The sequence below is a fragment of the Topomyia yanbarensis genome, chromosome 3 (genome assembly GCF_030247195.1).
Source record: "Topomyia yanbarensis strain Yona2022 chromosome 3, ASM3024719v1, whole genome shotgun sequence".
In the NCBI taxonomy this organism is placed as follows: Eukaryota; Metazoa; Arthropoda; class Insecta; order Diptera; family Culicidae; genus Topomyia; species Topomyia yanbarensis.
Window position 1 is genome coordinate 24,481,923 of NC_080672.1, and position 495,728 is coordinate 24,977,650.

The 495,728-nt window shown below is 40.0% G+C and overlaps 9 protein-coding genes across 17 annotated transcripts; 3 read left to right on the top strand and 6 right to left on the bottom strand.

Annotated features, from left to right (window-relative positions):
- Positions 1-11,183: 11,183 nt before the first annotated feature.
- LOC131686839 (uncharacterized) lies at positions 11,184-16,862 on the bottom strand. The gene is made up of 2 exons (XM_058970833.1): positions 13,491-16,862; positions 11,184-13,409 (listed from the first exon to the last, which is right to left on the bottom strand). The coding sequence occupies exons 1-2, from the start codon at positions 16,860-16,862 to the stop codon at positions 11,184-11,186; spliced, it is 5,598 nt and encodes a 1,865-aa protein (XP_058826816.1).
- A 24,040-nt stretch (positions 16,863-40,902) lies between these two features.
- Positions 40,903-360,960, bottom strand: LOC131689989 (uncharacterized). 4 transcript variants are annotated; one of them, XM_058975417.1, is made up of 6 exons: positions 360,439-360,960; positions 191,648-191,695; positions 140,268-140,305; positions 88,523-90,798; positions 66,892-67,181; positions 40,903-55,220 (listed from the first exon to the last, which is right to left on the bottom strand). In XM_058975417.1, exons 4-6 carry the CDS (start codon positions 89,254-89,256, stop codon positions 51,733-51,735), a joined length of 4,512 nt encoding a protein of 1,503 aa, XP_058831400.1. In that variant the 5' UTR covers positions 89,257-90,798; positions 140,268-140,305; positions 191,648-191,695; positions 360,439-360,960; the 3' UTR covers positions 40,903-51,732. The 4 variants fall into 4 exon arrangements, with proteins under 4 accessions (XP_058831400.1, XP_058831399.1, XP_058831398.1 ...); XM_058975416.1 differs by lacking the exon at positions 191,648-191,695; XM_058975415.1 differs by lacking the exons at positions 191,648-191,695; positions 360,439-360,960 and adding an exon at positions 189,789-190,385.
- LOC131689990 (uncharacterized) lies at positions 289,530-291,777 on the top strand. Its single transcript, XM_058975420.1, has 3 exons — positions 289,530-289,593; positions 289,656-290,586; positions 290,797-291,777. The coding sequence occupies exons 2-3, from the start codon at positions 289,666-289,668 to the stop codon at positions 291,145-291,147; spliced, it is 1,272 nt and encodes a 423-aa protein (XP_058831403.1). The 5' UTR covers positions 289,530-289,593; positions 289,656-289,665; the 3' UTR covers positions 291,148-291,777.
- On the bottom strand, positions 294,891-296,130 carry LOC131686841 (uncharacterized). Its single transcript, XM_058970834.1, has 2 exons — positions 295,708-296,130; positions 294,891-295,647 (listed from the first exon to the last, which is right to left on the bottom strand). The coding sequence occupies exons 1-2, from the start codon at positions 296,128-296,130 to the stop codon at positions 295,174-295,176; spliced, it is 897 nt and encodes a 298-aa protein (XP_058826817.1). The 3' UTR covers positions 294,891-295,173.
- Positions 360,961-365,653: 4,693 nt separating the features above from the next.
- LOC131689991 (ADP-ribosylation factor-like protein 5B) lies at positions 365,654-388,964 on the top strand. Of its 2 annotated transcripts, none has more exons than XM_058975421.1 (6): positions 365,654-366,256; positions 379,288-379,403; positions 387,479-387,571; positions 388,010-388,135; positions 388,196-388,305; positions 388,364-388,964. In XM_058975421.1, exons 1-6 carry the CDS (start codon positions 366,211-366,213, stop codon positions 388,410-388,412), a joined length of 540 nt encoding a protein of 179 aa, XP_058831404.1. In that variant the 5' UTR covers positions 365,654-366,210; the 3' UTR covers positions 388,413-388,964. The 2 variants fall into 2 exon arrangements, with proteins under 2 accessions (XP_058831404.1, XP_058831405.1); XM_058975422.1 differs by lacking the exon at positions 365,654-366,256 and adding an exon at positions 366,400-366,538.
- A 10,073-nt stretch (positions 388,965-399,037) lies between these two features.
- Positions 399,038-451,929, top strand: LOC131686842 (homeobox protein vnd-like). The gene is made up of 3 exons (XM_058970835.1): positions 399,038-399,511; positions 450,709-451,091; positions 451,154-451,929. Exons 1-3 carry the CDS (start codon positions 399,360-399,362, stop codon positions 451,927-451,929), a joined length of 1,311 nt encoding a protein of 436 aa, XP_058826818.1. The 5' UTR covers positions 399,038-399,359.
- A 9,156-nt stretch (positions 451,930-461,085) lies between these two features.
- Positions 461,086-463,793, bottom strand: LOC131691774 (zinc finger protein 664-like). 3 transcript variants are annotated; one of them, XM_058978405.1, is made up of 4 exons: positions 463,720-463,793; positions 463,503-463,641; positions 462,993-463,450; positions 461,087-462,631 (listed from the first exon to the last, which is right to left on the bottom strand). In XM_058978405.1, the coding sequence occupies exons 2-4, from the start codon at positions 463,629-463,631 to the stop codon at positions 461,599-461,601; spliced, it is 1,620 nt and encodes a 539-aa protein (XP_058834388.1). In that variant the 5' UTR covers positions 463,632-463,641; positions 463,720-463,793; the 3' UTR covers positions 461,087-461,598. The 3 variants fall into 3 exon arrangements, with proteins under 3 accessions (XP_058834390.1, XP_058834388.1, XP_058834387.1); XM_058978407.1 differs by lacking the exon at positions 463,720-463,793 and having other exon boundaries at positions 461,086-462,631; positions 462,993-463,443; positions 463,503-463,625; XM_058978404.1 differs by having other exon boundaries at positions 463,503-463,767.
- A 6,931-nt stretch (positions 463,794-470,724) lies between these two features.
- On the bottom strand, positions 470,725-488,872 carry LOC131686843 (uncharacterized). The gene is made up of 16 exons (XM_058970836.1): positions 488,624-488,872; positions 488,093-488,568; positions 486,999-487,978; positions 483,293-483,704; positions 483,061-483,182; positions 482,732-482,789; positions 482,215-482,659; positions 479,531-479,674; positions 479,145-479,485; positions 478,759-478,946; positions 477,955-478,563; positions 476,284-476,562; positions 474,639-475,367; positions 472,590-472,828; positions 472,085-472,536; positions 470,725-471,814 (listed from the first exon to the last, which is right to left on the bottom strand). The coding sequence occupies exons 1-16, from the start codon at positions 488,762-488,764 to the stop codon at positions 470,776-470,778; spliced, it is 6,654 nt and encodes a 2,217-aa protein (XP_058826819.1). The 5' UTR covers positions 488,765-488,872; the 3' UTR covers positions 470,725-470,775.
- On the bottom strand, positions 476,586-479,982 carry LOC131689600 (zinc finger protein OZF-like). Of its 3 annotated transcripts, XR_009305426.1 has the most exons (5): positions 479,954-479,982; positions 479,735-479,895; positions 479,145-479,674; positions 477,729-478,946; positions 476,586-477,661 (listed from the first exon to the last, which is right to left on the bottom strand). XR_009305426.1 is itself a non-coding variant. In XM_058974808.1 (4 exons), exons 1-3 carry the CDS (start codon positions 479,870-479,872, stop codon positions 477,947-477,949), a joined length of 1,668 nt encoding a protein of 555 aa, XP_058830791.1. In that variant the 5' UTR covers positions 479,873-479,974; the 3' UTR covers positions 476,586-477,661; positions 477,944-477,946. The 3 variants fall into 3 exon arrangements, 1 of the variants encoding a protein (XP_058830791.1); XR_009305425.1 differs by having other exon boundaries at positions 479,735-479,974; XM_058974808.1 differs by having other exon boundaries at positions 477,944-478,946; positions 479,735-479,974.
- Positions 488,873-495,728: the final 6,856 nt, after the last annotated feature.

Genomic DNA, 495,728 nt, shown 5'->3' on the forward strand with positions numbered 1-495,728 from the left:
TGATTTAAGGGGATGGATGTGGATCTGGATTTCATTCGTGCAGTGCCGTAACCAAGAAGGGTTTTGGAGGTTAACATTCTCCCATGAATCAAAATTAATTGGATTGAAAAAAACCTTGATGTTGACTAATAGAATTAAACATTGTACAATAATAGTTTTGGAAGTAGGCTGAGCATTGCTGCACTGCATTGAGTACCTATTGTTTTAGGCCTCCTGAGGACTTTTGGAAAATTGTGGGAACTGGATCTTGTATCTGATCTCTTATGCGAGGTCATTGTGAGTTTTTTAAAGAGCTGTTCCGAAATATGGGTTAGGGACAATGCAAGAGCAAAAATTCGATTAGGTTGATTGCTCACCGAAAAATTGCATGCATTTCTATATTTGCTAAAAATGTATTTTTTGAGATTGCGTAAAGATGCTACAAAAACTCAATATGATTAACAATGACAATAGTATTTTGGAAAGTAGAAAAATTATAAAAAATTACACTTTCCGGTTGTCTCTACAGATCGGGATCGGTTTTTGTGAGCATTTAATTTTTGTTGTATGTTAGAAATAATAAAAATTTCAAAATATTTCAAGTTAGTGGCTATTAATGGCGTACCTTTTCTACTAAAATAATTTTGGTGGTTAATCCTCCTAGAAATAATTATTCTTTTATTTATTCTTCAAAAAAATAGTTTGACATTTAATGTCTTCAGCAAAGTTTTCGAAAATGCTATTTCAAACAACTTCGTTGATTGGGGCGTTCAAAGTGTAGTTGGTAAGTTGATTGCTTTGAACGCCGCTCACCTGGTTTCGATTCTCAACCCCCGCACACTAGGTTAGAAATATTTTAGGTTAAAGCCTCTAAAATCAAAATGAAAAAAACACTTTGTTGAAGACATGAATTCAGTATTTCAAAATATATTAGACTATATGTGAAATAAAACCCTTAAAACAAGTTATTCTGATATTTCTGTAACTGATAAATCTCATCTGGTGTGTATAAACAATAAAATTCACATTCTATTCAAGGTAGTTAGATTGGGTATTCCTAGTGTGTATGTATAACGAACATAAAGATTGGACACTTTTCATTTGATTGTCTGCTCTAAATATACCACCGTTAAATGATGTTGCGTATTGATAGTTGGGAAAGAGCGCGACGTAACATGAATTACCGAGATAAAAACTAAAAATGAATTTGAGACGTACTAGTGGAGCGGGGATAATAAAACCAACGATTTGCAATGTGCTTGGAGGGAAAGTGTATTTTGGATTTTTCTTTTCGTTTCTTCGAGACATGGTTTATGAAAAACAAACGAATATAACGTAACACCGATGCCAGAGCAGTGGGATTAAGGCCAAGTTTCCTCTGAGTCGTGCAAAGCTGAGCAGCAACATCAATTTAAGCACAGAGAACACACGTCCATCTCAAACGTGACAGGCACATCTAAAGGTAATTATGATGTTACCACCAGAGGTGGTTCTGTCGTTATTCCGTTTAGTGCGTGAGTTTTACTGAATTGATAGTAAACCACACAATTGATATCCATGTGACCATCATAATTATATTGAAATATGCCGATAAGGTGACCGTAGTGTTCCAACGAATATTAGTTTAAATGGCAAAACAAATATTTAAAACTTGGTTGTTCGAAACTGGACGGCTGGTCTCTGTGATTTAGTTCTCTTTGAAGACTAAGAGAAACGAAAGCCACACACCAAAAAATCTGAATTTTATCGTTGACGTAATTGCAAACATGACACAATTCAACAAACCGTAATTTACGAAATGACGGAACATTACCGTGTTCCGTTTAAATTTACATGAAACATATACTTTACATCCGCAATGTCATAAAATTACACTTCCCACCATTCAGAACAAACGCCGTATGAGGAGTAAAATTACATGATTTACGAAATTCAACGTCATGTAAAATTAAAATCAAACGTAAAACTAAATCATTTTTGATGCTCGTATATGTCAGGGTCAGGAGACGTCAATTTACACTATTTTTTCTAGGTGTGCAGCGGTATTGGCGGTAAAACATTTTTTTGTATTCAATCGTTTATTTGACAAGGCAGTTTTGCGTTAGCTTGAAGGTGCCAATTTTGTTTTGTTTTACATTTTAAATTTCTTAAAGCTAAGGGATTACATATTGATCTTTTAAATGAAACTAAGGACATTTGATAGCTGTTTTATACATATACACAAGAAGGTAATATAATTTTCGTGTGGTTATTTAGTTTTTATGGTAATACGGTTTCACATTTTAGCAGGGAGATTATTGTAGCAAATAGTTTTTAGCTAAGGGGTACAATTTTTACAACTATCTTAAAACTAGGAATAACTAGAGTGCGTGATGGAATTTTGTAAAGATTCGGGGAGATGAATTAGAGTTATTTTTATGTGGTAGTAGAGTTGGGTATTTTCAACGAGGCAGGAAGAGAAAAATGCTTCGGGAAGATATTTGGGGGGAGTGTAGCGGGTGATACTTCTGGGTATAAGAGTCAGAAGAAGGAGAGTAGATAAAGATGACAAGGGGAGAAAATTATAAACTTTAAGTTTCAGGCATCGGGAGTCGGCAGGGGTTCCTCCAGACGATTTCGTAATCCGGCTTAGATGCGGATCGGAAAGACTTTGAGTTGTGCGTGTGATGTTTGTGATGTAGGTCCCGAGTTTGTTGGCTCAATTGACAGAGATGTTTGGTGACGCCGTGGAGTCGCATCAAACCATCGTGTATGGTACACGCGGAAGAGGGCACTTCTGAGCATGATAAGAAAAATAAAAGTGGCAGTTAAATTTGTATATTGATGGTTTCTAGGAAAGTGTATATGAGGGACATATAGAGGAGATAACGGCTTGCCAGAGCATCTCGAACCGGGACATTGGGTGGTCTTCCTCGGACCCGGAGGGTGTCCATAAGCCGAGACCTGGCGGAACTGTACTCGGTGCACGCCCAGACAATGTGCTCGATATCGTGATTGCCGTCGCCCCGAGCGCAGATACCACTATCCACGGGCCCAATACGCCGGAGATGTGCATCCAGCGTGTATTGGTTTGCCATGAGCCGGGACATCACACGAATGAAGTCACGACCACCATCTATCCCCTTGAACCAAGGTTTCGTCGATACCTTAGGGACTATCGAATGTAGCCACCTTCCTAGTTCATCATTGCTCCACGAAGTTTGCCAACTTTCGAGGGTTCTCTGATGAGTAATACTGAAAAATTCATGTAAGCAAATTGGTCTTTTATAAACGTCACTTTCTAGAGCACCCACCTTAGCTAAGGAGTCCGCCTTCTCATTGCCCGGAATAGAGCAATGAGAAGGGACCCACACCGAGGTAATCTGGCAAGATTTGTCAGATAAAGCACTCAGTAGCTGCCGTATTTTCCCCAAAAAATACGAGGAGTGCTTTACATGTTTCATCGAGCGAATAGCGTCAATGGACCTGAGGCTATCCGAAACGATGAAGTAATGGTCTGCGGGTAGTGTGTCAATGATTCCAAGGGTATACTGAATAGCAGCCAGTTCTGCGGCGTAAACTGAAACAGGGTCACTGAGTTTATAGGAAACAGTGACCTTTTGATTGAAAATACCGAAGCCAGTGGATCCTTCGAGGTTTTATCCGTCAGTAGTCTACATCTTAGAGTAGTCTACTTCTCAAATCTATTATAAAAATGTTTGGAACCTCTTGCGGGCGTATGTGGTCCGGAATCCCACAAATCTCGTATTTCATGGATGTGTCGAAGAAAACAGTAGATATTTATGAAATGCACACGGTTGGGATTGTAAGAAGACGGATTAATATTCTGCGCTATGTAGTCAAAGTATAGGGACATGAAACGGGCCTGAGAATTGAGCTCAGCAAGCCTTTCGAAATTTTCAATCACCTCCGGGTTCAAGACATCGCATCGAATGAGGAATCCATATGAGAGTTCCCAAAATCGATTTTTCAGCGGGAGTACGCCCGACAGGACTGGGAAGACCATGCAGGTACATCTTCTCTGAGAGAATGTTGATAGAAACTGAATCAAAAGCCCCCTTAATATCTAGGAACACTGATGCCATCTGCTCTTTGCTAGCATAGGCCATTTGAATTTCGGTTGAGAGCAACGCAAGACAATCGTTCGTCTTTTTGCCTTTGCGGAAACCAAATTGTGTATCTGACAGTAAGCCATTTGCTTCAACCCAATTGTCGAGGCGAAACAAGATCATTTTCTCGAATAACTTCCGGATACAGGACAGCATTGCAATCGGTCGATACGAATTGTGGTTGGAGGCAGGATTTCCTGGTTTTTGGATGGCGATGACCTTCACTTGTCTCCAATCGTGTGGGACAATATTACCCTCAAGAAACTTATGAAATAAATTCAACAAGCGTCTCTTGACAGAGTCTGGCAGATTCTTTAACAAGTTAAATTTGATTCTGTCTGGCCCTGGGGCTTTATTGTAACATGGCAAGAGAGCAAGTGAGAACTCCACCATCGACAGCGGTGTTTCGTTCGCGTTATCATGAGGGGTAGATCTTCTGTGCCGGGCGGAATCCGGACAAACCTTCTTGGCAAAATCGAATATCCAACGGTTTGAATATTCCACGCTCTCGTTAGTACTGTTTTGGTTTCGTAAGCGCCGGGCCGTACTCCAAATCGATGTTTCTCTCGTTAGTCCGGCGACGAACCGGCGCCAGTAGCTACGTTTTTTGGCTTTCATCAAACTCTTCATGCGCGTTTCCGCCATCGCGTACTGTCGATAGCTAGCTGGCAGCCCGTCGCACAGTGGCGGGTCTTCAAACAAAAGTCGGACTAAACTTCAAATGTTACCTATTTTGGCTGAAAATCACAATTTAAGCTAATTTTGAGGTGCTGAGCTCATTTTTAAAGTCAAAAGTCGTGAAATATTAAATGCATTTTTCCATACAGTGTCATTGAACCTTTCTTATAACTATGATCCCGTTTTCATGATAGATTTTCCGTTACTGTTCACCAATGTCAGCAATATCATAAAAAATGAAGAACACTACTTTAAATCCATTGTATAACGTGTTGGTTTACTGTAGATTGTCTAACTATTTTACACAAAACACCATGCGCCTCCATATCAGCAACAAAGCTTCAAAATCTCCTTAAAAATTTTGCGCACCTAGGCGCAGAACGAGACCATGATATTCGAAAAGTAGAGGTTATTTCGCATAGAATGCATACTATGTGACCGTTCCGAAATGATTCCGAAATTTGTACAGATTACATTAGTGAAAAAAGTATTTTTGATCTGACCACCTCAAACATATTTAAACTAAAAAGTTATAGTTCCCAGCAAATTTACCAAATGTATTTTATTCACTAACCAAGTTCTTTCGTTCCCCTACACAATGAAACTAGTTGTGCTAAAATCGGACCAAAATCAAAAGAACAACATGCATTTGAAGTGAACAGAGCAACAGTGGTTTCGGATATGAAAATCATTAAAAAATCCGGACTTTGCTACGTTTAAACTGATGTTAAAAATCGTGTTCTTATCCAATGATCATAAAATTTTGAATATACATCATTCAATACATGAGAAATTTGGTAAAAATATAAAATATTAATATTTCAAAAATAAATTTTTGAGGTTTTGGCCAGCCTTCAGCCACTGTGCGTCGTCCCGGAAGGTCTTATACGCAGCGGCCTTCTCCGCGTACACGTCTGAGCACTCTTTGTCCCACCATGGATTGGGAGGACGCCCGCGTGAGTTCGGGTCTTGTACGCGTTTAGTCTGAACTTGAATCGCGGTATCGAGAATCAAGCCATCGAGTAACCCGCACTCTTCCACCGGAGGAAGCTCTTGAGTGCACTCGATTTTGTCGGATATCGCGGTCATACGAAACATTGATTGTATTCGGTGGCCATGAACGGTTAGCAATACTAATTACGATTGGCAGATGGTCGCTGCCGTGGGGATCAGAGACTATCTTCCACATGCAATCTAACCGCAGCGATGTCGAGCAGAGGGACAGGTCTATGGCGCTCGTTCGCGCTGGAGGGGCAGGAATCCGTGTCATTTCATCCGTATTCAAAATAGTCATATTGAAGTTGTCCAAAGCTCATGGAGTAGGGTAGATCGATTATCGTCATGAAGGCAACCCCATGCCGTACCGTGGGAGTTGAAGTCACCTAAAACTAGCCTCGGTGCGGGGAGGAATTCCGCAATATCGCAAAGTCGTCGGTGGCTAACTGAGGCTCTAGGGGGGATGTAGGTGGAAGCAATGCAAAGGTCCTTTAATTCTGGTTTGGCAAGTGACAACTTCAATGACTGGTGTCGAGGCGAGGTCGATTTGATTGAAAGAATAGCACTTTTTGATCCCCAAAAGTACTCCTCCGTAAGAGTCTTCTCGATCCAAGCGAATAATATTAAAATCGTGGAAGTGTAGGTCTATTTCTGAAGTAAGCATCGCATTTCCAGTTATAAGATTTTAAAGGAATCGATTTTCGGGATAGTGCTTCTGCAATTCCACTGTAGAAAAGTGATTAAATCCGTGACCTCGTTCGATGAATTAGCCATCGAAGGATACGAAAGCTTATCAAGATGATTTTAAGAGGGTCAGAAATGTTTAGCGCTGTCAAAATACGGTGTACAATGTCAGAGAAATTTATTAAACCAGCGCTGGTTTCTTTCTCTGACTGATATATGGGAACACTTGGGGTTTATGATGTTCCTGGAAATGCTGGGAACTCCTTTTCTGAACTCAGGTTTCTGAAACCGGGAGCGACTTGCTTCAGCTTTGCTCCAGTACTTCCTTGAGTAAATATTTTAGGAGGGCCATAAAGAGACACCTTCTGGCCTTTACAACGAAACTTGGGAGAGGAAATATTCCTCCTTTTTCTATTGCTTCTAGGCACAGCAGAAGATGTTCCCACCCGGGGTTCATTACAGTCGCCTTTGTCAGTAGACAAGTTGGTATAGATGTTCGTAGAGGCCGGTGGCGTAGCTATTTGAAGCATTTCTACAAAAGATCGCTTAGAGCGTCCCTGAAGAGAGCACTTAAGATTCTCCTCGCGCTGTTTGTACGTGTGACATGCCGGGAGATCATGTGGGTTTTCCCCACAGTAGAGAAACTTTCCGACATCCCTTTCACAAGAATCATCCGCATGATTCCCACCGCACTTCCCACAACGAGCGTTATTGCTACTATGGGAGGCTGTGTGTCCCGATTGTTTGCAATTAGTACAGTTCGTGACCCGCGGCTCAAAGACGTGACGAACCTTGTCAAAGAGGAAGTAGTTGAGTAGAGCAGAACCGGCGAAGGTCACCCGATAAGAGCTTGAGTTGACGTATGATTTCTCCCCGTCAGCTGCGACTGATGCTGAATGCAAGAGTTTACACTCCAGTATCTTCACTGGCTTAAGCATGGGGTCTTTGAAACAGCCAGTCCCATGTTTCAGCAGGTCCTCGCAACTCAGACTCGAATCGGAGACTACCCCGCAGACTTCCACCCTGTTAGCTGGAATATACACCCTGTACTTCTTCATAAGAGCCCGTAGCCAGCAATATTATTTGGCTGATTTAAACTGTTAAGTACCACCGGTAGTTTATCAGGGCGAATTTTTTGATATTTCTGTCACAACCAAATACCAATCTGTCAGAAATCTGCAATAGATTCAAACATTTTTTGTCTTTGGTCCGAGAGAAGATCACGAAGGGTCCGGTGGCCGAGCTTGGATATACTTTGAGCCGGGAAACCGATTTTGTTTCGATGTCCATCTCTTCTTGAGATGAACCGCCGTCAGGGGAAGTCATTTTTGCACGGGCCTAGTGTCCAGTGCACGTTAGTAGGAAAACCAAGAAGAGGAAACGTAAAATAATACTTAACTTGTGTATGTTACGGTATCCCGACGGTTTACTAGAAAAACACTGTTTCACTGGTCACTGGCCGGCTAACGATACTCCAAAAAAGAAACACGAAAGCAGGAAAAAGTACTGAAACCTCGACGAGGCGGAGAGAGCGCAAGATAACCTTGAACGCGGATTAGCACTACTCTTTGTCGCTATACACTGCACGGACTGGCTACAAAACACTTGTGTCTCGACCGAGCCCTCGAAAACGAATGGTGGCTTCGTAATGTTAAAGCATTGATCCGTGTCAAATAAACAAAGAAAAAAATGGTCCAAATTGATTTGAGCAGTCGTAGACAAAAAAAATGTTGAAAGCATATTTGATCGATGTATGTTCTTATCCTAATTATTGAAAGAACTGAACGTCTCATGTTTAATTTTTATTAATAATGAGCTTCTTACTAATTTTGCATTTCTCACTAATAAAAAAATCGAGAAGTCTACGTAGACCTGTGGAGGGGTTGGTAAAAGTCTACTTAAGTCCACGAGAGGGGAGGGGGAGTCAAAAAGCGTTATATTTCGGTCTACGTGGTTTATCAGTAATCCCTTATCCCTGTCACTAATTTAGTGTCGGATTCTGATGAGGCGAAGCCGAAACGTAAATTCCATAACTAATTTACTTAGAATACCTAACCTTGCATAACACTGCGCCATCCTGTGAACGGGATACCGTTCAAACTTACTTGGAAGTCCGATCATAACCCTACATTGCTGCATTTTATGCACGTTGACCGAAATTGTCAACATCAACATACGGCCCATGCGTTCGGACACGGTAACATACAAACGCTCGAGCCCTTCGCTATGCTACACAAAGGCAAACATGGAACCGTAATCATCCACGCACAACTACACCCAAGATTTCACAAACACCAAATCGTACCGATGATTTAGTGAACGCTGTAGCACTTATAATCTGATCAACGCGATCTCAAGCGCGAACAAATAAACGCTCATACCCACGCGATCGTATAATCCCTGCGCATCTGAACCGTACACTTAATATCAGAATCACAATTACGGCCTGCTGCAATTGGCCTTAAGTAACCTCGTTTTCAGTTGTAGTGAGTGATCCTGCCAAAAAGTCCAGATGGCTCTACAGATCCAGTTCAAAAAAAGAAAAAAAAATGCTAACAAATCGGAAGAATTTGTAGCAACTCTTTTCGAAAAGTGCATCTTAGATTGCTACTCTCTCGCTCCTCGCGAAGGCCAGATGCGTGTACTGTTCTAGTGTACTAACTAATGCAATACTCATCCATCACGTTGCAATTTAATTTCCCATAGGGCAGCATGCCAAGTTTCGAACCACAAAATTTAATCCTGACTGGAAAATTTCTCACTTTATAAAAAATGAAGAATCCACCAGCATCGTAACTTGTTCCTCAACTAACTTCTTAGCAAACACTTTCCGTACTCGCTGTTTCAAATTACTCAAAGTACCTTTTCAATTCGGATCAAAACCATATTAACTTGCTGAAACAACTAGCTGCCTGCGCGGGAGGACGGGATGATGGGGGGTGTACCAGGATGAGAAGAAAAAACGACGGAAGTCAAGCGAAAAAACTACCACCTCCTTTGCCATCGTCGCCAGTGCTGTCAGTGCCGTCACCGCGTCGTCGACGTCGTCGTCATCATCGTCCTTCTTATCTGATGTAGTCAGCTGGCTTTCTTTCTCGGCAGCACCAGGCGTGGATGGAAGTGGAAGCACATGCACAATCTTCTTTTCTCGAGTTAATCCTGATGCCGGAGCATAATAGAGGATCCAAGAGCAACAACTTTTTTGAATGCGAGCGTAAGATCCAAGGAAAATATGAATAATGATGAACCTTGGTGTAGCGTGTAGGCTTGCCCCGAGTGGTTTGGTAGGGGAGGGTGAGGCTGAGAGGTAAGGTGGTAAGCGATAAAAAATTACAGCCAGAGCAAATATGAGTAGGAAATTGCCTTATCCTTTTCACCGGGAGAAAGAAGCCTGGCGACAAAATGTAGCCAGAAATAAATGTATGGAAGGCAGCGTCAATTGAAGCGCATACACTGGTGATGGTGAAAAGGTGTGTGCCAGAAAGCGGTTGGGTGGGTGGTACCTACAAACTGACGCGACTAAATGGGAAAATCACAATGAAAAATTGTTTGCTAGGTTGGTATGGATAAGGAAAGCAGGGAGGAAAAAAAAGAGTCAAAATGTGTGTATAGCGCGATGACATACATCTGGAAATGGTTGAAAAGCCATTCTGAACAGACAAAAAAAAGCTGGCGAGAAATTGTCACTTTGTCGAGAATGTGAAAGTGTTGAATGGAGCACTTCGCTACTTAGCAAGGATATGTGAAGTGTATGGCCTGATTTTGGGGCTCATTTCTAAATCGGGCGCGTGTACATGTGCTCTCGTAGAAGACAATTTGTCAATTTTCTGGCATGTCGGAAGCTAAGTAGAATGTGTCCTCGATCTTAAAGCGGCGGGGAGATAATTGGATTAATGGAAAGATTTCTATTGAAAATTGTCACACATCACAGAAATGTTTCCTATATTGTGGTGACACGAATGTCATGTTCTCATATAAAGTCAGGATGTAATAGAATAGCTTAGAAAATTTACCGATAGATTCATCCCCGGATCTTGTCAATACTTTGACATAAACATTTTCTTTAATTCTTTTGTAGCCAACAGTAAGTTTTTTTTAAGTAGAATACTTCTAAAGTTTAAATACGGGGTGTTGCAATTACAACTAAATCGACGGTTTCCGAATTTATAACCTCACTTTATTCCTGGCGCAGATGGTTAAAAATTTCCTGCGTTTGTATATAATTTTCATTAGGTATACATAATAGTTCATTGTAGTTTTAGATAATATAAGTTACTTACGTTTAGTGTCTGATTTAGCTTGTAGTATAAGCAACTATAGAAGCATGGGCAATTTTCTTTGCCGCACGTGGAAAATTCTATAATTAGGTTATATTTAGTTTACAATATTTCAACGACATTTAATTCATTTACCTTTTGTTTTAGTTTTAATCAATTAGCTTTAAGTAGTATTAGATTGCTAGATCTAAGTACAATTTAGGTTAAGCTATTTTAAGGAAGAAATTTAGCATGTAATTATAATTACTGTAGGCCTATCAGATCAAATCTCACCTTTAGTGTCTCACTTCTATTCTGTGACAATTCATTTGCATGGTAAAGTTAGGCTTCTTATAATTAGGTAATTTATTGTTAGCATGTTGGCACTGAACCAAATCATGGTCTGCTTCTCGAGCCAAGGTGATAGATGGAGGTTCGGCGCATGAGAGTCGCGACACTCCCCCTCAGTGCGTCGCGATTATTAATCCGACGTGCTATTGATTGAACCGACATCTAGTACAGCGAGTTTGACCGCAGGTCTCTCGAATACCCCAGTCGAAGTCTGCACGGTAGCTCGACGAACTTGTCCATCCTTGGACATGCTGACATCAATGACGCGCCCTTTCGGCCAGCAGTTCCTGGGGAAATCGTTATCAACGATCACTACGATGTCCCCCACAGCTATTGGTTTTACTGGTTGAAACCATTTGGCTCTTCGAGTAAGCGTCGGAAGGTATTCTGCAACCCAACGTTTCCAAAATTCATTGGCATAGACTTGTGACATCTTCCACGTTCGGTTTAGTGCGGCACCGCTATCGTCAAACGTGATCGGTGGCTTTGAGCCGTTAGATGAGCCTAATAGTAAGTGGTTAGGTGTCAGCGGTTCTGATATTTCCTCTTCCAGCGGCAACTCTGTAAGCGGTCTAGAGTTGATTATCATTTCAATTTCAGCGAGCATATTTCGAAGCAGTTCGTCGGTTGGCAGGCGCTTCTGCTTAATTTCATCCAGAGCCTTTTTAACTGACTGAATCAGTCTCTCCCAACAGCCTCCGAAATGCGGCGATGCAGGTGGATTAAACGACCACTTCGTATCTACGCTAACGAAATGCTTCATCAGTTTCTCTTGGTCGATATTTTTCAAGGCTTCTTTCAGAACCCGACTCGCGCCAATGAAATTTGTTCCCCGGTCGCTTATAATTTCAATTGGCATACCTCTCCTGGCGATGAAATTTCGCAGTGCAAGAATGCATGAATCTGTCGTAAGCGAGTGAGCTAACTCCAAATGTATGGCTCGCGTGGTCATGCAGGTTATCAGAACCCCCCAACGTTTTTCGACCCTACGGCCAAGGACGACTTGCATAGGCCCGAAATAATCTATTCCGATATACGAGAAAGGCCGAGAGAAGGCCTTAAGACGCATGGGCGGAAGGTTGCCCATTATTGGAGGCTGAGGCAGAGCATCTTTTATTTTACAGTGCTGGCAGCTACGACGGACTCGGCGATATACGGATCGAAGACTTGGCACGTAATATTTAGTGCGAACCTCGTTCAGAGTAGTTTGGTGATTTTGGTGCAGATAGCGTTCGTGGATATTTGCAATTAGAAGATCGGTAACGTGATGCTTTTTTGGGAGCAAGATTGGGTGCTTTGTTGTTTCGTCTACATATTCGCACGCGTCTATGCGACCGAGCATCCGAAGAATACCATTCGTATCGAGAGCTGGATTGAGTTTATACAGTGAGCTACCTTTTGGTAGTGTACGTCGTGTTTTTCCGCTTTGCGTTTTAGCTCCTCCTAATATCTGTAGTTCCTCGGCGAAACTCGTAGATTGGACGAGTTTATAGATCACAATCTCAGCAGCTATAAATTCATCCTTAGTCAACGGACCACACACCGGTGCTTGTTTTAGTAACCTGGAACGGATGTTTCGCGGAAAGCGACAGATGAATGCTATGCGCCGTACCAAACGAATCCAGCTCGAAAAGTCTTCAAACTTAATCGACGGTTCTCGAGTGAGATGATGAAGCGAGTGCGCACGAAGTTCTTCCGATGTCGTGCCGAAGTTTTGGTTCGACAATGGAAACTCTTGTGTCAATTTCCACAGAAAATCTGGAGCATGAAACCAACGGCTGGACGGCTCAAGGCTTGGCACCTTCCGCCATTTCGTGGCCTCGTCGGCGACATTTTGATTAGTCGATATCCAGTTCCATTCCGAGACATCCGTTGAGTCCAGCAATTCACTGACCCTGAACGCCACGAACTGACTATACCGACGATGGTCAGAATTGAGCCAGCAAATCACATCCCGTGAGTCTGTCCAGAAAAATCTCTGGGACGGTTTTAGCTTATGCGACTCAACGATACTGTTAGCCAGACGAGCACCTAGCACTGCAGCCTGCAATTCGAGCTTCGGTATTGAGACGAAACGTAATGGGGCCACACGAGTTTTCGATCCGATCAGGGCACATTCAACGCGATCACCTTCTTTGAATCTGAAATATGCAACAGCAGCGAAACCGTTTTCCGATGCATCGACGAATACATGGAGTTGAATTACCGTCGTGTCGCTGGCTGATGTAATCGTTCGGTAGCATCTTGGAACATTGACACGCTCGACCAGCGGTAACGCGTCAAGCCACGTCTGCCACTTCTTCCATTGCTCCTCTCTTATGGGTTCGTCCCAGGCTATACCTGAACGCCATATTTCCTGGAGTAGGGTTTTTAGATACATCAGAAAATTTCCGATCAGCCCTAGCGGATCATAAACCATCATAAGCGTTCTTAGTACCTGCCTTTTCGTTGGAATTGCCTTTCCCGAGAGTAGTGCTCTGTCAATCCTCGGAGATACCTTGAACGTAAACGAATCCGTAGTTGTGCACCACCACATGCCTAAGATTTTCTCCGTCGCTGGTTCGTTGCCGATATTCAAACTCTTCTCCGTGTCTAGTCCTGCATTCAGTGCTTCGATTACGTGCTGTGAGTTCGACAGCCAGTGTCGAATCTCAAACCCAGCCTGAGCGTGGATGAAGTGTACGTCCTTAGCTAGTTTGATTGCTTCCTCCTCTGATTCAACACTGGACAGCATGTCGTCCACGTAGTGCTCGTCAACAATGGCTTCGACCGCTCTGGGGAACTGATTTTCAAACTGTTGTGCGTTGTGGTTTTTCACAAATTGAGCACAACTGGGCGAACAAGTAGCGCCAAAGGTCATTACTTTCATGATAAATACGTCGGGATGGCGGCTTGAATCACCGTCGCGCCAAAGAAACCTTTGACATTGTTGGTCTGTTTCGTTGACCATCACTTGATGGAACATTTCTCTGATGTCCCCTGTTATGGCAACACGGAATTCTCGGAACTTATGCAGGACTGACAGTAAGGAGGCTAACTGGTCTGGACCGGTCAAAAGAAGAGAGCTCAGTGATATCCCAGCGACGGAGGCAGCCGCGTCCCAAACTATCCGGAGTTTGTGTGGCTTGTTTGGATTCTGAACAGGAAATATCGGTAGGTACCAGCATCGTTGAGGCTTTGCTGCAGCTTCCACAGGAGTAAGCCGCCTGATATAGCCCTTTTGCTCATATTCGTGGATGTGCCTCTTCAATGATTCAAGTAGATTTGGGTCTTTCTGCATTCGTTTCTCTAGACAAACCAGTCGCTTGAGCGCCATCGTTCTGCTCTCCGGTAGTTTCACGTTGTCGTATTTCCATAAAAGCCCTGTCTCGTATCTGTCGCCTTTTACCTGAGTGAGTGATGTCAGCAATTTGTTAGCTCTTTCTCCATCCTTAGATAGCATTAGCTTAGTCGCATCTGCCACACCCATACTGTCAAGCGAAAAGTATTCCTTGAGGGACATTTGTAGATTCGCGTCCACTTCTTTACTACATGGACATATGTGGAAGCTATGGTGTGCCGCATTTTCCGGTGCCGACAAACTAGGTGTAAATGAGCATGGCCCATACACAAGCCAACCAAGACGTGTTTTAGTCGCAGTGGGTTCGTCTACATCTCCTTCGTGACTATCAATGGCATGGCCCAAGCGGCAATTATCAATCCCTATCAGGATCCTGGGAGAAACGTTGCTATATGACTCAATCCTCAGCCCTTGCAAATGACTATACCTACGAGCCATGTCATCAAACGACACAGATTGACGTGGTAATGCGAGATGGCCAACAGTATGTACTTTAGGTAGTAGATATGTTTTGCTCTCGCTATTGATTCCTGAGATTTCCAACGAAAGTTTCACTGAATCCTTCTCCTCGCGATGCTGGTTCGATGTCCAGTTGAGACATAAAGATTGTGGTTCACCCTCCATACGTAGCTCTTTCAAGAGGCTATGCTCCATCAACGTTGCTGAGGACCCGTCATCCAAGAAGGCATACGTTCTCACCGACGTGCCACGACCGTGAATAATTACAGGAACATAACGGAATAAGACTCTTCCAACGCTACCAATATGTGTATTCTGAGTAATAGTTGCCTGTCTCTCGGAATATTGTGTCTGCGCTATCTTAGGTTGATATCTGGTATCGTCATGCAGTAATTCGTTGTGCATATAGGAGCACCCGTTTCTGCCACACGATTTTTTCACCTCACACGTTCCGAAATGCTTTTTTAAACATTTTCGACAAAGCTTTTGTTGCTTCAATATCATCCATCGATCGTCCGTCGTAAGAGCCAGAAATTTCTTGCAAGTGGCAGGACTGCTACATACTCCACGACAAACGACGCATTCCTTGATGGCTGGTTCAGAGACCATCGTGTTAGATGATGTTGGTACGCTATCGCCATCGACATGCACGTGCACATCCTCTCTGCAAATACGTTTTTCCGTCTTCATTCCATAAGTAGGGACAGTAGGTGGTATGGTTACGATGCACGCTGCTTCTACTAACGTTCCAAGCCAGTCGCTGAAGTCTGAGAGTGTCGCAGCACTCATCTGCTGCCGATGCATCGCCCAAGTGAGCTTAACAGTGGGCGGTAACCTTTCAACCAACTCTTGCAGAAGGGCTACGTTACACAGATGCTCTTGTAACCCACACGCCTTTATTGTAGCGCACATGTTCTGAACAGCAACACCGAAGTCAATAAGCGTGTTGAGTTTTTCGGCTTTTGGAGGGGGCATATCCCGGATGCGACATATCAAGGAGTGCACTATAATTTCCGGACGGCCAAATAACGTACGCAATGTATTTATGACACCTCCCAATCCAGATGGATATAGAAGCCGGCTACGAACAGCCTCCAATGCCTTCCCCTTTAGGCTGCGTTGCAATCGAAGCAAATTCTCTTCCTCGCTAAAGCCACACATTCTTGTAGAGTTCTCGTAGCTTGCAATAAACAGGGGCCATTCTTCCGGGTCCCCTGTGAAAAACGGTAAATCTTTAGCAATCGCTTGGCGGGCAGCAAGCTGACTTCGGCTCAGCTCAAACGGTTCGTCGAACGAAGGAAATGCTGCGTTATAGGTCGATGGAATATATTCAGGTACATTTCCGTTCTGCGACGCTGTCTGACTACCGGGACCTGGTACAGAATTTCTCACACCGAAGTGCAGTTGTAGACGTTCCTCGAGATGCTTCCTCTCAAGCGCCTGCTTCTCCGCCAATACTGTTAGCTGTTGCTCAATTTGCTCCGTAATATTCGGGATGGTTGGCGCCGGCACATTGTTCACATGTGGGATTACTGTAGAGTTGGCATTTGGTGTGATTCGACGCGTTTCCAGGGCTTGTAAACGTTGGTCGAACTCATGTTGCTGTCTTAATAAAGACCTTTCTACTTCCAATTCCTTCTCTCGTATACGCTGCTCGTAGGAGTTTTGCTGCTCATCGAATCTTCGCTGTAGCTGATTTAGCTTCCCCCGTAAGTCATTGATCTCCGCTAGACGTGCCTGGCTGACTAGTGACTCCTGCTGATCCGTTGATCCTGGTGCTAGAGGCGTAGAGAATCCGAATGCGCCCTGAGCTGCCTTTGCTTCAATGCATTTCGTACAGCTCCAGTCAACATACGCTATTTTCTCGTCGACGCCCACGCACTTGAAATGGTGCCATTGACTGCATTCATCACAGCACACCATACGGCTGTTGTCCGGAGATTGGCATATTCTACAACTCGTGCCGGAAGGGGGATCGACCACCTGAGAGAAACCTTTGCCTTTCGACATTCTAGCGACTTATTGCACAATCCGATCGCGTATAAACGAAATTTTTAATTTGTTGCAATTACAACTAAATCGACGGTTTCCGAATTTATAACCTCACTTTATTCCTGGCGCAGATGGTTAAAAATTTCCTGCGTTTGTATATAATTTTCATTAGGTATACATAATAGTTCATTGTAGTTTTAGTTAATATAAGTTACTTACGTTTAGTGTCTGATTTAGCTTGTAGTATAAGCAACTATAGAAGCATGGGCAATTTTCTTTGCCGCACGTGGAAAATTCTATAATTAGGTTATATTTAGTTTACAATATTTCAACGACATTTAATTCATTTACCTTTTGTTTTAGTTTTAATCAATTAGCTTTAAGTAGTATTAGATTGCTAGATCTAAGTACAATTTAGGTTAAGCTATTTTAAGGAAGAAATTTAGCATGTAATTATAATTACTGTAGGCCTATCAGATCAAATCTCACCTTTAGTGTCTCACTTCTATTCTGTGACAATTCATTTGCATGGTAAAGTTAGGCTTCTTATAATTAGGTAATTTATTGTTAGCATGTTGGCACTGAACCAAATCATGGTCTGCTTCTCGAGCCAAGGTGATAGATGGAGGTTCGGCGCATGAGAGTCGCGACACGGGGGTTGCAAGCCTATTTCAAGCAGAGCCGTCAAAAGGGAGTATCTAAGTGTTTCATCACATACGGATAAGTTTTTTTATATACATAAGTCTCGCGTGATCGTTTTAATACAGTCGATGCTCACATGCCAAACGAGCAACATGTTGACTATATAATAAGCGGTAGATGCTACGGATTTTCAGCAACGTTGGCATTTGCACACACTCGCACCTAAGTGACTCAATCAAATACGGATAGTATATAAAAAGAGGTACCGCGTGTCCGTTTCAATCATTCGCAGCTCGCCTTTAGGAATGTCCCATTTTCCAATTAATCGATTAGTAATTAATCCATTCTTCTATAATTGAAGTAAGCAATTAGTTTAAAAGTTATTCAGAGGGTACACAGGAAAATAAGACAACCCAAAGAATAAGTTCACTTAAACTCTTGAATTTTGCCACTCATTTACGTTTATTAGTGTTGTCAAAAACAAAACGAGAGATTCGACCCAACCAAGCTATATATAAGATGCATTAGGTGCATATACATTAGGTAAATTTAACTCAAATTTGAGCAGAATTAACCTAAGGTAGTTAAGTATTTGACGACCAAACATCTGATATTAGCGGAAAAAGCTCATGATTGCTACTTCGTTATTGACCAGAACCAATTCAGTTTGCAAAATGTTCATTGGAACAACATGCTTGGAAATAACATGAATAATATGAAAACAGTAATGGAAAGCTGACTTAGCAAAAGTATAAAAATGCCGATTATTAGCAACCACATCCTCCCGCGATTTATTTATTGTTATGATAATATAAGGCTCTCGCCTCGGAAGGTGCAAAGTCCCAGATGGGGGTTTTGCCTAAGCTCCGACTCCTGGTATGGGAGTCCTGGAGTGGGCACTCAAGGCCTCTTTAGTTCCGAGTCCCAGGGCGTTGTGGAAGTAGGGGAGCTTTCGGATGTGTGGCGGTCCTAAAGAAAATAACACACTTCCTACACGTGCGGCAGGCATGTAAGTTGAGCTGTTTTGTGGGCTACGAGGCCGGGAGAGCCACGGGGATTTCAATTTACTGTATCCGGGACCACGAGAAACGGGTGGTTCTGCATTTGGGCGCGCAGGCCTTGTCGTCCTTGGCGTTTAGCAGGCGAAAGTGCCGGAATGCACGAGGCAATCGTGTCCTGCGACGGGGTCCTTGACGGCGAGCCGTTACTTTTAGTTTTAGGAAAACGGCGACACAATTTGGAAAAGGACGTAGCGATAACTGTCCAGCTAATAATGTTCGTTTAAACTTTTCCACGAGGGCCGTAGCGATGGCATCTCGAACACGTCTTACACTTGCTATCGTCCAAGTCCAACTATCCAATAGCCTTCTCTTATCGTAGCCTTCTAACCAACTCCAACTCCCGCTCACTATCTCTCTCGCTCTTACTCTTTCCGTTTCATTTTCCGCGCCAATCCACTGCATTTTCACCCAAACTCTGCGTTCTAATCCACATCTCTTCTTTACCGACCGCCCACTTTAAATTCACCGTTGCTCCTACACTAACTGATTATAATTTATCCCTACGGTTCACACATCTTTAATAAACCTAAGTTGCGTTACGGTAACAATAACTACTGGTCATTCCAAGTAAGTATTAAAGCAGTATAAAAACATGAGATAGTTGACAGTACTACAGTCCTGAGTGAAGATATAGAATACAGTTTCACCCATTATTCCTACAGAAAATGAACCAGCAAAAGCAACAAAAAATTTCGAATAGAAAAAATCAACAGTGGAAACGAGCTGGGGCAACAACCAAACAATATCGACCGTTTTAGCGACAGGGATGTGAACAAATTTCTTCATGCTGATATGACTGAGGAAAACCGATAACTGTCCTTCGATCCCTTTCGCGAATGGTCAAATCTCAACCCTCTTACATGATTGAAGTGATTTTTCCACTCAGACAAGACCATGCGCCTGCCCCACGCACACCTAATGCTCCGTGGATTAATTCCCTAGTTGGTCAAACAATCACCAAATAAACAGAGAAAGCTCAGTTCAAAGCAATGCCAGCTCGATTGGCATCACCCGGCGTGCTTCTTTACAATACCATCAAAACAACGAACATTTTAAATTGCATGCTACAAAATATGTGTAACTTCAAGAATAAAAAAAATGATAATTCAAAAATAATAATAAAATGAAGACTACTACCTACTTGCAACAACATAACAGCGGAAAAAGCATTTGCATAACCAAAGTGACTCACTGCACTGTTGACGAATCACCCAACAAAATTGTCACCAAGTGACGCGGACGGAAACAGTTGACCGCATGGTGATGATCGTGCCCGTATCTGTACGACGAAGATGAAGTTGGAAATTTAGGATTTCACTCAGCCATCAACGGCAAACACAAAAGGTAATTCAAACTGGCCTCAGCTTAAGGAATGGGGTATGATATTTTACACGGATTTTTTTATTCTGAAGAACACTTAAAGAAACTTGGATATTCACGTTCTCGTACACGCATACAATGTCAGCAATGAACTTCGAAGAACCGAATTTTGATGGTAGAATAAACGCAAAATTGTACAACGTCACCTGTTTCAAACGCTGGACTCATAACTTTCGATGTATTGCTCGGATCTCTATGACAGCTTGGGAAAATATTCTCAAGGAGTTTTACTTTCAGATAAAGTAAAAAACAATTTTTGTTGATTTTTAAAAAAATAAGATATGTAGCCCCTTAAGCAACTATCCGTCATTTATCAACAAAGGGACTGATTATCTAGATATGTATTCCAACAACGCGTACGATTCTGTGAAACAAAACAAATCACGGAAGATTGTTAGAACAGAAGTATTTGTTGTGTATTTCCACGCCTGAACTGTGTTGTACGGTTATACTGGAAATTTATTTATCACTCAAAGAACCCGAAATGTTGTCTTTCGTCAATTTTTTGTATAACATCCGGAAGAACCCATACACGCTGTATTATAATCACCGTCCGCGGATCAGAACCTGGGACATGCCCATTAGAGTGGCTCGCGGTTATATGGGAAAACTTCAAAATGATTTAAACTAGCGGGCACAGCACTTTTTGAGTTCCTTTTGTGGTCCCAAATGCCTGTGCAAAATTTGGTAGCGGTTGGTTGCTTCCCGGGTTTGCGCATTGCGTTCAAAGTTTGCATGGGATTTTATATGAGGAAATCAATTATTTTGCATTTTAAATAATAAAGATCCCTATTTCACTGATAATGAAAAACCAGCTACATAAAACTATAGTTCAAACCTTAGTTAACAACTTTGCCGAAGACCGTAACTAGCTACGAGTTTTCAAAAAATAGTTATAACGATTTTAAAACTTATGGTAAAATCCAAATGCAGAAATTGATTAGTTTTTCCAACACTGCCGGTGCACCACCGACATCGACATTAAAAACTTAGATAAAAGAGAATATATTCATCGCAGAGACTTGGTATCTTTGAATGAAATGTTCAAAATGAATTGCTGAATAAAATAGACGTAGTCAGAAAATGAAAAGAAGTGGGGGTGGGAGGGGGGTCTTGTGTACTCCCCAGTCCCTTTTTAGATTGTTTTGTATAAGACAAAGAATCATTACGTCCTTGTAAAAGTCAACGACTGAACTTTCTTAATATTTTGATAGATCCAAATATGAATCATACTACAATCTTTGTTGTGGGAAAAAAAACATTTACAATATTTAGGATTTACACCTACAAATTTATGTTATTTTTGCTTGATGCAAAAACTAACTCAGGTCTGGAAATCGCGTTGGGTTCTAACCTGAAGTATATTGCTGGTCCACCAAGATCACCTCTGTTTTGCGTGAACCTAACTCAATTTCATCAAAAAACGCTTGTTTGAAGTAACTATCCTGGTTTCGTTCCTAGATTCTCAAACGAAAACTCAAAAAAAAAAACAATTCCGAGACTTCAAGGAATCTAAGGATATGCATGACTCTGAACGGCTAAGAAATAGGGTTTTAAAATATGTAAAACTTATAAACCGTTGTACCATTTTAAATGAGATAACAGTAGAGCCCTTATATAGTAGCACTCAAACACGTAAGATTAATTTTTAATTCGACGGTACAAACCTGCGTTGAAGATGTGCTCCTTATGTTATACTAAACTATCTAAAAAGGGAACTGGGGAGTACACAAGCCTCCCCCCTCCCTCTTCTTTTCATTTTCTGACTACGTCTGTGTTATTCAGCAATTCATTCTGAACATTTCATTCAAAGGTACCAAGTCTCTGCGATGAATATATTCTCATTTGTTCAAGTTTAAAGTATCGGTGTCGTGGTGTACTGACAGTGTTGGAAGAAATTTCTATTTAATTTCTGCATTTGGATTGAACCATAAGTTTTAAAATCGTTATAACTATTTTTTGAAAACTCGTAGCTAGTTACCGGTTTCGACAAAGTTGTTAACCAAGGTTTGAATTATCGTTTTATAAACCTGGTTTTTCATATTGAGTGAAATAGCGATCTTTATTAACGTAAATGCAATATAATTGATTTCCCCATATAAAATCCCATACAAACTATAAACGCAATGCGCAAACCCGGGAAGCAACCGAGGGCTCCCAAACTTTTCACAGGCATTTGGGACCACAAAAGGAACTCAAAAAGTGCTGTGCTGAAAAATGTCATTTTCGAGCCACTCTAATGCCCATAACTTGAACCCCACATTCTTCGAATAAATAAATATCCAGTTCCATAGATATTCGCTAAATAGATAAAGGACAAAGCGCATAATACTGCGATCGTGGCTAATATGTTTGAGTCCCTTTAGTCAACCTCCGCCTTCGGCACGAAGAGATACCTCAACTCGGGGATACCCCCTGTTGTTATTCGCCTCTTACGACCTGGTAGCAGGTACCCACTGGGTCTATTCTTCACTCAAATACTACGAGGGTTTTCAGCTCGTCGGATGCCACACGGCTTAGTACCGCCGCTAAAAAGTAATCGAATCAAAAAGTGCGGCAAACCGTGGAATCCAAAAATTTGCCGCATTAGCAAAAACATTTTATGTTTGAATGTGAGATACCGTCGTAAAACAAGTAGTACATTAAACATGCTTTGATGATCGGAATACTTGATAAGCCTACTATATCTAATCAATAAAATTATGGCTTTGAACGTTCAAAGCTACTCGGCCATCTCTGGTCTCTGATATCCTAGGTAGAGCACATAGGTGATCTTTTCGATCTATTTTAATTTCACTGTCAACAATTCTCCTCTAAGCTCCAAGACGCAGTCGTTTCACTGATCGGAAAACAGTGGTGTTTTAAACAACAATGTTAAACACTGTGTAGTGATTTTGATAGTACTAGACGAATTTTAGAAGCACATGCTCAGTACTTTCTTGATATGCCTTCTGTCCACAGTACTAACTCATGATCTAGGGTACTAAGTTTGCTATGAACAATAACTTAAATTTGACTTCGCCAGTACTGGTAGTAAGTTACTGGTCGGGTTTGTCGCTTACTAATTAATCGAAACACACTTAAGAACATCTGCGAAAAGGTTCATTCAGATCCCAAATCACCTCTCTTTAGTGCGACGTCTTTCTTATCGCGCTTGCCCCCCGAATAGACGCATGTGTACGTCAATACTTAACATCGACCGCTAGTGTAGTTTCACATGGCAGGAATATGACACATTATTCTTTGTCTTCGCAAAATGTACTGGTAATCAAAAATCTTAAATATGTTACTTTGCGCTCTTTCAAATTTACTGCTTTGACCGAGTTAGAGCAGACTGAATTACTGATTTTAAAGATAGAGTTATTTCATGATGCGTGATTCGTTGTAATCGCAAAACTACGAGTTATAGTACTTATTTTGGGGCAAATGTCTAGACAATTATCAGTGAAGTTCTGTACCAATCTACTGATTTTCCGTAAAGGGATGTAAAGGTGCCCTTCATCTTCACTTCAATTTGTCCCTAATGGACGAAACTGGGAACAATTTGGTGAATTTCGGAATGAGCTGGACCCCAGTAATCCGGAAGGAATGTTCCAGTACTAGTATATGAGGGCACGATAGGTCAGCCATTTGGGGACACTAAGGTCACTACTATAATGTAAATTTGATTTATTTTGACAGCAGAAATGTGCGAAAACGAAGTGAAGAGGACATAACGAACACAATTGCATCTGTTCAAGGGGGCCACTATTCGATCAGCCTCTAACAATTCAAGGTTCCGTTCAATACATTACGTGCTCATGCGAAAGGAAAGTTCTCGTCATGAATAAAAGCGCATCAGATATTTCGCGTGAGTTAACAATATAATACATTAAGGTGTAGTGGAAGAAGATAATCGAAAAAATATGATCGAAAAAGAGAACGAATCCAAAAAAATGCTCCGATGCGCACACGTGATAGCTAAGCAACCACGTGAGCTGAAAAGCACAACTTCAATTCCACACTCTGACGACGACGAGGACACCGAAGAAGTCATTCGCAAGCACAAAGCCATACGCAGCTGCTGAAAAACATGTCTTTTCAACATTTCCTTCCGCGGTTTCATGATTTTACACATCATTTGATACTTCCTCATTTTCTTACCTGAATGACGTCAATGGATTGCATTTATTATTAGTGGTATTAATTTATAAATAATCAGCAGTATTCATACTCTTCAAATAAAAGTTGAACCGCTGATTTTCTAGGTGTCTGCATTGTTCTATTTAACCTCGAATTCAGTGACCTATCGTACCCCCAGATTTCAAGAACATCCAAAAAAGCACCGTCGCCTAATTGGATTTAGCTTGAAAAATATTTAACCGAGCATTAAATCATTTTTGCCAAAACGTTGCCAGATGTATAACCTTTCCAATCGGTGCAAACATATCATCGCACGAGCTCGCCAAAAACGGACCTATTTGACCCCACTCTACTCTACCCTTGTCGGACTGTTTCGAGGTAAAAACATTCAGAATCCCTTTCTCAGGTCCCCGTTTCCAGCATCGTCAATTTTATACTCCCAAAAGCTACGCTTAGTGATATTTTAAGATGTCACCAATGTCCTTCCGATTTCCGTCACAAAAATGCTAATTTTCTTGCCACAGGAACAATTCCCTTGCCAAAAAATATTTTTTTTGCGATAATTTATCCACGAAAGCTAAATTTAATCTTGTGGAAATCGTGTAGCCTTATAAAATGTTTATTTATTTCGCATAAGTTTCATCGTCGATTAAGACACATCCATCGACTTTCGTCGATTTAAACAAAATTTGATTTTTTTTAGTCCAAGAATTCTACTTTAGTTTAACCAATAAGGTCAGTTCTACAAATTCATGAAAGTAGAACAATACCTATTGGAGACCCTAGATATTATAGAACCTAGGTTGAACAATTTTTATTTTTTTAGATGATTCAGGACTTCAGAAAAGTTGTAAAATATTCAATTTCGAACATTCTTGTTGAGAATACTTACAAACCGTCGTACATGAATGGTAGCACAAACAATTCGTTCCACTATATCCTGTTTCTATGTAATATTAAATTTATTTTTGAAATAATAGAGTATCAGAATAGCCAAAGTTGGGCTGCTCGAAAGTGCTTATGAAAACAGTAATATTTAGTCTAACTAAAAAGTATTTTATTTAAAAAGTTGCAGAATAATATTGTGAACATATCCTACGAAGAAATGCTGGCTCTAAAATAAAATCTAAGGCCTCCAATATTAGGGTTCTGTCCGACCTTTTTTGGATTGTTCCGACTGTGGGGCGTCTATTGCAGTAGGTAAAATTAGTTTTTTTTTATTTGCTTAATTCTTAGTATTTAACCTCTAGAATAGTCTCTCACAATCTCAGTGGCCACGTTATCCTTCTTTTGTTTTAGACACCCACGCATCACACCCACAGATCGATCGTTCTTCGAAGCCGCATTTTTCAAATTGGCAGATACGATAACTCAAAAACTATTGAACGGATTGACAAATTTTTTTTTGAGACTTCATACTATATGTAGTGAGTGGATAAACCACAGAAAACTGAACAATTTTTCCCCTCTTACGGTTTTTATGATGCCATTTTCCGAAATTCAAACTTTTCTCTATTTTTTTTTCGATTATAGAGGTTTTAACCTTAAGGTCATTCGCCTCTTCAGGTTAGAAAAATCTCTTATGAAAAATTTCTAACCCTATGTGCGGGGTCGGGACTCGAACCCAGGTACGCTGCGTACAAGGCAATCGATTTACCAATACGCTACGCCCACCCCCTTTTCTCTATTATTATTCATCGAATAACCACAAGTCCAAGTTTGAAGAATCTTATTGAATATTTTATCAAGAGTTATTATGTCCGCCGTTGAGCTCCTCGACGTGGAAATGGTTGGACGTCTACTCTTGGAACGCTCGTATGGCTCTGCGTAAGTGAAAATATTTTTTTCGTGCATAATGAATGTATAAATAAACCTTAACATTACACAAGAGGTCCATCGTAGTGTTGCCTTCAAAATTGTAGAACAAAATTACTATCAGTTTGAACACATTACAACAGGCAGTCCTTGCACAATTGGTTTAGGTCAGTAACGGAGTTGCAACCACGGGCGATCTCTTATGCTTATGCTTATTATACCAGACAGTCCTTGCACATATCGTCCTGGAGAGTTTTAGTTTCAAAGTACTTGCATATTCCAGAACGCAAAGGCGATGATATTTTATTTCCGAATTTGAAAAAAAATAATCCTAAACGATTTTATTGAAGATTTTGATGATAATCTAAGGCACAAGTTAGAGGGGAAAACTTAATTGTATTCTACTTTATTGTGGTTATGTCAACCATTTTTTTATTTTCAACAAAAATTAGCAATTTTTTGTTTTTGACGGTAGCTATGTTAGGTATTTGAAGATAAACTAAGTTTCGAACTCAAACGTTTGACGGTCGCGTTCAAGGTCATTTTACTGCTGATTAATTTTTCTTCTAGATCCTCCCAACCTGATGGAGGATTATTCAGTTCAATCTACCACTCATTCATGTTCCGTTATTTTCATTCTTTATTCTACTTAGAACCATGTACATTAACAGGTCGTTTAAATTAAAAAAAAACTTTCTTAAGTATCACCCATAAATAAATCAAGGTAGTACAACCGAAGAAAACGTTCGTTCGATGTTGATGAGTTATCCTTGGAGTGGGTTCCTTTTTTTTGCAGAATGCACCTTGCAAGCATTCCGCTGCAGCATGAGCACTATCAGCTTACCGAACAAATCTTTTGGCCAAGAATAATGGAACTTGATATAATAAAGTGAAAACGAGCCCCGAGAGAGAATAGGAAACGCGTTTTCATCGCTGCTATCAGTCCGGCAACAACAGACCAAAAAAAAAAAAAAAAGAAATCCTCGCTTACTTTCACCATCAGCTATGCTCGGCGTCTTATTTTTAAGCTCTAAACGAGGACTTGTTCTCGTCTCCCGAGATTCTTCCGTTTTCCGGTGCTGCACTGCACTATAAATAATTATTTTCTCGTTCGTATTTCATGATTTTTTTTTATTATTTTTGCATGGTTCAGGTTCGCGTGCATATTGGCTAGCATTTGACGCTAGTACCTAGATGCACTATTTTTTCTCGTTAAAGTTTTTCGTTTTCCGTGGAACAGGCCGAGCTGCTGGTGTGTCCGCGTACCGGTAAATTGAGAAGAGCAACTTTGGTCCAGCTTCCCGCTGCTCGCTCGGTAAAATAATAACGATTAATTTACATAAAACATTCACAGCAATGAAAAATCAATTAATAGCAATAAAAACAATAACGATGATAATAATGATGATGAAAAAAGTTTGCTTTCGGTTCTCTTTCTGTTTGGACATTCTTCTTTCGGCCGGGCTGCACAGCACACCCTATGGAAAGGTTTGAAAGCCCCGAGCGGTTTGCTCATTATCATAATTATCACTCCTATGAGATATTTAAATATTTATTATGGTTAGTCCCTTTGTCGGACTTGCAGAAATATATGACCGTTCTGGTAAGTACGATTGAAGTAGTTTGTGAACTTGAACCGTCGTGATAAATTTTGTTTTTTCAAGTTGTGCTAAATTTAATGTTTTTTTTTGTTTCATGAACAATATTAACAATAAAATATTTCGATCCGGTTGATTGTCTCACCTGCGGTCAAGGTCTGCCAATAATTAACTATTGCAAACTAGAGATGATCGGGTGCAGAATTTTGAACTTGAAACGCGAACAAGGATACCCTACGATATGACTGCCACGTGGAGACGTACGTCTCATATGGAACCAAGAACCTGGAACGTTAGAAAAACTGGAGTTTTAAGAGTCTATGCCGAAACAATGACTGGAATCACTAGTAGATGTCGTCAAAGTGGTGTGCTGTCATTACTTTTACGGCACCTTGTCGCCGATGGCTTGTATTTCCGGCATATGCTTTCGCCGATGATTTCCATATATTGATCACCGATGTTTAAACTTTTTGATTTGATGGAGCAAGCCTTATATTTTGTTGAGCAATGGTGTCATTATCTTCAGCTATCAACTAATCCAAATAAAACATCAATTTTCCTTTTCAAGCAACGAAATATTACAACCGGAGCTCGTCCGTTGCAGTTCTTTGACTCTGAAATTGTGGTCGCAGATCAGGTTAAGTACGTTAGGGTAACTATTAACTCAAAACTAAATTGGTCAGATCACATCGATTTCGGAATCAAGAGGGCTTGTACAGACTTTCGGCAAATCTTGGGGAGTCAAACCCAAGAACATTCCATAGATATACCTCACACTGGTTAGACCAATACTGGCATACGGGTGCCTTGTGTGGGGGCAGAAGGGTGAAGTCACGGCAATCCAATCAAAAGGTTAACCGTCTTCAGAAAATGGTCTTGATGGCAATGACTGGTGCGTTCGCGACTACACCCACTGCTGTTCTAGAGGCACTCGTGAACATTAATCCACTATACAGGCTTCTGAAACTAGAATCACTTTCTTGTGCATACCGTTAGCGGGCTCAGGAACAATAACCCGTGCAACTAGCCACACAAGAATGTGATCCCAAATGGTTACTTAGGATCAATATATACTTGCTCCCAATGACCTTACACTCACATATAGTTTTGCTCCGTTTATGTGCGAATTCTTCCTCGCGAGGAATGGCGAGCGACAATTGGTTGAATGCGTAGTTTTTTTTTATATATATGTTATTTTCTATTTGATTATATTTTTTTGTTTGCATTGCATTTCTAATTTAGTATATTGGGTGTTCAGCCACAAGTGGTGACTTTTCATCCCTATTGTTTACATGATTCAGTTAATTATTATTAAGTTATAATATGCTTTCGCAGTTCAGTATTTTTTTTCAGTAGGATGTTTTAAATCTACTTGTCTTCTGAATAAGGAGCTAAAAAAATCTTATAAACTAACTTATAAACTATAAAGAGAGCTAATCGTTGCAATTGAAGATTGCAACGATTTTTGTCGGAAGTTGCTTATAATACTGTTCGTCATAATTTCTAATGTTTCTATGTTTGCGAGTCTGTGCAACTCATTTGTGCTAAACCAGGAAGGACGCTTCAAAATCATTTTCAGAATTTTATTCTGAATCCTTTAAAGCGTTTTCTTCCTAGTAGCACAACAACTTGCCCAGATTGGAACTGCATATAGCATTGCCGGTCTAAATATTTGTTTATAAATTAATAGTTTGTTCTTTAGGCAGAGCCTAGAATTCCTATTTATAAGAGGGTATACACCTTTTATATATTTGTTGCATTTTGTTTGGATTCCTTCAATGTGATCCTTAAAAGTGAGTTTTTTATCGTAAAGTAAACCCAAGTATTTAACTTGATCTGACCACGTTAAATTCAAACCATTAAATTTAATAATATGGTTATTATTTGGTTTAAGAGAAGAAGCTCTTGGCTTATGCGGAAACACAATCAATTGTGTTTTTGCCGCATTAGTGGAAATTTTCCATTTTTTCAGGTAATCATTGAAAATATTCAAGCTTCGTTGCAGTCGACTGCAGATAATACGAAGACTCGTCCCAGTGGCTGAGATGCTAGTATCATCACAGAAAAGTGACTTTTTACAGCCTGTAGGTAGATTTGGAAGATCAGAGGTAAAAATATTGTATAGTATTGGTGCGACGCTTGATCCTTGAGGGACGGCTGCTTTATCGGGTAGCTTATTAGATTTACAATTCTGATAAGTAACCAGTAGGGAACGGTTAGTAAGATAATTTTTAATTATCTTTATTATGTAAATTGGAAAATTGAAATCCCACATTTTGGCAATTAAACCTTTGTGCCAAACACTGTCGAAAGCTTTTTCGATGTCTAGAAGAGCAACTCCAGTGGAATAGCCCTCTGAGATATTTGCCTTTATCATGTTAGTTACTCTCACAAGTTGATGAGTAGTTGAATGTCCAATACGAAATCCAAACTGCTCAGGAAGAAAAATAGAATTCTCATTGATATGTGACATCATTCTAGTTAGGATGATTTTTTCAAATAATTTACTAATAGAAGAGAGTAAGCTAATTGGTCGATAGCTAGATGCTTCTGCGGGGTTTTTATCTGGCTTCAAAATAGGAATAACCCACGCATTTTTCCATCTTTCAGGGAAGTATGCTAATTGAAAACATTTGTTGAATATTTTGACCAAGTATCTCATGGTGATTTCGGGAAGGTTTTTAAGAAGAATGTTGAAAATTCCATCATAATCTGGAGCTTTCATATTTTTCAACTTTTTCATGATGGATTTGATCTCATCATAGTTTGTTTCAACAATATCGTCTAGAGACAATACTTGATTTTAAACGTTTTCATATTTTTGTAAGACTTCGGTTTCAATAGGACTCACAACGTTGAGATTAAAATTATGGACGCTTTCAAACTGCTGAGAAAGTTTTTGAGCTTTTTCTTCGTTTGTAAGAAGTATGTGGTCACCTTCCTTCAAGGCTGGAATTGATTTCTGAGGTTTCTTAAGAACCTTAGAAAGTTTCCAGAAAGGTTTAGAATTTGGCTTGATTTGTTCAACCTCTTTCGCAAAATTTTCATTTCCTAAGAGTGTGAATCTATGCTTAATTTCTTTTTGTAGATCCTGATAGATACATTTCATAGCAGGATCACGAGAACGTTGATATTGACGTCTTCGAACATTCTTCAAGCGAATCAGAAGTTGAAGATCGTCGTCAATAATAGGAGTATTAAATTTTTTCTGTGTTGTTGGTACTGATAAATTTCTAGCATCAACTATAGAATCACTTAAATTTTGTAATGCCTTATCAATGTCAGCTTTATTTTGTAAATCAAGGTCATGATTAAAATTATTCTCAATATAAGTTTTGTACCTTTCCCAATTCGCCTTGTGATAATTGAACACTGAGCTAATGGGATTGGAAACAGCTTCTTGAGAAAGTGAAAAAGTTACTGGAAGATGATCAGAATCAAAGTCAGCATGTGTAATCAATTCGCTACAAAGGTGACTTTGATCTGTCAAAACCAAATCAATTGTTGATGGATTCCTTACAGACGAATAGCATGTAGGACCATTCGGGAACAAAATTGAATAATAACCAGCAGAGCAATCATTAAAAAGAAGTTTACCGTTGGAATTGCTTTGAGCATTATTCCAGGCTCGGTGTTTGGCGTTAAGGTCACCGATTATGAAGAATTTCGACCGATTTCTTGTAAGTTTTTGTAAGTCTCCTTTCAAGAAATTAATTTGCTCGCCAATGCACTGAAAAGGCAAATAGGCTGCGGCAATAAAAATGATACCAAGATCAGTTTCAACTTCGATACCCAAACTCTCGATCACCTTGGTGTCAAGAGACGGCGTAACGGAATGCTTGATCCTGCGATTAACCGCTATTGCGATTCCTCCGCCGAATCCAACAATTCGATCAAATCGATGAATAACAAAATTAGAGTTACTCTTCAATTTAATATTTGGTTTTAAAAAAGTTTCGGTCACAACGGCTATATGCACATTATGTATCCTCAAGAAGCTGAAAAATTCGTCTTCGCACGTTTTTAATGAACGAGTATTCCAATTTAATAAATTTAAATGATTATTTAAAGTCATCGTTAAACTTTAATTTCATTACAATTTTGTTAGCGAATTCCCACCCCGCTTGAAAGGCTTCAAACATGGAGGTCGAATTTAACATGGCTCCTGGATAATTCCAGAACGTACTGGCGTGTTCTCGCCGCTAGCCTTTCTCTTCATAAGAATAACTTGTGAAGGAGAAAAGCCAAGTAAATTTTTCAATTCGCTGGATATTTCATCCAAACTTTGACCTTGTGGTAGCCCTTTCAAGACAGCCTTGAATGGTCTATCTGTCTTGAAATCATATGAATAAAGCTTATATAACTTCTCCGTAAGATACTGGAGTAGTCGTTTGTGGCCAATCAATTCCTCCGCTGTAACTAGACATTCTCCTCTTCGGCCAATCTGAAAAGAGACTTTCACGTTCCGAAGGAACGTCGAAAGCTCAGTTCGAAAGGCTTTGAAGTCGAAGATCATCACTGTTATAGGCGGAGGTGATTGCGTTTTCTTCTCATTGGCATTATGCGCAATGCGAGGAAATTTAGAAATTTCATCAGCTTCACATTCGGATAAAACATCGAATGAGTTGCTGTAGTCAATTGAATTTTCGGGTGGAGAAGATACCCTTTTCCGTTTAGCTTTAATTTTTGGCACACGGCCTTTCTGGGAGGACCCATGGACCATGTTGGAAGAATTAAATATTTCTCGCGTGTTTTTTGTAAACGGCCAATAAGCATGCTGTCAAAATTCACTTTGAGAGAAAATTCCGGACAAACCGTAACTCGCCGAGAATGGATGTTAACATTTTATGAAAGAGAAAAGTTTTCCTTTTCGTCTACTGCTATGACTTATAATCTGCGATTAATGGTTTGTCCGGAATTTCCCTCCAAAGTGAATTTTGACAGTATGCTTATTGGCCCTTGTTTTAGTCTTGAAAAAGACTGATTGAGTAGAAAAAGTAGGTAGTCTTGAAAAAGACTAATTGTCGAAAAAATATAGGTGGTCTTGAGAAAGACTGTTGCTGTTGAAAAACTCTAGGTAAACCAGGAGCTATTAAGATTTGTGACCGGTTCGAACGAAGGTTCAAGTCGGTATGAATGCGTAATTTATTTATCGATGCTGAAGGGTCGAGCCGGTGCTGGTGTATACTGTAATGAAATGAGATGAGACCAATCCCATTCAGTTGGAAAATACTGCACCTATTTCATGCAGAAATTTGCGCGATTCGGTGTGACGTACAATCGTCACTTTAACAGGGAATTTGTGATAAACGAATTTGTTTTTCCTCTGTCAATCAGGCTCCCCATAAAGCACTAGAAGAACTTATTACTGAAAATTAATATGCGGACGAATTAGCTAGAGCAGTTTCATTTTTCCACACAGAATTGCAGTATTCTGGTCAGGACGCTGACTGGACATTGCAAACTTAATTATCACATGGCTACTATTCAGCGTGCATTCGATTACGGGACTTCACATCATTTAATACGTAACTGCCCTGTGGTAATGCAAATTCCGATCCGGATTTTTAGACATACATAGTCAAACCTTTGTAAAAGTAAAGAGCGATAGGCTTTATCAGTGGGGTTAATTATTCTTTCGGGAGTGAATAATTCAAGCTGTTTTCTGTTTTGTGTTGTGATTGTATTGTGGTGTCTTCTTTTTTTTCTATTTTTTCTTTCACCTCTCTTTCCCTTCCCACCAAAGAAAATAATGAGACGACATGGCAAGACACACATTTCTGAATAACTTGGGAAAAGTGCCAATAGAACCAATATATACTGATTATTGGTTCCTAAACACTGACTTCAAATCCTAGGGCGTTGCATGTCTTTTAACATTTCCATGACACCCGAGGAAAGGAGACCTGACAAAGATTATCGTAGAAAGGTTCTTCCCGTGATACAACTCTACAACGAGGACTAGTAGTAGTGACAAATGGTTTCAAGGCAATAAAAGCGCCTGACTCGGATGGAATCTTCAAAATCCTAAACTCTCGTTTCAGGCGTCAATCCAAGAACCGAAATTGCGACGAGATAAAAATAGATGTCGAGGAAGCGGGTATAACAAAGCTGGTGAATCGATTACCTTGTGCGCAGCTCACCTGGGTTCGAATCCCAACCCCGCACATAGGGTTAGAGATTTTTCTTAAGAGATTTTTCTAACCCGAAGAGACGAATGACCTTAAGGTTTAGAACCTCTATGATTGAACTAAAAAAATAATTCGATGACGCGAACTGGTAAGCCATTCCACAAGGCTCTGTGAAATAACGGTTAACTTTAACTGAATAGTTTATTTAAAAAAAATAGTATATAATACGAGTTATGTCTTGGTTAGATTATCTGAGACCACACCGAGGGCGCCAACACTAACTTTTCAAAGATGAGGAATAGTATATCGACATGTTCAGAAGAATTACTGTAAAGTTCCTGTTCTATAACTTTGTAGAAGATATCTAATTTCTATTTCTCTTCGTTGGAAAGTTAGTGTTGACGCCATCTATGCGGTAACATGTGGAACTAAAATTCTCTAACCAATATGACTCGTATTATATGCTATAATTCTTCTAAACATACTATTGAGCTAAATTTAACCCTTATGTCACAAAAATGTATATTTCGTGGGAATCGAGTACTGATACTCATACTGATACTGACATCATTTCGTCAAAAGTGTAATAACTTGTTCCAACAAAGCAATTTTTTTTTCTTTTTGTTTTTTTTTCGACCCGGCTCAATGCGTTAGCATAACTGAGCCGTGGGTCTTTTTAGATTTTGACAATATGTAAAGATTAAAATTAACTTTCAACGGTTCATCGGTCTGTTGAGATTCTCTTCCTTTCTGGTGAAAGATAAGGTGCGTTGTCTGCCGCACCTCGAGCGTCATTCGGTCCATCTTCTCGCGCATTATAGTTCACGTCCATGTCGTCATCGGTACTGTATACATGATGCTCACGGTCGGATGTTCTTGTTTGTTTCTTGTACTTACGGGTCGCTGTTGTAAATCCTTCTTGATCCGTATTTGATTCATTATTGGTGCTGTTGGTTGTTGGTTTGAAGGTATTTTGTGTAATCGTTGTTAGTTCGCTGTTGGTAATGGTTTAGTGGTACTGGGTCCAATCGTTGTTGAGCTGGTGTTCGTTACTGCCCGGTCCGCATTCGTTGATTTAACAAACGGTTGTGTGTGTGTGTTTTTTGCGTTTCGGATTCTCCTCGTCACTAGATCCAAAAAATTTACGCATAACTTATGTGTACAGTAAACGACTGATCGAGACTGATGTCCCGGTTTGCACAGAAGTTCTTTTTTACTAACGAGGACCAAATTGAACCGAAACTGTTTGCGGCAAAATAATGCAGAATCTAAATCTAATTTTTCTGGATCTAGTGTCTAAAGGGCGAACACGAAATTATTGCGACACCGAAAATGGCATGCCAATTTTCTTATAATGTTTAAAATCAAACCAAAATTTTAGGGTTGTTTTATACCTATATTTACTTCAAAAATCAAAAAAAAGTTTATCGATGGAGCCTTTAGTGTAAAATTGAACGCATTTTCGCATGATACCCTCCATCAAAGTCTTTACAGTGTCATCCGGTACCAGTTTCCCAGTTTTTTTTTTCCATTTTCTTAACATGTCCTTCTCGTCTTTGACTGTCTTCTTGCTCTTCCGAAGTTCCCGCTTCATCATTGCCCAGTACTGCTCCACCGGGCGCAGCTCCGGACAGTTTGGCGGATTAATGTCCTTTGGAATAAAATGGACAGAATTGGCCTCATACCACTCCAGGACACTTTTAGAATAGTGGCATGATGCCAAATCTGGCCTAAATAGCGGAGCTTCGTCATGCTGCTGCAAGAACGGCAAAAGGCGCTTCTCGAGGCACTCAGATTTGTAGATCTCGCCATTTACTGTGCCATTTGTCAGGAAAGGCTCACTCCTCAGTCCGCAAGAGCAGATGGCTTGCCAAATGAGATATTTGGAGGCGAACTTCGACATTTTCTTCTTCTTAAATTTGTCGTCCACATAGAACTTGCTCTTGCTGGTGAAAAACTCCAACCCCGGAATTTGCTTAAAATCGGCTTTTATGTACGTTTCGTCGTCCATCACACAGCAGCCATATTTTGTCAGCATCTTCTCGTAGAGCTTCCGTGCCCGAGTTTTAGCCGTCGATTGTTGCCGCTCATCGCGGTTTGGGAAGTTCTGTACCTTGTATGTATGTAGTCCAGCTCTCTTCTTTGCATTCTGGACGTAGCTCTGCGACATGCCGATCTTTTTAGCCAAATCACGGCTTGAGACGTTGGGATTTGCTTTAATCATCCGCTTCACCTTTCCCTCCGGTCTTTTGTTCTCAGGTCCCGGTTTTCTTCCAGCTCCTTTGCCGTGGTCCAACGTCAACCGCTCCTGGAACCGCTTCAATACTCTGGAGACGGTTTAATGGTGAATGTTCAACATTTTTCCCAACTGCCGGTGCGACAGGTCAGGAAATTCCAGGTGTTTGGAAAGAATTTGTTTTCTCGACTCGCGTTGGTTCATCTCCATTTTCGTTGAATCGAAAAACACGGCTTCGAGTTTGACAGCATGTAAACAATACACATCAATGAGAAAGTGTGCAAAATTTGGTTGATTTTTACCCAATGGTAAAAAAGTTATGCCCTGTTGGGGGGGGGGGGGGGCGAACACGAAATTATTGCGACACATAATAATTTCGTGTTCGCCCTTTAGCTAGCGGCCCAGTCAGCTGTTAGCTACTGACGAGGTTAGGTTATATGCATCTATGCATAAATACCCCAATTTATATTCTGCATTATAACCGGTTGTGGTTTAGCATACGACGATTGTATAAGGCTTTGCTCGTATCAGGTAGAATTTCCTTTACAGCCTCTGCGCACATCCTGTGTAAAAAATACTTAACCCACAAGCAGTTATGCCACAAGTTCAGATTTATCTAGAAAGGTACAGATTTTTTAAGCATTTTTGGTACAGATTCTGCACGGTACAGATAACAGCTTTTTGTAAAAAAGTACAGATTGGTACAGTAAACAGCAGGTAAACGTTGAGTTAAGCAGCAGTGATGGCAAGAATCTAAAGTGGAGCTGGTACTGATTGAGCTTGAACTCAAGCTGACATTAGAATGCGATATGCGAGAAACCTGCTTCCAGCAAATCAAAAGGATGATGTCTAAGTGAAAGCCGAGCGAATCTCCTCGGAGTGCATACGTTTACTCTGACCTGCTCCACTTGAATTCCTGCAAGCAGGTTTCTCGCATCCTATTGATATTACAAGCCCCATCTCAGCTTTTCGCCACAACTCTGTTGGCCACCTTTAGTTGCAAACAAAGTGGCAGCAAAAAAATTGGAGCTGGAGCTGATATATACCCAGTCAAACTCATCCGGAATTCTAGATGGTTTCTTGCGGAATTACAGCTCAAATAAAACAACCGATTTAGAATGTCTGGTTTGATTTCCCCGAATGAAAACTATGTATAAGCAAAATGATTTTTTAAAACAACCTTCATATTGTTTGGGTACAGAATCCGGTACATATTTTTCTATAGAAGAGTCCAGATGGAAAAGATTTTTGAACTCCCTGTACAAATTTAATCGTGACAACACTGGCTAGGACCGCTTTAAAACGAGAGATCAAGCTTAGCAAGCCGGTTTGCCATAAGGAGTTGTTCTGAGAAGTAGACGCTAATCCCTGGGGGACGTGTGCCTAGTCGCGATGGCGAAGATGACGGTTCGTCGACGCCAGCTGGAATGTGCCAGGGTAAGCTAAAGATAATCGTTGAGGATCTCTTCCCGCAGCACGATCGAACTACCTGAGCAAACACAGACGAGGGCCAAGTGACTAACAACGAGCTCAAAGAAGCGTCGCTGCGACTAATATCAAAGAAAACCCCCGTTCCGGATGGAATACAGTAATGTTTCGATTATATCACTATGCGTTTATATCAATGCTCGTTTATATCACCCTCGATTTTATCACGGTTTTATCTCGATTATATCACGCTTTTTGAAAAACAGAAAAAGCACACTACGTTTTGATCCAATTAAGCCACATAATGTGTCCTGGCACTTTTAATATTTTTTTTTGCAATAAATTTGCTTATTTACATGTAGGGTAATAAGCCTACTAGTGGGTTTCGGACTATTTCGTTAAGAGTTTATATATGATGAGGTCGGTCAAAAAGTCGAACTTATTATTCTTTTATCTTAAAGTATAAATTCTTAAGAAAGTATCTTAAATGTTTATAGAGATCTAAGCAGTAAAAGTAAAGTTATAGCACTGTTCATCTTAGTTATTTACGTGGGCGGAGGGCGTGGTGTAAAACTTTAAACGGTAATCCTCTCGAAATCATGTTTTACCAAAAACGTTGTTGTAATCACTAGGATTGTCGAAATATCTTTCGACCGATTCCAATTTTTTGTTTTAAATTCTTCGTAAACCATTTGCCGTGTCCAAAAGCGGGTGCCTGGTGTACCGGATAAAAGAATCGACTTCATTTTTATTTGCTTGTTAGTGATCCGCAGGAAAATCTAACAAAATAATGAGAAAAACAAAATACGCAAGATATGGTAGGTATGCCGAGATATGCATTTTCTCTTGAATTGACGTGAATACTTTTCTTTTGGAAGGACAACATCAAGAATTGGAGATGTGACTATTTTTATGAATGTTGATACAATCGTAGTCTCTTCGAACACATTGATTTTAATAGTCAAGATATTGGCCAAAAATTTTAACGTGCCAGATTCCTTCAAGTTTAGTTTTGGGTAGCTCAACAATTTTAAGAAAAGGTACGGGATACATAAAGTGAAGTTGTGTGGGGAAAATTATCCGTTGATGCCATACCATTTGACCCAATGCGTTGCACAAAGATGGCAGACATTGCTCTAACCAATGGCTTCAAATAGGTAGTGCGATAATAGAAACATGGCAAAAACAGGCTCATTACCCTACTGTGTTTAATTCTTTTCATTTAACTTTAACTTTTATGACTTTTTATTTATAGAAATACATGGGTTAATGCTTAAATATAATTTTTTGATTTGTTTTGAATATATCACGCTTCAAATATACCACGCTAAAATACAGAACGACCGTGATATAATCGAAACATTACTGTACCAAACGTGGCGCTGAAAGCTGCAATCCTGGCATATCCGGACTTGTTCAGAATGGTGCTGCAGAAGTGTCTAGATAAAGGCAATTCCCTGGTGTTGCTGCCAAAGCCAGGGAAGTCACCGGGCGATCCTGCCTCGTATAGGCCTATATGTTTGCTGGGTACTAGGGCATAGCAAAATATTTTTTTCGAATTCTTAAAGGCCCCTCCTATCATTATGTGACAAATGTCAAAGTAACCTCAGATGCCAAATTTCACATCATTTGGACAATTCTAGACTCTCGCCCACTTCGCTTGAAATTTTTGAAATTGGAAATTGTTACAAGAGTATTCTTAATTTTTCTCACGAGAGACATTCATCGATGGCAGCGCCACCTAGAGCTGAAAATGTGAAACTGATGCATTTCTCCATACATTTAGTCAATTTTTCCCATACAAAATTTGAACCATTTGCGGAACCACTTCCAGTGTACCAAATAAGCTGAAATTTTCAGGGAAGCTTATTGGCCACCCAAACTATCATTTTCAGGTGCAAGGTTTAAAATTTCGCACTTTGTACTTTTTTCATACAACTTTGGGCCACTTTAGTGTACACAACTGTCTCATCAGAAGCTGGTGATCGCTGAAATGATCCTACAAGCTACAAGAGAAAAGAGACCAGTGGAATACGACAAATATTAACAGCTGTCTCGATAGCCAAGTGACAGTTGGATTGGAATTTGACAGAAAAAGGGTAGATCGAGGGAACTGGTATGAGTGGACTCACACTCATACCAGTTCACTCGATCTAGGTGAACAGAAAGCATAGAGAAGTAACAGCTGATACAGTTCCTGCCTGGTTATGGTCACTTCAGACAGTACACTCATTAGTTCGAACACACTTTTACACTCTTGTGTCCAGAGTGTGGAAATGGCATGAAGTACCGAAGTCCTTGTCTAACTGAAATTCGCAGCAGCGCAACGGGATATACTTTCGCTTAGTGTGAAGATTATCGCTGCTGAGATGTGTCGAAATCAGGACACATGGAATGTCGTCAGCAGAACTGTGACACGAATACTGTCGAAACACTAGCGAAAATAGCGAAATGAGCAGTAAGAGAAAACACAAATTTTCAGAAAAGGCTTTTAAAAGAAATTTTGAAACCCGGCGACTCTTACTTAGCCCAGTCCTCTTAATGAACACCTACTTAAATGTGCTATTTGACTTGTCCGACACTAACTTAGTGACAGAACTAATGTAGCGCCGGATTGACACTAGCACTATTTGTGTTTCTGAGTAACCCCCTAGTCCAAAATAACACAAATTCCATAACTAATTTAGTTATAAGTTTTTGCCCTTAACGCGCAAACATTATTAAAAACAATTTTATCCTTAGTAAATAAAAATGATGCCGGATGCCGATTGCTGTTAAATAACATATTAGTCAATCAGAAACTAAATGTAACCGTTAGCACCATTTAACCCGCTCTCTATAAGAACCAACTCTTGTCACGACGTATACACGGCGAAACCAAACTGCAGACAGGTTTTTATGGGGAGCGACTAAAATGTTGCGACTGGCTGCATCTTTAAGTTGTTAAGTTTTGATTACCGTTTTGATTTCATGTCTTCAGTATGTAATAGCCTTTTAGAGAGCAATCTCACTTTCCGATGATTGAAAAATAAGACACAAACACAGCGCGATATCCGGAGGGATATCATTCTATACGGATGGTTCAAATGGTTTTAGCTGACTGTCTCGGTTGTACACGGATCAAGAATTAATGGAGTTTTCTACTTAGTTGGGAGTATTATTTTATTTGAAAATAATCAAACAGTGGTACAAACTATACGCAATTGAAAGTCAACTGTAGCGCCTTTGAGGTTTTCCGAAAAATGTGATTTTGAGAAAATCTCCGCTATACTTCACCACATTGTCCTGCTAAGTATCATTGGAATTAAATTGGAAATCAAAACATATACCTGCTCTGCTATTGTGAAGCAGTATTGTATTGAAAGGACGTGATACTTCGGAACGTGCCTTATATGATACCTAGTATTTTGATATCTTCCGGACCATAATGATGGTGTTTTCATAGGTTGAATCTATTTCGAATCCTATCCAAACACCATGCAAATGGGGTAAATTTGGACCATGCATTTGGGAGAATTATGGACTTTTCGTTTGCTCGGGATCGCCAGCTGGGGCGACACATGTGGCCAAACAAATACCGTAAAAATAAGAACAAATATTGGACATTTCTCAACTCACTAACGTAACGATATACAAGTAACGATATTTTTAATTTTTCACTTTTTATTTTACTGAGTATATACTTTTCAATTATTTGCAATTACATAGGGTTTTTTGTTTTTTCTTGTTTTCTGTTTCAGTATTTATAGAGAATATTATTTATATAATATATATAAAATAATATTTTTTTTGCGTTTGCTGCCGCTCGGGTTCTCACTTGTTCCAATAACTTACTTAGCAAAGGGGGTGTTTTTTCTGTTTCTTATACCTCACCTTTCTTCCACCGCGACAACAAGTGGCATCCGTCTGCTTTGACAGATCTTCATTTGTTTTTCTTGCTTTCGCATTTCATTCAATCAATCTATTCTTGTTACGAGAAGGAGAAGGCAAACGGAACGAAACTGGTAGTAAATAGGGATTTTTTTTAAGGGAACGGGGGAAAATTTTTCCGACTTTTTACAACAGAGCGTTAATATAGAGAAACGAGTTTCCTTCGCTTTTGTGTGTGTTTTTTTTTCAGTAAATTTCGCCTAATCAGCGTTGTTTCCTTGTTTGTTTTCATTTGTTTGTTTTAAATATTTATAATTTCATTATATTCAGCTGTGTGTGTCTGACTTATTATTTTCTAATTTAATTTTCTTCTCTCGTTTTGTTGGTACACCGCGATCAACTAGCAATTTGTTATTTATTATTAAGGTCAGTTTTTTTTTCTTCATCCGCTTACGACTAAGAGAGGACTGTTTGTATTCTTTGCTTGTCGGGCAGGGATTGGTGGTGGTGGTGGGGTGATGAGCGGTTAAGGAGACAGGCGGGAAAATGTACAACAGGATTCGGTTTTTTATTGTGTTGAAAGACCTAACAGAAGGGGAAAACGGCGGCGATGGTGCGCCTATAGAGAGAGGAGAGAATTGATTTGTTTCGTGTTTTGTTTTTTTTTTTTTTATATTTACTAGTACTTTTTTATTTGAACAGTTTAATGTTTCCTTGTTTTTCTTGTTTGACTTAAAAAATAATCAGTTTGCTGACTCTTGTTCTCGCAATTACACAGACTTGTTGGTTTGTTCATCTTTTTTTTCTATGATACACAATATACGGGACGTGATGTGATTTTTTCTTCGTAAATGAAGCTGCTTTTAGTAAGTAGTAAGTGTTTTCTTTTACTCGTATTTCGTTTTTTTTTGTTTACTAATAGTACACAGCGGTAAGAGTTTTGATGTGATTTTATTTGCATGCAGAGAAGAGGAACAAGAGGACGCAATTAGACTATGTGAATGGATGGATGAAGAATGGTGGCAGTTTTCAACGAAAATTAAAACACTAAAAGAATATTAAGGTAGACTAGCTTTTGTTCATGTTTTGTTGTAGCTACATGTGCAGAGTCATCTGAACCGGGAGGAGATAAATGCGTTGTTTTCGTTAGTTGTACACAGTAGGCTTGGCGGGAGATATGGTCAAATAACCGCGAAAAGTAGTTTCTTGAGGAAGTTTTCAGGAACAGTAGTTTAGTTTGCGATCGATTTGGTGCAATTTCGGTTAAATTGTTCTACTATGGCACTGGCACTGATAACGCAACGGTTTCAAATTAAGAGGTTTGCAGCTTTTGTGCAAAAGATTTGCATACTGAGGGAGTGCCGGATGACGTTTGACAAGTGTTGCCGTTTAAGTGAATGTGGAAAATTAGGCAAATTTAAAAACTACTACGGTAAATGATCTGTAAAGGTTGAACATAAACTTATTCCAACACTTACAAATAGCTGTAATTTTTTTCCCAATTGACAGAAAATAACCAAATCTAGAACAGTTTCTCTTTGAAGTGTATTGTTTATATCCTTTGAATTTTTAAGGTGAAGACGGAAGTAAACCAATAGGTGTCTTCTTTAGGGGCATAAGGGTTGTTGAATTGTGTGGTGCAGATTATTATTGTGAACTAATGACTCAGCCTTTTTTCATTTTCAAGAGGAAAACTATTGGAAAGACGTTTTTATTATTATTGATCTTTTAGGACAGTAATATATCCAAACTTATGAGACTAAAAGGACCACCAAATTACATCTTCTGATCTGCTATGCATAAATAGTTTGCATATGACACAGAACCATACTGTGTGGGTGAAGATATCACAATTCCCGATGAACACTAGGACCAACGAACCTGTTAGCAAATACGTATGCATATGAAAAAATGGAAGAAATTGTCCACATTGCAGACGCCTGGAAAAATTTTGTGCGCTCATAGAAAATCTGAAACTGTCCAATTGTATCTTGGGAGAAATTGTGAAAATCTGTAATTCAACCGGCGCAAGAGTACTATAAAGGTTCGAGGATCGGTTGACATTGAATACCTAGCACGGATCTGCTAGGAAATTGATAAAAACTTCGAAAAAGGTACCTGATACGACAGAACATGCTCTTATGAGTGGCGTAAATATTTGAAGCTAAGGGGATAGAACGGTCCACTGTCGAATGAATTAATGAAATGTTGTGTTGCTGGACTGTGGCAGCGTCGTTTGTAGACGAAACCATTAGCATATAAACCACTAGAGGCTGTCCTCAAGGAGGATTGCTGTCACCTTCGTATGTGGTTCGTCATAATTAACTTCTCAACGAACTGGAAGGTTTGGACATCGAGACGACATTTCCATCACTGTTACGGGTAAGGATGAATCTATAATTTCAGGCCATACTCAAACTGCTTTAAGCGTGACATTCGGCCCTATTCTGCGCGGCGTGTGACGTGAGACGACTAATCTCACCTCACTCTACGTGACTTTTCTCACCCAATTCATGAAGAGTCACTTCGGGTGACGTGAGACGCCCATTTAACCGCAATGAAGAATCTCACCTCCGAGGGTGGGCGTAGCGTAGTTGGTAAATCGATTGCCTTGTACGCAGCGCACCTGGGTTCGAGTCCCGACCCCGCACACAGGGTTAGAAATTTCTCATAAGAGACTTTCCTAACCCGAAGAGGCGAATGACCCTAAGGTTAAAACCTCTATAATCGAAATAAAAAAAAAATCTCACCTCACCCGAGTCGACTCTCAGAATCGAGCGAAAAAAGTCACGTAAAGTGAGGTGAGTTTAGTCACCCCACGTCACACGCCGCGCAGAATAAGGCCGATTGCAATAATGGAAATGAGAAAATCTAGACCAAATCCTCCAAAAACACCACTTCAATTTACAAGAAACAGGAAAGTCAAACTGCTAGCACACATATAAGGTTAGAAATGTGGCTAACTCGAAAAGGAAGCGAATCGCCCTTAGATTAAAACCTTTATAATCGAAAAAAAGCATATTAAAGGAACTATGGATAAAGCTTTAAAATACTCTGCATGGAAAAATGGGGCTTGAAACCAAAAATGACGCACTGGCTTTACACTTCTGTTTTTAGACTAGTGGTTACATATACTTCAATGGTTTGGTGGTTAAAAGTGGAAAGCAAAAAGGCATGTTTGCAACTATGAAAGGTTCAGAGTGGCTTGTCTGGCAATCACAAGGGAAATGAAATCGACTGCAATAATTGCCCTGGAATCAATGTTAATTCTAGCACTATTACATGTCCATATTAAAGAGGAGGCAAACACGTAATGTCTTACGGATACATAATCTCTAGCAGTATTTACCGGGTGATTGTACGGGGCACTCCAAAATCGTGGACATTGTATCGGAACTGTTACATGGAAACAGAAGGTACCGATTAGACAGAGGTCGTTGATCTTCTATTCGAGGTTGTCATACCTGATCAAACGGGATAGATGAACGGTGGCCATCCAATACCGGAAGGCGTCTTAGAATATCATAGTGATGGCTTGAAACGAGGCTATGGTGTAGGAGCAGAGGGATGCAGATCTTACTATAGGTTCTACACTGTTAGTCTTTCAAGCGGAGGTATGTTTCCTTCTAATTAATAGGAGACGTGACTGTGAGGGCCCGTGATTGATACCTGTTCCCGATAGTGTCTGCCTAGAAGCGACCTAAGGAGCAAAGAGAAGATTATTTTATCTGGTCTGGCTGAATTAAAAGCTCTAAGGTCCTGTTTGTCCACTCCGTATACTAAACGGTAACAGTAGCGGAACGAAGGCTCTATTTTGATTTTCACACTTCAGACATCAAAATGGCATCTAAGCAAAACACTTTACAAGTGACCAAATCAGTTGTCAACAACGTAATGAAAGAGTCCAGTAACGTTTTCCAGGAATATTAGAGCGGGGAAAAAGACAATAAAAAGAGTGACTAGCGTTTTCCTAGCAGAACCTTAACCTCTTTGTCCGAGATGTCGCAAGCAATGTCGTCTACAACCATACTTCCAGCTAAAACTAACTAGCCGAACTGTCGATGTAGAGGAAGGTAATGACTTCAAATCGAGAGGATCAAAACACGATCTCAGAAGTTTTACACAACAACTTTCATTAAGTTCGATGGCGAATGGAAGACGAAATCTACGTCTAAGCATACTTCAAACCGCTTCATGGGCAGGAGTTTTGCACTGCAACCGGAAGGGGAAAGATGGTAATCATTTTCAAGCATATGAAAAGTTTTATTTATATTTATTGTCCGCGCTGAGTGCCTATCACCGACACCAGAGAGGCGACTTTACCATCTGCACTTTAGATATCGGCCCATCCACACATGGACTGGGACTGACGGTTTTGCTTCCCTTCCGAAGGAAGATGCCTCAGAAAATCTCAACGATCTCCGCAGAATTGAAAGTAGAACCACTGGAGTGAGAAACAGTCACGCTTGCCACATAACCACTAGCCCCGTCTTGCATACGAATCTGTCAAAGCTCGCTAAGAAATATCTGATTTGGCAGGCTATTTCTACTTGTGGTTTGAAAAGCGACATTTTCGTTGCAACCAGGGCCGTCGTCAACTTGGAAATTTACGTGAACGAGTGTCTCAGAAAACGCCTTTCCTAAAGCAACACGATTTTTCTTCCTGACATTACTGAAAAGGCCTAGGGTTGGTATGTTGGTGATCCAGTCTACGGAAAACCCTCAGAACACGCAAAATGCCCACCTGAAGCATTATGTAATAATATGTGTTTTTTGAATGTAAGTGTTTAGGAGATGGAGTCCAATATGGTGGCTTCCGGTTACTATAAATCTCTTTGAAATTGCATCAATTGCACTTCGAAATATCGTTCAAAAGACGGTGGTCAGTAGATGACGGTAGGTGATGACTGAAGCCATTTTGAAAACCAAGATGGCGACTTCTGGCTACCACAAAACATTACAAAACTTCATCAAAATGGGTGTCATTTGCAACGGGTGGTCAACTGTCCTTATTTTACAGGCGTTTATTTCGATTTTAAGATGCACCCCTTTATTTCCAATGTTCTTTGTTACAAAACTTCACATGTTTGGAATCCTTTGGATCAAGTTTATTCCTAGAGAAGCAAGTTGTTCAATTATTTTAAATGATCACTTGCTTCTAGCGCTATTTACCAATAGAATGACTTACATGTTTACCCTCAGCGACTGAGAACAACCAAAAGCACTTTTACTCAAAAATGAGTAAAATTTATTGAATAGCTCAATGTGAGATCAGATCAAAATGAGTTCCCTTCATTCGGCTTTGATACTTTATTATTCTGTCTTGTCCCAGTCGAGCTTCTACATGTCCTTCAATAAAACACTGTCCCAGAAAGTGTGCATAGTTATAAACCGCTGCCATTTCGCAATAATTAACATAATTCGAAAACAGGTTGAAAAAAAAGTTCCTCCTCGACTACATCAACGTATATTGAACGTATATCCTGAAGAATACATGAAACTTCGAACCTGTCTGTAGTAAAAGCAGTCCGAATCAATAAGAATCGATCAATCCCAGGTAGCGAAAACTGTACGAACGGATGCCTGACGACAATTCGAACTGTATAATCATGGACGACGAAACCTACGAGAAATTCGACTACAAATCCTTGCCGGGAACACAATATTATACGGTGCGAGAAGGGCAAGTATTGAACAAATCCGAGACATCCATTCAGTTCGATAAATTTAGTGAGAAAGCTATGATCTGGCAAGTTATTTGTGGCTGTGGTAAAATTTCGCAACTTTTCATTACACCTGCTTCGATGAACAGCGAAATATACTTCGAGTAATGTTTGCAAAAACGACTTCTACCCATGATTAGAAGCCACAAGGAAGCCTACTGTCTTCTGATTATATCTTGCGTCTTGTCATTCCGGTAGAATGGTATGCCACCGAGAATGTTACTTTCGTTCAAAAAGATATGAACCATCCTAAGTGCTCGCAAATTCGACCATTTGAAGAATTTTGAGCATTGACGAAGACCATGGTTCAATGGTACCTCCACTGCATTGTCTTTTGATAGTGCTGTAAATGGGATCAATCAATGAATACACCATCACCATGGTCCGGTAGATCCCATATGAAAAATCATTTTCGTGCATTTATGGATTATTGCGACCATTTTATTATGTTGGTTGATGGTTGCGCTATTTGGCATGAACCATATTTTTGAGCTTTTTAAGGGATTGTATGGTGTCTGAGCCCATGAGAATTTGCTTGGGATCTTAGGAAACATATTTCGATAATAAAAACCATTCAACTGTTTTAAAAAGATTGGAAGAAAGTGTCAAAACTTGTAATCAAGATGTCTGTACTGAATCAAAAGAGAAACTTTCATAGGAATATGCTCTAGCTACCCTACAGTCGCGAGATAGAGAGAACACAAACCCGTTAAGCTACTATAATATTAACCGGGTATCTAATAATACTAAAATTAGCAACACTTGTGTTTTACTTTTACTGAAAACTGGGCACGTCCAAACTATTTTTAGCTCTCCGTGCAAATTCTCATTGAAACACCACACAGCCCTTTGAAAATCCACAACCATTAAAACATCATAAAATGCTCTCATTAGCCCTTAAATACAACAGAATATGGTTTTTATATGGGTTCAACCAGACAATAGTTGTGGGATTTTTTACTATTACTTACGCCAGTGTCGGTTTACAAAAAAATAATAAAAATTGCCGGAGTTATGGGCCTTTCGCCAAAACACAAAACCGATGGAAGTGCAGCAGGTAAACCGAAATCCTAACACCAAAATCATAATCATAATTTTAAAAAAGCAATTTCGAGATAATCGAGATTACAATTATATGCTTAATTGTAGTACTGTAACTAGGCGCGATTACAAATGTTGTACCTTTCGATCCAGCTCTTTGGAAACATGAAAGAATGTTCTTAAGGAGTTTTACTTCCAGATAAAATACACTCAGGTTGTTTTACGCGGCGGATACAGGGCGCATAAATGAAAACCGCTTAAATTTCAAAATCTGCGTAAAAAAAACCGCGTAAAAAACCTGAGTGTATACAAAATTTTTGAGTTTTGTTAAAATGTTCTGTGGTCGCCGGAAGCCACCAAAATGGCGTCAATCATCAATTTCCGTCATCTACTGACCACATCATTTCAATTGGCATCCGAAATAATGCACTTTCGCAGTGTTGCATTTACCACAAGTCGCAATGTTAGATTTCAAAATAGTTCCAGTAATTGATTTCCAACCGCCCTTTTTAAATAACACCCATTTTGATGAAGGTTTCAAGTGTTTTTTTGGTTACCGCAAGTCGCCATCATGAATTTCAAAATGGTTTTAATCGCACATTTTCACCAAGTACTGACTATCCCTTTTCATATTGTTTCAATCGTCTTTTTCTGACATCTACAATCTGTCCATTCTTTATTTTTATAACAGTAAACATGCCCGATAGTACTAAAATATTGCCAAAAATAAAACACACTTTTTGCTCAAGTCACCAACATTTTGGTAGGTTCGCCACTTTTTCCCAATCACAATGACTAACTCTTTCGATCTATTAGTCGGAGCTCCATGAAAATTTGTAAGAATGTTCTCAGAGTTTAAAAAATGTGTTTTGTGTTCGCCTGACTTCCTGCGTTAATGGTGTTAATCATCAATTTCCGTCATCTGCTGGCAATAACATTTCAATCGAAGTCCAAAATAATGCAGTTCCAAAGTGTTGTGTTACACACAAGTCAGCAGTTTAGATTTCAAAACAATTTCAGTAATCACTAAATGTTTCAAGTTGAACCCCATTCTCTCCATCCGTACATCGAGCTAAAAACTATCCGGACTGTCGACTTACAAGACGGTAGTGACTCCAAATCATGACGATAAGCAAAACTAGTTGACCAGAGAATGATCGCAGAAGGTGCACATGACGATGCTGACGAAGGTTGAATGCGTAATACAGGATGACGAAACCTACTTCATGCAGACTTTAAGCAGCTTCCTGGCCAGAAATATTATACTTCAACTGGAAGAGAAAAAGCGGCAGAGATTTTCAAACACATTAAGCTATCAAAGTTTACAAAAAATATCTCGTGTGGCAGGCAAACTGTTCCTGTGACTTGTAGAGATACATTTACATCGCTACCGGGACCATCAACCAGGAAATTTATGTCCAGGAATGTCTTTAAAAACTGTGGCCTTTCCTCAAGCAACATAATTGTTCCGTTTTTTGCCGGAATTTGCATCCTACCATTACGCAAAAAAGCCGCAAATATTGTCTAGATGGTGCCCAAGGGCATGAATCCTTCAAACATGCTAGAGCTCCACTTAATAGAAAAATGTTGGCCATTCGTCAAGTGGAATCTCAAGAAGAAGTCAACGAGATGAAGCTCAGGGTAAACTGGTCGGTGTTACGTCACACCGGACTAGTTTAAAGTTTGTATTCCAGCATCCTTTACGTTATAATTCTAAATATATATTTTTTTCTTAATTCTTGATCATTTTAATATATTTCAACTTTGGTGAAATTTGAATGTATCTTAAGAAATTCTTTATCCACTGCTGTCGTTATCGCATTTTTACAGACTTTGCGATAGTCCAATCTGACTTAACACTAACCAACCGGTGTTCTGCGGCATGGGAATTGAGCATAGAGGTTGTGCAAAACTTGATGGAAGGACTCAAATTCGAATTCGCTAAAAAGGAAGTTTGAGTGATTTGTTTCTATATTCTGTGTAAATTTAACTTGCAAAAGAATGCTGATTTTTTTTTAAATTAACAGTTTGACTGATTTATACACACTTATGTTTGATCAATTTTCGATCGTTACACCCTTTAAAGCAATCATCTTATGCAAACGTCATTCGATCCATAGCAAGACCCACGAGTAAAATTATTCAGTAATATTTAGATTTAAGCCACGTGATAAGAATTATAATAACATACCTGATTCGCTTTAATCAAAAACACTTTAACAATTACGTCATGTTCGGTAAAAAAAATGTCAGTCTTTCAAAATTACTTGGCCAAAAGCAGTCAATGCAACAGGTGAAGCTGTGTCGAAGCACATCAAGATAATGTTTATCAGATTTTGCGGACTTCTCACGGCACACCCACTGTGTCATTCAAAGGAAAAACAAATAATAAAACTGCCTCTGCACATGCGCGCTTTCCCTCGCGGAAACCTAAAACCAACAGACGTAAAAATCCCCAACATTTAAAATATTGTCACTTCAGTTAAAAACAAAACGTTGCATATAATACTATAACACGAAATCATCTGCTATTTATTATTTCTGTTCCATCTCCAGACCGAGTTTTAACTATTTCTTCCCTTACTTAAGTGTATGGTTGTATTCTTTTGCTATTATTTGTTTCACCGGACAAAAAACATCAAAACAGTGACGACAAAACGATGACGGCTGCTGCTGCTTTCTCTCTCTCTCTTTCTGTTTTTTAATTGAAATGTAAACGCTCGTAGTGCAGCGTGTAGCGTGCATTGAAGACAAAACGCGACGGATTAAATCATCACAATTGGTTGCATTTCTTTTTGCGCTTCCCTTCCTACTCCCAAACTACTATACTGTACGTACTGCCTGTGTGTTTTTCAACTTATTTCATGCCTAACAACACTCCTTTCCCTGTTTTGCATTTTGCATATTTCCCCTTCTCTTCTCCGGAGTCGGTCTGTGAGCCCGTCCGTCCGACCATCCGTCCGTTCGTGAGTTGTTTTTGCTTTGTTTGTTTCAAATACACACATTTTTGTGTCAGCTCTAATTGCATATTTCTTCCGTTTTTTCTTCTTCTTTTTCGTCTTCTGATGGGGCATATGAGGGCTCTCTCTCTAATTATAGCACACTTTGTTTCGTTTTTGTTTTGCAGAATTGGCTGCAATTCCGGCCTGCTTGCTACTCTGGCGATTACGGTGTCTCAACGGCTGGGAAAAGGTTTCGTGGATGGGACTGTGGTGGGATGGGGCTATATAGGGAAATGGCAATCTTTTCGTTTCGTTTTAAGTTTTCTTCAAGATAGCGATTTAAAAGCGATAAGTACCTACTATACAGATGCGGAGCGAATCCGCCAAGGGAGAGAGAGAAAAGAATTCGATAATGTACAACGAAAGGTGAAAACGGTTTCCGCCTTTTTTGCGGGGTGGCGGCTGAGCCCGATAACGAACCTTTGGCGAAGAGATAGATAGGGGAGGAGAGCAGAAAATCCTTAAATCCTTGTATCTTTCTATTATACACAACTATTTAAATGTCATCAATTTGTTTTCTTACGTCCTAGAATCGTAGCTTTTTTGTGTTTCTTTTATTTTTCTTTAATTAATTAGTAATAAATCGATCACTTGACTGAATTGTTTCGCCTTAATCCTGCCATTTCTTCGCGCTAACTATTTACATCGAGACAATCTACCCAAAAATGGACAAGGAATATTTTACGTTCAGAGCGGGGGGGGGGGAGGTTTAAGGGTAGAAACTCGCCGACACGTGTGCGATTGTGTGTGTGTGTTTCCGTAGATTAATCCTGTAGTCGAAAAAGAGGACAAAAAATGCACAAACTTTACAGCTGCTGCTCCGGGAATCCGGCTAAACTCTAAGAATTCATAAATAGCTTATTCTTATCCCTAATGTTGGTTCGCGAGCTGAGCGCCGGATCTTCCAGCGCCCGGAACCGCACGAAACCTTGCTCGGCGACCAGCATCGACGAACTATCACTACCGCCAGCCGTAGCAGCCGGGGCGATCTTACCAGGCAAGACACCACTCGAGGAACCACCGGAGCTACTGCCACCGCCACCACCACCACCGTTCAACCCATTGATGGGAACGTTCGAGGCGGACATGGTAGGCGAGGAACTGCCGGGCTCTTGATTCTGCGGACCATGATCGCTTCCGTTGTTGTTAAATCCGGTGTAGCTCGAGCTGGACGATTCCCGGGACCGTTTCTTGCTGTGGTAGTAACTCGCCGAGCTGCTATTGTCGTCGAAGTTGTTCACATTGTCCTGGGACGTGTGATCGACACCGACGCCATTAACTATCCGATCGTTGAAGCTTCCCGGGTGGACGAATTCTCCTCCGGGGAGATTTCGCGGAGCCGCTTGCGGGTGGTGGTGATGATGATGGTGATGGTCCGGAACGCCTCGCACGGCTGTACTAAGCGTTTGAGCACCATTGTGATGTCGATCAGGACCGACTACGCCTCGCGGAGGTCGTCCCTGACCTGGCAGTTGTTGTTGTTGCTGCTGTTGTATTGCACCCCGATTGTTGGACGAAGCTGAAGACGAAGCCGAGGAGGCCGAATTGTTGTTGTTGTTCCGCCCGCTTCCACCGACATGCTGGTTGAAGTGCATTCCTCCGATATTGTTCAGGGTACCACTTTTCCGCACACCTATCCGTCGCTCGAACGAATCATTGTAGTTGTTAAAGTGGTTATAGTGATGGTGACCCATCGTGTTAGCACCGTCGTAGCTTGCCTGGCCACTCTTCATAGTTTTCAGGTTCTTCGAGGCCCTGAACTCACCCCGGGAAATTGACTGCGAGGAAGCCGCCTGATCGAAGGACGGCCGTTCGAAATTCTGAAAGTCGTAGTTCCTAGAACTCTGCGGTACATGCACCGGTGGTCCCGCTGCTCCCCTCAGACTCTTCGTGTCGTACTGCGGAGCATTGATCGGTTCCGAATAGCAATTATCCATGATGTCATGGTACTGTGGTCCCTCCTGAGGTTGCCCTCGGTGGTGATGTTTCAACTCAAAGTTCGGGTTCTCGTAATGATCCGGCATCTGTTCGCTATCGTTCATGAAATCTTCGTGCTGGTCGGCTTGCTGGCTGTTGTTGTAGTTGTTGCTATAATTGTGCGAGCTCGACCGCATGCTATTGGTCTCGATCGATCGCTGGAAATCATTCCCACCGGGACCGAGCTGCAGATCCTGATTACTGTTCTGCTCCAAATTCAACGAATTCAGCGCAAAGTTATCATCGTAGATTGGCTTTCCCGTTCGAAGTGTGTACGTGTGTAGGTTGGTATTTGCGTTACAAACCGCTGGGTAATCCGTTTCGAAATTCTCCTGACTGGACGACGACGTGCATGGGAACAGTGCGAAACCACTGGCATTCGGTTGCTCCATATCCTTTTCCCGCTGGATCACCTTCGACGTACCCGTCTTCAGTCCAGTGACCCACGAAAGCAACGCAATGATTACTATCTCAATAAATCGTAAACTGAACTGATAACCCCACTGGAACCAGTTGATCTCGATGTGCGAAGCCCAGAGGGTCTTTTTCGCTGAACCATCGTTTAGGTTGTTGTTCGGCGACAGCTTGACCTTGGTCTGCGAGCTTATACTAATAGCACCGTATATCTGCAGGGCTGCCAACAGAATAAACAATAACGCCGTGGCAATGGTGATGTGAATCGCGTACGAAAGGTTGTTGTAACCATGAATGTAGTTCTGGCTTTTGTGCAGAATCCTCTTCAACAGACGGTACATGTACAGATAAAGGATGCCAAGGGATAGACAGATGAAGATGTAGATGATCTGACAGATCAGCGAAAGAACTCTCGGTGGGATTTGGATGTTGGTGGGACCGTGACCGGGTTGACCCGCTCGGTTACCGGCCATCAGCTGGGCTTGTTTGTGGTAAAACTGCTGCATTTCGTACGATTCTACCAGATGCAGGGTTATACACAGACCGACGTGAACCCCGGACCCAATCATGATCGTCAGCGGACGCAGAATGGAACTGTACCGGTTCGTTTTATGATTGATCGATCGCAGCAACAGAAACAGGATCAAAATCGCGAAAGTGGTCGTAAGGAATGTAAGCGGTAGGTTAAGCAGCAATTCCGAGGTAAACAGGTTAAAGCTAAAGTGGATATTGTAAGCGTCATAGCATAAGTAGAAAATCCGCAGCAAACAGATGATTATGAGGATCAAATGGATACTGATAAAGTAGGATTGTGAGAAAAGATGCGTGAGTTTATCGTAAAAGATGATCTTGAAAATCGAGTAAACCGCCAAAATGGTAAACAAAATCGCCGACAGATACACGTGGATGTTCCAAGCGATCGTCCACGTACTTATGTCCTCAATATCGCTAGCAAAGTTCCTATCATTACCATACCCACTACCACCTAGCTGTCCATCTTCCCCGCTAGTATTCGCCTTGATCATCACCGATTTCAGGTTCAGATTTGGCATCTTCTGCGTGATCGGGGATGACGAGGAAGAGAGATGAAGCAACGAGCTGACCGTACTGGTCTGAACACTTTGCGCTTGAGTTGAGAAAAAATTTCCCTCTCCCTTCTCCGGAACAACATCATCATCTTCCTCGTCATCATCCTCATCATCCTGATCCCTACCACTATTCTCATTACCCCCATCGAAATCATCGCCCTCATCATCACTTCGATCGTTATTTCCCTTATTTAAACTTTTAGCATTACTCAGCGACGTCACCGGTGGGTTCAAGTCGAACGTTGGCTGATTCGGCCTCGGTGCCGATGTCACCGATCTCAGCAGCACGTCCGGAATCGTCTGCGTCCGCCCGTTCGATCCACTCAATATCCTTGAAATCGACGGAAAATGCATCCCATTCGGCAGTATTGCACTGGAGTTCCCATTCGCATCCAGCATGAACTTACTGTCCACTCCGTAACTTTTAGCCGAATCCAGCTTGCTGCTCTTCTCCGACGGTGTGTTCAGTGCCTTCTTCCGCTGGGCATCGATCGATTGTGACGAGCTGGAGGGTCCACCACTGCTCATGATCGGTGGTGGAAGAGCTGCTGCCACATCCTGCGGTTTCTGCGGACCGACCGACCCAGTCAGATCCGGTCGGATCGGAATCCGCTCGTGACCCGGCATCAGGCTAGGCGGTGGCAATGGACGGCGATTCACGTAGCTGCCGGTGTTGATGATCGCACTATCGCTGTTTGTTCCCCGCAGCGTTGGCTTATCCGCGAATGGGTTCGAATCGTTGCGTGAATTTAGGAGAGACTTGAATAAGGCTCCTCGCGGTGGCGGTGAGTACGATGGGATGTCAGCCGGGAACATTGGATTCGTGGGGAAACCTTTCTTGTTGTGACCTGAAAGAGGATGGAAAAAAATCGACATTAGTGACGAATTTGACTTCACTTGTTTAAATTTACAAGAATAAGGATCGTTGTGAACTATTGACTTGACACTTATTTACTCCCGATAACCTACTTATCAATATTCGAGTCAATTGCAAAATAAAAACATTTTCGTTTTCTGCAACGGAAATCGGCAGCCGACCTGCTACTAATTCATGCCGTCTGCTTCCTGTATAGCTTTACAGTGCAACAAACGAAGTGAGGGGCACCAAAATTTACAATTCATAGACCGATCGGAACAATAGTCTGCATCGTGAAGTAGGTAGGTACCCCTACGTCGCGCATTCATTAGCTGTTGGTTGGAACATTCAAACGTTCGAAATGATGTCGGAAATTGCGTGAAAAGGGTACATTAGGCTACTGCCAAATCAAACAGGCCTGTTGAAGGAGAGCCCGCGCGCGCTTTTTCCGTGGGAGCTTTGTTCTGCGAAGAAGCGAAAAAAAATAAACGGAGCAAATAAATTGCTCTACATAATTTCTTTTGTGCTTCTTCCCCGCAGGGCAGTTTTACGACGCTGGGTGGGTAGGGAAACGTATAATAAAACAGTGCGAAAGCTGTGCTTGAGATTTGAAGCGTATTTCGGTGGTATTTTCTCTTACACGTGGAGCATAATACCGACAGGTTTAAATACGCAGTTTAACCAAACATTCCGACGCATCGATTTTTCGAGGGAAGGAGGTTTTATCGAATGCAACTTCCGTTTAGTTCTGCTGTCATTATTGGGTAGGTAAATCGTATTCGCCTGGTGAAGCGTTTCGTCGTACTCGTACAGCAGGGGAATGCAGGGGTGATATCGCATTTGATTTTTAAGAAGCTGTGAAAATTTTTGATGAATTTGTAATATTTCGATTCTTATATGCATTTCCAGTAAAAAAGAAACTAGCTTATTTCTTCAACTTTTAATTCCCTTTTAATGCAGAGAAACCGGTTGTTTATGTACAGGGGGAGTCGCTCTTAAGATATCCCTGTTCAGATAACACACCGCATTGGCGATAGAGTAGTGGGTGTAAGGCCAAGTTCCCTCCAGGTGGTGCTAAACTGCTTGTGAGAAGACGGCAATAGCGACCACAGCTTTCGTCAGATTTATACCGAACCAAGGACGTAGCCAGAAAACAATCTCGGAAGGTGCCAAAGAGTTTTGAAGTAAAATATCGGTTTTCAAAACATTTGCTAGAAACGATGTTCGATACACACTGAAATCTTTAAATACGATTTAAACACCGACGAATTAGCACCTGTCTGCCAAGTAAACACCATTCCTCGGGAGGAGGACTGAATTTTGCGCCTGTTTGTCTCGAAGTTTGTAACGTCAAGTCCTCCTTTTTCTCTAGTCTAATGTATCAAGCTCCTAACAACGCGTGTTATATCATTTGATGACATTTGATCGTTAGACCGGCGTCGACTGGGTGCTAACAACCTTCTCCTGTAGCATCGGAATGAGAGGGTGCAAACGGGCGGGCCTCAAAACCCGAACCGTAAAATTTATGCCCCAATCCAAGGTGTGACGCGACCCATGCCGAGGGATGAATGGCGGGGGCATCAACACTTCGAACCCCAACTCTATGTAAAACAAGGACTGGGATCCGAGGTGTTGACAAATACCAAGCCGCGCACGGAACGTGGATATTTCCCTAATTATTCGTGGGAGCAAAACGGAAAACACTAAGAACACTAAGATTGCGGCGATGGAGGTGGAAGAGGAGGATTGCGTGGAAAGCAAACTTGGAGAGCTGCTTAATAGCGGTTCAATGGAGGATGATGTGTCCTGCACTTCGTCCATTCTCAACTCTCCAGATAGAGACGAGGATCGGGCAGTGACCAGGGAGGACACAGACCAGTCCGGCGGAGCAAACGGTGGGTCGGAGGGCTCCGAGAATAAAACAAGAGGAACAGGAAGAACTCATCACTTAAGCGGAGCGGCGAAGAAACAAAAGAAATTGTAACTACTAGAGGGAGCAAAGCGCTACTGTCTCCATGTATTCACGGACTGATACATGGGGTCTCGCTCTAGCATATTGTATCCCATTACTTTGACATGTATGTACCCGGGGCAATATGTGCCAAACTAATGGGCCTAGCATATGTAAGAGCGAGATAATAAATTATCAGTGATAGCAGCGACATGCGACCTCTAGTAGTTATAATCTCTTTTGAAGAAACGCTATGGGTGGCTGCTGAGAAACGGCCACAAGCCCGCTGAAGCGCTAGAGTTGGCAAACATACCAATAGGTTAGGCACCATCCAAGCGACAGCGTTCGACGGACACGGATTCGCCGAACAATAATGGGTGCAGGAAGGAACTGCAACCGAAAAAGATCAAGGGTCAGGATCCCAGACAGACACTAGTAACTGAGCAGCGCCCATCCTTCAACGAAATGGCCAAGTCGCACTCGATGGCCATCATCCCGGTTGGGTGCCCTGCGAATATGAACCATGCCATGAACAGCTGAATGCTACACGATGCGCGCTGATCAATAGCATCATGGAGCAGAGCTAGGGGTTATCTCGAAATCGCCTGTGTAGACAAAGATACAACTAAGTAGCTGCAGGATGCCACAGCTGCGATCAAGCCCTGGGAAGCCGCTTCATTGGAAGCCGTTAAAGCGTCGCAGATTCCAAAACAAGCGCTTTACATTGGGTATTTCCCCGATAGCATCGAAAGCATTGATGGGAGCATCCTCCGAACGACAATTTCTGCACAGAATGCTGGACGGTCGTGAAGAGAACTACGGTCCTCAAAACGGTAGAGCACCTGTTGGTGGTAGATGAGGCTACAGTGAAACTGATAACCTCCCAACACAACCAGCTGAACTTATTCGGAAAGGCTAGAATGCGCTAGGCTTGATCTTCGCCGAACGTGGAAGTTCTAGGTAAGCATGGACTGTAAAAGCTCCTGTGGGTGACCCAACACGGAGCACCTCACGACGGACTTCTGATCATAGCAAGCCTGCAGTAACGGTAACAAGTGTATCGGTGGCAGCCCGTCTCACGTGTAATACACAAAAGCACCCTACCGTATGCGGCTTACGAACTGAAACGCAAGGAGAGGATCGGAAACCTCCCGTAGGCGAAGATGCGCAAAAGCCGAAGCAAATACTGGACCAGAAAAGGCCACTGGAACGTTGAACAGCACACAGACTGTGACTAGCCGTCGGTACAATAAAGAGGACGAACCATTGGCCCCAAAAATCGACGGTAAAGAAACACCGAAAAAATGAGCAGCATTCGCTGCATTCAAGTGAACCTCCACCATGCACAAGGTGCCACAAGCGTCCTTGCCCGGAGGTTCACCAAAGAGCGACTAGACATCGCTCTTCTACAGGACCCGTGTGCAAATAAGCACAAAATCTTTGGCTTAAATTCCTCAGCTCACATCCTGTATCGACCAGCCAACTCCAAGAGCTGCAGTTTTGATAAACAGAGCAATAAAATTCTCTCCAATTACAGAATTCATTCAACGAGACATCGTTGCAATAACAGTGGAAGCACCGACGGCTAGAGGAAAGCAGGAGATTGTGATCGCATCTGCTTACTTCCCTGGCGATGCGGATGCAGCAACACCTTCTGAAATCGATGCCCTCATAAAGTACTGCAGAAGCATAAACAAGCCCTTTATCATTGGATGTGATGCCAATGCACATCACACAATGTGGGGTAGCACTGATATAAACACCAGAGGTGAGTACCTACTAGAATACCTATCGTCAAATGATGTCAATGTATGTAGCAAGGGAGTTGTACCTACATTTATGACCGCTGTTAGGAGCGAAGTACTGGACCTCACATTATGCAGCGCACAAATAACGGAAAAGATAAAGAGTTGGCACATTTCTGACGAACCTAGTCTCTCGGATCACAGACACATAATGTTCGCCATAGGAGCCAATAAACTCACAATGCAAAAACAGGGCAATAAAGAAAACAAATTGGTGTGTATTCCGCTCACACCAGAGTGAGAATATCGGAAACTTTCCAGAGGCAGTTCGCCTTCAAAAAGCCTTATCAAAGGATCACACAAATGGCCTAGGGCAAGTGAAAAAAGGCGATATGGTTCTCTCACAATTGACAACAGTGAAAGATCCAGTCTTACGCTTGGGTACACACCTATAAGTTGGAGAGAAGTTAGGGTAATATTTATTCCAAAAACAGGTAAAAAAGACTTGACACTACCCAAGGCCTTTAGACCTATTAGTTTGACATCAACACTTCTGAAACTGATGTTAAAACTGCTGGACCACTACATTCGAACGGAGCACTTATCGAAAGTTCCGCCAAACAAGTACCAGTCTGCATATCAAAAGGGCAAATTTGCGGAAACATCCCTGCATACCCTAGTAACACTTATTGAGAAAACCCTCGATTTTCCATTCCATTTTCCGACGGTTTTCAGCTTCCCGGGATTCGGGAAATAAATAATAAATTTCCCGGGAAATCCCGGGAATACAGAAGAAAAATAAAAAGGAGAAAGATTTCCTTGAAAACAAAAGAATAAATTGAAGTTTTCAAACCCGTTTGATTGCATGTGTATCTGTCCTAAAAGCAGTTGTCAGAAGATGGCGATTTGGTGGCCTACACATCATTCAGTCATTCGATAACTCGTCAATAAGTTTACGCAACATCAACTTCTTTTTATGATTTTTCTTGGCTATATGTATAACCAAAATTTTGGTAATTACGATTACGATGGGGACTAAACGCAGTTGCTGGAGTTACTGTCCAAAATTGGAATTCGTTGTTCTGGTACGATGGAATGTAATCAATTTAATGCAAAGCACCTTCGTTAGTAATCTTGAATGAAAAGATTGAGATGCTTCAGGGTAATGTGCAGTTATTTCCGATCAAATGAGAAAATGTGATATATGGAATCCATTTCCATCACAGTAGGATCAGAAATAAGTGTGAATCAAAATCAAGCAGATAATGGACGAACTGTGCAGCGATGGATGAAGCCTACCATCGATTTCTTGTTACGGGCGAGTATCAGGATTGTGTAATCTTATCCCTTCAAAAATCCTTTCTGTATCATTGAATGCGATATTCAAAGAGTTTGGATGCGCATGACGTTGGATAGATACAGCATTATGTATTTCTTTTCATACATCCAAAAATTTACATATATTACAGTTATGGTGTAACAAATTAGACGAAATATGCATTCGATGAACCGACCAAATTGATCTGCAGACGTTCTAGAAACATTCCTTATTTTAAATAGCGTTTGCGCTAAACATGATATCACTAAAAACCATCCCGCCGCCATTTCCATTACTAATTTGATTGCAAGCCCTTTGATTCACGATCTAACTATTAAAATAAACTATTAAAAGAATTGTTAAAAAATCTGATCAATGGGCTCATCGGTTGCAGAGATATCTTGCGCATGCTACAATCTGCATTTACTACTAACTCCAAATGTTTACGGGTAAAAATATTTCCTACATAATTTCTTTCGCAGAACCTAAGCCTTTTGGGATAAATTAAAAATCTTTTTTCCGGGATTCCCGAATCCCGGGAATGAGAAAACACAATTTACCGGGAATCGGGAATCCCGGGATTCAAAAAATCCCGAGATTCCCAGGAAATAAATTCCCGGGATGGAAGCTCTAGCTATCACCCCTGCTCTGGTCACTAATGGTGGACGATCTTCTCAATGATCTGACTGTAATTGGTTTCGAGATTGTAGGATATGCAGATGACATTGTCCTAATTGTGAGGGGAAAACATGAATCTGTACTATGCGATCGGATTTAATTAGCCTTGAACTTCACCATGATATGGTAGGGTGATGAGCCCATTATCGCTATGTTTCTATTATCACGCTACCCATTTGAAGCCGTTGGTTAGAGCAGTGTCTGCCATCTTTGTTTAACGCATTGAGTCAAATGGTAGCGCAACAATAGGGGCACTCGATTCGTGATTTCGTTGCGCTCAAGCACGAGAATTTAACTGTTTTCAGCGCATATCGTCGCTGTTGTGCTATCTTATGACAAGCGCCATTTAGCACCTTTCGAGAAAAACGATTTTTAGAGTTTGAGATTGAATATCTTAAAATTTATAAATGTTAGAAGCTTTTCGGAGAAGGCATTCGATGCTTCTATCTTCTCTGAAGTAATCTCTCGATTTGTGCGAAGATCGGTTGACTATATTTACAGTTTTTGCTTAAAAAGTAAACCAAAGTCGCTCACATACGTGTCATAAGTGTGTATTGATGATAAAATATGTATGACGTGTCACAAATGTGTACAGAAGATTTCATATAAAAATGAATTATAACTGATTCGTAAAATTATGCGTTATAGATCACTATGTCCAATATCATACTTTTCCATGCGATAGCAGCAATATCATGTTACAAAATGATGGTATTAGAACACTAAGTTTTTCCAATTTTCCTCCTTTATTCAGGAAAAACAATGAACAAAAATTGGTTTCTTTGACAATTTAGAGACAATGTAAATGAATCAATGTTATTGTTGACAGGTGACTAGACGAAACAAATGTTCTTCTTGCATAATCCATCACTACATTTCGGTATACTTTCCAAAACAAGTGGAAATCTCAAAAGGATATTTGTTCAATAATCATGAATATATAAGCCAACCATTCCCAGAAAAAAACTATGGTAGGAAAAGTTTTTCTCCCGAGACAAGAACCTAGCTAATGCTTATAGTTGATCTGCATAGGAATTACCTATGTCATCAGAGACATCTGTTGGCTTGCTATAAGCTTTTCGGCTTATAGCAAGCCAACAAACTAAGAATGTTGTCTCTTTTTTCTTTGTCATAAGATAGCACAACTCGATCACTCGAGAAATTGGCGCTTGTCATAATGGTGTTTCGCTATATCTCAGTAACCCAGCAGAATTTCAAATTTCTGAATACGCGACTTTATGGAGATTTTAAAACTTAGTAACATGGCATATCTAACTCAGTTCACCCCAAAATGGCGTTTGTCATAAGATAGCACAACAGCGACGATATATGTTATTATCTTGGTACTTAATAACGAAGCAAAGCTGTTGATGCCAATTTGAACGCATTCCATTGTTTGTAGGCCGAGTAATTAATGAATCAGTGAGGCGCCCTCCTTAGTATGGTGAAAATAGGCACTTCACCCTATTTCAAAGAGGGACTCAATGTGAACCCTGCAAAAACGGTTATTGTATCGATTTTGTTGGCTATTTTCGGCAAATTTGAGACTAAGAGAAACGAAAGCAATGAAATTGAAAGACGGATAGGTATTCTAGAGCGAATCAGTTATAAACTTAGAACGGAAAACTAGAACTAGGCAGGCTCATATGGGCATGATCGAAAGGAAATGTGAAGAATTCCGTTCTAAGTTTATAACTGATTCGCTCTAGAATACCTATCCGTCTTTCAATTTCATTGCTTTCGTTTCTCTTAGTCTCAAATTTGCCGAAAATAGCCAACAAAATCGATACAGTAGAACCTTGCGGCAATTAAAACATAGTAACAACAAAAACGGTTATTGTACCGTTTTCCAACAGGAAAAAAACTGACGTTGGTTCCCCCAACTCTCAGTGAAACTACAATCAACTACGCAGAAGTAGCGAAACACCTAGGTGTTATCGTAGACAAAAAACTGAATTGGAACTCGCACCTGACATACGCCGTTAATAAAGTAACAACGGCACTATGGGCGTGCAGTAAACTCTTCGGGAAAACTTGGGGTCTCAAACTGAGGTTGACTTACTGGTCCTACACGACCATCGCCAGACCACGAATAAATTATTCCTCCATTGTATGGTGGCCCAAAGTTAAGCAAAAGACCGCCCAAGCTAAACTAACTAAAATTTGGTTTGCGAGTGCATCACATCTTTACAACAACTCGCTTCCAACTACATTGGATTCGTAACATGTAATTTGTAACATATAGAACAAACAGGGGCAGCCACAAAAGATAACCTGAATAGGGGTCGCAGTGGTAACGTTTCCCCTAACAAAAAAAAACCTGGTCACTGGACCAACTTAATATAGACCCCTAGAAATTTTGTTATGTTTGTAAATATTGTCAGTAAATGTCAAAATATGAAATAAATTTCATAGCTTCCGTGTTTACATGGCTGAAGGATGTTTATTTCATGTTTAGTAATCTTCGTTTGGTGCCTGTCAGTATTTATTCGTTTATTTGTTTACTTGCTCATTTATTTATATATTCCATATTGATTTATTTACACTATATATTTACTGAATTGTTTATATTATGTGCAAGATAGTTTATTTACATTTTTTGTTAATTTGTTTATTTGGTAAAACATATAAAAAGTAAAATTATACAATGTAAAGGTTATGCATGCAACCAAACTTTTTTATCGGGACACCAACCCATACATGTTTGTAAACAATGTTTTCCTCTGCTACGCTGTTTACGACAAGAGGTCATCGATCGAGAGAGGAGATGGTTTCCGGGGGCACAGGGGAAAAAAGGGCTAAATGGGTAGTTGATAGCTTTGCTCCATACAAATCGCCTGGAAAAGATGCAATCGTTTCTGTGCCACTGCAAAAGGGCTTTTAAATACTTTAACAAGTCTTGAAAAAGATTATGCTTTTTAGTTTTGCTACCGGATATATCCCGAAAGCAGGAGCGAGAAATGACTGTTAGCTTTATTCCCAAAGGGGAGCGCTCAAGCTATAAAGAAGTCAAATGTTTTAGACCTTTCAGCTTAAGTTATTTTCTTATAAAAGCTTTGGAACGGATAATCGATCATGAAATCATGAACATTAGTTTAGCTAAATAGCCACTGCACAAAGTGCAACATGCATATCAGTGTGAGAAATCCACGATCACTCTGTGTCACGAAATTGTTTATCTAGGAATACATCTAATATTACTTGAGCGAGAAGACCTTCTTAATGTTTTAAGAAGGCCTTCTCGCTCAAGCAATATTGGGTGTATTCCTAGATATTGAGGGAAGCAACGCGCAATCAAGGGGTACCTGCATGTATCTTGAGTTGGATAAACGCAATGCTTAGTGCTATTTTCGGCAAATTTAAGAGTAAGAGAAACGGATAGGTATTCTAGAGCGAATCAGTTATAAACTTAGAAAACTAGGACTATGAGTATGGACTTGATCGAAAGGAAATGTGAAGAGTCCTTTGCCTTCTTCTAAGTAGGAGTTGGGCGTTGCACCCAAGTTTACCGAATGGTCTTTGATAGAACATAACTCATCATCATGTTTTACCGCCGACGCCCATATGAGCCTGCCTAGTCCTAATTTTCCGTTCTAAGTTTATAACTGATTCGCTTTAGAATACCTATCCGTCTTTCAAATTTCACTGCTTTCGTTTCTCTTAGTTTTAAATTTGCCGAAAATAGCCAACAAAATCGATACAGTAGAACCTTGCGGCAGTTGAAACATAGTAGCAATGCTTAGTAACCGAATTATTTGCTCGTCACTGAGGCAGGCAGAAATACGGAAGTTGAGTATTAGCAGTTGTCCTCAGGGTGGCGTTCTGTCACCTTTGTTATGGAAGCTAGTTGCCAACGGATTGTTGAAGAAACTTAATGTGCTACCTACGGGTTTGCTGACGATTGCCAAATACTAATTACTGAACTTTGCATTGGAACAATCTTGGACTTAGTGCAACAAGTATTAAGTGCTGTCGAACAGTGATGTCAAGTTAAATTATCAGTTAACCCAAACAAAACATCAATGGTTCTTTTCACGAAGAAGCGAATAACTACCGGGATTCGTCCCTTGCAGTTCTTTGACTCTGCGCTACTGTGTGCAGATCAAGTCAAATACGTTGGAGTTATATTGGATTCCAAACTGAATTGGTCTGCTCACATTGAGCTCAACGTCGTGCGTGGAAGGATTACTGAAACGTTGTGTTGCCTGTGACAGCGTCGCTGGGAGGCAAGTCTATTACCATAACAACCACTAGAGGATGTCCTCGAGGTAGAGTGCTGTCACCCCTTCTGTGGTCGATTGCAGGGACGCCAAACGCAAATCTGAATTTTTGTACCAAATCATTTTTCCATTTGTAATTACTTTTCGAATCATTGGTATCGACATCTGTATCGAACCAATTCTGTAATTTTACTTCATTATATATCGAAGATGCTAAATCATATGGCTGACACCATTGTCAAATAGGATCGACTGCGCCAAACATTGTCGAAAAATTAATAAAAAGTCGTTCTGATATTTTACGAGTTTGACAAACAGATTGTTACATTCAGTAGGCTTTAACGATGTGGACCATAGAAGAATAATTTTGTTCTTCATTTTATGACTCTATCGAAATTAAATTTGATTCGCAATTGAACATAAAGGTTCTAATCACTTGAAGATTCGTATCAGTATTAAACCATCAAGTTCAGAAATTCTTTGTGTCTTTTTCGCTAAAAGAGAGTGGATTATTTCCTCTGATTCTATATCAAATTATCAAACATTAGGGATCAAGGAATAGGGTTCAGGTGAACATTTTATCTAGACTAATGATAATTAAGAAATAAATTTGAGGATATTATCTCTGTCACTATGTAGATTGCAGCATTTTACTGATTTATAAATTCTACATTGTTACAAAAATGTTTTATTCGGAACTACTCCAGCAGAAATGCTAGAAGGAATAGTATTTGCATTCAATAATGGAAGAATTAGTCCTAAGTGTTTTTCTTTGTCAAGAAAAGTAAGAGTGATAAATTCCCCGGGTTTTGACGATGAGCCCCGATATTGGGATTCTTTAAACTTGGGGTGTCCAGAGCTCCCGAAGATCACAACGGACCAGAAGATCTTTGGAGGAGTTTAGGCTCAGTCGGAAAAAGCCGTAAGGCGATCGAGGTTCGAGAGGCTTAACGGCCCGTTACAATTGGTCGTAAGCAGTGTTTTATTGGGTGACATTTCCGGTCTCTTTTGCAATTGTAGTGATTGACTCTGACAGATAGCTCTTTCGAGAACCAGCTGCAGTTGGACCACTCTAAAAAAACGGAAGGCATTTTCCTAGGTTTTTTTTTCTTTGCAATGACAATTCCGAGTGAAAATATTTTAAAAAGATAAAAGACTTCTTCACAAAACATTTCTTCAAGAAACCTAACTTGATGAACGATGGAATATTGTCCAATTCGCAACTAGCGAATTCACAATAGTTCTATCTAAGGATGATTGGGTAACTCTGTTATTACAATGATTTGTGCTGATTTCGTTTTGTTCTTTGTAGTCATATGATAATGACCAAGTACGCAGACAAATACTGATGAGACTAAGTCAAAATGTTAGTTCATGATTTGCCTATAGGCATTTTGTCAATATTCCCAGCATAGTTCCAATCCAACTTAGGGAAGAATATAGCAAATGCCAACGTGTTAGTGAATCATGTTTCGATTTCGCCATGATTTTATCAGCAATAAGATTTACGATACATTATTCGTGGCCAGTCATTTGCTTTATTTATTTTTCAAATTGTCTGGTAAATCTGGACAAATAATCTAAAATCTGGATTAGACGAACAATAACATGTATGTCTGAACGACGAATAAAAATCTGGAAGAATTCAAATCAATCTGGAAGGCTGTCGTCCCTGGCTATCAGTTGGTAAAAATAGATGCTTCTGTTCCCATTTGTCCCAGCTTCCCCTACGTTCTACAAAAATAACTTACCATGCGGGTACGGTGTCGAATTGGAGTGCCGATGCCGATCATGCCCGTGATGCCGGTTCGGATTCGGGTACGTCGGGTTGCTGTTGCTCTTCAGGATCTCCGCGTTCGGTGCCGACGTGGGCAGTACGTGATCCCGTTCCAGGTCCAGCTCGTAGTTCCGATGGTTGGCACTGATCTGCTGCTGGTTGTAGTGCGGTTCCCGTCCGCCTACTCCCAGGCTTCCTCCTTCCAGCGCCCCAGCTCCACTTCCACCGCCTAGGCTAATCGAATCCTTGTCCTTTTCCCGATACCTGTGTAAGGATATGGCGAAATCGAAAAAAAAAGAAAACGAACATTTTAGTATTTTATTACCTGTCAAACAGATGTTATGGCTCGTTATGAGCTAGAAGGGAGAGAGAAAGTCGAAGAATGTAGGTATCAGCTTTTTTTTTCTTCCCATTCCCTACGTTCCTTCTGTAGCAGGGAAGAAGAGAAAGAGTGCCAATGATCAGTATTTTTCCAAGGAAATATATTCATTGATGGGATTCCGACAAAAGAACCATCCACCAGCAGCAGGAGGTGCCAAGCCAAGCCAAACCAAGTCGAATGTGTGGCCTTTCGTCCCTGGTTTCACCCGGTCGGGTCTCTCGCCCGGGTTTTGCAGTGCTGTCTGTTTGTGCCCGAGAGCTACGCTGACTGCAAAGCCAGTCAGCCAGTCAACTACCTATAATCATGATGATATGTCGAAGCGAAAGCCAGAATGCATCATCAATAAAAATTACGTTTTTAGTAGGGGTGCCTTCGATTGGTATCAGTTTGACGATAAATTTGAAGCGCTTCGCCGCTCTGTCGATTCCGATGTTGATGTCGGCGGTTCTTCGACACACACAGAGGCAGGCAGGCAGGCGCAGAGGGCAAACAACGCAACAACGCATTTGTGCAGCTTGTCGTAACTGGGTGGTGGCGGGTGGGTTGGCACGGCGATGGTCGGTCAGTCAGTAGGTTGAGAAAGGTTTGCCGACTGAGGAATAAAGCGGTCAGTTTGTTGTGTCAATATATACAAGCTTTCCCGAAATCGTTAGTTGGTGAAAGGTGCAAACTGGCTTTTAGCGTTTTGAATTATTGTTATATTTTATGGGAACTGGAACTGAATAGCTTTTTTTAATGATCAGTTTTTTTGCTTCAATGCATATTTACACATTTTAAAAACTTGCAAAAAATGATATAACGATCGCTTCATGTTGAATTTGTATCGTCAATTGGCAAAGAAAAGAATTCTAATTAAATATCCAGAGTCATTCTCCACATCTTCGCTCTTCCGAGCATTGTTGTGGGATAATTTTGTTTGAAACTGCAACATAATTATAGGTTAACAGCATCACGTTTATGTACGATTTACAGGAGTCGTCATAGCCGTTAGCTATGGGCGGGTACGAATATTCTTACCCGATCCTCTTGCTCAGTGGGATCTGTGGTCAGGTGCGGATTTTGGTCGGAAGCATTGTAAAAAAATTGAACATCGGCTTCAGGTTCTTGATACATTTATTGCATAACTGTGAAACGATGATATTTCAATTCAAAACTGGTCTCCAGGGAAGTACAATTCCGCTCAAACGAAATTTTAAAAATGGCATCAGTTCACAACTACTGGTGTTTTTAGATGTCGTTGTATGAAAACACAAGTACCTTTTTCAATCCCGGGCGTATTTACTGAAAAATGATTGAGATATTTCTTAAGAAATTATATATAATTTCACCTCAAAGATAAAGAGTAAACTTTTTTTTGCGAGGTTGGAGATGAATTCGAAACACAAAAAAAAACAAAACTTAATTATGATATGGATGCTTCTACTTTCGAATAGAAGGGGGCATATTGGTTCAGGTGATCGAAGACTCGTTTGATCTTGGGCATAGTGATCGATTCATTCGATTCAGGTCAATGGACTGTCATTTATAAGAGATGATCAGACTGAAAATGGGTGTTTTATCTCTTAACTTTCCCGAACTGTCACTCTGGCTCATTAAGATGGCGAGTAGCACTCGTGTATAACAAATCGGATTCGCTATTTTCAGGAACATGGACGACAATCTCTTATGGATGCAACCTCTTCTTTAAACATACCGTTCACCCACTAGTTAACGCTTAACTAGCCCAACCTAATAAACGAAACACGTAGTTTTTGAAGAAATCCAATCCACGCGAACCACATTACCAAACACCTAAAAGTAGTTTAGATGCACGTAATATCTATTTCTTTCAGTAACTAATATATTTTCAACTACTCAATAATATAGAAAATCTCCATATTCCCCACTTTATAGATCAATTTACTGTGCCTTAACATTTTACATGCATACTAAAATAATCTATATTTGTGTTCTAACTCCATTTATCTTTGCTTGACTTATTTTTCCTTTTAGTACTGTAGCTTAAATCAAATTCATACTAACAGTCACTAACATAATCAATGGCATATTTTCTCATATACACTCACAATCTCTCCCATTGTAAACGTACAAACGCTCGTGGCCTTCGCGATAACACAAACCAACATGCAATGCAATTATCCACACATACTTACGCCCGCGATCTTACCAACATTTAAACTCCCCGGTAATTAAGTGGATGTTTTTTAGTACATAAATATTTACAAAACCGGTCGCAAGCATTAAACCAATGCTCGCGCGATCATGAATCGGTCTCGTCCGGAAGTCTCTACCCGCGAGAGCAGCCCAGCATCATGCCTTCAGTTGGACAAATAGAAAAATGACGCTCATATACACTAGACAACACGTTCCATGGTGACATGAGCGGGAACTCTTGTGAAATGGGAGAACTCACTCTCTTACAGCAACTAAAAATCAGATTCACGGCCCGCGCAATCATCTAAAAGCACACGAATATGCGAATGGACATACAAGTATAAAATCGAATTTATACACGAAACACGCGAAGTCACATACACGCGACAAACATGTGTTAACATACAAATGCTTGAACATTTTGCGATCATCCACGCAATCTACATACGCGATCTCGTAAACATAAAATCCCGGTGATAAAGTGAACGTTCCAGCACTTATAAATTTTCAAACGCGTTCTCAATTGTGAGCTTACAAACTTCCGTGGTCACTTCCGGAAGTATCTATCCTCGGTACCCGCAGCCTAGTTCCATGCCTTCAATTGGAACTATTAAAGAAAGAAAACTCTCATATCCACTGGAAAACCCGTTCCATGGCGACAAAACCGGGAGCTCACTCCCTGTCAGAATGTGAACCGTACATCAAAAGCTAAATATATCAGAGTTACGGTTCGCGCGGGAATATGTGAATGGCCGCAGTGAATCGAATTTATACACACGAAGTCACTAACACGCAAGCACACGCAACAAACACGTTAACATACGAACGCTTAAGCCCTTCGCGATCATCCAGGTGTGCTACACCAGCGATCGCGGAAACATGATTACACTCCGGTAAAATGGTGAACGTTTTAGTACATACGAAGTTACAAGCACGGGCTCAAACGCGAACTCACAAACGCTCGTGTTCGCGTGATCATGAATCGGTCCATCCGGAAATTTTTACACTCCGTCCTAGCAGCTTAGGTTCACATATTCAATTGGACTAATAAAAAAATATAGCTTATATCCACTAGACAACACGTTCCATAGCAACATGACTGGGAACTCTAGCGATACGAATGAACTCACTTTCTTCTAGCATCTGAATCGTATACCGAAAATTAAGTATCAGATTCACGACCCGTGCGCGATCATCCAACAACACACGCGAATATGCGAAAGGACACACAGATATAAAATAGAACGCGAAGTTAGATACACGTTAGCACTCGCGACATACACACGCGATCTGTTAACATACAAACGCTCGAGCCGCTCGAGATGATGCACGCGATCGCGAAGTCACTGCGCCCGCACATATCTGAACCGTGCAATAGGCCTTTTTCTTAAAAAAAAACATTTTTTTGTTCCTTTCGTTTTATTTGTTTTTTTTTTCGATATTCTCCCGTTTTTCTTTATTGTTATGCTCCATTATCTTTAGTAGTATATTAATTTTAGTATTATCCATTTAAACAATTTTGAATTTTATGTTTTCTATTTTTTTTTTATTTCATTTGAACATTTTTCTATTTTTTCATTTAGATCTTTTTTTTTTGTTTATGTTTTCTGTTTACCATTTCATCAAATTTTTCCACTTTTACTTTAAATGGTTTTCTTCATCAATTAATCTATTTATTTTTTAAATTTATCTCCTATTTTTCTTTTTTGCAATACACTTTTTTTAATTCTACTTTCATTTTTACTCATTTAAACTATTATGACTGTATATGTTTTCTATCATTTCATTATTGTAATATTTTCATTTGCTCCGCTTTTCTATTTTTTCTTCCATCTATCCTGCACAATTGTTGCCATTTATTTTTATTTCTATTATTCCATTGCACTTATTCAATCCTAAAGTAGTTCATTTTAAAAAAATAAGGGAGATGGGCATAGTGTAGTTGGTAAAGTAATTGCCTTGTACGTAGCACACCTGTGTTCAATTCCCAGCCCCGCAGAGATTTTGCTAAAAAACAAATTTTCTAACCTGAAAAAGGAGGAGAATCACACAAAGGTTGAAACCTATATAATCGAAATAAAAAAAATGTCCACTTTTTATATGGGATAAATAGATAAACATCGAATAACTACGGATTTTTATAGTTATTTAATTTTTATCTATTTATCCCATACGAAACATTTTGAACTTTTTTCTTATTTTACAGTTTCCATTCTTTCCATTTTTTTATTATGTTACCAATTTTTATATTTCTATTTTTTGTGCGTCTATCTCAGTAGATCCATTTTGTTCATTGCTATATTTGTTCACTTTTTTGTAGTTTTGTTTTCATATTTTTTGTTATATTCATTTTTCTTCTTGTGCTGTTTTTCATGCTTATGATATTTTATTTTTCATGCTTATGTTCACCCGTTTTTCATTATTCAAACCATTTAGGAATATTTATCTAGTCTTCATTTTTGTCTGATTTCCTTCGTTTTATTCGATTGTTTCAATTATTGGCACCATTCTCGTTTTGTTCCATTATATCTATTTATTATTTTTTCCTTGCTTGTTCCATTTTTTTTGTATTTTGTTTATTTACACTTCTATTTTGCTACTATTTTTGTGATTTGTACAAGGTTTTAGATAATTCTTTATTTTTATTTTATTTTCTTTGGAGTTATGAGTTTTTTAATAATATTGTATAAAAATGTCATGGGTGCGTTTCGACTTTGTCCCAACAGAAACCGACACTAACCTTACTGCCGGAATAAATTAGCGCCGGCTTGATGCTAAGTCCCAAAACGGAACCATTATTAATGTTTTCAATCAAACGACTGGTTGAACGTAATGTCCCGTTAGAGGAGAAGTTCTGTTAAGCCGATGATACACAGCGAAGCCGAAACTTATGTTGGCTCAGCAGGCCAATGCGAAAGCACTGTTATATTCCTCTCTAAGGAGGAAAAATTGGGTAATCACTCACATTTCTCCAAAAGGTGAATTTTTTGGTGAAACCACTCCTTATACGTAAAGGGCACAAATCCTAACTTAATAAAGAAATCGAAGCGCACCCATGACTTTTTTTAAGTTAGGATTTGTGCCCTTCACGTACAAAGAGTGGCTTCACCAAAAATTTTCACCTTTGGGAGAAAGATTGGTATTTACCCAATTTTGCCTGCTTAGGGAGGAATATACCATAATAATATTGTACTAAATATATAAATGAATGCCTCGCAAAAATCACCTGAATCAAAGTAATAATTCATTTATTTTGATTTTTTGACGTAAGTGCCAATACTTTATTTAAGACTTTTTATTGATGATATTCAACGGGAAAAACTGATCGAAATGGTGAATGAAGCGAACGCAATTATATGAAAAAAGTTCCTCAGAGGCGAGATTCGAACCCACAACCTTCGAGACTCCGGCCCGATGCACTAACCCTTATGCTATCCCTGGAACATGATGACATTCCAGAAAGAACATATGATTATCGCACTAGCGACGATGATCGTACCCTGCCTGCAAAGGAGATCACACACAATCACAACTACCACCCAAACACATTTGATCTATTTGATTTCCCCGCTAGATACTAAGGCCCGGGTTTTTATTATCGTCTGGTGTCTAATTTTTAGTTCATTACCCATCGTACTTCGGTGGGTAACAGAGCTAATGAAGACTGTCGATATCTGGTCCCTTGCCCAGTTAACAGAGGTATGACGGAAGTGAACCGCCGTTTGAATTAAACTAATAATTCACTTATCTTGGTTTTTGACGTAAATTCAAATATCTTATTTAAGACTTTTTTATGGCATCCAAAAAAGTCACCCGAATCAGTTTTCCCGAAACCAATCAACGTTCCGAACAAATATATGCAATACACCTGGATAAATAGGAATTGTTGATAAATCGGCTCCTTTCAAAGCCACCAAAAATTTCGTAGAGATATTTAAAAGTTTTTACAAGAGTTAAAAGTGGCCAAATCAACTGTCATCAGCACCGTAATGACAACCGGAAGGGAAAAGTGTCCGATATTTTCAAGCATATGACGTTGTCGAAGTTCACACAGAAATATCTGGTTTGGCAGGCTTTCTGTACCTGTGGTTTGAAAAGCGATATTGTCACTGCGGGCAGGAAATTAATGTAGAGCAAGGCAGCGATGCGCCCATGCTATTTTGAACGGATTTTGAATCCTGTCAACAACGTTCAGCTGGCGCCCAAGGACAAGAACCCTTCCAACACACTAGAGCTCGGGTCAATTGAGGAGTGTTGGTCCATCATCAAGCGGGACCAGGAGATCACCTTAAACTGTTTAGGTAAACTGGCGGTGGCAAACAAGGTGGGTGTAGCTGGTGGCAATAAGTAGTGAAAAGACGCTCAAACGAAAACTTAGTTTAGTATTTTTCTGTATTTTATACTAATTGAACTTATGAAAAAATGGATTTTTTAAATTCAATCATTTTCTCGCAGGACATCATGTTTGACTAGGGGTTTGCTCAGAAACACAAATTGTCTCCGTTTTTTGGAGCTAGCGTCAATCCGGCGCTAGTTTAGTCCTGTTATCAATTTAGTGTCAGATTGTGACAAGACGAAGTCGAAACGCAGCTTCCATAACTAATTTGGTTATGGATTTTGTGCTCTTCAGGCGCAAAGATAGTTCTGGAGAAAAAATGGTTTTTACCTAAATTGTTCTTCACTAAGGAGAAATATAGCATAGTGCAGCCAAACCAAATATTTCGATTTCATTAGTTCTCATCAGCTTAAAATGAGCTCCTTTTCTTGCGGGACATCACGCTTGACTAGAGGTTTGCTAAGGAACACTAATAGTGTGTCCGTTTTTTTGGAACTAGCGTCAATCTGGCGCTAGCTTAGTCCTGTCACTAAGTTAGTGTCGGATTCTGATGAGACGAAGTCGAAACGCAAGCTCCATAACTATCAGAGAACTGTTATTTCTAATATATTTTAAGCTTAACCGTTTCTGTGTTTGAAAAATCTACAATGACGGAGGGAGCCCTTATGCTGGACCCCCGGGCCCGTAATTTTTCTCCACAGTGTTGCCTGCAACTTATTCTCGGATGATTTTAACAAAATGCTCACGAGTCAAAATGGTCAGATTACCAGTGGAGTACATGGAGATTCGTAAATCGAACACAACTGCAAAGTTCCGTTCGTATCTAAAATTGTGACTTCAAGAAGAATCGACCTAATGAAATCAAAATCCTCTTTTTTGTCGTTTTATCAGTAAGAGAGTCGAAAGCTCAAAAACGCTCGATCATTTGTATTCCAAATTACAAGATCATTGAAACTAGAGAACTGTAACTAGTCGGGCCTCTAGTACCCCTTGCCTTTTTGCTGGTTAACTTTAATCAGCGCACGGTGATCACCTTCCATACAAAACTCGGACAAAACTTGAAATTGGGGTCATTTTGTGGTACTGAATCCATATGTGATGTTAATTAATTTTTTTTGTCTCAAAATTTTGGCACTTAGAGTGGTTCGAAAATTCAACATTTACGAATATAAAGTGCACTCTAACTTTCGTCCTCAAGACTTAATATTTTGAGAAAACTTTATTAACAGAGAAAAATGTTAAATCATGAAAAATCCAAAATAAAATTTTGAGGTTTTGTCCAGCTAGTCGACACTGTGCAGCGTCAACGTCACTTTTAACCTTTCTCTTCCCTTCATCCTAATTCGTCACAACATATTCAGCAGTCGAGATTGTTTTCATGTGCTTGACCTATTCTGTTTCACTTGAATGACCAAATACAATACCCGGGTTTAAAACTTAAACATTGTTGCATGACGCTGTAACACAAGCATCCGGTATATTCGAAGTAGATGTCAAAAATGTTTTTTTTCTTGTTCACCTACGTGATACTATTTCTACAACTGACACTCTGTCAGATACTGGTAATCCTCGTGATGTTTTACGCTCTTGAATAATGTAAAACATTTATCGGAACAGACCAGGCATTGCCCTCTCTCCCCCGCCTGTTAGGGGGGCTCCGTACTGACTAAACTTAGACACACATCTCCTACTAATCCACTTATTCAATCCACAAATGTCAGAAAATAAATTGTTAGTCTAGCGTGGCGTGCCGTGAGCGACAATAAGACACCGACTCCGAAAATAGATTCTCTTTCATTATTCTACGTAGATGGTAGCAGGTCGAGCGCACATGAACTTTCATGCTCGAATTAGACTAAAATTGAATCTATTTTCCCGTACATCCGGCGGGCAAAATAGAACGGAATTTTACATCAATGAATATAAATCTAGGAATACCGAGGCGGTGCCTTCTATGCATACGTGAAGGATATATTTTTCTATTTATTTTTATCCCACCCTTCTACTCTTAGTCGGAAACCTTTCCGGCACTTATTCAACCAGTACAGTACACTTATTTTCAACCTGACGAATCGTTCATCTGTAATAGGATTAGCATGGCATTGTCGTTCTCACACCACGGTAATTTAAAATCAAATGTGTGTGTTTTTCTTATTCATCCAGTAATACCAACCAAATTGTCGGATTGACGGGCGAATACTGTACTCCGTTCAGTTATCTCCGACGAACCTTGGCAGACGGTCCTTTTATTATTTGTCTGCCGGACAATAAACGTCTCTTTCCCTCACAATTACTCTACAGAAAAATCTGAAAGCCCAACCTGTCTGCCTGAGAGATGAATAATATTGAGATCAATTCAAAAAAATTGTCCGTGGGTTTAACCCCCGCCCCCTCCTTTCCCTAATACTTTTATCAACCACTCACCTGTCGTCTGACCCATACCCCCCTGTCGTCATTCACACACAGCCACAAAAGGGTTCTTTAGCCGTGGGGGATGAGTGGGTTTATTTACATTTTTGCTAGATGGTAAATAAAGGGCTGCACGTGCCGTTACTGCCGCAGATGCCTTTGGGGCCTAAAGTTATTTGAATTTTGAAGAATTTCAGTTTCGAAAAATGAGGTGGGATTAAATGGGGGGATAAGCTAGTTATGATTTTCCGGCGAATTTAAAGCATGTTTGCTACTTCATTCAAACTGTCTACCGTAGGTACTCGAAATGTGTCTCTTGCTTCCGTGTTTAGACTGAATGAATACTTTTATGACGCTGCTTCGACTGTTTCCGAAATCAATTGTCTAGACCGTTTGAGGAATGGCTAATAAACTGCTTCCGGTCAGAATCGTTTTCTACTATAAATAATGCTGCAGTTAATGCAACGTCTGTTCGTCCCCGGACGTCACCCATCCCAATTGCCCAAAGAAGAAGCGTTTGCATGTCTGATGCACCACCAGACACCAGACAGTAGTAATTCAACCAATGAGCGGAAGTCACTCGGTTTGCTTAACCGGTTACTGCGTGAGCCCGAATGTAACAAATTGGGATGCCTTTTAATGCGATGGTATGGAGTTTACAAATCTAAAATATGTTTGTAAAAGAAGTACGCTTCCTAGTGCCGATTCCTATTTCAGATGGGGGTAGTTACGAACGATACAATTTTGGAATTTTGCGTTGCTTTAAAATGCGGAATTCAATCCGTGCAGGAGTAAATTTGAATAATACACTCACGTCATTTTTAACGTGGCTATTAAAAAACTACGTACAGCGTGTTCAATATATTTGGATACACTTTCAGAATGTGTCAGAATAACGTGTCATAAACATAAATGTTAAATTTCTATACGCAAAGCTGCATCATATGCAACATACGATCCCATTATTTGATCATTCACCTCGGATACCCAGAGGGACGGGCATAGCGTAATTGGGAAATCGATTGCTTTGCATGCAGCTCACCTGGGTTTGATCCCCAACCCCGTACATAGGGTTTTAGGAATGTTTCCAAAGAGATTTTCTAACCCGGAAAAAAAGAGGCGAATGGCCTTAAGGTTAATTAATAATTCTATAATAAAAAAAGAAAACCTCTGGTACAGAACTCCTATCCCAAGTAACAATTTAAGTTTTATAGCATACTACAAGTGAAATCTAAGTTTTAAGAGAGACTGCAAGCGTATCATAAAACCTCAATTGTTACTAGGGATCCCTACCTTCCCATTGCGCTAGATTGGGTACGAGCAATTTCAGTGAAATTCGAGTATCCAACTGCGGTGGGATCTTTGGTCCCGGTTTTATGTTACGAAAACAGAACAAAAATCGTGTATTGTACATTTGTGTTCAATTTCCCTTCAATCCCGTCCGCATAACTTTTTTTAGTGGAAAAATTCGTTTTTGAACTAGTTTGCAACTTTATTATCATTATTCACAAAACCAAAGGTTGACTCGTGATTTTATTGATAGATTCTGAAACATTCTTCAGAGTCCAACTATACGACATGAACTGATTCATGATGTAGTACTCTTGATCGTAGTTTTCGTAGTTGTGAATTAGTTCACAAAATAAAGTTTGGATATTTTCAGTATTTCACGAAATTTGGAATTTTATCCTTTCAATCCTCGTCAACTGATTCATTATTCCTACTATATTAGGATGCCTAGTATAATAGCCACGAATGGCCACGCGAGCCTGTGGAATAGTTCGCAAGGACCCAAATATAGTATTCATATATAACTAGTATAACAGTCACAACTCAGCATACGTGCTCGTGCAATAGTTTACAAAAACATAAAATATGTATGTATTCATGAACTAGCTCATTATTACAAGTATAATAGTCACGACTTATCATTTGTGCTCGTGTTCACAAAATCTTAAAATATTCATGTATTCGTGAACGGGTTCATGATTCCTAGTACAATAGACACAACTGATCATTTGTGTTAGTGAAATGGTACAAAAAATCATGAAATATTATTCATGTATTTGTGATCTGGTTCGTGATTTCTAGTGCATGATTCACGATCTATCCTACGTGCTTGTGATATTTAGAAGATATCCCTAATCATTTTAAATTTCATGCAACTCTACTTATGGGCATGAAGTTTTCACGTGAACTTTTTCACAAATTTTGAATGATTATTCGTGGAATCATTTTTGTTCCAAGCACTTTTTCATGTAATATATAAATACATCCAGCTGCTAGCGACCATTAAAAGACACAAGCAGCAGATATAAGAAAACTAGTAGGGGGTGGTATGGACGGTCATCGATTTTTTTCGGTGAAAATTAAAACAAACTACATTTTACCGGACGTTTCGACCTACTAACATGTTCAGTCATCCTCAGCGGCTTACTACAATATAATATTTGTTAAAATCTAACACTAAACACAAATTTAAACAACAATGCTAAATACTACTAGCTTACATGCTAACAATACTAAAAAATAATACAATACAATACCTAAAAACACTGGTGTGACAATGAAATTTGTTTCTGTACCTTATATACCGGGTCTGGGGGAAAAAATAGCCCGGTATTTATCACAGCATAACATAAAACTAGCTTTTAAAACCATTGACAAAATTAAAGACACAGTACACAGTAAGCTTAAGGACAGAATAGAAAAAGAGCGTCGAACTAATGTTGTTTACGAAATATCATGCGGTGTCTGTACAGATAAGACATACATTGGACAAACAAGTCAATTTTTAAAAAAGCGTTTGGAACAGCATAAGAACGATATGAAAAATAAAAGCGTAGGAAGTACGGGGTTAGCGCAACATACAATCAATGAAGGCCACCTTTTTGATTTTAAAAATGCTAAAATATTGGACGAGGTACCTAGGACCGATACCCGGTTGATAGTGGAAATGTTCCAAATAAAAATTAAAGGCGAGTCGAACACGTTCAATCTACAACGGGATTCTATTAAGTTTAGGTCTGCATACAACGGCTTAATAGAGAAGCTAAAGAGCACCGTGCGTCCGAAGAAAGCACCAACGGAGATTGAGTGTACAAGACAAGACAGCAGTTGATAATGTGATTGTTTATTATGTAGACGTTGTTAGCATGTAAGCGATGTTGTTTAAATTTGTGTTTAATGTTAGATTTTAACAAATATTATATTGTAGTAAGCCACTGAGGATGACTGAACATGTTAGTAGGTCGAAACGTCCGGTAAACTGCAGTTTGTTTTAATTTTCACCAAAAAAAAATCGATGACCGTCCATACAAAAATTGCTAGCGGTGATGAAAACAAAGCAACGAAAACTAGTAGGCCTTCGAACATCGTTGGTCGTTTGATAGGGTTCAGTGTGATGTCTGGACAGAAAATAAAAACTTTGCTGAACACCAAACATATAGAGCCATAAACATAGTGATATAGTTCACAAAACAAGATACCGCGAATCAGTCAAACTTTATGACCCAGTTCATATTGTCACGTTACTCCGAGTAAAAAATCCGATAGTAATTAAAAAAATAAAATATCGTGAAAAAGCGCAGAGAAATTACGAATAACATGATAAAATTACTGATATCATGAACATGACCCATGAACAGATTCGAAAGTACGCCTAACCCTCCGGAAGTCACGCAAATGGCTCACTGAACGAGCGGCTGCAGTTGGCCTAAGACGATTTTGCCAGATTTTCAGAGCAGCCTCAGTGCACTAACGCGACTTCCCGAAGGTTAAGAATCAAATATCACGATACATCGTGAATCGTGACGATGATTTTGAAAATTTAAATCGTGACTAAGCCATGAACTTAAATCACATTTCTCGTGAATTGCGAAAATTGTGACTGAAATTATTAGCATAATGCACGCTACCTTCACCACAAAAGCCTAACTCGCGAATTAAATAGCGCGGTAACGCGATGAACCGGAACCATGATCTTTTTCATGAATTTATGAACGGAGCGGTTCTAAACAAACAATGCGAAAGACGGAGTCCCGAGCGAACTTCAAAAAGTGACCGGCTGTACGAAGCAATCTACTGCGTGATCGGAATGATCTGGCTGAAAATGCCTTCGAAATAGTTGGATGATGACCTCATAGGCCCTATCTTCAAGGAGGGTTACAAACTCGAGTATAACAACTACCGACAAGGATTACAAATTCAAGTGTAATAACTACCGAGGCATAACAATCCTCAATGCCGCCTACAAGGGACTCTCTCGTGTTCTATGTGACAGACTGCGCCCATTGACTGAATCCTTTCTCGGCAAATGCAAAACCGGGTTTCGAGTAAAACGATCAAATCTTGCGACAAATTCTGGATAAATTCCGGGAATACAATTTGCGGATGTATTATCTGTTTGTGGACTTTAAGGCACCGTACGATTTAGTGAAACGAAACGAGCTTTGGGAGATAATGCTTGAATATGGTGTTCCGACAACACTGATTATGTTGATTGGAATGACGCTGAGTTGGTCAAAACCAAGCATTAAATAGCCAGAGAGATGACCGACTAGTTTGTGACGTTAGATTAATTGAATCAGGGCGATGCACTCTCTAATCTATTGCTCAGCACAGCACTCCGCCTTCTTAGCTTCGCGAACGACATCGACATTGATGGTGTTTATAGCAGAGCAGTGGAAGAAGGATTTTTACCTTTTAAAATAGAGACTGCGAGAAGCGGACTGACTCTGAACGGCTATAGGGACTGAACGTTGAAGGAAGCAGACTACCGACTTGAGAGAAGAATTGTTCGTTTAATATTCGGCAGCACAGTAGAAAATTTTGGCCCAGTCGCAGTACTAAGTGTACAAACAAGCTGACATTGAAAGGCTGATAAAACACGGCAGACTTGACTACCTGATGAGAGACCAACTAAAGTTACGCTCAGCAGAGAACCTGAGAGGAAGATGCGCGTGCGGCAGACTGGAGACTGGTGGCTCAAAATCGTTTAATATGGAAGGCACAAATGGTTTTAAAACCGATCTCAAATGTCTGCCATCCAGCAGTTCCCGGAGCCCTGCCAGCGACAAGTTTTCTGGGGTTGATAAGTTATGTTTCGCGATTCATCCCCAGCTATTCGGCTGATGCTTGATACAAGCAGTTATTTTTATAACATGCGACCTTACGTTTCGTCCCATTGAAGAAATGCGTTCAAATGAACAGAACGCGCGATTGATTATCGCTTACACTAATCTCCTTCTGCAACGAACTGAACACAACTACGCTGCTACCGATTTCAGGAATCATGTCGTGTCATGCCATGTCGTCGCATTACTTTTCTGGTGGGCAGGAGAAGGGAGGTGAAAGAAAAAGGTAGAGAAATTGAAAATTACAAAACAATATACAACCTAGATTCTTTACTGCCGAAGGGATAATGAACCCTACTTATAAAGTCTATAGATCTTTACCAGACTACATAAGGAGCAATAACATATTCTTGAGTTTTAGTTCCCTGCAGTTCATCAATGTATGGAGAATAAAAAATCCAGATACGCTATTGCATTACCACAGGGCAGTTACAAATCAAATGATATTAAGTTCCTAATTCGGGATCATAGATCTTTGGCGGTGTGGGACTTACCGGCGTCAATTTTTTGTAGATAGCATTTGAAATACTAAGTTCACCGATTTGACTTCGACATGCGATTACTAATTTCGATCTCGAATCTGGCGAACTAAATGCTTTAGGGCAGACTGTCAGAGCAAAAATAAACCGGATACACTGGTTTGTATGTGATTCTCAAGCTGAGGCCCGCGGACCCCTAGGGAGCCGAAAATAGGTTTCTGGGGGTCCGCGAAGATGAATATCTTTTCCGGTTGGATTTTTAAATTCAAGGTGTTTTTGCAACCAAACAGGAAACAATATATTGACGGCAAACAAAATCGACTTTACAAACAGTATTATATCGTCGCCTCCGGCAGCTGCGCAGTGCAATTAACCAGCCACAGAAAATGAAAGTGTCTATAAAACGGGAAAACATAATTTCGATTGACTTGAAATGAAACGAAATTCTTTTTGACCTACATGTCGTTGAACTGTTAATAAAAGTAAAACCAGATTTTAATCTCAAGGTGGTGACATACATACAGTTACACCACGTGAAAAACTGTGTATAGACAACGTTTACAAGTTTAGCCCAGGCAGAAAACTTCATTGCGAAGAACAACATACAACATGGCTTCGAATATGACAAGGTTAAAACCAAGATCCTGAATATATGGATAACGATAAAATTGAAATGCGCCTACACGTCCTAGCGCAGCGCATTAGAACTGAACACTTTAAAGATGTATGAGGGATTCCATGAGAAACCGGCCGAACGCAAAATATGACCATCGTCGATTCGAACGAAACTTTGCAGGTGTGTTCGCTGTATGAAGCTCCATGATATTCTCTGGCAATTGGAGTATTTTGATACACGAGTAATTTTTCAAAGGGCGTAAACGTTTCTACGTGTATGAATTTAATTTTTTTTTGTTCGATTACTGTATTTTATACAGCAAAACTATCTGAGAACAAGTTACAGGGAATGAATACTTCTGTCCGAAAAAATATACACTGAAAAAATGTGTCATTTTTCAAAAAAAAAACAAAAATTTATGATAAAAATTTAAATTGCGAAAAAACCCATTTTTTAAATTTTTTATATTTTGTTACCAAAAACCTAAAGAGAAAAGAAACATTTTGATTGTGATTGCATGATGGAGAAAAAATCGGTAAAAAAGTTTTTCTAACAATAACTTCATACATGTTTTTAAATTTCATACTAATTGACATACAAAATTGTAATTTTATTACAGAATATAATTCTAAGCACCATTTAAAATCAAAGTGCATTTAACAAATTATAGAGATATTTGAAATTTTGCTACTTCAAAAACAATTAATTCGTGTAATTATGCTCTTTTTAAAAGTTATTCGCGTTACCCCATCAAAAAATGTCAAAAATTTAATGTTTATCGTTTTAAAGACGTAAAAGCAACCTTTTTTTGGAGAAGCTTTCAATAAAAAAGTTTTCCTAACAACAACTTTTGACATTTTTTTATAATTCTTACTATTTGCAGTCAAAAATACAATTTTCTTTTTGAATATGATTCTAAACGCCATTTTAAATCGAAATGCTCTTAACATAAATTTTCTAAAATGTGGTAGTTCTCGAGATATTTTAACTTTTGTTTTAACAATACAATTATTTTGTTTTATTACGACCTTTTTATAAGTTAGTCGCGTTTCTTCATCAACAATAATAGGTTTTTCAAAAGGCCCGTAAACTTTCCTGCAACTTTCTCTTTGACATCAAGGCGATATTGTAAACCATTTGAAAGTTACATGAAAGCAACCAAAATATATTTCAACCATAGGGTCTGTTGATTAAACTATATAGCTGAATCATATGTTGGTTGTTTTCATGTAACTTTAAAATGTTTCACAATATCGCCTTGATGTCAAAGAGAAAGTTGCAGGAAAGTTTACGGGCCTTTTGAAAAACCTATTATTGTTGATGGAGAAACGCGACTAACTTATGAAAAAGTCGTAATAAAACAAAATAATTGTGTTGTTGAAACAAAAGTTAAAATATCTCGAGAACTACTACATTTTAGAAAATTTTTGTTAAGAGCATTTCGATTTAAAATGGCGTTTAGAATCATATTCAAAAAGAAAATTGTATTTTTGACTGCAAATAGTAAGAATTATAAAAAAATGTCAAAAGTTGTTGTTAGTAAAACTTTTTTATTGAAAGCTCCAAATACAGGATCCAAATACACTAAAAAAGTTGCTTTTACGTCTTTAAAACGATAAACATTAAATTTTTGACATTTTTTGATGGGGTAACGCGAATAACTTTTAAAAAGAGCATAATTACACGAATTAATTGTTTTTGAAGGAGCAAAATTTCAAATATCTCGAAAACTATCGCATTTTGGAAGATTTTTGTTAAATGCATTTTGATTTTAAATGGTGCTTAGAATTATATTCTGTAATAGAATTACAATTTTGTATGTCTATTAGTATGAAATTTAAAAACATGTACGAAGTTATTGTTAGGAAAACTTTTTTTACCGATTTTTTCTCCATCATCACATTCAAAATGTTTCTTTTCTCTTTAGGTTTTTGGTAATAAAATATAAAAAAATTAAAAAATGGGTTTTTTCGCAATTTAAATTTTTATCATAAATTTTTGTTTTTTTGAAAAATGACATTTTTTTTCAGTGTATATTTTTTTCAGACAGAAGTATTCATTCCCTGTAACTCGTTCTCAGATATTTTTGCTGTATAAAATACAGTAATCGAACAAAAAAAAAAATTGAAATTCATACACGTAGAAACGTTTACGCCCTTTTGAAAACTTGCTCTTGAGTCAAAATAATCTTATTACCTGTGGCAAATATTTAGTCTTGCATGACGGTGAAACGTGTAAAGTTTCATTGGAATCTAAGATGGTCGGTCGCGATTTTAAAGATTTTCGGACGGATCTTCGTGGAATTTCTCATATGTCAAAATACTGAGAAGGGGGAATGCGTCGCAAACAACACATGAGGAAAAATTTCAGTGGCATTCCCAGCGGATTTCGTGTTGATAAAATGCGGTTGGCAAATAACACTGTACACCTACCTACGTGTAATCAGACATCATATTACAACAATGCTCCAAAGTCGTTAAGATAATCGACTGCAACCAATACAAAAAAAACTATTTTAAAAAGATGTTGATTAAACACAATCAATTAGTCAACCAATAACTAATGTGCTTCATATTTCGAAACCAACTTCCTGTGCTAATAGCGAAACAACGATTGGTCTAGTGTCTCCAAACCAACAACCAGCACAATGAATTAGCTTAGCTTAGTCGACTGCCCATGAATTTCCCGTGATTGATCAAAGCCTGTTGAAATTGCATATTGAACCAATTGTATGATACTTGTGAGTAGTACATCATACTTAACGTGCAACCTAAAGAGACTAAGATTATAGTATGATCAATTTTGGGATGGGAAGGAATGTCAGTTCAACACTTGTGACTATAATGAGCGAGGTAGGTAGGGAGATGAATCAGGATATATCTTGATAGATTTTGTGATTTAGCTAAGAACTCACGCGTTTTGTCTTTTTATTTTAGATCAAAGTTTTCAGGTGTGCGACCTCCAGTATAAATATGAATGCCGTTCGAATAAGGCATTTTAATAATTATTCTTCCGCAGGGGGTCACATAAAAGGATAAAGCCGCGTGGAATATAATTATTAGAGGGCTATTCATCTATAGACAATATGATCTTAGCAATATGTACGAGGTCGCTTGCGATCAATTTCCGAGAATTAGAAACGAGCTATTTGAACTCCGAACAGTCGGCTATCGGGAGTATTGCTTCTTATCAACATTGCAATAATCATTTCCAAAGTTTGTAGTACAAAGAAAACGTATAAAAAGCATAAAAAATATCCCAAATGAATGTTCAGAAATTCACTGCGAAATGTTAATGACAAGTTGGCATCTCCACTCTCCCCATAAGATAGGTTTCCATAGATGGGGTAAATGCCAAATTGCAAACGACATGTTTATTACGCGCAATAAATATAATAAACACAACGACAAGGGCTCTCGATTTATCGGCTCGGATGGGAGAAGAGCAACACTGGCAAAGACCGACTACCATATGAGCGGTTCAAACTCGAAAGGATGATTTCGAAGAAAGAACAAGGGGTGCGATTTTACGAAGTTTTCGCTTCCGATGGCCCAACATTTTCTGACAGAGTGAAATTCAAGAATGTTTAATTTTTTCCACCGTTTAGGAAAGCAAAAGAAGTACAGAGCTAGTGTCAAACCTTCATGACTTTTGCAGGTATTCGGCAATGTAGATTTGTCGGCAGACGGTTCCAGATTTAATTTTAAAAAAATGGTTTATTTTGACACATCTACAGATCGCTTGCCACACAAAAAACTTTGTGTGCAATTCGACAGCTTCATCTTAGGCCAAGGTCCGTTTGATTTTTCTTTAAAAGGGGTTATATTCTGTGTCTCCATTCAGAACTGTAATACTGTCAACTATTTCATGTTTTTGTATTCATCTTAGTGATCATAAACATTGGCATTACAATAATTAAATCGCGCGTCGAAAAAATTACCCGACATTCTATCCACACATTCATCTGCTATAGACGGTTTTCTTTTCTTATTTTTTTTTCCTATTCTTGCAGTTCAATAAAGTAAAGAACATATTAGGACGTGAAATTCTAGCTATCTACGAGAATATCAGGATGTAATCACGATAAAAGAAAAGAGTAAATTCCACAAGTACACATTACATGTTCCATGAAAGTGAAAATGATTGCCTTCTAAATATCACACGCATGCAAGATAGATGGAATGCGTACAATAATGCACTATGAATCAACAGCAAGTTAACAAATCCATGAATAACAGTTTATGATTTCGCGATCACCAATGATGATTTGTGACTAATATACGAGTGCAACGAAAAAAAATTTTAGTTTAAAGTCACGTTAATAAAAATTGAGTGGCTTATAGACAAGGGATCATGAATCAGTTCACGAATCCATGAATAATGTTTTATGAATTCGCGAGCTATTTCACGAGCTGAAATTGTGAGTTGTCCCTAATATACAATAAATCATGAACTATCTCACGAATCTATGAATAATGGTTTATAATTGTGTGAATAATTTCACGAGCATGAATGGCGAATTATGACTAGGAATCATGAAGCAGCTCACGAAACCAATCTTTGATTTATGAATAATGTTCGTAATGTTGTAAAGTCGTTCACGTACAAAAAAATGAGTGAAAATAATATAGCGGAGGCTGATGTTCACAAAAATTATTTTCTTCGCAAATTAAGGTGTTATGCAAGTAAATTGAACATTAATAAGAAACACATAAGTTTTGTTCACAGTACAGTACGTAAAAAGTGATTGCTCCAGAATTCATGGCACTGGAATTCACTGGTTTATGACACTTTCCGTGTGTCAGCGCTCAAAACCACCGACATCGCGACTGCAAATCATTCAACAAATATAATGCAACAAAATTGAATTACTGCACTGATACAGTATCGTTGCGGACTGTAAACGTTATGATGACATCAGAGTGTTTATTTCCGTGTAGATTTGCTATCAGTTGGTCGTTCAAATCAATATTTAATCTGAACCTGAATTGCATAAATTAAGTTTGATTTTTGTGTTTCGCATTCATCTCCTCAGTAACTAGCACCAATTGGGTGCTTAGTTACACGATGTATCTAAATCCAATTTTCCCTTTGGGAATTAATGTTGCATAATGCCAGGCGTTTGGATCCCTAGCCAAAATCAAGAGTTAGTTTTCGCTTTCTTATCAACAAACCTGAGCTTCTGTATTTGCTTCCCGGGATATCACTCGGGACAAGGCAGTTGCTTGAGGTGCTCACATGCGTCGTGTCTGGATTTTTTGTGTGTCTAACTAGTGCTAATTTGAGTACTAGTTAAGATACATTGTCTAACTAGACACCCAGTTGGTGCCAGTTACTGACGAGAAGCGCTGTTTTGAAAATGCTATAGTGTACCACAATTTTTCAATCTCTTCACTCGTACTCGTTAAATAATTACAAAGTCAAACGAGGCAAAATACTTAGTCTAGAAAATTTTCGATCACTGCTCCTTTTCATATATTATGCCATATAGAAAACATACGCACGAAAAGGAATTTCGTTAAAACCTCCCACATTCTTTGTATTATTCCATATCAGCATCGATTTGGCCTTATTGGAAAAGCTCTGTATACATCATTATACAGCTTCGCTGGGCGTACAGTTGGAGAGAAACCTAAAAACACATTTAAAACATAACTTCAAAAATATAGCACATTGCTTACGTCAATACCTCCACCGTGCCATCGAGAGACTAGTCTGATAATCACGAAATACTACTTCCGCACATGTGTAATTTCCCAGAGGAAAACAACAGTTTTTCACCAATCTAACGATCAGGAAGCATTGATTGCCAGAGAACATGAAATCTAAATTGAACCTCTTATCGTATTCCCCCTTTTTTGGGCGAACGGGAAGTCTATCATAGTCATAAATCGTGGAATTTTAATGCTGGGTTTGGTCACTCAACCTCCGCGCCATAAATCAATTGTAGATTCCTTCCCCTGCTTTTCGTGGGCACATCGGAGCGGCGTCAACTGATTACGAGTGCGTTCGAGTTCTACTCTCCGAAAACGGGATAGAACGTGTCAACAAACGAACGAACGTACAAACAAACAAAACAACAGTAAGTACTCACCTAAACGTCGTCAGCAGTGGCGTCGATACGGTTGTCAGACTGGGCACGTACACGTTGTCCGGTATGCTGCGTTTCGTTGTCGTCGTCGAGCCATACGCCACCCGGCTAAACACGGCCGCAATGCTTCGTTCCAAGTTAAAATTGCCCAGTCCGTCGCCGAAGGCTTGCACCGGAGCCCCGGCCGGTCCGGCACTTTCCCCGTTGGCATCGAGTAGGACGGCCCAACTGGGGCTAAGGAGGAATGCTGATGGTCCACAGTGGCACAACAATAGAACGGTACTAATTGACACTATCGCTAAGGAGGAGCATCGGCGTGTGATGATGAAGCTGCTGGCCACCGATCGAGGCCTCCGTGATCGACTGGGTTCGTACCTGGAGGTTGCGTTGGTACCGGCACAGGTTCTCACTCGTACCTTCTTCACCGTGTCCGGCGGTCGGAGCTGTCTCCGTCGGCCAGATTTGCGGGAACTAGTACTAGATCTGTTACTACTGCTACATGTGCTACAGGGATCACCGCCAGCCGTCGTCTGGCTACAGGAGCAGCCAGCATCCGACAGCCGTAGACAGCTACTGATATCACTGATCCTACTACTAAGGCTGCTGCAAGTATCTTCTTGTTTTCGTTCGTTTATAGTACTCCTACTGCTGATCCTACTACGATCACCTTGGCAAACGGGACGGTCCAGCGGTAAGGAGATTTTGTATTTCTTGTGCAATGTCCCTTCGGCAAGCATTGTAAACTCTGGTATGTGTCGCGCGGTGGCGACTTTCGCACCTCGTCCCCTCTTCAAGAGGTTCTTAAACTGCACACACTCACTTCACTCGGGTCTCCACTTGAACCCACGCCCCGAGAACTAGAGGATTATCGATTTTCACCCCCGAAATGATGAAAATTATCCCAAACTAGAGCAAAACCGCTCCGAAACACTGTCTAAGCACATCTTCTTCGAGTTTCATGAAAGGTTTTCGTCATTTTCGCAGCTTCTTCTTTTGCTCGGCGTTAAAACACAACACTTGAAACTTATTTTTCCTTTTTCTTCACCCAACCTTTCTATTTCCAGGCAGGCAGGCAAGCAAGCAGGCAGGCAGGCATAGGCCCTCAGAACTTCAGCTGAACACCGCTGTGCTCATATTTATCACATGTCTGTTTCTTCTTCTACTTAGCATCAGCACACCTCCAAGAAACAAGAACTCTGTAGCCCCTGACACTCCTGGCTGGGCTCTTCACGTTCCTCTTAAATACACAAACACTCACACAAATCCTGGACTGGATCCCGACCGGAGAATAATATTCCAGATCTTAACACTGAACACACAACCGAGCTGAGCTGAGCCGAGCCGAGCCGCGTCTGTCCTAATGATAGAGCGAACCACCAAGCAAAGCAAATCAGCTCTCGGAAGGTCGTGCAACGGCGCGGGGTGCGTAGAGGAGGACTAGAAACACCGGGAACCAGATAGAAGCTTACTCATTCTACAGTGCTTTCCTCCCGCCAGCACGGCACGGAACATGAAAGAAACATAGACACACAGAGCACTCACTCTCTTTCTACCATACACACTGGCGGAATATTTAATTATTTGCTTCTTCTTTCCCGTACTTCTATGTTCGGTTCGACCGAAAAACTAGAAAACGTCGATACGGTGTGTATTTCGAAACGGGAACGTTCCTCGAATTCTTGTTCTGTCTTGCCGCGCCGAACGATTCACCCGTCGAGTGGAACGGAACGTACATATATATAACTTAATAACGGAAGAACTGGACTGATTCTCACTTTTAATTTATCATCGCAACCCGCTCGGGACGTCCGTCCCCCCGTGCGAACGAAAGTGTGGAGCCCACGGAACACAAGTGAGATAATCCCCCTTGAAGTTGACACGCGTGACCCGATTCTCCGATTAAACTTTTTTGTTGTTGTTATTGCTCCTCTATTGATCGACACCGTCCGTTCCGGTTCAGAGCTCTATCCCAGTGTCGTGGTCCGTTTTGTGTCTCGAAGGCAACTGCTGTTGTAGCACTAAACTCCCAACTCCTAAACTTTTCACCAACTGGTGCACACTGTGGTGATGAGAAGGATATTGAAGGCAAATAGCATTACCACCCGTAACCGACCGTAGCACTACCGTTCTCGCTGAGTGCACACTCACTACTGCTGCCGCTACGGTGTGTCCTTGCTGCGAGCTCTCAGCGTTCACGTTGATCTCTCTCTCTCTCTCTCACGGGGCACACGGGTGAAACAGAGAGGATGGTAGAGGTTGTTGGTATCCTTTCGAGCGTCCTGTAAATGAATAGAGAGAGGAGAGTGGGAAAATGAAAATTAATAAACACAACCAAGAACGGAAGGATGACTGATATAGATGAAAATGTATGGTAGATATGCTCGATCTATGGTTTGTTGCCCCGTTGCTGCTGCGTGCTGGTTGGTGAACGATTGTGGAAAATTGAATCGGGACGGAATTGAATCTCGGGGACGATTATTGTTTTTATTGAATTGACGATACCCGGTGATCTGGCAATCCGGATGATTGCGTTCCACACCAAAAACTTATTTTACTGTGAATAATATTGATTTTTTTGTACACCAGACTTTTACAAACTCTGTTCATTGCGATTACTTTCTGTCCTGTCTGAATTTCCATGAATGAAACAGTAATAGCGGGTCAAAAGAAACGAACTTAGTAATGCTCTTTCAGAAGGTCCAATATGTCACTGAGAGCCTCTCTTTGTTTATATTCTCTTTCAATTATCACGGCGCTATTATGAAACTTTTTTAATAATTTTCCTGTATGCAGCTATGCAGAGCTAATTAGCTATTGTAAACGTGGCCGAGTTACACACGGAAGAGATAATCTCATTTGCACATAGGAATCATTCTAGCAAAATTATTCAAATGGTTCAATCTGTCAATTAAATCAATTAAAGTCTCTCTTTGTATATTTTCTCTTCTGCTAAAGTCTCAGTCACATTTACGTTTGCTGCTCAACTACTCCTGTCACTAAGTTAGTGTCGGATTTTGACGAGACGAAGTTGAAACGCAAAATATCATAACTAATTTAGTTATAGGCTTTGTGTCTTTAACTCGCAAATGTGGTTGAGAACAATTTTCTCCTTAGTGTAGAAAAAACAGTTTTTATGTATTTTAATGCACTAAGGAGAAATACAGTTTCGACTTCATTAATTCTCATCAGCTTAATCATTACTTCATCACGCACGGCTAGAAGTTTGCTCAGAAACACAAATAGTCAAACCGGCGCTAGTTTAGTCTTGTCAATCTGGCGCTAGCTTAGTCCTGTCACTAAGTTAGTGTCAGATTCTGATGAGACGAAGTTGAAACGCAAATTCTTTAACTAATTTATTTGCATAGTGTGCTCGTCGAAGTCACAGTCAACATTATTTGACAACTTGCGGAACATCACGCTTGAATAGAGGTTTGTTCAGGAACACAAATTGTGCTACCGTTTTTAGAGTTAATCTGTCGCTAGTTTAGTCCTGGCACTAGGCTTGTGTCGGATTCTGACGAGAGGAGAGCGAAACGCAAATTCCATAGCTAATTTACTTATAGACTTTGTACCCCTCATGCGCAAAAGTGGTTTTCTTCGTAGTGGAGAAAAATTGGTTTTTTGTTACATTTTTCTTCTTGGGGAGAAATATAGCATAATGCATCATTAGTTTGTTTCATGGCCGCAGCGTAATAATCAAAAGAATAAGAGTGTCTCATTGCTTAATACGTCTATTTGAAACACTCAGAAAACAGTTAAACACTTTGCCTAATATGATGAAAAAAGGCTCATCACTACAAAAAATTTAGTCAAAACTTGCATTTGATTGAAAAAAGAAAAGTGGGGTGTAGGGATATCATATTTGCAAAATCCCATTAGTTTTAAAATATTACTGCCTTATACCTCAAATTGTACATTTTTCGGTATTTCTAATGTGAAAAAATCTCCAGAATCAAACGGAATCTGTGTGATCTTAGTATACGGGAAGTGGGGGTTCTAGGGCACATTGTCATTCTTATCAAATTTTATCATTTTCTCATGTAATCTATAATTCTTCAATCAATTTTTATAAAATGTACCTTGTCCAACGTGGAATATCCCCACGAAAAAAAAATGGAAGTAGATTTGTTGACGGTAAAATCCTGAAACATCTAATTTATGGACACTTCCGAAATCAGAATATTGTAGGGAGGTATAAAATGACAACACAAAACAATAAACAGCCTGGATTCTTACCTCAGTAAGAAATAATGAACCCTATTGATAAGGTATGCCTCTTAACCACACTGGGCTAGCAACAATAACCGATCTTTGAGTTTTAGCTTCCTTTCACTAGATTCATCTCTTGTATGGTTAATCAATAATCAGGAGACACAATTTCATTACTGCGTGGCAATTACATATCAAAGGATATGAAGTTCCATAATCGAATTCACAGAGATCACACGAATAGTACTCAGCACGCGGAATAGTAGCCATGTGATTATTGAGTTTGAGTTTATCCAGTCAGTGCCCTAAATAGAATACTGCAATTGTACTCGAAAAGAGCGACAAATTATTTGACACTTTCGGACTCACATATCGACAAGTCGATCCTGGAATAATTGATTGATCCAATAGCAGGACGTCTAACAGATGTTATTGAAGCTTGAGAAGGATGGACAAAGTGTTAAATTCTCAATTGGTTTGTAAATAATAATGGTTCAATCGGTTTTGTACGGTATAATTATTTCTTAACAGTTGTTTCTCCCGTAATGGGCGAAATTTATTTTGTGATTTACTCTTTTTTTGTTTGAAAGCAAGGTTCGAATGCAGCCCAGGAACGAACCTTGTGCATTATCCATATTTCCCGTAGACGTATACAGAGCAAAACTTTCAAGCGCCCATTTGATCAAAACGGTTGTCATAACTCTACAAGCCCAAGAATAAGAACTACCTGAAAAGAACACAAGAGCAGTCGCCTGTGATGGCTCCATGCAGCCTGAAGAGTGTGTGTCAAAAAGTTAATTGAGCACTTCATCTTCGTTCGACAAGTATCCAAATAACTTCTTTGAAACAAGCAATTTCGGCATTTCACCAAATTGTATAAGCACGCATAACTCGAAGCAAACAAACGTCTTGTATGATGCTGCTATAAGGGAGTTTGTTATATCTACGACCGCATCCAAGTCACTTGGAGCTTTAATAGTTGTAAACATTCGTAAGACCTAGTCGCCAACCCTTCGTCAAGTTCGCAGATTTGGGATTACGATATGTAATGATATCTAGGGAGACGTTGAAATGATTAAAAATGAAGTATTTTATGATAACATAACGATGGATCGGACGAGCCAGTTTGCCAACGCAATACTGTTAGAGCAGAGAGTTACATCGAACACCTCTTCCCTGTTAAACCGGACAAATACTGGGCGATTGCCGCTATCGTGTATATGCTAGTTTGTACTAGAATACGGAACGTTGGAGTTCTAGGAAATTGGTGGTCCTTGTGCAAATACACGCTGAAACAAAATACCCCAAATGTACTTTCTTAGGTTTAGATCAGTGCAGATAGCAGGCCATGTCAAGACATCGACATTTCGTGATGCGAGAAAAGAATTTGATTCATTTTGAGGAATGCATTGTGTCATTATCCGCCCGAAAAATCGATGTTTCCCTCCCACCAAGAATATCCAGCCAGGTCCATCTAAATTAAAATTATTTTCGTGACTGATTTTCAATCGAGCGAGTAAAGCCGCTTTAACTTAGGCTCGTTATCCAGGACATACTTCTGCCCCATCCCATCCCAAGAACCTGGAACCAAAGGAGTGACATTAACCCTCTTAGCCAAGTCACTCCCAACGATTTATCGAATCCCCATCAAATTGAAACGGTTGGTACGGTTGTCCACGTTTCTTCCTTATTTAAGGTTTGAAACAGTTCGTTGATTAAATTCTTCATTAAATGAATAATTTAATTGCCATATAACTTTGAATCATCTTCACTTTGTACGCTGCACAGTTGGCCTGTCCGCTTTAATGATTGTGTCACATATCATATGTACCATAAACATTAATATAGACAAGAAAAATTGTAGGAGAACGTCTGCAATTTTCCTACATGTATTGGCTGTGTATGTGTAGACCAGACTAGACTAGAAAAGATGACTGATTTTCAATCATTCTCCTAAAACATATGATGTTTTTGTGAAACCCACTCGTACTGCTTTATGTTTAATGACTGTTAGATGTATTGGAGGGCGGGCTTGAGAAACGCCATTCACGAATCTTTCGGAGTGGCTCTATCCTGATTTGGGCTACATTCAAACATCGCGGCAAGGCCTCAATTTTAATTATATTACACAAGATGGCTCATTGGGAATGTCCTAATTAATTTTGGCAATTTTGTGTGCAGAGAAATCTGAATTTTTCTGCAGGATAATATCGCAATATATTCCTCAAAACGAACAAAATCTTTTCTCGCATCACGCAACATCAAAGTCTTGGAATGGTCTGCTATCTACCCTGATCTATTCCCAGTAGAGAACATTCGGGGTATTTTATTTCAGTGTGTATTTGCAAAAGGACGACAATTTGATACAGTACTTCAGTTGGCTGCAAACAACGATACAAAAAGCAGGGGCGTAAATTGACATGTCGGTCCTGGAATAATTGGTTGATCCAATGGCAGGACGTCTAGCAGATGTTATTGAAGCTCGATAAGAATGAACAAAGTGTTAAGTTCTCAATTGAAATCTGGTTTGTAAATAATAATAGTTCAATCGGTTTTGTACGGTATAATTATTTCTTAACAGTTGTTTGTAAATTACTTCAATAAAAAATAAGAATCATAATAATGAAATCAAGATATGGTCCATGTGACTTCTTTCGGTCCAAAGTATCACACAAAAAGCGATTTCCGTCAGATCAAGGTTCATATATTTACATGGGGATCTTGGTTTTGACGTTTTCATATTCGTTTTACTTTCGTCGTGTTGCATGTTGTTTTTCGCTACGAAGCTTTCTGGAGTTGAACGTTATTAGTACTACTTGTCTCGTATGATGTAGTGGTATGTGTGACATTTCTGTAATCAAAAGTTCCATTTTCACCTTGATCAACTATTACACTTCGGCACTATAGTTCTAAGAGGGGTCGGCGAATCAATTACTCATTTCATGTGTGTGATTCACTCATTCCATAAGCGGTTAGGGGCAACGGGACTTTGGTGTTCTATAGTTTATATGTACACACTACAGCGGTGCGGCGCAGGTAGTATTTTTCGTTTGTGTGCTGTTCACAAGCGGTGTGTTTTTTACTTCTGATATGTACGAGATGAGAAGGCAGACTTCGTGTTATATTATCTTTTTTGTGGAAATTGAATCTGTGGAAAGGTTTGCAATCGGTTTCGATAGACGTTTTGTGTACTCGTTTAATGTGGTAAGCTTAACAAAATGTATACATCGATGCTCAGCATTTTTACATTTTCACAAATCGGAAGAAGAATCATTCAATGCCTTATTGGTTAAGTAAAATTTCTTTAAAATTACTTTCAAGCATAAACAGCAAAATGGTTTGAATCAAGCAGTACAACTTACTTCACAACTAACGTGTACGATAGACGGAATAGAAAATACGTTAAGTGTATTACTCCGTTGCCCATAATTTGCTTTAGCGATTGTCGTTTGTCCGTAAATTATTGTTTTGAATTTAACTTTTTTTTAATTCTGATATCCAGATTATTTTATTTCAGCAGAAGAAGAATGTTTTGCTTGTGAAATTATTATGGAATTTGCGTTTCGACTTCGTCTCGTCAGAATCTGACACAAGCTTAGTGACAGGACAAAGCTACCGCCGGATTGACGTTAGGTTTAAAAACGAAAACACTATTTATCTTACTGAGCGAATCCCTAGTCTTGCGTAATGTTTCGCAAGCTCTGATTAAACCGATGAGAACTAATGTAGTCGAAACTTGGTCTGGCTTAGCAAGCAAATGTAATATGCTCTATGATAAATTTTTCCATCGTGATGAGACGAACTCGAAACGCTAATTTCATAACTAATTTAGCTATAGGTTTCCAGCCCTTAACGCAATGTGGTTTAAAGCAATGTTCTTCTTATTGGAGAAAAAATGTTTGCCTAATTTTGCTTGTGTTAAGTGTATTTCAATGGTAGATTTGCAAACAGCATAATAATATTAAAGTAGTAAAACATGTCTCAGAATTCAACACAGGGACCCGTTTTAAATTATTGGGAAAACGTGGTGCACGGAAAAAAATCCGAACAATTCACGAAAACCCTGACCAAGTTCTTGAAATTATGAATAATAAACCACGTATTCATGAAAGTAATTGTGTTTTCCAAAACTAGTTCGTCCCAAATATATACATTGCGTTACATTAGAATGTTTGGTTGGGTTACTGTTTTTGTTTCCTGGACATGTTTAGTTTTTGTCGTGATTCTTGTTCATGAGTTGGGAATATACTGCCGACAGTCAAACGTTGTTCATGATTTCAAGAGCTTATTTACGATTATTGTGATTTCTCATCACGTTACCGTGCTATTTTCTTCATGAGTTTACTATCGGATTTTTCTGTCAGACTAGCGGCATTAAAGGTCTTGATTTCAGGATCTTAGTCGCTATTTTGGTAATTTCTATTTACGTTATTGTGATATTTTAGAGTAGCGTGATTTATGTTCATGATTTCAGGATCTTAGTCACGATTTTAGATATTTTTGTCACCAGTTGTGTAATCTTAGTCACGATTTTCGTAATTCCTCTTTATGTTATCGTGATATTTTATTTCACAGCTTACTTTCTAATTTGACACGAACAGTAGTGTGACTAATGTTCATGATATCAGCGGTTTCATCACGGTATTCGTAAATTCTTTTCGCCTTAACGTGAACTGGCCGCTTTGGTTACCATCGGTTTTTTTACACGGAATAACGTGACAATATTAACTGGGTCATGAAAATGTGTGTTCTGTGAACTATACCACACACACTGTTTGGAATTCTCAGTGCAGTTTTCGTTGTCTGTCCAGACAGCACCATGAACCTTATCAAATGAATAACGATGTTCGAGGTCCTAATGCTTTTTCATATCTACTGCTCGTACCTATTACTTGTCATTAGCAGCTGGGCATTTTATGAAAAGGTACATGAAACAAATATGATTCCATGAATAATACTCCAAATTTTGTGAAAGAGTTCACGTGAAAATTTCATTACCATGTTGCATGAAATTGTAAAAGATTAGGAATATCTTCTAAATATCATCAGAACGCAAAATAGCTTGTAAATAATGTACTAGAAATCATGAACCAGTTCACGAATACATGAATAATATTTTATGATGTCGTGAACTATTTCACGAAAACGAATAATAAGTTGTGACTATTATACTAGGTATGATATATGAACCAGTTCACGAATAATAATAATATTCAATGATTTCGTGAACTATTTCACGAGCACGGATATTGGATCGTGACTAATATATTAGGAATCATGTACTAGTTCACGAATACGTGAATAATATTTCATGGTTTTGTGTACTATTTCACGAAATCGAATGATAAGTTGTGACTGTTTTACTAGGTATCATGAACCAGTTCACGAAAACATGCATATTTCATGATTTCGTGAACTATTTCATGAGCACGGATATTGGATCGTCACTAATATATTAGGTAGCATGAATCCGTTCACGAACACATGAATAATGTTTGATGATTTTATGAACTATTTCACGAGCACGGATATTGGATGGTGACTAATATATTGGAAATCATGAATTAGTTCACGATTCCGAATTTCGTGAGATGGTTCACGAGAAAATATCCAGAATATTTTGATTTTGTGAACTAAGGTTCCTATATCTCTGAAAATATCATGAGTCAACCTTTGGTTTTATTAATAATGCTCATAAAGTTGTGAACTAGTTCGCGTACAGAAAATAGAATTACAAATGACTTGGCGGAAACAGTGATTGAAATTTACCAAACAAAAACAAATATTTCCACTAATAAAAGCGTTACGCGGGCGTTACTGAATAATAATTTTATAAATGATTTTTGTTCATGGTCCTGTTTTCATAACGTAAAAACGTGATTGTTCCAGAATTCATGGCACTTTATCCACGATTTTAAGAACATTTTTACCGCGTACGATTTCAAACATTTTGTTGTGATATTCATAAAATCTTTCAGGAACGGAGTGTAAAAATTGATATTTTCCAGTCTATGACATCGGACCGATTTCTAGCTTCTGAACCAAGCAAGATGAGAAGCCGGACTGAACCATTTGTAGTGTCAGAAGAATCCTGTTTCTTCTGCTGTAGAATAATTAATTCCCATTATAGTTATTTCCCACAAGTTTTTTTTTAGTATGAAAAAGAAATATTGAAGATTTTGTTTTTGCGAACATCTTCACTGAATTCCAAATATGCATATTCATACTACACACGAAGTTGTTAGTTTTTGTGAATGACCCCTTAAAAACTTTTTTTTCACGTAACTTTTTAAATATGGTATATTATTTTAGAATGTTGTTTGTTTTGTCAAGATACATATAACAACCAAATGTTCTTCCTGGGATATCATCATAGCCCACGGATAGCATGAGGGTTTGTACATTGGGCCGGAGTCCCAAGGGTTGCAGTTTCTAATTCTGCTCCTGAGATATTTTTTTTTTCACATAATTGCTTTCGTTTAGCGCACCATTTGGATCTGTTTTCTTCGTCGGATACCACCAAAAAAGTCTTAAATAAGTTATTGGCACTTGCGTCAAAACCCAAAGAAATAAAAACAAACGACAATCTTCATTAGTTCCCTCATCCACCGAAGTACGATGGGTAATGAACTAAAATAAGACATCGTACGATAATAAAAATCTGGGCCTTGATATCTAGCGAGAAAATCAAATGTGTCGGGCGGTTTTGTGCGATATCGCTCTAAAGGCAGTGGCACAATCACCAATGGGATAATAATGTGTTCTTCCTTGGATATCATCATAGCCCAGGGATAGCAGAAGGGTTTGCGCATTGGGCCGGAGTCCCAAGGGTTGCAAGTTCAAATCCTGCCTCTGGGGGGATTTCTTTTACATGATTGCTTTCGTTTAACTGACGTTTGTTCCATTGGATACCACCAAAAAATCTTAAAAAAGCCAAGATATTAGTTTTCTGTAGCATCACACCTTCTATAGCGCGACGAAGCAAGATTTTACAGCATTACATTTGGAGCTCCGACCAGACTGGATTGTTCATTAATATGAAGAATTCAATCAATTTGTCCGTTCCGGTAGTAGACGGTATTTGGAGTACCAAATTCTTTCCCTGAATACATTCCTTCCAAGACAACAAAATCGTTTCCTGTTATTAACAACCGGAGACTAGAGAACATGTTTAGATATTTTTCATGATTGAAAACTATCTTACAATCCGATGATTATAGACAGTCGAAAATACGTTATAACGAGGGTACGTAGGGGAGACGGCTAGGATGTGAACCGAGCTTAGTTTTTGGACTGTAATTTTTCACAGAATAAAGATATTGAAGAATCCAACATACCATTGGAAAAATGAATATAAGACGCTACTATTTTATCTACACAGATTTGTGTTTTGATGGAAGAGCAGGTCCATGGCAAATCCTGATAAAATTCGAAAAAAAACGAAGTCAAACACGCATAATGGTATGTATGCCGAAAAGTTAATTTTTTTTGACTGGCCAGCCAATTTAGAAAATAAGCACAATCCATTCATTCTAGGCCGAGTAATCAGTGAAATAGTGTGACATCTAATATTATGAATATTATTATTAATATTTGAATAAAAGCTATCCTGTGTGCCCATATAGTATGAAGAACAACCTAACCATAACGCAATTTTGGAAACGTCAAAAACAACATCAATCTCAATACGACATCAATCAATATTGAATCGAAAAATAGACTCAAATCGCTAACATTTTCGGGATAAATTCAGCTATTTGGATAGTACTTTATGAACAATCAAACTTTTCGCGATCAATTGTAAACACGCCGTCTGCAACTGTCACAAACGATACCACTGTACGCTTCAGTGTCAGGACAAAAATTGGCTCAAGATAAAACACAAACTTGCACAGACCGATGGCGATACTGGCCAATCAGAAAAAGAAATAGGGTGATGAGCCCATTTGCGCCATGTTTCTATTATCACTCTACCCATTTGAAGCCGTTGGTTAGAGCATTGTCTGCCATCTTTGTTCAACGCATTGAGTCAAATGGTAGCGCAACAATAGGGCCACTCGATTCGAGTTTTTGTTGCGCTCAAACACGAGAATTTCACTGTTTTCAGCACATTTGTGTTATTATATTAGTTCTTAACAACGAAGCAAAGCTGTTGATGTCAATTTTTCGGCAATCCGTTGATTGGAGGTCGAGAAATTAATGAATTAGTGAGGCACCCTGCTTAGTATGGTGAGAATAGGCACTTTACCCTAAGTGCTGATGGTCCACAACTCAGCCCTCTCCCCTATTATCGATGTTTACTCCAATGTACGACGTTAGCCCCGATATCTCTGAAACCATTCTCGCACTTAATTTAAAAATTCATTGACCCAATGGCAAACTAATGAATAATTTTCAGTGTAGACTACGACTGAAGCATTTTGAGTTAAATTTACTGTTCCCCATACAAACATCCGTTTATTTAATACTACCGTTCAGTGACCAGTAACTTGAGTTAAATTGCGACGCGGCGCGCGTGGTGGATCAACACGAAAAAAAAACCAACGCGGGTTGCATATTTATTTTCGGCTCGTTTCCGATCGGTAAACGGTGGCAAACAAGCTAGCTCGTCGGTTAAAAGCTATATTGCATCACCCATCGCTCGCTAAACAGTGCATTTACAGTGAGTGAATTAACTGTTGCGGAAAGCGCCACTAGTGAAATGCTCGGAATTTCAGGCTCAAATTCCCCGCCCTCAAATGTTCACGCGCCGTGCGTCGCTTGCTGCCGCAGCTTACATGGCAACCAGCATCAGTCAGCTAATGAAATCGATCATATTACAATTCCGTGCCCTGATTGGCAACCAGCTGGAAAATGCAAATACCAAAAACCTAGCCAATTCCGGGAGGCTTCCGAAGGCTACTATCACGCCCCCTCCGCAGCGCGCCGATCTTCATCGAATTGAACTTCCGACCGTATGCAGTGTACAGAGAGTTCCGGCAGGAGGAAAGGAGTCAGTATGTAGTGCATCAGTGCGTGGCGAGATGGATCGAATTTAATTAGTGCCGGAAAAACGCATCCGAGCGGCTGCCGTTTGCCATACCAAAAAGTACATACCTACGTAGCATATTTTTAGTAATTTACACTGTGGCATTTTGGCCTCCCATTGCATTGTGTGGGAAATTCCCGAGAAACTGGACGAAGGGGGGGGGGGGGGGGGCGAATGGAAGAGAAATAAAAATCGTTCCACTCTTATCGTCTATCGTTCATTCCGTCCCCGTATCCGTTGATGGGTCGAAAGTGATGAGTAATAATTAAATTGATGATTTTAATAGCTGAGGTTTCGCGGCACTAACTGCTGCTGTGCTGGGACGGTGGAGGGTTTGAAATTTAATTCGTTTCTATGGATTCTGCGAATTTTTCGATGCGCTGAACACGATCGGGCATAAATATGTGAAATCGATGCAGGGGCGTAGCCCCAAGAAGAACAGTACAAAAAAGCTGTTCTTGGAATAAACTTAATTTCTATAAGAATGTTAAAAATGGTTAGCCTAATGTGTCAGATGACCCCCACCGGACGATGTTGAAAACCGTGTGAGCACAATATGTGCCGATGCAAACAAACATCCGACCAACGCCACCGGCTCCGTGCGTCAACGGGTCGGGAATTTTAGTTCCGAATTCCGAACGGGGTAGTGGCGGCTCTGTGGCCAATACCATTAACATGATGATTATTATTTCCATCAGCGAATTCGTCCGTCGCAAAGCTGGTATATGGCTGCACATGTTAGAGTGAGTGTTTGGGTGGTAATTTGATAATTTACTTTCCCGGTTATTGTTCGGGCTGGGCGGCAAACATACGAGAAGGACACTACCAGCGGTGGCGGCGGCGGCGGTCGCAGTGATGGCATCAGGAAAGCCAAACCTCTAATAGTTGGATGAGGTTGTCATGACTCTCGTCGGTAAAGTGGCGGCTTGATTAGAAATGAGGCGAAAATAGACCTGCATGTTTATAAACACTGCCTTTCCTCGAAGCCCTAGAGACCGTAATTATCATTGGTTGGTGGCGTATCGAGTGTGTTTTGTTGCATGGAAAGTGTTTTGATGCTGTTTTCCCCCTACCGACTCATTGTTCATTGTGAGCAGTGGCTCTGGTTTCCATGACATCGGGTATCAAAAGATCAAGTTGACCGTTTGTTTGTCCGAATTCGAACAGTTGACGTTACGAAATAAGGTTTCATTAGGTTCAAAAGTGGATAGAAAATTGATGAACGCATTTTTGGATTACAAGGTTTTCATCAAAATATGTATGCTCAACTCAATGCATGCTTATTATGCATGCGAGCGATCCATCATTTACTTGATGAAAAACTGGATCACGATGCGAAACGGAGAAAACAATCCGTCTTTAATGGTGTCCATAGTTTGGTTTACAAGAGCTCCTTTCCGCAGAATAAATCAAGACAACATAAGTAATTACGTTTAAGCATCCATTCGATGCATAAATTGACGCTTTTATGTAAAGCGTTGTTCGCATGAATTTCCTGAAATATTCGTGGAACAATATGCATATTGTTTATGTAATATTTACTACGAAAAGGAAAAAGAATAATTGAATCCAGCTGTGCAAAAATGGCCCAACACCTAATGAAAATTAAATTGGATTTTAGTAAATCGTACTCATCTCTTCAATAACTAGCACCAACTTAGGGCCAAGTTAAGGGAGGGAAGTTCTGGTTTGCCGATGAGAAAGCGAAAACGAACAGTCGCATAGAGCGCTTGTTCTTTATTCAGTGCACAAACATGTTGCCTCTACTCACCGTGTGAAATAGTGAAGAGTATCGGCACAAAGCAAAAGCAAGCCACACTTCGGACTAACTATTGACTTTACAAAATGTCCCGTAAGGCTAGCTATTCGGGAAGTGGAACACCCTTCAACTGCATCATATTTACACTTTACACAAGCGGTGTCGTTCGTTTCGCAAAACAATATGCAGCACACCGCTGAATGCGGCAACGTTAAAATCAGCACCCCCGTATATAATGACAACGACTCTATCTAAGTTCGCTTACATGACTTATCGCACTCCGGGATATCGTGATTTAAAAATAGACTGAAAACAGGAGTCCTCAAGTCAAGGTGTTTCTCCGTGCCGAGGACTGAATGGCTGGCAGGACTAAAATATGCCAGTCGCGCACGGGGTGTCGTGGGTCTTACCCTTGCTGTTTTAAGCGAATTTCTGACACAGTGGACATTTGTTTCTTAGCAAATAATGGGATTCAAATGATGGTCATGTCCCTAATACCCATTTCGGGGTTCACTGTAGGCGATTATAAACCAACGTGTTTGGTATCTTCTAGTAGCTGTACAAAAAATGCTGATGATGAAATGTGTAGTGCTGTAATCGAGTATGGTTAGAGTAGCACAAATTAATCTTCAGCATAAACGTACAGCAACTATGAATCTATCCCGCCTGGTGCAGGAAGGAAAAGCTCCCATAGCTTTGGTTCAAGAACCCTATTTCCATAAAGGAAACTTCTCGACAAACATATGATTACGGCCTAAAAGCCAACTGTCAAAATCCACTTTAAATGGAAATTCCAGACAAACCGTTACTATTCTAACGCAGTTCACAACAGTTTATGAAAGAGAAAACTTTTCTCTTTCATTTACTACTAACATCTGCGATTGGCGTGTAACGGTTTCTCCGGAAATTCCATTCAAAGTGGATTTTGACAGTTGGCTTTTAGGCCGTAATCATATGTTTGTCGAGACTTCTACGTTGGAAAGCTACTTAATCCCGTCTTTGCAGCTTACAACAAAAATGGCATGACAAATCCACGTGAAATGCCTCGTGCGTGTATACTTGCGAATAGTGCTACTGACGCATGTCTTATATCGGACTTCACAACTCGCGATATTTGCGCTGTCACGGTAAATATGACTGTTGACAACATAAACAAGAAATACGTCTATTGTTCGGCATATTTGCCACAAAGTGAACCGTCACCTTCTGATGATTGCAAAAGGGTTGTATCACACTGTGGCAGAAATGGGTTACCTCTCATAATCGGCAGTGATGCAAATGCCCACCACATAATTTAGGGCAGCTCAGATATCACAACGAATTAATGGAATACTTAAGTAGTACAAAATTGCACATTCTTAATGCAGGAAACCGCCCAACATTTGCACGAGCTGGCAGAGAAGAGGTGTTAGATGTAACTCTCTGCTCTGACGGTATTACGAGTTGGCAAACTGGCTTGTACTAAACGAGCTAGAACCGTCGTTATCTGATCATAAGTATATCGTCTTTGATCATTTAAACGTCTCGCTAGATATCGTCACATATCGTTATCCTAAATCTACGAAATGGGACCTCTACGAAGAAGGCTTGGCGACTAGGCTTCATGAGTATCTTCCGATGATTGAATCTCCAAGTGACTTGGATGAGGTCGTGGATAAAACAACCCTACTCACAATAGCAGCATACCAAGAGGCTTGTCCGCTTCGAGTTATGCGTGCTTCTAGAGAAACACCTTGATGGAATATCGAACTTATTCGACTCAAAAAGTTATGTAAAAGTGCTTGGAATCGCAGGCGGAGGTATTTAAGTTGCCTCTTCACAAACTCAACGAGACTAGCAAATTAAATAAGCTACTTTCGAAATCGAAAGACTTTCATGTCAGTTCGATTAAAACTGCTAATGGTGAATACTCGTCTGACGAAGCCGTAGTACTCAACTATCTTTTTGACACACAATTTCCAAGTTGTAAGGAGCCATCACTGGCGACTGCTCCTGAGCTCTTTTCAGATAGTTTTGAATCTTGTGCATTTGCTGGTAGAATTGTGACAACCGAATCAATCAAATGGGCGATTGAAAGTTTTGCTCCGTATAAGTCGCCGGGAAAAGATGGAATGATTCCAGTTCTACTACAAAGAGCTCTTCAAGCATACTTTGAAAAAGGTTCTTACTTGTAGTCTTTGGAACAGGATACATTCCATTATTGTAGCGGGAAATAACTGTCAAATTCATTCCCAAAAGTGGCCGCGTCACTTATGAGGAGGCAAAGAGTCTGACCTTCTACCTTATCAAATCAGTGGAACGTTTAATCGACCACTAAATTCGGGATGTTAGCTTGGGCGAGCACCCGCTGCATGCAACATGTATATCAGCGGGGAAGTCTGCTACCACCCTACGCAATGTTGTCTACCACATTTAAAAGGCTTTTTCACAAATGAAATCAAGTTTAGGAGTTTCGCTCGATATTAAAGGTGCTTTTGACAACGTGTCTTTCGAATCCATTTTAGAAGCGACACGAGGTCATGGAGTATCTTCATATACCACGAACTGTATACACACAATGTTTAACAAACCGCCTTCTGTGCTCATCGTTAAGACAAATAAAGATAAGGAATCTGTGTCTGCGGATGTCCCCAAGGTGGTGTGCTGTCACCACTTCTATGGAACCTTGTCGCCGATAGCTTGTTGAGAAAACCTAATGAGCTTGGGTTTGCGACGTATGGTTTCGCCGATGATTATCACATAATGATCGCCGGTATTTGCACACTTTTTGATTTGATGCAACAAGCCTTAGGTGTTGTTGAGCAATGGTGTTTTCATGTTGGACTATCAGTTAATCCAAATAAAACATCAATGGTGCTTTTCACGCAACGAAGGATTACAACCGGAGCTCGTCTATTGCAGTTCTTTGACTCTGAAATTATCATAGCAGATCAAGCTAAGTACGTTGGGGTAATTCTTGACCGAAAATTTAATTGGATCGCTCACATCGATTTCAGGATCAAGAAAGCTTGCATGGCCTTCGGCCAATGTAGACGGGCTTTCGGCAAATCTTGGGGACTCAAACCCAAGTACATTCAGTGGATCTGGGGGTATCGTGTGGGGGCAGCAGAGATTAGCCATAGAAATTCATCAAAGTTAAACCATTTTAAGAAGACGGTCTTGATGGTGATGACTGGTGCGTTCTCGATAACACCTGCTTCTGGTCTAGAGGCACTCTTGAACATAAAACTACTATGTGTGTTTCTGAAGCAAGAAGCACTTTTTGAGTATACATTTTTACCCAAGTAACAATTGAAGTTTTATAGCACGCTACAAGTGCAATCTAAGTTTTGTGAGTGGCTATAAAACTATTATAAAACCTCAATTGTTACTAGGGTAAGGCTACTGGGCTCTGGAACAGTAACGCAATGGATCGTGCAACTAGCCACACAAGACTGTGGCCCCAAATGGATACTTGCAAACTGCAAACTCAATTATCACATGGCTACTATTCAGCGCGCTGAGTATTATTTGTGTGATCCGTGAATCTTTGTGAATCCGATTACGGAACTTCATACCATTTGATATGTAACTGGCCTGCAGTAATGCATTTGCGTATCCGGATCTTTGGTTTTCCATACATAGATGAACTTATGTACAGAGAGCTGATATTCAAAAAATCCCGGGAATACCGACCCATTTTTGGTATCGTAATACCGGTACTGAACAAAAGCCAGTATTGGTATTTTCGGTACCATGCAATTTTTTTGTGAAAAATATGTGGACTCCCTAGGGGACCTGTTTCAAAATATCGGTCTGCAAAGATGACTTTTAATTATATTTATTACCTTCTAGGTAAATCGTTGAGCTAACACGTTTGTGGGAGAATGAGGTGAAGTTAAACTACTAGCTAGTTGCACTGAACGGCATGTTTGAATTCCTGCACTATTTTGTCGAAATTAAATTTTAACGATCTTGTATTTAATTTCAAAATATTCACATCTAGCGTAAGAGACGCAAAAATTTGCTATGATTTTTTTATTAGCGACACTCTGGTTGGTTTCCATTATTCACTGGGTGGCGCGTAATAAGACTATGGTCTAAGTCATGTCTGTATTTGGTTTGCTCTTAAACCTTTATCTATAAAAGAACAAACAGCAATTTAGTAACTAACAATTTTAGACTTGCTGAACAGCTTCAAATGGAACGATTTGTAATTTTTGGTTATCGGAAAATTCGGCAAAACTCTATCGTTTACAGGAAAGCAAGGAGTCTTGGTATGTATTAGAGAATAGTAGGCAAACGACATAAAGGTCGAAACCAATTTACATAAAAGAGAGAAAATGCGAACAACCTGGCCGTATTTGCTGCCATTCTCGCTTTGATCTACTGTTGTTAATAGGGTTTCTTACACCACCTGTTGAAGTCGACGAAAGTAGTACTGCTTAGCAGTTATTGACTTTAAAGTGGCCTAAATTTCGAAATAAAAGTGCCGCATACGAAAAATATATTCTGCTGAAATGAGTCATGCCATTCCGAAACTATTAAAACAATAAACATGTTTTTTTGAACAGCATAATTCAATCTAATAAGGTCATCAGTCTGAGCATTCAATTTCACTTTGGAGCTTTTTTCGAATTTAAAAAAAAAAATTAAGTATGTACCGGTACTTTAGGTACATGAGGGCTTCAGTACCGCAGTACCGGTTCTCGCCAAAAAAGGTCGGTACTGCAAACCCTAGTTTAAGCCGTATTTGAATACCAATATCTCTACGGGGGTGTTATCGTTCTGTTATCTCAATATTCCCTCCGGGGTATCGATATATCCGCTCAACGAAAGTGTTTTGAAGTGAGGAATACTTCCGTATTGTCTATGTTCTCTATGTCGTTATTTTCCTTATCCCTATCATTACCACTTCCCTAATCCTTCCCATTAGAAAATGATGGAAAGACAAATCAAGGCAAGGGACAAATCTTCTATCAACATGGGGAACGAGCCATTTGAGCCAGTCGCTACTGATTCCTGAATCCGCATTTAAGAGTGTGAGCTACAGGATGAACATGGTTGATGGTTGCGTGAGAGGGGCGTTTCTATGTTGGCACATGAGACCGAAGCGTTTATAAATTCATAAGTGCTAGAAAGTGGACTTTATCGCCGGAACTTTTATATGGTCACAAAATCGTGGGGGTAGGTAAGCGTTAATGATTGCATTTGCAACCGGGTTTGTATTATCGCGAAACGCTCGAGCGTTTGTGTGTTAATGTGCACGCTCTTTTTAACGCGTTGGCATCTGTGTTATTTTGTGTGTTCTAATTTGTTTCTATTACAGAGTGCTCGTTTGCATATTCCTGTGTACTGTTTTTGAGTGTCGCAGAGAAACAAAAAAAAAACAGTACATTAAGTAGACATTCATTCAGTAAAGGTTCGATATACATAGTATACGAGTCGTATAATAGAGAAAGGCATTAGATATTGTGACACTCATGCGCAGAACGACAAAAACATACATCACATGGAAAAACTAACTAACTAATAGCTGAAATTTAGTTTTGGCGAGTGAGAATAAGGAGAAGCATGCAACATAAAAAAGGTTTAATAGGCCCTCCGATACTCCTCAATGCACCACTATCGAGGCGCATTGTAATCAACATCTCAAAACAACTTACTATTAGAGGTCAGGGGAGGGATGTACCAATGACGATTTCAAATCATGTTTTTAAAATTCATAATCACGGTTGAAACGTGATTCAGAAATACGACAGTACCAATTTTCGCCATGTTTCAAAACACAACCACAATCGAAACAATATTTCTGCATCCGATCCACATGAAAGAATCATCTGTGTCGCCAAATTAAAAGATAAACTAGAAAATATGCTGTAATAAAATTTAGAAACATCCAGTGCCATATCTACTGGGGGTTATCACAAAACCCTCCAAATCTACCTTTCCTGCAAACACTCAGTATATTATGAACCAATTAGACACGAGTCGATTGCCGCCAAGCTGGAAATAAATTACACCTCTCAACGTCAAGCTACTAGTAGTCGTGGTCGTCGCAGCACCACATCGATCAGTAAGCTGTGTTTTGTCAATTAGTGCTGAAACATCATGGGCCTGGATCGCCGCTAACACGGTGCGAGTGGCACTGGTATCGGATCGTCGTAGACGTCGTTGTCGTCGTACCTACCTAGCTAGTGCATGATGGCAGCAGGATATTTAGTGAGCGACATAATTGAATATAATCACCCAGCTGTCAACTCTTTTCTATTGCGCGGGACGCCTCCCAGACACTTTCTCAGCGCTGCGGTTCCACTCGCGGAGGGGCTCGCCGCTGGCCGAAAAGCAATTAATTTCCGTTAATATATCGATCACGCGAGAAGGTCTTTGCACGCTGCTGCTGTTGGTATACTTTTCGTTTTCGTTCCGACTGTGCTCCTACATACGTACATATGTGTAGGTAAGTGTGTGCTCGTAAATAGTTTTTAAGCAGAAACAACACTCGGCAATTAATTCCGTTGATTGCATTTCGGTTCCACTCAGTGCTAATGTCCCGCGCTGATTCCAAGGGCTGCCAAGAGTCATCTTGAGATGGCAAACGTAAGGACGGTTGGAAGGAGAAGCAAGATGACCGTTCATCAGGTGGCCAAATATTGATGAACCATTCAACAGAGCGCGGCGTCGGCGTCAAAGCTGTTGACGTTGTTTGTCTAGTACCGTCTAAACATATTTCGTTTATTCGTAAATTGATTTCTAATGACGATTGAAAGCACGAGTACAAATGCTGGCACCCTCTTGACAGGTGTACGGACAGTGGTGCCGTTTGGAAGTGGTCGTATAATATTATGAGCCCATAGAAAATGCGTTTTTTTAGATTTGGCCTTTCTTCGCAGGACCCAAATTGTAGAAGATCCCAACTCCAAATTGTAATATTCGATATTTATCGATTCTCTATATAAATGAATGTCTGATAAAACGAGAATAGGAAAAGCAATTCATGACCGACGACTTAACCCACTGTGCATCGTGTCTCAGGTTCTTGTTTGCACATTCGCGAGTACCCACTTGAAATTAAGCAATTCGATTATGCATGCAAATTCGACTCAATTAACAAATCCGCAACATTTCGGCCACGGCGCTTAGGTTTGATCTCCGGCCGATGGTGCGGTGTTGCATTACTCATAGCGACACAATACCCCTGAGAAAGACAGAGAGAGAGAAACGGATAATTTACACCGCATCAAGAACAATAATGTGAAGCATTCAAGCTGCACAATAAATTGCTGTCACACGAATCATCGTCATTCTCGTCGTCGTCGTCGTTGTCGTTGTCGTCACAAGTAATCCCATCCGTTACGAGATCATGCATCGAAAGAGGGTTCCCAAAGTTGGCCTCTGCCTGTCCCCGTGCGGGCAATGGCACGCAAGTCAAGTAAGCACCCTTAGCTGACAAAACGTTTCATTGATTTATTCCGTTATTATGTCGTTTTGTTGGGTAAGCCGATTTTGTGTATGACCGTGACGGATCCGAGTGTCGCCAAGTGTCGGAAAACAAAATTCTGTCGCAGCGATCCTCCCCCATCGCTGGGGCACTGTTCGGATTCGGAACGGAGCGATTTATTTATCCGTCATTCAGCGGGTTAGCCGAAGTCACAATAAAACAGTGCGCAATAATAGCGCCATAAAACTGGGCGACCAACCATTCAACAAATTAGTATATTTTCATTGTGAGAGAACTGTGCTGGTTTGGCCTCTCTGCCCCCTTCCAGAGGTTCGAATAACTTTAACTAAAACAAGAAAATAAGTTTATTGTTCGAAGGGACTGCTGCCGGGCTAGAAATTTGCTCGTAAAAATGAGAAATTTATTTGTCGCTTATGTTAATTCTACTAGATGACGTTTTGTGGCGGACGCTTGGAACATCAAAAGTAGTATGTCATTGCCAAACATGGACCAATACCTTTTATGTTAAGCAATCATCTGGTTGCCTACCTTGAAATTGCTGTGCAGTGGACTTAATTTGTATGCGTATCGTATTAAACGGGAATGTTTACGGCGATCACTTCTTGTCACGTGAATTGAGTTGCTTTTATAAGTAAATATAATAGACCTTTTTAGGACAATGCACTCTCAAAAGACTATTCGTAAACATACAGAATTGTACGTGTGAAAATCATTCCCAAATTTTTTTTTCCGAAATTGAGTTTTGCATACTTTCCTAGAATTCATATTGTCGTCTATATCCCGTAGTTTCTGTTTCTTCAGCTTTTCACTTTGCACCGGGCTCTGGGACCATGCAGAAATGAACTAACAAGAAAAAGACCTCTTCTAAAGAGCTGACACAGAAATATTCAGTTGTGACGGCTATCATGAAAACGGACGGATATGCTCAGTACATAAATAATAAGACAAGTATAAGGATAAGTATATTATAAAGGGCTACTGAGTCTACATTTCCGCCTACGAGGTAGAAGTCGACGGCGTGATCACCGACTAGTTTTAGAAGCTATTTTAAAGCCACTTACACTGCCATTAAAATCATTTTTTACTGCTATTGTGCATTGAAAATGCTGTTTACCAACAATATTATTTTAATTAGATTTTTGAAGGCTGATTAAAAACAGTGAAGCATACAAAATGCCCATACACTCTTTTGCAGAAAATTGAAGAGCAACGCTATTCTCCACAACATAATAATTCGATCTCTTGGCTCAAGAAGAGTGCAACTCTGACATCCTTGTTACTGCACCTAAAAACCATAGCTAGGTGAGATGCTTTGCAAAGGCCAAAAATTTTGTTCTCTTGTGGGACCACCGATTACAACAGCTCGAGTAAGCGCTGATACAAAGCCTAAGAAAACCGCTTCTGATCCTAGTAATTTTAAATCAAACGACGTTTCTAGCGCTTCCAGAGATTCAACTTAGCGCCGGACTGGGTGAGCTTAGATTGGACACCGGCCACTTTGTGTTATTGCGGTACTGCTCCCGACACCGAGAAGACTTCAACTCTCACAGCATGACATGGAGTTATCCTCTCATTTTTTTTTTCGATTTTAGAAGTGTTTACTATAGGGTCAAAACATTTCTGTAGAAAAATCTCTAATCCTGCGTGCGTGATTGAAAATTAAACCAAGGTGAGCTGCGTATAAGAAAATCGATTTACCAACTACACCATGCCCGCCTTGTCTTCTCGATGATATTCAATTTAGTCGATGATCACGCCATCCATCTCTACTTCGTAGGCGGGAAGGTAGACACGGTAGGTGTTTATAAAATACTTGTCATCAGTAATATTTGTTGTTTGAAATTTTCGTGTCGCACAGCTCAATTACGTGTGTTATCTATTCTTGTGAACACTTCAAATTTAAAAGCAGCACCATTTATGGTGAATGAAACTGGATGGTGGATGGGACTGATAGGGCCGTAGCGTGTTGTTCGCCTTTGGTGGAGTCTGAGTTATGTACCCCTTAAGTGTTCACGTTGACTTTCGTTTTGAGTTCGACTTGCGGGCAGTAATTTAGTGTGTACTTGGAAGTGGCGCACTGATTTTGACTAATTTTAATTGTTATAAAGTAGTTCAAGGAAAAAATGTGCGCAATTGATCAGGATTTCAGGAAAAAAAAAGTATTGGCAAATCGGTTGACACGTTCCAGTTGTATTTCCAAACCCTTACTAGGTCCGAATCAGCCCAGTTCCCCCTATAGAATAGGGTAGTTCGTTATGTACCGATAATTTAATCCTTTGTGCGAGGCGATTTTTTTTCCTTGTTAATAATGTTATTTTTAGCTTTATATAGGTTCGGGGTCACTGATTCTGATTCTGACGTCGAAAATGTAAAATTAAGAATGGCAGATCCAATATGGCGATTGTGCTTTGCTAAATTTCATATTTTGCCTTTCTCATATAAGGTTATGCAATTACTCTAAAAATCGTCAACCTAATCCCGGCCCGGAGGGCTGAGTGTCATATGCCATTCGACTCAATTCGTCGAGATCGGAAAATGTCTGTGTGTGTATGTGTGTATGTGGAAAAAAATGTCACTTCTGTTTCTCAAAGATGGCTGGACCGATTTGCACAAACTTAGTCTCAAATGAAAGGTACAACCTTCCCATCGACTGCTATTGAATTTTTGATTGGATGGACTTCCGGTTCCGGACTTACGGGTTGAAGAGTGTGACCACACAGCAAATTCCCATATAAACTGAAATGACAAATTCTCAAAGGGAGGGAGTAAGGGAAAATTTCAAAATCGAATTTGCATTTTTGATGCCAAATGACTTTAAACTGCATGAAACGTTGAGATTTGATGAAATCTCAAAAAAAAAAATTTGACAAGAATTGACTATTTTGGACTTTGGCATGTTTTTGCCTTTCTCATATAGAAAAGTTATGCAATCACTCTAAAAATCGTCAACCTAAATCTAAATTTTTTGACCTATATAGGCTTAGGTAGGAGTATCCAAGAAGGGGTTGCTACTTTAAAATTAAAATTAGTTTAAAATTTCTTAACAAGTTGAAAATTTTCGGCAGGGTCCGGATCTTCCTCCTTGATCCACCGCTGGTTTCAAGCAATGTTTCAGTGTCGACACATAGTATCTCAAGATCTTGGCTGTCGATCCGTTGTATGTATGTGCAAATCGTACTGAATATGTAATATACATTTCCATCATTGTATTGAACATAACCAGCCATGGAATCGTAGTTTGTACAAATGAGAAAATCACAATTGAACCACTAGGTGGATTAAAACAGGTTTTTTATATTGGCCTAAAACATCTTATAAGTGGGTTTTCGGAGTCGCCGATTCTGATTCCGACGCCGAAAAGGTAAAATCCGAAATGGCGGATCCAATATGGTGACTGTGCTTGCCTAAATTTCATGTTTTTATATTGGCCTAAAACGTCTTAAAAAGGGTTTTCCAGGTCACTACTTCTGGTTCTGACGTCGAAAATGAAAAGTTCAAAATGGCGGATCCAATATGACAACTGTGCTTGGCTAAATTTGTAGGCGCCATTTTAAATTTTCGAATTCTGACATCAGAATCGTAATCAGCAACCCCAAAAACTCGTAAATTGAGTTTTATGCTCATTGTAACAAAATTCTAAAAACGTAAAATCGTAAAAAATAGCTTCCATTGTGTAGCCGCCATTTTGAATTTTCAAATTCTATTACCAGAATAGTAATCAGCGATCTCAAAAACCACATAATCTATTTTTATGCTAGTTGATAAGTTATACCTGTCTCTCATAATCTTTTATAGACCAAGATAATAATAAACTTTATTTCTGCATATTTTGATCATTTTTTTTAAAAACTGACATTCGAAAAAATCTACAAAAATCTATTATTTAGTTCAATGTTTGAGATATTTGCAAAAAAATTTAGATCTCTAGGACTTTAGCTCAGACACAGCCGAAATTATTGTAAAAAAACAAGATTTTCGAGTTTTAATTGTTTATAACTAATAAGTAATTAACAAATGCATATAATTTTTTTGTGCTAGTTGTACTCCTTACATCCCTAAGAGTTGATTAAAAGAAAGAATTCGTATTTTTATGTCAACGCTAACTAGAAATCCAATAAAAACTTAGGAGAGGTATGCTTCCCCCTGCGTCGCAAAGGGTCAAAACGATAAGCATTAGATTGTTGACATTTTATGTCGCGAATAACTTTTGAAAAGGGCATAAATACACGAATTAACAATTTTCATTGGAGCGAAATTCCAACAACAAAAAATATATCTCGACAAATATCGCATTTTGGATTTTTTTTGGTTCAATTAATTTTGATTTGAAATGATACAATCATATTCTGTAATAAAATTACTGTTTTGTTTGTAAATTTGTATGCAATCGAAAAACTTGTATAAAGTTATCGTTAGAAAAAAAAATTACCTATAAGTTCTCGATCATGTTATCATTCAAAATGTTTTTTTCTCTTTAGATTTTATTTGACAAAATATAAAAAAAATTAAAAATGAGTTTTTTGCTATTTAAATTTTTAACATGAATTTTTGTTTTTGTGAAAAAAGGCAAATCAATTTGTTCAGCGTATATTTTTTCATTCCCTGTAGGATTTTAAGCCTGTTTCTAATGACCCTGCTACTTCTAGCTTTCCGATCTGTATTTTTTTCTATTCTTGTTCTTATTTGAGTACTATGGCTCCAAATTTTCATAACTTTCCCTATTCAGTAATCTCTAGCTCAGTGATTCTCAACCTGGCGTTCGCGGACCCCTGGGGGGCCATGAAGTCGTTACAGGGGGTCAGCGAAGAAAAATATATTTTTGGAGTGCTATCAAGTCAAACTGAAAATAACTTATTGATAGCATACATAATCGATGTTTATCCGTTGAGGTCCGCAGGATGATTTCCAAGGGTAAAGGTTGAGAACCGCTGCTCTAGCTAATTGAATGTGGTTAGAAAGGGAAAAAGTTTGCCGAGATGGGCTCAGCATTGTGATAATCGTTACTGGCAAAAGTGTTTTATGATGGACTACTTCGTTTAACTGCCCGCTCATAAAGTTGAGATCGACGGTGTTATCACTGATTCGAGTTCGTCGATCGGGGATGGCTGTTTCTAGATGCCCCTGCTCGAGTGGGTGAAGATTTTGAATGGCACTCGCACAGAACGGGACAAAATTGTGTGTGTCTTTCAACTCGTGTCGGTTAACCATTGCCGGAACTGCTTTGCATTAGATTCCGTCTTCTTTAAAAACTATCGGTTGCCTGTGCGGTTATTTGTACCGCACTAAATTGATGAAATGGACCATTGTAGCAATAAGGCTCTGTGTGACAATTTCGCAGAAAATTATGCGGATGACTCTTGCATTGGGACTACTGGACCAGTCCACATGATCTATTACCATGCCCGCGCACAAACAGCGCCCGAGGAATCTGAAGTGTTCCCTTGAAAGCCGCTCAAAGCCCTCGTTGGTAGAAAGACTAAGTGGAGCTACTGCTCTCATCACGACAAATCATTATCCTCTCTGGGTTCAGGAAGAGACTCTGAACATGCTTGCGTAGGGTCATCTTTTACTGATGCTAGAATCTTTAGGGAGCTGATTCCTTGGAAAGGTTTAAACAAACAGCTCCTGGTCTTATAAATTTGAGATTAAACAATGAGTTTCTAGCGTTTCCAAGAGCATCCAACGTCTCAAGTGATATTTCAATTAGACGTTCAACTTAGTGCATGACTGGGTAGAGTTATGTTGGGCACCGGCAACTTTGTTATATTGCGGAGCTACTCCCGGCATCGAAAAGCCTTCAATTCACATGTTACGGCATGGGGTTGTCATCTCGATAATAATTGATCTAGCATATTCCACGATCTTCGCTACAACTTTGTGAAGGTGACATGGCTTACTGCCCATGATCACATAGCTGTCCACAATAATTTGCAATAATTTTCGCTATTTTTTAATTCGAAGTCTGCGTGTCGTGTACAACTCAAACATGTTTATTATTTATTGTTTATCCACTTTAATCTATTTTCTCTAGTTGTATGCTTGAATGGTGTGGTCAACGACGGCTGATGAAATAAGATTAGAACAGTCTAACTAGCTAGGTAGATACTGTACTGTATTCCAAGAAGTCTTAACAATTATGTGCGGGGTACAAGAATAAGTTGTTGAAGATCCACACAGCTTGTCCGGCAAAGTTATAAAATTCTGCTCCGATAGTCATGCTGCAATCAAGGCCCTTAGCTCAGACAAATCACGGTCCAAGCTAGTGACGACGTGCTGAGCCTAAGTCGAAGAAATAAGCATTCTCAAGACTGTCTGCCTTGTCTGGGTTCCCGAACATTCCGATATTACCTGAAATGAATGGTCTGACGAATTTACCAGGGCAAGTACAGCGGTTGCCCGCCCTACCAATTTCGACAAGTTGGATAAGAGAAAAAATCCGGTTCTGGGTTTCGTTTGAGCATCGCAATTATTGGATAAATCTCCAAACGTGTCGTAAAACAAAGTCGTTTCTAGAACAACCGTGCCTAGTGATTTCGAAAAATCTTCTACATGCTGACTAGGGCTTTAACCGGCCACTGAAAAATCAATTATCACATGGCAATTATTCAGCGCACTAAGCGCATTTAATTTGTGAGTTACCCTATCTCCACAAATAAAAGCGTTATGCAGGCGTTACTGAAGGAAAATTGAAAATAATATTCATGGCCCTGTTTCGTAACTAAAAAAATTTGTTTGTTCTGGAATTCATGGAACTTTTTTCACAACCTAGGCAGCAATTTTTTTCCGTTTAGCCTTAGTAAAGATTGGATATTGTTCTGGAGCAAGCGGTCGAAGGAGAAATGTAGGGGTTCATCAGCTATATTCAAGACGGAAGTTTCATCTCGAGGGTTGATTTTGCAGTCTTGATAAGACGACATACTTAATCGTCACTCGGCAATTCCCAAAATGAAGTGCACGAAGATACACAATGGATGTATGAAGCCTTCATAAAATCACTCATTTCAAAACATTTTATAAAACCAAGATCAAACTAGGATAAATATTTCAAGCATTCTGATTGTGACCTGGGTAATCTTGTGATAGCTGCCCTAGGTAACTGCTTCCATTCATTCTGTAATTGAGAATTCTACAACATGTGTGCACTGCAACCAAGTATTTCAAATGGGTGAGCTTAATTGGACAGTTAATATATATTATTTTTAATACGGCCCATAAACTTCAAATTGCTTGATAACAATGCCACGAGGCATAACAATTGCACGGTAATTTGATTTCTATTTGCGTAACTCGCAATTATAATTATCACAAACGGAAATCCTCAATCGTAATTTTTCGAATAAATCTGCATTTGCATAAAAAGTAGGAAAATGTAACTAGTCAATACAAACTCGTCAGGCTTAATTTCGTTCGTGACTGGATTAAGTTTTTTTTTCCCGGTTCTATCAAATCCCAGATTGGCATCATTGAGATCGCGGTAGCAACCATGCCAATTTTTTTCTTTTCCCTCAAACGATTTGCAATTTGTCAATGGATAAAGGATGTGATAGAAATATGCCGAAGAGTGGGTGTCGATTTAAGCTTCCATCATACGCCAGTGCACAGTGGTCCAGCAAGCGAAATTAGCGGGAAACAATTGTTAACGCATTCATCTTTAGGTTTAGAGATTTAGTGTCTTAGAAACATTTATTGTGCGTGACAAACTGCATCTTTTGGCTGAAACGGTTTTAGGGTGGCCCTTAAAATGTCTAAGTTGTGGACATTATTTCAAATTATAGTTCAGAGAGAATGATACTTTCTTCTGCAATATTGTAGAACAATCAATTCTGAGCAACTTTGTTGAAGATACTAATTTTGTATCTCAAACCGTTTTCATTTTACAGTGAGTTCCATATCATAACTTAGGGTGTCTCTCAAAAAGCAGTTTTCTCCGTACAGTTTTTTAATATGATTTTTCTCACAAAAGTGTCATACAGTGTACTTTTAGAGCATGATTAGAGGCAACTTATGCTGAAGAAGGAAAAATTTTATCTTGTCTGGTTCAAAAGTTATACTTAATTTTCAATTTAAAATACGCCCTTTTCAAATGTCGATATCTCAAAAGGGGGCAAACGAAAATTGATAATTTTGATTTCATTTGAAAGACTGTGCTTTTGCCTACAATATATTGAAAAATTGGAGAACGCTTTTTTGTCTTTCTCAAATAAATCAAATTTAAGTAAAAACATTTTTGCGTATAATCCTACAGCGCTCATATTAAAAAATATTTGTTTTACGCAGATTCTGTGAATTCTTGTCAAGACTTTTCAAGGATCACATACATTTGCAGGCTTTTCATATTGCAAATAGGTTGATGACCCTATTTTGGGCTCACTCGTTAGGGTGGCGCACTCTATCATTAATTACTCGACCTATGTACAATAGTTTAAATGCATATAAATTATGATCAATGCGTTAGGGTATTTGCTTTATTCCTGAGAACCAGTATATTAAACAACTTGTATACGAGTGCAATAGAAACTAGAATCGCTTTCCTCTTACTTCCACCCTACCATACCACCAATAAACATAATGGAGCTATCGAAAATGCAAATTTACGTTGAAGCTTTTTAGGCGGTGTGTACAGTATGTAAAATAATTAAAGACATCCTCGTTCTTTTCTATTTAATCCCATTACCACTACTAGACTGCCACACTTTATTACGACGACTAACTTATTCAGTTTTTTATTTGTTGGCTGTGAAACGGTAAATCAAAAATGTTAAAAGAATGCTCATCGTACAATACAACAAACCTTTCCTATGACCAAAACTACTGAAACGATAAAGGGGTGTCTTCAATTTTTTACATACTGTAGGGTAAGGTGGGGCAAATCCGACCTAGTAAATGGTTTTGGCTGTAAAATGCTCATTTTACAACGGATCAAGTCGTTTTATATACCAAATTAAAGGTTAGACTCCTGGGCAACTTTCTGTATATACCATTTTATTTAGATCTTCGGAATGTCTTGAGATACAAGCGTTTTACAAAAATGTTCATTTTTGCTGTTTTCAAAAATGGTGGGGTAAACCCGACCCCCTATGTTTTTGGTTAATTTTGTGCAGCTATTATCCAAATTTTATGGTTTTTCAATGATAAATTAATGAATGTTGTGTTATTAGATTGTAACATGAAGAAAATAGAGTTCAATGTCAATCTTCGAATGCTAAAATCACGAGCAGTAGCACGTAATGATATTCCCATTTGCATCGGAGAAATTGCTCGACGAATACTATAATCATCATGTTTTTGTGTCTTTCGTTTGTAATTATGAACCATTTTGCACAAAAATAATAAATGATAACAATAAAAATATATTCCAATCTGAACAATATAAATTTTCTTAGTAAAAAAGCGGTCGGATTTGCCCCACCGCGTCATTTTTCATTACGATGCAATTAAAAAAAAATATGAGAAAGGTTGAACTAAATTCTTCTATCCACTTTGTAGGACTTTAATCAAAGAATTTAAATCCACTTACATTTATTATGCAATCACTTTAACAATCAGAAATATCCTGTAGTCAATGATGCACAAATATCAAATCAAAAGTTCTAAAAACACACCTTTTGTCGTTTGAGCATCTCAATGTAGACTGATGAAATGCTGTCATACCACCATTATGATTATTTTCAATGCTCTACACGACAACATTGATATTAGTTCGCGTAGTGCTTCTGATTTTCGGTAACAGCGGAGGGTCGGGTTTACCCAACGGTCGGATTTGCCCCACCTTACCCTATATAGGAATTGTTGCATTCGCGCAATTTTCTGTTTTTATCTTCGTCGATGAATCTTTGATCATTTGATGATTTAAAAACCACAATAAGCGCGTCTTTTAAAGATTACTGCTAGTGTGTGAAATCGTTTTCAATCATCTTAGCTGCAATGAGTCGAACTCTCATCAGTTCCCCATTTGATAATCAAAATCATGCTTAGTTTATGGGTTTCAGTATTCCACTTGATGTACTCAATTAAGCGCTTTGCAGAGTGGTCTACCAAATCTACGAGAGTCGTTTTAAAGTACTTGAATGATTCTCTTATTTCATTTAAAAATATTAAAAACTATGTTGAATAATTTGTTGCGTTTATATAACAGAAGGATATCAGATTTTTTTTTACTTGAACAATACTGTTATATGAAGGTCAATTTTGTTTTTTGGTTTGAGGTTAGTAGATTGCAGATCTTGATACTGCTACCTGCTAAAACCGTTCCTGCAAATGAACGAAATCGATTGTAAATTTGTGTAGATTTTGGGAAATCTTGGCAATAATTGGAAGCAAATTATAGGTCAAGTCATTGGTGATTGGTAGTCTTTACCCTATCTGCATTATGAAAAGCCTGCAAATGTATGTGATCCTTGAAAAAACTTTATAAGAATTCATAGAATCAGCGTAAAACAAATATTCTTTAATATGAGCGCTGTAGAATTATACGCAAAAATGCTTTTACTTAAATTTGATTTATTTGAGAAAGACAAAAAAGCGTTCTCCAATTTTTCAATATATTGTAGGCAAAAGCACAGCCTTTAAAATGCAATCAAAATTATCAATTTTCGTTTGCCCCCTTTTGAGATATCGACATTTGAAAAGGGCGTATTTTTAAGTGAAAATTAAGTATAACTTTTGAACCACATACGATAAAATTTTTCTTTCTTCAGTAAAAGTTGTCTCTAATCATGCTCTTAAAGTATACTGAAGGGTACTTTTGTGAGAAAAATCATATTAAAAAACTGTACGGAGAAAACTGCTTTTTTGAAAGACGCCCTATGTTATGATATGGAACTGACTATAAAATGAAAACGGTTTGAGATACAAAGTTAGTATCTTCAACAAAGTTGCTCAGAATTGATTGTTCTACAATATTGCAAAAGAAAGTATCATTCTTTCTGAACTATAATTTGAAATAATGTCCACAACTTTCACATTTTAAGGGCCACCCTAAAACCGTTTCAGCCAAAAGACGCAGCTTGTCACGCACAATAAATTTTTCTAAGACACCAAATCTCTAAACCTAAAGATGAATGCGTTAATAATTGTTTCCCGCTAATCTCGCTTCCTGGACCACTGTGCAGTGAGTCATAAAAATAAATCGAAAACAGCACTACACAACCGGCAAAGACAACGTTGGACACTCCTTGTGCACCGCCGGGATCGTCACGGGCGGCAGCGCTATTAGCAATCTCTGACAGGCAGGTAGGCAGCCGTTAAGAATAATGACGATACATAGAAATAGGAGAGAGGGTTGTAAAAGTGGACAATGCATCATTGTTTACTGGCTGTTGAAAATACATACAACTACAAAACTGCCATTAGCGAAGAGAACACTTAAAGATGATGTTTGACAGCTGTGCTATTATTACACACTATCGCTTGGAATAAATCAGTTTTAAAAATAATCAAGCTTTAAAAAGTATACGATTATGTTTCCGAGAAACGGTTAACTTTCGACTTTCACACACTGTACTATAGTAGTGGTAGTAGTAGCCATCAAACTAAAATCAGCTTGTCACAGTTGAACACATTACCACATTCGATTGAAGCTGAATTGAACGACCTCAACTAGCCTGGTACATAATGCAAAGGATCAATATAAACTTGAAACCGGTGCTTTGATCTGAAGGTCAAGTTTTATAACACCATTTAGCGTTTATTGCTGACAAATGCTTGCAAATTAACGACCCAGAAGTGTGACACACGACGATGAATCATACGATGGTACCACAGGAATCCAGCCAGGCTCCGGTTGCTTGGCGAAGGCAGAAATCCATAAGAAAACCGCTTTTGATGCGGTTAACCCCTTCATGCCCATGCTGTTTATAACTAAGAACAGCTATGATTTTACGTTCAGCCAAGATTTACTACCACAAACAGGTACGGCTAAAAGCTGAGAATATTACCTTTCATTCAAGCACTAGCAGTTACAAATATTATCCGTACAGGAGGACAGAAGTTTCAGTTAATGGTGCGTAATGTAATTTTGATATAACTACCCGAGCAAATGCGCATGGGTTCAAACACCATACAACCCCATAACGATACCATTAACATGGTCCGCGCAAAATGTTATAACCATCAAAACACCATGAAATGATCTCAAAAACCCATAAATACACCAGAATATGACTTTTAAATAAGATCTTCCGGACCATGGCGATGGCGTTTTCATGGGTTGAACCCATTCCAAATACTATCAAAACACCATACAGTGGGTGAATTTGAACCATGATCATGGGGGCATTATGGGCTTTTCGTTTGCTCGGGTACGCTTTTTTTAAAATATTGTTAAAAACTGATAAAACGTATCTATTTAGATATTGATCGGTACAAGTTTTTCGTGTTTCTTGACTCCAACAGTTTCAAAAAATTATTCAAGAAATATATTTATGCACCAGAGAAAAAACGTTAGACACGCAAGGGTTGAAACCACTGGCCTGTAATAATTCCGTTGATGGCAAATCGAACCGTTGTGGGGTTATTGATTGTAACATGATCCCGGCACGACGCAACTGGACAACCGATGTAATTCAAAATAGTTTATGAACTCGTTCAAATAATTGAAAAAGTATCCTCCTGGATTGTGCACCAACAGAACCGTAACATATGTCCGATAAATATGTATTGTATTGATTTTGATTTCGATGAATGACTAATTTCCACCCTGTGTGCATATTCGCTTCGCCGTTAATAGCTTATTCATCATCACGGGTCGGTCGGAGTCCACTCCACCGAACCACTCGCGTTTTAATTATTTCTCATGCAGGTCATTTTTCTTTGTTTTATGCACTGTTCAGCGGTACTGTTTGAGGACGAAGTGATCCGCGTACTACTCGTTGCTGCATACCTGCATACTCACTGGAAGCGCTGTTGTTGCTGGTGCAGCTGATGATGGTGGTGGTGGTGGTTGGGGATCTGCTGGACTGGTGGTAATTAATTCTGTCCGAAATCGGAGAATAACGGGGAGGAAAAATGCCATCACTCAGGAGAGAATCCGAAGCATCTCGACCGGGGAGGCGATGCGGTGATGATGGAGCTGACGAACACATTCCACGTTTGCGGTTGATTGTGGTTTGCTGGAAAATATTGACAATGCAGATGAGGCAGATGCAGTGCATTTCGTCATTAAATAACTCTCGTCACATTTCAGCTGGTTTAGTGTTAGCAATTGGGTCTTAAGACTCTCTAATGTGAGTCCCGTTTGGTGAAATACTGTTTCGGGTTTTTTTTAATAGAACTAACATTGTAGAATTATGAAAGTTATTCGAAAAAAATTGACATGAGGACCCCAATTTCGAAAACATAAGCAAAACAACTTATTTAATCAGGGGCAAGCGTAGCGTAGTTGGTAAATCGATTGTCTTGTGCACAGCTCACCTGGGTTCGATTTCCAACCCCGTACGCAGAGTTAGAGATTTTTCTAACTGAAAAAATAGAAAAACTCTCATAATCGAAAAAAATTAAAAAAATGTATTTTAACCTTGCTAGTCCAGTAAATGGTTCCTCAAATCAGCAGCTGCTGGTAATGATTCATTTTAATTAATTTCAAACCGGAACAACCCGCACAAGGTATTTCAAATATTTTCGATTTCAGCTTCAGGGAACTTAAAATGCTATATTGCGATCAAATATAACCAGAAACGTATTTCCTGTACTTTACGTTGCATATTATTAATTACAATTTTATCAGACTAACTTAGTAATCCGCACAATAATTAAAAAAAGTCCAAAATGGCTATTTTTGTGCAATTTAGTTAGGTTTTCATAAAGAAAATAAAAACAATAGTGTATGTTAATTTTGCTTATATTTTCAAAATCTGGTAGAACTACAGAAAACTAAGCAACATCAACATACTTCCTCATGATTTGTTATCCGGTTATTAGAATTCGGACACTTAATTTATTCTATAGTAACGTCTTTAGTGGTCAACTTGTTGAGAGAAAAGATGGACCCAACCTCATGGTCAGAGCATTGCGAAACAGACGGTTTGAAAAGCGGGTTCAGTGTGGTGACACAATGACCGTGCAGGGATCCCGCTTTTGAGTATTAAACAAGATGCGCCAACGCGTCGTAGGAGATCAGCAAAGGGAAGTGTATAGTGATGATTAAAGACCATTTCTTCAACTACAGCATCATTAACGTGCTCTGCTCACCTTAATGGATATCGATATAGCACGAGAACGAGGCCATTTTGAGAAAGTGATAGTTACCTGACAAGCACGCAGCCAGAAAAATGTTTCGGGCGGGGGCCAAAATACCAGTTTTCCAAACTTATGCCAGAAATGATGTTTCGATATAGACTGAATATTCTATGCATTTTTATGCGACTTTTTATACTGATTTTTCAAGTAAGGCGTTTTTTATGCGGAACCATGTTTCGATATATACTATTGCCATCATTTGTAGCTAGCTGTTTGGATGTAACAGAGTTTCTACTCTGGAGCTCTACAACAAGACTGTTATACTGGGACGACAGTATTGTGAGCTGTATCCAGGTTATATTGTATCCAAACTAGCTGCAGACAGCATTTCTACAAATGTGCATGTTCCAACAGAATGAAATTAAAAGGAACGAGCAACCAAGCATGTGAAAATTCGTCCACTCCTTGGGCAGCTGCTAACTGGGTGTGCACCCATGACTATTAAGTTAGGATTTGTGCCCTTCACGTACAAAGAGTGGTTTCACCAAAAATTTCCGCCTTTGGGAGAAAGATTCGTATTTACCCAATTTAGCCTTCTTAGAAATTAGATTGTGCGACTTCACCGGTTTCCAGCTCCGTTGATCAGGACTAGTTGAAATTGCACAGAAAATCAATACATGTCTGGGAAAAACAAATCGTCCGTCAATGTGCAACTCCTGGTAATCCAAAGTTGTATATCTATCAATAGCAGCGCCTGCTGGGTCCGTACGTAAATCGAAGCAGAAAAGAGACGGGATGTTAGCCCGACACTTCATAATACTACACACAAAAAATAATGAAATTGTAAATCAATACGAATGTAAACATACAAAGATTGAATCAAAACTTTGATTGAAAATTACGTTAAAATCAATGCACTCAATTGGAGCATCAAAAAGCATACAATTTTACACTTTCATTCGTGTAATATTACATGTCATTCATAGTACAGCAATATACGTGTAAAAATACATTGAAGTCCATTGGTTTTCCGTTTGAAGAAACAGTAATTTTCAATCCACGTGTAGAATTATAATAAAATTCATTGAAGAAAGCACGATGAGTCGTGTGGATTTTTGGTGGAGCTTAATTTTACATTTATTTTCATGCTCCAAATATGCGCATGAAAATAAACTTAAAATTACAAAATATGTTTTTCTGTGTAGAGTGAGATTGAAAGTTGGGATAGGTATTCGATTAAATATTATCCTGCAATTGCCGCGATCCAAGAGTTTGGGAGTCTCTGGGTGTCCGTCCATCAGGAAACTCATTGAGTGCCTAACAATACGCTTTAGAAATATCGTGACGACGCAACGCGACAAAATGTCTAACAATATATTTAATTCAAATATTATTTTTAGAGAAGACAAACAAGCAAAAAAGACCGCATAAAAGGAAAAACAGATTGAGGCTGGAACTAAAAAGATATCGATTGTATTCGCGACGATAATATGAAAAAAATTGAGCAGCCTTAATTAAGAATTAGCCGTAAGTAAACGCATTACTTTGTATGATGGACATACTAGCAATTTCACGCACGTATTGTTTATTATTATCCTAGCTACTAGAAAGAGAACCACGCAGCTTTTTATGCATAGATAACAAGAAATATAATATAAAAATATATTAATTTAATACACAAATTTAAAAAGGTTTAACAGAGGCAGGAAATAAAGAAGAGGGCCCTGTTTTGTCACTTCCTACGACATGAAAGCAGAAATTAGTAAGATAATAGTGAAGTCAACCTCCTAGTGGATACCAGTACCCCTACGATTATCGCATATCCAATAAACCATAAATAATTATCCAAGTATTGTATTGTGAGATAATGATATCAAAATAAAATGGTTTGATGCAAAACGGATGCAAACCACTAGCCATTCGACAAGAACCATCCATGCTGCGAAAACGATAGAACAAACTCAATTCATTTGCTTCTTTATTTGCTGTTGCAGCTTTGAGTCGGGTTCGTTCGCTGCGCCAGGTTGTGCATTCATAGGTAAAGAAAGCTTTCTTGTAAATGGCGAACGGACGGTTCGAGATGTGATTTTTCTATACCTGTGAGCAATGACATTATACCGTCCATTCTCGAGTGAGCACGAGAAGAAACCACTGATTTTTTTGCGATTATACGTTTAACCTTAAGGTCATTCGCCTCTCCGGGTTAGAAAAACCTCTTATGAAAAATTTCTAACCCTATGTGCGGGGTCGGGACTCGAACCCAGGTGCGCTGCGTACAAGGCAATCGATTTACCAACTACGCTACGCCCACCTCAAACCACTGAATTGTTCTAAGAGAACTGTGAGTCGAGTGATCAAAAAGTATAATGAAACTAAATCAATTATGGAATTTTCGTTTCGACTTCGTCTCATCAGAATCCAACACTAACTTAGTGACAGGACAAAGCTAGCGCCGGAATTTGTGTTCATGAGCAAACCCCTATTCAAACGTGATGTCCTGCAAGAAAAGGAGCTCATTTTAAGGTGAAGCTTTCCCCAGGACACGGTGTTTCGCCGAAAACACCAACTTTCAATGCATTGTCTCAAATTACTCAAGAACGAGAAAAAATTCGGGAAAACCCCCTCGTCTGATTGTTCACAAGTTTGTTATGAACAGATCTGAGAAAAAAATTTCACGAAAAACGGTTCAGGAAAAAAGTTGTGGTGCGAGTTTTCCATTCCGTCCCTATATTTACATCCCATGGAATTTTCAGCAGTAAGCGGGCTGAAAAAAGGGATATGGCAATTGAAATAAAACGATAAACTACTTTCGAATTGCAAAAAGAAATATTTTTTTGTGGTTTTACTAGAAGTGTGGAAATAAATTATGTCATAATAATTGACATAGTTCCGGAATTTTCCCGAATGGTGGCGCTACCGATCAATGAATAAAAGACGGTAAAATCACTGTGGCTAAGTAGCTGAATATGATAGAACTTTAGAATGTTCTACAAAATTTCAGAATCCGTAAATATCTTCATTTAGATGATATGATTGTTTCGGAATTACTCCGATTGGCGGCGCTAGAGAGCAAAAGTGTGCGTCATCAGATCATATTTTCTGTGTATCTCAGCAAGTAAGAGGAGTAATGCTTTGAAATGTTCAACAAAGTTGTGAGTTGAGGGCAGACCTTCTCTTGGGCCTTGAATATGTTTTAGAATTTCCCCGACGGGCGGCGCTAGCGTGCGAAAATCGACGTTTTGAGATGGTATTTTGTAAACTTGGAGGAAAAATGCTTTGAGGTGTTCAACAAAGTTGTAAGTCGAGGGCAGACCTTCTCTTGGGTCATGAACATGTTTAAGAATTTCTCCGATTGCGGGGCTAGTGTGCAAAAAACAACGTTATGAGATGGTATTTTTTCTCTATCTTGGAAAGTGGGAGGAATAATGGATAGAGGTATTCAACAAAGCTATAAATCGAGTTCATGCCTTCTCTTGGGTCAAGAACATGTTTAAGAATTTCTCCGATTGGCGGCGCTAGTGTGCAAAAAACAACGTTATGAGATGGAATTTTCTCTGTATCTACGAAGATGGGAGGGAAAATGCTTTGAGGTGTTCAACAAAGTTGTAAGTCGAGGGCAGGTCTTCTCTTGGGTCAAGAACATGTTTAAGAATTTCTCCTATTGGCGGCGCTAGTGTGCAAAAAACAACGTTATGAGATGGTATTTTTTCTCTATCTTGGAAAGTGGGAGGAATAATGGATAGAGGTGTTCAACAAAGTTATAAATCGAGTTCATGCCTTCTCTTGGGTCAAGAACATGTTTAAGAATTTCTCCGATTGGCGGCGCTAGTGTGCAAAAAACAACGTTATGAGATGGAATTTTCTCTGTATCTACGAAGATGGTAGGGAAAATGCTTTGAGGTGTTCAACAAAGTTGTAAGTCGAGGGCAGGTCTTCTCTTGGGTCATGAACATGTTTAAGAATTTCTCCGATTGGCGGCGCTAGTGTGCAAAAAAACAACGTTATGAGATGGAATTTTCTCTGTATCTACGAAGATGGGAGGGAAAATGCTTTGAGGTGTTCAACAAAGTTCTAAGTCGAGGGCAGGTCTTCTCTTGGGTCATGAACATGTTTAAGAATTTCTCCGATTGCGGGGCTAGTGTGCAAAAAACAACGTTATGAGATGGAATTTTCTCTGTATCTACGAAGATGGGAGGGAAAATGCTTTGAGGTGTTCAACAAAGTTGTAAGTCGAGGGCAGGTCTTCTCTTGGGTCAAGAACATGTTTAAGAATTTCTCCGATTGGCGGCGCTAGTGTGCAAAAAACAACGTTATGAGATGGAATTTTCTCTGTATCTACGAAGATGGGAGGGAAAATGCTTTGAGGTGTTCAACAAAGTTGTAAGTCGAGGGCAGACCTTCTCTTGGGTCAAGAACATGTTTAAGAATTTCTCCGATTGGCGGCGCTAGTGCGCAAAAAACAACGTTATGAGATGGAATTTTCTCTGCATCTACGAAGATGGGAGGGAACATGCTTTGAGGTGTTCGACAAAGTTGCCATAGAAAACATATCCCACCGTAATTTTCTGATCATAGCAAAGGTTTTGGACATCCGCATAGCTTCCTTGTGATTTACCAGGTGCCGATCATTCGTTAGCAACAAACAATATATGAATTTCATGTTTTCGCCGACGATTTCTATGACGCGCTCTCGTCAAATGTTTACACTCTGACGAGCTAGCCTAGTAGATGTAAGCCGTGTGGTTCGGCTTTGTTTTAGCAATTCTCGATTTGCTGACTGGGAAGACCAAAAATTGAAAATCGTCACTGGATTCATAACGGAAATCTGTTAAATGACCTGCTGAGCTGTGTCTAATGTTGGTCCAGCGAAGGACAATCATTGGACAATTCTGAAGCATTTATTTCTTATGGGGTTGTATCGGGAATCCTACAGAAAAATACCGGCATATTTATTATTTTGTATGAAATTGTTCTTTACGAGATCTTTATCTGTAATTTCTTACGCATAAATCTACGTTTGTATTAACAACAACACCAATAGTTATCCCTTATTATGTAGCATTTTCTGCTTCAATTTCGCTTTAAGTAAATGCTGACATTTTTTACTGAATTTGTTTCCATTGCCGATATTTCATATATTTTTGCATACAAACATAAAAATTCTTTTGAGTAAACCAGAAGCATCCGAACAAATTTGTTTATGGAATGGGGGATCTGGAGCCAATTACCATTCGGTTGAGTGGTGTTTCGAAAAAAAAGTCAATTGTTTTGACAATCTAGCTCTCATGTCTTCTTCTCATGTTTTGGTCTGTATGGAAGAATAACAGTTTTGGCAATACCGTTTTATTACATAGCATTGAAACAAGTTGTGAATTCATAGTTTTGGTAAAATAAGGTCAGTATACTAGCACACGAAGCTGGCATCTTAGAGTATTCAGATTTGACAAAGTTACACTGCCTATGATCGCAAATCAGTCCCATAAATATAGAAAATCCCATAGAAAACGGGACAAATGTACAATCATGAGCAGAAGTTTGAGACAAGCGTTTTGAAAAGCACAAATTTCGATTATTATTTCACAATGGTTTCATTGTTTAACTGTTTGTTATAATCTTTGAATGTTTCTTGCAAAGCGAAATGAACAAAAAACACGTAAGGGGAAATTTTGTAACGCTATGTCGACCGTGCTTATCAAACAGTACCATTCAATCAGCGAATGGAGCTGAAAGCTTATCGCTTATAGTTACATTTTATTGTATTGAAATATGGAGGTATGTGTCTAAATTAGATGCTTGATAAACTTTTTTGGAAATCGAAGAAAAATCGAATGGGACTGATATACATTTACGGGCAGATAATATATTCCACTATCGCACTGTTGATCATTTGCACTATACCACTGCTCACAGCAACAAAAATTTATTCACAAACCTATGTAGTACGGAAAAAATACATAGCTAACACCGTCTTTGCACTACTTCCTTCCTTTGCATTTTGTAGACCACATCAAAGCATTATTCCTCCCACTTTCCAAGATAGAGGGGAAATATCATCTCATAACGTTGTTTTTTGCACACTAGCGCCGCCAATCGGAGAAATTCATAAACATGTTCTTGACCCAATAGAGGACCTGCCCTCGACTTACAACTTTATTGAACACCTCAAAGCATTTTCCCTCCCATCTTCGTAGATGCAGAGAAAATTCCATCTCATAACTTTGATTTTTGCACACTAGCGCCGCCAATCGGAGAAATTCTTAAAAATGTTCTTGACCCAAGAGAAGGCATGAACTCGATTTATAGCTTTGTTGAATACCTCTATCCATTATTCCTCCCACTTTCCAAGATAGAGAAAAAATACCATCTCATAACTTAGATTTTTGCGCGCTAGCACAGCCAATCGGAGAAATTCTTAAACATGTTCTTGACCCAAGAGAAGGTCTGCCCTCGACTTACAACTTTGTTGAACACCTCAAAGCATTTTCCCTCCCATCTTCGTAGATACAGAGAAAATTGCATCTAATTACGTTGTTTTTTGCACACTAGCGCCGCCAATAGGAGAAATTCTTAAACATGTTCATGACCCAAGAGAAGACCTGCCCTCGACTTACAACTTTGTTGAACACCTCAAAGCATTTTCCCTCCCATCTTCGTAGATACAGAGAAAATTCCATCTCATAACGTTGTTTTTTGCACACTAGCGCCGCCAATCGGAGAAATTCTTAAACATGTTCTTGACCCAAGAGAAGGCATGAACTCGATTTATAACTTTGTTGAATACCTCTATCCATTATTCCTCCCACTTTCCAAGATAGAGAAAAATACCATCTCATAACGTTGTTTTTTGCACACTAGCCCCGCAATCGGAGAAATTCTTAAACATATTCATGACCCAAGAGAAGACCTGCCCTCGACTTAGAACTTTGTTGAACACCTCAAAGCATTTTCCCTCCCATCTTCGTAGATACAGAGAAAATTCCATCCCATAACGTTGTTTTTTTGCACACTAGCGCCGCCAATCGGAGAAATTCTTAAACATGTTCATGACCCAAGAGAAGACCTGCCCTCGACTTACAACTTTGTTGAACACCTCAAAGCATTTTCCCTCCCATCTTCGTAGATACAGAGAAAATTCCATCTCATAACGTTGTTTTTTGCACACTAGCGCCGCCAATCGGAGAAATTCTTAAACATGTTCTTGACCCAAGAGAAGGCATGAACTCGATTTATAACTTTGTTGAATACCTCTATCCATTATTCCTCCCACTTTCCAAGATAGAGAAAAAATACCATCTCATAACGTTGTTTTTTGCACACTAGCGCCGCCAATAGGAGAAATTCTTAAACATGTTCATGACCCAAGAGAAGGTCTGCCCTCGACTTACAACTTTGTTGAACACCTCAAAGCATTTTCCCTCCCATCTTCGTAGATACAGAGAAAATTCCATCTCATAACGTTGTTTTTTGCACACTAGCGCCGCCAATCGGAGAAATTCTTAAACATGTTCTTGACCCAAGAGAAAACCTGCCCTCGACTTACAACTTTGTTGAACACCTCAAAGCATTTTCCCTCCCATCTTCGTAGATACAGAGAAAATTCCATCTCATAACGTTGTTTTTTGCACACTAGCGCCGCCAATCGGAGAAATTCTTAAACATGTTCTTGACCCAAGAGAAGACCTGCCCTCGACTTAGAACTTTGTTGAACACCTCAAAGCATTTTCCCTCCCATCTTCGTAGATACAGAGAAAATTCCATCTCATAACGTTGTTTTTTTGCACACTAGCGCCGCCAATCGGAGAAATTCTTAAACATGTTCTTGACCCAAGAGAAGACCTGCCCTCGACTTAGAACTTTGTTGAACACCTCAAAGCATTTTCCCTCCCATCTTCGTAGATACAGAGAAAATTCCATCTCATAACGTTGTTTTTTGCACACTAGCGCCGCCAATCGGAGAAATTCTTAAACATGTTCTTGACCCAAGAGAAGACCTGCCCTCGACTTAGAACTTTGTTGAACACCTCAAAGCATTTTCCCTCCCATCTTCGTAGATACAGAGAAAATTCCATCTCATAACGTTGTTTTTTTGCACACTAGCGCCGCCAATCGGAGAAATTCTTAAACATGTTCATGACCCAAGAGAAGACCTGCCCTCGACTTAGAACTTTGTTGAACACCTCAAAGCATTTTCCCTCCCATCTTCGTAGATACAGAGAAAATTCCATCTCATAACGTTGTTTTTTGCACACTAGCGCCGCCAATCGGAGAAATTCTTAAACATGTTCTTGACCCAAGAGAAGGCATGAACTCGATTTATAACTTTGTTGAATACCTCTATCCATTATTCCTCCCACTTTCCAAGATAGAGAAAAAATACCATCTCATAACGTTGTTTTTTGCACACTAGCGCCGCCAATAGGAGAAATTCTTAAACATGTTCATGACCCAAGAGAAGGTCTGCCCTCGACTTACAACTTTGTTGAACACCTCAAAGCATTTTCCCTCCCATCTTCGTAGATACAGAGAAAATACCATCTCATAACGTTGTTTTTTTGCACACTAGCGCCGCCAATCGGAGAAATTCTTAAACATGTTCATGACCCAAGAGAAGACCTGCCCTCGACTTACAACTTTGTTGAACACCTCAAAGCATTTTCCCTCCCATCTTCGTAGATACAGAGAAAATTGCATCTAATTACGTTGTTTTTTGCACACTAGCGCCGCCAATAGGAGAAATTCTTAAACATGTTCTTGACCCAAGAGAAGACCTGCCCTCGACTTACAACTTTGTTGAACACCTCAAAGCATTTTCCCTCCCATCTTCGTAGATACAGAGAAAATTCCATCTCATAACGTTGTTTTTTGCACACTAGCGCCGCCAATCGGAGAAATTCTTAAACATGTTCTTGACCCAAGAGAAGGCATGAACTCGATTTATAGCTTTGTTGAATACCTCTATCCATTATTCCTCCCACTTTCCAAGATAGAGAAAAAATACCATCTCATAACGTTGTTTTTTGCACACTAGCCCCGCAATCGGAGAAATTCTTAAACATGTTCATGACCCAAGAGAAGGTCTGCCCTCGACTTACAACTTTGTTGAACACCTCAAAGCATTTTTCCTCCAAGTTTACAAAATACCATCTCAAAACGTCGATTTTCGCACGCTAGCGCCGCCCGTCGGGGAAATTCTAAAACATATTCAAGGCCCAAGAGAAGGTCTGCCCTCAACTCACAACTTTGTTGAACATTTCAAAGCATTACTCCTCTTACTTGCTGAGATACACAGAAAATATGATCTGATGACGCACACTTTTGCTCTCTAGCGCCGCCAATCGGAGTAATTCCGAAACAATCATATCATCTAAATGAAGATATTTACGGATTCTGAAATTTTGTAGAACATTCTAAAGTTCTATCATATTCAGCTACTTAGCCACAGTGATTTTACCGTCTTTTATTCATTGATCGGTAGCGCCACCATTCGGGAAAATTCCGGAACTATGTCAATTATTATGACATAATTTATTTCCACACTTCTAGTAAAACCACAAAAAAATATTTCTTTTTGCAATTCGAAAGTAGTTTATCGTTTTATTTCAATTGCCATATCCCTTTTTTCAGCCCGCTTACTGCTGAAAATTCCATGGGATGTAAATATAGGGACGGAATGGAAAACTCGCACCACAACTTTTTTCCTGAACCGTTTTTCGTGAAATTTTTTTCTCAGATCTGTTCATAACAAACTTGTGAACAATCAGACGAGGTGGTTTTCCCGAATTTTTTCTCGTTCTTGAGTAATTTGAGACAATGCATTGAAAGTTGGTGTTTTCGGCGAAACACCGTGTCCTGGGGAAAGCTTCACCTTAAGGAGGAGGGGGGGTTAGTTTCTGCGTGAAAGTAAAACATACTTCTTGCGAATTTTTTAGAAATTTGGGTGAAGCGAATTGATCAAAGCTTTTGTACATTATAATTTATCATTTCAATAACATGCTGTTATTTTTCTATGCAAAAATATCGACAAGCGCCTCGGTAACGTAGCTTTTTGTAGAACGTGTCTGGAGAAAATACGATTTGCGGTGTTAACTGCCATTCGAAAACAACTTAGCCGATTTGTTCCAAACTTTACATACACGTACACATACACAGGAGAGAAGGTAAAAATCTGCCCACAGTATTTTAAAGACTGCATGCCGAAAGCCCTTATGCATTTACATACACATTCAATTTATAAAATACCCACCCCTACGTTGAGTTTTCGAGATAGTTTTTTAATTAAGGGGATTTTTAATCATAAAATGGTGGAATTGCTATTTTTCACGAAACTTTCCGCCAATTTTTGAGTATAAACGTATGGGCTAGGTATTTTTAAACAGAATGTATTGCAAAGTTTAAAATAAATCGATTAAGCAGTTTTTGAATGGTAGTTAACACTGTACATCATGTTTTTTTTTCCAGATACGTTCTACAGAAAGCTTCGTCAACGAGTCGCTTGTCGATATTTTCGCATAGGCAATTTACATCACGTAATTGAAATGATACTTTATAATGTACAGAAGTTTTGATCGATTCGCTTCACCCAGATTTCTAAAAAACGCTGTCCACCTATATCTTTTATTAAAAAGCTAAATAAATTGTGCCTTAAAATATTTCTAGCTTTCAGAGGTATTTTGAACAATCATAACCTAAAATATTTTCGAAAAAAGGTTCGTTATTGAAAATTCTGTTTGCCTTCTTCTAACCGCACCATCTGATTGTGCATCCACATACTTCTCATTCGACTGGCGAATGATGGATTAAGCACTTAGTACAAAAATGCATGCGGAAGTAACATAATTTCTCAATATTCGATTAGATTTCTTATGTGCACTATATTGACGGCTCTGCCTGAAATAGACTTTCAAATTTCAAGGTTTTCGCGTTATTTTCGAAAGGTTTTGCGTTATACATAGTCAAAAAAAATAATTCGGAATGGGTAATTATTTTTACAACTGAATAGGGCAAATAATATGTAATTCCGTTCCATTAAATTTAAAGTTATTACGGACAAAAACTTTCCCTCCTATTTTGCAGATTTTTTTAAAGGGGTCTTTATTTTTTGTTTAGAGGTTGTGAATAGCTGTAACTCATGTTGTTTTTTGTTAAAGTATGTGCGTAGCAAAGTGCAAACCAAACCTCGGAATGGAACCGTATACAGTCAATCACAGTTGAAGGTCATTCGGATATAATTCGGCAAAAACAAATCTATTCGCTGTACTTTGCGGCGAATCCGTATTCGAAAAGGTTACAAATACTTTCGAGCAAGTAAACAATTCATCCAAACTCTCGGGCAACACACAGTGGTCTAAATTCAGGTCCGTATACCTTTCGACCAGGTACTGATGGAACTCGATGGATGGTTTTGAGTGATGATGAAACCTATGCAATAGCCGATTTCAACAAATTCCCTGGTTCATATTTTTCGTGCATCAGATCGCGAAAAAAATATGATTCGGCAAGAAAACTGTTCCTGTGGTACGAAAACCAGCATTTTCGTTACAGATAACACTACGTATTCCGAGGTTGGATAGTAGGCCCTGATAGAAAAGATTCGCGCTGCATTTTATCGACTACAATTGAAATCTGAAATTGATTAAAAAGTGTGGTGGTGATGATTAAAACGCTTGTGATCAACGAAATAAAACGCAACTGGAATCAAGTTAAGCGGCATAATAAACCCCGAACTATTTACCGGTGAACTCGTTCTATTTTATCTTTACCTACAGTCATTAAAATTAAACACTAAATACGCGTCGAATCCTTGAACACGTATTCACGTAGCAAGGACACAAACGTTTGATTATAATACTGGTATAATAGTGGTACACGTATTATATCTGAGCGGGGATTGTCGACGGGAAAATGGCCTCGGGATGTACCGCTAGGTATCTGTCACTCTGAAATGGGTCATTGGAAAAGCGGTAGAGCTAACACCTACTATATCCCGAGATTAAGTTGTTTGCATGTGTGTGATAGGATCACATGCAGAAAACTTTTTTTCATAATACCACTGCCGGCCAGTGGGATTTAGAGGGTTAACACACACACACAGATAACACTACGTATTTGAAAGTAAAGGAAGTTCCTCAACAAACGAATGTTCCATAATGGACCGTTACGTTTTGGACAGACTTAGTCAGCTGTCATTACAACAAAGATGTGCTAGAATGACACGGCAATAGAATCCAGTTCATCCCAAAAGAGCTGAACCACCAAATTTCCACCAGCTCCGTCTAATAGCGAAGTATTGGGCGATAGTGAAGCGGAATTTGAAGATGAAGAGCACAATCTCTAGCGACATTGGTCGGATGAAGAATTGGAGGAATCAGCAGGGGCCGGGACAGAAGAAGATCATCAACAAAAAAGTGCGTGGATTTCGTCGAAATAACAATGAATGATTAGCTTCAGTTGTTTTCACCAAATAAATCTTATTACCTTTGCTACATCCTTAGAAAATTATTCGATGGAATGAAAGGTTAAGCAAATAACGCATATGAATGTGCCACATTTCTGATAATTTAGCATTTATTGTTGGTTGCAGGATTTGGAATTGTCCCTTTCGTGAATAGGGACGATATGCCTACTATGAAAGAAAACATGTGCAATAAAATGTTTGTTGTGAATTTAAAACTCTGATTTAAAACTCTGATTAATTGACATGCAAATCGAAGCCTTCTGGCCACAGCTGCAGGTTCCCTGCCAGATCTACAACTTACCAGCATAGCGATCCGCAAAAACAAATGTATATTTCTTGGAAGCATTACAGCAAACCCTGGCAACGTAAAACTTCTATCTTGAAAGCTGTTAGAAATGCAATTTGACACGTTTCAACGATCTTAAGGATGTATCTGTTTTGATTTGGTGAGCACCTGATCATACGGTGCTTGCATTTTAGCCGTACTGTTATCCGATCCGGCTGTGAAATCCTTCCGAACACTTCCGAATATTTCGAACTGTACAGCACAGAGTTTGTTCATCACAACCACGTTTGACGCCTTGATTACACCTTCTAGGAAACATATCTTCCTTGTTTCAGAGCTGCACAGACGAAACTAACCTTTGCAAAAACAGATCGAAATGATGAGTTAAGCGTAAGCAATTAGGCAGGCTGTGTGTGATCTTCTTGGGACGTCACCAAGGCCCAGGAATAGTGCATTTATGGGTTTGTGCATTGGGCCGGAGTCCCAAGGCTTGCAGGTTCGAATCCTGTTTCTGGAGTGATTTTTTTCACACAATTGCTTTTATTTAACTCACCATTTCGGTTTGTTTTACCCGTTGGATACCACCAAAAAAATCTTCAATAAGTTATTGGCACTTATGCCAAAGTCCAAAAAAATTAAGTATTTAATTAATTCCTTTGCGATCCTCATACGCAGAATTAATTCGCTCCCTTTTCCATCGCGTTGTAATTAGAGAAAACAACAACCTTGTTAAAAAATTTACACAGGATTTGAGCTTGAGCTAGTGCGACCACCCCTGGCTGCTATTCCGTTATCGATCTGGACTAGCTGAAGTTGCACAGGGAATCAGTAGATAATTATGCTTGGGAGTAGCGAAACATCCTTCAATGTGCAATTACTGATAATCCTAAAGTGTTTATTGATACCGGCGCCAGCCAGGCCCGAACGTAGATCGCGGAAGAAAAGGGAAGGAATGGTTAGTCCGATATTTGCTTTTGCTAGAGGCCGTAGATACTACTGCGCACTCCACAAGTATCACGGGAGAAGGAATATTTGATAGTAAATATAGAAGTTGCATTCTACTTCTTATTTACCGACGCCAGAGAGGTGACTCCATTATCTGGACTAGATAGCCATCAAACTCATGAACCGGGGACCAACGGCTGTACTTCCCTTTCGAAGGAAGACGTGACCACAGATTTTTTCACCTCTCTCTCAACGACCACGGCTGGAATTGATCCCAGGCCAACTGGAATGAGTGGCGGTCACGCTTGCCACTCAACCAGCGGCGCCGTTGTTGAAAAAATGCACAGGATTTCAAGATAAAAAAAATACCACTTTACCGGTCAAAAAACGGTGGATCGACTCAAAATGTGCACATTTTGAGCTTTATAGTAGAATCCAAATGAAAAGAAAACGCAGAACATTGCAATGCAATTCATGTTTCACCATTTTTAAATTAATTTTAATTTCAAAAATCATTATTCGTAATCACACTAAATAGTTACAAAGCGGCATAACGGAGTCGCATATTAATTTTCATAACCATAACACGTTTCTTAGAAAGATTAGTGATCCCAGTGATTCACTCCAATCGTTAATGAACATGTTAGGACAGATTCTGCTAAAATAAAACACTGCTGAAAATTGAATTCGCGCCAAATCCGCGCGATGCGTCAAATTGAGAACGGAAAACGCGCCAAATGCACGAGAATCGCGAAATCCGCAAAAATCGCGCAATCCGCGCGACCGTAACAACCATGTTAATTTAAGTTTGTGCGGTCATGTTTTTAATCGTAGACAATATACAATTCAAGTCAATGGCAGAGATTGATGAGACGAAGTCACTTCGATATTATAATTTTTATTATTCCATTCATGATCAATATGTTGATTTCCACAATGGTACAGAGCAAAGACCCCGATTTTACAAGCCAGCCACCAGCTTTAACCAACAAGAATGGCACATATCGCCAAGAAACGAGGATAGTTCTAACAGTACTTGATGTATCTTGTAGTTTATCGACATAAAAACTCGAGTTCTGCTGGGAAGTGTAGCAATACTTTACCATCCTTTGGAACTACCAAAACCATCAGGCAATCAAGCGGAACGATGGTGGTGCCGGGTAACAGGACACAGAAGATCCGAAGAAGACAATGATGGCATTGAACCAATTCAAGCGTCGAGCCAACTCGAACCGGTTCGGAATGTGGAAAATATCGGTGGAAGTTTCATTTTGTATTATCGTGTTCAAAATTCGAAAGTTATTTTGATGACTAAGAGAAACGGAAGACATGAGATCTAGAAGACACTATAGTACGAATCGGTTATCAACTAGAAGCGGAAAAATTGTCTCCAATTTGGTGCGGTGCCCTATCAGATGAGGTGTCCTAGTAGATGAGGAAAACATAGTTACCTGTCAAGCGTATCTTTGACATCTGCGTAATCGAATACCTGAAAGAATAGAAATATACAACAAATTAGTTATAATGGCACTTATAATCAATGAAATGTATTCATTAGAGTATATATCAAGTAATTATACAATATTTCAAACATATAAATAAGCAGTCTTCCCAAATGAACATCGTACACAAGGTTTCTCTTGTTCTGTGCTAAAACACGTGCACATGTTCGCCTGCCCAACCGAGCTCCATGTACGTACACGGTGTGCGTACACCCCTCGTACACACAGGTTCGTGGCACCACTTTCATCATTACTAGCATTGACTCTTTTTGCCTTGTGTGAGTGAACTCATGTACGCACCCGGTGTACGCACACGAACGAACTAGAGTTTGAACATCGTTCGTTTGTGTTAGACGTTCTAGGCGAACATATACATCGAGACGAAGCATGTTTGAGGTTGAACGCGTGCACGAATTTTGTACACAGGCACAAACTTGTCGATGTTCATGGGAAGTCTGGAAATAAGGTGTAGTTTGAGCGTGAGAGCACTACTTTATGTTTTTCAGACTCCTGTGTGCTCCATTCGCCAGTTAGATTAACAACTTCTGTGCCGGTTTTAGTTTTTTTGTAAACGGAACAAAGGCATAGTCTACGTAATAAAAAAGAACGGTAGTCACACCATCAATAGTGTCACTTTTTATAAAATCATGCGTGAATGTGTGCCTCTCTTTGCTTTGTTTCTCTTCCATTAACTAATTACTCAGTTGCATTTAAGTTTGTTGTTGAAATCGTTTGAGGTCGAAATCGTAGTATTCCAACATGCACTGGAAAGTATTGAAAAAATGTTATTTTGGCACCGTCATGAACGAAGGAGAAAAAAAACAAAAAAGCCTCTAAAAGCACCTTTTCAATAAGCTTTTCTTTTTCCTACCACGTCAATATTAAAATTCTTATATCTGAAAAAAATGAGCCTAAAATGATGATAAATACCAGAAGGCGGTAGTAGACGGATCTTAACTTACCGCTATTAGTACAGATCCTCCATATCAAACAAAAGTCAACTCAACTTTCAAAAGTAGACAATCTTAAGAACTTGCTGAGTACACACACGTACAAGTTACATACGCCAAAAGGCTACGACAAATGTTTTCTGCGAATGGATTGTAAACATGTCCGGCACTGTACCCCACAGCCACGAAATTGACCGTTCTCTTACCGACCTTTCAGTGCCACCATAATTACCGAACAGTGTACTTATATGATTAGCGGCATGTAAGCCATCCGAAAACAGCTAATATTACACTCCGAAAAACTGGGGTAATTTGAATCCCTCCTAAAAACTATCATTTACAAACCAAACTACCTTTCTTTCCGCAAAGTACACGGACAGGGCAAGGCACACAAAGAATTCCTATTGCCTTTGCTCCCATCATCTCAACCCCGTTTTTTCGATGCGTTCTGGTATACACGGTATTCATGCGCGCAGCACCGATGTTGATTTACTTCCTTTTCTCTAGTTTAATTTTCAACCAACCAAGCCAGCGATGGGAGGCCATTATTCAAACTTTGGGTCGTAATTTAACCTTAAGAGCTGGGTCGAAATTCAAGAGACGCATAGAAACATACGTTACGGATGGGTTCACACACAACAACGATGGGTAAACAACCGAGAAAAGAAAAAAAACAATCTATTTAAGACCGAAAGTACCCTCGATCTCGGGTCGGGAAACGGCTAAATTGAAGCTAGTAGAGTTACACACAAAAAAACACTAAAATTCGCGGCCGCCCAATCACCAATTTACCCCGGGACCTAATCAAGATGTTTCGTCGTGCTCTGTTTTGAGGAAAAATTTCCAAACTTCCTCTTTTCCGTCCGCTTTCATCATCAGCATCGGCCGGCATCAACAGGCCTTTGGGGGGCTGAGCGAGCCCGTCACTAAGATTGCTGGATGGAAAAACGGTCCCGATTAATTTGAAGTGCACCACACCAGCAAGCAACCGTGTTAGTTAGCTAGAGGTCCATCGCGATCGACTCCAGCACTCCCGATGGTAGATGGACGGCAGGCAGATAGATAGGAAAAGGTAGGTAGGTAGGTAGCTGACACGATTGGCGGAGGTCTCAGCGATGTTGCAAGTAGCACATTATTTTCTACCAGTGTTGATGATGATGACGATGATGATTATGACGGTGACTGAAAAGAAGGGCGGATGAAGGTACGTACAGAGATTGCTTTTGCTGATCCAAACTAAGCCAGAAGGAAAAGCGCAACCTAACCAAACTAACACATCGTTTTCGTCGTCGCCGTCGTCGTCATCATCATCGGCGCGAGATCAGTATCTTGCTTTATGGGGGGCTTATTGGAGCTTACCGAGGCCCGATCTATCAAATCAAAAGCCTACAGTTTGCATCTTTCGCCCATCGGGGATCGCGTGAAAGGCAGGTTTGAAGAGAACGGTTTTCCTAGGACAGTGTATGTGTACCGTAGTTTCAAACTGAAAATGGTCGTGTGTCGAATGTTTTGAAATAGTGGATGGGATTCGAAACATAATTAACATCGTTACTTTTGGGACTGTCAGGTATGGGCAACGACGATGGTTTCAATCGCCTAACATGATTTTAACAAAAAAAATCTTTACCGGACAATAATTTAATTATAAATTAGCCGGATTTATGTTAATCCTCCATTACAACACCCATGTTTTTCTCGAAAATCGCTAAATAAAAATTAACAACAAAAAACCAACAAGACGCAAATCTAACCGAAAAGTTTTTGCTTGGAAAGGAGTTGCTAGTAGAAATGGTGCTTTAAATCCCGCATTAAGTAATACAACAAACTTGAAAAAAATCAACTGCTAAAGGGCCTGTGAGACCGCCGTAACCGTACCAACAGACTTGAAATACAACGAACTTCCACCGTCCAATCTTTCGCCACATCCTTCGGGATGAGAAGCCGCTGGGCTCTATTTCAGCGCATCTTTTCCGATGGGGGGGGAAGAAAAACGTACTCGTGTTGATGTTTGATATTTTTTGCCCCACTCCACACCAGCATGCTTCATCGCGCCCGGGCTGACTCTTCTTCGGACCCACCCGCCAAGGAAGAAGGGAGACTTTTTTTTAGCTTCTAACGAATTGAAGGTGACGGATAATGGGACGTCGCCGTTGACGGCCTTTTCACTTCGTTTAGGATTTTACACGGTCTCTCGCGCGGCTCAAGTCAAGAGGTGTGCGCTCGAGAGTAGGTAGAGTATAGATGGGCATCTACTTTCGGCATGTAGCCGCGATTTTTTTTCCAAGTCCGTGTGTTCCGATTGATTGACTGATTGATTGATTGAATGCTCCAGATGGCAGGTTTGGACCGACACACCGGGCAGATTAGAAACCTGCCGACACTGTGGGTTGAGAGGGTAATAAAAGCTGTGAAGAAAAAAACGGAACTAGAACGTGAATGACCTTTGGATTGTTAGATTAGATCGATTCAATTGAATTAAATTGTTGACTGTGTACTGAGCGGTTCTGTTCATTGGAGGCCACATAAGGATAATAATATTGTTTGAATCTATTTTTATAATTCGTTTATTTGGCACAGTTCAATGCATGAGCTAAACAGAGCTTATATATTTACAAGTACGGGAATTCTCCATGGCGGCCGAGTCTCCAGAAAAATCTTACTTTCGTCCATCTACCATCGCTAGTAATGTCTTGAGGGTAGCGATCGATTGTAGGGGAGTGACCCGGTTGTGGGTCTCCTAGAAAAAAAATACATATGTCCTTTGTACCACTGAATATGGTCATACTTGTTGCATTAAAGTGAGTATAATCGCATTTCAACTATTTTTGTAGTTTTTTCGCTTGTTCATTTTTTACCATGACAAGTAACAAAAAGCTTTGAAGCCATCGAGTTCGAAAGGCATGAAAGAGCTACGGCAGTATCTTGACTCCTACCGAGACCATTGCCGATACGAAAACAGTTATTTCAGGTGTATCCATAGGAACTCTGACTTAGCAAAACCCGACTCCCAATCGGAGACAGTCCTTATTTATAGGGGAACCCGGAGCTTTTCGGACTTACGTAAGCAAATCGTTCTTTTAAATGGATAGATGTCACAACATTTACCGATGCTGGCGCATCATGTATTTTCTTTGATGTCACGTGTGCAATCGTGTGCGTAGTCGCAAGCCGCTAAACGGTGGTTTATGGAATAGGAAGTCCGAATAGCCCCGTGCGCTCTTTTCGCGCGAAACTGGTGAACGTCTTTAAAATATCTGTGTTTTACCCAAACAAAAATCATTGCATGAAATAGGAGCCACAAGCTTTCAAAAACACTTACTTGTTATTTTTTTCACCTTTAATGTTTGCTTTAATCACGGTTTTATCATTATAATGATTTTTCTTTTGAGGATTGCAAAAAAAAAATTAAACACGTTGTATCTCCTTTCTAAGTAGACCAAAACATTAGATTCGGCTGTCAAAATTGATGTTTTAGAATAGCAGTTCAACGAATATGTACGACAGTCAGAAAGTCTTACGATTTTCTGAGAAATCGAAGTGGTCAGAATTACCCCACTGTCTTAATAACCCCCCTAAGTTTCTTCAATTTGATAACCAGGGTTGTGAAGTTTGCCTCTTTGTTGCCAGCATTTTTTTCGACGGAGCTGATTGTTGGTCCAGAAGTATTAGGGTGTAATCACCCAAATCGACGGTTAAGCCGGTGTTGGGGGTCAATTTTCAGTCACTCAACTTTGGGTGATGCAGTCAGGATAAGTGTTTTAGTGTAGCTGATTTTTTTTTCTCATAGAGATATCCGCACACGGTTTTTACGCGTAAATTATTCATGTTTACACATCCTCACACCTTTAACCACATTTCGGAGTAAATTGGTTATGGAATTTGCGTTTCGACTTCATTTCACCAGAATCTGACACTAACTTAGTGACAAGACCAAGCTTGTGCAGCAGGATTGACTCCATAATTCCATAACTAATTTAGTTCGACGTTTTGTGCTCTTCTCGCGTAAATCTTGTTTTAAACAATTTTCTCCTTAGTGGAGAAAATTTGATTTCTACATATTTTACTCCTCAGGGAAATATAATATAGCGTACATTTCGGAGAATTTTGGGAAGTACAAGTATTTTTTTTAGATTTATTGTTTCCTTTATCGATTTTTTATATATTTTTCCATATCAACTTAAGGAGTTGCATATCTTTTAACGAGAAAAAATTGAGGAAAGATTGAATTATTTTAAAGGTACGTAGCGAATATTTTATCACATCAAAGTATAGTTTTTTGGTAGGATATTTTTTCAGTGCAAAGAACAAGTAATTATTTATTTGCAATGATAATTGGTGGAGCTATCGTCTTTTCCACAAAACCATTTTTCATTTACGAGGTTTGCGGCCATCACGATGAAAACACAAAAAATGCCATTAGTATAGAAATATTCCTCGTGCCATAATGATTAGTTGGATGTTATCAGTATATGGGAGCATTTTTCCAAAAAAATCAATGCTTTGACCTCTAAAAAGTGTACTAGAGAATTTTTAACTACAAAAAAATGCAAAAAACGGAATCGTTAAGATACGAGAAAAACTAATAACAAAACAATTTTTTCTCGAGAGATGTACTATTGGAGCTGTAGAGCTAGGATCTCGGAAGGGAACCCCGCCAGAATCACTCACTACAATTGCAGACGAGACAGGTAATGTTGCCCACTAAAACATTGCTTAACCCTTAAAGGTGCAAAACATTTTTTTTTAAATTTTGTGAAAATTGTCTCACAGCCTTAATACGTTACTATGATAATTTTGAGATGGTTTTCGCAGTGTTGTTTTAAAACAACATTGCGCATTTGAAGGGTTAAGGCTAACTGAAGCTGGCCATGATTCTTAACTTTGTACGTTTGTACGTTTACATGTTCAATCGTGTGGGCATTTGTATGTCGCGTGTGCTAGCGTGTATAAATTCGATTTCAAAACCGTGTGTCTATTCGCATTTTCGCGTGTTCTTGGATAATCGCACGAACCGTGAATCTGGTATTTTATTTTCAGTATACGATTCAGGTGCTAGAAGAGAGTGAGCTCTTCCATATCACTAATGTTTCCGGTCATGTCGCCATGAAACGTGTTGTCTAGTGGATATGAGCGTTATTTTTTTTTATTAGACTAACTGAAGGCATGGACGTAGGTTGCTTGGTCGAGAATAGGGACTTCCGGACGTAACCGATTCATGATCGCGCGAACACGGACGTTTGTAGGATCACTCTTGGAACCCCACTTATAAATTTATAGGTGCTACAACGTTCACTTAGTCACCGGGGTGCTATCCTGTTTGCGAGATCGCGGGCGCTGGTATACGTGGATGACCGCAAAAGTCTCGAGCGTTTGCATGTTAACGTGTTTCTCGCGTGTGCTAGTATTTATGAATTTCTTGGATCATCGCGCACGAACCTTGAATCTGATGCTTAGTGTTTAGTGTATGGAACAGAAGAGTCAGTTTTCCCATATCACTACAGTTTCTGGTCATGGAACGTGTTGTCTAGTGAATATAAGTGTCATTTTTTTGGTTCAACTGAAGGCATGGACCTGGGATGCTAAGCCCATGGGTAGTAGGTTTTCGCTGGAGAAAGCGTTTATAAGTTCATGATTGCGAGATCACGGGCTTCGTGTGCGTGGATGATCGCGAAGGTCTTAAGCGTTTGTATGCTAACGTACTAAATGCTTGAAAAGAGTGAAATTCTCCAAATCACAAAAATTCCCGGCCATGTCGCCATGGAACGTGATATTTAGTGGATTTGACTCGTTTTTCGATTGGCCCAACTGAAGGCAAGGACCTATGCTACTAGGACCGAAGGTAAGGAATTTTCGGACGCGACCGATTTAGGATAATGCGAACACATGTGTTTGTAGGTGCGTGCGTGATACTGCGTTCATAAATTTTGAAGTGTTAAACCGTACACTTAATCACCAAGGTGCTTTGATATTTGTGAGATGGCGGACGAAGCTCAAGCGGTTGTATGTTAACGTGTTTGTAACGTCTGCTAGCGTGTATGTAACTTCGAGTGGATAAATTCGATTTTATTTGTTCCGCGTGTGTTATTGAATTATCGCGCGGACTTCTCAGTGTACGGTTGAGATACTAGAAGAGAGTTTCCCATATCACTACAGTTCCCGGTCATGTCGCCATGGAACGTGTTGTTTAGTGAATATGAGCATCATTTTATGATTAGTCCAACTGAAGGCATGAGGCTAGGCTGCTAGGACCAAGAGTAGAGACTTCCGGACGTGATCGATTGATAAGAGACCATTCATAAATTACGAAACGATTTTGGGAGGGTGGGGGGTTTCGGGGGGAGATTTTTTATGTCAACCATGTAAACAGGAATTCTGAATTTAACGTTATCTTGTTCGATTTAGTGATATATGTTATTCTTTGTAATGAAGTTTTCTGTCTGGACGAAACTTCTCAACGTTATCAATATAGGATTACGGACATGATGTAATTGTATGTATCCTTGATATTACCCTCTAGTATCTGTTTCAGCTCGTTTTAGTGACTGTTCCACCTTGCTGATTGCTGGTGTAATATGGAATATTAATTATACAAGTGTCTCTAAAATAATAGTCCAAAGGGCGGCATCTCAATAAGCTAATGAACAAAAAATGAACGGGGGATAGCTTGAACGGTGCTTGAGATATTCATGTGCGATGCAGATTGCAGATTGAAATTAGTTCGGTTCAAGGTTTTTATTTCCATAATTAATATTCAGATTTGTTTGAAATTTTTACAGAATATTTTTGAAAATTTTCACTTTTCTCTTTCAAAATTTCTGCTCGGACCTTAACTATGGGTTTGACGATTCGGTTTGCGCGCTCAGCCACGAGGAGCTCAGTAACAACAGCTGAAACTTTGTCTATTGTTGGATTTTCGATGACGCCGGCGGTTCAGCGGTAAGCGTAGTCGCTTCATACCCCAGCCGAGGTCATTGGGATTTTCCAATGTGTCAAATCTGTGACCACTTCTTTCTTCTGAATGGAAGTAAATCCGTTGTTCCCGGTCCATGAATTGATGGGTCGATATATAGAGTGGCGAAATGACTTCTCTGGCGTCGGTTATGGGTACTCAGTGGTCCTCTTAAAAAGCTACGTAGCATGACAAGAACCCCTACCCCCTGTCGTCACATATTATCACAAAATACAAAACTCCTCCCTCTCACACATAATGCTCCGTCATTTATGGATGGACCTTAGTACGCATTCTTATGAGGATATTTAAAAAAACTCATGTTACTGACATTCTAATGAAATATCAATACACTAGTATTGGGAAAAACCCTTGGAAATCTGGATTATCAGGATTCGGACGAACATATTCGATTTCTTTAAGCAGGATCCAAAAAGCGGACTAGTTCTTGAATCCGAAACATCTCAAGAACTCTAATCGTTATGGGACCATTTGAAGGGTTAACCCCGAAACGTTTATTATGGAACAAGTTCCCGTGACAAGTCTACAGTAGACTGGGCGTGAGGATTTTTTGGATTAGACCCAACATAAAGTATGGTTTATTAGTGTTTCAATTCTCCTCGTCAGTAACTAGCACCAACTTAATGGTAATTAGATAAGTTAGAATAGAACCTTTGTGCTTCCAGCTAGTTGCTTAGCGTTCAAGCAAGACGTGACTTTTTGGATCTTAGTGTCTATCTAGCGCCAATTTGGTGCTAACTAGTACTATGTTGGTGTTAGGTACTGACGAGACGAATCGTCGTCATTTATATGTATGGGGATACTGATCTCAACGTTGTCGCATTCAGTGGTGTGATGCGAATAACTCTACTCGGGCAATAATTAATTAACATAATCAGCATACTATGTCTGATGTGGTGAAGTTGCAGCGAGTTACCTTCTGACAGTTCAATTAACAATTGCAGAGCATAGAGTTGATTGTTTCACGATTTTTAGCTTTTGTTCTTGGCGAGATGCGAAGGCAGACTGACATCCATATTTTTAGGATTCCATTGAAATTCACAAATATTCCAGTACTAGAGCAATCATCCTGGAAATCTGACCTTGGTGGGCCGGATGAAGTTAATCGCTTCGTGTCAATAGTGTCCGAAAAGAGGATGATTTGCTTAATTTTTGTCTTCTATTTCATTCCATATACTCCTTTCATTCAGTTTGTTAATTTCGTGGGTTTAATTTTTGTTTGTTTTATGCGCTTTGAATATTGGACTAATTTTTAATATATGATCATTTCATTTTATTGATTTATTTTATACAGTGTTTCTTATTCATTTGTTCATTTGAGCTAATTTTATTCATTTCATTTATTTTATTGATTTCATTCTTTGAATTCATTCTGATCAGTTTATTCATTTCATGCATATGCAACTTATTTTATTCAATGTTTTTCTTTTCTGCATTTTATCCACGTTTTCCATTTTATACATTTTATTCATTTTCCCCATCTTAATATTCTAACAATTTTTATATTTCATTCACATTAATCTTATCATCCACATTTTTAATTTAACACAATTTAATTTATTCAATTAATCTTATCAATTATTGTAATATTGTTTAATTTTTCATTTTAATCATTTAATACTGTTTATATTTTTTTTCTTTTATTTATATTTATTTATTTCATATATTGTATTAATTGTACTCAAATCATTTATTTCTTTTAAATTAATTTAATTTATTTATTTCATCCATTTCTCTCATTTTATTCTTCTTATTCGTTTTATCCATTTAATCCACTTGAAAGATTTTATTCATTTTATTATTTTATTCATGTTATTCATTATATGCATTTCATTCATTACATTCATTTCGCTATTTTTTGTTTTATTTTTTATTCAATTCATCCATTTAACTCATTTTATTTTTTTTATTTAATTCATATTGTTCATTTTGTCATTTTAATAATTTAATTAATTTTATTGATTTCATGAATTATATTAATTTTATTTGTTATATTAATTGTATTAATATTATTCATTTAATTTATTTTATATAATTAATTCTGTTCGGGCATTTATTTTATTCTGTTCAACCGTTTCTTTTATTCATTTCGTCCAATTTGTAAAATTTGGCTCAATTCAATTAATTGTATTAATTTTGTAACATTTGAACTTTTCTAATTTTTCATTTAATGAACTGAACTAATTTGATGTATATATTTGATTAATTTCATTTAATTTATTCATTCTACTCACTTTTTGAACGTAATAACTTTTTTATTTTTTTGCTTTATTATTATTTTTAGTTTCATTCGTTTTATTGATTATTAATTAATCGTGGTTTTATACCACAGGACTAAAAATTATGTTCATCGATCCTCTAGTTGGGTACCTACTTCGTACGAGTTCTGCAAACTAATGAATAATTCAACAGTGATATGCATAAATGTCTCATTTTATTGCTAGGTGGATTAAATCGGTTTTTAAAAACTAATTCAATTTATGATCCTTCGTTTTCATTGGTACACAAAGGCTTCAATGTAAAAGATATAGCAAGTAAAACATGTTTGAAGTTTCAGTAAAATCGAAAATAGCAAATGAAAAATAGTGTTGTACCAAAAAACATTCTACGTCATCTTTCGCCCCGAAAAAAAATAACAAGGATTGAAGAAACACTACTTTATTTCTTGTAATAATTCTATTAATGAATGAAAACATAATCGATTATGTTAAATTTACTTGCTTATAACGTATTTAATTAAAATCTCTGAAGCATAAAAAGATAAATTAAGAATTCGAAAAAAAAAAGTTCAAAAAGTTAGATAATTTTCTTCCAATGTTCCATAAAATATTCAGACCTTTGCTGTTGCTTCCTAGGCAGCAAATTGAAATGAGCCGAATTTGTGCATAACGACTCAATACCTAACTGCAATAGGCCGAACAATTGGGTTTCCACTTCATCTCATCATAAGCTAACAGACCAGCTGGCGGCTAAGTCGACCTGTCGGCTACTGATGGGACGTAGTCGAAACAACGAAAGTCCTGCTCAACTATTCAGAATCGGACAATTTCACGTCAAATCGGGAAATTTCGTTGCTCATACAAATTACAAAAAAAAACCATATTGCCTATAATTTAACCTCAATGGAGCCCTCAACCCATAAAGCGACAGCAAAACGGCGTTCGCGCGTAATAACAAAGAGAGAAAGTGCGATATCAATTTTCTCCCCCCTGAAAAACCTCGGGTAGGTCTGAAAACAGTAGAAATTGAGCCCCGGCTATAGATAATGATGGTGCTACTTGGTGCAAGAAAAAAATCCAATTTTCAGGAACAACCGCTCAAAACCACCAACGATAGATAATTACACTATCCGCCAGCCAGCCAGCCAGCCGGAGTATGGCGGTGTTGCCGGGTGAAACGTGCGGCTCACGGCGAGCGAGTCTAAATTGCATTATGACGACGGAATTAAACTTTCTAGTCCTAATTGTGGGTCGGATTAGGTTTTAGAACTGACACGATCGGATTTAGCTAGCTAGGGGTGAACCAGTTCCCCCCTCGAGTGAGTGGGAAGTTTTGCTCCGGTGAATTGAGTTGTAACTGTGTAAGCATGAAGTGTGTATAACCATCTGTCGAGTGGATACGGGACATTAACGGCGAGATGTGTACACATCATTGCAGTGCACCGCCGCGGTTTGCGATTGAGCAGGGTGCTGAATTCGGGATAAACGGCAGCAGCAGCGGCCGGCAGGCGTCAATCCCCGAAAATGGATTGCCGTATGATGCCAATCGATTGGCCCGCCGTAACTGCGGTCGGTGAGAGACTGACAGACTGGCGGAATCGACAGCCGGCCGACCGACCGATCGACCAACCGACGAATGGCGCTTCGAGTGGGCCTTTGTGTGTGATTGAGTGGCAACTTGAGTAAGTACGTGTGTGTGTCTATTCAGTTTCATGACTGGGCCGGGCCAGGCATTTAGCCGAAGCAATCTCGTTCGCCGCACAGATTGGTGAAAGTCTTTCAAGAGTTCGACATGCTCTTGAATTTTCCATAAGTAATCAAGTTGTTAATTCTTGAAAACAATTGACCAGTAAGTGTGCCTGCCTGCGGAGCGTAATTGAAGTGTCAAACTACATTGCTACATTTCACTGAGCCGAGTGATAGGGGGGGGAGGGGTAGAGAGTATGGGAACGATTTGAAGCTCGGGTTGGAAAGTGAGCTCTGCGACTGACATATTTAGGATGAAAGCGACTGGGAATTGTTTTTACCGATTCCAAGTCGTTCCACTTTGACAGCGAGAGAGAGAGAGTTCGGCCAGAAATGACAGTCAGTTATGAAGTGTTTGTACTTGCGATGCACTCAAGATGTCGGAAGGAATTGCTATCTGCTGAAGATGTTGAAGATAGAATCGTTAGCACTTGACTCTCTACGTGGTAAAGCGACATGGGCAGGAGCAGTTTGATATGATTCGAAAATTATGTTTCCCACGAAAAACCTACATCAAATATGCATTTGATGAAATCAGTTGCAAATATGCCAACATCCCAGCATAGAGAGAGATACGAGTCAGGCACGATGAAATCGGCTGTCAGCAACGCATCGAGTCCAAAACAGTTTACATATTCCACGGAATCCAGCCAAACAGGTGAACCACCAACTGACCAGCGAGCTAGCTAATCATTTAAACACATTTCTGGAAAATCCAATTTGCCATTTCTCTACCCAGGGGAAATAAATTTACGAAATGGCAGAATTTAGCGTTAAATTTTCAAACGGCCGTAGGTGCGCATTCTTTGGATGGTTTCATGTTCCCAAAACCAAAACGCGCCCGGTGATTTAATTGCTCGTTTTCGGATCTATGACCAAGTGAGAGAGAAAAAGAAAAAAAAAATGGCCCAATTTCGCTGGTAATATTTCACTGGAGTTTGATACGGGGCGCCGCCGCCGCCGCCGCCACCGTATCTATTAATGTTTTTTGGTGGTCTGAGTGCGTCCCGGCGCAACCGTAAACCCGATTCCGATTAGTTTACGGGATCTATCCGAAATTTATGACCACCATCATCGGAACTGTCAGCCGCCAAACAGTCGGACGCAAGCCGCCTAACGCACGAAACCGAGCGGAGAATAAATTAACTGCCCGGCCGCCCGTAAAAATTGCAAGGTGCTAATTAACAGCTAACTTTTTTTTTTGGTATTCGACTTCACTTTTTCGGATTTGGAATATTTATATCACGAAATGAACATATTTTTCCCGGTTCTCATTTTTATTACGACCGATTTGTCTATGATCTTCCTGTTCGTCGTGGAGTTGCCAAATAGTTTCCTCGCTTTAACAATTTATTAATGAAGAACGTAAAATTAGCAAACTATTTCTCCACTTCCGCTTGGTGCCTCCAGTTGCGTTCTTGACCGTGACTGTGAGATTGTGAACCATAATAAATACACTGAGCTAAATTGATATGGTCTGGACGACAGAGATGTGCGAAGGCGCAATCGAATTGTCAAAGATGTACCCTGCAATTGTATTCTTTCGCGCTTCACGAGTATCACTTCTATTTGAAGGTAGAGTGCACTCCATTAGCAGAAGGCTTATTCAGCTGCTCCCCGTTTCGTCGAGTTCTTTAGTAGGGCGGCGACTAGCACAAAAGTAAGCTCATCAAAAGAATCGCGCAATGCTCCCCGACCCGACTACGACGGACTACTCTATACACTAGTAGTGCGAGTGTAAATATGCGTGCGAGGGCAAACGATGTGGTTGTGGTTGGCGATGATGATGGTGGTGTTGAATGGGCTGGGAATTCGTTTGTGCGTGTGATGTGGCTCATCAAACAGAATTCTCGATCAACAGCAGCAGGGCATGGCGCGGTCGGTCTCGGTCCTCGCGTTCTTGGTGGTCGGTCGGTCACTCGCCATAGTTGGGATCGGCCGTAAAGCGCCTAATTTGGAGGTGCTAATTTAGGAGGGAACATTGTGTAATTTGACCAGTGAGTTTGAAACACTTTGGCCCACCCCCGGTGATTTGGGAATTGTTTCACGCGAAGAAGAGAGAATGATACCCCGGTCGATGGGTAATTACCTGGATCAGTTTCCAGGGGCGGAGGTCCTCTGTCGTAATTTTGATGGTACCGGGCGAGATTGGTCAGTTTTGACACTTGGTCGATATTATGGAGACAGTAGACTACTTTGCCATAGTTTAGTTCATATTTCACATTGCATCAAGAAGAATTAGGTTGGGGAATATTTTGTGTTACGCTGAGATGATGGTAGTGCCGGAGGGGGCAAATCGCGGAGATAAAAAAAACTTTCACGCCCAGGGATACACTATAATTCTCGACTACTGTTTCAAATAGATGTATCCAACGCCATTCCAAAACATTCCAATTATTTTCCAGTAAAGATCCAATAAAAATTATTTGACAATCGGTGTGTTCATAGCACGCAACGCATCCCTCAGTGGAGCAATTAGAGGCAGGTTATTTTCCTGATATTCTATAATGATGTCATTTTTTTCGGGAATGTTTATTCGGCATGTCGCTTTATCAGGGCTGCGAAACCTGGCCTCGTGAAGGGGGTGCCATCGGAGGATAGCTGAGGAGGCTTCTCCCGGTCCGTGACAGACACTGCTTAGAGCCGATCCTAACATGAAGAACAAACGCTCTTCCTTTTCCACTTTCCCTATCAGAATACAACCAAAGATCGCATACCACCGATACCTCAGATAGCGCCACGTGGAGGTAGAGATAGAAGTTCTGAGTTAAATGAATGATCACATAATGTTACACATGATCAAGCTGACCAAAGGTACGGAATTTGGGGGGACTGTACGGATTTTCCGGTGCATTTCCGGAAAAAAATACCTGTTCGTATTTGTTCGGAATTTGTACGGAATGTTTGAGCTCAGCGGAAGTAGATGTACTCCCGGAAAAATACAAATTCTTACACAAACAACCAAATAACGTTTCCAACTAGTTTAGCAGGATCTAAAATGCAATTTTGGTGGCAATAGACAAACGAGTAAACGTAGTAAACGATTAAAGTAGTAAACGAGAGTAAAAAAAATAAACATTTTTTCTGAGCCTGGGAACAAGTAAATTTTAAGAATTTTCCCTAACACAGATAAACAAAAGAACAGCAATCTGTCTAACTATCCGTCCCGACCAGTCATTTAAACCAGCGGTTCTCAACCTTTTCGTACCACGGACCCTGTAGAAATCACACTATGTTGTTGCTGACCCCCACGGATAATTTGTATGCTATCAATATGTTATTTTCAGTTTGTTAGGAAACTTAAAATTTCAATCTGCGCTCGGAAAATATATTTTTCTTCGCGGACCCCCAGCAACGATTTCACGGCCCAATAGGGGTCCGCGGACACAAGGTTAAGAATCACTGATTTGAACCATTCACGCAAGTTGGATTATAGTCGGAGGTTCCTGGTATCGATCCTTTCTGTGAGAACCGGTGCCATAGTACTGAAACCCTCAGTACCGGTACTACCGGTGGAATACCGATACTCGAATATTCTTGTTTTCGAAGAATGCAGGAAACTCTCTCTTACTTTTTAGCGACATAAGTCAGCGCCGTTCATTGCACAGCGACCTAGTGCAACATTATGATTTGCCTGCTCCTTTCATTTGCACTACATGGCTCTTTAATTATATACCAAATGTGCCAAATCGGTGTACGTTCTTTTATAGATAAAGATTGAATAACACACCAAAAATAGACGTGACGCCACAATCTCAATATGTCGCTTATGAAACATTCTAAAAATCATGTTTCCCGTTACTTTCGGTTTCTTGATTTGATACCAGATCGTTGTAATTATTTTGACCAAATAGATCGCTACGATCAGAATTCTAACCATTATTCTCGAAATGTAGCCCACCAAAACACTGCTTAAGGCCAATTGCAGCGGGCGTTGATTCTGATTGTAATACTGAACGTACGTGACGTGAAGATTTCACGATCGCGTGAGCGAACGAGCGTTTATATGTTCGCGCTTGAGACCGCGTTTATAAATTCAAAAAGGGCTAAAACGTTTACTGAATCATTGGGTCATTTTCATGTATGCGAGATCGCGGACGTAACAGCGCGTGGATGATCGCGAAGGATCCGAGTGTTTGTATGTTATCGTATTTTTTTTATTTCAATTATAGAGGTTTTAACCTTAAGGTCATTCGCCTCTTCGGGTTAGAAAAATCTCTTAGGAAAAATTTCTAACCCTATGTGCGGGGTCGGGATTCGTACCCAGGTGCGCTGCGTACAAGGCAATCGATTTACCAATACGCTACGCCCACCCCCATTGTTAACGTATTTGATCGCTTAGGTGTCTGTTTGTCGCGTGTCTTAGTGAGTATGTAACTTCGCGTGTAAATTCGAGTTCCCTCATATAACTAGAATGCCCAGCAATGTCACCCTAAAACTTGGTATCTAGTTGCGTTGCGTTGCGTAAGCACGGTGTACTTCGTAGATTGCAGACTGATGACTCTCATTTCCAGCCAGACTACTTGAGGAGCATTGTTTGGGAATAACAATTGATCCAGTCCAAGCGAGAGTTTCGCCTGAGAGCCACCATTGCGGGCCACGACCATCTTTACCGTACCTTGGGATGAGAAAGGAAGTGTTGATGTGGTACTTACTTAACGGAAGGCCCCGACTCAGTGACACTCCCATAAGTACCACGGATTGGGTAGTGGGTGGGTTGTTAGTCAGGATTCGTTTCAAGCAAGCGATGCGACTGAGAATATATTTTCGTGCATGTTTGAATAGTTTATTGACTGTAGGATACGTAAATCTTCCAGGCGTTTAAACTCTGGCTAATCGTTTATCGAGGTTGTTTCGTCGAAAACAACTTGAACTCCGGACAGTCGGCTTTCGGGAGTGTTGTCGACAATGTAAAATGGAACGTAAACAATGAGTTTTAAAGTGGTATGGTGGAACATTCAAAAATTATGTCACGCAAAGATGACCCAATACTAACTAACTCTCTGTCATATTACCACGTTATTTTCCCCTTGGTCTAATACGAATCAAATTCTCTTAGTTTTTCCTTCATTCACCCTGAAACTTGTTGTCTAGTGTATATAAACGTCATTTATTGTCTTGAGATTGGTCCAACTGAAGATATGGATGTAGGCTGGACACGTGACTGATTCATGATCGCGCGGAAACGTGGAAATTCGTAGTTGTTAAAATGCTCACCTAATTACAGGGAAGGTTTATGTTAGCGATATCGCGGGCGTATTATTAAAATTATTATTATTGTTTATTGGGGCTTTAATCTCGATGTGTATGACCGCAATTGTATGTTCGTGTTTGAGACGAGAGTTGTATCAGTGCGCAAGGCTCGAGCGTTTGTAGTTTAACGGGTTTGAAGCGTTAGCGTTTGTGTGTCGCATGTATAAATTCGTTTGTACAACCGTGTAATCGCCTGCATATTCGCGAAAACTACTGAATGTTTGTACGAACGGCGATTTTGAGTTTACGCTTCACATCTAGAAAGGAATGAGCACCCCCATATCACTGGAGTATCCGGCCATGACGCCCTGAGACTGCTAGTGCATTTGAATTTTTTGAGACCAAAACGGAAGGCATGGACATAGGCTGCTGGGAATAAAGGCAGGGGCTCTCGGATGATATTGATTCATGATCGTGCTGGAACGGGTGTCGGTATAATCGCACTTGAGGTCGAGTATAAAAATTCGAGGGTGCTGACATATTGACTTGATCACCGGAGTGTTTTATGTATGTGAGATTGCGGGTGTCGGTGTGCGCGAATGATCGCGATTGCATGTTCACATGCGTTCCCAGATTTGTATTACCGTGAAGGTACAAGCGTTTACATGTTAACGTGTTTGACCGTGTGGGCGTGTTTATGTCGCGCATGCTAGCTCGTGTATAGCTTCACGTATTTGAATTAGTTTATATAACCAAGTAGCCGCTTGCGTGCGGCTTTCGAATGTTTGCGCGGTCCGGTATACTGATGTTTAATTTTGAGCGTACGGTTCATATGAAAAAAGAAAGTCTCATCCTCATCCCATCTCACTGAAGTCTTTAACTAACACTTAACTATATAAGTTTCGTATTTTAAAGTGGGAACTCCCGGACGAGTAGAATTCATAATCGCGCAGGAGCGGGCGTTTGTATGTTGGCGCTTGCGACATCGTTAATAAATTCGCGAGATCGTGGACATAAGAATGCTACAGTTATGTTCAATAGAATATGAATGACCATTTTCCTAGTTGAAGTATGGGTATTAATTGTTGCACAAAGTTTTTTTAGTATCAATTAACGTAATCATTGACTTTGGGTTTTTTCGCTTTGGACCGGGTACTTCCCAGGTGGAACATTTTCCAAAAGTTTCCATAGCTAAGCCTTACGAAAATCACCTCTTTCTAATTCTTTCATATCAAGCATTCAACAATTATAATGTTCAATCGGTTGCCCCAAGAAAATAAATCATTTTTCATAACCGCCGACAACAGGTCGCTGATCGTGACAGTGTTAAAATCAAATTCAAAAACTTCGTGATTATGGATAATGGCAAAATTGAGACTCGACTACACGATCTGGCGCTTCACACTTGCGATATGGCCCTAATCACCTAATCCACAAACGGTCGTTAAATTGTTGGCTGCTGTTGGGGTAATAATGGCAACTGCAACACTGCAAAAACTGTTTCTAATAACTCCAAATCAAAATCCAGTATCAGAAGTGAAGAATCAAAACCAAAAAAAGCGGATTGACAATCGTAGTCTGTAATGTCCATAAGTAAGAAAGAAGAGCCAACCGCGATCATAAAGTATTACACGATCACTGGAGAGCAATTAATGACCCCCAAGATGCAGTAGGACAGGAAGCAAATATACCCCTGTTACGAAAAAGTGTCTCCACGCGTAACAGCCAATCGCGTGCACTTTCCCTTCTTCTGTGTTGCTACTGGTGAGATAAATTCGAGAACACTCTCTTTTTTCATTTTTGTCTGTATAGTACTTGTTTTATACGTACAGCTTTTTTGTGTAGTTGAAGAATGGGAAACATCCTCTTTATTGAAGGATTCATACTTCAATATTTTGTAAAAACAAACGCTCCAGGCCTGCGGTCTCTGCATTCGGATCTTAGTTAAAATACACAATTCCGATATTCCTTGTCTTTTATCTTTGAAATCTTTTTGAATCCAGTCTCCCAAGCCTTGGAATCCAAATACCAAAGTCCAAAATTGCCGACCCCAAAGCTTTACTTTAATTAAATTATAACAGTTTGCAATTATTGCTAAGAAACTTCCTGCATAGCAAGCACTATTGGTTCATTTTGATTACATGATATGAAAAATATTAAATAGAAAACATTTTTCCTGGATATTTTAAAAGCATAATGTGATGAACGAAATGATCGACCTAGGCTTTGACGGCAAACTAATTACATTTCAATAACAAAGCTCAGAACACTAACACACAAACTTTAACCGCCCAACATTTGCACGAGCTGGCAGAGAAGAGCTGTTAGATGTAACTCTCTGCTCTGACAGTATAACGTATGAGTTGGCAAACTGGCTCGCACCAAACGAACTCAAACCGTCGTTATCTGATCATAAGTACATCGCCTTTGATCATTCAAACGTCTCGCTAGATATCGTCACATATCGTAATCCCGTATCTACGAACTGAGACCTCTACGACGAGAGTTTGGCGACTAGGTTTCAGGGGTATCTTCCGACGATTGAATCTCCGCGTGACTAGGATAAACTCGGGGATAAAACAAACACACTCATAGTTGAAACTTACCAAGAGGTTTGCCCGCTTCGAGTTATGCTTCTAGAGGAACACATTGGTGGAATACCGAACTTGTTCGACTCAAATTAGTAATCGCATGTCGAACTAAAGTCGAAGAACTAAGTATTTTAAAGGCTATCTACCTTGTATGGGTACCTGGACATTCCGGTATTACGGGAAATGAATGGACGTACGAATTGGCTAGAGCAGGCTCTGTAACTGACTTCGTTGGTCCAGTTTTACCACTTTCGATAGGTTGGATAATGCACAAGATTCGCTCTTGGGCTGCATCCGAACATACCAGTCATTGGTGTAGCTTGCAAACTTGCGTTCAAACAAAAACTTTTCTGTCGGATGTGAGACCGAAAATGTCAAATTTGCTGCATTTTTCCAAGCACAATTGCAGTATTCTAGTCAGGGCACTAACTGAACATTGCAAACTCAATTATCACATAGCTACTATTCAGCGTGCTGAGCATTATTCGTGTGATCTTTGTAAATCCGATTACAGAATTTCATATCATTTGATATGTAACTGCACAGCAGTAATGCAATTGCATATCCGGATTATTGGTTCTCCATATATAGATGAACCTATATACTGAGAGCTGAAACTCAAGGATATGCTATTATTCCTTATCCCAGTGTGGTAAAGAGCTATAGTTTTAGCCATATTTGATCCACCCACGCTAGACGAAATGCGAAATACTGTTCGACAGTTGACAAACTGTAAGGCCGTTAGAAAGGACGGAATTTCGGCCAAACTTTCAAAAGTCGGAAGTGGTCGGCTGTAGGAAGCAATCCACTGCGTGGTCGGGATGATCTGTGTGGAAGAAGAAAAGTCTCCGAGTTGATTGGATGGCCGCAAATGCTCTATCTTTAAAAAGAGCTACAAAATCCTGATGTAATAGCTAACGAGGCAGGCGAATGAACACAATGGTTGAAGCCAAAATATACAACAACAACTATCGAAGCATAACGATCCTCAATGCCGATTACAAGGTACTCGCTTATGTTCTGCTTAGCAGATTGCATCTGTTGGCTGCGTCTTTTGTCGGTGAATACCAAAACGAATTTCGAGAAAGACGATCAACGACGTATCAAATGTTTACCCCGCGACAACTGACAACTTCTGGATGGCTTCCGACAATACAGCTTTGCGGACTCACTATCTTTTTGTAGATTTTAAGGCGGTGCAAAGTGTTTCCAAATAGGCAAAAACGTGATCGAAATTGTTTTGACCACGAAAAAAACGATTTTCAAGCTATAGTGTCTTCAGCAAAGTTTGTCTATAAAATGTTCATCATGTTATTGAAGTAACGGTGATTGTTTTCAGCCAAGAAACTGCATTAGTATTTGTGAAACCGGACGAAAAGCGTTCCCTTCTGCTACTTGTTTCCGTAGAATCGAACAAATAAGGGGCTTTGTATTTATTGTTTTCTTTTGTATGTATCCAGTAACTAAGGATGCAGCGAGAACAGGAAGATTAAGGAAGCACAGGAATTTTCTTTGCCCAAAAAAATCGATTTCTTTCTTTTTTGCACATATCGAAATATTAACATTTTAAGAAAACATTTTTAAAACTAGGTCTCCCTCCTGAAGTTAGAAAAATAAATATTGGTTTTCCAAATTACGTGAATCATGAATTTTTCATGTCTACTGACCTCCCCTTTTCAATATCCATATTGATGATGGTTTTCACTGTTTTGTGGTTTCCGTAAGTCACCATCTTGGTTTTCAAAATAAGCGTTAATCATCAATTTCTGATGCATACTGATCAACCCCTTTCAAATGACACTGATATTGATGATGTTTCTCTATATTTTCTGGTACCCGAAAGTCGCCATCTTGGAATTCCAAACGGCGTTAATCATACATTTTCGATGTCTACTAACCCCCCTGCAAATGACATCCGTATTGATGGTTTTCACTGTTTTGTGACACCTGGAAGTCGCCGTCTTGGATTTCAAAATGGTGTTAATCATCGGTTTCGCCATCCCCTTTCAAACGATACTCACACTTATTATGGTGTTTACGTTTTGTGGTATGCGGAAGTCGCCATTTCTTGAGTTCAAAATGCGCTAACAATCAATTTGCGATGTCTGCTGACCACCCCTTTACAAAAGACACCCACATTTATGATGGTTCTTTATATTTTGTGATAACTGGAAGTCGCCATATTGGATCTCAACATCTCGATCATCGATTTCCGATATCCACTGACTATCCCTTTTGACACTTACTCTGATCTAATGACACTCATATTGATGATGGTTTTCACTGTTTTGTGGTAACCGGAAGTCACCATCTTAGATTTCAAAATATCGATAGTCATCAATTTCCGATGTGTACTGACGACCCCTTTTCAAATGACTGCTATATTGATGATGGTTCTCACGGTTTTGTGATAACCGGAAGTTGCCATCTTTTGCTTTCATATTTGACCCACTTTTGCCCGAGATTGCGATAAATATATCTAGCAGAATATTTTAACCCACTTTTGCTTTGAAATTTTTTTTTATTCCACTCTTGCTGTTAGCCTCTCATTTTTCCTTAGTGGAGAAAAATTTAGGTGAAAACTATTTTTTCTCCATTAGGGAGAAAATTGCTCAAAAACCATCTTTACGCCTGAAGAGTACCGAACCTATAACTAAATTAGTTGTGAAATTTGCGCTTCGATTTCGTCTCATCAGAATCCGACAGTAACTTAGTGACAGCACTAAGCTAGAACCGGGTTGACGCTAGCAAAAAAAAACGAAAACACCATGTGTTTTTGTTTTTATTTACTCTCGCAATAAATATACTACTTCGCTGTTAGATGGCCGAATGTTGCAACGTTTGAAATCAATCGATATTGTATTGATAATAAGCAGCGAATACCCTTAATATTAATTAATCTTCGATATTTGCGATCCTTGCTGCAGGAATAAAAATAATGGTTCTTCTTTGATATATTGCTAATTTTTCCTCGAATTATTGCTATCATAGGTTCTTCGTTATAGATATCGATACACGTTTATTACGAATGAGGCGCGGAATGAGAGAACTGAGCTATATGTACTTTATAATTCAATAATGATACTTGATGTCCTAATTGATATTTTCGCCAATCGAAAGAAGTATGAAATGAATTCATAAAGTTTGCTTAAAATTGATTTCAAAATTAACTATTATTACTCGAATCGAGAAATATGAGCGTTACTATTCATTTCAGCGTCAGTCGCGTATGGGATAAGTAATGGAAACTGCTTTTTGAAGTTTTTATGGCTCGGCCAATGCAGACGGACAAAATGATTTTATATCTATCCCAAATGTGTCGTAAATAACATTCACTAGTCATAAGATGATAGCTATGGTATAAAGCAAATATATAGTCGATACAATACAAAAATACACGAATGATTACAAAATTTTTCGTGAAAATTAAGACTCGTTTGTTTAACAACTTTTGAATTCAAATTTTACTCAAATTTCATTCTTCCGGTAGGTAAAATACTTAATTTGCAAACATTCAAGGCAGTGGATACCTGCCCAAAACATTACGGCCAGGCAATCCATTTCCCATAGGGTTTCATAACCGGTACCAATTGAATCACAAATTACTTCCACCGTTTCGCTCGAGCGGTGCTGTGGTGGAGGGTATTACCAGTGCGTTGCGTGACCCCGAAGAATCTGTTGGAATGGCTCTCAAAAAAGAAGGAGAGCCGAATACAAGCCAATTACGCCAAATCACCCTCAACTCGACCCCTTGTGTCTATATCGAGGCAATCGCGATGGCGATCGTCGTCATCATCATCATCATCATCGTAATCATCATTACCATCGTGATGAGTTGGAAAACAATTAATCACCCGGTTTAGATTTATGCGTTGTAAGGGTGTCCCCAAAAGTGCGCCTAAATGAAGGCCTCTCGGATGAGGTCAAAAGGTTGGCCGAGAAAGGCATGAGGTGAGCAGGTCGTTCCCAAGGTTAGGCACCGCTTGTTTCGAAGCTTACCTCATCCGTTCGTGAATACCGTAATGATACCGGATCTAAAACAATTCCCTCGCTGAAATTTGCATGGTTTTTCAAAGAATCGAGACGCGAGCTACTATTCATTATATCAGGCTAACAGATTATATGGTAGTAAACAAAAACAAATTTATGTTAAGGAATTTGATGGTAATTTTAGAGAATTTATACTTTAGCTGAGGAATTTGACAATCCTACTGAAAATAAACGTAACTTTAACATACGATTGTTTGAATTTTTCCCAACCTCTAATTTCTATAGCAATTATGTTCGAGACATGCACACACATTTTGTCTAACAAAACTTAATTGTAACTAAACGAGCTCACATTTCGAGAGAAATTTTCTGACGAAAGAGTGGGAGGGAGTTTCGGAAAAAAAAGTTAGGTTATAGTTCAAGCGACATAACATAATCATAAACTTTCTAAACTCGTCGAGCTGTTGCAAGCAGCTTATTAGGAGTAATTAATTCGATATCTTAAAACCCTGTGGGTTTCGCACGTTCGTAGTTTCCAACAGATTCCAAGCCTTTCTCCGAAATGAAAGTCGCAAAAAAAAACGTGAGCACCTTCAACAATCAGCACACAGCGAGGTAACGAACGGACGGACAGACGGAAGGTGGAAGGTTGTCTTCGGAAAATCAACCTAACTCTCCCGTTTGTCTGCATCTGCGAAGCAACTTTTTTCTTCGCTGTTTCGAACAGTCTTTGGTTCATTCCTTTTGGTGCTTGATGCCTTCTCTGAACCCGCACCAGGCCAAAGCTGACGACAAAGACGTGCCTATAGCTGCTGCTGCTGCTTAGAGCTCTACTCCGCAGCAGCAAGCAGCAGTTTGGTTTCATGTTAATAACAAACATCTTTTCCGTTGCACACCCTCCGCCAAGTTACCACCACCACCACCACCCACCGCAACGACGCAACACAACTCCTAGCTCGGAGCAGGTTTTTGAACATCACATACACACAGCATCCATGGGCGAAGAATCGATGCGAGATGGAACACAAAGTCTAAAGCAATCAAATACAGGCAGGCGGCAGTAGAAGGCGAGATAGAGAAAGGAAGACGAAGAAAAAAGGTGAAGTCGTGTTCGGCGGAACCCATGGTAGCAGCGCAAGCAGTATGGCGCGCAGGAATTCCTCTGATCGGCGAGAGTTAGTCATGGTTTTGGGTACAAGTTTTCCCAGCCTTTTGCTGCTGCTATGCTATGCAGCACAAGCAATGTCGGTTGTCGAGAGTTGCCATAGGGTTTTTTCGGCGAAACTATCGAACACCGACATTCGAATGCCGTGAATCATGATGGGCTGCGTAGCTAATGAGTTTCACGAAACACGGTTCGAATGAAGATTCGGGGAGATCTCGAACTTTGTATTACGCGTTTGGGAGTAGCGAGTTGTACAAAAAGGATTTTTAAATCAAATGATTAAAACTTTTTAAGACGGTATTTAACTTTTCAATTTCACAAATGGAGTAAAAAACCTAAAAAACACTTAGCATTGATTAATTTTCAAACGGCAGGAGGAACAATGACAACTTAACGTGCCAATCATCTCCCTCATCGCCTGTTCTTCTATTCGGCCATGTACCAAGTAAAAAGTCATTGCATTGTGCCACAAAGTGTTGAGTTCATTTATTGCGTTATAGCGCGCTATTTAACCAAGCTGAATTTGGAAAAAATTGGATGCAAATAGTTGTTAAATTTGCGTTTCAACTTCGTCTCATCAGAAACCGACACTAACTTAGCGGCAGTAGCTAGCGCAGTAGTTTTTACCTAATTTTTTCTCCACTAAGAAGCAATATAGCATAGTGCATATTGCATTGGCCTGCTAAGCCTAACCACTAATTCGATTTCATTAATTCTCATCAGCTTAATCAGAACACCTTTTCTTGCGGGACATCACGAAGGACTGCGTATGATGGCATTGCGAAAAAACACTCATTTTATTAATTCTGCAAATGTGACAAATGTTAAAGTAAGCTCAGAAGCCAGATATCACATCATTTGGACCAGTTTTGGCTCCCACTAACTTCGATTGAAGTTTTTACTACATATATGTAATGTAAAAAAAAAGTTTTTCAGAAACCACATTTCCGCGTTGAGTGTACAAAACCTATAACTAAATTAGTTATTGAATTTTCGTTTCGGCTTCATCCCATCAGAATCCGACACTAACTTGATGACAGGATTAAGCTAGCGCCGGATCGACGCTAGCTCCAAATATGAATACGCGATTTATATTTCTGAGCAAACCCCTAGTCCTGTGTGATGTCCCGCGAGAAAAAAAGTTCATTTTGAGCGGATGGAAATTAATGATATCGAAACTTTTTTTTGAGCTGGCGTCAATCCGACTGTCACTAAGTTAGTGTCGGATTCTGATAAGACGAAGTCGAAACGAAAGTTCCATAACGAATTTAATTTCAATCTTGTTCAGGTTTCATTTTTAAAATGATATCAATTTTGGTTCGGCAAGATTCCAAGTAGGGTTCGCAGTACCGACCTATTTTGGCGAGAACCGGTACTGAAGCCCTCAGTACCGGTAAAGTACCGGTACTCGAATATTTTTTTTCAAAAGATTCGAGAAACGCTTTCAAGTGAAAACTCAAACTGATGTCTAATTGCAGCAGAAGGTATTTTTCGAATGCGGCACCGTCTTTTATTTCGAGATCTAGGCCACTTTGAATTCAATAACTGCTAAGCGGTGCGACCTTCGTCGACTTCAACAGAGGGTAAATGCAAGAAACTCTATTATCAACAGTAATGAGAATGGAAATCCATATACGTTAGTCGCATTTCTTCTCGGCATTTTCATTTTGCTGTAAATTGATGCTAACTTTTATGCAAAATAAGGCTCCTAATTTCCTGTTCACTGTGGAGTTTTGCTGACTTTTCCGATCACCAAAAATTACGAATCGCACCATTCGAAGCAGTTCACCAACTCTCAAATTATAAGCCACTAAATCGCTGTTCGTTCTTTTATAGATAAAGATTTAAACGTAAACCGAATACAGACATGACTTAGGACACAGTCTTATTACGCGCCACCCAGTGAATAATTGGAACCAATCAGAATGTCGCTAATAAAAAAAAATCAAAACAGATTTTTACGTCTCTTATGTGAATACTTTGAAATTTAGTAGAAGCTAGTTGAAATTTTATTTCGACCAAATAGTGTAGGAATTTAAATATATCGTTCAGTATAACGGGAGTTAGTAATGTTTAACTTCAAGAATTATTATGATGATGGCCCCACCTCATTTCCCCCACAAAGGCGTAAGTTGAACGATTTATGTAGAAGATAATTCAATATAATAAAGCCACATTGCAGACCGATATTTGGAAACGGGTCCACCAATAGAGTACATATATTTGATAAAAAAAATTGTATGGTCCGAAAATACCGGTACTGGCTTTTGCTCAGTACCGGTATTACGGTACCAATAATGGGTCGGTATTCCCGAGATTTTCGGTACCGGTATTACCGGTACCACAACCCTAATTCCAAGATGGGACACAGTAAATCCATCAACATAAAAGTTGTCACAACAACTTGTTCTTTCCCTCCCTCCCCAATGTTGAGGGGTTTGACGGTATTGCAAACATTATCACGCATGTTGCGTGCATCAGCGCTAAAGAACAACTGCTTTAAGATGGTTATTGCATTACGCGTCGATAGTGGTGCATCGAGGAGATGGGAGAGGGCTTATGCGCCTTTTATATGTTCTATGTTTCTTCATACTCTGCACATGCGCATACAAACGCTCACTCCCTGGTCTGTGCGCGATGATGTGGCCGACTGGCGAGTCGTGCGTTGACTTTTGCTGTGTGCCGTGTTTGCAAATATTGTTCCACAATTTGATGGCGGTATTCGTGGACGGGGCTCATAGCGGGAGTCATTGTGTGTCCATTTATCGGTCGACTTCGTCATCGTGCATAGCCTAATAGAAGTAAATTAATAATTAAATTAAATTAATAAATACATAAGTCAGGCCCGTGTGCAAGGGGAGGGTTTTAGGGGTTCAAACCCCTCCTATGAGGGTTTTGAATTACTTTTAAAACTTTATTAACATCCTGTTCAGGGATGAAATTATATAGTGAGTCGTGTCATTCGAGTTCGATCACTCTTGAAACAAGTCGTTGAAAAAAACAAGGAAAAAATCCCACGAAGGTGGCTGGAAAGGGATGTAAGTTATGTTGGTCGGCATCTCTGGGCCGGTTCACATTTCAGCTTGTTTCGATATTTGAACTAGTTGTGAGTAGATCAGCTACACAGCAAAGGTCGGTCAGCGGGTTAGCAAACGGGATCTAAGGATAAAGCATGATGTCAAAGAAAATCGAGATATCGTTATCTGCAGAAATTTTACAGCCGATGATATCTCCGTCGGAGTGACTGACAGCTAAATGACTCGCGAAAATGGTTATCGGTATCGGCAGAAATACCGCCGCCGAGAAATTCTCAGCAGCAGCAGCTATCAAATGAATAGGAACTAGTAGCACCAAGAAGGATAAGAAACCCTGGGAAGGTGGTTGTAAAGAGATGAAAAGCATTATGGGCGACACCTCCGGATCGGTTCGTGTCTCAACAGGTGACGATATTTGCAGCAGACCTGAGCAGGACAGATATACCGAGAAGGTTGGACAGTAAGCAAGAAAATGCATCATTGGAAAAAAACATGAACGATTAACACAAAATAAAAAGAGCTAGAGTACAATCTTCTCTGAAGTTGTGCCTACACGGAAAAAATTCGTTCAAAATTCATGAAAAAATGATCGCTATTTCGTGACCGATTCACGAAAACCGTGACAGTTTCTAAAATTATGAATACTGGACCTCGTATCCATGAAACTATCTGTGTTTCTACAAAACTAGTTCGCTCCGACTATATACATGGCGTTACACTTGAATGTTTGGTTGGGTTACTGTTGTTCGCTGGATATGTTTAGTTTTTGTTATGAGTCTTGTTCATAATTTGGGAATACACAGCCGATTTTGATGATTTCAGGATTCTTATGTCAGAATAACGGGATCTTTGTTAATGATTTCAGGATCTTTGTCACGATATTCGTAATTTCTATTCACTTTATCGTGATATTTCAGTCTAGAGTAAAGTGATTCATGTTCATAATCTCAGGATCCTAGTCACGATTTTGAATATTTCAATCACGAGTAATGTGATTTACGTCCATGATTGCAGGAACTTTGGTTTTCATATTTTCTGTTCATGTTGTGATATTTGAGTCACGAGTAGGGGTTCATGTTTATTTAGGGTGACGAGCCCATTTTCGCCATGTTTCTATTATCACCCTACTCATGTGAAGCCGTTTGTTGGAGCAGTATCTTCCATCTTTGTTCAACTCATTGAGTCAAATGGTAGCGCAACAATAGGAGCACTCGATTCGAGTTTTCGTTGCACTCAAACACGGGAATTTCACTGTTTTCAGCGCATTTGTATTATTATATTGGTTCTTAACAACGAAGCAAAGCTGTTGATGTCAATTTTTACGCATTCCATTGATTGTAGGCCGAGAAATTAATGAATTAGTGAGGCACCCTGCTCAGTATGACGAAAATAGGCATTTTACCATATGTTCTTGATTTCAGGACGACGATTTTTGATATTTTTGTCACGAGTTGTGTGATTTATGTTTATGATTTCAAAACCTCAGTCACGAATTTTGTAATTTCTGTTCATCTTACCTTGATATTTTATTCTAGACCTTACTTTCGAATTTGACACGTGAAGTAATGTGACATGATTTCAGTTTCATCGTGGTATTCGTAATTTCTCTTCGTCTTATCGCGATCTGGTATTTTTTGGTTACTATCGGTTTTTTACTCGGAGTAGCGTGACAAGGTGAACTGGACCATGAAAGTGTTCGCGGGATCTTATTCTGTAAACTATATTACGAACACGATTTGAGGCGCTCAGCACAGTTTTCGTTTTCTATCCCGACATCACACTGAACCGCATCGAATGAATAACGATAATGGTCGGTCCCAATATTTTTTTATATCTACAGCTCGTATCTATTCTTGGTCGCTGACAGCTGGATATTTTATGAAAAAGTGCACGGAACAAGAATGATTCTACGACTACTACTCCACATTTTGAGAAATTAGCTCACATGAAAATTTCATTACCATGTTCCATGAAATTGTATATGATTAGGGCTATCTTCACTCAAAATAGATCGTGCATCATGTACTAGAAATCATGAACCAGTTCATGAATACATGAATAATATGTAATGAACTTGGGAACTATTTCACGAGCACGGATATTGGATCGTGACTAATATATTAGGAATCATGAACCTGTTTACGATTACATGAATAATGTTTGATGGCTTTGTGAACTATTTCACAAGCACGAATGGTAACTTGTGACTACTATACTAGATAAAATGAACCAGTTCACGACATGAATAAAATTGTATAATTTTGTGATTTATTTCACGGGTACGAGTACATGAATAATATTTAATGATTTTGGGAACTATATCAGGAGAACAAATGGTAAGTTGTGTTTAATATATAATCATGAATTAGTTCACGAAGATCGAATAGATTCATGAATAAAATTCCGTGTATCGTGAAATAGAGCACGAGAAAATATCCACAATGTTTTGATTTTGCGAACTATCTATGAATAACATCATGAGTCAACTGAGAGTAATGATCATAAAGGTGTGAACTAGTTCACGTACAGAAAATCGTTTTGGTAATGACAAGGAAACCGTGATTGAATTTCACAACACAAAAACTAATATTTCCACTAATAAAAGCGTGATGAGGGCGTTACTGAAGCGAAATTGAACATAATTAAAAAACTCATGATTTTTGTTCATAGTCCTGTTTTCGTAACGAAAAAATGTAAATATTCTAGAATTCATGGTACTCTATGCAAGATTTTAGAAACAATGTTTTTCAGTGTAACAGTGGCCCCGGATGGATGAGGATGGCAAGATACAAGAGGTTTAAGTTTAGTCAGTAAGATTAACTACTTCCACCCAATCCGACACTACCACCAACCAATTCCATTCCTTCTTGATAATAGACATTTACCCAATTCGTTGAGCTGAGTCGAATGGTACACAATACTCGGCCTTCCAGGTCTCATAAAAATCTTCAAAGTTTAACCTTTCTTTTATGAGAAACGTAGAAAAATCAGAACCTTCCCCATGAGCATTTTCTGCGCACGGGCCTGACATAAGTAGAAACCTATTAGTTGTCGTTTTGTAAAAATCGTAGTTTTTCGTACTAGTGTACAATTGTTATGTGCTAGTCGTATGTCTATCTGTGTATGTGTTCGTCTGAGTATTTGTGACATTGGGGTCAGGGAATGGATGCAGAACTGGCGTATGTGATAGAATACATAATGGCTAATACTTCTGGTGATCAATTTGTGCATTTGGTTCTATTCATTCGGGTAAGTCGGATTGGATAAATTAGGGTACAATGAATTTACCGACGCACGTGAGTCATCCATTCCCGGCCAGCATAGCATTATGAAAGTCTAACAGCATGCAATTATCGTTAAGGTCCGCGTGACTATCCAAGAACGCACGCATATATAGGAATGACCACACGGTTACAAAATCCAGTCTTGTACACGCGAAGTCACATGAACGCGAGCACACGTGACAAACACGTTAACATACGGACGCTTAAGCCCTTCGCGATTAACAAGGCACACCTACGTTCGCGATCGCGCAAACTTAATAACACCCCGGTAATAAGGAGAACGTTTTAACACCTGCGAAGTTTCAAACGCTGTCTCAAACGCGAACCTACAAACGTCCGTTTTCGCGCGCTCATGAATCGGTCACGTCCGGAAACCATTACTCTCTGTCCTAATAACTTAGATCCACACATTCAGTAGGGCCAATCAAAAAATAAAGCTCATATCCACTAGACAACAAAAAAAACATGGTGACATCACCGGGAACTCTAGTGATATGGAAGATCTCACTCTCTTTTAGCATTTTAGCCATACACCAAAAATAAAGTATTAGATTCACGGTCCGCGCGCGATTATCCAAGAACACACGCGAGTATGCGAAAGACACACGGTTATAAAATAGAATTTATACACGTGAAGTTACATACACGTTAGCACACGCGACATACAAACGCACACGCGATCGAACACGTTAACGTACAAATGCTCGAGCTCTTTGCAATGATACACGCGATCGCGAGTCCCTACGCCCGCACATACCTGAACCGTACACTGAATATCACATTCAGAATCACGGCCCGCTACAATTGGCCTAAAGCAGTGTTTTAGTGGGCGACATTGCCTGTCTCGTCTGCAAATTGTAATATGTGATTCTGACGGGGAGCCCTTCCGAGAACCTAGCTCTACAGCTCCAGTAGGACAAAACAACTTGTTCTTTTTCCCCGTTCCCAAAGGTCAACAGGAGGTCGGTCAATAGTTCAATTGGTCATAGATGCATAAATGTATATATTGTCCATGAATATATTATTATTATATTGCCTGTTTGTCCTAATTTTGAGAAATAATACCCTAGCTCCTAATATATGCAATCAAAAAAAAAACCTGCACTTTACCCAACAACAGACCATCCCAAGTCGCAACCATAATACGATGGCCATCATGACGGCGGTGCGGTGCTGATGATGAGTTGGATATTTTCTTCTATGCGCTTGCTTATCGTAGAGAAATATCAAGCGAAGGTATTTAATGAGAAAAAGCATAAATTCGAGGGACCCGAAATAACACACCAAAAAAAAATGACGCTGTTTTTTCACGGTTCTTCGGCACGGACCTTCAATGCGGTTCTTTTCGTTCGTAGTGCCGTGCAATGGGTGGCGGGGGTAGGTTGACGAGCTGGAACGACGCAATTGGTCCGTGGTCGTGCAGCTCTGCCTGCTGATGTACGATGGGCATGGAAGAGTGATCCTTTCGCCGTCGTTGTCGTCGTCGTCAGTCGCTGCTCGGTTGTTGATAGTGTAATGATCATCATGATGGTAGGAGGTGGTGACGAGCGACGGTCTGTGCCTGCTGTCCCAGCATAGAATGACGAAAAAAGGGGAAAATATGTTCTTTTGGGTTCGGACCGAGCGTGGAGAAAGAAGAAGGGCGAAGGAAAAAAAAGTATTTCAAATATTTACTCTAGGAGCGCGGGACGAAAAAAGCGCATTGTGAGGTTCATTAGGGATAGTATAGAAACGATTTGGTGGATGGTTTTCTTTTTTCTCGCTGCTAGGACCGACCGGCCTTTAGAGAACGGATTCATAATCATAATCGATTGAGAATTAGCAGTATCATGGTGCTGCGGGATCAGAACGCACCTTCCTAATTGGTAAGGGATGGGGGTCTTAATCAATTACCGACCGTTTTGTGGGACGGTGTCGTTGACAGATGAATGTTTGGGATTCTTTTCTGCAGCATCAGAAACCCTTCCAGGTGGTTATGAATCCTTCGGTTTGTGCGGGTGACTCAACGTTTTTGAGTGTTGGAGAACGGGGTTAGCATATTTATAAAAAAGACGTTATGCTTCATTACGTAACGATCAATAAGCTTTTCAACGTGGGATTTAATTATAGTTGATTGAGCTATTGTTCTTCGGTTATGGTATGATATTCTCATTTTTGTAGACAACTGAATATTTTTTATTTATATTTCTGTCGACCTCTGTCCACACAGAGTGCCTATTAGCGACGCCAAAGAAGCGACTACGTCATCTGAACCCTAGATATCGGCCCATCAACGCACGAACCGGAACCAACCGGCTTCACTTTTCTGCCAAAGGAAAACGGGACCACAGATTTTCCCCTCAGAAAATCTCAACGACCTCGACTGGGATTGAGCCAAGACCCATCGTGTTGGGAAGATGTGCCGCTTACTTCTCAACCAGCGATGCCGACCATTTCTTCTTGGTTTGTTAGTTGAGATGAGCGAGGCGCTGTAGCAAGGTTGGAATACACTGCGGTTCAACACAGTGGCTATTGTTTTTCAATATTACCGTTTCGCCTGGGTCACTTTGAACGTTATCAGGATTGAATAGTAGAATTCGTTAAAGGCGACTTCCGTGAGCCTATCTTCCGGCAAAACGAATAAAACTGAAACCTTTAGTAAAATTTTCACGTACGAAATCCTCGGTATTATGAGAATAAGCCGGAAGTCAATAATCACCGCATGTGGCTGGAGCACCACTTCTTGCTTCTGCGACTTACTCATCGTGACAGATCACCACTGCAAGAACTAAAATAACAGTTTGTTTTGTCCAAACATGGCATACAATATAAAAGTAACTGTTTTTGTCGTTCGCTTCGTACTGGCTCGGGTACAAGCAAAATGCACAATGAGTATCGTGACATTGTTCCTGTGATTGTTCGAAATAGTATTCTTCTTCAACATTTTCTCATTAATTTCTTCAAACCAAACGAGATACAAATTAATTGAAAGTAGCTGAAATATGTTTTTCTTTAATTCATTTTTGAAAATTTTCTCTGGCTACGAGCCTGCTATGAGGCTAGATTGCCACATGTTGATTCTTTCAGTATACTACTCATTGCAGATTACATTATTTGGGAAAAACGTATCTCAAAGAAACCTAAAATTGAAATACGGTATCTCTGTAATGCAATGCTTCATCATTTTCATCGAATGTAACTTTGTAAATGAAAAGCTGGGGACCGAGTAGCTTAAGTAAACAATAAGCATTATAACGGAGCCTAATATCTGCTTTAGATGTACATATAGGGCAGTCTTAGAGAGCTGTTAAACCTTATATTCTGATATAATGCTAGAAAAGACAAAATATTGTACTATTACTGTGCAGTGATTGACAGCTCGTTTTTGCGGTACTAATGCTATTATACCAGTGTACAAAGACCAAATTTTAAAGCTTGATATTAACACTAGTTTTGCTATTAGAAAGCTTGAATTGGCAATCATTTTCCGCAATGCGGTTTTGTAACGATATTTTATGTTTCCTTTTCGGTATGGACGAATTTGGCGCTAAATCGTATTCAGAGTTGGCAGCACCTTCTCAGACACAAAAAGCCACTTTGCATACTTTGTGTTTTTCCAAAAATGATCTAGACTAGCTTTTGAAAAGGGTCAAATTTTTACGAATTTAAGTCCATAGCGCAGCGATCAGATCCCAGAGTTCCGAGGACAGAGCTCAGAGTCCAGAATCCAGAGTTCCGAGTGCAGAGTCCAGAGCGCAGAGTTAAGATGCCAGAGCCCAGGATCCAAAACCTAGAGTCCAGAGCCCTGAGACCAGAAACCAGAGTCTACGTTGCCCTTGTATGCAAAAGTGACGTAAACGCCAATTAGATCAATTTTCAGTTTTTAGTGTTTTTAAGTTCGCTTCAAAAATCCGCATCTTTCAGTGCACGCACTTGAAATAATATTAAAAAATGACCTGTTGAAAAACGAGGTGACGAAGGCATATTTTTACCCGCACCATGAAAGATAAAAATTGATTTCCTGAAATAGGGTAAAGACTTAATTTTCGCCCCATTAGGGAGGGTGCCACACTATTCTGTTAATTACGCAGTCTACAGTCGATGAAATGCACATAAATTTGCATCAGTATCCTTGCTTCGTTCCCAAGAACCAATTTAATACCAAAACTGTCCTGAGAATGGAGAAATACTTCTGTTTGAGCGCCACGAAAGCTCGAATCGAATGGTCCTATTTTCGCACTACCATATGGGCCAATGCGTTGAACAAAGATGGCAGACGCTGCTCTAACTAATGGCTAGGGCGATAATAGAAATAGGGCGAAAATAGTCTCCACACCCTATATACTCGATGGCGTTTACGTTACTTTTGCATACAAGAGCAGTAGAGTTCTTATCCCAAAACACTGAGTCCTCAATACATAATCCAGAGACTAGAGCCCAGAGTCCTCAACCCAAATTATTGTGGCCAGAGTCTAGAGCTCTGAGACCAAAATCCAGAGCCCGAAATACTTAAACCCAAATGCTAAGGCAAGAGCTCAGACTCCAGAGCACAGAGCCCAGAACCTAGGCGCCAGAATCCAGAGTCCATAACACAGAATCTCGAGGCGAGAGTTCAGAGAACAGAACACAGCGTGAAGAGTGCAGCACCCAGAGTTCAAAGGCTAGAATCTAGAGCCCAGAGTCCAGAGACGAGAATCTTGAGACCAGAGTTCAGAGTCCAGAGACCAGCATCCTCAAACCAAAATACCAAGCCCAGTGTCCCGAGCTCCGAGCCCAGAGTCCAGAGCATAGAGTCCAGAGACCAGAATCCCGAGTCCCGAGGAGAGAGCCCACAGGTCAGAATCCAGAGACCCGAGTGCAGAGCCTAAAGTTCAGAGTCCAGATTCCAGAGTGAAGGATCAAGACCCCAGATATCAGAGCCCATGGCTCAGAGTCCAGAGTGCGTTGTACAGAAATTCGAGGCCAGCGCCAAGTGTTCATCATCCAGCGATGAGAGTGAAAAGTTCAGAATCTAAAGTTCAGTGTCCATAGTCCAGGGACCAGAACCCAGAATGCAGAATCCCGAGGGAAGAGCCAACAGTCTAGAATCCAGAGTACCGAGTAGAGATTCCAGAGTCTAGAGTCTAGGGTTCGGATTCGGAGAGTCTAGAATCAAGACCCCAGAGACCATAAATAAGAGGCCCGATAGCATTATATCGGTTTTATATTTGCTCTATAATGGCATTAAATGCATCCTTTAAGCATGTACGCCTTATATCAGCTTTATACAGCGTGTTTGGTTCATGGTTAAGAACCTCTCGGGGGGTGATAGATTAACATATTTGGAAAAAAAAATTGTTCTACACATACTATCAAATCTCAACCGTTACAGAGATATTGGACTTTTTGTGTAAAAATCTTTTTTGTCTTAAAATACCTCTAACTTTAAAAGTATACTTTGTATTTTAAATCTTTTAGTTCCATTCCAAAGGTGAGAAAATTTCCTATTGAATGGTGTTCTCATATCTTTTAGTTAATTAGTTTTAATTACCTTTTAGCTGTAAAGTAGTTAAAAGTTAGTGTTTTTGAGGAGGTTTTTGCTAATTTTCTCGAAATAATGAAGTATGATTATAGCAATATCCATTATTAAAAAGTTGGGTTTTATGACGATTTATAATTTGTTCTTGGACGTCATATTCCTATCTCTTCTCATTTCTTTGAAATTTCATTACTATACTTTTCTTGTAACCGACTTTCAAGTGCTTAAAAGACTCTAATCTAAAAAATATGCTTTATATCGATATTTATAAGATTTCATTGGAAAGCTGAGAAAATGTCCTATCAGTGTATGTACAAATATCTTTTAGTTAAGTGTACTAAATGATTTTTTACTAACGAAATAACTCAAAATTTGTGCTTTTTGGAGTTTTTTTTAATTATTATAATTATTAATCAACAAAATTTATCGTTACTATTGTTCATATGATGCCCCTTAATGTTTTCTATAACTTTTTATTTGACACTTTGTTTATCTCTCTTTTAATTTTGCTGCTATTTAATAGTTAACACAGCATGACCTCGCCACAAATGTAGTGGGTTCGAAATTGTTCTTTTTGCATATGAAACGATGTGATAAAAACGATTTTGCGTCGGAATCAAAAGAGATAATTGAATGGAGTCAAAGAAAGAACTGTAGAACTTGCTGAGATGCATTATTTCCATGATAATTATGGTGATGTTTATTATTTACTATTTTAAGAAAATTAACGAAAATGCTAATAACAGCACTAACTTTAAACTAATTTACTTCTAAAAGAATAATAAATTCACTTAACTGAAAGGTATTAATACATTTTTCTCTGTAAAATTTTCCTGGCTTTCGAATAAAAAGAAAAAAAAAGTACAATAAGTGCCATACTTTTTCAATTAGAGCTGGTATTAGTGAAAATGAGATAAAAATATCCAAGTTGAATAACCCAAAATCATGAAAATAAGAAAAGGTAAGTGTATCATGACAAAGAACGAATTATGCAGCTCTTCAAGACTAACAATCTGGATTATTAAAATGATGAGGTTAACTATTAGGATTTTCAAGAAATGAACGAAAATCGATTAAAATTGTTTAATTTTCAATAAATTACTTTGTAAAGGCTACTTAAACTCATTAGCTGAATCATGTGAGGGCATCACTCAATGCGAAATTTTCTCACCTTCCCGGACCTAAAATATTTGAAATACAAAGTATACTTTTTGAGTTAGAGGTATTTTAAGACAAATAAATTTTTAGCACAAAAAGTTCAATGACTTTGTAATGGTTGAGATTTGATGGTATGTGTAGAACGATTTTTTTCTCCAAATATGACAGTCAATCACCCCTCGAGAGGTTCTTATCCATGAACCAAACACCCTGTATACATATACGGAGCAGATAATGTTCTATTTTGGCGGAACCGGTGCATTTATGATGCTAATATAGAGCTTCCGTACATTGTAAATGCTACAATGGAGTTTCAATGCAACATTAGTGCAAATGTAGAGTCAAGATTTTGCAATGGCTTAATGCTTATGATTACTTGGGAGGCTTACGATGGCTCAGCATTGCCATTTTACTAATTACACATGTGCATTGTTTTGAAATCAGAAACGATTAATATTCGAACAAGTTGATAAAGTACTATTGACTATCACTACCGACTACGATATTAAATGGTTGCTCATTGGGTTATCTTCGGCTGAATTCCTTTTGAAGAATATAAATCTGCTGTGCAAAATGAAAATCTCGTGTCTAGTAATTATAAATTCCGGCAACCAAGAATCCCGTGAAATGAAAAAAAACCGGGATTCCTGGGAAATAAATTTCCGTGGTGGAAACTTTACCTGGCTCAATATTTGAAGTCCACCCTAAATCTCATGATTTTTGCACATAAATTCAAATCCCTACAACTTTCGCACCGTTGATGGACATATTTCAAAATTGCAGCGAAAATGATCGGAAGCTATAGGCCTTATTCTGGGTGGCGTGTGACGTGAAACGACCAAACTCACCTCACTCTACGTGACGCCCGATTCTGAGAGTCAACTCGGATGAGGTGAGATTCCCCATTACCGCTAAATGGGCATCTCATGTCGCCTAAAGTGACTCTTCAGAATTGGGTGAGAAAAGTCACGTGAGGTGAGATTAGTCGTCTCACGTCACACGCCGTGCAGAATAAGGTCATATATTTTCCGAATGTCGAACTAGTGGTCATTTTTTGTCGTTAATTATGATTTCAAACACACCGTGAAGCATTAGAAAATACCGATAAGCCTACTCCCGATCCAACTGCATTCTGTCGGTTGAATCGAATCAAGTTGTGCCTGTTGTTCTTTATTCGAAATATGTATCGCATCCAACAAGAGGCTGTGGAACCCAAAGCCCGAGAAAACTGCCACCTCTTTCATTCCGTCCCACCACACCCATCGGGATCGGGCCCCCTACCCGACCCACCCGTTCGTCAGTCAGGTCACGACGGTTGCTGGCTTACGAGTTGGTGGTCGAAAGTAGATGGATGCAAGCCACAGAAAGAACAGTATTTTTCTCCAAACGACTGTGCTCCCCGTTGTGTGTACATCGGACGGAGGGAACTTGCTTTCCCGAGGCTCGTGTTTGCCATTTCGTACGTGTACGAGTGTGTGAGTGTTGTTTCGCAAACGCATGTGGAAGTAGGCTGGTGCAGCTTTTTTTAGTGCCAGTTTTTCCATTTGTTTCGTCTTTTCCCCGTAACGGTGTGTGCGTGTTTCTGTATAAGATACACGTTGGTTGTGCTGGATCACAGAGAATGTGGACAGGAATTCAAGAATCGTTGCAGAGCGAAAGACACGGTAAGGCGTTCGACATGGCAATATAGCAATGCTGATTTTTTCCTGCTACCCGTATTAATTCAATGCATGTGATTTTTTTTCTGTGGTGCATTTTCGCTTTATCGTACGGTTAGCTATCGATTTTCGTTGGTTCGGGTGAAAAAGAGAGAATAAATCGGAAGCAACGGATGGAAACATTGAAAGATACAAATGAGATGCTTTCATGCGAACTTCGCTAAAGGAACTGGATCTTTCTGAAAATCGTTTTCGAATCTTAAGAAATTAATTTCCTCTGCTAACACCTGATGAGGTATGCACAGAAGATTCTATTGAGCATTTGTATGATAATTCTCTAATGTTCGAGATTTGTTCACTTACGAATTAGACTACTAAGCTTAGTAGTTTGTAATTACATATTTTTTCCAAATTTTTCAATCACTATTTAGTAGCTCAGCATGAAACTCGCACCGAAGACTACGATGACATCAGCAAAACGTTCATAAACATGTTTCAACTCACGGGAACACTGCTTACGATTTAACATTCGTATCGTCACTTATCAAGCATAAAAATATATTATCAAAAGTACCTAATTTTCGCGAGTACGTACTGTGGTACAGAATATAAGTTTCGCGAGAAATTTTAAATCTGCTATGCCTTTTTGTGCATGATGGATACAAAGCTATCTTTATGTTTCGATTTCATTTTATTAGATTAACAACTATCTTCCATTTTCGGATTGGCGTCTATGTGGTTCCAAGTCTGAACCAGATACTGATGAGACGAAGTCAACGCGAATTCCTGGAGGATTTTTAAGTATATTCGGTAACCACACAACTTGGTATTATCAGTAGAAATTTCGGGGTGCAATCGGCCCTGCAACAGAACTTGTCCGGCAAAGTTATAAACTTCTGCTCCGATAGTCAGGCTGCAATCAAGGCCCTTAGCTCGGACAAAGCACGGTCCAAACTAGTGATCGTGTGTCGAAGCCAAGCATTGTCAATATTATCTACCTCGTCTGGGTGCCCGGACATTCCGGTATTACTGGAAATGAATTGGCTAACGAATTGGCCAAGGCAGGTGCAGCGATTGATTTCGTTGGTTCGAAACCCGCCCTGCCAATTTCGATAAGTTGGATAAGAGAAAAAATCTGGGCTTCGTTCGAACACCGCAATTTAACTGGAGAAATCTACAAACGTGTCGCCGAACAAAGGCGTTCCTAGAACAACCGTGCAGGGTGATATCGATAAATCTCCTACATTTTTCGAAAGTCCATTGCAGTATGCTGACCAAGATTTTAACCGGCCACTGCAAACTCAATTATCACATGGCAACTATTCAGCGCGCTGAGTCTTTTTCATGTGATCTTTGTGAATCTGACTACGGAATGTCGTATCATCTGATACGCAATTGCCTAGCAGTAGCGCAATTGCGATTCAGAGTTTTCGGTCGAAACCATGTTTGGACGACTGAAACTCAGACATATTAAAGATTCTTATTCAATCTGGTAAAGAGCTTTAGGCTTACTCGCAGGCGAGTTGAACTACTTGTTAGTTTAACTTACAAGCAGGGATGCCAAAGGCAATTAAACTATATTTTTTTCGGTATATTTACGTTTGCACAAGCCGTACAGCCCGCTACAGCGACGCATCACTACAGCTCTTGCCAGAACGGTAGCCAAACCGAGTACATTTTCCCGTAGAGCAGTAGAATACATTTTTGTTTTGCTGCTGTACTCCGACTGCTCGGTGAGAGTGTGGCGTAGTAAAGTTTGTTCTCTCGCTTTGTACACTTTTCTCTGCGTAGTAAAAGGGAGAGGCCCGCACACGAAAGCGATGATGCCGGTCGTGGCGTAAACGAACCGCATTTATTGCCGTCGGTTGTGATTGAAAATATTGAATAGATTAAACATATTAAAAAGTGTAAAATAAGGAAAGAGAAGCTGTACCGCTTGCGTCTGGTGGCTGTACTGGGGGCAGTATTTCTTTGTCATGTTACTGCTTTGCTTACAGACTGCCGTACAGCGCTGGGCTTCCTGCAATAGCGAAGGACAGCAGCGTCAAAAGAGAAATGAGAATGTAGGCAGAAAAATTACAGCCGCAGAAAATGTAGGCATTTTGCATCCTTGCTTACAAGTATTTTGTTTTTGTGCTGTCATTTTTCCCATCCTTTCAATTCTGCTTGCTCCCTCTTCCTACTCCTCTCCTTCCGCTTAAGAAATGATGCGAAGATACGGCAAGGCACGAATCTTCGATTACATACGGGGAATGTGTCATTTGAGCCTATATTCTGATTCCTGATACCTGATTGGTTCAAGAACCGTATTTCCATAAAGGAACCTTCTATGTTGGAAAGCTATATAAAGCCCGTCTTAGTAGCTTTCAACAAAAATGGCATGACAGATCCACGTGAAACGTCTCGTGCATGTATACTTGCGAATAGTGCCAGTGACGCATGTTTTATATCCGACCTCACAACTCGCGGTATTTGTGCTGTCACAGTCAGAGCCGTAGCGTGCCCCCACCAAGGGCGCCAACCTTGGGGGGTGGCGCTAACATCTTGATCTGATTCATAAAATAAGTGAGGTTAAGTCATCAAATAAGTCTGCCTAGGAGTATCATTCCCAGGTAAACACAAAATTATTGTTTGAAAGTCGAACTGCAAAAGAAAGCCAAAGTAGACAGCCAAGAGGTGCATAACTGAGACTCTACCAAGGGTGCCAGAAGATTACGCTACGGTCCTGTTTGCCCGGAATAAGCAACAAACCAGACGAAGACCTCCAATTACACCAAAAATGGCGAAAGTTATTGCAAACTTTTTTCGTTCGTTTTCTCAGTTTCGTAGAAACAAGGGTAACGGAAATGTGGTAATGGGCAGTAAAGCAGGCCACCTTTTTAAAGATTCAAGCAAAGATCGTAGAATAAGCTAGACCCCATACTGTACCATAAAAATCAAAATCTCCTCGATGTCGGAAGAAGTGCCGCAATATCGCAAAGTTACCGGTTCCCAACCTAGGTCCAACCAATCCTGCACTAAGTTGAATCTCTGGTTGATATGTCACATGAGATTTTTGTTGTTCTTGAAGGAGTTTCCAAACTCCATATTTCTTCTTAAATGTATAAGATCAGGTGTCATTTGCTTCGGATTTGTGGCAGAACTCTCTCTCTTGCTGGTATATTTGGCGGCCTCAAGGGAGAAAAAAATTGTAGCAAAGACAAATGGTTGTTTGTAATTAGTGCAATACTGCTTGCACGACGCACGGCTCAAACAACCGATCATGCAAACGATTCTTTCCGAAGAAGATGCAAAGCAGTTTTGCCAAAGCTGACACTCATTTGAAGGGAGACACCATTTTGTCCCGTACGGTGCGATTTTCATTCAAAATCTTCGCTCACTAGAGCAAGGAGTCCTTGAAATAGTCAATCCTGTCCTTCAGTAGATCCACACATGTCAAGTTCGAATCGATAACTACACCATCGATTTCAACTTTGTGATCCGGCATGTAAACGCGTTAGTTCTTCTTAAAAGTATTGTCGCCAGTAACGTCATTTGCTTGCTTTAGACAAAATATCACAATTCTGAGCTTATTTTTAGGCGAACTTTCGAGATATCTGGCAGAGCTGAATATTTCCACGTCTTGCGGAATAATGGAATACTTAGCGAACTACCTTTGATCCGAAAGAAGGTAAGATATGATCGAACCCCATTTCAATGTGTTTGATTTTAAATGGAAAACTCGGAGTCTTTGATGACGAATTTCGTTTGACATCCATTTTAGGATCGATTGGGTCATTTCGGGAGAGTTTATTTTTGAACGGGACAGACACAAAGTGCAAACTGAAGAAAATGAAGGAAGATACAGAAATCATGGAAGATATGATTTGGAAGACAAGTCTGATTTTATAGTAAATGAATAATGTGGTCATCTATCTTTACAAGATATAGGGCTGTTAACTATTTTATTAGAAACTGGAAAGAAGAAAATGTAAAAAACTAAATCAGCAATGGATCATAAAAGCTTTCTAAAAGTTTCACTTGCTTGTGCAAAAAGATGGGTGGTTGTTGTCTGGAATATAACAGAAATACCGTGACGGTCCTTGGACTGGTAGTTCAAATCTAATGATATGCACCGTAATCAACAAACCAAACCAATCAGTTCAAAGTTCCTAAAATTGTCTCCTTAGTATACTTGATATGCGGTAGAGTGGAAATATTTATGGTCATGCTGAATTTTCAAATCTGACGCACCTTAAAAGTATTGGCACCTCGCGAAAAAAGTCCCCATGCAAAATTTGAGCGTAATCAAAAACAATATCCTGTAGCGTCGAGATCTGCTGTAGTTTTGAAAAAATGTCTTTGTGGCACAAAAAATGTTTTAATCTGAGACAGGACTGGAGTTTGGAAATGCAGCTTTCATTTTTTGTATTCCAAATATTTTAGAAATCCATGAAATATCAAAATCGTGTATCAATTCGGTTTAAAAATTAAAAGTACCATAGAGGCAACTTTCGTAGAAACATTTTTTTTGTGAGAAGATACAAGATCCGTTGCATTTTTAAGACATTTGGCATAAAAAATAATATAAAAGCAGCCTTTTTAAACCCCAGTATCAACTCAAATCCAGAATTTTGCAAGATCTATAAAGGCTATCTTAAAAAATATTTCAGCGTTTCATTATATCCTAAGCCATTTCGCATAAAAAATTCGAATTCAATTTCTGAATATTCTAAGGGTCCTTTTGTGTTTTTTCGCGGATGAAAACATTGTACTTTGGTCGTTTTGCGCAACCCCTCAATCGTGTTCGATTGAGCTAAAATTTTGCAAAAAGATTTTTGTCGAGGTGTGAATACTACTGGCAGCAAGGAGTCCTTTTATAATCGGCAATGAAAATGCAAATGCCTATCACGTAATTTGGGGTAGTTCGGATATCAATTTGAGAGTTACCGAATCGATGGAATACTTAAGTAGTAGAAATCTGCACATACTTAATGTACGAAACCGCCCAACATTGGCACGATCTAGCAAGGAATTGATGTTAGATGTAACTCTCTGCTCTGACGGTATTACGCATTAGTTTGCAAACCGGCTCGTACCAAACGAGCTTGAACCGTCGTTATCTGAGCATTAGTACATCGTCTTTGACCATTTAAACGTCTCACTAGATATCGTCACATATCGTAATCTCAAATCTACTGGGACCTCTACGCAGAGTGCTTGGCGACTAGATTTCCTGGGTATTTTCGACGAGATAATCTCCAAGCGATTTCTGAGTTCTTTTCAGGTAGTTCTGATAATTTGGCATTTGCGCGTAGAATTGTGATAACAAAATTGATAAAATGGGCAATTGAAAGTTTTGCTCCGTGTAAGTCTCAGGGAAAATATGGAATCATTCCAATTCTACTTCAAAGAGGATATGAACACTTCAAGCATGGTTTAAAAAAATCTTACTTGTAGTCTTGCAACAGGATACATTCCATTACCGCGGCGGGAAATAACTATAAAATTCCGATAGTTGGCTGCGTCACTTATGAGGATGCAAAGAGCTTTAAACCGAACTGTCTGACCTCTTTCCTTCTCAAATCAGTGGAACGTTCAATACACTACTACATTCGGGAAGTTAGTTTGAGCGAGCACCCGTCGCATGCAATGTAACATGCTTATCAGTAGAGAAAGTCCAGTCCAAAAAGATTTTTCGCAAAAAACAATCAAGCTTAGGAGTCTTTCTGGATATTGAAGGTACTTTTGACAACGTGTCTTTCGGATCCACTTTGGAAGCAGCAAGAGGTCATGGAGTATCGTCATATATCACGAACTTGATACACGCAATGCTTAGCAACCGACACCTTTGCTCATTGTTAAGGCAAGTAGAGATAAGGAAAATAAGTGTCAGCGGATGTCCACAAAGTGGTGTGCTGTCACCACTTCTATGAAACCTTGTCGCCTTGTTGGCTTGTTGAGAAAACTTCATGACCTTGGGTTTCCGATATGATTTCACCGATGATTATCATATAACGATCACCAGTATTTGCATTAACAACCTTTTTACTTCGATGCAACAAGCCTTTTATGTTGTTGTTACAACCTGAGCTCGTCCGTTGCAGTTCTTTTACTCTGTAATTATTGTCACAGATTAACTTGAGTACTTTGGGGTAAGTCTTGACTCAAAACTTGATTGGACTGCTCACATCGATTTTAGAATCAAGAAAGCTTGCGTGGCCTTCGGCCAATGTAAACGAATTTTGGGGACTCAAACCCAAGTACATTCAGAGGATCTACATAATTGTTGGACCAAAACTGGCATACGGGTGCCTTGTGCGGTGGCAGAAGTAAGGACTGTCCCAACAAAGTTAAACCATCGTTAGAGGGTGCTCTCGATGGTGATGACCAGTGCGTTCTCGACAACGCCTACTGCTGATCTGGGGGCACTATTGAACATAAGCACTATATTGTGCATGCCGTCTTAAGGTTGTTGGGTTTGGAAGAGTAGCCCAATAGATCGTGCAACTAGCCACGCAAGATTGTAGCCCCAAATGGTTACTTGGGATGAGTAGTTATATACTTTGTTTCCTTTTAAAGATTTCAATGTGAGAATTCCTCCTTGTGAGGAATGACTATCTAGCTGGATGGAGCGACAACTTGAAGAATACGTATTTTGTTACATTGACGGTTCTTTGTTGGAGAGCAGAGCTTGTGCAGGTGTCTATTATCGTGAAATAAGATTAAACCAAGCCCATTCGTTTGGTAGATGCTGTACCGTATTTTTACCATTTCTTGTTAATAATTTTATTGTTACCGACCTATTGAGTCAATTTGTCTGTTCAACTGTTGTTGAATGAACTAGTTTTTTTTAAGATCATTTAATGAGTCGTCGTCACAAATGCTTAGTGTAGAAGTTTACCGTGACTTAACTTTTGGTCGGTTCCGACAGCATGAAGTAACAAGTTACTCAACGCTTGTCCGGACATGCCGTAGACTCAGGTGATTCGCATTTCTAATGACAAAAGATCCTAACTCCTACGGTAACAAAGGGTTAAGTCGCCAGTAAACTCTAAGCTTGCTCATATGACCCTTTCACGCTTTTCCAAACTTTCTCCCTTCAACTCCTTGCTCTCCCTGAAGTACTATGGCTCTTAATATTGAGAAATATACTTCACATTCCAGTCCCTTGCTAATTAAATGCCGTAACAACAGTTGACTGTACAAGCAGAAATCTTGGCGATTCTGTGTGGCATAAAATCGACACTCCAACAGGGAATTTGCGGTAAAAGAATATATTTATATGGGTACCCGGTCATTGCCGTATTACTGGAAATGAATTGGCGAATGAATTGGCTGCAGGCGCTGATTTCGTTGGTCCAGAACCAGTTCTAACGCTGACGATAAATTGGATAAAGCACTAGATTCACTCTTGGGTTGCATACGAACATGCCAACTTCTCTGCCGGATGTGAGTCCAAAAATGTCAAAGAATCCATTGCGTTTTCTAAGCACAATTGCAGTATTTTAGTTAGGTACTTACTGGACATTGAAAACACAATTATTCTATGGCTACTATTCAGGGTGCTGAGGATTATTCGCGTGATCTTTGTGAATGCAATTACGGAACTTCATATCATTTGATATGTAACTGTCCTGCAGTAATGCAATTGCGTATCCAGATTTTTGGTTTTCCATACATAGATGAACTTATGTACAGAGAGCTGAAATTCGAGGATATAGTATTGCTCGTAACCCAGAGCGGTAAAGAGCTATAGAGTTTACTGGGAAGTTTCAGACCATCAATTCAACTACAGAGAAAATAGAGCAGTATTTTTGCAGTATGGAATTTTTGGCGAAAAAAGGGTTATAAACTGAACTATGGCTTCCAAAAAGTCACGACGAAAATTTATAAACTTAAATCTGTTTCAGACGCATTTGAATGACAATATCTCTTCGGGGGTGTTCTGTTATTTAAAATCCGGGGTATTATTATATATATCATCGAGAAGTGACCTTTGTCCCTTGGGAGTGAAAAATATTTCCGTACTGCCTATGTTCTCTACGTCGTTATTTTCCTTATCCCTAACCTAACCACTTCCCCAATCCTTCTGCCCAGGAAAATTATGAAGAGAAATATCACGGCAAAGCACAAAGCACATTGGAGCCAGTCGCTGACCGATTCCTGATATTCTGTTGCGATCTTCTCTGAAATTTGTAGAGTATCTCTATAGGCTTTCCCTGAACTTCACAGGGATACTGTAGAAATTCAACAAACAAAAATCTGGGAATTAGTTGGACTTAATATGGTAGGATTGACCAGAGTTCGGTACCAATTGTCTGAAGTTCGGCTGTACAATCTGTAACAGACCTCTATGAAATTTTGAAATCTTTTGAAATTTGCAGGACATTTCTGAAATTCACAAGGCGTTCCTCAAGCTTGTAGGATTCTCCTGATATTTTAGATTTTTACAATTTGTTTATAGCTTACATCAAGCATGAAATACTTTGCAGGAATTCGCACAACTGCTCTAGGTTACATAGATCGTCTTTTTTGTTTGCAGAAATCATACAATTTGTCCCATTACCTCGAAGTTTGCTTATTTTGCGATCTAAAGCCTGTAACTTAACGTTTCGTGAGATGCTCTTAAAAGAAACGTTGCAATTTACATGAATTTGTAATTTAAGAACGGATTTAAATATACACTATAAATTATGCGTTAGATCCTGATACGAGTAAAATAGTCTAAAAACATTTCAACCAATTCTGGATTTTGATTAAAATAAACTGATCAACAATTTTGGCCATAAATAGTTATATTCTATACTTAATAAAACGCAAATCATAGGATAAACGATTCAAAATTCTCATATCATGCTGTTAGAAATTATTGAACCCATCCTTCATCAATCATTTCCAACCGCGACTTCAGCTCTAACCGTCGCCCTTGTTCGCCGATGCATCTCCAACATTTCAATAAGTGTCCCTTCGATTACGTCTATCGGAGTCATTCACTCGCACCACTCGTTGCACAAAAATCCATCAAAGATGAATGGGTCCACACGGAACCCTCATTGTCCGCTATCGATACGAGCATTTAATGGATCATTGAGCACCCACAGAAGCGGCGCACTCCGACGAGATCGAAAAGTTCCCAAATCTAGAATGTGAATAATCTCCTCCCCTCAGTGCGTTATACTGCCGGCGAATGCAATCTCATTCTGCTACTGGCTTTGGTCCGTAATCCGATTTTGATAGTTTACCGAGAGTACAATCAAATAAACACACACACATACGCGCACTCCGGTCCAATATAATCCGATAAATCCATTAGAAAAATCATAATTATCCATTGCAGCCGGTCAGTGCATACAGCATCCCTGTTCGAGTATCACGTTGGATGGCAGCACTGTTGCCGCGGTAAATTCACTTTGTGTGCTGTGTTGCATCTCACTCAACATCTCTTTCTTCAAATGGAATTGAAAAAAAAAACTACTCTTCAAACTCTACCCCAGTGCGGTACGCTACCACCCTGTCCTCCCGCTGCGCCGCGGCCGCCACCACCACCACAATCTTCCTATAACTTTCCTCTTTCGGTCACATTTCACCAACACACACCGTTTCGTTTTTCGGTATTCTTTCCAAGAAATTTTCGTTTCATCTCTTCTCATGCTCTCATCCGTGGATATTGGCGTTTTCTTCTTGGCATTCACGTTTACTTTTGAACTTTTTCACGTTCGGTCGTTCGTTCGTTCGGTGTCGTTGCTGTTTTTGTTGTTATTGCGTTTAGTTGTAGTACTCTGTAGCCTGAATGCACACTCCACCTAACTTTGTTCAGCATAAACGTTCGCTCGCTCCGTTCGGTCGCACTTAACCGTACGAAACCAGAGAAGAGGTATACAAGTGAAAGGTAAAATGCTCTTCTGTTTAGGGACCCAAAAGAGGAGCGAAAAAACCCCAACTATTTTCCACGGAATTCCACTCAAATTAAAAACCTACGGCTGTTGAATTGAAAATTAGAAACAAACTGAAATTTTTGAATTAATCACCCACTTTTTGATCGATTCAAGCTTCTGCGTCTCTGCATGCATACACGCTGGGTTCTCGTTCTGGATGTTCCACATAAACTCCGGGCACAGTGATGTATGTATCTTTTTTGTTCGATGGAAAATTTTATCGAATTTTCATTCTTTCATCTTTTTTTTCCCGACGACACCGCGAGACAACCGACCCGACAAAAACGTCGACGTCTCGGGGCTAGAATAAAACAGATTCACTCTCTCTCCCTTTCTATCTCTCTCGCTTCTTGATACCGCACCACACTGCTGCTGCTGCTGCACAATTTGACGAAGAGGGGGAGGTGGGAGAAAAAAATAAGTCCTACACCATCTTCAACTTCAGCACTTCTTAAACTTCCCTCCGCGAAAAATGGGGTCACAGTTCTATCTACCGTCGAATAATCGCACTTTTCACTTCGATTTAACTGCGATCGGAGCCTTGGCAGCTCCCGGACCAATGAACTACCGGAAATGACCACTTTGAGGACACAATTTTATTGATTTTCCGAACTACTGAAGTCCTAGCGAGAAGTAGCAATCGGAATAAACAAAATGGCCATCTTGACGACGTTCCCGAACAGTACTAAACACCACTCTCTTGCTGGCGCTGCGATGGACTGCTGCTGCTTCCGAAACTGTTATACGACGAGCTCGCTCCGAAATTACAGACTGCCGACGGCCGAAAGAGACCGACCCGAAGCGTGAGTTTGTGGGTGAGAGAGAGAGTTTCGTGCTAAAAAATGATACGTTTATGTTTGGTGGACTGTTCCAATGATTTAGGCGCTCTTCTCAATTTCAATTATAATTAACCAAACAATCTTCTGCAAAATTGTGAAGGGATTCTCGATCGACATAAATGTCGATTTGAATATTATCAAAGTGCGAAAGTGACCTTTTGACTTTTCACTTCATTTTTTAGTACAACATCTGCCAAATCCTTCTCGTCCCTTCATAACTCTCGCTCTCCCGACTCCAGCACGCAATTCGGGAGATCTGTCAGCAATGCTGCAGAGACCATTGAAGCCATCTTGTTTCGATACATCAAACTGTTCGAAAGGGAAGTCTTTCCATTCATGTCCAAACATTTAAACTTGCTACATCGGAGTTTGCTTCGGTACACAGAAGCCCGTGTGTTCGATGGTGTGCGTGTAGTCCTGTTTACACGCACACCTTCAAACCAAGGGGATAGGGGTTTTCCTGCGGATCCAACAAACAACCTCAAATTGCGCGACGCGTGCAAATACACGAGTTTCAGTTTTAATATACAGATGTCCCTGTGTGTGTGCGTGTCAACGCGTTTGCCCATTCAACAACAACAACACAAACATTCCTTCTTTATTCTCTGGCTGGCTGCTGGCTGCTGTTCGTGCTGGTTCGCTTCGGTCGGGTCGGAATTCGGTGTATGTCGCATCGTCGCTGGCTGACTGAAGCTGAATGTTGAACTGAAGCGAGCGAGGAGTTGAACATTTCGTTTTGCGGTTCGTTCGTCCGTCCGTACGTCCGTCCATGTCCAGCAGCAGATCCGAAAGCATAGAGGGTGAAAGAAGAAATAGAAAACGGGCCAGCCAAACAGCGAGCGAGAGCTGTTGTGCATATTTCGAACTGTGAGCCCGAACCTTAAATGCTAATGCTGTTCGGTGGGGCCAACTAGAATGGGGTTTGGTTGGATGGCTTATGCTGCGGTGGCATGGACCTCTACAATGTAAGTCTCTCGGCTGCATCACGGCGTACACGTTGAAAAACGTGAAGAATGAGCCGAGAATAGGGAAAAGGTACACGAATGGGAAGTGAGGCGGCTCGATAAAGAGAAGGAGATAAAATGGAATAAGCAAATTGAAAATTAAAAAAACTTACCGTAGAGCGATGATCGCCTTAAGAGGGTGGAGGCAATGGATGGATTAGCTGGAAGTTAGAAAATTATACAATGATTGTTTGCATTTAGAGGTTTCTACTTAAGAAGCTATTCTTCTGGCAGTTGGCTACTCGTTGTCTTGTTTGTGCATGCGGTCGAATTCAGGCGGAAACTGATAACGGAAGATAGTGTGGATTTCGGTCATTGGATGCACCTGCACAATTGTGAGGCTACGAAAAACAGAAGTTTGATTAGGTTCATTTCGGCAGCTGTAGATAATTTGAACTCACCTCTATTCATGTAACAGAAGTGGGGAAGGAACTGCGCTCAACATTTACAGTACAGATAGGGTCAAGTTATTTAAATTCAAAATTTGGGAAACGGGTTGAATGCAAATACATAATAATAGGGTTCGGCTAAGGGCTTTTCTGAATTCCAAGTATAGCATCATCGTAACTTGACGCTTTGTTTGGGCTTATACCATAAACATTATTTGTGTTTTAGGGAAAAAGTAAGGGACGGACGAGACGTGTTAGAGGGAAAATTTTTTTGCGAAACCAGCGTTGTCTTGAGACCGCTTCCCAGCAAACAATTTTGTAGTTATATCGAAATTTCAACTGAGTTATACACGTAAATATACAGTACAACTATGTCGTATACAATGCGCAAATCTGCTATATACGGACAAAAGTGAAAGCAATAGAGAGAATAAAATTAGGGCTTCAATATGCGATACAAACTGTAAATAAATGCGACTGTTGTCGGTACTTATTCTGATTTCATGTGGCAAGAAACAGACACCTTTTATACTCTTTTGCGACTCAAAACTGTACTATATACGATTAAATCAGACTTTTGAAAAATATGAATATAAAATAAAAGTTAAGAATGAGACATATCTTTGACTGCCTGTTTTTTTGAAGAACGACAATTACTTTAAAACTTTGGCATCCGAAAACGTTTCTAGCATTTTTTTTCTACAAATGGGTTCACCCGGTTTCGAACCCTGAAGCATCAGCTTACGCGCCTGCAACATATTTCATACACTATTTGATAGCTGTGGTTAGTTCAGGCCAAACTCATTGACTCTTGGGAAAACGTTTATTATTATACCACTCTGATATACGACTCTGTCTATGTGAACGTGAGATAACTAACTCGCCCATCATAACATACTACAGTGAAGACCCGATTTTATCAGCCCCCGATTTTATCAGCTTTTTTACACAATTTTATTAGCCTCATATGAAAATTGATAGTTGGTAGTGCGATGGGCTCTAGCAGGCGAACCAAGTTGAATTTGAGTAAATCTTTTCTTGAGCATATTTTTCTTATCTTAGAGATCAGAAATGCGCAAAAAAAATTTTTTTTTGATTTTTTAAGTGAAATTTAAATTAAATACTCAGTAAGGGTTATGAGGCTATATCTAGGGACCGAAGAAAAATATTTTAAGAGCTTAGGTTTATTAAAAAAAAGGAAAATATATGTCCCGATTTTGTCAATGGCCCCGTTTTATCAACCTAAAATTCATTTGGCATTTTTTTATTTTTTAATAAGCATTTTCCAGTGTCAATAAAATTGTTTCCAAAAGTCATCAAATCATAGAAATAACCAAAATAAAGTTTGAATCAATCAAATTAAATTTTTCAAATTTTACTTTAGGATACACTTAAGGTTCAACATGTTTCAAGATCTGAGAATACTATCCACGCTTTTAATATTTTTTGTTCTGTTGACATAAGTACCTATTCCAGTTTTAAAATAAACTTAAGCTGTTTATAAACAATATAAAGAAAAACTCATAATTTTAACTATAACCTAAAAGTCTTGTCCAAATTTTACATAGTTCTATGTTCGCATTTATGGCACGATGTAACCATGCTGGTGTGGGAACGAATAGATGGCAATATGAACATATAACTGAGACCCCCTTTTTTACAAAATATCGATTTATTTATTTATTTTTGAAAACATAACAGAACTGATATATTTTTGGGCATTGAATTCAAGTCGGTACCAAGCCAACATTCCATTCGAAATTAGCCCCACCAACTGATTCTCGGCGCGCAATACTTGGATTAATCTGGCTATTACCGCACTAATAGCGATCCTTTTTATACATTATATGACTTAGTTTGCACTCATATACGAGAATCGTAAAGGACTCTTCACAGCTCATTAGTTAAGATAAATTTTGTATAATGCGTTTACATACGGTGTACCATGATACGATTACGATAAAAATTGTATGCTTATACGATTTTTGTTGGTCATCCTTATACGACACCTGGTTAACACGTTTGAGCACTTTTGATTGAAGGGTTTCTGGATTTGAAATTATTTAATTGAAATTGTGGGATGTTTTAGGATATCAAAATGATAAATCATTAAAATATTGAATTTTATCGTCTAGAAATCGGACCATATATATGATTCTATTTTCTTTACAATAACATTTTTTAAAGTCATGGATTACGTTTTCGTATTTACTTTCCGAGACATCGCTCGGGACGAGTCAGTTGCTATAGGTGTTCACATGTGTAGTGTAAACTGTTTGCAATTGGTTGTGTCCAAGAAGTGCTAATTTGGGTACTAGTTTAGATACATCTTCTAACTAGACACCCAGTTGGTGCTAGTTACTGACGAGATGAATTCAAAACACAAAAATCAAACTTAATTTAAGAAATGATAGCATGACAAATTTCAGAAGCAGTACATTTATGTGTCACACAATCATAGTTTTCTAGTACATATTGGTCTCGGCTCTGTTCCTACTTCAGGTAATTTTGTCAATCACCGTACTTGTATTTAGTAGGTTGGATTATTCAAGTGCGATTATTGAAATCGTTACGATCTACAGTGTTTTTTTCGACAAAAGCGTGACAAAAATTATTCACGCGAAAACATTAAAGCATACAGCAATGATGCCTTCTGGGAAGGTATCTGATGATCCACCTTTATTTTGATGATATAGTTATAGTGATTAATCCCCATTGAAGTGAGATATTTGCTAATTTTTTTCAGAGTATGAAAAAACAAGAAAAAGTATTCAGAAATGTCAAAGTACTTTTGTTTACGAACTATTTATAGTACACTCGAAGTTATTGACTGTTGTTTGTGAATGACCCCTTAAACGCTTTTATTCAACATGACTTTTTAAATATCGTAGATAAAGCTTTAGTATGTTCAAGAAAGTAGGGGAGACTGAGGAGACTTGATCCTCTTTTTTATTTTTCAGTCCAACTCCGCGGAATGATAAAAAACTATGTATTTTTTTGTAGTTTTATATTGTTTCTAGGGATGACTAATAATCATAAAAAAATTACATGGAAATATTATACCGGACATGAGCTATGAGCATTTCTGGAAAACAACAAAAAAATGGAAAATTCTTAGATTAGTGGAGACTCGATCCCTAATTTAGGGACACTTGATTCCTTTATGAAAACGTGTTTAAAAGAGCACGTAGGGTAATAAACCTAGCCCTGTTTGTACTACCATCCTACCCATCTGAAGCCTTTGGTTAGAGCAGCGTCTGCCATCTTTGCTCAACGCATTGACTCAAATGGTATTGCGATAATGGGGGTACTCGATTAGAGATTTTTCTGCGCTCAAACAGAAGATTTTCACCATTCTCAAGACAATTTTGTTATTATATTGGCTCTTAATAAGAGGCGAATGACCTTAACGGTAAAATCTCTATAATCGAAATAAAAAAATGGACCTTAATAACAAATCAAAGAAGCTGAAATAATAAAATTATTGTAGTAATAATGTGGTACCCTTCTTAATAGGGCAAAAACGGGTACATTACCCCATTCAATTTTATAAACGGATCGTAGTATTGATTAAATTGTTATGATTAGATATTGCTATTTTTGTCACTACATATTACGCATCTCTCACCTGATTTTTTTACGAATTCCCAAAATCTCCGTGCAATTATTTGAAAGCTGTCTTTATTATGGTTGAGGAACGTCAAATGTGGGATGAATGGTTGCTACGTATACTGTAAACAATAACAGTTATGTTTCTTTACGATGAAGCGTTCATTTTTGACATTTTTTTTTATGACAACAATGACTTCAATTGTTCTGGTGTGAATTTGGTTATTTTCAGTGGTGTGTATGAAGTATGGCGAAGGGGATCAAATCTCCACGAATCACGTGAACCCATAGCATCTATTTCAGCAAACTTTAGTAAAAATATAGTTGAACAAAAGAATCAGCTCAATCATAACGTATTCATATAATTGACCTTCTCCTGTAATTCTGTATGCAAAAGTAGAGTATGTAGTGGGTGATTTTATCAATTTTATAAAAGTTTGAAAATTTGAAAAATAAATCTTCTTCAGTTCTTCTGAGACTTTTTTTTTAATCGGTAAAAATTCGGTTACACAAAAGTTCAATTTCTTTTTTCTGTGTTAATGAAATTTATGTTTAGATAAAACTACGCAACTTTATAGTATATTCGATTAGTGTATTCTGATCCGCCTTTGAGTTACAATGATGGGATCAAGTCTCCCCGGGGATCAAGTCTCCTCAGTCTCTCCTAATTCGTCTTATCAAGATACATATCTTTCCAGACGAGATCATTGGTCAATCTCTTGCGACTAAGAAGTTATTGGGTAATTTTTGGTAAAATAACAAAAGTTTGAAAGCAATAACTTTTAAACGGGCAGCCAGCTTTAATTGCAATTAGAAATACTACATCAACACTATAAAACTCAATGAAGTTTACTTGTCTCTCGTTGTCTCCAGTAGAGTTATAGATGATTTGAAACAAAACTATTTTTTTACATGTCAAATATCTTCGAAAATAGCCTAAATGACAAAAATTACGCGTAAATAAAAATTGTGTATTTTGTCGATTGAAATAACTTAGTAAAATATATGGAACCCGTAGGAATGATAATTGAATAGATACTAAGAAAATATTTTTGGGGGTCTTGCAAATATAACGAGCTATAACTTCGTAAGCATTAAAAGAAGAGATTTCTTGTATTCAGCTATCTAAACAACTTTTCCAACGACGTTTGATCATTCCTTTTACAAAAAAATTAGTTGAAAAGTCTCACTTATAGGAGGATTAATCACAAAAATCACAGCAGCAAATAATAAACCCTTGCTATTTTTTGTGAGTAGACCGAAAACACTATTGATGTAAATTCAGCAGTTTCCCCGTTAACAACCAATCATGATTTGAAACGGTTTATTTTTCAAAAAATGATAACTTACTTTGAAAATACACGAGATAGAACATTGTTGTAATTTAGAAAGTTGTCCATTTTGATAATTCGAAGCTTTTTACTGATCATCTCGAGCTTGTCAGAATGATATTTTGAAAGTTTAATTATTGAATTCGCCACTCGCGCTGTGGGATCACCCACAAACAACCAGCAATAATGTCGAAAATATTAAAGGTACAGACATTGTGTCTTCAGCAAAGTTCTTGGAAAAGGCGTGTTCTACAACTTTGCCGAAGACATAATTTTAATATATGCGCTTGCAAGAAAGTTAGTAAATATATCTCACTTTTAGAGAGATTAATCATTAAAATAACAACATAATATGAAAGGGCTTATAGTGTTGAAAAATTTCTCCGAAGTAGTCATTGACCCAAATTTAACGACTTAGGCGTAATTAAAAAATCGTACGATTTTGCCAAAAAAAACACTGTGCGATGCATGCAACCGATCTTCCTGAACTCAATTCTGGATTCGAACCCTTGGTCTACACATGTGAATCCGAACCATGGGCCCTGCTTCCCGTACATGCCTGGTAGGTTCATGCTTTTCGCATTTGCTATCTTACTTAGTTTAGGTCCGCGATAAAAATGACCTGAGCTCAACACGACATAAAACACTTCACACTTAAGGGATCATTCATAAATTACACAACACTTCAAGGGGGAGGGATTACGACAAAATGTGACTTGTTGTGACATACGGTCGAGGGGGAGAACGCAACGTAACATATTTTCACTGAAGAAGAAAATATTTTAATATTTTCACTGAAGAATTATTTTAAGGAGAGTAAATTTTGGGCAATTCCTGTGTTACGTAATATATGAATGGTCCCTAATTCGAATCGCCACAGCTTCATTGTATTTTGTGTTGCTATTCAACTTCACCTTTTTCACATTTGTTTTGTCAAACTTTTAATAAAAAGTGTAGCGCATTTTAAATATTTACCCGACGTTTCGGTAGTGTTTGGTATCATCTTCACCATTCTCCGTTAAAAGTAAAACAAATTTTACAGTAAATCATGTTCGAGCTTCTCATATAAAAAGTGGTGCAACTATACAAGAAAGCATTGTGTTCAATATAAAGCTGCTCAGCGTCAGTCGATCTTCAAATAGATAAATAGATGAGTGTCCGGTCATTAGGCCGAATGCTGTTTGGCCAAAAGGGTCGATTGGCCGAATGGCGATTCACCTATCGGGTCGTTTGGCTGATTGCCCTTTGGCGGAATGTCATTCGGCCCAATGGTGACTGGCCGAACGGGTCATTTGGGCGAGTGCCGTTTGGTAGAATGCCATTTTGTCGAATGCCGTTAGACCGAATGCCGACACTCCAACCGAGGCCCGGAGTGTTATACATCATTCGACCCAGTTTATCGAAAACTCCTACTCCCAAAATGTCTGTGTGAGTTTGTATATGGGGTCTAGATCATTTCGCCGAATGCCGTTTCGTCGAATGCTTTGTGTCACCTACTTGTCATTCCACCGAATTTGGTTTTAATTGAATGATGACTCACCAAAATGAGGGGGGAGTGGTGTAAGAATGACGCCAATGCTCGCTCAGCTACACCAGCCCTCAGCGTTGCCGCGTCATACTCCCTCACCGCAGACAATAGCGCCTTGCGATGTCTGAGAACCATCTCCCTAATGTCCTTGTGAAGCTCCATCAAGCATTTCGTTGCCACTACTTTTGACTTCTGTTGAGTTTTACTCACTCCGCTCTTCTCTGGCTGTTTTGCTTCTGTTGCTGCTGCCTCTACTCCTCCTGCTCGTGCTGAATAACTTCAGCTGGGGGTGGCGGTGATGACCTCGCCAAAACACCTCTGGCAAACAGATTCGCCGCACCTACTCCGTATGTGTGCGTTTCTTGTTTGTTCTCTATTTTATTTTATTGGGTCCCAACTCCGGGCCGCTATCTCCACTCGTTGTCCGTAGTCGCCTCTTGTGATCCGCTAGGGTTGTCACTATCCTTTATAGAGAGTAGTGTTCAGAGCCTGATCGGCATAAAATTGGGTATGGTCTATCCGAACCTAGTACCACCAACTATAATTGACGAATTTTTAACGTACCCGGGCAACTCCCAAGATGTCAGCGGAACAGAGGCATCCTACTGAGTAAGGTAGGAAAACACCGACCTGAAATGGTAAGTGGGTCCAAAATCGTTGTCCAATTCGTGATCCGTGTCCTGTCTGTTGACATTCACTATGACCAGTATGCCAGTCAAGATGTTGCTGACGTCGATCCTGATGTTCCGGTTGGCACACTCGTTGGGCTAGGGTGCTTTTATTGCCAAGATCTTTGATTATTGAAATCTTAGGATCTTAGCAGAAGCGGCATAGCCTGTGTGTGTATGTGTATGTGTGTATTTTATAATGTCACCGCTTTTCTCTGAGATGGCATGGTCGATTTGAACAAAGTTAGACTTAAATGAACAGTGTTACTTCACCACAAGCTGCTATGAATTATTTGGATAGAAATTATGGTCCGGAGTTATGGGTTGAAGAATGGCGTCATACATCAAATTTCCACAAACCAACATTATCTTGCTATTTAAATAACGCAAAAAATATAAAAAAAAATTGGCTGGAATATATGACTGGCTTACTGGCGCTCAATAAAACCGTCTTTGACCACTTTGATCACCTACGATGCAACCGGAAGCTTTGAGGATGAGGCAAAATTGCCCAATTAAATACACATCGCTTTCTGCGGGATGACTTTCGCAAACTTAGTCTCAAATGAAATGTATAGTATCCTTCTAAACTGCTGCCGTATTTCATTTGGATCAGAGTTCTGGATCAGTAGTTGAGAGGCGAAGAGTGCGATCACACATGACGTCCCTTGAACGTTTTTTGCTATACTCCTATAGAGAGGACCGAGGCCTAGAGAGCTGAGTTTTACTTCTCATAAAAATAGCTCTAATTAACTCCCTTCATCTTAATAAAATTAAATGATATCTTCTTGTTCATTGATATGTGCCCCTTGCTCTAAGGTAGCAGTCAAATTCTCTTAGTTTCAGGAGAAATTCCAGACGAACTGTTAATCGCCCAGCATAGTCGTTGATAGGAAACAAAAGAGAAAAGTTTTCTCTTTCGTTGGCTGCTATGCACCGTGCTTGGGTAATAACGGTTTCTCCAGAATTTCTCTTCAAAATGACTTTCGTCGTTTGGTTTTTGAGCCGTAATCATATGTTTGTCGAGAATTGTACCTTGTTGAACGATTAAAATTCTTAGGAACAAAAAAGAAATAGATTAGTTGTCAGTAAAATTCAGAAACATCAGATATTTTGACATTTAGTTTAAAAACCGCATTTTTTATTAAATGTCCTAATACCCCAACTTCCCGTATTTATCCTGAAATGCAACTTTTACTATGTGATTTCTGAGCGTTTTATACATTATAAGTTATGAATTAAACAATAATTTATTGTTAACCTTCCGGCAGTCGCGCTAGTGCACTGAGTGCACGCTGCTCTGAAAATCTAGCGGAATCGTCTTAGAGCAGCTGCGGCTGCTCGTTCAGTGAGCCATTTGCTCGATTTCCGGAGGGTTATATGTAGCTGATATGCGCAATTTAGTGTTAAAATGGGAAAAAAATTTTTCGAGGGTTGTCCTACGCGAGCTGTAGAGATATGGTCTCAGAAGGGCTCCCCATCAGAATCACTCACTACAAACGCAGACGAGACGGGAAATGTCACCAACTAAAACATTGCTTAAGGCCCATTTGAAGCGGGCCGTGATTTTGAATATGATATCGCTCGTACGGTTCAGATATGTGCGGGCGTAGGGACTTCACCATCGCGTGTATAATCGCGAAGGCTCGAGCGTTTGTACGCTAACGTGTTCGATCAAACGTTGGGCGTTTGTATGTTTCGTGTGTTAGCGTGTATAAATATATTCGATTTTATAACCGTGTGTCCATTTGCATATTCGATTTATAATCATGTGTCCATTCGCATGTTTGCGTGTGTTCTTGGATGATCCCGCGCGGACCGTGAAGCTGATACTTAATTTTCGGTGTACAGTTCAAATGCTAGAACAGAATGAGTTCTTCTATATCACTTGAGTTCCCCGTCATGTCGCCATGGAACGATGGATGTGAACGTCATTTTTATTGGTCCAACTGAAGGCATGGGTCTAGGCTGCTAGGGCAGAGAGTAAGGACTTCCGGATGTAGCCGATTCATGATAGCGCGAACAGGGGCGTTTGCAGGGTCACTCTTGAGACGCGTTTGTAAATTTAAACGTGCTAAGACGTTCACTTAGTCATCAGGACGTAATCTCGTTTTGTGAGATTGCGGACGCAGTTGTGCGTGGATGATCGCAAAGAACCCGAGCGTTTGTATGTTAACGTGTTTGTCGCTTGCGCTAGCATGTATGTAACTTCGCGTGCATGAATTCGGTTTTCTAACCGTGTGGCCATTCGCATATTCGCGTGCATTCTTAAATGATCGCGCGCGGACTGTGAAACTGATGCTTAATTTTAAGTGTATAGTTCAGAAGCTAGAAGAAAGTAATCTTCCCTGTACCACTAGCGTTCTCGGCCATATCGTCATAGAACGTGTTGTCTACGTGTTCGCGCGGACCGCAAATCTGATGTTTGATTTTCAGTGCACGGTTCATATACTAGAAGAGAGTTCCCCATATTTTTAGTTGTTGGGAAATTTTAAATTAATTTCAATTTTATATTAGCTTCAAGCTCAAAACCATTCCAAACCAAATTTGACCACCAAAACTGATATTCATTAAATAAGGTTATTACGTATTACGAATTGTACAATATTGATTTCAAAATCGATTTTTAGACGCCTTCCCCATATCACTAGGGTTCCCGTTATGTCGTCATGGAACGTGTTGTCTAGTGAATATGAGCGTCAGTTTTTGATTAGTCCAGCTGAAGGCTGCTAGGACCGAGTGTAGGAGCTTCCGGACATGGCCGATTCATGATCTTACGAGCGGTGAGTTAATGCTTGAGACCGCGTTTGTATATCTATAGGGAGTACAACGTTCATTTAATAACCGGCGTGTTCATGTGTGGATGATTGCAATTGTATGTTCGCGTTTGTGACCACTGACCAGGTTTGTGTTATCGCGAAGGTCGCGAGCGTTTGTACGTTTAGAATGGGAGAGATTGTGAGTGTATATGATAGATTATGCAATTTATTGTATTAGTGAGTGTTAGTATGAATGAAATTTAAGATATAGTAATAAGAGGAAACATGACATACCAAATAAAGAAAAAAATATGCAAGGGAGTGTATAAATTGACCGATTGTATGTGTCGTATACATGAGTAGTAGAAAAGCAAACCAATAGAAATTACAACAAAGACTTTGAGAACCCAAAAAAAAATAATTTTGCTATGACTCAATAAGGAATAACATGATATCTTAATACTTTAAAAAAATTGTTACCACGCAGCAAAAAAATATTAATTGTAATGTTTAATTATGATTCACGAATAATTTTTTGTTAAATATCATGTACATAAAATGAACCCTGAAAATCATGAAAATCTGTATGTTCTTAAGGAAATTTACATTTTTGCGCGCTATTCAACTTGTCAAATTTCAACACGATTTTATAGGAACTGAGAGAAAACTAACTACGTTATACACATACATGCATGAGCTTAATGCACTTGGATCGTTCGTGCTTATGTGAAACTTATGTATGTCAATTTGAAATCACGTTGTTATGTGTAGTTTTAGCTCAGTCAGTAAAGGGGTGTCTTGGGTGAGTCAATCATTGTTGGTTCAAGTCTTGGTATTATTTCCCGGGAATTTTTTTAAGTCGGTATGGTCACCAAAATATACGTATGTTATTTATGAAGCATATAAATACGACCGGATAATGTTTATTAATTTTGTTTTTTATTCCTCGGCTTTTCGGTCTTCAAATCAGAACGGGTATTGTATACTGCCCGACGTTTCGGCCACTGGTTTTGGCCTTTTTCAAGGGAAATATGTTATCGTTCTACGTTTATACGTCGTTTATCGACGTTGAGAAGGTCCATAAGACTCACCAAACCGTTGCATATGAAGCAAGTCTTATGGACCTTCTCAACGTCGATAAATGACGTATAGACGTAGAACGATAACATATTTCCCTTGAAAAAGGCCAAAACCAGTGGCCGAAACGTCGGGTAGTATACAATACCCGTTCTGATTTGAAGACCGAAGAGCCGAGGAATAAATAACAAAATTAATATGTAATTTATTGTACGATTTGTGGCCAATTGATCGCGTTCCCTCTAGGGACCATTAATAAATTACGTAAAGTTTTTAGGGGAAGGGAGGAGGAGTAAGCTAGAACGTTACGTAACATATTTTTACTGAAGAAAATACTTGCGCATCGTAATTTATGATTTTTTTTTCTGTGTAGAGTAGATTTGCCCATACAAAGTTTGATAAAAATACGAAATATTTTCTATGAGGAAGGTTTTTTCCATTCCAATTTTTTTAAATTACCTGAAGGGATCTAAACAAGGTTAAAACATTTTTAAAAAATTAAGAACCAAATAGAACAAGTTATTGCTAATTCTAGAATATCGCGCTTGGCCAAGTCGCCCCATGTAGATTAGTATTTCTGTTGCAAGATCATGCCAACTTCTGAAGGTATTGAAAACAATTTTTGAAATTCAAATATACAATGCATTTTATATGAGTTTGGCATAACATGAATGAACTATAGGAATATTTTACTATCACCGAAATTACATGATTATTTTCAGGATATTTGTGTGTGGTTTGTTCTAGGATGGGCTTTAGAATATATGTTGCATACCTCTGATAATGGAAACATTTAAAACTTATACAAAGGGGTTAAAGTCGTTAAATATGTACTCATTTTACTGCCCAAAGAAACGATATATTCCAAAATATCCCGTTAAATCGTAACTCGTCCCAACGCAATGAAAAAATGGAAGGGCACACAATTCACCGAAAACCATTCTGTATGCCGGGTATAATTTCTCAATTTTCGAAATTTGTAGTCTTCAATCAGTACAATTTTCCCTTATGGCCAATATCAATTAATTTCCCACAGCAATTCAATATCTTTCCCGCTCGGTACGACCTCACACAGGCCCGGTACGGCAAAAGTTCGAAAAGCGAAGGGCGAAAACTGTAGAAAACATCCGAAAGCACTAAAAATCGAGGCGCACAAAGAGACCCCACCACCAGCACCAACCTCGCCGTTGGGCAGCAACCGTCCAGCGTTAAACTGAACGAGCCACGGAACGGCACGGCACGGGACCGATCGTCGTTTGACCGCCACCGATTCACGTTTCGAGTTTTGATCCTCCGTTTGCCACATGTTTCCCTCGTTTTCTCGTTGCTTCCACCCCCCCCTACCCCCAAGCAAACATGTGCTCCCGCAACCGCGTCCATCAACTGTCCCCCAATAGCCGAGGTTTATCCCCGGAGATTCACTTTGACTTCGAAAGCGAACATCGAACGTGCGCGCCGCTATCGAAGCAGTAAAAAAGCAATCGTTTTGCCGTTGATATGTAATTTGGACACGGTGGTGCTGCTGCTGCTGCTGAAAATCTGGTAAAGTCCACTAGCGACTGAATATATATGAGATACATGTTGCGATTCCCCATCCCCACATATGCTGCCCCAATGTGTGGTTTGTGAGGAGTGGCTCTAACCGCACTGGCGGGCGATGATGATCTGCGCGGCGGAGTGCGAGTTTCGTTCGATTGGACCGAAAAGGCTATTATTGTAATTATTTCATAATCTGTAATTTGAGCGATCAAATATCAAAGCTTTTTGGTCTAGGCTTTTCGGTAGGTAGAAATGTGTGTGGAAGGGCATAGTGGAATATTGATTTTTTTTGTCAGATTTTAGTACAATATTTGCAGCAAGATTATTCATTATATTTAACTTCCAAAATGGAAAATTTGCAAATATAGAGAAATATAGATAACGTATTATTTACATTGCAATAGTTCACTGATATGCTGGTACTTTGAGACTCTCGGCCTAGTGAAAAACTGAAAACATTCCAATTTATTTCGTCTCAAACTGTCGAAACGACCGTTTAGTCATGAATAGAAATTTATATGCACAATTTCAGGTTCAGGTTGATTGCCATATCTATCCAACTTTTATGACCGGGCGCTCAGAGTAAACGATAGCCCTGAAAACGCATACCAATGCTAGTCCTGGTGAAATATCAAAACCTCAATAATCCCAGCTTCATAAGTGACCCAACAGACAGCAGCGCAGTCCAATTTCCAGTCTGAATCTGCATACCCACAGCCCCACAAAACACTAAAGCTCATCGCCCCGTCTTAACATCGACGACCTCGGAGCGATCTGCACGAATTGCTCTTTAGCACCGTTGGACCAAACCCGTCGAAAATCGCCACAAAGCCGACGTCGATTTTTGTCCAATATACGACCATTAATTGTGTGAAACTGTATACCGTTCGATTTCGGGTTGTTTATATTTTGCTGTCCCCTTTCTTGGCATTTCTTCTTCTACCCACCGTTCCGACCGACCGTTCTTATTTTTTTTCAAACGAGTTTCGGCCCGCCACACCACACCACATTCGGCAAAATAGCCATTCATTTTATTATATTTTCTATAAAGCGAAGCAACTTTGTTGATCACACCAATCGAGCTGCTGGTCTTTTATGGGCCATAGATCTCCAACGACGACGGCAACTTCAACGCAGCCCGGCCGGCCCTGATTCGCCATAGAGATCTTGCACGCCGTGACCACATCCAATGACTCTGTCTAACGAAGACGACGACGACGATGCTGCCGCTGCCGATCACTGAATATGCAATTTGATGCGATATTATTATAGATTGTTTATGCAATGTGCCCACTCGCGGGGCTTGACTAGGCCGCCTGCTTAATTGACTGTAAATATGTTTTCCCAGACGGTGATCGATTGGATTCAACGGCGAACTAGGCTTTGGGGTCTCTCCATCGGTATGTGTTGGTTTTAGCGCAAACATAAAAATGTTTAGATTTTTAATTGCTTTAACACCACGGGTTGAGGTGTTTGAGAGGCTAATTGGAAAAGGTAAATTGTGTGTATGCTGAGAAATTCGAGAACGAGGGGACAGTCAGCGATGGACGCCTGGGTGTCTCTCGAGTTGACATTAACGTTTTTTTTATTCGGAACGTGTCCAACTAGTCAGCTTCACATTTGCGTTGAGTCGTTAGTCTCCGGACAGTTATTTGGCTGAGATGGTTATCTTGGTGTAGAGTAAGTGACTTCCAAGAAAATTTTGAATAAATTTAACACTAATTGTTGCCAAAATATACCAAAGTAAATCTTTTACACCACGATGTGTGGTGCTATTTGCTAATTACACGTATTCGATGGACATCTGGAGACAATCTTTTTAGGGGTTTGTCCGTTGATAGATTGTAATGGTAAATATGTTTATTTTCCCACATGCAAAAATCAGTTGCCAAGGGGTGGGCGTAGCGTAGTTGGTGAATCGATTGCCTTGTACGCAGCGCACCTGGGTTCGAGGCCCGACCCCGCACATGGGGTTAGAAATTTTTCATACGATTTTTCCAACCCGAAGAGGCGAATGACCTTAAGGTTAAAACCTATATAATCGAAATAAAAAAAATCGGTTGCCAAAAAAGAAATTATTCGGTGAGTTTTGATTTTTTTTCACGACGGGGTACAGTCTACTATTTACGTCCAAATCTCTAAATAAGGATCATTGCCGTCTTCGGGGGAAATCGTAGATATTATAAACTCTTTCACATGACGCACAGATGAGTAACTAGAACAAGTTCCTGGCTAAATCCCATAATATTTTTATTCCATACATTCCTCGTTTTGATGTGAGTCATGTTTTTCTTGTTTTCAAGGTTTATAGGAACGTGTACAATGGAAAATAAATCGAGAAAGAATGACTGGTACGGTCAGTCGTTATCGAGCCCTCAGTCGAGATAGAAGTCTTTTGTTGTCGGTCCGTACACTCTATAGCGACAAATAGTGCTAATCCGCGTTCAAGGTTATTTTGCACACTCTACGCCTAGTCGAGGTTTTTCCCTTCTTTTGTGTATCTATTTCTGAGTACCGTTAGCCGGTCTGTGACAAGTGAAGCAGTGTTCTTCTAGTAAGCCGTCTGGATACCGTTGCCAACACAAGATAAGTATTAGTTTACGTTTCCCCTTCTTGGTTGCCTTACTAACGTGCACTGGGCAATAGGCCCGTGCAAAAATGACTTACCCTGACGGCGGTTCATCGCAAGGCGAGATGGACGTCGAAACAAAATCGGCTCCCCGGCTCAAAGTATATCCGAGCTCGGCCACCGGGCCATTTGTGATCTTCTTCCGGACCAAAGAAAAAAAGTGTTTGAATATGTTGCAGATTTCTCGAGTTCTGGCGGAACGATATTCGGCCGTGACAGAAGTATCGAAAATTCGCCCTGATAAGCTTCGGGTGGTTGTTAACAGTTTGACTCAGGCAAATGATAATGCTGGCTACGGACCCTTTACGAGGGAGTACAGGGTGTATATTCCAGCTAGCAGGGTTGAAGTCAGTGGGGTCGTTTCCGATTCGAGTCTGAATTGCAAGGACCTGCTAAAATATGGGACTGGCTGTTTCAAAGGCCCCATGCTTAAGCCAGTGAAGATACTGGAATGCAAACGTTTGCATTCAGCATCAGTCGCAGCTGACGGCAAGAAAATATACGTCAACTCAGACTCTTATCGGGAGACCTTCGCCGGCTCTGCCCTACCCAACTACCTTCTCTTTGACAAGGTTCGTCTACCTGTTCGCCTCTTTGTGCCGCGGGTCATGAACTGTACTAATTGCAAACAATTGGGACACACAGCCTCCCATTGTGGCAATAAAGCCCGTTGTGGGAAATGCAGTGGGAATCATGCGGATGATTCTTGTGGTAGAGAGTCGAAAAGTGTCTCTACTGTGGGGGAAACCCACGTGATCTCCCTTCATGTCCCGCGTACAAGCAGCGCGAGGATAATCTTAAGCGTTCCCTTCAGGGACGCTCTAAGCGATCTTTTGCAGAAATGCTTAAAATAGCTACGCCACCTGTCTCTACGAACATCTTTACCAACTTGTCTACTGACGAAGGCGACTGTGACGAACCCCAGGAGGGAACATCTTCTACTGTGCCTAGAAGTAATAGAAAAAGGAGGAACATTTCCTCCCCCAAGCTTCGTCGTAAAGGCCAGAAGGTGTCTCTTCATGGCATCCCTAAAATAACTACTCAAGGAAGTACTGGTGCAAAACCGAAGCAAGTCGCTTCCGGTCTCAGTAACCTGAGCTCAAAAAAGGAGTTCCCGGCACTTGCAGGAACATCAAAAACCCCAAGTGTTACTATAGCTCAGCCAGAGAAAGAAAACAGCGCTGGCCTAATAAATTTCTCTGACATTGTGGACCGTATTCTTACAGCGCTAAATATTTCTGACCCCCTTAAAAGCATCTTGATAAGCTTTCTCCCCGCAGTAAAAACATTCTTGATGCGAAATGGCCCCTCCTTTCAGCGATTGTATCCTTCGATGGCTAATTCATCGAACGAGGTCAAGGATTTAATCACTGTTCTACAGCGGAATTGCAGAAGCATTATCCCGAAAATCGATTCGTTTAAAATTTTACTAAATAATTTGAAATGCGATGCATTTGCCCTATGCGAGACATGGCTCACTTCAGAAATAAACCTACACTTCCACGATTTTAATATTATTCGCTTGGATCGAGAAGACTCTTACGGAGGAGTACTTTTGGGGATCAAAAAGTGCTATTATTTCAACCGAATGGACCTCCGCTCGAAAGTTGTCGCTTGCCAAACCAGAATTAAAGGCCAAGACCTTTGCATTGCTTCCGCCTACATCTCCCCTAGAGCCTCAGTTAGACACCGACGACTTTGCGATATTGCGGAACTCCTCCCCGCACCGAGGCTAGTTTTAGGTGACTTCAACTCCCACGGTACGGCATGGGGTTGCCTTCATGACGATAATCGATCTACCCTACTCCACGAGCTTTGCAACAACTTCAATATGACTATTTTGAATACGGGTCAAATGACACGGATTCCTGCCCCCCAGCGCGACCGAGCGCCTTAGACCTGTCCCTCTGCTCGACATCGCTGCGGTTAGATTGCATGTGGAAGGTAGTCTCTGATCCCCACGGCAGCGACCATCTGCCAATCGTAATTAATATTGCTAACGGTTCAGGGCCACCGAATACAATCAATGTTTCGTATGACCTCACACGATATATTGATTGGAAGAGCTACGCGTCCGCGGTCGACAATGACTGGGCAGTGCGTAAGCCTCTTGTACCTGAAGGCATAAAATAGACTCCACTTGCGGTCCTTAGCTTCCTGCCCAGTAACTCCTAGCCCTGGCCTCCTCGTGGCGTCGACTGGGATACGAGTAACCTTAGTGAAGATCGGGTAACCAACCCCGGTGGGAACTTTGGTCGTATGCTGGCAGGGAAGGGGGGGTTACCCTTCTTCGGAAGGTGTAAACCTGTCCTGGTGTCCAGGTGGGACCTTAAGCAGTCCTGGCACGACGGCCCACCGGCGAGACAGGTGGTTGGCGTAGGCCCTATAAGCCGCCCCTTAAAAAACCCACATAACGAACAATACAGAAGAGAATACGACCCAGAACAATCGGCAACGACCCAGGCGACGAATAAAGGATCACGATTGGAAACTCGGAACATGGAACTGCAGATCGCTCGGCTTCGCAGGATGTGACAGGATAATCTACGACGAGCTACACCCCCGCAACTTCGATATCGTGGCGCTGCAGGAACTTTGCTGGACGGGACAGAAGGTGTGGAAAAGCGGGCATCGAGCGGCTACCTTCTACCAGAGCTGTGGTACAATCAACGAGCTGGGAACCGGCTTCATAGTGCTGGGCAAGATGCGCCAACGTGTGATCGGGTGGCAGCCGATCAACGCAAGGATGTGCAAGTTGAGGATCAAAGGCCGTTTCTTCAACTACAGCATCATCAACGTGCACTGCCCACACGAAGGGAGACCCGACGACGAGAAAGAAGCGTTCTACATGCAGCTGGAGCAGACATACGACGGTTGCTTTCTGCGAGACGTGAAAATTGTCATCGGCGACATGAACGCACAGGTAGGAAGGGAGGCAATGTACAGACCGGTGATCGGGCCTAACAGCCTGCATCCCGTATCAAATGACAACGGCCAACGATGTGTGAACTTCTCAGCCTCCCGTGGAATGGTAATCCGAAGCACCTTCTTCCCTCGCAAAGATATCCACAATATCACCTGGAGATCACCGGACCAAGTAACAAAAAATCAAATCGACCACGTTCTAATCGACGGTAGATTCTTCTCGGACATCACAAACGTCCGCACTTATCGCAGTGCGAATATAGATTCGGATCACCACCTGCTTGCAGTATGCTTACGCTCAAAACTTTCGACAGTGCATAGCTCTCGTCGAAGCCAAACGCCGCGGCTAAACATCGAGCGGCTACAAGATGGCAGAGTGGCTCAAGAATACGCGCAGCAGCTAGAAGTGGCACTACCAACGGAAGAGCAGCTAGGCGCAGTTGCCCTTGAAGATGGCTGGAGAGATATCCGATCCGCCATAGGTAGCACCGCAGCCACTGCACTAGGTACGGTGGGCCCGGACCGAAGAAGCGACTGGTACGACGGCGAATGCGAGTAGTTAGTCGAAGAGAAGAATGCAGCATGGGCGAGAATGCTGCAACACCGCACGAGGGCGAACGAGGCGCGATATAAACAGGCACGGAACAGGCAGAACTCGGTTTTCCGGACCAAAAAGCGCCAGCAGGAAGACCGAGATCGCGAAGCGATGGAGCAGCTGTACCGCGCTAAAGACACACGGAAATTCTACGAGAAGTTGAACCGCTCGCGCAGGGGCCACGTACCACAGGCCGACATGTGCAGAGATACAAACGGGAATCTTCTCACGGACCAGTGTGAGGTGATCCAGTGGTGGCGGCAGCACTACGAAGAACACCTGAACGGCGATGCAGCAGACGACGAGGATGGCACGGTAACGCACCTGGGAGCACGCGCGGAAGACATTACACTACCGGCTCCGGATCTCCAAGAAATCCAGGAGGAGATCAGCCGGCTCAAAAATAATAAAGCCGCTGGGGTTGACCAAATACCAAGCGAGCTACTAAAACACGGTGGCGAGCCACTGGCTAAAGCGCTGCACTGGGTGATTACCAAGATTTGGGGGGAGGCGATTTTATCGGAGGAGTGGATGGAAGGTGTCGTGTGTCCTATCTACAAAAATGGCGACAAGCTGGATTGCTGTAATTACCGAGCAATCACCCTGCTGAACGCCGCCTACAAGGTACTCTCCCAAATACTATGCCGTCGACTATCACCAATTGCAAGAGAGTTCGTGGGGCAGTACCAGGCGGGTTTCATGAGCGAACGATCGACCATGGACCAGGTATTCGCTCTTCGTCAAGTACTGCAGAAATGCCGCGAGTACAATGTGCCCACACATCATTTGTTTATCGACTTCAAAGCCGCATACGACACTATCGATCGAGATCAGCTATGGCAGATTATGCACTAGTACGGATTCCCGGACAAACTGACGCGATTAGTGAAGGCGACGATGGATCGGGTGATGTGCGTAGTACGTGTCTCAGGGACGCTCTCGAGCCCATTCGAATCTTGCAGAGGGTTACGGCAAGGTGATGGTCTCTCGTGTCTGTTATTCAACATCGCGCTGGAAGGTGTAATAAGAAGAGCAGGGATCGACACGAGTGGTACGATTTTCACAAAGTCCGTTCAGCTACTTGGCTTCGCCGATGACGTTGATATTATTGCACGAAACTTTGAGAAGATGGAGGAAGCCTACATCAGACTGAAAAGAGAAGCCAAGCGCGTCGGACTTGCCATCAACACGTCGAAGACAAAGTACATGATAGGAAGAGGTTCACGAGAAGAGAATGAGAACCGCCCGCTTCGAGTTTGCATCGGTGGCGACGAAATCGAGGTGGTTGAAGAGTTCGTGTACTTGGGCTCACTGGTGACCGCCGACAATGATACCAGCAGAGAGATTCGTAGAAGCATCGTGGCAGGAAATCGTGCTTACTTTGGCCTCCGCAAGACACTTCGGTCGAACAGAGTTCGCCGTCGTACGAAGTTGACCATCTACAAGACGCTGATTAGACCGGTAGTTCTCTACGGGCACGAGACTTGGACCAACGAGGACCAACGCGCACTTGGTGTCTTCGAACGGAAAGTGCTGCGTACCATCTACGGTGGAGTGCAGATGGAAGACGGCACATGGAGACGGCGAATGAACCATGAGTTGCATCAGCTGTTGGGGGAGACGACCATCTGTCATACCGCGAAAATCGGACGACTACGGTGGGCCGGGCACCGGTGAAAACGGTTCTCAATTGCAATCCGATCGGTACAAGAAGACGTGGCGCGCAGCGAGCACGATGGATCGACCAGGTGGAAGACGATTTGTGGACCCTTCGCAGACTGCGTGGCTGGCGACGCGCGGCCATGGACCGAGTGGAATGGACCGAGTGGAATGGAGGAACCTTGGTTCAGGGGGATGGATGTGGGTCGGGATTTCATTCGCGTGATGTCTCGGCTCATGTCCAATCACTACACGCTGGACGCTCATCTCCGGCGTATTGGGCTCGTCGATAGCGGTATCTGCGCTTGTGGCAACGATTATCACGAGATCGAACATGTTGTCTGGGCATGCGCCGAGTACTGTTCTGCCAGATCTCAACTATTCGATTCTCTTCGGGCCCGAGGAAGATCACCCAATGTCCCGGTTCGAGATGTACTAGCAAGCCGCGATATTCTCTACATGCCCCTTATATATACGTACCTAAAAACCATCAATATCCAAATTTAAATGCCCCTATCTTTTCTCTTATCATTCCCAGAAGTGCCCTCTTCCGCCTACCGTACCCCAACGATGGTTTGATACGACTCCAAGACGAGACAAAACATCTGTCGAATGACCCAACAACACGAGATCTACAGTACAACATCACACGCGCAACGCGGTGTGTTTCCGATCCGTATCTGAGCCGTACTACGAAATCGTCTGGAGGAACCCATGCCGGCTCGAGGAAAACCGCCCGGCGTTCCAATACTTGATGCATCCGCTCTAATCTGTAGTCCTGGCCGTTGATTCCTGATGCCGGAAACTGAAAGTTTATACCTACCCCCCCTGTCAGCCTTGTCCACCCTCTCTCCCATGTCTCTGATAGACAGATGTATGACTTCACCCCCTTCTCCCCTTGAATATCTTCCCAAAAATTATGTGCCCCCCTATCTTCTAGTTTTAGTTGATCAATATTTAATCTCGTTAGGAAATGCCCAACAGTACCACTACTTTAAAATAACCTTAATTAATTCCCCCTAATCTTGAACCACTCTTTCTAGTTATTTCTAGTTAAATAAGCTTGTAAAATGTTCCGCTTAGTTAATCATTAATTTCTCCAACAATCTCCCTTCTAAAAATCATAAAGTGAATTACTATACAAAGAACACACAAAATGACCCCTCCCCCCTAATCTTACGAATATTATATTATCCCCTCCTGTATATGTAAAAGTTAGCTGTAAAGTTTTTTTTTAGTTTCATTATATAAAACAAAATAATATTAAAATGTGTAACCCCCTAGTTTTAAGAAATTCAAAATGTAAAACAATGAAAAAATGGCACCTTTAAGCTAACGCATACGTGCCTTATCAAATAAACAAATTGAAAAAAAACCAAAACAAATATGCGTCTTTCCCCATCCATACATTTAGTGGCAAGTGTTGCAAACGAATTTTCAGCTTTTCATCAATAAAATTCCTACAATCTTTTCAAATAATGTTGCAGAATTGAAAAGTAGGAAGAAGAAATTTAAATCTTTTAACAATAATAAAGATATATTTGAAAATTTCCCATTCAAACGTGATTCCGTTGCATATCATTGCATGAATTAACGTCCCGAAATGTAGTCAAGACACTCCGTTTATGTCACAGACAGTACCCACTCATATTTTTTATAATAAATATTTTGAAATATTCCCCGCCCAAATCACTTTTTATCCGAAAATTCTGATAGGTATATTAGCAAATTTGAAGTGCCGGCTCCTTATGTATTCTACATCTCTCCGATTATATCGCAGACATTACCCACCCATCTTTTTTTACAAACCGAGCATTTCCAAATCAATTCAACTAACGATCTGTCATAAATTCTCGGCAGCCGGCTGCCCAGAGCAATAAACACATAATAACACTTCTGAGAGTTGCATAGATCGTATCACTTATCAAGTTGATTTTTCCGGATTTGTAAAGCTCTTTACCCCTCCCTACTAACCAAAAGTTTTTCCCGTGGCACACGTGGAGATGTAGAGGTATGCACGGTCTCCATAACAACGTTTGCTACACTAATATTTCTTTCCTTCCCCGATGTAAGGACGTGACCGGCGGCGCCGTTATTGGCATTTGAAAGTATACGTGTACATTGAGAATGGATAGCTACTCCCAGACCCCATTCGTCAATTCTTTGTGCAATTTCGCTTGTTCTGGTCAATCACGGAGTAGTAACTACGAATTGTTCGGTTATCGTGCTGCTGCTCATGCTCAATACTAACAGAATAAATAAGTTACATAACAAAAATAAATTGTCCTGAATTATTCCGGTATGCTCATGAAGAAACATTTTATTTCATTTTTTTTTCATGCATCAAGTAGTTTCCGAGTTAAACATGTTAAATTTTATAAACTTCAAAAGCTCAACTCGAAAAAAGCATCATAATCAGCCAAAACAAAAACAAATGTGTCAATTAGTTTTAGCTAAGAAACGGAATCAACATTTTGATTGTAAATCTGACGTAAAAATATGCAATATTTTTTTTTTTGATTTTTGATCTACCACAACATATATAATACCTTGAAGGAAACTGATGCAACAATAACCGCAATCGATTCTTATACTTTCCCAAATCAGTATAGGCAACACCAGAAGCTCCAACTGGATCGAACGTTCATTCTGATAATTCGCTTCAGTTTAATCTTTCTATCGAGAAAAAGCAGGCCAAAGACGGTAAAATCGGTGATTTCGCACATCTAGCAGAAGAATGGAAAAACAACGCGTTGAAGGTTGCCCACAGCAATAATGAGTGCCCCGGTCTCACAAAACCGGTCGGAGATAGAGGTAGACAAGAAGAAACAGAACGGCAGTCAATAATAGAAATTAGAACGAGGAGCCGCAAATCGTCACAAAGCTCACGCTTTTCCCCGGTGCAAAATCGAATCCACCAAAGTGTCCGGACTCGACGATCTCCTTGCTTCCCTTGAAGCGAACCCTGCTCCATGCGATAACTATACAGTTGGCAAGTCATCGAGATCCAACTCCGACCGGGTCCGGAGCCTATAAGCAGTCTGTTGTTAAATAAAAATCATAGAAGAAATCATCGTCATTATACTATAATTGTACGAAGCAAGGAAGGAAGGCAAACCTGAACGTAAACGAGACAAAGAGCACAACAGAAGGGAACAGGGAAAGGAAGCGACTCTGGTGGAAAAGTATGCTAAAGGCCAAACTCGTCACTGGGATTGCGGTGCCACCTACCACTTACTACTTCCGCACCATTCTTCCCTCCACAGTACTATGTACTACTATCGCCGTTCCTCGGCGGCGACACTAAAAGCCCGTTCGAAACTTTGCCGATCTATACTGGTGAATGGATGGGTGGATGGACGGATGGATAGTCGGATAGTGTCTGTAGGCCTGCCTTCTCTATTCAACTGCATCGAATGGTTGTCATAATAAGAGTTGACTCTGCGACGAACTGGGTAGCGGCCAAAGATTACGATGCGGTCTTATTTTTTGACTGATGGAATTATAAATAGTTTGTGTTCTAATGCTTCTATCGTAGACAGAACATGATAGCCACGCCCTGATACTTCGACTTAGATAGCTATTATTCAATAGCATGAGCATGAACATGGTGACCAGAGTAAGCCCAGAGAATCAACGAATGACCCTGGAACTAGCTATCCATCATCAAAGTTTCGAGTTCTATCGTTTAATGACCAATTTATTTATCCACGTTCAATTTTTAAACCGGGTTTAACGTACAGGTAAGCATGGAATAAATGTTAAGTGTGAGTGAAGAAATCGGCTCTAAATGCTGATAATCGCGCCGGTCCTTACAGTCATCGGTGAAAGAAAGGAATGTTAGTGTAGTAAACGTTGTTATAAAGACCGTGTACATGTAGCTCCACGTTTGCCACGGGAAGGAGTTTTTAGTAGTGAGATTGGCTAAAGAGTCTGAATTCACCTTGATAAGTGATAAGATCTATGCAAATATCAGAAGTGTTATCATGTGTTCATTGCTCTGGGTAGCCGACTGCCGAGAATTATGACTATTATGATAGATTTATCGTTTGTTCAATGAAAGGAAGTTTTCAGTTTATAAGAAGTGCAAATTGAACTCCGGACAGCCAGCTGTCGGGAATGATGGCCTTAGATAGTCACTATTCATTAGACGAGGTGTGAAAGGTTACCCGAGAGCTGAACACAGTAAGACAGTGGTTAGGACGGAATTCCAGTGTAGCTTCTAAAAGTCCGGAGTTAAGGATCAAACCGACCCAATTTAAAAAGTTTGAAAATTGTTATAACATAACAGAATTTTTCAGCTTAAAGCATTCGACACTTTACTCCCATAGATTAAGAAAATTTTAAATCAAAAGTGTATCACCATTAATGGATAACCACACCTAGAAGATGTGGGACCAACTTGAGCGGTGATGAATCGAGCAACATCAGCAGCAGCAGCAGCGGTGGCCTGGTCACGTAGTTGTATTGAGGCAGGCAGGCAGGCAGGCATAATAATTACGAACTATGACAACAGCGGCCTTGCAAACATCTGACAAGCCAACGAAAGAATTTCAATGAATAATGAAAGAGCGAACCAGCGGTACGACGCTGGGACGCTGGGTTGGCAGATGCAGGTAAAATACCTGGAGATGGAAATAGATAGCTGATGGAAGCAGAAAAAAAATATATGGGCCGCAGCAGCGAGCACTACTTGGGATTGGCACAGTTAGGTTGATCGCAAAACATTAGGGCAGCAGCAGTAGCTCTGCGGTAGCTGCTGCAACCATCGAATGATGATTATTCATCCGTTTCATAAATTCAAACCTCTGGGATTGCGCTTTGAATTCGGTTTGAAGTGGCATTGGACTGACGAATATGGAACAGTGGATTGTAATTAGGAAAGTGATTTGTTTTGGGGTTTCAACAACGACGACGATGACGAGGAATCGCTGCGCAGTAGTAACAGAAACGAGCACAAATTGAGCCGCTTGAGCGGGTAATCAGATGAACGTTGCTGGTTTACGTTGGGTAATCACGATGTCCAAGCAGAGTAGCTTATTGCAGATATAAACAAAAGTGAATGGGACGATGTGCAAGGAATTTAGTTTCATCAAATTATAAATCAGTTTCATTTACGTTATGAAGTGTGAGAAAGGCAAACCAGCTTTGATTACACAACCGGGAATACTCAGGGATTAATTTTAATTGTGTAATAAGACCATTTATTTATGCGAAGTGAATGCAAATGTGTTTCAAATGTGCATCAACACATAATATCGTGCGGTAAAATTTTGGATGCCAGGAAAAGCTTTTATGGCTCAAAAGAATGAAATAGGGAAGACCGGGGCTAGTTCTCAGTTTTCATTTTTTACCGCTTTGATTTCTTGCAAAATAGAACACATTGCATGAAAGGGTAGACTGTTGGCAAAATCTCTGAATTTTATTAAAATGTTGATACGTTGTCTTCATTTCTAGAGACAAAAATATGTGACGCGGAAAACCCGCCAACTTACCCCAGCCTCGGGGTAAGCTGGCGGTATGTATGGGTTAAGTTGGCGGACTGCTAGAAAATAAGCCATCCAACGGAAATACAATTATATAAGAGGTCCATATGAAATGTGCCGCTTGTCTTTTCAATAAAACTGTTTAATATTGATACTTTTCATTACATTTCAGTCTCAATACCCCGTCATTTTGACTTCGACGCGTACTCCATATTCAAAAGCAAATTTTCGACATTCTTCAGGCGATTGGCTGAAATAATTGTCCCCTGCATTGACGAGAGACACAAGAAAAAGTTTCTCTTACTTTGGAGTGAATTCCAGAAATAAAAATATATTTTATTCATTTCGTTTATTTGATAGGCACAAATGCGTTAGCTTGGCGGAGCCAAATTCTTTTGTTTTTACATTTTGAATATCTTAAAACTAGGAGGTTACAATGTTGAAATATTTTATTTTATAAAAGCGAAAAATTTTACAGCTATCTTAAGACTAGAAAAAAGATTCTATATACAAGAGAGGGGCAAAAGATATTTTTTATGAAAAAATTTAAAACAAGGAATTCAATAGTAATAGTATTTTAGGAAATATTTACAGTTATCTTAAAACTAACAATATAGTTTGGTACACAAAAGGGGGAACAAATATTTGTGAAAAATTTCACAGGTGTTTTAAAACTAGGGATACAATTCTTTTTACAAGATGGGGGACAACAGTCATAAAAATATATGATGGCAATTTTTTTTGAGCAGTAGAGCTAGTTTCTCGGAAGGGCTCCCCGTCAGAATCACATACTACAATTCGCAGACGAGACAGGCAATGTCGCCCACTAAAACACTGCTTTAGGTCAATTGTAGCGGGCCGTGATTCTGAATGTGATATTCATTGTACGATTCAAGTATGTGCGGGCGTAGGGACTCGCGATCGCGTGTATCATTGCGAAGAGCTCGAGCATTTGTACGATAACGTGTTCGATCGCGTGTGCGTTTGTACGTCACATGTGCTAACGTGTATGTAACTTCGCGCGTATAAATTCTATTTTATAACCGTGTGCCTTTCGCATATTCGCGTGTGTTCTTGGATAATCGCGCGCGGACCGTGAAACTAATACCTTATTTTTGGTGTACGGCTAAGATGCTAAAACAGAGTGAGATCACTAGAGTTCCCGGTGATGTCGCCCTGGAACGTGTTGTCTAGTGGATATGAGCTTTATTTTTTGATTGGTCCTACTGAATGTATGTACCTAAGTTATTAGGACAGAGAGTAATGGTTTCCAGACGTGACCGATTCATGAGCGCGCAACAACGGAAGTTTGTAGGTTCGTGTTTGAGACAGCGTTTGAAACTTCGTGAGTGCTAAAACGTTCTTCTTATTACCGGGGTGTTATTAAGTTTGCGTGATCACGAACGTAGGTGTGCGTTGTTAATCGCGAAGGGCTTAAGCGTTCGTGTGTTAACGTGTTTGTCACGTGTGCTCGCGTTCATGTGACTTCGCGTGTACAAGACTGGATTTTGTAACAGTGTGGCATTTCCTATACATATACGCGTGCGTTCTTGGATGGTCACGCGGACCTTCATTCTGATAGTTAGTTTTTGGTGTACAATTCACATTCTGACAGGGAGTAAGTTAAGCCATATCACTAGAGTTCTCGGTCATGTCCCCATGTAACATGGTGTCCAGTGGATATGAGAGCTTTCTTTTTTTAATTGATCCAATTGAAGGCATGAACCTAGTCTGCTGATATCAAGGATAGAAACATCCGGAAGTGACCGATTCATGATCGTGCGAGTGCAGGAGTTTTTAGTTTCACGCTTGAGACCGCGTTTGAAAATTTATAGGAGCTGAGACATTCACTTTATCACCGGGATGTTATCATGTTTACGAGATCGTGGGTGTAGGGTGCCGGGCATGGTCGCGAAGGGCTCAAGCATTTGTATATTAACGTGTTTGTCACGTGTATGCGACTTCGCGTGTATTATTTCGATTTTATAATGATGTAGCGTGTATTCTTGTTTGATGGCGCGCGGACCGTGAATCTGATGCTTAATTTTTAGTGTATGACACAGATGGTAGAAGAGAGTGCGTTTCTCTTATCACTGGAGGTCCAGGTCAAGTCACCATGCAACGTGTTGTTTAGTGAATATGAGCGTCACTTTTTTGATTGGTTCAACCGAAGACTGCTAGGACCGAGGCAAGACTTCCGGACGTGACCGTTACATGATCGCGTGAGTGGTGGGTTAATGTTAACTACCGGGGTTTTTTCATGTAGGCGAAATATCGGGCGTAAGTTTGTGTGGATTATTGCAATTGCATGGTCGCGTTTGTGACCAGGTTTGTGTTATCACGAAGGCCACGAGCGTTTGTACCTATATGAGTATAGATAACGTATAGTGGAGATATACTAATAAAAGAAATCATAACATGCCGAATAAAGAAAAAAAAAGATGCAAAGAGCTTGACTAGAAGTGTGTAAATTGAACAATGCTATTTTGGTATACACAAATAATGGAAAATCAAGCTAATAGATGTACAAAAGAAACAGACTAATGAAGTAGAATAGAAAAACACATGTAACATGCAATCAAACTCGTCTAAATGCAGCAAATGTTGTATATTTATCGTTAACGACAATTGCATGCTGTTAGGCTTTCATCATGCTATGCTGGCCGGGAATAGATGACTCACGTGCATCGTTAAATTTATTTTACCCTAATTTATCCAACCCGACTTTCCCGAAAGAATAGAACCAAATGCTCAGATTGATCACCAGAAGTATTAGCCACTATTCTATCATATACGTCAGTTCTGCATCCATTCCCTGACCCAACTGTCACAAATACTCAGACGAATACATACATAGATAGAAATACGACTAGCATATAACAATTGTACACTAGTACGAAAAACTACGATTATCCCAAAGCTACAACTAATAGGTTTCTACTTATTCTACTTTATTAAATTAATTTAATTATTAAATTAATTTAATTATTAAATTAATTTAATTAGTATATGCACGATGACGAAGTCGACCGATAAATGGACACGCAATGACTCCCACTGTGAGCCCCATCCACGAATACCACGAATAGAACAATATTTGCAAACACGGCACACAGCCAAAGTCAATCCACGTCGATCCGCCAGTCGGCCACGCCACCGCGCATAGACCAGGGGAGTATGAAGAAAAATATAACATAAAAATGGCGCATAAGCCCTCTCGGTCTCCTCGATGCACCACTATCGAGGGGTAATGCAATAACCATCCTAAAGCAATTGCATGTCAGAGGTTCTGAAGGACTGATGCACGCAATATGCTTCATGATGTTTGCAATGCCGTCAAACCGCTAAACCTTGGGGAGGGCAGAAATAAAAATATATGATGACAATTTTTGCACTATAAATAGTTTGTTGGTTAAAGTGATAAACAATAAATGATTGGATTTAATAACACATATTTTTGGTTTAAATATGCTAAATTTTTCTGCGTGTATAGCTAAGCCGAACCATGTTTCGTATTCACTGATCTCATTAGCTTGAACGCAAACTTCAAGGTATCCCTTCGTTTCTATCCACCACCTGAAGCACGCACCGTGTTGATAATATGTTTTGATCAGATAATGACGGTCCGAGCCCGTTCGGTATGACCAACTTTTTTCCATTTTGGCATAATAATACTGTCGGAGCAGAAAATTGCATCTAACACCTCTTACCTGCCAGATCGTGCAAATATTGGGTGATGCATTCAGTATATGCTGATTCGTGTTGATCTCATCAATTCACAGCCTTTCAAATTCATATCTGAACTACCCCAAAGTGTGTGATGGGCACTAGCGTCACTGTCGTATATTTGAGAGTAAACTCATTTCTGTCACAGTATGATATAACCCTTTTGAAATCATTGGAAGGCGATGATTATACGGTTAATATGTCGAACAAACTAATAAAATCCATAATTTTTTCGTTCATGAGCTGTTCTTCATGGCATATACTTTCTTTTTAGTAAAATTGCACCATGTACGTATGAAATGGCGGTGGTCAGCTATTTTCGTCTGCGTCCTTTATCACCTACTTTATTGGGTGATTCATGTACAGTAGACCTCTTGAAAAAGTTTTGAAATATACATTGGTCAGCTCAGATTTTTGTTCTAGGGGTGAGTTTAAAAGCTTTCGCCAAAATGACCTTATTTAGACATGATTTAGAGGTGTCTCCTATAAAAAATCGTGTTTTTGCTATGTTTCCATAGGAAGCTCACTTGCACTCTGATTTTATAGGTCCTACATGCCCACATATCATCCAAGGTTGCTTCTTACACGCATATTAACATGTTTTAACAGGTGAATGTAGCTTTAATCGCAATAGAAAATTTGTTAGCTGGATTTTTATGTAGAAAAGAGTATCAAAATTGTACGGTCATCATGCTCATGGTCAATTGCACAATGCAAGTAATAACTAATCTAAGTTGATGTGCGTCATTCATAGTTTAACGGGACCTTCTCCTGGATTCAGTGAAAAATCAAAGTAATATTCGAGACTTTTTAGTGGAAATATTAAAAGACATGCGAAATATGACTTTTGATCTTTTATTCGTTATTTATCTATAATTAGAAAATGATTTGTTTTCTTCAAAAATTCAAAATGGCGTTTTTCTCAAAACCGTGTTTTTTCTTCTAACGGCTAGAACAGGGCTTATTCTATTGATCTGATTTCCTTTATCCATCAAAAAATGTTGGGAAGTATATACTTTTTTGTATGACTTATACCTAACATTGCCATGAAAAATTATTTATTCCAATTTTTAAATGAGAATTTATGTAAATTAGTCGTAAGTCATAGGAAATTTTATCTATTTTAATAAATTATATGAATTTCTCATTTTGGTTAACTACAAGGCGCTCTGCACTTAGGGAAGTATGACGATGTTTCACGCGCAGAGGCCGACGAGATCCGCCGTTTTGAAGCAGCCATTTTGAATACTCAAAAAAAATAAAGATGCTTTTCCTATTAATTCAACCAGGTATTTATTAAGTGGAACATATACGTATTCCGTCGACATCTTGCCGACTTCTTCAGTGTTTGTACAGTTCAGTTACGGCGTACGATATATGTTACGTACGTATATGTTCAATTTAATAAATACCTGGTGGAATAAAAAGGAAAAGCATCTCTTCTTTTTTTTTTATTTTTTTCTGCATTCCACCAAGACGCTCAAAGAAAAACGAAAAAAAAATCATTTTCTAATTATCGATAAATAACGAATAAAAGATCAAAAGCAGGAGCGCGCATGTCTTTTCATATTTCCGCAGAAAATACTCAAATATTACTTGATTTTCCGCCGAATCCAGGAGAAGGTCCCCTTACTACAAATGAGATTACTTTTAAACAAGAGTGATGAGCCTATTTTAGTCATGTGCAATTTATCGGTTAGGCGATGAGAAATTAACGCAAGCTGAATTTCCGCATGCCAAGCATTCGGTCTGCTTCCTCTTTTTTAACAAAGATTTCTTCTAGGATATTCAGCAGAATAAATGTTGATCGAGTTTGATCAGCTTTCAGAGTAATTCTACAATAATAAGAAAAGTTCAGAATTCACGCTATCACCACCACTTACCCTCACCGCTAAAAAATTAATTGCTTGAAGTGATTGTATAACATGTTAATTTATCAAATTAAGTCCTATTTTTTGTGTTTCGAATTCTCCTCGTCAGTAGCTAACAGCTGACTGGGCGCTAGCTAGACACTAGATCCAAAAAAAATTGCACATAACTTATGTGTACTGTAAACGACCGATCGAGACTGATGTCCCGGTTTGCACAGAAGTTCTTATTTTACTAACAAGGACCAAAGTGAATTAAAACTTTTTGTTTCGTGTCTAACTAGCGGCCCAATCAGCTGTTATCTACTGACGAGGAGAATCCGAAACACAAAAAATATGACTTAATTTGAGTTAGGTTATATGCACCTATGCAAATACAGGGGTTTACCCCAATTTAGATTTTGCATTATGTTAATTTATGTCAAGCGTCCATTATGCCTAACGTATATATTCCAAACGTTCAAACGCCTACATTTTTAAGCGTAATGGGAGTTATTTGATCGGTTATAAAACATGCATGCACGAGGCATTTCACGAGGATATGTTATATCATTGTAGCTAAATGCTAAAAAGACTTGATTAAGTAGCTTTCCGAAGGGGGATGGGCGTGGCGTAGTTGGTAAATCGATTGCCTTGTACGGTGCGCGACCTGGGTTCGATTCCCGACCCCGCACATAGGGTTAGAAATTTTTCATAACAGATTTTTCTAACCCGAAGAGGCGAATGACCTTAAGGTTAAAACCTCTATAATCGAAATAAAAAAAGCTTTCCGAAACAAATTAAAGCTATGGAAGCCTTTTTGCACATGGCGGGATATATTCATAGTTGCAGTATGTTTATGCTGGAGATTCATTTGTAGTGGCACAAATAAATCTAGCCATAATCGATCAGAGAACTCACATTTCATCACCACTAGAATATACCAAATACGCTGGCTCATAGAGGCCTATAACGAATCCTGAAAGGGGTATTAGGGACATGACCATCATTTGAATCCAACGTTTGGCGAAAAAACAATCGCCCATTGTGTAGAGATTCACTTGACACAGTAAGGAGCCAAATTATACTCCGTATGCGACGGTATATGTTAGTCCCACTAGCCGTGCAGTCCTCGGAATAAAGATATACCTTGATTTCAATCGCCTCTTACATGTGAACAGACACCCTGTTGATCGATTCTTGGTTGATATACTTCAACCCGTCGGAGGTCACATAAACTCCAGGCTGATTTTGTCCGGAGCAAAATAATAGAATGTTATTAACCTCCTAGTGGACAGCCCTTAAGTAAATTTTTGGGGCTGCTTCATAAATAAGGGTTCTGAAATTTACACCTGTTTACCGAGTATTTTGTTCTTCTCCCAGAATGATCAAAACTTAGGAAAGAACTTAATACTTTACTGCGCAAATATGTGGTAGAAAGTATGCGTCACAGATGTCGAGCAATTGTTGACGCTGGTGATAATAGCACTCCTTTTTTTCAGCGGAACTCCAATGACAGTAGGTGCATTTTATACCTCATTCGATCTTACTTAACAAACTGTATCCGATTCCTCACAATATTGTAACGCTTTAGCTATCAAGTTGGTACCGGTGTAAAAGGGGGTTAACTATGTGACCCCATTCATCAACCCGTAACTCCGGAACCTGAAATCGGATTAGAAAAAGAATCAACAGCAGCTGATGGGAACATTGCACTTTTCTTCGTGATTACGTGTGTGTAAATTGATTCAGGCTTCTGTGAGCAACTGAGGTCGGGGTTAAGAAGTCGATTTATAAAACGATTGCATAACCATTCTATAAAAGGCAAAAATGCTTCAGAAGATTAGTTTATCAAGTAGAAGCCGAGCCCACTTTACGCTATCCTTGATATAAAAAAATATCTATCGTCATAGACGTACCTAAATATATATACACGACGTACTACCCTATTCAAATTGTTTCGAGTAAATTATTCACGATCACATACTCCTAGGAAGAACACAACAAACCAGCCTGAAGGCATTCCAGTCAGTCTCTCGCTTACCCGATTCTCTTCCCTCCCCCTTTAACCACCTGCCCCGTGCTTTAATAGATGTGACTCAACTACTGTGTACAGGAATAAAGTCCGCAACCGGGTGGCCGTCACACAGCTGTCACTTTTCCGACTCCGCAAGCGAACCCCCCAAGTCTCGCATGCACTTTCTTTAAAAACGCCTCAATTATTCATGTGTGAAAGTCAACTTGAAACGTTAGAACTACCGATACATAATAGATACACGGCCTCCTTTTTGATGTGCAGTCGGGGCCAAGCGTTTAGGATCGTCTTAGCGTGGTGCAAGAGTTTCAACTTATTTGCTATCAAATGAGTTTCATTCCTATTGTGTCATTTAAACATTTGTCGATAAAAAGTTAACTTTCAAACGTACTTTGTGTACCGCTTCTGTTTCTTTAGAAACTTCATTCATTATTAGCTTCATTAATATAAAACATTTCCACCGGGGCCTCCGACTGTTGACCCTCACTGTACCGGTGGTAGGTAATCCTATCAGCTATATGGTAGGTTAGGTATATCGATTTCATATCACCCTCCGAGAAGCAGCAAACTTTTCTCACATTACTCATAAACATGGCTAGCATCTTGTTTTCACACCACTAGCTCCGGCAAGGACTACTCCCTCATGTGCCAATTCAGAATCCGTCTGAAGAGCACTGGAAAAACAAGTGCCTGGAAAACCACAGCCATGTGTGCCCGGAGAAGGACAAATACGAATCTCGGCAGCTTACCTGAAAATACACAAAGAGAAGACAAACAAAAGAAATATTAAATATTTGAAATTGCATCGAGCATTGTTATGCAGGTGGGGGGATCGATAAAAATATCTGGAAAGGAGAAACACACACGACAAACAAGATCTGCGTTGGCCACACCACAAGCCACATCTCTCCACAGTTCCAGTTCAGTTGGGTTCTTCCAAATGTTTTGTGACAGCGACTAATTAGTGTTCTGTCCATCTCTCCCCGCCCGTTGCTTGCCGTACCATCCAAATAGCCAACCCGCCTGGAAGAATGAGACACAAACCAACCCCAAAAAAAAAAGTTTCACATGTGTAATGAAAGATGACATACCGCTGATAACCGGAGGTGCTCAACTACACAGCACCACGACCACCCGCCTCTCCGGGTCCCCCCCCCCCCCTCAGAGCGAAACTACAAGAATTTAATAAACTAATTAAATTCCTCCGCCCCGAGAAAGGTAATGCTGGTTTTGGACGATGGTGGTGTACGCAAAAGCTGCGACAGGTAGTTGGGCAAGTAGGCAGCAGGCAGGCAGTCACACAGGCAAGCCAGCCAGGTAAGATATACTCAACTAACTACCAACCGGTTATTACTGCCCGACAACTTCATCAATCGTCATCGGAAAAACGTGAAGTTCTTTCTTTGGCTGAGTTGTTTGGTGCGATAAGCGGCGATAATGCGGATATATAGGTAATGACGAGTTAGTTCACTGTGTTTGCCGGATTGGACGGAAATGGGTGATTTTGTAAAAAATACCTTTGAACTTCTTGTAATATGACTAGGTATCATATTGGACACAATTGAGATTCATGTTTCATAATTTTCTTTTAATTGCCTTTGTATGTTCCTGTTTGGAGATTAGTTAGATGTAAGATATAAGTATATTAATTCTTGCATTCAAACAAAGCAGTTTGGTGACTAATTACGTCAACAATATTCTTGAACTACTGTAACTTACGCTACAAGCAATTTGTTTTCGATGGTTTGTGGGAAATAACGAAGTGGAACGGAATTTCTTATCGCGATTCAAACTGGTATACAAATTAGTTTTTTTATTTGCTTAGTACACAAGGCCAATTAGAGACCAGGCCAATGAAGTTTCAACTATGTGGGGAAATACGCATTGGTGTGTATGAGTGGATTGATATGTAAGAATTCATCTATAGAAATGATAAATGTTTAGTCAATATGTTTGGACATAGCGCGTACAAGAATTTTTAATACTAGCAACAATTGTGAAATATTCCTCTTTGTTATATTAACTTCACTCAAAGGTTTCTCGTAGTATTCATATTGTTAGGGGTCATTTAAGTTAAATGACTGGTCATTTTGCGGGCCTGAAACCGCAAACTGCCTGAGTTCTTAGTTTGTAGTCATAACATCCCCATAATTTAAAATTATTTTGTCGATTTGCACATTGGTGTCGCGTGTTCAGCTCAGTACTTTAACAAATACGTGTTCAACAAACGTAAAGTATTTCGTCAAAGCCACCAACTTTCAGCTGCTGATTAGGCGAAGTCGAAACACAGAGGTACAAATTTAGTTAATTCCAACTTGCTCCCTAGGGAGAAACAGCTCAGTGCCACACTGTCTTGTTAGCCAAAAAAGTTTCGATTTCGCCATGTCTTTACCAAGAAACCAGAACATCCGCACTTCCGGGACCTCAGTCGCGACCAATCGATTAACGTTGTTTTGGATTCAGCGTCTAGCTGGCCGTCAAGTCGGTCGGTGTTACAAATTGCTTATGTTGATGAGTGGAGCGACTCGCCGCTGCAGTCTCTAATTCACGGGAAAAGTGCAACTCGTAATTCCGGTTTGAAACGAAAAATCAAAATGGTATATTTCTCGTGAGTGGAGAAAAATTAGGATAAAGACTATTTTTTCTCCACTAAGGAGAAAATTATTTAAAGTAACATAACTATAACTAATTTGGTTATGGAATTTGCGTTTTGACTTCGTCTCATCAGAATTCGACACTAACTTAGTGACAAGACTTAACTAGAGCCAGATTGACGCTAGCTCCAAAAACGGAGACACTCATTGTGCTCCTGAGCAAACCCAAATGGCTGTAGTCTAAAAATAACACATCCTACTAAAAATGTTGAACAAGTGATTTTCACAAAATTAGTCAAATTTTTGAATAAAAATATTGAAAAATTCTACATCGACTGAAAAAAAAATCGATTTTAAAAATTTAAAATTTGATTTGGATGAAATTTTATTTCAAGATAGGTAATTATGTTCCCTACCCTAAATTCAAGTTGGGCACTTTCAAGGAAAACAAAGTTATTTAAAAAACTTTTCCTTGTCCAAACTAATTTTTTTTTCAGTGTATTTTTATTCAGGGTCTATAGCCTAGAGATCAGAACCCAGAATCCCGAGGAGAGAACCCAGACTCCAGATTCCATAGCCTAGAGTCCAGAGTCCCAAGGAGAGAGACCAGAATCCAGAGTCGCGAGTCCTTAACCCAAAATACTGAGGAGTCTAGAGTCCAGAATCCAGAGTTCAGTGTCGAGAATGCAGAGTCCAGAGTCCAGATCAGAACCCAGAGTTCCGAAGACAGAACTCAGAATCCAGAATCCAGAGTTCCGAGTCCAGAGCGCAGAATTCAGAGCCCAGAGTTCAGATGCCAGAGCCACGAACCCAAAACGTAGACTCCAGAGACCGGAAACCAGAGTCTACAGTTCTTATCCCAAAATACTGAGCCCAGAGTCCTCAGCACATAAACCAGAGCCCAGAGCCCAAAATCCAGACCCCTATCCCGAAATAGTGAGACCAGTGTTCAGAGTCCAGATTCCAGAGCTCAGAGTCCAGAATCCAGAGTTCTGATTCAATAATCCAGAGTTTAGATTCCATAGCCCAGCGACCAGAACCCAGAGTCCCGAGGAGAAAGCCCAGAGTCCTGAGTCCAGAACCTGGTGTCCCGAATCCAGAGTTTAGAGTCCAAAGTCCAGAATCAAGACCCAGAGCCCATAGCTCAGAGACCACATTCTATAGTTCAGAGTCCATAGCACAGAATCTCGAGACGAGAGCTCAGAATCCAGTATTAAGAATGCAGAGTCCAGAGTTCAGAGTGCAGAAAACAGAGTCGGGAATCGTGGGTCCACAGTCCAGAGCCCTCAACCCAAATTACTGTGGCCAGAGTCCAGAGCTCTGAGACCAGAATACTGAGGCAAGAGTCCAGAGTCCAGAATCCAGCGTGAAGAGTGCAGCTTTCAGAGTTCAAACTCCAGAATCTAGAGCTCAGAGTCCAGAGATGAGAATTCTTAGACCAGAGTTCAGAGTCCAGAGACCAGCGTCCTCAACCCAAAATACTGAGCCCAGTGTCCCGAGTTCAGAGCCCAGAGACCAGAATCCAGAGGCCCGAGGAGAGAGTCCACAGTCCAGAATCCAGAGACCCGAGAGCAGAGCCTAAAGTTCAGAGTCCAGAGTCTAGAGTTCAGATTTCAGAGTGATCAATACCCCAGATACCAGAGCCCATGGTTCAGAGTCCAGAGTGCATAGTACAGAAATTCGAGGCCAGCGTCCATTATCGAACGAGGAGAGTGAAGGGTCCAGAATCTAAAGTTCAGTATCCATAGTCTAGAGACCAGAAGCCAGAGAGGAGAGCTAAGAGTCCAGAATCCAGAGTCCCAAGCGCAGATTCCAGAGTTCAGAGTCTAGAGTGTAGAGTTCGGATTCCAGAAACAAGACCTCAGAGACCATAGTTCAGAGTCCAAAGCACAGAATATCGAGGCCAGAATCCAGAGTCCCGAGGAGAGAGCCCACAGTCCAGAATCCAGAGACCCGAGAGCAGAGCCTAAAGTTCAGAGTCCAGAGTCTAGAGTTCAGATTTCAGAGTGATTAATACCCCAGATACCAGAGCCCATGGTTCAGAGTCCAGAGTGCATAGTACAGAAATTCGAGGCCAGCGTCAGGAGTCTATTATCGAACGAGGAGAGTGAAGGGTCCAGAATCTAAAGTTCAGTATCCATAGTCTAGAGACCAGAATCCAGAGAGGAGAGCTAAGAGTCCAGAATCCAGAGTCCCAAGCGCAGATTCCAGAGTTCAGAGTCCAGACTTCAGAGTCTAGAGTGTAGAGTTCGGATTCCAGAAACAAGACCTCAGAGACCACAGTTCAGAGTCCACAGCACAGAATATCGAGGCCAGAATCCGGTATCCAGAATCAAGCGTGAAGAGTGCAGAGTTCAGAGTCTAGTATCTAGATTGACTGGGTATTTTCGGAATGGTCTTGACGAGTAGGTGCCAGAAATTTATGTTTGATGCCATGTTGAAGTCCAAGATAGCGACTTCTGGACGTAAATTATGACGATTACACTTCGTATTGTTTATCTTTGCGCAGCACTTGATACTGTTTAACTTTGATTTATAAAATTGATCCATGGTGATAATTTTACTAGAACCGGTTCTCACGGTAAAGAAGGACAAGTCTGTCTTTGCCAAGAGACATGCTGGTGAACTCGAGCGATTCGTAGTTATGCTGCCTAAGCTCGACCCTCATCAGCAGAAGACAAAAGTTAAGCCCGTAAGATATTAAACCTGTTCTAATGACCCTGCCACTTCTAGTTTTCCGATCTGTATGCTTCACATCCTTTCTTCTCCTTGTACTATGGCTCTAATTTTCATAACTTTCCCTACCCAGTAATCTCTAACTAATTGAATGTCGTTAAAGTAAAAAAAATAAATAAATAGATTTCCAGATGAGACCAGCAAAATCGAAATATGATTTTGCGGTATGCCTAAGAAAAAATTAGGTAGAACCGCCTTCGCGTGCAAAAAGGTTTTTACCAATAGTCTCCTTAGTGAGTAAAATTGGTTTTACCTAATTTTTTGCTTAGGAAGAAACATAGCATAGTGGAAACGAACGTCGGCGTTCCATTGTATAAGGACGATGACACAATCGAGATACGACAACACGATTCGGTACCATTCTGTGAAGTGGATACCGTAAAGGAAAATAGTTAAGAAAAATTCTTTCTAACAGTGTTCGTGTGACAAGAATACATCTAGCCACACTTATCTCGTTCTATCTGACCTTCCAATGTAAATTAAACAAGACATACAGTCAGCCAACGCTGGATACTAGAGTGATCCTAAACCAATTTTGAACGATCGCTATTCAAATTCGGAAAAGTATATGACAAAGAGCTTATTTTTATTTAGAGTTACAACTAGAATCACTGGCACAAGTCATATGAAAATGTATTGACCATGAAATTTAAATTAATTTAGAAAAGGTAATTTGGATAAAATATAACAAAAAAAGTTGTAATTTTTGTATTTTAACTTATCCATCCTAAGGTTGCCGTACTTTTTGAGAGTGGTTCAACCGGAGCTGTAGGCCTGGATTCTCGGTAGGGATCCCTGTCAGAATTACTCGCTACAATTGTAGACGAGAAGGAAAATGTTACCTACTAAAACACTGCTTAAGGACAAATTCAGCGGGTCGTGATTCTGATTGTGCTTTTGAGTGTACGGTTCACATGTGGGCACGTAGAGATTTCATGATCGTGTGGGAAGTAGCGTTCATATGTTCGGACTTGAGACCGTGTTTATACATTTATAAGTGCCAAAAGTCAGTTTAAGGGGTTACAACACCGCAGAATTAAAAAAATCGATATTTTTTATTATCCTAAAATATTCTTTAAGATCTTAAAAACGATATATCAAAATATGGAAAACGACAATAGTATATAAATGTTGGAATTTTCAGTTCTTCCGCGACGCGATGTATATACCTCTGTGTATACAGAAAATTTTAACAGCGATTTTCTCGAAGCCACTTTTTTGAGCTAGCCGAAAATGTAGCACAAACAAATGATTCTTGATTTTTCTGAAATTTCCACAGTATACTCAGCATTGCCTTCTCCAGCGGCATCATTTTTTAACGCTATTTTAATAAGCAATTTTTTGTCGATTTTGATGACATCTTCAGCGCTTTTCTATTAAAAATTTAACCATTTTGCGAAAAATCAATTTATGGAAAAAAAATCCTGCGTAAGTCGCATGCTACCGTTCTAAGGAATCGAAAAAACTTCAGTTTTTGGCTCTAGGTCAAAAATTACGGAAAACAGATTTCCGACCGTGAACCCTTTTCAAAATTAATTGCAGACAGAAAAATGCTGTCTTACAAGCTTATTGTTTGTACACCGCAATTAGTACTATACTGCCCATGATCGCATATCAGTCACATAAAGATAGGAAATCCACAACTGTGCGATCTTGGGTAGTATAAATCCCATTTCACAGGGTCTTGATTCATCTGTGCATTACTTTAAGAAAAAATTTCAAAATAATCTTATTTTTTCGAGCCCTACAGTGGTGTACCCCTTAATCACCGGATCGTTTTCATATTTGCGATCTTGCCATCGTAGGTGTGCGTGGGTATTCGCGTAGGTTCTTGAATTATTTCGCGAACCGCGAGCCTGAAGTTGCACCTGTATGTACCGGAAGAGTACGGTTCAGATGCTAGAAAAGAGTAGGTTGTATTATCGCTAATGGCACGAGCGTTTATATTTTAACGGGTATGATAGCGAGGGCGCGTTTGTGGCACATGTATGTGTAATTTCATGCGTGTAAATCGCTTGTAAAATCGTGTAACCGCATACACATTCGCTTGGGCTTTTGCATGTTCACGCGAACCGCGATTTTGAATGTACGGTTCAGATGCATAAGGGATTCTCCCATATCACTGAAGTATTCGAGTTCGGCTCTTTAAGACTAGGGTAGGCTGTATAAGTTTGTCTTTTTTCAGCTGAAGACTACTACAACCAAAGGTTTCCAAATATAACCAAATCATGATTGCGTGTAAACGGGTGTAGGTATAATCGTACTTGATTACCGGAGGGTTTTTATGTATGCGAAATCGCGAGCGTGGGTGTGCGCGGATGGTCGCGATTCAATGTTCACGTGCGTTACCAGATCTGTATTATCGCGAAGCGCCCAAGCGTTTCTATGTTAACGTGTTTTATCGCGTGGGGATTTCAATGTCAGGTGAGCTAGATCCACACGCTTCGGGTATTTAAATTCAGTCAGATTACCGTGTAGTCGTTTGCATATTCGCCGAGCCCTTTGAGTGTTCGCCGGGGCCATTATTTTGATGTTTAATTTTGAGGGCACGGATCAGATGAAGGAAGAAAGTGAGCTCCTCTAGCTCCAACTATTTTCAAAGAGACTTGTCTTGTTTATGATGCCAGTCCAACAGCTCGTTCAACTGAAAGCGTAAATGTCATTAGTATAGCAACTTGTGTTGTTCTTGAGCAATTCAATGAAAAAAAAATTGCATGCGTGGATGATTACTCCAAAAAAGCCACTTTCCTCATCTGAACAAATTAGGAAAAAGTTTATAACATTGACATAATTTTTTTAGGGTTGTCCGACTGGAGCTGTAGAGCTTAGTTCTCGAAAGGGCACCTTTAATTACTCACTACAATCGCAGAAGAGACGGGAAATGTCACCTGCTAGAAAACTGCTTAAGGCCAATTTCTGATTGTGATATCTGAACCGTACAGATGTGCGGGCGTAGGGACTTAACGATCGCGTGGGAATGAGTGTATATTTGTTCGCGTTTGAGATCGCGCTGATCAAATTATAAGTGCAGTGGCGTTCACTAAATCATCGGGCCGTACACGTGGATGATTGCGATTGCATGTTCGTATTTGTGTATCATCGTGAGGGATCGAGCGTTCGTATGTTAACGTGTTCGATCGCACGTTAACGTGTATGTCGAATGACCATTCGCATATTCTCGTGTGCCTTGGATAATCGCGCAGACCGTGAATCGAGTTCTTAATTCCGTTAATTTTTTTTATTGGTGCAACTGAATGGTTGCTAGGACAGAAAATAAAGACTTCTCGACGTGACTGATTCATGATCGCGCGAACGCGGGCATATGTAGGTTCATATGCTAAACGTTTGCTTTATCATCGGGATATTATCAAGTTTGTAACATGGCGGGTGTAGGTGTGCGTGGATGATCGCTAACTGTTGAAGCGTTTGTATGTTAACGTGTTGTTCGCGTGTATAACCCTCTAGTGCCCAAATTTTGTTTGGCTTGAAAAAACTTTTGGAGGTGGGCTTCGTGATGAGCAAAACGAAAATAATGTTAAAAATTCTTGAAAGTAATGGATTTTTCATTAAAGCCTTAAAATAAGTAGGCCGCCTAGAGGCGGTGTTGGGCACCTGGGCGAATAAAAACAAAGACTTGTTTTTCCTGGTTACTTCAACATAATCGAATACAGATGGTTGCTTATATTTTAGACTCCATCAGAACGTAAACTACCTAAACTGTAAGTGCTAGTGCTTTGGTTGTTTAATTATTGACTTCTAATTTATCGTAGGGGAGTCCAGGGTCTGCTGGCGATGGTTACACTTATCATGATTTATGTTTTTAATTTAAGAAGATCGTGTAAAAGTGAATGCGTTGCATAAAAGATCGGACATTACAGAATTTTAAATATGTGACGCGGGAATCTCTCCAATTTATGACTATACGCACTATGATGCCACCTGGCCTTTTTTGATGATAAAGTATGGATCGCGTGAGATGCTTTTTGAACAGAACTGCAAATCAATCGATACTTGTTATTATTTTTCAGCCTCAATGCTCCTGCATTTTAATTTCGGCGCACACTTTGTATTCAAAATCTAAATTTTGGAAATTCTTCAGGTAAAATTTTACTTCGGAATTTCACCTGAAGAATTTCGAAAATTTAGAGCAAACAAAAAAACAAACATAAAACAAATTTTGCTTGTGGTTACATATACGGCCAAGGAAAGTTGTTTTCGCGCGCTATCGAAAAATCTAATCATTCGTGGAATAGCTTTGAACTCGCCCTAAATAACAAAAATGCTGAAATTTAAAAACTTTACCTAGGGTAATGAGCCTATGTTCGACCTAACCATGTAAAACCGTTGGTTAGAGCGGCGTTAGCCATCTTTGTTCAACGTATTGGTTCAAATGGCGATTTTTGATATCATAATGGTTCATAAGAAGAAAGTAAAGATATAGGTGCCAATTCATACGCATTGCATCAATAGTATTCCGAGTAATTAATAAAATGGCGACACACTCTTCCTAATACGACTAAAGTAGGCTCTTCACTCTAATACGCTCGAAAACTCAATATCACTTACAACGTGTACGAAACAGAATTTAATAAAACAAAAACACATTGGAGAATGGATTAAACAGTACTCGAAGTGCAGAACTAGAGACAGCACCATATGTCTAATACAAAAGGAGAAAACAATATTTCACCAGCTAGCCCCAGACTCCCCTAAATATTATTAAATGATAAGAATATCCATATTCTAACAGCAACATTCACCCAAAGTTTTTAAAACATGCTTCTTTTCAGCTAAAATTGCACATAATGCTAGTTTCGGTACGATAAGTAATCACTAAAGACTGAAAAAAAAATTCGCTCGGGTGCCCAACACCGCCTCTAGGCGGGCAAAGTATTTTACCAAAAAAACCTAAACTTCCGAATTATTCCACTAAATCAATTCACATCTACAGTGAAATGCTAGTAACAGGCTACTCAAAAATATTTTTGTTAGTTTTTGAAATTTCCAAAAATAGTTAAAAAAATTTTAAAGAAGATTACCACTAAACACACAATGATTTTTTTCCACGTTTTCCTCGAGTTTTCAACTTTGAGTTTGAATTGCCTTTGACAGAAAGCTATGAATATTCAAATAATGTGTGGGTATGAAAGGTGTGAGCATTGGGAAGAAATGCTAGTGCGGATGACAACATACAATCATGTTTTAGTAGTTTTATTTAGATTTTTATAGAGACCGCCTAGAGGCGGTGTTGGGAACTAGAGGGATAAATTCGATTTTGTACCCATATTTCCATTTACATATTCGCGTGTGTACAAACATGATCGCGCGTACTGTGAATATGATACTTAATTTTAAGTAGGCGGTTCGGATACTAGAAAAGAGTGAGTCGCTCTGTGTCACTGATTCATGATCGCGCGGGCACGGGCGTTTGTATGATAACGTTTTAGACCGCATTTGTAAATTTATAAATGCTAAAAAAATCACTCTATGAATGGGGTTTTTGCATTTGCGAGATCGCGAGCGTAGGTGTGCGTAGAAGATCTCTAATAGTTCAAACGTTTGTATATTAACGTGTTTGTCGCGTGTGCTAGCGCATATGTGGCTTCTCGTGTATAAATTCGATTTTGTGATCGTGTGACCATTCGCATATTTGAGCATGTTTTTGCATAATCTCCGTTTTTTGGAGATAGCGTCAATCCGGCGCTAGCTTAGTTCGTTAACTAAGTTAGTGTCGGATTCTGATGAGACGAAGTTGAAACGCAAAATCCATAACTAATTTGGATCGTCTGCTAGAGACCATCAGACGGACTCTCATGTGCAGGTTACAAAACCGGGCCAATATTCCAATATTGAAAATCATGGCTGCGAATTATGGGAACGTTCTGAAGAACTTTTCGAAAATTAATGAGGATTAATGTATTTAAGGAGGGATAGAAGCATAGTTTCATTATCGCAAACAAACCGTACGCCAAACTTTACCCGCGAAACCATTTCTTCGAAGTCGGTACCATGTTCAGGAGCTAAGCTAGTCTCAATCATAGAAAACTATAAGTAAATAGACCAAAGCGAAACTGGAACAGAAGCATCCTTCTAACCCATATTCCTATATGAAACTCATAGGAGTTTCGCTCGATGTTGAAATGTCATCTTGCTGATTCCCCCGGCTTAACATAATGTTCCGACCTACCATAGCTATTGGCCTCTGCGGGCAATCTCTTATCACTCAGCACACCACATCGAGCTATGTATGAACATACATACAGGATTGCTGGATGACACCGACAGTCGTCTCAGATTGCCACCGGCAATTGCATCGTGACACACAAAAGTGCAGCCGCCGCCAACGATGACAAAATCAATATCTCTGGAAACATTACACACGTTTAGTTCGGGCGGCCCTGTATCGAAAATACACAGGAGTCGAACGTGTTGCTGTCGTCCTACATAAATCTAGCAGCAGGAAGGTTGAAGACCACGCCGCGCGACTTGATGACACCATTCTGTAATTTTCCGTCCTATGACGATTTGATATCGAACGTGTTTCGTTCATAGAGAGAGAGAGAGAGAGAGAGAGAGAGAGAGAGAGAGAGAGAGAGATAGAGCATCATCACTCACAGCCACGCTGCCGCCGCCGTCACGTCACCGCGATACATGACAGCACTTGTACCATCGAACTGCGGAGTGGCTCCACATTTCAGAATCGGTATCGGTAGCGGGTGCATAATGACACAGAACATCGAAGAGGATGGGGCGCGCTAGAAAGCTTCAACCGAGAGTTGAATACTCATCGCCGTCACTTTCGAGTATCGTCGTCGTCGTCGTCGCCCAAAGTCAATGGTGTTATAACCTACTATCAACTGAACATGTGGAATCGGAAGCATTGAATTGTGTTTCAGTTGCATCCTCTGGTTTCTCCATCCCCCCCTTCTCTGGCGTCGATGTCAACAATTCCGAGTGCTTTTAGTGATAGCTGCAAGGGAAAGTGGTTGCCAAATAAACTAAACATCGTTCTTCGTTTATGTGCTTGTGATATACCAATAACCTGGAAAGGGTGGAGAGGGGTGGTGCGCTAAGGCGATTTGGAGCAGATTTCAATGCGGAATGAATACCTACGTACCTTCGAATGAAGGAATTTTCGGCACCGCTAACAGAAGCCAAATATCTCGTAATTGCCTTCTTCTTGAAAAGTGTGCGGAGATAATGTGCTTCTGTATGCTGCAGTATTTTTGCGGTATCGCGATTCATTGAGGTGCAGCAACCTACTGCGGGTAGTTCAACAAAAATTGTCAGATTTTGATAGGTATTCTGAGGAAAATGTTACTAGTAAATTGTAGCACATAAACAAACGATACGAATTAGAAGCTTTGAGAATGCTAATTCTATACTTTATTTCGAAGGAACGGATGTCCAAACATTCTAAGGATTGGAGATCATTGAAACTCATAGATCAAAGATATATCATTAAAACCTTACCTTTTACACAAACGGCATCCGAACCTTAGGTTGTCCTTGCCACACTCGAGTCATGCTAGCTATTCTTTCTTTTTTTCGATTTTCGATATAGTCAGGTCGTCCAACCTTCGCACACAGGAGGAAACTCTCATTTTTCACCGACTCACTGTTGCGCTTCTGTTAGGAAAAGCTTGAGTAATGACTCTGCCATGTTGCCAAATGAGGGGAGCGCGGGAAAACCGGAATAGGACAAAAGCCGGTCGGCTAATGGTGTTCTACTGCGAATTGAATCCTTCCTTTTACCGGCGGACTGCGTAACGGATGTTACCGAGCGGGGTCACACAATGGACGTTGATGGGAGGAGGTCGCTCCACAATAGACGTTCGTCGTCGAATGGGGTGGAAAAGTGCCTACCGTACGCACGATTTTCGGGCGTCTATCATAGCTAGGTTCAGTTCAGTTGTGCCCCGCTGCTATTTGGCCTGCTAGAACCGAGTGCTACTTGGATCGAGATTGGAGTGAAGTAAAAGGTAATAATTTCTCTTGTATTACACGTAAAATTAATTACATGCGGATAAGGACTCGTCTAGCGTTTCGAGAACGGCATGGATTACCCAGCTGAGAAATAACGCGAACGGTAGATATCGTCCTGAAGGGGCGTGTGTGCAGGGGTGTAAGGAAAATTCCTGTTGAGTAATGCTTTAGGCTGTTTTGAGTCGATAATTGGAAAACAGCTTTTCAAAATGTTGATTGTTTTGTTGGGGGAAAAAGTATCAACATTGCGAAATTCTTTTACAACTTGATGGGGGGTTCTTGCGATTCCCAAAAATGTTTATTTCTTTTATAAAAACATTGTTATGTTTGTTTTGCTCATTTTTTGTTGAGATTATTTTCCAGTCTGACTAGACAACTTGGAAGGAAGCTGACCAAAACTTCTTTTTGTTTATGAAAAAGGCAGATAGTCTGCATAACCACACAAAATGTTTGATTCCATTTTACCCTCATAATCAGTGTACACTTTTTACATATCGGAAGAGAGAATCCGAGATGCTACATACATGCAGCTCCAGCATGTGAGTAATGTAGTTTTTTTTTTTCAATTCGTTTATTTGATAAGGCAGGTTTGCGTTAGCTTAAAGGTGCCAATTTTGTTTTGTTTTACATTTTAAATTACTTAAAACTAGGGGCTTACATATTGATTTTTGAAATTAAACTAAGGCTAATTTATAGCTATACATATACACAAGGGGGTAGTATAATTTTCGTAAGATTAGAGGGGTCATTTAGTTTTTATGGCAATACGGTTTGACATTTTTAGCAATGAGATTATTGGAGCAAATAATGTTTAACTAAGGGGGAAAATTTTTACGACTATCTTAAAAGTAGAAATAATTAGAGGGCGTGATTAAATTTTGTAAAGATTCGGAGACATTAATTAGAGTTATTTTATGTGGTAGTAGAGTTGGGCATTTTCAACGAGATCATATAATATAATAGTTAAAACTAGAAAAGGCAAGAAGAGCTAAATGCTTCATGAAGATATTTGGGGGGGGGGGGGGGGAAGGGGTGTTACTTCTGTATACACAGAGTCAGGGGAAGTAGGGTGGACAAACATGGCAGGGGGAGAACATTATTTCAGTTTCAGACTTCGGGAGATCAACGGATGGATTACAGAATCAGGGTGGTCTTCATCAGGAAGAATCATGTACTGGGACGCCGGGTGGTCGTTCTCGAGATGGCAGGGGTTTCTCCAGACGATTTCGTAGTGCGGCTCAGATGTTGATCGGCTACATTTCGAGTTGTGCGTGTGATGTTCGTGTTTTAGGTCCCGTGTTTGTTGGCTCATTCGACAGGGATGTTTTGTGTCGCCTTGGAGTCGCATCAAACCATCGTGGGTGTATGGTACAGGTGGAAGAGAGCGCTTCTGAGAATGATAAGGAAAAAGGGGCAGTTAAAGTTGGATATTGATGGTTTTTATGAAGGTGTATATAAGGGACATATAGAGGACATCGCGGCTTGCCAACACATCTCGAACCGGGACGTTGGGTGGTCTTCCTCGGGCCCGGAGGGTGTCCATAAGCCGAGACCTGGCGGAACTGTACTCGGTGCACGCCCAGACTATGTGCTCTATATCGTGATAACCGTCGCCACAAGCGCAGATACCACTCTCCACGAGCCCAATACGTCGGAGATGTGCATCCAGCGTGTAATGGTTCGCCATGAGTCGGGACATCACACGAATGAAGTCACGACCCACATCCATCCCCTTGAACCAAGGTTTCGTCGATACCTTAGGGACTATCGAATGTAGCCACCTTCCTAGCTCCCCATTGCTCCACGAGGTTTGCCAACTTTCGAGGGTTCTCTGATGAGTAATACTGAAAAATTCGTGGAAGCAAATTGGTCTTTCAAAAACGTCACCTTCAATGGCACCCACCTTAGCTAAGGAGTCCGCCTTCTCATTGCCCGGAATGGAGCAATGAGAAGGGACCCACACCAAGGTAATCTGGAAAGATTTGTCAGATAAAGCACTCAGTAGCTCCCGTATTTTCCCCAAAAAATACGAGGAATGCTTTCCATGTTTCATCGAGCGAATAGCGTCAATAGAACTCAGACTATCCGAGACGATGAAGTAATGGTCTGCGGGTAATGTGTCAATGACTCCAAGGGTATACTGAATAGCAGCTAGTTCTGCGGCGTAAACTGAAGCAGGGTCACTGAGTTTGTAGGAGGCGGTGAACTTTTGATTGAAAATACCGAAGCCAGTGGACCCTTCGAGGTTTGATCCGTCAGTATAAAACATCTTAGAACAGTCGACTTCTCGGAATTTATTATAAAAAATATTTGGAACCACTTGTGGGCGTATATGGTCCGGAATTCCAATAATCTCATCTTTCATGGATATGTCGAAGAAAACAGTAGATTCAGAAGTATTTATGAAATGCACACGGTTGGGATTGTAAGAAGAAGGATTAATATTTTGCGCCATGTAGTCAAAGTACAGGGACATAAAACGGGTCTGAGAATTGAGCTCAACAAGCCTTTCGAAATTTTCAATCACCAACGGGTTCAAGATATCGCATCGAATGAGCAATCGATATGAGAGTTCCCAAAATCGATTTTTCAGCGGGAGAACGCCCGACAGGACTTCGAGACTCATCGTATGGGTCGACTGCATGCACCCTAAGGCGATACGCAAACAACGATACTGAATTCTTTCGAGTTTGATGAAATGTATGTTCGCGGCGGATCGAAAGCAGAAGCATCCGTATTCCAGTACCGACAGTATCGTTGTTTGATACAACCTAATTAGGTCTCCTGGGTGGGCACCCCACCACGTTCCGGTTATTGTACGAAGAAAGTTGATCCTTTGCTGGCATTTCTGTTTCAGATACCGAATATGGCATCCCCAAGTACCTTTCGAGTCGAACCAGACCCCTAGATATTTTACTGTGAAGACCTGAGCTATAGTTTGACCCATTAATAGAAGCTGTAGTTGTGCTGGTTCACGCTTCCTAGAAAATACAACTAGCTCAGTTTTCTCCGTGGAGAATTCGATACCCAGCTTAATAGCCCATGCAGACAAATTGTCCAAGGTATTCTGTAATGGTCCTTGTAGATCGACAGCTTTGGGTCCCGTAACAGACACCACGCCATCGTCTGCAAGTTGTCTTAACGTGCAGGAATTGTCAAGACATTCATCAATGTCGTTGACGTAGAAATTGTATAACAGGGGGCTTAGACATGAGCCCTGGGGAAGGCCCATGTAGCTAAATCGTGATGTCGATAAGTCACCATGCGAAAAATGCATGTGCTTTTCCGACAACAAGTTTAGTAAAAAGTTGTTTAAAGTCGCTGAAAGACCATGCTGGTGCAGCTTCTCTGAAAGAATGTTGATAGAAACTGAATCAAAAGCCCCCTTTATATCTAGGAACACTGATGCCATCTGCTCTTTGCTAGCATAGGCCATTTGAATTTCGGTTGAGAGCAACGCAAGACAATCATTCGTCCCTTTGCCTTTGCGAAAGCCAAATTGTGTATCTGACAGTAAGCCATTTGCTTCGACCCAATTGTCGAGGCGGGATAGGATCATTTTCTCGAACAACTTCCGGATACAAGATAGCATTGCGATCGGTCGATACGAATTGTGGTCGGAGGCTGGTTTTCCTGGTTTTTGGATGGCGATGACCTTCACTTGCCTCCAATCGTGTGGGACAATGTTAGCCTCAAGAAACTTATTAAATAAGTTCAACAAGCGTCTCTTGGCAGAGTCTGGCAGATTCTTCAACAAGTTGAATTTGATTCTGTCTGGCCCTGGAGCCTTATTGTTACACGACAAGAGAGCAAGTGAGAACTCCACCATCGAAAAAGGTGTTTCGTTCGCGTTATCGTGACGGGACGCGGCGCGGTAGATCTTCTGTGCCGGGGCGGAATCCGGACAAACCTTCTTGGCGAAATCGAATATCCAACGGTTTGAATATTCCACGCTCTCATTAGTACTGTTTCGATTTCGCATACGTCGGGCTGTTCCCCAAAGAGTGCTCATCGATGTTTCTCTCGTTAATCCGTCGACGAACCGGCGCCAATAACCGCGTTTTTTGGCTTTCATCAAACTCTTCATTCGCTTGTCTAACGTCGCGTACTGTCGAAAACTAGCGGGTAACCCGTCGTTCCGGAAGGTCTTAAACGCGGCGGCCTTCTCTGCGTACACGTCTGAGCACTCTTTATCCCACCAGGGATTGGGAGAACGTTTTTGTATGTTCGCGCCGGGTACTGGCTTAGTCTGAGCTTGATTCGCGCTGTCGAGAATCAAGCCAGCCAAAAAGCTGTACTCTTCCTCCGGAGGAAGTTCTTGAGTAGATTCGATGTTGTCGGATATCGCGGCAGCATAGCTCTTCCAATCGATATTTCGTGTGAGGTCATACGAAATATTGATTGTTTCCAATGGCCTTGAGCCGTTATTGATTGAGACTATGATCGGCAGATGGTCGCTACCGTGGGGATCAGGGATTACCTTCCACGCGCATTCTAACTTTAGCGAGGTCGAGCAAAGGGATAAATCTAATGCGCTTGGGCGCGCTGGTGGGGGAGGAATCCGTGTCATTTCACCCGTGTTTAGAATTGTCATGTTGAAGTTGTCGCAAATATTGTGAATTAAAGAGGAACGGTTATCATCATAAAGGCAACCCCATTCCGTACCGTGAGAGTTAAAGTCGCCTAAAACTAGTCGCGGTGCAGGCAGGGATTCTATGATGTCATGTAGCCGGCGATGCCCAATCGCGGTGTTGGGGGGAATATATATGGAAGCTATGCAAAGATCTTTGCCTTTGGTTGTTACTTGACAAGCGACAACTTCAATACCTGTTATCGAGGGAAGGTTAATTCTGTAGAAGGAATAGCGCTTTTTGATCACCAAAAGCACTCCTCCATAGGGGGTGTCTCGATCCAGGCGAATAATATTAAAGTCGTGGAAGTTGAGATCTATGTCGGAAGTTAACCAAGTTTAACATAATGCAAATGCATCGCAACTCAAATTATTTATTAAAATTTTGAAGGAATCGATTTTCGGGATGATACTTCTGCAATTCCACTGTAGAACAGTGATCAAATCCGTGACCTCGTTCGATGAGTTAGCCATCGAGGGATACAATCGCTGAAAGGAGGGGCCATTTAGCAGTCAACTGCTTCAAAAATGTTCTTACTGTAGGGAGAAAAGCTAACATAAGACTTTTAATAGGATCAGTTATATTGAAAGTTTTTATTATCCAGTCCACAATGTCCGAGAGTTTGATAATTCCAGTGCCGCGATTATTCTCGAACTGAAACAGAGGAACACTTGGGATTTTTGATGTTCCGGGAAGTGCTGGGAACTCCTTCTCTGAGTTTAATCCTCCGAGACCAGGAGCTAATTGCTTCGGTTTGGTTGCAACACTTCCAATAGATGTGACTTTCTGAGTCCCGTCAAGGGATACCTTCTGGCCTTTACAACGAACTTTAGGAGAGGAAATGTTCCTCCTCTTCCTATAACTTCTAGGCGCCCTAGTAGATGTTCCCTCTTGTGGGTCATCAGCCTCGCCCTCGTTAGGAGGCAAGTGAGCATAGATGTTTGTTGAGGTTGGTGGTGTAGCTTTCTTTAGCATTTCTGCAAAAGAACGTTCGGATCGTCCAGCAAGGGAACGTTTTAGTTTATCCCCGCGTAGTTTGTACGCGGGACATGCCGAGATATCATGCAGATTCTCTGCACAGTAAGGACACTTCTCAGCATTCTTACTGCACGAATCATCTAGATGATTCTCCCCGCATTTTCCACAGCGGGCCTTATTGCTACAATGGGTGGCTGTGTGACCCAATTGTTTACACTTTGTGCAATTCATGACCCGCGGCACAAACAGACGCACAGGCAGACGAACCTTGTGCAAGAGGACGTAATTTGGCAAAGCGGTACCAGCGAAGGTCAACCGATAAGAGTTTGATTGGGGGTACGTTTTTGAACCATCCCCCGCAACTACTACTGAGTGCAAACGCTTGCACTCGAGTATTTTCACTGGCTGAAGTAAGCGGTCTCTGAAACGGCCAACCCCGTACTGCAGCAGATCCTCGCATGTCAAACTGTCATCGGTGACAACGCCTTCAGACTGTACTTTCACAGCTGGAATATACACGTGATAGTCCTTCGTAAAGTGCTCGCAGCAAGCAATATCGTTTGCCTGCTTTGAGTTAGTCAGCACGACCCTCAGCCTGTCTGAGCGGACCTTTTTTATTTCGATCACAGCCGAGAACCGTTCCGTTAGGTCTTTTGAAATCTGTAATAGATTCAGCGATTTTGTTTTGGGCCGAAAGAAGACCACAAAGGGACCGGTCGAGAGCTCTGGATATTGTTTGGGTCGGGGGAGAGCCTTAGGAGTCGACTCGATCTCCATTTGGCCATCCGGGGAGGAAGCCATCGACACCGTCAACGCACGGGGTCAGCACCCGCGCAGACGGGAAAAAGCCGTAAATGTATCAAAAAGGTAGATTTCACTTATCTGTATACTCGTTTCCCACGACGCACCAGTCCAGCTTAAACAGCTGGTTATTGTTCAATCCTCGCTTTACGAACAAAAGGTTGAGGAACGTGGCCTTGAACGCGGATTACTGCACTGTTCTTTTCTTTTTCCAACAGACCGAAAACAAAACACTTCTATCTCGATCGAGCGATGCGTAGAGACTGTGAGTAATGTAGTATTAATAACGTCCAAGAAATTGGAAAACATCTCGACAAGCCTTTTTCGAAAAAACAAACGATTATTTTAGTCTTAGAATCAATTCCTTGGAAATGATAAGCTAAAGGAACGTTCTGGAGAAGAGGAGAACGTACCCTGTGCGTGTATTACTACTGTGTTATATTTCTCCTTATTGGAGAAAAAATTTAATGAAAACTGGTCGGTTCCGATAGCTTGTCCGGACATGCAGCAGACCCCAGTGATTTGCATTTAAAATATCCTGACTCCTGCGGTAGAAGACAAAAGGTTAAGACGCCGGGAAACTCTATGCTTGCTCGTGTGACCCTATTCCATGCTTTTCTAAAACTTCCTTTCTTCAACTCCTTGCTCTTCTTTGAGTGCTGTGGCTCTTAATATTGAAAAATATTACACACCGTCCAGTCCCTTGCTAATAAAATGTCGGCACAACATAAAAAAGTAAAAACTATTTTTTCTCCTTTAAAGAGAAAGTTGCTTAAAAACCATATTTGCGCGCGAAGAGCACAAATCCTTTAACTAAATTAGTTATGGAAGTTGTTTCGATTTCAGTAATTCTCATCAGTTTATTAAGAACCCCTTTTCTGGCGGGACATCACGCAGGCCTAGGGGTACGCTCAGAAACACAAATAGTGTTTTCGTTTTTGGAGGTACCATCGATCCGGCGCTAGCTTAGTCCTGTCACTAAGTTAGTGTCGGATTCTGATGAGACGAAGTCGAAACGCAAATTCTATTACAAATTTAATGTATTATGACTCAAACGAGCGTCGTAATTCGACTGGAGCTGCAACTATCGGTCGTTTGTTTCGAAGTGATCGATTGCAAAGTCAGTGACATTCAGAGAACTCTGTGAACAGAGAGTGCAACGATTGCATGATTCTTACCCGTTGGGAATTCCAGACATATACGAACCAAAAAGTGTTCGTTATTTTGGGTTGAGTTCGAACAAAAATTTCTCTTACCAAAGTTCGTTTCGTCAAAGCAGTTCACAAAATTTAATAAATATTATGTAAGAGTATTTTTGGAACGGGTTTGACGAGTAGAGGTGAAAATGGATGTTTGGAACCCAACAATATGGGTATTTTTACAACGGTCTTGTTGAGCAGATGACGGAAATCGATGAGTGACGCCATTTTGAGGGCCATGTTGGCAACTTCCGGTTCAGCATAATAGGGTATACCAATATCATTACTATATCTATCCTTATATACAGTGAAGACTCGTTTTTATCAGCCCCTTGGTGTTAGGCTAACAAAACAGGAATATTGATAAAATTGAGAACAGATTTTCACTTTCGTTTCAATGAAATGATGTTAAAATATTATTCTTTAATCCATTTAGACAGTCCTTTCTGATTATTCTGATTTTTTCCTTAAGGGATATTTTTATTTTTGCGCATTTTGCATCTTTGAGATAAGAAAAGATATACTCAAGAAAAGATTTACTCGAATTTGGTTCATTTGCTGGAGCCTATTCAAACGGAATTTCATATACGGCTGATAAAACCGGAGGTAGATAGAATCGAAGGTAAACAAAATTCGTATTGTTGAGGATATAGAAAACCTATCTAAACCAGAAGTCGCTATCTTGGATATCAAAATGGCTTCAGATATCGATTTCATCATCCACTCGTTAATTTGATTTTAGAAATACCTACTTTGTTGAGGTTATAGTGAATTTATCTAAACCGGATTTCAAAATTATTTCAAACATCGATTTCCGTCATGCACTTGTCAACTCCCTTTCAAAAATACCCGCAACACTGGGATTATAGTAAATTTATCTAAGCCGGAAAATCCCAATTTAGAATTCAGAATGGCTTCAAACATCGATTTCCGTCATATACCCGTCAACCCCATCCCGAAAAGTGTGCAGTGAATTTAGCAAAACAGAAAGTTGACTTCTAAATGACTTCAAACATTAATTTCCGTCATGTGTTCGTAAACCCCATTCCGAAAATACCAAATTGTTAAGGTTATAGTGAATTTAGCTGAACCGCTATTTTGGGTTTCAAAATGGCTTCAAACATCGATTTCCGTCTTGTACTAGTTAACTCTATTCCGGAGATACCCAACTTTTGTTAGTAATAAATGTTAAATTGTACAAACATACTGCACTGTACGAAATCAAACGTTTTTTACGAACTTAATTCGTAAAAAAGAGGTTGTTATTTCGAATTTAGTTTTCCTAAAAAGTTACGTAAATCTACTATTACGTAAAAAACCGGCTTAATCCACCTATCAGCGAGATGAGAAATTTCTTACATTTATCACTGTTAGATAATTCATTAGTTTGCGGAACTCATGAGAAGTAGGCACCTAACTAGAGATAAGCTCTGCACAAATAATAACTCGAAACTGAATAAATTATAGAGAATCAATAAAACAAATAAAATTTAACAATTATTAAAACAAAATATTGATAAAAAAGTTCATACAAAAGAGTACAATGGTTAATATAAATCAAATTAATATAATAAATACATTAAATTAATTCAGCTCTCTAAGTAAAAAATTAGGCAACATAAAAAAAGTTTTGAAATTAATATAATGAATTTAATTGATTTAAACTAACAAATTGGATGAAATCAATAAAGCAAGGACTTAACAGAATCAATAATATGAATAAAACAGAGAATCTGAATAAAATGTATGAACTGGAAGAAATTACTGAAATTTATAAAACTAAACAAATTAATTAAAATAGTCTAAAATGAATAAAAAATAAAAAATGAATGCGATGAGTAAAATGAACAAAATGAATCAAATAAATAAAAAAAAATGTAATAAATAATATTAAATTAAATGAATAAAAGAAATAAAATAAATAAAACGTGAAATGAATATTGTGGGTGAAATCAGTAAAATGAATAAAAAAACAAACTAAATAGATACGATAAAATAAAGAAGAAAAGAAACAGAATAAAATGAATTGGATGATTAAAAATAAATAAATTGCATAAAATGAAAACAGTAAATAAAATAAGTCAAATGAATTTTTTTTTTCGAGAGTTGTCCTACTGGAGCTGTAGAGATAGGTTCTAGGGCTCCCCGTCAGAATCACATACTACCAATTGCAGACGAGACAGGCAATGGCGCCCACTAAAACACTGCTTTAGGCCAATTGTAGCGGGCCGTGATTCTGAATGTGATATTCATTGTAAGGTTCGGGTATGTGCGGGCGTAGGGACTCGCGATCGCGTATATCATCGCGAAGAGCTCGAGCATTTGTACGTTAACGCGTTCGATCACGTGTGCGTTTGTATGTCGTGTGAGCTAACGTGTATGTAACTTCGCGTGTATAATTTCTATTTTATAACCGTGTGCCTTTCGCATATTCGCGTGTGTTCTAGAATGATCGCGCGCGGACCGCGAATCTGATACTTATTTTTTCGTGTATGGTTCAGATTCTAGAAGAAAGTGGGTTCTTCCATATCACTAGAGTTCCCAGTCATGTCGCAGTAGAACGTGCGGTCTAGTGGATATGAGTTTAATTTTTTGATTGGTGCAACTGGATGTATGGATCTAAGTTGCTAGAATGAAGAGTAAAGACTTCCGGACGTGAACGATTAATGATCTCGCGCGTTTGCAGGTTCGCGTTTGAGAGCGCGCTTGTAACTTCGTATGTACTAAAACGTTCACATTATTACCAGAGTGTTATCAAGCATGCGCGATCGCGGGCATAGCTGTGCGTGGATGATCGCGAAGGGCTTAAGCGTTCGTATGTCGACGTGTTTGTCGCGTGTGCTCGCGTGTATGTGACTTCGCTTGTATAAATTCGATTTTGCAACCCTGCGGCCATGCATATATTCGCTGAACGTCATTCATTTAGTTTTCGGTGTACGGATCACATTCTGACAAGGAGTGAGTTATCCCATATCACTAGAGTTCCCGGTCATGTCGCCATGGAACGTTTTGACTAGTGGATATGGGAGTTATTTTTTCTTAATTTTTCAGTTTTATTTTTTTTATTAATTAATATGGAAATATACTGCTGGTACCGAGGATAGAGACTTCCGGGCGATCCCAACTCATGATGGTCTGAGCGTAGTAGTTTGCAGGTTGACGCTTGAGATCGCGTTGGTAAGTTTATGAGTGTTGAGACATTCACCTTATCACTGGGTGTAATCAGGTTTGCGAGTTCGTGGGCGTAGGTTGCTTGTAAAATCGCGAGGGGCTCTAACGTTTGAACGTGACTTTGTAACATATTTGCGCGTGTTTCTGAGTGAGTCTGATATCAAATTTTCGTGCAATTAAAACTCTGGCAGAGATTGGGATCCCTTATATCGACAGGGTTCCCAGTCATGTTGCCATGAGACGTGTTGTCTAATAGGTATGAGCGTATTTTCTTAATTGGTCCAGCTGAAGGCATGAACCCAGGCTTCTAGGATCAAGGACAGACTTCCGGACGTGACCGATTCGTAATCGCGTGCGCGAGGGCATTTTTGTAGGTTCCCTCTTGAGAATGTGTGAGTGTTAAGACGTCCACTATCACCATCTTTGCTGACCCAGCTGAAGGCGTGTGTAGAATGGCAGTATAGGACTCGAAAAGAGGAAATAAAAGACAATATATGAGAGACGTAATAGATTAGACAGGTACAAGATACAGCTGAAGTTATGATAATCACATGAAAGACATACATTAGTACTTCAAACACTACTAATACTTGAATAGCCAACCACCACACATAGCACATCCTTTCTCAATTATCTTTTTGTTACTGGTTGATTGTTGGTTATGAGCGGGTAAATAGAGGAAAGGCTTATATCAGCTCTCCCGGCCTCCTCGATACACCACTATAGAGGCGTATTATAATCAACATCTTGAAGCGGGCTTCTTATATAAATCAAATCCCGAGTAGTCATTATGATTGGTGGATTATTAACATGAGAACTAATTTACCTCTATTCTCGTTCCTGAGATATGGATCCTATACAATACCATGAAAAAACAACTAATACGAACTGTCATTGAAACTTCAATTCAAGCATTCTCAGTGTCATTTCATACAAAAATGTTGCACTTTTTGCACTAAAACTTTCGATAACTTCATAGATATGAGAGATGGAAATAAACCTGCATAACAAAAATAGCGTTTTTTCTTGTCCCAGGCAAAATCTTAGAACATTTTGAAATTCTAAAAAATCACCAAAGAAAGTTATTTTGAAAAAAAGTGATTTTCAGGGGTGTACCATAGAAAACTTTACAAATTAAAACCAACAGAAAGATATATAGTCTCTTGAGAAAAATTGTTTCATTATATATTCCCTACGACTTTGCTGAACACAGTTATTTTTAAATTTTCATAAATGACCAAACAAAAATTTGCTTTCCAACTCTAGGGGGATTAATCACTAAACTAATGTTTCAATAAAATGGGAAATACTTTCTAAAGAAACTTTGTTGAAGACACTATAGCTCAAAATCCTTTTTATGTGGTCAAAACAACTTCGATCACGTTTATGCTGATTTCGACACACTGTGCGTAAGTGTGCGTAGATGATTGCGAAGGGTTCGAAAATTTGTTTGCTGTCGTGGTTGAACGTGCGGGCGTTTGTATGTCGCGAACGCCAGCTTATATGAAAAATCGCGTGTATAAATGTGATTGTATATCCATGAAGCCATTTGTATATTCAATTGGGTTGTGGTAAATCTATATTGTTAAGGGAAATACTTATACTAGCGAAAAATCGAGCTTTTATTGTTTCTATCAATATCAACATCCGCCATGTCTTTGGCAAATCGATTTTCTTTACGTGAACTAGTTTACAGCTTTATGAACATTATTCATAAAGCCAAAGGTTTACGCATAGATTTAGGAAGAGTCCGATTATACAACGAGAACTGATTCATGATTTATTACATCTTGTACATGATCTGATTTTCGCGGCTGTGAATTTGTTCACAAAATCAAAACATTTTCTCGTGAACTATTTCACGAAACTTCGAAAATTACATACTAATATTATTATTATTTATTATGGAGTTAATCACGGCGGTCATTCACCTATTTTTGAACATACTATACAATTCATGAAAGATGAAGCTTGAGCTTGTGCGACCACCCCTGGCTGCTACACCGTTATCGATCGGGACTAGCTGAAGTTGTACAGGGAATCAGTAGATAAATATGGTTGAGAGTAGCGAAACATCTTTCAATGTACAACTCTTGGTAATCCTAAAGGGTTATATTGATCAATACCGGCGCCAGCCAGGCCCGAACGTAGATCGCGGAAGGAAAGGGAAGGAATAGTTAGTCCGATACTTGCTTTTGCTAGAGGCCGTATATACTACTGCTCACTCTACAAGTATCACGGGAGGAGGATATTTTTTTGTTAGTAAGAGTATAGTATCTTCTTTACCGACGCCAGAGAGGTGATTCTACTACCTGGACTAGATATCGATCAACCAATTTCATGGACCGGGGACCAACGACTTTACTTTCCTTCCGAAGGAAGACGTAACCACAGATTTTTTCACCTCAGAAAAATCTCAAAGACCTCAGATGGAATTGAACACAGGCCAACTGGAATGAGTGGCGGTCACGCTTACCACTCAAACACTGGCACCGTCATATACAATTCATGAAAGATGAAAAAGCTAAAAACGGAAGTCTGTTGTGGACGCAATGCTTTCCGTTCTGTCTCTTGCTGATCATTCCGTTTGCCTTCTCCCTCGTTCGTGTTTGCGTCCATATCATCGTCGCTGGAATAGCTCTGATTTTTACTGTTAGAAGTTTGGTGCTTTTTGTGTTTTTGAGTGACTTATATAACCTTCTTCTTACTTTGTTTTAATTTTCCTCTAGGTATGTTTACTATTGACTTGGGGATACCGTGGAATATTGTTTGCCCGGCATGTATTCTTTGAATTGTTATTGAATTTGCATTTAACCTTCTTCTCATCATAATCCGACACTAACTTAGTGACAAGGCCAGCGCCGAATTGATGCTAGCTCCAAAAAACGGAGGCACAATTTATGTTCCTGAGTAAAACCCTAGTCAAGCGTGAGGGCCCACAAGAAAAGGAGATCTCTTTAAGGTGATGAGAAGTACTGAAATCGAAACATTTGGTGTGACTTAGCAAGCCAAATAGCCGTCTTCTTTCTTTGTTTTAATTCTCCTTCTGTGATATGGTTGTCTTCTTTCTTGTTTAATTATCCTCTAGATATATTAACAATTGGCTTGGGGATACCGTGAAATATGGTTTGTTCAGCATTTAATTTTTGACCGGTTGTCTGTGGTGTATTTGCAGATGTCGAAGGCTATTTGATGTTGGTTGTGGTAAATGAATTATCTTTAGTTGTTTTGACGCCATGTTTTACCGTCTGATTATAGAACTGGCACGTGGGCTTCTACTCGGGTATATACAAAGGGTTTTTTTTGTATGTAGTAAACACTTTGAGATGATCTGCCTCTTCGTAAGTCAAGTAAGACGGCACAGGTTGGTTCAGCCACATTCGCACCACCCGAATACCTTTGAAAATGCCAGGGAAAAAGTTTCTCCGAATGTTGTTTGTGACGGATTAAACTTCTCCATATTTCGAACTGGAGATTTGAATTTAATTTGTGCTAGTACGAGGTGCCAGATCGTGTAGCCGAAATTACGTCAGATCAAGATCCATGTACAAGCGGATCTTGGTTGTGACGTTTTCATATTCGACGTCGTATGGTATGTTGTTCTTCGCTACCAAGCTTTCTGCCTCAACTAAGGAGTTGAACGTTATTAGTACTACTAATCTCGTATGATGTAGCTGTATGTGTGAAACTTCTGTAAGAACAATTTCCATTTTCACATTGATCGACTGTTCCACCTCGCGCACTGTAGATCTAAGACGGGTCTGCGATTGTGTTCTCATGAAGGAAAATGGAACCTGCGCTGATCACCAGCAATACATTGCCACGTTACTTAGAGTAAATTTCGATAGTAGGGGAGCCCGCGGCTAGTTGGCGGTTGGGGTTAGTTGGCGGAACCCCCTTTTCTCCGTTTCTATTAGACATAAAGCGCTGTCTCTCGTTGTGTACCGCAAGTAATGTGACGCGCATTATCCAAGGTGTTTTTGTTGCGAAACATTATGTTTTGTACAAGCTGTGGGCGATATTGAGCATACTTTGTAAATTTCCTTAATTTTAAACATTTTGTGTTATGGTTTTTTAATCTATTCCCCGAACGATTATATTTTTCGATAGTGTGTGAAAAGAGCTTTCAGCATCCGTATAGATATTATACCTATTCATACCCAAAAGTAATTTTTTAAACACTTTTTATAAAATATGCGGTTGGGGGAAGGTGGCGCTGCCATTTATATCGCAAAAATGGTCATCATATATTTTTATTTCTGAAATTCACTCCAAAGTAAAAGAAACTTTTTCTTGTGTCTCTCGTCAATACAGGGGACAATTATTTCAGCCAATCACCTGAAGAATTTCGAAAATTTGCTTTTGAATATGGAGTACGCGTCGAATTCAAAAAAGATATTGAGACTGAAATATAATGAAAAGTGTCAAATACTATACAGTTTTATTGAAAAGACAATCGGCACATTTCATATGGACCACTTATGTAATTGTATTTCCATTGGATTGCAAATGTTCTCCCTTCGTAGCGTAGCACAATATGGCAGAAAATCGAGAGCTATATATCCTTGAGAATGGCTTTATATCGTGAATGTTCATCAATGTTTCTTCAATCTCGATCCTACAGCATCCATAGCACAGCAATGAAAAACACTAAGCAAACCTGCTTCTTACATATAGTTGTCATAATGGTTCAACAATCAAGTCGCACCAGAGAATGTGGTTTCTACGAAAACGTGTTGTTATACTTACAGATCCACAAATCATGCTAGAATACATAACATGAATCTTTACTGCTTCGTGATGATCCAATATAAACAAACCATTTTCGAGCCGTAAGGAATTCATCACGTCAGCCTCAAATAAACTTTCAAATCCAACACTTCATTCTCTGAAATCCATCGTTTGCCCTGGGTACTAGCGGACATACACACACGCACATCAAATAGAAAATCCATCCAATAGGCCAAAACCCCGAAATGATAGCCATAATTTATGACCAGCTCCAAACAATCGGTCCAGCTCTTTCCCGGAATCGCCGGATAGTACACAACTAGGCGCACACATACAAACGCATGCACACAAACATAAACACACACCCAGCGAGACAGAAACAGAGAAAGAGCCGTCGAACGCCACGTGAAACTGAAGGCAACCCGCAAACGCAATAAAAGCTACACAAATAAACAAATATTTGGTGCGAGATTCACCAGCCAACAACATGCTTGCGCCCTGTCCGATCCCTCCTGCCTGCTGCTGCCACGGATTTTCCCTGCCATGGCAGGGCTGCTACGTCGTTTGGCGACGGCGGGGGAGAACGTCTTTAATGTTAATGTGGTCGTTATTTGGCACCATCGAGTGCCGAAATTGGGCTAACGAGGGGTCCAGCGAACTATTCAATTGGTGGGGATTTTTCTTCTAGGATGTTGGGTGTTCTGTGTCTTAAAATTTGCAAATTTGATTCCTATGCATGGGTTAGATTATTTTGACAATTGTCAAAATCGTTGCTTAGCCTAAATTTAGGTAGCTGGCGGATTAGGGACAATTTTCACGCAAGCAATGAAGAATATTTCTCGATTATTTTCTTTCAGATAAACGTATCTAACAATGAGAGACGCTCATTGTTTACTTTCTCTTCTGTTTTAGACATTTTTACATCATTCGCTCTGCACTGTTGTGTAACGGTGCCGTAATTGTCAAAAGGGAAATAGAATTTCATTGTTAGATACTTCTACTTGAAAGAGTACTCAAGATTTATTAACTCTTAAAGGCTCAATTAATTTTCTTTAATTTTGTGAAAATTACCTCACTTCAATAATTTTGAGATGGATTTCGCCAGGTTGTTTAAAAAAAACGCTTTTAATCCACTTAACAGTGTGATGAGACATTTCTTATAACTCTTATCACTCTCTTCGGATATTATATCGTTTGAGAACATTTAGAACTTGATGTTTCGCGATGTTTTTGATAACACATACTACATGGGATAGTGGCAGGACTCAGAGAATCGCTCAAATCAGCATAGGACAACATCAGTGCTAGAAATCTCAAACCAAATCAATGGGAAAGCGAAAAAATGGCCCATAAAATAGACATTCCAACGAATTATTGTTAATGCTCTGTTAATAAAATATCTAAATTGTGGTGGGAAAACTGAATTTTCCTAAAGGGGTTATTTATTTATCATTCGCATGTATGAAAAAACCGTTATGTTTACATTTGTGAGTATCGCCCTTTTCACAAAAAAAGCGTTGAAATGAAATCGCAGCTCCTGATATCACGTTATCTCTGAAGTGCATGCGTGCATAGTTCCAAATTTTACTTCGATATCGACTTTTTCTAAAGGTGACTTCCCAGTAGTATCCTTGATTTGAATTATTATCGCTAATCCTAATGCCAAAGAACAAATAAAAACCTCTCGAAAACGAACCGTTTGGGGAAATCATCATCATTACTGGAATTTTCATTTTCACGAAACTTTTCGATAGCCTTCCGTCAGTGCTCCGAAAAGCTGAAAATTTCAGTATTTTCTCTATCTGCAACATATAAACCCTTAAGTATACCAATTAATTGGTATAAGAATTGGAATAGGTTCGCCAAATTTTGGAAGAAGTCTATAAAATAACCTCTTGAAAGCTACCTAAAAATTGTTGTAGTTCGATGCAATAAAAAAATCATATTTGGCAATTCATATTTGGCTGATACAATTGGGGTGTCAATGTATTATAATAGATATTCAGCATTCGAAGATGTTTCTTGTGAACGAGTGTAGAACGACTTTGTTTCTACTTACTTGAAGTCAGCGGCGTAGCCAGAAATTCGGTTTGGCGGGGGTTTGGTGAAAATCGATCTTACGTCCAAACGGCATAATTCCGAAACCATAATTTTTGAAGTTTTAAAATAATGCAGAATTATTTTCCAGAAAATAGTAACAAGGTTCGTGTCTTTAGTGTAGTGTAGTCATGAAAAAAAACCTGAGAAAATTCACCATAAATACTTCTTGGACGATATACCGTCAAAATTATTTTATCAAATGATGCGCTGTTTAACGTTTGTAAAACTCATCGAAGATACTAAACCTCCGAAATTGGCGGTTTCAAAATGATGTTATCTTGACCTTAAATTACTGTTTTTAAACATTTGACCTATACATACAATTGGTCATACAACAAAAATCAAATGCTCATCAAAATCGATCAGAACCTGCTAGAGTCGAATGGAAATCGTCATTTTTCATAAATTTCTCTCTACATTCGGAAAGTGTTATCCTCGTTATTAATCATATTACGTTTTCGTCTCAATTCGACGCATTCCCAAAATAAAAACCCGTTTTAATCCATCTAGTGATGCAATTGTGCTTGTCTCATTTGTCCAGACTACGATTCCATGGCTGGTTATGTTCAATACAATGGTGGGAATGAATATTACATGTTCAGTACGATTTGCACGTACATACAATGGATCGACAGCCACGGTCTTGAGATACTATGTGGTACTGAAACATCGTTTGAAACCAGCGGCGGATCATGGAGAAAGATCCGAGAGGTCCAGGTCCTGCCGAAAATTTTCAACTGGTTAAGAAATTTTAAATTAGTTTTAATTTTAAAGTAGCAACCCCTCACTACATACTCCCTCCGGGCCGGTAAGATTGACGATTTTTAGAGTGATTGCATAACCTTTCTATATGAGAAAGGCAAAAATGTACCAAAGTCCAAAGAAGTAAATTTTTGTCGTTCATCTCAATGTTTCATGCATTTTAAAGTCATTTGGCATCAAAAATACAAATTTGATTTTGAAAATTTTTCATTTCAGTTTATATGAGAATTTGCTGTGTGATTGCACTCTTCAACTCGTAACTCCGGAACCGGATGTCCAATCAATAAAAAATTCAATAGCAGCCGATGGGAAGGTTGTACCTTTCATTTGAGACTAACTTTGTGTAAATCGGTCCAGCCGTCTCTGAGAAACTGAGGTCACATTTTTTTCCACATACACACATACATACACACACAGACATTTTCCGATCTCGACGAACTCAGTCGATTGGCATATGACACTCGGTCCTCCGGGTCGGGATTAGATTGACGAATTTTAGAGTGAATGAGAAAGGCAAAAACATTTTTGGCAAATGTTGAAAGTTATGCATTTTTTTTGGTGAGCAGTTCTATGTTTCATAGACATTAAATCTATTTTAACTTCACTTCCTTTTAAATAAAGACCCTGATTACAATACATTTCTACAAAAACAAGATCAATTTGAAAGTAAATCAGAGGATTATGATTGATTACAGAACTCTGGAATTTTCTATTGGAATGTTTTCAGGCAGGAATTTGATATTGATGCAATTAGACAACTGTGAAATCAAAACCAATAGATCAGTTACATATCAGGAACCCATTCCGACAATTTATCAAAAGTTTTAATGATGATAACAACAACAGGTTATCAATCCACGGATCAGATAATTGTTATTGTATTATTGAATTAAATCAGTCTGCATCAATAAATTTTCAACTTCAATCCAATATTTTTTTGGGTGTTGTGGGGGGGGGGGTGTTGTACGGTGTTAAACCCCAAAACCTTCTCTTGGCTACGCCGTTGCTTGGAGTTATTTTTTTCGCTTTTCATTTTCCGATATGTTTCAGATCGATCCGATGGTTATAAGTTAGAAAAATTGCAGTGAGAAGGTTCGCACAAATGAACATTTTTGTACTGATAAGGTATCAAGTTCCTTCCAGACAACTTGGAAGTGTTCGGTGATTATTTCTAGCGGTTGTAGATAGAAAAATGAAATACAAAATTCTTTTTATCGTAATAATGTTTGGCTTATTTCAATCAATTATTACTATATTGAACAAAAAATGGGCGACAAAAGGTAATCCACAAACAACAAGCCATAACTTTTAAAGTATTCAAAATAGATACTTTAAGTCTTCAGTAAAGTTATTCGCAAAAGTAAGAGCTACAAATTTGCTGAAGGCGTCATTTCGATATAATCACTTCCAAGAAAATTTGTGAAAATATCTCACTCATAGGGAGATTAATCAGTAAAAGCACAATACCAAAAGAAAGGGCGTATTGCCTCCATTATATTCTCCAAAGATACTATTGACCTAAAATAAGCCGTTTTGGCGTTAATAATAGATTACATGTTTTTGGTCATATTTCTGGCAATGGGAAATGATAAAAATCTTTCGTCCGCATTTAATGTTAAATATCTCTTTTGATTATAGTCCGATTTCTACAATCTATAGCTTGTTCGAAAGGTATTCGTTAAAGCTGTCTAAAAACATATAAATTGTTAATCTATATTGTCAATTTCGGCAGATAATTTAAAAAAACTGCAAAAAACGCCATTTTTATGCATTCAAACATTCATATCTTGGAAACTAAACATCAGAATCAAAAACAAATTAATAGCGTTCATACTGTTTTTTAGTTCTTTCATTTAAAATTGGTTTGGATAAGATCGGTTCAGCCATTGCTGAGAAACACGAATGAGAATTTGTCCGTTACATACACACACACACACAGACACACACACACACACAGACATTGTCCCAAATCGTCGAGCTGAGTCGATTGGTATATAAGACTCGGCCCTCCGGGCCTCGGAAAAAATCTTGAAAGTTTGAGCGAATTCTATACATTTCTTTTATAAGAAATGTAAAACAATGCGCACAAAGATTGATATTACTATTTTGCACTTTGCGGTGCACCTTGCGAGGTGCTATTCAGCATTACCTTTTTTGTCTTCATGATATTATATCAACCCTCCGAAGAATCCTAGATTGTGAATTAAATCTCAACCGGAACCAAGGGCATTTTTTACTATCCATCGACGGACCCTCCGCCCACACTGACATATCACCCTGCCGAAGGCGTTGATGGTCAGTGGTTGCAGCCGAAATCCGCAGGATCCACCCCTTCCGAAAATATTACGTCCTTATCTCGGTTTATTTTTTATTTATGATGTGCGCTCACTTGATTAAATAAGAAATTGCGCGCGCGATTAAATGTGCCATCTATGAGCTCATATATCAGTTTATTGGTTGCCAGTTCGGCCGCCTCTTAAAGCACTGTGTTTATCTTGAGCAAACAAATCAAATTTATCAACAAGGACGGTGGCGGTGCGGCTTCGAACGAAAATGTGAGTAACACTCCATCGATCATGATTCGTTTAATATTGTTCGTTGTTTTTTTTTTGCGCTATCGCTCGATGTCGTTCATTTAAGGCGTGGGGCAACAATTTTCGCCTGCAGCCAGTCGCCCGAAACAAATACGGTCGCCATGTCGCACAGTGGGAAAAAGTAACAAAAAACGCGACTTTACGCAATAGCTTAATAGATGGCAAAACGTGATTATCGAAAATGAATACTCCTTATTGGTTAAGGAATTTACGTTTCGACTTCGTCTCATCAGAATCCGACACAAACTTAGTGAAAGGACTAAACTAGTGTCGGATTGAGGCTAGCTCCAAAAAACGGAGACACAATCTGTGTTCCGGAGCGTACCCCTGGTCAAGTGTGATGTCCCACAAGAAAAGGAGCTCATTTTAAGCTGATGATGAAAACTAATGAAATCGAAACATTTGGTTCGGCTTAGCAAGGTAACCCGATCAGAAACACATAACAGAAATATTTCATAACTATATCTCACGCTGTAACTTGTTATAAATTTCTGTTATTTTAACTACTAACGAGACCTAATTTATAAAACAATTTGTTACAAAAATTGCGTTCTGTTATAATCTTGTTATTTCATTCTGATCGGGAATGCAAGATGCATTATGCAATATTTCTCCTTAGTGGAGAACAATTTTGGTAGAAACAATTTTTTCTCCATTGTAAGTACCGCAGGGCACTTTGCGCATACCTGTTTGGTGCACTATCTTGATTCGAAATATCAGAGGTCGCTGGGAAAGGAGAAACGGAAAATCATAATTGTCAAAAGGGAGCATAGAAAGAGTTAGATGGTAAACAAAAAGTAAAAATTGATGAAAGTGGTTCAAAAGTTTTTCGGATTGAAATTATATTAATTAAAGCGTTTGAAGGCAGTTGAATATAGCTGTTTTTAACCTAAACGACACCGAGGTAACTGGCTACAACTGCGCGAATACGGCTGCTATAAAAAAAGTTTGTGATTAATCCGAACATCCATTAAAGGGAAAATTGTTTAAAACCATGGTTTTAAACAATTTTCTCCTTAATGAAGGAAAAATAGTTTTTACCAAAATCGTTCTCCACTAATAAGAAACATAGCATAGTCCTTCTTATGTAAAAATATCGGCAGAATTGATTGCAAGTGTTTAAACTAACCGTAAAGTACGCTATCATGCTCGTTTTGCCCCCAATTCCACTTTTTGTTTGTGTTAATCTTTATTACTGGATATACAACTAGGAAGAAAGCTTAATGCGAGCTACCGTAGTTTTTGTATCTTATGCAAACAAGTCCAAAGATTCTTTTGAACATAGTAGGATTAGGGGGAGGTTCGCATTCAAAATTTTTAAAAATTTATTTATTTTATTTCCATTTTTTTAAAGGTATAAGTGTCTACTATATTGTATTAAACAAGTTTTGGGATGCACGCATCATAAAAGTTTCTACAGAATGTTGTTCGAAGGGATGTCCTGACCGTTATGGAACGCTCTCGGCTCGACACGCGCGTCTCAGGTAGAAATGGTACTATGCACGTTCCCAGAATGCTTTGCGTTGCACTGTACATGCATTTAAATACAACGTATTTCACTGCTTGAACTGTAGAGACATTGCAGAATAATCGTGAGTTATCAAATAACCACAGAAAACGGTGAAAAACGAAAAATTTTGTCACATTTTAGTCCACCATATTGAAATCGTCATTTTTATTTTTTTGGATTTTGCTACATGTTAACTCTAACCGTTAACCGTTTTTTTCGATTTTGGATGAATTACCACTTGTTTTAGAGGTGGCCATTTTCAAATTCAAAAAACTGACTACAGATTCGTTATCAGCGATGTCCAAAACCCATTATTCCATGTATGTAACTATTACAAAATATTAACATTCTACCACGGATAATTCTCAAAACTTTGAACGCATTTTTCTAAAAACATGATTTTTCAAAACTGCGTTTTCTCATTTGAAAACAGTTTAATTTCAAGACTTCGTCTTTTGACCTCTCGAAAAAGAAACTTTTTCATTGGAGGATTCATCTATAAATCTACAAATTCTTTGTATTCATTATTTTTACTGCATCCCCAAAGTGGAAAAAGAGCTAAAAAATCGATCTCAATGTTTGAGACCATTACGTAAAATTCTAAGTTTTTTTCACGTTCTTGGGTCATTCCTCCAGCAAATTTAGTTTACTTTAGTGCCTATTATTATTAGTTTTGTGTTTCAGATCGATCCTGAGGCAGCAGGCTGTACGCACTTTTGTAATTCCACGCGCACTTAGCCTTAGAGAGAATTTTACCACGGGTGCCATTTTGTTTTTTCGTCTTGAGAAAAATTATAATGTCCTGAAACTGTTTCCGTCTATGTTTTTTCATTGGTCAACAAAAATCCTATTTTTTTTACTTTTAGGTCATTTGAATGAGAACCTTCCCTTGATCTGTTTTACCCCAATTCCCCCCAAAATGTTTTAGTTAAACTTTACTAATTTTTTTTACGCTGGGATACGTACCGCGTAAAAAACCGTGTTAACCGTGGGCTCTACCAAAATATTCTAAGTCCTTTTGAATGCAAAGAAGTTAGAAGATTTTTGAAAAAATGAAAAGGGCGGATCTTGAAGTTTCCTTTTGGCACTTTCACAAGATGGTTGTTTTCGGAACAGTAGTAACGAATAGACGCCAAATATCTGATTTTCTGACGCCATTCTGAAAATCAAGATGACGACTTCCTGTTTCGTGGAATTCTCTAAAACCCAATTAATAGGGGTATTTCTGAAACAGGCTTGAAGGGTAGACGACGAATATAGATGTCTGATGCAATTTTGAAAACCAAGATGGCGACTTCCGGTTCAGTGGAATTCTATGAATAAATATGGGTATTTTGGAAAGGGATTAATGAGTAGACGCCATTTTTGGAACGGGCATGATGAGTAGATGGCAAATATCGATGTCTGATGCCATTTCGAACACCAAGGTAGCGACTTCTGGTCTAGCGAAATTCTCTATAACCTAATCGGAATGCATATTTTCAGAGCAGGCTAAATGGGCGAATGATGGAGATATCTGAGGCCATTTTGATATACAAAATGGTGACTACGACTACTATATTCTGTATAACTCAGACAACAAAGAGTGTTTTGGAACGAGCTTTACAAATGTGCAGTTGACAGGAGTCTGACTAGAGGTGAGCGCCGATAAAAAATAACATTATCGGCGGCGTTGGTACGATTTAGACCGGCGATGGCGACCTGTCGGCGTTCGTAAAAATTGGCGGCGGTGTGCGATATTATTTGATTATGATGGGAAGTAAAAATGGCTTCTTGGTCAAACCTTGCCATGTTGGCTGTTGTATATGCGTGTTTCAAAACTAAGCCAAGGATATTGATGACGTAGTGGAATCATCAGCTTTAAATACAACACAATGGAATATATTACATTTGAGTAAATTTAAATAAATTTTGTTGTATATGACGGAATTATGGGGAAGTGGAATATTTTTTGAAAATTAAGCTTAGACTAACGGAAGTCGCCTTTCTTCAGCACCATCACCTGCGCAATGCAGTACTGATATCATTTAACACGTTAGGCAAAGTAAAAAGACTCGTTTTGCAGAACAATCGAAAACACGTTGTTGAAAGTGACAGCGTAGGAATTAAGGTTCCTGTGTACATGAGAAATGACAATATAGAAGTAAGGCTACATGACCTATCACCGCGTACCCCTCATAAGCTAATTGCAAAATGCATGTCGCAATACGGAGTAGTAGAATCCGTTACACCTGTTACTTGAAGAAAACCATTTGCCTCCTGCTTGACGAAACAACTCAGAACTCACGGAATTATTATTAAACAAAGCATCGTTTGTAACGAATTCACTTCTCCGTATTTTGACATAAATCTTTTACAGTGCTCTAGTCTAATGCGAAGCGCTAGGTCGCGTAGGCGCACCTCCATTTTATCATTATCCATATATTCAGAATTTTGTATTTACGGTTGTCATATTCGACGACGTGTTGCATGTTGTTCTTTGAAATGATATTGTTTACCTGGGCTAAACTATTACACGTTATCTATACACAGTTTCTCACGAGGTGTAATTGTATGGGTATCACTTGCTTGATATTAAGATCCGTTTTTCGAAAATTGGAAAAAATGACGTCACCCGAAAAGCAACGTCGCGAATTGATTTTGCGCAAGCACCTGGAAAATCCTCAACTCTCTCATCGGGACATCGAAAAACAACTCGCAATCGTGCTGTCAACGATGAGTCTTTCATTCTGAGAGCAAAGGACCGAAAGGGACTGCATACGTACAAAGTGAAGAAGGCTCCAAATCGCGACGAACGGCAAAATACTGTGGAAAAAACACGGACCCGGAAACTGTACATCCAGATGCTAATGAAGCCTCATTGTCTCATCATGGATTATGAGACTTACGTCAAGGCGGGCTCTCGGTAGCTTCCGGGGCTACTGTTCTTCACCACCCAGCACAAGTTTAATGTTCCGGAAGAAGTCAGGAAGCAGAAACTTTCAAAGTTTGCCAATAAATACATGATTTGGCTAGCGATCTGCTCATGTGGCAAACGGAGTACGCCGTTCGTGACTGTAAACGGGAGGATCTACCTCAAGGAGCGTCCACAGAAGCGTTAGTGCTTACTCTGTTGAAGTAACGCGATGGCCCTACGATCTTCTGGCCGGATCTAGCTTCGTACCACTATTCAAATGTGGTACGAAACCAATGGGGTCACTTTCATACCTAAGAATATGAATCCCCCACCCCCCTCAAGGCACCAGAACTAAGGCGCGTCGAAAAATATTGGACATTCATGAAGCAGGCATTACGGAAGCATCCGAAGGAGGTCAAATCTGAGGAAGACATGAAGAAAAAGTGGTTTTCCGTGCAGAAAAGGCTGCAGTCAGATGTTGTGCAGAACCTAATGAGTGGCATTAAGCGTAAGGTGCGAGCGTACGATTATGGTATTGAAGTTGAATGAAAGAAATATGCCAAAAGCTTACTAATGGGTTATATTTTATTGTCTGAAAGTTTGAAAAGGATCGGTCCGCCAGGTAATTTTCCATAGCGTTTTTTTTTGTGTGACGCAATTTGATGTAGGACACTCTTAGTGGGAAGAATAGAAGTAAAATGACTGCACACACTTCGTGCGGTCATTTTAAGTGTGTTCAATCGATATCCTGGATTATTTTAAATAAAGACTGCTTTTGATCAGCCTCTCCTGAAATATTCAGTTTGTACAACTTCATGGATTTATTGTAAGAAGAGCTATTATTTTAACTATCTGAAATTTATTTCCCCACATTCAGCCTCTTTCTGAAATGTAGAGCCATGTTTGAATTTACACGGTATGAATCGGGGTAAAACGGGTTCCGTGCGGTCATTCTAAGCATATTCAGTCGATAACCAGGACATTTTTGCATAAGAATTAGAACTTTTGATCAGCCATGAATAGTCTTTTACCGAAATATAGAGTCATGATCAACTTCAAACTGAAGTTGTTCGAAAAATTGGGGTAAAATGGGTACCCATGTTTCGTAAGAATATTTTTTACAAAAGAACTAATGTCTAACTTGTTTTTGAGTTATATATTCAGTCTTGAATATAAACTCAAACAACAAGGGGAATTGGAGCAAAACGAGCAAGATAGCGTCCCGTAATGACCATTGTGAATGCCGGCAATCAAGTTTTCAGATCTTTTTACATAAAAGACAACTTTTTTGGTAAACTTTATCCAACCTAGTCAAAATACGCGTTTTGGGCCCATTTTCCCACTGTGGCGTCGATTCGATAACGATGCGCGATAGACTATAATGAACTGGAGCCACAAAGCGAAACCAATAAAGAGACTTATTAAAAATCGAATTATAGGGAATTTTGTCTTATCTTGAAACCGGCCAGCGAACGTCAAAGTAGCACGAAAGTATGTTCCCCGACAATGATGGATTAGATGGTGGTGGGATGTTTTCTATTCCGCGGATGCGAATGATTGCCCGGGACGGAGTGGGCGGGGGTTACCGGGGTTAGAGGTTTGAGCGGCATAATGAAATATGGCCACGAGCTCGGTCGTAAAACAGTGATAACATATAATTTGGGTAAATTCGGCAATTGGAAGTGATCAATTGTGATTTATTGGTGCTTGATTTTTTTTGTTTTATTCCAGCCTTGAGTGGGATTAGTGTCGAAGCATGGGGTGAAACTTAATTTTGTAAATGGGAAGTTATTTAGGAACCCCGCAACGAAGAGAGCGTCTTAAAATGCTCCACTTTCCATGACCTCCGATGTTATCGAGTTTATTCGATAGACATTATTAATGAATTTATGCTTTTTGTGTTTTGCAGAAGAATCAATAAGTTCCGAAAGAAGCGACTATGTTAAAGGCAATGTTCCCATGCACAAACATAATCCCGGTAATGCCATCCAGTCATTCATCATTCATCGAACCTTCGCGAGATATCAATCAACATACCATCCGTCACGACCTCGACCTCATAGAGCCATATTTTTTGGCTATGGGTTGTGACATCTGAACGGACGTGGCATTTGGCTTCATCCGTCTTTCTACTGCTGCTACATTGCACAAGCTTCCCATACAACGTACAAACTCCACCACGGAAGTGTGGCAGACGGTTCGAAACTAACTAAACAACAATCATAGGCAATTTTTGACAAATTAAGGCTAGCGACGCGGTGGTGGTGGTGGGGCGAAGGCGCTGCCGCCGCTTGTCGGTGAGCTTTGACATTCGGTGCATTCTGGCCCGGGCCCGGAGAAACAGCTCGACCTGACGATAGAATATGCTAAAACATTGTACGAAGCGCTGCTGCCTTCGCGGCGCGCGGTTGTGTTAGATTTATAAATTGCAAATGTGGCGCTTTTTTACTCACTAAGCTTCGTGTGTGCACAGCCAGCGCGGTTCGCCATCCAACCCCGGGCCGTAGTTGAAAGGGGGTCCTATCCGGTTATACCGCAACGAAGGGCAGGTGTTCGTAGGAAAGCGGGGTGGGGCATCCATGCTCAAGTGTTATGCTACGAAAAGCTTAGGTTAGACTCGTACCATCCTCCCGCGGATCGACCGGCTGACCGATCCGGAGAAGTAAAGCAGGCAGACAACCAGTCAACAGTTCATAATGGCGCGTGAAAAGACAGTGTATAATTTCATTCGGTAGCAGCGCAATATTTGCCAGCATGCTGCTCTAACCCAGCAGCTCGGAGGGTCCATGCTTGGTGGCCGGTCTCGGCTCGCATATGCAATGCACGTTCCGCACACGAGCCTGCGCTGGCTAACGAGTGAGACACGACGCACGGTGTGGCCTGATGGTTCACAGAGCGCAAAAACGCGCGTGAAGTCGACGGCGAACGGACTCTACGGGTCGTCACGTATTCCTACTGTGGGATTTGCTTAGGTCCGGCTGCACCGCGGTATGATTGAATATGTTAGCTAAGGTGTGTCCGAAAGACCACTCACAGGTTTATAATTGCCGGGGACTAGTAAATATTCTTTTGTGTAAATTTTGACCCATTAAGTGCTGTGAGCACAATAACAATCAAAAACAGTTTTGACAGTTAAAAATTACGCACAATTTTCGTATTATGTGTTGTCGACAGCTGTTGGGATTGATTGGCCGATAACACGCTAATTAGTGAAAATGAAGCTAATTTATTGTATTTTTATGAACAATTAAAAAGCCTAGGTAGGAATATAGCATAATTAAAAAGCCGTTCGCCTAAATATATTCGCTTGGTCTAGCCGAGCGGCTTAGTTAAAACACTATTCGAAGCTTTTCTTAATGAAACTCGTTCATTATTATTGCAAACCTATAATACTCAAATCCGACCGAGAATTACTGAACCACTTAAGGGATGGTATACACTAAGATATTTTACACGAAGCGGTGTATGTGTATGTATGTATGTGACCAACAATTGGACATTGGTTACTCGGAGATGGCCAAACCGATTTTATGAAACTCAAACCTCCAATGATAGGTGCAACGTTCCCATAGGCTGCTATTGAATTTCATTTATTTCCGACTTCCGGTTCCGGAGTTACGGGTCGAAGAGTGCAGCAACCCATGAAATTCCAACATAAATCGGAATCTAAAAGATGCAAAACTTCATCAAATGTGTTCTAAATTACCTGGATTTATAGCTTCAGCTAACTGATGCCCAATCACACCCTGTTTGACCACATTACGTCGCTGTTGTGCTTTCTAATGACAAACGCCATTTTGGGGTAAACTGAGTTTGATATGCCACATTACTTGTCTGAAATATCTCTACAGAGTTGCGTTTTCAAAATTTCAAAATGCTTCTTGGTTACTGAGATATACCGAGAAATTTGTTGTGAAATTCTGAGTTTTCTAATCACTGTATCTTGGGATTTATTGAAGTTGTATTGATGTTTCAGGTGTTTCGATGTGTGAAAGATGTCTGAGGAACACACTGGCATTATAATTTTCAAAAGAAAGATACGTGTATCGCGAGAAAAATGTAGTTTTACATTTAAACTGGAGAAATTACATGTTTGGCAACACTGTAAACAAAAATTACTATTTTTCTATGTTTCTGGACCAATTTCCTTTAAAATGCATCGCACCGATTATTTCTAGACCAAATTAAGACGAAGGCATGAATAAAAGTTAAAAATTGTTACTTTATTTGGATAAAAAAAATTCCATGAACAGTTACGACGCGTCATACAAATTATGTCATGTATGAATGACACATGTGAGAGCAACTTTTCTTTACCTTTTTAGAAAAAACTCTCAATATAGTGAAGCGATCTTCGCAATAAATAAGAGATTAATGCAGAATAGATAGAGGCATAAATTGCCTTCCCTGAATTGTTTCCACCATTTATAAGCTTAAGATTTTCAATATCAAACTTTAAAAATCTTTTTTTCGCAATGTGCTAAATGGCGCTTGTCATAAGATAACACAACAGTGACGATTAGACACGTTCGGTGCTACCGGAAACTCTTGAAAAGTTGGTTACGTTCCTGCATTGAATTCAATTCAAGTTTTGTCTCAAATAAAAAATACCAAACTAGTTGAAATGAGTTCTAAATTGCTCGAAATTATTGGTCCAGATCACTAATTGCAAATCAAAGTCTCTTTGACCACATTGAGAATCGTTGAGGATTCCGGAAGATCTGAGGAAATAACCAAGTTTCTAAATTAGATTCAACCCAGCAAACAATTTTGTAGTTATATCGCAATTTCAACCGAGTTATACATGTAAATATACAGTACAACTAAATCATGTACAATGCGCAAATATGCTATACACGGACAAAATTGGGTTTCAATATACGATGTAAACTGCATGAAAATGCGACTATGGTCGGTACTTAGTCTGATTCCATGTGGAAAGAAACAGACATCTTTTATACACTAATACGACTCAAAATAGCACTATATACGATTATATTATGCTTTAGGAAAATAGAGATAACTAACTCGCCTATCATAGCATACTTTTAATAACACCTGAAATGTGTTGCAATCAATCAATAGGTTGGCGTTGTTGATCGCGAAGGGTTTAAGCGTTCGTATGTTAACGTGTTTGGCGCGTGTGCTCGCGTGCATGTGACTTCGCGTGTACAAAACTCGATTTTGTAACTGTGTGGCCATTCACATATTCGCGTGCGTTCTTGGATGGCCACGCGGACCGTCATTCTGATATTTAGTTTCCGGTGTACAGTTCACATTTTGACAGTAAGTGAGTTACTCCATATCACTAGAGTTCCTGGGAATGTTGCCATGAAACGTGTTGTCCAGTGTATATGAGAGCTTTCTTTTTAATTGGTTCAATTGAAGATATGGACCTAGACTTCTGGTATCGAAGATAAACACTTCCGCACGTAACGGATTCATAATCGCGCGGGTGCGGGAGATAGTTGGTTCACACTTGAGACCGCGTTTGAATGTTTATAAGTGCTGAGACGTTCATATTATCACCGGGATATTATCATATCTGAGGAAAAGCGAGTGTAGGTTGCGTAGATGATCGCGAAGAGCTCAAGCATTTGTACGTTTGTTTGTCGCGTGTATAAAATAGTTTTTTTTGTGTCGCCATGGAACTTGTTGTTTAGTGGATATGAGTATCATCTTTTTAATTGGTCCACCTGAAGGCATTGGACTTATGCTACTAGGACCGAGAATAGGGACTTCCGAACGTAACTGATTCATGATAGGGCGACCACGAACATTTGAAGGTTCGTTCTTGAGACAGCGATTGTGAATTTATAAGTGCCAAACCGTTCACTTAGTCACCGGGGTGTTATCCCGTTGGCGAGATCGTGGGCGTGGGTGGACGTGGATGATCGCGAAAGATTCGAGCGTTTGTATGTTGTGGCCACGCGCGGACCGTGAATATACTTAATTTTAAGTGTAGGGTTCAGATGCTAGAAGAAAGTGGGTTCTCCCATTTCACTAGACTCACGTCGCCTCGGAACGTGTTGTCGTTTTTTCTATTAGTCCAAATGAAGGCATAAGTTTGGGCTGCTAGGATCAAGGGTAGAGACTTCCGGACGTAACCGATTCATGATTGCGCGAGCAATTGGGTCGATGCTTGAGAAAGCATTAGTAAATTTTTATGTGCCAAAATGTTTACTTAATTACCGAGGTATTTGAATGTTGGCGAGATCACGGGCGTTCTTGTTTGTAGGTTTGTATTATCGCAAAGGCCACGTTTTTACGTTTGGAATGAGAGAGATTGTGAGTGTGTATGAAAATATAAGCAATTTGTTGTGTTAGTGTTAGCATGAATCTAATTTAAAATATAGCAATAAAAAAGGAGTGCCTCCAGAGAGAACCTGGCCCTAAGCCCACATTGTACAGTATTTAACCATGGCATAAGTGGGTAATAAATGCCCCCAAGTTAAGTACTAAATGTGATCACAATGTAGCTGAACTAAAAAGAAAATAATCGTATCCCAAATTTACATGTGATATAATTACTGTAATACTGCTCTGGTGGAAAAGCCCCCGGACCACATCAAGGTACAGTATCATTCCCAGGAGGAAACACAAAAAATGATATTTATATAAATAAATATTTATGAATAAATATCTTGAGTATTCCGTAACTTGGGCTCACAACCAGAAGAGCCCTTATAATGATGACGCTAACTATTTACTTTTTCAAGAATTGAAAGGAAATTCGATAAAAACGGTAACCATTAAATACTTTACTTAGATCCACGGCTCCGTTAAGCTACCGCTATGAGCCGTGTCAAATAAACGAAATAAATAAAAAATAAATAATATTTTACTTCAAAAAGATTAACTGAAAGATAAGATTTTAAATACAAAGTAAACTTTTTGAGTTAGACGTATTTATAGGCAAACAAGTTAATGTTCAGTAACTCTGTAACGGTTGAGATTTAATGGTATGTGTAGACCAATTTGTTCCCCAAATATGATCCCCTACACACTCAATTCGGCGCGTTAATTTCCCTACAGCTGTGTAGTCAGCAAATTTAGAAACTGATATCTCAGTAAAGTGAGATTAGTTTGCTGATTTTCGGTGAAATGTTTTCCGAGTCTCAGCACTCAAACGTCACTTTTACTGAGATCTCTGCAAAAAAATAATGTTTTCTGAGTCGAGGCTGTTGAGATTTCGGCAAAAGATGCAAAAAAGGTGAGATTCGGCAGAAAAAATTAAGTGTGTATCACCCTTCGAAAGATTCTTAATAACCGTGTGGCTATTTGCTTATTCAAGTGGGTTTTTGAGTGATCGCGCGGACCAAGAGTCTGATGTTTAATTTAGAGTATGCGGTTCAGATGCTAGAAGAGAGGGCCCCATATCGCTAGTTTTCCTGGCTAATGTTGTCCTGAAACTTGTTGTCTATTGTATAAAAGCGTAATTTTTTTTAGAATAGTCCAACTAAGGGCGTGAACCCAGGCTTCTAGCACCGAGGGTAGGGGCTTCCGGAAGTGATCGAACTGACTTCGTGTGGGCAAACGCGTCTGTAAAATCGCACTTGAGACCGCGTTTATAAATGCGGAGCTGTTCAAACGTTCGCTTAGTTACAGGGGAGTTTTTTTTTGTTTGCGAGATTGTTGGTGGAGGTTTGAACGGATGATCGCAATTGCATGTTCGTGTTTATGACCAGGGTATATTATCGCGGAGAGCTTGAGCGTTTCTAACGTGTTTGATCACGTGAGTGTTTTTTAAGTCACGTATGCTAGCGTGTGTATAACTTCACATGCTTGAATTCGTTTATATAATCGTGCAGCCGTTCGTACAGTCGCGGGGGTTTTGTATGTTCACACGGGCCGTCATTCTGATGGTCCATTTTGAGTATAAGGTTCAGATAAAGGAAGATAATGAGCACTCCCATCTCACCGCAGTGTTTAACTATTGCGCCCTGAGACATCTTGTCTAGTTTATATAAGTTCCGTATTTTTGCTCTTTAAATTTATTCAAAATGACTCCTGTAATATTGCTTAGAGATGTTTGCAATATCGTCAATCCGATCAGCTTAGATGAGAGGCATTCGAAATTCACGTGAAGCCGCATAACTGTTAATAGTGGCAGGGCAATCTGGTTCACCACATTTACACACGAACCTACTCTGGGACGGTAAACATGGACTTGACGTTGTAGTATTCCCAGTCTTCCCATATGCACATCGTACACAATGTTCGCCCTGGTTCTGTGCTCATATTAAACCCACACTTCGTGTACGAACTCAAACACGCCATTTCGTACCTAAACACATGCACATGTTCGCCTGCACAACTGAACCCCATGTATGTACACGGTGTGTGTACGCATCGGTTCGTGACACCAGTTTTCTCTTTCTCACTCTCATCACCACTAGCGCTGACTCTTTTTGCCCTGTGCGATTCGTTCTCGTGTACGCACCCGGTGTACGTACACGGATGTATGAACTAGAGTTTGCACATCGTTCGCTTGAGTTCGATGTTCGAGGCAAACTCCTACATAGAGACGAAGCATGTTTGAAGTTGAACGTGTGCACGAAATTTTGTACACAGGTACAAAATTGTACATGTTCATGAGATGTCTGAGTATTCCTGTGCAAGGAATTGGGGAAAGCTGTGCAGGGAATTGGGGAAAGTTCGTCATCCATAACGCACAATTGATGAGCAACGACAGGTGGCGTTTCCCGAGACAGGATTTTGTTAGGACACTTTTCTGCTCCTTACGAATTACTGGCTTCCACACCTTGCAAACGTGAACACTTTTTATTTCTCAGCGAGTTTGTCATGCTCAACTGGCCTTTGAATTCTTGTGTAGAAAAAATTGGTGAAAGCCAATTTTTCTGATTAAGGGGAAAATTGGGATTAAGAAGCAAATTTAGCGCGCCAAAGGCACAAAACTTATTACTTCATAGTTTATAGAATTGCCTCTCGTTAACCTGCAAATAGTTTCCCCCAGCTATAAGCAAGTACAACAAATAACAGTCGCCTCTATCACAGTGGTTGTTGATTTAAATATTGTCGTGTCCGTCCTACTGTTCGCGATAGGGAACACTGTTGAAGGTGAGCGGTGGGCACCTTTGAAGGATAGGGAGGGCGGAGCTAGATGGCGGTGTTTTCAGTTTTCATTTTTTAGCGTAGATCGTGCAAAATAGATCACGTTGCATAAAAGGGTAGACTGTTGGCAGCATCCATGAATTTAATTAAAGTGTTTGATGCATTCTCTTTGTTTTAATAGACAAAAATATGTGACGAAATGAAAACCCGCCAACGTACCCCGACCCCGAGAATCATGTCGAAACCTTTTTCCCGTATTTGTTTGTAAGAATACTGCGAAAATTGAAGGTTATAGTCCTTCAGGAAGTTCGAGGATACCACTACATTAGTGGCAAGAAGACAGATCATGAAGTAGGCTTTGCGGGGCTTGGTAAGCTGTGCGTTGAGGGTAAACTATCGTTTAATCTTTGCCTTCACGCCTACAAACGACAATCCCAATGATGTGAAAGATGAGTTGTATAAGCGTCAAGACAAGACCTACGGAGACGCAAAACTCATCATCGTAGACTCAAATGTGTGTTCCGATTATTGGCATGGAGTGTTTATACCAACGACAACGGCCTAAGCATGTTCAATATCGCTGTAGCTATAGGCGTGTCTATCTGTAGCACCTATTTTGCAAGAAAGAATATTCGACAGCACACCTGGAGTAACCAAGCTGCATGATCGGGACTACCTGGGTGGAATAAGAAATGCTCCCAAGTTGATGCTAGTTACTGACGAAATGCGTTCGAAACGCCACAATTTTTTTAATGAAATTTTAATCATTTTGTTTTCATTATATATAATGTTAAACATGTGTTTGTGTGAATTTTTGGGTAGTGCACAGGTGAGAACAAAATTCGCGAGATGCCCCTAGAATGATAGTTGAAAAGAAAGGTGATACAGAAAATTACTGAACAAATACTTTTCAAATTGTTGTAACTTCAGGAAGGAATATGCCAATGTACTAAATAGAAAAAAGTCTGCGTTTTCTTCCGCTTCCTTTTTTCCGCTAACCAACTGCATTGAAAACTCGTGTAGAGTTATAATAAGAATAATGCCATCCAAAGCGATGCGAACAATCTGTTCGGAAACAAGCAATCCATTCAAAATTGCATCAACAGCTATAATAGACGAACAAACAAACAAACAAACAAACAGAAAACACGACATGTACCGCTGTCAGCTTCAATCTTTGCCAATCAGCGCATTCGGCATTCCCAGCTCGCGAGTATTCGAGTTTCGATGCCCACCCGCCTGCGGCCGTTCGACCGACCGTAGGACGATGCTGGTGAACGACGAAAAATAAAAGTCACGTTCCATTCCCCAAGCCTCCTAATAGACATGCCGAAGTGATATACAGCCTGACACCCGCGCGCCGAAATAATAAAATAGATTTGATTCATTAACTGTGCGGACTGCGACTGCGATTTCGACTCCGTAAGCCGACCGCACCGAGATGAGAGCATCACGGATGAAAGTTGGAACATCCAAAACAGGACCGAGCGAGGTCGTGAACGAGAAAAATTTCCCGATACTTCTTTATTTGACATCAAAAAAAAATTATCACTCGACTTTCGTCGCCGCATCGAACGCCGGAGTCGAGCGCGATGACCTCTGGTCCGCGAATCAGAACTGCATTCCAATCACGAGATGTCGCACGGTACATCCCAAAATCAGACATAAAAAAAGTTGACACGAAACGCGAATGGATTTTAAATTTGACATCCGATGGAAAAGTTTGAAAGCACATAAAAATGTTCGGCAGGTACGCGAGTTGCCCGGTTCAACACGTTCCGGAGTAGGGGGGTTTATTTTCGGTGAGATAATTCACCGAGTTACTGCTGTTCCGGAATTGGCTAACTGGCCTTGTCGGACACTGGTCAGTTACGATGAGCTTCATTCCCACATCGTCCTCCGACAGCAAGTGGAGAGTGTTATGCAAATTTTTAAGGCAACGTCACTCCGATTCGTAGAAGAATTGAACACAAAATCAATCATTTATAATTAAAACCTATCTCCTGCTCGTTTCATCGACCACCACACTGGCCATCGTCGTATCGGTGCAGTCACACACTGCCGAAGGATGGATGGTGTCCGGTTGCCGAGGTCGGGTGGGCCAGCTTTACCAGTGGTGCCAGTGGGGAACGGGTGACGGCCGAATGACAGTACTGTGATTAGAACGGATTCTTGACTGATGAAGTAAATTGAATAATTGAGTTGGTTGAATTGTGCAAAAATGTTCCGGAATATTGTTTTCAGATTTGGGAAGGAGTCTGGGACAAGTTGGAAACTGAAAGGCTATTAGAAGGCAAAGGATTCTCTCAGTTGTCAATTTGCCGAAACTAACCAATAAACCCGACAGAGCAGAAATTATACGAGTTTTACCCAAATTTGACAACACTGGTCATGATTGACTATGAGATAGAAAATAAAGGCGCATAACCAAGAAGCAAGAAAAGACTGATAATACATCACCCGGTACAATATTGCCACTTATTTATCACCTATTGGATATCTACGGGTTGCCTCTAACTAACTTGTCATAATAATATCGTATCCATGCACTCGGAATGATTCGAGAGGGAATGACTGTGAACCGACCCCGATATGGACGAATAATAATGAATTGTGGCAGCTGTGTCCAATCGCAATAATAATCGGCAGAGAGTAGAAAAAAAAGCTGGAACCACCACCAGGGAAACTGAACACCCCGATTGGAACCACAATCGGTGCCATCAAACCGGGCACCGAGAAGCGCATAGGAGCCGGGGAGAAATTATACATACCTATTTGTTTGAATTATTATCGATTCCTTGATTACAGCGCTCGGGTCTCATCGCGAGTGGGAAAAACGAACGGCGAGACCCACAAGCAGATATCTATGCACAGATTGTGGCGCTGGGAAAGGAAGCAGCAGCAAAAAAAAGCGAACGAGCTGATGTAGATCATGGTTCGCCTTTTTTATGCGATATCTAAAACGTGCAATCTGCGCATAGCGCGAACGGCTGTACTATAGCGAAGCGATGTACTACAACATTGCAATGTACTGTAGAGAGGAGAGATAGAGAGGGGCCAGCATAACGAAGAATGTTTGCAATGCGATTTGGGGTAAGAGCAAAACACAATACTAAAATATGCATATTTATTCTAGGAAAATATTGTTGACAGTCACCAGGAGCAAGGCGGATTCGTTATTCGTCCATCATGATACGTACTTGTGTAGTTGCTGTCCGCGTTATGGGGGGAAAAACAAGCAGCATATCGCTGGTACGCTCGGTTGTCCAATATTCTTCGCCGTGCGTTCGATGTTCTCTTGAACTGGTACATTGTCGACACAGAAACGGATATTGGAACCGCTGTTCGCCGTTGAGTATACAATGTAATAACAAGCTTTCTTCTGGATGGATGGATGGCCGGCTGGCTGGATGACTGGCTAGCCGTTCCTAGAGCATAATTATAGTTTTTTCCTTGAAAATGCGAAAGGACCGATAATGTACTTTTGAATGAAAATCGCGAAAACTTTTTAATATAATATTTTGTGCTATTTACAACTGTTGAAATCACCAAAATATGTTCATTTTACTTAGACGGTATGTGTGTCGAATCAAAGACTTTGAACAGTTTTTTGTTGCGACTAAAAATCATCTTTCAATATAGGAGTACTTTACACAAATTCGAAAAAAAAACAGGAACAGTTTTCGAATGTTAGGAACTTTCAATGTATTAAACGGAATAATAAAATTTTTGCACTAATCATTCGAAATAATGTTCACCGAATTCTTATTAAATTTCGAAGTATGTATGATATCTATAAATAACTAAAAAACTTATTTTCAGAAAATCTTTCGAAAATGGCGCCTAAAAATCGCAAATCCCAGCCTATTTCGTACAGAGCCATCAATATAACGCACCAACCTAAGAATAAAATCTTGTGAAATTGTAAACATTGATTCACTGCAGATTTGTCTGTAATATCAGTCGAAGCCAGATGTTTCAAGATGATGGACGAAGTAACTATTTGGAAGACTGTACATCAAGACCAAAATTAGAGCTTCCATTTTACGACATGGCTTCCCGGAAATCGGGAAATAAATTAGCGATTTCACGGGAAAAACCGGGAACCCGGAAATACGAAAAAAAGCGAAAAATGATTTCTTTTCTTAAAAACAATGATTTAACCGAATTCCACGCTAAATCGTATTCAGAGTTGGCGACACCCTCTCAGATTTTAATGAAACTTTCAGAAAATGACAACTTTGTCACAAAAAGCCACCTTCAGCATACTTATTTTTTCCAAAAATGATCTAGACTGTCTTTTGAAAAAGGTCACTTTTTTGCCAACTGCTAGTTGCCTGATACATGCAAAAAGTATCAGCAACGAATTTGGTATATATTAAAACAAACTTGAATGAGGGCAAAGATACGCCATTTAACATCATCGATATATGCGAGATTCAACTAAACACCGCTTGGCTGTATACGAAGAAGTATCTTGTCTATGTACCCGCCCGGGAAGTAGAGATTGATGTTGTGGTCTCCAACAGTAGCCTTAATTGCGAAGTATGGGGTTCGCTCTATCAAGAACCCTTTGTTTCGGCCAGTGAAAATTTTGGTTCACAAGCAATTGCGTTCAGGAACAATCAAGGAGTATATGAAAACAACTTATTTTCCATCAGCCTCATTTCGAACCTTTCGCCGAATCCGCTCTTCCAAACTTTCATGTTTTGGGCGGGGCTAGTCTACCTGTTCGCCTTTTGGTGCCGCGAGGCATGAACTGCCGTCGTTGCAAACAATTGGGCCAACAGCGACTTATTGTAGGAAGAAGGCACGATGCGGAAAATGCAGAGAGAATCATGAAAAGTTTTCCTAGTTCTCGACATATCCCACATATAAATTATGTGGGGACAAAATGAAACATTCTTTTAAGGAACGCCCCGATAATGCAAAAGAGCGCTACGCCACCGACAACGACTAATTTCTACGCTTCCCTGTACACTAAAGAGCGAGAGTCTGACTGACCCATTGTGGGAACATCTTCTAATGTGCCTATAAATTTCCGAAAGAGGAAATTCAGTTTTCTCTCCAAAGCTTCCTCGTAAAGGCCTGAAAGTGTCCCTTGAAGGGTGCTGTTACAAAACCGAAGTAAGTGGTTCCTGGTCTCGTTAATCTTATAAACTAGCAGGAATTTCCATATGGGACATCAAAAACCCCAAGTGTTCCTATATTTCAGTCCCTACATTTTCCCCCAATGCATTTGCACTACGATTAAAGGTCAGACGAAACGAGTACCCGACGCGAACAACCGTAAACAGTCTCCTTCTTCGTGGTGGGCAGAGCTTGCTTAGAATTGTACGCAAAAGGGACTTTTGAACGTCGCATCGCCTGAATTTTTCCCAATATAAGCGACGCTACAAATGCAAATAAAAAACTTGATGAAAGCTGAAAAACGCGATAATTGGCACCGGTCCGTCGACGGATTAACGGGCAGATCATCAAAGAAACACTGCTTCGTCTAGTGTCTAGGGCCTACGTTATGTATTCGCTGTGCTGCCAACATTCTCCCCACAAAATTGATGGTTTTATATTTACCTATCAACGACCATGCCCACATCGTTACAGTTACAGGAGGCTCTCCATTTGATGGAAAGCACTCTTTGTATTTCCTTGGGAAAACATGGGAATTTTTGAGCACTTTATCTGAAAAATCATAGCAGATTACCTTAGTTTGAGTTTTTTCGCAGTATTCCATTCCGAGTAACGAGAAGGCAGACACTTGGATTAGAATGATAATGAGAAGGTGGACATTTAGGCATTAGAAGGTGATATTTATGAAAGATTGCGTAGCTTCAACGGGATTTTAAATATTTCTTCTCAGAGGACGCTCAAAAATTGGCAAATTTCGTGGAGCGATGGAAGTTCAGCCCATCCCAAAGGAATCAACAAACCTTGGTTCAAGAGAATGCGCTTGTGGTGGCGGTTACTGCGATATTAATCACTTTGTCTGGTCGTGCGCTAAGTGTTCTAGTACCATATCTCCGTTAAACGAATCCCTTCGGCCTCGTTTCAGTCCGGTACGAGATGTCACATCAAATTCGTTACTGATTCCTTTTTGCATGTATCAGGCAACTAGCACTTTAGAAATTGGATTCTGAGATGAGTACGATTTTCATTGGTTCAGTTTTGGATAAAAAAACACTGAAAAAAAATTTTTTGACTTGAATTTTTGACGGTAGGTAGGGAACATAATTACCTATCTTGGAACAAAATTTCATCCAAATCAAAGATGGGTTTTTTTTGTAAATCGACTTTAAATTTTTTCGATTTTTTTCAGTGTAGCAGTCGATGAAGAATTTTTTCAATCTTTTTATTAAAAAATTTGACTAATTTTGTGAAAATCACTCCTACATTTTTTTGCACGATTTGTCATTTTTAGACTACAGCCATTTGAACAAATTGGTAAAAAAAGTTTGACCCTTTTCAAAAGACGGTCTAGATCATTTTTGGAAAAACTAAGTATGCAAAGTGTCTTTTTGTGACAAAATGTTCATGTACAGAAAGTTTCATTAAAATCTGAGAGGGTACTGCCAATATTTGTCCGAGTCGGCGCGAAATTCGTCATTTGTATTGGATAATTGTTTGTTACTTTTAAGTTTAGCAAAATGATGATTTATGCTCAAGGTTGTTGTTCAAATTTTTTTGGGTTATTTTCGGATTACAACAAACAATTTTGGATTAATCGATTCAACAAAAAAAAATTGTTTGCCTTGATATAAAGCATCTCGATAAAACGTAACGAACAAAAATATTACGTTGTTTTATATCGAGGTATGAGTGAAGTAATTTAGTATATGCACGATGACGAATTCGACTGATAAATGGACACACAATGACTCCCACTGTGAGCCCCGTCCACGAATACCGCCATCAAATTGTGGAACAATATTTGCAAACACGGCACACAGCAAAAGTCAATGCACGTCGATCCACCAGTCGGCCACATCACCGGGCACAGACCAGTGGTTGAGCATTGGTATGCGCAGGTGCAGAGTATGAAGAAACATAGAACATAAAAAAGGCGCATAAGCACTCTCGGTCTCCTCGATGCACCACTATCGAGGCGTAATGCAATAACCATCTTAAAGCAGTTGTTCTTTAGCGCTGATGCACGCAGTATGCCTGATGATGTTTGCAATACCGCCAAACCCCTCAACCTTAGGGAGGGTATTACAATTGCGCTTTGTTATTAAGACAAATACATATATTGGGGGGTTAGCAAGACTCCGTGATATTTGCGATTTTTGAAGTGTATTAATGAAGCCTCACAAATCAAATTAGAAGTATCCAATTGGATATATTAAAGGTTTGTGAAACAAAGTTATGTAAAAGTATTTAAAATCGACGGGACTTAATAAATTAACATGACAATAAAACATTATTCTTCGTGGTGATATGATTTTCGATCTTTCTCGCAAATTTTCAATTCTAAAACCATATACATGATTGAAGTCACCATTCCAACCAGACAAGACCATGCGTTTTCCCTATGCACATGAAATGCTCTGTGGATTAGTTCCCTAGTTGGTCAAATAAACACTAAACAAACATAGAAATTAGTTTGCTCAGTCCAAAGAAATGTCAGCTCCATTAGCATCACCCGGCGGATACGTGTTCCCTTACAATGCTATCAAATCATCTAACTTTAGATTATATGCGACAAAATATATTCAATTTTGAAAATAATAGATTCAAGTCTACTACTTGTTTGCAATAAAATAAAAACGGAAAAAATAGTTGCATAGCCAAGGTGGCTCATTTCCACAGATAGCACTGTTGGTGAATCACCGAATAAAAATAGGTGAAAAATAGGACGCGGACAAAAATAGCTGACCACCGGCCACTCCCCAATATACCTTCGCAATATGTTAAAATGTTTCATAGAAAAATAACTTCCTTTTTTCGAGAGTTGTCCTGCTGGAGCTGTAGAGCTAGGCTATCAGAAGAGCTCCCCGTCAGAATCACTCGCTACAGTTGCCTTCAAGACGGGAAATATTACCCATTAAAACACTGCTTAAGACCAATTGCAGCATACTGTGATTCAGAATGTGATATTCATTGTACGACTCAGATATATGCGGGCATAGGGACTTCACGATCGCGTGTATCATCACGAGGGGACTCAGCGTTTGTGCGTTAATGGGTTCGATCGCTTGGGCGTTTGTTAGCGTGTATGTAACGTCGCGTGCATAAATTTGATCTTATAACCGCGAAACTGCATATTCGCGTATATTCTTGAATGATCGCACCACGCGGCCGCGAATCTCATAATCATTAATTTTTAGTCATAACGCCGTGTTGTCTAGTGAATATGAGCGTCATTTTTTGATTGGTCCAACTGGGTCTAGGCTACTAGGACCGTGAGTAGAGACTTCCGGGTGCGACCGATTCGTGATCCCGCGGGAGTTGGGTTAATGCTTGAGACCGCGTCTGTAAATTTATAGATGCTACAACGTTCACTTAATTACCGCGGTGTTTTAATGTTGAGATCGCGGACATAAGGATTGCATGTTCGCGTTTGTGATCAGGTTTGCGTTATTGCGAAGGCCATGAGCGTTTGTACGTTTGGAGATAGTGGGAGTGTATATGAGGGAATATGCAATAAATTGTATTAGTGAGTGTTAGTGTGAATCATATTTAAGATATAGTAATACAGTGAAGACCCGTTTTTATCAGTCCCTTGGTGAATTTTAAGCTGATAAAATAGGGACATTGATAGAATCGGGACATACGTTTTTCTGTCTTTTTAATAAACCGTTGGTTCTTAGATATAGCTTCACAACCTTTTCTGATTATTTACTTTAAGTTCCACTTAAGGGGGTCTGTCAGGACAGCGCAAAATTTAAAAAAAATGATATTTTTATTTGTGAATTTTTTGGAACTCTAAGATAAGAAATATATACCCAAGAAAGGATTTACTTGAATTCAACTTGGTTCGTCTGCTAAAGCCCATCAAACTACCAACTCTCCATTTTCATATAAAACTGATAAAATCGGGGCAAAAAGCTGATAAAATCGAGGGTAGATAAAATCGGGGGCTGATAAAATCGGGTACTGATAAAATCGGGTCTCCACTGTAAAAGGAAAAATGAATAACATCCCCAGCCATTAAAGTTGATCGCGAATCACTAAGCTCAGAGGCGGTTTGATTGGGTTTTGTACCACTGCGTCCGCAAGCTGTTAGCAGGGTGCCTCACTAATTCATTAATTTGTGGGCCTATAATCAATGGAATGCGTAAAAATTAACATCAACAGCTTTGCTTCCTTGTTAAGAACCAATATAATAACACAAATGCGCTGAAAACAGTGAAATTCTCGTGTTTGAGCGCAACGAAAACTCGAATCGGGAGCCCCTATACCATTTGACTCAATGTGTTTAACAAAGATGGCAGACACTGCTCTAACCAACGGCTTCAAATGGGTAGGGTGATAATAGAAACAGCGAAAATGGGCTCATCACCCTATATGAATTTTTTAGCCTTTTCAAGGAATCTACCTATAGATTTTAGGTACGGTAACACAGGGTTATCAGAGTCGCACTTTCCCTAAGCCAAGAGATCTTAATATTTTGTCTTGGTCAACAATGTAGCTTTTTTAGTTTTTCTGCAAAAAAGTGCTAAGAACCTTTTTCAAGGGAACGCTTCAGATTTTCTGGGTACTGCTTGTAATATGGTAATAGATCATGTTTACTTTCCCCACAATAAGCACGTTTTTCACCATTCCTAGCCCAGGTAACTATCGAGCATTAGCATACGCTGAAAAGTAGCAAATTATTTGCATTTCAGATGTTCATTGTAGTATGTTAGTATTTTGTATGCTTAACTGTTGTTAATCAGCATTCAAAAATCTATTTTAAAACCTCTAGTTAGTTAGAAAACAGCATTTTGAACACACAACAGCAGTAAAAAAAAGAATTTTAATGGCAGTGCACTGTTGCAGCCTTAAATTTATAAAATCTTTTAAATAGCATTTAAAACTAGTCGGTGATCACGCCGTCGATCTCTACTTTGTGGGTGGGAATGCAGACACGGTAGTCCTTTATATAATATTTTTTTCAGACGAATTCATTTATGCGCGGCCCTAGAGCTCGACACAAAGTTTACGAAATTACGATAATTAGAAAGATGGAACGATAGTTAGGAAGATGGACGAGGCGATAGTACATCAAAAATGTGGTCGCCTATCTATTCTTGAGGTATGGGTGGAGGCTACTGATACCAAACCGATAAAAAATGGCAAAACGAATGCGTAAAAACTTTTAATAGCAGCAGATCATAAAAGCATCTTCATTTTATTCGCTTGGTAACCGGTAATTCAACTATTACTATTATGCACCGTAAGCAAGAATCCACCAACTAGGTCACAGCTTCTAAAAACTGTTTCCTCAATCTGCTGGTCTTGATATAAAATCTACTGTATATATGCCCGTCCGATACCTTCAAACACCCAGCGTTTACTGATTTCACGAATCTGCAGCTCAAAGTTGGTGGCAAGAATTTACATGAAATGAACAACAGTGAAACAGTCTTGTGTCGTGTTTTCGGTGTTTTCCAAGCTTTCAACCATCGGAAATAGTTGGCAGGTAAAATTCCCTAATAAATGGTGGGTTACCCGATCTGCATGTACAGTAGAGTGACAGGGAAAAATTAACTCCTATCGGCCCACCCCTGATTCGATTCCTAGTCCCACCAGAAGTACTTGCACCAAATTTGAAGCAAATCGGACAAGTTTAGTTACCGGACCAACGTGCCTGAAGTTTGTATGGGATTTTTCGACAATTTACATGGAGAAAACCAATTAACTCGCAGTTTTGCCGCTAGGTGACACTGTATGTATCGTATTATCACTGTAAGTGAAAATAAGAAAGATAATTTAATTGTCTACAACTTTGTCGAAGACTGCTAGTGAATCCGGCTATGTTAAAAGAAGTTATTAAACTTTTAACGAAGTGATGTCTGAGTCAGTTTTGCTTGGGGCCTAGCAGTGCATGGTTGTGTATCAGAACTCGATTCGCGCGAGCTCCAAACCGTAAGATTTAGCTCTGTGGTATGTTCAGAAGAATTGTTGTAAATAATACGAGCCATGTTTTGGTTAGAACGTTTTAGTTCCACATTTTACCACATAGAGGGCGCCAACACTAACTTTTCAACGGAAAAAGATAGAAATTAGGCGTCTTCCACAAAGTTGTAGAACAGACACTCGTATTATGTGTTATAATTCTTCTGAACATACTGTTGAGCTAAACCTAACGATTATTTCACAAAAATGCATTTTTCGTGGGAATCGAGTACTGATGCATAACCATGCACTGCTAGGCCCCTTGCAAAACTGACTCAGACATCACTTCGTTAAAAGGTTAATAACTTCATTTAACAAAGCCGGACTCACTAGCAGTCTTCGACAAAGTTGTAGGCAATTAAATTATTTTTCTTATTTTCACTTACAGTGATAATACGATACATACAGTGCCACCTAGCGGTAAAACTACGAGTTAGTGGGTTTTCTCCATGTAAATTGTCGAAAAATCCCATACAAACTTCAGGCACGTTGGTACGGTAGCTAGACTTGTCCGATTTGCTTCAAATTTGGTCCAAGTACTCCTGGTGGGACCAGGTATCGAATCAAGGGTGGGCCGATTGAGTTTTCAAAAATTCACTTTTTTCTGGGCAGTCTAATGTACAGTCTGCCGGAAAACACCTAGCGTCAACTGATGTCACAAAGTCGGATTATCTAGTTAGCTGCACAGTAACGATGCTTTTACTGGTCATCCTAATTCACGACTGAACGTTGTCCCATCGAAGTGAATGTCCTGCGCATCCAGCTTGCGACAGTTTAATGTCATACAACTTCTGTTGTTATGTTGTATTAGTCAGGAGCCGTGTGTCATTTGCATGTACCTACTGAAATATTGTTAGGAAGTCGAATTTAAAAACAAAATCAATGTCAATACCAAGAGAGCGCAAAACTGAGACACCGTCAAGGGCGCCAGGAGACCACGCTACGGCTCTGTCTACATGTGATTTTATTAAGCTATTACAAATTGTGCATCACGTTCACGATTAAATCGTCTTCAGATGGAACACTGGATCATACCTGCAAAAAGAAAGATAAAGAATTGATTAACCTCAGATTTACCGATGACATTTTCACATGCAAAACTACTAGATTTATTTTGGCAACTGCTGTTCAAGCCTTCTAAAATTATTACAACAATAGTTAGCATTTTATTGTGGCTTATATCGGAAAATCATGAAACTATATTATAAACTTGTAACAATCATACATATTTGCAATAAATCTAGCTACAGATTTAATTCAAATTATTTCCAGCATAATTACTTTAGGAACTTTCTAAAAAAACAACTAAAATGTTAAGCTGAATGCGAATTATCTAAATAAGGTAGCTTGGATACATATTTCCAGAGTGTTTAACACGTAATGGTTCTTCTATTTAAACAACTTCTTCCTCCAACTCGGTTATCCATTAACCGTTAATTTATGCAACCACTAAAGTGCCACAGAATCACATTTTCCTGCTGTTTACGAACGTATCTATCTTTCAAAGGTTCCACCACCGTAAAGCCCACATCTCCAGCGAGATGTCTCCCGAGTGCAACCTAGTTTTGCTGCGATGGGAAGGCCGATGTGGTGGGAGGAGGCATCCGGCAGAGCGTGCATGGGGTTATTGTGTGAATGTACAATTCCATTATGAAAACAGCATTCGTGCGCGGATCTGTGTCTCTCGGTTTCTGTTTCTGTGCCGTGACTAGTGAGTGAGGTATTCGGCCTTTGGAGCTATATATCCGCGCTGGCTGGTTGCATTCCCCATTCCTAGCCGTTTAGCTCCATCACGGCCGCTAAGAAGCAGCGAACGAGTGAGTGAGTGAGTGAGTGAGTGTATAAAACCACCGGCCGTCACAACTCTGTGCCATGCAAAACGAAGCCTGAGCTATACAAGGCATTAGCTATCCAGCCAACGGACTAAACCAACCCCGACGATCCGGTGCTGTCATAGTTCACCGCTTCAAAAACCCGCTCGCTGAGACTGTCAGACTAGCTCTCAGAATCGTACGAACTTATGCAAGCATCAGTGCAGTGTGTGCTTTTTAGTCGACCCGGTCCCCTTTTGCGGCGACGACGGTGCCTCTTCTGGAGAGTGTTGGCGAAATATCTTCCACTTAGGCGAATGAGGCTAGTGTCCTCAGTTTACATTCACTACTGCTAAGCTGGTTGGATCGTTACAGCAGAGAAAAAAAAAGTGGGAATGATTTTCCCCGGGAAAAATCCCGCCGATGTTATGGCATAAGAAAAGTGACCTCGGTGCTATGACGTGATACGATTACGAAACGATTCCTGCGCTGGGAGAACGCTGGGGGTATGGGTTCAAAGGTTTCTGTTTCTCTGTGAGGAAAATGCATCACCTCAGACAGACACAGTGCTCTAGAATTTAGTAGGTCCTTTCCTTTCGTGGTACCGCCGGTACGATCTGAGAAGAACGGGGCTGGGGACATAGCTGTCGGTTTCAATGGAATAATAACTCATTTCACACTACTTATATATGTACACAGAGAGACACACAATTCAGCGGAACGCGCACCCGGATGCCCCAAACACCCACGGGCAAAATGCAATGGTGCCTGGTACTTGGATTTTTTCCTGGGTTCTGTAGAGGTGCTCGAATGGGAACAGTTTCGATCCTTTTAAATGACTAGAAACCGTTCCCTGGTCATTAACGTCTTTCAAATTATTGAAAACATTTCAAAGGTCACTTTGGTGCTATGAAGACATGGGTTTAACTACCTGTCAAATGTTTCAACGTGTCATAACCACACGATATCTTTCTTTCCAGACGCATCAATTCGAACACCCCAAATCGACTCCAATCTATCGTGTGCAACTTTGAAAATCACATTCCGCACAAGTGACGGTGCTGCTGCTGCTGCTACGTGAGCTGTTGCCGACTGGAGATGGTGGCAGCCTGGTTGGCATAAGTATCCATTACAAAATGACGACGAAAATTGGGTGTTAAATATAAATTTTCAGCACCCCGGAGTTATTATTCCCGGGAAATCCTGCTCGTTGGTCGTTTGTCGAATAACTCTGCAGCAACACAATCGGAATGGATTGGACGCGGCATCATGGCAGACAGCATCAGAAAGAGTCACCACCGAAAGTGGGGAATATTTAAACACGACAAACCCATCGACTCTGACTTAGCTACCACCGGGAGGATACCATAGCAAACGACGAGCCAAGAGTGAAATAAAAACAACAAATCTGTGTGATTCACATTCCAAGCATGTCCGAGCTTAGCCGGGAACGGATCTGTGCGAGAACAAAGAGATGAAATTTATCTGTTATTGTTATTGTTCAAATGAGCCACAAGCCATTTTCACATCAACATCGGCTCGATCAAACATATAACGCGAACCCGCCCGAGGGGAGTGGGTGGTGGCAGCGGTTGGCCGGTTGCTCAATATTTGTCCGGATTCAATATTACCCAAAATACAGCCGTTCGGTTAATCCGTAAATTAGTGGATCGCAAACTGGCCCGCCCTGGTTTACGAAGGGGGGGGGGGGGGGGGGGGGGTGTTCCCATTTGGGCCTGGGGATTATGCAATTAATTTCCGAAATATTGATTGGTTTTTATCGGTAGGTTTATCGTAAAAGTGATAATGGACGCGACTGATTTGACTGGTGGGGAATTTATTAATCAAAACAACACAGGTAATTCCCAATAATTACCAATTCATGGAGGAGCGTAAAAAATATGTTCGGGTGGTATTGTCCATCATTGAGGTTAAAGCTTGGTAAATAAATATTAATAATGATAATCTGAAAATTTAGTCAAACTGTAAATAAATTGACTCCATGTTAATTCTTTGATTCCAGAGAATGGAATCCTCCGAAGTGCAGTGGGTTACTCAACAGCACACGGTTTCTTAGTGCAGCACCATATAGTATTTTTAAATAATACAAAAAAATCTGATTCAATGTATTTGACGGAGTTCAGTGTGTTATGTGTATTTATCGGTGCTCGGTAAGTGTTCTGATCAATAAATTAGTAGATCATAAATTGGCCCACCCTGGTTTGCGAGAAGGTGTGTTCATTTGGGCCTGGGGATTATGCAATTAATTTTCGAATTGTTGATTGGTTTTTATCGGAATCATTCCGAGACACCGTTTCCATCTTTTCACTATACATAATGTTTTCTAATGAAAATCTTTCATGACAAGTTCAGAAAGAACTAATAGTTCTTTACATGTAGAGAAGTTCATAGATATCATAGGTGGGTTTCTTTAGAAAGCGAGATGCTACGATCAAAATAAATCTGTTTTAGGTTGATAATATTGAAAATGCAGATTCATTGTATTGGAATGCACTTTTATGAAAAATAACGGATTAAATTCCAAAAATATCACCAAATTATATCCTGCAAAATGACGCATAAAGACCTCTAAACTATCGAACTATATTTGCATTTCATTAAAAGGATACTTTTATCTTATAGCGATGATTTCAATTGCCCAAATTTGCCTTATGCTGAGAACGCTTCAATTGAAGCATCAATTCCAGAATTAGTACAGGCATTGGACAATTCAATAGACGTTTCGTTTGAGTGCTCCGTATTTTACACGAAAATTAGCGAGAATTACAATCACAGTTTATGCATTGGACAGATAGTTGTTCTCGCTGAATTTATGTCATACATATTACAATGTAACTACAACTGATACTGAGTTGTACTGAATACCCCAATATACATTTTTCATGATCAATGTGACTAAAAGCATATTTATTTGCGAAAAATAGGGTGACGTGTAGACAGGTTCAATTTTTCACTTTTAGCTCCACCAGGCTCTACTGTTTCCTTTTATGGTCCTTAGTCATTGTACAAATTTTGGAACCGATCGGTTGTGTCCAAAAATTTCAAAATTTATATGGAAATTAGTATGGAAAATCGGTTAAAAATGAAAAATTTCTTAAAAAATCATCTCATCAATCAATTCATGAGAACACTATATATTTTTAAAGGTATATTCCTACTGAACACATTCGTGGAACATTGTAAGTTTGTAAAAATTCGCTGAGAACAGTTATTAACTAAAGAAGTAGCATAACGTCCAAACAAGTGGCTTTTATTATTAATCATAGCAACCCATGTTTCTATTGTCACCATACCCATTTGAAGCCGTTGGTTAGAGCAGTGTCTGCCAATTTTGTTGAACGCATTGAGTCAAATGGTAGCGTAACAATAAGGACACTCGATTCGAGTTTTTGTTGCGCTCAAACACTAGAATTTCACTGTTTTCAGCGCATTTGTGTTATTATATTAGAGCACCCGCACCAATGCGTTGCTAGTCGGACTGCTATAGCATGCTAGATTGACAACATCATTCGTTACTATTTTGGTTAACGACCGAGTTACGCACCGGTGGTTGCTATCATGGTTGTTATTTTATCTTTCCCTTTTCGCACCGGTAGTTGGTAAATAAAGTTGCTACCCGTAGGTAGAAAAAAAATAATGGAGAACGCGGATGTCTTTCTTGAGTATTTTTCTGATTCGAGCGATGAAGAAAATCATTTCGCGGAACAAATATTGATATACGCATATGGAACGACAAATTCAATCACCCGAAGAAGCCGAGGTGGTTCCCAACCTGGAAAACGACCGAATATTGACCGACGAGCAGAGGAAGGTGCCATTCGATTGTTCAAAGATTACTTTTCGGAAACACCTATATATACGGATGAACAATTTCGTCGACGTTATCGGATGCATCGTAGATTGTTTTTGAAAATTAAAACGAAGATTGAAACAAACGAATACTTTATTCAAAAACCAGACGCAACTGGAAAATTGGGACTGACATGCATCCAGAAATGCACGGCTGCTATTCGTCAGTTAGCATATGGATCACCGTCGGATGCAATGGACGAATACGTTCGAATCGGCGAATCTACAGCTCGAAAGTGTTTGATGGAATTTTGTCGCACGGTTGACACAATATTTAGCGATGAATTCCTACGCTCACCCACGCGTTCAGATTTGAAGCGTCTACTTAAAGTCGGAAATGAGCGAGGTTTTCCGGGTATGCTAGGATCGTTAGATTGCTGCCATTGGCAGTGGAAGAACTGTCCTACTGCTTGGGCAGGGCAGTATAAAGGTAAAGAGAAGAAACCTACTATTGTTCTTGAAGTGGTTGCATCGTACGACTTATGGATATGGCATGCATTCTTTGGTATGCCAGGATCAAACAATGATATTACTGTACTGCATAGGTCCCCTCTATTTTCAAACCTATATGGCGGCAAAACACCATCAGTGAAGTATGAGGTTAATGGTCACACTTACAATACCGGGTACTATTTAGCAGACGGAATATATCCTCCCCTTGCCACACTTGTGCAAACGATAGCGTCGCCCGTTGGCCAAAAGCGCAAGGTATGTTGTAGTCTATACTTTGTTTGTCTAGAAAGAAAAATTTTAAAAGATGTTAATGAACACTTAGTCCGTATGTATGTCTCATTCCTGAAAAGTTAAATTACAACAAATGATATTATTCGTGTAATAAGAATCCTTGTAACTGCATTTTTGCCTACAAAAATTATAGTAATTAGTCCATTTTACTTATTTTATTTGTTTTTTTTGCAGTACTTCGCAGAAAGGCAAGAGTCTACTAGAAAAGATGTGGAACGCGCCTTCGGTGTGTTGATGGCACGGTTTGCCATTATAAAAAATCCGGCTAGGTTGTGGAATAAAGAGGATTTGAAATCTATTATGCGCACCTGTATAATTCTTCATAATATGATCATTGAAGATGAACGGGAAGATTTAACGTCATACGATATAGAGGAAAGCAATGTTCATGAAGTAGTGAGACCAGTTGATGATTTTACAGCGTTTCTGGGTCGATACAGAGAAGTACATAACACCAGCCTTCATCATCAACTACAGAATGACCTGATTGAGCATCTTTGGAATATGAAAGGGGATGAAGAGTAGTTTTACATTCACTACACTACTAATTCATATTCTTGTATGTAAAATTAAATCTTTCCACAAATTCACACATCTTTTTCATAATTTATTTAACATGGCTGAATGAATTAGCATAACTGAGCCGCGATTCTTTTTTTATTTTTACAGTATGCGCAAAAAACTAACGCTAATTTAATATCTATTGGTCGGGTCGTGTTGTCATGTCGTTCGCTGGCGGAGGAGTATTAGTTGTGTTGTCTGTCGCAGCTTGGCTTGGAGAAAATTCGTCGCTGTTGTGCTATCTTATGACAAGCGCAATTTAGCACTTTTCGAGAAAAACGATTTTTAAAGTTTGAGATTGAATATCTTAAAATTTATAAATGTTAGAAGCTTTTTGGAGAAGGCATTCGATGCTTCTATCTTTTCTGAAGTAAACTCTCGATTTGTGCGAAGATCGGTTGACTATATTTACAGTTTTTGCTTAAAGTGTAAACCAAAGTCGCTCACATACGTGTCATAAGTGTGTATTGATGATAAAATATGTATGACGTGTCACAAATGTGTACAGAAGATTTCATATAAAAATGAATTATAACTGATTCGTAAAATTATGCGTTATAGATCACTATGTTCAATATTATACTTTTCCATGCGATAGCAGCAATATCAGGTTACAAAATGATGGTATTAGAACACAAAGTTTTTCCAATTTTCCTCCTTTATTCAGGAAGAACAATGAAATTGGTTTCATTGACAATTTAGAGACAATGTATATCAAACAATGTTATTGTTGAAAGGTGACTAGACGAAACAAATGTTCTTCTTGCATAATCCATCACTACATTTCGGTATACTTTCCACAACAAGTAGAAATCTCAAAAGGAAATTTGTTCAATAATCATGAATATATAAACCAACCATTGGCAGAAAAAAACTACGGTAGGAAAAGTTTTGCTCCCGAGACAAGAACCTAGCTAATGCTTATGGTTGATCTGCATAGGAATTACCTATGTCATCAGAGACATCTGTTGGCTTGCTATAAGCTTTTCGGCTTATAGCAAGCCAACAAACTAAGAATGTTGTCTCTTTTTTCTTTGTCATAAGATAGCACAACTCGAACACTCGAGAAATTGGCGCTTGTCATAATCGTGTTTCGCTATATCTCAGTAACCCAGCAGAATTTCAAAATTCTGAAAACGCGACCGTATGGAGATTTTAAAACTTAGTAACATGGCATATCTAACTCAGTTCACCCCAAAATGGCGTTTGTCATAAGATAGCACAACAGCGACGAATTGGCATTATCGATGTTACTTTGCTGTTGGTGAGGAAACTGATTTCCTGGTACGTGTATTCTTGTTTCCCCATGTAGCTAGAATTCCCTGTTATGTCACCATGGGACGTGTTGTCTAGAGAACATGAGTGTCATTTTTTATTGGTCCAGCTGAAGGCATGAGTCTAGGTTGCTAGGACCGAGGCTATACTTCCAGACGTAACCGTTTCTTGATCGCACGAGTGGTGGGATAATGCTTAAGACCGCATTTGTAAGTTTATAGGTGCTACAACGTTTACTTAACTACCGGGGTGTTTTAATGTTGGCGATACCGCGGACATAAGTATATGTAGATGTTGCAATTGCATGATCATGAACACGGGCGCGTGTGGGTTCGCGTTTGTAGATTTGTGAATGCTATCAGGATCATTCTATCAACGGGGACTATCGTGCTTTGGAGATCGCGGGCGTAGGCGTGCGTGAATGGTCGCGGAGGGCTGCCAAAGATAATAATTTAAGGTGTTGTTGAAGTTGATAATCGAAATAAAATGATCAAAAAAGAGAAGGGAAATGAAAAAAATGCTCCGAAGCGCAAACGTTATCGTCACACAACTGAGCCATGTGAGCCGAAATGCACAACTTCAATTCCACACTCTGGTGACGACGAGAACAACGAAGAAGTCATTCGCAAGTACAAAGTCAGGTGTAGCTGTTGAAAAAATATGTTATTTCCATCCGCGGTTTTATGATTTTTCACATCATTTGCCACATCCTCATTTTCTTACCTAAATGACGTCAAGGGATTGAATGTATTATTTGTGTTACCAATTTTAAAATAATTTGCAGTATTCACAGACGTCAAAGAAAAGTTGGACCACTGATTTTCTAGGCGTGTACATTGTTTTATTGAACCTCGAATATAGTGATCTATCGTACTCCTAGATTTTATAAACATCAAAATAAAGTAATTCAACAGCAGTCAATAGAAGTATTGTAACCTTAATATGAGTTCAAGTTTTAAAAAATCGGCCGAGAATGCACTGAGAAATGGGTATAGCATCAACTTATAGCGTTTTCGTTTTTTCTTGGTGCTACACCGGTGTAGTGCAAAGAAAGAGATAGACTGACTACACCCAAGTTTAAATGAGTGTAGCACCGACTACACCGGTGTAGTGCACTGTCAAAAACAAAAATGCCATTAGTAACATGACAAGTTACCCGGGGCACCAAGAACCGTCATAGGTGGCCAATGATGTCAAAACGATTTGGACGTGCTTCTGCAAGTAACTTTGCACCCATATTAACATATTTTTCGTCATTTTAAAATCTTAGTGTTATCAGATTATTTGGAAATTTACTGTATGCCGCACTCCTCTACCTGCATCTATGGAACCAGATCTACGAATTAATAAAAACTGTTTAAACTAAGTTTAAACAAACCGGTTTAGCCAGCCCCGAAAAACTTTAAAGGCATTATCTGACACACATACACAGCCATACATACATACACACAAAAATTTTCCGATGTCGACGCACTGATGTCGAATGGCATGTGCCACTTGCTTTATACAAGAAAGGTAACGAGATACCTGGAAGTATTTTTTCGCATTCCTTGAACGTTACTTCATATCATATTAAACTGAAAAATACAGAAAGTGCTCTGGAGATATAATATTTTGAGAAATCAATATCACTTAATTCGCTGCAAAAATATCAATGGGAAAGTGGAGTTTTCCAGACAGAGGTATATGTAATATACACCCGCTCGAAGGTCTGTAGGAAACGAAACTACAGACATGCCAAAATCGCAATCTTCTCGGATAGCCAAGCAGCACTGTTGGCATTAAGGTCGTCGAAATGTGAGTCCAATCTGTTTTGTGAGTGCATCACATCTTTACAACAACTGGCAACTCGGAATAAAGTGATCATATTCTGGGTACCTGGCCACCAAGGAAACAATGGTAACGAAGTAGCTGATGAATTAGCCAGGCGTGGTTCATCAAGCTTGTTTGTTGGACTAAAACCATTTTTTGGTATATCTATCTGTGTAATCAAACTAGAACTGTCAACTTGGGCAAGAGACCAACTACTAAACGACTGGCGTAACGTAGGAGGCGCTCGACAAGCTAAGAAATTCATAGATCCAGATACAACGAGAACCAAAAAACTAATGGATCTAAAACGAAAAGCTTTACGTATAATCACAGGTTTATTTACGGGACATTGTCATGCTAAGTATCATCTGAAAAAAATGGCAAAAGTGAAGATGACAACTCGTAACTACGAGCCCAAGAGCTCGGAACATATTCTTTGCCGTTGTGCAGTACTATTTCTTCGAAGGGAGCGATACTTCGGAAGGCATCTAATGACGCCTCACGAGGTATGGCATACCTCTCCCAAACGGATCCTCAGCTACATTAATAATGTACTACCCGATTAGGACGACACGTGTGGACAAAAAATCGACTCGCTTCCAACTACATTGGATTCAGGCAATTTGTAACGACTTTCGTGGTAGTTTAAAGTGTGTCAGCGTCGACTTACGTGCCAAGTATAATAATAATGTAGTAGACGTTTCCACAATTATATTGAACATGAGCTAATTAATCATAGTTTGGACAATCGAAAAAGATACAATCGCACCACTAGGTGGAATAAAGCAGGCTTTTTTAAATTCATAATACTGCATTATATTTATAAATCATATGATGTAACGGAAAAAAGAATAAGCCTATAAATACGGCGAAAAAAAAAATTAATAATAAATAAATAAAATATTAAAAATCTCCATCAGAATCAGACTTATCTACAACATCATTATTTTCAATAGTATTCTCTACATCCTCCCTATCATCGTCTAGAGGCTCCGGTCTAGGCTCCAGTTCGTTTTTGAAAGCCTCTTTGGTTTCGTTCAGGATCCTTTTTTGTTCCAGCAAGTAAAACTCTCTTGCTGTTTCGTTTAAACCATTAATATCCACAGACATAATGGCGTGGTTTGCCATTCTGCTTAAGGCGAGTGCCTTTTGCCTGCAGTACATCAGTCGTTCCTTCGCAGCAATAGCCAACATATTCCCCGCTTTCGCTATTTCACTTCCGACGTGATTAGAGGCGCATCCTTGGCTCAACCTTTGCGCTTTACAGGCCTTTTGACCGATAGGACGGTCGGAAGATGAAGGCACTGGATCTGGCAGATCTGTTTCGCCTCTGGCCAAATCAATTTCTGCAGCTAACCTTTTTGGAGTGGGTGATTTCTAAAACAAAAATAAAAGCAATAAGCAAAAATAATGGAAGCAATAATCAAAAAGACGTACCTTTACTGTGTGATACTGCTGCCATTTCGGGGCACTTTGCAGTATGCTGTAGCAGTGCATTAAAGTAAATGGAGTCTTCTCCGTCGTTGCAAATAGTGCAATCGCTTGTCTCAAAAAATCCTCAGGAGACGCCCCACTTTGGCAACGGTTCTCGATTTGGGCAACACAACCTGCAAACTTGCTTGCCATTTTACTAATGTGATGCCATCTAGCTTTTATTCCGCTAGGGGCGCGTAGTTCTGGATTACCCGGAACGTGATTTTCGCTGCATATCTCCAGAAAACGATCAAACACGCGATCGTAAAGCGTTTTTGCGCGCTGGTTAATGCCGATGCTAGCGTCCTGCGAGGTGTTCAACCAAGCAGCGCATAATGCCTCGTCCTCCTGCGTAGTCCAGTTGGTTCCTCGTTTTGAAGCACTCATTTTCAATCACTTGTCACTCGGAAACAAATTTTAATGGAATAATCCGAGATGAACGCGTTGCTATTCGGGTTGGCAAAGCATGCTAGATTACCAACTTTATTCGTCATTATTTTGGTTAACAACCGTGTTACGCACCGGTAGTTGCTAACATAAGCTAGATACTTGACACTCTTTTTTATATACTTTAATGAAAATCAATACTATTTATAGGTGGCCTTATCTCAGTTCACTATTTCTTATTACGCGTTAAAATACTGGACCTGAAAATTATATTCTGTACAAAAATCATTTTTTAAATATCTGTGACCAAAAAGACATCTTTTAATTCCAAGACAAACTTCTGATTTCTAGATTTCCTGATGACTAATTAAGGCTTATCAACAAAGTAGAAACATTTGAAACGTTATGATTAATTTTGTTTATTTGACCTCATTTTATCTATTGTATTCATTTCATTCTTTGTATGCATTTCGATCAGTTTATTATCTCATGTACCTTATTCGTATCATTCACTTAATTTATTTTATTCACTTTTTTCGTGTTATGCAATTTTATATTATTTGTGGGGTTCACATATTTTATTAATTTTAATAATCTGACTAATTTTGTTCAGTCATTCATTTTATTCATTTCATCTAGAACGTTACACTGATAGAATGTATTCGTAAATCCCTGCTAATTAGATTCGTACTCACAATTTTCATAAAATATATGAATTTTTCGTACATATGATGAATCATTCGTATTTCTATTGAAACACTTTTATTTTTTATTACGAGTTTTTCGTGAAAACCACGAAACGACAACGAACGGCTTATTACGAAACGGCTTCATTAGGCAAACGAATTTTTCACTATGGTATACGAAAGTCTTAATAATAATATTTCTGAGTACCATTTGTCAAACCGTCAACGTCAACAGAGCTTCGATAGAGGTAGAATATGGAGTCAATAATTGTTGATCACCACGATGATCTCGGTCTGACTATTTAGTAACCGTATCCGTGTCCTCCAGTTTCAGGAAGATTTCCTGAACCTCTTACGCTTCCAGTTGATCCATAATCCGGAGCAGTACGGATTCAGTTGAGCCATCGTGAACTCGTTGGTTTTGTATGAAGAAGTTTGAGTTTTTCTCTGCTGAAGCAATGTCAAAATAGTATGCTATTAAATACGAAAACTTTTCTAAAATGGACGAAATGAATTCGTGCGACCAACAAAATCGTTCATAATATACACAACCGTTTATTAAAATAAACGAGACATTTCGTTTCATTCCCGAAAAATAATGCCGTTTTCAACAACATTCGTGCAATGTACACTGAATATGTAAAATTTACGAAAGCTTTCGTTCATCAAGCGACCATTACTTAACACCACAATTTTTGTAGTCCTCAATAGAGGTGAGCAGATTGAAATAAATTCGATTTTGCCAGCTCAAAAAATTTAAAAAAATCTTTGTTGTCATCGATCATTGCTGTGATCCTAAAAGATCGATTGAAAATAATATGATAATCGTCCGTAATATACGTAAACACTTATTAAAATAAACGAATCATTTCGTTTCATTCACCAAAATGATGTCGTTATCAACGACAACAATCGTGCAATGTACAGCAAATAAGGAAATATTACGAAAACTTTCGTTCATCAAACGGTCATTTCTTCATGCCACAATAAAATCGATTTGGCCGGATCATTTTTTTTAAATTAAAAAAAAAAATCGGTGTTGTCAAACATCGATCCCAAAAGATTGAATGAAAAAAATAATATGCTAATAAATACGAAAACTTTTTTAAGATGAACGAAATGAATTCGTGAGACCAACGAAATCGTTCGTAATATACATAAACGTTTATTAAAATAAACAAAACATTTCGTTTCATTCACGAAAAATAATGTCGTTATCAACAATAACATTTATGGAGTGCATGCTAAAAATGTAAAATTTACGAAAGCTATCGTTCACCAAGCGGCCATTCTTGTTCATGAAATATTTACAATGTACGAAAATTCGTTGCAGAAAACGACGAATGAATTCGTGCATTGTAGGATAAATTTTATCATATTTACGAATTTATATTATCAGTGTAATGAGACACATTTTAATTTATTCTATTAATTCTATTACTTTTTATTATCACTAATTTTTTTCATTTCGATCATTTAATTTTTTTAAAGAAAACAAAATGAAAAAAAAATGATAAAATATATAGAAAGAAAACATTTTAATTCATTTTATCACTTTCCTCATTTTGTTTATTTTATTCATTCTATTCATTTTATTTAGTTTATTAACCCTCTGTTTACCCTGTTATTTATGAACAACCACGTTTTCAAACAGCTATAACTTTGGGGGTAAACATGATTTTCTTACAAAATGTAAAACTAATAATTGTGACTATCACCGTTTATTTGAACGCTACTAGTTACAAGAAATATCTGTAGAACTAAAGTTATTGCACTTGTTCTGATTGGATTTCACTGGACCGGTGCTGCCAGAGACACTGACTGGACATTGCAAACTCAATTATCACAGGCCACTATTCAGCGCGCTGAGTATTATTCACGTGATCTTTGTGAATCCGATTACGGAACATCATATCATTTGATATGCAACTACCCTGTAGTAATGCAATTACTTATCAGGATTTTTGGTTCTCCATACATAGATGAACCTAAGTACAGAGAGCTGAAGCTGAAGGATATGCTATTTTTTCTAACCCAGTGTGGTAAAGAGCTATAATTTTAGCCGTACTTGAATGACAATATCTCTTCGGGGGTGTTATCGTTCTGTTATCTCAATATCCCCGCGGGGGTGTTGATATATCCGCTCACTGCTTAAATAAACATTTGAAATCCCTCCGGGGGTTGGAAGTTTTATTCCTGCTATTGTAGCACCTGCAGATCGTTCAGCATCCCTCCAGGGGTGCAGAATGCTCTGTTTTAATTGTTCTGTGTCGTTACTTTCCTTAACCCTATCCTTACCACTTCCCCAATCATTCCCATCAGGAAAATGATGAAAAGATGATTCTTGGCAAGGCACAAATCTCCGATCAGCATGGGAAACGTGTCATTTGAGTCAGACGCTACTGATTCCTGGTTCCTGATTCATAATGATTTACAAAAACAAAAACCCACGCTTTTCTACTGGATCACTTTCCGGTTAAATAGAGGAGGCGCGTGCCCCTTCATGCCACCCCCTGAAACCGCCTGTGAACCAAACTTAAATGAAATATGGATAATGAGGTAGGTTGTGTCCAAAATCAATAAAAATGTTTTCGGTAGGAAAATTTAAATATCGGTAGTTTTACCCCGGTCGTCTGTTAATCGGTAGGGAAGCCCAAAATCGGTATGAGTACTGATAAATCCTGGTCTAACTTCTCATTTCGCAAAGACAATTTTACCGCACTTTGCTACTTATCCACACAAATGATACAGTGAAATGAATCAGCCACAGGAAACAAAAATGCGAGTACTACTGGATAACATAATTTCGATTGACTTTAAGGATGCAGACATACTCTAGATGGTAAATCGATTGCCTTGCACGCAGCTCACCTAAGTTTGATTTCCAACCCCACATATGGGGTTAGAGATTTTTCTAAAAGAAATTTTTCTAACCTAATAGAAGGCGAATGACCCTAAGTTTAAAATTTCTATAATCGAAACAAATAACCTAGATAACCTACATACAACTGCACCACGCGAAAAACTGTGTATTGATAATGTGTAGAAGTTTTTCTCAAGCACAAAAAATGCAATCTGAAGAACAACATGCGAGATGACGTCGAATACAATAACACCAACACCAAGTCCTCGTGCATATAGATGATGATAAAGTGGACGTTCGTATACATAACCTAGAACCGCGCACTAAACTAGGATTCATTAAACGAATTTTCAAAATTCGAGAAAGTGGAATATGTTACCACTTCGGAAAAACATACACCCATGCAACTAGTGAAAACTCATCTACCACAGAAAACCCAACAATCAACCACCGATGCCCGCTGATAATTCACAATCGGCCGCTCTATCAATGTCGGCTGCATGTACTATATGAGTAAGACAAATCAACTGCACTTCAATAACATCAAATAGTCGTCTAGTACTGGGAAGGCTAGTAATTATAAATAAAAATAAAACAACTTCTTTGGTTTTCATATACTCTTTGTACAACATAGTCTTATCCTCCTATACAACCAAAATAAGTTGCTCAAAATAAGTCTTAAGTAGCATTGATTAACGTAGACGGTTCCAGAAGCCCTACGAGAATGAAAATGAGTTTGCGTGAACCCCACGCAATATGGGCATCAAAATTCATGAAATGAAATGGCGTAAAATTGAAAGGATTAATTATGGCTAAGTCTTTTTGTCTTTTGTCACATTTTGCGAATCCCAATATTGTGTTTTATTCTTGTATTTAGATACCAAAAGAATTAACAATGTAATAGACATTTTCAACTTTATGTTAAACATAATATATCAAGGAATCATAATGTTTATGAATAAGAAAGACACTATTGCACAAATAGGTGGATTAAAACAGGTTTGGTAAGTTTTCTTGGTATTGCTGATATCATCAAATAATGACTTTTTCAAAGGTTTGTTAAAATACAAAATTGACTTTTCGACTATACCATTCTCTACAAATAGAAATTTTTTTAAATGAGCGTGGTTGTATGAAAAGCTTAATGTGTTTAACACAATACATGACATTTACAAGTGAAAATCGCATTGTGTACAATTTAATAACTTCATTTTAAGACTAATTTTGGTAAAGATTGTCAAATCAAATGCACATGTCGTTAGAATCGTCATTAAACATTACTGAGCACCTAATTAATCATTATATCCATTGTAGTTAATCAAGGCAACCAATAGCTAGAGAAGCTCCTAATTTTAAGGAATTTATTGCTCAGTCTTCTACAAAATTACTATCAAGCAGCGTAGCGCATAATGCTACGTATTCTTGCGTGGTCCAGTTTGTTCCTCCTTTTAAAGCACCTATTGTACTCCAATTGTAATATGTATCAGCATTTGAAATTATCATTCGCAAGCAAACTTCCATCCATGAACACAAAGTGTGCAGAAACCGAAGCAAACTGTGCCGTTTGTATCAAATAGCAACTTTTCGATACGTTGCTATCGAGTTGCTAGATTTGTTTACTCGCTACTACTCCAGGTATAAATTGCTATTACCCGCACTCGTACGGCAACCTACGGTGTGGTTGCCGCGTTGTGGTAAAGGTTGCCGAATGCTGTCCAACCAGGCATAGCAACGCATTGGTGCGGGTGCTCTTAGTTCTTAACAACAAAGCAAAGCTGTTGATGTCAATTTTTAGGCATTTCATTGATCGTAGGCCGAGGAATTAATGAATTAGTAAGGCACCCTGCTTAGTATGGTTAAAATAGGTACTTTACTCTACGACTTGTAATTTCAAGTATGTTCGTGTCTCAAAAGCAGTCCAGGGATACTTTCAATGACCACTGGCTTTTCGATAAATTTAAATACTTATTCTGGTAGTTTGAACCATTCTTTTATCATGTTCTTGTTTTGTATAAGACTCATAAACCCATATCTTCAGAACGAGAATTCCGAACGAAACAATTCGCAAGTAATAAGGATGGATGGAAAGAGACTGCATTGTAATCGACTGAATGTACGGCTTCGCTGCCATCGACAATAATATAATTCCCAACATAACCTAGACACCTGACACTCTTTTTTATACACTTCAATGCAAATGAATACTATTGACAGATGGTCTTATCTCAGTTTACTATTTCCAATTACGCTTTAAAATATTGCATCTGAAAATACAATTCTGTGCAAAAATCATTTTTCAGATGTCAGTGACTAAAAAGACATTTTGACGTAGGACTACGTCTTTGTTTTCGATATTGGGGTGCACTCTGCAAATTCTACAAAAATGGTATGTAACGAAAAGTGATATAATTTTAAACGCATATTATTCAGCCATCTCACGATAAATTTTCAAATTTTTTGCACAAATCGCCCCGAAATACTTCTAAGAATAGATTCCAATAGATAAACCCAAAGATTTTTGATATCATAGCATTAAAAAATTAAATAATATACAACCTTGTCAAAATATCACGCATTAACACACAGAAGATAGCGCTTCCCAAGCCCTGTACGACAGATTGGTGTACCTAACGCGCTACGCTTCTATGAATGACGTCATCATCGACTATTTAAAGAACGGACTTGGCCAGACACGCTCAGTTCCCTGTTGAACGGCTGGCGAAGCAGATCACTGCGCTGTATTTTTTACAGCCAGTGTAGCTGAGTTAGAAGTCCGTTACACTGGCTGTGGAGGGACGCTACCCTGTGTCGTCCAACAGGCGACCGCTCCAACTGCTTCCTAAATGCCGCTGTAATGTTGCCAGTAAATTTTTGGTTTAACTAGCACATGTATTTGCTATTTGCGCTTGAAATTAAGTAATGTAGTGGTAGTAATAAGCTTCCCATTTTAATTTAAACGCAAGGACAGTTTTTAAAACAGGATTTGATTAATTAGTTTAGCTCATCTAAGCGATTTTATCAATTCTGTAATTTAAGAGGAATTTTACGGAACTTGGTGAATTTGGCCCCACTTGCAACTGGTATAATCAACCTGCACAAAGTGTTGCATAACGTAGGGCTGTTTTTTGGAACAAAATGTGTTATCATTCAGCCCTTCGCTATGCAAAATCACGATATTATGACAGATGAGCTAAGCGCGGTCGTTCCTTTCAATCGGGAAAGGCCGCGTGGAATTTTGGTGAAATGCGCTAATAGTGTCGTGGTGGTACTAGTTGTCTCTTTCGCTCTACCCATCATCATCATCAGCGTTGACTCATTTTGCATTGAGCGCTTGGGTTCAATGTTTGGGGCGAATGTGTTGGTAGGTAGGGGAACTGGCGGTAAAATGAACACGTTAAGCAAAGTAATTAATTTCTAACTAATAAGTGAATGAGATATTACAATCACCTTATATGTTTCTTGTTAGACATGTTTTGTACATATCTGGTAAAAATAATTCGTCATAAACACATTTTTTCAAACATGATTCTTGATTTCTAAACATGTCCAAAAATAAGACATGTTTATAGCGAGTGGATAAAATGAACATGTGGCGGTGGTAAAATGAACAGCTTCTGGTGACCTGCAAAATGTCCTGTATGTATGCAATGCGCAGCGTTGGAAAGCATTTTCCGATCAATGCAAATATCCCAACAAATCATGAGCTTTGCATACACACAGGGCATTGTGCAGGCAAAAAAATTGTCACGGAAGAATTGAATTTTCATGACGTAATATTAATCATTTTTCAATCCTGTGGCATTGAAACACATCTACAAACTTGGGGTTATCCATGGGTGTTTGAACTTTTAGGATCTGTTTGAGAGCAACTAGAAAGCTTGGTCCATACATGAGATGTGATTATATTGTCTAAAATTTGATTTTTCTTCACCGGTCCGGGTGTTTTTTCCCACACACTAAGTACTAAGAAAATAAATATTTTACATTAAGTAGTATAGTCCTACGTCTACAGTTCATGCAACCCCATAGGGCTGCCCCTTGTAGTTTTTTAATTCCTAGACAAATTTCTGGTTTCTAGATTTCCTGATGGCTAATTAAGGCCCATCAATAGAAAAGAAGAACGAAAACGTGCTCTTTGCAGTAGGATTTTCACAAACACAGAATATTCTGAAACAATGGTTTTGGAATTCGTGAAATTCGTTTTATTCATTTACTTCATTTAACTAACATTTCTAAATTTTATTCCATATACTCATTTACCAGATCATTCATTTCATGGATTATATTCGATGTTTATTTTCTTATTTTAAATATTTGACTTATTTTGAATATATGATCATTTCATTTTAATGTTTTTTTTGCATTTAGCATTTTTTTATTCATTTTGTTTATTCGACCTCATTTTATCTATTGTACCGTAAAACGGGGGAACATTGATCAATTTTTCTACATTTTTTCGAATAACTTTCTTCAAATCAGGTAGATGCAACTGTTTGCATTTTTAAAGTACTGGTACCCATAGATTGAAAACGTCCAGATTGTTTGGTAATTTATTTCGTTTTACTATAAAAATAAAATAAATTTGATGTAAATTATTATTCGTTGTTTTCGGGGTAACTTTGATCAGCAAAATATGTGTATCGAAATAAGAAGTAACGCTCCCAATGGTGTGTAGATTGCAGATCTGCAGGCGATTTTTCGACCCGATATTGTGTCGTCTCGTAAGGGAACGAAATTGCGTGGAAGGATACGGCCGACTTTTATCGAACTTTTTCGGGAAAATTGTCGAAATAAAATAGCAATAAAAATCTCGGATTTTTAAAATTAATTATTGGACAAAAATGCTTACGGTTTCTAAAAAAGTGATCAGTTCAATTGAAGTTGGTTGATTTCATTAATATACAAAGAATTGTTTGAACAGATTGAAACGATGCAGGAAAGTGATATAATTTTCAATTTGAATTTGTGTTCATAAAAGGTACATTAAATGACGAGATAATCCTTGTCGGTAGATGCTGAACATGTTTAGAATATGGTTTGTATTTTGTTTTGATGACTTTGTTAGAGGGAATCATCTTATCGTACGTTACTGAAAAAAGTCTCATTTGATCAATCTTACCCCGGTGATCAAAGATACCCCGTTTTACGGTATTAGTTTTTTTCTTTGTATGCATTCCGATCAGTTTATTATCTCATGCATCTTATTCGTATCAATTTGATTTAGATTAATCATTCTATCCATTTCATGAATAACTTTTTTTTCTTCATTATTTTAAATTTTTATTTGTTTTATTATTTTGCTTCAATTTATTCAGTTTATTCGAAGGGTTATTCGTGCAGGACTCGAAACTGTGCTTATCTCACATCTAGTTGCTTGCCGACTTTGCGCGTGTTCGGCAAACTAATGAATAATACAACAGTGATATGTCTAAGAAATGTCTCATCTCACTGATAGATGGATTAAATCGTTTTTTTTCTATAGGATCAAATATCCGTGAGGTGGAATAATTTCTGAGGATGAAAATAGAACTTAGGTTTACGGAAGTTGCCTATCTTCAATATCATAGTTTCTTTTTTTTGGTTCAGTATAGTTTCTCAGATTTGTTGTTTGTATTGTTCGCTCCAGATATTTTTAATGTTTTACGTGATTTATGCCGTTTAAACGTCGTTTATCGCATTAATCAGCGCAGAATTTTATTTTTGGTCTTGATATTGTGAAATTTAACAGCGTTTCCTGTTTGTTTTTGTGTCGTGTAAAATCTAGCGAAAAAATTCAGATTGTTAATGTCACCTGTGTGTAATTACTCACAAAAAACTCACGCACTCACTTCGCCATCTGCACGGAGGTAGCGGTAAGTATCTCCACATTGCAACATGACGTGCAGTGAGACGAACTCGAAAAGCCGGACCTAGGACGGGTAGAGAGTAACTATGAGTTTCAAGTCATGCGACTCTCCCGTTTAATGGGATTGAGAAAATAGCCAGTCGCGGCCAGTACCTGGTATGCAGTTTTTTTTACAACGGAGAATGCATTTACGCACTGACCCAGTACACGTGCTTAGTAGTTGCCAAACTACCACACGGAAGTGCACTGGAGTGTCGGGCTCGACCAGGACTAAACTACCTAACGGGTAATACCGACCAAACTCCATTGGGCTCCGCCATCTTTCCCCCAGGATCTACCTCCCGGCATTACTTCTGGGGGGATAGAAGTACTTAATGTGCTCACTTACTTTGGGTGCTCGCTCTGTCACACCCTGACACTCGCTCTGATACTCCATGTGAGGCTTCTTGGGTGCTCACGTTTAACATACCATGTGAGTCTGACTTGTGTGTCACCTCTAGCATACCATGTGAGACTGACTTGGACGCTCACCCTACACTCCCCTGCACGCCGCGAGGTATCAATAGCGATAGGTACCAACATTCTACGCTACGACCCTCCCATCTCGGCATGGGCAGTTCATACACACCTCTATTCACTCACTCTTCTGCTATGCTTCGGCGTGACTACCGCGGTTGCCACCCGCTGCGACACTCTAGCCTCAGCATGAGCAGACCATTCGCTTACTTCTCCGCGCTCAGCCCTTTCCGCTCTAACTAACCAATCACAAATTAGTCATGCTTGTCGTCTGCTGCTCGGTGCGCTAGAATCTCTGCAACCTGCAGGCAATCTGAGTGGTTGCACTCAGATGAGACTGCGTTCCACTTCTTCACCGCTTGACACATCCTCTGGATAAGGGTATCAGGGGTTGTGTCCCGGCCGCAGACGTCTAGCATTGCTCTTCTTTCGACGTCGAAACGAGAACATACGAACAGCATTTGCTCCGCAGTTTCGTCAACCCCTGGGTAGTCAGGGCAGACGGGGGCCTCCGCGTGCCCAAACCTGTGGAGGTACTGTCGGAAGCAGCCATGGCCTGACAGGAATTGTGTCCGATGGAAGGTACCTTCCCCACTACCCACCCAGCTCGATATGTTACGTATCAGCCGATGGGTCCACCTACATTTTGAGGAGTTATCCCACTCGCGCTGCCATCTGGCGACCGAAACCACCCTGGTACGCTCGCGGACTCCTCTAGTGCCACGCAGCTCAAAACACTCCTCGTCTTCCCGGATGACCAGCGCGATTAGCATCATGCTCGCTATCACGCAGGATGCACCGTGTGATACCGTGCGGTAGGCAGATACCACTCTGAGATACATCAAGAGGTAGGTGCTCTCCAGTTTCCGAAGGTACTGATTACCCCGAGTACTTTCGTCCAGTTCGGGCCGATAGGATACGGCAACGCCTGCCAGTAGCCTACGTCTACCTGGCGCACACCTTAGAGCTGATGGATATCATCCTCGATAATGCCGCAACAGCCGTCGAAGCCCTCTTGCACGCATAGTCGACATGGCTGCCGAAGGTCAGCTTATCATCTATGATGACCCCAAGACTCTTCAGACTCCGCTTTGAAGTGATCACGACTTCTCCCACTTGAATAACTGCATGTTGTACTTGCGGTTGTTGACGATAACCACCTCCGTCTTATGTAGAGCGAGCTCCAGGCCTCTAGCGCTCATCCATTCCGCCACAGTGCTGTTCACGTGTGCTGCGGTCAGTTCTACCTCGGGTATTGACTCCCCGTAGACCCACAAGGTTACATCATCGGCGAAGCCGAAGATCTTGACACCAGGAGAGAACTTTAGTCTCAGAACCCCGTCAAACATAAGGTTCCATAATACCGGGCCCAGAATCGAGCCTGTGGTAATAGGAACGCTTCTCTGACCGGCATCGGTCTCGTATAGTAGTACACGGTTCTGGAAGTAGCTTGCCAAGATCCGGTACAGACCCACCGGCAGGCTAAGCCGGTGTAACAAGAACGCGATGGCATCCCAGCTTGCGCTGTTGAATGCGTTCTTCACATCAAGTGTCATTAACGTACAGTATCGAATACCTCGCCTTTTCCGTTGGATCGCTATCTCGGCGGTCTTTACCACTGAGTTGATAGCGTCCACCGTGGACTTACCCTTTCGAAAACCAAAGTAGTTGCTTGAGAGGCCGTCCGTACCTTCTGAGTACGGGGTTAGCCTGTTGAGGATGATCCTCTCAAGCAGTTTGCCCGTCGTGTCGATAAGGCAAATTGGTCTGTACGCCGATGGGTCGCCCGGTGGCTTCCCGGCCTTCGGCAACAGTACCAACTTCTGCCTTGCTGTCTTGAGAGCGCTGTTTGGAACTCCATCAGGCCCTGGAGCTTTGTTCGTTGTTAGGGAATTAATTAGCCACTGCGTGTAACGCTTCATTCGTCACCGGAGCCGCACCTACAATGCCTTGCGGCGCAGAAGGCCAGGGACTTGTGGCTCGAGACGGGAAGAGTACTTTGATAATCCTCGCCAACCGGTCCGGTGACCGTTCGGGGGGTGAAGAGCCACCACGATCCTGTAGACGTCACCCCACGAATTCGCGTTGGCACACTCGCACAGGTTGTCGCTCTATTCCTGCTCTTAATGGCCTTATTAAGGGTCAATTTCGCTGCTCAAAGCACTTCACGGCGGTCCGCTCTTACCTCCTCGGTGCGGGCTCGTTGCGTCCTACGTCTAGCTTTGAGGCAGGCTGATCGTAGGGCTGCAATCTCGGCACTCCACCAACATACCGGGCGTCTGCCATTTCTCGGCAGGGTTTTCCTCGGCATGGTGGCGTCGCATGCGCTGGACAGCTAACAGCGCATTCCTGCTTAGACTGTCGGTGTTGGCCTCCAGTCCCAGAGCCGAACTTGGCAGGGATCCTCTGCCTCGTATGGTGCACTCCGTTGACCTAAAGCGTATTGCTAGGTGATCACTATGCGTGTAGTCCTCGTCTACCCTCCAGTCCATGCCTGGAACCAGACCTGGGCTGACAAACGTTACGTTAATCCATGACTCGGCCCCATTCCTACGGAATGTGCTAGTGGAACCATCATTGACTAGCACTGCGTCGAGTTTCGCAAGCGCCTCCAGTAGCGCTTGGTCCTGCTATTTGTACAGCGACTGCCCCAATCCACTTCCCAAGCGTTAAAATCTCCCGCTATGACGAACGGCTTCCGACCCACTAAGTCGGACGAGAGCCTGTCGATCATCTGGTTGAACTGTTCTATAGGCCACCTTGGCGGGGTATAGCAGCTACAATAGAACACACCATTGATCTTGGCAATCACGACACCCTCCGCAGAGGAGTGCACTACCTCCGTTGTACAAATTGCCGCCATCCTAGACCCGCCCACCACACAATTGCCGTTATCGGCAGAGACGTTGTACGGGTCGGATAGGAGGGCGACATCTGTCCTCGACTCCGAGACCGACTGCCACAGCAGCTTCTGGGCAGATGCACAGTGGTTAAGATTCAGCTGTGTTACTTGCACGGCTTCTTCTTACTGGCCTCACCGAAGGGACACGAAGGTCCACCCATAACATGGTTGCGGTCTTGCTTCTTACTGGCGCGGATAAGGCATTTTGGTACCCTATCGCATTTCTGCGCCTTGTGTCCCTCTTCACCACAGCGACGATACAACTTACTTCTGTCTGGACCCTTGCAGTCGTAGGACTCATGGCCGGACTCTAGGCACCGATAGCACCTGTCCACTGAAGGCGGCTGGGGTATGACATACTGACCAGCCGATCGTCAGCTTCCCTCTCTCGATGATCTTTTTGGTTTCCGCAACCGGTTGCCTGAAATAGGCTACCTGCGTGCCAAAGAGTCCCTCTCTTAGGCGTACTCTTAGGTCCGCCCAATCTCAGCGCCACACTGCTTCATGACGGCAGAGACGACGTCGTCTGCGTTTGTAACCATCCAGTTGCTTGCAGTGGAGGGTCACTTCCGCACCCAACGACCTCACCTGAGCGCCGTCACCCAAGACCTCTTGGGGCAACTTCTTGTACGCCGCCCCACTAGTTTGCGCACCTCTTTTCAGTATCAATATCATTTCGCCGGCCTTGGTGCGTCTAACGCTGCGCAAATCCTGTCCTAGAGCCGAGAGCCTTTCCGCCGCCCGCATCGATTTGAGGACGTCGGCATCCTTGTCCTTGTCGGTTTCCACCAATAGAGCCTCTCCTCTATCCTTGACCTTCTTTGCGGGTCGAGGTGAGTTCGACTTCCGCTTAGCCCTGCTGACTGTGGCCCGGCACTTTGCGCCCGGTTGGTGCATTTCGCCTTCTTGGGCCGAGAAGTCACCTTCTCGGGTCGACGCCCTTCGGGATCCTTTGCACCCCGGTCTGCACCGTTCAAACGACGTTTGGCCTTTGTGGTTGCGCGTCGTTTGGCGTTGCTTCGTGCACCTTCGCCTGGTGACTGCCTGGGCCGCTTCGAGTTAAACACAGTCTTGCCCTCTTTGGCCGTCAAGGCGAAATCAATCGCCTCTTAGGCCATAGTAGCTCCTCCAAGGAAGGTGAAGGCCTCAGTTTGGGTGCCTTTATCGGCCTTCTCTCCTCCCGCCATCCGCCTGACATAAGCGTCTTGCGACTCGAACAGCCTGGCGGAGCACCAGCAGGTTCTGTTTCAGTTCCTTGCTGATGTTCTGCTTTCCGCTTGTAAACTCGATGATATTATCGAGTTGCTTGACTACCACCCGCATCGCGGGTAGTGGCCTGCCGAGCGTGTTGATAGGGCTATCCCCTACCACTACTGAAGAGACTCTGGTGCTGTTGGTTGCAGCCTCCGTCGGTCCGCTATCCCCCCTTCTGGGAGGAGACCTCGCCAAACCCCCTTTGACAAAGAGGTTCTCCACCTCCATCGCCAAACTTCTGTTTACAGTATTCTTAGTGTTTTCCGTTTTGTTCCCACGAATAGCTAGGGAAAGAAAGTCAACCCTCTCTGAGCCCCGCTTGACAGGGTAAGGGCAAAAAAAGTGTGGGGTGCGCCCTGGTACCGCACAGAGTTGGGGTTCGAAGTGTTAATGCCCCCCCCCCGCCATTCATCCCTCGGCACGGGACGCGTTACACCTTGGAAAATTTTACGGTTCGGGTTTTGAGGCCCGCCCGTTGGCACCCTCTCATTCCGATGCTACAGCAGAAGGCTGTTAGCACCCAGCCGACGGCGGTCTAACGATCGAATGTCATCAATAGACTCGCGTGAGGGCATGAGATAGAAAACTTGTGAGTACGATGTTATCTCACCATTTGACAGCACAACTGTTATTAGTCAACGCTTACGACATGGAGAACAAAAACCCAGTACAGCAAAAGATTTCAGCCACCTCCGGATACCACACGGCTGAGATAGACATACGACAAGCACATAACAATTGTACACTAGTACTAAAATCTAAGAGATTACTACTTTTACATTTCATTAATTAGCCTGTGCACGTTGATGAAGTCGACCGATAAATCGACCAACAATGATCTCCTCTTCGAGCCGTGTCCACCAACATTAAGCTGTAGAACAATGTGTGCAAACACGGCCCACAGCAAAAGTCAATTCACGCTGACCCGCCAGTCGGCCACGCCAGCTCGCACAGGCTAATGGTTGATCGATAGATTGGGCTGGTGCAGAGTATAAAAAAACAAAGCATGAAAAGGCCCTCAAGCCCTCTCGGTCTCTTCGATGCACCACTTTCGAAGCGTAATGCAATAACCATCTTAAAGCAGTTGTCTGTCAGAGGTTCTTTAAAACTAATGCACAAATATGCTTGATGATTTTTGCAATACTGTCAAATCTGTCAACCAAGGGGAGGGAATTATAAAACGTTGTAAATAATTGAAATTACAATTGGAGTATCCAGTATATCCTTGTTGTTCATATTATTTCACAAATTTGCGAAACCATAAAGAGCGAATCGTTTACTCGGGTTTCCCGACACGATTTCAGAGTCGTTTGTCACTGTCCGGCGTTGTTCTGGAAGGAAGCGCTGATGTGTGCCTGCAGTTATTTAAGCTTACGCCAAACAAACACTCCGCGGAACGAGCAATCTCCTTCTTACTTTTCTACCCCTGAACGAATGGTGGTGACCCCGCGGGGCTGTTCCGGGAGACGCGATGATGATACGGTGAATTATTGGAGCTCTACTTGGCCCGTTGTCCGATGGTGCTCTATACATACGTGCAATAAAATTAGTTCCAGACCTAAATATCGTTTGTCACAGTCCTCACTGTCGTCCGAACGCGGTCGAATCCAAAGCTCTGGTGTCAGAAGACTCAGAACCACCACGACGACGATGATGACGATGAAGGCCGGTCGGCATTCACCGTGTTCACGGATGCTGACCCTTTCTGGCCAGGATGGAAGCAAGGCCGGCTTGGTGGATGCTGACTAGCGTTGCGGAGGTGGCCAGTAGTGGTTATTCTTTGTTCGGCGCTTTTTCTCGGGAACCAAGCAGTTTTTGTTCACTTTTTGCTCATCAATTTTCATCTTGCTTTGGCTGGTCGCGAAGAGGCTTTTTCTTCATTAAGTATGTGTCACGTAGCGGTAGGAAAATTATTGAGCTTTTCGCTAAAACAGGACCACATGTTTGGTGAGGCAATAATTAAACCATCAAATGAAGAACTGATGTTATTTTGCAAGATTTTCGTTGTTCTGAATTTTGAACTTTTTGGTCAAGCAGATGTTTAAACTCAATCGCTAAAGTACACACGTGAATTAACCAGTTTTTTTACATTTAGAATCAAAGCCTTCATGCACATGGATAATTTCTGCGAATGTCTAAAAATGCTATAAATATGCGCGCGTGCATTTCAACAGTCTTAAAAGTGAAGTAAAAAAAATGCTTCAAGGTTCATTCAATGCCCAAATGCACATGTTCCTCCAGTAAGTAACGCTGGAGATGCAATAAAACCATGAATGTACTGAAGAGATTGAAAGCAAAAATAATTGATTTTTATCACATAAATCATTAGCTGCTACGCCGTGACCCAGCTCCGCGGATCAGCAAAAACGAAGTGCGGTAGTGTTTAGGGGCGGTCAATCGGGGGGAAAACCCTCCGCGGCCCGCCAAAACGGTCCGGATTATTGTAGTTTATGGATGGTCAGGATTTGTGTCAAAATGTTGTGGTGGAATGCCATCGGAATATGTATCGGCTTTGCCGACGCCCGTGCCGTCGCCGTCGCCTCTGGGTGGTTTCGCTTTGAAGCGCTTCGACGAGTGTGGAATAGATGACGACGACGACGACGACGCTCGAAAGAACAAAGAACAGCTCTTACAGCGTAATCGTGGCTGGAATTCGATGAATCAGTGCCAAGAGGCCCCCGGTACATAAAGCCTCCATCCATATGCTAGTTCGTTCGATTTGTTCGGGTCGACTGGTGGCTGCCACCTCATTGCTTCGCGATGCCAAATTGACATCCCGATTGGAAAGCTGAGAGGAGCCCCGTCGGACTGAGGGTCGTCTGGGATGGGGGATCTGTTCTTTTTAGCCCCCGGAAGGATGGTTTGTAATGTAATCTGACCTTGGCAAATGCGAGAAGAGAAAACAAAAGCTATTTTTTCGGGGGTTGCTCAGGAATAAGCAGACCGTGCTTCTTTGGCCTTTGCTCGAGAGCTGATGGGAATGGCTTTCGGAAAGCTGCTAAATAGACAGCAAGATCCGTATCAACTACGAGGCCGATGGCGCGAATCGCGAACAAAATAGCTTCCAGCGATAAAGTATCTAACCATCGCTGTTGAATTTTGATAGGGGGAAAGGCACTCGGTTGTGTGGTATCTTTGAGTTTGAGCAGTTCAGCAATGATGGGGGAACATTTCGATATATCTGACAGTAGGAATACGTTTTCTGTAGATGCTGGCTTTATATTGCCGTTCACGCGCGCGGTGTACATTTCAGCCGCCCATAATGGGGATGAACCTTCTTCGGTGCTTGAATTGTTGTGCTATCGGTGTTACGAAATCGGCAAACCATTTTTGCTAACGGGCGCCGACCGTACGGAATAGATTTCCGAGCGCAGAGTACTAATGGCCTTCCCGGAATTGTAATTGCGCTGACGGAATATTAACATGGATATCGGATAGCACAACGATGACATGAGCTACTTTCGATCTGTTTTGCATACAGATTTCCATCATTATCGACAGCGTGTTGGAACGGGGCGCGAACGGTGGCGGCATTCCAGAATGTTTTCGTTCAAACAACTAATCAACCTGCTGCTGAATGTGCTTCTGTTGCTATCTTCGCTACTACTCCGAAGGCTAATGAGCTCAGATTGACAGCTACGGCGCAGTTCGTGACATATAACGAAATTTAGATGCTTCTGAATTAAAGCAGGTTTCGGATGGAGTAGGGGGTGGGGCCAGTGTATGTAGTCTAGTGTAACCTATAATCAAATTCAAGTTCATTATCTCGTTTGTCCTAAGTTGTGAATTGGTTCTCTTTGAGAAAATGTTCCCTGTTTCAAAGTAATTTTTTTTTCGTTCCGTTCATCATTACATCATTGTGAGCTACACATAACTTACGAATACTTTTCAAACAAAGCGTAGATTCTTAATTTCAATGTGCCATTTTCTTATAACTAAAGATCGTTTCATAAAGAAAAAAGTACACGTCTCAGAGAAGATTTTTTTAAGTTGAGAATATTTGCCCCTAGCATCATGCGTTGCTTTAAACCGTGACTTCTACCAATCTTCCAATCTGTGACACCATATACATACACAAATCACCACGTAGTCTATCTAGTAGTAGAAAATAGTATTCTCACATTCATGACTTCATTTTAAACTGGAATCAGGAATCAGTAGCGATTGGCTCAAATGGCACGTTCCCCATGCTGATCAGAGATTTGTGCCTTACCATGATTTGTCTTTTCATCACTTCCCCGATGGGAAGGATTGACGAAGTGGTAAGGTTGGGGATAAGGAAAATGACGACACAGAGAACATAGACAATACGGAAGCATTCTTCACTCCCAAGGGAATAGACACTTCTTGAGGAGTGGATACATCAACACCCCCGATGAGATATTGTCATTGAAATTCGGCTTAAAACCGAATTAGATTTATAAACTTTCGCCGTGACTTTTTAGAAGCCATAGTTCAGTTTAAACCCTATTTTTCGTTAGAAAGTCTAGAGAACAGTCGTCGATACTGCAAAAATACTGTTGTATTTTCTCTGTAAGCGACATGGTTCTCTAAACTTCCCAGCAAACTGACCACAAACCAGGATTTTGAAAATCTAGCCACATCAAAACATCAGTACTCTTCAAACATTTCTTGGGATTCCACGGAATGTAAAGGAATGGCTTGTTCAAGTATATAATACCTTAAGGGGGGATAAGGGTTTCAGCGTGAAAAAAACACTTTCTTTGTGAATTTTTTAGAAGTTTGGGTGAAGCAAATTGATCAAAACTTTTGTACATTATAACATATTGAAAAAAAACGATTAGAAAATCCGCATTAAAAGTCTCGTAAAACCGCGGAAAACAGTGTGAAATTAATGACATGAATGAAAGGCAAAAAATGAGCGATATTAATAAAAAATTAAACAGAAGACGGGCATAACGCAGTTGGTAAAACGATTGCCTTGCACACAGCTCTCCTGTGTTCGATTCTCAACACATAAGGTTTGAGATTTTTTAGAGTTTTTTAACTCTAAAAAGAGACGAAAAATTTTCTCTAATCGAAATTAGAATTACTCCTCAGGGGTAAAACTGAATGAAAACTATTTTGTGTGTGAAGGGGAGAATACATACAAGCCTGAAGAGTGCAATACATATAACATGAGTAAGTTACTGCAACTTGTCAGTATCTGGCAGATCGTCTTGGACACCAGATAGTAGATTATCTGCCAGATACTTATCAGACGAGGACGAAACTCAAATCCATGACTTACTGAAAATTAAATGAAAAAAATAAAAAAAAAAACAGAAACAAGATGTTTCTGAGGAATTTGAAAACTTTAGAATAGGGGAACATGGGAAGACTTGACCAAGCGCAAAATTCTATTATTAGCTATGGCGTGTTCTATTAGGGTCTTAAAATTTATTCAAAAATATTTTTATATTTGTTTCGACCCCTTAAGGTAATTTTAAAATTTTGGAATGAAAAATACTTTCCTTATATAAAATATTCCGTAATTAATAAATTAGTGTTACATGATGTAATTCTTTATCAAACTTTGTATGGGCATATCTACTCGACTAAAAATTAGTTTTTAATTACTCATATATCATCTTATTCCATATGAAGTGGTGAAATGGTTTTACATAAATCGGAACATTGGAATAGTTATTTGTACGACATTTTAGGCAATAACTAATGTTGGGGTGACTTGACCAAGTGGAAATAAGCTGATTCAAAGATTCAAAATTTTAAATATTTACTAGGCTGTGGTACTTACTGTTAATGTTAAACACGTCACAAAAATATCCAACCTCAAACATCAGTCTATATCTTTTAGTACTAGTAACCAAAGTTAGCAGTAATATGGCTGATTTCGTGAAATGCATAAAAAAATGAAATTTCTGAAATGCAATCCTTTTATATTTTTACTGGTACGTAAGGATCTCAACAATATGTAAGAATATGAAGACAGCATGTTTTATGTCTTAATTTTTTGCTTTGATTTTAAAAAATTCTCTTGGTCAAGGCTCCGCGCTCATCTCTGAAAAACTTTGATAACTTTGGAAAAAGTAAACTAAAAATTCTACAAAAATTCAAGAATACGCACAATACTGCTGCGCATTATGTTTAAATGAGTTTTGAAGGATTGAAAACATTTTCAGAAATTTACGTAGGTTTAACTGAAAACCTGGTAAAGCCTCCATATTCCACTACAAGCGTAGTTGGTAAATCGATTGGCTTGCACGCAATTGGTTTGATTCCCAAACCCGAATAACATTGCACAGTGGTCCAGAATGCAAATTTAGCAGGAATCTTGAGATTTTACTAAAACTAAACACCTTAGCGTTATAAAGTCTTTCGAGAAATTTTCGTAGTATGCGAACTCCTTCTTTTTGTTAAAACAACAGTTATGGTGGTTCTAATATTACCAAGATAAAAAATTTACCTATTTAATCATTCTAGCTAGAGCCAACCTAAACCTTCAGTGAAGTTGTAGAACGACAGATTTTGAAAAAGTTTGCTGAAGACATGTAAACTCTATCTGTCATACTTTTCATTTTACAACAAATATAAAATCGATGGTTAGGGTGTTTATTAGAAAAACTGTTTTATTCAAATAACTTTTGCGGTATTGATTTAAAACTTAAGTAGTCTTCAGCCAACTTTAAAATTGTTTTAAGGCGAATAATTTTTTTCATGGCACCACATATCTAACTATTTTCGCGGAAAAGTTATGATCACTTTTTCGCCAAAATGGAGTTCTTTGGAATAACAATATCACTCATTGGAGCAAACAAAAGATAATTCTTCTTCAACTATAAATAAAGTAATGATTAGAGTTATAGTTGTGCAAAAAATGGCGAAAACGATATTTTTTAGAATTTTATAAATTTGATTTCAAAGAATCTATTTTTGGCATATTAAGTGTTTATATCTTGTGAATAATAGAAGCTAGAGTTTTGATGTGTTAGAAGAAACTGTTCGTCATCCAAAACTCTGAAAAACATTTGAAGGATAGGTTGGAAAAAAATTAAAACTGAAAAAGTTGAATTGAAAATTTGGGTTTTCTTTAATTGACTCATTGTAATATATTTAAATTTACAATACTTTTCTATTATTTTAAATAGTGGGTAGAGTGGTTCTATTTTCTATCAAAATCTGAAAATTAACTTTTAATTGGTTCAATTGGTGGTTTCGCTGTCTTCCAGGAAATTGAAGAAAATTAAATTTCAAAAAGCTTTGTCGAAGACACTGGAACCCTATGTCTTGTACTTTTCATTTTACAACAGATTTGCCAAAAAAAATTAATGATTCTTAAAAAATGGTTTTCTTTATATAACTGTTGCAGTTTTAATTTTTCATTAAGATCACCTTAGAAATACTTTCAGATATTTTGAAGGAGAACAATCTGTCTTAATATACCGAACCCCTAGCTTCTCTCGTTAGAAAGACCGCTGTGTGACCGCACTCTTCAATCCGTAACTCCGGAACCGAAAGTCCGATCAACTAAAAATTCAATAGCGTCTTATGGGAGCTTTATACCGTTCATTTGAAACTTAGTGTGGCTCAGCCATTTCTGAGATAAACGAGTGACATTATTTGACACACACACACATACACACAGACATTTGCCGATCTTGACGAGCTGAATCGAATGGTATATGACACTCGGCCCTCCGGGCCTCGGTTGAAAAGTCGATTTTTACAGTGATTGCATAGCCTTTCTTTATATGAGAAAGACAAAAAGGTTCTTGGGGTGAAGGGGGGGGGGGTTGCTTCTCTAATCTTCCGGCCATCACATTGTCGTGACCGGAGCTTTCCAGAGTCAACTTGTGTCTATTCTCGTCAACTTTGTTCCAAAAACTGAAACTTGATTGTCTGTCGCAACAACCAAGGCCTGCTCATCTAAAATCGTTATTTCCATACGACTTCATTGCACCAAATACAGTATATAAGTTAAAGTGATTTGCATGAAATTAAACAAGTACACTATAACGAATATGGATTACGATTTCTCGATATGTTAATATTATATTTTTTATTTCTATTCTCTTATCTCCTACATCTTCCTCCTCTTCTACTCTATTTGTGAATGTGAATTAAGATATAATAAGGTTTTTGTGTAACTCAGATACAAATTTTAATGATACAAAAAGTCCCGACTAATAAAATTATGCAAGCCATAATTTATTCTGACTTTTGTTTCTAACAAATAGCTTTTCATATGAGATTCTCTAATTAATTTGGATGCCTTTTACTATTCATTTTCTAGTATAGATTTTGCACTCTACGTTTTATTATTTTCTGATTCTTATTATTTATGTTTTATTATTCATTCTATTCTCTTTTCTCTTCATTAGTAAACACTCTTCACTCTTAGTATTTATTCTTTATTTATTATTTTACTATTTACTATTTAGTCCTCATGCTATACCTTACTCTTTATTTCTTACTCTATAATCTTAGCTTTTTATTCTTCATTTTTTGCCATTTACATTTTAAACATTACTGTTTGTTTTACATTGCTCATTCTTTGCTCTTTCTTCTGTATTTTTTACTGTAGTTAGTTACTTTTTTTGGTCTTTACTCTTTACTTTTTTGATCTTTAGTGTAAACCTCGTCACTCTTCATTCTTTAGGCTGTTCGCAATGCTATGATGAAAATTTGTTTCAAAATGACAAGCCGTCGGATAATTTGGATCTGTCAAAATACAACTAGAATACGGTGTTCCCAATTCGATGATTTAGCCACCTGTTCTAAATGTTGTTTATTTGATTTTGTTATTTTTTGTTATTGTTTGTCACATATGTCACACATATTAGTTTTTCTGCTTTCAGTCGTCACACATACTAATGAAAAAAATTTAGAACAGTGTTCTATTCGTGTTTCAAATTGTGGAAAATCTAAAACAGAATAGTCGAGCTGTTTTAAATCTCATCCAAAAAGTGCTCGAAAAATAGAACTTCATCTCAGCATTGCGATCGATCTGTTTTAGTCGGTGATGCAAAATAGAACAATCTATATTGCGAACAGCTTTACTCTTTACCATTTACACCTTGCTCTTTGTTGTCTGTTCCTCTAATATTTTTACATGAACAATTTGACAGAGGAGAAATATTCCGCAAAAGAGAAATACAGCATAGTGCATCTTGCAATGGCCTGCTAAGCCAAACCAAATGTTTCGATTTCATTAATTCTCGTCAGCATAAAATGAGCTTCTTTTCTTGCGGGACATCACGCTTGACTAGGGGTTTGCTCAGGAACACAAATTATGTCTCTGTTTTTTGGAGCTAGCGTCAATCCGGTGCTAGCTTAGTCCGTTAACTAAGTTAGTGTCGAATTCTAATGAGACGAAATCGAAACGCAAATTCCATAACTAATTTCATAGAGCTTAGAATACTATTTATGTATTCGTAAACTGGTTCATGATTCGTAGCATAATAGTCAGGGTTCACCATTAGTGCTCTTGAACTAGTTCATAAAATCAATACATATTTTCATGGAATCATGAATTCACGAAAAATTCTGAAATTTTCACGTTAACTATGTTACAAAATTTCAAATATATGGATTCAGTTTGTTCCGTGAGGTTTTAACCTTAGGGTCATTCGCCTCTTTTTTCGTGTTAGAAAAATATTAAGAACAATCTCTAACGCTATGTGCGGGGTTGGTAGTTGAACCCAGGTGAGCTGCATACAAGGCAATCGATTTACCAAATACGCTATGCCCACCCCTAGTTCTGTGAACTGTTTCATGAAATATAACATATTGTGTACAGCTGATAGCTACTGGTCATAGGTACGATCAGTAGATACAAGAAATATATTTGAACCTCGAACATCGTAAATTCGTTTGATAAGGTTCAATGTGATGTCCGGAAAGAAAACGATAACTGAACTACAAGAATACATTACAGAATCTCTAATCGTGCTCGTGAAATAGTTCACAAAACCATAAGATATTGCTGATCGGTTACGCTTATATGATTCAGTACATATGGTATCGTTACGCTACGTGGAAAATCGAACAGTAAGCTCAAGGATCACATATCACGATTATGAAAGGAGAAATTATGAAAGTGTTGCTAAAGCTGTTCTTATCATGAACATGAGTCACATTACTCCGCGTGTCAAATTCGATAGTGTGTTTAAGAATGTAATATCACGATTGCGCACAAAGAAATCACGAAAATCGTGACCTAGCTTCTGAATTCATGAACATGAATCATATTACTTCGCACGAAAAATCTGAAATTGAATTTATGAATAAATTGCCACGATAATACGAAGACAAATTACGAAAATAGTGACTTAGATCCTGAAGTCACGAACATGAATCACATTACTCTTAAAAATCCAATCGTTAGCTTATGAATGTAATATCACGATAACGTACATAGAAATTACGAAAATCGTGACTAAAATCCTGCAAACATGATTATCGTTTCATTCTTGGTTCTTTTAGACGATATTGATAACACAAATCAGTGCATCTCTAAATTTTGAGCTATAATCCTAAAAAATTAAGTATATTCTAAACACAACCTCAGTAACCCTACTAAACATTTAAGTGTAACACCATGTATTTTTTTGGCGTGAATAGTTTCATGAATACAAGGTGTATTATTTATGATATCCGGACCTTGGTCACGATTTTCGTAAACAGTTCTTTTTACGTAAGTCAAATTTTTCATGATGAACCGATTTTTTCTATGCTTCAATTTGGTGCAGTGCTTATTTTCTTTTAGTACCTGTCTACCCAAGAATCATTTTCACACGATTGTCGTCCTGCATTCTTACGGCTTGTGACATGCCCAACCTACAGCATCCGACAAGATCCGGTCCAACTTACGTTGGGTGGTTCTCAAAGCGGCCATTGCTATTCATGGACCAGACACTGTCTTCCATTTTCATTTGCGTAGATGCTTCGTAGCACTTTTCGTTCGAAAATACCCAGGGCATGTTTGTCCTGTGCCAGCATAAATCAGTTCTCCTGGCTAATTTCATGTGGGGACATGCTTCCGTTTCCTTCCGTGTCATCATTCTATACATTCAGCTCATGAGTTGAAGTTACAATGGAATCGCCAATATTGACTTTACTACGGACAAATCCGGTAACGTTCACCCAACTAAATCCATCCGCGAACAAATGTTCAGAAAAATGTCGGTGTCACTACTAATCCTCTTACTGGGGCTAGCGGGTCGAGCGTAAAACGAATAGTTCAAAGCGCATATAAAAACACCCGAATCATATTGCCATCAGTATACCATACGGCGGCGGCGATGGCAGCAACAAAACCTCCAGCAGCCCCCTTTCGAATGTAGGCACTTGGTGGTGGACCGCTTGAAATATGTCATCAGTTGCCAGGCTTCCGCCCGGTGAAGGTGCACGAAAGTCATAAGTCGTTTGTACCTTTCAACTGGTTGGACTGCCAGTTTGTGGCGACCAGTGCGCGACAGGCAAGGTATGTTGTAACCGATCCTCTTCACCTGACAGCTACAAACGTTCTCCAGTCGTTTGAACTCCGGTGGTAACAGGGGGGATAGAGATTCCCTCGCCATCGCGGGGTGCCAGTAATTTGTTCACGCCGCGGCGCGGTGCTGATAAAACCAAACTCGTTTTACAAATGTGAGAGGTACCTGATACCTTGGCTACTTATGGACGTACTAGTTTCGTAACCGAAACGCGTGCGGACAACCAATAAAGTGTCGTATTTGTCGTTCGCGAAAGTCCCGCGCGCGAGCCCCCTAACTACATAAGCTAGCGCGAGCTCAAGGAAGGGGAAGAAAAACGAGCGCTGTAATCCTATCGCAATTTTTCCTCGTTCCATGCATAAATTTTCATAGTCATATTCGAAGAAATACTTTTCTTGGCGCGATTTTCGGTATTGTGATCGGCATAAGAAAAAGAAAAAAACTGCTGTGGACACACGAGAGGAAACAAGTGGCTGTGGGGGAAAAAGGTTAGTTCGAGCTGATGTGTGACCAGCAGCTCGGCAGCAGAGTGGATAGTAGCATCTCATGACCGTCGTAACTTTTAATCCGCAATTCTCCGTTGACTCTTAGGCTAAATTATTATCCATTAGATACATGGTCACATAGCTTAGCCGTAGTAGCGGCAGCATTGTAAGAAAAAAAAAGAGACGAAAAAACTCGATTTAACAAAACAGCAAAACTCACAAGCGCAATCAAGCGCTTCAAACCGCCCTTCGTCCATATCCTGAACCGTCATCCTAGTGCTTTATAGCGATTACTTAGCCACCCGCCAGTGGCAGTGCCGGCAGAGATGTTGCTCCGTGCATGAGTTGTACATTGGTTATCAAATTATTAAATTATCCAGGGAATATTGCGAGATTTTCAAAGAATTTTTAATTTGGATTTTCGGAACATAAATTTCGAGTCGCAGTTTTCTGATTTCTCTATCGATTTCTTCCAAAACTACTTCAATCGGACTCAAAGCGGGTAGTCTTGGGGCATGATCCAGTATTTCCAGAAATTCTCCTTGATTCGTTTTCAAACCATTCGCGTAAATTTTAAGTGTTTTGGGATCATTTGAATATATGAAAACAACCAATTTCTGTACAAGAAATGTGAATTACGGAATTTGCGCTTCGACTTCGTCTCATCAGAATCCGACACTAACTTAATAACAGGACTAAGCTAAGCTAGATATTTATGACATCGAAGGGAACATTGCGGAACATCATTCTACTTGTTCGCGGTCAAACAAAACTGTTTTGAATATATTTGGGAAGTGATTAGCGAAAAGATGCCACCAGATGTGCTTGGCGCCCAAGAAACATAATAGAGGGAAGTCCATTCTCCGCACATTTTTCGTTCACAAATGACCGAACACGTTTTACTTCTCCTAGGTTGACGGGTTTGGTACATCCTCAAGCATATTTGTGCATCAGTTTTAAAGAATCCCTACTACTAACTACTTTAAAATGGTTATTGCATTACGCCTCGATAGTGCTGCATCGAGGAGACCGAGAGGGTTTATGGGCATTTTTTATGTTTCGTATTTTTTTCATTCTCTGCACCAGCCCAAAATAACGGTCAGCCAACAGCCTGTGCACACTGGCGTGACCGATTGGCGGGTCACCGTAGATTGACTTTTTCTGTGGGTTATGTTTGCAAACATTGTTCAACTGCTTACTGGCAGTGTTTGTGAGCACGGCTCGCAGTGAGAGTTAGTGTGTGTTGACTTATCGGTCGACTTATGCTTGATCCTTCGCGACTACCCACGCAAGCTGCACCCGCATTCACGCAGACATGATAACATCCCGGTGATAATATTAACATCTCAGCACTTAAACACATTCAAATGCGGTCTCCAGCGTGAACCTACAATCTCCCGCATGCCTTCAATTGGACCAATTAAAAAAAGAAAGCTCTTAAACCCACTAGACAACATGTTCCATGGCGACATGACCGGGAACTCTAGTGATATGGAGTAACTCACTCCCTGTCAGAATGTGATCCGTACACCGAAAACCAAATATCAGAATGAAGGTTCGCGTGACCATCCAAGAACGCACGCGAATATGTGAATGGCCACACGGTTACAAAATTGTTTTATACACGCCAAGTCACATACACGCGAGCACATGCGACAAACACGGTAGCATACGAACGCTTAAGCCCTTCGCGATCATTCTGCACACCTACGCCCGCGATCGCGAAGACTTTATAATACCCCGGTAATAACATTTTAGTACATACAAAGTTACAAAAGCGATCTCAAACGCGAAATGCCCATGTTTGCGCGATAATGAATTGGTCACGCCCGGAAATCTTTACCCTTCGTCCTAGTAACTCAGGTCCATACATTCAGTTGGACCAATGAAAAAGCAAAGCTCACAACCACTACACAACACGTTCCATGGCGAAATGACTGGGAACTCTGATGATATGGACGAACTCACTTTCTTCTAGAATTAAGTATCAGATTCACGGTCCGTGCGCGATCATTCCAGAATACACGCGAATACGCGAAAGGTTATAAACTAGAATTTATACACGTGAAGTCACATACACGTTAGCACAAACAAACGCACACGCGATCGAACACGTTAACGCACAAATGCTCGAACCCTTAACGATGATACACGCGATAGCGAAGACCCTACACCCGCACATATCTGAACCGTGCAATGGATATCAAATTGAGAATCACGACCCGCTGCAATTGGCCTTAAGCAGTGTTTTAGTGGGCGACATTGCCTGTCTGATCTGTAATTGTAGTGAGTGATTCTGACGGGGAGCCCTTCCGAGAACCTAGCTCTACAGCTTCAGTGGGACGACTCTCAAAAAAAAATCAATGATCAGAATTGTTTGGTCACTTCATAAGAGTTTTGAGGGTTAAATTGAGGCTTCTTTTGTACATATTAAGAAAAAGCTAAAAAGTTTGTATATGATTCGACCGTTAGCGGCAGCGATGCTTTTTTTTAATTTTTTATTTTGATTATAGAGGTTTTAACCATAGGGTTATTCGCCTCTTTTCAGGTTCTTTTTGGAAAAATCTCTAACCCTCTGTGCGGGGTTGGGATTCGAACCCTGAGGTGAGCTGCGTACAAGGCAATCGATTTACCAACTACGCTATGCCCATCCCCCAGCAGAAAATTGAAGGTTGGTTTTTGCCTAATAACTTTTTTCACAAACGTCTGATCGTTTCGCGGTCTTCGAGACTTTATTTCTTGAAAAATTGAATTCACACATTGATTTATTTTTAGAATGCAAAGGGCGACTCTTGGAAGTATTATTATTTTTTTTTTTTTCGAGAGTTGTCCTACTGGAGCTGTAGAGCTAGGTTCTCGAAAGGGCTCCCCGTCAGAATCACATACTACAATTTGCAGACGAGACAGGCAATGTCGCCCAATAAAACACTGCATTAGGCCAATTGTAGCGGGCTGTGATTCTGAATGTGATATTCATTGTGCGGTTCAGGTATGTGCGGACGTAGGGACTCGCGATCGCATGTATCATCGCGAAGGGTTCGAGCATTTGTACGTTAACGTGTTCGATCGCGGGTGCGTTTGTATGTCGCGTGTGCTAACGTGTATGTAACCTCGCGTATATAAAATCTATTTTATAACCGTGTGCATTTCGCATATTCGCGTGTGTTCTTTGGATAATCGTGCGCGGACCGCGAATCTAATACTTTATATTTGGTGTACGGCTCAGATGCTAAATGAAAGTGAGATCTTCCATATCACGAGTTCCCGGCGATGTCGCCGTAGAGCGTGTGGTCTAGTGGATATGAGCTTTATTTTTTTGATTGGTCCAATTGAATGTATGGACCTAAATTACTAGAATGAAGGCTAAAGATTTCCGAACGTGACTGATTCATGATCGCGCCCGTTTGCGGATTCGCGTTCGTAACTTCGTAAGTACTAAAACGTTCACATAATTACCGGAGTGTTATCAAGTTTGCGCGATAGCGGGCATAGGTGTGCGTAGATGATCGCGAAGGACTTAAGCGTTCGTATGTTGACGTGTTTGTCGCGTGTGCTCGCGTGTATGTGACTTCGCGTGAATAAATTTTGAAACCCTGCGGCCATTGATATATTCGCGGACCGTCATTCTGATATTTAGTTCGGTGTACGGATCACATTCTGACAGGGAGTGAGTTATCCCATATCACTAGAGTTCCCGGTCGTGTCGCCATGGAACGTTTTGTCTAGTGGATATGGGAGCGATTTTTTTTAATTTTTCAATTTTATTTATTTTTTTTAAATTAACATGGACCTAGACTGTTGGTACCGAGAATAGAGGCTTCCGGACGATTCCGATTCATGATGGCGCGAACGCGGGAGTTTGTAGATTAACGCTTGGGATCGCGTTTGTAAGTTTATGAGCGCTGAGACGTTAACCTTATCACCGGGGTATAATCATGCTTGCGAGTTGGTGGGCGTAGGTTGTTTAGAAAATCGCGAGGGGTTCTAACGTTTGTACGCTAACGTGATTTTCTAACATATTTGCGTGTGTTGTGTGTTCTTGAATGGTCGCGCGAACCGTGAGTCTGATATTAAATTTTCGGTGTGCGGCCAGAATTCTGGCAGAGAGTGGGATCCCTTATATCGATAAGCTCGCCATGAGACGTGCCGCCGAATAGGTATGAGCGTATTTGCCCAATTGGTCCAGCTGAAGGCATGGACCCAGGCTTCTGGGATCAAGGATAGACCACCGGACGTGACCGATTCGTAATCGCGCGCGAGGGCATTTTTGTAGGTTCCCGCTTGAGACCGCGTTTGAGAATGTGTGAGTGTTAAGATGTTGGCTATCACCATCTTTGTTGACCCAGCTGAAGGCGGGAGTAGAATGGCAGTATAAGATTCGAAAAGAAGAGATAAAAGACAATATATGAGAGACGCAATAGATAAAACAGGTACAAGATACAGCTAAAGTTATGATCATCACATGAAAGACATACATTAGTACTTCAAACACTACTAATACTTGAATACCCCACCACCACACATAGCACATACTTTCTCAATTATCTATGTGTTACTAGTTGATTGTTGTTTATGAGCGGGTGAATAGAAGAAAGATAAAGAACAGAAAAAAGGCTCCTATGAGCCCTCCCGGCCTCCTCGATACACCACTATCGAGGCGTATTGTAATCAACATCTTGAAGCGGGCTTCTTATATAAATAAAATCTTGCGTCATAATGATTGGTGAATTATTAACATAAGAACTAATTAACATTCGTTATCGAGCACTCAGTCGAGATAGAAGTCTTTTGTCATCGGTCCGTACACTCTATAGCGACAAATAGTGTTAATCCGCGTTCAAGGTTATTGGCACACTCTACGCCTAGTTGAGGTTTCATTATTTATCCCTTCTTTTGTGTTTCTGTTTCTGAGTACCGTTAGCCGGTCAGTGAAGTGAAGCAGTGTTCTTTTAGTAAGCCGTCTGGATACCGTTACATACACAAGCTAAGTATTAGTTTTCGTTTCCCCTTCTTGGTTGTCTTAATAACGTGCACTGGGCAATAGGCCCGTGCAAAAATGACTTCCCCTGACGGCGGTTCATCTCAAGGTGAGATGGACGTCGAAATAAAATCGGCTCCCCGGCTCAAGGTATATCCGAGCTCGGCCACCGGGCCATTTGTGATCTTCTTCCGGACCAAAGAAAAAAAGTGTTTGAATCTGTTGCAGATTTCTCGAGTTCTGACGGATCGGTATTCGGCCGTGACAGAAATATCGAAAATTCGCCCTGATAAGCTTCGGGTGGTGGTTAACAGTTCTACTCAGACAAACAATATTGCTGGCTACGAGCCCTTTACGAAGGAGTACCGGGTTTATATTCCAGCTAGCAGGGTTGAAGTCAGTGGGGTCGTTTCCGATTCGAGTCTGAATTGCGAGGACCTGCTAAAATATGGGACTGGCTGTTTCAAAGACCCCATGCTTAAGCCAGTGAAGATACTGGAATGCAAACGTTTGCATTCAGCATCAGTCGCAGCTGACGGCAAGAAAATATACGTCAACTCAGACTCTTATCGGGTGACCTTCGCCGGCTCTGCCCTGCCCAATTACCTCCTCTTTGACAAGGTTCGTCTACCTGTTCGCCTCTTTGTGCCGCGGGTCATGAACTGTACTAATTGCAAACAATTGGGACACACAGCCTCCCATTGTAGCAATAAAGCCCGCTGTGGGAAATGCGGTGGGAATCATGCGGATGATTCCTGTGGTAGAGATGTCGAAAAGTGTCTCTACTGTGGGGGAAACCCACATGATCTCCCTTCATGTCCCGCGTACAAACAGCGCGAGGAAAATCTTAAGCGTTCCCTTCAGGGACGCTCTAAGCGATCTTTTGCAGAAATGCTTAAGATAGCTACGCCACCTGTCTCTACGAACATCTTTACCAACTTGTCTACTGACGAAGGCGACTGTGATGAACCCCAGGAGGGAACATCTTCTGCTGTGCCTAGAAGTAGTAGAAAAAGGAAGAACATTTCCTCTTCCAAGCTTCGTCGTAAAGGCCAGAAGGTGTCTCTTCATGGTCCCCCTAAAATAACTGCTCAAGGAAGTACTGGTGCAAAACCGAAGCAAGTCGCTCCCGGTCTCAGTAACCTGAGCTCAGAAAAGGAGTTCCCAGCACTTCCAGGAACATCAAAAACCCCAAGTGTTCCCATATCTCAGCCAGAGAAAGAAAACAGTGCTGGCTTAATAAATTTCTCTGACATTGTGGACCGTATTCTTACAGCGTTAAACATTTCTGACCCCCTTAAAAGTATCTTGATAAGCTTTCTCCCCGCAGTAAAAACATTTTTGATGCAGTTCACTGCGAAATGGCCCCTTCTTTCAGCGATTGTATCCTTCGATGGCTAATTCATCGAACGAGGTCAAGGATTTAATCACTGTTCTACAGTGGAATTGCAGAAGCATTATCCCGAAAATCGATTCGTTTAAAATCTTACTAAATAATTTGAAATGCGATGCATTTGCCCTATGCGAGACATGGCTCACTTCAGAAATAACCCTACACTTTCACGATTTTAATATTATTCGCTTGGATCGAGAAGACTCTTACGGAGGAGTACTTTTGGGGATCAAAAAGTGCTATTCTTTCAATCGGATCGACCTCCCCTCGACACCAGGCATTGAAGTTGTCGCTTGCCAAACCAGAATTAAAGGCAAAGACCTTTGCATTGCTTCCACCTACATCCCCCCTAGAGCCTCAGTTAGCCACCGACGGCTTTGCGATATTGCGGAACTCCTCCCCGCACCGAGGCTAGTTTTAGGTGACTTCAACTCCCACGGCACGGCATGGGGTTGCTTTCATGACGATAATCGATCTACCCTACTCCATGAGCTTTGCGACAACTTCAATATGACTATTTTGAATACGGGTGAAATGACACGGATTCCTGCCCCTCCAGCGCGTCCGAGCGCCTTAGACCTGTCCCTCTGCTCGACATCGCTGCGGTTAGATTGCATGTGGAAGGTAGTCTCTGATCCCCACGGCAGCGACCATCTGCCAATCGTAATTAATATTGCTAACGGTTCAGGGCCACCGAACACAATCAATGTTTCGTATAACCTCACACGAAATATTGATTGGAAGAGCTACGCGTCCGCGATATCCGAAAAAGTAGAATCGACACAAGAGCTTCCTCCGGAGGAAGAGTACGGGTTCCTGGCTGGCTTGATTCTCGATACCGCGATTCAAGCTCAGACTAAACGCGTACCAGACGCGAATTCACGCGGGCGTCCTCCCAATCCATGGTGGGACAAAGAGTGCTCAGACGTGTACGCGGAGAAGGCCGCTGCGTATAAGACCTTCCGGGACGACGGGCTGCCAGCTAGCTACCGACAGTACGCGATGGCGGAAACGCGCATGAAGAGTTTGATAAAAGCCAAAAAACGTAGCTACTGGCGCCGGTTCGTCGACGGACTAACGAGAGAAACATCGATGAGCACTCTTTGGAGTACGGCCCGACGCTTACGAAACCGAAACAGTACTAATGAGAGCGTGGAATATTCAAACCGTTGGATATTCGATTTTGCCAAGAAGGTTTGTCCGGATTCCGCCCCGGCACAGAAGATCTACCGCGCCGCGTCCCCTCACAATAACGCGAACGAAACACCGTTTTCGATGGTGGAGTTCTCACTTGCTCTCTTATCATGTAACAATAAAGCCCCAGGGCCAGACAGAATCAAATTTAACTTGTTAAAGAATCTGCCAGACTCTGCCAAGAGACGCTTGTTGAATTTATTTAATAAGTTTCTTGAGGGTAATATTGTCCCTCATGACTGGAGGCAAGTGAAGGTCATCGCCATTCAAAAACCAGGAAAACCAGCCTCCGACCACAACTCGTATCGACCGATTGCAATGCTGTCCTGTATCCGAAAGTTGTTCGAGAAAATGATCTTGTTTCGCCTCGATAATTGGGTTGAAGCAAATGGCTTACTGTCAGATACACAATTTGGTTTCCGCAAAGGCAAAGGGACGAACGATTGTCTTGCGTTGCTCTCAACAGAAATTCAAATGGCTTATGCTAGCAAAGAGCAGATGGCATCAGTTTTCCTAGATATAAAGGGGGCTTTTGATTCAGTTTCTATCAAAATTCTTTCTGAGAAGCTGCACCAGCATGGTCTTTCACCGACTCTAAACAACTTTTTGCTAAACTTGCTGTCTGAAAAACATATGCATTTTTCGCATGGTGATTTATCGACATCACGAATTAGCTACATGGGTCTTCCCCAGGGCTCATGTCTAAGCCCCCTTCTCTATAACTTTTACGTGAATGACATTGACGAATGTCTTGTCAATTCCTGCACGCTAAGGCAGCTTGCAGATGACGGTGTGGTCTCTATTACAGGTCCCAAAGCCGTCGATCTGCAAGGACCATTGCAAGATACCTTGGACAATTTGTCTGCTTGGGCCCTCCAGCTAGGTATCGAGTTCTCCACGGAGAAAACTGAGCTAGTCGTATTTTCAAGGAAGCGTGAACCAGCGCAACTACAGCTTCAATTAATGGGTCAAACTATTGCTCAGGTTTCAACTTTCAAATATCTCGGGGTCTGGTTCGACTCTAAAGGAACCTGGGGATGTCACATTAGGTATCTGAAACAGAAGTGCCAGCAAAGGATCAACTTTCTCCGTACAATAACAGGAACATGGTGGGGTGCCCACCCAGGAGACCTGATCAGGCTGTACCAAACAACAATATTGTCGGTGATGGAGTACGGGAGTTTCTGTTTCCGCTCCGCTGCGAACATACATTTCATCAAACTAGAGCGAATCCAATATTGTTGTTTGCGTATTGCTTTGGGTTGCATGCACTCGACCCATACGATGAGTCTCGAAGTGCTGGCGGGCGTCCTTCCGCTGAAAAATCGATTTTGGGAACTCTCATATCGATTGCTCATCCGATGCGATATCTTGAACCCGTTAGTAATTGCAAATTTCGAAAGGCTTGTCGAGCTCAATTCTCAAACCCGATTTATGTCCTTGTACTTCGATTACATGGCACAAAATATCAATCCTTCTTCATACTATCCCAACCGTGTCAATCTCTTTCATGCTTCTGGTTCAACTGTATTCTTCGACACATCCATGAAAGACGAGATTCGTGGAATCCCGGATCACATACGTCCGCAAGTGATCCCAAGCATCTTTCATAGTAAATTTCGAGAAGTCGACTGCAACAAGATGTTTTACACCGACGGGTCAAGCCTCGACGGCTCCACTGGCTTCGGTATATTCAATCAAAACCTCACCGCCTCATTCAAACTCAATGATCCTGCTTCAGTTTACGTCGCAGAACTTGCTGCTATTCAGTATACCCTTGGGATCATTGATACTTTGCCCACCGATCATTACTTTATTGTCTCGGATAGCCTCAGCTCAATCGAGGCTCTCCGTTCAATGAAACCTAGAAAGCACATTCCATATTTTCTGGGGAAAATCTGGGAGCGCCTGCGTGCTTTGTCTGTAAGATCGTACAAGATTACCTTAGTTTGGGTTCCCTCGCATTGCTCCATTCCAGGTAATGAAGAAGCGGACTCTTTAGCTAAGGCGGGCGCTTTACAAGGTGACATATATGAAAGACCAATTAGCTTCAGCGAATTTTTCAGTATCACTCATCAGAGAACCCTCGAAAGTTGGCAAACTTCATGGAGCAATGGTGAACTGGGAAGGTGGCTACATTCGATAATCCCTAAGGTATCGACCAAACCTTGGTTCAGGGGGATGGATGTGGGTCGGGATTTCATTCGCGTGATGTCTCGGCTCATGTCCAATCACTACACGCTGGACGCACATCTCCGGCGTATTGGGCTCGTGGATAGCGGTATCTGCGCTTGTGGCAACGGTTATCATGAAATCGAACATGTTGTCTGGGCATGCGCCGAGTACTGTTCTGCCAGATCTCAACTATTCGATTCCCTTCGGGCCCGAGGAAGATCACCCAATGTCCCGGTTCGAGATGTACTAGCAAGCCGCGATATTCTCTACATGTCCCTTATCTACACGTTCCTCAAAACCATCAATATCCAAATTTAAATGCCCCTATCTTTTCTCTTATCATTCCCAGAAGTGCCCTCTTCCGCCTACCGTACCCCAACGATGGTTTGATACGACTCCAAGACGAGACAAAACATCTGTCGAATGACCCAACAACACGAGATCTACAGTACAACATCACACGCGCAACGCGATGTGTTCCCGATCCGTATCTGAGCCGTACTACGAAATCGTCTGGAGGAACCCCTGCCGGCTCGAGGAAAACCGCCCGGCGTCTTGATACATCCGTTCGAATCTGTAATCCTGGTCGTTGATTCCTGATGCCGGAAAAAGTTTATATCCCCCCCCCCCCCCCGTTCAGCCTTGTCCACCCTCTCTCCCATGTCTCTGATACACAAATGTATGACTTCACCTTTTCTCCCCTTGAATATCTTCCCAAAACTTATGTGCCCCCCTATTTTCCAGTGTTAGTTGATCAATCTGTTCGAATCTGTAATCCTGGCCGTTAATTCCTGATGCCGGAAACTGAAAGTTTATATCTCACCCCCCCCCCCCCCCTTCAGCCTTGTCCGCTCTCCCTCCCATGTCTCTGATACACAGATGTATGACTTCACCCCCTTCTCCCCTTGAATATATTCCAAAACTTAAGTGCTTAGTTTTAGTTGATCAATATTTAATCTCGTTAAGAAATGCCCAACAGTACCACTACTTTAAAATAGCCCTAATTAATTCCCCTTAATCTTGAACCACTCTTTCTAGTTATTTCTAGTTAATAAGCTTGTAAAATGTTCCGCTTAGTTAATAATTAATTTCTCCTACAATCTCCCTTCTAAAAATCATAAAGTGAATTACTATACAAAGAACACACAAAATGACCCGTCCCCCAAATCTTACGAATATTATATTATACCCTCTTTTATATGTATAAGTTAGCTGTAAAGTTTTTTTTTTAGTTTCATTATATAAAACAAAATAATATTGAAATGTGTAACCCCCTAGTTTTAAGAAATTCAAAATGTAAAACAATGAAAAAATTGCACCTTTAAGCTAACGCATACGTGCCTTATCAAATAAACAAATTGAAAAAAAAAAGAACTAATTAACCTCTAGTAGTAGCATTTGGTGCAAATAGAAACCAAAAAGGGTCCTTATATTTAGATAATTCTATTTAGTCTATTGTGGCTTGATGATGTTTACAATACCGTCAATCCTCCTGCGAGAGGGATAAAGAAATAGATATTAATAGATAATAGAATAGATAAGATAATAGATAACACAGAAATAGATATTACATGCATCTAAACTACTTTTAGGTGTTTGGTGATGTGGTTCACGTGGATTGGATTTCTTCAAAAACTACGTGTTTCAGTTTATTAAGTTGATCTAGTTGAGCATTAACTAGTGGCTGAACAGTATGTTTAAGAGAAGGTTCCATCCATAAGAGATTGTCATCTCTGTTTCTGAAAACAGCGAATCCGGTTCGTTATAAACGAGTGTTACTCGCCATCTTCACGAGCCAGAGTGACAGAGCGATTTAAGAGATAAAAACACCCACCTTCAATCTGATCATCTCTTATAGATGACAGCCCATCGATCCGAATCGAATGACTCGATCACTATGCTCAAGATCAAATGAGTCCCCGAACAACCGAACGAGCATGTTCCCCCATTTGAAAGTAGAAACATCCATATCAGCCGCCCGCCAAAACACTCGATCGAATGATTATTAGTCATGAGATTCAGAGGTCAATGAACCAGCACTCGCTCGGATCTCCCACTCTTATCGACCAAGCAAGAGTACGCGCCCATTAGGCGCATCACCCAAGCCCATGGTAAAAAAAATAATGTTATTGGTATATTATTACTTGGTATTCGGCGATTGTTGTTGTTTTATGTCAGCCCTATTGTCATGTGACCATGCATGGAACAGACAAACGAATCATCGGCACATACACTTCTCTCACAGCTTTCTTTTACTTTCATTTCATTTTTAACTGCATCTGATTTTTTAGCGGGAGCATCGTAATTGCCCAGTATCTTTCTATTTATTAAAGTTCCGGGCAGTTTGACGTTTTGCAGTCTTTGAGCTCAAAATTTATCTTGATGACTCTATACAACCCAAAGATTGATTTTGCATAACGGCACAATGTCAAATCAGGTAAAAAACAAGAACCACAGTCTTGTCTAAAAGAGGTAGTCGATGTTTTTGAAGGCACTCTTTATGATAAGTTTCCTTCCCTGGTTTATAATCCCGATTGTGACCTAAATCTAACTTCGTTTGCCGCGGCTGCAGATTGCTTGCCAGACCCAAAAATGCTGAACAATTTCAATTTATTGTTTGTTTGTATTTTGCCGCGATATTAAATTTGTCTCTGACGGTAAATATCAGGTACTCTCGAAACCGTGGCGTTCTCTACCCCGAATCGTTTCTATGTTTGCAATGGGATAAATTCGAATTCTTGCGATATGCTAGCTGAATTTTTCTAACGTTTGCTTAGCTATGTATATTTCCTGTTTATGTTAATTTATGAAAAGAAATCTCACCAAATTTGCCAAGCTACACAAAGAAATTTCACCAAAATTTAAAGAATACGAACATTATACGTTAAACTGTAATTCAACAAAATTTTGTTATTCTGCGTCGTTCGGAGAACTTGTGGGACCATTTTTCGTGGATAGCATTAAGAGTGAGAAAACAGCAAAATAAGTATAAACCAACAGTAATCAAAATAGTTAAATTTGAATTGTTCCGTATTTCGTCCGCATTTTATGTATCAAAAAGTGTTATAGTTCAGCGATAGGCTTCGACACTAGTAATGTTAGTCCATCTATCAACGAAGGTTGGCATCTATTGACATATAATAGCATATATAGTAGAGGTTGTAATATTTATGCAGTTATACATAACTGAGAGCATAGTTTACGAAAACAGACTTAAGCGAATTTACTGTACATTTGTCCTAATAATTCCTCCTTCTTGCCCAAAAACTCCTCATCTTCAAACAACGCAATGTAATTAAGGAGGTCAAATTACTATTGTTAATTCTAGTATACTGTTTTCTAGTTTCAGTATACTGCTAACTTCGCATTCAACTACACGGATGCTGTTCAGAGAAACAAAACGCATGTTTCTACCAATCAGTCGTTTTCTTATCTTTTCAATTGCCTTTACAAAATATCCTATTTTGGAAATCTTGAAGTAAAATACGATATACTGATTTCATCGCTGTGATGTGACGCTTATTCAAATTCATCGAATGTTAGTCTTAATCTGTTGACGGCTGTTAAACTTTAGGGGCCCCTTCGCTCAGTAGTGCCCAGGGGCCCCCAATGGACTTAAGACAGTCCTGGCAATCACGGGCGATCTCTTATGTTTCAATTCTAATACAGCGAAGTGAATTTTATCGCCCTCCAATTTTGTCTGCCCCTGAATTTTTTAGCTTTTTGCTCCGGTTTTTTCAACCTTTGATGAAAATCGGTATGATGGGGTATCGGTGATCGGTGTTTTTTTCTTGGGAATATTTGTCTTATCTTAACGATGTAAAATGCAAAAATGAAGAATTCCATTTTTTTAATTTTGCGCTGTGAGACCTTAGGGGAAATTTACACTAAATAATCAGAGGCGATGAAGAACGAATATTTTAAGAGCTTCGGTTTGTTAAAAGGAAAAATAAAAATATGTCCAAATGTGTTAATATCCCCATTTTGTCAGCCCAAAATATACGGGTGTTCACTGCATAAATGCTTTTTAATCAGAATTTTAATATAAACACAATACATGTATTTTTAAATAGGTCCTAGAAAAAACATGATCCAAAACATTGGTAGCAACTAGATACAAACTGTGTTCAAATCCAATTCGCCTGGGACCCCTTCCGAGCGACAACAAGTTTTCCCCCCGCATTCAACGAACAGCATCAGCGCATAAAATGTGTCCTTCTATCACCATCCCGTAGCGGCAGCGCGCACGTCGATTTCCCTTCCACCCCCGATACGTGGCGTACATTACGTTTGCGGGTCTCGAATCGACTCCTCCTCCTGCTCACGAATCTCACGCGCATACAGCATACAGCATCCGTCCTGGAAAAAAAAGTGATCGTTGTTCGACTACGGCTGCTGCTGTTGCTATTATAGGTTCTACTAAGCTTTTTGAGTGTGGAACGCCACGGTCGTGGTCGCAGCTCCAACAACAGCCTTGGCTCCTTGCTGTTGTACGGTGTGTGACTCCGTCCGGTCCCAGTCGGTGGGTAGGTGGAGGGAGAGCTTGGTTGGCTTCTGCTGCGGTTCGTTCCCATGTATTAGTCATATATCACACAATTTATGGGGATTTGTACCGGTAAGGTGGCGGTGCTGAAACTTTTTTTTCGTTTCGTTTCGTTGTTACTCTGCGGTTTGAATGCTATGTTTCTTATATGGCGTTGTATAATGCAAAGAGATCCCGCGCGAACGATGCAGTTAAGTGATGCAATCCTATTGGCCGAATGTGTGTTTGTGTGGTGTGCAAGTGTCGATGGAGGACGAAGTGGGGTGATGGATTTAACGCTTCCATAAGTTAAGGCCCTTGAGTGAATTGCCCGACAACTTAATGTGAGTTCGCTGCGATGGCTAAAGATAGGAAATCGTTTTGTATAGTAGTCAGTTAGCTAGCTAGGTAGGTAGGTAGGTGGTACTAAGCAATCGGTGATCGTTTTTCATGGTCCGTACGATCCGGTTCACAGGCAGCTAGCCACTTGACGCTCTCGGACCGGCCACAGGTCAGAGCATTGCTATTTGGTTTAGCAGGAGTGGCGTATGGGGATAACCGCGCGAAACGCTGGGTTCGAAATCATTGGCACAAATCTTGGCACGAAATGCCAATGTAGATTATGCTGTGTGAAAATATATGCTGTATCGTGGTGATACCTGCGAACAGTTCGGTTTATGATTTGTGAGACAATTGGGCGGTTGAAATATGAAAGGGATCTAAAAATTAAATGTCGTTCGTGTTGTACCGTTCATCATTTATTGACCTATTGATAAATTATACATGGCTGTTGGGTTTCTGACCGCTTCAGGAATATAGTAATGGTTTTGCACTCCGCATTTCCATTTTAACCGTGATTTTGGGGGGACGGGCGTAGCGTAGTTGGTAAACCGATTGCCTTGTGCACAGCTCACCTGAGTTCGATTCCCAACCCCGCACATAGGGTTAGAGGTCAAAACCTCAATAATCTAAATAAAAAGCTGTTTTAATCCACCTAGTGGTGCAATTGCGTCTTTCTCAGTTATCCAAACTATGATTCACTAGCTGGTTTTGTTCAATAGAATTGTGGAATTGTCTTTTATATTCTTATTTCACTTAGCTCGCATCACACGACTACCACGAAAGTAGACGCGGACTCACTTTAAACAAAGAAGTATTGGGGGGACCGGGGCTAGTTTGCGGTGTTTTCAGTTTCCTTTTTTTACCGCTTTGAAGTAGATAGATCTTGCAAAATAGAACATGCGGCTGTAGCTAACATCCCTGAATTTTATCACAGTGTTTGTTGCATTGTCTTTGTTTTTATAGACAAAAATGTGTGACGCCGAAATCCCGCCAATTTACCCCGGCCCCGGGGTAAGTTGGCGGTATGTATGAATACACCAGAAAATGGAGATTCAATTATATCAAAGGTTCGTATTGAATGTTTTTTCAATAAAATTGTACATTAACCGACAATTGCCAATATATTTCAGTCTCAATACCCCGGCATTTTACTTTGACGCGTATTCCATATTCAAAAGCATATTTTCGAAATTGTTCAGGCGATTGGCCGAAGTAAATCTCCCCTGCATTGACGTGATACACAAAGTTTTACTTTGGAGTGAATTCCAAAAATAAAAATATTTGATGTAAATAGTAGTGCCAACGTGCCCCGCGTGCGTCACCGCCAGCTTATTCCAACCGCATATTTTACAAAAAAACTATTTAAAAAATAACTGTAATTCATGGATAGATTTAATATCTATACGGATACTGAAAGCTCTTTTTACGCACTATCGAAAAATAAAATCAATTGGGAAATAGATTTAAAATCACCCTAAATAACAAAGTGTTTAAAATTTAAAGAATTTACTTGGTATGGTCGAAAACACAATATCGCCCACAACTTTTACAAAACAAAATGTTTTTTTAACAAAAACACATTGGATAATGGGTTTCACATAATTTGAGGTACATAATGCGAGGCAGCGCTGTCTGTCTAATAGAAACAGAGACAAAGGGATTCCGCCAACTTACCCCAACCACCAACTAGCCCCGGGCTCCCCTAATATTTAATTAACTTAATCAACATGAGTTCAATGTTATCTTCGTGTGATTATATTAGTGGAATGGGTTTGGAAGCGGAGCGGGTGGGGGTTTAGTAGAGTGGGAGTGGAGGATGTGTCAGAAATCCTTCCTCTTATTTGGGTATACGGGGTGGATGAAGGAAATGCGGATGTGAGGGTGGTCCAAAGGGAGAGGAGTGATGAAGGAGCGATGTGTGATGGCAAGGGTGGGGAGGGGTGATGAGTGGCGACACAATAATCAACCACAGATGTTGCCTTTCATTTGAGACTTGGTTTGAGAACATCGGTACAGTCATCACCGAAGAACCGATGTGACTTAAATTGTGGAATATGCCCAGAATCCGGGAATTCCGGAATCGTCGATAGTGGACAATATATTCAAAGAATGTTTGATTGGAAATCAGTAATCTAGACGTGCGAATCGAAGTAATTTGGTGACCATTTCAATAGTTTTTAGCCACTGCTGTGTTACGATTGTACCGATTTATATTCCAGTGTAACCTTACTAACCAACCTGTAACTCCGGAACCAAGGGTCAGAACCGAATGAAATTCAGCAGCAGTCAATGGCATTACTGTATCTTTGAAATCAAGTTTGTAAAAATCGTTAGAAAATTCGCTGGGTACTAGGTGTGATATTTGCTTAGGAACTTGGCGAGTTCCTCGGAGGCATCATGAACCGTCATAGGTGGCCAATGTGTTCAAAGCTGCTTTGATTAATCATTAGTGATCCAGACCCGTAATCTAGAGTAATGTTGAACCCATTTTAATATGTTTTGCGTAATTTGGACATCAAGGTTGTACCAGTTTATATGGGAATTTGCTGTGTGACCGTACTCTTCAACCAGTAACTCCGGAACCGGAAATCGGATCAACTAAAAATTCAATAGCAGCTTATGGGAGCGTTATACCTTTCAGATGAAACTAAGTTTGTGAAAATCGGTTCAGCCATCTCTGAGAAAATTGTGTGAGTTTAAATGACACACACATACACACATACAGACATTTGCCGATCTCGACGAACTGAATCGAATGGTATATGACATGCGGTCCTCCGGGCCTCGGTTGAAAAGTCGATTTTTTCAGTGATTGCATAGCCTTTTTTATATGAGAAAGGCAAAAAAGAAATATCCCGAGAATCGATTATTTTAAAAATTTTATTTGAAACGTGGTGCTTTTTCATTAACTATGCCCAACAGGGCTTACTTCAGAAATTTACGATTTTAATTTTATTCGCTTGGATCGAGAAAAGTATTACGGAATACTTTTGGGGATCAAAAAGTACTGCTCGATACCAGGCATTGAAGTTGTCGGTCTCCTAATCCATGCTGGGACAAAGAGTGCTCGGACGTGTACGCTGAGTTGGCAACCGCATACAAGGGTTACCTGAAGTTCGGAACACCTGATAACTTCAGAAAGTACACGACGTTAGAAAAGGCAACGAAGAGTTTAATAGATGTCAAAAACGCGGTTATTGGCGCCGACTCGTTGACTGGTTAACTAGAAAATCATCGACGAACACTCTTTGGGCACTGCTCGTAGTATGCGACTCTGTCCCGGAACAGAAGACTCATCGCTTCGCCCCCCCCCTTCTTCCCACGATATTGCGAACGAACCTCCTTTCTCAATGGTGGGTTTCTCACTTTTTCTCTTCTCATGGAACAATAACACTCCGTTGTTGGAAAGAGTCAAATTTAACTTCCTGATGCCGGAAATCCGTTTGATGATATTATTCAAGTTTTTTGAGAGTAACGTTGTCCTCACGACTGAAGGCTGTTGGAGTGATCCCCATTCCAAACTCAGGAAAACCACCTTCAGACCACAACTCGTAACGGCCGATTGAAATGCTGTCCTGTATCCGGAAGCTGTTTGAGAAAATGATCCTATTCTGCCTCGAAAACTGTCAGATACTCAATTTCGATACCGCCAAGTCGAACGATTGCCTTGCTTTTCTTTCAATAGGAATTAAATTGACATGCTAGCAAAAAGTAGATGGCATCAGTGTCCTTGGATATTTGTGGAGCTTTTGACTTAGATTCTATTAACGTTCTTTCAGAACTACTGCACTCGCATGGCCTTTCATCGGTTAACTTTGCTAAATTTATTGTCTAAAACGATTATATTAAAGTGATTCAACAACATCAAGATTTAGCTACTTGGGTCTTTCCCGGGACTCATGTCTTAGCCCTCTAATCCTAATTTTTTATGTGAATGACGTTGGGGCTTTTGGGATCTGGCCTAAAGAGAGTTGGGGATGACACATTCGGTATATGAAACTGAACTGCCAACCTTCTCCATACAACAACCGAGACACGGTACGGTGCCCACCCAGGAGGCCGAAGATGGAGTACGGGTGTTTCTATTTTGGCTCCACTGCAAACATACACTTCAACAAACTGAAGAGAATCCGTTGTTTGTGTATTGTTTTTGATTGCATTCAATGCGACGGGTATCGAAATGGCATTAATTATGTGTTTAGTCTCAACCGTGTCCGCTTCTTGAATAGTTCTAACTAAACTGTATTCTTCGACACATCCTTGAAAGAAGGAATTAGTGGAATTTCGGGTCACATGCGCCCGGAAGTGGTTTCAAATAACTTTTCTGGGGAAGTCATTCCTGATGATCTTAGTTTTTCGGCTCGCTTTGCATAGCACCATTCCGGACAATGAGATTGCGATGGGCGCATAAGATGGTGACATCTGTCGCTGGCTACTCTCCATTTTTTCGAAGGCATCGACGAACCCTGGTTTAAAAGGATGGATGTGGGTCGGGATTCCATTCGTGTGGTATCTCGAATCATGTCAAATTATTACACATTGGATGCGCATCTTCGTCATATTGAAAGTGGTATCTGCACTTGTGGGCTCTTAATCACGCCATCGAGCATGTTGTCTGGACGTGCGCCGACTATTTTAACGCCAATCATTGGTCTCCTTTCGGGTCCGAGATAGACTAGCCAGCGTTCCGATCCGGAGGTGGCAAGTCGCGATTTGCTTTATATGCCTCTCTTCTGTTTTGCTTCTTTTTTCTGACCCTGATACTGTGCCCGAGCAGAGTCTGACAACAAGTTGAAAACTAAATTTGATGTTGTGATGTTCGGCAAATGATAACTCAGGTTGTTGTCGTTTTGGTCGTTTTAACGGTTAAAAGATCAAAATGGAGAGCAGCAAACAGAAAACTATCAAAATATAATTTCTACTTGTTGTAGTTTTGATGTTCGACTTTGCTCGGGTTGTTACTCCTTATGTTGGAATCAAGCTCACTTGTAAATGTCTTTCCAAAGCAATTTTCCATCTTAGAAAAAGCAATTTTGAATCTGTTTCCTCTTTTTATGCCAATAAATTAAATTCTTGTAAAGAAGAAAAATGAACAAAAACATTATTTCTAAATAGTATTAATTTAGGCACTATAGTTTAAAAAATATCGTCTGACTTGGCCCCAAGTTGGTGGTTGTTACTGACGAGATGAATTCGAAACACAAAAATCGAGCTTAATTTCAAAAAAAACAGCTTAACTATATTCCCAGCCTTTAGAAAACAAACAAAAATATCGACAGCATTTTTTAGAAGTGTCTGTAATTTCTTGAGTCATAATGCCGTGCTACAAAGTACCGGGTTTCAATCTATACGACTTTTAATGCGCTTCTAGCAGATCTTGAATTAGAATAGTGTTAAAATTTCACGTTGTTAATGTGAAAAAAAACACAAGCTTGAGCCTGGATGAAATCGTTCGCTCCAGTCGACTGAGCTGTTCTACTTTTCGTCCAACGGTGGTCATATATTCCGTGACATTGATTAGACAGTAATTCTACACATTACGAATCTATCTGCTATATTTTAGTCCCATGCATTTTATGCAGGAAACTTTCTTTCATTAAATACAGTGATAGACATTCGTTTAGCCGACCCCCATTTTTTCTAATCATTTCGAAAAAAATACAACTTAGTTATTTTTTTTTGGAATTGCATGGTAGATCTTTTTATTTTCGACATATTTGTCATATCAATTTAACATTAATTCGCTTTAGAGCAACAAAAATTAAAAAAAGGATGAAAAAGGGGAAGACATTCGTTTAGCCGAATGTAAAATTTCGCCATTCAGTCGACTAAAGAACCAAGAGATTTCGAAGACAATCGATAGCTAATATTTAGTATGGCCGCCATCGTTTCGGATTACTTCAAAAATTCGGTTTGGCATCGAGTCTGAAAGTTTTTGAAGTGTTGCCATATCGATTTTGGCCCAACACTCTCGAATTGCTGTTTTCAGACTGGAAATGCTGTCAAATTGACGTCCGTTCGCATAAACCATTCTAGCCAAGATTCCCCAGAGGTTTTCTATGGGATTGCAATCAGGACTGCAAGCTGGCCAGTCCAGCAACGGGATGTTTTTCTCAGTAAACCAAGCCATGGATTGCTTTGACACGTGGATGGATGCATTGTCTTGCTGGAAAACGATATCCTCATTCGCATCATTCTCAATATGGCCGATCAAAACATCTTCCAATAGCTCCAGATACATTCCGGAATTCATCCGGGTGGAGATAAAACAAATGGGAAGCTTGGCATTGTAGGAAAAGGCACCCCATACCATCAAACTTCCACCTCCAAAGTTTCGCTTCGATCTCACGACGCTGGTTTGCTTCAAATCGTGCCAGTAGCAACTGTAACAATCCGGTCCGTCCAAATTAAATTTTTTCTCGTCAGAAAAAACAACACTCCGCCATTCTGTCTTCCACTCCATGTACTTTCGGGCGAACTTGAGCCGATTCTGCTTATGAGTGAGGTTAAGTTTAGGCTTTCCTTGCAATTTCTTCCATTTAATGTCCGGCGATTCATTTAAAATCCGAGCAATATGCCGAGGGGTTACTGGAACATCCAGCTTTTGTTTTATCTGGGAGCAGGACAGTCGATTTTGCGTAGCTTCATGTCTGATTTGGCCTTTCATCCTCAAAGAAACTTTGGTGCGCCCTTTGGTAGGATGTTTAATTCCATATTTGGGTCCTTTTTTGATGAAATTGCGTACTACTTTCTCAGATCGGCCAATCTTTTGTGCGATTGAGACATTAGAGTGTCCTTCCTCCTTGAACAACCTTATAATACGTCGTTCTTCCTCCGTCAGTCGGGTTCCCTTCGCCATTCCTGTAACTATTAAATTTATCAACAATCAATCATAATTAAATACCGCATTATTTACGCACCTTGCCGATTATACGTTGTTCAGTCGAAACGTTTCAAAATATATCTGAAAACCGCTTTATTTCTTCTTAAAGTTCAATTTTTTACGCACCTCGGCTAAACGAATGTCTAGGGCCAAAACGCTGGTACAATGTTTACATCCGCCGCTACCGGTTCGTTGTGTGTGTGCTTGCGACTCGTTTCCTTCTCATGCAAGCGGTTCAAGTACACTACCACTACGACTAAAAATAGCCTGACTAAAAACATGCTTTAAATATTTTTGTCGAATATTTTTTAAATTTAAGGCGCTCGGTTAAACGAATGTCTATCACTGTATATGACGGTACTCTCATTTTCCTGCCACGGATTGTTTTGGCTGTTACCGGAGTCATTTTGGGTTTGTGGAGCCTACCACCATGAGATTATTTATGTTTAGAAATTGTTAGTCAAAATTTGATTTAATTCGGATTCACGTTTTATAGCAACACATCGAACATGGGTCTATTTTGGAAATGATTGAGACTTTAAGTCTTAATCATTATTAATGAATTTAGAAATTATCTCACTTTTAGGGATGTCACAATTGAACACACAGTAGCGAATGAAAGAAGCCCATAAAACTTCCCAAAAATACCGTTTTGCGCTGTGAACAGATATTGATAACTGAACATCAGGCAGTCCGCTTCCATCCAGAATCGATCACGAATAGCAAACCAGAGGAATTTACCGATAACCATTCGTGTCGGGTACATTGAAATAGAAATTTTCCATAGAAATGCAAGTGCCGCTATTCTCCTTCTGACTGTTAGGATTGTATCGATCGAAATGAATTTCAGTGATTGTGAGGAGCTCTCTTTGCTGCATAATTGCACTGTCGTAGTGGATTTTCGTGTTTCCAAAATGAGACCACCCATACTTTGCAATAAGATGACCGTCATAACCGCATACTGTAAATAAAATGATGGTCCTTTTCAATTCCTCTCAACGATGATTTCAATGAGTGAGAAATTCACGGGAGAACCGTCTTATTGTTGTCAATTCATCATAGTGAGAACCGGAACTCAGTATAAGCATCGTTTACTGTTTTGACTGCCAACCGTTTCATTCTCATTTGTCTAGTAGATCCATGTGGACCGTGATGGAGCTCAGTACTGCTCTAAACAGTCGGTATTGTTCGGAAGTATGTACCAAAGAGTCGTTAGCCAAAATAAAATATCCAATCGTTTAGGAACGCTATCACAATGGACACCTAGGCTTTACAGCGATGACAATAGGTCGATAGATACTGATAATTCGCCTTTGTTTAGAGATCATAGGATACTCTCGGTAGCCGGCTACCCAGCTTTTAAAAACATCTCCAAAACTAAACAAAATCTTTTCTTTTTCGCGTGATTGTGTACTCGAAGACTAACTAAACAACTACATAATGAACTATGCTTTATAGGTCTCATCGCTTGCTTGGAGCGAAACTTCGTCCTTAACCCTTCTAAACCTCCAACTCCACAACATCTATGGAAGGGTCTGATGGAGATGGTGGCGACCGGCAATGGTGGCTATCATGATGCCGTTGAGGTTATTATATGGGTCGGATTGGTATGAATTTCTACTTACCATTGCCGAAGAAACTCTTATTAGATAATCAGCAATTAAACATGATGAAGTCAATGTGCAATCCGCCAAAATCGTCGTCACAACGCACCGAGAATATGTTAGAGACATCAATGTGTTTCGCCATTTTGCAAGGGTGTCCAATGGACTCCATGTCAAGCAAGCCACACCGGTCAATGTAAGGCGGTATCTCTATCGGGTTGCGTCATGGAAGAGATTTAAAAGCATATCGGAGAAACCTAGTTTGTATGGATTCAATTTTGTTCTCGCATACGAACCAGATGACAGCTGAAGCTTCTAGGATGGAGCGAAGAAGAGCGAAATACAGTGATCTCAGGCAGTATGAGCTTGAGCTGCAACTACCTCTGGCTGCTACTCCGTTATCGATCTGGACTAGCTGAAGTTGCACAGAGAATAAGTAGATAATTATGCTTGGGAGAAGCGAAACATCTTTCAATGTGCAACTCCTGATAATCCTAAAGTATTGATCAATACCGGCACCGGCCAGGCCCGAACGTAGTTCGCGGAAGGAAAGGGAAGGAATGGTTAGTCCGATACTTGCTTTTCCTAGAGGCCGTATATATTACTGCGCACTCCACAAGTATCACAGGAGGAGGATATTTTTGTTAGTAAGAGTATAGAAGTTGGATCACTTCTTCTTTACCGGCGCCAGAGAGGTGACTTCACTATCTGGACTAGATATCGATCCACCAAACTCATAGACCGGGCACCAACGGCTTTACTTCCCTTCCGAAGGAAGACGTGACCACAGATTTTTTCACCTCAGAAAAATCTCAACGACCTCGGCTGGAATTGAACTCAGGCAAATTGGAATGAGTGGCGGTCATGCTTACCACTCAACCACCGCCGCCTTACAGTGATCTCAGGCAGTATGAATCAGTAAACTCTTTGTTTATTCCAAGGTTCCTGTTGACTTTTGCAATGATGTGGGAATAGTCATCTCTGAACAACAATTTAGAATCCATCTATACACCAAGGTCCCTGACAACTGACACTCTTTCCATTAGTTTCCCCAAGATAATATAACACCACAAAATTGGTGTTTTTTTCTGTGCATGAAAGAAATTACTGAGCATTTGGAGACACTGAGAGTCAACCGCTTTCGAGCACAGAAGTGGAACGCTTGCTGAAAGATAAAATGTGTCTTAAGCAAACTGATGTTCTTTCTATTCAGTTTCACCATGTACGTCGTATAGTACTAATAGGTTTCAAAACAAAATCGTTTAGCCGAACAATTTATTTTCGTTAGCAATGTGCGCCACTGTGTTGAATGCAGCAAAAGCAAAGCAAAAAAAAAACACATACAACAACTAAAACAAATACAACGGCCTCATCATCTTCAATTAATTCACAAATTGTTGTCCAACACATGTTGAACCATCAACGAATGCTAAATTATCTACGACTACGACCATCTGAAACAACAAAGAGTACCGTCAACAACAAGACAGGAAGTGAGGATGATTGTCTCACGACCGTAATCCGTTGGACGCATATCACAAGATTTTTTATTATTTATATGTTGTAAATATTTAAAAGACATACGGCTCTGTTAAGCTCGAGTATCGAGCCGTGTCAAAATAAACGGATTATAAAAAAAATGATCATCACTATCTAAATAAATTTGTAGTCAGCTCAGCTATTGCAGGCACAGATATACACCCAGGTACAAAAACAGGTTGACGAAGCTATATTATCGTACAACATGCGGCTCCACTATTCTTATTCTTATTACCATGAGTTATGTTGATGAAAAAGCATTGCTTTGGCCCGGTGGTGTACTTCTAGTTTTGTGCTATTCAACCAAATTATTGCCAAGTGGAAAATTTACTGAAATGGAGGTTAGGCTTACGGAAGTTGCCTTTTATCCAGCTTAATCACCTGAACCGTTCAGTACTGATATTATTGAACACGTTAGCCCCAGCAGAATATTTCATTTTGCAGAGCGACTTAAAAACTGTGATTGGCAGCGGAAATGTTACCGTTTATATGCAAAATGACACAATAGAGGTACGTCTACACGATCTAGTACCGGGTACGCCCGCGTGCTAAACAAGATGCACATAGTGGAAAAGTAATTTCAATAAGTCAGTTGGAAAATGTATAAAGAAATAAAGACAGATACACGATTGGGATCCTCTGAGACCGATAAATAAGCAAATACATTCAACAGGGAATCATAAACCACCAACAGCGATGACGGCATGGACGAGTACGACAGCTCGATGGAAAGCGTACTACCTATCGCTCAAGTATAAGCTGGCGTTATGCGATCTCAATTTCCGATACGGAAAATTGGATTAAATCAATTTGCGCATTAAGGGCACAAAACCTAACTTAAATTAAGTGTTGATTTTTTGTGTTTCGAATTCATGTCGTCAGTAACTAGCACCATCTGAGTGTCGGCGATACTGAATGGCGTCAAGAAAGAAGATCGCTATTCGCAATAGCGAATCTCGTGCATTAAATTCAACGAGTATCATTTTTTGTTGATATTTAGGGGAACCCGGGGCTATTCGAACCTACCTAAGAAAATCGCCCTTTTTGGGTGGATAGATGTGAAAAAATTTACCGGTCAAAGGTCCTAATTGCTAGTTTGAAACCTCAGCTACATTTTGTTGCCATAAAAAGTTCATTTGCACAACTCAATGGCAGCGCTAGGCGACGATTTGCAAATCTGCACTTTTTTTAAAATTCGGGCCTCCCTACGGGACAATTCAGACCGTCATTTTTCTTCATTTTTTTTACAATGGAGTTATGTTTAACTATGAAATATTTATAAGAAAAAAAGACGACCTTAAGAAGCAAAAAAAAAATGCTCTATAAAAACTTTATCTGGTAAGTCACAGCGGTCGATTGGCGGCTCATGTATTTTCGTTGCTGTGGCATGTGCAATAGTGTGCGCAGCCGCAAGCCGCTGAACGGTGGTTGACGGAATAGGGGGTCCGCGAGCGTCTTGAAAATATCTGCGTTTTCGTTCAAACAAAAATCATTCCATAAAATAGGAGCCTCAAGCTTTACAAAACACTTACCATTTTTTTCACTTTTATTTGTTGATTTAATCATGGTTTTTCCATTATTATGCTTTTTGTTTTGAGTATGGCAAAAAAACGAAACACGTTGTATCTCCTTTCTACAAAGAACAAAGAATCAAATTCAGCTCGTAAAATCAATGTTTCAGAATAGCGGTTCCACGAATATGTACAATAATTAGAAAGTCTTGTCATTTTCTGAGAAATCGAGAGGGTCCGAATTACCCCCACTGCACAGTGGTGTAGAATGCGAATTTAGCAGGAATTTTAACTTTTTGCTAAAATTAAATGACTTAGCCTTACAACATGTTTGGCAAAGTTGTTGTACTTTGCAAGGCCCTTCTTTTTGTTTAAACCGATGCTAGGGTGGCTCTAAATTTAGCAATATTTAAAATAGAACTATTTAACGGTTTGAGATACAGCTTTACTGTCTTTGATGAAATTGTAGAGCAATACATTTTAGACAAATTTGCTGAAGATATGTAAGCTCTAGCTTTTATATTTTCCATTGCACGAGAAATTCAAATGTAAGCTTTAGGGTGTTCCTTAAAAAACGGTTTTATTTCTATAACTTTTGAAGTTTTTATTTTTCGCTAAAGTACCCTTTGGACAACTTTAAGATTCTTTTAGGGCGCATAATTTGCTTTAAAACACCAACTAACTTAATTTTTTTCGTTTTAAAGTTATGAGAACTTTTATATAAAAAATACAACTTTTTCAAATAGAATTATGTTCGATTCGGGCACTGAACATTAAATACTGTTGCTTTCATATGAAATAGCATGCTTTGTAGTATAGATCATCAATAATGGCAAATACGACATTTTTGACATCTTGCAATATTTACTCAAATAATAGTTTATTTTTAGTAAAAAGTATATATAACTTTCTAACGAGCGAAGCTAGAGGTTCAATATATTAAGACAAATTGTTTTCCTTCAAAATATCTGAAAGTATTTCTAAAGTGACCTTAATGAAAAATCAAAACTGCAAAATTTATACAAAGAAACCCATTTTTTTAAGAAACACTCTAAACTTTTTTGGTAAATTTCTTGTAAAATGAAAAGTACTCGACATAGAGTTTCAGTGTCTTCGACAATTTTTTTTTAAATTTCATTTTCTTCAATTTTGTTGAAGGCAGCGAAATTCTATCTCGAACCATCAAAACGTTAATTTTCTGATTTTAAATATTTAGAACCACCCTACCCAGTATTGTAAAGTGCAATATTTTATCATGAAAACGAAACTACATTTTTTATATTGTTTACCGTGAAAGTAATTTAAGCATATTACAAAGAGTCAATTCATGAAAAACCAAATTTTTAACATAACTTTTTCAGTTTTCATTTTTTTCCAGCCTATCCTTCAGATATTTTTCAGAGTTTCTGAAGACGAACAATTTTTTCAAATACATCAAAACTATAGCTTGTTCAGAAGATATAAGCACTTAATTTTCAAAAATAGATTTTTTAAATCAATTTTATGAAATTTTAAAAAAATATCGTTTTCGCCATTTTTGCTCAATTATAACTCTAATCATGACATTATTTATAGTTAAAAAAGAATTATCTTTTATTTGCCCCAAATGAGTGATATTGTTATTCCAAACAACCCCATTTTTTGCGATAAAGTGCTCAAAACTTTTCAACGGAAATACTTACTGGTGCCATGAAACAAATTATTCGCCTTGAAACAATCTTAAAGTTGTCTGAAGACTACTTCAGTTTTAAATGAATACAGCAAAAGTTATTGGAATAAAACTGTATTTCGAAGAAACACCCTAAGCTCCGACTTTAAATTTGTTGTAAAATAAAAGTATGACAGATAGAGCTTACATGTCTTCAGCAAACTTTTCGAAAATTTGTCGATCTACAACATCGCTTAAAGTCGTTTGGCTCTAGCTAGAATGATTAAAAAGTTAATTTTTTGATTTTGATAAAATTAGAACCACCCTAACTGTTGTTTTAACAAAAAGAGTGGGCTCATAAACTACGAAAACTTCTCCAAAGATTTAATAAGGCTAAGTTGTTTAGTTTTAGTAAAATTTCAAAATTCCTGCTAAATTTACATTCTAGACCACTGTGCACTGTCCTAATAGCCCCTGGTCCCCCATGTATTGTAAATATAGAAAAGACCCCTAATTTTTTCAGAACAATTTTAAATCGAGCATTTACGTGTTAAAGATTTTATCCGCTTGTGCAAAACGATTCTCATAAGTGCCGATAGCAATCCAAACAAGCCGCCAATCCGCGCTGTGACTGTCAGTGCCAGTATCAATTTTAACGACACGTGTTCCGCCGGCAGCTAGCTCCAGCGTAAATTTTGAGCACCCTCCGCGGACAGTGCAACAATGTGGAACTTCCTACACGCCGAAGGCGAGAAATGCTCCAAATATGCACACAATCGGATGAAACATAACCGAACGGATTGGAATTGCGATTTCTCGTTTCTGGCAGGTCTATTTCTCGCCGCACTCTTGGATTACTCGCAACCACCGAACCGGAGATCAGTTGGCAACGTTGGCTCACCGGTACTGCAGGTTGACTCCGGCGTCCCGAGCACGGAGGGCATGGCAGAAACATTCAAATAACTCGTTAACGACGTAAGGTGGACGAGGAAGGCTTACCAACTATCGATATGACAAATTAATTATCTGTCTGTGATTTCGCCGGACTGAGCTGAATCTACGGAACTCGGATGGGATAGGGAACGAAAACCAATCTGGCAGCGGAGGATGAATGAGGGAAAGTTTAATTCTACACCCGCGCAACCCACACCACCCTGCCCATATATATACATATTGGTTATCCATGTTTTCTTCGTCTTCACCTGGCTTGTGAAAATGATGCATGCTTGGTTGGTTTCGGCCCGATGAACATGCATCATCATTTAACGGACGAATGGGCCCTGAGCACGAGAGCGTTGGGTTTGTGTCGGGCGGCTCGATGGGGGAGAGCGGGACGAGTTGATGAAGCCCAAAAGCGCTTGCAGAGATATGTCGCGGAGCAAAATCCGGTTTAATTTCCTGATTATTGGTGCCATTTCTGTGCGCGGCGGGAATGGGGCCGAAAGGTTCCGAAGCAGAATATGAACTCATCGGGATGGAAGCGAAAACGTGTCGCGTTACTGATTCCGGAATGAAGCGACAGATCGATGCCGATTACGGATATTAATCCCCCGTAATGCTAATAATTATTGTTGTGATTGGGCTCGGTGGAAGAAAGCTGGAACAGCCCCGGGGATGATAGAGACAGGGATTAGTGATGCTTATACATTGAACCGTCGGAATGATGAACAGGGCAATCTCGTGGATTTTATTACGATACGCGTAACCTTGCACGGCGTTAGCTATTGCTCGTACGGAACTGCAGGGTTTCCATTTCAATAATTTCGTTTGGAGCTGCTGGTCAACAGCAATATACGCATTAGAGATTCAGAGAACTGTGTGTGGTTTGTTATTAGAGATCTGACATTTATCTCGAAACTGCGAGTTTGATGACTTTTTTTTGTCTCTGCGGTTTTGGTATCTACGCGTGCGGCCTTTCGATCATGCATCGGTATAGGAATTAATTTTGTAGCAAGGATTTGGAAAATATTAATGGTTTGTTTAGAGTCTTAGTACTCAAAGGAAGAAGGTGGTGAGGAAGAAAGTACAGGAATAGGGTCGCATAAGCAAGCTTAACGTTCCTCGATGTTTTAATACTTTGTCTTCGGTCGTATTAGAGGGATTCCATGAGAAATCGGCCGACCACAAAATATGACCATCGTCGATTCGAACGAAACTTTGAAGTTGAGTTCGGTGTATGAATCTCCTTGATTTTCTCTGACAGTTGCATTGTTTTGATACAAGAGTATTTTTTTAAAAGGGTGTAAACATTTCCACGTGCATTAATTTCAAAACTTTTGTTCGCTTACTGTATTTTATACAGCAAAACTTGCTGAGAACGAGTTACAGGGAATGAATATTTCTATACGAAAAAAATATGCACTGGAAAAAATGTTGTCATTTTTCATACAAAGAAAAATTTGTGTTAATTTAAATTGCAAAAAAAAACATTTTTTCTAATTTTTTATATTTTGTCAACAAAATCTCAAGAGAAAAGGAACATTTTGAATATGATTGTATGATGGAGAACTTATCGGTAAAAATTTACAATTACTCATGTTTTTAAATTCCATACTGATTGACATACAATTTTAATTTTATTACAGAATATATTTCTAAATATCGTTTTAAACCAAAATGCATTTAACAAAAATCTTCCAAAATGTTTTGTTATGAGCATTTTGCTTGAAAATGGCGTTTAGAATCATATTCCAAAATAAAATTGTATTTTTGACTGCAAATAGTATGAATTATAAAAATATGTCAAAAGTTGTTGTTAGGAAAACTTTTTTATTGAAAGCTTCTCCATGATCTAAATACACTGCAAAAGTTTCGTTTACGTCCTTAAAACAATAAACATTAGATTGTTGACATTTCATGATTTCACGAATAACTTAAAAAAGCCAAAATCACACGAATTATTTTTTCGTTAGAGCGAAATTCCAAGTATCTCGAAAACTATCGCATTTTGGAAAATTTTTATTAAATGCATTTTGATTTAAAATGATAATTACAGTTTTGTATGTAAATTAGTATGAAATTTAAAAATATGTATAAAGTTATTGTTAGAAAAGCTTTTTTACCGATTAGTTATCCATCATGCAATATTTTTTCGAGAGTTGTCCTACTGGAGCTGTAGAGCTAGGTTCTCGGAAGGGCTCCCAGTCAGAATCACATACTACAATTTGCAGACGAGACAGGCAATGTCGCCCACTAAAACACTGCTTTAGGCCAATTGTAGCAGGCCGTGATTCTGAATGTGATATTCATTGTACGGTTCAGGTATGTGCGGGCGCAGAGACTTGCGATCGCGTGTATCATCGCGAAGAGCTCGAGCATTTGTGCGTTAACGGGTGCGATCGCGTGTGCGTTTGTATGTCGAGTGTGCTAACGTGTATGTAACTTCGCGTGTATAAATTCTATTTTATAACTGTGTGCCTTTCGCATATTCGCATGTGTTCTTGGATAATCGCGCACGGACCGTGAGTCTAATACTTTATTTTTTGGTGTACTTCTAAGATGCTAAAATAGTGTGAGATCTTCTATATCACTAGAGTGTCCGGTGATGTCGCTATGGAACGTGTTGTCTAGTGGATATGAGCTTTATTTTTTGCTTGGTCCTACTGAATGTATGGACCCAAGTTATTAGGACAGAGAGTAATGGTTTCCAAACGTGACCGATTCATGAGCGCGCGAAGACGGACTTTTGTAGGTTCGCGTTTGAAACTTGCTAAAACGTTCTCCTTATTACCGGGGTGTTATTAAGTTTACGCGATCGCGAACGTAGGTGTGCGTTATGAATCGCGAAGGGCTTAAGCGTTCGTATGTTTGTCACGTGAGCTCGCGTTCATATGACTTCACGTGTACAAGACTGGATTTTGTAACCGTGTGGCCGCGGACCTTCATTCTGATAGTTAGTTTTCGGTGCTGGATATATGAGCTTTCTTTTTTCAATTGATTGAACCGTGAGTCTGATGCTTAGTTTTTAGTAGGTAGATGGTAGAAGAGAATCCGTTTCCCCATATCATTAGAATTCCAGGTCATGTCACCATTGTACGTGTTGTTTAGTGAATATGAGCGTCACTTTTTTGATTGGTTCAACTGAAGACATTAGTCCAGACTGCTAAAACCGAGATAAGAGGTCGCGAAGTAGAATAGAAAAACACATTAACATGCAATCAAACTCGTCTAATTGCAGCAAATGTTATATATTTACCATTAACGACAATTGCATGCTGTTAGACTTTCATCATGCTATGCTGGCTGGGAATGGATGACTCACGTGCGTCGGTAAATTCATTGTACCCTAATTTATCCAATCCGACTTTCCCGAATGAATAGAATCAAATGCACAAACTGATCACCAGAAGTAATAGCCACTATTCTATCATATACGCCAGTTCTGCATCCATTCCCTGACCCAACTGCCACAGATACTCAGACGAACACTTACATAGATAGAAATACGACTAGCAGATAACAATTGTACACTAGTACGAACAACTACGATTATTACAACGCGACAACTAATAGGTTTCTTCTTATGTATTTATTAAACTAATTCAATTATTAAATCAATTTAATTAGTATATGCACGATGACGAATTCGACCGATAAATGGACACACAATGACTCCCACTGTGAGCCCCGTCCACGAGTACCGCCATCAAATTGTAGAACAATATTTGCAAACACGGCACACAGTAAAAGTCAACGCACGACGACCCGCCAGTCGGCCACATCATCGCACACAGACCAGGAGGTGAGCGTTTGTATGCGCATGTGCAGAGTATGAAGAAACATAGAACATATAAAAGGCGCATAAGCCCTCTCGATCTTCTCGATGCACCACTATCGACGCGTAATACAATAACCATCTTAAATCAGTTGTTCTTTAGCGCTGATGCACGCAATATGCCTGATGATGTTTGCAGTACCGTCAAACCCCTCAACCTTGGGGAGGGATTAGTTCTCCATCATGCAATTACATTCAAAATGTTTCTTTTGTCTGTAGGGTTTTGTTGACAAAATATAAAAAAATTAAAAAATGGGTTCTTTTGCAGTTTAAATTTTTAATATATTTTTTTTTGTTTTTGTGGAAAATTACACTACATTTTTTCAGTGCATATTTTTTTCCAGACGATTTCGTAGTGCGGCTCAGATGTTGATCGGCTACATTTCGAGTTGTGAGTGTGATGTTCGTGCTTTGGGTCCCGTGTTTGTTGGCTCATTCGACAGGGATGTTTTGTGTCGCCTTGGAGTCGCATCAAACCATCGTGGGTGTATGGTACAGGTGGAAGAGAGCGCTTCTGAGAATGATAAGGAAAAGGGGCAGTTAAAGTTGGATATTGATGGTTTTTATGAAGGTGTATATAAGGGACATATAGAGGACACCGCGGCTTGACAACACATCTCGAACCGGGACGTTGGGTGGTCTTCCTCGGGCCCGGAGGGTGTCCATAAGCCGAGACCTGGCGGAACTGTACTCGGTGCACGCCCAGACTATGTGCTCTATATCGTGATAACCGTCGCCACAAGCGCAGATACCACTCTCCACGAGCCCAATACGTCGGAGATGTGCATCCAGCGTGTAATGGTTCGCCATGAGTCGGGACATCACCCGAATGAAGTCACGACCCACATCCATCCCCTTGAACCAAGGTTTCGTCGATACCTTAGGGACTATCGAATGTAGCTACCTTCCTAGCACCCCATTGCTCCACGCGTTTTGCCAACTTTCGAGGGTTCTCTGATGAGTAATACTGAAAAATTCGTGGAAGCAAATTGGTCTGTCAAAAACGTCACCTTCAATGGCACCCACCTTAGCTAAGGAGTCCGCCTTCTCATTGCCCGGAATGGAGCAATGAGAAGGGACCCACACCAAGGTAATCTGGAAAGATTTGTCAGATGGATCCTCGTGTTGCTTCAACAGAGGAATCAGACGCTTCAGTAGACACACCTTGAGGTAATTCTCCTCGGTATTCACGAACGGCTCACTCCGTTGGCCACATGAGTGGATCGCTTGCCAAAACATGTATTTATTGGCCAGTTTTGAAAGTTTCTGCTTCTTTACTTCCTCCAGAACAGCGATTCTCAGCCTGGGGTCCACGGACCCCTAGGGGGCCGTGAAGTCGTTACTGGGGGTCCGCGAAGAGGAAAATCTTTTCCGGACGGATATTGAAACTTCAAGTTTTTTATCGTATCAGACTGAAAATAATATGTTGACAGCATATACATCGATGTTAAGCCGTGGGGGTCCGCAACCGCCCAGGGTAATTTTAAAGGGATCCGCGACCGCCCAGGATAATTTTGAAGGGGTCCGCGATGACCCAAGGTGATTTATAAGGGGTTCGCGGAGCAAACAAGGTTAAGAACCGCTGCTCCAGAAGATCAAACTTGTACTGGGCGATGAAGAACAGTAAACCCAGAAGCTGCCGGCTTCGTCAATATCTGGGTGTACAGTTTCCGGGCACTTTCTCACCGTATTTTGCCGTTAGTCACGATTTCGAGCCTACTGCACTTTGTACGTATGCAGTCCCTCTCAGTCCTTGGCTTGGACATATTCAACGTTTTGACCACGTCCCTGACCGAAGCATTGGGATTGCGGTTAAACGCTTTCACTACACACTTGTGATCCTGATCACTAATAGAACATCCATTCTGACCGTATTTTTCCTTCCGGTCGATGCTCAGAGTTTGGTAGTGATGTTTAATCACATGATTTCGAGTTATTTTCCTATGTCCCGATGAGAGAGATGAGGATTTTCCAGGTGCTTGCACAAAATCTATTTGCGAAGTTACTTTTCGGGTCATCTCTAATTTTCTTCCACCCAAATTTTCAAGAGAAAATACACAATGGGCTATTTTTACAGCGTTTTCTTTTCGTGATTCAATTTTATGTGGGACACCCTTTAATTCTACAAAGAACGCTAATCATTCTGCCAGCTTTCCCGATTGTATTGTCCACGTGCTCATTAAAACTCAGTTTTTCGTCCGATGTGACTCCAAGATATTCGATAGTTGCAACTCGTTCAACCATCTCTCTGTCTTTTTTGATTGTTGCAGTACTTTCATTCCTCTGCCGCATAGTTACAATCATATATTTGATCTTGGAAGTGACCAGTTTGATTTTTTCCGCTTCAACCAAATAAACTGTATTAGTTCAAAGTTCATTGGGCTGATAAACTCATTGAAACTATTACCGATGATAAACAAAACCGTGTCATCGGGAAACCAATTTTTTCTCTAATCGTTAATGTATACACTGAAAAAAATCCAAACGTTAATTCTATTTGCTTCAAACCGCTTAAAATTCATATGAAGAAGAAATGCTATTGTTATCACGCGCACACATACCTTCTATGTATCAACTGTATAAACTATGTATGCACACACATAAGTTATATGTGCATATTGTTATAGAATGGAGTTTTATGTGCCTAATAGTTATGAAATGTGAATGTAAGATTAATATTTCTTGTAAATATACACATTAGGTTTATGTGCTAGCAAATAGTATCTATATGCCTCCGTTAATTGCAAAAATCTATGTGTAAAATCAATAGGCATAACGTTTACTTTTTTCTGAGTGTAGGATAAACAAAAGTGGTCCTAGTACACTACCTTGCGGAACACCGAGGTTAACTTTGGCTTCCGATGATGTAGCACGGTTGTACCTTGTAACTTGGGTACACCTTTCTAAGTAACTGCGAAGCCACTCAATAGTATTTCTTCTTACACCATATTTCTTCCAAACACAAATCAGTTCACGGCGATCAATTGCTTCAAACGCTTATGTTGACTTCAAAACTACCAAGATAATTTTTCCATTCTGAATGGCCAGCTTCCATTTCAACAATAATAGATTAAGCGCTGTTTCACACGAACAATTTTTCCAAACCAGAGATCCAAAGATGCCACCAGGGTTGATTATTCGATCTTCACTAAGGTTACTCGCACCTCGTTTAGCACCGCCGAAGTTAAGCTATAGGGATTTCTATATCACAGCAAAATAGTATGACCTCATGTTGCACGATTACTCAGTCCTGTTAAAAAATTAAGAAAAATCAAGAGAAAGAAAAAAATGTCACGATTTAGTCAATGTTCCGATATTAGCAGCCTAAAATTCACCATGAGTATGATAAAATAAGGTCATCGTTAGATTACTAAGGAGAAAAACTGATTGAAGCCATTTTGCGTATGAACGATAGTATCTGTGATCCACATGGGTTTCAATCATAATCGGCAATGATGCTATTGTCGAGTAGCACAAAAATGTAATTTTTGTTCAATCGAAGAGGTTGGAATTGTAAATGTAACTCTTTGCTCCGACAGAATTACACATGAACATGGCTTGGCGAACTGGCACGTAAAATCAACGGAATATATCACGGAAGAATAAATAAACCAACAAGGCTCCCATATACAGATTCGACCTAGTAAAAAAAACCTTCACACGTTCTTTGATACGTTGAATGTTTTATATAAAACCGTAAGATACTACAATCCGAATAATTTTTCGCTCCTGAGAATCAGCATAAACTAATTTAGTTTACCATCAAATCATCAGCCCGTCCAACTTTGATAAAACCAAGCATCAATCTCGATTATATCCGATCTCAACCATTCTGTACGAACAGCGAATGACACTTGGCTCCACGCCCGCGACTCACCGTAATTCAATCGCGCATAAATTTTCAACTCCCAGTGCACCCCCGTTGATCGAAATATTTCCAATAGTTCACCTTCGCATTTGTTGAATCAAATATCTAACATGATTCGTTTCTGCGCGCTATTAGTCAACTCCGAATTTGGGAAATGACCTTCCCTTCACTTTTCGATTCCCCTGTAGCTGTTTAGCTGATCCGATACCGACTGGCTGGTTGGCAGGCCCCTTGCCGATTCTCGCCAGCTAACAACTGACTAACTAACGAACCGAACTGCCAGTGTTTTTCAGCCTTGCCCATAAGTTCTTCCAAGCTCATTTCATACAGCGTGGAAACGGACAGAGAGACAGATAGAGAGAGACAAACATGGAGTTCAGTTCTGCTGGCCGCGACTATTTTAAGTGCTTATTTTAAAAGCCATTACTTCCCCTCGCTGCTGCAGCATTAGAGGAGGAGGACCCCGTCGTTTCGGCGAGCGATAATGATGACAGAGTACTGAGACGGTGCGGAAGTGTGCTGGGCAAGGAGGGAAAAACATTCCGCGGTTTCACGTTACTGTATACAGACTACTCCTCATGCTCCTATGCTCCGGAGCGTTGGCACAGTAGAGCAGCGTCGGTGGTGTTATGATATTGGGGGTAAGGAAAAAGTATCCGAACGCTCCGGGGTTCGCTGGATTAGGAGGGATTAATCGCTGCGGTTTTCTGCTTCTAGCTTTCCACACGGCAGGCACACGGGGGTTCATCGGAAGCCGCGGCAGCCAGCTGAGTAAAAATCGGAGGGACGGTATCGCGTTGCGGGGGTGTGGACAAGTTCTCGATTCTATGCGGTATGTGTGTGTGTTGATGACGACGGTGGTGATGAGCGGTAGCAGTTAGCCTAAAAGCGTGTGCACCGGAGAGTAAATGGAAAATTGTATAATTTTTCTTCTGCTGTCGTACTGGTGGCGATAGGGGGAACATAAAATCAGAGGGGACAAAATTGTCTCGCTGCTGTCAAACAGCGTCAGAGTCAGCGATGTGTGACGGGATGTTGTGATGGGCTTGTTTACTGTTTACATTTTGTTTTTTCATGCGTTTGACTTTTTTTTCCCTAGTCAAACCGATTTGAATATTTTACGGAAAATATGATATGTTTAAAGGTTTTTTAAAAGGGGTCAGCTGATTGATCCCTATAGTAATAAAAATCAAACTGTTGACAGTTCCGGGAAATTCAGGTTTATTTTTGGTGTAGAATTATTGTTTACACTCTTTCGGTGGGCTGCTAGATGTCCGATACCCGATATAAAAAAAATCAACTTGAATGATAAATATTTTGAAAGTAATCAAATACCATGGCTAACGGTTCTCCTAAACATTGTACAGAGAGCCGTGCTAATATTTTAGCATGGTGATCCCATCACAGAGATACAAAAATCGTGTAATGACTTCAAATATCCGTAAACTTTGAATCAAGTGTGAAAATTAGGTCCTAAGTGTAGATCCTGATGAGAACACTCTGTCCGGCCACTAAAATAAACTTTGCCAAAATTATTAAACTGAAAAACCTTACAAACATTGGGTTTTTGTTTTCAATCATTTTTTGAATTGTGAGTAGATTTTGAAAAACAATGAATGAAAACTGTCTTAATTTATGTTTTCATTTTTAATGCGCGATACTTTGTTACTCTATAAGAAATCAAGCATTTTCCATTTACATTTTCAAATTATTTAGCTGTACCTTATAACAAATCTTTATTGACTAGCCAGATTACGATCCCGGCAAAATTGTAATTTGTAATTTATTAACAAACGTTAGTTGAACTCTTACCGGTTAATACAAATGAAAGACTATTAATTATGTCATGGTTATTAAAATGTTAACCTACCTTATAAAAATTTTGTAAGAAGATTAATCTCCAATAAATTGTTGACTTTTACATCAGAATTCTTTTCCAAAGGAGACAGTCAAATAATTTTTTTCTTATTCAAACTAGGAATATTATTACACTTGTTACACTATACGCTATATTCTTCACATTTAGACCCACAGTAACAAATTAACCGTTTCCAACTATATTGTAGGCAAATTCGCAATCGAAACAATTTGCAATCTTTTTCTAACACTTATTCACGGGTTGTTTTTTTTCCTTCAAACGAATGGTTCTCTTCACATCAGATTCCTTTCCACCAGCAAACAAACAAACACATCTACAAATCACTTGTAGCCAATTCTTTTAATCATACCGCCCAAATTCGCAACTTTTGATTCACAATTTATTCGTCAAAATTCGATTTCAGCGATTTTAACTTTGCTTCTCACTGACAACACTCGATTCAATCCGCGAAGAAGAGACCATCGACTTTTGCTTCTACGGCCATTGTTTCGGTATATGACGTTTTCGCTCTTCTTCCCGTTCTGCCGTGCTGCTGCTGTGCACAGTAGAGGCCACTTTTGATTCACCAACCAAAGCTGGCACGACATGAGAGAGCTTCCATCAGCATCGCATGCGAAAGGAATGGTCGCGGAATGTTGCGAGTTCGAGAGAATAACAACACCAACAGCTGTCAAAAATTACCGAAAGCTTTTCTTTGTTCTCGTCAATCTGTTGTGTGTTGACGTTTACGGAGAGGGGTAGGAATGTTTAACGCAGGGTTGTTCTGGTAACGCGCGTATAGGTAGAAACAAACTTGAATAAAAATTTGCACGATTAACAAAATTCTCGACAAACATATGATTACGGCCTAAAAGCCAACTGTCAAAATCCACTTTGAATGGAAATTCCAGACAAACCGTTACTAGTCGAACATAGTTCACAACAGTTTATGAAAGGGAAAACTTTTCTTTTTCATTTACTACCAACATCTGTGATTGGCGTGTAACGGTTTGTCCGGAATTTCCATTCAAAGTTGATTTTGACAGTTGGCTTTTAGGCCGTAATCATATGTTTGTCGAGAATTGTAGATCTAGGAGCAGATCACTCTAGGAATGTATAACAAATTTGCATCAAATTAGAAAAAATGCATTTAATTTCCATTTTTGCATCAACTTTGCACTCCCTCGTACAAAAGTTTGTTTAATAATCGTCCTACGCTAATCCACTTTGCTCGATGTTGTGTTGAATATAGGGCTAGTTTTTTGTATAGGGTTTTGACGTCTTACACGTAACGCAAAATACACTGCACGCAACGCATAATACATTTTGAATTTATATTTTGATAGAAAGAAGTGCATTTAATTTCGCTGATTTTTTAAAATACATCACAAGTAGTCGGTGTTAAGTCAGACCGGACTAAGTGACAAAATATTGATTCCAAGAAAAACGAGTTTAAAGTTTGAATCGCAGCATCCTTTACATTATGATTGGAAATTAATGGTTGCCATAATTCTTGTTTATTGTTACATATTTAAAATCTGGCAAAAGTCGAATGTAACTGACGAAATTCTTTATCCAGTGTTATCATTATCTCATTTTTTGATGTTTTGCGACTTAGTCCGGTCTGACTTAACACCGACTAAGTGATCTGCCCCTAGTTATGAAGATTGAATTCAATGAATTTATTGGTACGGAGACTAAAAATATTTATTTTTCAATAAAAATATTGTAGCTCTCTTTTTTTAAAGATTATTCTATTGGAGCTAAGAACATTGAAATAGATTATTTATTTTTATATTTCGTCAATTGATGTAGACTGGTATAGTTACAAGAATAGTCACATTTTTTCCTAATTACTAAAATATTTATATACATAATTCTATTATGAATGAAGCAAATATAGCTTTTACAGAATCAAGGTCTTATGCGTTAGAATTTCTTTTATGTATAAAATATTATGTTAGCTTCAGTTTGGACAATATAAAATCAATTGATTCGCACTAGTGCGGTTATAAATAGCCATCATTCGATTTATAGGATCATATTTTGTATGATATGGATTTATTGAAAAAACACTTCGATTTCGTAGCTGACGAGAGTGTGAATAAAAGTGAAATTTGGATAAAATTTTGGCTGATTCAATACGATGCGAGACGATGTTATTAATCAACGAAAGCATTCCAAATTCTTTCGTTCCTTCAATGTTTGTATATTGATAAGCATGCTTTATAAGGTGGCAGAAGAAATGCTGTCCAACCTAGTTTACGAAGGGCAAATAATATGAATTGTTTTTGTACAGATTCTATTCGTTCTTCATGTGTGCTTGAAGAGGTGCACAAAATAATGTTGCAATATTCCAATATCTACCTATCATAAGCAATATATAATGTTTTGATTCTATAAGGATCTACAAAATGAATAATAGTGTTATAATGATTAATAAATTTTATCATAAAGTCCAATAGAACTCCTAAATCCTTATTCTCATTTTGCTACAGTCTGACTTTCTAAGTCATTCACAACATTCGGTGTTTTGCCGTGCCGACATAGAGCTGTAAGCTCGGTTGCTAGACTTTTCTTAAATAAGGGTGGAATTCCATCAGGTCCAGCACATTTTGCTGAATCCAAATGCTTTAGAGCATTGAAAATGTCCTCCACTATGACATGACTGACACCAATATCCATAGGAAATTCTGGAAGAAAAGCAAAATAATCGTGATCGCGGTCTTGTTCGAAAAAAAGTTATATATATATATATATATATGTTGCAAATAGTTTGCCCGGAAGAAATCTGCCATTAAATTGCAATTAAATCTGAATTAAATTGAACCGAAACACCCACAAAAACTCCGCCAGATTTCGGTCGTCTCTGAATACGTTAAAACAACTGCCAAAAATTCATTCACTTTTTAAGCTATATCAAAAATATATCAAAATTTCTGAAAGCGTCCAGGAATAATCAAAGTAGTTTTGGGGTGGTATCCAACGGGATAAACAGATCAAAATGGTGAGATAAACGGAAGCAATTAGGTTAAAAACCACAGGCAGGATTCGAACGTCCAACCTTTGGGTATCCGGCCCAATGTCCAAAGGTTGCAGGTTTGACTCCTGCCTCTGGGGTGTTTTTTCACATAATTGCATTCGGTTAACTCACCATTTCGATCTGCTCTTGTCTTTGGAAGCAACCACAAAATCTTAAATAAGGTATTGGAGCCTATGTCAAAACCCAAAAAATTAATGAATTGATCAGATTAGTTCTTGTTTAGTTAATTTTTCGCTTATATAGCTTTTATTTGAATGAATGCTAATAAACTTTTTTTTTAATTTTTAACGACATTCAATTAGCTAGATATTATTGAGTAGGGAAAGTAATGAAAATTTAGAGCCATAGCATTCAAGTGAGTGCAAGGATGTGAAATATACAGATCGGAGAACTAGAAGTGGTAGGGTCATTAGAAACAGGCTTAAATTCTCGCGGAATAATCTTTTTTCTTCTGCTGTTAGGAGTCGAGCTAAGGCAGCATTACTACGAATCGTTCAAGTCTACCAACATGTCTCACGACAAAAAAAGACTTGTCCCTCTCTACCATGAGAACCAATGTTTCCAGAGATTCCAGAATGAATGCCCAAGGGGCCAACCTGTTAGTTTGCGTTACTGTGGTATATTCAAATTTCCCCAAAAAAAATGTTATTTAATACGACGTAACCAGTTACGCAGGATCTTAACACTGATATTTTTGATACTGTCCAAATTGAACCGGAATGGTTCAATATAAGAAAATTTCATGATGTAAAAATGTATTTTTGAAATTAAAGCAAATAATGGTAATAGTACATGTGGGGATTGAGACAGAGTGAGAGAGAAAATATTTAAATGAAATCGACTGCGCGGAGAGAAAATACTGGTGAGGTAGCTAGATTGAAATGAGAAGCATAAAGCTCGCCAGTTGTGCGATTGACTTCTATCGAGGAAGTTCAGTTTGTGGTTCGTCTGGACACGACAGTACAAAGAACAGACTTCCATGTCTAAATCCACAAATGAGTTTGTAATACGTGTGTAAATATTTGATTTTTTTCCATTTTAAAATGTCTATGTCAATTCAGTCGCACTCATACGAAATAGCGACAGTAGCGCAGCTGCTGATGATATCCCAGTTATCTTTGAACAGACCATTAATTTTTTTAACAAAAGCTAAAAACACGAGATGAACTCTCGAGTTCTTTATAGTAATAGTTATAATTGATTTCTTCTGACTCAAGTGTAATTCACCCCGGATAGAATTTTACAATAGCATTTACCCTACAAACAATCATAAAACAATAAATATTATAGTTATTAATGTTTCAACATTGTTCGATGCCAAGTTTTCACAGTAGATTTACAATAAAATTTCATGTAACAATAAATTTCACTGTTCAGCAAAAAACTGATACAGTGCATTCACATTAAATTTTACTGTTTTCGAGAAAAAAATGTATGGAGAAAAATTGATTTTTTTAATGTTAAGATACATAACCACCCCCCTTTTTCACTGTAAAAGTCTATTTTCCATTGAAATTTACTATAAAAACGTTAAAGTTTATTGTTTTTGTATTGTAGCATAACACTAAAACTTACTGTAAATTATTGTAAAATTACTGTACTGTCACAGTGAAAATCATGGTTTTGTTACTGTACATTTCTATTCGGGACCCCCATGGGTGAACCCTAATAAAACAAAATTATACACAAACTTCAACCCATATAGTGCAACGATTCCACATAATATATTATCATATATACATTGATATTATCTTTTAGATGATACCTTGAACAGGTTGTTAGGTTCTTAAAATATAGGGTGTTTGTTAAGAAAATCACTCCCGGTTGCAAACCACTAATATAGTCTAACAAATTTTGATAAAAGAGAGGACTACATTCAGTTTCTTATTACATACCAAATCCAAATATTTGTATTTGATTATACGAAGCAAATATTACATCAAAAATATCATTAATTGAAATATAAATAGTTTATTTGAATTATTTAGTTAATGCATAACATTGCAGCCAAAAATTTATTCTCGCGAAAAATATTTTTAAATTTTCCTCATAAATGTATTGTTGGCACGCATTTCTTTCGTCCGCCTTACTTTACACAGTCCTATCCCCCGTGGAAAGCTTTTTCACATCGCCTAGCTGCTTAAACGGCACGCTGGACGAAAACAGAAAAAGAGAAACGTCAAATCCAGCCAGTCGCAGAGGAACCCAACAGGCAGTGGAAGACAGATACTATCTAGTAAAAAACGAAAAAATAGTTTTGTAATTATTGTGCTTGTTTTTAGTTATCCTAAAAATCCTACTAGGCAGTATTATCAACAATCAAGCGACGTTCGTTGTTCCGCTACCGAATTCTACCTATGTATCCTTCGCAGTTAATAAATTTTGCGATTATCAGCTGAGGAGCAACTGGAACATCAGTTCACATATTACTGCCTGAGCAAAGAAAGACAACGGAATATAGTACCCCGACCGTTTTACGGCTGTGGAAGTGGTTTTATTTTTTTTGTGTAGTGAACGGTTCTGATCAAACCAGAGCAAAATCAAGTTTGTGAAGGTCTTCGCAAAAAAGACGAGAAGTAAACATAACACCACTGCTCTTTTTGGGGGTAGTTAGGCAATAGGATATTTTGCAACTGTGAACAAAGCGGAGACGCGGTTATGGAATTCCGTCATATTTCAATTTGATTCGTTATCATCGTTATTCGCCAGATTAAGAGTACAACCTGCAAACCTGCCTCACGATGGGACTTTTATTTGCCAAGCTGTGGAGCCTGTTCGGGAATGAAGGTAAGTCCTTGGACCGAGTCAGTCCTCTTGTTGGTTTGTTTTTTGTGGTCTCACTAGCTGTCAGCTGGCTGTAGCTGTAGTGGGTGTTAAGTAACAACAAACACAGACAGCTTATGTCTGCAATTTGAAGAGTGCGACAGCAGTAATGCTGATTATTAATTAGTAAAGAGCTTTGAGAGTATTAATTACCGTTCGCTGCTGGTCGAGGTAATTAATGACAGCATGTGAGAGTGAAAAATGAGGCGGTTTTCAAGGGTTGGAGTTTGCTGACCGCATTTGTATGTAAGTTGGACTGAATGTTTTGAACAGTAATTTAATTTAAATTGACAAAACTGGTCTACTTTAGTAAGAACACTGGCTGAACACATAACCTGCAGTTACGCAGTGAAGGTTCCTAGCTACGCATATACACTACATACTAGTAGAGAATGCGGATTTCACTATAGTTTGTTTATGAGCCCTCGTCATGTACATACGGCGATGATCTCTAGTCAGCTCTACAGCTGTCTGAATAAATTTACTCATATATGTGAAGACTAGGCTCGGAACATAGGTTTAAATCGAAGGACGGTCTGCGGTTTTATTTTTGTTTTGTTTGTTTTTGTAGTAATGTCTGATCGAGCTCATTTGGTTTAGTTTCCAGGTATAGCACCTTGATATGTGGCAGCGGCCTTGAAAATCTGTAACGTTCTAGTTTGGATGAAATTGACTTCCTAAATCAGTAATGGTTGAACACAAAAAATACGCGCACTAGCCACTATTTTTGTTTGAATGTATGTTTGCCTAAGTTTGATTTTTTAATTAATTGTGGGCTCATTTAACGAGATTATTTCTTAACTTTTTGTCATTTCTTATAGATAGAATAGCCTAGGTTTCAGTACCAATAGTGAAGAAAATTTCGTCTTTCGCAGTCACCCTATTTTTTATAGTTTTAAGTTTATAGGTTGTCATATACAAAATCAGTCCCGTTGGCCCCAATGGCGGTTACTTAGACTATTTACATTTAAGGAAATAATATATTAAATTAGTTTCTAAATTAATTAATTCCTTGGATTGAATATGTTTATATTTTAGAGTTAGCTTGGCGACGATTGATTTGTTTAGTTGACTACTTACTTACGTATGGGTATGGGTGTTACATGCCCATTGTTTTTTGACGCATCTCTGTGTACAGTCTAACCAAGAGCTACCGCCTCGGTAACAATCGTCTGTCCGGATTTTTTCGTATCCGATCATTTTACCAACCAAATTTCATTACTTAACAACGGAACTATTAGCGATGTGTAAGAAATGGGGGTTCGACGCTTGTCACTCTCGGATTAAGCAACGTGCATATACCTAGTTTGTTTCATGGTTGTACCGCCGTCTTGCTGGCAAAGCCAATGTATTATTCATATTACGTTCGGCTTGCATGACTGTCAATTCAGTACGCATATGAAACAAACTTCCTTAAAGATCCATGCGTTGATTTGATGATATCGAGTTAAGGTGTTAAAGTCTTATAAGTCAATTATTTATTCAATACGTGTGTTTCATAGGTTAATTCGATAAAAAGTAAATAAATTCTGGGACAAGTGCCCAACATTTCTTAAAACCAAAATTGTCCTTTTGTAAATATGGTTAATGGGGTCCTTGTAATTGTTTCAGGTATGGTAGTATTTCCAGAATTTGTCATTATACTTTATTATCTCATATTTCACGGTACAAAAGTACTGTAAGATGATTATTAAAAAGTTGAAAATTGGCAAATCGAGAAATCTTCAGGGATAAGCTCTCCACATTTAGACTCTGGAATGAAATCACTTTGGAGAAAAAAGATCTTAAAAAATAGTTATTAAACTGATGTTAACGTATTTTATAATTGCAATTGGTATATGAGTGTAACTTTACGTATAATTATACTTTATGCTAAACTCACCAAATCTACCATTCTTTCTCAATGTGTCCTACCTACGATCAGAAGGTCTATGTACTGTTCTTCATATACATCGGTTCTAAGTAACGGTGTAAATATCAGTGGACTATAGGGGGACTTGTCAATTTTGAAACTTAAACTTACTGGCGGGAACAATATTTTGCTTGTACATCAAACATTTAAGCCACTGTGCACTACTTATTCTTTGCAAGATAATGGGGGTAAATGTTGGATGATTGTGAGCCAAATGAACTTGATTGGATGAGTACATTTGATGTGGAGCTTTGAGATTTGTTTTCTCTCCGCTCTCATGGTTTTTTCAAGTTGGAAATTTGGACTGTGTGCAATATTCCAGCGTAAGTGGAGCTCAAGCCGTCTAATAATTTTGAAACCATCAGCGTTGGAAGTTTAGTATCATCGAAGAATTTTATAACGTAAAACGGTATATCTCCTATTAAAATAATTTTGGCGATTAATCCTCCCAGATAGATGCATTGCTTCTTAAAACAGATTTAAATGGTGTCTTCAGCAAAGTTTCGAGAATGTTATTACAAATAACTTGGTTGAAGACACGAATGCCATAAACCTTCAAAACACATTATTCTGATACTACCGTATATGATTGTTGAATTTAGTTCAAAGGGATATTTTCGAGATTATGATCTCGCCCGAAACGAAATAAAAACGCACGATCCGGTTCTAGAGAGATATAATTTTCCTACAAGTAATAAGTTCAACATTATTTCGTTTCTATTTCACTTGTAATTATTTAGGTAAAGTTATAGAATAAATGATGATATTTTTATTATTACTCACGTTTAGTTCCCTTCTAACGTCTATCCTATTTCAATCGGTGGCTTTGAGCCAACCTTCAATCAACCATAGACTTCCGTATGGAAATAGTTTTACTATCTAGTTTATAAGATTCATTTGTTAATTCATAGTTGGATTTTAAGCACAAATTCTTGCCAGTACGTTTTTGCGTTGAATAGGTAGATTAAATATTTTAGCACTAAATTAAGTTCAATAATATTAAGCACTAAATGTAGTTTATTAATTTTAGGCAATAAATTTGGTTCACTAATTTTAAGTTCAATATCATGTAGCTATAGAGTTAAGTATGTGTTTTTTTTTGCCTTATGTACAGATTGTACCTACTCACTCGATGTGACAACTGGGCACCAGAGTCTATTTTCCTGAGTCGCGCCAAGACTCGCTCCATGGTGCCCGTTCGCAAGGTTGCCATCCTTACTGTTGGCGTCAAAGTCGGTGATGTAGATAGTGGGCGCGCTGACCTAATAGAATAAGCAACAATGATCATTTTTTTTTATTTTGATTATAGAGGTTTTAACATTAGGGTCATTCGCCACTTTTCGGTTTGGAGAAGTCGCTTTTGGAAAAATCTCTAACCTTATGTGCGGGGTTGGGAGTCGAACCCAGATGAGCTGCGTACAAGGCAATCGATTGACCAACTACGCTATGTCCGCCCCCTTTATATGAACAAACTTTTCTGCTGTTAATAAACAATAAAATACTCATTTTATCCAAGCCATGTGTCTCTGAAGCTTACAGTTATATTCATATATTATATTACTTCTTGTTTATAGTTTTATGTCTTGATATGTTGCATGTATAGAGCTTTTATATCTGCAGAAAGATGTTTTAAATGACATTCCCAACACTTCAACTGAGGACAGATCTCTTACTACTTTTTGAAGAATTGTTTCTCCATGATTAAATGTAATGCATAAATTGGGGAATTAAATAAATAGATGTTGAGTATAGTTAGCGTATTGGATATCATAGATTATGTACAAGAATATGAAAACTAATATAATATAAAAATATAATACACCTAAGAACCTTGACGAACTCAAAGCTAATATACGAGCTGAAATTGCTGCGATTAGGCCCGAAAGCTGTCCAATGTCATGCAAAAGGCCCGCAAAAGAGCTGCTTATTGTGTATCAAATGAGGGTGGTCATTTAATCGACGTTGTATTCTAAACCTGGTTTATAATAAATGGTATAAAATATCCTAAAAAACTTGTTTACTTGATATAGGATACATCCAGACGGCGCCCCCGAATAATATGGTCGATATTAAATCAGACCGGGCTAAGTGACATTGTACTAATCTCGAAAAAAAAAAGAAAAGAAAAAAAGCGAATTATTGAAGTTTAAATCATCATCCCATTTTTTGAAATTTTTAAGATTTTGCGGCTTAGTCCGTTCTGACTTAACACCGATCATTTATGCAGTATCTAATGTATATAATAAAAACACACCAAAAATTTAAATGCGCTTACTTTAACAATAGTGATGATTTTTAATTCCTTCTTGCGGAACCTTCAGTAATATGACATGAATTGGGATGAATTGTGTTGATTTTGCATGAAGCGACTTGTGCATCAAAATAAGCTTTTTCGTTTTGTAATTTTCAGTATCCAGATGGAATAGCTGCTCAATCGATCAACGATGCAACAACTGTCAAGGGACCATTCATAAATTACGTAACGCAAAAATAGCCCAAAATTGACTCCCCCTCCCCCTATGTAACAAATTGTCACAAAAATTTCCATACCCCCCCCCTCCCCTGTTACGTAACAAATTCCAAGAAAAAAATTTTTTCTTCGATGAAAACATGTTACGTAACGATCTAGTTAACACCCCCTCCCCCCTATGTCACAATTTGTTACAATATGTCGTACCCCCTCCCCCCCCCCCTAAAAGCGTTACGTAATTTATGAATTGTCCCCAAGTAATTGGAGTTTAGGTTATTATGCCAGTGCCTCTTTAGGATGACGTTTGTTCATATGCTTGTCGATTGCACATATAAGATTCCAGCTATGTTCAGAATAATCAGCTACGGAAAACAATACATTGTTTTGTTTTTGATAACACAAGTATCGCAAAGGAAGCCAAAAAATCACAATCTTCCTTAGTTCAAGTGTTTTCCTACTTTGGGTCTGTTACTGTATAACGTGCATAATCAATATGTGAAAGGTGCTGGGCCAATTTATGTTTTATCTTGGATTTGATTGCTCCCAAAAATCTGAAAATCAGATATTTCTATGTTTTAGTGATTTTATACATATGGTAATGCATCAATATAATATGACAACAACTTGTCACACACCTACGCCAACAATCTACATCATTATAAGTATAGCTATGATAATGTATGTGATGAAAGTTATTATATGTAATGTACTTATGGAACTCATAAAATTAAAGCAGATAGTAAGTAGTTGCACCTCAGTTTGTCTTCACATCTCGCCCTAAGCAGAAGCAAAAAATTATTTTATGTTGGAAATCTTGTCACTAAGCTTTCAAAATTACAAAGTTATATAGGTGTCGTTCATCATTCTGACGACATGCCCAACCCATTGCAGCAGCCCAACTTTCGGTCGCCATTGGCCGCGTAAAACGCATCTTTCTCGTCCTCGGGTCTCGCTTCCTGAGGGTAGTCCACGTTGATGATGCTGTAGTTAAAGAAACGGTCTTTATCCACACTACACACATCTTTTCGTTGATCGCCTGTAACTTGGTCTTGTGTTTGCGAATATTGTCCAGCGCACTATAAAGCTGATTCCCGACTGGTTTGTTGTGCCGTCGCTCTGGTAGAATGTGGCCGCTCGATGCCCGATGGTACTGGTCGAATGTAATTACATTATATACAGCATTCCAACATATATAGATAATGACAATAATGAATTAAAGCTACAGGACCTGACACCAGAGTTAAAAATAATCGAAGCTCTTTTTTGACGGCTGAAAATGAACCTGACGCGACTCGCGATGAATAGAAAGAATATTCATTCAAATATCCATCCTTATTCATTCAGTTGAATATCGTACAATATATTCATTTCACTAATTATCTAGGAAAATGTTTTCAAATGCCAGCAAAGCATATGAAACAACAATCATCGTCGCTTACATTGTGCCAGGGCCTACTTTGATGCGTTTGATTCGTTGCTGGACGGTCGCTTCGTGTAATAATCGGAGACGAATGAAAATATGCATGGGTGAATGGGTGGTTTGTTCGTTTGACGTTTTCAGCTGCGTCACTGAATATTGAAAATGAATGCGCCTGAATATGATCAATTTTCATTCAATGAATTTGAATATTTTTAACTCTGCCTGACACAACGTACTAGTCTCGCCGCAATCAAACAACTCATGTCAAAATACGGAGAGGTCGATAGTGTTAAGGAAGAAACGTGAAGGTACTTCCTACTTGACAGTCCAATGCAGATCAGCTCATGGTATTGCATATTTTTAACGAACACTGCGCAGATCCCTACGTGCCAATACTGTGATTAGCCGCTACACCACAGAAAACCTTGCGCAGAGGCTGGTAAGCAAATCCCATCTATTATGACCAAAGCCGGTATACAGTTTAACAACAACCGGTTGTTAAACCGCGGATCGGGCAGTAACGAACATTAACTCACTAACGATCGGGCCCAGTGCCAGTAACCCAACTGTCATTACCAACAGTGAAGTAAAAACGATTACACCAAATGCCTCCAAAACAACCAACACTACCAATAAAGAATCAAATGCCGATGAAGAAGGATTTACAACACCGATCATGAGTGTAGTACCTATGACGATGTGACAGAAAACGCGAGAGAAGACGGACCAAATGACCCCCAAGATGCGGCAGACAGCGCGCCTAATGTTTCAACGCCAAGAAAGAGGATCTAAACACGCAGCAGCAAGCTGCGTCAACAATACGCGATAAGCAGTTAAAAGTTAATTTGATTTTTTACATATTGTAAAAATCATAAAAGACCAACGGTTCAGTTGGGCTAACACGTTGAGCCGTGTCAAATAAACGAAATGGAAAAAAGGTCAGTAACGACTACGCCCAGTTTTTCTGACTAGATCTTTTTAATCTCAGTCGGGGCCGTGTACCGTTTTGTTCTTTCTTGCGCAACAGAAATGTTTTTGAATGGTTTATTTTTGGGCCGAAAGTATACCACTCAACGGCCAGGTGAAACATCCTGGTGGTTTATAGCACGCTACAAATGTAATCTAAGTTTTATGACTTGCTATAAAACCTCAGTTGTTACTAGGGGGACCTATGAGACCTTAGAGAAGGGGTAGTCGGGTCAGGGGAAGAATGTGGTATGAGGTCATCTTCGGACGATTCCATTTTGTTGCAGAAGCAACACGCTTAATCGCACAAAAAATTTAATAAAAATAAAATACAAATAAAAAAATGAAAATAACCGAAAAACCCTAAGTGTGGATTGTTTCTCGCCGTCCATTGTAAGGCGATGCCGAATAGCTTTTGTTTTAGCAATACAGTAAATTATACCATAAAGTCACTCAGATAAATGGATACGATTTTTGAAATCACTGTATTAAACACTTCCAGTATGACGGCGCCGGTGGTTGAGTGGTAAGCGTGACCACAATTCATTCCAATTGGCCTGGGTTTCAATTCCAACCGAGGTCGTTGAATTTTTTCTGAGGTGAAAAAATCTCACGGTCACGTCTTCCTTCGGAAGGGAAGTAAAGCTGTTGGTCGCCGGTCCATGAGTTGATGGATCGATATTTAGTCCAGATAGTAGAGTCACCTCTCTGGCGTCGGTAAAGAAGAAGTAGAATCTAACTTCTATACTTAATAATAAATATCCTCCTCCCGTGATACTTGTGGAGTGCGCAGTAGTATATACGGCCTCTAGCAAAAGCAAGTATCTCACTAACCATTTCATCGCTTTCCTTCCGCGATCTACGTTCGGGCCTGGCCGGCACCGGTATTGATCTAACTTTGGGGTTACCAGGAGTTGCATATTGAAAGATGTTTCGGTACTCCCAAGCATAATTATCTAGTTATTCCCTGTGCAACTTCAGCTAGTCCAGATCACCAGGGGCACAAGCTCACTGTATTAACAACTTTCAGTGTTTCATCGTAAAATGGCGTATTACATGAATGAGAAGAAACAAAAATGATCGACCAGTATCTGTTTGTGTATCTACGTGGAATTGCTTATAAGAAAGGAACTTTTTAAAAAACTTTACAATGGGTATACCAAATCCGAGGATCTGATTGCTGTAATAAATAAAAAAAAATTATTTATGGAGAAGCAAGTTTGCGAACATTTGTCATTGAAATTTCGTAGAAAGATGTTTGATGCCTTTGCCAAAGTAATATAATCGAAAAATCTTTCGGATTTATGATAAATATCTTTCGATCAAATATTGGATCTTACCATGTTACAGCTGTGTTTCTAACTTATGGCCATTTTATTATTCCTACACACCAACAGGCATACCAAAGCCCCAATGGTGTTATTACTAACATTCAAGTAATATACACAAATAGTGGTCATACATTCACAATTCATTCACAAAAACGGTAAAAAAGTCAAATGTGGTTAAAATATCGATTAAAAAGTCTAGAAAATCGTTGACGCAGAGTTTGTCTAGACACGTTGAAATCGAAAGCTGAAGCAACCTGGTTGAAAATCATTTGTAGACCAGTGATGGCTCCATGCATACTAGTTGAATCAGCTGACACCGGTTTTCATAGCTAGGTAATCGGACAGGATCTCTCCACGGCAATCTACAGAGCGCGAAACGTAAAAAGCGACGCTGTACGCTTTCAATTCTCTCAACGCCGTTATTGTAGTTGGGGCTCCACACTTCAGGGCAATGTTCTAGGATTGATCGGGAGAAAGCGCAGTACAGCGATTTGAGGCAATAAACGTCTGTAAAATTTTTGGCTATCCTGAAGATGCATTCTAGCGCTCGAGACGCTTTAACGACTGCATAGGAGACGTGTTGTTTGAACCTAAGTTGAGAATCCAGAATCACTCCCAGGTCCTTCACGTGACTGACGCGTTCGATTTCTGTTTCTAGAAGACGGTACTTAAAATAGATCGAATCCCTTTTCCGTGAAAATGATATTACCGAGCACTTCTTCGGGTTTACATACATGCGGTTCATGATACACCAGTCAGCAAAGGCTTGAAGCTGCTGTTGGAGAAATCTGCAATCTTCAATTGTACGAATTATGCGAAAAATCTTAAGATCATCCGCGAAGGACAATCGGGGAGTCGTCAGAATTAGATGTACATCATTGAAGTATATCAGAAACATCAACGGTCCCAAGTGGCTTCCTTGAGGTATTCCTGACGTAGAAGTGAATATAGGGCCCTGGCAATCTCCTATGACAACCGCTATCTCTAACTAATGGCAAATTGGCGTTCAGAATAGCAAAATATGGATACCCGTACTATTGCTGTGTCGATGCAATAAATTTGTATGGTAGATACACTTTAGTGATTTTGTCAACGATTTTCAATTTGCCATTGAATTCTTTCCATACGGCTAAGAAAATTACTAATTTGATAAAGTAAGTATTTCAAATCGTTTAAAATGCTTCAATGTGAAACATTAGAAATCAATTTTCTATATTTTTGTTTTTTTTTGCTATTTTATTTCTAAATTAGCTATGCAATTTGCGTTTCTACTTCGTCTCATTAGAGTTCGACATTAACTTAGCGACGGGACTAAGCTAGCGCCGGATTGACGCGGCTCAAGAAAACAAATCGTTTCTCTGTTTTTGGACCTAGCGTCAATCCGGTGCTAGCTTAGTCGCGTCACTAAGTTAGTACCGGATTCTGCTGAGACGACGTCGAAACGAAAATTCCATAACTAATTCAGTTATGGGTTTTGTGCCCTTCATACGCAAAGATGGTTTTAAACAATTGTCTCCCAAATGGAAATTTTTTTACCGAAATTGTTCTCCACTAAGTAGAAATACAGCATAGTGTATTTTAATTCATTTTATTTTATTTTTTGTCTGGACTCCACTCTAATTGAGTTGAAAGACTGTACCCCGACTCCCATCACGGTCAGCAGCGGTCAGTGGTTTTAAATGTGTCTATAATTTAGTACTCACACACATGCTGACTGCCGCTGTTTAGATCAAATTTCACCGGTTTTTGGGCTAGGGATCGTAACAAACGGAAGGAGAAACAGGATTTGAAAAACCACAACCATGGACCCGGTAGCGGACACACTGACCGTACAGCTGGCGCTGCGCTCGAGCTATAGTGTCGGTAGCCGACCGACCCATATCCAGTGTCTAGCCACACGAAAAACGGCTTAATTAGTATGGAGTGCGTGTTTGTCGTCGATGGTTACATCCAAATTGTTGAATAAAGTCAATTGTGGTTTGCTGTGTGACTGCATATCATTTACTGGCCCGCTGTTCAAATACCTATATGGGAATCCGCTAGGCGAGGAAGGTGAGGGTCGGAAGACAGGTTAATCGATGTTGCTCGGATTTGCATTGGTTTGGTTCGAAGTATTTTTATAAATAGACCTATCAACTGCTTCAATAAATAGGAATTTTAAATTATGTTGGGTTTTTGTGTTACGAATTCATCTCGTCAGCAACTAGCACCAACTTGGAACCAAATTAGACGATGTACCTAAACTAGTACTCCTTAGATTAGACACATTGTCTAACTCATTGAGACGAGTTTTTATAATATTTGGAAGTTATGTCAGAAGACAGTAACAAAACAGTTGAATAAATTACCGAAATTTGGAATTGAATAGAGCTGTGCGCCACGCCGCCGCCGCCGCGCCGCGCCGACGGTTGCATGTAAAAATAGAAAGCACATCGGCGTGACGCCGGCGCGCCACCGACCTTTACCTGAAATCGGCGGCGCGGCGCACACCTCTAGAATTGAAGCGTTTACAGTTGGTCGGTGTTAAGTCAGACCGGACTAAGTGACAAAATATTAATTTCGAGAAAAACGGGTTTGAAGTTTGAATTTCAGCATCCTCTACGTTATAATTGGAAATTATTTTTTGCCATAATTCTTGTTTATGGTAATATATTTCAAATCTGGCAAAAGTTGAATGTAGCTCTTTATCCAGTATTGTCATTTTCTCATTTTTTGAAGTTTTGCGACTTAGTCCGGTCTGACTTAACACCGACCAGTTCTTCTACAGACGCCATAGCCGAGAAATGTCCATTCGTACATCACGTAAAGTCTTAATAGAGGTTTATTAAAGATGAAGTTTTACGGACGTTTTTCTCCTACTATTAGGAATTGTCAATTATTGAAGGCTATGTTTAATTCGTAATAGCAGTGTTAGAGCAAGCCATGCCAAATTGGTACTGGGAATCATTTTAATGGAGCAACCAATCACCTCCATTAAAATAGAGATTTTCTCAAAATCGAATTTTTTCAACCTTTTTCTGGTCGATTTAAATCACCAGATTCCTAATAGCAAAGACCAGCATGAAGAAGATAATGTAAAATAAAATTATTCGTACATGATAGCTGCATGATCCTGACCGTCAGACATAAAGTGCCATTAAACAAGGCAGCAAAAAGTTGCAGTAGACGGGATCCTCCCAACCACAGACTCGCTTCCGAACGACGACGAAAGAGCAGTTGAAAGTGAAATTTGATTAGCTTCGGCTGGTTAAGTAAATAACTTTAGGTAGGGTGATGTGCCTATTATGGCAGTAGAGCCTATTGTGACCCTATTTCGTACCCCTTGGTTTCGAACCAAGCATATGAGATAATGACAATATCGATTTGGCTAAAACAGGTGTGCAAAAAAAGCTCAAGTTATATTCTTTATTTGTTGTGCACATACGTATTCAGAACTATCCACTAAATCCAACTTTTAATTAAAACAAAATCACCTTATTGAAATATCTGCTGATCCGCCTCACTCGCGTAGTGAACCGAAACAGGACGCAACGGCGCTTAGCAAAATAAACACTTTCGAGCCAGCATTTACCGCCTCATATCTCGTTATTCCGGCACAAATATATTAAATATTGCACTGATACATACCTTTATTTTAGCTGGAGAACCTTTTTACGATTATTTCGCTTTAAAAGCACTCGTCAAACACTAGAATAGGCCTAGTGTTATAATAGGATAAAACTAAATACGGGGGTTCCTATTATTGGCATGTTTTGCTGATACACTACCACAATCAAAACCAACTTTTTGCATCCATCATACAGAAAAGAATCACCAGTGCGGCCAAACCGAAACATGAACTTGAAAACATAATGTTATGCAATTTCAGGTATAAGTAATCAATTATTTCAAGTTATTCAACTAATTGTTGATCGCAGATATTTTATTTTCATTTGCACATACAATTTGGATCGGGAGGAAGTAATGTGAGATGTGAACTTTATATTCCAGTTGTTAACTTTCGCATGGTTATTTCCTGCATGCGCAGTTCTGGGCGCTCTTCTACTAACAGCTGATGAGTTTCTTTCGTGTGCGTAATGTTTACGTTTGTTTTGATCGGCTGAAAAAAGCAGAATAATTCGTTTTACAAATCACGCGTTGGCGTCCATGATCTGGATACCTAGTTAGAATCGACGCAAATGAAATATGAGGCATTGCGTTTCAACTAGATTGTTTTTCGATGAGGTGGAAATCGGCACACCCATGAGGCGATAATTGGAACGTTCAGGTGGGAATAGATGCACAGAATAGAACATTTATTTTCATTTATGCTGAAAATTGAGACAATTTTGCCAAATAAGCATTATACAGATGTTTAAGAAACAGTACACTGATACTTTATTCTGAAAAAGGTTATAGGTAATATGGCTTCTTTTTAAGTTGTTCAAAAAATAGTGCGACCCTCTCCATAATGGTGCCAAAATAGGCTCATCACCCTACAAACCATCGACAAGCGGCTCGTCTGTCGCTTGGTCGGTTTGTTATGGCTGCGCTGCGCTTGGAACGCACTTTGGGACTGGGGTCGGTCGGTTGGTTGCAGTGCGATTAGGTTACAAGTTACATGTGTTTGGAAAAGGTTTTTTTTCCAGCTGTGGGGGTTGACTTCATTTTGGGGAAAGTGCTCGATAAAACATTATTAATCCGGGTTGTAATCCGCACACTACATGCTGTCGATGTCTGTCATTTAATGAGAATGCAAATAAGCTGTCAGTTTACAACTTTTTTCATGCCTTTTGTAGACATCTATGAATTGCTACAAATTAATTCAAATCGATCCTCAACCATACTATATATATGTATAAACAAAATCAACGTCACATAATTAAGACTCATACTGTATCCATTTTTCCTTTGCAGAACACAAACTAGTGATGGTCGGTCTGGATAATGCCGGCAAAACCACCATCCTGTACCAGTTTCTGATGAATGAAGTTGTCCAAACCAGCCCGACGATCGGATCCAACGTGGAAGAGGTACGTACATTAAATACATACACACCGGGTGCAGCACTCACCCTTCTACTACAAACTTTGCCTGGTGTGCGAAATCCTGCCAATCAACTGAAGCTCCCGCATTATACATATTTCGGTGTCCCTAATCTACCTGGTTGTCAGCTGGAGTATTACGGTCAAATGGTAGGAGAGAAAAAATGAATGGAGATTAGCTTTAATTCTATTCAAAATATAAACCCATTTGTCCTTACCGTGTATACGTGTCGTTCGTTCTGTCTGAGGTTATCGGGAAACCCATACACGTCGGTGCTGTTGTTGTAATAATGAAAAAAATAAAACGGAAGCATATGCTAATCCCAATATTTGTCTTCGCCTTGTTTCTCGGCTGTTGTCATTGACGTTCGGTTTCTTTGTTTAGGATTTTGAGGACTTAATCGGGGTCAACTGGATGTGTGTAGGGTTGATTAAAGGACATTGACGTTTTTGCGGTATTCACATTCTATTCGAGAGGTATAATTAAAACGTTTGTATTTTGAATACACGTAGAGTTTCAATTAGCAGAAATATTGTTTTATTGTCACAAATTCTCCATTCTTCTAAATCCGAAGTAACATGTTAAATAGACCTATATGCTTTTTCGAATGCGTTATTTTCCACTGCATTTTTTTAATCAACTGCACTTTTCATTGATTTTTAATATGTACATGGTGACAACGAACATGCAATATTGACTGGATGACTGTAAGATGTGTGAGTGACGTGTAAATGAGTGGTAGTCCAACATCTACTATATTGTTTATAAAGTCAGGAGTATTACATATGTACTCTTAATGAATTATAATAAAGCGGCATAACATCACAGTATTATATCCGTAAATAAGGTAACTAACTAATCAATTGTATGTTCTCTCATATACTTTCACAATTCTTTTATCTCAAACGTACAAACGCTCGTGGCCTTTATGATAACACAAACCTGGTCCGCACATACTTGCGCCCGCCAGCATTAAACACCCCAGTAATTAAGAGAACGTTTTAGCTCTTATAAATTTACAAACGCGGTCTCAAGCATTAACCTACCGTTAGCGCGATCATGGATCCGGAAGTCCCTATCCTCGCCTTAGCAGTTTAGACTCATGCCTTCAGTTGGGGCAATAAAAAAATGTCCCTCATATCCCCTAGACTAGCGGTTCTCAACCTTTTTCGTACCACGGACCCCTTAGAAATCACTCTGGTTGCTGTGGACCCCACGGATAAAAATAGATTGTGTATGCTATCAATATGTTATTTTCAGTTTGTTAGGAAACAAGACTTGAAATTTCAATATGCACTCGGAAAATATAGCTTTCTTCGCAGAACCCCAGCAACGACTTCACGGCTCCCTAGGAGTCTGCGGATCCCATGTTGAGAATCACTGCCCTAGACAACACGGCGACATAGCCGGGAACTCTAGTGATATGTCTCTTTTAGTATCTGAACCGTACACTGAAACTTAAACATCAGATTCACGGTCCATGCGATCATTCAAAAACACACGCTAATATGCGAATGACCACACGGTTATAAATTTCAATATATCCTCGCGATGTTATAAACATGTTAGCACGCGCGACAAACACGTTAACATACAAACGATCGAGTCTTTCGCGATGATCTACGCACACATACGCCCGCAATCTCGCAAACAGGATAACATCCCGGTGACTAAGTGAATGTTTTAGCGCTTCTAAATTTACAAAAACGGTCTCAAAAGTGAACCTACAAACGCTCGTGTTCGCGCGGTTAAGTCCGAAAGTTCTTGCAGCCTAGGTCTATGCCTTCCGTTGGATCAATAAAAAATGACTCATATCCATGACTACATGACCGGGAACTCTAGTGATATGAAAGAACTCACTTTCTTCTAGCATTGTGACCGTGTACCAAAAAGTCAGCTTCAGATTCACGGTTCTCGTGCGGGATTGGAAATCGAACCCAGGTGAGCTGCTACAAGGTTATCGATTTATCAACTACGCTATGCCCGCCCCTTCTCCCTAGTTTAATTGCTCTATTTAAAAATCTTTATTGTTAAAAGATCATAAAAATAACCGTAATGGTCTCTTACTCTTAATTAAATTAAAATATTCCCTCTTGTATACCAAACCATATTCTTGGTTTTAAGATAGTTGTAAAATGTTCTTCTTAGTTCTTTTTGCCTTTCTCATATAGAAAGGTTATGCAATCACTCTGAAAAACGTCAACCTAATCCCGGCCCGGAGGGCCGAGTGTCATATCCCATTCGACTCAGTTCGTCGAGATCGGAAAAAGTCTGTATGTGTGTGTGTGTGTATGTATGTGTGTGTATGTGTGTGTATGTGTGTGTATGTATGTGCGTATGTGTCAAATAATGTCACTCATTTTTCTCAGAGATGGCTGGACCGATTTGCCCAAACTTAGTCTCAAATGAAAGGTGCAACCTTCCCATCGGCTGCTATTGAATTTTGGATCGATCGGAATTCTGGTTCCGGAATTACGGGTTTAAGAGTGCGGCCACACAGAAATTTCTCATCTAATCTATAGGAAAAATTAAAAATAGAATTTTTATTTTTGATGCTAAATGTCTTCAAGGTGCATGAAACGTCGAGCTTTGATGCAAACTCGAAAAAAAATTTGACGACTATTCACTTTTTTAGATTTTGGCACATTTTTGCCTTTCTCATATAGAAAGGTTATGCAATCACTCTGAAAAACGTCAACCTAATCCCGGCTCTAATAATTTTTTTTTTGACTCTCAAAAGGTTTCTGGATTTTAACAGGGGCGTAGTTGATGGTTTAAGGAGAGGGGTTACACCCCTCCCCCTCTACCGTTCACTCCCCTCTCTTAAAAATCTCCTTAAATCACCCCTCAGCCCTCATACCCCTCCCCATCAACCCCATCATCTTTAAACCATCACTATATCACAAAGCAAACCAATTTAAGCTGGGGAGTCGTTCGTTCATGGAACTTTCGCCCACCTCACATACCCACCCCCGCATGACAAAATGAGTTAGCAAGCAGATAACATTGATCTAATACTGATTAGGCTAATGAAGTACGATATTTTTTGTTTCAAGTGTTTCACCGTCGACACGTAGCTCATCAAGTTCGTGGCTGGCAAGCTATTGTGTATAAATGCAAAGTGTACTAAGAATGTAATGGACATTTCCACAACTATGTTGAACATAAAAAGCCTCCGTGCTATAGTTTAGAGAAATGAGAAAGGCACAATTGCACCGCTAGGTGGATTAAAACAGGTTTTTTAGTGTTTTCCTGCTGGAGCTGTACAGCTAGGGTCTTGAAAGTGCTCTCCGCCAGGATCACTTACTTTAATTGTAGAAGAGACGAGGAATACTACCCACCAAAGCACTGCTTAAGGCCAATTGCAGCGGGCCGTGATTCTGAATGTGATATTTATTGTACGGTTCGTGCGGGCGTAGAGATTTCACGATCGCGTACATTATCGCAAAGGGTTCGAGCGTTTGTGTGCTAACGTGTTCGATCACGCAGGCGTTTGTATGTCACGTGTGCTAGCGTGTATGTAAATTCGTATGTAAAATTCGATTTTATAACCATGATTCCATTCGCATACTCGCGTGTGTTCTTCGCTCAACTGGTTTAGCAAAAACTTATTTAAAATCGGTGAAAGACCATTCTCGAACAGAATGTTTAGAGAAACTGAGTTAAACCCCCCGTTAATAATCAAGAATCCTGATGCCATCTTTGCTAGTATAGACCATTTGGATTTCTAACAACGCAAGGCAATCGTTCGTCCCTTTGCGGAAGCTAAATTGTGCATTACCGTCACGCCGCACCCAAAATAGTGTTCATCGCTGTTTCTCTCGTTAACCCATCGACGAACCGGCGCCAATAACTGCTTTTTTGGCTTTCATTAGACTCTTCAAACGCGATTCTAACGACGCACGCTGTCGATAACTAGCGGTTAACCCGTCGTCCAGGAAGGCCTTATATGCAGTGGACTTCTTCGCGTACAGCTCTGAGCACTCATTGTCCCACCACGGGGTGGGAGACCGTCCGTGGGTGTTCGCGCCGGGTACTGGTTTAGTCTGAGCTCAATTCGTGCTGTCGAGTATCAAGCCAGCCAAAAACCTGTATTTTTCCTCCGGAGGAAGAGTCCTACTGAGGCTCTAGGAGGACTGTAGTGGTAAGCGATGCAAAGATTAGAACTTGACAAGCTTCAATTTCAATGCCTAGTGTCGAAGGAAGGTTAATTCGATTGAAAGAATAGCATTTTTAATCCCTAAAAGTACTCTTTCGTAAGAGTCTTCTCGATTCAGACGAATTATATTAAAATCGTGGAGGTTAAGATTTATATCGGAAGTTTTATATAATGCGAAAGCATCACATTTTAAACTTTGAAAATTTGAAGGAATCGATTTTCTATGCCTTTACCCTCGAAGGATACGATCACTGCAAGGAAGGGTCATTTAGTAATCAACTGCTTGAAAAATGTATCAGAAGGTTTTTAAGAGAATCAGTAACGTTGAAAGCTGTGAAAATTTAGTCCACTATGTCAGAAAATTTCATTAGTCCATTACTAGACTGAGTGTCTGAAAAAAGGGGACACTTGAGGTTTCTTGTGGCCCTGGATATATTGGGTACACCTAGTTGTAATTAAAATTTCCAAGTCCGGGAACAGATCGCTGCAGGTTTAAGGTAGCCCTTCCGTTGGGTTTATTAGATGCTGTTGGGGCACTCTCAGAGGAGGACATATTGGGACCCCTACGAGGTAGTCTAGGGGAGGCAAAAACTCTCCTCTTCCTGGATTCCCCCGAGTTAACGAGAGATGTTTCCTCTTGAGGATCATCAGATTCTTGCTCAACGCGAGCCAAACGAGCAAAAGTTTCTGCATAAGAGCGCTTCGAGCGTTCCTTAAGGAAGCGCTTCATTTTATCCCCGCGCATGACATGATTTTAGAGCATGCGAAAGGCTCCCACAGTAAATACACTTTTCAGTTTCTCAACTGCAAGAGTCATCGTCTTGCTCTTCCTCGCATTAGCCGCACCTTTTTTTTATTGCCACAATAGGTGGCTGCGTGGCCGAACTGCATGCAATTGCTGCAGCTTATTACCCGCGGTACAAACAGGCGAGCTTTGTTAAGGATGATATAGTTGGGAAGGGAATTAAGTCCTGGCGAAGGTCACCCGAAGCGAGTCTGATAGGGAGTAGCTGGTCTTACCTCCCTCGGTGTTTGCTGTATACAAGGGGTCCTTAAAGCAGCCAACTCCGTGCTCCAACAGTTCTTCGCACTTCAGGCACGGTTCGGACACAACCCCATCGATTTCTACGGCCATAGCAGGCACGTAGAATTTCAATTCCTGCGCAAAACGCTCACAGCAGCAAGTCGGACCGAGATCATTCACGTATCTTGTTTGCCCGAACATGCGTGATCTGAGTTACTGCCGGTACTGAGTAGTCAGGCCCTGAAAAAGTTTTTCTATATTATCCGGTTTCACCCCAGCTCAAAAATACACTATCCATGGTCCATAGGAATCTAGTGGGTACTGTTTTATTCGGGGGCAATGCGGGTGTCAGGGTAATCAGAAACTGCCATATTAACATCAGATGGCATTTCGCACGAGGGCAGAGCGCTGTATAAACGAAAATGTGTCTTATTATCAGGTTACAAGGTAGAGAGAAAGAAGGGATAAAGAAAGAAAGCAAACGAGAGGAAAAAAAATCTATCTGCAGCAACGTCGATTGTTCTGCGGCATAGAAAACAATGTACTGGATTTCCGGACGGCACCAACAGAACGGCAGCTAACAAACAAACAAAGGCTGGCCTTCACTCACTGAAACACCGAGTACCACTGTGAAGTAAATCAATCTGCTTCGTTCAAAGTCTCCGAAACAACTGAACGAACGTATTATGATGACTAAATAAATGTAAGATGTCCTGCGTGATGTTCCACAAGAAAAGGAGCATAGCATATTGCATTGACTTACTACGCGAAACCAAGTTTGCCGGCTGTTCGGTCATTTATGGAAACTGTCCTTCAATGTCAGTTTCTTTCGTCGAGCAGCCTAGATAAGCCATGTAGTGTCAGTAGTGGTTTAGCCAGCTAAAAAGTACAGTATGGACCTCCTGTTCCGGAGGTAAGAACACACCAAACTGGGAACCCCAATTTCATAGTGTCATGCGACCCATGCTATGGTTAAAATTGTTGAGGGGGTTTAAAATATTCTCAGTGGCGAACGGAGCCCGGAAAGCGCCAGACGAAGTCCCCAGTATTCCGCATTACGCAGCGAAATATTCTCCGACGAAGGTCGGCAATATTTTGTCGGATTTTTTTGCTGGAGATTTGGTGAGATTTTCGGCTGATGGTAGTTCGGTGATGTTTTACTGGATTTCGATGATCAAATTTCGATGTGTATAGACGAACCTGGCCAGAGCCCGTGTGGCATGGCCGCATAACGAGTCATCACCTTCTGATGATTTCAAAAGCGTTGTATCATATTGTAGCAGAAATGAGCTTCCGCTTATTATGGGCTGTGGTGCAAATGGTCATCAAATCATTTAGGGTAGTTTAGATATCAATCTGAGAGACTCATGATAAAGTACATAATAGACTGCCCAGAAAAATAATGAATTTTTGAAAACTCAAGCGGCCCACCCCTGAGTCGATTCCTAGTCCCATCAGGAGCACTTGCTCCAAATTTGAAGCAAATCGGACAAGTCTTTTTCTAGTCGGAGTCGGATCGCTTTGCAGTCTTCAACAAAGTTGTAGATAATAAAATTATCTTCTTAAGTTTCACTTTTGGTGATAATCTGATGTATACAGTGCCACCTAGCGGCGAAAATGTGAGCAAGAGGGTTTTCTCCATGTAAATTGTCGAAAAATCCCATACAAACTTCAAGCACGTTGGTCCGGTAGCTAGACTTGTTCGATTTGGCTCAAATTTGGAGCAGACACTCCTGGTGGGACTACGAATCGACTCAGGGGTGGGCAGATGGGGGTCATTTTTTTCTGTCACTCTAGTACATAAGTAGTACACAACTGCATATACTGAAAGTAGAAAACCGATCAACTTTTGTGAGGTCTGGGAGAGAGAAGGTGTTAGACATAACGCTTGGCTCTGAAAGAGTTTCGTATGAGCTGGTAAATTAGCGGGTTCCAAATGAATCTGAACCGTGGTGCATATGACAAACATCATCTAATATGCATGAAACTGTTCAGCAGTAGCGCAATTTCGATTTCGAGCTGTTGGCCGTCTTTACATAGACGATACCGTGCTTGGATGACTGAAACTCAGAGACATACTAATCGAATAGAATCCTCATCGAATGTGGTAAAGAGCATTAGACTTACTCGCAGGCGATTTAAACTACTTTAATTTACTTGCTGTTTTTCCTACCCATCCAATTCCACTTCTTCCCTCCTACTCCTTTGCTTCCGCTCAGAAAATGATGAGACAACACGGCAGGGAACAAATCGCCGATTACATACGGGGAACGTAACATTTGAGCCAACACATTCTGATTCGTAGCATCATTTTCGATTTTTAAGGAACATAAATAAATAAAAAAAAATCAAAGCCATTTTTTGAGTTCTTTCAATTTTTGCGTCAAGTCTAAGTTACTTGCAAGTTTCCGCAATGCAAGAAAAGTTGTTTGCTGATGTAACATACCAAAATCGAACCTGATTTTCAGCTAACGAGTAACATACTATATTTCTTCCCACGGAAACCATTGGATTAAAACCAAGAGCATCTTAAATTAAGGCATTTGTGTATCGAGTTCGTCTCATCAGAATCTAACAATGACTTGGTGTTGTTTCTAGTCTAATGTTTCAAAAAACAAACGAAACTCGCCTGAATCGTTGTTCTACCATTCATCTCTCCGGTAACAATAATAGATCAAAGAGAAAATCTGTGTGTTAATAAAGGTAGCATTTCCATCAGAACATAATGTACTAATTAAACCCACACCCAAACTGCATTTACATGAACGATACATTATTTTGCTGAACATATAGATACTGATCTTCTTTTTAATATTTTATCGTCCTTCGTCACCCCCCGATAACATATGGATGTAACCCGGACAACCTGATCGGCTCAGATCGTATGGAAAAACATCCATTTTCTGGTGTGGGATTTGGGAGGCCAGCAGAGTTTACGGGCAGCATGGAGCACGTATTACACAAACACAGAGGTAAGATAGTCAGTTACTACTTGTTTCAACGCCCGCTTCCAGTTCAAACATTGGGCACTGATCTTACCTATCACGTGTCAACATCTGTGCGGTTATTCTCGCGAGCGGGAGGGGTTGCAACGGTCGTACAACAGCACTCGGTGATAATAGGAAAGGCAAACATGTGCGTTGTGTTTCATTTATTTTTTTATTATCCATCGTCTTCACCCGTGGAAATAAGCTTGTTTGGGCTGGAAGTTGGTTATTTTTAGACAAACATGTGCGCCTTACGTTCTCGTTTCATTTCATTGTACCTAGGTACAATGCAACTGCTTTGTAAACAAAAATTTCTCATGTTTACTTGTCTGTTTATTTTTTTTGGTCTACTACTTTCCTGGGTGGATTCATTCATGCGATTCGGCCCACCACTCAACTATTGAATTTAACATGATGAAACAGTTTATCATAATGGTGATCGATTCGACGGACCGTGAACGATTGGCGGTGACGCGGGAAGAATTATACAAAATGCTGCAGCATGAAGACTTAACCAAGGCTAGTTTGCTTGTGTACGCCAATAAACAGGTAGGAGATTATGGTAATCAATCTTGTTTTATTTCAATTAATCCTATGTCTCGTTTCCAGGACCTACAAGAATCTATGAGTGCAGCGGAAATTTCCAAACAGCTAGATTTGACATCAATCAAAAAGCATCAGTGGCACATACAATCGTGCTGTGCGTTAACAGGCGAAGGGTGAGAACGAATTCAGTTTGCCAAACTGTTGATTAAATTGATTCCCTTTCTGTTTTAGGCTTTACCAAGGTTTGGAATGGATAGCTCAAAGGATTAAAAAGAAATGACACCCTCCCGAACAGTGAACCGATGCAACCAATCAGGGAATATTCGACGAAATACTGGCAGAAAGCAAGTGATAGTTGTACGCTAATCAACATCCTTATCCTAAACCCCCCTGTATAAAAAAAAACATTTGTAACAAATTGTGTCAAGGGCAGTAACAAATTACTCAAGATGGTGTTAGAAAAGTGGCATTTGTGATCTACAGAGTTGAGCACCTATCATACTTCGCTTTAATAAAGCCTGCCCCCACCCTTCCACTCCTGTTCGTTAATTATAAATACGTAAGCTGAAACTTGACATTACTTGCACCAACCACTATCACACACACAGAACAGGGAGAAAACCTCACAAATACCTTACATGCTGCTAGATAGAGCCATGCGCGTCAAGGAAATCCCCATAGCACTTGTTGCTTTTCCCTGCCCGTAGATAAGTGTTTTATTTCTGATTTATAATTTAATATAGGTATGAAGTGAATCAAGGCGAAAAAGGTGAAAAATTTAAAAAAAATACTATTACATTATCAGTTAATAAAAAAACCCTTAAAATCCTCATGAGCATGTTTTAAAAGTTTCCAACGCTAGAGAAATTTCGTGTTCTTAGCATCGTGGTTATTTCAAATATTATTTTCAAAGCATCAGATATAACTTTCTGCCTGATTTATTCCGAAATTCGATATAACTTCTAAAGGAGCTTACCAGTCAAGTCTCGAGCGAAGAATTTGTATCTGGCGCATGTCGCAGGTCGGTGATATGAAAATGGATGTAAATGACTTAAAACTTTTTTTTTAATTATTCTTCTTTATAAGCATCTTTCTGCTGATTTTAAACAGTGTCTGTAGTCAGTGAAAAACAAATATATACCTATTTGCTGTTTTCATAATAGTTTACCACAATTTCATTCCTGAAGAAATATTTTTTCTGGGATGAAATATTTCAACGTTTCACGTGCAGATGTCGCAGTTGTAGCATTAATTCGAAGCTTTTACAGGTTGTGTGAAAAATATCTGAAACACCAAGCCAGTCGACATTTAGGCATGCACCAATGAGCAGAAATGTGTGCTTTATTTCCTATTTGATATTGTTGTTGAAACAGTATAGCAGGTACACCTCCTATCAGATCCAGGAGGATACATCTGGTATTGCTACAACGGATTGATTATACACTGAAATCTTTTTCATGCGTTTTTTATTGCGGATTTTACAAGCTCTATGGTTTATTATGAGAATTTCACAAATTAGTTATTGGAGGCGTTTCGAGTTCCTCTTATCAGAATTCGACACTAATTTAATTAACGGACTAAGCTAGCGCCGGGTTGACGCTAGCTCCAAAAAAAAACGAAAACACGATTTGTGTTTCTGAGCAAACCTCTAATCCTACGTGATGTCCCGTAAGAAAAGAAGTGATTTAAGCTGATGAGAATTAATGAACCGAAACTTGGTTTGGTTTAGCAGGCCAATGCAATCTGCACTATGCTATATTTCTCCTTGGTGGAGAAAAATTTTGGGTAAAAAGTTATGTTTTCTCCACTAAGGAGAAAATTGTTTTAAACCACTTTGCGCGTAAAGGACACGATATAATTCCCACCACATTTCCCACAACGAGCCTTATTGCTACAATGGGAGGCTGTGTGTCGTCCCATTTGTTTCCAATTAGTACAGTTCATGACCCGTGACACAAAGAGGCGAACAGGTAGACTAACCTTGTCAAAGAGGAGGTAGTTAGGTAGAGCAGAACCGGCGAAGGTCACCCGATAAGAGTCTGAGACCTGAGTTGACGTATATTTTCTTCTCATCAGCTGCGACTGATGCTGAATGCAAACGGTTTTGTGAGGCACATTTGTACCCCAGAGCTATTTGCAATTTATGTTATTCCGTTACAGTTTATTTTAACTGCAAGCAACTAAACATTGCCCGCTTAAAGTTTGTCTGGGGTACAAATGTACCCCCAAAACGGTTTACGTTAGTGTTTTGTCATGTATACATAATTCGGAGAATTCATTATATCTTTTTAAAAGCAAAATATCGATACATAGTAAGCGAGAAACTTGCTTAAAATTGTATAAGCTTCAACATTGTTGAACAATCGAATCTGTTATTTGATATAATAAAGCTACTATAGCAAAGTAACTAGAAAATGCGCTCGGATCGTTATCGTAATTTTTGCTTTTGTGGATGAAAGAGGCAAAATACATTCGTGAATATGCAATACGACTCGATTCGTCATCTTCTGTAGCTCAAACTCTAGAGTATACTTACTTTATATACACGTACAATGCACCGGCTCTACTTGTCCCTTCGACGGCTTCCTTTTTTATTTCCATTACTCCATCTGGAACACTGTTTAAAAAAAAGTATCGGAATAAACACACTTTTTGACCTGGTTTGAATATATTACTTAAAGGCATTTCAATAATCTTCACAACGCCGTATAGCTTGAGCTTGTGCGACCACCCCTGGCTGCTACTCCGTTATCGATCGGGACTAGCTGAAGTTGCACAGGGAATCAGTAGATAATTATGCTTGGGAGTAGCGAAACATCTTTCAATGTGCAACTCCTGGTAATCCTAGTGTTTTGATCAATACCGGCACCGGCCAGGCCCGAACATAGATCGCGGAAGGAAAGGGAAGGATTGGTTAGTCCGATACTTGCTTTTGCTAGAGACCGTATATACTACTACACACTCCACAAGTATCACGGGAGGAGGATATTTTTGTTAGTAAGATTATAGAAGTTGGATACAGGCATAGGAAAATTCGTTCACTCGCGCGACTGTTGCTAACTGTGGATCACAAAGTAGTCAAAATTTTGTGCTCACTAATTAACCATAATCAACGCACGAAGGGAGAAGTCTAATAACTTAAGAGCAGGTCACTAGATGGGCAAACTGCGAATCAAAAGTGAAGCTTAAAAAATTTAAGAGCAGCGTCAATTCTTCGCTCGTGAATGTTTGTCACGTAGCTTCGCGAAGCTCACAAAGGTTTCTTCATGCATGATTAAAACATAGTACTTATTTTTGCACTGGATTTTTTGCTGACAGACCGCGTTATGGGTAGTTTTGTGATACACTACTAGCAATTTGATCTACTGAAGTTGCTTGCGGCCTATTTGTTAGCAGTGCATTGTTGCAAATTTTTAAAACCATTGATTATCAGCTAGTTTTAAAATGGTATATGGTTTTCCAAGTATTAATTATATTGTGCAAATATGAAAATGAAATAAAACTGTATAATGAAAATCATATGCAAACCGCGAACCGCTCGAGAAGAGCTTCGCGAACGAAGCCATCCGCGTTGGGGAAGGAAAGAATTAAAACACAACTGATGTGCTTCTTCGTTGGTTGTTTTAGCTTTGAATCGCATGTGTCCGTAACGACAGGTTGCTAGGTATCATTTTCGAAGCTAACAGAATGCATCACAACTGAAGAAAGCTTGCTTGCGAAGTGCGAACGATCGGTTCACGATGCGATTTTTCCCATATACTTCTTCTTTACCGACGTTATAGAGGTGATTCCACTACCTGGACTAGATATCGATCCATCAATTTCATGGACCGGGGGACCAACGGGCTTTACTTCCCTTCCGAAGAAAGACGTGACCACAGATTTTTTCACCTCAGAAAAATCTCAACGACCTCGGCTGGAATTGAACACCCAGGCCAACTGGAATGAGTGGCGGTCACGCTTACCACTCAGCCACCGGCGCCGTCATTAATCTTCACAACGCCGTATAGATGGTCAAAATCGGTTGGAAACTACCGAAGTTATAGCAATATTAAGGAAAAAAGGGGAACGTATTTGACGTATTTCAAAGACATATTTTTCTAAAAAATAAAGCATCACATAATAAAATAGACAAAACACGATTATTTTTGAACAGGTTACTTTACAAATCATTTTAGAATAAAACTATTCAATTTAATTATAAATCAAATAAAATTTGGGCGTATTAGAGCGAATTTAGTTCTGGGGTACGAATGTACCCCAGAAAACCATTTACGTATAGAAAAAGTTTGTAGGATTGAGCATAGGGTCTTTGAAACAGCCAGTCCCATGTTTCAGAAGACTCGAATCGGAAACGACCCCACAGACTACAACCCTGCTAGCTTTCGATTTTCAATGACATTTCGGTCTAATATTGTTGTATATTTCATAATAAATCATATGCAAAAATAAAAACTTGTTTTAATCCACCTAGCGGTGCAATTGTGCCTTTCTCAATCATGACCACCAGGATTTCGTGGTTGGTTATATTTGTATATTTGTATATATGTAACACCAACAGGCCCGATGGCCCCAATGGTGGATTCCTTATACTAATTTTACATTGCTTGAAAATATAACGAATACCACTGTATCTAATTAAATAATTATATAAATCAAACGGAAACACAGAAGCACAAACTAACAAAAATTAAAAACAGGATTAATTATATAGTAACAATAATCTTAAATGGTTCTATGAATCGGCTGCCACGGTGCTATCCTTAGATCCTTGAACTCTCGACATTTGATTCCATCCGGCCAGCTTGAAGGCCTCAATGCAGCAGCTCGATGTTGCAAATTTATTTCAACTCTAAATGAAACAAAATCCAAACAAGCTGCATTCTTCCAAAACGGTACTAATCGTTTAATGGAGATTATGTTGTTCATCTGTAATGATTCACACACCATCTCGGATACTTCATTATCCGTAACATCTGATACAATATTTGAAATAAAAAGCTTGAATGTGGGACTGTGCCTAAGTTCAGCAGATGAATGGCAACTGAAAGCCGTTGACGATAACGGGTTTTCATCTACGGTATTCTTTTGCTCACCAGCACAAGAGAGCTTGGCATATGATTCAACCGAGACAACCAGTGTATCGATCTTTTCATTCAATTTGTTGACTTCGGATACAAACATTCAATTGCCTGTTTAGTGTCTTTTTCCACAGTGCTCAATTTGTTAGATTTCATAGTTTCCATTTGGGCTTTACATGAGTTACACAACCAGTACATATTTGAGTGGAAACACGCCATTCTCTCTTCAGACGATATTTTTACACAAAGAATATGAAATCGTATTCCATTGTTGCAGAAACCTTGGCAAGTGATAACTCTGTTCTTAAAAGCGTCGCTACTGGTGATTTCGATTTGACAACATCCACAATTCTGCTCCATTACTACTTAAATGATCAGACAGTATTGAGACGAAAGTAACGCTGTGTTTGTATCGGTGAAGCAGGAACAATAGCAACTGCCGAACGTTTCCTCTATGTATCGTTTCAGCGGGAGTCTTTTGAATATATTCTCAACAACGCGATTTATCGGCACCGCAGTTTTTAGCTTCTTTTGCACCTTTTACAAATAACGAAACTTTCAGACAGCACACTGTATGTCTAAATGTATGAGATGACCGGGTTACGACTCGAATACAATAATCAAACTGTGATGAACAGCTGAAGAGGAATGCGTCTACACTTAACAACATCACAACATCATGTGGTTATGTTCATTATAAATTGTCTAATGTATATATTCCATTTTTATTATACATGACATGACAACTACATACAAGAAAAAAATTGATATTCGATTTCTAAAATTTTGTTGAAGAAAAAAGACCAAATCGAAAACTTGAACCGTCATAACCAGTAATCGGTGATTGAGGACATAGTTTGGTTGTCTGGATCGGCTGGTCGGAGAAGCAGGGTAATGTTCGCACCATGATTTTTGTAAAAAAAATTTCAGATAACATAAAATACCGTCGTTTCATTTCAGAGATATTTGGCATCGCAAATACGAATTCGATTTCTGTAATTTCATGTGATGATGCCCATTGACAAAAAAATAGTTCCGGCTTATATGGGAATTTTTTTATGTGACTGGACGGTTCAGTCTATATTCCCGAAACCATATAACCAATCCATACGAAATGTTACAGAAGCCTGTCCCGCTTAGTTAAAAACCATTTGTGACATAGTCTGAACAATAAACCTATGTTATGGGATATAGTAACCATTAGAGATGATGTTTTTGTATTGTTCCGACAATATGAACTTAGATTTTATTCAATGAATATAACAATAGTTCTACAATATCCCCAATAGTAACGACGAATTGAATGGTTAAAGTATAGAAGAACAATATCCTTTACTGTAACAATATATGTTATTGTACATGTTGAAGGCCATGTTAAGAATGATAAACAAACAATATCTGATATGGTTTCGCAGTAAATACGCATTATGAGAGATTGTTGAAATATAGTATAATGTACTAGGACCTCAACTCTTGCAAATATTTAGAACATAAATTTATTATTTCTATTGCTGCAATTCGAATAAGCACTCTATATACAATATCAGATAATAGTACAAACCCAAGTAATAGGTAGTTCACTTAATTTGCAAAAATATTTCGACAAACCTTATCTAAATGATAGCAATAATAATAATAAGCTTTATGTTCTAAATATTTACAGGAGGGGAGGTCCTAGTACATTATACTATATTTCGACAATCCCACATAATGTTTATTTACTGTTTTGTTCACTAGCGAAATCATATCCGATATTGTTTGTTTAGCATTCGAACCACATGACCATCAACATGTACAATATCACATATGGTTACAGTACTGAATATTGTTTCACTATAGTTTAACTATTTCATTCGTCGTTACTATTGGGGATATTGTAGAACTATTGTTATACTCATTGAATAAAATCTAAGTTCATATTGTAGGAACAGGTAGGTTTATTGTTCGAACTACGTTAAACGGTTTTTAGCTATGCGGAGTTGCTAACATAAATGGTCAGAATGTTAAGCACATAATTTATGTTATGATAAAAGCACAAAAAATGATGAATTAATTAGGCAAAATAATGTTACAAAAAACTATTGAACGTGTGTGTGTAATACTGTCTGTATTGTTACATAAAATGGAAAACATGTACCAGTTGATGAATACTTGTCTAAATTGAACATAAAATTAACAACTCAAATTAATCAAAAATATGTGAACAAGTTCACATCCTGTATGGTAGTTTCAGCCATATGCGATATGGTATGTTTATAGTCTCCTATGGTCGTGGTTTTTCATTATGCCACTCATAATTATCAGTACTAGCTAATTCCGATTTGCCCAGCGCAAGATGGTGGGATGAGCTCACAATAATATGAAGTAAATTGTGTTCTTTATTCGATAGCAGAAATAGCTCAATTGGATAAAGCGGCAGTACCACTGATGTCAACACTTTCCAGATGGCAGGTAATCAAATCTCCATTATTAAATATCGATTGAGTTAAAACTATATGTGAGCTTTACAAATGTGTTAAACTATGCGAAAATACCAACATTGTAAGGTTCTTTACTCTTGTCTATCTTTTTGACAGCGTCGATAAAGTAGTTTCTGCACGCTTCTACTAACTTGATCATTTTAATCCAAATTTGTTTTCACAATAAGTGCTACTGTTGCATTATAGTAACCTATGGTTAACATGGTCAATATAATAACAAAAACATACTATAACAATTTCCAATATTGTTTGTCAAAATCCTACCGTAGATTTATACGTTTTTATTTGTATAGTAATTCACTAGAAAACTATATTTGAACTATACGAGAAATAGTAGAAACTCGGAACTAAGCGACTATTTGTGGTATTGTACATGTATAGTCCACGAAAAAAAATGTTCGAGAAAAATCGTCGTTTTGGTATTGTAACATAACCTAACGCCATATTCCCCAAATTGTTATCCGACTGAAAACAATACCCCATATGACGGAAACAATTTACGGTGTGGCGTGTTTATTGACGAATCACAATATGCCAAAATGTGAAAAAAAAAAAAAAAGAAAAAAAAACGATAATGCAAATTATCCATTTCTTGTTTTCATCTATGCGGGGTGGGGATAATGTACCTTCCATTTGGGACTAAGCTTGTGAAAATCGGCCCAAACATCCCTGATAAACTGATGTGAGTTTGTTAATTTTGATAGGCGGCCACTTTTTCAGGGAACTTCCGGTATTGTATTGTATCATTTTCAAATTTAGATTGGGCATCTTTACACAGTTTGAAATTAAGACAAGTTTTTTTTTAATTTTTGTTGTTTTGTACTCTCTCTACATAGTGGAGAGTTCTCAACACACTATAATCGGGGATTTTTTAATGCAATATCAATAGATACTACAAGTCGTTTGCACACCAAAATAAGGCTGAAACGTGGACCTTCCTCATTTTGCATCAAACACATCGATAAGACAGAAGATAGTTTTTTTGCCATATTGCACAACAACGACAGCCTGCAATGGCCCGTGTTGCATCGATAAGACCGACCGTTATCGGTTGCATTATCAAAATGCAATTTGCAGACAACTAACTTGGTCTGCGGTTCATGCGTTGCATTGAATGCAACGCGTGTAGGTAGGTATCAAAAACTAACAATAAATTGTTGTTATCGCGATTGTAAACCTGGAGAACTGCGATAACTGTGCTATCGATACCGGTGCAGGACAGGTGAATAATAGTGCACGCTGGGATCGATGAATTGATACCTTTCAAGTGAGGGTCACGGAATGATGTTTTTACGGCCCCCGGGAGCTCTTGACAAGTTCATTAAAATTATGTTTTACTCAACAGCTGCGTTTCCTGGCGTGGTAGCAAAGATTAAATGAACTGTTGGCTGGAATAATCTAACAATTTCATGTGGCCGGGGTAAACCTCCGTGAGTTTTTAGAAAGTTAATTACGAAGGCATCCACCGTAACAAGAACTATAGTAGGTAAAGGGTGTACGGACACCCACAAGAAAAGTTTGGTCAAAATTCACCCAATCGACCAATCATTTTCAAACTTTTAGGGAATTAAATAAAACTATTTATTATTAAACTTCTTCTACGTTCGTTGAATTCCATTTTTTCCTCATTTCGGCTTCCGGTTTCTTTATATTAGGATGCTTGTGGGGTGCCTGCTTCATGATGGCTCAATATTTCTCAATTGGTGCGGTTCGTTTGTGGAATTAAGATCCTTCGGCACATTCTTGACTCAGAAATATGTACAGCCATCGTGAGACGCTTTTAGAAACATTATTTCAAGTACACCTACCCATCGACCGTTTCGTTTGTCACGAACGGGTGCATTGTTTTCCACATGAGCAAATTGCCGGCCAAATCATGTATTTTTGGAAAACTTGAACATCTTCTGTTTTCTAACTTCTTTAGGGACGTTGAATTTATCACCAGCAGTGAAGAAAAGAAGAAACGCTATAAGGCAGCTGTATACTGTGTTTCGAAATTTAATCCAAATTTGGTGAACATTTTGCCGATTGGCCAACCATAGATTGTTTAATTCCGGTCAGTACAATGAAAGTTATTTCGCTCAAAATCTATCATAGTTGTTGATCATAACAAAAACACTTCTTCATCATTTTAGATGTGCCTACTTGGTGAGTTCCACCTTATGTTATTACAGAACGTTAAAGATAGGAACACAGTTTAATAGTTCAATTCTGATAACATTTATGATATTCGATAAAAATAAGTGACTGTCATTTACTTAGAGCGACCATACCTCCGAAAACACATTTACTTATGCTCAAACTTTCTGTACCTGCACACCAAAAAAATCTGAATTTTATCGTTGACGTAATTGCAAACATGACACAATTCAACAAACCGTAATTTACGAAATGACGGAACATTACCTTGTTCCGTTTAATTTTATATGAAACATTTACTTTACATGCGCAATGACATAAAATTACACTTCCTACCATTCAGAACAAACGCTGTATGAGGAGTAAAATTACATGATTTACGAAATTAAACGTAATGCAAAATTAAAATCAAACGTAAAACTAAGTCATTTTTGATGCTCGTATATGTCACGGTCAGGAGACGTAAATTTACAATATATTTTCTAGGTGTGTGCTGTGAAATTTGTTTCCTAGAAAATTAAATTCAGTCAATATGGACAGTGGAGTTCAATTTCCTTCGACCACAAGCCTAAAATTAAAACGTTTTATCACCAAGCTTATCTTGGCTGAGTTCGAAATAAAACCCATCAGCCCCGCGCTTTACTAAAAACTAATAAATTGATAGTGCTCGGACGCTTTATCAATTAGCAAAAGAAAGAAGCTATTAGCTGATAATAAATATTCCAACGACTGCATTATCTGCTATGTAGGTGGTATATAAATTATTGCATGTATCTGCAGGGACAAGATATATAGTCTAGGCTAGGCTACTGAATTGTACTAATGATATATGTGTGTTGTAACAGTCTAACTAAAATTGCATATCAGTAAATCCTGAGTTTTCGATACCATAGATTTTTTTCTGAATTTGTCTTAACATGTTTTTCTTAGAAATCCCAACAGAAAGAAAATCCTGCTCATACTCCGGGAAATACGGACTTCACCATACTATCAAAGGCAGAAACGGTGGTAGTGTGGTGGCTGATATCAGAGCCCCGAGACGGGGCTTATTGGGGTTTGATATACAACATCATAATATCAATATACCCTACCGTCGACTGCACCCATCCCCGTCTGGTCGCGATTAGGTGCAGATAATGGCTTTTCCGCTGAAGGTGGCTATTACTGCTCTTCGATTGCCCAAGATCAGTTGAGTGATAGTTGCCGATGGACGCGGTAGACCTTTGGGGACGTTCGACAGAACAAGTGGTTCCGGTAGTTGTCCCCGCCGTTCTACAGATATAGTGTTGTGCTTCCAAAGTTTCCCTACCCTACATATCTACTGTCGGTGCTCCCGAATATCAAGTGCCAAAATAAACACTCGTTTCGAACGGATTCCGCCGAAGAGAGGGTTTGACTTATCAATTAGTGATTTTTGTGAACTTCATTGAATAGCTAATCAAGCACCAGAACCCCTCCAGGCAGGTTGTTGAGTTCAAGTGAGACAATTATACCGAGTTAGAGGACCCACTCCTCCTGAACAGAACCATGGCAAACATGTGCAACAGTAGCGCCTCCGGAGCCAATACCGGCCAGAGCACCGGATCGATTCCCACGGCAGTCGCTGCTTACGATGAGTACTACGATTCCAGCTGGCAGCTCATTCCACCGGATTACGGAGCCACCGAGTATGACTATAGGTACGAGTGAGTTATCACAGCCATTGTCCGCATTACGTTGTGTTTTTTGATTTATGGATGCCCGTAATCAATTAGCTTTACCGAAGATAACCCGAATTTGTTTTCAAGTGGACGGGAAATTCGGTTGGATCGCGAGCGGGCAGCAAGTCTGCTTGTTTTGAGTAGCAATTGATGTCAAATGTATGTATATTGATGGGAAGCCGTACCCAATTAGCCCTGATAGTATTTGGGCAATAAAGGTTAGGACCACTTGAAAATTCGCCCACTCTGGCTCAGTTAAGTACCATTGAACAGTTTGGAGTGTTGCCTCTTGAACGTGGGATGCCTGATTTTGAAATTCTATCTGTCGGTGGTCGTAAATTTTGGCAACAGGATCTTTTGCCTTGTCTTATTTTGTTGGAATGTGTCAAGTCCAGATGATTCTCTTTTGCAATAATGGAGTCGTTCGATTTAATAGTTGTTATTTTTACCTAAATATTTTTGTTTGTTGGTCATTTCGCTTGGAGGATACGTTCATACAAAAGTTGCATCTGCATACATTAAATATAATAACTGATCACTTTTTCTACATACCGTACACGGTATCTCTATACCTAATGCTCCGAAGGTTCGGATTCTTAAGAGTTCTATCTTACACTACGCATTCGCTGTATGAGCCGTACCTTCATCTTACTGTAACCAAAACACTTTCCATCCATGTCCTGGAAAAAAATAGTGACGCACAGAAAACCGATTCATCACAATTTCAACCAAAAAAGTAGTTGATTTTTTTACTTGAACAATAATTATGGTATTGCATATTACAAAATTCGTTCATAATTTAAATCGTACGATATAATTGATATAATCGAAATTGCAAGATTTTGACCTTTATTTTTTTCTAACTGAAAAATTGGATGCACTATTTTGTGCTTAAGGGCACAAAACCTAAAGAAGTTGGATTTGAATGTTTCGTGCTCCACTCGTCAGTAACATGCACCAACTTGGCATACTTACAGGCATTTGGCTCTAATGCTAAAAGACAAGAGTTCGGTTCCCTATAATCGTCAGTGATCCGGAGCTTCTGTGCTTGGCTAACCGTGACATCACTCGGTACCAGCCAGTTGCTTTAGACGTTCACACATGTTGTGTGAACTGTTTGAATTTAATGTCTAACTGACTATTGGTATTAGTTTGGATATATCATTTATCTGACAGCAAGTTGGTGTCAGTTACTGACGAGTGGAACGAGAAACATTTCAAATCCAACTTCTTTAAGATTTCGACAAGTTTTGCTAATACTTTAAACCTTCAGTATTGAAACAAAATGTTAATGAAAATCATTCCTTATTTCGAAATATTTTGAATGATAAACTGCCTATCAAGCTGAGACAGCCACCTTCCTGCATAGCCGTTATACGCACTGTGTATGAACATAGTTACTGTGTCTACTTCGATGTATTTCAGTAAGGTATGCATCTTGGCTAGTTGGATATCTTTTGGTAGGATGTGCGTCTTAAATAAAAATCAATAATAATTTTCAATGACTATTATTTGAGAATCTCGCAAAAATAAAGCAAAAATTAATTACATATTTTATTTTTTTATTGAAATCAACTAATTAGGAAAACAATATTTTTTATATTTTTCATCGAATGGCTTTCAGTGCGGCGACCCGATAACAGAAGATGCAACCGGCGTGTAATCCAAACCGCACGGGGCACTTTTGTGGGTCTAATGGGATCTCAAAAAACTCTTGAGGATTGTACTCGCACCTAAAAAAAGCAAATTTTGGATAATAACAAATCCATTAGGCCATAAATGAGCTTTGTCTGGAGCAACAATTTTGCGGCAAAAAAAAATAGAACACAGTTTTGGCGTAAGACGATTTTTTTATTTCGTTTATAGAGGTTTTAACCTTAAGGTCATTATTCGCCTCTTCGGGTTAGAAACATCTCTTATGAAAAATTTCTAACCGTATGTGCGGGGTCGGGATTCGAACCCAGGTGCGCTGCGTACAAGGCAATCGATTTACCAACTACGCTACGCCCACCCCCATAAGACGATTGATGAAAGCCGATTAGAGTGTATTGGGTCTATATGACGACGTAAGAACGTTCAGTTGGTCGACGAGCTTGTTTTCTTTGTTTTCAAAATAATTTGGTAACTTTGACAACCTGGCACAGGATAGATGTTTTCTTTTCTCTTTTGTTGTTCGTTGTATTTTTCGTCTCGTATAGTCTCTCACGCTGTCTCATATATTTTAAACAGATTGGCTACATTTGACTGTTTCCCTTGGCTGCATTTGACGTTAAGGTATGCGAGTCTCGTCCCATGATCCATTGCCAAAGAATGCACTGAAATTATTAATAAAACCATATGAAATTTAAAATCACTTTCATATGCGTGTTCATGTTAAAAAGTAAAACAAGTTATTTACCTTTGAATTTCACATGGAAATACATTAAAACGAATTTTATGTGGTGTTTCAAATTATATTCAAATTCCACGTGGTATGGTATATTTTTCCATTGAATGTTCATTGTGAAAAACATGTAACTAGTGCATTTCTATATGTAAAATTATTGATTTCACCGTTTATTGTACCAATTAAATTTATAGGTGAAACGACATTCACGTGTAAATAATGTGGAAATTTTAGTGCTCTTCACTCAATGTAGCATGGATTCCATTTGAAAATAATATTTCCCACACTCAATGGCAACCGCGTGCAATTCATGTGAATTCAATAGTGTTCCACATGATGTTAAAGTGTTTAGCTTTTTCATAGCGGTAAGCTTGAATCTAGTTGGTACCGCCACACGGTACTATTTTTGATTTTAGGCCTGAGTTTAGTCCGGCCTAAGACGTTAGTACCTGTCATTGCAGAAATGGCTGCATCCTGAAACCAACCGAAAACAGTGTAAAAGGCCGCCATGTTCCTCTTGCATACATCTCAATAATTTGAATCAACTTTTTGACCTCCATGTGCAATATTATGCCCCACGTTGCACACAAACCATATGAGGGCAAGTAAGCAAGTTTTATCCCGTACGAAAAACAGGTGTAATCGAATTTTAAATGCAATCTTTTTAATATTCTTTATCGTCCTATATCTAGAAGGTGCTTCACGCTCATTTCAAAACGCCACATCGAAGAGTTATATTGCAGGTTAGCAGAAGTCGAATCATATTGAAACACACTGTCGAACGAAATTTTATAATCGGATTCAGAGATGAAAATTGTTTTCATTTGTTAGTTTACCTATGGCTATCAAAATAAGTGACGTTTAATTTGCTCACAATTTTTTAGTTATTTTAACAAGAGGAAAAGAAAAGAATATACAATCACATTTTATTTATATTTTTACTGCTTTCGAAAGAGTTCAAAACTAAGATTGAATAAAAAATTGTAAATGAAGCCATGCCATATAGTCGAAATAACACTTTTAAATATGACGGCAAACAAGCTGCTACACATATTCTCGTTTTGATCAAATGTTATCGGAGCTTGCTTGTATTGTTTCGCAATTTATAATTTTCTAGCATATCTTGAAGAATTTGCATTTTCGCTGTAGTACAAATTTTCGTTAAATGATAGAACAGATATGCACAGGGTATGAAAGAGTTGTGAAAGCTGAGACTAGACAGATGACTTGACAAAATGACGCAAAAAGTTGAATATGGAAAAATCGCCTAAATTGTGTCGGAACTTAAGGGGGGTTGTGTAAGGTATTATCGGCAAAAAATTAGATACTTGATTTTTTTCGATACAAAGATTATTTGTCTTTTCAGTCCGGCGCCATATCGAAAACTTGTTTTGCGATATACACCATAACTCAAAAACCAGTTGTTTTTCACAGCATTTCACAAGTAATTAAGGGAGCTTTTATTTCTTGGTCGATTTACGATTTTTTCGTAGCACTTTTAAACCAAAGTCCGATTATTGCTAAAACAACGATTAACATTATTGTAAAATAATAATATTTAGCACTTTGCAAAAAGCTCTTGTAGTTGCCTGGGCATTGATGTGACGAAGAAAAACTGTGCACAATTCAGAACGATTGGTCCAAGAAATTTTGAGTAATATTATTTACACCGCATTTCGTCGAGGAGCCTCCTTAAGATTCACTGTCTGCATCCAGTATCAGGTTCAATTTGTAAATTTATAATTGTCAATTCATTATCAGACTATAGGAAGTAACTAATTGTAATTTTTATTAATTAAAATTACTGGACTTTTGGTATTTCAGGCTTGATTGGGTAATCGTGCTGATAATCTGAATTACTTCATTTTCAGCAAAGTAGGTCTGCCAAATTCTATATGCATGGTTAGTAGAGTAGTTGGGTAGGATGGTATAATAAGCCCCACCAGGCTAAAATGTTAGATTTCCATTACATGGACGACATAATTATCTGAAGCAAATAAGTAATTTTTATGGCATTTTTCATGTGTTGGAGAAAGCTTCAACTCTTTTCTATAAGCATTTGATTTCATTTGAAACAGTCAGATTTGGCTGAACTGCTAAGTGTAATGTTAGAGAAGCTCCTCGCCTAACAATACAACTCTATAACTTCTTGATAGTATGCACCATTATTAGCAAAATAGAAAAATAACGTTTTAGTCAATTATGGATCTTAAATAATAAATTGTTGCGGTTACACCACTGTAGAATTTAAAGCAATCGATTTTCTATTTATTAGTCTAAAATGTACTTTAGGATGTAAAAAATGATATCCCAAGACATAGAGAACGAAAACAATTCAAAAATATACAAATTTTCAATTTGGCCGCATTGCCTCTTATGTATATCCCATGTGTACTGCAAACTTTAACCGCGTTTTTCTCGAAAACACTGGCCGAAATGTAACTCGAACAAATGATTTTGATCGCTTTCAAATTTTCACAGTATATTCAACATTGATACGTGACTGGAGAAGTACTTAGGATTATTTTTTTTATTGCTTGCCTTTTTATTGATTAACGATTTTGTGTAGATTTTTATAATATTTTCGACGTTTTGCCTTTCTCAATAGAAAGGTATTGCAATTGCTCTGAAAACCGACTTTTTAACGGAGGCCCGGAGGGCCGAGTGACATATACCATTCGATTCAGTTCGTCGAGTTCGGCAAATGTCTGTGTGTGTATGTATGTATGTGTGTGTGTATGTGTGTGTGTGTGTATGTGACCAAAAATGTCACTCATTTTTCTCAGAGATGGCTGAACCGATTTTGACAAACTTAGTCTCAAATGAAAGGTGCAACGTTCCCATAGGCTGCTATTGAATTTCTAATGGATCCGACTTCCGGTTCCGGAATTACAGGGTGATAAGTACGAACACGCAGAAGATGTCGATTTTAATAAATTCTGCAATGAATGTATAAAGGTGAAAAATTTTCCAAAATATGACCACAACTGCTTCGATTTGTAGTATTAGGTCACTAACATCCATTCAAAGTCTATTTGGCCACATTGGCCACCATCCTCGGTTCCGGAAGCCCCGGCGGAAGTATCTAAATTCAGAATAACAGTCACATCGGTTTCTCGGAGATGGCTAGACCGATTCGACTAAACTTGGCCTCAAATGAAAGGTATTGCGTCCCCGTAAATGGCTATTTAATTTCATCCCGATCCGACTTCCGGTTCCGGAGTTACAGGTTGTGGCGTGCGATCACATAGCAAATTGTGATTCAAACCGATACTCCGATGAAAGCAAAAAAGGTAAAAATTTCGCTAAAATGTCTCTCAAACAACTTAAATTTGCTGTTCTAGGTCACCGACGGCCAACCAAACTTTCGTTGACTACATTGACCACCATAGACGGTTCCGGAAGTGCCCGGGAAAAGCGGCCATCTTTCAAAATTTACGAACTCACATCAGTTTCCCTGAAATGGTTGGGCCGATTTTCACAAACTTAGTTCCAAATGATAGCTATAATATCCCCACAGATGTCTATAAAATTTCGTACGTCGCTTATATGGGTCCGGAAATATAGACTAAATCGTCCGGTCACATATGAAATTCCCATATAAGCCAGAACTCAAATTTTTTTTTCAAAGGGGGGACCCCATGAAATTTCAGAAATCGAATTCGTATTTTTGATGCCAAAAATCTTTAAAATGCATGAAACGTCGAGATTTTATGTTATCTCGAAAAAAATTTTTTTTTGTAAAAATCGACTTTTTGGGACTGCCGATTTCGCACCTTTTTTCAGTTCAATATTACCGTGGCTGTTTTTTTTTCAAAATTTTAGAATTCGAACTCTTTTAATGAATATAAACAACGCACACATTCTCGTGATTCATGATTGAGAAAGGCACAATTGCACCGCTAGGTGGATTAAAATAGGTTTTTTCACTGAAAAGTGCGCCATTTCGCGTAAAATCAAAATATCGAAAAAATCCTACCTATATCGCTATTGACATAAGGAATCAGAAAATCTTTAGTTTTTGGCGCTAGGTCAAAGATCACGGGAGGTAGATTTCCGGCCGTGGACTCCTTCCAAAAAACACGCATGAGGTGAAAATGCTGCAGAGCCGCCATCTTGTGATGAAATTGCTCGAAAAAATTATTTCGTTTGATACAATACTTATGTTATAAATCCCATTCAACAAGATGTCGATTCGACTTTTTATTGAGCAATAAAAAATTCTCGAAATGAACCTATTTTTTCGTGCTCTACAGTGGTGTAATCCCTCAAGCTAAACCGAAGATTTCAAAATCGTTTTAAAAACAAAAATACATCAGGCTATTAAATGGCATAAACAGTGAATTTTAAATTGATTTCATTGTACAGTTTTTAACATTGCCGTGTATTGCTGATCAGAGCACAGCAATGCAAATGGCAGCATCATGTTACCGGAGGAAGACAAAAATATGCAAAAATTGGTCATGCTTCTCTTGCATACATTTCGTTATTTTCAATCTTCTCTTCGGCTTTCTTCTGGATAAATATGGCTCTCTTTGCTCGCAATAAAGATGGCAATATATAAGCCAGTTTATCAGGTAGGAAAGACAAGCACTGTCGAACTACACTAATAAAATAAAATACCAATTAATGCGTAGAAAACTACGCATTTTCAATAACAGTGGAATAACCCATTAACTGTCAGCTTAAAAGCCAACTGTCAAAATTATCTTTGAAAGGAAATTCCGGACAAACCGTTACTCGCCAATCACAGATATTGGCAGTAAACAAAAGAAAAAAGTTTTCTCTTCCATTAACTGCTATGAACTGTGCTTATCCAGTAACGGTTTGTCCGGAATTTCCTTTCAAAGAGAATTTTGACAGTTGGCTTTTAAGCCGTAATCATATGCTTGTCGCGAAATAACTATCATGGCACCAATTGCAACCGATGGTTCAGCCACCTCTAACTCGACGAGCGCCTATTCAAACTGAATTAAAACATGCATATGTATACCAATTTATTTTCTTTTGTGCATTTAATATTAAGTCACTTTAAAGTGCTGTACACCTCGGCCAACTTTCAACTATCCGACACGTTAAAGTTCTAAGTTCAGAAACATATCGGCTACAAGTTGACAAAATTGTTCTCAAACACTATGGAATGAGATATTTGACGAAGAAAAGCTATTTTACTGCAAGAAAATTTCGGAATGAATTTACTCATTTTCTTTAACTTGAATTTGTTGTTTTTTAACATTGACGTGTAACGCAGATCAGAACGCAGCCATATAAATGACAGCATCGTTTGATTAAAGCTTACCTAATATTTTAGGCCGGTTTAAAAGTTAGTCCGGTTTAAAAACAGTTAGTACGCCTTTGTGCTTACGGCTATTAGTGTACTGAACAAAACTCGACACAGAGCTCTCATTAGGGCCTAAGTCGCAATGTACTCAAATGGTGAGAAATCAGTTTGAATATTCAACGATGCTTTTATAAATGTAGTTTTTATTGTAGGTTCAACTTATTTTATGACAACGTATTTTCTACAGTTTCTATGGTTAAACCTTATAGGGACCATTCATAAAGTACGTAACGCATATGAAAGAGGGGGATACGATGGAACGTTACATGTTTTGACTGAAGAAAAATATTTTTACTAGGGGAGGGGAGAGAGAGTTGTGATGAACAAATTTGTGACAATTTGCTACAATTCTGAGCAACTTTTGCGTAACGTAATTTATGAATGGTCCCACAACATTATAACAAAGAATTTGATTCCTATATGTATTTAGTCGCTAGAAACTAAAATAATGCGTACGCCCAGCTTGCCTTTCATCGTGATTTCGCCCTACGGAATTTGTTGTTTGCTAAAGGACCGAACCGTGAACACAATTTGCAGAAGGGTACACGGGCTAAACTGACTCTGTCTTGCTCGGTAGGGCTAAGTAATTGGGTGAGCTTGACAAGATATTTCTAAAAGGACTCAACAAATGGGCGCATAGAAACCCCATACAAATGAAAGGGCGCATATATCTCGAAGTTTTCGACTGTTTGGGCGCAACAATCACCGAGTAGACGGGATCATAGTACATATTGTTTAGCATTCACCGTTACTGAATAATTTTGAGAAAAATACCCAAGTAACAATTGAAGTTTTATAGCACGCTACAAATGCAGAAACACGTCAATGAATATTGGAGAAGGGGCCCTGGTCAGCCGTACGACGCAACTTAGTCGCGATGCTCTCACAAGAGCACTGGACGGCACTGACGTCCATCTTCCGGATACAATTCCGGATCCTGGTGGTCAACTGCTTCGATCCCTTGGCCCGCCAAATATTTTTGTACACTAGGGCACTGAGGGAGCCGAAGAAAAGCCTCAAAGGAACGGCACTGGAGCAAGTTGGTCGGGTTACTTTCTTGCGGCACGTACGGTATCTTTTTCTGCTCAAGATACTCCAGCGTCTTCTTGTCGTAATGGGAAGACGCCTTGTCTGGCCAGAAGTCGTACTTCCCATCCGCATGATGCTCTTTTAAGAACGGCAGAAGAATTTTCTCAAGACACTGCTCCTGGTAAACTTGATGGCCAAACCACTCGGTTTGAACCACGGCTTTGAAATCCCTCTGTCCGATATGGCGATGTGCAGCTTATTTTTTTTTCAAATTTATGCTTAAACTTATATTTTCCTTCGGGAGGTGTGGCCAACTTGTCGTTGTAAGAGTAGCTGTCATTTCCTGGAATGTGGGCCTACGAGAGCGAAAAATAATTTTCATCGTCCACTTCCAGGACGAACGACGTCCCGCGGTAGTTCTTCGTCATCCACCGGCACTGCGATTTCACGATCGCTATCTGCTCGTCCGTGTATTCGGGGGGACCGAGTCTACCTCCATTCGGTCAAATGGTTTTCAGCCAATTTTTTAAGAGCAAACTACTGCAGTGTGGTTACACGCCAGCAACTAAAAACTAACATTAACTAAAATCGATTGCGTGGCCGTTACAAATTGAATAACATCAATGTCAACAACCGTGGTTTTCATTAAAAATCATATGAATGATATGAACCAACGTACAAATTTCCAATTATAACCGTAATATTTAACCAAGTTATGTTGACGCGTAACCTCCTGCTGCCAGCCGGGTTTCTTTTAGGCTCTTAGCATTCTAGCTTCGTTTGCATGATAAATGAACATATTTCGTATGCTCAATCCAGTTCTGCCAGCAGGTCGCTGAGAAAGTAGCGTTTAGTACAAAACACGGTTAAATGATATTAGGGTCTGATAATAGAATTACAAACTATAGAATGCATCTTCCTTTCTGTCTCGGTAAGAATCATCGCAATAAATAAAAATAAATATTTGTGAATCATTGGGATATTGAACAGATCTTCAAACTGCTACAAATAACAGGCGCGTTGATTCCTAATTAAAATATAATATGTATAAGCAGTCCGGTTTGTGGCGGATTATTCCTACTCTTCGACTTATAACTCTATTTACCCTTCGCTGAGTATCACGAACACCCTTCCACAATCGAGCAGTCAAGAGTTAGTGCTCGCAAAATGCGAGGGCACTGCTGTTTGGAAGACCAATTACAAAAATTCCCACCGCTTGACTGGTAAGTGGGGTTGATTGGATGAATGGGAAAGTGAAGAAGCAGCTCAAAGGACGAGTGTAGAAATCAAATGAAAAGCGGGACAATATGTTAACCTTTTAATTTCCTACCTATTGATTTTGGATGGAGCTGCAACAAACAGTAGATTGCATGTTTCCTCACGAATCACGATATGCGAATATAAATCATAACAAATTACCTACAGATAATTCGATTTAGATTTAAATTGTCAATTATTCAAGCCCATCATAAAGCGAAAAGCCCGAATAAAGAACTGACATGAAATGTCAACTTCAATTAAATTTGAAATGCAAAATGTTGAGCTGGATTGACAATCCATTTTTCGATGGAAAATTATCTTGAGCGAAAATAGAGAAAAAAAGTCCAAGTCATGCAAACAAAAACCTCACATTGTATGCAAAGAAAACTATTCTGAAGAAGGTTACACCCATTTATGTCGCATTTCGTTTTGTCACGAAGACTTGTTGTTCAGCATAGCCTTTTTGCTCCCTGTCGGGAAAACTCCAAAATCGCCGAGATATTATTTTTGATAGTCCTGGGAAAATGGAAGGATGTTTCTCTAACAAACTAATTTCGACGCTCTCGGGAAGGCAAATGCTCACATGCCTCACCATAATTACCAACTATTTATGGCCTTTGATGGTAGATTGTTTTTCGCCTATCCTCCCTATGCACGCTTCAGAGTTTCCACGTTCGACCTAGCGATGATGATGATGATACTCATCAGGATCTGCACCGCTTTTCCACTTTGGTTGCCTTTGCACTTTTGTTAGTGTGGCTTTCGCGTGTTCATATGACGTTAGCCGGTCCGCAGTCAAGTGTGCTATCAAATGAAGAATGCCCATCCAAGCGAAAGGAGTTATGGCTTTATCTTCAAAAGGTATGGTGGAAAAACAGAACTTAGAAACATGCGAACTTCTAAGCGGGTTGTGTGTTTGTGTTTATTGTTATATGTTTAGTGGTTGTTGGAAAGGGTATCATGTGAGTTCTCCTTGTTGAAAGCAAGTGGTAAAATTGTCTAGCGTGTCAGAATTCGATCGTTCAAATCAAGATTCAATATTTGATATTTTTAACTGGGTTTCATAAGAAGTTTTTAGCAGCACATTTATGCCTTATATATTAATGGCGATTTCGCTTGAACCTGAAACTGAGTCAGGTTCTAACCCCAACTGCTGTCAGTTCATACATTTTGACAGCAGTTGGGGTTAGGAACTGACTCAGTTTCGCTTCAAACGAAAACCACATAAGAAAGGTTCACTTTGAAGAGTGACAAGCTACAGCAGGCGTTGCATTTATGTGTAAATTATTCCAAATAATTAGCCACTTTGAACATACAAACTCACATTTTCACATGAAAAGTTATTAGCACTCACACAACATCTTCGGAACATAATATGCGAGCTCTCGTCTGTGTCAGGACGCGTTTTCTTTTGCTCTCGGCTTTGTCCCGTATGTTCCAACTGAAAAAGTGCGTTTTCACATACGGTAATATTGCTTTGTCAGCTAATCGTAAGCTGATCGTCGGTGATACATTATACTAGGACAGATTTGTTTAGGTGTGCCATAGGGAACTAACGGAACGATTCCTACCGTTACTCACACGTTACTCTGCTTTCTGCTTTTGTGCAAGATTGTTGTGTCCTGTCGCTGTGCCTTTGATATTGCGAAATTAACGCTGTTACGAACGTTAAAGTGTTCAAAGTGACTTAGTTCCTGCTTTAATAGATGAAGGACCACGGATCATATTAAATTGCCAGCTGTGATAATTACCTTGAAAGTTATAACTGCTCGCCCGATCATCAAACGCTCAGTTATTTACAACTTTCATCTGTACTACCCGCACGACTGTTATAGACAATAGAAGTGAAACACTGCTCACTGCCAAAGCTGTCGAGATGACCTGTAGAAAATGTGCTGAATATATAACACCGGACGAGAACGGCATTTCGTGCGGTGGTTTTTGCTCAGATCGGTATCACGCAGAATGCGTTGTGTTAACTCTCGCCGAAGTGATGAGCTGTAATAAGCACCGGAATATTCACTGGATGTGTACACCGTGTACGGAAATTTTTAACGACGTTTGTCACATCCAAGCATTTCGTGATAAGCGTGAGCTGTTGTCCGACGCTGCTGCCATAATTCCTGTCCGTACCCCATCTGTTGCTTGTCACACACAATCTCAAACGGAAGAATGTGCTTCGGATTTGTTTGAGGAGGTGCGTAAAATGAAATTGCAAATTGAAGGTGTTCAGCAAGCTGTAGCCGAAATTTCACGCTCGCGCTCTAATCTGCCTGCACGAGAGGATTCTTTTTCGGTTCAAGCATCTCCTTTATCGTCAACAAGGTTAATGCACGGTACCCGGAATGTAACCAACTATGCCCATTCATCACCGTCTGGTACATCTAACGTACCTCTATGTTGGCTATTCTTCACACGAGTCAAAAATTCTACGAGCGAAAAAGATATCTCCAATATGGTTACTACCGCACTGGGGCATACTGCTATAGTGGTGAAGAAACTGTTACCTGAATGGAAGGAAGAGGCTTCGATGCCTTTTATTTCATTCAAAGTTGGAATAGATGCTAAATTAAAACGAATCGCTCTTCGCCCATCGACATGGCCACATGGAATTTGTTTTCGTGAGTTTCACAATCAATACGGAGTGTGGGATCCGAACGATTCGCGTTAATTTTGAAATTTGACCAATTTTGTGATTGTTGTGTAAAGTAAGCTGTAAACTGTTGAATCGTTGGTTGTGTTTGTATATGCCTAGACTTAAGAAATTTTAGTGATGGTACAAAATAGTATAAGTTTTATACGTTAAACAGTAATCTGTATGCGCTTGTCGCAAAGATGAAACGAAATAAATAAATAAAAAAATAAGAGGAAAGACCAGCAAGCAAAAAGGGTTTAGAACGAAAAGCTTAGTTGCTTCAATTGATTTTTTCGGTTTTGTTGTTTCCTTATCTGCTGCTGTTGCTGCTGTGGGAAATGCGAATTCAACTGAAGTTAAGTAGCTCCATTATTTTACATTCCTATACTTGTCTCTTTTATAATACCTAGGCCCGTGCAAAAATGATTTCCCCTGACAACGATTCATCTCATGGTGAGATGGAGGTCGAAATAAAATCGGCTCCTCGGCTCAAGATATATCCATGTTTCCATGCCATGAAGCAGGCAAATGATATTGCTGGCTATGGGCCCATTACGAAGGATTACCGAGTATATGTACGAGCTAACCGGGTTGAAGTGCACGGGGTCGTTGCAGATTCGAATTGGAACACGTGAAATTGGCTGTTTTAAAGACCCCATGTTTCAGCCAGTCAAGATACTGAAGTGCAGTCGCAGCTGACGGGAAGAGGACATATGTCAACTCAGACTTTTATCGGGTGGCCTTCGCATCATGTGGATGATTCCTGTGGAAGGGATATTGTGAAGTATCTCTACTGTGGGGGAAATCCACATGAGCTCCCGACATGTCCCGCGCACAAACCGCGCCAGGAGAAACTTAAGCGCTCCCTTCAGGGACGCTCTAAACGATCATTTGCAGAAATACTAAAGCTGGCTATGCCACCGGTCTCTACGAATATCTATGCTAGCTGACAAAGGAAACTGTTGTGTACCCCAGGAGAGAACCACTGCTGTGCCTACAAGCAATAGAAAAACGAGGAACATTTCATCTCTTAAGCTTCGCTGTAAAGGCCGTGTCTCTTCAAGGTCCTCCCAGAAAAGGAGTTCCCAGAACTTCCTGCGACATTAAAAGTGTCCCCATACCCGATCAGAGCGACATAACAGAAAGCTATCAAATTTATATCTCATGTTGATATTTATTACTCACTGTGCTATCTTTGTGATATCCCAATCAGCAAGGCAAGCAAACTTATATCAAGATTATATCTTCTTGTGATATCATTGAACTGCTAATATGATATTAACGTACGCATATAAAGATGATGTTATAATATATTACATATTCTTTCACAATTATCTTTGAACGCTAACTGTAAACTGTAAAGCGGGCATATGACCATTTGGTTAAAGCCCCAATAAACAAATCAATCAACCAACTGTGAATGATTGTTTGATTACACAAATGACCGTCTATTTACTAATACGCTGAAGCCTCTTTTTATGCGTCGTTATTCAACTTTTTAAAGCAAATTTTCGAAGTTTTATTGATTTCCTAATATTTGCGTTTTCCATATGGATATTCAAAGGTCCACCATTTTGAGAATAGATAAGTTTTAGATGCAAGTGGTTGGAAAACTTGAAAGTAAGATGTTTAACTTACTTGGTTGCATTTTGATTAAGAGATTGCCTATTTGCTGAGACACTCGTCTGACACGCAATTTCGAATGTGGGGCTTATGATTTCAATGTTTCCTGAAGCCTTTATTCAAAAAGTTTTAGAATCGTGAAGATATCAACAAGCTATTCTAAAGATTATAATTTTCATATAAAACTTATTTTAAAGAAGATGCAGGAAGTATCAAGCACTCCAGATGAAATAAAGAAACGCGAATTCAAATAAAAAAGCATTTTTATTTTTTATAGTTTAGTTAAATGATTATATAATTATTTTTTTAATTAATTGTGCATATTGCAAAAACAAATTTCCAGAACTTAAAAAACTGTTTGATATATACTGATTTCCACAATACCGTTATGTATTTTGAGGATCTTCGAGGATCTTCACTCCGCGGGTTTTTCATAATCTTCAATTAATGCGGGTTTTTCATAAACGTTCTCCGATTACTAAAGTATTGCATTTTTTTATTTAAACACCCGCATAAAAATGTTTTAGTTTGAGATTGTTGTATCTTTTCATTTCAACTAAGATAAGTTTGACATTTTACGGTTGAACTGACAATTGCTTTGAATGGGCATATGTAATAATGTTTCCTTTGTACTCGATCACCGAGTCAGCCCACTGTACCTGTACGGAACAGTAACGTACGATCTCGCGTATTTTTGGTTTTATTGGCGATATTTCGCGGGTGAATCACAGTGAAAACATTTGAGCGGTATTAAAAAGTGATTTAGATGCGAGAGATAGTGAAGATTTGGTGAAAATAGTGTTACAAGTGGTTAAAAACGGTATAGAAAACTTAACCAGTGACGCTAACGAAAATAAACAATCGCGCGCCATTGCTCCTGGCGGGAGTGTCTCGTTCAGCAGTGCAGTTGTAGGCCAGTGTCTATGCGATAACACTGTGGGCCGAAGCAGACAATTTATAGTCGAAAAATAATAGTGCGTCGGAAGATCAAAAAAAAATAAAAAATAAGAAAAGTTTTTTAAAGTGTCGGCAGCGACTAACCAAGAAGGACAAGTGTTTTTTTTTTAGTGGCAAATCCACCCTGCAGGGCTTAAAAACTTTCCTTTCAAGGCCCCTCTTCGGGAAAAAAAATTGTTGAAACAGTGTTGTTTCGCCCCACTGTGCGACGTAGAGGAGACAACCATAAATAAGGCGGCACACCCTAGATATGCCACCACCATCCCCCCCTGACTGGGGCGGGGATCCTCCCATCAGTCATTCCCTCCCGAGTTACCTAAATTCCGGGGATGTGATCGATCGACGAACCCTGCTGATGAAGGCAGCTAACGAAGACGGACAAGAACAACGCTTGCCATCGGATCCGTTCTTGATCATGCGTTCGGTACGAGATGTCCTTCAAGCCGACCCGACCAAACTGGTCAGCGCCACCAAAGAAGCACGAGGATCTAGATATGTACTCCGTACTACCTCTAGAAAGGTTTACAACGCCCTACTTTCCATAAAGGAGCTAGCAAATGGCCAAAAAGTTAAGGTTATACCTCATCCTACACTTGATATAGTGCAAGGGGTTATCTATGACCCTGATACAATCAACATGAGTGAAAGTGACTTACTAAAGGAACTGCAAGACCAAGGCGTAGTTCGGATCCGTAGGATCACCAAAATGGTCGACAAGAGCCCTACGAACACGCCACTCGTAGTTCTCTCTTTCGCTGGTTCCAATCTCCCAGAAAGCATTTACCTCGGACTTCTTCGTACCAACATACGCCCTTACTACCAAGCACCCATGATGTGTTACAACTGCGGATGCTTCGGACACGGTAGTCGGTCTTGTCCGAATCAGGCGGTCTGCCTCAATTGTAGCCAAGCCCACGAATCTAGCAAAGAAAACCCTTGTGTCAACACCAGCAAATGCGTAAATTGCGGCCAAGAACACCCAACTCGCGACCGAAAATGCCCGAAGTATTTGGAAGAAGAAGAAGTCATCAAGATCAAAACCATACGTCTCCCAACCTTTGAACGGAACGGATCGTTATATTTCACAGTGGTGTTCGGTGTGTAAATTTCAGTGATTCAAGGTCATCCTTTGTTCGTTCGTTAGCTACCATTCTGCTGGTGCCGGCAGTAAATCCAGTACATTGTTTTCGCTGGTGCGGAACAATCGACGTTGTTTGCAGATAAGTTTTGCTTTATTTTTTTTCCTCGTTTGCTTTCTTTCCTTTTCCCTACTTTTACTCTACCTTGTAATCAAATAATAAGACACATTCCCGTTTATATAACGCTCTGCCCTCGTGCTTAAATGGCCGAGGGCGAAATACCATCTGATGTAATCATGGAAGTCCCTGATCCCCCTAATACTCGCATTGCTCCCCGTATAAAGCAGTACCCAGAAGGTTCCTCTGGGCCATGGGTGGTATATTTTCGGACCGGAGAGAAACCGGTTAATATATTAAAACTTTCTCGAGATTTGACTGCTAATTACCCGGCCGTAACTCAGATAACACGTGTTCGGGCAAACAAGATACGTGTTCTAGTGAGTGATCTCGGCCAGGCAAACGCGATTGCTTGCTGTGAGCGCTTTACGCGGGAATTTAAAGCATACGTGCCTTGTGTGGCCTGTGAAATCGATGGGGTAGTGTCCGAACCGGGCCTGAAATGCGAAGAACTGTTGGAGCACGGGGTTGGCTGCTTTAAGGACCCCTCACTTGAACAGATTAAGATCTTGGAATGCAAACAATTGTATACCGCAAACACCGAGGGAGGTAAGACTACCTACTCTCTATCAGGCTCGATTCGGGTGACATTCGCCGGGTCCTCTCTTCCCAACTACATCCTCCTTGACAAGGTTCGCTTACCAGTTCGCCTGTTCGTACCGCGGGTCATGAACTGCAGCAATTGCAAGCAGTTGGGCCACACAGCCACATATTGTGGAAATAAGAAACGATGCGGCAAATGCGAAGGAGAGCATGAGGATGACTCTTGCGACAAAGAAACTGAAAAGTGTATTTGCTGCGGGGGCCCTTCACATGCTCTTAAATCATGTCCTGCGTACAAGCAGCGCGGGGATAAAATTAAGCGCTCCCTTAAGGAACGCTCAAGGCGTTCTTATGCAGAAATGCTAAAGAATGCTTCGCCATCTGTCCTGTCCGAAAATCCCTATGCTGGTTTGGCTAACGTTGAGCAAGAATCTGACGACCCACGAGAGGGAACATCTTTGGTTAACCCAGGGGAATCCAGGAAGAGGAGAAATCCAGCCTCCCCTACATTGCCTCGTAAGGGTGCCAAGGTGTCGTCCACTCAGAGTGCGCCATCTACAACCAATAAATCCAACGGAAGTGATGCACAAAAGCCGAAGCAATTTGCTCCAGGACTTGGAAATATTAATTCTAACAAGGAGTACCCACCACTTCCAGGGACATCCAAAACCCCAAGTGTCCCCTTTTTTCAAACAGATACTCAGTCCAGTAGCGGACTAATGAAATTTTCTGACATAGTGGACTTAATTTTCACAGCTTTCAATGTTACTGATCCTCTTAAAAGCCTTCTGATACGTTTTCTCCCTATAGTGCAAACATTTTTGAAGCAGTTGACTACTAAATGGCCCCTCCTTGCAGCGATCGTATCCTTCGATGGCTAAGTCATCGAACGAGGTCACCGATTCGATCACTGTTCTACAGTGGAACAGCAGAAGTATCCTCCCGAAAATCGATTCCTTTAAATTTTTACTAAATAGTTTAAAATGTGATGCTTTCGCATTATGTGAAACTTGGTTAACTTCCGATATAAATCTCAACTTCCACGACTTTAATATAATCCGTCTGGATCGAGAAAACCCCTATGGAGGAGTACTTTTGGGGATCAAAAAGTGCTATTCTTTCAACCGAATTAACCTCCCTTCAACACCAGGCATTGAAATTGTCGCTTGTCAAGTTCTAATCAAAGGTAAAGACCTTTGCATTGCTTCCATCTACATTCCTCCTAGAGCCTCGGTAGGGCACCGAACGCTTTGTAATATCACGGAATCCTTACCGGCACCGCGGCTAGTTCTGGGAGACTTTAACTCGCACGGTACGGTATGGGGTTGTCTTCATGATGATAATAGATCAACATTAATCCAAGATCTTTGCGACAATTTCAACATGACCATCTTAAACACGGGAGAAATGACGCGAATTCCTACACCACCAGCACGCGCGAGCGCGTTGGATTTATCTCTATGCTCGACTTCGCTACAGTTAGATTGCATGTGGAAGGTGATCCCTGATCCCCACGGTAGCGACCATTTGCCTATCGTGATTTCAATTGCTAACGGTTCAAGACCATCGGAAACAATCAATGTATCGTATGACCTCACACGGAACATTGATTGGAAGAGTTACGCGACCGCGATATCCGTTAAAATCGAATCCACTCAAGAACTTCCTCCGAAGGAAGAGTACAGGTTTTTGGCTGGCTTGATTCTCGACAGTGCGAATCAAGCTCAGACTAAACCAGTACCCAGCGCGAATACCCATGGACGGTCTCCCACCCTGTGGTGGGATAAAGAGTGCTCAGAGCTGTACGCGGAAAAGTCCACTGCATATAGGGCCTTCCGGGAAGACGGGTTACCCGCTAGCTATCAACAGTACGCGTCGTTAGAAAGGCGAATGAAGAGTCTAATGAAAGCCAAAAAACGCAGTTATTGGCGCCGGTTCGTCGACGGGTTAACGAGAGAAACAGCGATGAGCACTCTTTGGGGTACGGCTCGACGTATGCGTAACCGTAATAGTACCAACGAGAACGTGGAATATTCAAACCGTTGGATATTCGCTTTCGCCAAGAAGATCTGTCCGGACTCTGTCCCGGTACAGAAAACGTGCCGCGCCGCGTCTCCTCACGATACCGCGAACGAAACACCGTTTTCGATGGTGGAGTTCTCACTTGCTCTCTTATCGTGCAACAATAACGCCCCAGGGTTAGACAGAATCAAATTCAACTTGCTGAAGAATCTGCCTGACACTGCAAAAAGGCGCTTGTTGAATTTATTTAACAAGTTTCTTGAGGGTAACATTGTCCCTTATGAATGGAGGCAAGTGAAGGTCATCGCCATCCAAAAACCAGGAAAACCAGCCTCCGACCACAACTCGTATCGGCCGATTGCAATGCTGTCCTGTATTCGGAAGTTATTCGAGAAAATGATCTTGTTTCGCCTCGACAATTGGGTTGAAGCAAATGGCTTACTGTCAGATACACAATTTGGCTTCCGCAAAGGCAAAGGGACGAACGATTGCCTTGCGTTGCTTTCTACAGAAATCCAAATGGCCTATGCTAACAAAGAGCAGATGGCATCAGTCTTCTTGGATATTAAGGGGGCTTTTGACTCAGTTTCTATCAACATTCTGTCAGAGAAGCTGCACCAGCATGGTCTTTCGCCAATTTTAAATAACTTTTTGCTAAACCTGTTGTCTGAAAAGCACATGCACTTTTCGCATGGCGATTTAACAACATCGCGATTTAGCTACATGGGTCTTCCCCAGGGCTCATGTCTAAGTCCCCTGCTCTACAATTTCTACGTGAATGACATTGACGATTGTCTTGCCAATTCATGCACGCTAAGGCAACTTGCAGACGACGGCGTGGTCTCTGTTACAGGGCCCAAAGCTGCCGACTTGCAAGGACCATTACAAAATACCTTGGACAATTTGTCTGCTTGGGCTCTTCAGCTGGGTATTGAGTTCTCCACGGAGAAAACTGAGTTGGTTGTTTTTTCTAGGAAGCGTGAGCCGGCGCAACTCCAGCTTTTATTAATGGGTGCAACGATCAACCAGGTTTTCACATTTAAATATCTCGGGGTCTGGTTCGACTCTAAAGGTACCTGGGGATGTCACATTAGGTATCTGAAACAGAAATGCCAACAAAGGATCAATTTTCTCCGAACAATAACTGGAACATGGTGGGGTGCTCACCCAGGAGACCTGATCAGGTTGTACCAAACAACGATATTGTCGGTGATGGAGTACGGGTGTTTCTGTTTCCGCTCCGCTGCGAACGTCCACTTCATCAAACTGGAGAGAATCCAGTACCGTTGCTTGCGCATTGCCTTGGGTTGCATGCACTCGACCCATACGATGAGTCTCGAAGTGCTGGCGGGCGTTCTTCCGCTAAAAAATCGATTTTGGGAACTCTCATATCGATTGCTCATCCGATGCGACATTATGAACCCGTTGGTGATTGAAAACTTCGAGAGGCTCGTCGAGCTTAATTCTCAAACCCGATTTATGGCCTTGTACTTCGACTACATGGCACAGAGCATTAATCCTTCTTCATATACTCCCAACCGTGTCCGTTTCCTAGATACTTCTGATTCTACTGTATTCTTCGACACATCCATGAAGGAAGAGATTCGTGGAATCCCGGACCATATACGCCCGCAGGTGATCCCCAATATATTTTATAATAAATTCCGAGAAGTCGACTGCGACAAAATGTTTTACACTGACGGATCAAATCTCGATGGGTCCACTGGCTTCGGTATCTTCAACAATACTATCACCGCTTCATTCAAGCTCAATGATCCCGCTTCAGTTTACGTCGCAGAGTTAGCTGCAATTCAGTACACCCTTGGGATCATCGACACTCTGCCCACAGATCACTACTTCATCGTTTCGGACAGCCTCAGCTCTATCGAGGCTCTTCGTGCGGTGAAGCCTAAAAAGCAATTACCGTATTTTCTGGGGAAGATACAGGAGTCCTTGTGTACGTTATCTGAAAAATCTTATCAGATTACCTTTGTTTGGGTCCCCTCTCATTGTTCTATCCCGGGCAATGAAAAGGCCGACTCATTAGCAAAGGTGGGCGCATTAAATGGTGACATATACGAAAGACCAATCTGCTTCAACGAATTTTTTAGTATTTGTCGTCAGAGGACGCTCAACAGTTGGCAAACCTCGTGGAGCAATGCGGAACTTGGACGATGGCTACATTCGATTATCCCAAAGGTATCAACGAAGCCTTGGTTCGGGGGGATGGATGTGGGTCGGGATTTTATTCGCGTAATGTCCCGACTTATGTCCAATCACTACACCATGGATGCGCATTTGCGGCGTATTGGGCTTGCGGAGAGTAGTCTGTGCGCTTGTGACGAGGGCTATCACGACATCGAACACGTTGTCTGGGTATGCGCCGGGTATTGTGACGCCAGGTCTCAGTTAAAGGAATCCCTTCGGGCCCGAGGTAGACCACCCAATGTACCAGTCCGAGATATGCTGGCAACTCGTGATTTCCCCTATATGTCCCTTATTTATACCTTCATAAAAACGATAAATATCCCAATTTAGCCCCTCTCTTTTATTTCTCGTTTTTAGAGTTTCCTCCTGCCTTGTGGAACCGATCAGCTCCAGAGTGCCACTATGTAACCGCCGTCGCCCTTACCACTACGTCTGCATAGAAGGAAACTGAAGTGAGAGCGACTCGAGGTCCGATGACTTTTGAAGGATTCCCCGCGGGTCCGAAGAATATCATCCGCCAATCCGGTACTCGACGACTTACTAGACTGAGGCGCAAATTTGTTTCGCTGATCCCCCCCCCCCCCCCCCGGTTCGAGCGAAAGTTGCAAGTTTTGCTCTTCTTTCCCTTTCTCTCCCCTGTCCTTGATACAACTGCTGCTACATTGATGCGGAAATAAGCCACCCTCTGAATATCTTGACCAAGCATAAGTTTTAGTTAAAAAAATCAAATTAGTATTCTGTATTCCTAGTTTTAAGATAGCTATAATTTTTACTCTTTATTGAAACTCTTGTCCTCCATCTTGTAAATAGAATTGAATCCCTAGTTTTAAGATTTCTGTGAAATTTCTCATAAATATTTGTTCCCCCTTTTGTGTACTAAACTATATTGTTAGTTTTAAGATAGCCGTAAAATATTTCGTAAAATACTATTACTCCCCCTCTTGTATATCAAAGTGAATCCCTTGTTTTAAATTTTTTCATAAAAAAATCTTTTGGCCCTCTTTTGTATATTGAATCTTATTTCTAGTCTTAAGATAGCTGTAAATTTTCTTTTCCTTTGTAAAAAAAAAATATTTCAAAAAAAAAAAAAAAAAAAAAATATTTCAACATTGTAACCTCCTAGTTTTAAGATATCCAAAATGTAAAAACAAAAGTATTTGGCACCGCCAAGCTAACGCATTTGTGCCTATCAAATAAACGAAATGAATAAAAAAAAAAAAAAGATCAAAACCAACAGAAACCTGACATTCCCCGAAGCCAGGGCGTTGCTAGCTAAGAAAACCTCCGGTATGAATTTTTCCAATGCAGTCCGCGGAGAACCCAAACCCGACAACCGGGACAAAACCATCCAACTTCTCCGTGAGGAAATCCGACAACTGAAACAGGTCAAACAACAACAGACAGAGGATGAGAAGGACAAGGAGATCAAGTATCTCAAACAACAAGGCGCGAAGTTACAAAAACAGTGTCAAACCACCCTTGCCGAATTGCAATCCCTCCGTCACGCGTTCAACGAACTCAGCATGAAGCTCGACAGTGGTTCCCGTGACCCAACCCCCCCGGGGGAAATCGGCCTAACCGGAACAAAACCAAAAAAAGGAAAGTTCGCTGAGCCTACACCCCCGACGCAGATTCCAACCGGATCATCTTATCAAACGGAACCCCGCCGGTCCAACAGAATGAAGGAGAGGGAGACTAACGTCGACCGCCTGAGAAAATCCCGCAGCCCCATCCAGAAATACGAACATCTGCTCTCTTTCGACCCGCATCAAAGCCAGCCTTTGCTGGCTAGGTCTAGCTCCACAAGCTCCATCAGTATGTCCAGCAAAGATATCAGTTCAAACACAACAACGCAGTGCATAAACATCGAATAAAACAATTACCCGATCCAGAACAACAGGCCAGTCAATCCCAAACAAGCCAGCACATTCAATAGTTCCAAGGAGAAACCAAACAGCCCCCCCGTACCGGCCCTGACCGGGGATGTTCCGGGTAACACCGATGCTCCCCCGGCGGCTGCCGGTGCGGGTCTGGGTATCCCCCAGGCAAGTAACACTCTCCTTTACGATACAGAAAATAGACGACTGCCCATCAGTCTTTACAGCCAAATTACCAACGAATCCGAAGAACCACTCGCTAGCAACTACCACGGTACAATCTCACCGATACAATCAACTAGAGAACTTAGCCCAATCGCAGGTTGCTTACAGCACACCAATGAAACCTCGACGAACCCAACAACATCCACAAACATGTACGCCGACACCTCCAGTAGCTCCAAAGAGAAACCAAACAGCCCCCCCGTACCGGCCCTGACCGGGGATGTTCCGAGTAACACCGATGCTCCCCCGGCGGCTGCCGGTGCGGGTCTGGGTATCCCCCAGGCAAGTAACACCCTCCTGTACAACATAGAAAACAGACCACTGCCCATCACTTTTTACAGCAAAATTGTAAACGCATCTGAAGAGCAACTCGCCAAAAACTACGTCGATACAACCCCACCGATCCATAAGCAGAAATCTCCAGCACGAATTTCCCCACAAGTTTCAACAGGGAGCCCTGTCGAAAGGAGGGACAGCCGCGACTCCAGGGCACGAGGCTCTTGCCGTGCCAACCGTAGGCAAACAATAGACAGTGACATTACTCCATCACTAGTGAAGGACCGAATCACTCTCGCTCTACAATGGAACATGAACGGTCTTAGAGGCGGTTTAGGGGACCTACAGCTGCTGATCTCCCAGTCCCAGCCAATCTGTCTGGCCCTGCAAGAAACGCACATACGAAACAGCATTGATCCGGGTCCGTGGTTGGGAAACCGCTACTCCTGGGATGCCAAAATTGGAAACAACATATTCCAGACTATCGGGCTTGGAATCCGGACTGACGTTCCATCAGACCCGGTCCAGCTTGACACGGAACTGATAGCCGTCGCGCGAATCATTTCTTATCCGGTCAGGTGCTCAGTCGTTTCGTTGTACCTCCCAGCCGAAGTACGGGATGTTGGTACGAAACTAAAAAACATGCTGGAGCAACTCGAAACTCCTTTTCTCGTGATGGGAGATTTTAACGCTCACCACACCTTGTGGGGATCCAACAGATGCGATCAACGGGGTAACCAGATAGCCGAGGCTATCGAGGACTGCAATGCTATCATACTGAACGATGGAAATCCCACCTATATTCAAGGCCAATACATGTCGGCTCTGGATTTATCCATCTGCTCAGCCGATTTCGCGGGGACATGCAAGTGGACCGTCCTCGCCGACCCCGGTAACAGCGACCATTTTCCAATTCATCTGTTGCACGACCACTCTCCACCAACTACTACCCGACGTCGCCGCTGGATATACGACCGCGCAGACTGGTACGGATACGAAGACGCAATTTCCGACGCCCTAGAGCAAGACGCACCATACACCCCCGACCAGTTAATGGAAATCTTCGCCCTTGCAGCCGAAAATAATATACCTCGAACTAGTGGCAAGCCTTCTCCTCGACCCATACATTGGTGGAATTCAGAGGTCAAAGCGGCTATTAGATATCGCCGTACGGCCCTAAGATCTCTGAAAAGGACACCTTTAAATCACCCACTGAGAGAACAGAGAGCAATAAACTTCCGTATCGCCAGAAACGCAGCTAGAAAGTCCATCAAAGAAGCAAAAGAGAAGAGCTGGAACGCCTTTCTCGAAGGCATCTCACCCGAATCGACTACATCCGAATTGTGGAGGAGAGTCAATGCTCTCAGTGGCAAGAGAAGGCAAGATGGCTTCTCACTCATTGTCAATGGGAGCACTATGACTGACCCGCAGGAAATTGCTGACGAACTCGGTAGACACTTCTGCACTATGTCTGCCGACACTGCTCTCCCGCCAACCTTCCTAGCACGACTACAGAAACGAGGTAGAACCCAGATATCATTTCCCCCAGACACCGAGCAAAACTTCAACAGGGCATTCTCAGGTCAAGAATTGACAGCAGCCCTCGCCGCTGCCCACGGACAAACTGCTGGACTCGATGAGGTCGGGTACCCCTTACTGCGACACGCTCCACCCGCCGGGAAAAGAGCTTTACTGGAGTGTCTGAACCGTATCTGGGATGGCCAACCTATTCCATCATCTTGGAAAATGGCCTTGATAATTCCTATCCCTAAGGGAGGGGGAGGACCCCGAACCCTGAACGACTTCCGCCCCATAAGCCTACTTCCTTGCCTCGGGAAGGTTATGGAACGGATGGTCAATAAACGCCTTATGACCTTCTTGGAGGAGAATAACCACCTGGACCAGCGCCAGTTTGCCTTCCGCAAAGGAGCGGGGACCGGATCCCATCTTGGTGCTTTTGGAGAGATACTTCGTCAAGCTCTAGCCAACGACCAACACGCAGACATCGCTATTTTAGACATCGCCAAAGCATACAACACAGTTAGCCGAGAGGAAGTTCTTAGACAGCTGGCCAACTGGGGAGTTACCGGAAACTTAGGCAGCTTTATAAAGGACTATCTCCACGATCGCACATTCCGTGTAGGAATCGGTGGTCAGCAATCTAGAATCTTCACTGAAGAAAACGGGGTCCCCCAAGGATCCGTGCTTGCTGTTTCACTGTTTTTGGTCAGCATGAACTCGCTCTTCGCCACCCTCCCAGAGGGTGTCCATATTTTTGTCTACGCCGATGACATCATTATCGTAGTAGTAGGGAAGTCAACGACCCGAGTGAGAATAAAGCTGCAGGCTGCAGTGAACGCTGTTAGTCGGTGGACCGAAACAGTGGGGTTTAACCTGGCAGCTGCTAAGTGCTCCATCGCCCACTGCTGTAATTCGCATCACGTTGCCACTAGTCGACCAGTCAAACTAAATGGCACTCTGATTCCCTTCCGTCGGGAACCGAAGGTCCTCGGCATCACACTGGATCGGCGCCTCACCTTCATGCCGCATTTTCGATCTCTCAAACGAGATTGCGAAAGCAGGAAACGGCTAATCCGGACCATCAGTTACAGGCATCCGACCTGGAATAGGAAGACCGCCCTCAACGTTGGAGGGGCTCTGATTCATAGCAAGATCTACTATGGACTCGAGATTACGAGCCACAACTGGGACGGTTTCATGACTGTATTGGCTCCTCTGTACAACAGCACGATACGACTGGCTTCTAATTTACTCCCAAGCACCCCAGCGGAAGCCGCTTGTGTCGAGGCCGGTATGCTCCCCTTCCGGTGGGCCGCTGCCAACATTATGATCCGATGTGCCCTAAGATATCTGGAGAGGACATCGGGCAACGACTGCAACTTACTACAGTCCGCTCAAAACATATTTCGCGAGTATACCGGTACGGAACTTCCCCAACTGGCTCGTCTTCATAGAATCCGGGACCGTTCCTGGTACGAAAGTCGGCCGTGCACGAACACCAGCTTATCTAGGTCACTTGGCGCTGGACCCTCCCCAGAGGTAGCCCGAGCTAAGTTCCACCAACTAATGAAAGATCGGTTCACAAACCACGCCCGGATCTTCACAGATGCGTCCAAGCTAGTCGACAGAGTTGGAGTGGGAGTCCGGGGGATAGGCACAGGCCTCGCCTTCCGCCTCCCTCCAATCTGCTCCGTATTCTCAGCAGAAGCCGCAGCGATTAGCCTTGCGCTGGCCAACAAAACAGATGGCATCCCGACCGTTATACTATCCGACTCCCTGTCGGTAATCACCGCCTTGGAAACTGGTACATCCCGCCACCCGTACATACAGGCTATCGAGAACTACTGCGATTCGTTGACTACAATTTGTTGGGTTCCTGGTCATTGTGGGATCAGCGGAAATGAAGAAGCCGATGCCCTGGCAGCGCGCGGGAGACGTGCCGTGAAACTGCTCACCAAATTGGTACCCTCCTCAGATATAGTCACAGAATTCCGGAGGAAAACAAGAGAACATTTCACCACCCATTGGAGGAACCAATACGGTCACCCCCAGGAGGTTAAAGGGGAGCTAGCATGTTGGATTGACCGCCCCACAAGACTCGAGCAGAGAGCGCTCTCCCGATTGCGAACTGGCCACACCAAGATCACCCACGAACACACAATCACCAGGGTCGATCCACCTGTGTGCCCTATATGCCAAATAAGGCTTACTGTGGAACACCTCTTGGTGAACTGTCCGGAGTTCGCCAACCTCCGTATCCTCCACCGACTCCCACTCTCCATCAGGGACATCCTAGCAAACGATCCAGTGAGCGAAGACACTCTAATCTCCTTTTTAAGAGATGCGAGGCTACTCGAACGCATCTAGTACACGAACATCGAACGCACTAAACATCTCTTGCAATCTAATTTGTACAATCCCACGGGCCCTCCGGCTCACTCGGACCGAGTGTAGGGGAGGTTAACCGCGGCTCACAAACAACAAACAACCACGACCACCCGCAACATCCATGATAACTACAAACCATGCGGGCCCTCCGCATCACCCTTAGCGCGGGTGTAGGGGAGGTTTCCCGCGGACCATCAACACTACCGAGCATCGACCCATCGAGCTGCAACCAACGCGAAAGAAGGATGAAACACTGCGGACCCACCGGTCTTAAGACCCACATCTGCACCGAACAAGATACGACACAAGCAATAACTAAATGACATACACTTGTTAATGCAATGTAACATACCTTTTCTTCCCTAATGGGCGAATGACCTTATGGTTAAAGCCCAAATAAAAAAAATAACTAACTAACTTTGTACTCGATGGTGCTTAAAATCATCGAATAAACAAATTTTCGTAATAAACAAAATACTAGATTCATTTTGTAGAAAGTTAAAAAAGTAATAAGGTGACCTGTTCAAATTGTTGAAATATTAATATTTGTGAGTATACTGCATAAAGCTATCAATATTTCAAAATGGCCTAGAAATATCTGAACATACACATGGTATTATTGTTTACTGTTACAATTTAAATATGTGTTTCAGATAATGCTTGAAACAGCTAAAAACTTTAATGTAAAAATATTGAATAATTTCCTCCTTAAAATTAAAAAAAAATTTAGAAAAGAAAATGTATTTTAGAAAACATGAAACATTTTAAAATTTATCACACCGAAGAATCTTCAACAATTTCTCGAATTTTCTGATTATCTTATAATATTCGCAGTTGATAGATTGAACTATTGTAAAAAATTGTATTTCTGGGAATTTATAATGTGTGAGATAATTGTACTGGTTTGCTTAATCTTCCCCATATTAAAAATGCCAATAACAAAAACCCGAAAGCTGCACTTGAAATCTCAAAATGCAAATTTCAAAACTTTGGTATTTGTTTCTTTGAATCTATTCGGAATTATAAGTAACATTTGTCGTATTCTCCGTTAAATTATGTAGGTAAATTATCCGCTCAATGTTACCATATCGCATCGACATTATTTCTAAAAATCGTGTAAAACAAGTTGACGTACAAGAGAAACGCCGAAGCGCACTATTCAGAATCTAAAAATAGCCCCACTTTCCTAATGTGAAAAGATATTTTAAAGCTATTCAGTCTATCATAATATAGGCAGCTGTAGTAGTCAGCAAAACTGTATGAAAACAAAGCGTATGATAGAAGGAAAACAAACAGTCCTTTGGCTTTGGAAAAGTTCAATGTGTATGTGTTCTGGAAACATCTTCTGCATCTATAATTGTTTAACCCTTGACAGATGCGTGGAATATTATGCTAACATTAAACATCGGTCGAAAGCAACGTTGTTGATTCATGCAGGAAACATCCCCATAAAACTCAGAATACCCAGGTTCAAATCGCTATATCCACAAATAACAATCAGCATGTCATACATTCATAATAACAATCAGCCAGCATGTATGTAATCATTTGACAAAACTATAAAAAGCTTTTTGCTACATGAAGCTTTTTGCTTCCAAACGAAAAGCGCCTTAATGTATGTTATATTTTACTATTCTATTCTGTTTTGAGACCTGCATGCTAAATTCGTTGATACTATACAATAGGTAATACAAGCTATATTGGCCGTGCGAGAACCTAACAAAATTTGTTATAATTCTGATAGAAGCCTACCACAGTTTGTCATATTTTTGATATATACTAGAAGAATTTCTGTTATGTTTTCTGTTATTTTACCAACTAACGAGACCAGCGGTATAACACAACTTGTTATCATAACAAAGTAACACAGTATGTAATAATTTTGTTATTTCTTTCCGATCTGGATGCCATAGAAAACATATCCCACCGTAATTTTCTATTCACAGCAAAGGTATTGGACATTGTTCATTTCCTAACGCGTTGGTATTTGTGTGTCTGAAACCTTGAGTATGCTGCCAAGCCTGCGCAACGTAAGAATCAATAGTTGGAGCTCAGTATAAAATATTTCGTGGGTTTATCGGTGTAATTTGTTTTTGCATCAGCTGCATTTTAGGGATGCTGCTTTTAACTACTAGAATCTTCTCCAGCTGCGTTAGAAAAAATTATCCCAAAAAATGTACTGCCAATAAAAGCATAAGAGTCCCATATTGAAAAACAGCAAGCCTAGAAAAACACTATTGAAGATTTACATTCTCATTGAGCCTTATGGATGGGAACCATGTTTTGGTATTTTTTTCGGTATTTTCATAACAAACCTGGTAATCTTATTTGTTCATTGTAATTCAGTGGTGATACAGAATACAATCCAACAGATAACTCATTTTCGTCAAAAATCCATATGGGACTCTTATGCTTTTATGGGCATTGTAAGCAGAGAATGAGATTTCCAGCATTTTCGTCAGCGAAATATTTTTTTTTCCTTTTTTCTGTAAACTGTGCCTCTTAATGAACTGGTCACCGACTACGCAATGATCATTATCTCATGTGGGTATTAAAATATGATCATTAGAACGAAATCATGTAGCTTTCTCATGCTAGAAAGATAATAAATCCAAAAAAGTTTTCTCCACTGAAGAAACTTAACACGTTAACATCATGTGGAAATCTATTGAATTATTTCAATCCAAAAAACACATTAAATACACACCGTTGCCACTTGAATATTCATTCGAGTGTGGGAGATATGGTTTTCACATGAAATTCATGTGAACATGGTGTGAAAAGCACATCAACATCATAAGAAATGCCATTGACTAAAATTTTCAAATGAATTACACGTGAATATCATATTGTTTTGCTTATAGATTTCATTGACAGAAGAATCAAATTGTTTTACATATAGAAATGCACTACATGTTTTTCATGCGAAAGTTATGTGGAAAGTTCAATAGTATAGTTAAATGAACATTTCCATCATTTAATAGATAAATATGTCATATTCACGTGGAATTTGTTTGAATTTAATTTGAAACACCACATGAAATGCTTTTTAATGGATTTTCATGTGAAATTCAAAGGGAAATCATTTCTTTTACTTTTTAACATGAGAACGCACATGAAAGTGATGTGTAATTGCATATGGTTTAATCGTTTCCATTATTTTCAGTGTCCCTAATCTAGAAATGTCGCCACCTCTACTATAATGTATTCTGTTGGACTGAGAATTGTCATTTCGTACTGCAAAATTTACAGTGTACTAGTAGCCTTTTGTGCCATGGTGACGCTAGCGTGGTGTCTTTCAAAAAATGCAGAAGTGAACCATATTGTTATTTTATAATATTTGATGCCATGCATTTGCATAACGCGACACATGTCACTTCAAAAATAGACCTGAACGTTCACGATTTTAATATTATTCGCTTGAATTGAAATGACTGTTACGCAGAAATACTTTAGGCTATCAAAAAGTGCTATTCTTTCTATCGTATCGATCTACACTCGACACCGGGTTATTGAAGTTGTCACTTGTCAAACTAGAATTAATCTCCATATATCCTCATTGGCCACCGACGGCTATTGCGGAACTCCTCCCGCACCGAGGCTAGTTTTAGAGAATTTTAACTCCGACTGTGCGGCATGGGGTTGCCATCATGATGATAATCGATCTACCAAACTCCACGAGCTTTGTGACAACTCCAATATGACTATTTTGAGCACGAGTGAAATGACACGGATTCTGGCCCCCAGCGCGTCCGAGCGCTTTAAACTTCTCCCTCTGGTCGATATCGCTGCGGTTAGATTGCATGTGGAATGTAATTCCTGATTCCCACGGTCGGGACCATGTACCAATCGTAATTATTATTGCTAACGGCCTACGTGACGAATGAAAGTATATTTAAAGTCACGTAAATGAAAACAAAAATAATGCTAACGGCCACCGAGTACAATACAATCAAAGTTTCGTCTGACCTCACACGAAATATTAATTAGAAGAGCTACGCGTCCACGATATCCAACCAAATCGAGTCCACACAAGAGCTTTCTTTGGAGGTAGAGTACGGGTTTTTGGCTGGCTTGATTCTCGACAGCGCGATTAAATCTCAGATTAAATACGCACCAAACACAAACGCAAACGCATGCGGACAATCTCCCAACCCATGGTGGGACAAAGGGTGCTCAAATATGTACGCGAAGAAAGCTGCCGCGTATAAGATCTTCCGGGATGACAGGCTACCCGCTAGCTATCGAAAGCTAAGAAGCAAGCCTTTTATTTAAAACTACGTTTGGGCAAATCGGTTCAGCCATCTCTGACAAAAATGAGTGACATTTTTGACACATACACCCATACACATACAGATTTTTTCCGATCCCGACGAACTGAGTCGAATGGGATATCCCAGCCAGCTTTTTTGATGGTATATCCAAGTTGCAACTGAATAATACGTGTTTTATACCACCAAAAAAGTGGCACTAAATGCATAAAATCGGCATATAATTAGGCAATACGATACCTTGATATTAAGAACGGATTCGAACTTGCGACGTTTGGATTGTAGAGCAGGACTGACTTCTCGAAACTATTTTATTTATTACAAATGTGACAATATTTCGTCATCATATGTTGTCTTCAAGTAGAGAAACGCCATTCCGATAAACATTCGCCATATATGCATCAATCTCATTTCAAAAATATGAGATAAGTCGTAAGCAATTTCGCAAAATAGTTTTTCTTATATGTTGTGACATATTAAGTTGTATCTAACTTTTTGAGGTCATTGTGATGTATATCGAAGTCGTAGATAGATGGCTTATTAAGTTGTTAATCCGACATTTTTCGAAGTAAAATACGATCAAATGTGAGCAAAAATACAATTTTTAATAATTTAAATATTTGTAGCTACCCCCAAAACTCGGCCGTAATACTTTTACGGTAATAAGTAAAAATGCTCTAATAGCAACACGTTTATTACTAAAACGGTCCTGACAAAAAATTCCCCGAACAGCAATAGAGCAACAGCAATATTCAAATCTTCTCTGCGTCGCACTCATGTTTCATCAATTCTTTTAACTACAATTAATATTAACGCGTCGGATTGTCTGGAAGTGTGCAGCGAATCAAACACAATGTGGATAAAAACGAGTTTCGATTATCTCTACTGGACACATCCCGTATTTCAAGATCGGCTCACACTCGGTTAGCTTTAAAGCACAGTCAGAAAAACCGACTCGGAATAGTAGTGGGGTATTTCGGTCAGTGTTAAATTGAAATTTCCTTTCTATCACGTACGTCAACAGCAAGTTAGCAACTGCACAAAACATGAACAGTCCTTTTCGTCATGTACGGGAAGCAAGACCTACGGTTTGGATCCACGCATCCGAACCGAGGGTCCGGATCCAGACACCAAGTCCGAGTCTGGTTCAGGTCCGGACCTGGTAAGGGGAAAAGGGGATGGGCTAGATACAGGGACTGGTCCGGTTCCGGGTACTGGTCTAGATCCGGGAACTCGTCTGGGTAGTGAACCATGGAGGTCCAGATTTGGGAATTGGTCCGGATCGGAAACTGTGCCGGATCCGGAAGTTCCCTATAATTTTTATTTCGCTATCTAACCTACCCAGTAAAACAATCCGTAATACCGGTTGGTTTCTGCAAATATTGGGGCAGATTACAGCCTGAATTTGAACAGAAATCCGCCAGAATTCCGGTTGGTTTGACTCGATACTAATATTATCACTGAACTGAATCACTGAGGTTGACACATACTGAAAAAGTGTTTGGTTGTGTGATGCACATACATGAAAAGCAACCGAATTTTGTCATTCCACCGTTTACTACCTTTGCTGGAATATGAGTTTAATACCGCAATGCACAATTGCGTAGTCTGTTACCGAAAAGACAATAGAATCTTTTCCAAAAGTAACAGAAACAAGCGATCGGATTTTGGATGTATATGCATATAAATTATCAGTGCTCGACGATGGGGGCCATTTTTTTTTCTTCGGCACTTAACACAGGTTTTCTAGCACTTAATTCTACTATGTTAGTGAATTTACATAGCGGAAAACCTGTGTTAAGTATATTCCATTAAGACGACGTATATTGCATTTTTCTCTTGTCACTCTACTGCAGTACTCTTTTGTTATTGAGAAAATCGCCTAATCCAGTTAAATTATTACAAGTCAGTTACTGTTACCCAGTTAAATCTGTCATGAGAAACGGACTGTCGGAATTACCTCGGCTCAAATACAACAGCCGATTCTGACTCGGATGGAATTTTGCATTTGAGCTGGAATGTGAATGGAAACTATGTAGCAGTAATTACTAACATAAATCGGAATGGATTTAAGATGGGCACGAGCATTGAAATAAATCACCGTGTGATATTGGCACCCTGATTTGTCGGTTCAGAGGATATGACGTTGGTCTCACAAGTCACTGATCATTTATTCGAGCCCAAGCCAGAATCACTAGGCCTGTCCTGCACCCCAAAAATCGGTTGCGAAGTCTGTCAAAACAGAAGGTCAAGCTCCGAAACGGACTGTACTACCGGGTTTGCTTTGTTTGCTTTGCTAAATTATTAGCAAAAGGCCGAACATTCCATAATAAAATGTCGAACATTAAATTGTTTCGTTGACGTGCTCTACCGGTAACATATCGTAACACTACAAAGTTTCAATATAGGGCCTATTTTCAATCTATTTCTATTATAACGCTACCCATTAGAAGCTGATGTTTAGAACAGTGTCTGTCATCACACTCGTTACGATCAATCTCTAGTATTTCTAGTGGTTCTCAGGAACGAAACAAAGATATTGGTACCATTTTATAGACATTCTGAAATTAGTAAGTAATTAACGAAATAGTACGATGGACTTCCTAATAGGACAATAATAGGCTCAATGCCTTATCTGCGCAGTTCTCACAAAGCATGGCGGCCACAGCATAATGAGGCCTACTTGAACGGCTTCAACTCATGCCAACGAAAATGCTGATGAGAGAGCTTGCGGGGACCGCCCATTCTTACCTCTCATTGGCTAACCGAGCGAACGAATACGGACCAACTGGTATTCGAGCAGCAAAGGAAGGCAACGCGAAAGATGGTGGAATAAGTGTGCAGCTAGCGTTCCGAGAGTGTTTACTACTTGTGCAAATCAAATAAAATGAGCAGTGCTGGTAATAAACTCAAAGCAATTTGGTACACGGTTCTACCGTTTTAGTTTGCCTGATGGGTACTGGCATGCACAGCATGGAAAACATTACGAGTTTAGTGGAGAATGGTTGGTTTACATCGATTACCTACTAAGCGAGTCGTTAACGTAAGCAGGGAATTCTTCAAAATAAACAAATTTGCTACCATGACACTGAAAATAGGTGCTCTAGTAGTCAGCGAAATAACAGGTTTATATCCTAGAACTCTTGCGGCAGCATTTCCAGTACAACTGTACACGTGGTCGCGAAAGGATATCTACGTCTACGTGCGGTCGCGAACGGATCCATTTCCCAGTAAATCGAAAAGTGAGAGTGCATTGTTCCGATAAAGCAACAAAAGTGGCGAACGAACGACTCTCGAAGCCTAAGTTGGATAAGCTGCTTTCGAAATGTGCGCCGTTTTTGCAGTGGGCGCCTATTTTCATGCCGGCAGCTGCACTGAATCACAGCCTACTACGTGCGGCGGCACTTTATCCGATCATGTTCAACTCTTCACTGCCTGGGTGAGAATGATAGTTTTTCATTAGGTGGTTATGAAGTCATTGTCGTTTTTGGGAAAATCCATGCTTAAGAGTGATTCCCGAAAATGGTACATATGTTGCTGCACTAATTTTATTCAGTCAGATCAACGTTCGGATAACAATACTGGTTATAATAAAAGATGCAAAAGGTGTTCTATTTAAATCTGCATATGGTATATAATGCTTGAGCCATTGGTGTTCGAAGTTATAACAGTTTTAGTGTTTCTAATCCACATTTGGATAACCATGGAAATTGTTACAGAAAACCAAAATTGCCACTCACGAAAAAATAAAAATGCAGGATTTTTTCAAAGATTGATAAATGGTTATTAAACATGGCAACTACAAAAACATCTATAGCAGAACAGTACATTTTTGGAAGCATTTGTAGATTTTGGATATTTATACCTTTACACGCTGATATGCCGTGCTGGAATCGAACCAACGGTCTCCCAGTATCTAGTACGGTGCGTTAACCATACCGTTATCAAGGAACTGTGACGATCACCCCAATTTTTAACAGTATCGTGATCACCGCTACAGCCTAAACGTTTTCAATAATTGAAATACCGATTTCTCTGGACCTTAACACGATTGTTCACTTTCAGAAAAATACCATGTGTTTAATATTTAAGTATTAAACCTCCAGCTACACTGAAGATAGTGAAACTTCGAAAATCATTAGAATATACTTTGAATTTCGCCATAAGGATTTTTTGTAAACAACATTGTTATAAACTCTGAATGAAAATTATCCTTCGAACACATACATAGTTTTCATAAAGTTCCACGTATAAAAAAATACTACTGCTGTACAAATATCCTACACTGATACAACAAATTCGTAAATAGAACGAAAATGATCATCCAATGCACGAATTCATTCTTCGTTTTCTGCAACGAATTATTTTCGTGCATCATAAATAGTTGATTTCGTTCATTTCACAAACTGAAAAAATGGTCCCTTGACGACCGACAGTTTTCGTAATTTTACATATTTAGTGGGTACATTGCACGAAAGTTATCATTGATGACGAAATTATTTTTTGTGAATGAAACGGAATTCTTCGAATGAATTTTTGTATAACGTATTATTTTTCATCCGATCTTTTTGGATTCGATGTTTCGATTTATTTTTATCCCTCCGGAAGTCGTGTCAATAGCTCACTGGTGCTCAAAGACGAGTTCACTAGATTTTTAGAGCAGCGTGCACTCGGTGCGACTGTCGGAAGGTTAATCAAAGAGATATATCAGGCAAAATAGATTTTATCACAAAGAGTTCACCACTGTTGAGTGTTAGCATGATTGTGATTTTTTTTGGTCTTGACATTTACGAAAAATGTTTACGAAAGTTACATGCACTCTCGTAGTAATTAATTTTTTCATATATAAATATTGTAGGGATTCCTTGGCAAAGCAGTGATTACGGTGAAACAAATGGGCTTATGATGCATGTTGCTCTTTTTGGGTTGACTACCAAGAATCGCTATAGATTAGTTTCACTACTTTTCGAAAACAAAACTGAAACTGCCCTAACATAACTTAATCTGCTCATCCATCAATGTCACCAGCTAACTCCCGCCTTTTAGCAAGCACACACCCAGTTGAGTCCGCCCGTGCTTTCGAAATACCTAAAGAAGCATGTTGTTAGATGCCTTGGATGGGACTTGCGGATACGAAAAAAATCAACGTCAAGTGCCTTTCATGGGGGAATAGTCAAATGCAACCAGTCCATTTAAAAAGGAAACATCCATTGTAAAATACAAGCAAAGTGTCGGTGCGTAGACGGCGTGATGGTCATTTGACATAACATATGGAGTTTGGTTTATTTTCGACGAATTTACATTTTTTCGCTAAAATTATATATTTTAAAAGGGAAAACCTTACATATATGGGAAGGGAACATCTAAAATATGTAGTGGAATTAAATTTATACCTGAAAACTTATGGTTTGCATACATAAATTTCAATCATTTTTGTAGAAAATATTTACCAAATTAAACATTTCCAAATACAAATAAACGTTCGGATCAACAAATAATATCCGTTTTGAATATTTTTTTTTAATCATCATTTAGGTTGATTCTCAAAAATTCGGAAACAGAACCTAACATTACTTAACGAAATTTAAAATTAATTTTATAAACTCTTTGCGAACCATGTGTTAATCGGTGCATATTAGTGCACAAATAAATAAAAAGAAGATCCGGGGCTATTCAGACCTACCTAAGCAAATCGCCTTTTTGGGTGGCCAGATGTGAAAAAAAATTATCGGTAAAAAGTCCTAATTGTTAGTTTGAAACATTTTGGAACCATAAAAATACATTTGCCCCTTTCCATTCCAGCGCTAGCCGACGATTTGCAAAACTCTACGTTTCTCCATCCTTTAACAATGTAGGGGTATTTCGGACCTCCAACCGGGGCTATTCAGACCGTCAATTGGTTATATTTTAATTTTTTTCAGCGGAATTATGTTTACCTATGAAATCTTTATTGGAAAAACTCCTTAAGAAGCGAAAAAATGTTTTTCTTATTAATCTGGGTAATCACAGCTGTCGATTGGCGCATTATATATTGCCTTTGCTGTGGTGTGTTCAATCGTGTGCGCGGCCGCAAAAAACCGCTGAACAGTGGTTAATGGAATAGGGAGTCCGAATAGCCCCGTACACTCATTTCGCACAAAAGTTGTGAGCGTCTTGAAAATATCACCCGCATAAAAATCATTTTATTAAATAGGTGCCTCAAGCTTTCTAAAATACTTTCCTGTTATTTTTTCACTTTTATTCGTTAGTTTAATCATGACTTTACCATTATAATGATTTTTTTGAGGATGGTGAAAAAATGAAACACGTTGTATCTCCTTTCTAAAATAAAACAGAATGAGATTCACCTATGGACGTGGCGATACTTTCGATACTAGTACAGAATCGATACATCTGTTTTTGATATTCGATTTTTTGGTATCAATACTTCAAGCACGATACTTTACTGATATCGATACAATGTTCACGATATCGAAAAGAATCGAAGGAACTAGTAATTGAACGTATTTGATTCGGAATTCTGAACGATTTTGGAATGATTTCCGAGTCAAATGCAATTACCGATTCAGGCTCAACCGTTGCGGAATCGGTTGTTGCATTTGAGTTGCTAAAATAAGTTATTTTAAATAACTGGAGCACCGATCGAATTTGATAAAAAAAATCGAATAGATGATGGATTATCAATCGATTCCGAACATTGCCAATTATTTGGCAGTTCATGAGACTTTCTGATCAGCCAATTATTTATTGCTTATCTTTTCTGACATTCGACGTTTGACAGAATCGTCGAATGGATCAAACATCAAACGAATCAGGGTTTTTCTGTTCGCAGGAGCAGAGCAAAACGTTGGCTGACAAAACCCACTGCTGTATTGTCAAACAAACGGTTTGTAGATTACATAATTCAGGGAATTAAGATACTGTAAAAGTGTGGAATCGAGTAGCGATACTTTCAAGTATCGATACTACCACTACGATTATATCGAAAGTTCGGTACTTGCATTCGATACTGGTATCGATTCTAAGTATCGATGTATGTTAATATCTCAACGTCAAAATTAATGTTTCAGAATGGCGCTTCCACGAATATGTACGATAGCCAGAAAGTCTTACAATTTTCTGAGAAATTTACCGGCACGGTATCAAAAGCCCCGGGTTCTCCTAATCGATTTTTACCCAATTGTGATACACTTTTAGGCGGAGGCCACCCCTAATTTCTTATAAATTTCAAATAGCTAGAAAATTGTCAAACTCCACGCAATTGTTTCATGTCTATGATTGCCGCTTGGGCAGCGCTGCAGTCACTACCGTTTTGGTTGGATTGATCGATTCGCAGGTATCATCGCAGCTCGCACCTATCGCTTTTCTATACTGATGCGTGTATGCAAAGTTTCAAAATGCACAGCTGGGCGAAGAGCGCACGATGCAAGTGGTACTGGCACCCGAAAAATTTCTTAGCGTCTACCGCTCATAGTCATGATGTTGCTCGTTTGTCATGCGAACAACAAATGATTAAAACAGACGCTCGGCACATCTATTTATAACCTCTCGTATTTGATGATTGAGCCACTTAGGCGCTCCCTTTTGATGAAAAGGGTGCTTCATGAATGGCAATTTTCCCTTTTTTCGTGAACTTTTCAATTTTACCGATTTTGTGCTGTCACTGTTAATATGATTGTGGATAATATACACAGGAAATACGCCTATTGTTCGGCACATTTACAGAATAATTAATGACCATAAACATTCGATGATTTCAAAAGGGTTGTATCATACTGTAGCAGAAATGGGTTTCAAATCATATTCAGTAGTGATGCAAATGTCCACCACATAATTTGGGGCAGGTCAAATATCAATTTGAGAGGCACCAAATCGATCGAATACTTAAGTAGTACAAATCAGCATGTACTTAATCGACTAACTTTTGGAGGAGTTAGCAGAAACGGGATATTAGATGCAACTCTCTGCTCTGACGGTATTACGCATGAATCGGCAAATTGGCGAAAGGGCTCTTTCAAAATCGAAAGACTTTCATGACAGGTCGATTAGAACTGCTAATGGTTAATACTCAAGTGACTTTTTGACACAAACTTTCCAGGCTGTATCGGAGTCATTGCTAGTAGAATTGTGACAACCGAATCGATCAAAAGGGTGATTGAAAATTTTGTGGATCAACACAAAAATTGTTCATCATTCGTAACCCAACTTTGTACCGGGAAACAAGTGCTTTTTGTTCTCTCCGGTGTGGTTTAGTTTTTTCGGTGGTACGAAGGTGCTTGCTGTGGCAGAGGCTGCAGTAAAGCATTACTAATAAACAATCCCGCGAGTGATAATTGTTACCTGCGATATCAGTTAAAGTAGTGCAGTGAAGTGCGTTACTAAACATTTTTCTTGCCTGAAAGACGGCTTTGTTTAGACGAGCTATATCAGCTCTACTGTGTGAAGGTCACGCGGGTGACGGATAAAACAAACGAAGGATCAATTCACCTACCAGCTCGTCAGGAACCAACTGGTGAAGTGTTTCGTTTTTTACTTTTCTTATCGATTTTTTTCTTTTTATTGCTTTTGATTTTTTATTTTGATTTAAGTTAAACAGTGCGGTCGAGCGTGTTGCTCCCGCAACAAAATGGAACAAACAGAAGGATCACCCTCCGAAGAGGAATATTATGAAGAAGAAGAACGTATATCTGATACTGAGACAGATAATGTTATGGTCGATCCACTTCCCCCACTTTCCCCCAATGTCTCACAGCCCCCCCGAGTCAAGGTTTACCAGGATGGATCCGCTGGTCCTTGGGTGGTATACTTTCGGCCCAAAAATAAACCGTTAAACAGCATAACTGTTGCACGGGAGCTGACAAAACGTTACTCGGCCGTAACCGAGATTAAAAAGGTTCAGTCAGATAAACTGCGCGTAGTCGTTACTGACTTGAAACAGGCCAATGATATCGTTAGCAATAGCCTCTTTACGCTGGAGTATCGCGTCTACATCCCTTCTCGTGATGTGGAGATCGACGGTGTGGTAAGTGATGCGGGTCTAACTGTCGATGATCTGATGAATGATGGGGCTGGCCGCTTTAAGGACCCTAACCTTCAATCAGTTAAGATTTTGGAGTGCAAGCAATTGCACTCAAAGTCCATCGAAGATGGTAATTACTATCCATCAGACTCGTTTCGCGTAACCTTCGCCGGATCTGCACTTCCGAGCTACGTTGAAGTGGGAGGAGCTCGTCTACCTGTACGCCTGTTTGTACCGCGGGTCATGAATTGTTCCAATTGCAAGCAGCTAGGTCACACGGCCACCTACTGTAGCAACAAGCAACGGTGCGGTAAATGTGGGGAACGCCATGCGGATGATACTTGCAGTAGGCCCGCTGAGAAGTGTGTTTACTGTGGGGAGAATCCGCATGCACTTTTGACATGCCCAACGTACAAACTTCGCGCGGATAAACTGAAGCGATCCGCCAAAGATCGCTCCAGACGCTCTTACGCAGAAATGCTTAAAAGAGCTGTTCCACTTATCTCCGAAAACCCATTCGCTCTCTTGCCAACTGACGATAACGCCTCTAACGACCCTTGCGAGGGGCATTCTTTGGCTCCGCTTGGAAACTCTAGGAAAAGACCTAATCAAAACTCACCTGAACTTCCTCGTAAGGGTCCTAGGTTGTCCCAAACAAGGGTACAAAATAAAAATAATTCATCAACTGGAAGTGCTGGTACAAATCCGAAGATAATACCTCCTGGTTTTGGGAAATTGAGATACAACCAGGAGTTCCCAGCACTCCCCGGGGCACCAAAAATCCCAAGTGCTCCAATTTTACAGTCAGAAACTCAACCTAAAACGGGATTCCTTAAATTTTCTGACATTGTGGACTGGATATTCACAGCTTTCAACATTACCGATCCTATGAAAAGCTTGCTGGTTGCTATTCTACCAACAGTAAGAACATTTTTAAAACAGTTGACTGAACAATGGCCCCTCCTTACAGCGATCGTATCCTTCGATGGCTAACTTATTAGACGGAATCAGGGATCTGATCACTGTTTTACAGTGGAACTGCAGAAGTATTATCCCCAAAATTGATTCATTAAAACACTTGCTAAATTACAATCATTGTGATGCATTTTCCCTATGTGAAACATGGCTAACTTCTAATATAAACCTCAACTTCCACGATTTTCTCATTATCCGCTTGGATCGAGAAGACTCATATGGGGGGGTACTTTTAGGGATCAAAAAGTGCTACTCCTTCAATCGAATCAACCTCCCTTCGACGCCAGGCATTGAAGTTGTCGCTTGTCAAACAACAATCAAAGGCAAAGATCTTTGCATTGCTTCTATTTACATTCCTCCTAGGGCCATGATGGGATATCGAAGATTCTCCAACGTGATTGAACACCTTCCCTCGCCCCGCCTGCTCCTTGGAGACTTTAACTCTCACGGTACGGGGTGGGGCTGTCTATACGACGATAATCGATCTTCGACAATTCAAGACCTTTGTGACAACTTCAATATGACAATTCTGAACACAGGGGAAATGACACGAATTCCTAGACCACCTGCGCAAGCAAGTGCACTGGACATATCTTTATGCTCGACATCACTACGGTTAGATTGCAAGTGGAAGGTAATATCTGATCCCCACGGTAGTGACCACTTACCAATTGTAATTGCAATCACCACTGGTTCAAGACCATCGACACCAATCAATGTTCCCTATGACCTCACACGAAACATTGATTGGAAGAGCTACGCTGCTGAGATATCCAAAACTATCGATTCAACACAGATACTTCCCCCGGAGGAAGAATATAAGTTTTTGTCCAACTCGATTCTCGATAGCGCGATTCAAACTCAGACGAAACGAGTACCCGACGTGAACACCCAAAAACGTTCTCCCAACCCGTGGTGGGACAAAGAGTGCTCAGACGTGTACGCGGAGAAAGCTGCCGCGTATAAAACCTTCCGGAACGACGGTTTAGTTGCTAGTTATCGAGTATACGCGATATTAGAAAAGCGAATGAAAAATTTAGTGAAAGCTAAGAAACGCAGTTACTGGCGCCGGTTTGTCGACGGGTTAACAAGAGAAACATCGATGAGCACTCTTTGGGGCACGGCCCGACGTATGCGAAACCGAAACAGTACTAACGAGAGCGTGGAATATTCAAACCGTTGGATATTCGATTTCGCCAAGAAGGTTTGTCCGGATTCCGCCCCGGCACAGAAAATCTACCGCGCCGCGTCGCCTTACAATACCGCGAACGAAACACCGTTTACGATGGTGGAGTTCTCACTTGCTCTCTTATCATGTAACAATAAAGCCCCGGGGCCAGATAGAATTAAATTCAACTTATTGAAGAATCTGCCAGACTCTGCCAAAAGACGCTTGTTGAATTTATTTAATAGGTTTCTTGAGGGTAACATTGTCCCACATGACTGGAGACAGGTGAGGGTCATCGCCATCCAAAAACCAGGAAAACCAGCCTCCGACCACAATTCGTATCATCCGATTGCAATGCTGTCCTGTATCCGGAAGTTGTTCGAGAAAATGATCCTGTTTCGGCTCGACAATTGGGTCGAAACAAATGGCTTACTGTCAGATACACAATTTGGCTTCCGCAAAGGCAAAGGGACGAACGATTGTCTTGCGTTGCTCTCAACAGAAATTCAAATGGCATATGCTAACAAAGAGCAGATGGCATCAGTATTCTTGGATATTAAGGGGGCTTTCGATTCAGTTTCGATCAACATTCTTTATGAGAAGTTGCACCAGCATGGTCTTTCGCCAATTTTAAATAACTTTTTGCTAAACCTGTTGTCTGAAAAACAAATGCATTTCTCGCATGGCGATTTATCGACATCACGATTTAGCTACATGGGCCTTCCCCAGGGCTCATGTCTAAGCCCTCTCCTCTACAATTTTTACGTGAATGACATTGACGAATGTCTTGTCAATTCCTGCACGCTAAGGCAGCTTGCAGATGACGGTGTGGTCTCTATTACAGGTCCTAAAGCCGTCGACTTGCAAGGACCACTGCAAGATACCTTGGACAATTTGTCTGCATGGGCTCTCCAACTGGGTATCGAGTTCTCCACGGAGAAAACTGAGCTAGTCGTATTTTCTAGAAAGCGTGAACCAGCGCAACTACAGCTTCAATTAATGGATCAAACTATTGCTCAGGCTTCAACATTCAAATATCTCGGGGTATGGTTCGACTCTAAAGGTACCTGGGGATGTCACATTAGGTATCTGAAACAGAAGTGCCAACAAAGGATCAACTTTTTCCGTACAATAACTGGAACATGGTGGGGTGCCCATCCAGGAGACCTAATCAGGTTGTACCAAACAACGATATTATCAGTGTTGGAGTACGGATGTTTCTGCTTTCGCTCCGCTGCGAACATACACTTCATCAAACTGGAGCGAATCCAGTATCGTTGCTTGCGCATTGCCTTGGGTTGCATGCACTCGACCCATACGATGAGTCTCGAAGTACTGGCGGGCGTTCTTCCGCTGAAAAATCGATTCTGGAACCTCTCATATCGATTGCTCATTCGATGCGATATTCTGAACCCATTGGTGATTGCAAATTGCGAAAGGCTTGTCGAGCTTAATTCTCAGACCCGATTCATGTCCTTGTACTTCGATTACATGGCACAGAACATCAATTCATCTACATATAACGTCAACCGTGCTCATCTCTTAGATACTTCTGATCCAACTGTATTTTTCGATACATCCATGAAGGAAGAGATTTATGGAATTCCGGATCATATTCGCCCACAAGTGGTCCCAAATATTTTCTATAACAAATACCATCAAGTCGACTGCGCCAAAATGTTCTACACTGACGGATCAATTCTCGACGGGTCCACAGGCTTCGGTATCTTCAACGAAAATCTTGCTGCCTCATTCAAACTCAATGATCCTGCTTCAATTTACGTCGCAGAATTAGCTGCCATTCAGTATACTCTCGGGATCATTGACACCCTGCCCTCAGACCATTACTTCATCGTTTCGGATAGTCTCAGCTCCATTGAGGCCATCCGTGCGGCGAAGCCTGGAAAACACTCACCGTATTTCCTGGGGAAAATACGGGAATATCTGAGTGCTTTATCTGAAAAATCTTACCAGATTACCTTGGTTTGGGTCCCGTCACATTGTTCTATTGCGGGCAATGAGAAGGCGGACTCTTTAGCCAAGGTGGGCGCATTAGAAGGCGACACTTACGAAAGATCAATTTGCTTCAACGAATTTTTCAGTATCTCTCGTCAGAGGACGCTCGATAGTTGGCAAACCTCATGGAGCAATGGGCATCTGGGACGGTGGCTACATTCCATTATCCCGAAGGTATCAACGAATGCTTGGTTTAAGGGGTTGGATGTGAACCGGGACTTTATTCGTACGATGTCAAGGATCATGTCCAACCATTACTCGTTTGACGCGCATCTCCGTCGTATAGGGCTTGCTGAAAATAATCATTGTGTTTGTGAGAACGGCTATCACGACATCGAGCATGTTGTTTGGCTGTGCGCAGAGTACTGTGTTGCCAGGTCCCAACTAATAGATTCCCTTCGGGCCCGAGGTAGATCACCCTATGTGCCAGTCCGGGACGTCCTGGCAAGCCGTGACCACCCCTATATTTTTCTTATCTATATCTTTTTGAAAACCATTGATGTCCAAGTTTAATACATTTTACCCTCTCTCATTCACAGTAGAATCTCACCAACCTATCCCTGTATCTACAATATGGCATTGCTTCACGAGTCTTCGGTGCACACTCTTCTTGATAACCGTCTATCCAGAACATCATGACATACCGCACATGCAGATGATATAGAGTGCCAATAATTATCCGAAATATCGACCCTCCCCTCGCCCCTGCGATTACAGGCTGGAAACTACAACACTACAACAAAGTGTGCATATCCGCCACAATGATCAATCAGCAAACGACGATGTCAATTACACAATATGTATCCCACTTCCTACCTTTTTCCTTTACTTACATAAGAGGGGAGCAAGCCGCCCCTAAATACGGCTTTCCCTTCCCCCACTAACATGTGACATGTAATATAAAAAAAAATGAATTATCGGCCTCGTTAAGCTACAGCATTTGGGCCTAAATAAAAAAAAAAAAAAAAACACAAAAATTGTTAGACCAATACTGGCATTCGGAGGCCTTGTGTGGTCATAGAAGGGAGAAGCCACGGCAATCCAATTAAAGTTAATTCAGAGGATAGTCTTGATGGCGATGACTGGTGCGTTCACGACAACATCTAAAACTTTCAATGTGAGAATTCGTCCTCGCGAAGAACGGATGGCTAACTGGATATAGCGACATCTTGAAGAATACGCATCATTTGTTACACTGACGGTTCTTTGTAGGGGTTGGTGTTGCTGTGAAACGACATTACACCAATCCCATTCGCTTGGTACTTACTGAACCGTATTCCAAGCAGAAATCTTCGCGATTCTGTGTGGCGTATAATCTGACAGTCAAGCTGCCCTAAAGGAACTTAGTTCGGCATATTCGGGATTGAAATTAGTAATCGCATGTCGAGCTCAAATCGAAGAACGTAGTCTTTCAAATATTATTTACCTAGATCTTCATAAAAACGCACTTTTTCCAAAAAGCTTCGACAAAAGTTCCATAGGGCCCCTGCAACAAATCATGTTCATAATACTTGAAAAATTCTTTTCAATAGGAACACAATTTCCGAAATACATATATAGTGGGATATGCTTCAATTTTTGTACTTCTGCATCATTAGTAGAATATGAAAAATATATTTCATGCTTATGTAACACAATAATTTCATAGGCCAGCTAGCACAGACTTAAGTTGCCAGTGAATTATACAAGGAGCAACATAGAATTTTCCTGTCTTTCTCTAATCAATCTTAGTTCTGATACGGAAACATAAAATACAATCGCGTGCCTTGATAGCCCATCGCAGCAGAAGACGTAACGTCAATTTACTTCTATCGCTAGAGAACAACGCGTAAAAACAACCACTCATTGCATGGGCAGAAATCAGGAATCAGTATTTTACAGAAATAAACGGACAAATCCAGAACTTTAGGTACGATCCTAAAGTTTAAACCCGGATTTGAAAACCTTCTAACAACAAAATACGTCCCCGATACCCGAAAACCAAAAAGAGGCCTTCCATTCTTACCTCAGAGCGTCAATACTAGGCGTTGGGACTTAAGCAGGCCCCTTCCGGAATCGCAACGACTATCCGCGGGGTATGAGAGCAACCGCGAACCCACAAACAGTAACACAAATAACCAACATCTTACATGTAACGAATAAGAACAAAAGTATACGTATAGTATTATGATCCATGAAGTAATGGAACATGCTGTTAGACCCCATCAATAAATCACTTCAATTGACTTTCAATGCCAAAAAGTAAAGACGCATTACCAATCATCAATATTGATTGATGGCCTAAACAAAATGTATGTTACAAAATGAAACCGATTCCATGTGAAAATCAAAAGTTTCATTTTCAACTGGCAAATACTATCCACAGACCAAGAGGAGTGCAAACAAAGCTTATCTTCAACAACCATTTAATTGTAACGAACTGTTTCAAGCGTATCCTGAAACTGTCACTTTCCTTATTTCCCGTTATTTCTATACCCCATGTCTAATAAAAATGACTTTTTGTTTGACAATTATTACTTATAAAAAACAAAGTTATGTTGTTGTCAACTTTTATTTCATCAGTGCTTTTGTGGTCGTTATCATAGCTAAGAATAATATAATGGAGGAGGATAACGTGCAAACCTTTAACACATTCCCTCTGGTACAAATATTAATATAAAAAAATCGCCGGGCAGCAGATAGTTCCATTAGTCTCACCAATCTCGCAAATATTTCATATACCAGAGTCACTAAAAAACTGGTTAAATTCATTTCAATTGGTTAGCAAAATTATAGAAACTAATACTTCATTACAAATTTCTAACAGATTTTCAATACTTTTGTAGAGCTTCCACTGTTAAAATGTAAAAAATAAAATCAACCATTAAAATTAAAATTAGTTGCATCGTTTTTCTTATTCCAAAAGTCACCTCATTGAAGTCACTTTCCATATTCTCTTAGTCACCTAATGTGACAAAATTTGTCAATTCAGTGACATCTCTCACTTTAAGTGAGGTGACTCGAAAATTTCCGATCACCTTAGTCACGTGAGATTTGTGTCACCTCACCGAAAGTGACCGTCAGAATAACCCCCATCATTTTTCACCGACTCTGATAGGCTACTCCGTAATTCTCAAGCCTTATACACTCCTTTCATGATTTCAGCGGCTTTCAGCTCACTACATTGTTCCAACATATAGCCAGTGCGAGCAATAAGTTCCTAGTCCGATTTATCTCATCTGTTGCTCGTTGGCATTCCACATCGAACCAGTTATACGTGTGTTATCCGATAGTCATGTAACTTTTGCACTGATCGCCTTATGAAGTTGCTGCTACGTTGTGATCAGGCAATCTCTTGTTGGTCGTTGCTCGAAACTTTTTGTCCTAAAGGCGGAATTTTATATCTCAATAAATAATGAATGAAATAAGAAATTTATGCATATATTTTTTGGTATTTAATATTATACTATGTTCAATAATATATTTTTTTCAGTTTCCTAAAGTATTCACCGGAATCTATTCAGATGTTTCAGATTTTTTTTTTTGTAGATGAAATTAAACTAAAAATATAACAAAATAACATAAAACATAAAACCATTTTTTTCAACAATACGCCCCAAAAAGCCTATTTCCATGTTTCTTATTCGTATAATGAAGAGATCTTGCTCATTTTCCTTTTCTTTTTAACGACATTAAATTAGGTAGAGATTACTTAGTAGGGAAAGTTATGAAAATTCAGAGCCATAGTACCAAAGTGAGAGCGAGGATTTGAAATATATTGATCGGAAAACTAGAAGTGATAGGGTCATTAGGAACAGGCTTAAAATCTTCCGGACTAATCTTTTATCTTCTGCGGGTAGGAGTCGAACTAGGCAGAGTTACTATGAAAATTCAGAGCCATAGTACCAAAGTGAGAGCGAGGATTTGAAATATATTGATCGGAAAACTAGAAGTGATAGGGTCATTAGGAACAGGCTTAAAATCTTCCGGAGTAATCTTTTATCTTCTGCGGGTAGGAGTCGAACTAGGCAGAGTTACTACGAATTGCTCAAATATACCAACATGGTTCACGGTAACAGCAGAGTCGTCCCTCTTTACCATGAGAACCGACAGCTGTCCTATCTGAATATTCAAAATCCTTTCATGGCTAAATATAACTTTTCTTACTTAGTAATCTGTAGCTAATTTAATGTCATTAAAAGGAAAAAAAGATAGAACTAGAATAAATTGTTATCCAATCAAATAACATCTATATAATTCCAAGTGTTTCTAAGATTATATTACTCTTAAGTTTTAGAAGAAAGTTGAAAGATTCTCTTGTTATCGCTTTTCATGTAATACTTCCTGGAATCGCCATATATGTGTTTAACGACTGCATTAATCATTTACAATAAAAAGTTTATGAATTTTAGTCAAAGCAAAAAATGAATTTGATCACCAGCACTCTTGTATTTTTAAGTCGGTAATCTTATCTTTGCTGCAGTTACCGCTTCCACTCAGCAACCTTATCTTGTTATCGATAGAGATTTCTGATTTCAACGAGCTTGCGCCAAATTTTGATTTTGTGGAGGCGTTCTAAGATTACATGGCTTGCTTAAAGAAAATGAGATATGCAGTAAGTTTCACATATTTCTCGTATGTCTTCAATATTATAATTATACTAGCCCCCCCTTGCGCACGCCAATGTCCAATATCATAGAACGATAGTAGAAAAACTCATAGTAAGAGAACTGCGGAGAAAAAAACAGCATTTTTGGCAACGTATGCCCCGGCATTGTATGGCAACACGTCCAATGTTATAAGGATAGGCAATGTTCGATTGGATTCGTTTTTTGACAGCTAAACGCGAATCCAATCGACCCAAAATGGAGTCTCCGTAGTTCTCTTTCTAGAGTTTTTCTAAACGATAGCAAGCGGCTTACATAGGATTTTAAGCGACTTTAATTTTACGCGAAACGCTGAAAATGTCATTAAAATCAACACCCCATCATTTATAGAATAGCTATCCGTCTTTTAGTTTCATTGCTTTCGTTTCTCTTAGTCTTAAATTTGCCAAAAATAGCCAACAAAATCGATATAGACATCATTTATTTAGAAAAAAAAAAAAAAAATCCTTCGTACGTCGCTGGAGAAAGTAATTTTGAATATGTTGAGAAATTACAGTGTTGTATTATGCTTTTCACCAAAGATTACTACGCGACGGAATCGATTCAAAATAGTAAAAGGATTGAAAATAAACCTTTTTAACTGAAACCGCAAAATTTGGAACAAATATCAGGCAAAATATAGAGCTTGTTGGTCAGGAATTAGACGGTCATGAATTTATTCACCTTTTCATTTCCGGCGGTGGGAACATTGGAAAGTATTTGTTACTATTTTAGTACTTATTTAGTTTATTGATATTGCACCCATTGGGGTGCTTTTTATTCCCCACTCGATTTTTTTTAAATCCCCTCAAGTCTCTTTTTGATTCAAAACCAAAAATCGTTCGTAAGCTGTTCATATAATGATCAATCTAAGTTAATTTTTCTAACATCGCGGAATCAAATGGGTTAAATCTTTAAAATGACAGTTTCGCAATCTTGTCGCTATCTAGTTTTGCTAATTTTCAGTGATAAACACAATAACCACTCAAGATCAAAAATTTAAAAATATTTTCAAACAACTTTTCATGTTCTAAAGTAGGTAAAATCTCCTAGAACACAGTTAGCTGCATAGCAGGTCTTCTAAAAACAAGTTTGGTAAGTGAGGTACGAGGTTTTATATTTTCCGGGAAATGGTTTTCCAGGAAATGATACATTCCGGGAAATTATACATGCTGGGAAATGGGTTTCCGGGAAATGGTACATTCCGGGAAACGATATTCCGGGATATGGTACATTCCGGAAAATAGTTTTCCGGGAAATGGTATTCCGGGGAATGGTATTCCGGGAAATGACGTACAACCAATTATGAAATTTTGATATATTTTCGCAAAGCAAAATAAAGCCTTAGTAGTATTTCTTGCAAAATTTTGATCTTCTGTTTAAAAAGACTTATCAGCGTACAGGATGAATGAAAAGGAAAAGCTATTATACTGTAACTGTTACGGCTGATTTATTATATGTATCATCGATTTTCATTTTTACTCAACATATTTTTAATATATATACAAACCAAACACTCATATTACATAATTAATTCCTACAACTTCCCCAATAGAATCCTGGATAGTATGAAAATACCATCCGTCCAGCGGTCCAGCTTCCACATCAGCGACATCCTGGAGCTCAACAGCCACAATGCTCAAAACAAGGAGTACCCACACGCACAGCAACACTCCAGTAGTGCGGCTTCCTCCGACCAGCATCCTCCCTCACAAGGAGACATCGTCCCCCCTGAAGATTATCCGTCGCAACAGGAACAAGCTCACCTAACGCAGTACAACAATTCCAACGCCTACGTCCCACAGCAGTCAGCGGTAACACATCCAGGCTACAGCGAACCTCCCTACTACCACTATTCGCATCACTTATTCCCGGGAAGTTCTGGTTCATCCACGTTCTCCACCCGATATTACGACAACAACGGCAGTACTGATTATGGTGAGTTTTTCATAAGAACGTAACCGATTTTATTGACATCAGATATACTCATGTCTTTTCAGTACCTGCCCTGATCCAGCAGAACATCGAGAACGGTATCCATCAGCAGGTCAGTCCGGACAGTACCTCTCCGGTGACGGAAATGTCCTCTTACACAACGATTGGCAACTACAACATTCCATCGGTCATCGAGACTTCGGAGCGGTTAGAAAGGGCGGACATCGATGGTAATAACAACACTAACAATGCGTGCGATGGAGACTCGCTGGACGATAGTATAGAAGTCGGTAACTCGGGTGACGACCGAGCTGGCAGTGAAGGTGGAACTGGTGGTGCAAACGGTCAAAAGAAGCGCAAACGTAGAATATTATTTTCTAAATCTCAAACCTACGAGCTGGAACGGAGGTTCAAACAGACGAGATACCTGTCCGCTCCGGAACGGGAACACTTGGCGAAGATGATCCACCTGTCTCCGACGCAAGTTAAGATTTGGTTCCAGAACCATCGCTATAAGACGAAGCGAGCGCAAACCGAGAAGCACTCGCACTATTCGCATCAGCTGGGAAGCTCACCCAAGCGAATCAACGTGCCAGTGTTGGTACGGGATGGTAAACCGTGTCTGGGATCGACATCACTGGGGACAGTGAAAACTAGTCAGGATGCGAGGCAACATTCCCATCAGCAACATTTTCTGTCGGGCAGTATTCATTCGCTGGTTAGCGCTGGTGGTGGTGGTGGTTCCGAGCACAGTCCGGTCGGTATCGGTTACCAGCCCGGGGTTGTACGAAGTATTATGCAGAACCACAGCGGAGGGAACAACGCAGGCTGGTGGCCGTGACTTTATTTAATTATGTGATATAAAGCAATAAAATTTAATAGGATTGAATTTTATGCTATTTGGTCTTTTTGTACGTGGCAATATTTAAGTATATTGAATGATGAAGTGTACGATAACGACCAGGGAGAGATCTCTTTCAAGAGAACGTTCTTGGGGGCAACTTGGATCATCAAACACTCCATTTTCTTCAGCGATCGCTTCGCGTTATGCGCCGAGGCTAGATCCGGCCAGAACAGGACGTCGTCCTTCGAAGGGTGTTTCTTAGTGAACTTCCGTACTATACGCTTCGCCGTTGACCGGAAGTTGCGAAGAAAACAGAACCGGCTTTGACATTCCATTCTCACTGATTGTCATCCACAAGAGGACCTTCTTTGGGCACTTCGTGTGAGATATGTACTTTACGTCGCTGCTCACCTCCTTCCTAAGGGACGTGAAATAATTGGTCCCCTACATCAGGTACTTCTCATTGTCCATGATCACAACCACTTTGCGCTATGCAGAGAAGACAATCATGATGAGCACCTTCAGCCGTTGCTTTTACTAGGCTAAGCGAATTTGGTTTAATAGTTTTGATAGAACGTGTAGAATTACACTCGGCAAGATATTAATACAGAATGGCACAAAATCGGACAATCGCAGTAGACGGTGCGAGTGCGCGCCGAAATATTTTTCACTCTCGTTTCTTCAGTTTGACAGCACGTATAGTCGAGAGATTCCGCGCGAGTAGATTCAACCGGTTGAGGTTTTGGCCGACCATGTGTTCATTGCGGTAATTGTTGCTTTTGGGTGACGGCTTGTGCTTCCGATGCTTTCCGACAATTTCCGGCTTGTGCTTTCCAAAATTTTCCATTTAGAAATTGAATGGCACGAACTGGCAGGCGTGGAAATGCTTCTATCCCGAGAAAGTTTTTGACACGTTATTACCGAAGAAACCCCGGAAGATGAGCGGAACGAGTTGATGACAAAAAAGCGAAGGCAACATTGATTTTGTTAATAGAATGGGGAAGAAAACGCAAATACTTGGTGAAGGTAATTGTGTGTTATACGGTATCGATGGAAAAGATGAAGTGATAAAAATCGATATGAATGAAGTGAAATTCGTGCCAGATCTTTCGGCCAGCCTAATTTCAGTCGGTAAGCTGGCACAGAAGAATTTGAAAGTGTTGTTTGACAGTAACGCATTACGGATCCGAAGGGAACTATTGTGGCGACTGGAGGTCGTCAAGGTGGTCTGTACTGCTTGCGGCTCGCTAAAGCATCGATGCAGGCAACAGTGGGACAGCATCTGGAGAATTGCCAACACCAGTGGCATCGACGTCTAGGCCACCGCGCATGGTCGGCAGTAGAGCGAATCAACAAAGAAAACTTGGCGACTGGTATGAAGGTAAGCGAATGTGGGTTGAAACTTATATGCGAGTGTTGTATGGAGGGGAAATCCGCTGGGTTCCCATTTCCGGCGGTTGTTGATCGAAAGTCGAATCGAGTTCTAGATATTGTACACACGGACTTGTGCGGGCCGATGAAAAATACGACCCCAAGTGGCAATCGCTATGTGATGCACCTAATCGACGACTTCAGCCGATTTACGGTAACTTACCTGCTCAAGCATAAGTCGGAAGCAGCCCAGAATATTAAGGAGTACGTGCGGTGGTTGAAAATTTATTCAAACGCAAACCACAGGACATCTGATCAGATGACGGTGGCGAGTTTGACAACAATGAACTTCGGAAGTTTTATAAACACGAGGGAATTAAGCCGCACTACACCACACCATATTCTCCGCAATCGAACAGCGTGGCGGAACGCAAAAACAGGTCGATCACAGAAATGGCTACCTGTATGTTGATCGACGCAGGCCTTGAGAAGCGCTATTGGGCAGAGGCCGTTCTTACTGCTACGTACCTTCAAAACCGGTTGCCATCAAGACCAGTACAAAAGACGCCTTACGAGTTGTGGTGGGGTCGCAGACCGGACTTGAAGCATCTGCGTGTATTTGGCAGCGAAGCCTATGTAGACGTACCGGACACAAAGCGCAGTAAGATGGATATCAAAGCAGAAAAGCTGACATTCATTGGCTACTCGATGGAACACAAAGGATACTGTTTTGTGGATCAAGAAACTGACTTGGTCACAATCAGTAGAGATGCTAGGTTTATTGAGCTTGGCAATGGGACATTGTGGAGATTCCAGGATTAGTACCATCTCGCGGCACTTGCCGTACACCCGCTGAAGACGACATTAAGCTGCTTCCTTTCAAGGAAGAACACAAAGAAATTGAAGATGCAGAAAGTGATAGATCCAATTCTGATGAGTTTTTTGAAGCGACCGGTCAGGAAAATAATCATTCGCAGTTCGGATCAGCAGATGGAGGACGAGCTCGAGTCTCATCGGAAGCACCAGACTTGGGAACTTGTGCCCCTTCCCCAAGGACAAAAACTTGTCGGCTCGAAGTGGGTGTGCAAGGTCAAGCGCAATGAACAGGACCAAGTGGTAAAGTTTAAAACCAGAATAATGGCGCAGGGATATACACAGCGGTTTGGTGTTGATTACGACAAGGTATTCGCACCGGTCACTCGACAAGCAACTTTTTGGCCGTTGCAGCGAAGCAAGGCTTAGTGATTAACCGTTGTGTGTCCGACGCGGTATCCGGGTACCTTTTTAAGTTTCAATTAATTAAATTCGTATGTTTTATCCATAGCTGGAAATTAAAACTTTGTGACATCTTAGAACTTCACTAAGTCAAGCTTTTGGGTTAATAATATTGTTCATATAGTAAGGGTGGGAGTGAGGAGGGGCTCCTGAATTTTTTACTACGTAACAGGCCGACCTGGGTACCCGGGTACCCACAAAACTAAAATGCCCGTAACTAAGGTAATATCCAACCTATTTCGATACTTTTGGCCGTTTTGGATTCAGGAACTCATCCACTTTTGGACTTGGTAAAAATGATCCGGGTTACTTCATCCGGTTCCCGGGAATTCGGGTTTCCGGAAGCAGGTTCCAGTGCTGGGATACTATTTGCAAACTTCAATGGAATACTAGCAATATGGTTCTCAAAATTGGAATTGCATCAGTAGGCTGTATCTCGTGGTTTTGGAACCATTTGGTGATTTGACCCCGGAACGGACATTTCGGAGCAGGTTCCCGTGGGGCCGTGAGTGGCCGTTCCATTTCAATTCCATTTTTCAAATTGCCATAGAGTCCCGTAACAATAAGAAACAGACTTACGAGACAATTTGAAGAGTTTTGATACTCATATTGCTAGTACATTATTAAAATTTACAAATCATATCCTAGTACTGGAACATTACTCCGGAAAATCCGGATTACCAAAAACCAGACACATTATTCTGGTTCTATTGTACAGAATCAAAAAGTGGACGAGTTCCGAAATCCAAAATATCTAAAAGTGTCCAAATCGGTTAAAGGAAGCCATAGTTATGAGCTTTTCAATTTGTGGGTACCCGGGTACCCTCGTTGGCCTGTTAAAGTTGTTTTTTGTTGGACACATAACTGTTAAGCATATTGATGTTAAAACAACCTATCTCTACGGAACGCTGGATGAGAAGCTTTTTATGCGGCAACCACCGGGGTACGCAGCGTTGGGAAAGCAAGAGCTAGTCTGCAAACTTCAGCGCAGTATCTACGGCTTGCACATTGTTGGAACCGAAAGCTTCATGACATTCTTGTTTAACTTGGATTCAAACCATCGTCTGCCGATCCGTGTTTGTACATCAAGGATACGGGCGTGTGTTCTGTTAGTTTATGTCGATGACATTGTGAAACAAAAATTGGCTATACCCAAATCTGTCATCTAATAGCCCCAAAAATGGATGGTATCTTAAAAGGGAATATGAATGGGTGCACTCACCTTTGATCCATCGCAGTCTTCTTTGTCGTCATTTGACCACGAGGATGTTCGCACTTTGCCCGCGCCACGAACAATCGCACGAGGACTCACATCGTCACGGTCCCCCGACGGATGGGTGAAGAGAAAGATTCCGATTGCACTCTGTTCCGGAGTGGCGGGGCGAAAAGAATCAACAGGCGTACACTGAGACTTCTTCTGGGCGGAACCACAGGAATACCGTTGCTGTCCCTTTGTCCTGTTCCGGGGCACTTCGCCTGCTCCGTTGATGACCGCCTTTCACGACGCTGGCTCCTTTTTTTTCCTCGCAACGGCTGCAAACTTTTTGTCACGCGGTGATCACTTCTCCGGAATGGCGGGGTGGAAAAAATGAAGCGTCGTACGCTGGGGCAATCTTCCGGGCGGAACCACGGGAATTTCGTTGCTATCCCTTTGTCTCGTTTCGGGGCACTTCGCCTGCTCAATCGATCACCGCCTATCACAACGCTGGCACCTTTTTTCGAAGCGGCTACAAACTTTTTGTCACGCGGTGATTACTCTTCTCCGGAATGGCGGGTGGAAAAAATGAACCGTCGTGCGCTTGAGAAATCTTCCGGGCGGAACCACCGGAATCTCGTTACTAGTCTTTTGTCCGGTTTCGGACACTTCGCCTGCTCGATCAATACCCGTCTGGCACTGTCCTGGCTCCCTTTTTCGCAGTGGCTCACCAACTTTTTCTCACACAACGAGCACCTTTTTTCACCACCTTTTTGTACCGCCGGCTTCTTTTCCCAAACTCAACACAAGAGACGCTTTACTATTTTTTTTCTTTGACGTCCGGCCTTTTTCTCCAGTATATTTATCGGTTTTCAAGCGATCATGTTGAGGCATACCTTCTTGTGTAGGGTGTGCCGTGCACGTTCAAATCATTTACCCCAAGAATCATCATTTATAACTTTTTTTTATGCTGCAACTCATTGCGCATAATGATTTTAATTTTAACAATAACTGAAACGTTACAACATGTTGATCGGGTCGACGGATGAGAGGGAAATTAAGACATTTTTCGACAGTTTGCGGAATGAGTTCGATTAACCGTGTCTAGGTGATGTTCGATACTTTCTGAGCATGGAGATGGTTCGTGAGGGTAGTGTTTACAAGGTTCGTCAGCCGTTGACAAGCTAGTGATGAAACACGGAATGAACGAAGCGAAAACAGATAGTTCACCGATGGATCCTGGATTTCTGAAGGTTAAGGATGGCAGAAGAGTCCTGTTGGATGCAACGAAGTATCACAGTCAGGTTGGTGGACTTCTTTACTTAGCTGTTGTTGCACGGCCGGACGTAGCCAATAGTTCAGCCATTTTAGGGCGAAGTTTTTCGGCCCCGAGGGAGTCCGATTGGACAGCTGCGAAGCGCGTTTTGCGCTACCTGAAAGATGTATACCTCTGCATGGATGGGCTCCTCAATAAGCCACTCATCGACAGCCGACGCTCATCTTCGGGGTTCTTGTTTTCATTCGGAAGTGGTACTATTTCGTGGGCAAGTCGGCGACAATCATCCGTAACATTGTCTTGGAAGCTGAATATGTGGCGCTCAGCGAAGCCTGTGCAGAGGCCATCTGGCTGAGGTAACTTCTACGTGATTGCGGCGAAAACCAGGAGGAGCCAACTGTAGTGAAGGAGGACAACCAAAGTTGTTTGGCATTCGTGAAGATCGAACGATGCAGCCGTCGATCAAAACATATCGACACCAGCCTCTCGGTGTGAAAGCATGCAGAAAAGCACGCCATTTTTTGACAATACAATACCTTAGTAAAGTTTGTTTAAATATACGCGATTTTCAAACGGAATTTGCCATAGAATACAGCGAAGAAGTCGATAAAACACCATTATAGAAAATTGATAACGTTCGACTTATCTGAATACTGGGGTGGCATTCCGCATCTTGATTCGAGTGACTCGATTCGAAACGTTTTGAAGTCGTTTCGACTAAATTGCGGCATTACGCATCGCATTCGACCAAGCGTTCGAGCTTGTTAGATTGCGGTACTAGATTTCGACTGCCTGTTCGAGCGCAAACTATCAAATAAGAGTATACACTGAGAAAAAATATTTTTAATTCTGCTACGAATAAGTTTCATAAAACCCACTTTTTGCTAAAATATAGGAATTGTTTTAATTTGTTTGGTTTTTAGTTGCTTGTTATCGAAATATATTTGGATAAGTTTTGCAAATATAACTTTTTTTTCTAGAGCACAATAGGGGTGAGCTCTTTGAAATAAAATCGATGTTGTCAAACATAGATCCAAAAAAACCCGATGTAATACGGAAATACGATTTTTTTCCTTTCATGTACGAAAAATAAATGCACCCTTTCCAAAAATATTTATACTATATAAAACAATTGATAAAAGAACGAATCATTTCGTTTCATTGACGAAAAATAATTTAGACATCGATGATAACTTTTATGCACCGTGCGGGCCAATCAACGTCAGATTTACAAATAAAATTTTAGTTCATTCCAAATTTTTTTCTTGCATTCTTTAGCTAAAAATATTTGACAGGTATTTTTGTTATGGCTGAATAAAATCTTTACTTCAACTTTTGAAGTTAGAAAAATTGAACATTTTTCAATCGCTGATAGCTCGTAAAGTATTTGATGCATGGAAAAAATATTAAATATAAAAAGTTGCGTTTTCGCATGAGATTGCCGGAAAAATTGAGAATTTATTTAAAAGTTGGATTAAATTTTTTGCTTATTTTTTCTTCAAATAATAAAAATCATGTTAGAAATATTGTGTAAAAATTTTGCAGTGGATCTCAAAATGTTTTGCGAGATGTTACAATTATAACATTAAAAAGGACAATTTTACAATGAACGCCATGTTATGTGCCAGATTTAATTGAAATATCTCGTATAGTAATAAGGTTCTCAATATAATTATGAATGTTTTCATAGAATAAAAAACTTATTAGTCCAAGCTTGTTTTTTCGATATGTTTCTAACGTTTGCAGAATTCATAACACAAATAACAAACAAACTATATCTTATTTTTATTGGTGAGTTCATTCGAAAACGCACTTTTTATTATTAATAAATTTTTCCGTACAAATAAGAGTTTCTGAGTTATCAGTGGTTGAAAAATCAGATGTATTATCTGCAGAATGAGTTATTCACAATTATTCAATTAATATCTAAATAATTGTTTAAAACAACACAACTTCGAAACCGCTTTTCTCAAATCTTTTGGAAAATAATCATAGCGAGCAAACTTCCTTTTTCAATAAAAATGGCTAATTTTGCATTAAAATTTTGGTTTTCAGGGTTTTTCAGGAAACTGATAGCTTCCAAAAGTAACATTTTTTTCAGCAATCAATGACGCAAATGCTTAAAAACTAGTTCGTCAAAATAGCCATTTTTAGTTGAAATAGTCAAGACAAAAATGTGTTTTCGTGTTTGCGGGATTGTCCGTGTACTTGTTAGTTAATTATTCTGTTATAGGGTAACGAGGGTATTTTGGACCAGTATCATATTTTGGACCACCTGACGATGATTTGTACATTTTTCCTTTTAAAGCTAATAACAAATTGAAATATTGCTAATGTAACACTGAAATTATCATGCTAGAAAGCAACTCTCGTTATATTCTGAGTGAAATGGTTTAATTGGAAGCAATTAATTGAAATTTTTTAATCGTGCTTTCACATTTTAGCTGAACTGGTCCAAAATCAGGAGAAGGTGGCATTGTTGTAACCAACATCGAAGAGTTATTATTTCTAAAGTATAAACATTTCAATCATACAAATATCGTTATTATGCTTCTAAAATACATAAGAAATTGATTTTAGGATGCAAAAAGCAATTAGATGTATGGAAATTGTTATTTTGGGTATGTCCAAAATATGTTAGCTATTTCCAAACGATAACATATTATCGCCATGCTCCCAATCAACTCTTACTTACTCTTGCATATCTACTCTGCATTAACAAACCAGTTCCCCTTTTGTTCCTAGAAAAGCACTTCTTAGTCAATCATGTACAAATTCATCATACAAAGTAAGATATGTGAACATTTAGATGGTCCAAAATCTGCTGGTGTCATTTTTTGGATTTAGTGTCATTTTTTATTGTTGCGGTATCCCATCTAAGTGGAATGCTCGGAAAAAGTGCCATAACGTTGGTTGCGGAAGCCTGCACCTATCACAGACCAGCTAAGTGAATTTGGTGAGATAAATCTAATTTATAATGATTTTTTATTATCCATATAGTTGAATATTATATAAATCACTCCAAACCCACATCCCAATTCCCTTCCCTACTAACCAATTCTAACATCCGTAATGCCTATGGAGATTGTGTGGGTTTCCCGCATCTTCTTAAGCAGGTATTCAACTAACATATCCTTCTCTTTGGCAATCGTAAGGACATGGCCAGGTGTAAAGTGAACTATACTATTGTATACAAAGATGTCACTGTATCAGCCACCCATGATGATTGCGGTCGTTTTTGTTATGCTATGCTATTTAGATGGTCCAAAATCTGTTTCGAGATTTGTCCAAAATATGTTTACAGCAATGGCACAAAGGTTTATCGATGGTCCAAAATATGCTTTGTTTACGGTTCAAAATAAAGTTGAGTGGTCCAAAATAATAAATATGCGCGTTACTGATTTTTCATTTTTCCCAAGTATTTACGTTTATTTGACTACTTAGAACACTACTTATCCAAAAAATGATAAGGCCGTAAATATTAGTACTGTTAAATGATCCAAATTACGTAGCCAAACCGTATTTTTTCAGATTTTTTTCTCATGACTTCCTAAAGTGGTCCAAAATACCCGTTACCCTAGCATACAACTTGAGATAGGGAGAACACAATCGATATGAAGTGTTTCCAGAAATTGTAGATGGCATAACTTTCAATCGGTTGATGCATTCAAATTTGTTAGTAATTCGATTTGATTCAATTTTCTTTGCTATATAATATTCTATATTTTCATGCATTTAATACAAATGACGATATAACACCAAATTCTGTTGGTGTATAAATCGTAAATTAGGGCATTGAATTCAAGGTTATATTGTGATATTGAAAACAATTGAGGTATAGTCGGGAACAAATGCATCAATTAGAATATAACATTTTTAAATCACCACTTTGAAATCAAGAATGATTGTGATTCTTTACATCTATCAGATAGCGATTAGACAATTCAAGGTATCTTCAGTTTGCTCCATCGATTTGTTTTAACACTTCTTTATTATTACTTGGTGTAAGATAATTTATTATCAATATTTAGTATTACTTCTTCCAAAAAAGGTATGTTCCTGATGGTGAAAATAGATATAACATAAAGTAACTCAAAGTACGTGGGAGCTTTTTACACCTTTTGGTAATTTTATATTCTCTAAGTATTCCGAAATAAAAACACAAATCATAATCTCGAACGACAGTCGACAGTAATCAAACTATCGAGCAAATACGTTCGACTCGAGTCGCTTTCGAGTTCGATTGTTATGGTTCCATAATGCCAACACTTCTCGATAATCTAGTACTTCTTCGAGCGAACTCGAACGAAAATTTACTTTCGAGCTCGGTTCGAAATACATAATGCGAAACAAGGTCGAGTCGATAGAATTTTGATCGAATCGAGATGCGTAATGCCACCCCTGTATTCGGAGAAGTAATTCAACGAATTTAACGTTCGAATCCTCACACTATCAATTTAGGAAAGGAGCCATATATCGAAAAACCTTTTTCCTATACTGTTTTACAAAATTTATTATTAGGTGTTACTACTCAAATTCAAACCTCAACCTAAAAGTAATAAACATCCTTCCGACCAGTAGTTGGCTGCTTCTCAACGACAGGCTGGCTATCGCTGGTGGTACCTTGCTGCTTGCCCTTGGTATGTTTTACCATATGAAATGCCAGATAGTTAGCCCTAGCGAACACATTGCCGCAGACTTCACACTCGTGTGTTATAACTGGATTGGCGTGACGGGCTCTATGCTTGATGAGGATATTTGAACAGTGGAACGATTTATTGCAAAGATCGCACCGGTATGGTTTTTCTCCGGTGTGAGTGCGTTCGTGCTTCACCAACTGACGGTGCTCGCGGAAAAATTTACCACATGCAGTGCACTCGTGCGGTAGTTCACCGTTGTGCCATCGTGTGTGCCGATTAAGTTCCGTTTGTCTTGAGAACTCTTTGTCACAAAGAGTACACTTAAAGACTGTGTTGTTAGGATCGTTATGCGCTTGAATATGCATTTGAAGCCGATGCATATGCAGGAATCGTTTGCCACAAATTTCGCATGGGTATACCTTTTCCCCGGTATGATAGCGCATATGGAACTTGAGAGTGCAATTTTTAATAAACGCCTTACCACAGTACTCGCATTTAAACGGTCGATCTACGACGTGTATACTTCGGTGTCTTCTTAGACCAATTTGGTCTGGGAATACTTCCATACAGGTGAGACACTGATTAGGCAGTTTACCAGCTCGCCTGCACTGGTGACGAGAAAGCTTTCCCTTAGAGTGGAATGTTTTACCACATCCTTTACATTGCTCGACTTTGCCGTCGGCGTGAGTACGCATGTGCAGCAGGAATCGAGGTAGTGTGATGAACTTCTTACCACAAAGCTCACATTTCTTTATCGCTTTTTTCGTATGGATGCGTTTGTGGTTAGTTAGTAGTTCCAATGAAGTGAAGCTTTCCCCACAGGTTTTACATAGATGCTTCCGGTCGAGAGGTGGATTGGCGTCACCTTCGATTACTTCCTTTGTGTTGTTGACTTCTTGGGACTCCGGGTGTAGAGTTCGGTGGGCGGCAAGTTGAGCATCACTTAAACAATTAAAAAAATATGAGTGTAGTTCCGACCTTATTGATGTGGCGCTTGAATATAGATCGTCTAGAAGCAACCGACATCTCTAAAGCCTTGAGGGTTCAACCGAAGCATGAAAGCCTGGATTGAAATGTATGCCAACATTGCACTACAATGAAATGACTTTTCAAACGAATGTGTTTCGGTTCAATCTTACTCCCATCTGATTTGACGGTAGTTATTAAAAATTCTAATCACATTCGCTCGAAAAAGCATTATCAAGCCCATAAGGATTAAAAATATTAATATAATCTATCTGTAACAATATTTTAAAAGATTGCTAGTAGAACTGTTACACACAATGTTCAAGGTAATGCCTACCCTTGAAACTCAGCACAGCATATATCGCAGGTTACTTTCGGATGCACTCGCATGTGCGAAGCGAGTGCAGCCCGCGATGAAAACCCTCTACCGCACTCCTGGCAGGCGAATGGCATCTGCTCCGGATCAATAGCAGCAGCAGAATTCGACTTTCTTTTTACTTTTTTCCTATTGCCTAATGGTGCTTCGGCTGGTAAGGGGAAAGTTCTCAACTGAACCTTAGTTGGTTCACCCGGCGTCTCTAAGACCTGTTCGAAAATAATTTCTTCAACAGGTCCACTGAGTGGTTTTAGTTTATTATCATTCGAGCGATTGTCGCTCGTCGAGTCCTGAAACATTTGGTTATTGCGCAAGATACCCTGTGACCGGGTGCAACGAATTCGGTACCGCGTTGCCTTGACCAAATCATTGAAGCAGTTCGCACAAATATTTTTCGGGAACGGGTCATCCTCTGTAATCTTTAATATCAAGAATGAGTGTTAAATATGGGCGAACGTATTTTGAATCTACCGTAATTCCTGTGCAGTTTGCTATCAAATCACAAATTTTGCTCTCGAACTCGGCCAGCATTCCAAACACATAGTAAACATTGCTGTTGTTTTTTATCAAACAGCAACGACAATGGTCCGGCATTAGCATCTCGGAAGAGCTCATTTCAAACAGGCAGCATAACAAAAATTACAGATTATTAGAATAAAACAACTTAGTAAATACTTCGAGTAAATACCTAATATCGCAAGGATCACCGGATCACAAGTAAACGAAAGTTTTTGTTTTGCTCCTTTTGTAGGGGAATTTAACTGTCATTTGACAGTCAAGTAAAAAATGCCGATTACACGATCCGTTAGCCTTCCGACACAGGTACAGCACGTGTAATGCCAAATTTACATATTTCCGATCCGATTCGGTGACGGTTCAATACCGTGCACGGACGCCAATATTCTTTCATACAATTGTTCAAATGCGAGCCAGCCGGGCAGAAGACAGGTCGAACACTTTTTTTCAGCTCCTACTTCACTTCAGTTTTCCTGCACAAAGCGAGCTGATCGCTGAGCACGTTTGGGGTAATCGCCTGTAGTACAGCGGGTACCGCAGTAGAATCTGACACGTGGCAACAGAAGGTGTCCATGGGCACGGACCAAAGGTTGAAACTATCGACCAAATCGGAATTGAGAAGATAAAATTGTTTCTCGGTAACACGGATCAGATCACGTCGTGTACTTTCTCCGATTATAACGTCACACTCGAATTCCCCATCTTCGCTTTGACGGTTGCTGGACTACCGAGTTTCTGTCAACTCTCCCTGCTGTTGACGGTGTGTCAGATGAAGTGTCAAGTTGCAGCCGACTATACGATCCAGATTGGCCAACAGATACAAATCTGCGTCGCTGCTGCACGCTACGTACGACGACCACCACCATTTTAGCTGAGACCACTTGTGATGCATTTTTAAAAATCAGCGAAATTAAATGCATTTCTCTCCATCAAAATAGAAATTCGTAATGCATTTTGCGTTGCGTGCAATGTATTTTGCGTTGCGTGTAAGACGTCAAAACCCTACAAAAACAGCCCTACATTCAACAAAACATCGTACAAAGTGGATCAGCGTAGGACGATTGTTAAGTAATCTTTTCTGCGAGGGAGTGCAAAGTTGATGCAAAAATGGAAATTTCACGAGGAATTTTTTTCTAAGTTGATGCAAATTTGTTTAACATTCCTAGAGTGATCTGCCCCTAAGCTGAGACGCTTCTTACGTCTGCTTACAGGTTTCCGGGACTGTGCACTGCAGCAGAATCCTTCAAGGTGTCCGACTTGGCCGCAATTGGAGCACTTCCCAAGGAACAATTTCTGCTGAAAAAACGTATATGCAAGATATTTTAATCAGCTTATGCTGATTAGCTGCGTTTTAAAATATTCAAGCTACTGCTCTTCAATGCTTAACCAGTTGAAATTGGAGAATTTATTCAGCATTTGCTGATTAGTGCTGTTGTAACAGCGTTTCTTCAGTCGCAGTTCTGTGTGGCTCATAACATTAGTTCAACTGTTTCTGATTAAGTAAGCTGAAAACAGGCTTTTTCCACACGCAAACAAAACTTGTTCAGTACCTTGTTCAGCTTTTACAAGGAGTTGCTGATTAAATCAGTTTAAGCTGCAATTATTTAGTAATTGTTCAGCTTGTTGTAAAGCGTTTGAAAAGCTAATGGTAAAAATATTTTTTTCACCAACAATTTTCGGCATTTTTTTCAATTAATTTAATCTTTTTTCCATTCGTAATTACTGGTTAACGGAGCTTAGGCCCCCCCAAAGTCAATCAGCACCACAAAACCTTACCTTCCAAGACGAAGTTTTGCGAATCCATTTCCTTCCAGCATTTGGATTCGAACCCAGGTACATTGTGTTACTACATTCGTCGCTCTTCCATCTAAGCCATATCGCCTTTCTACTAGCACATGAAAAATTGGTCATCATACCAATCAAGTAAGTATTCATATAGTCATATATTAATAGCTGAATTGCGGCAACATTGATATTTTTAATCAGCGTTGTGTTAATGGCAGTTCAATACCGGCGCTGATCAACTGCTTTATAAGAGCCTCAAATACGTATATTCAAACAGGGGGTGCAACCTTAGAACAGGAGGTGCAACCTTACACCTCGGATGGTAACGTCATTTATTGTTTGTGGCACTAAAAACTGGATTCTAACCGCACTGCGCACTTACCATTCTTCCATTAAATTCTTCTCATAGACCGGTTAGTTCCACTGGTCTGTCTATGAAAGTACCATCTCTATCACTTGAAATACATGTTTTTTGACAGCTCGCAGTTTTGAGATCACTCGCACTTTAAAAGTGCGGAGTCCAGGTTGGTGGGAAGTGCGCAATATCTCGATAATTTTTTTCATCACAACGGAGCATTTTTTCAAAACCTCGAATCATTTGGCATTAAAAGTCGTGATTTTATTCATCTACTGTGCTGCTGAGTTTTTTTTATTTCGAACAGCTGCTGAAAGTTAATAAAATGAGCCAGTGTTATATCCACGATAAGGAAATTTATGAATTTGCAGCCCAAATCGGATTTTGAATTAAGCATATAACAAAACGCAGTGCATGTTATATGTTCAGCGACTGTGATCTGTGGATATTTCTAGCGAAATAATGTTTTATTTAACGTTAAAAATATGCTCGTTTTGGTACTGAATCAATAACTATTACTATAAATTGCACAATTAGCACTGTATTTTTTAACACTAGTTACTATAATGTCCCCTTGCGGTATGTTATCTGCATTTCAGACAACGGTCACTTTTTCTGCATTGTGCAAACCATGAAGCGAGTCGACCGGTTCTTTCAATAGTTCCACATCAATGGATCGATGGAAAATATCTATTATGGCCACCAAAGCGGTTGGAATTACTTATAAGAAATCCATCATCGAAACCATCTCCAAATTGGAACAGATTAAAATGCGAAGTAAAACGAAAATATATCACCACTTTTGACGAAGCTGAAACTGAGGCAGGCGGGTCACACTACCGATACATCAGATGTACAGCTGATCCCACCTACAAAGAAGGTGAAGACCAAAGCGCGCCGCAAACTAGCGAGCATTGATTTAAACCACCTATTTGAGAACGAGGGTAAGTTGACATCATTTGCATGATAACACTTTTACAGTTCAGGTTCACTCATACTGGTCCTGAAACAAGACTGCGAATCTACTCAGTAAGTTCAGCCGAAAATGAGGCTGTTGGCAGGTTCTAGTTAGTATTCCGGTTCCGGTAATGAACGATTCTAATTAGAATCATCGGTTGTGTCACAGGTGTCGGAATACTAACTGGATAACTGGAATCAGCTAGAATTCTGGCTCATTGTCCGGCTGAGCTATACTGGGTAGAATTCCTTTTACAAAAACATCAAGCGATTTTTCGATTTTTAATACGAGCCAGAGTATCGCTGGCAATGTTTACAAAGTGCATATGACAATTTTCAGCATGTTATTCAGCACGTATCAATTGAACAGAAGTAATCAGTTCTGCTGAATGCAATTTAATTCAGTATGTAGTTCAGAAAAAATAGCATGCTGAACAGTATATTTTTGATTGATTGGACTAACATTTTTTCAGAGTCTTATCAGCAATTTAATAGCATTTGTATTGAGGTACCTAAAGCAGGTAGAAAAACATTTATTCAGCATATTGTTCAGGTATAACATACAATTTGAATAGCCGTGCTACAACTAGCCATAGGCACGTTTATTTTACCGATATTTCAACACATTTAATGATTTTGAATAACAGTGTTTTAATTTACTGATAAAACTAGTGTTCATAACATAGTTCAGTAATACTGTTTATTCAGCATAGGTTGCTTTTATTAGGCATTTATTCAGTAAATAGTCTTACAGTTGTTTCCAAATTGTTTCTTGGGTTATGGTTGTCGTGGTTCCGAACGTAAAGTAATGCATCGCAAAGCTAACAAAGAAAACTTGGCTTCCAGCCGGCAGCATTAGAAGCCAATGTTGTGGTGACTCGATCACGCTCGCCTTATCGCTTCTGATCAAACTTTTGTATCGCTTGCACTTGATTGTATGGTGGCGCAGACTCAATCATCGCACTATCGTGTTTGAGGTTGTACAGACGGTTGTATGTCACTCCTCGAAGAACTGCTTCAAATTAATATCGTTATTGTCCTTAATTTTTGCGAGGAGACGGGTACGAATCTCGACACGTACACCAAGCACTTGAACTGCTCTTCTGCGAGCTGCCCCAGTTCAAATTCCACGCAAGTCTGGTTTACCCTGCACGGGAACGCCACGTGATCCGCAGTGGGATTCTTCGCGATTTGCAGACATCGGTATCGTCGACTGACAACCGACTCTTTCGTTCCAAACAAGGCCCTTGAGCTTGTCAACTGTTTGTACGAAACTAAAATGTTTGGAAAACTTTAGTAAAACGAAGCTTACGTACCTCTTGTGCTCTGCTCAACCCTGCTTTCGCATTAGATAATCCAGCCTAACAGCATTCTTCTCGAAAAGATTGTCGTATCTAGAGTACCACACTGCAAAGTGGCATTAAGGCTAGTTTACAGTTTGGGACATGGGTTACGGGATTTTGCACGGGATTTGTGTCGGTATTTGATCAGGGAAAATTTTCCGCCGTGATCTCTCCAAACTGTCAAAACAAAGGTTCTGCTGCTTCTAAAAAACACCAACAGTATCAAAATAACACAGAATTTTAAACCTAATAAAAATACAATTTTCCCCATCGGAAACAATTTGTGTTGAATCGTTCCCGGCCGGATTTCTGTGTGAAGAGTTTAAAATTCCGTGGTGTTTCCCGCGGTTGGGTTTACACTTCATGAAAACTGTTATTTTTGTGTAGACTCATTTCCCGCTCCATTTAAAATACACAGGGACTCAAATGCCGTGACACGTTTTCCAAACTGTAAACTAGTCTTTACTCTCGATCTCGTACCGGAATTCTTTCATGTTGCTGGCCAAGGAGTCAAGGATCTGTTCCGGGTTCAGTGGTACTTGCACGTTTATTGACGGTGCAGTAGTACGAAAAAACTGTTGTTGCTGCCGCTGTACCAACAGAGCCATCAGCTGTTGTTGTTGGAGCTGGCTTTGAGGCAATCGTCTTGGTATCAGCTGCATTATTTACATGAGCATGTTATTACTGACCTGGGGTTGCGATTGGTGGCTCAGCTGCTGCTGAACTGCAGATGCGTGAATCCACAGCTCCTGCTGCTGTGTAGTCATAACGAACGAAAACTTGCTGCTGCTGGTGGGCCGCCGGTGCGGGATTATTCTGCTGCCACTGAACGCTTCAAATCCTCTGGGCACTGTTTTCACGTTTATGAGCATTCCTAATGCAAGAGTCATCCAAAAGATTCTCTGTGCACTTGCCACACCGGGCCTTTGCCATTTAAAATCTTTGCTCACTGGAGTTAGAGGTTCTTGAAACCATTTGCCTCTGTAGACTTACGCCAGACAAACTCGAAACGATGACCACACCGTCGTTCTCAACTTCGTGGGCGGGTATGTAGATACGGTAGGCTTTATAAAATACCTGTCGCCAGTAATGTCATTTGCTTGCTTTTGATAGGATATTACAATGCTGAGCGTATCTTCGAAATCCTAAAAATATTTAGCGGATTATCTTTGATCTTAAAAGAAGAAGATTAGATACGGTTCGACTTAATTAAATGTGTATAATTTTCGACAGTCGGAGTCTAAATTATTTATTATTTAATCAAAAGTGGAATGGCCATAGTAAACATCAAAAGGTCGCAAAACTGAGACTATGCCGACTAGTTCAACGAACCATCTAAGCCTAGTCAGAGATTAGAATAGATGGAAATAGAAATAACGAACACGAAGCGACGTCATACCACAAAATAAACGTGGGAAAAACAAACCCAAGCATAATAACATGACCCGCTCTTTAAAAAATAGCGTATCGTATGTAAGCTACCAAGGCAAAGAAATCTATTCAGGGGACTGAAACATATACAGACGCACTAAAACGACACTAATACAAATAATTAAAGTAAACGCCTTTCTTTGCCTGAAGAAGCTATTGGGATATTCGATTGATTGACACCGGTGTAGTGGAGTGCACTGGAACTGCACCATTTTTGCACTTTCTAGCAGAAGTGCAGAAAACTGGGTATGTTCCATTGACACTTCTGCTAGAAAGTGCAAAACCAGTGCACTCCACTACACCGGTGCACATCAATCGAAAATCCCATATGATTTCTTCTAGTGTAGCTGCCATAAGCAGATGAAAAGAGAGGACCTGCCATATGGGCGGGGCCAACATTATATGTATTTACTGCTAACGCTAGTTTAAGTTTACTAACTGTAGTATTTAAATGATATGTTGAATAAAAATTATTACTATTCATCAAAGTACGTTTTGGCGATAGTCATCGCAAGCATTCACTAATCACTACGGCCCCACAGAGATTTCGCTAAGGGCACCAGAAGACCATACTACGACCATAGGTGGTGTTTATTCGAATCACTCTGTTTACAAATTCCATATAGAAATAATAGTCTCGAGCGAACTTAGAGCGGCTCGCATCCAAAAACGAAATCGGCATAAGGCTGATGGAACCCAGTAAAGTTCAGCCGGAATGCTGGCTGGTTCTAGTTCATTCCGGTTCCAGTGACACATCCTATTCTAGTTCTTTTAGTCTGGCGTCGAAATACTAACTAGAACCAGGCAGAATTCAGGCTGAACTTTACTGGGAACTACCCATTTGACAATCACGTCTTGTATCATAAAAAACAGTTGCTAAAAAACGCATTCAACTAATTTAACGTTCAACTTAGGGTTGCCACTCTTCCGGGTTTGACCCGGAGACTCCTTTGTTGGAGCGGCTGTGCAACAGAAAACTGGATTCTTCACTCTTTGCAAAGTCTCAGAAGACACCGCAGTGTACTTCCCAGGTGCTGCTTCTATCCTGCTTCTTTTCATTTCATGCTAGCTTGTAGGAGGGCAACACTAGTTCGGCTTGTCCTCCACAGCGAGAGTTGTTGGTGCTTTTTTATTCTTTGCGGTTAGCCGAGGAAATTAAATTCTACAACAAACTGCCCGGACAAAAGTATTAACAAACACGAAAAGGTTTGCAGCTTATAGTTAACGGCACTGAGTAGCGCTGCGCATGCCAGCTTATACTCATGTTTCCCAAGAAGTTTTCCCCCAGGTCAGTAAAAATGTAATGTATGTGTATTAAAATTTATTACTGTGTTATTTCTCAAATCCAAACCTAAAACTAATGAACATCCTTTCCACCAGTAGGTTGGTTCTTATCGACTGGTTGGTTACCGCCGGTATCACCAACGTCGTTGGTGGTACCTTCAGGCTTTCCTTTATGTTTTACCATGTGAAAGGCCAGATAGTTAGCCCTAGCGAACACATTGCCACAGATTCCACACTCGTACGTTTGAACTGGTTTGGCGTGACGGGCTCTGTGCTGGATGAGGATGTTTGAACGGTGGAACGCTTTATTGCAGATGTCGCACTGGTACGGTTTTTCTCCGGTGTGAGTGCGTTCGTGCTTTAACAACTGACGATGTTCTCGGAAAAATTTACCACATGCAGTGCACTCGTGGGGCAATTCACCATTGTGCCATCGTGTGTGTCGATTGAGTTCCGTTTGTCTCGAGAATTCTCTGCCACAAATACTACACTTGAAGACTGTGTTATTAGGATCGTTATGCGCTTGAATGTGCATTTGAAGCCGATGCATATGCAGGAATCGTTTGCCACAAATTTCGCATGGGTACACCTTTTCCCCGGTGTGATAGCGCATGTGGAACTTGAGAGTGCTATTTTTGATGAACGCCTTACCGCAGTACTCACATTTAAAGGCTCGTTCTACGACGTGTATACTTCGGTGTCGTCTCAATCCAATTTCGTCTGGGAATACTTCCATGCAGGTCAAACACTGATTAGGCAGTTTACTAGGTCGTCTGCACTGGTGACGAGAAAGCTTTCCTTTGGAGTGGAAAGTTTTGCCACATCCCTTACATTGCTCGACTTTGCCGTCAGCGTGAGTACTCATGTGCAGTAGGAATCGATGTAATGTGATAAACTTTTTACCACAAAACTCACATTTCTTCAGCGCTTCTTTCGTATGGATGCGTTTGTGGTCAGTTAGTAGTTCAAATGACGTGAAACCTTCCCCGCATATTTTACATAGATGCTTCCGCTCGGGTGGTGGACCTCCGTCACCATCGGTTACTTCGTTTGAGCTTTTCACTTCTTGGGCTTGCGGGTGTAGCGCTCGGTGGGTGGCAAGTTGAGCATCACTTAAATAAAAAAAATCAATAATGTGAATTCATTGAAGTCCGGATTGAAAAGTATGCCAAACATGCACTACATTGAAATGATTGTTTAAACGATTGTGGTTTGACCTAGACTGATTCCTGTTCGATATTGCGGTACTAATCAAATTCGCACGATAAAGCAGAATAAGGCCAAAAGGGTTAAAAACATCAATCAAATATCAACGTTTTGTTACATTATTTTGAATGATTGCTAGTAAATCTGTTACAAATAACGTTCAAGACAATACCAACCCTTGGAACTCTGCCCAGCATATATCGCAGGTTACTTTCGGGTGCACTCGCATGTGTGAAGAGACGGCGGCCCGCGACGAAAACCCTCTGCCGCACTCTTGGCAGGCGAATGGCATCTGCTTCGGATCAATAGCAGCAGCGGATTTCGACTTCCTTTTTACTTTTTTCCTATTGCCTGATGATGTTTCAACTGGTAAGGGGAAAGTTCGCAACTCAACCTTAGTTGGTTCACCCAGCGTCTCCAAAACCTGTTCGAAAATAATTTCTTCAACCGGGCCTGGGAGTGTTTTTGGTATTTTATCTGCCGAAAGGATGTTGGTCGAGGAGCCTATTTGCTTATTGCGCAAAATGTCCTGTGTTCGGGTGCAACGAATTCGGTACCGCGTTGACTTGACCAACTCAGTGAAGCAGTTTGCACAAATATTTTTTGGAAACGGGTCATCCTCTGTAATCTGTGACGTCAAGGTTCAGCGATATTTTGGAGTTAAACAAATTTTGAACCTACCGTGACTCCTGTGCAGTTTGCTATCAGTTCACAAATTTTGCTCTCGAACTCGGCCAGAACTCCGAACACACAGTAAACATTGCTGTTATTTTTTATCAAACAGCAGCGACAATGATCTAGCATTAGCGTCTCGGAAGAGCCCATTTCAACCATGCAGCATAACAGAATTTTCTGATTATTAGAATGCAAAACAACTTGGTAAATTTTTAATATCACAAGGATCGCTTTTATATTAAATAAATTTTATTTTTGTATTTTCTGTGTAGGGGAATTTAAATGTCATTTGACAGTACCAATTACACCCAGTCAAAAAAGCAAGTTGCTGGCTAACGGGGAACTATTTGCCAACTCAGAACCGCTGATTGTTTCTTGATTTGCCGGCAAATACAGGGCAGTTAGGGGGATATCTCAAATGCAACCGTTGGGCGATTTGCCGCTGTCATTTTTGCCTCCATATGCGCCTTTAAATCGCCCTTTATAAACTATATGAAAAATGCAAACAATACTTATTTTCGGATTCACTGCAACGGGGAGCAATTTACTTAGCTCTTCGGCATATCGAAAGGCCGGCTGCAGCTAACGTGGTTTAATCCTATTTATTTTTGTTTCTACGGGCTGCGTTTCCTGGCAGTTTCAAAATTTCGGCGGCGAGATAGAGAACGATACAATACGATCGGGGTTTTTGTTTTCCCTTCATTTTTCCTCCATTATCGCGTCCAGACATAGCGATCGTATGTGTGGTGTAGCCAGAACGAATGTCGGTAATAAATATAATAGTTATAATAATTCTTGGTTGATGAATTGATAGTGCTGATAAGGGCTAATTTGTTTTCCTAAAAAAATGTTAATGATTAATAGCACGGAGCTGCCCAAACTAATCATTACAGTAAGTTCATGGAGCCGGCCGAATCCCAATAATCACCTTCTCTCCCGATGTTGTAATGTAGTCTTCTGCCATCTGAAAAGGTTGACTAGTAGAAACTGACCAAAATCAGGATTCTTTCTGTTAAAAATTTATGGCTCGGTTCATGACATTAGCTGGAACCAATCATGAACGAGCTACGGTCGGGCGTTCTAAAATTGATTTTTTCCATTCTATACCCATCGCAAATAAAAAAATTAATCAAAATAGTAAGCCCAGTGGATGAGAAACTAACCATATCATGCGAGTAAAAACCCAAGACAGTCGATAAGGATCTTGCTAATGCCGTTGTTGACAATTTTAGTCAACGTGCATTAAAGGGTTGTTTCCGAACGTATAATCTCCAACATTAAAAAACAACCAGCGTAGGTTTTCGGGGTGATAGGAAGATTATAATAAACCTGTTGGGGCAACGCGGTTACAATGAAAATATTTTTAGGTTAGGTACAGTTCAGTACAGAAAATTTAGGTTTAGTTAAAGAGATATCACTTACGTTTAGACCTTCACTTAGTCTTGCGATCGCTTTCTAATTGATTTGGCAATTCAGTTTATAGTTCAATTGGCTGTCTCCTGCTGAGGAAGTTGATTCCTGTATCGGTTTGTACTGTACTGGCGTCGCTATTACATAGGCTTTTAGGTTAGGATAGCATAAGTAATTTAAGTTAGTTTTAACTCTCAGTTCAAGTATTTAGCATATAGAATCTCATCTTCTAGGCTTGTAAGTAGATGTAAGTTAGATTTTAAAGCGGTAATTTTAGGCTTAATAAACCCAATAAAGTATTTCAATAATTCAATTTATAAATTCACTCACTTGTACAATAAATTTTCACACGTTCTTCTGCCTGATTCTAGTTGTCTACTCACCGGGATCACACATGACAGCTGCTATACAGTCTATACCTGCCGAAGTGACACTTGACGGGTGTCTATACCTGCCATGACCCCAGTGGGCTTGTTCCTACGGTTCGATGCATTCAGAGTGCAGACCAAGGCATGTAGCTGATGAGGTGCGCGCGGACCAGTTGGGTCCGATAACACTGCCCCCCTGTACGCCATCCTGTGGTTGGCTTACTTCACGTCGCGCTGAACATCCAGGACAGCAACCTTGGCTACAGGCTGTTCGTACACGCCATTCGCCGTCCGTACAGTGGCTGACCGTCTCTGGAATTGCAGGTCTCAATGATCTTTCCCTTCGGCCAACAGTTTCTCGGAAATATCGGATCGACGATGACAACGACGTCTCCTACACATACGGGTTTCGTATGGATGAACCACTTCATCCTTCGGGTGATCATCGTGGGGAGAGCAGGAGATTCATCATCGATCGGAACGTGGGTCAATGGCCGAGAGTTCACTACGTTCTCAATCTCAGTCAGAAGGCTCCGGAGTACTTCATCGGTCGGTTTCTTCGTCAGGCTGATGGCAGCCAGATTCTTTTTAACAGTGCGGATCAGGCGTTCCCAACTGCCGCCCATGTGCGGCGAAGCTGGAGGGTTGAACAACCATTTAGTTTCGGAGCTGACGAACTCTGCCATTATCGCCTGTTGGTCGATAGCGGACTCGGCATTCCGTAGTTTTCGACTTGCGCCGACAAAGTTTGTCCCACGGTCGCTGTATATCATCCTGGGCGAACCGCGATGGGCGATAAAGTTGCGCAGAGCCATGATGCATGAGTCCGTGCTAAGTGAGTGTACCAGCTCAATGTGTATCGCACGAATGGTTAAACAGGTGGCGAGCATTCCCCATCGTTTTTCCACTCTACTACCTATGACGACCTCCATTGGCTCGAAGTAGTCTATCCCAACCGACGTGAATGGACGTGAGAATGCCGCGAGCCGTGCTGGCGGGAGATCGGCTATGATTGGAGGACGGGGAACTGAGTTATCATTTTTACAACGTTGACATTGCCTTCTGACTTTAGCGTAGCAAACTCGTAGTCGCGAAATCTACCCTTCATCCCCGTTGATCGAGTACGGGCGTTAGCTGGTACAGTTCGCTGTTTTTTGGAATTTGCTTGCGTGGCTCTTCCAGAAATTCCTGTGCCCTACGCAATAGGGTCACTTTTCCTTGGTACGCTTCCAGTTGCGCGTGGCGATGAAAGTAGCTCTCTGCTTTCTTGAGCTCTTCTGTTGTTGGTGGGCCCGAAACGATCGGCTTCCCTTGGAGTTGCAGTTGGCTGGAAGGTGGTATACATATCCGACGATATTGACGAGTCGCTTCCAGCTGGAGAACTTATTCACATCTATTACTGCTTCAGGGACCGTGTAGTGTAACAGAAAATTGGGGAGAAGCTCTGCGATTGTGGAACCGCTTTTGGTTGGCGATTGTGGCCACTCCGCTTCCGGACGCCAAAGAAAATCTGGTCATTTAAACCATCTACTGTCAAGAGTCATATCCGGCTGACCATTTGGTAGCGTCATCGGCTACGTTCAGCTTAGTGGGCACCCAGCGCCATTCATTTATTTCAGTAATTTAGAGAATCTCGCTAACTCGACACGCTACAAACTGGGAGTACCGTCGATGATCCGAGTTTATCCAGCACATTACGTCCCAGGAATCAATCCAGAAAAAACGGTAAGAGATTGGAATAGAAAGGGATTCTCGAATCGATCGTGCTAATCTTGCACCTACAACAGCTGCTTGGAGTTCAAGCCTCGGAATTGAAGTGAATTTCAGTGGTGCCACCCGTGTCTCGACCGAGACTAGAACACACTCCACGATCTTGTTCTGGACAAAGCGTAGATATACGGCGGCGGCAAAGCCGTTCTCACTGGCATCGACAAATGTGTGCAGCTGTACTTCATAATTTGCACTGGAACTAGTCCGAATACGGTGGCATCGCGGTACCGTGACCTGTTCCACTCGCGGAAGAACCTGCAGCCACCGCTTCCACTTCTCGAACGAAAATTCGCTGATCGGGTCATCCCACTGAACGCCAGATCGCCAAACTTCTTGGCGGCAAGTTGGCAATCTGGCGTTCAGTGGGATGACCCGATCAGCGAATCTTCGTTCGAGAAGTGGAAGCGGTGGCTGCTGGTTCTTCATCTGTACTGAAGTAAATGTGATTGCTCTCACACCTCAACATTTAGACGAAGACTCTCTTGTTGATATTCGTTGTTTTCCATCTTCGCTCGTTTGATTGGGTCACACGAGCTTCCGACTGTCTATTGCTTCCGATCGTTATCTGATATCCAGTTTCCATCGCTGGCCAGGATACGGTATGGCTCCGAAATGATCTGCATTTGCGCTCTGCTACAGATTGCCGTAGCAAATGTTGTGCTGTGTCGTAGTGGTTGAGGTTAATTTGCGTTACCTCCACTGTGATTTCGTTGCAGTCACCTGTTTGAAGGTCGGATATCGTAGGCCATGTAACATGTCTGTCGGCAGTTTTTTGCCTTGTGGCCTTCTTCCCCGCACCTTATGCATAATTTGCTCCTACCAGGTCCACTGCAGATTCTCGCCAGGTGGCCGAACTCTTGACCTTGAAGCACACTTCCGGTCGCTAAGGACATACCGGTGGACATACCGACCAGTCAACTTTGATCTTCTCAGTTTTAAGTGGTTTGCTGCTTCGACTGGAAGCCTAACCGAAGTAGCTTGCGCGCCGAAAGGTCTCTTTCTCATTCGGATCGGTATCTGCACTTTTCCAAGTTCGCACTGTCCTTTCAGAGTTTCTCTTAGCTTTTCTTCCGAGGATATTTCATATAAGTTCTTACATTGGATGGTTGCCTCCGGAGGCTTTCAGTTCCGCCATTTTGTCCGTAGCTTTCTCGGTGAGCTTTTCATAAGTAGAGCTGTGTGACTTCGGCTCCTTTTTCAATTCCAGGATCATCTCTCCGGAGCGGGTGCGCCTGATTTTCTTAACGTCTGAGCACAGCTCCTTGAGTACCGGGTTAATCCGCATCACGCGCAGTTCCTTCCCGTACCTGTGCTTCACATTTGTTTCGTCCCTTGAAGAACTTTCGCTTTTCGGACCTATCCATGCTGTTTGCCTTCCGTGACGACTTTGGCGTTTTACCCACCTTAGTGGCTGTTTCGTTCGCTACGCGTACCACTATGTCGGGAACCTTCTTGTGTTTCTTGGTACCTCTCGATCTCGCATCACCTGGCGAAGCCCTTCGCCTCTTCGTTAATTTTGAAAAAGGGGCCCTATATTGAAAAGAAAGTCATTAGTCACGACAAAAACATAGTATCAGACATTTGTGGTTGTTTTAACCTAGTTCAAGCATACATCGACTTCCTGAGACTATCACCTTGTACTCCTTTGCTACCAAACCAGTATTAAACTAATTAAGCATTCAAAATAGTGCTATAGGACAACCATGCAAAACATAAGATTCTCAAACATTTTTCAACATTTCATGTACGCAACCGTGTATTTCTCAAAATTCAATGCAAAGCAAATCTAGAAATATCGTACAAGTAACTGACACGTTAGCTACTCAGCAGCTGATCCGTTGTCCCTTCCGCGTTACGAATCTTTTTTTGTTCTTCGTTAATATGCTTCTTCATGTGAAATTTCAGATAGTTGGCGGCACTAAACGTAATGTCGCATATTGTGCATTGGTGCGTTTTTACTGGCCGATTGTGGAACGCTTTGTGTTGCCTGAAGACGTCGGGAGAGGCATACGTTTTATCACAGATGTCGCACTTGAATGGCATATCTCCGGTATGCTTTCGTTCGTGCATTAGTAAGTCCCGGCGTTCTCGGTACAGTTTACCACATGTAGTGCATTCGTGCGGCAATTCTCCACTGTGCCATCGCATGTGCCGCTTGAGCTCAGACTGTCGAAGGAATTCTTTGTCGCAAAGAGTACATTTTCCGGGAGTGTTGTCGGGTTCGTTATGTATTGGCATATGTTTCCGTAGACGAGTAATATGTAGGAATCGTTTACCACAAATTTTACAAGTCGGCATATCCTCATCAGAATGGTAGCGCTGGTGAATCGCCAGATTTCTTTCCTCGATGAAAGTTTTACCGCATTGTTCGCACTTATGCGATTTACGTTCCGGATCATGCTGACGCCGGTGCCTTATCAGGTTGAGGGGATCTGCAAAAACCTCAAAACAAACCAAACACTGATTCGGTTTATTAAACGCGCGTTTGCATTTGTGTCGTGTGAATTTTCTCCTGCTATGGAAGAGTCTACCGCACGACTGACACTGATCAACTTCACCGCGTTCGTGTTGTTTCAGATGGCTCAAGTAATTAGATTCCAAAATAAATTTTTTGTCACATATCTCACATTTTATCGACGATTTGTGACGTGGCTTGTGATTAGATAACTGCAGTTTCGATGTAAACACTTTACCACAGACTTCGCATGGGTACGTTAGTATTTCATTTTTTGAACCGCTTGCCATGACGACATTAACGTCCTGAGCTTCTTCTGGGGGATGTTTTTCCCTTTGGTGTCTCGCAAGTTCAGCTAAGCTGAAAACAGAAATTTAGATTGAACAGCCGATTAGATATTGCACAGAATTCAAGCTACATGCTAAGTTGAACATATAGGATCTAACCCTTACGTTGTTCATTTCTTGTTTTTAGTTCAAAACTAATAAGCAACACCTTTTTTTAAACTTTTTGTTAAGATATTAAAGTTACATTCGAATTAGTAGAAAAGAAACAAACCTTATAAACGCCTCATCGCACATAAGGCATTTCTTTTTCGGATGGAAGCGCATATGAGTGAGCAGGTTGGCCCGGGTGGCAAATTTTTTGCTACACAGCAGACAGGGAACCAGCAACCGCGCGAGATTGAAACGGGCTGTCGGCTGGATATTAATTGATTTTACTTTTGGATCATTCGATTCGTTTCGCTGTGCTTCCTCAGCTAAGGGATCAAATTCCAGCTGAAAATCAATGGGCTCTTCTTTTACTTCGTTCACCCATTCTGTTTCCAAATCTAGTACATCTTTCTGATCATCTTCTATTTCGACCAACCATTCGGTTTCCATATCAAGCTCATCATTCTGAGGTTGTAAATAACTTGATTGTTCATCAGATATCGGACTTACAATCTGACTGGAAACCGTAGATGATTGTTTCTCGTGCAAGATACTCTGCGACTGGATGCAGCGATTTCGAAAACGCGTAGCCTCCACTAGCTCGCAATAACATTTCCCACAGATAAACTTCGGGTAATCATCTTTCTCTGTGATCTAGAATCATATCCAACGAATTCATGTTTTTATCTGAGACTTCAAGATTATTGAACCTACCGTGACTCCGCTGCAATTTGCAATCAAATCACAGATTTTGCTCTCAAATTCTTCTAAAGTTGCGAACACGGAGTAGTCCTTACTTTTTTCTGTTAGACAGCACCGACAGTGGTCCGATAATGGGACAATAGAAGACATGTTCAATTTTTGTGTACAAAAATCTAAAAATTTTATTTAAAATATTTATAAAACACGTCTGATGTAAATAATATTATCAACCTATATCAACGATGAATGAACACGAGACTGTTTTGTTTAAAGTTTTGGGTGAACCAGGGTGACCAGTTGCATCAATGCATGCATCTCCTCTGTGATTGCAGCACTGTTCAAGCGGCAAGCACATTGATACCTGAGTGCATATAAGAACAATGTGGTAAAGCTAAGTTGGGGAGCAAGTCTCCCTTTGATAGTGTACGTAAGCCTAATAAGTAAATAATCAGCAAGTTAAAATGTGTGACGTAGAAATGAATGTTGGTCCAAGGGATGTAATACGAAATTAAAAAAAAATTATTTTGTTTATCGGTAAATAGTGCAATTTAAAATATTTTTTTTAGAAACTATAAAACTAATTGATTCTCTGATAGATATGGGATATAATCAACTAATTGTTGAATAATATTATGTTTTAGGGCCGATTTCTTCACCCTCGCTTAACTTTTAAACCAGGTTCACCAGTACCTTTAAACCTGGCTTAAACATTAAGCGAGGGTGAAGAAATCAACCCTTAGTTAAAAATCGATTTTTCTAACTTTATAAGACTTGTGAATATTTCGGCTAGAGTTTCTATATGGTTTTGATAAAAAAGTTGTGTACGTTAGATTTTTTTATTGTTAGTTAATAATGTGAATCAGCTTTCGAGATTTTTTTCGTATCACTGCACTACGTTCATCGATACCTTTATTGCTATCGCCAACTGCATTGCGTCGATTTCGGTTTAAATTTTTGTATTTATGCATTTTTTGTTCCTGAATCGTTTTTTGTAGATGCCTGATTCGTATATTTATCCGTTTTTTTGTGTATTCATTAATGACACGCTCAGGCACATCAGGAAATTCTTTTCGTAGTTTCCGAATTGTGCGTTCCCGGACATTTTTCGGGTTCCTGAAGCCTGGCTCGTTTAAACCCTCACCGGTATCATGCATCCAAGTGAAACAAGAGTCCATGCGATCAGCAACTTCCACCCAATCGCTCGAAGGTTGCATTAATCCACCGTAAGACAAATCTTCAACGTAGTTTTCCTTGTTAAATCCATCTTCGATATCCTCCAATGAACGCGTATAATCTCCCATATTTGGAAACTCTTTCACCATCGTACGAGCCATGTATCCAAAAGCATATTGCATGCCATCCAATTCTTCTAGGGAACGATTTTTCGGTGTATACTCCCAAGATTCAACATCATCTTCATCGCTAAACATATCTTCGGACACGGTACTTGAATCAGTAGTCATTTTTTTTCGTCTGAACATTTTAGTAATCAAATAATCTTCCTCCACAAATATATTGTCCGTATTTTGATTCCTTTTCAACTGAGCGGTTAAATTTTTACCAAGTATAACTAAACGAAGCCGATCTAATGCTTGAAGAGGTGAGGGATGATCGTGTGTCCCACCGTTTAATCTTAATATAGCGAAGAGGTTTTCAATGAAATCTTGGTTTAATTTGAAAGTCATTAAAAATGAAATATCGTATGCTTTGTGCATAAGGATGAATAGTTGTTTAATGGATATAATCGAAACCAATACAGCCTTTTGGAATATCTACAAATAAATAGTTACGAAACATGACTCATGACCATGTATGAATTAGTCTTTTTATTTGAAAGTACCTGAAGATGGGATGCTGCAGGTAACGAGTGTTTACTCAAGGTTCTTATGTTTGTCATCATGATGGCCATATTGTCCAGAACTTTATTTTGGATGGTTAAATTTTGGCCGTAACATTTTTTCGTGGGTACTGATTGATATATTTGGTGGGAGTTCATTACATCAAACCATGAGTTAACATCTTCGATGATTTCCGCCAGTAAAATCGCTTCCTCGTATTCGCCAAAATGTCGTCGAAGATTAATTGCCGTCGAATGACTTAATAATTCAGCAGCTAGCCGTACATTTTGTCTTTCCGCACCAGTGACAGAAACGTGTTTCACTGTCAGTTTGAACAATGAGTTATATTCAATCATCTTTGATTCGCATACTTGTGGATCAAACGGCATTTTTAGAGTAGAACCTTTCTTAATTAATAATACAAGAAACTTCTTGGTTATCAGCTTCCCTAAAAAGTATACATATATATTAAAATGTTGCAAACGAATATTTTTAATATTATGCACGATACCAACCCTTATAATAGAAACCGTGATCCAGTAGCCAATTTCTGATTAACTTTAGAATGTGTGGAGCGTCCGGAAAGAAAAACACATTTTCATTTGTAACTGGATGTTTCATTGCGGTTATTTCCTTTGTGTAATCAACACCAACTTCTTTCCAAATTGCCATATTACCTCCACCACAATCATGTACATTGGCGACAACTGTGAACCCAATTGCATACAATCGAGAAATCAGATCATCCAGAATTACTTTAGACATCTGTCGATCAAAATCAGCAAAAATAGGTTGCTTCCATTTGGCGAACAGTCCACGAGCGGATACAACTTGTAACTCTTTGTGCGGCCCGAGTATGTCGTCGTTCCTTTTATCATGCTCAACAGTTGCATTCACTGACATTTCATCAAATCCTAGAACAACTACTCGCTCACGTTGCGACATGTGTTTTCCGGCGATTCCAAGCAAAGTTAAAACATCGGTTAGAACACCGCGGCGCATATTTACACACGATGCCCATTCACGAAGGCTTCGTAGACACGGTAAGGGAATTTTGAAATCTTTGCGAACAATTTCATAACCAGGTTGGCTGTGATATCTGAAATAATAAAAAACGTAGTAAATCATTGTATTACTATTTCATTTCATAATTTCTAGAACGTCATTTTACCTCAAAGAGAATGCCATAGCGATCTCCTCTGAAGTCCAAACTACCTTCTTCTTCACGCCTAAGATCAAGTCGACTTGATTTGGAGTAAAAATCTGACGAAAAGCAGAGCGCACACGATCCTGAACGAATTTTTCCGAAACAGTTCCGACATCCTTACAGGACTTTCGAAGAAGTTCAACGTTTTCAGTGAGTTCAAGTATTTGCTTCTCACTCTTGATTGCCTGGATACTTATTTGTTTTTGTAGAGACCGGATTACTGTATCTTTAGCCCGTAACTAAAAATGTAAATATTAGAGAAACTGCTATTCAATTAATCAGTTGGATTCTACCTGTGATCTCAGCCGTCGGATTACTCGTTGATGTTCGCTTACCACTGAACGCAACTCTGCGATCGTACGCCACTTTGGTAATTTCCTCCGCTCGGCATTTGTGCGACTGATTGCGTTCGATGCTGCAGGTACAAAGGGCTCAATAGCAGTGTTTGGGTCTAGTCGTTCATGTTGTACTTCAGATTCAATAATCTGCACGGCATTACAAAGCGCTTCTAATCCATTTTCAAACCCTTCGTAAGATTGTTTAAAGAGGGAACCTGATGCAATATTTATATTTCCGTTATCTGCCTCTGTCGCAGAAATGCCATCGATGCAAACTAAATGTTCCACTTTGCTGGTATTATCATCACTGCTCAGTAGTGTACTGTGCAACACAGGAACGAAGATTTCATCTGCGCGCTCATTTGAGTTGTTAGCTTTCTGTGCACTGATTGCAGATTCGTCGTTTCCCAATTGGTTTTGGAGCAATTCTGAAACACGTTTTTCCATCGCTGCAGCAATTCCAACGAGTGCCGGACTTCTCTTTGTCGTATCATGGTAATCCAACAGCTCCGCAACCAAAGCACACTGTTCTTTCCGAGCGACTCGTTTTGACCGTGCAGATGCATTTTCTGGAAGAGGTGTACGTAACAACGGCACGGCTGGAAAAAAATTTCGAACATATTTGATACTAGTAAGAATATGAAATTATACAGCTTACCTTCTTTCGAGAGAGTAGCTCGCGAGTTTTGTAAATATCGGTTTTCGTAATCAGCTGCACTAAAATGTAGCGAGCAAACGTATATGCCGGTGGTATTTGTAGGAAGTCCGCAAAATTTCAACCACCTCTGGCGAATGGAGTTGGTTTGTGGCAATGCATGTAGTGTAATTCGCTTACCGGTTGTTTTAATTTTATATGTGGTGATTCCACATGTTTTAATAGCACACTTCGGCATTTTACATCGAGTTACGATAATTTAAACAGAAAATGTAATCGAAATGAAATGATTACCAACGATTCACTACTATGGAAAATGTGTAAACAACTAGTTCTACGTCACCATGTTTCACTTCCCCTGTGCGATAATGTATACATAGAGAGTTTTCACGAACATTTTGAAAATATCGCTTTTTTCACATACACCATCAAAAGTTTTGCCTCGGGATTGCCACACCTTTATAGAATACATTGATATAAGAAGAGTGACGACACTGTCAAAATTGGAACAATGGTTATTTGTCAATGTCATTCCAAACGAGTCAAATCCATATATTTTGAGAGGTCATTTGTTCTTTTGGAATATTACTGACAGATAATCATGACAGTTGTCTTCACTCTCCTTACATACACTCTGATTGATACTATAATCAAAAGATTTCTGATGGAGTGTCGTACTTTTTTTTTTTTTTTATTTATTATAGAGGTTTTAACCTTAAGGTCATTCGCCTCTTCGGGTTAGAACTATCTCTTATGAGAAATTTCTAACCCTATGTGCGGGGTCGGGACTCGAACCCAGGTGCGCTGCGTACAAGGCAATCGATTTACCAACTACGCTACGCCCGCCCCCACTAGTGTGTCGTACTGTCGTCTACGCTTGCAGAAAGGTGAAGAATCGAACCGTACGTCCAAGCCGCTACGCTGGTAGGGTGCTTGATGTGTGCTACGCTTACCACTCGAACTGATATTTTTGCGGCGATAAATTACTGTAGCCTTTTTCAAAGCCGCATTGGATGAGGATTGGACTCATTTAAAACGCATGTTGCGATATGTTAAGGGTTCGTTGGACAATGGGCTAACGTTTGAAGCGGACAGTGTGGCGCCTGCACTTGAAGCATACTGCGATGCTGACTGGGCAACTGGTGTGGTAGAAAGACGCTCACTAACGGGATACGTTTTCAAGGACTGAAGCTGAACTGGTTGCGTTGTGTACAGCTGTTTGCGAAGGTATGTGGCTTAAGCGGTTGATTCAGGAACAGGGTTACAAAATGACCGCTACTGTAGCAAAACACAATAAAGATTGTTCGTGAGCCAAAGGTTAGAAGCCGTCTTAAGCACGTCTTGAACATCAGTTCGTCTGCGATTTAGGGCAGCAGGGGCAGATTAAGTTACGGTACGTCCCGATGGAGGAACAAGAAGCGGACATAATGACGAAGGGGTTACCTGCAGGACAGTTTCAGTTCAGAAGAAGACTGAATCTAACAAATTAAGCCGGGGTAACGAGAGAGCAATTTATGTTCAGTACATTTTTTTAACTGTCTTATCCCTCAATTCGTGAACACGGTTGGCAACCTAAATGTCAGATACTTTTTCCGGTTTCTTTTTTGAAACAAAAGTTCGCAGAATAAACACGTTTTCGTTTGAGTGCGATAAGCGAATTGACCTTTTTTGATCCGAAATCTCTTTCCGCCAATACCGTGCTCGTACATGAACCGTGGAAAGGTCTATGAGTCGGATTCTATATAGGCGAGGCTCTCTCGCTGATACTCTGGAAATTGACGACAATAAATTGCGATTTGCGTGTTAATGCAATATTTTCGTTTACTACTGATAACCGTAATTCGCTGGTTGGCCACCTTTTGACAGGACCGCTTTTTAGTTGGACCTTCGCTAACTGGACCATTGTCCAACTAAAAAGCATCTGTATGTCAAAATCTCGTGTCAAACGTACATTGACAATCTGACAATAATTAGAAATAACAGATGCATTTACACTACTGATATCTCATTTGAAGAGTTCTTGAAATCTATCAGTGGGTTCAACAAGCGAATAAAATTCGTTAACTGGACAGAGGCTGTGGCCCACTCAGCGAATAAGGACTGTATCGGTACTGACAACATGATTAAAAAAAGGGTTTCCCACGACTTTGAGTTGCTGTATCGATTTTGATGGTTAGTTTCAGCATATTTAAGACTAAGAGAAACGAAAGCACCTTCGTATTTTTGCAATATTTTCTCTAATAAACAAAAATTATACACGAACTTTAACCCATATAGTGCAACGATTCCACATATTCTTTGGATACGATGTGAATACTTTTAATCCACATGAATATTCTCTTCTAATAACCAGTTGAAGCTGTCTGCCGTCAATTTTCATCCGATGTGCTAATGAAGTGACCATTAAGACACTAGTTTGAACTTACCAAGCCGTAACGCGGGTGGTGTCGTGAAAACTGTAGGAGTTCAGAACAGCTTGAAGCAACGACAACCTAGCTTGTTTTTGGAAGGAAATAGATGAGAGCAGACGCAAAAGCTCCAGTCACGACACTGGTGTAGTTCTAAATGTATATAATTCAAAACAACATGTCTTGAATCTGCCATCGAGCCTAGTTTGCCTACCGTACATAACTAGACTCATTGGTCCCCCTGTACGCACTAGTCACTTCGGATGTTCACTTCCACACAAATTACTATTACTGATTTCACGTAAGAATGTTGATCTTACATGGGTGGCTTCAGGAACGAAAATCATTCCAAACTAAATTAAGCACTCAAATTAGCGAGATATGCGGCCCTATTCTGCGCGACGTGTGACGACTAAACTCGCCTCACTTTATCCCTTAAAGGCGCAAAGCAATTTTTTCAAATTTTCTGAAAATTGCCTAACAGTTTTAATACGTTACTATGATAATTTTGAGATGGTTTTCGCAATGTTGTTTTAAAACAACATTGCGCATTTAAGGGTTATGTGACTTTTCTCACCCGATTCTGAGAGTCGACTTGGATGAGGTGAGATTCCCCATTGCGGTTATATGGGTGTCTCACGTCACCCGAAGTGACTCTTCAGAATTGGGTGAGAAAAGTCACGTAGAGGTGAGATTAGTCGTCACACGCCGCGCAGAATAGGGCCGATGGTTTTCTATGCAAAATATAATATCATAAATGTTTGCATTTGTTTATTTCTCATAATTCAATACGACAAAACCTCGAAATACTTATACAAAGACGTCTTAGCTGTTCAGCAGTTGATCCGCTGTCTGCTCAGCGCTTTGGGTCGTTTTTTGCTCATCGTTGGTATGCTTCTTCATGTGAAATCTAAGATAGTTAACGGCAGTAAACGTATTGCCGCAAATGGTGCACTGATGCGTCTTTACTGGCCGGTCGTGAAGCGCTTTGTGTTGTCTTAGGACGTCCCGAGAGCAAAATGCTTTATCACAGCGGTCACACTGGAACGGCTTTTCTCCGGTATGCTTTCGTTGGTGCGTTAGTAAATGGCGACGTTCTCGGTACAGTTTACCACAGATGGTACACTCGTGCGGCAATTCTCCATTGTGCCATCGAATGTGTCGCTTGAGCTCAGACTGTCGAAGGAATTCTTTGTCGCAAAGAATACATTTGCCGGGAGTGTTGTCGGGTTCGTTATGTATTGGCATATGTTTCTGTAGACGGGTAATATGTAGGAATCGCTTGCCACAAATGTCACATGTTGGTATATCTTCATTGGAGTGGTAGCGCTGATGAATCGTCAGGTTTCTTTTCTCGATGAAAGTTCGATCGCATTGGTCGCATTTATATGATTTACGTTCCGCATCATGCAGACGCCGATGCCTCGTCAGGTTAAGAGTATCTGTAAAAATCTCTAAACAAATCAAACATTGATTCAACGGGCGTTTGCATTTATGTCGCGTAAATTTTTTCCTGCAATGGAAGATTCGACCACACGTCTGACACTGATCGACTTTGCCACGCTCGTGTTGTTTCATATGACGCAAGTATCTAGATTCCATAATAAATTTTTTGTCACATATCGAACATTTCTTCAACGATTCGCTAAGATGACGGGGCTTATGGTTAGATAACTGCTTTTTCGAAGGAAAAACTTTACCACAGACGTCGCATGGGTACGTTAGTATTTCATTTTTGAATGGAACGCTTGGCAGGGCGACTGCTTCTGAAGGATGTTTTTCCTCTTGGTGCTTCGTAAGATTAGCTTGGCTGAAAACAGAAAGTTGAAATTAGATCGCCGCTTGCGAATCTTGCACAGAATACGAGATATGTGCTGTAATTGAGTTGTAAGCTATATAACATTAGTAGTAAAAAAAAACAAACCTCTCGAACTCCTCATCGCAGATAAGGCAGGGTAATTTTGGATGAAAACGCATATGCGTGAGAAGGTTGGCTCGGGTGGCAAATTTTCTGCTACACAGTTCACAGGGAACCAGCAGCTGCGCCGGATCGAAAAGAACAGCTGGCTGAACATTGTTTGTCGCGGCTACTTTTGGAGCATTCGATTCATTTCGCTGTGCTTCCTCAGATAAGGGATCATACTGCAGCTGAAAATCTATGGGTTCCTCTTTTACTTGAATCAACAGTTCAGGTTCCATAGCTAACATATCATCTTGAGGCAGCGAGGAGATTGCCTGTTCACATGATATCGAACCTGTACTACTATTGGAAAGCTGAGATTGTTCCTTGTGCAAGACACTCTCCGACTGAATGCATCGAACACGGAAGCGCGTGGCCTTGACCAGCTCGTAAAAACATTTTCTGCAGATGAACTTCGGGTAATCATCATTTTCTTTGATCTAAAAGTATACCGACAATCAAATGTTTTTTTTTGTTTGAAATTATTGAACCTACCGTGATTCCGCAGCAATTTGCAATCAGGTCGCAGATTTTGCTCTCGAATTCCTCCAAAGTGGCGAACACGGAGTAACTGTTGCTTTTATTTTCTTTTAGGCAACACCGGCACTTGTTGGATAACGGGTCAACAGAAGACATGTTTAATCTCCGTACCCAATCGAAAAGATCCAAATACTTATTTATTTCAACATTTTAATAACCATTTTGAAATATCAACAACGCACGAACCAGACTATTTTCTTTTGACTGATGCAGGGTGGCCAGATTTATCGATCCTCGTATCTCCTCTATGACTGCAGCGAAAATTTCGACAATCTTATATTCGCGATCTAACGCTGGGTGTCGACGGTTAGATGGCACGAGAGTGCAATGATGATGTTTTGATTTTCACCTATCAAAATGCATCGAGAAGAAAATTCCATCGTGAACCGACAAATGGGCCTAACTAACGAATGTACACAAACAGAGATTTGATTAATATCTGAAAGAGGAGTAAAAATACTTCATAAAAAATATAAAAACTCATTTATAAATATTTCACACTTCATGAAAATCAATAAAAAACAAAACGGCGGATCCGACTTTCAACTGTAAACAAAATGCCAGGCGGGTTACGCCTCTGCATTTCGAAGGTAGTGTATACGGGCGAAATTGACAGCATCATTGTCAGGGCCAGCGGAAAGCGTGGGTAGTATGGGTAGTACTACCCTGGGACGGGACATGCGAAGACGGTCTTCTTTTTCCCTCTCGATTTTGTTGTTATTTTGCAAGGAAAAGTTTGCTCACAATATAATTTCAAGTAAAGGTCAATGATAGAGCTGTGCAGATGAGGTACAGAGTTGTGCCGATGATGTACGGTAAATGATGTAGCTTTCACATGACATAAATTATGTTATCATTCATATGAATAATCTGATTATAGCTTCATTATCCGTAACTGTCAAGTAGTAGAGTTTTGTACCTATTTTTATCTAGAGACAATAATTTTTACCTAGAGCCGAAAATTAAATAACTGTTTACAAGAATTTTGAATTTGTCTTGTCATAGACTAATAGATCGCAATCGATTGATCAATTTCACCAGTCTGATATAAACAGAGCAATTGCATAACCTTTCTGCTGAGAAAGTTAAACTAATTTCTACGCACACATTATTTTCCACAAATTTGAACGAGAGACGCAATGTTTCATAAGTTGATTCAGTTGTGCAGGTTATTTTTGCTATGGCAACCCAAAATAAGAGGAAAAGGGGCTTCTAGTTCTAGATTTTCTGTACTCCTCCCTGCGGGAAACGCGGAGACAGGTTACTATGATTATTTAACAGAACTTTGTTGGCTGTTTTTGAATTGACAGAAGTGTGCTATCACGGCTCTCAGAAGCGAGGCTTGCTACTCCGCGAATTCTGCGGTGACGTCAGAGAAATCGTTGAGATAAACAGACGGATTTCTAGAAAGTTGATAATTTAAAATATTTAAACTCTTACGGTGAAAAAAACAATGTGCAACGAATTGTTGACGTAATTTACGCCATAATTACACTAGACACCAGAGGTAAAAATAATCGAAGCTCTTATTTGACGGCTGAAAATGAACCTGTTGCGATTCGCGGTGAATAGAAAAAAATATTCATATGCCTACAAAGCATATGAAACAACAATCATCATCGCTTACATTGTGCCAGGGCCTACTTTGATGCGTTTGATTCGTTACTGTACGGTCACTTCGTGTAATAATCGGAACCGAATGAAAAACTGCATGGATGAATGGCCGGTTTGTTCGTTTAACGTTTTCAGCTGCATGCGGCTGAATATGATCAATTTTAATTCAATGAATTTGAATATTTTCAACTCTGCTGGACACAGTATATAATCAGTGCAGCCATGTGATTAGTAGCGAAATTTGGGAATTTGACTGCATGTCATAGAAAACATATCTAACCGTTATTTCCTATTCCCAGCCTAGGTTTTGGACATCGGCATAGCTTCCTTTCCTGGTAACATTTGAAGTTTTATGGTAAAGCTTAGATTACCTTTGTAGCGTGCTATAAAACTTTGAATGCTGCTTGGGTTGTGATTTATCAGGTGTCGATCATTCGGTGGCAGCAAACAAAATATGAATTTTATTTAATTATTTTTATTATTATTTAATGAATTAAAATATACTTAAAAATGATTCAATCTACAATTTATTTATCTGACAATCTCCAATCTTATTCACACAAGGTGATGGCAAGTTTTTCATAGTGTTTAACTAATTTTATGAAATAATTATCTCACTGATTATTCAAAAAATACTCCTCAAATTTTTCATTAAATATATTCGGCATTAATTCTTCACTGTCTAATACAAATATGCATTTGTCGGTCGCTAAGGTGATCAAACTCACGAATGGAATTATTTGTTCGTTAGAAAATAAAGTAATATTTTTTTAAAATATTATTTTTTTTTCATAAAAATCTATATAATAAAGCAACAATTGTAACAATCTAATAAATGCATCCTAAAATAGCCTGGAATTTATTTTTTGATACCAAATTCTTAACTTTCTTAGTTTTGTGGCAATTTCATTATTGAGCTTTTATATAATCGATGCACAATTACAGCAGCATAAAATCAATTAAACGAAAAGTGGCACATCATCATGTTTTACCGGCGTCGGTGGTAAAACATGATGATGAGTTATGTTCTACCATAGACCATGCGGTAGACTTGGGTGCAACGCCCAACTCCTACTTAGCAGAAGGCAAAGAATTCTTCACATTTCCTTTCGATCATGTCTATATGAGCCTGCCTAGTCCTAGTTTTCCGTTTTAAGTTTATAACTGATTCGTTCTAGAATACCTATCCGTCTTTCAATTTCATTGCTTTCGTTTCTCTTAGTCTCAAATTAGCCGAAAATAACCAACAAAATCGATACATTAGAACCTTGCGGCAATTAAAACATAGTAACAAAATCAATTATTTGGAATTCTATTTATTCTTTTTATTAATTGCCAATATACGGGAGCAGTGCGGATAGAAAAAAAAATCTTCTTTAACGCATTCTGATAGCAATAGGAACTTCTTTCCACCTCAAAATATATCTAAAGGTTTTTTAACAAAATCATATAAATATAGATTCGAAACAAATTTTATAAATGTCAAAATTTTGTTTTTAATACGTCATAGACTTTGCCAGGAAATAACGATACTGCCCAAACGTTATTGCTTTCAAAAAAAAAATGAAAATCGTCAAGATAGGTCCGGTTCGCAATGACAGGCCATTGCCGGTTCGCGGTGACATTTGCTTTTTTTCACTTTGCACGTCCCGTCCCAGGTACTACCCACTCGAAAATAACTGAGTGGGTAATTACCCACTCGAAATTTTGAACCATTTCAAAAAATTTAGATGTGCGACACATGTATCTCGCACTACACACATTTGAAAACATCGATGTACGACAATTCCATTTGCATAAACGAACGTGATTTAATGTGAATGTTATGTAAGCGTGTGTATTGCGAAAAGGGAAAAAATCCTTACTAATAGACCCATCACCCACTCGGGCGTAAAGTGTTTCGCCGCCCCTGATCATTGTTTACAAGGACCTTAAACAGAATCGCACTAAACAAAAACCAAATGCTTGTTACACCCCGGAGGAATAACAAATTTTCCCCTCCAGCGAGCACGACGAAAGCCACATTTGATTTTTGTTTTCTGGCGACACTACAGGGCGAAATTGAGAGTCGTCAAAACAAGAGGGCGACTCGAAAATGGCCTAATCAACATTTCATAACAACACTCGGCGAAATAATTTTTTTTCAATTTTATCAACGAAAACGTTATTATATAAAACATTATAGTTATGCTTCCGAAAACTAGTATTGTTTCAAAGTGTTTCAATACATTTGAAAGCGCAGTATGCAAACACTGTTAAAATACGATTTAATTTTCTGAACCGAATTTTCAAAGCTATCTTTCTCGATTCGATATCATTGCGACTTCGGCCCTTTGGTCGATTCATGATCGAATTTTTAATTTTATAAACTAAATTCTAATTCAATGATTTTTTTAAATGAGGACCATTTAAAAAAATGTGCAAATGAGAGCCTCTCTTTGTTTACTTTCAATATTGTTTCAGGATATATCGAAAAATTTTGATTTCGGCCGAGTTATTAGCGAAAGAGAAAGTAAACAAAGAGAAACTGTCATTTGCACTTAGGACCATTTGACATGTTTGCTGAGAATTATTCTATTGGCGATTCTACGTTGAAAACGTTCACAGATAGTGCTAGAAGCAAAGTGTGGCGAGTGGTGTTGTTGACTTCATTTTTTAAACTTTGATAAGACTTAAATAACACGTTACCTTTAAATTTGATTTGGAAAGCTTTACGTTTCGGATTCTCCTCATCAGTAACCAGCACTAGATTTTGGGCTAGTTAAATCTAAACTAGCACCAAAGCACCAAGTCACTTTTTGTGTCTTTCCTCACTTGCAAAAGGGAGGAAGGTGAATAAAACTACAATTTATATAGGGTTTGACCGGAAGAACGTTTTTAATATGTTTTTGTTTGCCTTTTCTGTTTCTGTGCGTATTGAACCAATATGTACACTGCAGAGCCTCTTTATTTCTTGACGTTTAGGCTCGATTCGAAATGTGTGTAAATACCCGCTACTGAAATACTGAATAAATAAGACGTCTGAAGCACGTTTGTAGGAGGCGCAGTGATCGATGCAGTGCAGTTGGAGTGCAGCTGTCAAACGCGTGTAGAAAACGGTTGCGTAGAGACAATAGTGAAACATGGATTTCCAACGATTATCAATTTGAAAGTTTACACAGGTTTTAAAGGAAATTTTGTTATAGCCTAAATGTCTGTTATCTGTGGTATTAGTTTTGCACTTTCAAACAGTAGGGTTAATGAAACATATCCAGTTTATTTTGTACTTCTGTTTGCAGTGCAAAACCAGGGGCAGATCAATCGTGATATGTATATCAAGTTTGCATTAAATTTGGAAAAATGCATTTTGTTTTCATTTCTGCACTACCTCGCAGATAAGTTTGCCCAGTAAACGTTTTACGTCGATCAACTTTGTTCGATGTTTTGTTGGATGTACACACTCAATTCAGTTCGGTAATTTCTGCACAGCTGAAAAGTCAGTAAAATTTTTGAACTGATAGCTCAGCAATGTGGCTTTAATTTACTGATTTTCAGCGATGTATTTTCCGAGTTTCAGCCAAACAAACGCCACTTCTCGGTAAAAATTTTGTTAGCAGAGTGCTCGGCTGTGTAAGACTTGGTAAGAGTTGCAAAAAAAAGATAGGGTTCGGTAGAACAAAATTAAGTGTATAGAGTTATGTCGTTTTCGATTGAGAACCTATAAACTAACGCAGGTTAGTTACTTGAAACAAACGTTTTTAATGGAACTGATGTGGGTTCTCGCAAAACAGCGATGGTGTGCGCGAATCCGAAATATATTTCAGGTTAGAACCCAACCCGGTTTTCAGTTCAGTGGCGCATAACCTAGGTTCGAAACTGGTTTCAAACAAACGGTTTGATAGCAGTTAGGTCCGAAACTGAATTAGCTTCTGCCAAAAGCGAAAACGACATTAGTTTCCTGCAGGGTTTTGGTGTCTTATACGCAACGCATTCTAAAAAAATATATTCTGAATTTCCATTTTAATAGTAGGAAAGCCATTTTTCGTTGATTATTAACAATGTCTTTGTTCATTACCATGCATGCGTGCTAGGATCTTTTTAGAGGGACTTATCCCCACGACCAAAGTCCTTATATAGAAGGGGGCGAATGGTAGCGTCTACGTCATCAATGCCACGTTTTATAAGCTGTCTATTTTCACTACTACTAACAGCTTTGACCTGGGACGGGACGTGCAAAGTAAAAAAAGGAACTGTCACCGCGAACCGGCAATGGCCTGTCATTGCGAACCGGACCTTTCTTGACGATATTAATTTTTTTTGGAATGGACAGTGTCTGGGTATAGGGGCAGATCACTTGCGATGCATTTTTAAAAATCAGCGAAATTAAATGCATTTCTTTACATCAAAATAGAAATTTGTAATGCATTTTGCGTTGTGTCAATGTATTTTGCGTTGCGTGTAAGACGTCAAAACCCTATAAAAAACAGCCCTACATTCAACAAAACATCGAACAAAGTGGATCAGCGTAGGACGATTGTTAAATAATCTTTTCTGCGAGGGAGTGCAAAGTTGATGTAAAAATGGAAATGAAATGCATTTTTTTTAAGTTGATGCAAATTTGTTATACATTCCTAGAGGGATCTGCCCCTAGGTCTGGGTAGTACCGTAATATCCTGGCTATATACAAGGTGTTTTTAGAAAACATATTTTACATGTTGCTCAGATGCATGTAGATTCGCACACAAACAAATATCCAACTGACAGCCAGAGCTTAAAAAAATTGATATCCCTGCGTGAACTTGAAAGAAAACGAAATTCAATTCATGCCCGCTGCGATGAATGAAATTTTTGGTTCGTTTCCCTCGTCATTCGTTCTCCCGACGCAGCGCATTCAAGTTCGGACATGTTCTGTTTCAGAAGCAAAATGAATTTTGTTTCCATGCTCTGAGAGGGATTATTGAGCAAAAGTGTACCAGATATAGATTACGCAGTTCACTTATGCTCGAAAATGTGGAAGATGCTAACTTCTGCCTTCAAACTGTCCACATAATAATAAATGAATGCTTTGGTTGGTGAATGAATTTATATTTCCTCTGCACTCAAGCATTCGATTCTGCATGAAATTTCAGTCAGTTGGAAAGTGAATGAATGAGGGAAGCGTTGAATCTGAATGTCGGTTTCGGTAAATGCAAGCAGAAATAGCCCGGTCAGCGTGGCAAGCAGCAAGTTAGCCAAAGTTGAGCAAAGCGAAATTGATGCTGGCAGAGTTTCTGCGAGCATTTTGCGCGATTTGTGCGAGAATTCTGGCAACGAATTCGCTCAAATGCAACAACCGTTTCTGACAGAAGCGGTTAAACCAACCGAAGCTGCTCACTTTTATCCAGAATCCAGCCAGTAATGTACGGCCAAGATCTCTGCACGCTTCCTGCCACATCTTTGTCAGATGTTTTGCTCGATTCGTGCTAAA

Bases quoted from the DNA above. Each gene is read 5' to 3' on its own strand.
- LOC131686839 (XM_058970833.1), bottom strand. From the start codon at position 16,862: ATGTCGAAAGGCAAAGGTTTCTCTCAGGTGGTCGATCCCCCTTCCGGC. The intron at 13,410-13,490 runs GTACTAAGAACG...ACCCTACTCCAG, and splicing joins CAATTCCAACGAAAAGGCAG to GAAATATGGCGTTCAGGTAT.
- LOC131689989 (XM_058975419.1), bottom strand. From the start codon at position 89,256: ATGCTTGCCGAAGGGACATTGCACAAGAAATACAAAATCTCCTTACCG. The intron at 67,182-88,522 runs GTGAGTACTTAC...ATCCTTACACAG, and splicing joins CCACTGCTGACGACGTTTAG to GTATCGGGAAAAGGACAAGG. The intron at 55,221-66,891 runs GTAAGTTATTTT...ATCCTCTTTCAG, and splicing joins TTCGACACCGTACCCGCATG to GTCACAACAAGAAAGGTTTC.
- LOC131689990 (XM_058975420.1), top strand. From the start codon at position 289,666: ATGGAGAACGCGGATGTCTTTCTTGAGTATTTTTCTGATTCGAGCGAT. The intron at 290,587-290,796 runs GTATGTTGTAGT...TTTTTTTTGCAG, and splicing joins CCGTTGGCCAAAAGCGCAAG to TACTTCGCAGAAAGGCAAGA.
- LOC131686841 (XM_058970834.1), bottom strand. From the start codon at position 296,130: ATGAGTGCTTCAAAACGAGGAACCAACTGGACTACGCAGGAGGACGAG. The intron at 295,648-295,707 runs GTACGTCTTTTT...TTTTTGTTTTAG, and splicing joins AGCAGTATCACACAGTAAAG to AAATCACCCACTCCAAAAAG.
- LOC131689991 (XM_058975421.1), top strand. From the start codon at position 366,211: ATGGGACTTTTATTTGCCAAGCTGTGGAGCCTGTTCGGGAATGAAG. The intron at 379,404-387,478 runs GTACGTACATTA...TGATCGGCTCAG, and splicing joins TCGGATCCAACGTGGAAGAG to ATCGTATGGAAAAACATCCA. The intron at 388,306-388,363 runs GTGAGAACGAAT...TTTCTGTTTTAG, and splicing joins TGTGCGTTAACAGGCGAAGG to GCTTTACCAAGGTTTGGAAT.
- LOC131686842 (XM_058970835.1), top strand. From the start codon at position 399,360: ATGGCAAACATGTGCAACAGTAGCGCCTCCGGAGCCAATACCGGCCAG. The intron at 399,512-450,708 runs GTACGAGTGAGT...CTTCCCCAATAG, and splicing joins GCCACCGAGTATGACTATAG to AATCCTGGATAGTATGAAAA. The intron at 451,092-451,153 runs GTGAGTTTTTCA...ATGTCTTTTCAG, and splicing joins CAACGGCAGTACTGATTATG to TACCTGCCCTGATCCAGCAG.
- LOC131691774 (XM_058978404.1), bottom strand. From the start codon at position 463,646: ATGAGCTCTTCCGAGATGCTAATGCCGGACCATTGTCGTTGCTGTTTG. The intron at 463,451-463,502 runs GTAGATTCAAAA...TTGATATTAAAG, and splicing joins CAAACTGCACAGGAATTACG to ATTACAGAGGATGACCCGTT. The intron at 462,632-462,992 runs GTAGGCATTACC...TAATTGTTTAAG, and splicing joins TGCTGTGCTGAGTTTCAAGG to TGATGCTCAACTTGCCGCCC.
- LOC131689600 (XM_058974808.1), bottom strand. From the start codon at position 479,872: ATGTCTTCTATTGTCCCATTATCGGACCACTGTCGGTGCTGTCTAACA. The intron at 479,675-479,734 runs GTAGGTTCAATA...ATATGATTCTAG, and splicing joins CAAATTGCAGCGGAGTCACG to ATCACAGAGAAAGATGATTA. The intron at 478,947-479,144 runs GTTTGTTTCTTT...TTCTGTTTTCAG, and splicing joins TGCGATGAGGCGTTTATAAG to CTTAGCTGAACTTGCGAGAC.
- LOC131686843 (XM_058970836.1), bottom strand. From the start codon at position 488,764: ATGTCTTCTGTTGACCCGTTATCCAACAAGTGCCGGTGTTGCCTAAAA. The intron at 483,705-486,998 runs GCTAAGACGTCT...ATTTTTTTCCAG, and splicing joins AGCGGATCAACTGCTGAACA to CCGTGCCGTTGTTACGTACA. The intron at 472,829-474,638 runs GTACGAACAGCC...AAAAATAAAATT, and splicing joins GTACGGACGGCGAATGGCGT to TATTTAATATAAAAGCGATC.